Genomic DNA, 571,472 nt, shown 5'->3' on the forward strand with positions numbered 1-571,472 from the left:
AGAAACTGCTTGCAGTTGAAGGGCAGTACACAAATTTAATAAAGAAACAAACAAATACATGTAAATATGGGCCCCTGGGAGTGTTTTCCTCTCCTTTTTCTCCTTCAGTACCCTTTGGAACTCCCTGCCCAATGAAACCAAGAGGCGCCTTCTTCATTGTTCTCTTTTCGGCACCTGATGAAAACATACTTGCTCAGAGTAGTCGACTCAGATGTTGAGGAAGTTGAGGTGGTTTTAATGTTTTTGCGTGTGTGTGTTTGTGCTTTAAAGCACTGTTGCGATTTTTCTCTTGGTTTATCTTTTTGTAAACCACTTTGAGGTGCTGCTTCCCCCCCCCCCAAAATGAACTGATGTATAAATTTTATGAAGTGAAATAAATAAACTAGCCAGAGTGTTTTCCCCTCAAAAAAGAAAAGAAAGAAAGAAACTGCTTGCAAAAATGTGTGTTATTTGACAAAATTTGTCCACAAGGGAAATGTGAAGACTAACACCCTCCCATTCAGAAAGTCTCGCCTTCATTGTCATCACCTGATGGGACGACCAGAAATACTTATCTTTCCCGCCACCCTGGAACAGGAGCGCTGACTTGGGCCCCAGATTAGGGGCACCCAATGGCAACCGTGATGTAACATGACGTCATGATGTTGTGCCAGGCCCCCCTGTAGTTGGTGCCGGTGCTGGAACAGGTTTCCTTCTCCCATCCTCTCAGTGCAGTAATATATTTCATAGCACCTGTGCTGGGGAAACCAAAGGACATTTCTGCACAATTAGAGTCAAGTATCAAAGAACTATAAAGATCCATTCATTGCTAGGGATGGACAAAACTGTTCATTTTTTTTGTTTCTCATTTTTCCCAATATCCACATGTTCCAGGTCAGTTTGCATATTTTTCAGCCCTCCTGAAAATTCATTTATTTTATTTTACTTTGGCTGGGAAGGGATAGATCATTTATCCGGTCAGTTTTCCAATTCCTGGCAGTTTCCCATTCGGACACTAATCAGCTTCAGCACCGGACAACCATTCGGTACCTCTGCCCCATTGTCTATGAACCAAGATGGAGTCAGAAGCAGCTGCAATATCTTATAAGAACTGCTTTCCTCCCTGAAACCTTTTCCTCCGTCTCCCTCCAAATACCCTGCAGGTATTTAAGTAGGTTATAAATGTGGGGGGTTTGCCATGGCACTTTCCCAAACATACCCCATAAATTGCAGTCCCATGCCGATCATAAGCCAGGTAATAAGGCCACTTTTTTTTTCGTCCCGCCAAAAGCACAGAGGTGGCAGGAGGGAGGGGGTGAAGGCTTATTAGCGTTAAGGTGAATTTTATGTGCAATGGAAAATGTTTACTCAGCTGAAAGCAAGAAGGGTTTTGAACCCGAGAATGCATGTTAATGAAAACAAGAGCATGCAGAGGAGAAGTGAGTTTTGGCACAAAGTGGCAATTCACTTGCGTGCACAGGTGTAATCACACGGGAGGAGCCCAAAGCCTCCAGGTCAGAGCGCTCACAGTGCCCTCATTTGCTTCACACTTTTGCAAAAACTAATTGCGGGTGCTGCTTCATATTGCAGCAGAATGCCATGGGTAGACATCATTCCTTCATTCTTTTCTGTAACCATAAAAGGTAAAGATAAAGGGACCCCTGACCATTAGGTCCAGTCGTAGCCGACTCTAGGGTTGCGGCGCTCATCTCGCTTTATTGGCCGAGGGAGCTGATGTACAGCTTCTGGATCATGTGGCCAGCATGACTGAGCCACTTCTGGCGAACCAGAGCAGCGCACAGAAACGCCGTTTACCTTCCCGCCGGAGCGGTACCTATTTATCTACTTGCACTTTAACGTGCTTTCGAACTGCTAGGTTGGCAGGAGCAGGGACCGAGCAACGGGAGCTCACCCCATTGTGGGGATTCAAACCACTGACCTTCTGATCTGTAACCATAGGCCATCATTAAATCTGGCAGCAATACAACAGTGGAGCCCAAAGCAACGTACTCAGTGACATAGCTGCTCTGAAGTGCTTGCATGGTCCTAAACAGCTTAGGACTTGGTTATGAAGAAGGATATTGATAAGCTGGAAGGTGTGCAAAGGAGGACAACCAAGATGATAAAGGGCCTGGAAATCAAGCCTTATGAGGAGCACTCAGTCTGGTTCAGAGGAGCAACTGTTGCCTACTCCATCACCTTGGTAATGGAGACGCCAAGGTGGGAGAACCCTGAACAAAAGTGTGCAGGAACCATTGAAGACTTTTGACGTTGCCCAACCCCCTTAGCCAAAGACCAACCCAAAATCATCATACATACATCATAGGAGGCAGTCTACAGCAGAAATCCTGTCTGGCAGGATACCTGATAATGGTCGCTGGTTGCATTACCTGGCCATTATTTTGTGATGGTTAATATTTTAGTTCCTGAATCCAGGTTGAAGGCTCACCCTATTCATACACAAATGCACCCTTAAGACGGGATTTGTAAGGGAAAAGACAATGGGAAGGCTTCCCGTTACTGCAGAGGAATATTTGAAGTCATTGGGAGAGTCCAAATGGCTTCAGGATTGCTCTCCTATACTGTTTCAGACACATGGTTTATATATTTAGATATGTGTGCATTTATGGATATTTATTCTACATCTGAGACCTTAAAATTCTTATAACAATCCCTCGTTTGGAGCTATAATTTTATCTAAAATTGTTGTGCCACCAAACAACCTGATGTCCACCCTTCCCAGATGTTGTAACTGGATGTGTTTATGTAACCCCAAAGAGACTTGCATGTCAGGCCTCTTAAGGCTATTCGCAAGTGTAGCAGTGCACATAGCCGGGCATAGGATTCTATATCATATAAAATAACACATCTTGTTTTGTTCTATAGTTAAGTTACTTGGGGCATTCTAACACTTTGGGAGAAGCCTTCTCTCCCGTTTCCCATTAAAAATGAGGGTCTATGCTTTACACTATGAGGGATGCAGGTGGCGCTGTGGGTAAAAGCCTCAGTGCCTAGGGCTTGCTGATTGAAAGGTCGGCGGTTCGAATCCCCGCGGCGGGGTGCGCTCCCATTGTTCGGTCCCAGAGCCTGCCAACCTAGCAGTTCGAAAGCACCTCCGGGTGCAAGTAGATAAATAGGGACCACTTACTAATGGGAAGGTAAACGGCGTTTCTGTGTGCTGCGCTGGCTCGCCAGAGCAGTGATGTCACGCTGGCCACGTGACCCAGAAGTGTCTCCGGACAGCGCTGGCCCCCAGCCTCTTGAGTGAGATGGGCACACAACCCTAGAGTCTGTCAAGACTGGCCCGTACGGGCAGGGGTACCTTTACCTTTACTTTATGCTTTACACTCAGCAGGAAGTTCCATTGAAAATGAAATATGTAGTTGTTTTGCTTCTGCTTTTTTTGTGTTCTCAGGTGTCAAAGTTAGCCTCCTGGCCCTGCTCCTCCAGTATACCACAGCAACATCCCCCAGTGGGATTCCCTGGTTGGGCTTTCATTGTCCATAAACAATATCCCATGTAGCTAGGTGGCAACACTCCCTGGAAAGAAATGGTCCATCTTGCCCATCTTTGGGGTTTTACTATGGCTTTGGTCTTGTGCTCAGGGGGTGAGTTGTTCTTCTTAGAGGTTCACCTATCCTGTTTGAAGGGAAAATTTGTTTCCTGTGAAAATCTCTGTAAGGGTCTGCTTCCTTAGGGCTTTGCAAGGGAATAGGAAAGCAGATCTCTGTAAACTTCCAACGAAGCAGCTTGGCTTGGCATACACGAGAAATGTCTGTGCATGGAAGGAAAATGTGTATATTGGCAAATGCATAGCCAAGGACTAGAAATTAGCAAAGATTAGCATTAAAAATGGCTTTCCCAAGGCTTGAAAACTCCTCCGTGGATAAAAAGGAATTTCCTGTTCACAGGCCAAGGGATTTGGGAAAACCTGGAATTTTATTTTTAAAAGGGGGAAATCAGCTACTCCTAGCTGTACCCATTTCATACCTATCTGAAAAATATCATTCCCCAATGGCTGAAATGTTCTGATAGCTCAAGCTCTGATTACATATTGCTTTGGTGGTGTCTTTGGCATGTAGTAGTAACCTGCTGACTGGGGAGTTCTGAAACATTATTATTTACGATTTAAAGTTGTATTTATTTATTTTAAGCTTTTTAAAAGAGGTGTGTTGCCTGATTAAGAAATCTTACACTGAAGCCTAATGCATATTTATCTGGGAGCAAAGCCCATTGAACTCAAGGGGGCTTTGTTATGCATGGACATTTATAGGAGGACACTATGCCTTTATTAATTGTATGAGTTTAGTCAAATTAAAACAGGACTGTAGCAAAATTAATACTAACTTTGGAGGGTGGGGCACAAGGTGTGCAAAATTCACCCATGCTTCTCCCAACTCCTTCATGCTGCCAACTGCCTTAGTATGTCCCAGAATAATGCTGCAGCACAACATAGATTCCCCCCCAAAAGGTGTTATGTACTGAGTTGAATAGGATCCAAAATGCAGCAGTCTGATTGGTCCTAGAACAATAGGATCCAAAATGCAGCAGTCTGATTGGTCCTAGAACAATAGGATCCAAAATGCAGCAGTCTGATTGGTCCTAGAACAATGCAGCAGTACGATTTGTCCGCAGGATCCACTCAATCCAGCTCCAGGTGAATCCGCAACCTGATTGGCCTACAGGAGAATCCCGGAATTAACCAATCACACGCGGCCCATTGTGTAAATAGTGTATATAAAGCAGATATTTTGGGGAAGCATTCATTCCTCCTCACCACTATGAGCTGAATAAAGAGCATGAAATCCACTCTTGACTCTGAGTATACATATAAGGGGAAAGGAGTACGGCAAGGCTGTATATTGTCTCCCAGCTTATTTAACTTATATGCAGAATTCATCATGCGAAAGGCTGGGCTGGATGAATCCCAAGCTGGAATTAAGATCGCCGGAAGAAATATTAACAACCTCAGATATGCAGATGACACAACCTTGATGGCGGAAAGTGAGGAGGAATTAAAGAACCTTTTAATGAGGGTGAAAGAGGAGAGCGCCAAATATCAAAAAAACGAAGATCATGGCCACTGGTCCCATCACCTCCTGGCAAATAGAAGGGGAAGAATTGGAGGCAGTGAAAGATTTTACTTTCTTGGGCTCCATGATCACTGCAGATGGTGACAGCAGTAATGAAATTAAAAGACGCCTGCTCCTTGGGAGGAAGGCGATGGCAAACCTAGACAGCATATTAAAAAGCAGAGACGTCACCTTGCCAACAAAGGTCCGTATAGTAAAAGCCGTGGTTTTCCCAGTAGTGATGTATGAAAGTGAGAGCTGGACCATAAAGAAGGCTGATCGCCGAAGAATTGATGCTTTTGAATTATGGTGCTGGAGGAGACTCTTGAGAGTCCCATGGACTGCAAGAAGATCAAACGCATCAATTCTTAAGGAAATTAGCCCTGGGTGCTCACTGGAAGGACAGATCGTGAAGCTGAGGCTCCAATACTTTGGCCACCTCATAAGAAGAGAAGACTCCCTGGAAAAGACCCTGATGTTGGGAAAGATTGAGGGCACAAGGAGAAGGGGATGACAGAGGATGAGATGGTTGGACAGTGTTCTTGAAGTGACAAACATGAGTCTGACCAAGCTGCGGGAGGCAGTGGAAGACAGGGGTGCCTGGCGTGCTCTGGTCCATGGGGTCACGAAGAGTCAGACACGACTAAACAACAACAACATAGAATATGTATAGGAGGAGAAATTCACTAAAAATTGCTGGCTAAAAATTTTCTTTAACATTTTCTTGGGAACTTAAAAAATATATACTGCAAAAGAATGGGGAAATGTGGAGAACTGAGGAGAACTGAAAAATGAGAAACTGAAATTGACAAATTTCGCCACCCCTCCTTAGTCACCTCTTGTCCTGCCTTTAACAACAGATTGTGAAAGAAATTGCTGATCAGGACACAGCCCCATGGCAGTTTGCAGGTGTGGACGTAACCTAAGCCTTTTCGTGTCTGAAGAGGAAGGATTGTGGTCTGTGGGCCAGAGAAATACAACCCACTTGAACACAGTTCAGTGCAGGCATTTACACCCACACAGAAACAGTTGGCAGGATAACAAATATTTGAGAAGTCCAGTCGAAATATCTCAGTTCATGGAAGTGTGTTGCACCACATTCTCTGCGCAAGGCAGGGACCTTCAGCCACCTGCCAACTGAGAAAAGTGGAACATTAAGCCCCTATGGTCAGGTGGGCAGAACTCAAATTCTGCCATGACCCCAATCCATTAAGAGCGCAGGTTTGCTTTCCAAATCTCAAGGGACTTCTTACTCGGAGCAAACTGTGGAATATGTGCATGGGGGGGAAAGAGCCTTGATTTAGGAGAGGTCGCTGTTCGTACACCTGATAAAAATCAAAACACAGGATTGACTTTCCTCTCGGCTCGCTTCGCTTTTTTGGCACACTTTGCCTTCAGCTGGCAGAGCGGGCGAAAATCCATTCTCCTTTGGGTCATTAAACAAGCCATTTCCCCTCGAAAGGGAAGGGGGGGCACTCTGTACGTATGCGGCCCTCCTGGCCCTACCAAGGCCTGCTCTCCCTCTCTCCTCCCCCCCCCCCCCATCTTGCCCATCTCCAAGGCTTTCTGGGACATCAGACACATGGATTGGAGGTCTGCATTAGTATGAAAGCAGCGCACACATCTGGAAGTCCCTTCGGTTAATTGGGCAATTATTCATACCACACTTTCTGGAAGGAGCCTTGTTAAAGGCTGGCCAAGAGCAACAATGGAGTGTGGGCTATGCCCCACCCCTCTCAGCAATTGTATAGAGAGGAGAGGAGAGGACGTTGGGCAGCGGCAAGGATGGAGGAGGAATGTATTACTGTATTCAATCCACAGGGCGCACCAGCATTTGGAAATCCTTTTTCATTCCAGCCTGTAACGAAAAATTCTAGATGATGGTGATGATGAGCTGTAGCTCAGTGGTCTGCTTTAGGCACAAAAGTTTTCAATTTCAGTCCCCAGCATCTCCAGGCCATGCTGCGAAAATCTGAAATGCTATAGAGCTGTTGTTTTGGTCTGCATAGTGAATGCTGAGCTTGATGGGCCAGTGTTCTAACTTGGTATAAGGCAGTTTCCTATAGTGATTGTGCCTGTAATGTATTGGTGTGGAAGCTGAGGGCCAGGGGCCAGATGTGACTGCCTAGGCCAACCGGTCCAGCCCTGCTCAGCTCTCCTTGGGTCAAACCCCTCACTGCCCCAAATGTTTTTGCCTGGCTGGAATGATGAAGATAATAATCTTCCACTTGATATTGTGAAGTGTACAGTGGTACCTTGGGTTAAGAACTTAATTCGTTCTGGAGGTCCGTTCTTCACCTGAAACTGTTCTTAACCTGAGGTACCACTTTAGCCACTGCCGTGCAATTTCTGTTCTCATCCTGAAGCAAAGTTCTTAACCCGAGGTACTATTTCTGGGTTAGTGGACTCTGCAACCTGAAGTGTCTGTGACCTGAAGCATCTGTAACCCGAGGTACCACTGTATTGTGAAGTGTGTCTTTGAGGGTGAAGCAGTGACTGTGGTGGCTGTACAGCTCAATATGGGAGAGACATGTTTTGTTGCAGCTCGGGCAGATGAAGGCATCTGGTTTTGCTGTTGCAGATGCACCATGGCGTTTCTTCCCTCTCTGTTCCTTCCAGCGATCATGCTGGTCCCTGCTATGGATATAAGACCTGACTGTCTGTCTCCAGCACTGCAGTTGTCTGGAAGGAGTTTCCACACAGCAGAGTTGACGTTGCCAGGCTTCATGTCACATTTGCATGAACACAGAGTTGGTCTGCCAATGGGCCTGGTGCCTGAAGCCAGCTCCCCATAGAGCATGTCCTTAAGGATCCTGCTATCTTCCATTCTGTGGGCATGATCAAGCCAGCGCAGACGTCACTGAGACAAGAGTGTGAACACGCTTTGTTTAAAATTCTGTCCTTCCCCTGTTCAGCGTGCACCAATCTCTGGTCTTTTCTGATGCATCACTGATGTTACCACTGCTGAACTTTTCAGGCTTTCCATAGCAAGAAGCAATAGCAATGAGCAGCTACCCTATTTCCACATACCCATGTCAACTTCCCAGAGAAGGCATATGCTTACAGGAAAATGTCAGAAAGGAGAAGGTGTGCTAGAATCCAAACAAGGTCCCTGCCTCTTTAAGATCTTATTTAAGAACTTCCATTCCTTAAAGAGACAGACTCTAGGAGGGGTAAATTGGCCCTGGGTGCTTAAAAACGTTCAAAGTCCACTTCGTTGCAGCAGGTTGTTAACTTGGATCTGTAATTAACTTTGAACATCCCTATCATTTTAATAACCACTTCATTGTGGCAGGTGGATCAGTTTTGTTTTCTCCTTATAGGCTAATGCTATTTTAAACACTATTAAGATATGTATGCCATCGTTCTCCAGGCACTAGTAGGTAGTTCCTTCTTATCTCCACAAGGGGTCTCACATTCTCAGTGTTTGTCTGACCTCCAATCACTGAGGCTACAATCCTCACCTGGAAATAAGTCCTGCTACCTGCACTACAAACTGCGGGAGGCAGTGGAAGACAGGAGTGCCTGCCGTTTAGTCGGACACGACTAAACAACAACAACAACCTGCACTACACATTTAAAGCAGTATCATATGACTTTAAACAGCCATGGTCTCCACTAAATAATCCTGGGAACTGTAGTTTGTTCAGAGTGCTGAGAGTTGTTGGGAAACCCCACCCAGAGATACGGTTTCAGGAGTCCCCCGCAAGCAGGACTGATTGTAAAACCACTCTGAAAATTCTAGTTCTGTAAGGGGAATGAGTGCCTCCTTACACCTCTCAGCACCCTGAACAAGCTACAGCTCCCAGGATTCTTTGGGGGAAGCCATGACTATTTAAAGTGGTATGGTGCTGCTTTAAATGGATTGTGTAGATAGGCTCCCAGCCCATTCTTAGGATTGCACTGTTAATGTTGTTATGTATACCACATTCAAATGAGAAGCCATTTTTGCAAGCTTTCTACTAGCTTAGTGTTTAAAATACTGTACAACTATCCATAGTCATTGGAAAGTACTCTGGAATGCAGCAGGAATGAAACATTCTCAGCACAGCATCAGTGGTGTAGCATGGGTTGCCAGTGCCCGGGGCAGGCAAACTGCCAACACTGTTGGAGCGCCCCGCCCCCCACTAGAGCCAAATGCAGCTGCACTGTGCTGTGCTGCCTGTCCGCCCATGCAGGGTGAAGGCCGGCTGACTGACGCAGTTCTTGGCAGGCAAATCCCCCCGACTGCCCACAGTCTAAGATGGGCAATGGGATAAACTACAGAGGGACGGGAGGGGAAAACCAGGGAATAGATTAATTTGTGTAATGGTCACAATTTGGGATTAAGGGTTGACATGCAGCCATTTCCACCTGGTTGTGTCTGAGGGGGAAGACATTCAGCAACAGACCAACTGCCATTTTGGTTCCTCTGCGGCCATTCCAGCTGGTTATGATACTGTCATATTTAAATTTAAGAACGAGGAATATGAGTGATTACTGTCACTAGAGCCTAAAATATTACTTTTAGGCTAAAACATAATTTTACATGATATAGAAGTAGTGGCAAATTTCACTGCTGGTATAATGGGTATGTGTGAGATATAAAACGCAATCTGTTTCAGATTGGATTGACAAAATTATGTTTACCTTTGCATATTATAGAAGGCCATATAATGAGCAACCAATTACATGTTTAGAAATATGGACTTCACTGTTATTTGTGTTTTGGAATCATAAATTTCAAGATATATGCTTTCACATATCTTTTTTTGCAATTATATATAGTTGTTTTCCACATGTCAACATGTATAATCAAGTGGTTTTTTTAAAAAAAATTAAGATACATCGCCTTTTAGGTATAGGCCCTATAAGGAGACATAAAAACTAAAGAAGATGCAACTAAGATACATCTGAGGAGAAAAAAATAACAGAGTAAACGCAGCTAACTGTGCAAGGATATTTTCAACGGCCTTCACCTCACAGCAACAGCTGTGAGCTACGGAGCTCCTTAAAAATGTATAAGCCACGCCCGCCCCCCTCCTGTCCGTCGCCGTGCACGAGGAAAGGGAAAAGACGGGGAAAAGGAAAACACGGACAGAATAACGCCACAGCCTGCGAGCGCGCGATGCAGGAGCGGAGCGTGCACGCACGCACGCCTCGGGAGCACGCGCCAAGGTTTCTCCTCCTGCGCCGAAAAGTCTCGTGCGCGGCCGTAAGCTCCGAGACGACCTTACTACGCATGCGCCTCGAGCCGCTATTTATAATCTGCTCCGTTCGTGGCCGCCGCAAGGGCTCCCGGAGGAGGTGTGTACATGGATGAACTGTGAGGTTGGTGAGTAAAGAAAACGCGGGGGGGGGGGGGGCGAGCGAGCGAGAGGAAGGAGAGGGAGATAGAATGGTATAAAAGTGCGCCTGCGCGGGCTGGGTCTTACGAGCTGGTACCTGAAGTGGGGCCAGAGGTAAGAGGGGCCGGACGCGGAGGGAGGGCGCGAGGGCGCACTCAGCCTGCGGGGGGCGCCTCCGACCCACACCTTTTGCCGGGAGAGGGGGCTGGGAGCAAAGGCAAGGTGGAGACGGCCGTTTTAGCGTTCGGGGGGGGCGAGGTATTTTTGTGGAGAGCAGCTACTGTGGGAGAAATACAGGAATACCCTGCAAGGGCGGGCCGAGCGGGGTGTCTCCTCACTTGCAGGGTTTCGTTTCAGCCGAAGCCCTCTTCTGTTTTTCATCCTCTTCCCAGTTTCGAGAGAGGATGGATTTGTGGAGTGTGTGGAATAGTTTACGCAAAAGGGGGCAGTGTCCTTGAGCATGAACAGAGTGCCACCGCCAAGGAGCCCGCTGTGCGTCTGCATTTGGGGTCTGTGTGTGTGTGGCGTGCAGTGAATACGGTGTCAAGGTAGAATTCGGGAGTTCCTGGTCTGATTGACCCCACTCAGCCCCATAGCATACTAGGTGACATTGGGGTCAGTGACAAATTCTCAGCCTTAACCTGCTGCACGGGGTGGTTGTTAAGATAAAAGGAGTGTGGGGAGATAACAGTGTGTGTTGCTTTGAACTCCGTGGAGGAATAAGGTGGGTTATTAAGGGCAAGTGATCTTTTTTTAAATATAGAAAAGCTCCCCAAATGATGTGAATACCAGCAGCTTTTCTTCTAGACATTGGGTTGCTTGTAATTGTGTGGAAGAAAGACCCTTAAAGCAGAAGTATTCATCCCTTTCACACTCCAGACCCACCATTTTATCCCCAACCTGCAGCGCTGGATAAGACTAGTATTGTTATCCTTGAGTTGGAAGTGACTCTGGGGATCATCTAGTCCACCCCTTGCAATGCCAGAATCTCAAGTACATGGCCATCCAAGCTCTGCTTAAAAACCTCCAAGGAAGGAGAGTCCATCACCTCTTACAGGAGTTTGTTTCGCTGTTTCACTCTTGAACAGCTCTTACTGTTAGAAAGCTCTTCCTGATGTAGTAATGTCCTGTTTTCTGTTGTTTTCATCTATACTGCCCTCATTTCTCCTTAACCTCCACATTTCCGCTGCACCCCTTTGCCTTCTCTTTTAAAAATGAAATGAAATCCAAAGATACAAGAAAAGTGGTTCAACTGGGGCACCTGCTTGAGGTTGGGCTACAACCCCGTGTTGCATCCTAGCCCATTACATGAAGGCCAGGGTATGAAGAAATCTGATAATGATGAGATAATTTTAAAAAGCCATTGAAACTAAGTTATGTACAAGTATTGTGTGATGTTCAACTAAGTGCCACTGAAATTAATAAACATTACTAAGTTAAGGCCTTGAATTTCAGTGGGTCTGTTCTGAGTAAAACTCAGCTGAATGCCACCCATAGGCGATTGAGGGCTGAATTAGAGGCCCAGCTTGCATTCCTTCAGATGGGAAAACAAAATCTTGATTCCTAAAGATTGACATGGGACATTTAAAACACTGAATTTCCAGGCGAATGCAAAAAAGAGGTTCTGCAGCATGAGGGGAAGGGTGTCCTCCTGGAAATAAGACCCACTGATACGGTGGGACTCCCCAAATACATAACTATATAGAGGATCTGTTTACACACATAATTGGCATCCTTGCTATATCCTCTACCTTCTCTTTTGACTAGCCGTGTGTTTTCCAGAGTGAGCACTGAAATTTCTACCCACCCTCTGCCCGTAAAATATGGTTGAGGACATTAGGGGTGTAATGGTGCTTATCTGATGTGGGGGGCGTTGCTAGTTTGGGAAATATGTAAGTGGAATCAGATGCTGAGGCTCTAAAGCAGGTATCCCCCAACTCGGCCCTCCAGATGTTTTTGGGACTACAGTTCCCATCATCCCTGACCACTGGTCTTGTTAGCTAGGGATGATGGGAGTTGTAGTCCCAAAACATCTGGAGGGGTGAGTTTGGGGGTGCCTGACCTAAAGTGAAGCAGTTGCTACCTCTAGAATGGATGTTGATACTGCAAGCAGCCTGAATTGTTCGTAGTTACAGAGTGGTTGTTGTATAAACACAATAAACTAGGTTTAAAGGCATGTTTAAGTGCCTGTTTATGTTTTTCTTAATCATGTGATGCATGAATCTCATGCACTAAACTGTTCAACTTGAAATTGCCAATATCCTGTAGGTTAAATAAACAAAAAACTTGCCCTTTTAATACTTTTTGCACTGTGGGTTATATTAAAAAAAAACCTGTATCTCTCAGGCCTAAGATTTTGAAATGACTTAAGATGTTTGCTGTATCACTTCAGAATGCATGTTCCCCTGAAAATGTTTTCCGAAACATTCATGAATTTGTAATTAATTAGACTGATTCCAACCATGAGTTACCAATTAGGCCATTTTTTTCTCATGACTCCTGAATCTGCCTATATCTGTAGGGTGGGGGAAAGAATTTTTTTCCAGCCCTGAATTTAATTGGTAATTGAGCAATCTTAGCCGCATTCGCACTTCCCTTTCTTCGAGCAGTTACTGCAGTAGTAGTAACTTTTATTTCCAAGTGCATGCTATAGTTTTATCTGGTTTTCTTTTCCCACACTGGGAACCTGTAGGGTGTTGTTTTTTTTACAGCAAATAGAGATGTATTGATGGTTTTTTTAAGATCTTACGTTATATTTCATAAGAATCCAAGTTTTGAATCCTGAAACACTTGGCAGCCTTATAGTTGGCGCTGCTGGGCTCTTGGAACTGATGCTGATAACTAAAGTGAGGGGAAAACCCACCTTCTAAACAACCCCAGAAAAAAACTGACTATGACTGTGATTGTGATTTTGAAAACCTGCACCACACAGTCATTTACATATCTAAGCAAACTGTATTTCATTTCAGTGAGAACATGCTTGAATTAGCTTCTGCCCATTTTGTAAAGGGTAGCCTTACATGGCAGCCTTACATGTATGTATAGTAAGCTCCAAATCATCACTTTTTAAAAAGGCTGTTTTTTGTGTGTGTTTTTTGGTATGGTAAAAATCAGTGTGTTTGTGCACAACCTAAATACAGTGGTGCCTCGCAAGACGAAATTAATTTGTTCTGCGAGTCTCTTCGTCTAGCGGTTTTTTCGTCTTGCGAAGCAACCCTATTAGCGGATTAGCACTATTAGCGGTTTAGCGGCTGTTAAAGGCTATTAAAGGCTTAAGGGATTAGCGGATTAGCTGCTAAAAGGCTATTAGCGGTTTAGCGGCTTAGAAAAAGGGGGTGGGGAGCGGAAAAAAACTCAAGACTCACAAGACATTTTCGTCTTGCGAAGCAAGCCCATAGGGAAATTCGTCCTGCGAAGCGCATTGAAAAACGGAAAAACCTTTCGTCTAGCGGGTTTTCCGTCTTGCGAGGCATTCGTCTTGCGGGGCACCACTGTAAACTGGACATTGTTTTTACTGCACACGCAGGACCTAATCACAGTATCTCTTTTTAAGAGTCACAGAGGCAAGAAGGAGGTTGCAGTGTTTACTAACCCCAAGTGACACCTGAACTTGTGGATGTGGGCTGGCCCAGTATGGTGGGTGACTGTTGACTTATCAGCAACTGACCACTTTTAACATTTACCGGTATATTTTTATAAGCTGGAGGTACAGCTAAGAAAACAGAATCATTTAAAAACATATTAGGCTGGAAGGGGGGTACACAGCTGGCAACTTAAGTGAGAGAAACAGGGAGGAGAGGAAATTGGTTTGGGACTCTTATGGGGAAATAGAGGATAAAATTAGAAGGGAATCTGGGAGGCAAAAAGGAACCTGTAAAAAATCATTTTCAGGACATGAGGGGCAAGGAGTGGTAATAGCTTTGGTTATGACAGAAGACAATAAATATGTCCTTGTTACTAAGCAGAGTTTCCTCATCCGTTTTCAAATTGCTTTGATCATATAATTTCATCAGATTGAGGAAAATATGCTTGATGCTAACTGCCAAGCATGTTTTCTTTTTTAAGGCTTAACAAAACTACATATTTTTGTAGGCACTGCTGTGAGCAGGCTTGCTATATATTATTCTGTAGCGTTATTTTGGGGACATTTCTGCATGCATTGTCTCTTACTGCTTAACAGCATTTGTGCAGAAGCCCACAAAAATAATAGTAATAGCATACTACCAACATCCAACTCCCAGTAGTCTTCCCCTTCATACAGCCCCTCTTATTTCTTTTCTTTTGGGGATTTTAAGAAATTCAGACAGATTGCACCTTTACATTTAGACTAATGTTTCTATGTTATCAGAGGCACTTACTTCTTGCATCCTTTTCCACATCTCTATATTTTCCTTTTTGCTGTTGTTGAATTCTTGGCTCTTGTCCTAGTCTTTCCACCTGTTTGTTCTTAATGGTACAGAAAAACAGTCTACCAAGCAGATTTTTTATGGGTGGTCGGTTGCAGTCTGTGAGAAACTCAGTTTACAAGCAGCAAATGAGGTTTTTCTTCAAATTAACTGTTTATGAAAGAAGCAGATCGATCTTTCATGCAACTCTACAACCTACTCCAGACACTGGTGAACCCAATGCCAGGTGTAAGGAAGCCAAGTATTTTTTCCATCTCAACTGTATATCTGATTGAAGTGACTTATTTGTCTAAGTGCCCATCATTGTAAGCAGTGCTGTGTGCATAGAGATAGACTTGCCTACTGCAGAGACTGGGGCGCACAGAGATTCTGCAATATTTTTCATGCAGAAAAATGTTGACTCCCCACATTCAGTCCCATTTGAAGGTGGCTGGACTTTCCCTCTGCAGCATTTCATTTGTGCCCACATCCCCACTTCATGAGTGAATGACAACTACTGTCTTGTATGGGAGGAAAGGTTGTACAAGGTCAGCACTGGAATGAAGAGTAAATCTGCTCCCTGCTCCTGGTGACCCCCAGTTACCTGGAGTGGCATTTTCATCTGTGTTCCTCCATCACACCTAGTTAACTTTTTACTTCTGAACTGAATAGAAACCACCCTGCATCCACACAAATAGATCTTCACCTAAGTAACTCTGGTTTACTCCTTTTTTTAAAAAAAACAACAGAATGTATTTCATTCACATTGTTTACAGGCTTGGAGCTTTCTATGCAGAATTAAGTCAGACAGGTTGTAGAGTTGCATCCATCTTGATGGTCCTCAATTGTGGCTTCTTAAATTCCTTTCACAAAGTCAAGGGTTTCTGTTGACTTCTGTAGGTTGGTGTTGGTTCACGAAATGCGGTGAGCTGAAATTCAAAGTCTTTGCCCACTTCAGATATAACCAAAATAGTGGTTTCTTACAAGTACAAGCCTTGGGCTCATATACTCTTCTCCCTTCTGTGTTTGCTTTACAAACTAGATTTCATTGCAGCGATTCACTTAATCTGTGGATGCTTTCACAGAGCTTGAGAACCAACCCAAGAAAACATAAATATTTTCACAAACTGGGAATAAGCAGTGGTAGTTTGCCTGCATTCAGTGAGTTCATGAATAGATTGAGATTTGAACAGGACTTCTAGTTTGTGCTCTTAGTCACTATACTACACAAGTGCTCGTTAGTGTGTGATTATTGCCTACGCATACTCTGCTTGGATTACTGTGAATATGCAGAGCACAAGCAAGGTCATAGTTGTAAGCTTCCACATTTCCAGTGCTTGGCCTTATCTTATGGCCCTGAGGGGCTGTTAAAATACAAGGCGTCGTAGGTTTTATCTCCTGAAGTCTATTCAGGGCACTATTGTCAATTTATAAATGAACTCATGGAAGAAAATGGAATACAACTGGACAGATCAATAGTCATACTGCACATTCTAACAAAGCCCTTAACTTACTAGGGAAATTGCTTTCAGACCTCTTGTACATAAAGCTAACTACTTCTGTGAACTAATCTGAAGAAGGGAATCTAATGAATAACCATTCACCTGGTCTTTTGGTCAAGTTCTCTTTCACACTGATTTTTGGACAGTGAGGGTGCAAAATTATCCAAGTGAGTTCTTCAAAAAAATTATGCAAGGTGGCAGCATGCATGTTTTAAATGAGATCTAAGCATAAATTTTACAGGTGAATATGCCTAGATGTTTATCCTTTTAAAATACAGAAGAGAACATTTTTCAGTAACTAACAAAACACATCTACTCTTCTCTCACTGCCTCCATTTCTTCCCCTTCTATTTGCCAGGAGGTGATGGGACCAGTGGCCATGATCTTAGGTTTTTTTTATGTTGAGCTTCAGAACATATTTTGTGCTCTCCTTTCACCCTCATTAATAGGTTCTTTAATTCCTCCTCACTTTCTGCCATCAAAGTTGTGTCATCTGCATATCTGAGGTTGTTGATATTCTTCCGGCAATCTTAATTCCGGATTGGAATTTATCCAGTCCAGCCTTTTGCATGATGAATTCTGCATATAAGTTAAATAAGCAGGGAGACAATATACAGCCTTGTCGTACTCCTTTCCCAATTTTGAACCAATCAGTTGTTCCATATCCAGTTCTAACTGTAGCTTCTTGTCCCACATAGAGATTTCTCAGGAGACAGATGAGGTGATAGTTTACAACTGTTAAAAGCTCTTTTCCTGTAGTATCTGTTATATGCAACTATGAAATATATATATGCTGGATGGACTGGTTGCTGACATATCAAAGATGGTCTTGTGTGATATATTTAATCAGGTAATTAAATAGGCTCAAGATAATAGTGAAGTACTGAGTGCTGTTCCAAGGCTATTGTGACTATTATGCCATTATTATTGCATTTGGATATGTAAGCTTTACACAGGGTTCATCAGGAAGCCAAAGAAACTGCTGATGTTTGAATCCTTCTGTTTCTTAACAGCACTTCTGCTTATGATTGGGTGGTATTTATATCACATCTGTGCTGCTCAAGCAATGCTGAGTGGTTTTTGGAAATGCCATTCCATCTTTCCCTTAGTCACAAAACCTTTTCTTTCTTCAATACCAATTATTTGTCTGGGTCTCTGGAGAACTATTTAGCTCCTGGTGGTTTTGCACAGCCAGCTGTAATTAAATGCATGTAGTAATCTCTAACATTCATTACAAAGAGTTGAAGAATCTTAATGCGGGTTTTTAACACCACTCTATTTGCTGCTCTTGAGTTAGCTGTGTGGTTACAAGACTTGATTCATGAACTCTTCGTAGAAGGCAGAGTGAGGGGTTAGGTGTGGCATGCCACATCTGCCAGTCACACAATTTTGCTTTTTATTTTACTACATTTAGTAGTAACATGGTTTTCAGATTGGATTGCTCCTAGGGTCTGATTTCCTGGGCAGCTGAGTTCTCTCAGAATGGAGGAAGACACTTGAGTTCTGATAGTCCACAATGGGCATGTGTGCTCCCTACCCTACCTCTAATTCTCATACCCACAACAGTGAAATGTAATTTCATCTGTCTTCAGAAATAATCCCTAAGTGGAGGAGGTAGCACAAGTAGCTACTGTGCTTGGATGACTGTTCCTCACTATGTTGTGATCTATGCTCTTGATTGTATTTGATCTAGAAATGTTGGTATTTGGGCTTTTTCAAAAAATGAAGTAATTGTTGGATTCATTTATATGGTATTGTTATCAAAGAAAGTGCTTCAGTTCCCTTTCTCCTTGCAATAACACTGGCCTGATTCACACAACACACTTGTTGGCTTAGCAAGACCGTGTGAACATGCTGGCTCCCAGAGAGGACCTCACACAAGCTTTGCTCTTCCTTGGTCTTTCTTGCTGCCCCGCCAAGCTAAGCCAAGGTTTGGCTTAGTATGTCATCCAAATAGTGTTAGAAACTGAGATATGGAAGCTAGGAGCTAAATGGCACCTTAAACCTAGGTTATGAGCACAACAATGGAATGTCTAGGCGCACTTTTTTATAACAAGAATACAAAACTGAAAATGAATGAACTGCAGCTAAAATATTATGCTCATTTTTCACATGGTCCAGCCCCTCCCCTGCCAACCCCCGTAATAGTCTTAAGAGGGTCTCTTCTCCAGAGGAAGAGGAAAAATGGATCAGGAAGCAGTTGTCACCTGAAACACTGGCTAGGTTAGCATGAGTTACTGTGATTTACATTCCTGTAGTCCCAGTTTAAGTGGTGAGAGAAGCTGATGCTGATGTACACAAAGCCTGAGGCAATTCACAAGGAGATAATCGAACTACATTTAACCTCATTAAGGCAATCCATTGAACTCAGTGCATCAGTGTTGGACAATTCCACTACAGAAACAGTATTTCATTAACTCTCATAGATGAACTGAGGTAGACATTTCCTGAGGTGAGAGAATTGTTTCTGTTGCCAATAATGCATGTCTTATTGCTCCGTAAATCTAATGTTTCCTGTTGCTGCACTTGTCTAGATTTCTGCATATGTCTGTTTAAAGAAAACTGAAGCTTTGCAAATCCCTTGGAGCTGTTCTTTACCCCCACCAAAAAAAAAAATCTTTATGACAATAATTTGGAGCTTGGTCATCCTGGCCCCACAGTAGCCTTTCCCTAGTAGAATGGTCCCTCTTCTAAATACAGTGGTACCTCGGGTTACATACGCTTCAGGTTACAGACTCCGCTAATCCAGAAATAGTACCTCGGGTTAAGAACTTTGCTTCAGGATGAGAACAGAAATCGTGCTCCGGCAGCGCAGCAGCAGCAGCAGGAGGCCCCATTAGCTAAAGTGGTGCTTCAGGTTAAGAACAGTTTGAGGTTAAGTACGGACCTCTGGACGTCACGCTGGCCACGTGACCCGGAAGTGTCTGCGGACAGCGCTGGCTCCCGGCCTGTAGAGTGAGATGAGCGCACAACCCTAGAGTCTGTCAAGACTGGCCCGTACGGGCAGGGGTACCTTTTACCTTTTACGGACCTCTGGAACGAATTAAGTCCTTAACCCGAGGTACCATTGTACCCATAAGGAATGGCATCAGTGTAAATACCATGAAATTGATATTTTAAAACCTTACCTTGTCCACTAGTAACATCCCTTGCTCAATTCAAGACTGACAAAAATAATTACTGAACAAGTGCTGACCATCCTAGTGTGTGTGTGTGTGTGTGTGTGTGTGTGTTTAGAAATCTGGAAGAGCTGATATAAACAAGAATGGGAGCCCTTGGAAATTGTATAAAGTGAGGTGCCATTACACTCATTCTGCTCATTGCATTACTTCAAAGATTTGGGCATCTGTGTGGTAATGTGGATCTGGTCCCATATTTGTGAATGTGTCCTTGTGTCCATATGTGTCCTTGTAGCATTAATGGTAAGAAATGTTAGAGTTAATACAGAAATTAAGGAAGAAGGGGTGTTAACCTTTTTCACTTCTACAGTATTTTTGTACTAATAAAAGATACCCGCATTCTCTAAGTTGCAAAGACTTTACTGTATAAAATGTCAACACGGTTCTGATTGAGTGCTCTGGGGGAATGCCAAATGGTCTACTCTTCTTAATCGAACCAAAGAAGGTATGTTGCCCTTCCAAATAAATCCACAGAAGTTATTAGCCATAGATACGCACCTACATTAGGTGTATATGACCCAAAATGAATTAAGGATCTGACTTTTTATAAAAACTTGATTGACAGAGATAATAAGTTAGCAGGCAAGTGACTAGGCTACAGGTAAGAGCACAAATCAAGGTTTCACCTGTTCCCTTCTTCTGTAGCTTGCTACTTTAAAAACCACGATTGGCCTCTATTTCCTGACTCAGTTGGAAACTATTAACCATAGTCCCTGGGTTGTACGCAGTAGGCAAGATTAACTGAGCCTTCTTGGTCTGTTTACATTAGCAGGCAAAGAGAAGAGTCAAGTGAGAGCAAAGGGTTTGTGTGCAGGTTGCTCAAAAGCTTGTGCATATCCTGGCTTTTTATCAGACCGTTCTGCCATGGTCGAATCTGGGTTTAAGTCTACAGCTACTCACTTTAATAGCTAAATGTTTAGATCTCTCTGGGAAGCTTACATTAGACTTCTACAGAAAACAGAATGCTGGCTAGCTGGACCTTGGTTTCGTCCAACAAAATAATCTCAACTACTTTCTCAGCAAATTTCTAGCCCTTAGTGTTGCAACGGTAGACCAGAAAGTGGTGCTGTGACTGATGCAGTCCCAAAAGCCAAGAGGAAGAGGATTTTCTGAGACTAATAAAAGAAGTGGCTCAGCTAAGCTGTATAGACAGGCCAGTTGAAGAGGATCAGATTCCCATCCATTCAGATCTGACGGCTGATAGAGACCAGAGCATCATAGTTCTTTGTGCCTCCCTGTGACTAACAAGATTAATTTACATGAAACAATCATCAGTGTTGTTGCATTATTTAATCGAGTCACAGCACCTGGATTTCTTCATAGAAAATGGTTTTTTGCTTTTCTTGGAAGAGGGGCTGTGGGGTTCACAGTTCTGCAAAAAGTGTTGTGGAGAGTTGCTACTTAAAGAGGCAGCAGCCTGCAGTTGGCAATCTGACCAAATCAGGGATGTGACTCAAGACAACCTTACCAGGAACACTTAATCCCTGTTGGGTAATCCATAACAGTGGACTAAAATACTAATTATTTCCCATTCTGCCTCCTAATCCCAGCCCCTTTTTAAAGACAACAGCGACACTTCTAGTCTCAGCAAACAGTGAACCTGTTGGGAACCAGCAGTGCTGGAAACTGGCTTCTGCCATTAAACCCAAACTGTCTCTTGTTTGCAGGGGTTTTACTTTTGTTTTTCTCAGTTCTGCTTTTTGGTCAAACTTTTATGCATATTTAAAAACGAATATATTTTGCAGAGCGCATACACTGAGATTTCAAAAGGTACAGAAGCTCATGCCATAAATAAATGAATTGTCTTTAAGGTGGCTGCTATTTTCAAGCCTGATAAAAATAACCAAATGTTCGAGGGCAACAGCTGTGATTCTCACCTATGTGCTCTGCTGTAAACCCTGTATACTTAACTGGAATGTATAAGCAGGTTGATCTGTTTGTGCTGAAGCAGGAGAAAAAGGAACTCTACCAAAGAGGAAATTTTGATTGCAACTGTATACTAATAGTAAACTCATCTTCTGTATGTGGATCCTTGCATAACCTAGATAGCACCAACTCTGGCAAGCGGGAGATATCGGCAGGCTTGGATTTGTAGAAGTATTTTTTTTAAAGCAAAAAATATTTAAGGGGTGAGGAGATATTTTTGAAAACTAAGGTAAAGGGACCCCTGACCATTAGGCCCAGTCATGGCCGACTCGGGTTGCAGCACTCATCTCACTTTATTGGCCGAGGGAGCCGGCATACAGCCTCCGGGTCATGTGGCCAGCATAACTAAGCCACTTCTGGCGAACCAGAGCAGTGCATGGAAACGTCTTCCCGCCAGAGCGGTACCTATTTATCTACTTGCACTTTGACGTGCTTTCGAACTGCTAGGTTGGCAGGAGCAGGGACCAAGCAACGGAGCTCACCCCGTCGCAGGGATTCGAACTGCCAACCTTCTGATCGGCAAGTCCTAGGCTCTGTGGTTTAACCCACAGCACCACCCGCGTCCCTTTTTGAAAAATACTGGTGGGCTATTTGGGGGTGGGTGGGAGGAATAGAAAGGAGTGTTCTGGAAAAGGGCATGGCTGGCAGGAATTCTAAACAGAAGAACTCTATGTTGCAACAGTTCCCACTTGTAACCCTTTAACCATGTATTATAAAGGTGGCTAACCTGTGGCCCTCTAGAAGTTGGAATTCAAATACCATCAGCCTTGGCCAGCATGGCCAGTAATAGGGGTGTTGTAGTCCAGCAAGGCAACAGATTAGCTATCCCTGATATAGAACCTACACATGATAGTCTATGTATACCCATAGAGTGTTGCATGTAATGTGTGATGCAGTTCCGATTCTGCATGTGCCTGATATAGTTTTGAACCATATCTGCATAGGGCTTCCTAAAGACATGGGTTGTATCAGAGTAGAATAATTGAAATGAATGTGCCTGAGTTAGGTTAGAAATTTTAATTGGTCTACTTGTGAGTAGGACTAACATTGGCTATATCATTTGATCTTACACCATACTAATTTTGAGACTAATGTGGAATCTCACATATCCAGATTAATATTCAACCAAGATCTTGATTTATCTGGACAAGGACTTGCCCTCATTGCCATGCCTATTTATATGCAGTATTTATAAGCATGTTTTCCTTAGAGTAGGCAAAGGTTCAGAATTTTAACAGAAGTGAGACAACACCCACTCTTGGCACATGAGCCAGTATTTCATGCATTAGTGTAACCTGTTATAGAAAACATATTGATAGACACTTAATTTCTTAAAGTTATCTGGTTTTTAAGTGATGGAGAACCACTTAACTTGTCTTTTATTAAGTCTGTCATAGCACTTAATGCAACAGCCAATACTGAATTTCCAAAGCTCTGCTTACAAAAGCAAATTTGCTTTCCTATTGGAAAGCTGCTGCTTAAACTTTGGGACTAAACAATTTATTGCCATTCTACAGACAGGTGAACGTACATCCCTGACTTTGTTGTTGGACTCCTGCTCTTCCAAGTGTTGTACAGGCCTATGTTAACCTGACTTGTTAGGCTGTATCTTCCAGAGGATTAGCCCTGTTCGTTACAGCAAAAAGAACTAGAGTCCTGTGGCACTTGAAAGACTAATTTATTATGGCATTAATTAATTAGGCTTTAAGGTACTACAGGATTCCTGTTTTTATTTGGCTACAGCTAGTAAAATCCTTTCCTGCCTATGACCTAGTATGCTCACGAAGCCATTACATTTCCCAAAAAGCTTGATAATGTAGTCTCCTGTGGCAAATCCTTCCTCAAAAGATAGGATTCTGATATGGCAGTAACATTTGCATCTTTATTTTCTGATGTCCTGTATAATTTTCCCCCACCTTCCTGCTTTCTGGTACCATATAAATAAGATGTGCTGGAAAGGAATGTTTGAGGCAAATTACAATGGTACCTCAGGTTACAAATGCTTCAGGTTACAGATGCTTCAGGTTATAGACTCCGCTAACCCGGAAGTAGTACCTCAGGTTAAGAACTTTGCTTCAGGATGAGAACAGAAATCACGTGGTGGCAGCAGGAGGCCCCATTAGCTAAAGTGGTACCTTAGATTAAGAAAAGTTTCAGGTTAAGAACGGACCTCCGGAATGAATTAAATTCTTCACCAGAGGTACCACTGTATTCTTCAGCTCAGTTTACTACAGTATTCAGCCACAGAACAGTGTATTGCACAGATAGAAAAGGTTAACCCACTGAGGAGGGAAATACCGGTACATCAGTTTAAAAGTAATAAGCCATTAATTACCTGAGTGAAGCCCCTTTGCAGACAGTCTGGAACTTGCACTCCACTGCCAATAGCAGGACAAGCTATGAACAATTTACGTGTTCTTGACACGAAAGTAGTCGTAACCTGTTGTGTGCTTTGTTCTTTTCCAGGAAAAAGTGAAAGTGCTCCAAGGGCCAGATACGATACTTGCTTTTATGTCATTCTGCGAAGACTATCTTAATAGCTATGGGTGAATATAGCCGCTTTATAGACTGGGATAAAATGGATTCTACAATCCAGGACCAGGATGCAAAAGAACTGACCAGCACAGAATTTCAGGACCTGAAGCAACTGGCTCGCCAGGGATATTGGGCCAAAAACCACTCTTTAAGAGCCAAAGTGTACCACAAACTGATTAATGATATCCCTTGCCGCACAGTGACTCCAGATGCCCACGTCTACCGGGACATTGTGGTGAAAATTGCTGGCAAACGTAACAGCGGCAGTCTTCCGCTTCCAGAATTTGTGGACAACAGCCTTGTTCCCACTTACTGCCTGAATGCAGAAGGCATTGGGGCAGTCAGGAAGATAATTTCATGTATTGCAAGCCAGTTCCCGGACATATCATTCTGCCCAGCTCTGCCTTCAGTGGTAGCACTTCTCCTCCATTACAGTAGGGATGAGGCAGAGTGCTTTGAGAAGGTCTGCCGCATCCTTGCCTGCAACGATCCCTCCAAGCACTTCATTGATCAGACGTTCTTGGCTTTTGAGTCGTCTTGCATGACTTTTGGCGATCTGGTTAACAAATACTGTCAGGCGGCCCACAAGCTGATGGTAGCAGTTTCCAAGGATGTGCTAGAAGTATATTCAGACTGGCAACGGTGGCTTTTTGGAGAACTGCCTCTGATTTATGTTGCACGGGTCTTTGATGTATTCTTGGTAGAGGGCTATAAGGTTCTATACCGTGTCGCACTAGCTCTTCTCAAATTCTTTCATAAAGTCAGGGTTGGGCAGACTATGGAGTCAGACAACGTTCAGCAGGACATCCGAGCTTTCGTTAGGGATATTGCAAAGTCAGTATCTCCTGAGAAACTGCTAGAGAAAGCTTTTGCGATTCGGCTCTTTTCACGGAAGGAGATCCAGCTTTTGCAGATGGCCAATGAGAAGGCTCTTCAGCAGAAAGGCATAACCGTCAAACAGAAGAGGTAAAAGGGATTCATACATACTCCAGAGAGGCTTTCCCTCTCCTCTAGTAATACTCTTGACTTACATGGGAAGTGGATATGGTTGCAAAAGCAGAATAATGTGGGTGCTCAGTGGAAAAGTATAGAGACTGTACCAACATAACCGAATAATTACATGCGTATGTTTGCTTTTTCAGCTTCTGATGATTGGGCTTTTAAAGAACTTTAATTTTTCACAAGGACCATAGTGGTGGAGCTCTTTCAATGCTTAATTCAAAGCACTAGTCATGTTTTTTAAAACTCTAAATATATTATGTCTTAAATCTAAGAGACTGTGACTTCCCATATGAACTTGCCCCCTGGGTCAAGAGGGTCTTCACTGCATTTGCAAAGCCTCAACTACTAATGGGAGAAGTAGGAGAAAGCCTTTTCCGATGCCCCACCTAGATTATAGAACTCCTGTCAGGGTATAATTGTGTGCTTGTTTTGTACTCCTCCCCCTGTGGCATTCCAGCATTTTGATAAAAGGCATTCTTCTTTCAATATATTTTTGACGTGCTCAGTTGCAAGTTACTTTTCCCCTCTTTAAATTTATTTTTATTGTTGATGAAATTGTGATGGCTTTCTTTTAAAATGTTGGAAGCTGCCTTAAGCATCTTAAAAATAATGGAAAGGTGAGATGCATTTTTATAATGAATAGAGGCTCAGAAGACAAGTAAAGGCAAAGGTACCCAGAGCTGTTAGGTTTTGTGAGAGATGCTTAACTTCTGTTTCAGAATCAGACCTACAGAAGGCATGCTGAATGCAGCAAAACACAATTGTTTCTGATTTTCAATAAAAAAGCCTTAGGAGGTTGGAATTTTGAGCGCAGGAAGTTGGAAGTTGCCTTATCATTCCTCTCCTGCCCCTCTTTTACTTGCTGTTTGCTCAAAATTGCCTTCTGCTTTCTTTCCCACATGGTTCCAGATGTTTATATAGTAGCTGAGATGGATGATTTTGAACATAAAACAGCTAGAGAGAAAAGGGTAACACACCCCGTTCCCTTCTGCCGGTCTTCAATAGCCTCCTAAGGCTACTTTTCATTAAAAGTTAAAATGATTTTACGACATATATTTGTGTTACAGGTAGGTAGCCGTGTTGGTCTGCTGAAGTCGAAACAAAATAAAAAGATTCCTTCCAGTAGCACCTTAGAGACCAACTAAGTTTGTTATTGGTATGAGCTTTTGTGTGCATGCACACTTCTTCAGATACTTCTTCAGATAGTATCACCACAAAGAAAGGCTATTTATCCCAGGGGTTTGGACTAGATGACCCTCAGGTCCCTTCCAACACTACAATTCTGTGGTTCTACAATTCTGTGACCTCAACTACATTGCTTGACTGTAGGTTGCTCTTACAGAAATTCAGTTGTCCAATATGCAAGAAAGAGAAACACAGTGGAAATGGAACTGGTATTAACTATGAACTAAGGCAGAGGTTTTTAAACTGATCTGTGAGTTGCATTTGGGTGGCCTGTGGAAAGGCTGCGTCATGGACCTGCGCCAGTAGCAAAAAGTGCCAGGCGCCCAGTTAATTTTGAACACTGGCTTACAATCTATAAAGACAAACTTAAGAGAAATGGGGGAAAGGGCTACAGCTAAAAGTACTAAAACTGGGCAGAGTTAAGTGCACGAGGCATCTTTGATGAAAGAGCCCTTTAAGATGTTCCTCTGGGGCTTATTCAGCTGACAAGTGTTTGTGAAAGCCTTAAAGTTTCTATATTCTTGTCAGAAGCGTTGACATTTCAGAGATTTGGGTCAGTGTTCTAAATATTCCATTTATCGTTAGTAGAAATAGCACAAGACCAGTGGCTGACAGGCATGAGAACGCTGTGCTTTTGTATAAGCTGAAGAACAGCATGTATTCTGTAATCACAGAAACTTGATGGGAGGAAATGTGTTCTGGTTGTGTGGCCCAAAATGTAAAGCTTCAAGGAGCTCGGTTAACAGCCTCACAAATAGTTTCTTAGCATTTCACACATGCAAATGGTTTGGTTTTTGAAATTATGTAATCTGCACCTGTCCAATTTTCCAAGGGGAGGGGATTCCATTTTTATGTTAACTCTGTATTTTTGTAATATTTTGTTTAAGTTGACTGTTGCTTCATTTTTTGTACACCACTTAGATATATTTTTAATACATTAAGCGGTATGGAAATTAAATAATCCAGATCAGATCAAATGAAGTCAAAGGGTAAGTACCACAGCACTGAAGACCCAATTTCTACATTGTGCGAAACAGGAAAACCTCAACAACAGAGCAGTTGCGTATAAGGAGTGAGAGTAGAAGGGAAGGTTGAAGGGCAAGTTCAGAAGTCATAAGCAGTTAGGTGAAGAGAAATTGTATAGAAAGATAAATGTGATAAGAGAATTGAGGAGGAAGAACTGTGATACAATGGTTGGGTGTCCATCTGTTCTTTAATCTCGTTCATTTGACTTCAAATCTTACTCTTGAGGTTTTCTCTAGGCTCTAATTTACTGAACTTTTCTTGATTTCTCTCTCTCTTTTGTCTCGTACTGTCATTTCCCTGTCTGCTGCACCCCTCCTCTTTGCAGCATTGCATCCCCAAAAAGGTAGGTTTCAAGATTTGAATACTCCACGCTTTGCTTTTCTCTTCTGCCTTGGCTTGACTTCCTAATGGCTGTTATCGCGGCTTATGCTTGGCTGGTTATGCCAGTACTTACTGCAGTATCAGATGGTGGGGAAGCAGGATGGGGGGGGGTTGCAATTCACAAATGTCTTTCCAGAGCTTTCAACAGTCCTGCTGTCAAGTATGCTGTACAAGGTTTGCATTCTAGTCTAGCCTTATTTCTCTGCACTTTCGTGAGGATTTCACTGGTGAAACACAAGCCTATTCTAACATACTGTAGGGGCTACTAGTCTTTTGTTGTTAAAAGAACTTCTGAGCCATATAGTGATAGGCAGAATGTTAAACATGAAGTTGCTTTGTGTGAATAGGTAAAGATTGTTAATAACTGTAGTACAGGCATCCCCAAACTCGGCCCTCCCCTCCAGATGTTTTTTGGGACTACAACTCCCATAATCCCTAACTAACAGGACCAGTGGTCAGGGATGATGGGAATTGTAGTCCCAAATCATCTGAAGGGCCAAGTTTGGGGATGCCTGCCCTAGTAGTACAGCCCAAGATAGTTTTGTGCCTAGGGAGGTGTTCAGATGATCTGGTATATAAATTCCACTTAAGGGTATATTGGCTGCAATTCTTCAGATAGCGTTATAGACATAAAGTACCTTACTCTTACTGACAGGGTTGTATGTTGCCACTTATATGTCTGAAGCTGGTTTGAGGACTAAGGCCGGGTTGCTATATGGGAGTCATCCTCCCTGCCATTCAGACAAGCACATGTGGTAGGTGTAAAGTCCCTCCATATAGTGCCTATACATTTACATGTTCCTTCTCCTTGCTTCTGACCACCTCTGCCCTGCTGGTTCATACATATGCTGGTCAGTCGGTCTCTCACATATGTGCATGCGTGTGCTCGCGCGCGCACACACACACACACATATATATAAGCACTTCTTTTGTCTGTTTGCTGCTTTTATTATTTCATGACACTATCCTTCATTTGCCTTCTCCTTTTTCCAGAGAGTCTTTCAAAATAAATGATGGAAAAGTTCCTAGGCCCATATTGCTCTGGGACATGTCAAGCCTCCTTCACAGCCAGATCTCCTCCCGGGCTTGCTCTCAGTGAGCCTTGACCCTTGAATCTCCCTAATTTTTTTTCTTCCCTGAACCTTAGTCAGATGGCTGCACATGCTGATTCCCTACCAGTGTCTTCTTTGTTGCTCAGAGTTCCCCTTAGTACAGGCAATGACTGCTTTGCACAAGTTATGTTCCTGACCCCCTTGCATGTTGGCGGAGTGCACATAAGCCAGTTACCCTCCCGCTTTATTTCAGCCCCTTCTGGGTTGTGGCAATGCACGTGTGCGCTGTCACCTGTCAATTAGTCATTGCCTGTATAACACCAGTTCCTTCCTTCCTTATTTTTTTCACCTTGGAAGCAACAGAAGCACATTGTACTGGAAACTTGGAAGAAAGCACCTAAGGTAGCCTGGTGACAATCAGGGGCATGGCTCAATGCATTAAGGCATTAACCAAAAAGAGCTTCCATGCACAAATACAGAAAATGAATGCAACACATGAAGGTGTGACTAAGTGTGGAACTATTGCCTGCAGCCCAAATTGGATGAATGGCATGTTCTTCCCCACCCTCAGTTAAGCTTGTTTCCAAGATCTTTTCAAAAGTATACAAGCCCATGTGGTATTCAAGCCCATAACTGAGAAGCCAGTAGTGAACTTTTAACAAATTTCTTGTTAGCAGCAGTGCTTTTTTCTGTGGGGACTCGGGGGTACACGTACCCCTAAACATTTTGTGAATCTTTGTACTTTGGTCCATTTAGTGTATTTATTTTTCCCGATTTGAACCATAAAATGGTGATTTTTTTGAGTCAAAATGAGAGTACCCCTAAAAAAAATTTTTTAGGAAAAAAAAGGACTGGTTAGCATCGTGTTTATTAATCACTCTGCCACAGGTAGGTACACAGTCCATGTGCTTTGGTAACAAGACATGAGATTCATGTTAGCTTGAGCTGCCTAAGCCTTGGTGGTTTTAAGGCTTAGAGATTAGTGATAAATTGTAGCATGCACACTGAACAGAGCAGCCTTCACAAGTTGTAGATCATGCTTGGAAGGAGACTAATCAACAACCTGATAATCCTCTGCTGATATCATGCAGGCTCCTATCTGCAGTGCTTCGGAAGTACATATAACTGGCTCTGTGGCTTATCTGTGCTGAAGGGAACACATCCTGCCCTTAGCATATACAGTCAACTGTGCATTTTGATTAATTTCTGGTTTAAGGACAAAACATGAGTTGCTTCAGAAACGGAGCCACACCATTTCTGAAACTGTCACTGTACTTCAGTTAAATTTTGAAACTACCCATGAATGAGAATCCCATTTCCCTCACTTAATTAGAGATGTGCAGGCGATTCCGACTAAACATTAGGACAAACTTTCTGGTGGCAGAAGATGTTTGACAATGGAACTGGCTACCATGGAGGGTGATGGAGGTGATGGGAGATTTTTAAAATGAGGTTAGATGGTCATCTGCCAGGGATTCATTAGCTGAAATTCCTGCATTGGAGGGGATTGGACTAAATGACTTTGGGTCCCTTCCAACTCCACAATTCTATTAGCCGCTAGTTTTCTGCAAGGTTTACAGTATGCAGATGTGTCCATAATAAAATGGACAGGTGGCTCCCCCCCCTTTTTTTGAAGAATGCCTTTGCGCTATAAGTGGCCTGCATTTCAACTCTTCTTCCTAGCATGTACTGTATAATAACTCCAAAGTTTGGCTTGCTTCATGGTACAGTTCTTGCATATCTCTGATATAAGCTGTGAAACCTGCATTTAACTCTTGCTTGGCTGTCAAAAAGAATTGGCTATATTTCCTTGTCATTGGCTTGTATGTCATCCTCCTGTTTTATGTATTGGCTTCCAGTGCTTTGGAGCAACTGAGCCTTCTGTGGATTCCTTAACTCCATGGATATAGCCACATTCAAGTCTCTTTTCATACTTGTGCAACAGTTGGAAAAGAATTTCCATGAGTGGCACATAGCTCTGAATATATTTATGGTTGTACAGTTTTCTCTGTAATGGTATCACCTGGGGCCCCTGCTGGTTTTGAACAGCAGTCATGGCTGGGGAAGGGTGTTTACATCAAAACCTTCCAAGTGATTTTCAATGGCTATAGCTTTGATTGGGAAATTGGGTTAGCTTGTAAATATGTCTACCAAATCAGTGGGGAAACCATGAAAGGGCAAAGCTGATCCTAGTTGCAAGGTAACAACTTATGGTATAGTAGGTGTCAGGGCTGGCTCCGGGTCCCAGCTCACCAAGGACCAACGCTAGCCGGTAGTAAATTATCAAAGTCTTTATTGAAGAATAGATTCCATTTCAAAGCCTCAGCGTCCCAGCCCTACATCTGGACTCTAGACCGGCGAAGCTCCGTCTGAGTCTCCGCCCCCTGCGCACCAGTTTAAGACTCTAATCTTACTCCACCTCTTCCTTCTCTCTCTCTTCCTCTGGGTCCTACTACCCCCAGGGGTCTCCTCCCTCCGGGACTCTTCTGAGGCAGACGTTGACCCCTCTGACTCCTCCCCCTCTCTTCGGCGGGCTTTAGGACCTGGCTCCCTACCCGGGCTGCCCACCTTGCCGCCCTCCTGTACATTTGAACTTGGCGCGCGCGCGCGTTTAACTTTCCTGATGACCGTTTCCTCGCTCCCTGACGAGGGTGTGGTCCCTCCTGCCTCACGTTCTCCCGTTGCCCGCGCGCCCCCTGATCCCGATGCCTGGGACTCCTCCCCCCTACTGCGCTCTGGGGGGGACGCTGGTCCGGATTTCCAGCTGCTACTCTCTGAGTCCCCTCTGGCCCCTTCTTCCCGAGGTGCTCCCCTGGGCACTCCCCTTGCCCTGACTATGGGGGCCCCTTTCTGTGAATCTTCCGAGTCACTGGAGAGACTCAGAGACCTCGGACTGCTGTCTTCGCTGACATTTCCTTCGGACTCCTCCCCCTCCTGTGACTCTGTTCCTGAACCCCTGACAGTAGGTTTTAAAATTTCCCAGAATTCCCACCATTTGAAAATCTGTATTCTTCCTTGGGGACACAAAAAAATGTACAGCTATTGATTATTCACATGAAAATCAAATACAGAAAGTACCGTATTTTTTGCTCTATAAGACTCACCTTTTCCCTTCTAAAAAGTAAGGGGAAATGTGTGTGCGTCTTATGGAGCGAATGCAGGCTGCGCAGCTATCACAGAAGCCAGAACAACAAGAGGGATCGCTGCTTTCGCTGCGCAGCGATCCCTCTTGCTGTTCTGGCTTCTGAGATTCAGAATATTTTTTTTCTTGTTTTCCTCCTCCAAAAACTAGGTGCGTCTTGTGGTCTGGTGCATCTTATAGAGCAAAAAAATACGGTAACTTCCTGTTATCCATGTAAGAATGCTGATTTGTATTTAAGAACATTATTTTGACAAAACTACTTAGGGCTGCTGAGATCTGCACCCTTATACAGAGCTAAACACCACAGCATTAATATGGATATCAAACCCTCCTAATTTCAAGCTGTGGGCGACTGGAAACCCCTTAGTTGTTTTGCCCTTTTATTGTTTTTCCTGTGGTGTGGTGTTGCCCTCTTTCTGCTCATAGAGTTACTAGCCCTTCTGCTAGTTTCTTTGTTAGTCATTTACAATGCATCTACAAAGGGAAAGGGAAAGAAATGTTTTAATTTGCAATGCTTCTTTGCCTTCTGGGTGTCAGGAAGGGACTCTTTCTTGCCATAGGCAACAAGTTGAGACCCGAATTGGGCAGTAGTTACTTTGAACAAATGCCCATGACTCCAGTCTTAACACCACTTTTCTGTTATTCCACAGACAGAATGTCCATTTGGCCGTTCATGCTGAGAACTTCAAGTCTGAAATAGTTGATGTAAAGAAGATGAGAGACATCTGGTCATGGATTCCTGAGCGCTTTGCACTTTGCCAGCCACTGCTGCTGTTCACCACCTCCGAACACGGCTGCAGCTTAAGCAGGTAAAATGTAGTCAGCACTATTTTAAAATGAATCTTTGGTACTGTATGCCACAAGATGATTTAGACAATCATAGGCCAGTTCTCTTGGCAAGGGTGCTTTGCTTCTGATGTATGATGAATGTTGTTAGAGTTGTCTTGCCTTGCCTCAACACAAGCAGAGTTTGTAGGCTGGCTTTACATTGAATGTATGTTGTTGTGCTATCAACTCATATAGATCTTTTTTCTAAGTCAAATCATGGCTTAGTGTGAAAGCATGCGGTCCCAGAAAGGCGATTGCAGCTGCTTTCCCCCTCCCTGGCCATCCTACTGTTGTGCCATGGTTTGTCTTAGCACGTCATCTGAACATGGGCTTATGGTTTGTCTCACTTCAGACAAACTGCAATCTGTAACCAAGATTCATTCTTGGTTTACAGTTTAAGGAGATGGACCACGATTTGGATGATGTGCTAAGCCAAACCAAACCATGACTTGGCTCATAGAATACAGCAACAGCAGGACCAGAAATCAAGCAGCCACAACCTTCTCTCTGGGAACCTTCACATTTGTGATGTACTGTGATTTTGCTTAGCGTTATGGACAAACTGAGCCATAGACTATGCTGTGCTATAGAACTGTGGATTTTTGCTCGCTCTTCCTTAGCTGAGAGGCCTAATTGTATGCTAAAGCAACAAAGAACGTTGTGGCATTAAAAAACCTAAGACGTTTATTATGGCTTAAGGTTTTGTGAACGAGAGTCTGGTCTTTTAGCACATCACCCAAACAGTTTTTATTGTTGATTAAAGAGGCAGACAGTGAACTGGGACTTGATTGGCAGTGTGGTGTGGATGCAAAAAGTGTGTGGAGAGTGTGCACAGTTGCCAAGACCAGCAGTGGCTTGTTTCACTAAGGGAGCATCGTTTTATATGTATCTTTATCAGGTTCTATTCGCATTGCGAGGGACATGAACCAACTCTCCTTCTGATTAAGACAACGGCCCAAGAGGTAAGTTAGCAGGACAAGTAGCAGCTTTATAAAAGACACTTTATAAATTTCATATGATTCACTAAACTGCTGTCCATCAATTATTGTAGTTGCCATAGACAAAAAATGAAATAACTCCTTAGAACTCTCCCTGGTGTGCCATTTGTGCGTTGCTTGCTTAATAAAGCACAATTTAGCTGCTTTCTTTGGAAATTTGAATTTGAAATTCAACCTGTTTTCCAGGTTGACTTGTTCTGCCACAGACTCCCTTCTCCTACCACTACAGAGGGGGGACTTCATCACAGTGCAGTATGTGCCTCCTGCACATCTCAGAGCTATTCAAAAAGACCCATATACATTCTCTCTTTTTCTCTCTCCAGGCCCCTGTTGGTACTGATAATGACCAGTCATAAAATGTGATCTTGGTTGACAGCCATAGACTAACTAAAGATATAACTTGCTACTCTCATACCAGGGCCACTTCAGAGGCAAACCTTGGTTTGCTAAATTCGACTGTGAGTTGCTGCTGTTGACAAATTTACATGTTTGATTTGCATTTCACACCTAAGGTGTGTGTTAGGTGTGCACCTGCAAATGTTGTAAGAAGTGCCCCTTTATCTACCAGCTTTGATACCTTTCAGTATTACAGCTTCAAGTGTTCGAACTTCTTCATTGTTTCTCTAAAATGGTGGCTATTACTCTCCTAGGTCTGTGGGGCTTTTTTATCAACCGACTGGAATGAACGCAAGCGAGGAGGAAACAAGCTGAGCTTCTTTGGAACAGGGGAATGTTTTGTGTTCAGGGTAAGAAGCAGTAATGTTCACTCCTTTTTAAAAAAAAAATCATTTTTATTTGATTTTACAAATATAAATTTATAACAATCCAAATGCATATCCATATATAGCTATAAGTCTGAATCTCACCACTTCCCCCCCATACCCTCCATAGGTCCTATTGTCAACATTTATAACTGCATATTATTCCATAATCTATATTTTGTTTCCATCTATATTATCCATAGTATTTGTTACATTACAAGTGAGATTAAAATCCTGCTAATGTTTTCATCTGCTTGCATAAATAAATAAATTATAAATAAATAAATTATAATTCCCCCCCCCCATTCTTTTTTAAAGTTTTTGTCCTCTTGGTTCCTGAGGTTTCCCAGTCAGCTTTGCCATTTCAGCATGGTCCATCAGCTTAGCTTGCCATTCCTCTCTGGTACCACAGAGTAATCATGTTTCCTTTTACCACAACCACCCCTTGCCTTTGGGGGACAACCTACTGATCAGTTTATAAGACTAAACCTTGCTGCTATTAGCAGCAGCAGCCGTTTAATCATCATCATCTATATGAATATGGAGCAAACCTTTCCCCAAGTTCATCAAAAGTCTTCATTAGGCTGAATGTTATGGTACTCTACCGCAATAAGTGTCTTGATTATTGTTGGGTGTCACACTTTCTCTACCATGGTGTATGATGCAATGTTGCCAAACTAGGAAGTGTAGATATTTTGAATTTCAAGCTTGGGGCAAGTGACCAAGGTAGTATGGATTGTTGATGAGCTACCAAAACAAATGTGTCACTCTGAAGTTGGAAGACAACTGGAGTCAGTCTGCATTTAAAGGTGAACCTACCAAATTTGCACTTTCAAGAAGCAAACCAAAACACAGCCATCCTTCAAAATTGACACTTCTCTGAATTCTGCCATGCAGTTCTTCAGCCAAGTAATGTATACAAGAATGTATAAGCTAGTGTGCATATAAATATATAACAGTGAAAATAATATACAAGAATGCATTATATCATGGGATATTGCATAGAAAAATGTGTATATTAGGAGGAATTCACACTGAAATGCTGATAAAGGCCTTTTTAAAAAAGTGATGTGGAAATGGGGAGAACAGAACTTAAGAGTGGGGGGAAACAAGAAACGAAAAGTGATATATTCCCCCATCCCTAGTTGTAAGTACCTTTTTCAGATTCACTTAACACACGAGTCTTTACAATTAAAGTGGCAATCAAGAGGGTTACCCTTTGCATTTGCATTTGAGTAGCTATCCTGATTTTGCAAGATTCCTAATGCAATGTCAGGGAGAGGTTGTGCAATATAACTGCCATAATGTCCTAACACTTCTCTCATGCATTGAAGTCCTGCCTAGAAAGGTAGGCCAGAAGTGCTCTATATATTGGCTGCTGAGCAATCTGAAAGTCCCCCCGTGCTCTACAAATATCAAACTTGATTAACGCCTAGCAAGGAGACCACTGAAAGTTGCTCTGAGCTTTACTAAAGGAACAGCAGGTTATCAATATAATAACTTCCCTTTTTCGTGCCTGCCACAACATTCATAGTGCAAATTCATTCTGAAAATCTTTCTTGGGATGTGAGTCAAGTTCTGGCCATCGGGGGGGGCGGGGGGGGGGAGAGACGCCAAGTGCAGTGCATTTTCTCTGAAGAATTCCTTCATAACTCCCTCTCTCCTCTCCTCTCATCTCTCTAGCTGGTGCCTGAAGTGGAACGCTATGAATGGGTAATAATCAGGCACCCAGAGCTAGCCATGACAGGACCTGAACAAGGGAACAATTCCTCCCATGTTTCTGACCCTCCATCTGCAACCAGCCTCCCCTCGGACCCCTCAGACCGCCTTTCCCCCTTCCTTTCTGCCCGGCACTTCAACCTGCCTTCCAAAGCTGCATCCATGTTTATGGCTGGTGGAATGGAATGCATCATTATAGGTAAGCCTGTGCTCTTCTGTTGCTGCCTCTTGGCAACAGCGCCTTGTAGTTCTGTGTAGGGGCACAAAGGGGTTTGCACTTTTTAAGACTTTTATTCCTAAATCATGTTTGAATCTGGGTTAAAATGAAAGATGGAGTAGAAGAATGATTTTCATCTGATATCGAGCTGCAGTTAGGCCTGCAATGTTGACAGTTGGCGGGGGGGGGGGACTATAATGAAAAATAATAATTTATTATATACACCCCACCCATCTGTCTGGGTTTCCTCAGCCACACTGGGCGGATTCCAACAGAGTGATGATGATGATGATGATGATGATGTGGTAAAACATCAAACATTAAAAACTTCCCTAAACAGGGCTGCCTTCAGATGTCTTCTAAAAGTTAGATAGTTGTTTATTTCCTTGACATCTGATGGGAGGGCGTTCCACAGGGCAGGCACCACTACTGAGAAGGCCTTCTGCCTGGTTCCCTGTAACCTTACTTCTCACAGTGAGGGAACCGCCAGAAGGCCTTCAAAGCTAGACCTCAGTGTCCGGGCTGAATGATGGGGTTGGAGACACTCCTTCAGGTATACTGGGCTGAGGCCGTTTAGGGCTTTAAAGGTCAGCACCAACACCGAATTGTGCTCGGAAATGTACTGGGAGCCAATAGAGGTCTTGGCAAATAGATCCAGTGTGCAATATTTTATCTGTTCTGCATCAGACTCTTGACCATAAGCTCTTCTGAAAGCTAAAATATCCATAATTGAATGCCCAAAACATCCGGAAAGGTGTCAGGTTGGCAAAGACTGGTATACACCTTGGATTCTGAGAGATCCATGAACTCTTAACTGTAGAGCAGTTTGATGGGGTGATAATGTCTTCTCATAATATATATTCACATGTTGGGGCAGCTGAAAAGCTGTCATTCTGTGCCTCCAGAAGTAGTGGAACTGAACATGTGATTGGAGCCACTGCTTTGCATCTTGATGCAGGGACAGTGTAACTGTGGTCTTTCCCCCCACAGGCGGAGGCGACGGTCAAGCTCTCTACATTGACGCAGACCTGAACCATGGAAGAACTGGCCACTGCAACACTTTCAACAACCAACCATTGTGCTCTGAAAGTTTCCAGATAGCTATCATAGAGGTTTGGGGTTTCAAGGACACTATGAGCAACTGAGGAGATAGAGCCTACTTTCAAAAACAGCTAGCTCGTGGAGCATATTATGATTCTGACCACAACTCCAGTTGCAAGAATCGAGCTTATTTCTGAATCCACAAAATCAGTAGGCTCCTTTTTTGTAATTTAGAAAGCTAATTTGCAGGGCTCACTTAGATTCAGGGGCCTCATTGTTCAGCCATTGTATTCTTCAAATGCAATTTGTATTTGGCTAAGCGATTTATCCTTGACCTCCTGTTCTTACCTCTGGAAACCTTTATGCATATCCTGATATTTTTGGTAGCAAGAAGGTGGCCTCACTGAAGTATCCAAGTTGACTTTTATCCGTGTCAGAGCCTTCATGAGGCCAAATAACATTTCTTATGTCAGCAGGTGCTTGTTGGTGACTGGATTTATCCAGCAGTGTAATTTTTCTTCTTTTGCAGAAGCTTCTAACCCCTGCTAACGTTAGCTTGGATACAGAGTGACTCCCATGCAATCCAAACTGATTGTGTTGCCGATTTTTCTCTCCTCCCAACTGCAGTCTTGCTTACTGCGTGCCACGCCAACCTAGAGGCTTCCCCAGGGGGCTGCAGTGGGAAAGGGAAGGATGAGAGAGACCCATTGCACATGTGCAGAACACACTGCAAATGGATTGTTTGATCCAAGCCATTATTTTCTATAACCTATTAGATTAGAGAAATCTGTTAAAAGCACCATTTTGTGTGTGTGCGCGCACACACACTCATTTACACACCTTACAGCTGGCTGTTGCCCTTCGTTTGACATTCCGCTGTGTGTGAAGTGAAGCTGACTGAGTAATTTGGGAGTACTTTTCCCCCCTTTGGTCTTCAGTGCCACTGCTGTGTCGAAGGCATCCTGTCTGACATGCTGCCATCCTGCTTTTCTGTTTACATTCCTGATACTGCATATCAGTGATACCATGACTTTTTTTTAGGGGGTACATTCAGGCAGCTAACAACCCTTATGGGATACACAACACACTGAACTACTTCTTCCTGAGTTGTTGCTATTTGTGTGGAAAAGAAGCTGGAAAGAGCTTGAAGCAGTATTAGCTAATTGACCTCAAACTTTGGCACAGTCTTTTAAAGCTATTGCAACAAGTTAGGGAAATGGCCGATAGTTGTTTTGACTATTAAAGGACTGTTTCTTCTAGGGACTCTAGGGGGTGCTGCATCCTCATTAACCTGACAGATACCTGGTCACTGGAAGCTTTCTTGCATGCAGCTGTTTGGTTAGTAGTGACATCTCTTCAGTTCAGGTTTCCACGTGGTAAGCAAAGTCTGCCCCTAGACTAACACAGAAGCATTAAGCACATCTTGTTGGTTTTCCGCTTCCCTTTTTTTGTCTCTGAATCCCTGTGAGATCTGCTCGCTCCTAGCTTAGCAAATGAAGAAGGGAGCTTTGCCATATCTGATAGCCGCACAACTGCAGTAAAGTGGCCAGCTTAGAAGATTTTCCTTCAGAACTGGTTATTGAGTGTTTTCATTTGATTATGCCCTGTCTTAGAGATGACACAGCCTGTGGCAAAAAATGGGGGGAAAGCCAGCTTGTTACAGAACTTGCTCAGTTGAGGCGATGCAAAACTCAGCATGCTTTAGCCTTTGGGGGAGGTTACATGTATTTGAAGCTAGGAGGCACTTAAGATAATAGCTCAATAACATATCATATAACCTGGCTTATTTTAAGCTTGTTTTGGCCCTTTCTCTTACAATTTCTAGTAATGTGGACAAAATTCTACCTGCCTGATTTGATGGACGTTGTTAGGTAGTGGAGTAATACAGACACAAAACGAAGGCATTGCATGGTGTCCTACAGCTGAAGCTGTTTGCTTGTGCTGTCTGGGGAGCTTTATCTGCAATGGGACTACCCTCCTCTGAATGAAAACTGGTGGCACTTCTGGCCATCTTTCCACAGGCCAGCCCAGTCCACTCCCCGTCACTTCTCTGTTGGAGTAGAATGCAGCACTTCTGAACAACACCAAAACATCCAGCTAAGGTGAATTGTTTAGGATGTGGAAGTCTCAGCAAACCAATTTGAGCATGTTTCCATATCTATCCAGAAGGTGGCACACATTTCTCAGTGGATGTTGACATGGTGGAAAATAAATAGGTGTTAACAGTCATCTAAGCTTTTGTGAAGCAGAACTGTGAAAGTGGGGGCTGGGATGTTACTTGCAGTCTTGAGAAGGGTGCAGCTCAGAGTTTGCTGCAGCAGTTTTGGCAAAAAAAAAAAAAATACTTACATCTCCCTGTTATGTTTCCCAATCTGTTTTAAGTGGGGGGTTTTTTAGCATAAGCAGTTTTGGATGATATGTCTTGAAGTCGATACCTTATTCGTGATTTCATTAAGTTTTATCAGGTTTGTGTCTTCAATTTTTGAGATCTTTATGATGACTGAAAAGGAGCCATTCTAAAAGTGGTTTCCTGGGAGATAAGTCCCTTCCTTGTAATAATAGGTGGGACAGCAACACTTGCTGGGTTGAGGAAGGGAGAGAAGTCTTGGCGGTAGCAAGAAGTGACATGAATGTAACTAGAAATAGCTTCCAACCTAATTCTTTGGGGTGCAGGCAAACTTCTACCCACCTACAGTAGACTGCTGCAGTGCTAGAATTTTCTTGGGAATGTTTCAGTAATTCACTGAGAACCATGTACTTGTTGACAACCAAAACTCCTTATTTCTCATTGAGATTACATTTCGCTTTTCTTGCATATGAAGACGGAACAGAAGAGAAAGTCAATATTACCATTAAAGAGTTAAAAACACCTCATACTAGAAATACTTTCAGTTTTAGCAAACCATAAAAACTGCTTCATTCATTAAATCAGTTGTTAATCCCAGAATTGATGTTAAGTGTTCTAGTTTTCCTCCAAAATCTGAATATGTATATTTTTGCCTCGCCATCGTAATGTGTTAATATCACAAGCAAGCAAGGCCTTTGCCCTCATCTACACACAGTTGGGGCAGAGGAACTCTGGTGTTGCAGATACATATCTAGAAGGTGGACCAGCGGCCAGATCTCAGCTGCTGTCTCCTCCCTCTCTCCCTCCAGGTTGCTGTGTGTCCCTTTGGTGTGTTTTGAGATGAGCATTGTACCTGGTTGTAACGATACATGTGAATGTGCCTACTGCTCCTGACAATGTGGTGATGTTTATTTCCCTGGAGGCAATTGTAGCGTTTGTGCAATGTGACTTTCTTCCCTTAACGTATAGTTTATGTCTCCCTTCCACAACTGATGTCACTGATGGCAGTTGTCGCTCTGTGTGTGTGTGTGTGTGTGTGTGTGTGTGAGAATGTGAATCTGTGGCCACACAGAAATCAAATTGAATTTTAACAGAAAAATAAACTCTGGATATGACTTGACTCTTCAATACAGCCACATGGCTATTGGTGCTTCCTATCTTAACTTTTCTGTAAGTAGTTGGTCCTGCAGCCAGTTGGTTCTGTAAGTAGTTGGTCCTGTTTAGTTGGCCATGTGCTGGGATATTGAGATCTTGGGTGTGACCACCTGCCACCAAAAACACTAGCACTCTACTTAGGTAGCATGATTCATAATGCCCCCTCCATCATTGCTCTTCTCCTAAGCACCAAAGCAGTCCCTCTCTCTAACAAGCAGGGAGACCAGCTTCTTGGATGCATCTTCCAAGGCAATTAGCATCATCCTTAGAAATCAACCAGGAAAACAATTCTGGCAGGGGCTCAGATAGTACCTGAGTTTTATTGCACAGGACCCCTGAAAACTTGAATGGGTTGCATGCTGTTGATTCCGAGAAACAAAACCTCTTGGACTATCACAATTCCACGTAAACTGGATATAAATCTGGACAGCATGAGAAAGCTAATTACCAACTGATTTGAATATGATAAGCTATGTAAACACAAGGCAGTTCATCCCTTTGGACAAGTGGGATCTTGTGGCAGTTGCTCATACTGTATTAACTAATATGCAGCATGTAGACCATTAGAGCTTGGCCTGTTTCATGGATCACAAGGTGTAAAAATAAATTGCCAAGATTTAAGAGTCCTGAAGACTGGGATTCCCCAGGATTTTTTGGGGGGGTCGTGTGCTTTAAATGTAAGGTGTGTCCATTGCCTAAGGCAAAGTTAGACTTTGATGTAGCTATGGCCACTCTTGACTTTGGCACCACCCACCACAGGTATGTGGCCCCTGCAAGGCTGCCTGTGGAGTAATGTGGCCCTCAGGCTGAATTCCTCATCCTTGCTATATAAGCATTGTACATGACTATATCCTGCCAACCTAACAGTTCGAAAGCACGTCAAAGTGCAAGTAGATAAATAGGTACCGCTCCGGCGGGAAGGTAAACGGCATTTCCGGGCACTGCTCTGGTTCGCCAGAAGCAGCTTGGTCATGCTGGCCACATGACCCGGAAGCTGTACACTGGCTCCCTCGGCCAATAAAGCGAGATGAGCGCCGCAACCCCAGAGTCGGTCACGACTGGACCTAATGGTCAGGGGTCCCTTTACCTTTACATTACTATATAATATAGCAGTACTTCATTCTGGCCTCTAGAGGTCCCTGTTTGGCTGATTTCAAAAGCAGTAGCAACTACTAGACCTTCTGTTTGCAGAAGGCCTTACTGTGGATTCAAAGCTGGTCTTTGCACGGGAAGAAATACTCAGTTTATCTGAGGCACGGGGCGGGAGTCTCTTTCATGAGCTGCAATACCACGGCAGTGGCGCCTAACCTGACCTGTCGCTACACACTGGTACATAGTAACACAGGTCTAGATTTTACTATCGCAGCCTTGCAGTGCATGCAGTCAGGCATGGGCATTTTGCTCACTGCCATTTTGCCCATTAAACCTCTGGTCAGCTGGGAGCTGTGGCACATTCTTGGCTTGACAGCGTAAGTCTGGCAGGGCCCTACAGCCATCTTAACCCTCCAAGGCATGTATCAAGTGTACCTGGTTGCCCTTGCCCCCACCCTAGTGTTTACTACCCTACACTGGCCTGCAAACAGCTTCAGAGGAGCAGTTTTCGTCAGGAGCACGAGCGGCTTCCACATGCATTTTCTAAAGCACTTTAAATATAAAGACCAATCCCTCTTTGGTAATACCACTGGAGTGAACAAGCAGCAGCACGTCAGATCTTGAGACCGATCTGTGCAAGCACACACTACTTCCTTGCAGTTGGAGGTGCAGTTGCACCAGGCGCATGGAGCAATGCTGAAGTATCAAGGCTGGTGCTGCACACAATGAAATATTCGAGTGATTGCTGGAATTCTTTGGGGAGGCAGCGGCCCTTCACTCTGGATAAGCTGGTGCCCACCATGCACAGCTCCGGGGACTGTTCCTTGAGTTTCTCCGCTGGGCATTTCAAAACCGTGGTGCCTAAGTTTCATTACTGATGCTGCATTATGAGTCACTATGGAGGCAGCACCAGGCATCCTGGAATCTCCTTTCCTGACCAGCAGCTTGAAGAAGCCTGTAGATTATCCTTGCAGCAAGTGCTGTGCTGCTATTTCCATCCAAAGGAGAGAGTACGTCTGGTTACAAATTGTCAGTAAAATGGAGCCATCTCACGCTGGCTTTCCACATCTCTGAGCCCCCTTGGGCCAGGATCACAGAAGAAATGCTGTGGCTGATGGGAAAACAACTGCAGGGTGTGCAGCAAGGCAAGTGTAGCTTAAAATGTGGGGTTCTACTTTGCCTGCACATGATGATTTTTCATCTTCAGCCTTATGGTGCTTTAGTAATATAGGAACACAGGAAGCCTTATATTGAGTCAGACCCATTGGTCCATTTAGTTCAGTATTGTCTGTGCTGACTGACAAGTGGCTCTCCAGAGTTTCAGAGAGGAGACACTCCCAGTCTTACGCAGCGGTACCTTGAACTGAACAAGGGTTCTTCCACTGCACTGTGACTCTTGCCCTTAAAAAAATGAATTAAATTTTTAGTGTCCATGATCTAGTCGTCATCATAAACTTTTACTGCACTAGCCAAAGGCCATGACATCTTCCCAAAACAGATCTACAGTGGTACCTCGGGTTAAGAATTTAATTCGTTCTGGAGGTCCGTTCTTAACCTGAAACTGTTCTTAACCTGAGGTACCACTTTAGCTAATGGGACCTCCCACTGCTGCCACGCAATTTCGGTTCTCATCCTGAAGCAAAGTTCTTAACCCTAGGTACTATTTCTGGGTTAGCGGAGGCTGTAACCTGAAGCGTCTGTAACCTGAGGTACCACTGTATTTGGAGGGACTTGGATTGTTACAGAAGAGTATTCAGCCATGCAAAATAGAAAGCAGTCTTACACACACACACACACACACACACACACAGAGAGAGAGAGAGAGAGAGAGTGTCAGACCATTGATCTACTTATCTGAGTATTGTCTACACCGACCAGCAGCAGCTCTTTGAGGTTTCAGACATGGATCCTTCGCCAGCCCTGCCTGAAAATGGCAGAGATTGAACCCGGGACCTCTACTGAGTGACAGCACTTCCCCATCACTTGCTTCAGGTAAGCTTGAACTCATAAACTCAGTACTGCTGTGCCACCAAACACTGCATCCTAAGTGCTGTGCACTAACTGATTGCATCGCTAGAGCTGCAAAATGCTTGCCTTTTGGAGTGGAACACAAATTTTTGTATTTATATCCTGATTTTGGAAGAAAGTGCAAGGTGGTTAAATGATTTTTTTTTAAAGGGTAATACTTTCCCATGAGTTCTTCCCAGTTATCCTTTGCTGGTGATGTCATTCATCTGTCTGCAGCTCATTCCTTCCATCAGTTTCAAACACTAAACAAGCAATAATTCTATTCTAGAGACATCAGGAGGTTGAGATGGGTTTCCACATATTTTTAAAAAGTTGTAAATAATTATTTAAAAGGTTCAGGCCAATACTGTATTTGTCTTCATTTCTAAATAAGCCACAACCTGTGATAACCACAAAACAAACCAAGTATAATCTATTTATGCTCCACCAACTTCAAATAACATGAAGTTACAGAATATAAAATGCATAAGATTGTTAAAAGGGGGGAAGGGGGATTCAAAAAGTCATCTTAGATTGTCTAATGTCCTCCGATGTAGGACAGAGGCAGAAGGCAGAGTGGAATCCAGTATCTGTTGAGGAATGATGTTCCTGAAACTACTGAAATTGTTTCAGGATATTTAGCCGAGATTTTTAAAGTCAACTTTAAAATTACTAGTTTTACTTAATGGTGGCTATTGAGTCTTTTTTATGTTTTGTGTTTTAATATGTAGGGATTACCTATATTTTACGGATGGCTTTTATACGTTCTGTTGTCCAATTATGCCAATAAAGGCTGAATGAATAACAAGATTCATGAAGAGTAAGGCTATCTTGGGCTTCTAGCCATGAGGGCTATGCTGTGCTGAAAACCAGTTGCTGGAAACCAGCAGCAATGCTGAAAACCAGTTGCTAGAAACCACAGGCGGGGATAGTGCTGTTGTGTTCAGGTTCCGCTTGCGGACTTCCCTTAGCTAACTGGTTGACCACTGTGAGAACAGGATGCTGGACTAGTTGGGCCCACTGGGCTAATCCAGCAGGCCCCTGTTATGTTCTTGTATTCCTAACAGCAGCTGAAGAATGAAGAAAACTTCCAACAGCAAAGTCAGGCCTTTCACTTTCAAGTTCCATTTTCTGTAAATGCTGAAGCTGACATCTTTTCATTTCTTACGAAACAGACTTCCCTGTATACAGTGGTACCTCTGGTTACGAACTTAATTCGTTCCGGAGGTCCGTTCTTAACCTGAAACTCTTCTTAACCTGAGGTACCACTTTAGTTAATGGAGCCTCCCACTGCTGCCGTGCCACCAGCACGTGATTTCTGTTCTCATCCTGAGGTAAAGATCTTAACCCAAGGTACTACTTCCAGGTTAGCGGAGTCTGTAACTCGAAGTGTCTGTAACCCGAGGTGTTTGCAACCGGTTTGTTTGTATACAAAGGCAAACTGAATAGGAGGGCATCATGGCCTGAAAAACTAGAGTTGAAGGAGAAGAAAATGAGCCCTCTGACAGATGGGTGATATTACGCATTTTGTTTTCACTGATTTTTGTGTGTGTGTGTTTCATCCAAGGAGCTCCTGGCAAAATGCAGGTGCCATTATCCCCTTTTTATCTTCACATACCCATTTTGCTCAGTGTTGTCTACACTGACTGGCAGTGCTCTCTGATGTTTCAGACGGGGGTCTCTCCCACCTAGGGAAGTGGGCAAATCTGTTGATTTAGGTTTTGCTCAGTTTCTCACTTCTCCAGTCTTAAATTTCAGTTCTCCACATTTCCCAATGAGTTTGCAATTTTTTTTAAAAAAAAAGTCTTTGTGAAAATTCATAATTTTACTGCAAGTTTCTCCCGATATACATACTTGAATGCAATTTTGAGTACTATCATGCATCAGTGTGTGTTTATTTTCGGTAATGCGTGCATTTTGGGCAATAGACAAATTTAATAAATTAATAAATAAAAATTGCATGCATTGTGGAGAACTGCACTACAAAATTTGGAGAGGTGTGAATTTCAAAAGATGGCTGGGTTTTATGCATTGGTTTGGAAAGTGTAAATCAGGTAGGTTTGCCTTTAAATGCTAATCAAATTTATTCCCTATCTTCCCAAACCTCATTGGGGATGCTGGAGATTAAATCCTGAGTCCTTCTGCGTGGAAAGGGCCTTTTCTGTCCCTCTCTCATTCTCACTGCCCAGGAAAGTTCCAGCAGGGAGGGAGATCCCCTTTTTTGCCAGACAGCTGAACTGATTGCTTATAGAGGACGTTCTTCCCTCCTACGTCTGTCACTGAATTCATGTTGACTCCCTTCGCCCATCTCCGACTGGGTTCCCCACCGCCATCAAATTAGGCTGAGGGTTTCAGGTCTCCCTAACAGCTGGTTTCATCTAATTTCAGCAACGGCGTAATCAACAGGCTGGTGTTAGAGGTGATCCCTATGTGACAGCTGGAGCGTCATAGGAAGCTGCCTTCTCCTGAGTTGGAGCATTTGTCCATGTAGCTCAGTTCTGTCTACATAAGGAGTAACCAATGTGGTGCCCTCCAGATGTTAAGACTACAACTTCCATCCTCCCTGACCTTTGGCTGTGCTGCCGTAACGGAGATCCTTATTATATTCCTCCATAAATAAATCCTCCATTGCTGCAGCTGGAGGGTTGAACCCCCAATTCTGGCTTCCCTTCCCAGGAAGAGCTGAGCCACTGACTCAGTTCATGTCGGCTCTTTGGCATGCAGGAGGAGGGGAGAGAGAAAGAGCTGACTCCATTCTTTCATTTCCCATTCTTCCATCGCAGGTGCTCCAGGACTGTGTGCACTGTAAACAAAGCCGAACCTGAGCCCAGCAGCATCCATGCTCCTCCAGGCTGGCTCGTGCTAGCGGTGTTTTGTTTGGCGTAGCAGCAGGAGCTGGCTGGAGGCAGCGCATCCCTGCTTCCCGCAGTCATGGTACGGTGTGATACTTGCCTGCGTCAGCAGCCTCCCCTCTCTTAATGCCCTTGCTGGCAAAAGAGCTATTTTGGTCTCCTTACCTGTTAACCCCATGTGTGCCGCAGCCTGCAAGGATGCATCAGGCGCTGTTGAGTCTTCTAAGCAGGGAGCTGCCCATTCAACAAGATATTCAAGGATCCCTTTTCACTCATTGAATGCATTTGCATACTGCCTTTAGGGGAGGTAGGTGCTCAAAGCCGAGACAAAAGGGGGCTTGATCCTGCCCAGCTCCCAGGTGTGGCATGGCAGCCTGGACCATGTATATGGCACACATAATACATTTTACATCTTCCTTTTGATAATTTCTACTCTGCCTTTTAATCAAATGCTTCGAACAGAGACAAATTATGTTTTTTAAAAAGCAAAAGCAGCCCTTATTCCTCTGGCTGGAGGCAAAAAGCCTAAAGCAGCCTACTTCTATCTTGCTGTTGCTCAGGGATGATGGGAGTTGTAGTCCCAACATCATCTGTGGCGGCCAAGGTTGAAGGCCTAGACTGGGTCCTTCTCTCACATTTTCAGGCCCACATATACACACCATACATGCTGGTATGGCACACAAAGTCACCTTTCTTTCTTTCTTTCTTTCTTTCTTTCCCTTTCTCTTGCTCTCTCTCTCTCTCTCTCTCACACACACACACACACACACACACACGCCACATCACACTCATTTCTAACACAGCACTGGGCTTAAGAGGAAGCCTCTCTTCTCAGTCCAGCGCTGCAGTGGAAGAAACAATCACTATTTGAAAAAGCACCTAACCAAAGACTCTTGACTAAACTTTCCTATTTCACAGAAATATGAAATTGCTGATCATGTAATCAAAATATGTAGCTTCTCCTTCAGATAAGTTTCCATGCCTGCACACTGAAATTTGTAACTTCTAGGACCGGGTTGGATCCTAGAAGTTACAAGTTAACTTAATGCCTTTCCCAGGGAAACTGGTGTAAAGTATTATTAAAGACAGAATTACCCAGCAAGATACAAGAGCAAGAAGCCTTGCTGGAGCAGAGGAATCTCTTATCCCAGCCCAGTACTGAAAAGGAGAAGACTGGGACTGGCCATTTCAAAAGGTTTCCAGGGCCTGATCTGACCTATGGTTTATCCACCCTTATTATATGAGCTTAATTTCCAGCTCTCCTTTAAGGAACACCGCTCTCCCTCCAACCCCAGTTGAGCAAAACAAGACAAGCCATTTGGAGATATTGCGACAGGAAATTCTTCCTCTTTCCCACTGGTAAGTATTTGATCAGTAATGCAGCAAGCAAGCATAAGAGGGAGCTCTCTTGCAACCACAGCCACTTCTCTACTGAGCTGTTGATAAAGGGCCCAAAAAGGTTGAGTGAGCCCCTCTCCAGCTATGTCCAGCCCCTAATATGATTACTCTGCTTTGCCTCCTTGGTTGGACGCAGCATGGCTCTGGGTGTCAGTTGCTGGAAATGAAAGGAGGGGGAAATGCCGTTGTGCTCAGGTTTCCCACATTCATCTGGTTGGCCACTGTGAGAACAGGATGCTGCACTAGAACTTCTATTGGCTGATCCAGTAGGGCTGCTCTTAAGTTCACGTTCAAGTAGATGACCGGGCCTGCAGGCCAGATCCAGTTCCCAGTCCCAACCCATGCAGGATGCCCACTTGTCAATTCATCTGACATTGCAGTGGCATCACGTGACCCATTTTCCAAATTAAGCTTTGTGGGCAAAGGCATACGGTGCCAACTATCAGCTGATCCCAGGATCTTGTGAAGCGCTAGGTATAGTGCTCCACAGGGTCCAATGAACATTGGAAGTATCTAATGCCTGACTCTGACAGCCCAGGGTGCAGTGCAGCAGAGGGCTTTGCAGGTGCCCTTTCAGATGACCCAGGTCATTACATCTGATGTCACACATGATCTAAAGGGTGTGTGGCTTGACCAGAATGGTCTCAAGGGCCAAATGGGGAAGGTTAGGCACACAGGCTGGAGGTGCCCCACCACTACACTAGGGTGTCAGGCCAGACACACAGAAAGCTACCAGGGCATGTATGTAATTCTTAGTGATCCACTCCAGTTTCAACTTCCGTTTTCTCCATAAACTTTCCCACCCCCATGGTTAATAAAAATGAAACGAAATGAAACTCGCCAGTAGCCTTTGGTTGTCTAGCTATGCCCAGCCGAACTGCAAACCTTGACTTACAGCTATTTGAAGCCTCAGTTTCAAAATGCAATTGCATTCAGAAAATTGCATTATGCAGTTGCAAAATGTGTGGGACACTTATTGCATATTTGCAAGGAACATGACTGCTGAGACATTCTCCTGTGTTCTTGTAGCAGACCTTCTTGCAGAGAAAGGAGGTGCAAGTAAACACTTTGCACAACACTGAAGCCCTAGCTCCTCTCAGCTGATGGTCAAGAGGGGCCCTCAGGGGCTGGATGAAATCTGGCAGCCACATCCGGTCTGTAGGTTGACAGATTTATTTATTATTGAATTTATATACCACCCTATACCCAGAGGTCTCAGGGTGATTCACAAAATAAAATCAAAATATAAAACCACAAAAAACATAAGCAGAATAAAAACAACAACCCAATAACCCCCCCCCCAAAAAAAACCCACATTTTAAAAGGGCATAGGATCAAATCAACCAAAGGCCCAGTTTAAAAGGAACATTTCTGTCCGGCACCTAAAGGTGTATAATGAAGGCACCAGGTGAACTTCCCTGGGGAGAGCATTCCACAGACGAGGAGTCATTGCAGAGAAAGCCCTTCTTGTGTTGCCTCTCGAGGAGGCACACAAAGGTAGGTTCATATGGAAAGAGGCGGTCCTTAAGGTATTGTGGTCCTGAGCCATTTAAGGCTTTATAGGTCAAAACCAGCACTCTGAATTGGGCCCAGAAACTAATTGGTAGCCAGTGCAGTCGGACCAGAATCGGTATAATATGCTCAAACCGTTTTGCTCCACTGAGCAACCTGGCTGCTGAATTCTGCACCAGCTGAAGTTTCCGAACCATCTTCAGAGGCAGCCCTACACATAAAACATTGCAGTAATCTAACCCTGAGGTTACCACAGCATTGGCAAGAGTAGTTAAGCTATCCCTGTCCAGATAGGGGCATAGCTGGGCCACCAGCCGAAGCTGATGGAAGGCACTCTGAGCCACTGAGGCCACCTGAGTCTCGAGCAACAGCAAAGGATCCAGGAGTACCGCCAAGCTACAAACCTGCTCCTTCAGAGGGAGTGAAACCCCATCAAGAGCTGGCAATCTCCCTCTCACCTGGTTTAGGGCGCAAGGGTTGACAAAGCCTCTCTCCTATGGTTTTATGACAGGGTCCTGGAACACTGCTTGAGTCACCAGTGTTAGCAAAGCCATTTAAATAACAAAAATGGAGTCTGGTGATAAAAGTCCTGATAACACTTTGCAGGGCAAACTGGACAAAACTAGTGTATAATTTGAGGAGAAAGGTTGCAAACATGATCTGTGCAGGAGGCACGATCGCAACCCGCAGTGCCACATCTGCGCACGCGCGGGTCACAATTTGGCGTTTCTGCGCATGCGCCGAAACCCGGAAGTAACCCGTTCTGGTACTTCCAGGTTCAGCGCGGTGCGCAACCTGAAGCATCTGTAACCCAAGGTATGACTGTACTTTGTCTTGCTTAGTTTAGGCCTTGTACATAGCAGGAGACGTACAGAGGAAAATGCCCTTAGAACTACATGGCCAATCAGAGTACATGCTACCTCAGTGAAGATCATGCCACTCTGCCTAGTTGCTAAGCAACACCTTCACCTTGGCTAGTTGACTTTAACACTAACAGAACTAACCCTTAAGTTACAAACTGAACAATCTCTGCTGCTGCACTTCCAACAATCAGAAGTGTTTTCCCCCTTAGCGTGCTTTACTCCTACGCTTACACTGCAGTTGTTGCAACAGCCCCTTCTTGGAAAATATCTTGACATGTACAAATTCTGAAGACAAAAAATAAAATGCAGAAGTGAAACCCACAAGAGGAAAGATTCATTGGAGAAATAGTGAATGCATGCTGTGAGTCATGGAAATGGGAAGGTGCTAGCTGCTTTTTAAGGGAGGACTCAAGAGTGACTAGCCTTGTCCTCTGACACATATGAAAGGGATGCTACCAAATGAGAGAAGGAATCTTTTATGGTCTGGACCTACTTCAGTTGATTCTTTTATCCTACTCCAGTTGATTTATAAATATATATTGTTTTAGCCATTAAGCAATACAATTTAACAAATGCAGTGACTTTTGCCCACTTCCATTGTGCTATAGAACAAGAGTGCCCCTCCATACGGTAATAATGCAGCAGCTCTGAGTAAGCATTGCAGAACAGCTAATCAAGCAGAATGGTGTGTGGATTGTCCAGTATAAACCCACCACTTAATGTGCTATTATAACAATGGCATGTTGCAGAGTTACAGCTGCGTAAAAACTCCAGTCTTGGAAGATCTGTAGTTAATCGGTTTTGAGGCTGCAATCATGTGTACAACCTCCTTTTCCTTAGAGTAAGACCTTGAATACAATGGGATTGACTTAAATGTAAACATGGATTAGTTGCACTTTAGGTCCTTGGTGGCTTCAGGAGGAGCCACGCCTTGAAAATTGCAGAGTTGGGAAAATGAATACTAAAACTGAATAGATAACAAGCACATGCTTAACTTTCTCCCTTTCAAGGGCTTAGCTTTGGTTGGAATGTGCCCCCTTTGTTGGCATACCCACAGCAATATTATGTCTCGCTGCAATGGCACAAAATCTGTGTTGTTTTAGGGAAATTAATGTGTGGGCTTGCAGACCCAAGAGGAAAAAGTGCAGATATGCACCAGTTCAGGGAGTGGGCGAGAATTGCAGAAAAACGCAGAAGAGGACAAGAGACAAACCCAAATGCAACGCCACAGAGGAGCAATCCTGCTAATCTATAGTTGGCCATTTTCCATACTCTCTCCACACAATTTCCACTCCTCCATCTAGATTGGCCTGCCCAGTTCTTTGCAGTAGCTTCCTTTTTAGCCGCTCTTGTGTCTGCGGGAGCCCAGGGTTAAAGCCAAATTAATACCAGCAGAATAGTCTGAATACTCAGAACAAGTGGTGGGAAAGGGGGGGTAGGTGATGTGCCAGCTCTGATCTGAAAGCCCCACACAGTAACCAGGACTAGCCTGTAACAACCGGGCCTGTGCTTTCTATGTCCACAAAGCAAGACGAACCAAAAACAACCAGCTCCCATTCTGACATGTTGCTCTGTCATTGGGCAACCGGTCAGGAACTTAAAGACTCTAGGTTTCATTGGTGTCCCTGCCCCCAGAAGAATACAAGCTGCTTATGAAAGGAAATCAATGAAACATTAAATTGCCTCCAAGTACACTACCAGAGGAGGCTGGCTTTACAGAGGCACCATAAACAAGCTTGTGTGTTTCTCTGACCTAAAAGGGCCAAGGGAGGCATAGGAGATTTTGAGGTGGTAGTATAAGAGCCCGCAGGAGAGGAGGAACCCAGAAAAATGGCGTGCAAGGAATTATAAATATATTATAAATTATATATACTTTTGAAATTGCCACCCTGTAGATCAAGACCACCCCCAGAAACATCATACATACATCACAGAAGGGGTGTAACCTAAGACCACCCCCCAGATACATCATACCTACATCACAGGAAAGGCGGTCTAAACAGAAATTTGAATGTTGTTTTTCTCCTGTCGTTTATCTCCTGTCTGGCAGGTTACTTGATTGGATTGCCTGGGGAGCCTGGCCATTCTTTTGTAGTGATAAATACTTAGTTCCTGGGCCATGTCACAGGCTCACACCCTATTCATATCTTAAATGTGCCCTTAAGACAGGATTTGTGAGGAAAGATACAATGGGAGGTTTCCCACTTTGACCTTGCAGAGAAAACATTGGCTCAGTTTAGGAATCAAAATGGTTCCAGGTTGGTCTTCCTGTGCTGATCTATGTACGTGCTTGGTTGGTACACTTATGAACATTACCATATATCTAAGACCATAAAATTCCTATCACAATACTTAATGGGGGGCAGCTGCCCCCCTGCCATGCCCATGCTTCCAGCAAACCCATAAAGAGGGCAACTCAGGTACTCAGGAGCATGCTCACCAGGACTGCTTTAGAATCACCTTGTTCATTTCAATAGTGGTTGTGCAAGAGAACCTTAACCTGGTTGGTGTCTCATGCTAGGCTCTTGCTCAGTTCCAGCCCTATGCCAAAGGAGCTGCATGAGAACTTCCAGGTAGATTGCCCCTCATATTCATTAGTGCAAAAGGGGGGAAATTCAGAATTCTGCTCTATACCCAATAATGTCTTGGCTGGCCCTATGGATGTTCTGCGCTTCTGAGAAGGAATCTAGGAGGCTGCCTTATACCAAATCAAGCCAGTGGCACACCTAGCCCAGTACTGTAGACACTAAGTGGCAGCAGCTACTGCCCAGCCCTGTTTTGAATGGAAGGGAAGGCACTGCCTTGTCCTTTGTATCCTGGCAGCATAGGAACGCAGGAAGTTGCCTTATACAGAATCAAAGCATTGGCCAATCCAGCTCAGTATTGTCTATGGTGACTGGCAGAACTCTCCAGGGTTTCGGACAGGAGTTTCTCCCAGCCCTACTCAAGGATTGAACCTGGGACCGTCTGCATGCAAAGCAGATGTTCTACTCCTGAGCCACTGCTCTTGTGTAGCAAAAGCTAAGTGGCAGAGATCCTGGAACAAGTGGTGTTGTGGTCTGGAGTTCCATTACTGTTTTTGCAGCAAGGTCCCTGCAGAGGCACTGTCTCCCAGCACCCTAGAGCCTCCCAATTAGGATAAAAGGAGAGTGTTTTAGGCAGCGTACGCTCCAAAGCTAAGTATTTAGGCGCACGAGGTGCTTCAGTTTTCAGGGGAATGGTGTGCAAGTTCAGTTATGTGTAATGGAACTTCGTGGAAAATACACCCAAACTCTTAACGGAAGGCAATGGCACTAATTGGGCCCCCGCAAGAGAAGGGAGTTGGTCCCTCATCCCCATGCCATCCCAACCCAGCCATAGGACCTCTGTCTTTGAAGGATTTAGTTTCAATCGGCTCCCACGAAACCATCCAGCCACAGCTTCCAAGCATCTGGTCAGTGTGTTCGGGGCCGAGTCAGTGTGGCCATCCATCAGCAGATAGAGCTGAGTGTCATCAGCATACTGGTGACAGCCCAGCCCAAAGCTCCGGATAATCTGGGCAAGGGGGCGCATAAAGATGTTAAAAAGCATCGGGGAGAGAATTGCGCCCTGCGGCACTCCACACACCAAGGAGTGGCGCGACGACATTTCCCTCCCTAGTGCCACCCTCTGTCCCCGACCAGAGAAAAAAGAGCACAGCCAGTTATGGGCTATGCCCTGTATCCCCACGTCTGCGAGGCGGTGGTCCAGAAGATCATGATCGACCATGTCAAAGGCCGCTGACAAATCTAAAAGGATAAGCAGCATGGCTGTAGCTATCACGAAGGGACCTTGCACTTCAGAATTCGCCACTAGGCTACTAGTATGGAGCAGAGGAATCATTACCTTCCAAATCCCTCTTGAGTTACTGTTAACTGAAGATGAGCCATTTCCTGCTGCTCTGGGTCTCTCCATGTGATACTGACTTAGTCAGGGTAAGGAGGATGGAAGAAGTGTAAATCTGTCTGCCCTCATCACAGTCCTCTTATATAGCCCCATCTTCTAGGTTCAGTTCCCCAGAACTGAAGGGAGCAGCAAATTAGGATACAATCTTGCAAAAGTTAGTCATCAGAGCTGTTGTATCATTAAAAGGGGGGAAAAGGGAAAAAATAAATAAGAGGAAATCTGCAGTTAAAGCTGCCTCCCAATACAAAGAAAACTGGCATTGGGGTAATTTTAGAGCGGCTATTCATATTCATTACTAATTGCCCCACTAGGGTCAACAGGAAGAAATAAAATCCACTAAAACTTTGAACAGGAATTTCAGTTAGCATTAAAAAAGGATCTCTGCTGAATGGAACTTACTTGTGAGGAGACAACTGGAATGTCTGTGTTATAAAAAGCCAGTGTGTTTTTTTTCTTTGAAAATGTTTAGGGGTACTCTCATTTTCATACTCATATTCCATATTTCATACCCCTCAATGAGGCCAAATTTAGATTGACAAAATGTTCAGGGGTATGTGTACCCCTGCGTCCCCCCAGAAAAAAAGGACTGTAAAAAGCTATAAAAAGTTACGGGATTTCAGAAGGAAGTTACAGGATATGCACTGATTGGATATGATGTGGTGTGTCTGCCCCAAAACTTTTGCATGGGCAAATAGTATTGAAAACAGGTTTAAGTACGGCTGATATGGTAGCGTCACAAGTATGAATAATCATGAATGTGCAATAAAAAGGATGCCTGAAGCAGCCCTATTTCTGGAAAGTTATGCTTCATTCAAGGGCTCCAATGCGGATGTACCCTTTATGGAAGATGTATGGTTACCCCCGACTATGGGCTTGTTCACACATCACATAGTAAATCACAGCTAGTGATGCCAATAAACCATGGTTTGCTGTGAATGTGGTTGAGCCAGGAGACAGAAATCCCAAGACTTGGTTGAGCATGATGTGCCAACCAGCACTCATGGTTTGTATCTCACAAACCATGCGTAGTAATCCACAAACAAATCAGGGCATCCATCTGTCCCTGATTTAGAACTTTAAAGGCCAGACCCAAAACCTTAGAATTGAGCCCAGAAACAAGTAGGCAGATGATGTAACTGGCAAAGAATACATGTGATGTGATCTAGCTGCAGCCTTCTGTACCAGTTGCAGTTTCCAAACCATCTTCAAGGGCAGCCCCACATAAGAGTGCATTACAATCATCTATGAGAAAGGGTCATCATAGCATTTTCAAAGCCCTAAGGACAAAGTCAAGTAAGGGAATCTTCAGCCCTCTTTAACTGTGCAGCTTGCCACATCTGAGCACATGGCTCCCAGTCTAGACTGGCCCACTCTGAGTGCTAAGCAGGAATGTTGAGTGGGTGGGTAGGGATAAAACATGCCTTTAAATTCTGGATCTAAAATCCTGAGCCTCCTCACTAAGACATTGCCCTGAAATGTGGTTTCTGTGATTTGAATATGCGTACCAGAGAACCTTAATTGAGATCACGTCCTCTGAATTGAGGAAGGGCAAGCGAGGTCAAAGAATGTGACTAGGAGCAGAAGAGCTGGCAGCAAGCTTTGCACATCCTCTGTGTTTAACAGACAAGGATTTGGCTGAAGCTGTATCAGGCCTGGAGCTCAGTTTGCTTCCTTTAGACCAGGGGCTGTACCCATGAAGGTTGCGCGAACCATCATTTTCCACGTTTCTGTTTTTTGCATGAATCTGCACGGAACTTCTCGTTGACGGTTCCTTTTCCAGACTTGCATGGTAAACATGCAGAGGAGGTCTGTTGCAAGAATGAAACTTCTTGGGTTCGTAGGCCAGATTTCCGTACCCACCCCAATCCTGCTTGCTTATTGTTGACATCTGAAATTGACATTTTTAAGACTCGCTTTCTATGGTTGTGATTTATTTTAAACAGCTTTGAATATTTTGTTTAACTGCCATGGCCTGCCCTGGAACCTTTGAGTGAAGACCACTCTCCATCATCATCCTGGGTAACCAATGTGGTACCCGCCAGAGGTTATTGGACTACAAGTCCCATCATCCCTGCCCGTTGGCTATGCTGGCTGGGGCTGATGGGAGTGGGAGTCCTGAAATAACTGGAGGCTACTGAATTTGTTGCCCTTGTTGTATATAAAAGCACTTGCCACCTGCTACTCTGCCACTGTCATGCGCCCCGAAAGACCACCCATGTAAGGACTTTCCCTCTGTGAAACTTTGTTGGTGATGCAGCCACCAGCCGACTAGCTTGCAGTCCTACCCTCTATGTTCTTTCTGCAGCTCTAATAAGATCAGCCAAGACCATGCATAAAACCCCAGAAATCAACAGTTCCATTCAGTGTCGTACCTTTCTAGCTGTTTGGTTTGTCAACAGGTGTTATTCTGGGTGAACTGAATCTGAAACAGGGCCCCGCCAGACTTATCTTAGCAAGTAACCATGGCAACAAAGGACAGCTTGTGGAACAGGGTGCCATTCTGAAGCCATCTGCAGAGAATCCCTGTAAAACATTCGCAAAACCCATTCCAGCCAGATCTTTCCATGCTTACTGCAAAGGTCATTTCATGATGCTCGGCTGATGACTGAGCTCCATTTCCTAATCTGCAACACAGGTGAGAGAGAGCCACTGGGTCTGGCTCCCCTCCAGTCCCATGAAGGATTTTAAGGGGGTGGGTAGTAATGACATGGCCTGCTCTTGTGCCTCTTTGATTGACAGAAATCATGGAAGGCCATAGCTCAGTTAAAGATCTGGATATTCAGCCAGGCTTCTTAACACCTGATCGGATTGTTGTGCATTATTTTAAAGTGGCAATTTAATCCATGTTATATGTTCTGAGCAGCTAAAGCATTGCTGAAGCAAATAATAAAAAAGCAATGCCCGATACCATTCTCTGTGCCCACATCTAATTTCTATCCCAGCCTAAGACCAGAATAACTCAAGAACCACCAACTCCTATATGACCCTGCCCAAGCTTTAATATCATTTTCCAAGCATCTGATTTTTACTGTGTCTTCATGCAATACAAGATGGGCAGGTGCAAGAGTCAAGGCCTTTCTGGTGGTGGCACCGATACTGTATAAATAATATCCTCCCTGCAGAAATTACCTGGGCTAAACTGGTCTATTTCCGTTTTAATAAGTTTATTTCCTCAAAGATGGCTTTTGAAGCTTATAAACTACCTTCTGCTTCAAGGCCTGCCTTGTTTCAATACTGCCATTTAACGGTCTATATTGTGGTTTTGTATTGTTCCAATACAGAAAATGTTTTATTAATTGCTGGGTTTTATGTATGTAAGCATGAATGAGATTTTACAGAAATAACAACACCCCCAACCATTTCTGCACCAGATTGTGGCTTCAGAACCCTCTTCAAAGGCAGCCCCACGTACAGCATATTACAGTAGTCCAGGCTGGACGTGACCAAGGCAGTGGTTGCTGCTGCTTCTAACCATTCGCTTTAATGAGTGGGCACAGCCGGTATTTATCCTGTCAACTCTCCTTCATTCCTTAGAAAGGGTTTGCTATAATCAGTGTCTTACGCTGGTGACCTTACCAGCAATTGCAGAATGCTTTGGTCCCACCCAGATCCCTTCTAGTGGAATGTGCCGGCCTGTGTTTCTACTGCAAACCTCCATGCTTTCGGTGTCACGCTGGCTCACCCACAAAAAAGCTTCCACAAACACCCAGACCAAGGCTTGGTGTTTTCCCAGCAGAAAACAGATCTTGACCAGCAACAAAAGAAACGTAAACAATGGTTGAAAAGGAGGCGAGAGAGGAAAGAAAGATATGAAATTGTTCTTCCTGTTTGATGAGTTCCGAAGGGAACAAAGGGAACATTTTAAAAATAAAATAAAACACACAGAATGTCCTGATTATATAGAGGCTAACCAAGAAAGTCAACGGTGACTTATTTGGAAAGGCAAGTAGCTCAGCTGACCCCACAAAACTACAAACACCATTAATCTTGTTAAGGCAATCAAGGCCAACTTTTCTCTATATGTTTGCTTTGCTATTAACCTCATTCGGAGCTGATGGCAGTAAGATGGGAAAACATAGGAAACTGCCTTATACCAAGGCAAACCATTGGTCTACCTAGGTCAGTACAGTGGTACCTCAGGTTACATACGCTTCAGGTTACAGACTCCGCTAACCCAGAAATAGTGCTTCAGATTAAGAACTTTGCTTCAGGATGAGAACAGAAATCGTGCTCCGGCAGCGAGGCAGCAGCAGGAGGCCCCATTAGCTAAAGTGGTGCTTCAGGTTAAGAACAGTTTCAGGTTAAGTACAGACCTCCAGAACGAATTACCGTATTTTTCACTCTATAAGACGCACCAGACCACAAGATGCACCTAGTTTTTGGAGGAGGAAAACAAGAAAAAAAATATTCTGAATCTCAGAAGCCAGAACAGCAAGAGGGATCGCTGCACAGTGAAAGCAGCAATCCCTCTGGCTGTTCTGGCTTCTGGAATAGCTGCGCAGCCTGCATTCGCTCCATAAGACGCACAGACATTTCCCCTTACTTTTTAGGAGGGAAAAAGTGAGTCATATAGAGCAAAAAATACGGTAAGTACTTAACCCAAGGTACCACTGTACTGTCGACACTGACTGGCAGCAGCTCTCCAGGGTTTCAGACAGGATTTTATCCCAGCTATTGAACCTGGGACCTTCTGCATACAAGCAGATACTCTGCCACTGAGCTATGGCCCTTCTAGTAAGATGGTTGTTTAAATGAGCCTCAGTGGCTTTTGATGGTTGGTGGCTAGCAACTGCTGTATATACCTCAGATTGTTTGGGTGGAACGCTAGTAGTTCTTGACCTGCAATGGTTGACTCCCTCTAACTTTAACTAAACCAATAAAAGCAGAACAGGGCAATCCCTGCCCAAAGGTCGACATGACACAAAAGGAAAAGAGAATAAGGAGGGAGGAGGAAAGCAAGCACGTTTAGCTACCAATTCTTAAAGTTATATCATTGTTCCTATAATGAGAGCAGTGATGAATGAGCAGGCAGTTCTGGGAGAGGAGGAACCAAAATTTGACCCAGCTGGCCAAATCAATTGAGTGTTGCTCTCTATTTTCTCCCTCTGAAGAAGCTAATGTTAAAACGGTTCTTGAAAAGAAAGCAAACAGCAGCTCAAGCCAGGTCAAAGGAGTAGCCTCTGGGTCTCACTCAAATATGCATCTTAGAAACCCAGTTGCTATCTATCTATCTATCTATCTATCTATCTATCTATCTATCTATCATCTATCATCTATCTATCTATCTATCTATCTATCTATCTACCGGTATCTATGGTGTACTTATTTTCTTTATAATCTGTGCTTGCTAGCAAAGTGACTTATAATTAACCACTTGCAATAGTCGTGGGTATTATTTCACTTACTTCAGAAACTGTTAAGGCAGTTGTCCTGCATTTGAGGGCCCTAATGTTCATTAATTAATTAACAAAAGTACGGTAATATACAGCTTGATTGTAACAAAACCTTTAAGAAGTTTTCACAAAATACTGAAATAATCAATAAAAAAGTTTAAAATGGGTATTTAAAAGCATTCAAAGGCTGCTTAAAATTAACAGTAGCTAATAAAAAGTGACATGTAACTCACATGTAACTTCTACCTATTTGGATAGCCTTGCATATACAAAAATGTTTTAAGCAGATGCTGAAAATAATAGAGTGAAGGTGACTTTGTGACATCAATAGACAGGGAGTTCCAAAGTGTAGGTGCTGCCACACAAAAAGAATATCTGTCAAGTGTGGAATGAATAATGTGCGACGCCTGTTAACAGCACCGGTTCTGCAGACTGAAGCAGTCAAGTGGGTACATACAGGGAAATCCCACAAGTAAACTGATCCCAATCCGTTAAGGGCTTGATATACTAATAGTAACACTTTCCACTTGGCCAGGTAACCAAATTGCAAGCACTGCAGGTCACTGAACAGAGGTGTCATCACTGCTGTCAGCAACTGTGCTGCAGTATTCTGCACTAGCTACCGCAGGGCTTGGCAAAAAATTTTAGCTGCAGGCCGGCCCACTGTCCCTCAGACCTTGTGGCAGGCTGGAGAAGTGGCACCGGGGGGCGGGGAGCGGGAAGAAAAGACGAGAGGGGCAAGTAGTCCTCCTCCCCACCCCCCAGATCCAGCCCTAACCCCTGCGTTTACCCTCCCTGGGGCTGCCGCCACCGCCGCTTCTCGTGGGTAGGCAGAGCGAGCTCGGCCCACAGGAGCACCAGGGCAGCAGTAGTGATGGCGGAGGGAAGATGAGCAGAGCAAAAGGGCTGGCTCCAGAGAGGGGTTGCTTAAAATGGCGCTCAGCCAGCTCCCTTCCTCCTCTAGGCAGGGCGGGGAGAAGCCAGGAGGGAGGAGGGAGGAGGCGCAGCCACGGCGGTGTGTGGAGGAGGGGAATGGAATGGCGCAGGAAGAAAAAAAATGGTGCAGCCCAAACTAGAAGAATCCCCACGCTGATCCACAGACAGTCCGTAGGCCGGATCCTGAAGGCAATTGGGCCTGATCCAGCCCGCAGCTCTTAGTTTGTCGACCCCTGAGCTACCGTTTTGTTTTGTTTTTCAGATCAGGCCCAAGGGAAGCTCCAGATACAGTGCTTTGCAGTAATCCATTCTTGAAGTCACTGCCTGTGACTTCTGATTTCCCAACCCTCAAGGCAAAAGGGACAAAAGGAAGAGAGTTTATCTGCTCAGCTACTTCCTCATTCTTGGCTGCAAGGATCTGGTCTTTCTTGAATCATATGATACAGCCTCACAAGCTGCAGATAGGCTGGGAAGTTTCCACACCGCCCCCCCCCCCTTGAGTGCCTATAGAGACAAGCTTGTCATTCTTTCTTTTCTGATGTCTCCAAGTTTTCATTAACAAGAAACCTGTGTCTTAAAGCTGAAAGGGGGGAGGGAGGACTCTCTTTAGTGTTTTTCAAACTTTTTAGACTCCCCAACTCTAAACTTACCTTCTATGCTTGCTGATGGGGACCGTGATAGTTTACAAAAGGCAAAACAGTAAAATCAAGGGGGAAAACTGCAACTCTACTTTAAAACATACAAAAGTTAAAATACTAAAGCAGATTAAAATTACTTCAAGTTTCTAAGCATTACTGCTTAATTTAAAAATAAAAATGGATAAAAAATAAAAAGGCAGCATAAAAACACTGTAGAAAAGCAGAAAGACAGTATTAGGAGCTTGCAATTAGGAAAAGGAGCCTGTCTTATTTTGAGTCAGACCATTGGTTTATCAAGCTCAGTATTGTCTACACTGACTGGCAGAGGCTCCCCAGAGCTCATACCTGGGGATGCTGAGAACTGAAGCTGGGACCATCTGCATGCAAGGCTCATGCTATACCACTGAGCCATGCCACAATGAGGTCACGACCAGTTTTAAAGTCCCCTCGCACTCACTTTGGCCATGGGTCTACATGGTCCTTGGGCTGAAAACCATTTGCGACTCCTGTTCAAGGTCATTAACTACCACATGTGTGGGGAACCTTTGGCCCTCCAGATGTTGCTGAACTCCAACTCCCATCAGCCCCAGCAAGCATGGCCAGGGATTATGGAAGTTGTAGTTCACCTACATCTGGAGGGCCAAAGGTTCCCCACAACTAACTCACTAAAGTGTGCAGTCAGTCTTAACTATTTTGATAACCACATCAGGGAGTGAGTACATGAGGCCTACGCATTCTTATATACTAACTAGTAGGATATACACCACTTGGGCATTTTGAGGAATGTGGAGCAGAGAGGCGTCTCCATATCAACAGGAGTTCCTTAAAGCCACTCTGTAAACCCAACCTCAGTTGCTTGGAGGACTGACTTCATTTCTTAAAGTCATATTCTGGCACTGAAATTCATTACGCAAATTCCACACAGGAAAGAATTCCAAGGAAATGTCATTATGATTCCTGTTGGCAAGGTTCATTATGGCTGTGATTTCAAACTGGGGGGGCGGGGGGGGGAGAGTACATCAAAGAGAACCTGCAGGAAGAATACCGTGTTATGCTAGAGCTGAGCCAGACTGGCAGCTGTCCACAACAACCCACTTCCTCTGAATTCTGGACTGGCTTTGTCACTTTCTTGTTTAATATATCTGATTCCAAACCCTGCATCAGAGGTGGGGGACCTCAGGCTTGGGCCCAAAATGCGGCCCTCTCTTGCAGCCCTCAAACTCTCTCCCCCTCATTGGTCCTACTACACACCCCATGCTTTTGCCTAGCTAAAATATGCCATTGAACTCTGCTAATGTCTCTTGCTTGTCTGGATGAAGGATAGAGGGGTGTACGGTGGTACCTCGGGTTACATATGCTTCAGGTTACAGACTCTGCTAACCTCGGGTACCTCGGGTTAAGAACTTTGCTTCAGGATGAGAACAGAAATCGTGCAGCGACGGCGCAGCAGGAGGAGGAAGCCCTTTTAGCTAAAGTGGTGCTTCAGGTTAAGAACAGTTTCAGGTTAAGAACGGACCTCCGGAACGAATTAAGTTCTTAACCCAAGGTACCACTGTATGTGGCTGCGCATAGTAGAAACTAGTCTAGTATACAAAGTTAAATTTTGCATTCATTGCTCAATCTACTTTTGCTCAGAATGTTGTCCAGAATCAAATTTATCCTGTACTCCCAAAAACTGGGCTTACCTCCTCTTCATTAAGAGGACTGTGTCAATTTCATAAAAAAAAATCAACATGCCTGCTGAAAAGTAGCAGGGGGTGTTCTGAAATCTCATGTGTTTGCAGTAAATCCTCTCTTTCTGCCAAACTGTTTGCGTCTCCTGCTGTCGGATAGCAATTGATAACCTTTAAATGCCCTCTGATCGCTTTCTGCTACAAAAGCAGCCCGGCTAGAGGCAGAAATCACATACAAACGCTCTCAAGATCTTCACGCAGGCAGAATGCTGCTTTCCCCCGGTTTCTCCTCCATAAATCCGCAAGCTGTAGTCGACTGGGCTGTAAGAGGGATGTTAAGATTTTTCTTTCTTTCTTTTTTGTATTACAGGCCTGTGTCAGCAGCTCTGTCATTTAACTCGGAACCAATGCAATAATCTGCACTACACAGTCCAGCTGCTTTTCTAATGGTGCTCTTGGCAACCAATCCCTAAATGGGGGCAAGTTCTGCGGACTGACCTCACAGTTCACAAAATCCAGAACTGCAAGTAGCTCCCTCCGCCTTCATGTCCCCATCCCTGCTCATTGCCATTCCCTTCCTGTTTTGCACCTGGCAGAGGACACAGATATCCACTCGCTGGCCTGAGCTGCAGCTACGTAGATTCAAACCGCTATTAATCCTTCACCACCACGAGCAGCAGACAGCTTTCAACATTTATTGAGAGCTATTAAGATACTGTAAGCTGAGGATCATTCAGCTGGGCGCTTGAGAGATGCACAATGGTGGGGGTGTCAGGTTAAAAAAAAATATTACAGTGTAAGATTATAAATCCAAAGCAAGGCACTGTTGAGCAACATGCAAACTATAATGCATACCCTTCCAAAGGAAGGGCTATAGTTTTGCATACAGAAAATCCCTGGCATATCCAGAATGGGGTGGGGGAGACTCTCGTCTGAAATTCTGGAGAGCCACTGCCAATCAACGTAGACAATACTATGCTGGATCAACCAGCTTTCCCTAATACATAAAAACATCAAAGGGTTGGGGATTAGCATGTCTACTCAGAAGGAAATCCAGTTGAATTCAATGGGATTTATTCCCAGGTAAATGCATGTAAAGCTGCAACATTAGGATTACAGTACAATGTGCTCTTATTGGGAGTGAACCCTGTGCAATACAGTGTGATACTCTGGAGTAAACATGCCTAGGAATGTGCTGCTTTGACTAACACAGTGTGCAAGAATAAACTCCAACATGCTGGTTCTGATTACTTCTTCACTCCCACAAAGAACCAAAGTAGAACGGAAGAATTCTGCCATCTCCAGTGCACTGAGCCTGGTGATACTCAAATCCTATTTACAGGAGCTGTAGTTGTGGCTGAGTTCTGATGCTATTTTATTTTGTTTTGATTTACTGATATATTGTATTATATATTTTATTTGCATTAATATATATTGTTGTTCACAGCTATGGGAGCCTTAAGCTAAAAAGCAGTATATAAATAAACCATACCACACTCCTTCCCTGCAAAGAATCCTAGGAACTGTAGCTTATTAAGGGTGCTGGGAATTGTTGTTCTGTGAGAGGTGAAGCACAGCTAGCAAAGGCATTTAGGTTAGTGCTACCATTTCCACCGCACTGGGCGCTGAGCCTAGGGGGTTCTGCAGGACGTTGTAACTATGACATAGTAAATTGAGCAGAACCAAAGGCAAGAGGCGGGGGGGGGGGGGAGGCATTGAATTTTGGCCTCGCGCAGGGAGCTACTGAAAACTGAAAGACCAAAGTCTGCTCTTGCAGCTAGGACTGGTCTGGAAGAACAGTAGCTAAACGAAGTTCTTATAGTGAACTAATGTCTAGCTTTTTTCAGAATGATCACCTGGGAATGGTTTCCTATTTTAGAACAATTTGTATTGATAGAATTTTTCCACTTTTGTGTAGAAGCATTTTAAGTACTTCGATTGCATAAAGAGTGAACAGTTGAACAAATGTAAATGGAAACTTAATAAAACTATTTGTTGGGAGGAATTTCCACTTTGCTCGACTGTTTTATTGACTTTGAGTTTTACTGTATATTGTTATATTTTGGTTTTAAATTGTAATGTTAAGTGTTCCTCACGATTTATTTACTTACTTGGTATTTTTAAAAAAAGAAGGGCAGTATGCAAAAATTCTTAACTAAATTATAGTTACATCTCACATGACTCCCTTAAGAGCCAGATCAAGATATTTTGCTGCCTGAGGCAAAAAGCCAAGATGGTGTCCACCTCTCCACGCCACATATAGAAGCCATTGGGATTGGCAGTTGAAACTTATTTGAGCACTGGCAATGGGACAGGAAGCTTGCTGAGGGGACATGGAGCAGGCCACAAAGAGCTCTATTTTTCAGTGCCTGACCTCCAACAGTGGCTAGTTCCCACTGGAACTGGCCAGTTAAGGCCACATCTATACTGTGCATTTAAGAAACATTGATACTGCTTTAAAAGTCATGGTTTCCTGCAAAGAATCTTGGGAACCACAGTTTGTTAAGAGTGCTGAGAATTGATAGGCGATTCCTACTCCCCTCACAAAGCTATAATCCTCAGTGTCTTTTAACAACCAATCCTTCTTCAAAGAGAACTCTGAAATTTGTGGTTCTGTGAGAGTAACAGGGGTCTCCTAATAACTCTCAGCGCCCTTAATAAAATGCAGCTCCTAGAATTCTTTGAGGGAAGGTGTATCATAACAGAGGAGGCTAGCCTGGAATGCTGGAACTTCAGCAGCTGTCCGAGGAGGCTGGCCTCCGGTGCCAGATGTGGACTGAAATATTCTGCTCCAGTGCAAAGGACGATCCCTGGCTCTATTGGCAGGATTGTCCTGCCTCTGCAAAATGGCTCAATGCCAGCAATACGATCAAGCAATACGATAATAATAAAGTACCACAGCCCCCAGTTTGCAGGCTGCTTCCGTCTTGCAGCCAGAAGGACTCTGTGCACCAGGGTATAAGGCCTCCCCATGTGAGCAAACAGAAGTCGCAGCATGAACTGGGGGTCATTGCGAAAGATATTTAGCAACAATGTCCATTAGCATTCACTTTGCAACCATGCTGTTTTTGCACTCCCCACTTCTGCAGCTGATAGAAAGTGCCAGGAGGGGCTTTCCTTGTAAGGAAAGAACACTGCAGAGGACGGATGTTGGGCTTTTTGCTTTAAAAAACAAAACCCTGTTTGCTGGGTGACCTTGGGCCAGTCACACTTCTTTGAAGTCTCTCAGCCCCACTCACCTCACAGAGTGTTTGTTGTGGGGGAGGAAGGGAAAGGAGAATGTTAGCCGCTTTGAGACTCCTGAAGGGGAGTGAAAGGCGGGATATCAAATCCAAACTCTTCTTCTTCTTCTATAAATACATTGAAGTGCCTAGGCCAGGGGTCTGCAACCTTTAAGACAAAAAGAGCCACTTGGACCCGTTTCTGAGGGGGGGGGGAAACTGGGAGCCACAAAACTTGGAAGGTGATGTCGGGACGGTGCATGACTAACGCACGCACCGCCCCCATGCGACGTCTCAGCCAGTACAGCGCCCGCCACAGTGGGGAGTGTCGGGGCGCACAATGCGCCTCCTCCCCTCGCTAGTATCTGCCCCGGAGCCGCGGCAAAGGTGTAAAAGAGCCACATGCGGCTCCGGAGCCGCGGGTTGCAGACCCCTGGCCTAAGCAATATGAAGCGGTACAGCCCAGCCACAGGTTTAGCACCTTAGTGAGAACTAGAATCTTGTTTAGGCTTATTGTGCTCTCTGCCTGCTTGTATCTTGCCAAGGAGGGAGCATAACTGACCCTCTGCCAGTGTAGTGGGGCTTCTGCTAGAAGTTTGCTATTAATATATAGGAAATACAAATGCACACACACAAATACATGTGTGTGTTTTCTTGTCACACAACATTCACTCCAAAAACCTGTTTTCAGTTCCTAGAGTGACTGATGTATCTAGAACAGGGATGAGGAACCTGTGACCATCCAGATGCTGTTGAATTCCAGGTCCCATCAGCTGCTGAGAAAAATGGCCAATAGTCAGGGATGTTGGGAGTTGTAGTCCAGCAAGATCTGGAGGGCCATAAAATCTCCACCCTTGATGCAGACAGACTGATTCATTAATCTCAGCTCTGAAAATATGGATGCTTTTGTACTGATTGAATTAAAAAAAACACACCCTTCTATCCTGTGGGCTTAGAGCAAGTTTTTAGATAATATAACATGGTCAATAACTATTGCAATCTATATGGGACTCATACTTGAAGGAGTAATTTAGCGTGCACTTTCAGAATAATGACATCCTGCAGCTCCCTAGAAAAACAGTACATAAAGCATATGAGGTACTTCAGTCTACACTAGCAACAGGTACACATTGTAAGGGGAAAGGTGCAGCACTATTTAACCAGGTACAGCTGGGACACGAAAGAGGCTCACCTGCTGCAGATATCAACAAGGTGAAACTAGAACGCACATATAAATAAGTACTGTTAGAGGTTATGCGGACACGGCTGTGCATTATGGACTTCACACATTATAAGGTGTCCTACACAGAAGTCAAGCACGTCACAAGAACTTAACACGCAAACCCTTTGTAAATCATTCCTGAGTTTCGCTCAGTGTTATTATTTATATTAAACATTTATATTCCACCTTTTAGAACCACGTCCTCACAGAATGGATTCCGGCAACAGAAAAAAAGACTATCAAAACAGAATATACAAATTAAAACTTAACACCAGATAAACACCAGAACAGCAGGAGAGATCAAACCAGGGAGGCTTAAATATTTTTTTAAAAAATCTAGAGAGGCCAAAACCTTAACAACAACAACAACAATAACCACCACCAAGAAAGGCTAAGCAGAAGAGGCAGAACCTTAGATCATGTCAAAAAGCATCCACAGATGGAACTTGACAAATATCTCCAGTGAGGATGATCAGAGGTGAAGAATCCAGTGCTTTTTTTCTAGAAAAAGAGGTGCAGGAACTCCCCCCCTTTTTTTACAGACAACCCTAAGTTGTTGAGCTGCTGTTATGCTACAAAGAGGTGCTTTGAACTCAGTGGAACTGAGTTCCAGCTGAAAAAAGCCCTGGAAGAGCCACCACTGAAAAGGCTCTGTCTCTGCACAGGTCATTCGCAGGATGACCAAGGCAGTTTCAGCCTCATAACCAGGTCAGAAACTGGACAGAAATGGAACCAAGTAAAGAAGTATCATCCATGACTGTCTGGAGTTGAGATGCCACCACCTTTTCCAGTGTCACTAAGTTTGATGAATCCAGTTCCCTAGTAAGCATGTTTATGACTGCAGCGTAAAGTGGTCCATTAGGGTTTCCAACTCATCACCAAAAGAGACAATGCAGCACCAAAAAAAGGGGCACATTTACTTAACATTTGCATATTATAATTTATATGTACGGAAGCAGATTTTAAAATCACTGCAACTTAAATAGGTATACTTCTCACTAACCATTCTGAAGAAGACAGTGCCTAAGTGATCTGTGTGCCCGCAGTGTCTGCCACCCACCCAGATGCTCCCAGCTGAAGGACAACTTTAAGGCTCCCTCTCTCCCTTCCTATGGCCATTTTATCTTTATACCAGACATGGACCGGACAGCCCTCTAAATAGAGGATTGTCCTCTGTAAAGCAAGACACAGATACCTTAAGTGCAATCCAATGCATGTCTATTCAAAGGTAAGTCCCACTGATTTTATGAGGACTTTCTCCTCCATAAAGAATTGCAGCATTACAGAACATATTCTTTACAGAGTAATACTTGCAGAGTATTGGAAGAGCGGAGGATGGGGGGGAGGGAATGTTTGCGGTGTATTATACCACAATATTTTATTTGAAATTATTGCTTATTTTGAAGAGCTTCTCTGTTCATTTTATGTATCTGATGAAGCAGATGTAAAGGCTGTAGCTTAGTGGTACAGCATTTGCTTTGCCTGCAGAAGACCCCAGGTTAAAAACCAGAATATTCCATATAAAATGGGCAAACCCCTCTGCTCTGTCTGAAACCCTGGAGAGCTGTTGGCAGTGAATAGAGATACATGGACCAATAGCCTGATTGGAACGAGGCAGCTAAGGCCCTATCATCTCAGGCCCAGGGGCCAAATGTGGCCCTTAAGTCTTCCCTCTCTGGCCCCCTGAACTCTCCCCCAGGCCACCCCCCTCACCAGCCTTGATTTATACATTGAATGGGTTTTGCCTGGCTGGAATGAGTCCTTGAATTCTTATGCATCCCGAGTACAGAGAGGTGCAGAAAGTTCTGTAAAACGGCAAAATTTGCACCCATTGTAAGACTGTGGTTTCATTTCTGGTGAGGAAAACCCACAACCAGGTTATTATTATTTGAGGATCGAGGACGCTACCTCTATCAGGCAGGTAGGCCCATCAACAGCCTGGCGAGAAAAGGGGGCTGGGCTTGTCGCGCTGCCCCCGCCCTTTATGTTAATCAGCGCTGAATCACGCTCACCTGACGGGAGGGGGAACAAATAAACCCCGCCCCTCCACTGACAGAGAGAGCCGAGAAATCCTGAGGGGGCTGAACCACCCGAGCCATTTGCTTCGACGGGAGGGGGGGTCGGCGGAAAGAGACACCCCAAGACCCTGTCTGACATTCCTCTTTCACGAACCCTAAAAAGCAAAATGAAAACCGTCCTCATGATCACAGATCAGCGAAATGACCGCGGAGGAGGAGCAGGAGGTGGTTCCCTATTAAGAGCCCTCCCTTTTTTCCCCTCCCTCTCTCCCTTGGCACATTCCAAGAGAAGGGAGGAGGAGGAGGAGGAGGAGGTGCCCGTCTCGGGCCCACGTGACCCCCGGGCAGCCGCCATTTTGTCCTGCGGTGGCTGGGTATTTAGAGCGAACCGCGAGCGCAGTGGCGGAGCAGCAGCTGCAGGACGAGGAGGAGCGACGGAGCCGGAGAGCGCCGCTGCCAACGCTAACCAACGAGGCCCGCCGTCTTTGCAGCAGCCTCCGCCGCCTGTCAGGACGTTTGAATACCGCTTGGCGGTAGAGGACTAAGCAGCGGCGCTAGAGGACTTAAGGAGCCCCGTCACCCGCCGCCGCCGCCTCTTGTAGCTCACAGCCGCCAGCCCTTCGCCCGGCTCAGCTTGGCGCCGACGTAGCCGTCCTCCTCCACCCCCCTTTCGCTGCTTATTCTTATTTTTTAAAACTCTCCCTCCCCCCGCCGGCTCGGTGCATCTCAGCAGCCATGTCGTCCGCAGCCACCACCGCTCCTCCCGAATATTCCTGCTTCTTCGCCGTCATGGGTGCCTCGGCTGCCATGATCTTCAGCGGTGAGGCTGTGGGGTATTTCCGACGAGGACACACGGGTGGGGCTTGGCGGTGGGTGTTTGGTTGAGGAAGGACGTCATGTGAGGAGGCTGCTGCTGCTGCTGTTGTGTGGCCTTGCGTAACTGGGCTGGGTGTCATCCTGATCGCGGCGGGGGGGGGGGAGGCGCTCGGCTCAGCCAGGGTGGCTCTGCAGCAGTTGGGTGACTTGGTTCCAACCCACCCACTCGCCTCTTTTGCACATCCTGGGAGGAGATCCTGCCGCAAGCGGGGAGGGGGACAAGTGGGGTCGTTATACAGTATTGGGGGGGGGGGTTAGCTTTGCCTTGGCCAAACCCTGAGGCTCTTTCGTGTCTCCATGAGGACATCTCCTGGCTGCCTGTTTTATATATGTGTGTGTGTGTGTGTGTGTGTGTGTGTGTGTGTCTCATTTCTTCCCCACCCCCTCCTATGCCTTAGGGGGAATGGGGGCTTCCATCCCATTTCTCCCAGCACCTTCCTGCTCCTCTTGTGCAATTCTCCACGAAACCGTCTTCCTTGTCCTGCCTTTGGACTTGGGAGAGGCAAGAAAGGCGTGGGCACAGGGAGGTGGCAAGTCTGGCATTACCTCTTTCCTTTTGCCAAGGTGTTTCCCCTCTTCCCTGCCCTACTTGGAGAGGGAATGATCTAGTGTCTCCCCTCCCTCTGCTTTCCAAGGTTGGCACCCCCCCCCTGCAGAAAGCTTGTGGGGTGGTTGGGGAAAGGAAGGAATTATTGGGAGGGGGCAATGAGGGATGTGGTTCCTTGACTCCTTTTTCTTCTCGGGTATGGAGAGTGCCTGCAGGCATGCTGCTGATTATTGGATTTTTCTTTCTTTTTAAGAAAGCTTTCATTTAAAATTAACTGGGGTTCCCTTTGCTTACAACCTGGGAGGGGCAACATGTATTTAGATATTTAATCTGCCAGCTCTATATTGTATCCTGGTCTTCAATGCAAGAGACAGCAGGTGTCCTTCCTTGCTCCAGCCTGCCCCAGTTCCAGGGCTTGGCTTAAGCGGCCTGTCTCTCCTTGTCTTGCTATTCTGTGGCCGCAGGAATGTCCCTGCCCAAGTGATAGGGGAGAGAGGGCAATGCGGGGGCGAAATCCCAGCCCAGCTGGACGTGCTCTGCCTGTCACTTCCGTTGCTTCAGTGTCTACCTTTTTCTTCTTAATTCTCTCCCTTTTTGAAGGTTTTCAGTTCTGCCTTCTGTCGCCCTACTCCTACCAGCTGGCTCATCCGGGGTATTGGCAGGAGAGGGGAGCAGAGGCAAAGAGAAAGAGAAAAAGGAGACTACTGCTGTTTCGGAAAGCAGAGATGCAAAGGGGCAATGAGGGTGACGTCATAGGGGAAGAGTGTCAGCTGCTAGAGGAGCCCCTGGCTGGCCATGTGACTGCAGGGAGGGAGGGGGTTGCATCCTCTGCTTCTTCACTATATGCCATCCAGAGTGCTAAATTAACCTAAACCTAGGTGATTCCATGCAGTCAGTTCATCCAGGCCAGTGAGGCTGGAACATCTTCCATCTTGTACCAAGCAAGCACTCCCACAAGGCAGTCAGATGGATGTGCAGCGCTTGGATTAACTTGCTGTCTGCCGGTTGCAAAATCTGGCTTATCCTTTCTGAGATGTAGTATGCAGCTTGCCCTCCAAAGTCCTATTGGGGTTGCTCTGGAACTGAATTGTTGTTAGAAAAAGACCTGGGTGAAGCTATCTCTACACAAGACTTTCCTGGAGGTGTCATTTTTGAATCTGTATGTTGGCTTATCAACTGAATGCCAGCATATTAAACTGACACACCATTCTGTTTAAGCGGAGAGGACTTGTGAAATGCAAATAACACTCTGCAAGGGCTACCTAAATTTTTAGCATGGTCATACTGAAAGATTCTGTATGGGATGGGAATTGGTGGTTAAAAAATCAGAGTCCTGAATAAATAGCTCTTGATGAATAAGAGTGCTAGCCAGCTGTGACGACAAAACTGTTCTAGTCTCTCAGTTGCAGCTCCTTCCCTTTCACTTCTTTCTCTCAAAACTTGTCCATAGCACTTGTCCAGAAGTCTTTAATTGCTTGATTGACCACTAAACAAAACGAGCTATGTCAGATTGCCTTTAATTCCACTTTATAAAGCACCTACAAATGTAATGTAAATGTTTTTGGAAGAGGAATTTCAAAGTATTGTTACTAATTGAAAAATGCAGACACACTAAACTTTACTGCTTTCCTTAAATGTGTAAGGATAATCTAGCAAGCACTGCTGCTGTTATCTGTAGCCATGTAAAATATGCTTCTCGCTAAACTATTGCTGCTGCTTTTAAGCTTAGTGGGGAGGGGGTCTTGAAGCCCATGTACACATTGCATCAAACTACCAGCATGACTCTAACTAGCCAACTATAAAATTCCTTGTGCTGTAGCAATTGGAAGTAAGTTCCATTAGAGTTGAGCATAACTTGAAAATAATCATCCATATAAGTGAATCTCCTTCCATATAAAGCTCCCCTGAGCTATTGCACACCGGAATAGTTCTAGAGCAGGCTTCCTCAAACTCAGCCCTCCAGCTGTTTTGAGACTACAATTCCCATCATCCCTGACCACTGGTCCTGCTAGCTAGGGATCATGGGAGTTGTAGGCCAAAAACATCTGAAGGGCCGAGGTTGAGGAAGCCTGTTCTAGAGTACCCACTGCATTATTACTATTTAAAAAAATAAAAATGCATAGCTCTTCCTCAAAGGAACTCTAGGCTGTTCTTTATTCTCTCCCATTTTAACAACCCGGAGAAGTAGGTTACACTGACATAGTGACTAGCCCAAGGTTGAAGCTTTATGGTTGAGTGGAGACTTGAACCAGAATCTCCCCAGTACTAGTTAGTCATTCTAACCACTACAATATTCTGGCTCTCATTAAGACAATTGCCTTACCTAGCACACCAGTACTTTCTGACCAAGTTTAGCCACTGATATTGTCTTCAGGAATTATTTTTCTGAAATCAAATGAAATTAGCATATGGGCAAAAGGAAACTTAGCAGTTAATAAATTCCCACTGTACACGAGAAGATTGCTGAACTTAATATGGCTTCCTTAGCAACTTTGTGCAATAGGCTAATTTCTACACACTCCCCCCCCCCAGGGGTGCCAACTTGAATAAAATATTGGGGGGGGGGGAGGTAAGCCCAGCCCCGCATAATCTATCACAGTGGCAGTGTCCATCAACTGGGGGTGGGGTGGGGGGCTTCCTCAAATATTTTATGGTGAGGGATCTTGGCCCCTAGGAATTGGCTCCTCTGCTTCTCCCTGTCATTTATCCAGACATCCAGTTCAAGGGCACATTCTAGCCAAGCAACATTTCCCTGCAGAATAGCTACATACAACTGCCTCTTATCTATTCTGGCAGAGCGTGGGGAACTGGATGGGTTCTGTTCCAGTGGAAACTGGTTGTAGTGGGGTTTCCAAATTGTGTTGCCAGGATCGGTGACTCTGAGAAGGCCAATAACAACCAAAGTTGTCTTGGGAAGATGGCTTGTATACTGTGTTCCTCTCAGCAGTGTGCTGTTCCTGTATAAAGCTGTCTTTTGAATGGGCCCAACAGACCAAGCTGCCCCAGAATCCTTTGAGGTAGATTCCTGACCTGAAATGCAGATGTTCCTAGTGATAACTAAATGTAAGAAGCATTTATATAGGGAAAGGGGTTCGCAGATGGCTAGTCTAGTAGTCTGAATGCATGATATTTCAAAATAGTGTCCCAATTGTAGTCTTTTAAAGCAGCAAATGGAAAACTTGCATTGCAAGCTCATGTTGTCAGTAGCATCCCAAGTTGAGTTGGCTATTGAGTATTGTTCCCTGCATGGGACTAGACCTCTCAACAAAGTAGCAATAAGGTGTGAACAGTTGCTTTGACAGACCTGTTCTAGATCAGATCTGGTCGTTGGCTAAACACCTAGACGTTTTTGTCCTGCTGTGAAAAGCACTGTTGAGAAAGCCTCTGCCAGATAGATGGGTGTGTTCATATGTTGAAAAGTGGTTTGATAGAACTTGCAGATTGAATCAATTTGTGGAAAGGTATTCATGATTAAAACTGTGTTGGACAACCATACATAGTTCTTGGTGGATGTTCTGTTAAATACCCAGACACCTTAACTAGCAGTCTATTAGTGAACTGCAAATGGCACTGAATTCTAATCTTCAGAGAAGCAAGAAGCTAACTTTTCAAAGCCTTCCATTCCAGAGACTTGGATATGCAATGTCTTAAGATGAATGACTTAGTACCTGTTGGTTTGTCATTGAACACTGCCCTGGCACACCTTAAATAAGACACTATGTCTTAGTTCCTCATGAGCTGTGCAAGACCAGTCTAGTACTACTAAGTTCAGGCCTTGTTTTGTGCAAGCCAGCTTGAGACAGAAACCATGTTGTATAAACACCCATATCTTGGTCCTGTACACACTAATTTCTGATGATAGTAAACAGCTTATAAAACTCATTCTGGTCATTGCTGGCTAACCTTGTGATGGTGCTACCTTTCTCCTGCAAGTGCCATCATGACCTTCAAGCATACAACCATATTTTGTGATACTGTACTTATTTGGTGACTGATCTCTAATCACAAGGCTTGTGGGTTTTCCCTGCTTCATTGGATTATCAGATGCTTCTGAGTGTTGTGATTATCTAATATTTCCATGTAACATAGTTAGACTCTATGGCAGAAGGAAATGGGTGACAATAATTTCCAGTGGTTACAAGTACTATATACTGATCCATGTTAACTTCCTACTTGATATAATCTTCCTTGTAATGTGCATCTATCTTTAGAAAGGTGAAACTTGGAATTGCCTGGCTGAGGAGCACATTTCTGCTCCCAATATGGCTAGCTGCACAGCTTTTTTAAAAAAAAAAAATCTCTAAATTGCTCTTTAGCTGGGTGGATCGTGGAGAAGGATAATGAAAGCAAAACTTAATGTATTACAAGAGCTTTCTGGACTGCTTTAAAGAGGCAGAAGCTGTTAAAATGGCTTCTTCTCTTGTAATTTCCTGACCAACAAGATTGTTTGACTAAACTTCACAGTGCTGTTACCAAAAGCGGATTGTTATAAAGCTTAAAAATAGCATTACAGTTAGCATGGACTAGCTTACTAAAGTTGGGTATTGCCAGATGTTCGGATTGGCCATAGACTTGTTAACATCTCATACAGTATTCTAGTACACCAGAAACAAACACATGAGATTGCACGCCACATCTAAATTATTTTATTATTACTTATTAGATTTATATACTGCCCTTCATCACAGGATCTCAGGGCAGTTCACAGAGTAAACATACAAGGTAAAAACACAAGTAGTTAAAACGAACAACAAAATAACACCCCCCCCCCCAAAAAAAACCACCATGTAGAATATTAAGCAACCAAAGGCCTGGTTGAAGATGACATAGGAGTGATCCGCTAGGAACTTCATATAAGCAACCATTAACACTATATGTTATAATCTGGCCATGTCAGGCTGCACTTTAAGAAACTTCTAGAGTTCTGCAGTAGATGAGCATGTCAGTAAAATGTAGTTGCATTTTTTCCAAAACTGAGACAGACAAATGAACATGGATTGCTGTGATCATTGTCCTAATGTGACTGTCACTTTGTCAAGTGTTTCATTCTGCGGTTCTTCAGTTAAACCATCATCCAATATTATGTTGGTCTACAAGTCTCCTTTCCACAGAAATGAGTAAAAGTTTTGTTTTCAGCCCTGGCTGACACAGTTGCATAATAGCTAGTTCCTATTGATGATGAGGTGGTGGTCTTGTGATCCCCAAAATTTGAAGTACTGTAAACTGCAGAATATTTGCAGATCCTGATTGTAACTTGTAAAATGGGTGGAAGGTGTGAAGGCGAATGGATGTCTGACTTTAGCCTCTGGAAGCCCTACAGAATGCTGGCCTTAGCTTTCCCTTGGCTTCCGCGCTACTAAGAGGCCTACTCATAACGTTTTATTTTAAAAAACATCAATGAGGGTTTGTTGGTGTGAATACCAAGTAAGGTGTGCTGAACCAGTCCAAAACACATTTGCTTTTCTGATCTTGACATTAAATGTTCAGATAAGCTTGTAAGCGATAGCCTGCCCTGCCTCCCATTGAGGATCTTTGTGCCAGAGTTAAGATGGTGGAGAATCTTTTTGAAACACAGTGCAATCTTCTCCCAAACTTTGCAAATATCTGCCAATACTAACTTGGATCTTCATGATCCACAGACAGGGAACTGTCTGTTACCACCACTTCAAGTGAGAAGCTAGAGGTGTATTGACTGTTGACAGCAGATCTGCAACACCAGAAAGCCAGCCGGTTAAGTACCTGTGATATTTCAGCTTCTAGCTTTAAAGCACTGCACATGCTTGAATCCCTCTCCCCCACTCTCCAAAAAGAACACCATATGCTCTTTCAGGCATAGGTCCATCATTCACAGTACTTTAAGTGGCTAATTGAAGGCCTCCTCTCCTCTTCTCTCCTCTCTCTGTCTGTTAGTGATCTCCAGACTTGCCTAGCAAAAATGGGATCTCTTGGCTTACTGTTGCTCACAATTTGAATGAAGGTTTGAGTAAAATAAACCTTTGAGTAAAATAAAGGTTTGCCTAAATAAGAACTGATAGAGCCAAGATCTTTTTAAGCTTTTATCTGAATTCCCAAGAAATGAACTGTTTAACACCCAGCTGGGGGTTGGAGGCAGGGAGAGAAAACAGGAAGAGTCCAAAGATGGGCAAACTCATTCTTTGAATGTTTGTGAATGGCAAGTTGCTGTACGTAACCACTGAGAAGTCAAAGGCCGGAATTAAATCTTATTTCTCGGAATGCTTTACCGCTTTTCCTTTGGAGTTTGTGGCATCGCTTTGCAGGTCTAGAATGTATCCTTGTGTTTGCGTCTTCAATCCTGCCTCCTTACCAAACCTCGATGGGTTTGGCACACACACAGGAGAGTCACCCTGAACGCAGCCAGATCCCCCTGTCCTGAGGATTTACCTCCTCGGGTTTTGAGGTTCCCAGAGCCCTAGCGTGACCTCATTATGCCTCACAAAGTTCAGGATCTCCCCGGAGACTTGATCCTGCACTCCTTCAAATGGCAAGAGGAAGTTGCAGAGTGCTTTTCATTTTGGGTGGGGCACAAGTCATGGTGTGCTAGTACGCCACATTCTGGCAGAATTAAGAAAAAATTACCTTAAATCTGTAAGTAAGTAAATTTGTGGCCATGAGGACACATCTTAGTCAAGTCTCTAGAAACAGGTTCTCAGTCCTATGGGTAGAATAGCAGTTGACTATGGTGGGGCAAGTGGGAGGGGGAAGGAGGTTGACTGCTATGTTAGCAGATCTTTATGCTACAAAATCCTGCTCAGGTTTTTCCAACAGCAATTAAGTGTACATAGCAGGCAAATAAAACTTCAACTTTGTAATGCTAGGAAATGCCAGCTGCAAAACCCACAACAGAAGCTTTTAAGTTGATGGATGAGCGTATATGTTATGAAGTGTATGATATGCCTACATCCTTTTTGTGTTGCTATGTCTTCATTTGTATGGAAGTGTTCTCTTTAATTTGCAGAAATGACTCTAGACTTGCTTGCTACCTTGATGGATTTCTCCCAGTATGTAGAATTCATGCTAGAAAACAGGGTTTCTTCCTGTAATTACAAGCTTTTTTCTAACTAGACTAGAGCAATGAAAAAAATATTAGGTTTGCTAGAAAGCTACTATATTGCAAATCCATTTCCAAATAGCAAGAGGCTTGGCTTCTAATTTAGAAACCTGTACTAGGGCTGAACTGATAAAATGTAACTGGATTATGTACTCCAATAAAAATTAAGGAAGACTTGTATTTGTATGTTACCAACCTTCCTTAGACCTGAGCAGGCCACTTAAATATTTTCACATGGCTTGTTCATACGTCCCAGTTAAAGCCATTTCTGTCCAGTTCCTCATCTTAGAGCTCTGCAAGATTTCTGACAGTTTTTCAATCTAAGGTACCTAGCTGACCTCCATGTTAACTCTTGGTGCAAGAAGGTTTTCCCTCATTCAGATTTGTATTAGTGTAGTCCTCCTAACTATTGTGGCAAGGATATGCTCTGCTTGAACATGAAGAAGATTATCTCCTACATCTGTTGTTATATGGACTCTTGACCAAAGGCTGACTGTCGAATCAAGGAGAATGAAGTGACTAAATCATTTGCCTTTATCTTGTCAGCACTTTCTAGATTATGCTAATAATTCTTGATTAAAATGAAGATTCTGTTGCAGTGGGACTTTGACTTTTAAAGAACCTCTAACTTGAGACTGCTACTGAAAACACTTAACTAAAGTATCTTCCTTCTCAAGCAAGTTAGAGGTTCTGAAAGTAGCAGCTGGTTTTGTGACAAAACTAACAAGGCTGTGTCTTAATTCTTTAATCCTTCTATAGATCACAAACTTCCTGGCATTCATGCAATATTCCACCAAAATCAATATTCCTGCATGAAAGCTGTACATGGCTTTACACCATGTGCCATTAAATATATTATCAGAGCAGTGGCTACTAGAACAACTAAGCAGTTGTTTGGAAGCCTCCATTATAAAACCACAACTTCACATACTTCATCAACAAAGCTTTAGCAACTCTGTGCAGCAAAGACTGGGCAAGCATTCAAAACTATTCTCATGGTCATGGTATGCACTGTATAATTAAAATGCAAGCCTCTGAGAGGAAAAGGTGGATTCTACAACCTGTGTAAGATTCACTGTGTCCACTTGCACAATTTTTTTTTTCCAGTTTCAGATAAGCAAAGAGTTATTTAGGACAGAGTTGTTCAGCTGTTACTGTGCCTAGCTAAATTCTGCCAGTTGCACTTCTCTTGTGACTATCATCATTTGCGTGCTTAGTAATAAAATTTCTACAGCCAATTTTTATAGCAGTGCATCTTCCAACAGGATTATCCGATGTCTGAAAAGCGGAAGTTGCTTGGCCTTAGCCACCCTTTTCAAGGTTCCTTTCCTGAACAAGTTAACTTGGATCCTAAATGGCTCCTTTGTGTAAAGGATGGAGCAATTTTTGCCAACCTCAACTGCAGCCCCCCCCCCCCCCCCAGCCCAAAAAATTTTCAAACCATTCCCTGGGAGCAGAGTCTTGGGGTGATATAAAGGCAAGGGGGGAACGGGAAATGCTTTTTGGTGAACATAAACCCTATTCCATTCATAGTGTTTTTAATACAGCACTGTTAAGGTACATAGACTTTAGCAGAATACCTTGAATAAGAGTCCCTAATCCAAGCAAGTTATAACCTAGTGTGACCTTGCAGCCTCCATTCACAACATATCTGTGTTACTATGCATTTGTCTGCTAAACAGTCTGTATGGTGTCACCTTCTCACCATCAAAAACCAATAAACCTGGGTCCATAGAGCTATTAATCAAGACTTCTAGCTTCTCCAGCACACCTGTTCAGCAAGTATAGATTTAGAAGATGGTAACAAGTCCATAAGACTAGTCATATATTTTTGCAAAACTCTTGGCTGACATTTACCTGGACGTATGGAGGATTAATTACTTCCGTTCAGGGTTCAAAATTAGCAGGGCACCAGGCGCATATCTCCATTTGTGAGCGCCTCAAACACTGCTTTCATTGCTACTGTGAGTGGCAGAATCTGGATTTATTAGAGTAATGGCTAATTTGGTGCATGCTGTGGGCAGCCTTTCTGTACTTTTGATTGGGACACTAGCCCAGTTAACATCACAATAAATGATGGGTTGGGGCAATTGAGGGGGGAAACCACAAGCTTGTGTTCAGATGAAACAACAAGGCTGACTTGCTTCATCCACCATACAACAGAAGTAGGGAGGACCATAGCAGAACTTTTGAACAACATGCACAATAGGGTTTTTAAAAATATCTTCTGAACCTGATGTTAATAGTCTAATATGATTGTAATAGTATGATCCTAACTATGTCAGTAGTGAGGGGAGAGAGATTGTGTTGGCCAGCAGGTAATGGTTTTTTCTACCCTCCAGCCAGCAGGTAATGGTTTTTTCTACCCTCCAGCCCTAGGAGTCTTAATAAGAGCTGTATCCAGAGGGAGGAGAGAGGAGAACTTTTTGCCATTGGGGTGGTTGGTTTCACCTGTGCTGCTACACCTCCAGCCTGAGGAACCTTCAGAAAGGAGATGCTGCCATGGGCATTATATGTATACATATCTTAATGAGCAGAATAGAGTGAAAGTTTGAGTCACGGGGTGTGGGGAGTGTGTATGGGAACCTTGCAGTGCTTAGTTTATTTTTTGGCTGCTATTTGTTGTTAATATTGTTTTATAGATTATAAATGCTGAATTGATTTGTTAGTCATAGAATAGGACCTTTGCTTTAATTGTGACGATCTTTTCTTGTTGTGGCTTTGTTAACGGTTGTTGTTTCACTGATGATTTGTTAATTATTCCACATGATTTGTACTGTATTTCTGATGTACTGTTGTGTTTTATCATGTTATTTGTAAGCCGCCATGGGATTCATTTGAATGAAAAGTGGCATAGAAATATAATTAATCAAATCAGTCAAAATCAAATATGTCAAATGCTTACATAGTAATGAATGCAAGAGAGTCATTCTAATCCAACAAGCTGTTGCTGTAGCTCATTATCATAGGGTAGATCAACTTAAAGCAAGCTTACAGCTTCAAATTAAAAGAATGCACACTGATTGCTTGATGACACTGGTAAGAATGGTTTCAGTATTTTTTTATTCCTGTCAAATGAGTCTTGCTAGATCAAATCAAGGGTCTGTGTAGCCCAGCATCTCTCTGACAGTAGCTAATCAAATACCTCTGGGAAATAAGCAGATAACAGAACCAACACTCCCCTGTTGTGTGTCCCCAACATCTCGTATTGAGGGTTAATGCTACCTGTTTAAATGTTTGTTTGCATACCAGGATGCAAATAGCTATCACTATTAAGGGATTTATTTCCCAAGCAGCAATCTCCAGTACCAACTGACTGTAAAGCAGAGGTTTGAAAAGTCAGTTTGATAATGGAAAAAGTATTCTGTTCAAAGGGTGGGGGGGGGATATTATCAAACATACGTAAGTGTCTAAAGTAGCCCCCTGGATCCTTCCCAAAATTTGTTAAAAATTTAAAACAATATTACTATTTTGAAAGATGCACGATGTATTGCTTATGTAACAGGAAACCTGCATTTTTTTCAAGCAGTATGTGTGCAAAAATACACCTGTTGTGGGGAGGGAATTGCTTCATTGCACTAGTAAAGATCTTCATGTCATTTCACTTCTATTGATGCTCAATTACAGATAACTTATTTACCCACCAACAATCTGGTACTTCAACTAGTTGCTCTAATTTAATGTCCAGAAGCAAGTTTGTCCAGTGAGATGGGAAGTGTTCTTGGTGATTAGGTGGTCACAATATTCACAATTTGAGAAGCGAACAAAGGTGGTGGTTAGATGACACTTGGATAAAATTTTAAATCATCCAGTGGGTTCAGACTTCTGCCAAAGCTACCACCTTGTAGAGTGGGTTTTCTGGATCCCTGTGTGTATGCCTAAAACGGGATTCTTTCCCCCCCACCCCAGCAAAGGTGTCTCTGAGATATATCAGGGAACAGGCAGACACAGACCAGCAAAGGGTGGGGGGGAAAGAATCCCGTTTTAGGCATACACACAGGGATCCAGAAAACCCACTCTACACCACCTGAATCCCAATAATAAATTGTAGATTCCTAAGAAATAGAGGAAAACAATAGAATGGGAAAAACCAGAGATTTGTTCAAGAAATTTGGAGATCTGAAAGGAACATTTCATACAAAGATTACCATAATAAAGGACAAAAGTGTTAAGGACCTAACGGAAGCAGAAGACATCAAGAAGAGGTGGCAAGAATACTCAGAGGAAATCTACCAGAAAGATATGTACCGTATTTTTCACTCTATAAGACGCACCAGACCACAAGACGCACCTAGTTTTTGGAGGAGGAAAACAAGAAAAAAAAAAATTCTGAATCTCAGAAGCCAGAACAGCAAGAGGGATTGCTGCACAGTGAAAGCAGCAATCCCTCTTGCTGTTCTGGCTTCTGGGATAGCTGTGCAGCCTGCATTCGCTCCATAAGACGCACACACATTCCCCCTTACTTTTTAGGAGGGAAAAAGTGATTCTTATAGAGCAAAAAATATGGTATGTCTCGTACACTGCAGGTAGTGTGGTTGCTGACCTTGAGCCAGCCATCCTGGAGAGTGAAGTCAAATGGGCCTTAGAAAGCACTGCTAATAACAAGGCCAGTGGAAGTGATGATATTCCAGCTGAACTATTTAAAATTTTAAAAGATGATGCTGTTAAGGTGCTAGACTCAATATGCCAGCAAGTTTGGAAAACTCAGCAGTGGCCAGAAGATTGGAGAAGATCAAACTACATCCCAATCCCAAAGAAAGCTCCAACTACCACAATATTGCACTCATTTCACACTCTAGCAAGGTTATGCTTAAAATTTTACAAGGCAGGCTTAAGCAGTATGTGGACCGAGAACTCCCGGAAGTGCAAGCTGGATTTCGAAGGGGAAGAGGAACCAGAGACCAAATTGCAAACATGCGCTGGATTATGGAGAAAGCTAGAGAGTTCCAGAAAAACATCTGCTTCTGCCTCATTGACTATGCAAAAGCATATGACTGTGTCAACGACAGCAAACTATGGCAAGTTCTTAAAGAAATGGGAGTGCTTGATCACTTCATCTGTCTTCTGAGAAATTAAGAAATTAAGATTGCTGGAAGAAATATCAACAACCTCAGATATGCATATGACACAACCTTGATGGCAGAAAGTGAGAAGGAATTAAATAACCTGTTAATGAGGGTGAAAGAGAAGAGCGCAAAATATGGTCTGAAGCTCAACAGAAAAAAACCTAAGATCATGGCCATTGGTCCCATCACTTCCTGGCAAATAGAAGGGGAAGAAATGGAGGCAGCGAGAGATTTTACTTTCTTGGGCTCCATGATCACTGCAGATGGTGACAGCAGTTACAAAATTAAAATACGCCTGCTTCTTGGGAGGAAAGCAATGACAAACCTAGACAACATCTTAAAAAGCAGAGACATCACCTTGCCAACAAAAGTCCGTATAGTTGAAGCTATGGTTTTCCCAGTAGTGATGTATGGAAGTGAGAGCTAGACCATAAAGAAGGCTGATCGCCAAAGAATTGATTCTTTTGAATTATGATGTTGGAGGAGACTCTTGAGAGTCCCATGGACTGCAAGATGATCAAACCTATCCATTCTTAAGGAAATCAGCCTGGAGTGCTCACTGGAAGGACAGATCCTGAAGCTGAGGCTCCAATACTTTGGTCACCTCATGATAAGAGAAGACTCCTTGGAAAAGACCCTGATGTTGGGAAAGATTGAGGGCACAAGGAGAAGGGGACGACAGAGGATGAGATGGTTGGACAGTGTTCTTGAATCTACCAGCATGAGTTTGACCAAACTGTGAGAGACAGTGGAAGACAGGAGTGCCTGGTGTGCTCTGGTCCATGGGGTCACAAAGAGTCGGACACAACTAAACGGCTAAACAACAACTAGACAACCATCAAATTGGTTGTTTCACATATAGCATTGCAAACGTATCTAGTAGATATTTGACTAGGTTTTGAGAGATTTAGTTATGGGGCTAACATGCTTTTGCTTATACAGTGGTACCTCAGGTTACATACGCTTCAGATTACAGACTCTGTTAACCCAGAAATAGTACCTAAGGTTAAGAACTTTGCTTCAGGATGAGAACAGAAATCGTGCTCTGGCGGCACGGCGGCAGCGGGAGGCCCCACTAGCTAAAGTGGTGCTTTAGGCTAAGAACAGACCTCTGGAACAAATTAAGTACTTAACCCGAGGTACCACTGTATTTATTACAAACCTAGTTCTACAACTCATATTTAAAATTATATTTAAAAAGAAATCAATTTGCTTCCATTAAAAAAAAATAATCCAGCCTGCTTGCTGCTTTTGCTTGCCATAGCCTATCCACACTACCATGGGATAATGCTCAGGCTGGTGGTGGCGAAGACAACAGCCAACCTCTCAGCCTTGTCTCTGGCCAGTTGTAATAAGTCCAGTGGACAAGGCTTGAATAGATGCCTGTGGTATTGGCTCATGAATGTGACGTAGAAGGATGAGGCTGTCCAGTGGTGGTTGTCCATTTCTCTTGGCTACACACACAGGCAAGGAATGCTAGCTAGCCTTGCCATTCAGAAAGCTGAGTGCCAAGCAGCAAAACAGGGCAGTAGTCCTGTGGCATGAGTTTTCTGCAAGCGTGGTGCCACCATGCCTTTTTTTAGTGAGTAAAGAGAACTGAAACATTCCCTAGCTGATTTTCTATGCTTGTGAAAGTGTCTGAACAGACGCTTCCTAACATAAGGCGGCCACAAACACCACTGACACTTAACTGTTGCCAACACCACCTTTCCAAAGGAGAGTTTTATGGTAGGGAAGAGCCAAGTGCTGCACTATCCCAGGAAAGTGTCATGTAAACATGCTGATGGCTTAATTAAGGCTTAACTTACAGCCAATAAACAAACTGATACCTAGCAACCTTACTACAGGTTTGAGGTTTGAGAACTTTGCTCCATTATATAGTTATTTATGCAGGTGAAAACTACTTAAAAGCAAAGCATTGCAATTAAGACTGGACTTTAAAATTTCTGCATTCCTGGGATGAGCCTCGAGAAGAATAGCCTTACTGCAATCTGGCAGTGCAAAAACTACAACTGCCATAACATGTTGCTATCTTTATTTTAGTTCCTCCTTTCTGATTTTCCTTTGACGTAGATAGTTTCGGTACATCAGAGAAGCACAGATGAGCTACATTAGATCAGCTTAAGGTGATGTACTAGATTTAGTTGCATTTGTGGTACATGGCTCAGAGGCTCCATTGGTGATGCAGGATTAAATCAGCCAGCTCTAGTGATGAAGCCATTTTGGCACAGAGTAATGTAGGTGGGACGCAGGTGGTGCTGTGGTCTCAACCACTGAGCCTAGGGCTTGCCGATCAGAAGGTCGGCAGTTCAAATCCCTGCGACGGGGTGAGCTCCCGTTGTTTGGTCCCAGCTCCTGCCAACCTATCAGTTCGAAAGCACACACAGTGCAAGTGTGCAAGTAGATAAATAGGTACTGCTCCGGCGGGAAGGTAAACGGCATTTCTATGCACTGCTCTGGTTTCGTCAGAAGCAGCTTAGTCATGCTGGCCACATGACCCAGAAAAACTGTCTGCAGACAAACGTCGGCTCCCTCTGCCAGTAAAGCGAGTTGAGCGCCACAACCCCAGAGTCGTTTGCAACTGAACTTAACTGTCAGGGGTCCTTTACCTTTACCTTTAATGTAATTGCAGCACCCTGAATCCATGGGCTCAGGAACAGGGGCAAAACACTACTGTAAAGTGACAATCTATCTAAAAAGTCCTGAAGCCATTTAATGCTTTAGCACCAGCAAGTGTCTCAAGTGAAACTTGTCATCCTTTTATCTAGGAGGATACTGTGTAACTTTCTACCTTAAAATAGGTTCTTAGGACTGAATGTGGGGGGCTTTGTATTTTCTGGGGAAGGGGGTGTCAAGTGGCTACAGACGTTCACCTAAAAATAACAGGTTGCATTGACCTAAGTTGGTGGGGGACACGGAAACTGAGACCATGTTGTAAAACACTTAGATGCTGCTATTCAGTGCTTCCAGTGCTGCATCAAGAATGTTGGTTGTCCTCATGCCTTGAGTGAAGGCATGTGTCCATCTGGGGATCATAGTTAAACCCTAGATCAGGCATAGGCAAACTCACCCCTCCAAATGTTTTGGGACTACAACTCCCATCATCCCTAGCTAACAGGACCAGTGGTCAGGGATGATGGGAATTGTAGTCCCAAAACATCTGGAGGGCCAAGTTTGCCTATGCCTGCCCTAGATTGTAATCAGCCAACCTGGGCAGTGGCTAAAACATATAGTCTTGTTGCTGTTTGCACAATAACTCTTGACACTATGCTTTGTCTACCGTTTCTACTTCTAATCTACTGCGGGTGGCCCCTAAATTAGAAACAAATATCTTAGTCACAGTGTGTGGATAATATAGTATTGTGGTCTCTCTGAAACCTTGCTTGGCACGTTGTACAGCAAGCCTGACTTGAAACTTGTGAAGCTACATTGCTGCTCAAGGCACACAACAGGTCCTGTTAAAAAGCTGCTGATGGACTACATGGTCAGAAGTTTAGAATTTTTTAAGATACTATTTGTAAAATAGTACTGTGCTCTCTGTATTGCTTGCATGGGTATTCTTTGTTACTTGAAATTAGAAATCAGTTTAAAAATTGTATTGTATGACATTCATACCCTCAGTGTGATTTTGTATTTTATTCAAATTATATTTTTGCATGTTAACCAAAGTCCAAGATAATTTTACATTGTGCTGATTTCTGTGCCAATATTTTCCTTCGTTCTTTTGTATTAAAAGGGTACAGTAAGCTTGGCAAGACTCACCTCTGGCTTTTCTCTTCTTCCTTCCAGCATTGGGAGCTGCCTATGGCACAGCAAAGAGCGGCACAGGCATTGCAGCCATGTCTGTTATGCGGCCAGAGCTGATCATGAAGTCAATCATTCCTGTTGTCATGGCGGGTATTATAGCAATCTACGGCTTGGTAGTGGCAGTCCTTATTGCCAATTCCATCACAGTTGGAATTACACTGTACAAGTAAGTTTTCTTTTTGAGTCCTCTGCATTGCGAGCTGTGCTGAAATTTAAAAGAAACACTGAAATGGCCAGTTGACATGTCAGCTGCAGGTTTTTCAGTGGCTCTGTAGTACAGGGGTCAGCAAGGCTCAAGCAGCCTGGGCTGCTTCACTCCCCTGGAGATCTCTCCGCAGGCCAGATCGCGCGTGTGTGCGATCCGGCGCGGAGGAGGCGTGTGCATGCACATGTGCAAACACTATTTCAGGAGCTTCCTGCAGCCAATAGAAAGCCCCGCCAGCACCGCAGAAGTGAGTCCCTGTGCCGCGCTGTGCCGGTTTAGTGCAGCACGCAGGGACTTGCCAAGTGAGCGGCAGGGTTCGGGGCCGGCTCGGGGGCCGGTTAAACTACCCCCATGGGCCGTATCTGGCTCCCAGAACTTAGGTTGCCAACCTCTGCAGTGTAGCATGTGGGAGTACATCTGTAGTAGAATCCTCTTCTCAGTTCCTTTAAGGTGCAAAAGAGCAAGACAGTTCTTTATGCAAATGATAACCCTTATTGGTTATGTTGCCATGCTTGGCTAATGATAGCGCCATTTCGAAAACGGTTGCCATGTAATGTTTGGCAGCACTTGCTATGTGCTACTCATAGCTGTTCAAAACCTGTGGGATCCCATTTGCTAAAGGCCCCAGCTATTTCCAGGTATGTCCTTGTAGGGCAGTGGTGTCCAAATGGGGACAGCACAACAGGCTAGGTTATTTATTTTTTTAGGATTGAAGTTGTTGAGTTTTTTTAAGGGTTAAAGTTGTTGAGGTTTTTTTTAGGATTTTACCCCAGGAAATTAACTGCCACAGGGGCCGGATTAAACCGACCAGCGGGCCGGATTAGGCCCCCGAAACGACTTTGGACATGCATGTTGTAGGGTATACTCAACACACAGAAGCATTGCTTCAAAATCAACCCATCTTGTTCATATTGAGCCTGGATCAAGTTTGTATAAGTACAGTCAAAACTGCAAGCTCAAGGAAACACTGGGCTTTATGTGCTTAAAATGGTCTATCATTACTTAATATAGAGTCCCTCTGCTTTGAGACTTAAGCTCTAGCATTGTGATAGAAAGGTGTTCAGCCAGCTGCATTCAATTGTCAAATGCCTTCTGGTAATGACTAGGATAAAAGGTATTATTTCCAGCATGCTGGGGCGGTGGGGAGATTTTTTCTGAACATCAAGCCCTCGTGTAATAATACTGCAAACTGTTTCAATTTTAGCTTTTCATACAGCATGTTAAGGCTATTGTTGAAACAATAGTATGAGGCCCCCTCTCTTGATCTGCAGAACTGATTGCTCATTTGAGCCAACTGGGCTGAAGTGGGTTTTGAAAGCTTGAGGGGCTTTTCTAACGAACTCCCCCCCCCCCCCGCAAAGTCTTCAAACCAGATAAGGCAAAATACTTTAATATGTAATAACTCTGACATGTGGTGCAGTAGTGAAGCACTGAATTATTCAGTGATGCTTAATTTGAAGCATGTCTGTAAACCAATCTCTTGCTGCTATGCTAGACTTAAACAGGCACGGATCCTTGCATTATGTACCTAGAATAAGCTGAAACCCAATCTTTGTTAAACTTTCATGAGAAGTTGTAGCAAGCCTGTGACTCCTACAGGGCATACCTGCCCTGTAAGGAAATAATCAGCCATGAGTGCATTGTCTACTATAGTTTGTTTTAACTGTGGCTCATTACTAGAACAATAGAACTAAGATTAATAGGAACTGATGAGATCATGTAAGAACCTGCATGTAGTAGCTGATGGCTATCTGGATGTCTAGTTAATAATCCATCCTAAGAAAGTTATTAATAACTTGCCGATAACAATTATGAATGAAGAACTTTATTGCTAACAAAGCAAAATGAAACAAACAAAAATATTTGCACCAATTTTGTTACTTATTCCGTATCCATCCATTTTGGGCTCTTGACTTTTCCTTCAGGGTTTTCCCTCTTGGGCTTTGGGTTGTCACTGTTGAAGATCTGCAGACTCAGATGCAGGCTATTCCAAGGGACTTGGTTCTCTAGCATAAGATCCAGACTTTAAAGCAAAGCTTGCTTTTGTTAGGAACTCCTGAAAGTAGTGAAAAAGTAGCCGCAGAGCAGTCTCCAGAGTCTATACAGTGGTACCTCGGTTTATGAACTTAATCCATTCCAGAAGTCCATTCCTAAAGCGAGGCGCGCTTTCCCTAATGAGGCCTCCTGCTGCCAGTGCCCTTCTACCATTCAGATTCTGTTCTTAGACCGAGGTAAAGTTCGCAAGCCGGGACACTATTTCCGGTTTGTGGAGTTCGTAAACCGAATCATTTGTAAAACAGGACTGTTCTTAAACTGAGGTACCACTGTATAAGCTAATTGTGGGCTACCTTGCCCTTTGCTTTTCAAAGGGGCAGAAAATCGGAACCTCCTGCAACTAAAATGGGTCCGCGTGGCAACAACTGTGAATGGCTCAAAATACCCCTTTTACATTATTTATTAAATTTATATCCTGCCGCTCCTCCCAAAGGAATCCAGGACCACAAACAACAGAGCAGCAAAACAATGCAATTAAAAAACAAAGGATTGTGTCTAGTTAAGTTCAACTCAAGAGTTGTTGCAGCGGAATTAATGGGCCTAATTTAATCATGCCCATTTTCGTTAGGTTTACTCTGAGGAGAAATTAGTTTGATAGGACAGGGTGCCAATTAAAACCATTTAAAATCTCATATCCCCACAGTTTAATAGTTAACTAATAATTAGCATGAAGGTGGTCTTTGCAGTCCTGTTAGACATGGTTACTTGAAACTGTTTAGCTGACTTCTTAACAATGCTCTTAACTGAGCTGATTTAGAATAGGAGGAAAAACTGCTTATCACTGCACAGCAGCCATAACTTGGGCAGAATCTTATTAAGGCAGAATGCTTGCATAGTCTTAGGAATGCTGATTTGGCCGAAAAGGCTTTCCAGGAAATTTCTGAATGGGTTTGACTTGCCATTCCTAGAAGAACAGTACTAAGCTGTCTCAATGTGATTGGAGGTGTGTGTTTTTTTGCTGCTAAACTTTTGTCCCCCTTGTCCTTCCCCTGCAGGAGCTTCCTTCAGCTGGGCGCTGGTCTGAGCGTAGGCCTCAGCGGGCTGGCTGCCGGCTTCGCCATCGGCATTGTGGGTGACGCAGGCGTACGGGGGACGGCACAACAGCCTAGGTTATTTGTGGGCATGATCCTGATCTTGATCTTTGCTGAAGTCTTGGGTCTCTATGGCCTCATTGTTGCCCTTATCCTTTCCACAAAGTAAAATTGAAAAATCAGAGTATGATGTGTTTAAAAAAAAAAGTTGAAAAAACAAACAAAACTAATCTCCAGAATGAAAATGGTCTCTCCACAATGTGTACAGTTGTCATCAGTTTGGTAGTTGATCTCTTGTAAATGCGCAATGTATGTTAGTGACTCGTCTGTCTTGTGTGTACTTCAATATTAAACAGAATGAGCTGCCTCAAGCCCTCTAGGCAAGGCTTGGGGAAGCTCATGTGCAGTTTTCCATCCATTCTGCCATTAGAGTACTTTATGTATAAATATGAACTAGAAATGGTAACTTTTTTCTCTTCACTGGATGTTTTATTTATAAGACTTGACATGTTCATACATATGGAGCAAGAGTTTTCAATTTCCCATGCTTATATATATTAATCTCATATATAGGTAGATTAATACACTGTGGGGTTAATTGTAAGTGCAGAGAAATCCTTGGATGTAATTTGAATCTCAAAAGATTGCTGTCGTGTCCTGGTATTGGAGTGTGAGACTGTTTGTGTTTATACAAATAACAGCAAAATGTCAGACACTCCTGTGTTCCCAGTAGTAAAAATAAAAATAAAAAATCTGTATGCTCCGGCATCAAAGTTGTGCACCCAGTGTTGGGTTTCGCAGTTATACGTTTCCAGATAATAAAATTTCCTCCACTACATCATTGTAAAGAGGTGTGTCTTTGTGTGGTTTGTCTGAAATGCAGGCTTTTGAAACACTGACTCCACCTAACCCTCTGTTTGTAAATGCAAGGACACCTTAAAAACCGCCTGGAGGTCAATAAACTAGTCTTGATTTCCTATTGGCACCCTAGTTCCTTATGCATATTTTTGGGGAGTATGGCTGTACTTGTTCCTGTTTGCTTTTTTGGTGCTAGGCATAATCCACTTTGTACTATGGGTCTCTTCTCTGCACAGCAGTTGGCACATGGGCAGCAGCTTGTTCAAAGGCATGTCTGTGGCAAGCATAAGCAGGACTCCACCCAATTGGACTGTGGAAAAACAGGCTTCCTGATCAGATGAAGCCCTGCCCTCTATTCCTCACTGTCATATATGAGTTTCAGGACTGTCTTGACTACAAAATATCAAAAAACTTCGGACTTTGATCCAGTGGTTGAAATTTCCCAGGCGCCATGCACATTTTACTACTGGTGTGCATCTGGTTGCAACCACATGGAGATTTCTGGGCAACCGCAGTTTAAAAACCTCTGCCTTAACCCATAGTTATTTCCATTTCCCCTGTGTGTGTTGTAAGAGCGATTACAGTCAAGCAATGTAGTTCAGATTGTAGCATTGGAAAGGGACCCTGAGGATCATCTACTCCAACCCCCTGGCAAATAGACACGTTTCGGTTATAACCTGTACATGGAAGATTTCATCACCATAATTATTACGAAACAAGTATGGTAGCCAACAATCTAGTTTTCATGTTTGAAGTAGATTGAAAGATGTGACTATATATCTTTTGGAAATGAAGACTTAATGGCAGCCCGTTGCTTAGAAAGATGTCCAGGGCTGGCTTTCAAAGTATATAGCTACTCAATTGCTTCTTAAAATCTCTCTCTGCCTAAACTACATCACAGGGTTGTGATGATGGTAATATGGAGAGGGGGAGAGCCATGCGCACCACCTTGAGTTCCTTGGAGGAGGACTGGCAGGGTAAAAATAGAGATATAACCTCAGGTCACCCAGTGAGTGGCATGGCTGAGTGAAGATTTGAACATGGGTCTCCTTGTGCCTTTGCTGATAGTTTAGACCAGTGGTCCCTAATTAGCAAAGTACTGAGGAACCAGTTTTTAAAAAGCAAAGCCATGGACCCCGTCCCCCCCCTTTGAAAAAAAAAGATATCTGGGTGTGTGTGTGTGTTATGTGAATGGTGCCACAGACCCCCTGGGTGGGTTACATAGGACCAATTGAGAACCTTTGCTCTAGACTGCTATATACCGTATCTTGTTGACTGTCAAAGCAGATAGCTTCAAGAGACAAGAGATTGCAATCCTGTGCATGCAAATTTAGGAGCTGGCTCAGCTGAATTGAATGCTTCAGAGTAAACATGTGGCAGCTTTTCCTTCCCAAATGTGACCGTTGTTGCTGTTGAGCATCCATTCACCAGCAGGCCCCAAGGTGCTTTACAACAATTTAAAATTCAGAACTGAAAACAGGTGGGCTCTGAAAAACACACATCTTGGATGTCAAAGGTGAGAGTAAAAAGGTGCATCTCCAGCATTCCCCAAAAGCTGTATAGTGAAAAAGCCGGGCACACCTCCATGGGTAGGAATTCCACCATTTAGGGGCTGCCCCAGAAAATTCTCTCTCCTGGGCCGCCGCCACCCAAACATCTGAGTGTTGTGTGGAACTACAACGAGGGTCTGCTCTACTGATCTTAACACTCAGGAAGGTCTATAGGGAAGCAGAAACTTTCAGGTATTTGGGGCCTAAGTTGTAGGTGGGTGGAGATACCAAAGTGACGGGAGCATGATGTGCATAGTCCTTTACTACTGTCTTTTTAAATAAGCAGCATAATTTAAAAAGACAACCTGCAAAGAAATGTACAAAGCACGCACCCTTTTCTCACAAATATGTGCATGGCAACTGGCGGGGTGGGGGGTCCTGTGTATTTTTAAAAGAAAAAGTGGTGAACGAGCCATCTGTGCACCATTACCCAAGTCTAAATGTTTTGAGATTCTGATGTATTTGAGTGCAGAGGAGGCAAAACCACATAAGGGACCATGTGCAGAAATACAGAGTAGTGAAACACAGGAGCCCAGAATAAGCCTGGATTTTTTTTTTCCTGAGAGCCGTGTTGGTGCATCCTAGTAAGGATGAAGTAGGTTGAGGCATCCCTGCAATTACATCAGCAGACAGTCTCTAGTGATTCGGGCCATTGAGAACTTCTTCGTGACTCATTCAGCCCTCCTCAGACCCTTTACGAGCTTCACAGATTGGATTGGAGAGCATCTCCCCCCACTTTGCCAAGGCAATACTTGTGTGGGTCTCCTTGCAGTGGTGGTGGGTGTCGGGGGGACGTGAAATGCCAGCGTTTGCAGCATCTAATTAAGGAAGAAATGGTTTGGGTCTGCAGATAAGCTCTTGTGAAATGGAACGGATCGCCTTGTTCTGATTTTGCATTGAAGCTCTGCGCTGCAGAGTGAGTCAGCCCTGCAGAGGAACAGAGAGGGGGAGGGAGAAACTGACAAAAGGGAGAGGGAGAAGCAGCAGCAGTAGTGATGGATAATATCCATTAATAGGCCACCTCGGTCCCTGGAAGAGGCCTTAAGTCAAGTGCTGATTGCGTAGGTAAATTCTCCTTCCGTTGACTGTGCTTCATCTTTTAGCTCCCCCCGCCCCCACCCCAAAAAAAGCCCTGGGGAGGAAAAAGCAAGCCTGTACTGACATAGGTTCCTAGCGAAGATTTAATTAGAAGTGTAGATAATTACAGGTCCTGTCAATTCCTTTTTCTGAAAGAAGGATCACGTAGTACAGATAGCTGGGAAGGGGGGCTTAAGATGTTGCTGGACTCATCATTCCCAGCCAGCATTGTCCATGGTCATGTTCACACCATAAATTTAAAACACTATCGCCATGGTTTCCCACAAAAAGATCTATGAGCAGTAGGAATTTAAAGGAACTTAAAGATGCCAAGCTGTCTATTCCCTCCACAGAACTACAGTTCCCAGTGTGGTTTAATAATCCCACTTCGAAAGGAACTCTGGCAATTGTATCTCTGCGGGGAACAGGGGTCTCCTAACAACTCTCTGCACCCTTAGCAAACTACAGCTCCCATGATTCTTTGAGGGGAAGCCATGACCGTTTAACACAGTATGATACCTGCTTTAAATGTATGGCGTGCCAATTATAAAGATCTTGGGAGTCATAGTACAGTAACACCTTGAGAGCCAGCGGTTCCCCAAACAACTCTCTCTGAATGGAACACTAAAGTGTATTTTCTGTGGAATGGCTGTAGCTGTTGTGACCTACATGTGTAGCAACCTGGTTGTAAGCTTTGTTTATTGAGCCTGCCAAAAGAAATCTTCTGAAAATACTGGATTCCTTTTCAAAGTAAGGTTGGATTTATTGAGGGGAGAGAGAGAGCAGTAACACATGACAGTAGAGTGCATTGCTCTCTACATGCAGATGATCCTAGATTCAGTTTCTTGACATCTTCAGGTAGTGGGAGAGACCTCAATCTGAACCCCTGTGGAGCAGCTGCCCATCAGTGTAGACAAGGGATCACCAAGCTTTTGGAACATTGTCATTGTTCCCTTCTCTCTCTGATCCTCCAGGTCACACTCCCCACCCCATCTGTTTCTGGAGAAACAGATCCTTCTGGATCCTCATAATCTTAGCATCAAAACCACCAGCACCTGGCTGTGTCCACAGATGGGATCCATGATTTGTTGCTGGTCTTGTTGTTGTGTAAAAACCATGAGGATCCATGGCTTGGGTCAAGGTTTTTGTGTGGATGATAAGCTCCAGACCTGTGATTTTTTACTGTACAGTCTACAGCGTACACTTTATTTTTAGTTGCTGGGTTTTTTGAGACCTTGTGTAAAAAATCACTCAAATTCAGTACTCTTAATTCCTTTGAACCTCCTGATCAATGGTTACCAAACTTTTTTCCTTGTGGATCATTTGAAAGTTGCTGGCAGACTCCTTTTTCTGTCTTTTGTAGCAATTGCAGTGTGCTGTGTTAGATGCTGTGTGGTTTTTAATTGTATTTTTATTGCTGCTTTTATTTCTTACATTCTCTCTTATTATATTACAATTTGCATTCCATGGAACTCAGTGAAATACAAAATAGGGAATAAAATAAACACCAAAATCACAACTAAAAACTTAATGACATGCCATGGACCACCTGAATGAAATTCAAGGACCATCACAGTTTGGGAACCCTTGCCCAAGAAACGTTGTTTATTTCTATTTTATTTATTGCATTTAGATCTCACTTTTTCCTCCAAGGAACTCAAGGTGGCTTGTGTGGCCCTCCCTCTCCTCATTTAAGCCCTGCAACAACCCTGCAAGGTAGATTATGTTGAGAGGCAGCGACTGGCCTAAGGTCACCCAGTGAACTTCATGGCAAAGTGAAGATTAGCTCTTCCAGGACCTAGTCCAACACTCAGACCACTCCACCACAATGCTACCAGACCAAGCACTAGCAAAATCCATCCATTTTCTGAACAGACACCACACACAGTCTCTTCTGCTCTCTGTCCTGTCCTGTGTTTTGTTGTCTGCATCTGATCTGGTTTCCCGTGGATCAAAAGAGTAGCTTAACTCAGGCTCCTAAATTTTCCTCCTGGAAGCTGATGCTCCAAGAGCAATCTAATCTACAGAGAGGCCTGAGAAAAGGACAGAGGCGCAAAACACACACCAACTAAACCCTACGTCTAGATCATGTGCCTGTTGCCAAGTGATACAACTGGTGCTTTGCAGCTTGAATTCAGCTCAAGGGATTGTTTTACGTGGCCTCCTGGTCAGCCCTTTGCCCTCTGCTCTCCTAGCTGGGCCAGGACCGAGGAAGGCAGTGGATTGCCATGGGAGATCAGATCAAAGTCTTATCTCATGGGTGGGGAAACTCAAACTTTGGGGTGTCAAATGTGGCCCTCGGGGCCTCTGTATCTGGCCCTTGGAACTCTCCTCTTGCAACAATCACTCCTCCCACACCACACCTCTCATTGACTTTGATTTGCACCCTGAGTGTTTTTGCCTGGCTGGAATGTGTCCTTGGGCGCTGATAATATCTCCTGCTTGTCTGAATGGAGAAGGGTTTGCAAGCGTTCAACCTACTGTACAAAGGGGAAATCTGCATCCTTTGCTCTGCTCCCCACTTCCCAAGGGTGGCCCTCCCCACTTCCGTCTCTGGCCTTAACAGCACCCTTAAGGAACTACAGTTCCCAGGATTCTTTATAAAGTGAAAAGAGAAGTGTTAAAGTAGATTTCAAGAGCACTTTGTGCAAATATGAACAAGCTCTATTCTACCAAGTCTTTGCATTGCAGGGGTTGGGCTACATGAGCCTTGGGGGTCCCTTTCAACTCTACAGGTCTGTGAGGCAAAACCAGGCACTGGGTCATAAAGCAGAATCTGGCCGAAGAGCCTTTAGGTGCGTAATCATTATTCAGCGTCTGCATCTTAGCAGGAACAGTGGTGGCAAGGAGGAAGAGTCTACTTGTTTTGCGGTGCCTTCCAGCATGAGTGACTCAGCCCTTAGCTCATGTCCTCCCTGCCTTGCCACTAAGATGTCAGAAGCCTTTATTAATATGCCAGACCTGTTGTCAGGAAACCTTTCAGCAGGGGATAAGAAACACCTCTCAGCTACCAACAACACAGACGGATGACTGGTTTTCACAGCCACCTCAGATTTCCGTCACATTGATACAGTTCTGCAACTAGGTCTTTCTGCATGCATCATTATATCCTACATTCGTGTTGAATATATATATCCCCCCCGCGTGCGCACACACGCACACACACACACACACACAATGCCCTGAAATCTGCAACAGATGAGCATTGAATTTGATGGTATCAGCCAGAAGATCCTTGACACTGAAAAAGTCGTCTTCAGCTTGAAGGCCACATTCCTTTCTAGGCAGCCTCCTGAGGACCACATGCCAGTAGTGGGTGGGACCATGAGCAAAAGTAGGTGGAGCAACAAATGTTAATTTATGCACCCACATCCTCTCTTGCCTCCTTCCAAGCAATCAAGAGGCATTAGCAGAATTCCAGCTACATCCCAGCCAGGCAAAAACACTCAAGGCAAAGCAAGGGCAGGGGGATGGGGTATTGACCTGGTGAGAGAGGTGTGTGACTGAGGAATCAGAATTGTAGCGTCGGAAAGGACCACAAGGATCATCCAGTCCATCTTTCACCCAACATGGGGCTCGAGCCCACAAGCCTGAAATCAAGTGTCTCATGCTCTACCGACTGGTAGTATAGCTTCACCCTTATCCTAAAAGTTGTGGTATGAAAATAATAATAATAATAATAATAATACTAATAATATATGTGAAGTACTTTGAGCACTTGAAAGATAAATGCTGCTTCAATTATTATTACCTTACCTCTGCCTCATTTCCATCTCTCTCACACACATATTCATGGATCTTGTGTACTAACATGCAGTATCTCTACAAGAGCAATGATGGTGAGGGGGCAGGGCAGAGAAGAACTGGTGGGTTTTCCCCCTACAGACGTTCTTGTCCAATAAGCAAGCAGACATGTGGCTGGATCCTGGTCACTGGTTGCACTTTACTTCAGCACCATTGTCACTCTTCAGAAAAAAAGGAAACTGCCTGCAGTATGCAAATATTGTCTGTCATACCCATTTCTTAGCCGCCCTTTGGCATGTTCTTGCTGCCTCAGGGTTCCCAGAACAAGAAAGAATAGGCGGCTAGAAAGCAAAACAAACAGTTACAGCAAAATGTACAAAGGTCCTGGAGGCTGGCACATTAGGGCAAATGGGGCACTGCCCCACCGACCTCAGTCTGCCCAGCAGGCATCTTAACTGCAGTCAGATTTTATAGTTTAACCGATTTTTACATATATATATATATTTAATGTATTTCTCGTACACCCCTTGGAGTAGATTGTAGTTAAGCGGTACAGAATGAGTGAAAACAAATACAGAAACAACAACAAATTGTTCAAATAAATAAAAGTAAGATAAAATGTTTAAATAAATAAAAGTAAATAAAACAATAAATTGCTTAAGTAAAACATCTAAATCAGGTACACAAACAAACAAATACATATGTATATCTACCACCTAAATCCCCGTCTCCATAGAATTGCATACTCAGCCATTCCTAGTCAGCTGTTACTCTGACCATCTCAAGATGGAGGTAAGGGTTGCTGCCGGCACTGACCCCTTCTCTTCTCTTCCCTTCCTTTCCTTTCCTTTCCCTTCCCATCATGGCGTCTCGTCAGTGCCGCTCACGTGCCTGTAGGGAGCCCATCCCCCCCAGTCTTTCCTATCAGCTGACGAGGAAAGACTTGTCACGTGAGCGAGATCCGCTGCTGGAGAAGAGCGTTAAGGCAGAAGTTGGGCGACCCGAGAGACGGCTTATGTGTTGGGAGCCGGTAAGGCCAATGCTCTGCGCTTCTTTCCGAGGGAAACCACGGGGGTTCAGCAGCTACTCGGAACACCTCTTCTTTCCCTGGAGCAGAAATGCTAGCCAATGAGAAGGTGCTTGTGTAAAGCACATGCTAATTTATGCAGATATAGGCGGGACTGCTCTTTCTTTGGGCAACTTGCTCCCCCGCATTGAGTGACAGATGACATCACGCTCCTCGGTTTCCGAACTGATACACTGGGCTGAACCTCTCCATCGCCCCTCCATTGACATGATGGGGGCCGATTTGCTACCAGTCTTGAAAATAGAAGCGAAGGCGGAGGAGGCTGACACGGTAGATTTCATTGCCCTGCGTGGTAGTGATTTAGATATGATTTACAACCCTCCTTTAAACGTTAGAATATTCCACAAGGTGGTATAAAGTCCACAGTGCAATAAACGGAGCACAACTAGAATTGTTATTTTTTATATGTTTTAGAACAATAACTTTCAGGAGAATATACATCTATATAATTTATATACATTATTGAATATAATTATATCACATACTGTATTCCTATATACCTTGTGTTTTTACAAACTTGGAAAGAGGCTTGAGATTTTAAGAAATAATATAAAATAGTGAAGCTGAACTAATTTGTTTACTACTTTTTCCTTTCCTTTTTTAGTTAGCTTTATAAAATAAAATTTGGTGCAACCAAAGATTTAAACTGGCACTTTGAATTGCACCTAGAAACAGACTGGCAGACGCTTGGTGATTAAAATATTTTTAGCACCAGTTGCTGGAAAATGCAGGAGGAGATATTTCTGTTGTGCTCAGGTCCTGTTTGTGAGCTTCTTATGGGCATCTGGTTGGCTACTGTGAGAACAGGTAAAAGGTAAAGGTACCCTTGACCATTAGGTCCTGTCGTGACCAACTCTGGGGTTGTGTGCTCATCTCACTCTATAGGCCGAGGGAGCCGGCGTTTGTCCGCAGACAGCTTCAGGGTCATGTGGCCAGCATGACAAAGCCGCTTCTGGTGAACCAGAGCAGCGCACGGAAACGCCGTTTACCTTCCCGCCGGAGCGGTACCTATTTATCTACTTGCACTTTGATGTGCTTTCGAACTGCTAGGTTGGCAAGAGCTGGGACCGAGCAACAGGAACTCACCCCATCGTGGGGATTCGAACCGCCGACCTTCTGATCGGCAATTCCTAGGCTCTGTGGTTTAACCCACAGCGCCACCCGCGTCCCGTGAGAACAGGATCCCGGACTAAATGGGCCACTGGCCTGATTCAGCAGGACTCCTCTTATGAGCAGAGGCAGCAGTGAGGGTGGTTCTTACCTTATTATTCTTACTGCAGGGAAAACAGTTACAGTTTATTTGCAAACGTATGTAGGCGTTCAGCATCACATTGGCCAACCCTGCCAGGACTAATGTATGGTGGGGGATTCTAGTTGCCCATTAATGAAGGAAATGCACTCTGCACATGCACAGTTGTGTTTTTAAAGAGGGTTGCTTCTGACCTCTGTGATGTGCCTTACGCATTCTGTTCTTTTTTAAATAATAGAATGCAAAATGTTGCAGCAAGAAAAGCAGAACTCTTGTCAATCACATAAATAAAAATGTTGGAGTTTTTGTATGGTTTTGTTTCTGCCACAGAGAGATACAAGGGAGTATGCCATCTAATTGCTGAGTTTACCAGGCATTGCACCTACACTTTCAAGAACATTTTTTTTAATGTAAGCCCCTTTTTTTGGCCCCACTTCCAGATCAATAAAATAGGAACAACAACAACCAAACCAATACAGGCCCTGCCCTCAAGTCTAAAAGATAATGACAAAACACGGGGGAAAAGGAGATGGAGGAAGGAGGGGGGGAGAAGCAAACCCAGTCATTGGTTTTTAAGGTTTCTTATGGTGACAGGCAGGGAAGGAAACAATTCAGGTAACCAGATGGAATGGCTGCTTCTAGGTGTGAGCCAAGAAGCAGAACTGTTTTGTTATTTTCCCACCTATTCTCTCTGTGTTTTGCTTCCTTTCTCGTTACCAGGTGCATTCCCTTAGTGCCTGAATGATGCCACCTGACAAAGCCACCTCAGATGCTCCAGTCTTCCAGTTTACTAACTGCTGGATTTTGAAGAATCATGAGCTGCAAAGGTGAGTGTGAGGGGGAGATGCTTTGCTTCTTGTTGTCTGCGACGGCCTTAAGGTGTGTAGCCATAGTTGAGAGTAATCACAGTATGTCCTGGATCCAGTGACCTGGCAAACTGAGGCTAATAAAAAATGGAATTAAAATCTTCTGAACTCTTCCTTGTGCCCATGCCAAAGTGGGAGGATGTGCATGTGAGCCTCTGTGGAGGCTAGGCTTGTTTTTTGTAACACTAAACTATGGTTTATACTTACATCTGAACCAGCCTTGTATGTTTACATGTACCAGTGTTTGTTCCTGATCAAATATCTTTGTAAAGACAATGTAATTTCTTCAACTTGCTAGCATTTGTTGATAAAGTTCCAGTGAAATCTGCTGCTTTTTATTAAATGTACTTGCAGACACATGGCTTTCTCCCAGGTCTGGCTGCGTTCTAGGTTACTGGTTGCTTCTGTTTTCAGAGAGGACTTGTGGGTGAGAGAAGGAAAGATCCTAAACCCAGAGAAGCTGTTCTTTGATGAAAAGAAACCTGCAGACGTCCAGCTGGACTGCAAGGGAAGCATCCTGGCACCTGGCTTCATTGATGTGCAGATCAATGGTAAGGTGTCGGAATAATTCTAGTACAAGAGAACACCGAGGATTAGGATGGTTTAAGCAGTGCAGAAATTGCTGCCTTGTAGATTCGGCTTGTGTAGTCCATGCTTGAATCTTTTAAAAGCTTTGCCGCAAAAATGTGACTTGCAGAAAAAGCATAGAAGAGTTAGATAAGAGAGGCAAGTTGGAAGAAAACAAAATTATTCATAATTTTGTGGGTTCTAAGCTTTTACATATATATGAGCAACAAGTATCCCTTAGGAAGCCCACAGTCATCATAGAATGAAAGAATTGTAGAGTTGGAAGGGACCACAACAGTCGTCTAGTCCAGCCCCCTGTAGTGCAGGAATCTTTTGCCCCATGTGGGGCTCGAACCCATGACCTTGAGATTAGGAGTCTCATGCCCTACCAACTGAGCAATTTTATACTATATTTAGATCAGGAGTGGGTAGCTGTTTTCAGCCGTCAGGATCCACATGACATTGGTAGGTGAGACAACAGATCTGAATCTTAACATTTGTACAGTTGGCTGCAGTTCAGCCACACAAAAGCCAGAGATTTCTAGGCCTATATTTGCCCATCTGGGCAAGCAAGAGGCATTTGTACAGCTCAAGGGAGCTGGAAAGTAGGATCCCTCCACTCAACCAGTGTTATGTTACTCCTGTACATCAGCCATCTCCAACCTGGTGCCCTCCAGATGTTAAGGGCTACAGCTCCATCTTTCCTGACCATTGGCCAAACTAGCTAGGTTAGGGAGATGGGAGTCTGTATCAACTGCTTTATTTATTTGTTTATGCATGCCCCGCCCAGCTAGAGGGCACATGGTTAGGGATGGCTAACCTAGTTTTCATAGCATAGCCAGTGGCAACTTATCTGTTCTTTCATTCACACAGGAGGCTTTGGAGTGGATTTCTCTCTGGCCACAGATGATGTGGGAGCAGGAATCTCACTGGTCGCCCAGAAAATATTGTCTCACGGAGTGACCTCTTTTTGCCCGACCCTGGTGTCCTCACCATCATCTGTATATCATAAGGTAAGGAAGAATAGGGCCCTATGAATACCCTTCCTTACTCATGAGATCTAACGTTGCTCTAAGCAGCTTTTACACACCTTGAACAACCTGTGAGTCGAACACAGCCAACCATGTGTGGCAGCCTACAGAAGTGTGATAAATCTCCCATCTTTGCTGTTTGCCTAGGATTCCAAAAACAGAGCAGCAGAGCGAGGCCCACAAGAGTCTGACATACCACAATACAAAGCTGTGTTGTTCATGTTGTTTCACAAATTGTGAAGGCCTGGATGAGCCTCTGATAGTTGAGATGCCTTGTGTTCCTATTTCCATCTAGAGGCTCACACCCCAAACTCTTGTCCATTTCTGTTCTTTCTCCTTAAAGCAGGCTCAGGTTTGTCAAATTAATCCCAGTAGCATTAGAGTTCTCTGGGATCATGCCTGTCGCCTGGTACCCGAGGTGGCTGGTTCTCAATGAGACTGATAGGGCAGAAGACAGGGAGCCCAACAGTAGGTGGCGCCAGAGCCAATGACAGGCAGAGCCAACTTCTTCCAGTTTTGTCCCCATCCTCTTCCCTACTGAATTCTACAAGCACAACACTGACAGAAAGGAGAAGGCACGGAGGAAGCTGCCTTTTCCTGAGTCATGCCATTGATTTGTCAAGCTCATTGCTGTCTACATTAACTGGCAGCAAGTCTCCAGAGCTTTAGCAGGGGACATTCCCAGACCTACCTGAGGGGGCAGGGGACAGAACCTAGGACCTCCTGCATGCCTCTGAGACAGACAGTTCCACCCCCTGAAATGGCAGCAACTGTTTAAAGTGGTATTGTAGTGCTTTAAATGTACAGTGTGAATGTGGTCTTTTTGTTCAGTCACTGAACAACAGCTCCTCCTGGCTAAGGTGGAGTACCTCTTCAGCTCATGTGTCCTTGTCTGTCTGTAGCCTTCCCAAATGAGGAAGTAAATGGTTGGACTCTAAACTGAGATTGCTAGTTGTCAAACTTTAGACTGTTGATAAGGTGCTGTTTTCATGGACCTATGTATATATATATATGCTTCCCGTCAAATAACAACGCATACCCACATTGGGAATACGGAACTTAATAGTTGTGGGGAAAAGAAAGAAAAACAGGGGAGATGGTTGTAGTTTTAGATGTTGCAAGAATGGCAGTCAAATGAAAGTGTCTCTCCACAAGCGTCCATATGTCAATGGAGGGTGAAAGACATATTTGATTGTCTTAACCACGTCAATAAAAGGATATCCGATCAGGAGCTTATGTAACGAAACAGGGCTGAGGCCCATTTTTCTAAGACTGTGATATCTCTCTGTCTCGTGGGGCTGAGGCCTTGTTAGTTTCATGGGTCCATTAGCGACCAGGAAACTGGGCCCAGAAGGAAGTTTGTCCTGAAGTGCCTCTCTGACTAGGGCCCCATCTACACCATACAATTAAAGTACTCTAATACCACTCTAAAGAGCCATGTCTTCCCCCAAAGCATCCTGGGAACTGTAGTTTGTTAAGGGTGCTGAGTCGTTAGGAGGCTGCTATCAGCCTCACCGAGGTACAATTCCCAGAGTTCCTGGGAAGTGGGCCTTGCTGTTAAACCTCTCCAGAAATTCTTAGTCCCTCTTTCCAGGGAACTCCAACTACCATCAGCCTCAGCCAGCAGGCCAGTGGTTATGGATGATGGGAGTTGGAGTCCAGCAACATCTGGAGGACCACAGGTTCCCTACCTCTGCTGTAAATGTTACACATGCCTTTTAACTTCTTCACAAAAGCGAGTAACAGTTTTTAGACTTCCCTGCAATATTCCTTGTCTTAAGCCTGGTACCCTTTGGATGTTTGGGACTCTAAATCCCGTCTGCCCCAGTGAGCAAGGATGATGGGAGTTGTAGAGGTCACCAGGTTGAGGGAGGCTGCTCTATGCTAATAGCAAGCTCATTCCCCAAGCACGGCTCTTTATTTAGCCAAAATTGCACCCCACCCACATATGCAAGACCAGAAAGCCAGAAAGGGTGGGCTGGAAGGTATGGAGTATCCTGGAAGAGGACATGATATGACTCCACACTTCAACTCCAGAAGAGGGATGGGGAACCTGCAGCCCTCCAGTTGCTCACCAAATCACAGAACTTTAGAGTGGGAAGGAAACCCAATGGTCATCTAGTCCAACCCCCCTGCAATGCAGGAATCACAATGAAAGAATCCTTGGCAGATAGCCATCCAACCTCTGCTTCCAAACCTCTATTGAAAGAGTCCAGCACCTTCCAAGGTAGTCCATTTCACTGGCCCTGTTGACTGGAGGTGATGTGAGTTAGAGTCCAGCAACATCTGGAGGGCCACTGATGCCCCATCGCTGAGGAAGGATCGCTGGTCTGAGCCCCCACTCCAAACAGCCAAAGGTTACTCTTAAGGCAAGATAGTTGGGATGCTCTTTTATTATTTGTACTCATGTGGGTTCAGGGCAAGTGAATGATTACAGCTATGGTGCCACACACTTTAGCTGACTAAGCACTGAATGTAGTAACATCAGATGACTTTAGTCCTGAGTTCAGATGTCACCTTAGCCACATACTCAATGAGATGGCTTGACTGTATCCCATCTGCAAAGTGGGAATCTTGCTGGCCGGCCTTGCAGCATGGTTTCAACAAGTTAAATGTGCAAAGTGAAGTCAGCAGGCAAAGGCTTTCTGTTCATACATTTACACCAGTGATTAACTGTGATGTTTCTGACGACTCCAGGTGTTGCCTCAGATCTGCGTCAGAAATGGAGGGCTTCATGGAGCTGGTGTCCTAGGTGAGTGTTACACCTACTCCCCCATAGGACAACATCTGCCATATTCATTACCTTTATATCTCACATTTCTTCCAAGGAGCTCAAGGCTGGATACATGGTTCCTTCCCCTGTCACTTTACCCTCACAGCAAACTTGTAAGGTATGTTTGGCTGAGAGACAGTGAGTGGCCAAAAGAGACCCTGTGAGATTTATGGCTGAGTACAGATTTAAACTCAGGTCTCCCCACTCCTAGTCCACCATTCCAGGGGGGGCGGGATTTCAGTCCCAGGAGCCAAATGTGACTTATAGGCCTCTTTATCTGGGCCTTGGGACACCCTTCCCAGGCCACAGCCTCTGCCCCCAGGCCTCACCCCTCACTGGCCTCTTCTCCAGTGCTTTTTCTTGGATGGAATGTGTCCTGGAACTGTGTTGGTGCTTCTTGTTTGCCTGGATGGAACTTCGAGAGAGGAGAATGAAGAGGAAGGCGATGAAGACTCACAGAGTTGATTGGCTCTGTAGGTCTGCCTTGGTGCCGGTTGGGACTTGCAGAAGAGGACATCAGTGTCCTCACCCAAGAACAGGGATGGCCCTCTAGATGTTGGGCTCCAACTCTCATCAGCCTCAGCCTACTTGGCCAATGGTCAGAGCAGATGAGAGTTGTTGCCCAGCAACATCTCCAGGGCTTCAGGTTCCCCACTCTGCTCTAGAACTCACCCATCTCTTCTGCAATGGGACAGGGGTTCATCTGGAGGGTCCATTCATCAGCAAGGAAAAAAGAGGGGCACACCCAGAACACTGCCTTCGCACCTTCGAGACGGGAGCCTTCCAGGAATTGCTAGACACCTATGGGAGCCTGGACAGCGTCCGTATTGTCACCCTAGCCCCTGAGATGAAAAGGAGCAGTGAAGTGATCAGGGAGCTCACCAAGTGTGGCATCTGTGTGTCACTAGGTAAATATTGCCTCCTCTGCACGAGACCTTAAAGTTTGAGGTTTGGGATCTGGCAGGCAGGGAACAAGCCTAGGTCCACACCTGTTTTGGAACAGCGGAAATAATATTGTGCATTCTATTATTGATCAAAGGATGCATTTGGTGTGAGGGTTCCTGGAAGCGGATCCAGAGTTTTCATATTTTAGAAATGGGGAAATGTATTATATTTCCAACAGCTGGGATGCCCACCAAATATTAGTATAGGAAGTTGCCTTTTGTTGAGTCAGACGTTGGTCCCTCTAACTGAATACGCTTGACAGGCACTGACTCTTCAGGGTCTCGGATAGGAGATATTCCCAGTCCTACCTGGCGATGCCATGAATTGAACATGGGACCTTCTGTTATGCAAAGCAAGTGACTCTTATCACTGACCTACAAGGTCTCCCTTAAGGATTATATACCCAATGCACATACTGGGAATGTGGGCTGAAATGTGGGTTGGATGTTTGTTGAATTTGTGCCTTGGGGTGGCAGTCCCCAGTCTAATATTGCCCCAAAGAGTCCCTCTAACTACAGGTGAACTCACAGGCCCAAGGAAGCTTGCTGGTTAGGAGCATTTTACACCTGGTTCTCCTTGATTCTAGGTCACTCCATGGCTAACCTGTCTCATGCCGAGGAGGCTGTTCAGCACGGGGCCACCTTCATCACTCACCTTTTCAATGCCATGTTACCTGTGAGTAGCATCAATTACCTCCAGCCCACCAGGCCCCTTGATCCAGGCCCTGATATTCTCCCTCTCAGTCTGGCAGGTATCTTAAGAATCTCCACATATTTTTTACCTTACTGGAAAGCAAGTTTTTGGCCTTTCTGGTTGTGAAGCTACATCTAAGAAAATGGGAATGATGCCTTCTGAATGCGGGGTGGGGTGGAGGTCAACAAATTTTAACTGTGCCATGACTGAGAAGACCCTGTATCTGGTCCACCCCTACCCCTGCACTTGCATCAGGAGTGGAGGAGGACCTGGAGGAGAGCCTTGAATGAAGGATTCCCACAGGCTCATGTTGTAATATTGGTGCGACCCCTCAGATTTCCTCTGCCTGCCAATCTCCTTTCTTTAACACTCCATGGGGCACCATTCTGATGCTCATCCTGGTTTTGTCTACCTGCAGTTCCACCATCGAGATCCTGGGATTGTGGGACTCCTCACAAGCGACCAGATCCCCCCAGGTCAGAAAGTGTTCTATGGCATGATATCAGACGGCATCCACACGAATCCTGCTGCCCTGAGGATCGCTCACCGGGCTGACCCTAAAGGTTTGTCCCATTGGGCAGGAAATCCCCTGAGTAGTGAATATGGAGTTAGTCTTGCTAGATCGGTTCCCAGCTGCTGCCTGTAGGTACTGAGGAAACAGTGTGATTTATTCATTTATGTATGTATTTTATTAGATTGATATATTACTCTTCATAAAAAGATCTCAGGGCTGTTCAAAAGATAAAAGCACAAGAGAAAAGCACAAATAGAAAAACAAAACAATAGGACCCCCCCCCAAAAAAACCACATATAAAAGGCTGTAGAATATTGATTAGCCAAAGGCCTGGCTGAAGAGGAACATTTTTGCTGGGTGCCTAAAGATATATAATCCAGGGGAGGTAGAGAGAGGTCAGCTAGAACAGGCATAGGCAAACTCGGCCCTCCAGATGTTTTGGGACTACAACTCCCATCATCCCTGACCACTGGTCCTGTTAGCTAGGGATGATGGGAGTTGTAGTCCTAAAACATCTGGAGGGCTGAGTTTGCCTATGCCTGAGCTAGAACATGTTCATTAGTGAGAGTCAGGTCACACCTGCACTATATATTTAAAATGGTAGTGAGGCAGTGTGGCACAGTGGCTAGAGTGTTGGGCCTAAGGCCTGGAAGACCAGGGTTCTAACCCCCACTCAGCTGTGAATCTCACTTGGTGGCTTGGGACCAATCACTATCTCTCAGCACAACCACAGGGTTATTGTACCTCACACGACCTTAAGGTCCTTGGAGGAAAGGTGGGATATAAATGTAACAAATAAACAAATGCCACTTTAAAGCCATCATGGCTTCCCCCAAATAATCCTGGGAACTGTGGTTTGTTAAGGGTGCAGAGAGTAGTTAAGGGATCCCTATTCTCTTCACAGAGCTACAGTTCCCAGATGATTGCTTTAAAGTGCTATAAGTCTGCTTTAAACAATGTAGATGGGGCCTGAAAGAGTGGGGAGTCCAGCAACATCTGGAGGGCCAGAGATCCCCTATTGTTGAACTAAAAGAACCAATGGCTTGGCAGTTCCTGTGTTCTTTGCTGACCTTTATGACGAGACTGGAGTTAACGTGAGCCAATTATGTCCCTTTAGGTCTGGTCCTGGTGACAGATGCCATCCCAGGTATGGGGCTTGCCCCAGGCAGGCACACCTTGGGCCAACAGGTGGTGGAGATGGATGGGCTGAACTCCTACATTGCAGGTGAGTGCCCCAGAATCCAGGTATGGAGGACAGGACCCTGGACGACTTTCTCATTCAGGGTTGGAGTGCGTGGCCTGACTTTTGAACCATTAAGCTCTTGAAGGCCCAAACCTTGCAGACACCAGGAGCAACCTCATTCCAGCATGGCATCACCATGATGTTGGCTGCGCAAACCATTGCTTAGTGGCAGAGCATCTCCCTTGCATGCAGAAGGTTCCAGGTTTAATCTCTGGCATCTCCAGGCTGGGAAAGATCTCTGTCCAAAACCCAAAAGCCTGTCGGTGAAGACAATGCTGAGTTAGATGGACCAATGGTCTGGCTCACAATAAAGGCAGCTTCCTGTCTTGCTACATTGTGTGCAGCCCATACTGGGCTCCATGCTTGATCCTGACTGCTACGGTCACAATCCATGGACCAGTGCAAAGTGAATCTCCCAGCATATGTGTGTGATACCAGGATAAGACATTGCATGCTTAGTCCTTTCCCACAACCTAGTGATGGTGCATTCTTAATTATACTGGCTAAACTTGAAGCATTTTCCAGAGCTGTTGCTCAGGTTAATGACCACAAGGGAAAAAGAAAAATGCACCTCATAGAGAAGAAAGGAATGAAGTTTTGTTGAAGTGCTGCAGACTCAATCCTAACAGCTAGTCTACTCAGGAGTCAGGAAACTGGACCTGCATATTGGTTTGTGTGAACAGCTTTCCATTTAACTTTGTTCTTTCGTTCTCTCACCCCTTCCCTCTTCACAGGGACCAAAACGCTGAGTGGCAGCATTGCAACCATGGACACATGTGTTCGACATTTCAAGGATGCCACTGGTAAGGCTGTTCTGTGTAGGATGAGAAGGGGCTGTCCATACGTTCTTGGACGAAATGGTCCTCCTGTGAATCAGGAATTGATTAAGTAGCAGGAAGTAAAGAGCAGGAAGGAATGGACAGTTCTTTGAATGGAGAAATGGAGAAAGTGGAGTTCCCCAAGGATCGGTGTTGGGGCCTATGCTTTTAAACTTGTTCTGGCCACAGTGATCCATGCACTGGTAACCTCAAGACTCAATCATTGCAATGGGCTCTATGTGGGGGTTACTGTTCAGTTTGGTCTGGAGTCTCCAGCTGAAGGAAAATGCTGTAGCTAGATTGTTGATGGGGACAGACTATCGCTGGTGCTAAAATGTTTGCCTTGGCTGCCCGTAGGCCTCCAGGTCAGGCTCAAGGTCCTGTTAATAATTTACAAGGCTACAGGATGCCTCAGGCATCCCCACCAGATCACTGAGGTCTTCAGGGGAGTTACTGCTAGTGGTCCTTCGTGGCTTGGCTGCACAACTTGTGTCCACCAATAGCCATGCATTTAGTATTGCATGCCCAATTTTATGGAACTCCCTTCCACTTGCGGTCAAACAGGCTCCTTCCCTGTCGAGCTTCTAGCACCTAGTGAAGGCTTCTTTATTCCTGCACGTATTTTCATTGAAGTCCGATTTCACCGTTTTAATTGATTTTTTGTTGTTGTTGTTGTATTGTGTCTTTGTAAACTAGCTTAAAGACTATTGTAGTTAAGCAATATGTAAATTGCTTAAGCAAATAAATAAAATCGTAGTGATGGTTCTTCTCTCTTTTTCAGGTTGCTCTGTAGAGACGGCACTGGAAGCTGCTTCTCTACACCCTGCTCAGCTCTTGAAAATCGAGGACAGAAAGGGCACCTTGGATTATGACACCGATGCAGGTATCAGCCGTCATTGGGAGAGCGAGTTCCAAACCTCCCACCCCTAAGCCCCTCCTGTGTATGTCTTCTACTGGAAAATCCTCAAACTGAGGAGAGGGTCTCTTTTTTTCCCCCATCAGGGAGAGCGCAACAACTGGAGTAGGGTGTGAAGTTCTAGGGAGGGAGAGAGTAGGACAGTTTCACGGGAATCCTAGTGGACAGTTGAAGCTGTGCTTGGTGCAGCTATGACTTTGCGAGGGGGAGGAAGCTCTGCAATAGAACCCATTCTTCATGAAGCACCCAGATTCATTCCCTAGCAATCTCTAGTTTGAGGACAGAGAAGGTAGCATGTAATGGGGAAGACATTCCCCTGCAATCCTGGAGAATTACTGCCAGTAGGCAATAATATGGCCTGATATAAGGCACCTTTGCCTGTTTTCTACTCCTTTAGGGATTATTGTGTATCAGGGATGGAGAACCTGTGACCCATTAGATGTTGCTGGACTCTCACCTCCCATAACCTTTGGCCACCAGCATTGGAAGGGCAACAGTTTCCCCATCCCTGCCCTCACATCAGTCTCGACCGGATATTTCTATTCCATGCGCCTGTTTCAGCAGGCATTGTGCCAGATATGCAAAAAGGAAATGGCTCTGAGCATTGTTGGGCATTGATGGCTGGACCATTAGAGCAAATGGGGCACTGCCTCACCAACTTTCAGACTGTCACCCAACTGCCTGCCTTCTAACTTACATCCACTCCAGGTGGATGGCACTGCCTGTCACTTTCCCCCTCCTTAGTCTCAGGGTTGCCTTTCTAGAACTCCGCAGGGAGGAGGAAAGGTTATAACACTAGAGGGAGTTGGCTCCACCTGTCATTGGCTCTGACTCAGCCTATCGTTGGCTCTGGTTCCACCTACTGTCGGGCTCCCCGCCTTCGACCCCATCAATCCCAGCAGGTGCCAGCTGCCAATGGCCCACTGTATCCCACTTCCTCTGTTGAGTGACATAAATTTATATTCCATACAGATTTCCTGTTGCTGGATGACAACCTCCATGTTCGGGCAACCTACATTGCAGGCCAGCAGGTCTGGAGGCAGGACAGCTTTGCCATCTAAATCTAGAGCTGAGACTATGACAGCAGCACTTCAGATCAGTGGCGCAGAGTGGATTCTAGCCAGAATGGAGCATTTTTTTCTCCAAATGCCCCTGTCTCTCTTGTTCCTGTGCAGTGGAGGCTGGTTCACTAGGGCAAATGGGGCACTGCCCCACCATCCTCAGTTGGCCCTCAGTCAGCCAGCCCTCACCTACTTGTCTTCTTACTTAAAACCAACCCAGGCGTGGCCCTGGCTCGCAGCTTCTTCCTCTTTGGTCTCAAGTTTTGCCCTTGTGCAACTCAGCAGGCGGATGGGGGACAAATCTCAAATAAGTTGGCTCCACCTCCCATTGGCTGTGGCTCCCTTCATCACTGGCTCTGCCTCCATCTTCTGACCATCCCACCAGTCCTAGTGAACACCAGCCATCTCTGCTTCCTCTGACTCTGGAAAAAAGAAGTCTTATTCAAACTAGTTCCAGCTGTGGCAGTCCTTTCTCCTGTTCACAAATTGCATCCCGCATGACAAGTCACGTGTCTCCAAGGAGCTGTGGATGGAGCTGTTTATTTCCTCACCTGGCCCCAGAAACCAGGAGGTGGTTGTCTTGTCTGGCTGCCTTCAGATGCTTGCTTCTCCCATTCTCGTGTGTGAATGCAAAGGCCTGGAGGACAGTATTGCACACGGCTGAACCGAACCCGCAAATCAACTTATGAGGCTGTTATTATCTAAAGAACTTCTCAAGCACATCTGAAACAACAGGAATTAGACACTTGCCCCATAGATTTTAAAAACGCTGAATTCTGCACTAGGTGCCACAGGGGAGCTCTGGCCATTTTCCTCCCACAGTGCCTCCGTTGTGGCCTTCAGCCATAAACCCACCCCTACCCCTTGTCATGCTGAAATGGTGCCTTTTCTTTTACTGTCATCTTCCTTGCCACAGATTAAAGCCAGCTGAGACATCTCATGCATGTTATTCCAATTCTAGGAGGGTGAGACGCTACCATGAGCTTTTGCCCATGTCTGAGGTGTTCCTTAGGTTGCTGTTATTTGCCATCTCACTGTGTCTAGCTCCCCAGCCATCATCAAGTCATCCTAACGAAAGAACCCACCTCATCCCTTGTCCTTTCTAGTTGCCTCTGCACTGCTCTTATATGGACCTGTAATATTCCAATAAGGAAAGAACCCTGCAAGTCAGATTCCACATAAAAACCATCCAGCTCAATTCTGAAGCCTGACTTAATCTTGCACATATGTATACCAGTTTGCTGTGCATAATACATTCTGTTTCCTGGAATAATGAGGGAAGAAAGGAAGCTATGTGGAAACTTTGTGCTTGGCCTTGTATTCTGCTTCCTGCTTCTGAGACTTTCCTGAACACCTGTCCAAATCACAGGGATCAGGCCTGTGCAGAGCTTGGCTGAGGCCCTTGTTAGAATAAAGTTATAAACTCAAAAAGCAGCCAGTCCCTGGCAGGGCCCCCTGCTGGCTTAGCCCTCCCCTCCAAGGCCTGGGGCAAGTGTACCCAGCTATCTCCTGCAGGGGTCTGACAGGGACTAGAAGCCGGGTTGTCTGTGTGGGGGTGTGATTTTTTTTTAGAGGTTAGAAGGCTGATACAGTGGTACCTTGGGTTACATATGCTTCAGGTTACATACGCTTCAGGTTACAGACTCCACTAACCCAGAAATAGTACCTCGGGTTAAGAACTTTGCTTCAGGATGAAAACAGAAATCGTGCTCCAGCAGCTGGAGGCCCCATTAACTAAAGTGGTGCTTCGGGTTAAGAACAGTTTCAGGTTAAGAACGGACCTTCAGAACGAATTAAGTACTTAACCCAAGGTACCACTGTATTCTCAATAACCTGAATTCTGAACTAGGTGCCACATTCCAGATTTGTTCTGCTCAGTTGCTGATGCATGGATTCACAAGAGCCCTGGTGCCACAGCTACATGTTGCTGATTTGTTGTTTGCTTGACCTCTTGTCTTTGAAATGTCGGAAGTTGGTGTAACGAATCAAAGTCCTAGCCCCTGCTGGAGACTTGGCACTGTAAGCAGCCGAAGCACATAAGAAATGGCCACGGTGGGTTATGCAGGCGTATACATATTTTCTAAATAGTTTTCCAAATCTTTAAATTCTAAATAAATAAACAAACGGTTGCCCACTTCTAAACACAAATGATGATGCGGGTTTCCCATGTTTTTGCCATCTCCCTGGGGTCTCTGGAAGTTACCAGTGCAATCCTATGTGTGTCTGCTCAGAAGTAAGTTCTCCCTGTGTCCAGCAGGGCTTACTGCCAGGTTGGTGCGTATAGAATTGCAGTCTAAGTCTCTATAGTCTGGGGCGAGTGCATTTTAAAAGCACTTAAAAATTAAGTATTACAAAAAAGAAGAAGGAAGGCATAGAGGAAATAAGAATCATGAAATATTTCTTAGGCAGCAAAAACAGTAAATGGTGAGATCTTAATAGCACACTTGGATATATGGAGTAATCCTCAGTTGGCAGGTAGCTCTGCTAGGGTGCCTGCACACACACACTCAACCTCGCTATCTTGGTAAGCAGCAGTAACACTGTGTTTGAGAGACTGGCCACACCATGCCAGGATAGCTACTTCTGGTATATATGCGTACACAAGTGTAAAGGGGAAAATATACAGATGTCAACACTAAATGCCAATGAAATGCAAAAAGTTAAGTTTTTGGCAATTCAGTTAGAGCTTAAACTCTGAAATAGTAACTAAGGTGCAAGAGCCTGGAGCAATGTAAAACTATTCAGTAGACTTAGAAAAATTTCAACCCAGCTTCTACAGGGGTTACAAATTATAATATGCTGATGATACTCAAGAGTGTCCATGTATATGCAATTAAAGGGTCCAGTGGACCCACCAACTTCACAAATCATTAGTATAATGAAGTTAAACTTGTACTGATGAGTAGCAGCTTCCTAGACTGGGACTCTGGGTGAATCTGGACAATTATACTGTATCTTGGTTTATTAAGCTGTGGTACGTATGAGCCTTTTCTTCCTATGCCTTGTGCACATAGCTCTTTTGCTCATCTATTAGCTGTGATTCAACCAGGATGTCTGTAATCATTACAGTTCAAAAGGGTTCTGTGCACACTCATTTACACTTATTCTAATCATCTGAACTGGACTTTTACCTGCCAAAGGAAAATGTTTCGCTTTTATTTTTAAAGAGTGGTTTCTCTGTATATTGATCTCTCACATCTGGTAGTTCAGTTTAGGTTTTAATATCCTGTCTAACACTTTGGATCACTGCTTCCAATATGTCATCCCACTTGTTTTCATTTGCTCTCTTCTGCCACTTTTGTTCTAAAAAAGAACACACACACGCCACATCCAATTATAATAAAATCCATTTTAATGGGGATGCATCTTGAGTCTGACACAATTTGCCACGTCCCAAGATAGAGCTAGTTTGGTGTTTTTTGTGTGAGAGTTTTTAAATAAACCCTGTAGAACTCTCTCTGCAAAACAAAAAAGGCTAATTGCTTGCCAATTTTCTGCCCCTAACTGAACTGTGGTTACACTGATTCTTAGTTATTACAGAAAGTGTGAAAGTACTTTTTTATATATATAAAAAAGGAAAAACAGAAAAGCCTCTAGTGGTGTGTGTAATGAGGGGAGGTTCAGCTTGTGATCCTTGGTGTGAGAACAGGAGTGTTAGAAATGTGTAAGAGTGTTCCTGTTTTCATTTTCTGTAAAATGCTAATGGATATGTTGCAACCACCATGCAGTCCCTTGATCAGTACTGTATTTTAAAAACGCAACGAGTGGATTTATTTTCTCTCTCTCTCTCTCTGGAATTTTACAAGTCAATATTAGAAGTCAAAGACACAAAACTGCAAAAGAAAAACAAAACAGTGGATTCAATGAATATAGGAAAATGTTGCATCATAAACAAGCATCTTTAGATAAGGCATAGAGGGCAAAATAATTATTATAACGAGAAAGGTCCAGCTGTTAGTCATGGCCGTAACCGACTGTTTTCAGAACGAGAGAGGCCTTTTTATTAACACCATTTAACAGTTCTGCGTTGAATAAAAGGATATCAATCGTTAAGATGATCGAAATACAGTAATTCGTTCAGTGACTGCGCTTTTCTGTTTTCCCCGGCAGAGGGCACTTGCGGTTAATAAATGTCCCCGTGGAGATTATTATCATCGCCTCTTCCACAACATTTTTTTTTTTTTTAAAAGAGAGGTTAGGATTGCAATCCTATACCACTTCAACCCTGGGAAGAAACCCCATTGGACTCAATCGGAATTACTCTTGAGTAGAAATGATTGAGTAGATGAAGCTGTTAGCATTGAGTAAATAATAATAATAATAATGAACCCAAATGTGGGGGTTAAAAACACGTCCTTAAAGTGTGGTATACTTTGTGGACGATTCCTGAGCAAGAGATTTGCAGCAATCGAAAGCTACTGCTTCAGTTTCAAGGCGAGTTGCATAGCCGGAACGACTTAACGGCGGAACTGAACGCAGAGAATGTTAGGTGACGGGGAAGAGGTTCGGCCTCGGACATGGTCCGCCTCGCTTATTTGCATGGCAGAGCTTGAGCAGCCAATTAAGGAGAGAAGAGCTGCAGGAATATCCACATAACAACTTGAAAGAGAGTCCAGTTTGCTCAGGTTTGTGAAGCTGGCACAGGAAGGGGGGCATTTGGTGAGCGAGAAAGATCTTAAAATAGATGATCTTAAAATAGATGGGAGACCTACTGGTAGAACTCTAGGTTCCTTGCCATAGAATGACCAGGAATGTGCTAACCATTTAAGTTTTCTGGCGGTGGGGGGGGTGTGTGTCGTCCTAATTAAGCTGCCGAAACGACAAAAGAGAGGGTGTGTTTGTGCGTGAAAGGGCTGTGAGCTCAGTGCTTGTGGGGAAAACAATTTATTGGGCTGAGCATGTGCCCAGAGCATGTGCACCTTCTTCCTTTATTCTAAGTGTATGTCAGTGCACACGCACCCCTCCAAAGGAGCAACATTTAGCATTCATGTAGGGTTCTCGGTGCTTCACTAAGAACCCTGAAACTGGTTTTATGGTTCCCATTTTGCAGATTGAAGACTGAGGCTGAGAGATAGGGACTTGCCTAAGGCCACCTGCCTAGGAAGGACTCTCACTTAGGCCCAGCCAGAATGTTTGTGAATTAGCCCAGCATAGTCACTACCCTGACTTATAGCTGCTCTCTAGGGTCTCTAATCAGAGAGGGTCTTTCCAGCAGCCTGCTACCTGGGCTAGGTGGACAAATAGGAAGCTACTTATCAGGTCATTGTAGGTAACCTCAGGCAAGCCACTTTTTCCTCAGCCTTGGCTCCTTATTTGCAGCTGGAGATACTGTGGATTAAACCTGGAGTCATCTGCACGGAAAGCATGTTTACTCACATGTAAGTCCCATTGTATTCAGTGGTCATAGGAGCACAGGAATCTGCTTTCTACTGAATCAGACTATCATTCCATCTAGGTCAATATTGCCTGCACTGCTTGGCAGCGGCTCTCCAGGATTTCAGATTAGAGTCTTTCTCAGCCCTACTTGGAGATGCTTGGTATTGAACCTAGGACATTCTGTATGCAAAGCAGATGCCCTGCCACTGAGCTACAGCCCCCTCCCCAGCCTAGGGCTGCAACCATACTCACATAATTTTCTAGGAATAAGCCCCCTTGAACTCGATGGGGCTTACCCTTGAGTAAATATGTATAGGATTGCACTGTAAATTTCTAATGTTCTAATGTTGATCTGTAATTCATGCTTCTAGGTGAATGATGATGTAAGGACTTGTACACAAGCCTGGATTGCCAACTATCCTAATGGAAGAGGTAAGGAGTGTGTGGACCTTTCTCTGTTTGCTGGGTCTTTTGCTCCTGTACACCTATAAAAGCTACAAATGGAGGAATTTTAGCAAGTACAGCAAGTCATGTCCCAGTGCTGCAGGGTGTTTTATAACTGCATCTTCACATCCAAAACAATTAAAATACAGAGACCAGCCCTCCAGTTTCAGATGACATTTTTTCTTACATTTCTGGACTTCGAACATGTCTCTGTCTAGAGAGAGATCTGGTTTGCAAGTCACACTAAATTGCAATTTAAAACGAATGGGTTTAATACAGTGGTTGTGTATGTGTGAATAAGTACGCATAAGAAAGAAATTCCACATTCCCCCAAATCCCTTGGAATTGTGCTTTACTGTGGTGGAAGAGAGGAGGCACAGTCACCAAATATTATGGAGTTTCCCACTGAAAAACTGCCTGGGTTCCATCCAATTCTGGTACTAACAGAGGAATAGCATTAGGAACATCTGGGTTTCTCAGTATGTAGAAAGAGAGGGAGGGGGACACACACACCCCTTTTAAGTAGCAGTCCTTATGCCAATGGAGCAATGGATCCAAACTACAAGAAAGAAGATTCCACCTAAACATTAGGAAGAACTTCCTGACAGTAAGAGCTGTTCGACAGTGGAATTTGCTGCCAAGGAGTGTGGTGGAGTCTCCTTCTTTGGAGGTCTTTAAGCAGAGGCTTGACAACCATATGTCAGGAGTGCTCTGATGGTGTTTCCTGCTTGGCAGGGGGTTGGACTCAATGGCCCTTGTGGTCTCTTCCAACTCTATGATTCTATGATCTCTGTTATCTTTCCATTGATCCAGGCTCCCAAACCAACATACCAGGAGGAACTGGAATGGTGCATCTCTCAACTGGAGAATGGCCTCCTGCATCTCAACCCAACTCCAAAGCAAGGTGTGTTGCCTCAACGTCACTGGCTTCACCCTAAACCAGTAGGATCAGCCACAAAACATTGTGGTGCGGAGTGCTGCTGTTAGGCTGCTAGCCTACTCTATTTGAGCTCAGCTTTTGTTGTTGGAAAAACAGAATACAAATATTAAATCAAATTACTATGTCACGGTCTCCCACCAGCCACTCCATTGCGCTGCCAGCCACCATTCCATGCCCACAGAGCTTGCTTAGGTCTCATTGGCTTGTTCCCTGCCCCTACCCTTAGGATTTTTTTCTGTATTTTTTTTGTTTTGTTTTTATGTACTGTACTGAAAACCTTAGAGTTTCCCCAAGCCTGCTTATACCATCCTTCTTGAGCCATTCAGACTTCAGACACCTTGTGCCATTTTGATGACATTGGCAACAGCACACATGACTTGAACTTCGAAGATATATTGATAATCAGCCAGCATCTTTGTGGTGCAATGTTTCTTCTCTTTTCCTTTCCCTTTTTTTAAAAAAATGAAATGAGTGCATGTTAAACAGCATGTGTAGACAGGGGAGAAGTACTACAGAGTTACCTTGCTGCGTGCATGTAGGGCCTACTGAGATTACCCGTGGATTGTCAAATACTTTTGTAAGAGCATCAAGTTAAAAGCAGAGCTTTCATTGTGAGTTGTTTGTATTTTCTTCCACTTCTTGTGAGCAGTAGAGGAGACACGGCGTATCCTTGGGGTGCTGCGCTCGAGCAAGTCTCCTCTTGTGAAAAAGCGGCAGGTGATGCATCATGTCTTTGGGGACTACCGGCTCAAGATGGCAGAGGAGAGGCAGAGGGCAGCAAAAGCAGGTGAGGTGGAAAGCTGTGCTGTCAAGCATCACTCAGCAATGCTACTTCCTCCAAGTTCAGGACCTTTATCAGTCCAAGGGCCACAATTTTAAATATAAAACTATAAATTGTGTGTCTTTGCTTCTCAATTTGTATTGTGTTACTTTATGCACTGTGACTTGCTGCTATTTTTATTGATTACAGTTTAGAAAGTATTTGTTGTAATTATTAAGGGTGAATGTTTGTTTAATTATTATTTGCTGATATTAAATTTTATTGTGTACTATATTCTAATGGATTATTGAATATTTCTTTATTTTATATAAGTTGTTTATTTTAAAGTTATATTTGTATTGGATCATATTGTTATAAGGTGTGTGATCTTATTTATTTTATTATTACATTATTATTTATTAAATTTATATACCGCCCTATACCCAGAGGTTCTTCAGTTTGTAAACTGCCTTGTGTGTAGTAATATAGAAAGGTGATATACAAATTAAAAATGAAATGAAATTCCTTCTGGGCAACCTTTTGGGGGCCCATGCCAGTGCTGGCTGGGTGGGGTCAGAGAAAAAGTAGGTGGGGCAACAAATATAAATTACTTTTAAGTAGTAACTAATGTCACACTCAGAAATCCCTCTCTATCGTATGCCCGAGCAAGCAAGAGGCTTATCAGAGTTCAAGGACACAGCCCAGCCAGGCAAAAACACTGGAGGGTATGAAGCAAGGCCAATGAGAGCTGTGGCCTGGAGTAGTTTTGGCAAGATTTCAGACATCGTTAATCTCACACCCTTGCCTGTAAGGCTGGAACTGCTTGTTCCTGCTGTTGCCAAAAGCCTCAGGCTGCATGTTGCTGCCATCAGCAAATACAGACCAGCATCTAGTTGTGTCTCATCTTCTCGTCAGATGGGGCCAGAAGTGCAGGCAAATGACCAATTCCCTAGAAAAGCCATAGTGACATAGTGAAAACACCAACCCTTCTGTTCCTTCTCCTGTAGCTGTGAAGCCCAAGAACACTGTGCAGATACAGCCGGGAGATACCCTCAGTTCAAGCAGCGTGGCGTACAGGAAGCAAGCTAACCACCCTTCTGCAACACCAGCATCATGGTTTGCACCGACAGACAACAGCTTTCAGTTTGACTTTGTTATTTCCAAGGGAACCTCAGAAGAAATTGGTGGAACTGCGAGAGAAGCACATGAGGTGGATGACTCCGGAGAGCAGTCCACTGGTAGCAGTCTCTCTGGGACACTGGACATTGGAACAGGGAAGCCCGAGTTTGCTTTCAACTTTGTCATACCAGACGTTCCCCCTCTTCCATCTGCTGCTGCAGATCCAGGCTCTGAAGCTGTGGTAGAAGAAGCCACAGAGGTAGACTCCACATCCCAAAATGCCACAGAGACCATGCCAGAGAGTGCAACTTTTTCAAAACCCAATAAATCAGCTGCGAAGGGCAATGGAGGTAGAAGAGATGAAGGCACCGTGCAAGAGGTTTCTAAATCAGAGACTGCCCAAGCAGGTATGGAGACTAACTGCAAGTTTTAATTAAGTTTCTGAAATAGATGTATGCCTGCTCGCCTACAGTGAGTATAGAATTGGTCCCAGGTGATGCTCCTTTTAACAAATGTTCTTTCATTTATAAGACCTCCTATTTCCATTGCTCAGGGTAATATGGAACTTATTGCATTGTTGCAGTCAGAATCTCATGCAATAAAGGGCCCTTTTTTCTCTGCCTGTGGGAACCTTTCCTATAAGACATATGTATACAGTTACATGGATTTGATTGATTTAAAAGACAGGTGAATAAATAATAATTATTCATTTTTTCCCTAGGAACAAAGCTGAGTGGATCTTCCAATAGGAAAAAGAAAAAGAAACAACCACCTTTAAAAGGAGTACATGATGGCAATGTAAATGGAGATCATAGACCTTGTGGAGGAGGTAGACTTGACCAAACTGACATGTGTCAGGTATGTGAACACCTTGTGGTCAGAAGGAATGTGGCTAAATCTTTGTGTAAATATTTCCAAAATTCTGCCACCTGTAGCTCCAGTTGACAGCATGGTAGTCATGTATTTTATTTAAGTATTGTTACTTAAGGGGTAGCCCAGTCAGATGGGCAGGGTACAAATAATAAAATTACTGTATTTTTCGCCCCATAGGACGCACCTAGTTTGGGGGGGGGGGGAATAAAGAAAACAAATTTTATTTCCCTCCCAGGCGCGGGGCGGGGGAAGCCCGAGCTTCCCCAGCCCCCAGAACAGGCTGCTCTCCGCAAGCCGTGGGAGGGCTCCCGCGGCTTGCGCAGAGCTACCCGAAGTCCGGGCGCGACTGCTCAGCGCGCCCAGGCTTCAGGGTGCAGGCAGCTCTCCGCAAGCTATGGGAGCCCGGCGGGAACTCCCGCGGGCTCCCAAGGCTTGCAGATAGCTTCCTGAAGCCTGGAGAGCGAGAGGGGTCGGTGCGCACTGACCCCTCTCACTCTCCAGGCTTCAGCGAAAGCCTGCATTTGCCCCATAGGACGCACACACATTTCCCCTTCATTTTTGGAGGGGGGAAAGTGCGTCCTATAGGGCGAAAAATACAGTACTTATTCCTCTACTCTTCAACTGAAAAAGAACCCTAGAGTGACTTTTAATAGCAATAATAAGATAGTCCCCGTCCTCAACTACATAATATGAAAGACATAAAACAAAAGGAAAAGGGAGGGTGGAGGAAAAACACAAACTCAGAAAGTTCTTATAAATGTTTGTCCTATCAGGGAGAGGGGAAAGCGAGCACTTATGTGTAGGTTTATTTTTCATGCTTTATCCTGGTGGCAGCACAATTTTAAGGGCAGAATGTCACCCTGTTTAGAATTGACATCTCAGAAGGGTAAGCCTTTGTTAAGTCCCTGATTAAAAACATATTTATCAGCACACCAGTTTGAATGGGGAGAGAGGGTCAAGTTGCCACCATTGTTGAGAGAAAAAATGGGAGAAACCTCCTGTGGTTAAGAGCCATTTGACAGTGGAACAGGCTGCCTCGAGAGGTGGTAGGCCCTCCTTAGCTGGGTGTATTTAAGCAGAGACTGGGCAGCCACCTTTCAGAGTTGCTGTAGTTGCATCCCACACTGCAGTTCCTGCTTTGAGCAAAGGGTTGGACTGATGATCTCTAAGGTCATTTTAATTTCTAAAAATAATAATAATAATCTTGTGGTTGCCTTTTAAAATGTCCTGCCTAGGAAACAAACGTCTCTCCGCTCCTCCCTTTTTGTACTCCTTGAAAGAGGAATCCATTGCCTCTCCAATAGAAACCTAGAGGGAAGCCAGTTGCAAGGGAGGTACTTGCCCAGCTAGTCTTAATTGACTCTCCCTTTTATCCTGTGTCCCACCCCCAATTTTACTGCAACAGTCAGATGAACAGATGAAGAGGGAGGTGGACTGGTGCATTGAGCAGCTGGAGCTTGGCCTGAAGACTCGGAAATCAACTCCCAAGCAGGGTGAGTCCACTTGCAGGGGAAGACTGAGTTGGGGGGACTAAATAGAGTCTCTCTCCCATGTGGACCCCCCCCCCCAGGGAGGAAGTCATTGTTCTACTACGTTCATTTATTTTGGTCTGCAAATGTGTGTGTGTTGTTGTTTTTAATGCTTTAATTCTGTTTTATGATTTGTTGGCTGCTCTGAGAGCTTTTAAAAGGGACGCAGGTGGTGCTGTGGTCTAAACCACAGAGCCTAGGGCTTTCCAATCGGAAGGTTGGCAGTTCAAATCCCTGCGACGGGGTGAGCTCCCGTTGTTCAGTCCCAGTTCCTGCCCACCTAGCAGTTCGAAAGCACGTCAAGTGCAAGTAGATAAATAGGTACCGCTCTGGCAGGAAGGTAAAACAGCATTTTCACGCGCTGCTCTGGTTTGCCAGAAGCGGCTTAGTCATGCTGGCCACATGACCCGGATGCTGTACACCAGCTTCCTCAGCCAATAAAGCGAGATGAGCGCCTCAACCCCAGAGTCGGCCACGACTGGACCTAATAGTCAGGGGTCCCTTTACCGTTACCTGAGAGCTTTTGCTGATGAGTGTTGTGCACATTTCATAATCCTATATACTAATTGCCTGAGTATGCCCATGGGAAGCTCTGGTTTGAGGCTTCCCATGGGCATCTGGTGGGTCACTGTGAGCAGAGGATACTGGACTACATTGGCCACTGCCCTGATCCTGCAGGGCTCTTTTTATGTTCTTAAGTGTGTGTGGATTCTTATGTGTAAAATATGACGTCATCCATGTACATGAGGGAGGTGCCAACAGTCTTGGGGAATAAAAAATAAAAAAATCTTCAGCAGAGAAAAAGAGCCCAACAAAGACTGAGCATGCTCAGAATACCAATTGATTGACGGGTATGTGTGTGTATGAGGTGAAAAACCAGGGGCAGGGGGGGGGAGAGAGAGAGAGAGAGATGGAACGGAGTACAGTTGTACCTCGGTTTATGAACTTAATCCGTTCCGGAAGTCCGTTCTTAAACTGAGGCGCGCTTTCCCTAATGAGGCCTCCTGCCGCCGATGCCCTTCCACCATTCGGCTTCCGTTCTTAGACTGAGGTAAAGTTTGCAAACCGGGACACTACTTCGGGTTTTGTGGCGTTTGTAAACCAAATAGTTCATAAACAGGGCTGTTCTTAAACCGAGGTACAGTGATACCTCGGGTTACAAACTCTTCAGGTTATAGAGTGACACTTCAGGTTACAGACTCCGCTAACCCAGAAATAGTACCTCGGGTTAAGAACTTTGCTTCAGGATGAGAACAGAAATCTTGTGGCGGCAGCGGGAGGCCCCATTAGCTAAAGTGGTACCTCAGGTTAAGAACAGTTTCAGGTTAAGAACAGAACTCCAGAACGAATTAAATTCTTAACCCGAGGTACCACTGTACCACTGTAGCTTAGAAGAGGGTGTGGCTGGCTCACCAGCACCCTGAGCTAGAACAGTCCATCATCATAGAATCATAGAACTGAAAGAGACCACAAGGAACATGTAGTCCAACTCCCTGCACTGTAGGAATCTCACCCATGAACCTGAGATTAAAGGTTTCATGCTCTACCAATTGTGCCCTCCCCACAGTCCACACTGTAACATTTTGTGGCAGGCCCCCCTCTTGTGACGACAATGAAAACCACAAGGAATAATAGAAGTAGTAAGTAATCATAAAAATGTCATTTGCTTTGGTTCAGTGGATGAGGCACTCCGGGCCATCAAGACTCTGCGCAGTGAGAAGGCAGTGCTGGCAAAGAAGCGCCAGTTGATGCGTGCCCTATTTGGCGATTACAGGGAAAAAATTGCAGAGGAAAAACAGAAGCAGCTGAAGCTCATGCAATCAGGTAAGGAAGTGGAGCATGGCTGAGAATTTGGGGACAGAGTTTTGAGCCACAGCGATAGCATATTAGGGGCTTTTTCTGACTGGGGCTAATATTGAGGATGGTAGGCAGAATACAACTGCCCAGAGCAGTCTCCAGCTTTCAGTCTTTGCCTGTCTGCTTGGAATTCAGTGGGACTTAAGCCCAGGTAAGTGAGTAAAGGATTAACAAGAGATTGCAGATAACTGCTGAACCCTTGCCTAGATGCCGATGCTGTAAATTCTGTCCCACCCAAAGGAGTTGTGTGCCTAAGTTTCAGTTGTTCTTACTGCAACCAAGTTGTAGCTGGTGCTTGGGAACATAGGAAGCCGCTTTAAGCTGGTCGGTCTTTCTCAGTATTGTCTACACCAGAAATAGCCAATGTGGTGCTCTCCAGGTGCTGTTGGACTGCAACTCCCACCAGCCACAGCCAATGTGGTCAATTGTCTGCCTGAAACAGAAGAAAGCAGTGTTATTTCTGTTCCCTTTTTCTAGGGAGAAGGAGCATTTGGAGGGCTGTGTCCCAGATGTAAAAGGTAGCAGGTTCCCCAAACGCGATCAGTTACTTTCAGCTCGATCTCACCTTTTAAAAGATGCCTGTGCAAGCAAAAATGTTCAGGATGAGAAAGTAGACTTACTGAGATGTGTGATGCAATTAAGAGATTTTAACAGTGGTTTTTTTATCTCCAAGCGTCGAAAGCAGCTCGTATTGCAGAAGTGACTGAAGATGCTTGCAGGAAGAGCAGCCGGGTTTTCAGGAAGTCCGCAGTCATGGCCAGGAGAGACCAGAGATCTGCAGGATCCTTTATTCCGTCTTCTACGCAGACAGCTTCTACTGGGGCAGCTGAGACGTGCTCTTTTGCACTCACATCTTCCCAAGAGGAATTCTGCTTCAATTTTTTCTAAGGAAGCTTGTTGAATACTTTTAACAGGTTTCTTTCACCTGGGTGTTGGAAACTTGGGCAAAGTTTCGTTTTGAAAAACCAAAGAAACAAGCAAGCCAAAAAACTTACTTGCAGAAAGGTTGCAAAAAATGGAATCAGGTATGTTGTTGAGTAGCCTGAAAAGCCTAATGGAAGTGCCTTAGGGGGAAAAGAAAGAGGGGTCTGGTGTAGTCTGTGCAGACCCCCATGAAATAAGTGATAGCTTAAGAAAACATTGCAGGCACATGGCTTGCCCCCGAGGATTCTGGGAGTTGTACAATTCCCAGCATTCTGAACACACTACATCTCCCAGGATTCTTTGGGGGAAGCCATGTGCTTACAATCTACTTTAAACGTATGGCATGCATGCAGCCAGAGTGGGTGTCTTTTTCTTTTTAAATCTTGGTGGAAATCTAGTAAAATAGCAGGTATAATTTAGAGGTGGCAGGAAAGAGAGGTAATCAGCAAGGGAGCAAAAGAATTCCTAGCCAAAGATGGACTGTAAAAATACAGCAGGTGCATCTATGCCATCAGAATTACTTTACACCTTGTAATTAAACCACTTTGAGGTTTTTGGGTTATTTTTTCAATCGAGTGGTATATAAATTTTATGAAATAAAATAATTGAATCCTCCATTATTTACATTTAGAGTTTGTGTGTGAGAGAGGTCACATGCACACCATTCATTCAAACCACATTTAAAGCATATTGCTCCCCCCCCAAAGAATCCTGGGAACTGTAGTTTACCCCTCACAAAGCCACATTTTCCAGCATTCTTCATAAACTACAGTTACCAGGATTCTTTGAGGGAAGACGTGTGTGCTAAATGTATGCTGTTGGTGTGACCTCCCTGTTCCAAGCTCTGTACAGCACAGATAAGTTTCCACTGGATCCTGGTACGATGCAGTTAATCGCTAAACTCATATATTTTACAGTGACTAACAATACATTCATTTTTATAGCAGATCATTTGGGAGATAGAAGCATTTTGCTATAAAATTAATATCTGTTTCCTTAGTTACTGTAGTGAATGCGATTGCCAGCTGACCACAGACAATAGCCTGCCTTGTTCTTTTGGCTTCAAGAGCAGCTGAATCTTCAGAAATCAGCACAACAAAGTAGATTTTCATTACCATTATTACCTGCTGATTCCTGCATATCCATCTGATATGAAAAGGCATCACAGCTGGCAATTGTTAATTCTCACACATACGCAAATGCATACCTGCAAAGCCCTGAACCTGTGCAGATTGGTCACTTGGCACTGAATAGCTGATATCGAAACAATTGCCTGATGAAATTTGCCAAGCATTGTGGGTACAGTCAAGCCTAGATGGCTGCCTTGTTGGGAGATCAGGCATTTCCCATGGTTACATCAGCTGTTGACCGTAACATGAGATATCATGAGAGGCTTCCTCACACATATGCAACGCAAATTGCCTACTTGTGTGAATATGTCAAGTAAAAAAGAAAGAAAGCCAATCTCTTTTGCACCTAGGCAAGAACAGGAGCAAATGATCTAGTGAACAGATGGATGCCTTAAATCAGAGACAAAATAAATGGATTTCCAGATCTTGCCCGTCTCTTTTCTCTTTCGTTTTTTCTTCATTATTCTTGCGAAATGTGTTTTCATTTGAGGCATTCAAATTTTATTTATTTAAAACGGGTTGTATCCAATAGGCTCAGAGTAGGTCTATTGAAATTAATGGATCTAAGTCATGCCTGTTATTTTCCGTGGGTCTACACTGGGTAGAACTAGCATCTTGTGGAAGCAGATTCCATAGTTTCAACTTTAAGCTATGCACTATGTGGGAAAAGTAATTTCTTTTGTCTATCCTAGTCTTCCAACATTCAGCTTCATTTGATGTCCCTGAGTTCTACTGTTATGAGAGATTCGATCCGTATTATGATCAAATGCTGGAGATTTCCATTTAGATGCAGACATTCAGATATGAAATGGGCTATGTCTGCTTCTGCCAACAATGTCTACTACCACCACCCGGGACAGGCAAGGCCACCACTTGCCTCTCCATTCATAAGGAGACACTGTCTTAAGAACAAGCCATTTTAAAAATGCTGAAATGCTGAGGGGTGTAAGAGGTGCCTAGGTAGCCCAATTTTTCCATTCCTCCTAACATTGGCATTTTCATCTGTAACAAAATAACTCCTGGCAGGGATGATGCCACACAATTTCAGCTTCGCTCAGACCTTGCCTGGAAGATATATGAAGAAACCAGGAGCATCAGCCAACCCTTCTCCGTTCACATTTTGGCTCACCGGTTCCACTATTGGCCCTTTGGCCCAACTTCCCTGTAAGGAAATGGAATTATATTCACAATCCCTATTCTGAGATTGGTTAAAGGTGGGGGCGGGCCTGGTGACCGTTGATTGGTCCCTTGTCTATGATAGCTAGGTGGTGGATCTGAAAGGAAGGCAAGGATGTAACGAGAGTTTAGAAAGGGCAATCTTGTCTTCAGTAGCCATGCAGAGCAAAGCTTCAGAAGAGGACTAACTCCTAACTCCCAGAACCATCAAATATTATTCCAGACTGCCTACTCTAGAGAGAGAGAAATTCACCCCTTTACGTTCCGTAACTATCGGTGCTATTTACAAACTGAGGGAAGGGGAATCTACAAATAATTCTTACTTTAACATTTAGATTATTATTATTATTTTTTTTAAAAAGACATTTTGGAGCAAGCACATTGAGTGGTTGTTTTTGCCTCTTGATTTAAAAGTAGTCTAAAAAGAACAAAGGCATTTTGGATGTGATCCTTTAATTACCAGGAGATAACCTGAGTTGAGTGAAAAGTATTTATTTACTTTAATTTTAGCTCTTTAGGTGGCAAAAAACCCTAACACATAACATGAGCTCATATTAAAATTGTTGCATTACAAAACTCTCAATGACAAGGAAACGTTCAGTAAATTTCAAGGACAGTATTCAAAATCACTAACGTTTTTTTGCAGCAAAAGTGACTGAGTTTTGAAAGAAGATATAGAGAAATGGCTTTGGCAAATTAACGAACTGTGAGAAAACTGGTTTTATGATATGAAGCATCTTTAATTCTGAAACTAAGCCTCTGTTCAGAAACGAAGTAATTGTTATATTTCACCTGTGCTCAAAATAATAGCTTTGCTTCTGCTATCAACTGCTCCTGAATGACATTTAGCATGAAGGAAATGTTTTTTTAAGAGTTCTAAATTAAATATGCCAGAATACTAATTTCCGGGCTGGGTTTTAGTGCTTCTCACTGAAATAAGTGCTTTGGTTTGTCTGGACCCTGAAAACGGTACCATTTGAAGTACGTAAAACATCTGCCATACCCAGCACTAGCTTAGGTCTGCCGTGGCAATACCTAAAGTATTTACTGCTCCTGGTACCCAATAACTGAGATGGATGAAGTCTGGGTTGTCTATTTGTGTATGGTTCCGTTTGCCATCGTCGTTATTTTGATGAAGCAGAAGCCAGATGATGAAATCAGGAAAGAGACAGAGACGCCAAGCGCCTCTGCTTCAACCTCATCCTACTCTAGCAGTTCTGGAAGTCGTATGGAATGCACTGAGGAGGAGATGGAAGCGTCCCTGAAGCAACTAACCAGCATCTTGTTCCATGCTGATGCACAGAGGAGGGAACCCCATCACGAGTACAACACCTCTGCCCATCAGAAAGACCCAGCAGGAAAGGAGCTAGGAGAATCCCAGCCTCAGCTGAGTCAGAGGAGAATTCAGGTACCGTACAAAGGCCCAGAAATTATGTTGAGATGTGCCCCAACAATATGAAGCCTTTGAGATGCAATGGCTGTGCCCTGGATACATAGGGTACAGTGGTACCCTAATTCATTCTGGAGGTCTGTTCTTAACCTGAAACTGTTCTTAACCTGAAGCACCACTTTAGCTAATGGCTGCCCCGCCGTTGCACGATTTCTGTTCTCATCCTGAAGCAAAGTTCTTAACCCGAGGTACTATTTTTGGGTTAGCGGAGTCTGTAACCTGAAGCATATGTAACCTGAAGCCTATGTAACACTGTACATACAGAGGTACCACTGTATAGTGTTGGGCTGTATGGAATCAACACCCCTAGTATAGGTTTCAGCAGACCAAGGAATTCGACCAGTAGGCCCTTAGGGTGTGGGGGGTGATCACAGGATCACTTGATACAGATCAGTTACCTCTTAAACCTGGTTTAACTACACCAGAAATGTTGTTAGCCTGACTAACACATGTATACTTTTTATCCTCACAACAGCCCTGTGGGGTAGGTTGGGCTGAGAGACAATGATTGGCCTCAAGTCACCCAGTAGGCTTCATGGCTGAGCAAACCCTGGCTTCCAAGCTTCCAGTCTAACACACTAAACTCTCTGCCATTGACATTTACACTTACTCTTAGGCTGCATTTAGTTTACATTTGAAATAAAGCATATTGTGACTTGGTGGGCTAGATTGATTTAAATCATGGCTTACACTATCAAGGGGGGGAGGGAAGGCCAATTTAAATAATTGATTTATACTGATTGGTTGGTTTTCAGATTGATAATGTTCTTCATATATTTCCTAAACAAAAGTGCAGTTCCAAAACCAATAAATAAAGTCGAATGTAGCTATTCTTATTGGAGGGATGATCAAATTGTGTTCTTGTTTTTTTCAATTAACACAGACAGAAAAGCCTCCTTTAACTGAAATATCTGGTAGAGGCCACTGACTGATTTGGTTTAGAGAGTAACTGTAACACTGAGCTGTTTACAATAAAGCTGTTTAATATTAACCAAGTTACTATTTAATATAAATTCCCTGTTCAAAAAAAACACCTCCAATTGAAATCTCATTAAAAAATACAAAAATAATAATAATAGATTTTCATCCACCCCATGACTTGGCAGCATTAGAAACATAAGTTTGCATTTCTGCGTCTACTTAATTTGCTGAGTGAGCTTTTCAAGTCCAGTTTTAGCTCCAGTAAATGGTTTCAGGTGTCACTTCTCTCTCTAAAAGCCAAACTATGTCCCAGAACAAAAATATGATATAGCCCACATGATATAGCCCTCGTCTTCCTCAGCATGATGCCCTCTAAATCCTTTGAACTACAATTCCCATCAACCTCAGCCAGCACAGCTGTGCTCCCCACCACTTCCAGTAGCTTGATCAACACAAGAGTTTCTTCAGGATGGGGACAGTTTTTCTCAACCCCCAATAACAAGCGCCTGATGAAATGTTCCTCTGTGTGTCTGCTAACTGCCCTGTGATCTTCAGATGAAAGGCAGGATGTACTTTTAACAACTAATAATAATAACTAAATGCATCCTGTTTTTCCTTTCGCTCTGGTCACTTCAGGAGTGTATTTCAAGCTGACATTTAAGACCTTTAGATGGCAAAAACTTTCAACAAATTCAGTGCCGATAAATCTGATCAAATAAATGTCAGGTTCATTTAAGTATACTGAACATATATGAATAAAAGTACATAGAAAGCTGTCTATGTACTGAATTAGACCACTGGTCCATCTAGTTCATTATTGCTGACACTGAGTGACAGCAGCTCTTTCGGGCAAATGACTTTCCCAGCTGGAGATGCTGAAACATAGCCGTCCTTTGAAATTCACACTTATCGCACTCATTTCCATGTTATTTGCAAACGGATTTTATTTGGATGCAAGTATGTAACGCGAAATAAGCACTAAACTTGCACTATGTTCTGCTGTATTTCTGGAAGGGCATTTGCATCATGTGAAAGCTCAAATTATAATAGGAAAATTAACAGGAAAATGTCGTGAAAAAAGAATAAACTGCTGTGTGAATGCAGCCTTAGACTACAACCTCTTTCCTCCAACTTTTCCTCTCCCACTCTGCAATATGGTGCTAATAATTCTGGTCATCCTTTCTGGGTTGTTTCCATAATTCCTAAGCCCCTAAGAATTCACTTTGGACACAGTAGTGCCCAATATAAATCTATGTTTAATTTAGAGTTTCTAAGAGTGTTCTTTTTAGGGTTTCTTCTCTCTCTTATTTGAAGGAAAGGCACAGCAAGGAATCAGAATGCTGAAACTCATTTATTTTAGCAAAATGCCTTATTTCTTGTTGAGTATGCCCCAGCAGATATCTGTGCTCTTTCTGCTTAATTTGGGTGGAGTCCCCTGGACTTTTTCCATGCTTCTATTTGTGCATCTTGTTTTGCAAGCTTGTGTCTATTTTCTTTCCCGTAAAGTCTTACAGTGTTTTCCACGGCTAATGATTACCTCATCTGTCAGATGATACATCCTTGCCGGGGGAGGGGGGGGAGTTTGCAGAGATGGGATCCTTCGCCCAAGAATTACAGGAACGAGAAGTCAATGTTTCCCCTCAATTTCTAGGCTTCAGCTGTGAGGGGCCGTTGCTTACATAGCCCATTGCACAAGAGAAACATTTGCAGAAGTAAAAACAAAAAAATTATGGGGTGAATCACTGTGATCACTGACTCAATATTCATTGAGTGCGCAGATATTCGGCGGGGGGGGGGGGAGAACCCTGCAAATTGGGGTGGGGTTGGAGGAATGGATTGGAATGTGCTGGAAAAGGGCAAAACTAGCTGACTGGGATTTATATGTTTGTTTTATTCAGCATTTTACACACACAATGTCTCAAAGTGAGTTGCAACACTATATAAAATGCAGGATGCCTAGACTCAGTTAAATCCAAGTGAATAAGAAGCCAATATACGGTATGTTTTCCCTGGTCTGCAAAGAAAACCTATTGAGTTCTCAATTTTCCCAGGGTCTTTGAAAGGTGCAGTTCACGCCCTGCAGCATTGAATTACAGTTAACCTTTCGCAGGAACGCTGCACTACCCTGTTGCGATCAGATATGATATTTGGCATGGCGCTTCATAAATACTTTTTGGGCCTTGAATCAAAATAGGTCAAGCTAATGCCGTTGCTATGCATTTGGCACTTGAGAAACATTTTGAAAATGTGGCTTGCCACCTGCCTGTGTTCTCCCTGTCTTTTTAGTATCTCGCATGGTTTTGACATCACCCACTGCATGGTGAACTTAACTACAATGAGGCAGTGGCTAAGTACATCCAGCCTCTGCCTGAAGCAAGATGAGCGCCGGCACCCCATAGTCACGTCTGACTGGACTTCACCATCCAGGGGTCCTTTACCTTTACCATACATTCATGCACATACAGCCCACTACCCTAGGGTAGTGCAAAATAACCTGTTTTTGTTTTCCTTTGCATGTCTGAAATCACTGATGAATTTTAGACAGCAGCATATGGTGAGCATGTTCTGATTTTCATTTGGGGCTGCTGGGCTCCTTCAACTGACCTGTTTGTTGAGCATCCAACCTGATTTGCTTGTGGGGCATCTTTCCATTTAATCATTTATTGCATTTTTCAGCGCATTTCCCCATCACTTTCCTAGCAGCGAAAAATATTTCCCTCTCCTCAAGGTGCGTTTGCACTAGGGTGCGTTTGCGCTAGGGTGCCAAAGCACTTTAATTGCGCAAACCTTAATTTCTGGTATACATTTGACTTCTTCTTGTGAAATAGTGGAGTCTAGAGGCGCCAACTCTTGTGTGTGCAAAATATGTATTTTGGAACCTGTTGGAAGCATCTTTGCTATTGGCTTTCACTTCTTTGTTCCCTTCTAACAGACATTGAGGGAGGTGCCAACACAACAGCCATCAAGGATTTGGACATCTTACTGTGAAAAGCAAGTAGGGGGGGAAACACCACATCATAAAATATGAACTCCTTAAGTCAGTGACACACACATACACACATCTTTTATAAGTCCTCCTCTGCTCAACTTGCTGTGTTGCTTACACTGCAATCAACTGAATGCAACCAACAAAGTTCAGGAGCCGCCTCCCCCCCCCCCCGATATCTCGCATTATCAATAAAAATAAACAAATGCATAAGCAAAGGACCTACCCATGTGATGCAGACACAAACCCCTACACTAACAGTAGGCAACAGAATGAAATAACAATACCCCCATCTCTCTCCCCCCCAACCCCAACTGCAAGAAGCCTATGACAAAAGTATCATAGAATCATAGAATAGAATCATAGAGTTGGAAGAGACCACAAGGGCCATCGAGTCCAACCCCCTGCCAAGCAGGAAACACCATCAGAGCACTCCTGACATATGGTTGTCAAGCCTCTGCTTAAAGACCTCCAAAGAAGGAGACTCCACCACACTCCTTGGCAGCAAATTCCACTGTCGAACAGCTCTTACTGTCAGGAAGTTCTTCCTAATGTTTAGGTGGAATCTTCTTTCTTGTAGTTTGGATCCATTGCTCCGTGTCCGCTTCTCTGGAGCAGCAGAAAACAACCTTTCTCCCTCCTCCATGTGACATCCTTTTATATATTTGAACATGGCTATCATATCACCCCTTAACCTCCTCTTCTCCAGGCTAAACATGCCCAGCTCCCTTAGCCGTTCCTCATAAGGCATCGTTTCCAGGCCTCTGGAAAAAAGTGTCTCTCACTAAATGTAAACAAACTGAAAAAGACCAAGAATTGAAAGTCGAGACAATAGATGTACCGTTCCCTGTTTATCTGTTTGTTTTGTTGCACAAAAACAGCCTTTAATAAAAAAATATTTTTTATAAATACTTGGTATGTGGATCTTATGGATACAGCTTTACACTCAACCATAAACTGAGTTGGTTCTAAGGATGAAAGGATCACTAACTTTTGGTTCTCTCAGTTTCTAATTTTGTCAGACTTGAATTTGTTGGTTCAAGGAAAAAATAGGGATATAGAAGGGAGACTTCCTAGATGCAAAGATCCAGGTTTGGGACAAGTACTCTTTGGTGAGAGAACTCCAGCAGAGATTTAAAATCACAAAATACGCAGCAAACGTGGAAATATAGGCTATTAGACCTTTAAAATATGCCCTTCTGAATTCCAAAACTCTCTTCTTCTCCTAGCATAGAAAAAGACCACATGTTTGGTATGTTATAAATGGTTTACTTAAAACTCTCCAAAGGTCAGATTCATGTGCTTTTCCATACATCAGTCAGAAAAGTTGCACAAGCAGTAAAACCTGGCTTAGTTGCAAAATGGTGAAAGTTTCTAAATTAGTGGTATAGGAACTCAGGAGGGGCAGCTTAAAAGCCTCTTCACATGCTGAGTTCATAGAAGAGACTGGGAGAGGAACAAAGGCTTTATTATCTAGTCCAGGCATAGGCAAACTCAGGTCCTCCAGATGTTTTGAGACTACAATTCCCATTATCCTTGACCACTGGTCCTGTTAGCTAGGGATGATGGGAATTGTAGTTTTTTCTAAAACATCTGGAGGGCCAGAGTTTTCCTATGCCTGATCTAGTTCCTTCCAAGGTGAGCTAAGCCTGGCAGGACACCTTACTCTATGGTCTTAACCCCTTCACGTATTAAGTATAAATTTGTATGTTGGCTATTTTAGGCTGGTTATCCCATAGAATTCAGTTCTCCACATTTTGCAGTAATTTGTGTTTAAAATTTTTTTAATCCTCATGAAAATTCACCAGCATTTTAGTGTGAAATTATCTTAATAAACACATTTTATATGCAGTTTTGACAATGCATCTGATTCCTCCCCTTCCCCTTATCATTATGCCAGGCTGCATAGACCAACTTTTTAGAAACATGATTACATATTGGCTGATAGTTTTCAGGCCACTGATGTGTCTCAGATTTGGACACAACTTGGGAGACCCAGCTCCCCGCCTAGAAAGATACTTTGCCTCTTCTACCCCCCCCCATCTTTTTTTCTTTCCTGATGCAGCCCTAGGAAATGGTCTTCCAATAGAGATTCAGCAGGTGTCTTCCATATTGACCTTTAAACATTTGCTGAAAGGTTTTATTTGACACCAGGCTTATGCAGACAATTAAGCTAAACACCTTCTGCAATTTTTAATTGGTTATCTGTTTTTTCTGTTTTATTGGTTTTTATTGTTTATGAAAGATTGCTGTAAATTGCTTTTTAAAAAATATGAAATTGTAGTATACAAATATATTTATGAATGAATAAGCTGAAACAAGCCCAAATCAAGTCCATGGGGTACGTGCGTCCCATCTCTGCTTCTGTCTTTTGGGGGAAGCTTAGAAGGTTTCACTTCTGTTTTTGTTAAGCACAGATTGCCCCATGGGGAATTGTGGTGAGTTAAAAAAGCTAACTTTAGAAAACATTGATTAAAGTTGGTTTAATGTGCAACCACAGTTTGTAGGTCCAGACAACATGGGAAAAGCTTCCCAAATCCTTCTCTGGTGCGGCACAGGAAGAAGAAGAAGAAGAAGAAGAGTTTGGATTTGATATCCCGCCTTTCACTCCCTTTAAGGAGTCTCAAAGCGGCTAACATTCTCCTTTCCCTTCCTCCCCCACAACAAACACTCTGTGAGGTGAGTGGGGCTGAGAGACTTCAAAGAAGTGTGACTGGCCCAAGGTCACCCAGCAGCTGCATGTGGAGGAGCGGGGACGCGAACCCGGTTCCCCAGATTATGAGACTACCACTCTTAACCACTACACCACACTGGAAGAAGGAAGGGGGGAATACAGGAGACTAGGTCTACCTAGTTGTCATTCCAGCTTGCGCACATCACACTAAACTATGGTTTGTGTGCAACTACAGCCATTGTGGGAGGCAAGGGAGATGATATAGAGTGGTAAAGAACATGGCTGGCATGTAGGTCTTAGGGGCAGTCACCTACTAAAGGATCTATCATGGTAGAGAAAAGACCCCTGCTGAAGACCCTAGACACCCCAAGCCAGAATATATTTGGAGCTAATCGAGACCCAACTAGGGAAGCAAGTACATTCTAAGTATGCCCAATTCTGGTTTATAGGAGGAGAGCATGGAGCCTTTTCGAGTTGTTGTTATCACAGAAGCAAAAAGCCTTAATTACAAAGCATTTGCTGGGACATCACTCTATTAAATGCCTGCTTAAAAGCAGGTCATGAGGGAATCAGACCCAGCTAGTGGAGACTGGTTTATTAAGATGAACAGAGCACTGCCTCACTGAGCTCAGTCTGCCTCAGATGGCTCTGGGAAAGGCTGCCTAGAGGTGACACTAGCTGTCACTGTCTTAACTGGACTGCCACCAACAACTGGCTAATCAGGGCCTTGCTTTTCAGGTGATCCAAGTGATCCTTCTAAGGAAATAGGTGTTTGTGTTGTTTATAAAAGTGTTTCTATATTTCCATATCGTATCACACCAAGGCAGTGTACCATGTTACCACATAAAACACAATTTATTGTTATTTATTTTTAATGCAGGATTGTTAAGGTGACCGGCTAATCAATAATAAAATTTAAACAGCTGCAAAGGTCTGACAGCATATAAAAGTCCTCAGGAGACTCCTGGGAGTCAAAAGCGAGGGTGCCCGATGAGTCTCTGTTGGAAGAGTGTTACACAGCTCAGGTCCTGCTTGTGGGCTACTGTGAGAACAGGATGCTGGACTCCTGTTGGGCCACTGGCCTGATTCAGTAGGATCTGCTTATCATCTTATAGGACCACTGTTACTAAATGTCTGGCTCCTGGTTGAGGCCAGTTAGCCCCTGGAACACAGGGGATAATACTTCCCTGGATAATCTCAGCAACTTTAAGGTATCCTGGGCACAAGTTGTTCAGGGCTTTGTATATCAACAGAAGAACCTTGAACGGGTCCCAGTAGCATATGGGCAGCCGGTCCACATAACATCACCGACACTTCATTTGATCAAACTTATCCTCGTTGATATCTAACCCTTGAGGGCAACATCGCCGACACTTCGTTTGATCAAACTTACCTTTGTTGATATCTACAGGAGCCTGACTAAAGGAACTTTAAAGACTGAATCTTCCTTTTGGACACAATTTGAATGAGTTTTCTGTTTGTGGATTCTGTAGTAGATCTTGTACATAGCTCTCTCAATTTTTGGATTATTAATATAAGATTTAGAATGTAGAATGGTTTGGTAGCGTTTTGTGTGCCGCTTATGTGCTGCTTACTTTATACTGGTATACTACAAGAATTGGCAACATAGGTTCATTTCTTCGGTACACGTATTTCAGCAGCGGTGCTGTGTGCTGCTGTCCATCTGTCCCCATCAGCAATTTAGCTGCTATGGTCTGCTCCAGCTGCAGCTTTGTGTCCTCCATTCCTCTCACTCCTTACTGAATGTTCTCCTTGTTTCTCCTACAGGTTCATTTCCCACTGTGCGCTGGTAGACGCTTGAAGCAAATCTCACACACCTTCTCCAGAAGGAAGAGGCTTTCAAAGAAAGGAAAACAACAGGATGTTTCTTTGCTCTTCCCACTTCCTCTAACAGAAACTGTGATTTTGACCTAACAGTTAGGTTATTCACTAAAGGCAAATATGCTGTTCCGAAGAATTGATGCTTTTGAATTATGGTGCTGGAGGAGACTCTTGAGAGTCCCATGGACTGCAAGAAGATCAAACACATCCATTCTTAAGGAAATTAGCCCTGAGTGCTCACTGGAAGGACAGATCGTGAAGCTGAGGCTCCAATACTTTGGCCACCTCATGAGAAGAGAAGACTCCCTAGAAAAGACCCTGATGTTGGGAAAGATGGAGGGCACAAGGAGAAGGGGATGACAGAGGACGAGATTGTTGGACAGTGTTCTCGAAGCTACAAACATGAGCCTGACCAAACTGCGGTTGACAGTGGAAGACAGAAGTGCCTGGCGTGCTCTGGTCCATGGGGTCACGAAGAGTCGGACATGACTAAGCGACTAAACAACAACAACTGTTCTGAGGCTTTTAAGTGCCCTCGCTGTTCCCTGACCTTGCTGAACAAATTCCTCTTTCCCGCCTAGGTGGTTTTTATAGCTACAGGCTTAAACTCTGTCCCACCTGTGCTCACAACAATATGGTTCCCTGGACATAGAGGTTCCTACTATGTCCCTGTGACTCTCAAACTGCTACTGGAAAGTGTGTGCGAGAGAAAGAAAGAGATAGAAAAAAATAATCTTCAGAATGGGGGTGAATTTCAGGCCTGGGGATTTGAGGCAAATGCAACCCTCCTGTCCGTTGGGATTCTCCAAACACTTTCTCTTCTCTTGCCCCTGTGATAGGAATTTTATGGTCTTAGATATATGGTAATGTTCATAAGTGTACCAACCAAGCACATACATAGATCAGCACAGGAAGACCAACCTGGAACCATTTTGATTTCTAAACTGAGCAAATGTTTTCTCTGCAAAGTCAAAGTGGAAAAGCCTCCCCATTGTCTTTTCCTTCACAAATTCTGTCTTAAGGGTATGTCTGTGTTTGAATAGGGTGTGAGCCTGTGACATGGCCCAGGAACTAAGTATTTATCACTACAAAAGACTGGCCAGGCTCCGCAGGCAATCCAATCAAGTAACATGCCAGACAGGAGATAAACAAGGACAGGAGAAAAACAATATTAAAATTTCTGTTTTAGACTGCCTTTTCTGTGATGTAGATGTGATGTATCTGAGGGGTGGTTTTAGGTTACACCCCTTCTGTGACGTATGTATGATGTTTCTGGGGGTGGGCTTGATCTACAGGGTGGCAATTTCAAAAGTCTTTATAAGGCCTTGCGGGCCATTTTTCTGGGTCCCTCCTCCGCTCCTGCAGGTGAGGGGAGCACCCTATTGCAACAGATCAATAAAGTTCAAGTTTACTAGCTGCTTTGCTTCTCAATATTCTCTGGTTGGCCTCTGCTATTCTCTCCTACCAATAGGGAACCTATGTAAGGACTCTATATCGGCTCTTGGATACGCCATAAGGGAAAAGGGCAATCTTTGTTTACAACACCCCTCACCTGGTTGTTTTCACCTGGCTGGAAATGTACCCTTGAACTCTGATGATGGCTAGAAGCAGGGTGTGGAAGCATGTGTAAAAGTTTACATCTGTTGCTCCACCCATTTTTGCTTCTGGCCACGCCTTCCAGTAGCACTCCCTGCCCCCGCCTCCCTTGCTCAGAAGGGAATACGACCCTCCGGCTGAAAAGTTTACATGTCCCTGGCTTGGAAGATGCTACCAAATAATGAATATGCTCTGTGTGGATAGCTGGGTGTTTTCATTTTTCAATCCTTGTGTGGCATGACAAGCCCTACAATTCAGCAGTTTTGTACGAGGCCAGTCAGGTTCTCTGCTGTCCCCTGTGCAACCCTTTGAAACGCCCCCCAGTAGCAATTCCTTCCTGAACCATATAAAGCTGCAGTAAGTTGTGTTTGACTCCAATTTTTTGTACAAGCTGCTTTGAGGCCAGTTATGTTCCTATTTATCTGAGCTAGCCTAGTATAAATTACACAAAGCCTGAGCTGGAGGTATTTGTACAAGCTGATCCAGATCATACTATCTATCAGTGTGTCTTCCTCATCCATTTAGCTCCCAGAGTTTTCTTTCTTTGTCTTGGAGTTGCTATGTTTGCTAAAATAACTCTGGTCCAGATTGTTCATCATGAGCTAACTTCCTGCTCTTACAACATGTCCGCAAGTAGCCTTTCCTCATAAGATGCTGAGATTGTTTCATACAGCTAACAGGAAGTCTCTCTTCCTCCTTGGCCGCTAGATGTTAGCGCCTTGCTATGTGTGTAGTAACAAGCGTAATCACTGAAGATGGGTTGGTTAAACCTGCTAGCAAGCAGCACATGGCACCTGAGGTAGGGGTAGGTAGAAAGAATCAGTCCCCAAATCATCATAACGCTTGTCAAATGGCAGAAGCACCACAGCTCGGTGGTAGAGAACATGTCTTCTATGCAGAAGGTTCCAGGTTCAGTCCCAGACATTCTCAGATGGCTCTGGAAAAGGCTGCCAGAAGCAGTGGAAGGTCTCTGCACTAGGTATGGAGAACCTTTGGCCCTCCAGATGTTGCTGAACCACAAATCCCATCATCCATCACTGTTGGACATGCTGGCAGGGGCTGATGGGAGATGTAGTTAAGCAATGTCTTGAGGGTCAAAGGTTCCCTACACCTGCACTACATGGCCATCATGCAGGTGTTATTGGACTTTAACTTATACATTTATAAAACCTTAATTTCTGTGTCAACAGTGTTCTTGACAGGCTTGAAAGCCCAGTGGGAAAGGGATTTGGGTGTAAGGTAAAGGTAAAGGTAATGATCTCTGGACTATGGGGTACAGCGCTCATCTCGCTTCAGGCCGAGGGAAATGGCATTTGTCCAAAGACCGCTTTCTGGGTTATGTGGCCAACTAAACGGCTTCTGGTACAACAGAACACCGTGACAGAAGCCAGAGTGCATGGAAATGCTGTTTAGCTTCCTGCCGCAGCAGTACCTATTTATCTACTTGCACTGGTATGCTTTCAAATGTCTAGGTTGGCAGAAGCTGGGACAGAGCAATGGGAGCTCACCCCGCCACACAAATTCGAACCTTCCAATCAGCAAGCCCAAAAGGCTCAGTGGTTTAGACAACCGCGCCACCTGTGTCCCTTGCAGATTTGGGTGTACACAAAGAGGACATTGCATGATCTGGGACAAAGCACCATTTAGGTATACCTCTGTAATCAATTGCTATTAAGGCTCTCTACCAGTGGTATATGCACCTGCTCCTTTTGAGCAAGATAAACAGCAATAATGCAGCATTATGTTGGAGGAATTGTGGGGACACTTATTCTCTTGTGGTGGGAGTGTCCTTGAGTGCATTGTTTTTGGACCAAGGTGTTTTGTGAGGCGGGTCTGATTAACAACAAACCATTCCTTTGGACCCTAAACCTGCCCTTTTGTCACTTTTTAACTCTGATGCTTTGGACCTTTTTCAGAAATACCTTGATGGTACCTCAGCTCACCACTGCATCTCATGATGGTGGCACAGCTCACCATTGCAAACTATTTGCAGCCTCTAGAAAGCGACCTTTATGAAATTCAATGGACCAAATTTTGGGACCTGATACTGATGGATAAATTGAACAGCAGAACAAACTATAAACATCCATAATTACAATATGCAATGACAGAAAGTACTTCTTCATATAAGTTCATAGTTAGACTATGGCACTCGTTCCCAGAAGATGCAGTGATGGCCACTAACTTGGGCGGCTTTAAAAGAGGATTGGACAAATTCTTGGAGGATAAGATTGTCAGTTGGCTCCCTGCCATGATGGCTACGCTCCGTCTCCACAATCGAGGCAGCTGTGTTTCTGAATATCAGGTTTTATACCTCTGCCTGCTTCCCTCTCTGAAACTTTTAGTTTAAAAGCTGAGCTTTTTCGTGGCTTTTTATTTGACTGGAGGGGTTGCCTTGGCGATGGGAAGGGCGTGTTTGTTTTTTGCCTGTGTACACACACTATGCATTTAAGTTACATCGTGACTTCCCCATAGAAATCTGGGAACCGTGGTTTGTTAAGGTGCCGAGAATTGTAGCTCGGTGAGGGGGGAAACTACAGCTCCCAGAATTCTTTGTGGGGGGATGTCATGTGTGTTGGATGCGCTTTAGGGACAAAAACTTCCAAATTCCAGTCCGTTGCTATATAAATCAATCCATTTTTGCGTGTCCTCAAAACGGATCACTATCCCTTAAAATCCACAAACCTTTCCACCCGGAGTGAATTAGACCCCCTGATCAACTTACAGAAGGAAAGGGGAGGAGACTGGAGAAGCCACTGTTAGGCACCCGACCCGCTCCCCAATCCTGTCCCCTTTTCTTAGTTCATTTGGATGAGAAAATTCCTCTTTGCAAGGGGAGAGGAGGCTGGGGCTGAGTGGCTGGCGAATGAGTAAGCGCGAGAAGAGAACCGCGTGTTTATAAAGTCAGAGGAGGATCCAGCGAGAACCGCAACATATTGGTTCACGTCCCCTCCCCACCCCAAAAAGTATATACAGTAGAGTTTTCTTTCGTTTCGCCCCATTTTTCGTAAAGAGAGAGAGAGAGAGAGAGAGAGAGAGACGCTTTTTTGCAAGCGTCGTGTTTCCTCTTGCAAAGCGCGCAGGGTGGGGGATAGATGCGATTTTTGAAAAGAAAGAAAGAAAAAAGTGTTGCTTGAAATCTGGTTGCGCTTTTGCAAGCCTTGAATGAATCGGGTCGGGTTGCGGAGAGGATTGGGTCCCCCTCCTCGAGGAGGTAAGTGAGCAGAGGGAGTCGTGAAATTTGTCCAGATTTGGGGTGGGGAGCTACTCGTGTGTTGCCTGGCGTTGCAAAACCACACAACCCAGTTTCTCAACTCAGGCCAAGTGAAAAACAAAACCGCTTTACTTGGATGTGTAAAAACCTCTCTCTGCTGGAAAAAACAGGAGGAGCGGATCAGAGCCACTTGGAAGTTCGCTGAACTTCTGAAAATCCGTGCGGCTTGCCTGAAGTAGATAGCTGACTTTTTTTCGCGTTGATTTTAATGGGAACTATGTCCAGCTGACTGAATATTTTAAAACTGCATTAACAGGGTGTGTGCTCACGTTAGGGCCTTAGAGCGCAGTGAAGTTGTTCCTCACCTTCATACCTTGCCGGTTCTTTCCCACCTCCCAACCTCCCACCAGTTGTTCACATCGGCACGGCTTCATTAGAGGAAGATTCATACCCTGTTTGACACATCTTAGCTGAGAGATGTGACTGGCCCAAGGCTGAACCAATGATTTCCATGGCTGGGGGAGAATTGGAACCCAGGTCTTCCCAGTCCTAGTTTGACACTCTTAGCTGCTCAACCATCCTGGCTTAGTGCTAACTGAAATTGTCCCACTGCCAATGATTTTTATACTATTTTTCTTTCCTGCCGGTCAGAGAAGCAGAATAATATCTTCACTGGTTACAGTTTTGCATTTTGATACTCTAGACAGCATCTTTTGAGCATGGGCAGCATTTTATAAAATAGCTTAGATTATCTAGGGTATTTCTACTTGGGGCCCCACCCCCGGCAATACCTTCCCCTCTCTCATATGTGAAGCAGCAGCCATCAATTATTTCAGATGTCTTTGGGAAATGTATCTTTCTGCCCAGGCTTTCCCAAACCCACAAGACTGGACCGTGTTTTATGCATTTGAATTCTCGTGTGTGTGTGTGTGTTTTATATGTTTTATATGTGTTCTATATGCTGTTATAAGGGATGCAGGTGGCACTGTGGTCTAAACCACTGAGCTTCTTGGACTTACTGATCGGAAGGTCAATGGTTCAAATCTGTGCGACAGGGTGAGCTCCTGTTGCAACTTCTGCCAACCTAGCAGTTCGAAAGCATACCAGTGCAAGTAGATAAATTGGTACCATTATGGCAGGAAGGTAAACGGCATTTCCATGCCCTCTGGTTTACGTCACGGTGTTCCGTTGTGCCAGAAGTGGTTTAGTCATGTTGGCCACATGACCTGGAAAGCTGTCTGTGGACAAACGCCGACTCCCTCGGCCTGAGGCAAGATGAGCGCCACACCCCATAGTCACCTTTGACTGGACTTAACCGTCCAGGGGTCCTTTACCTCTTTTTTTGCCTATACAGTATGCTGTTATACTGATTTTTAGGTTTTCTTTTTGCTTTTGTTTTAATGACATATTGTTTGTTTTTTACACTGTACACCGCTTAGAGATTTTGGAAATACTAAGTGGTATGTAAATGCTTTTAAATAAAGAATACGATTTTGTAACCCTTACAACAACCTTGTAAGGTAGGTCAATATAATTATCCCAATTTTGGAGGGAGCGGTAGGCTGAGAGATAGAGAAGAGCTTGCCTAAGTCAGGAGTAAAATCAAAGTTGTGTATTTCCTTATTAGTAGCTCATGCAAGGCAGCTTTCTAGCCTTGTTATATAACATTACAGAACCTCTAGGCTTACATGTGCAATAACCTGGGCATGCAGGAAAATCTGAAGTATTTTTAATTCTGGTTTTATAGGTGCTAGGGAATATGTACCCTTTGTGATTACAAGTTTCCAAAATATTCAGTGAGTTGTGTTACCCACAATGGACAAAGTGAGAAGAGTGATTTGAAGCACAGCACATAAACATGTTCCTTTCTTTCCCAAACGCTTTCTCTCTTAAAAAAAGGAAAAGGTTTAATTAGATTAAGATCAGCTCTTGATAAAAAGGTCAACAGCTGCCAGAGCCAAGCTGTCATGCCTCTTCAGTTGTTTGTGGTTCAGTGTTGCTGAACCAATGTAAAACACACTGTCATAGCGAACCTTTGACTTGAAGGCTTCACTAAGCTCCCTTTACAGGGCTCACTTTTTATGTTCCATTTGGTGGAGATATTTTCCATATATGTTGCATTTTCCAACGTAGCACCTTTCACAACTGCTGCATCAGATCATTTTTGTTTGTGGTGTTAGGCAATGATGCCTAACGTGAAATAGCAGTGGTTGTTGTGTGTGTGTGTGTGTGTGTGTGTGTGTGGATTCGATTCAATTTGGCATTTGAAAGCAAGCTTACAATATTTGCACTTTCTGACACAGGCAAAGCAAAAACAACTATCCTTCAAAATTTGCGCTCTCCCAAATTTTTCAATGTGGTTCTCCAGCCACAAGTAATGTACAAAGTTCCACATACTAGGGAAATGTTCTCCAACCCTGGGTCTCCAGTTGTTGTCAAACATATTCTATTAGAGGTAATTGGTTTGCAGAAGTGTGGATGTTAGAGAAAATAGCACACAAAAATCTGCACATTACAGGAAATCCGTACTGAAATCCATAGCTGTCAACTTTTCCCTTTTCTTGCGAGGAATCCTATTCGGAATAAGGGAATTTCCCTTTAAAAAAAAGGGAAACATTGACAGCTATGACTGAAATCATGATAAATTTTCATGAGAACCTTTAGAAAAATAATGATGCACAAACTGATGTGGAAATCTGGAGAACAGGGGACTGAGAAAATGAGAAAAGTGAGAGAAACAGAAAGTGATTTAATTTTCCATGACTACTTGACAAGTAGTGGGACGTGGGTGGCGCTGTGGGTTAAACCACAGAGCCTAGGACTTGCCGATCAGAAGGTCAGTGGTTCGAATCCCTGCGACGAGGTGAGCTCCCGTTGCTCGGTCCCTGCTCTTGCCAACCTAGCAGTTCAAAAGCACGTCAAAGTGCAAGTAGATAAATAGGTACCGCTCTGGTGGGAAGGTAAACGGCGTTTCCGTGCGCTGCTCTGGTTCGCCAGAAGCGGCTTAGTCATGCTGCCCACGTGACCCGGAAGCTGTACGCCGGCTCCCTCGGCCAATAAAGCGAGATGAGCGCCGCAAGTCAAGAGTCGGTCACAACTGGACCTAATGGTCAGGGGTCCCTTTACCTTTACCTTAATTGACAAGTAACACCTAACTTGGCAGTGGCATACAACCTTTTTCTTTTGCAAAATGTAAAACTAAAGAGAAGCATTGCGTTCCTCACCACCATCTTTGTGTTTTCCACTTTCTCTCCCCTTTAGATTCAGGATGATGACATCTTCAGCTAGTCACGACTGAGAGGCTCTGCTGTCAAACTGAGTCAAACTTCTTCTTGCCATTTTCTCCTCCATCCTGCTCAGCTCTCTTGGAAAGTGGGCCACACCCTTCTCCTCCCTGGAAAGCTGGTAGCCTCTGTAGTCATGGGGTCTGGCTCATTACTGGCATCTCTGTTCTGTGTGTGCTTCTTGCTGCATGAGGTGGATTCTCTGAGCCTCACTGAGAACCCTAAGAAACAGAAGGCAGAGCACATGCTCCGCATTAATGAGGTCAATGCAGATAACCCAGGGATCGACACCTTGGAGTATGTGGAGTTGTATCACACAAGTGGCCAGCAGACCCCTCTAGATGGCTACTCCTTGGTCTTTTACAATGGCAAGGGCAATATGGCCTACAAAGTCCAGGATCTCGGGGGCTTTTCCACCAATAACCAAGGCTTCTTCCTCTTGGGGTCCTCTACGGTCATTCCGAAGCCATCGGTGATCCTGCCTAACAACACAATCCAGAATGGGCCAGATGCTATTGCACTCTATTTTGGGACAAAGAAGCTGCATGAGGGAATGGCCGTCACCAACGAAGGGCTGGTGGATGCGTTGGTCCATAAGTCTAAAATGAGTGACAGAGCGGATGAGCTGGTCCGTGTTCTGACCCCGGGTGTGGAGCCTTTCCTGGAGGACCCTTTCTTCAGGACCACAGACGAGGCACTGGAGAGATGCCGAGGGACAGATTCTCATTGGTTCTTCCAAGTGGGTGCACCTACCCCAGCCATGGATAACCACTGCATCCCTTTTTCTCAGTTGAATGAATCGGCCATGTTGATCAACGAGGTTAACATCGTGTCGTCCCCTGGAGAGTTTGAGTTTGTCGAGCTGCAAGGCCGTCCTTCAACTCAAGTAGATGGCTTGGTACTGGTGTTGATTGAGGGGAGTACCCAAGAAATTTACTTTGTGATGGAGGTGCATGGCAAGACATCCCCTGATGGGCTGCTTCTCCTTGGCCCAGGCCAGTTCAACTCCTCAGGTAGGGCTGGGCTGCTGCTCATGGTGTTGGCATCCTCTCACATACCAAGGGTGGAATGTGTAGCAAGATGTCTTATACCAAGTCAAGCTGTTGGGCCATCTAGTTTAGTATTGTCCAGACCAGGGTTTCCCTAACATGGGTCTCCAGCTGTTTTTGGACTACAATTCCCATCATCCCATGACCACCGGTCTTGCTAGCTAGGGATGATGGGAGTTGTAGTCCGTTGGAAAGCAAATGGAATGCAAGATAAATCTGAGCACCGTCTCTAGCAATATGGCATTGTGTGTCCGTGTGGGTGTGTCCTTGGGCTGATTAACAGGTTGTTTTAATAGGAATAAACCCTCGTTTTTCTTCTCTTGCTTTGACCTCCAGTTGACCTGCCATTCCCCCAGAACTCCAGAAGACCCCTCCTCAGGGCAGGTGCCAATGCTGTTGCCCTGTACAGAGGGACCCCTGCCAGCTTTGCGGTGGGGGCTGCTGGGTCAGCAACAGACCTCCTGGATGCTTTGGTGTACTCTACAACTGAAAGTGTCGATTTGAAGCTGCAGGATGTCTTGACTCCTGGGAAGCCCCTCTTCCATGCAAGAGAGAGGTGAGAAAAGGAAGGGCAGGGAATTTCTGTGGCCTTCCTTTCCAATAAGGGAGCCCACCACACCGCAGGGCCAGATTTCATGTTCTGCAGCTATTTTAGTTATTGAATTTATATTATTTATTTCATAAATTTATGCACCACTGGATTGTAAGAAAACCCCCTCAAAGACAAAACAATAAAATCAAGAAAAGTTCAGAAATATATCCTCATTATCATTATTTTATTTGTATGCTGCCTTTCCATAGTTGAAACTATGCTCAAGGCAGCTTACAACATGACAAGATTTACATAATTACAACATAACAGAAGTCATAAACAATAAATAAAACACATCAAAAAGTACATAACCAAATGGAAACAATTTCCACGTAAATCATCAGATCTAAAACTAAAGATACATCAGTAATATCAATGATAGCAACAAGCTCTCTCAACCTCCCGTGAACAATACTCCAGTCCAAGAATCTGTTCAACGGCCTCAGCTTTTGTAGGTGGAGTCAGTCCCAAAGGAGCCCAAGGGTGGCAAGGCAGCCCAGCTAGAAACATACAAGCGAGGGACATCTTGCATGAAGTGATCTATTTACTTTGGGTTGTATCTAATGCTTGACCTCCTCAGAGTAGACACATTGAAATCTGTGGATGCAACTAACTTAAGCTGCTTAAATTCAGTAGAAATAACTGTACAGGGCTTAGTTTGAGACAACTATCTATTGGTTACCAGTTCATTTCCAGGCCCAATTTAAGGTGCTTACACTAGTGTTTAAAGCATTAAATGATTTAGGCCCCAGTCTATAGCATAAGATTAGTCAGTCAGCTTCTTATCCTGTTAATCTCCATCACAGGTCCCAGCAAAATGATACATCTGTGAACCGCTGTGTCTGTTGCTCCGTCGCCCGGGATCCCTCCATTTATGCTCTCGGCAAGCCCACGCCTGGGCAATTCAATGACTGTCCCAAGAGACGCTTTGGGCAAACCATTTCCTTCTGCCTTCAAGTTGCAGGTGGGTGCTGCAGCCTCCAGGTCAATCAAAGCAGTGTGGGTCAGTCACTTTGGGATCTCAGCATAATGGCTGTATGGCAGGGGTTGGGAATTGCTAGCCTGCAGGCTGAAGCAGGCAGGTGTCCTTATTTGGCCCACAAAACTCCCCCCCACAAACCACAATCTCCTGACTGTGTTGTCTTCCATATGAAAATCCAAATTCAATGTAGTAATTCCCAACAGATATATTATTAAGAGGCAAGTACGTATACATGTACAACATTTATCAGTTTTTTTGTTGTCTTCTGTATGAAGTCCCAAATTCATTGTAGTAATTTAGAACAAGTATTTTATTAATAAGCATGCACACATATATGTACAACTTCAATCAATTGAACATAATCTTCAGTAACTCCTGAAGTTAGATAGCCTCCAGGTTGACAGTGTTGGTGGTGTTGTTTTAAAGCTGCAAGAATCTTGCTGCAGATGTTAGCATTGATTAAAAAGAAAAAGGTAAAGGGACCCCTGACCATTAGGTCCAGTCATGGCCGACTCTGGGGTGCGGCACTCATCTCGCTTTATTGGCCGAGGGAGCCGGTGTACAGCTTCCAGGTCATGTGGCCAGCATGTCTAAGCCGCTTCTGGCGAACCAGAGCAGCACACGGAAATGCCATTTACCTTCCCACAGGAGTGGTATCTATTTATCTACTTGCACTTTGACCTGCTTTCAAACTGCTAGGTTGGCAGGAGCTGGGACCGAGCAACGGGAGCTCACCCCATCGCATGGATTCGAACCGCCGACCTTCTGATCAGCAAGCCCTAGGCTCTGTGGTTTAAGAACCCATATTTCTGTGCCAGAAAGGCAGAAGGGTGCAGTGGTTAGAGTCTCAGACTATGGACTGGGGAGATTCACATTCAAATCCCTACTTAGGTGATGAACTCCCTCATCGACCTTGAGCTGGCCACCATCTCAGCCTAAGCTACACAAAAGGCCTCTCTTCAAGGTTGTTGTAAAGTAAAATGGGTGGTTGTAAGGGGGGGCTGTGTATGCTTTGATCTCAGCAGCTTCCATCTGTGGAACTGGCACACACCCTCCATCCAATATTTTTATGGAATTTTATCCATATAACCCAAATAACAAAGTAGAACTTCATGAGACAAACTCATGAAAACTAAACCAAACCAAGGGTGCCATATTCAAGAAGAAATGAATAAAGCTGGTTGTCTGGATATTTGCAAATGGAAGTCGGGGAGCCCAAAAGTAGGTGGCGGGCGCCAGAGCCAATGAAAGAGCCAACCAATTCTAGTTCTGCAGCCATCTTTATTCCCACTGAGTTCTGTAAGAGGCAGCAGTAAGAGTAAGGAGCAGGAGGCTGGCAGGCTGGTTGCAAGAACAAGGCAGGCAGGGAGAGGCAGACTGTGGGTGGTAGGGCAGTGTCTCATTTGCCTCCACTGGATACAACCCTTTAAACATACAGTATATGTAGAAAAAGGAAAAGCTAATCATAGAGTCATAGAATTGTTGAGTTGGAAGGAACTCCCCAGGGTCATCTAGTCCAACTCCCTGCAATACAGGAATCTCAAGATGTGGTCCCCCATCCAGTTTGAAACAGTACTGGACCCTGCTTAGCTTTGCAACCGTGCTAGCAGTTTTTATCGCTGCATCTTACACATATGTGCATCTGTCCCATGCTGCAACGTTGTCTTGTGTTTCCTAAGATTGTCAGGAAGAGTCCCTGGAGAAAAACAAGGTACAGATGTTTTTGTCCCAAGCCCTGGATAAACGATGCAACTGTGGAGTATCTCCTGCTTATTTCAAAGGTAAAGTGCCTGTAATATATGTCTGGGCTTTGGCCTATATGAGCTAAATTATTTTATTTTATTTTATTTTATTTATTTTATTTTATTTTATTTATTTTATTTTATGTTATGTTGTTATGTTATGTTATGTTATTTTATTTTATTTTATTTATTAAATAAATAAAACATTTTAAAGGGCAAACAGGGGAGTGGCAGGACAAAGGGTCAAACAAGAGCCGTCTCCAGGGGGTAGTAGGTTTGGGCATCTGTCAGGGCCCCCAAACCAGGAGGCCCCTAACAATGGGGCCTTCGTGCAGTATATTCAGTTAGGGCCACATTCACACCATTCGTTTATGATACCACTTTAAACAGTCATGGCTGCCCTGAAAGAATTGTGGGAACTGTGGCTTCTTAAGGGTGCTGAGAGTTGCTAGGAGAGCCCCTTTCCCCTCACAGAGCCACACTATTCAGAGTGGTTTTACAAGAAATCCCTCTTCACAGGGAACTATCTTAAGTTCACTCTCCACATTTACTCATCATTTTGCAATTTATTTATTTTTTAGAAGTGCTTTAAGAAATTCAGCAGCATTTTCGTGTGTGTACTATGCACACATTTTGGGTGTATTTTTTTAAAAAAAAACATTTAACAAAGAAAGAAAAGAGAAGGAGAAAGAAAGAAAAGGGTGAAAAACATTCATCAGCTCACATTAAGAATACAGAAGCCATCAATACACCCATCTTAAAATGACCGGCTACATGAGGAGACAAATTCATGATGGAAAAAGCTATCAATGGCTACTAACTATTATGGCTATGCTCTGCCTCCACAGTTGGAGGCAGCAATGCTTTTGAATGTTTGTTACTGGAAACCACAGGAGGAGAGAGTGATCTTGTACTTGAATCCTGCTTGCTGGTTTCCCACAGGAATCTGGTTGGCCACTGTGAGAACAGGATGCTAGACTAGATGGGCCCTTGGCCTGAACCAGCAGGCCCTTCTTATATTGTTAAGGACTGTCTCATTCATACCAGCCTGCCTGTACCTTAAGATCTACTTCTGAAGCCCTCTTGAGGCACCAGCCTCCCAAAGTACTTAGGCTATTGAGCACACAGAACATGGCATTTGTGGTGGTGGCCCCACAATTCTGGATCCCATTCTGATATTAGCCTAGCCCTTTTGGTGGTGGCTCCACCATTGTGGAGTGCAGTCCCATTAGGCAATTCCTGAATGAAGATACACCGGTTTTAGAAAGTTCCAAGGACATTGTGGAAATACAGGGCTGTAGCTTGAAGGTTATTTCCATTTTCGGTTTTGTTTTCTCCTCAGATCCTGCTGTAGCCTGTCAGGGCCCACAACTGGTTTTCACTGCTTTCCTGACTGCCAGGTCAACAGAGCAACTCAGCAGCCTGCTGAAGGCCTTCTCACTTCTCATTGAGAGCAAGGAGGTGCTGCACTTTGGGAAATGGAATGGAACGACGGTGAAGACTTGCTTGAGAGATGCTAACATGACAGACGGGCCTCCAGGTACTCCAGGTAATGATGAAACACCAGAAACATGGGTGTTGTACGGCTGGGCAATGATGCATTAGGGAAAGCCAGGCTTTGCTAGGGTTCAGCTTTGAAAGGGGTAATTCCCCACAAAGGAAAATATCTTTTTAAATCGCGTGAAGAGTTTATTTCCCTCCTTATTTTAGTTGTATTGATTTATCTACTGTATATTTTGGAATTTTGGTATGATGGTTGCTGAGGTTGAGGAGCAGCTTTTTGTCTATGTTTGGATGCAGTTGGACGCCATTTTGAATCAAGATGGCGGACTGACTCTTTCAAAACTGCACTGGTTTTAAAAACTGGTTTTTGGTTTCTTAGAATTCCTGAGCAATGCAAGCTGTAAGGCTGCTTGTTTATTTTATTTGTTGCTTTTCACACAGGGAGGAATGCCCCAGAGTGGCCTAACAGCATTAAAAATCATTTAAACCCTGTAGGAAACAACAATAAAACACAATATCTAAACATGCTCAACTCCCCCCACCAAATGTATAAACAGAAAAACCCCACTAAAATATGAGCGCTAAAGCAGGTCAAAAACCCATACCTTACTACGCTCCCAATTAATAACCAAAGACTGGGGTCAACCGAAATGATTCAGCCTGGTGTCTGAAACCAGACAATCATAGTGCCAGGCATATTTTCCTGTGGGGAACATTCTATAAACAGGGAGCCACCACCAAGGAGGCCATTTCTAGTGTTGCACTCTAAGTGCTTTCTTGGAGAAAGCACTTGGAGAATGATGATGAAAACAGGGCCAAACCCCAAGGACTGGAATCGCCAGGCATTTGTTGTGGTCCAGAAACCAGCAAAGGGGGGTGGGGCTGGCATGATCCTGCTACTTCTCTTAAAAAAAACAAACCTCTTCATGCTAAGTGTGATGTGACTTTGCTCTTTAAAGTGGTCGTGCCGGAAAGGACAACCGAAGCGACTCCCTTGACTGAGCTGCTTATCAACGAAGTGAATTCAGACAACCCGGGAGGCCGAGAGGACACTGAATACATTGAGCTCTTCTATCCTGGGGAAGCACCATTTGCTCTCCAGGGCTACTGGCTTGTGCTTTACAATGGGAAGAACAACTTGGCTTATAAGGTGATAAACCTGTCGGGCTACAGGACCGACGACCGAGGCTACTTCCTGGTGGGTAGCACTGGGGTGACCCCCAAGCCCCAGATTGTCCTGCCTGACAATACCATCCAGAACGGACTGGACGCGGTGGCTCTCTACCGCAGCAATCCCAACGTCACCTACAAAATGAACATGCCCCTAACCAATGTGGGGCTGGTGGATGCCCTCGTCTACAAGGCCCGGGGCTCAGACAACGCTGACAAGCTGCTTGCTGTTCTTGCCCCAGGCCAGAGGGTCTTGCTTGAAGATGATTCTCACAGCAGCCAAGACGAGTCCCTCAGCCGATGTCACAGCCTGCGGCCGAGAGACCACAGCAGCTTCCAGGTAAGTGGCAGGATGCTGGCTTTGGCCAGAAGGAGCCCTGAGGTGTAATGCTGGAAGCTGACATGTCCCATTGCTCTCTCTAGTTCAGTGTTGTTGGCAACAGGGTGGACTCTGCACCAGCCTTTGCCAACCTGGTGTCCCCCAGATGTTTTGGGCTACCGTTCTCGTCGGCCTGAGCCACATCCCAAACATCTGGAAGGCACCAGGTTGTCAAAGGCTGCTCTTCAGTGGTTGGCAGTGACTGGCAAGTGCTGTCTCTTTTAGATAGGAATGTTTTCCAGCCCAACCTGGAAATGTTGGGGGTTAAACGTTGGGATCTTTTGCATGAGAAACCTTAGCTGTAGACTCCCTTCTTTACTCCAGCAAGCTTAAGACAGCAAATATGCCTTAAGCGCCCCCTCCCATTTTATCCTCCCTGCAAGCCAAAGTTGTCCAGTGAGCTTCATTGTTGAGTGGGGATTTGAACCTGGGTTTCTCCAGTCATAGCCCATCACGCTAAACCCAGGGGTAGCCAATGTACTGCCCTCCAGATGCTGTTGGACTGCAACTCCCATCATTCCTGACCTCCAAGATACTTTATCCCTACAGCTGTGGTTTCCAACCTTCTTTCTCCACACACCACTTAAGAATTTATTATCATCTTAGTAGATCACTTAATGATTTTTCTGCCCATTGCAGCAATTGTAAAACGCTGTTCTAGATCCAACATGATCTTTATTGTATTTTTATTGCTTCTTTTCTTTCTGATATTGTATTTGATTGTATGACAATGTGAATTCCCTGTAATTCAGAGAGTAATACAATATAAGAAATAAAAGAAGCAATTAAAATGCAATTTTAAAAAACCCCCAATATGAGTGTTTAATATGGATATGCCACAGGCCACATAGCATAAGAACACAAGAAAATAATGTTGGATCAGGCCAATGGCCCATCTAATCCGACATCCTGTCCTCACAGTGGCCAACCAGATATCTGTGGGACACCAACGAACAAGATTCAAGCACAACAACACTCTTCCCTCCTCTGGTTTCCAGCAGCTGGTATTCAGAAACATTGCTGCCTCTAACTACCCAATAGCCATCAATAAGCCCTTTTCTCTATGAATGAATGAAGCTCATGGACCACAGATTGGGAAGCCCTGCTCTACACCTTGACTTATTCTTTAATTATCATTTATTCAATGTATCAGTCGCTTTTCCTTTCCAAAAGCAACTTACAACCCAAGTCTGTTTTAAAACCAAATGCACAGAGGTTAGAAATGTTATTAGAATATATAATATTTCAGGCCTTGCAAGTCTTTGTGGGTTTCTCCTGCAGGTGACAGAAATGACTCCTTCCCAGAAAAATACTTGCCCACCTCCTGGCTCCAATTCCACAGAGGAAACGCCCCAGAACCACTCAATCGTAATCAATGAACTGGGCATGGCCAACCACACCATTCTGTACCGATTCATTGAGCTGAAAGGGCATCCTGGTGTCAGCTTGAAAGGGTACACGTTGATGTTCTTTTCCGGGCACAATGCCATACCATACAGCACTATTCATCTGCAGGGCACATTTGGAAGCAATGGTTTGTTCCTCATCTTGCCAGAAGGACAGTCCAAGACTATCAAGCCTCACGGTATGACATTGACCCTAGGGATGGATGAATTTGTCAGTCCAAGTTTCTGTCGCTTTCTCATTTTTTCCCCAACCTTAAATTCATTTCTCCACATTTCTGAAGCAATCTGCAAATTTTAATTCAGCCACTTTTTAGTGAAGATACCTGCTAATAAGCACGTTACTCAATGCAATTTTAATTAATATACATTTCCCCCCTAATCAGTTTCCCATAATTCATTTTTGTATGTTTTCACTACTATAGTCATTTTTATGCACGCTTTCCCCTAAGTTGCTGAAAACTGTCCACACTTTACAAGAGTATATTGCAATAATTGGAGAAGTGTGGGTTTTGGAAGACAAGTGTGTTTTGGTTTGCATCTTGATTTGAGAAGTGCAAATTAGATGGCTTCTCAATAAAATGCAAACAAAAATTGAATTTCTACCCTATCCATAGTTGACACACAGATAACCTTTTTCTGCTCAGCTTCCACAAATTGAAAAGCTTAATGGGCCCCTTTATCACACGCAGCCCAAAACCTTGGCAGCTGATTTACCAGGTTGCAATCTCGGGGCTGTAGAGGAGCGCATGTGAATTGCACAGAAAGCTCCATACCATTCACCCTGCTGGGTAATGTTATTAAGGAACTCCCCTGCTGTGTGAGAGACATTGGGCCCATCTGCGCTATATATTTAAGGCAGCATTGTACCACTTTAGCAGCCATGGCTTCCTTCCAGAGAATCCTGGGAAATGTTAGTTTGTTAAGAGTGCTGAGAGTTGTTAGGAGACCCCTATTCTCCTCACAGAGTTCCTTAAGAGGGGTAATTTATTATTAAGCCGCTCTGGGAGTTGCAGCTCTATGTGAGGGGAATAGGGGTCTCCTAGCCTTTCTCAGCACCCTTAACAAACTACAGTTCCCAAGATTCTTTGGAGGAAGTTGTGGCTGTGTAAAGTGCTACGATGGTGCTTTAAATGTAGAGGGCAGATGAGGCCTTCCTCACACTTAAGAATCTGCCTTATACAGTCAAACCTCAGTTGTCGAACGTGTTCCGTTCCGGAAGCCCGTTTGGCTTCCAAAATGTTCGACAATCGAGGCGCGGCTTCCGATTGGTTGCAGAAGCTTCCTGCACTCAAGCAGAAGCCATGTCGGACGTTTGGCTTCCGAAAAACGTTTGAAAACCGGAACACTTACTTCCAGGTTTCTGGGGTTCAGGAGCTGAAACGTTTCAAAATGGAGGCATTCGGGAACTGAGATTTGACTGTATTGAGTCAGATCATTGGTCCCTCTAGCTCAGCATTGTCAACACTAACTGGCAACGGCTCTCCAGGGTTTTGGACAAGAGTCTTTTCCCAGTCCTACCAGGAGATGCCAGGGAAAGAACACTTCACTATGACCCTTTCTTATCTCTCATGCACATGTGGATGTGGGTGGCATACTTTGCAAGCTAGAGATGCGTGTTGGCCAACGGGTAGAGGCCATTTTGAACATCTGGAGAGCCACAGGTTCTCCACCTAACTCTTCAGTTATCAAGAAGCTGGAAGGAGAGGACTCTCACATTCCTTGGTTTTGACTGTGTTTGTACCACCTGTGTTTCCAGAGCAACGTGTGATGCCCTCTGTTTGGAGCAATCCCTCCTTGCAACAAGTGACCCATTCTGTGGCGCTCTCCAGGCATGCTCTTAATGGCACTATGGAGGAGCACCTCAAAGATGTTGCAGTTTATACATGGGAGACGGGTGCAAGCCAAGCTCATCCTCGTCTTTCTGAACCGATCCACTTTGTATCTAGGGAAGGAGGCAGGTGAGGCTTATTGCATTTCTATCCCAATATTGGGAGTGCTCTTTCAAAAAAACATTTTAAAAAGTGTCCTCTCTTCCTTTTGGCTATGGGGAAGGGCTGTGAACAGGGGCAAAAGGCTCTACCGAGTCATTATTCAGAACTTGCTTTCTGACATTATTGTACAGTGGTACCTCGGGTTACAAACACCTCGGGTTACAAACACTTCGGGTTACAGACTACGCTAACCCGGAAGTAGTACCTCGGGTTAAGAACTTTACCTCAGGATGAGAACAGAAGTCGCACGACTGCGGCACCGGAAGGCCCCATTAGCTAAAGTGGTACCTCAGATTAAGAAAGGTTTAAGTTTAAGAATGGACCTCTGGAACGAATTAAGTACGTAACCAGAAGTACCACTGTATATCAAAATGTAATTGGCTGCATCCTATTGTGACTCCATCGTGCTATCTATGGGACCTCCAATTGGTTAGCATGTCAAGTTAGCTTTATCTCTTAACAATAAAGAGCCAAAAGGAGGTGCTGATAATAGAGAGGAATTATGGACCTGGAGAGAGACAGACTTAAAGAAGGACAAGAGGAGAGAGTATGGCTGTGTTCACACATGTAACGCTAAACCATGGTTTACCACTACATGTAGCAGCAGAAAGGATCCCACACAAATCCTCAGGCTTGCAGACAGTCCTACCCTCCCCCTGCACAGCCAGAGTTCATTTCCTTTCCCACAATTCCTGAATGTTTGTTCCAACCCTTGGCCTCTGGCTAGCATGCAACAAGAAGTCACTTTTCATGGAAAAGGAAGCTAGGGTCACTTCCAGGTGACTTATTTATGTGTCCAGTTCTGGGCACCGCAGTTAAAGAAGGATATTGACAAGCGGCAAAGGGGACAGAGGAAGGTAACCAAGATGATAAAGTGTATGGAAAACAAGGGAGTTCGATATGCTTAGCCTGGAGAAGAGAAGACTGAGAGGTGGTATGGTAGCCATCTTCAGTATGGGAAGGGCTGTCACACAGGAGATGGGCCAAGCTTGTTTCTTGCTGCTCCAGAAGGTAGCATGCGAACCAAAGGATTCAAATAACAAGCAGAGGTTGTATGGCCATATGTCAGGGATTATTTAGCTCTGATTCCTGCATTGCAGGGGGTTGGACTAGATGCCCCTTGAGGTCCCTTCCAAATCTACAGATCTATGATTTTATGAAGTAGAAGGGGGAAGGTTGTTGATTATGTTGTTTTTCTTTAACATATGCAATAAATTGATGCCAAGTTGAAATAAATGTATATGTTTTTGAAATCCCACGGGGAACTCTCATTGATTTTCTGTTTCTTTTGCAGACCACTATCCTTGAGCCGCTGTCCCTCCTGCGACAAAATCTATGCAGTCTCTGACCCCACTCCTGCCTCGGAGAATCACTGCCCACAGGAATCTCTCTTCCTGAATCTTGAAATCTGCCTGCTGACCCCCAGTAAGAGAAGCTTATCTTCTTTTTCTTGTGAGAGTGGAAAGGTGATTTAGGATGCTGCTGACCTCGAAACAAAAGAACAGGCAGTGTATTCTGGAGAGCCAATGTGGCCACAGTGTCACACTAGGGAATGGATAGGCAAACTAAGGCCTGGGGGCTGGATCCGGCCCAATCGCCTTCTTGCTTGGCAGGGGGTTGGACTCGATGGCCCTTGTGGTCTCTTCCAACTCTATGATTCTATGATTCTATTCTAAATCTGGCCCTCGGATGGTCCGGGAATCAGCTTGTTTTTACATGAGTAGAATGTGTCCTTTTATTTAAAAGCATCTCTGGGCTATTTGTGGGGCATAGGAATTTGTTCATTCCCCCCCCCAAAAAAAATATATATAGTCCAGTCCCCCACAAGGTCTGAGGGACAGTGGACCGGCCCCCTGCTGAAAAAGATTGCTGACCCCTGCACTAGGGCATGGGGGACCAGGGTTCAATTCCCCACTCAACCATGAAGCTTACTGGGTGACCTTGGGCCAGTTGTTACCTCTCAGGGTGGTTGTGACGATGAATAAAAAACTTTGTAAAGAAACCCTGTAAAGAAAACATAAAGGGGGAGGGAAATGTTAAGACTGCTGTCCTATGTCTGTTATGTTCATAACACCCCCTTTCCATTTGTTTAATTTTTAATTTGTACCTTAGAAATGTTTAAAGAAATATTTGTTTAAAAAAAATTTTAAAGAAAAGAAAAGAGCATGGACTCTCTCTGCTGTGTGTTTTGCATGGACCACGTTGTTGCAAAGGGGATTGGCTCAATATCTCTTAATTCCTCCTCCTGGCAGACTGTTCCATGTGGCCTCAGAACCCACAGATGTTGGCAAGTCTCCAGCAAGCATTAGTGAGATCCATGGAGGAGAGCTGCTTCTGTGGCATCTGCCGATGCTATCTACACGGTCTGTGTCAAAATGCCATCCAACTTCCATAGGAACTTAAGATTTGTTAGCTGCCTAGTGCAGACAGCTGTTGCTGCAGCTCACAAAGTTTATATGAGTCAGATGTGGGGAACCCTTAGCCCTCCAGATGAACTTCAACTCCCACCATAATAATAATAATAATAATAATAAATTTTATTTATATCCCGCCCTCCCCAGCCGAAGCCGGGCTCAGGGCGGCTAACAACAGTAAAACAGCACAAACAACACTTTAAAATCATTCATTATAAAATTAATTAATCCATCCCTGGTCCTGCTTGCTGGGGCTTATGGGAGTTATAGTTCAGCAACCTCTGGAGGCCCAACGGTTCCCCTTCCCTTGTGTAAATAATTTTCACATATCTCCTTTGAGAGGTGTTTTTGTTTTCCTCCTTGCTTTCTTTTAGAGGAGGCTTAATAGACTTTTGTATTTAAATATACCCTTGGGTAAAGAAAACCGGATGGATTTTAAATTGATACTGCTACTTTAAATTGGTTTTAAATAATTTAAATTATTTATTTAAAAGAATTGTGATACATTTGATTTTATGGTTTGGTTTGCTGGCCTGAAGCGTTTTATGCTGCTCTTTTCAGCTTCAGTATTTTAGGGTCACCTAACAATGCTTTGCACCCTTAGCAAACTACAATTCCCAGAATGCTTTGGGGGGAGCAGTTCAGGTGCTTTAAATGTATGATGCAGATGCAGCTCCAGCTGTACAAATGGCGCTTTAAACAGACCCCCAAAAAAGCAGACAGCCCATTGGAATTACAATGGAGGCAGGTATACAAGTCACCTGGAGCCAGTGTAAAGTAGTGGTTAGAGTGTTGGACTAAGGCCTGGGAGACCAGGGTCCAAGTCCCCTCAGCCATGAAGCTTGCTTAATTACCTTCAGTCAGCGACTGTCTCGCAGCCTAGCCTACCTCACAGGGTTGTTGTGAAGCTAAAATTGAGAGAAAGAGAGCGCCGTGTATGCTACCTTGAGCTCTTTGGGGGAGTGGAAGTGGGATAGAAATGTAACAACAACAACTCGCATCCAATAAAGCGTGCAACTTACTGAAATAGGAAATATTGAGAGCTAATGTGGTGTAATGCTTGACTAGGACATGGGAGACCAGGGTTTGAATCCCCACTCAGCCATGACACTCACCAGGTGATTTTGAGCCAGCCCAATAGCTCTCAGTTTAACCTACCCCACAAGATCGTTGTGAGGGTAAAAATGGTGAAGATAAAAATAGAACTCCTTAGAAGAAAGGTGTAAAAACAAATAAAATAAAAATCTGAAGAGTGAAGGTAACAGGAGTGAAGCAGGGGCAGAGGATCTTGGTGTTTATGTATACAGTGGTACCTCGGGTTAAGAACTTAACACGTTCCGGAGGTCCATTCTTAACCTGAAACTGTTCTTAACCTGAAGCACCACTTTAGCTAATGGGGCCTCCCACTGCTGTTGTGCCGCTGCCCCGCGATTTCTGTTCTCATCCTGAAGCAAAGTTCTTAACCCAAGGTACTATTTCTGGGTTAGCGGAGTCTGTAACCTGAAGCGTATGTAACACAAGGTACCACTGTATCTGTAGACACTCCTCTTTCACACAACCTTGTCTTTCTGTTACAGCCCTATCCTAGGTTTGGTTTGATGCTATATAACTCCCACTCTCTCTTTGGTACTTCTGAACTGAACCAGACCCCCGCTCCTCTTTTTTGTCTTTCCATATAGGGGTTGCATTCACCTGCCTTAATTCCACCCTGAAAGTCTCTGGCCAGGTGTGGGCCAGGTCACCTGAGCAGCGTCAGCGCCTCGTTCAGTGGCATTCTCACTTTTCCTCAAGTCCCCACCCCTTTGCCGTGGACGGAAAGCCCCTCAAAGCGAATGCTGCATGTGCATCTCTGGGGAAAACAGCGCAGAGGTCTGAGGGTGAGCGGATGGGGAAACGGCCCAAATGGCTGCGAGGAAGTGGCGACACAAGAGGCGCCCAAATTATTTTGTTTGACTTTTAAATTCAGTAATACTGACAGAACATTTAAAACAAGCTAACTATTACAAAACAGTCAAAACATTCCAAATATCATCCTGGGAGGTGGAGGTGGGTGGGTGGGAAGATACATAGATGAACAGTTTATCTTCATTGCATACTTTGGAAAGAATAACATCTATTCTGCATAGATTCTCTCCTACCTGCATGCACCAAATGACAATGAGGATGTAAATTCACCTGTAGGTCGTGTTGCTTAGTGATCATTGTGGTGTAGCAGGAAAATATATTAAATATATACATTTATATGTACTTTACCTTTATGTATGTAAAGGTAAAGATTATGTTGGGTTCGAATCATTTTATTGTTTACAAACCTTTAATAAATACGGTACATTTTTTAGTGGATGCAGTAATGTCTGCACTCTTCGGCAGTGGCGCTCTATTGAGATGCCTGAAATTGAACATGTCTCTAGAAAGCTATCTCCAAAGCTGTAGGGAGCTCACCAAGACAGACTGATAATAATTATTCCCCCTCCTTTTCTTTTTTTCTTAGCTTCATTTCAAGCCTGGGAGATTGCTCTCATTGTTGTGGGGTCCATCTGTCTTGTACTGCTGTTAGCTGGAACAGCTTTCTATTGCATCAAAAGGTAAGGAGCAATGGCAGTTCTGCTTTCTGATTTGTGTGCCAGCCTTTGCCTGAGCCCCCTGCATATTTTGGAGGGTCTAACAAACCAGATTGAAACTCCCCTGCAGTTCTTACTCTGCCATACACAGCCCCCCCTACCCGTCTGCTCTCCTAGTGCTTGGGAGATGTGTGGCAAAGGCACAGTTCTTAATCTGTCACCCAACTAGAGACCATCTAGAAGGGGGAATTATGGACTGTAAAAGTGGGTAATTTGCACTCATTCTTCCTGGCACTGGAAAGCCATGAAATTGAGGCAGGCTCAGTTAAAAAAATTAATTCAAAATTGCTTTCCCATATGTTTCAGTTCTTATCATTTTACACTATATTTTAATATTTCATTACAATTTTCATTTTCATTTTTTGCTTAGTAAGCCATCCAGAAAGTGGAGTTGCTGTATAAAAGCAGTAAAAAATTTTTTAGCAAAGATAAATATACATTAGACCTACTATGTTAATGTCTAATGATCTGAATAAGCCTCTTCTCTCCTTCCTTTGTGGCACACCTGAACGCAATGCAGAAGTCTCCAACTGGCCATTGTTTCCTGATTCTTCAGGAAACGATGGTTCCTAGCTTCAGAGCAAGCCAGGAGTTTAAACCATGGTTAGAAGTTGATCTAAGATCCTGGCTTGTTCTGAAGGTGGTAACCATAGTTTCTTGGTTCGGAGGAAACAGGAGGTCTCTTGAATGCAAGGGCACAAAGCTCATTCCTGTCTTGCTTTATTAAGCTGAGATATGACCATCCAGAGGCAGCCATTGCCTAGCTGTTTGTGAAAGAAAAGGAGGGAGAAAAAGAAGAATCAGCTAAGAAGGAACAAAAAGAGTTCCTCAAATCTTCAGTGTAATAAATTGTAATTTATTAAGCCTAACATGTTTTGCTTAAAAACGTGAAACAAAGCACTCTTGTGTTCTCCATGTACTCTGTTACAAACTAATTCCTCAGGAGTACAGAGTGTGTTTGTTTTACAGTTCCCCTAACAAACGTGTTAGCCTCAGTTAGTTATAATGTCACACTCCTTTATGGTAGGGTTCTCTTTATGTAAATTTACAAGGGAAGTTTGTGTGCATTATGCAGAATCCATCCTAATGGTCCTCCCCCCCCCCCATTTTGCTTCATGCAACTTTCCGCTTCCTCACTTGGAAATTCAAGCATGTTGCAGTAGCTGCTTAAAATGTTTTAACTAAACTAAAAAAACCCAAAGGGGCTTTTCAACAAGCTTCCCCAGAACTCAAGTTCCCATTTCCTCCACCCCTTTGTGTGTCTGTTTTTGCTGTGTTGCTTTATTTTGTGTCTGTCTACAGCAGGGTTTTTCAGACTCTAGCATGGCAAATCTCCTTCTACTCAGCCTGTTTCAGGAATGCTTTAAAGCTTTCTGGGTATAAGGAACTAACTCTACATTACTTTAAATCCAATGTTTGAAGCAATATCAGGTGTTCGTTTGTCTTCAAAGAAATTGAAGCTCTGGGGTGTATCCAACTAAGTCCTCCTCAGAGTTGGCCCATTGAAATTAATGATAATAAGTGGACTATGTCTTAATGACTAAATGACTCAGGCCCCAAATATCTGAAGGATCACATCCTTCTCTACAGACCCTTTCAGGTGCTGAGGCAGCAGTGTGGGAGAGGGCCTTCTCTGTGGTGGCCCCCTAAACTGTGGAACTCCCTTCCCACAGAGGTGTGTCTGGCACCTTCATTGTGCAGCTTCTGGTGAATGCTGACAAGGCATCTCTTTACCCCCTGCTTTTGACACTGGAGGTGTATAGTTTCACAAGCCACTTTCTTTTTTATGTTTGGAACTTGTTTTAGACTGTTTTCAATATTGTGTTTTAATGTTGTAACCCGCCCTGGGACCTTAGGATGAAGGGTGTGTGTGTAATAATAAATATTTTCAATGGGTCTACTCTGAGTAGGACTAAAAATGGGTACAACTCTCTGTGTTGTTCCAAATAGGGACCACAAAGCTGCAGGAGGGAAGGTTTAATGTTTTCCTTCTCTGCTATCAAACGGGGGGGGGGGGGGCGATGCAAGTGTGGGGGGAAATAGATGCTTTGGGGTGGATTCAAATCACATACTGGCAAATGCAGGTTGTGCAATTAAAGTGGATTTGATGCTCTTGTGCAATGAATTGACTTCCCCAATTCTCCACCGCAGCGCTCTCATTCTCTTGCTCAGCCTTGGTCCTTGTCTCAAGTTCAGCATCAGCAGGCACCACCCTTAAGCAGCTGCAAAGCTGCCCTTCCTGACATATCCCCCCACCCTGCTGCTTTTGGTGCATGCAACAGACATCGTGATTTTTGTGCCCAAATGGGGAATGCAGAGGTTGCCAATGTGCTGTTCTCCAGATGTAGCTGGACTCCAGCTCCCATCAGCCCCAACCGGGATGGCCAAAGGCCAAGGGTGATGATGGGAGTTGTGGTCCCACAACATACGGGCGGCTGCCTGATGCTCATCAGACAAACATGGGAAGCTGCCTTCTATCGACTCCATCTAACTCAGGATTGTCTCTGCAATGATGGCAGCAGCTCTCCAGGGTTTCAAGCAGCGCTCTCTCCTAGTCTTACCTGGAGATGCCATGGATTGAACCTGGGACCTTCTGCATGCAAGGCAGGTGCTCTGCCATTGAGCTAACATCAGTGGCATCCTTCTTTAGCAGCAAGCCCGCCCATCTGCCCCCACTTCCAGCCATAAATAAACAGGAGGAAAAAAGGGCTGCCTGCTGATATTTGGATCTGTGCAGACATAGGGGTACTTATTAGGCCCCCTTCATACATGGAGTTGGTCCTGTTCTACAATTCAGGAACAAGACCCTGAGTTGCAGGGGGTTGGATTAGATTACTCTTTGTGTCCCTTCTAACTCTACAGTTTTCTGATTCTAAGAATAAATTCCTTGCTCTACTGACACCCCCACCCGTTTGGAATCCAGAGTGTGTTCAGACTCTGTAAGCAAAAACCAGGGAAATATTTTTCTAAATGCATAGCCTTGTTACAAAATGTTCTGGTTTGCAATAATGAAAGCACTGTACGCGAAGCAATGCAATTAACGGTTGCTTTGCGTCGCTTCCCCGTCCGATTAAACAAATAAAAGTCATGCCACTTTCCTTTAACTTATTTCCTCTGGTTTCTGTGTGTGTTTTCCCCCCTCCCCAGACGGCCTCAGAATTACACCACCATTGAGCTGAACGACCGCTGTGAGTTTATGGCAGACTTCTGACTCTCCTGGGAACAGCCTTCACCAGGAAAAGGCTATTTCTGTAACTGATGAGAAGCAGCAACAACCTCTGAAAAGCAGCTGCGCTGGTTGTCCAGCAATTGCACACACGGACCAAGAATGTAACATTGGACGTTTGAAAAGCCCTGGGTTTATTTATTATTGTTGTTTGTTTACTTCCCATCCTTACTGGGAGATGCATGAAACTTGTGTTTCCAGGTCATTTTCTGCTTTGTCTCCCCACTGCTCTTGTGTATCTGGTGTGGAGGGGGGTGTTTTGCAGATTTTCATAGTGCACAGCCTTGATTTTACCTTGTTTTGTGTATGCAGGGTTATAATTCTCTTCCAGCGGTGGCTGGTCCCCATTGGGACTGATAAGGCAGAAGGTAGGGAGGGCCAACAGTAGGTGGCGCTAGAACCAATGGCATCTTCCGTTTAAAAGGACCAAAGATCAGCTGCTGTGAAAGGCATCTGCCAAGAACCTGGAGGGCTGCTGCCAGTCAAGAGTAGAAAGTACTGGGCTAGATGGGGAGAGAGTTTGATGGCTGTGGGTCAGTAGTAGAGCACATCGTAGCATGCAGAACGTCCCAGTTTCAATCCCTGGCATCTCCAGTTAGGGCTGGGCAAAACCCCTGCCTGAAATCTTGACGAGTCACTGCCTGCCAGTGTAGACAGTAGTGAGCTAGATGGCCTAATGATCTGTCTTGATAGGCAGCTTCCCATGGCTGAGTCAGAGGCAAAAAACCCTTAGGAAAGGGTTTATCTGTTGCAACATTTCATTCTCCCCTAGAAGCAAACCAAAGAAGAGTTGGGACACTTGGCACCAAATGCATCTCTCCTTCCTTTTCTTTACCTCCATAATTCCCTGCTCTGTATAGCCCCTTTTGAGCCACTAGTTTGCACCAGTATTTTCCTGTTTGTTTGTTTATTTGTTTCTATCGTCAAGATTTTATATGGTGCTTGTATTGGCACATGGGACTGGAGAGTGCAAGGGTCCTGTGTTTTGATCAGCTACTGCCCTCTGCTGGTCACACCCCCACTACAGCACCTGGTGTTTATTACGCTGCAGAAACATTCTGCTGGTTCAGTAACGACTAACTTCACTAATGGATGTGGGTGGCGCTGTGGGTTAAACCACAGAGCCTAGGACTTGCCAATCAGAAGGTTGGCGGTTCGAATCCCCGAGACGGAGTGAGCTCCCATTGCTCTGTCCCAGCTCCTGCCAACCTAGCAGATCAAAAGCACGTCAAAGTGCAAGTAGACAAATAGGTACCGCTCCGGCGGGAGGGTAAACGGCGTTTCCATGCGCTGCTCTGGTTCACCAGAAGTGGCTTAGTCATGCTGGCCACATGACCCGGAAGCTGTACGCCGGCTCCCTCGGCCACTAAGATGAGCGCCGCAACCCCAGAGTCAGCCATGACTGGACCTAGTGGTCAGGGGTCCCTTTTAACTTTTACCTTTTAACTTCACTGATAAGCCTTTCAGTACTGCAATGGCCACATTTTTTGACCTATGGGCGCATTTACAAACCACAGAAACCATTGTTGTGGGCAAAACAACCAAGTTTACACAACCAGTCTATGGGCTACAAAAGGACACTTCTTCCCATAATAATTTTGGCGGGGGGGGGGGGCGTTGTTTGGTTGCCAGGGTCCCAGTGGCACCCTGTTCCACATGCTTGGGCATCATGCATACTGCAAAGAGCAAGCACTGCTCTTTATTATTTGTGTTGTCCCTACAGAAGCTTGGGGTGGGGGGTAAATAGAATGTACCAGTGTTATTAGTACCATGGTACCAGAGGTAGCCCAACTGCATAGGCTCCCATTTAGGGCAGAGGTAGTGTTATGTGGTGTCCCATAGATACTGTGCTCAGGTTAATTGTGTATAAGACTGCAGCTTTACATGCCCTTTTGACACATGTGGATTTGTTTTGTGGCATTTTACTACACCCCTACGATGCAGTGGTATTTGGCTTTGGGCAGTAAAAACCTGTCTTAAGTTTCTTTGTGCTGTTTTATTAAGGTGAAGAAGCCTTAGACAAAAACATGTGCCTTTTTGCTTAAGGGCACAGTAAGTTACATTGACAAGAGCGAGGGGAAAGTGAGGTTCCTGTTGTGTTTCCAAGAACGCAGGTAAGTACAGAAGGGCTTCCCAAGAAAAATCTGGTTAAAAACATAAGTCAGAAATGCGAAGACAATCCAAACACACATTGCTGGAGGTGAAATGAAACCAAAACAGGTGTATTTACATTTCTGAACTGTGCAAAAATAAAACCTCTCTGTATAACAATTATGAACATTATCCTTTTATGTATGTTTTGATCCAAACTTATAAACACTGTTCTACAACTTGTAGCCAAATCCTCATGTATTTTCTGCAATGGCAATTTAAAAAAAAAACCAACATGGGGAAATATCTAATCTAGCGACATTAATTTAATACTCATTGTCATCTGTCTTCACTTTTTTTATTTATTTAACTTATTGCAATGTGAAGTTTATATTAAAAAATAGTAATTTTTTAAAAAGATCAAATTATGAAAACAAGGCACACGTGTGTAAATAGACAATTTTATTCTGAACGTGGTTGCACAGGGCCTTGATACAGGTCATAAGGGACAAGGTACTCCCCAACCAATCCTGTGCAAGGTATCCCACAAAGAGTTGGGACGCAGCTCACACCCAGCCTTTGCCAGGATGCTGCCCTATGCTGGCTGTGACTGTAGTCCTAAATACCTGGAGGGCATCAGGTATGCAAAGGATGTTCTGACCCCATTTACTTTGCAACTGCCCCTGCCATACGAGTTTGGCTTGCAGGATTTAGTGTGTGTGTTTTCCTAGAACCTGCAGATCTACTAACCGGAGCCAGGTGCGAAAGACATACCGTATTTTTCGCTCTATAAGATGCACTTTTCCCCTCCTAAAAAGTAAGGGAAAATGTGTGTGCGTCTTATGGAACAAATGCAGGCTGTGCGGCGAAGCCAGAACAGGGAGAGGGAGCGCTGCACAGCGCTCTGTCTCGCTGTTCTAGCTTCGGGCTTTGCTGCGCAAAGCCTCCACAGGGCAGCAGGATGCCTTCATCCTGCTGCCCTGCGGAGGCTTCACGGGCTCCCCCAGAAGCCAGAACAGTGAGACGGAGCGCTGTGCAGCACTCTGTCTTGCTGTTCTGGCTTCTGGGGCAGCCTGTGAAGCCTCCGGAGGGCAGCAGGAGCTCTTGTGGGAAGTGGGGGCTCTGTCCCTTCCCCCACCTTCCAGAGCGCGGCTCTGTCCCTTCCCCCACCTCCCAGAAAAGCCCCCAAGAACCATGCTCCCTTTAAAGAGCGCACGGTTCTTGCGGAAGATGGGGGAAGGTACAGAGGGCAGCTTACCTGCACACAGCCTCTTTCAGGCAGGGGGAGCCTTCATCCCGCTGCCCGTGAGAGGCTTCAGCGGCTATCCCAGAAGCCAGATCCCTCTTGCTGTTCTGGCTTCTGGGACTCAGAATTTTTTTTTCCTTGCTCCCCCCCCCCCAAAAAAAAAACTAGGTGCATCTTATCGTCTGGTGCGTCCTATGGAGCGAAAAATACGGTACACTTAGAACATAAAACAGCCCACTCATTACCCCCACTGCCCTCCCCGTAGTCCTTGGTCAGATAAGCTCCATCTTGAACTGGCTGAAGCTTGGCAAGGGTGGCGAGGGGTCAGCCACGTTGTAAGAAGTACAGGGGGCATGGGCAGGGACCGCCCCGTGGCCAACAGTGGAGCTGAGCTGCTGCAGCGTCATGAGAAGCTCCTGTTGGAAGCGCTGCTGCTGCTCCTGTTGGCGCTCCAGTCGGCACTGGCGCTCCAGCACCATATGCACAGCCTGCGCAAGCTTCTGGACCTCAGTGTGCACTGTATCCAGTTTCTCTGCAAGTGGCTGAGGGTTGGCAGCAGGGACCAAGGAGGTAGTCATCTGAGCTCCCCACTGAGGATTCTGATGAACTGGAGGGTAGGTGGGGTTAAATGTACAAGTCTGAGTACTGGCATCTTTAGTCTAGAAAGGGGAGGGGGAATCCAAAAAAGAAGAAACAACGGCGTGTTAAGTTGTGGGTGAACATATCAGACGACACAGCAATTCTTCAAACAGCTCTTGTTTATTCACAGGCCAGGACAGAACTGAACTGAAGGGCTCAGTCAGCCTGCTTATATAGAGCTCCAGTACAACGTAACTGTAACAACTTTCTAAAACTATCCAATCACTGAATGTCACTTTCGATCCTTCATTTGCATAACTATCTACAGTATCCCCCTGCTGGCCCAGGGTGAGAACTTCAGTACATAACACGGTAGGATCGCCAAATAGTTATTCTCTTCTTCAATTAAAGACTCTAGCTCAGGAGTCACAAACATCACAGGTGCCAGGATGCCTCCTCTGGCGTTTGCGGCAGGTCTTCATAAATATCCCCTCTGAAATCCACCAAACACCAGGGATTGTTTGCTCTTCCTGCTCAATTCCTGTTTGCACTGTCTCAGCTTCTCCTACTTTGAACATGTCCCCTTAAAACATGTCAATATTTCATTGGATTGACATCTTACCCTCTGTTCAGAGAGCTGCAAAGAGCTTCTCTCTGCGAGTGAGCATGGCGGTGTCTGATGTAGATGCCTCCCCCCCCCCCTTGTTGCGAGGGGAGAGGGAGAGCACGTCCACACCATTTTGTGGCCCTGTCTCTGTCTCTTCCCTTTTAGATGATGTGGCAATTATCCCATGCCCTCACGGCAGCCATTTTGTAACTGGTGCCCATGGCACTTTCTCAAAATTCCAAGCATTCCCCAAAAGGTCAGTGGCCCTCTGCCCTAACTCTTCCCCAACTGGGTTCTGAAGTTCTTACAGACTCTCTTACCACCTCAATGTGCACAATCCTTCAACTCCCACCCCCCAAAAAAGCAATGAACCTCCTTTTGCTTGGGAGCCTTTTCTCTTTCTGATATGTATCGCTATTAAAGCATGCAAACTCCACATCACTTACATGTGCAGAGCAGCCAGAAGATGCCATCGGGACAGGAGTTGTCCCCCTGGAAGGATGGCCAGTTGGCTGCACCCTCACCATGAAGGGCAAACTGGGTGTAGAACCAGATGAATTCTGCCCGTTCTGTACATTTGCCTAACGGACAAGGGAGAAGGCTCAGTTTCTGCTTAAGAGCTGTATTTCCAGAATATGAAAAAAGTGCAGGTGGGGAACCTTTCATTCAGTTCAAGGGCCACATTCCATTCTGGGAGTGAACTACATCCTAGCCACGCAAAAGGCAAGAGGGTCGTCTCCAGTCACTTTCAATATGTCTACTCTGAGTAACACTTGGCTAGATACAATGCAGAGGTTTGGCACTCATGCAGCACTTCTCTCCCTCCTGCATCCCTCCTGTATATTTTGCTCTAGGAGGCTTGGTCTGGTCAGAATCGAGTATACAACTTCCAGAATTAACACTAAATACATTATTTCTTAATAAATAAATAAAAATTAAAAAATTGTTCAGTAGCACTTTGGAGACCAACTAAGTTTGTTCTGGGTATAAGCTTTCATGTGCATGCACACTTCGACTGCATCAAACCAACACAGCTACCTACATTACTGGTATTTCTGGTAAATGAGCCACCATAAGCGCTAGAGGGCCATGAAAATTTGTGTCCCGGGCTTTTCAGACTGGTCTACCCATGCGCTATCTGAATCCAAAGGGTCGCATTGGTTCCTACATGTGTGTGTGTGTGGGGGGGGGAATCAGCTCTCATACCCCACTGAAGGACACCAGACCCATCCTTTCTACTGCTCTAGGGGTTGCATGAAACTACTCAAGAATAATAGGGCTAACTTGGGATTCTATTCTGGGCTTCCAATCATGCTCATTTCTATCTCTCTCTCTCACCCTCTCTGTGCCCTTCCCACCTTTTTCTGGAGATGGATGGCCCGGCCTACGATCTTCCTCTTCACAATCAAGGCGGGATTCCGGGCAGGTGGCAGAAAGGCCTTCCCTTTGCCATTCAGATTCTGCTGAGGAACTGCAGGTGCAAATGGAGTCAAGCAGCTGGGCGACACAGAAGGTTTTGGCCCTGGGCAGTTGTCACCTGGAAGTGAAGAAGAGAAAGAAGTGGAAGTGCCTCAGGGTCATCCCAACAGAGAAAAGCAGGGTAGCAAACCAATATGGTGCCTCCCAGATGTGCTGATGGGGACACATGGCCAGGAATGTGTGATACCATTGCTAAACATCTGCACTGGCTACTCATCTGCTGCCAAGCCAGGATTAGGGTCCTTGTATTGATTTACAAAGCCCTGAACAACTTAGGTCCAGGGTACCTTAGGGACAGCCTGAACCCTTAGATTGATCACTGAGATCATCTGCAGGTGTGTTGATGGCTGTCTCCCAAGTTGGTGAGGCTCATCTGACATCAACACGAAACAGAGCCTTCAGTGTTATTGTCAGTCCAGTGCGATGGAATACTCTGTCCATGGAGACTTGGCAGCTGCCTTCTGTTTCAACCTTTAAACACCTGAAAACTCTTATCTTCCTCCAAGCCTATGCAGACAATTAAGAATGCATCTTCCCATAATTGTTAATTGATTCATTTATTTTTAATGTGTTCCTTAGTGCTGTCAATTGCCTTTGAAATCTCCATCAGTGCTGATTAGCCAATAGGCACTGACAGGAAGCCCCACTTGCAAAGAAATTTGCAGCAAAGTCTGTACCTGCCCCACACGAATGTTCACATATGACAAGTGTGGGGCAAGTGGGAGCAGTTTCTGAGGAACAGCCTCATGGGCCAAATTGGGACAATGTGCCAGGACGAATCAGGCCCATGGGTTTGGTGTTACCCCCATTGCTGCCTTAAGCCCTGGCCATTAAGGGCTTCATAGGTCACAGGACACTCAGAACTAAACTAGAAGCTATTACCCCTTAGAAGTGCTACTAAACCGTCACTCACCCTCCAGCCCAAAAACCCATAGAAAGTGGACCCCTGACAGCCTGCACTTGCAGAGGGTGGTTGCTGTGAGCAAAGGTTGTGGGAGTTTTCTTAAACAGGCCTCAAGCAGAAGCCAGCAGCACATGTGAACAAAGAGGCTGTGCAAAGCTTTACCCATATTCTGGCCCAGCTGAGATCCGCTGGAGAGGCCCTCATGGGAGGCACTCTGCTTCCCAAACGGCCCTCCATCCTTGCTCAAGGAAGTCACGCTAATTATTTTGATGTGCTCCTCGCCATCACAATGGCCGTTACAAGGCGGCACCTCATAGCTTGGGCCAACTGCTGCCACAGAGCCAGCAGCCTCTCTCTGCCCATGGTGCTCAGTCTCGTTTTCCTGCAGTAACTTCCAGAGCTGGTTGTCCTCCCAGCCAGCTTGGTCCACAAGAGTCTTCCTGCTTCCATTCTCGAGAGCAGGTTGCAGAAAAGAGACAGGTGGGGGCTGGCTGGGCTCCACGTTCTTGCGCTTAAGGAACAGGTAGATGGCTTGCGGGGTGACCCGGATGTTGTCCAGCTCCAGCACCTTTTTGATCTTGCGGAAACTCAAGCCGGCTTTGCGCAGCTCCACAATCCGTTTCTTGGCATGGTCATCTAAGCGACCCATGGCGGGGCCAAGGACTTTGGCCTCTTCCTTTAGTCAAATGGACAGTGGCTACATTCCAGAAGAATACGCCGTTTTCAAGGTAGGGTACATTAACAGCCAACAGAGACCCTGATGTGGACGCTGCTAGATTAGCAAGTCAAACAGGCAAAATGGTGCTGGGGAAAACAACCAGTGTTCCTTCCAAGGTCACGATCACTGTTGCACCGTCCTATAGAAAGCCACTGCAAAGGTTAAATCCATTCTGAAATCCAGCAAAGATCACCAGCTCCTGAGCTGGCCAATGGCCTTTTCCATGGAACAAACACTTGTGTATTTTTGGATTTATATCTCCCCTTCAGAAGATGGGCAGGAAGTTAAAAAATATATATCCTTTTTCTGTAGCAAAGGAAGACTCCAGTAACCCTTGGGCGGGAGTTAACAACATCAGTCTAACCCTGTCCACTCAATGCCCACACAAGAAGAGAAGCCACGCTGGGAAAATCCCTCTCTGATTTCTTGCAGTTTTCTGTTTCTTAAGCAGAACTTTGGGCTGGAAGAGAAAACAAACAAACAAGGATAGAATAAAATTGTTCTCATTAAGACAAGGAGGAGAGAGGGAGAGGGAAAGAGAGAATAGGGCTCTATCTGGTGGCTGCTTCTGAACACCTAGATGGACCATCTTCCTAACTTCAGGTTCCTAACTTCAGGTTTCCCCTATGATCACACAAACCAGGATAGCTACCCTGTGGCCTTCCAGGTGGTGTTGGATCACAACTCCCAGCTGTTGGCCATGCCGGTGAAGCCGATAGGAGTTGGGAGCCCAAAGACACTGGTCTTATTGCGTACATTTGTTTCTAACATCTGTTGATTTTAACGATAATTTGGTCATTTTATTATGTCTGCTGTTTTCGTTGCTATTTTATACCATTTTATGGAAAGTACTTAGGGATTTTATTGCAAACTAAGTGAATATAAATGCTGCTAAATAAATAAATGCCTCTGGAGGGCCACACTGTTAGCCAGCCCCACAGCACTTAAACAAATTCCAAGGACAAAGCAAGTTAAAGGGACAATATTACAGGATAAGCAGCTGTGCACTTATCAAAAGCACTGTGAATTGTTTACTGTAGCAGGGCCTGGGGGCTCAGATGGCAGCAAAGTAAAATCAAGCAAGGCTGACCACCAAGTGGAACAGAGGCATGCTCTGTCCCAGATCTTGACACCCCAGTTCGGGGGACGGGGGAAGGGACTTTTCTTAAACTAAGGGCCTCATTTCCATCTGGGCAGGGGCTTCAGAAGCGGGCAGAGCAATGAATGCAGATTTTACCTCTGCAGAGTAGACTAGTTTCCACAGCCAGCCCTCCTCTATTTTTCATCCAGCCAACAAGAAGCAGTATCAGAGCTTATGGACACATTCCAGGCAAAACAACCCAAAACACTCCAAGACAGCTAGGAATGAAGTAGGGCTGGTGAGTGGCATGGCCAGAGGAAGGTATATGGGGCCACATAGAGAGGCCTGGAGGGTCACATTTCCCTCATTGCTTAATAACATCCTACACACCATTTCTAGAGCATTTTGTCTATGTAGAGTCTTCAGAAACTAAGCTTTGTCTCTATGGTTCTCTGCCCTGTTAGGAGGACATTCAAAGAAATGTGTGAATTGTTACTCATGTTGCCACAACAAACTTTCAAAGCTAGAGAATGTTTTGAAATGCAAGGAACACACACACACACACACACACACACACACACACACCTAGTGAGCCAAAGGTTTTTTTACAGATGATGCCACAGCAACGATGCACTTTTGTAGGCCAAAAGCCAGGCCTGTACAGACACATTTCAAACAGTACACATTGTACAGAATTCATGGGTTATTTGCCCTAGAAGTGAATTGTGATGTTGCAAGGATCTCTTTTGAACAGATTCACGACAGTGGGTGTATTTCCACAGGATCAGAGTCCACCTAATTATATGTCATTACAACCTTTCAAAGAAGCTTTAACCTAAAGACAATCTGGTTATCCCACCCAAGGAAAGAAAGCAAAATACCATCTCAGCTCTTTGACTTACAATTTAGAGGAGGTACAGCAGTTTTCCCTTTTCAATGAAGGTTTAAGGGTTGAGAGAAAAGTCTAGGGGTTCACAGCTGCCTGGAAGCTTCCACCTGGGCCAAGGAACTGGTTACTGTGTTATTTTAGGTAGACTAAAATCTACAAAGGCCAATACCATTTTCTCCTGTAATAAGCACTAACAATAGATATGTTTCATTATTCAAATGTAATAAATGTCTCCAGCCCAGGGAAAGTAGACTATCAATTTTTGATAGCAGTTAAAACCCTAACCCTGTGGGCATGTCCAGTGATATTTTCTTTTTGGTCCAAAGATGTTATCCTTATCAATTTTGCACTGGCAAAATCCTAGAAATTTGCAGATGTTCATGTACTTTTAAATTATATTTCTATTGTATGCTGCTTAATGGCAGAACAACAATAATAGATTTTACATGTCCTAATGGTCACTAAAAGCCTGGAACAATAAATATGCACCATCTACTGTGCAGTGGTCTGATGACCTTAAAGTCCTTGCAACATTTGAGTGCGCTTTCTATGAACACCAACTTCATTTGAAGACATATTAGGACATCTGGATGGCACATATTGATCTATATGTACAAACTAAGATGAATGTATCGATGTTTAAATGTATTATTAATGGCAGCTTTTTTCTATTCTCCTTTACACCCTAGATTAGGATGAACAAGCAGCTAAAGCCCTTATAATGTTCAAACCGTTGCCTAGCTAGTGGAATGTTACCAGGAGACATAATATTCCTTTCTTAACTGCAGTGGGTTGGCTTGTTAAACACAGCAGTTAAGATACTACACTAAGAAAACAGAAGATTTTACTGTTAGGCAACACTTATTAAAGAGTTATACAACATATAAGAAGGTACACTTAGAATCTCTGAAGCTGTCATTTGTTAGGAGTATAACCCACAATCCTATTTCTCCTAAACTGGCTTCTTGCCCGAGGGTACATAATCATCAGGGATTACAGGTTCTGCTGCATTATTTACCTTGAAAGCTAAGAAAAATCTGTTGAAGGAACTGTATAATCTGTATATCTTCCTATATTTTAACAATCAAGCCTAACTAAAAGGTCACAATGAGGTGCACAAAATATTTTGAGTTCATCAGAGCTCCTCACCAAGCCGAATGTGAAGCAAAATAAATAAAGAGTGGGCAGGAAGAGGTTGTTAGGGTTTTAGGCTGAAATCCTTAAACATGTCTAACCTGGAAGAAGGTACCATTTAACTCAGAGGGAGATATTTCTGAGTAGACGTACCTAGGATTACATTTACACACTGCCCAGGCTTGCGCTTAGTGGCAGTGGTTTGGCTTCACCCCAGGAGGTGCACTCCATTGTCTTTTGGGACAGACAGATGCCAAAAAAATAAATGTATGTATTCTGTTTTCTACTGCAGCTGGCATGCAAGTTACATAAGTAAGACTGAATGTGTGTGTGCTTTATTTTCCAGCCAGGTGAAAATTTTTCATTGTTATTTCTGTTTCTATTTATACCCCGACATTCAAGTTTGAATCTTTCCAAGAGAGCTCTCTTTTATTACTTGGGATTGTAAACTATGAAGAGTTAACTGCACAATCTTATGCATTCCCAGTCAAAAGTAAACCCCGTCGAGTTCAATGGGGCTTACATCAGGTAAGCAGACAAGACAATTATAGCCTAAAAGGTTTTGATTAATTCGGAGGAAACTTCCTCGCTACTTTGTAGATGTTTATTGCTAACATTAGCATTGACACCAAAGGTATTACCCGGGGGTTCCTTTTAGTTTGTTTGGTGATGGACAAAACAACAACAACAAAAACCTTCCCGCGATTCTTGCACAATTTAATAACAAACCACGAGAGCAATGAGACAAACCTGCCAAAATACCAAGCCCTTTCACCAAATCTTGACCGAAGAGGCGATCTCCATGCTAGCCAGGTGTGCAAAGCTATACTCTGCACGCTTAACCATATGTTACTCCCACGCAGATCTCATTCTCTAAATTGGTGTAAAGTTGCAATCTTCATAGCCTCCTTCTGTTCAAAACTGTTCCGGCTGCTTCATAAAGGATCGCGCTGCTAAGAGGAGAAACGCCGCTCCGCCAACTCAAATGCTCTTTTTGCACCTCTCTAACCCCAAGTGCTTCGGTTCTGCACAGCCTGGACTAAGCAGCAGCAACGCTCCCAACTTACGCCGCCCTTCTCCCCAACTTTGCACAGTCCCGGGGCTGCTGACGAGGCTGCAGCAGCTGTTCGAAAAGCTCCAGCCTTCTTTGTTTGATTGGGGGAAAGCCAAACTTCGCAAAGCCTGCTGGGAACAAGGTTTGTGTACTTTAGATGGAGGAGGAGCTCCTCTGTAACCCTTTCAGGGAAAGGGGTCAAGGGGAGAAGCAGCTTAAACCTTGCAGGAGAAGAGCCGCCTTCCTTCAAGGTTTATGTAGGATAAACGTTTGCTAATGTTTGTTTGTTTGTTTAGGCAAGTCTACCCAGACATTTTCCCAGTAGTGATGTATGGAAGTGAGAGCTGGACCATAAAGAAGGCTGACCGACGAAGAATTGATGCTTTTGAATTATGGTGCTGGAGGAGACTCTTGAGAGTCCCATGGACTGCAAGAAGATCAAACCTATCCATTCTTAAGGAAATCAGCCCTGAGTGCTCACTGGAAGGACAGATCGTAAAGTTGAGGCTCCAGTACTTTGGCCAGCTCATGAGAAGAGAAGACTCCCTGGAAAAGACCCTGATGTTGGGAAAGATGGAGGGCACAAGGAGAAGGGGACGACAGAGGACGAGATTGTTGGACAGTGTTCTTGAAGCTACAAACATGAATCTGACCAAACTGCGGGAGGCAGTGGAAGACAGGAGTGCCTGGCGTGCTCTGGTCCATGGGGTCACAAAGAGTCGGAAACGACTAAATGACTAAACAACAACAACAACCCAGACATATAATTTTATTGCTCTATTATTATACAGTTGTTATTATTATTTAAAATTACATCCTGCCCTTCCTTCCCAAAGAGCCCAGGGAAAGTAATAGGTGCTCAATTGAAAAACTGACCCAGGTGTGGATCACCTTTGACCCTCCAGGTGCTGATCAACTACAACTCCCATCAGTCCCAGCAGGCATGGCCCATGGTCAAGGATGATGGGAGTTGTAGTTCAGCAACATCTGCAGGGGGCAAAGGTTCCTCACACCCGTTGCATGTGCCTGAGCTTTCTGTAGAAATGCCACAGGTTGCTGCTCTTACATAACATGGCATTTCACCTGCGCTGCTTACAATCTTACTCCTCCAGTATGTTTGTGGGGAACCATTGTTTCTCCAGGTGTTGCTGCAACTACAATTGTCATCCCCCTTGGCCATTGGCCATGCTTTACTGGCCCTCACAGAAGTTGTAATCCAGCAACTGATGGAGGGCAGAAGGCTCCCCACACCTTGTTTAGATGAAGTTATGTTACTAAAGATAAACCAATATGCTGTTATCACCCCAATCTCTTGAGCAGTGAATTACTCCAGGGGTTCCAAGCACTTTTCCAGGGTTTGGACTCTTGAGAATGAAGGTCACTGGACACTGTGGTGTCTTTAGAATATGTGGCTTTATTTGCACATATATACAACCTGAGCATAATATGGAGGGGCTCACATCATTAGTACTCCAAAATACCTTGCTTCTCCTCTAGTCACTGCTTTAGACCCACAACAGAACAAGGTATGCATCAGTCTCCAGCTTCCAACTAACACACATCACTCTTGACTATTGTTCTTCTAGTAGCAGCTAGGTGAGGGGATTCACAAGAAAGCTCACCTATTTGCTTCTATGGCACAAAGCAGCCTCTTTTTGCCTGTGCTAAATCATAGTACTTAACTAGTCAGCCAAAGCTATCATATTGACAAAGGAACTAGGTTGTCAGTTTCCCCTCATAGATACAGGATCATGGGTTTGGAAGGGGAACCAGGGTTTCAGAGGGAGAAGTTTGTGTACGGTGAGGAGGGAGTAACAACACTGTGAGGGGGCGAATGTGGCTGTCATAAACAATGGCAAAAGTTTAGTAAAGTGGGAGTAGAAGGACACTGAGAGGGAAATGGCACTTTTACACTTTTACATTTGAGTAAAGCAGGGATGGAAAGATACTGAGAACAAGAGTGTTGATTTTAAACAATGGCAGATGTTTCAATAGAGTGAGCAGGGGGTGTCACTGTAGGATGTATGTGTGTGGCAGTTTAAAACAAAACTAGGGTACAGTACAGTGAGAAGGGATTTTGGAAAGGCACTGCTATGTTAGATTTTTGGTGTTAGCTTCTGTGTTGCACCCATCTCTGCTAAGAACAAAGCATTTCCAAACTCCCTTCTTGCCCTACAAACCTTGTGCTAATGTTAACTACTACCACCTTCTACTCCTCAGCATTAACCCATCCTTACTCTACTTAGACCTCTGCCATTGTTTAAAACACAGTTTCCTCCAATCTTGCAGCATCTGACATGGTTTTAATCCAACATCCCCGCCCCCCTGTCAGTGGCCCTCCCTTCTCTCTCCCATGCCCTGGCCACTGCTGTTTACTTTTGCTTCCCTATCCTGTCCTGACAAGATAGAAATCCTGGATTATGATGCAGCACTACAAACCCTCCCACAGGGTCTCTGTGACTCCACTACATTCTTAAATATTTATTACAGTACATGCTTGCCAGACTTTTGAGGCCCTTGAGCATATTTGTAAACCGCAGCTAGGCATTGTGCCACCTGTTCCATTGGCTATGATAGAATGCTTCCTTCAAAGCTATTTTCAGCTGGTGGGAGTACCCTACGGGCACAAATGTGCCTGCAGCTGAGACATTTGATGACCTTTAAGTGATTATAACATTTAATAAATAAATAGGGTCAGTTCCAAACAAAATTAGCTGAACTTGGGTCCCATTGAAATTAGTCAAACAAGTTTGTCATGATTTAACTCAATTCTCACTGAAATCTATGGGAATTTAGGCTGCAATTCTAATTCTACTGGGAGAAAGTCCCACTAAATTAAATAGGACTTATGCCCAAGTAGATATGGTCAGAATTACACTATAAATTGAACGAAGTCTAGATACAGTACATCCCGCAATGAAGTGTGTAGTGGTTGCTTTGTTTTATAGCCGGTAAGTAGGTTTGGTTTGTTGTACTGGACATTAGTCATGTCATGTCATTAAATTGTAATATATTCACAGGTAGCTGTGTTGGTGAGCTGCCTATAAAGAAAAAAAACTTCTAGAAATAACAGTGGTATAATATTTTTTTTGGAACAAACTAAAAGTCACAAATAAGATTTTTGACTAATTCTCGGGAGATGTTCTAAACTAAGGCATGTGTGCTATGACAGAAAAAACATAGAATCCAACTGTAAGAAAATACATAAATAGGTTTTAAGCAAAGACACAAAATAAAAATGTGTCTATCTGTACAATCTGCCAACTAAATATAGCATTTCATATATTTTATGAAGTTGACCCTACTCCATGAAAGCTCACACCAGAGTAAACACTGTTTGCCACATGCCTCTTTTATTTTGCTTTTTTTAATCCCTGCCTGCCTGCCATACAGCTGCTTATTGATTATATTTTATCCTAACCTTCCTCCAAGGAATGTAGGGCATTTATAAAGTATTCTGTTTTATCCATGCAACAGACCTGCCTACCGAACCTCACAGGGTTGTTGCGAGGATAAAATTAGTAAGGGGGGGGGGGAATGCATGCCACCTTGAGCTCCTTGAAGGAAGAATAATAACATTAAAGGGATCTGGACAGGCTCTAAGCACTCTCCCTTAGCCTCCCGTGCCAGGGGTCTTAGCAGGCCTTCCCATTTGAGTTTATTAAAACGTTTAATGTCCAAAGTGCTAGGCGCTTGGAAAAAATCCTGCATGAACCAATAATCCTTTCAACTCCCATTTCCCCTTTCCATTATCATGTTTTAAGAACAGATAAGTGGTTTGTTGTTGGGTTCTCCCCGCCCTCCTAAAAAACCTTTTTTTATCTCCATAGGGCCTTAAACTACCACAACAAAAAGGGTCGATCTGCCCCTTTAAGTGGGGACAGTAACCATGGAGATAAATGGCTAACCCGCCTCTCCTCTCCGTTTCGTTCGGTGACGCTATCAGCGCGCGCCGCCTAGCGGCTCTTTGCCGCTGTGTGGAAGGCGGCAATCCGTACGTCACCGCGAGCGCGACGAGGGAGCGACGGTCGGGTTCTGAGGATGTAAGTAGAGGGGAGAGGCGGTAATCCGCCGCCATCTGCCCCGGTCCGGTTGCAGTTAGCCGTGACTGCGCCCGAGTGTGGCAAGAAAAGGTTCTCGGACGCTGGGGGTGGGTCTGTGAGGGAGGTCGGCCCCGAGGATGAGCTCGAGGAGCGCCCTTAGAGGCGCTGTGTGGGGTCGGTTGACTGAAGCGGCAGAGCCGATTTGCTCCGCCCCTTCCCGTTTCCCTCTTTCTCCGTGTCGGGCGAGGAAAGCTCGTATCGCCAGCTAGGCCCAGTTGAGGAGGGGGTTCGTTTCTCTTCCCTCCCCGCCCTTCTCCCTTGAGGGGTCTCCCAAACTTCCTGGAGCCCACTCTGAAAGTCTCCTTCAACCCCCCTTATTTGCCTGACCAGTACTGTGCACATTCGAGTTGCGTCCTTCTATTATTATATTGGTCGTGTTATCTATTTTATGTTGGAAAAGATCATCCCTTATCCAAGGAAATACAGGATGGAGTTTATAGTTCTTCTCTCCCTACCCCCGTTTTAACCTCATAACAGCCTGTGAGATAGGCCTCTTGTGATCCCTCAGACTAGCCAAGGCTAACTCCGTTGAGCTTTGTGACTGACCAGGGATTTAACCCTCTTGCTTCTGTAATGCTAAGTGTTGCACCACACTGGCCCCTCTTAAACCTTGGCTTCCAGCGTGGGGATTCTCAGATATGGCTTTATGTTGCAACACTATGGTGCTTCTGCTAGTACGATTCTTACTGTTAGATGTAACCTGTTGTCCATTCAGCCAGCTTGCAGAGCTAGCACAGGATATACAGGAGAAGCTTGACTTCAAATCTCTGGTCTCTCTTGGTCTTAGAGGGTGGTCTTTGTCTTTGAGAGTCTTCCTAGGGGGATGGTGGTAGTGAAGAGCAGTAGTGAGACAGGTATTATTATAATTCACTTAATACTTTATCAATAGCAAAGAAATTGCCTTTCAATAATATCAGTGATTACTTAGACAAATATGCAAGTCCACTGATATGTTAAAAACACTAAGACTAAAAACATTCACTTGATTATGTACCAAGTGGCTTTTTACCACAGTGAAGTAAATGTATTGCCCAAACAAAGTAAGGTATACAGGTAGCCATTCTGCTAGCTTTGTGAACATGCTGATAAGAGTCAAAAGACCTCTAGGCACTATTGAAGTTTGTACACAACATTGTTTCTTTTTGGGCAGTACTGGTAAGCTTGGGCTTGGTGTTCCTGGTCTTAAAGCACTGAGGATGTGATATACAGCAGACACAGTTCTCTTTTACTGAGGGTTCGCTGATTTCTCTTAACCACCAAGTTAATTAAAGACCTCATTTAACCTGAACAGGTTCTTTCAAATTGTTTTTGTACCACTTAGAGAGTGGGTCATGAAGTGTGGATATAGAGGAATAATACCTTTAATCCCATTTAATTTCTTTGTTGATGAAAACATCTGCTGGAGTATGTCCTACTGCTTCTTCTGAAAATGCTCCTGTCTGGTATATAACACAGGGCTATATTCAACATTGTCAAAGCAGAATGGCTAAGAAATCTGGGATATCCAGACACAGGTTTTCTGAATTTGAGTTCTTCCCTAGGGCAGGGAATATCATTGCACACCTATGTTTCTACAATAGCTGTGAGTGACACAAAAGCAAGAGCTGCCTTGAATGACTCGTGCAGAAATACTTAACCAGAGCTTCAAGTGAAAAGCTAAGCTTGTGGGAATAGTCTTCTGCTATAGCAGAGGCAGAGAGGTATAACAGCATGTGCTTTCCCTTATGTTTGAACTGCTTCAGGCACTTGCAATTTAAGTTACATACATCAGTAAAATAATGGCCTGTTGGAGCTTACTTTGGACCTTCCCAAAGGGTTATTTGCATAAGCACATTATACACAGTTTGTGTGTATAATGTGCCTGAGAGAAGTCTCAGCACATGGAAATGCATCTTTAATTTTAATCCAAGTTGCCCTCCGTAAAGTAATAGTTTCAAGTGTTAGTCTTAAAGATGACAAAACATATTTGTCCTTCGTACGTCAAATGTACATCAAAGCAACCTTGCTCTCTCAGTGCCTGTTGAGTTACTTGAGCATAGCAGTGTATAGGAATTGAACTACAAGGATGAAAACCTTTGTTTTCAGAGTTTCCACCCATTTCCCATAGGTTGCCCTGATGCTGGTTCACTAGAGAAAAATACATACACTTAATCTGAAATGTACAGTACCCTGTACTCTACCATTCTAAAATAGTCATTGTTTTTAATGTATGACTTTAAAACACCTTGGGTTCTATACAGAGGGGTGGAATTAAAGTACTTGAAATAAGCCATCGCCTTCTCAATCCGGCCCACGGATGGTCCAGGAATCAGCGTGTTTTTACATCAATAGAATGTGTCCTTCTATTTAAAATGCATCTCTGGGTTATTTGTGGGGCCTGCCTGGTGTTTTTTACATGAGTAGAATGTGTGCTTTTATTTAAAATGCATCTCTGGGTTATTTGTGGGGCATAGAAATTAGTTCATTCCCCACCACCCAAATATAGTCCGGCCCACCACATGGTCTGAGGGACAGTGTTCCAGCCCACGGCTTAAAAAGGTTGCTGACCCCTGGTGTAACCTATAAGGACTTCCTGTAGCTTATCTGGAATAGCCAGCAGCATTTCCAACTGAGGTTCTTTTATACCACAGATGGGAAATGGTGGCCCTCCAAATTTTGTTGGCTTGCCAGCTCCCATCACCTCGACCATTGGCTATGCTGGCTGGGGCTGATGGGAGTTGGAGTCCAATAACATCTGGAAGACCACAGGTTTTACCACGCCTGTTGTGTGATCTGAGGATAGGGTTTTGCGCTGTGCTTCTGCTCTGTTACATTTAATAGTCTCTGGGAGTGACCCTGGAGCTGAAATTGCAGACTTAACTGCAGCACTCTATCAATACAAAATAAAGCTTAGCAGTAGTAATGAGAAACTGCATTAAGAATTTAGGAAGAGCAGTAGAAATTCTTATAAACAATTAAAATCTACTATAGTTTTCCTGGGACTTAAAATGCTTTCTTGCTACTACTGTACCACAATGTCCTGTTGAGGTACCTTGCTTTCTATTGCAGAGTTAGCCGGCGTGGTGTTCTCCAGATGTTGCCAGACTATAACTCCAATCATCCATGAGAGTTGGCTGTGATGACAGGCCGATGGGAGTTGGAGTTCAATTCATATGGAGGGCACCATGTTGGCTACCACTGTCCTGTTGTAATGCTGCATATCTTAAGGAAATTACTAAGAAATTCAGACTGAAAAACTATGCTTTGCTGTGCGTTCTTCCTCCTTTTGAAGGGTGATTAAAAAGAAAATTCAAATGCTCTGTGTAAACACACTCTTAAGTTGTTCAGCAGATGCTACTTTCAAATGGGTAATAACAAGCCACACAGAAGTGTGTGAACTATAATGCTTTGCATGAAGCTTGTGCCTTTTCTTGTGAAGTGGGTTTTCTTTTCCTCTGCCTATATGTTAACTGTCTCATATCCCTTTTATCTTGTCACTAGGCTGCTCTTTGGAGTTTATTGCATTCGCTTAGGGATCGTTTCTCAGAATCAAGGAGTTAGAAGTAAGCTTTCAGATAAGTGAGCCCCCCCAAAAAAGTGCCGCTTTTGGACTCGGAAGGGGAAAATGGAGCTGTCAGGAATGAAAAAGAAGAGTTTGCTAGGAATCAAAGAAAATAATAAAAAGTCCAGCACTAGGTAATAATTGTCTGAATGTTCAAGGCCTCACCCCTCTTGGGGGATCTGTGCAGACTCCTAGGGATTTCCCATCAAGCATGAGGAATTAGAAATGCATCTTCCCTCCTTTTCATAATCTCCATATATTCCACACCATTGGCTTTCTTTCATGAAGCCGCTCCATAGTGTAAACACTGGGGATTTGGCTCTTAGCATCTTTGTAGCAGTGACATTTCTTGCTTTTGTTGCAACTGAAACTGCGGGGTTGGAAATTAAGTTTCTGAACCTTTGTTCATTAAAGGGCTCCCTCTCCTACCAAGCGCAAGGACCGTACAGAAGAAAAGTCCAAGGACAGGTCCAAAGACAAGCCAGCTACAAAGGAGTCAAGCGAAAAGGATCGTGGGCGCGACAAAACTCGCAAGAGGCGCAGCGCCTCCAGTGGTAGTAGCAGCACCAGGTAAGCAGAGTCAGGAATTCTTGGGTTTCTGAAGGCCGTTTGAAGGACCACGCCTTCCCAAGGATTCTTAATCTTAATCGGCAGTTAAAAAATGATGCCGCCATGCTCAGACAAAGGAAACCTTTTAACTCTTCAGATGTTGGATAAAATATGCCCCTTGATGTGAACTAGCAGGTTGGTTGTAAGTTGAGTGAAGCAGTAATGCTAAACACATACTTGATTTCAGGTCCTCTTCTCTGATTGAGATATTGGGGGTTTGTGTGTGGTTTCGCACAGGAGGTCTGTTTGCACCCTAATGATCTGTTTGGAGGGGAGGCCCTTCTTGGTGTTCATCTTTAGAAGATGTGTGTTCTGCATTTACAAAGGGGTGTGTGTGTTATGGGTACTTCAATTGTGGAACACCCTCCAAAGGGAGGTAATTTCAGAGACGGTTAAAACATTTTTCTTTGCCTGAGCATTTTAGATGGTGGCATTTTTAGGGGGTTGAATGGTTTTTCTCATTCTTCATTAAATTGGTTTTATAAGGTATTTGTAATTTGAGGTGACTTTTGTACAGTGGTGCCTCGCAAGACGAAAAGAATCCGTTCCGCGAGTCTCTTCGTCTTGCGGTTTTTTCGTCTTGCGAAGCAACCCTATTAGCGCTATTAGCGGTTTAGCGGCTATTAGCGGCTTAAGGGATTAGTGGATTAGCTGCTAAAAGGCTATTAGCAGCTTAGTGCCTTAGAAAAAGGGGGTGGGGAGCGCAAAAAAATCGCAAGAATCGCAAGACATTTTCGTCTTGCGAAGCAAGCCCATAGAAAAATTCGTCCTGCGAAGCGCATTGAAAAACGGAAAACCCTTTCGTCTAGCGGGTTTTCCGTCTTGCGAGGCATTCGTCTTGCGGGGCACCACTGTATATTGCTCTAAAATCTGTTTTTCGACAAAGGACCATTTGTACAATAAGTGAAATGATTTAGAAAGAGCATCACCTCTGCATTGGGAGGTGGCCAGGTTTGGGTTGGAGCTGCAAAAGACAATGGTGTGTTCTTTCCAACACCTTCAAAAGTTATTGGGGGTTATTGGGAGAACACCCTTGCTGCCATTAGTCTCTTGCATGACACCTTCTCTGCCAGGTCTCGCTCCAGTTCCACATCCAGTTCTGGTTCTAGCTCCAGCACCGGCTCCAGCAGTGGCTCCAGCTCCTCCTCCGCGTCCAGCCGCTCTGGGAGTTCAAGCACATCCCGCAGTTCCAGCTCCAGCAGCTCATCGGGTTCTCCAAGCCCATCTCGACATCGGCACGACAACAGGAGGCGTTCCCGTTCAAAGTGAGTCTAGATTACCGGAGGCTACTGGCTACTTTATTTCCATTGGCCTTGATAAGTGCTTCCTGTAAGACAGGAGGAGTGGGGAACACTTTACAGCTCAAAGGCCATGTTTCTTTCTTGGGGAGGGGCACATGCTAGCAGTGGGCCAGAGGCAGAAGTGGGTAAAATAGCAGATTGGCCTGTTCTTTGCCTTTTGAATCTCATCATTGGGAACCTGTGTTATATGAAAAGGATGCTTCTAAATTTCAAACTTGGTGGATAGTATCAAATAAAGGTCCCTCCAAGCCCTACTGAATTTAAGTTAAGCCTCAATAGTTACTCACTTTTAGCATGATTATTTCTTGCAAACTATAAATGGCCTGTAGTTGTTGCGCCAGCCACTTTTTTTTTTAAGTAACAAATTTAGCAAGGAATACAGAATAAGATCATTGGTGGGTTTTTTGTCATGCTGCATTGATAGAAGTTAATGAAGAGCTTGAGTTGCAGATCCATACGTTTAAATTTTTGTTTGACACTTTTTGTTTATTTCCACCAGGTCTAAACCGCCCAAGAGAGATGAAAAGGAACGGAAGAGAAGGAGTCCATCACCCAAACCTACCAAAGTACATGTTGGGAGACTCACCAGAAATGTGACGAAGGTAACCGGTGCCTGTTGTTCACTCGTACCCAGAAAGAAGTAAAAAGGCCAAAGGGGGTAGGGAAACATAAGTCCCCCAGAACCCATGGTCTGACTCGGTATAAGACAGCTTCCTGTAAGCCCATATTGAATATGAATGCTGGGAATGCTGTTGACCAAGGGTCCCTCCCAGTATTGATAGACTAGATCTAGACTAGATCAGGGGAGAGTGCTGTTGTGCTCAGGCCCTGCTTGCGAGTGGCTTGACCCCTATGAGAACAGTGTCCTGGACTAGATGGGCCACTGGCCTGGTCCAGCAGGCTCTTCTTATTCTCCTATAGATATAGCTGAGTAAAGTTCAGGTAACCTGGGAAGCAAAACTGTTGAAGCGTTTCAATATGTAATTGAATGGTCTTCACTCTTTTTGTTCAAATCCAGTTAAAGGTGTGTGTGTGTGTGTGTGTGTGTGTGTTGCTGCTTCCACCACTGCCCATTCAGTGTTTTGTTGTTATGAAGATGGAAGGTAATGGACATTTGCAATGAGCGTTAAGGAGCTTGCTTTTCCTCTTCCAGGACCATATAATGGAAATATTTTCCACTTATGGAAAGATCAAAATGATCGATATGCCAGTCGACAGACTCAACCCACACCTCTCAAAGGGTTATGCATATGTAGAATTTGAGAATCCAGATGATGCTGAGAAGGCACTGAAGCACATGGATGGAGGTGGGTTTCAGAAGCTGGCTGCATTGTTAAGAGGTGTGACTCCTACATGACTGAAAAATCTTTATGCTGTAATTTGAGATGACCCCCTCCCCCATTAAAGCAAGGGTTTCAGATTTCCCAAAAGTGATATAGGTTTTACCAGCTAGGAGGGCTCTGTGCAGAGCACACCAGAACAAAATAAGGCTCTAGGTTCTTCAAGTTTTACTCTTATAACAATACAAATATACAGTGGTTCCTCGGGTTACATACGCTTCAGGTTACAGACTCCGCTAACCCAGAAATATTATCTTGGGTTAAGAACTTTGCTTCAGGATGAGAAGAAGAAGAAGAAGAAGAAGAAGAGTTTGGATTTGATATCCCGCCTTTCACTCCCCTTCAGGAGTCTCAAAACAGCTAACATTCTCCTTTCCCTTCCTCCCCCACAACAAACACTCTGTGAGGTGAGTGGGGCTGAGAGACTTCAAAGAAGTGTGACTGGCCCAAGGTCACCCAGCAGCTGCATGTGGAGGAGCAGAGACGTGAACCCGGTTCCCCAGATTACGAGACTACCGCTCTTAACCACTACACCACACTGGCTCTCAGAAATCATGCAGTGGTAGTAGGAGGCCCCATTAGCTAAAGTAGTGCTTCAGGTTAAGAACAGTTTCAGGTTAAGAACGGACCTCCAGAACGAATGAAGTACTTAACCCGTGGTACCACTGTATCATTTTACCTGTATTTGACTTCTTTTTCAAAAATCAACATTGTCTGTCAGGAATCTGGGCTGGTGGGACCTCTGCGACCACATCATGTTGGTTTCTGGCCCAAAGTGAGAAGGGTGGATCATCCTGCTGAAAATGGCCCCCAAGGTAAACTGCAATGGAAAGGCAATGGACCTGTGGGCATGAGCAAAGACCTTGGAATAAGTTGGCAGCAATTATTTAAAGAAAGCAGAGGTTTGTCCCAGGAAAAACTTGCAGTTCCATGTTGGACATTTAAAAATTTATAGTGTAGGTCAGAGGTTAAGAATCTTATTTTCTTGGGGGCTAATGACCCAAAGAGCGAATCAGTCAGGTAATGGGTTCTGATCGTAATAGGTAAGCAAAGTGGTGTTTGTGGTTCCCCAAGGTCTTTTTGGTATCGCCCTGCATGTATGTTTTACCTGTGTATTAATATCTCTCTCTAGGTTCCCTGCTCCCCCACACCACTGCCATAGTTTGACCTTCCCTGATGAGCAAGAAGGCAGTGGCTGCAGGGGGCCTTTGCGTTAATCCCTCACCCTGCTGAAACAAATCAACTTTCTACTTCTGTGATCTTTAAATAGGGCAGATTGATGGTCAGGAAATCACTGCCACGGCTGTCCTGACTCCTCGGCCCAGGATGCCTCTCAGGCGTTTCTCCCCTCCGCGGAGGATGTTGCCGCCACCGCCCATGTGGCGCCGTTCTCCACCTCGCATGAGGAGAAGGTAGGTTGCCTTTGTGGAGCTGGGTAAGCCGGAGGGGCTTAGCTGTTCACAGCTGGTAGGAGCTCTGTCCGGGGAGGCAAACTAAAAAGAAGACACCTGCAGACCCAAATGAGGATGGGCAGTGAGTTACTTCCTGCACTACAGCTGATGGCGAACAAAGACTGTCTCTACACAGAGTAATTGAAGGATAGGCGCCCCCTTCCAGAGCATTAGCATCAGTTTGTTTGTATGCCACTTTTCCACAGCAGTGCTCAAAGTGACTCACAGCATACCAAATGTACGTTAATAAATCCAGCAATTTTATTTTTAAAAATACATTAGGGGACGGCAGGTGGAAGTACTTGCGCCATAATAGTTACAGCATTCTCTCCCCTATATACCCTTCTCGAGTGCTCAGGGGGCATGTGTCTAAAATCTCACAACTCATTCTAAGTTTGAACATATGTCTTACATGTTTAAGTCAAGATTGATGGAATATTTTTATTGTTAATATAAGCTGATGATGTGTATTTGCAAAAATAAAACACTGTGCTCTAGGAACTGAGAAAATATTTATTTTATTTACTTATTATACATTTGCTATATTGCTTTCTGCATTAGGGTTCATTTGCAAAATGTTAGCATGCTGAACTGCCTTCACCCTTTAGGATATAAGAACTACTCTTGAATGCTGATGAATAAAAAGGGACTAGATACGTGTGGATTACTTTCGATATCCATCCATTCTTCTAACTGAAGCTCTGCTCTCTTCCTCGCAATTATATTCCCTTTCAGGTCCAGGTCTCCCAGGCGCAGATCCCCAGTTCGCAGACGGTCACGGTCCAGATCTCCAGGCCGCAGGCGTCATCGCAGCCGATCCAGTTCCAACTCTTCCCGATAAAATGTGGGACTTGGCAGCTTCTTGGTTGTTGTTTTTTTTTGTTTTTTTAAAAAACTTAAAAGTGCATTCAGTTTAAAAATTATACCTTTAAAGAGAAATGAAAATAAAACGAAGGGAAAGCTGAGAAACTGAAACCTAGCCTAGTGTCTTGGGCCCAGCAGGGTGAACTGTGGGCTTTTGTTGGACTTAAAGTCCTTTTTAAAGGGAGCTTTGGTTTGCAAGTTCTCAACAAGAAACATTGTTCTTTAGACATGATACTGTCCTCTTAAGTCCAGTGAAGTCTCTTGTTTTTAGGATATGTCAAAAATAAATTTATACTGTTGGAAGAAAGAAATGGCAGGTTGCAAGAAAACCCTCAGCAAATTTAGATACGGACTGGTTCCTCCTCCCCCCCCCCCCCGCCACCCTCAGCTCTTAGCGATGTTGGCACACAGAAAAGCTTTTTCATGTTCCTTGCTGCTGGTGCATTTAACCAGCCTAAGAACTGGGGGACTAGGACTACTGTTCCTTTTAAGGCATCCCTTCCTTTACTAAAATGTTTTTGGTGCATTGTTCACATGCCCTGTCCTTCCCAAGATTGATGTAAATGCTTTCGCTTTTAGAATATGTGAAACAAATAGGCAGAAAAGCTGTTTCTCTTGCCACCTTCCTCCTGGGGTGGAAGGTGATGTGTCTGAGACCAATTGGGATAACTAGTGTTCAGTTTGCAAAAGGCCAAGAGATTTGCAACCTATTGTACAGTCATTACTATAAAGTTTGATTTTTGTATACCTTTAGCATCTTGTAGTCATGTTGTTGGTACTTGTGTGGAATGGCAAGACTGAATAAACCAATAAGGTTTGGAATAAATGTGTATGGATTCTTTTGTAGTTGAGAAATGTGGTGGTGGTGGTTCTGTGTGCTTAAAATTTTACCACTGAATCCTGCAATGGCAGGATGCTGGGTTCTTAGCCCAATTTTCAATGAGACATCCAAATACACCATGTCTCCACCTGCTCAGAACAGGTAAGTGTGTAGGACAAAAAGTGTATAGGACAAAGATAGGATTTTAATGTTTCAATATTCATTTAATATTGCTGTATGTTGCCTTGAGGTTTGGTGAGGGAGGTGGTAATAGAAATGTTTTAAAAGTAACAAAATATTACTAAATTTGTAACCCGCCCTGAGTTCATAAGGTGGCTTCAGCGAAAGGGCAGATCATCAGCAAGAGAAAGTCCTTAGCTGTAGACAGCTTTATTGCCTGTGCTTTCCAAGTATTTCCGCACCTCTTTTTTCCTAGGTGATCATAGAATTGTCGATTTGGAAAGGGACCAACGAGGGTCATCTAGTCCAAAATATGCAGGAATATTTTGCCCAATGTGGGGCTTGAACCCATGATCCCGATATTAAGAGACTCCTGCTCTACAGAATGAGCTACTCTGTGGCTTAGAAGCAGCCATTTCAGAAGGACAACCTGTCATCATGGGAGCCTCATGTTTTCCCCTGAAACAAAATAAGATTGCCAGCGGGGTTCATTTTCTGCCTTTTAGGCCACGATTAAGGGGAGCGGGCTACACCACTGCAAGATGTAAGAAAGGTTCTGCAGGAGCTTGGTGACTTCAAAGATGAACTAAATGTTGCACTCTGATTAATTACTTTTTAAAAAATAATAAAAATGAAACTGACAAGGCCATTGTAGAAGAGCCAGATGAGGAGCTGGTGCTCAAGACAGCAAGTCTTCGGATCGTTTTCAGGGTTGGGGGTAGTGGTTAAGAGTTACTGGGTTAGGTAGGATCCCAGGGAGCAAGATTCACTTTCCTGTTTAGCTGCAAAGCTCTCTGGGTTATATTGGCCAGCTCAATAACCTACCTCACAGGATTGTTGTGAGAATAAAAACGGGGAGGGGGACGAGCATACATGCTAACCTCCAAAATCCTTGGATAAAGAATGGGGTATGAATACAATAAATAAAATTCAACCCAACAGTGAAACCAGATTCGGGAAGTAACACACCACCCAGAGTCTCAAAAACGCCCTCTTCCGTGCTCTGGATCTATAGAAACTTTATCGTTACTGTCTCTTTAAGACTGGAAGGGATCCAAATGGTCCGCTTCTTCCAGGAGTGCCTGGAGTTGTTCAGCTCTTTAAGAAGAGACAGGGGCCGGACCGGGAGAGCGCGAGAGCTGCGAAGGGTCGCAAGCAACATCAGCAGATTCGACAGGCTCTGATCGAGGCGGCCGCACATAAGACAGGAGCGTCGAATCGGCTGGTGCTGTTTAGACCAACGTATTACCCGGCGTGTTGAGGACGGACCGTAGAGAAAAGGCAGCGCAACACACAGAGATAAACTTCCGGTAAAAATCGACGCCGCTGGTGGCTCCGCCGCAATTGGGCACCATAGAGAGCGCGAAGCAAAACTAGAATGACACGCGCTGACACACGAACTTCCGGTTGAGGTTCACCGGCTTGATTGGGTTTCCGGTCCACATGCCTGGAGAGTGTCTTGGGGGTCGCTGTTAGCCGTGGCATCATTTCTGCCCTTGGTGAGGCCTCGCCGGGGGGGCGGGCGGGGAGAGAAGGTGGGAACTTCTAACGGCGGGAAGCGAGGGGCTGAGGCGTTTCTCCCTCACGCCGAGCGGTCCTGTTCTACACGTCAGCGTGGGGATTAAGTCCCACTGAATTCAGTGAGCCTTACTTCCGAGTAGACGTGTCTTGGGTTCCGCGTTACGGTAATTTCCAGAGCAACAGCCGTGTTAGTCTTTTGCAGCAGCAAAAAGCAAAAGCAAAGCCCAGCGAAGAAATCTTGTGGCTCCTTAAATACTTAAGGCGTTTACAGTATTTTGGCTTAAGCTTTTCGTGGTCAGCAGCCCATTTCGTGAGGGGCGTTCAGAGGTGGTGCTATAATAAATGTGTTATGTCTTTAAGATGCCATGAGACGCATTGTTGCGGTGCTAAACCACTGCGTGTCTCCTCAGAACTGAGTTCACTGGGGCTTATTCCTAGGTAAGCAGATAGAGGATTGCAGGCTTAGGCTGAAGTTTCCTTAGGCCCACACAATACCTACACAGGTGGGAGCATCCTGAAGTTTTGTACTTGCATGTTTATTTAGGTTTTTAAAATCTCCGCTCCCACAAGGAGGTCAGGATGTTGGTGGTTATTATTACTTACTATATTTATAACCCACGTTTTCCACCAAGTAACTCAAGGGTACCAAGTCAGACCATTTGTCCATCTCGCTTAGTATTCTCTACTGATGGACAGCAACTCTCCACTGTTTCAGACTTTGAGTCTGTCCCAGCCCTACCTGGAGATTCTGGGGATTGAATCTGGGACCTTCTGCATACAGTGCAGAAGTTGTACCCCTGAGCCATGAACCTTTCCACTACTTCTGTTTAGGGGATAGTAATTACCAGCTCTACTTTCTCAAACCTTGGTGGTATTACTTACCAACCTCCTTGTTGTTTTCCAGAAGTGACCAGGATAAATGGATTCTGACTTGCTTCAAGTTCGTCATATAGTACAAGAAGCAATTGGCACCCTATCTGTTTCCAGAGATGGAGCCCAGATCTGTGAGACTTTGCGGACAATTAAGAGCTACCTTGGTGGAACTGAAAATCCACCCTCCATGAAAGAGAAAGAAGAATTTACTCGCAACCATTTTACTACCTTTCTGCAGTGTCTTATCAGTAACCTGAGTCTTGATTGGCTGGAGCAGTTCCAATCAGATGAAGATAAGGAGTTATGGGATTGCTTTTTCTTGGAAGGACCAGCAGACCAAACTTTTATGGTTCTTTTGGACACCATCATTTCTACAGCGTAAGCATGGCTACTATGCTGTGATCTCTAATTCCATAACTGTTTTGTGTTTAGGGTTCTCTCAGTTTAGAGGCCTGAATCCAAAGAGCCCAGTGCTAAAAGCACTTTTGCACATACAGGAAGACTGCTGATTTTTATTTCCGACAGCTGTCTCGCACTTCATCAGATGCCACTCAACTTTTCATAGCAGCTTTTTGGAGTAAGGTGGAATGTTTGAGCTGCAGTGGGAAGGAGGATCCCAAAAAGTCAAAATACATATGCAAAGGAGTGTGTTGTTTTTTTTAATCCCACTTGTAGGCTCAGTTCAGATGTGATTCAAAAATCCATTATTTCGTGCTGTGTGAATTTGCATAGAATAAACCTTGTGCTTATGCACTGTGTCTTCTCCCTCCTAGTTTGAGTCTGTTTGTAATTGCCTTGAAACCTAAGATGGGCAAACTGTAGTTTATGAGTTTGGATGTAATAATAATAATAATAATAATAATAATAATAATAATAATAATAATAATTTATTATTTATACCCCGCCCATCTGGCTGGGTTTCCCCAGCCACTCTGGGCGGCTTCCAAAAGAATATTAAAATACTATGATACATCAAACATTAAAAGCTCCCCTAAACAGGGCTGCCTTCAGATGTCTTCAGATGTAAGGGCAAACTAGTTTGCCACAAGCCATAGATGGAAGGCAATACCAAGGGGCTGAGGGTGTGCCTAATCATTCAGCCATGGTTTGGCATAACATCTGAACTGAGTCATTCAGATGTAACTCTATAGCATGGTTTTGCATGATGAGAATGAGCATGGCTAAATCTTGGTCTCATGTGCCCTCCTCTTCATGAGAAGATTGAAAGCTTCTCCTTTCCCTTTAAAACTAATCACAGATCCCTGTATGTTCTAACTTAGGAACTGAGGTTTGTCTAACTGTGGTTACTTAAAACAAACAAGACTCAAAATAATGTTTTTTAACTAGCTGCTGTTAGTGCAAACCATAGTTCACATGTTTAGAAATAACAGGTGATTGTGGTTAATTCAAAAAACAAAAGCAAAGGCTTTTGATCTTCTCATACATGCCAAGAAGTAGTGAAGAGGAGAAAGAGCATGATCCCAAGACTCATTTTCCTAATATTGAACTGTATTTTAGTGTTATTTCTGAACCTGGTAAATGTTTCAATATACAGCACTGCATGGACAGAACCCAAATATGCTTTTATTTTACCTCTCACTTTGCAAAAGATATTATCCTGATTCTTCGGTGCAATATTTTGGGCTTCACAGAATTTTGAATCCCTTAGTAAGGGATATCATCCTGAGGTTCAAAGAAAGGAGATGTGGGGTTGCAGGAGTTACACAAGAGTTATGGGATGAGAGTGTGGAAATAATTGTGGTGTGGATGTGTTTAAAGGAAGACTGAACTGCCATTGGTCAAGGATGCTATAATTCTTTCCTGTAGTTTGGTTAGATGACCTTTAAAATTCCTTCCAATTCTAAAGGTGGTAGCTAACAGAAATTGATGTTCCTTAGTTGATTTCAATGGGTGTGCTTTGAGTATAACTAATGTTGGATGCACCCTAAAATTCTATGATTCTAGAGCAGCTTGATGGACATCTGTGAGTCCTCAATAAACATTGCTTATACATTTTCAAGTCTTTGGCCACAACCAGGAATCATAGTGTGGTTTAAAAAAACCCCACCAGAATTGCAGGTGATGATGTTATCTGTTGAGTTGCTTTTTCCTTACGAATTGAAAATAAAGGCAGAAAAATACCTTTCCATGCAGGCCCAGTTTCCGTCTGAATAAAGTCGTTGATGTGCTGGAGCAGTTCCTGCAGAGAGCTGGACTGTCTGCTCTGATGTGGGAAGTCTGCAAACAACAAACACAAGCTGGCCCTTCAGTGCTACAGGAGGCCATCCTCAATAAGGTGGCCTGTCTCCCTGATCACCTAGGCAACAAGCTCCAGGAAGAAAACCGGCCAGTCTTCTTCCCCCAAAACTACTTCCCGCTGCTTGGTGTGGAGATGGTCCAGGTGCTGGAGAAGATCTCTGATTCACTGCGAGGTGAGATTTCACAGGATCTGCTGCTGCTGCTGCACTGACAGGCCGTGGCTAAGAATAACAAGTATTTAAAACCAGTTCTGAAATTAGGGGAGGACGGAGGGAAGGGAAGGGGACCCTTAATGAAATCTGCAAGACTTGCCACTGCTTCCTCCCAAATTTAGCCAAACGACAGGCTTCCCCACAACCTTTTGGAAACAATAGCTAAGGAGGTGTCAGAAAATAGAAAGGGGCCAGACTTTGCCTCTTGTCTTCCAAATAAAGCAGTTAACACAGGTGAAACTGGATGGCTGGTCTCAACCAAACCAAGCAGTGCATAGCTGAAGACCAGATTGCTGTCCTCAGCCAGGTACATAGTTACAGAAACAGGGGAAGGATCCTAGCTAGTGACCATTGAGTAGAGGTAGAGGACCAAATCATGTCCCCCCTTAGTTTTTTAAAATGGAAGCAAAAGGAACCCAACACAAAAGTTAGGGTGGAGGTAGCCTCTCCCCATTTGACTGCCTGTAATTTGAGCACTAGACAAAACAATAACTTTATGTCATGAATCTACATTGGTATAGTAGGAGTATGCAAATACTTTTGAGGTTTTTGTTTTTTTCAGAATTCTTTGTTGTGGATAATTTTTTGTCTAGATACTGCTTGATGAAGAGCTCTGTGAAGACCAAACTTACAAACTGAACTTGGTCCAATAAACTATATTTGTATTTCTTGGTGCCAACACAGTGATCACAGCTATCAAACTACATTGTTACTTAAAACAATAATCTGACACCCGTATATCTTTAGGTGCATGTGAATAATTAAAGGCAGAAGGTTGTGTGTGTGTGTGTGTGTGTGTATGCGTGCGTGCGTGTGCGTGCAGTCCAACCAAAATAAAGCACATTTAAATCCCATTGTTGTCAGTGTGAGTCTTAGGCCTAGAGAATTCAAAAAATCTTTTGCAGGTATACAGTAGTTTATTGATTTATATTGTGCCAGTGATGCAGATGGTGCTTTGCATCTATCTCAGGGTACACTGACCAGCCATGGCTCTCTGGAGTTTTTGATGGGGAATGTTCCCCGCACCCCTGGAGGGGGTGGGCCTTAGTGGTTTGCTGTGTAATCATCTGGGTCTGTGGTCATTCATGATCTCACAGAAATGGATTAGTTTTCCGAGCCTTGAAAGGAAGGCCAACCTATTTTGTGCAGAGCTGGCTTCTCTCAAACCTCATAACGAGGCTTTCATTGAGTAGTGAGTTTTATTCTTCTGAAAGGACTTTGTCATCCTCACTTGCATGGGCCCACTTTTCATTCTTCATGTTTAGCTCACTAACAGTTTCTTCTGGTGTAAGCTTTATCTGAAGAAGTGTGCATGCACTTATACCAAGAACAAACTTAGTTGGTCTCTAAGGTGCTACTGGACAATTTTTTATTTTTTTATACATAGCTCCAGGTTATTGATTTCCCCTGAGGACTTCCATTTCTATGCCAGTGCTCTGTTCATCTTCATGGAAGCTTTGCAGCTGGAGCTTCAGTCTCAGTTCTGCGATCTGATGGATTCATCGACTAATGTGGCTTTTCTTATATTCCAGGTGGCTTGGATTGCTCAATCTCCTTTGTGTCCCAGGTGCTAGGGAAGGTATGCATGCATGGAAGACAAAGTGAGTGCTCTTTAAAGCTTGCAGTAAGCCATAACTTCCTTTCAACATGTCTGCTTTCAAAGCTGCTTTCTCTCTGCTCTGTCACTGGTTGAATCAAACTGCAACGATTGATTATCACTTGATGTAATGATGCTTCAAAGAACTCCTGTGTAGGCTGGTTAGAGTGTTGCAGTTAGTAGTGTGGTTCATATGAACATCTGAAGCAGCTTTATGCTGAGTCAGACCATTGGTTGATCTAGTTGTGCCTAGCAATCTGTCAGTAGCACTCCAAGGTCTCAGGCAGATTTTCCTCCCGCAGTCCTGTTACCTGAACTGAAGTTGCCGGGGATTGGACTTGGGACCTTGTGAGTACAGAGCCTGTGCCCTACAACTGCTTTATGCACCAAGTCCCCAAGCTTGGCATATCGCAGGAGCTCATTTCACAAAAAACAGTCACACTCATTCTGAAGATTTAAGTGTATGTGCCTAATGAAGTGTAAGAAATTACACCATATCATAAAAAGTATTTAGCCTCTAGAGTTACAACTCTATGAAGATTATTGTCTTATGAGGAGGCTGGAGTCTCTGGAACCTGGAAATATTAAGCAACTTGATAATAGTGTTAGTTAATAATAACAACAAATGATGATTTGGGGCCACTGAGAATTCCAAGGGTTAATTCATGGAGAGCTTTTAGCTTTTCCAGATAACTTGATTTACTGTTCCTGCTGACTTGCCCTCTTTTCCCTGCACCCCCACCCCATGGCTTGTGAAGTCATTGGGTGCTACACCAGTGTGGTGTAGTGGTTGAGAGCGGTAGTCTTGTAATCTGGGGAACCGGGTTCGCGTCTCCGCTCCTCCACATGCAGCTGCTGGGCGGCCTTGGGCCACTTCCTTGAAGTCTCTCAGCCCCACTCACCTCACAGAGTGTTTGTTGTGGGGGAGGAAGGGAAAGGAGAATGTTAGCCGCTTTGAGACTCCTTAAAGGGAGTGAAAGGCGGGATATCCAATCCAAACTCTTCTTCTTCTTCTTGCATATCACAATAAACCACGTGAGGAAGAGACAAGGAAAGTCAGCTGGAATACATAATCAAGTTACCTGGTAAAGCTAAACCATGGTTTATTGCGGCGTGCATGAGCTGCAGTGAACCTTGGGTTCATGTGATTCCTTCCCCCAGACTGGAGGTTAGCCACCTCTGCTATGATGCATTCTTAGAAACTGTCTAAGTTATAAATGACCCTGACAGCCAGGCAGGTGGCCTGGAAGAGGAACTGGATGCTGGATAAACAGGGAGCATTGGTTTGATAACCAATTTTTCTTTCATATTCTATGTCACTCTTTAAATGACTTGATCTCAGCAGACATGTTGAACACTTAAGACTGAGCACTGCTTAAGAAAAGGCAGCTGTTATCCCTTTTTCAGCCACTAGGAGGCAGACTTTTAAAGAACAATGCAATGGAAGGAATATATAATGCCATGGTTTACAGTGGCAAAGAACAATGTTATATGATGTGTGAAGGGCATTCTTATTAAAATGTTTTTAAAAGCTCTCCTTCTCGAAGAACAGCAGGAAAGATCCCCCTCTTCCCACCACCCAAATTATCTTAACTATTGGCCAAAAAAATTAAATAAATAAGGAAGTAAAAAGGATGTTTGTTCTTCCCTTTCTGATTTCAAAGCAACTCCTTTTCTTCTTCTTTTGGGATGCAGAAGAAATCCTGAACGTGCTGGTGCCCCACCTGACGGATCGTACCCAGTCTGACTGCATCTGGCAGAGGATATGCTGGCGACTGGTGGAGAGTGTGCCGGATCGCTGGGTGGAACCTGTCGTCTGCGGCTTTGTTCAGGCAGCAGCAGGGTAAGCAGCCAAACCTCTGCGTGGAACGATGGGCGCATGCCATGCCTCCTTGTATCCTTGCAGCAGTTGAAAATGGTTCCCCCTGCACTACAAATTAGATTTCCTTTCAGCCTGCTCAGCTGGTGAAGTTTGAAAAGGAGGAAGGTTTATTTTATTTGTTTGTTTGTTTGTTTGTTTGTTTGTATGCCTCCTCATAAAACACAGCCCTTTGGGCAACTTACAATAAATGACTCTTCAAAACAAGCTGAATATAAGACCGTTAAAATATGAACTGAAACAACTACAAGAAAAACACAGGTCATAGCATCTCCAAGATGTAAAACACAGACTTAAAAACTGGAGAGAACCTGGCAATATAAGTTGTTTAGGTGGCCTGGGTAACGAGAGAGGTCTCTACCTGGCACTGAAAAGTCCATAGGGATGACACCAGGCAAGCCTTCCTGGGAAGGGAGTTCCATTACTAGGTGCCAGTACCAAAAAGGCCTTCTCTCTGGTGGTTGTCCATCTCTCTTTATTCAGTGGGAGCACCCCAATACAGCTCCTGAAAAGAACCTGAAAAGTTTGGTTAGGCAGAGGCTGGTCTTTCAGACATATTTGATTTGAGCAGAGAGACATCTCCCTTGCTTTTATCTGCCCTTATAGGACGGGAACTTGAATATTGCATATCTTGCTTTGCCAGTACATTCCAGACTTCTATTTGTGAATCATCTAGTCTTGTGATCCAGTTGCGATTTTAAAACAGCACCGATTTAGAAAAAAGACACTCATGGTTGAAATGTTGCTTTGTCTGTATTGCTAGACCTGCCGTGCTGTCACGATTGTTGGGGAATTTGGTTGTCAAAAGCAAGAAGGCTCAATTTGTGATGACCCAGAAGATGCTGCTGCTTCAGTATAGCTATCCGGTGAGAGTCCTTGGATGTCATTAATCAGGAGGCAAGCATGTTTGTTGGGATGGCATGATATGCTGTGTTAAGATGGGTGACCTGTGTTTTTACAAGTTGTGATGTTGCGGTGCTTGTGCTCTTGGACTTGCAAGTACAAGTTTCAGGGTGCCCCTTCTGAGGCAGGTTTGGGGAAACGTAGGCCAGCAGCATCAGGAGGACATCACATTGGCTAACCCTGGTTTAAGGAAGTAACCCTGCCAACCTGCTTTCTGACCGTAAACCTGTAAATTGCATGCACTGTTTTTCTTTTACAATATCAACACAATGCATATCGTAATGGTATACTGAGCATATTTGTAAATTTTACAATTACAACAAATTGGTCCACTATGAACATTCATGGTCAAGCTCCTATTCCCATATAATGATCTGAATAGTAGGTCACCCGGTTCGGTTTATAGTTCATAGCTTACCGGAAGATATTGAGAGAGTTTGTTCCTTTCTCAAAGGATCTGCTGTGATTTCCATTGTTTGTCATGCGTATGAGCTCTGTGGTTTCATTAATACAGACTATGGTGCTCCAGAACCTCCTTGGTTATCTAGCCCTGGACAACATGCGGCGTCTCTTACTGATCAAGGTAAGCAGGGTAACGGTTAGCAAAATGTATTTCTGTATATGTGTGAGAGAGATAACATGCAACTTGGTAGAGATCATAGGAGCACCTTCCCAGCCCTGTTATGTGTAATGTAATAAAAACACATCAGAACTAACATAGAATGAAAGAAGAGTGACCCCAGAGCCACTGATCTTGCCAGCCTGTGTTTCACTCCTTTTCAGTGTGCTAACAAATGAAAGGTTTAAGAGTGAGATAAATGGGTGGTCATTTCAGAGTGGCCTTTCTCTTGTCAGTGGATGAGATCTTTTCATAAGGTTGGCTCTCCCACTTGTCACAAGATGCTGGATATCCTGTGCAAGAGAGGACTTTCTAGTTCTGGGGAATATTAGATGTTGATGGAGCACCATTTCACTGAAACCAAGTTGGGTTCTCCATCCTCGCCTCTTCTGGTTTAGCTTGCTAGGGTGGGAAGAGGAGGCGATAATCACTAACCGACTGAAAAAGTTGGTGGGATTGCAGATGCAGCCATGTGTTCCTTCCAGCAGATTGATGGGAATGTTGTGTTTTGGCTGCTCCATCTGGAGGGCAGGGGGGTTGTAGCTGGGACTGTTGCAAAGAAAGACACACCCCCTCCTTTCTCCCAAGACATCCTGAGCCCAAGCAGCAAGCTCTGCACACACTGGTGGGACTGTCTCCCTGGAGCCCAACCCTTGAGAGGAGGCCTCAGATGGCAATTTAACCCAGATATGCAGGGCAAAGCTTTCTTAGTAAAGCACAGGGCAGATGATCCAAAGACATTGAGAGTTAGTGCCTTGACTAAGAGGTTCTGTACATCTTACTCCTCTTTGGCCCTGCTGGTAATTGGGGAGTCTTTACACCCCTAAATTTTGCTTCTGGATTAGAAGGGGATGACGAGAGATCTTTTTTTTTTAATAACTTTTTTATTCAAAACTGAAACAAAATATATTATCCAAAAACATATCATCCTTATTTCCCCCCATTTTTCCTCCCTCCCCCTCCCTCCCCCCCAAAGAACCCACCCACCCCTGCCCCCAACTTCCCTCAGTTCCAGTCCTTGATTTCTCTAAAAATGCTGTTTTATGCATGTTACACAGTTGCATAGATCCTCAAACTATTTAGCTGATTATTATCAATAAAAAGTTTGTGAATGTTTATTCAAAACCAGCCAAGGAGTCCAGTTCGCTTTGTTGTATCTTCAAATACTTTGTAAAGGGTTCCCATTCATCTTTAAAGTCACAGGTATCCTTGTCCCATAGCTTGTATGTCACGAGAGATCTTAACCAAGCTTTTAAGAGGCATAGGCCTGGCTCCAGCAGAAGACTCCCTCATACAAAATGGAATTGGGTTCATTGGCACTTACTGTGAAGGTGCCTCCTCTGGTGGGCGAAGGGAGTCGGTCACTGCTGGGTTATTATGCTAAGAGGCCCAAAAGGAGGCTTGTGGGGACGGGCAGAATGACATGTTGAACCCGACATTCAGGCTTCTAACGCAGGTTTTGAAAGAGCTGCTGGAGACCTGGGGAAGCAGCACTGCTGTGAAGCACTCCCCAGTGGAGCAGCAGCTATACATCAGCAAGGCCATTCTGATCTGCCTCTCTCATCTGAAAGAAGCAGAAATACTAAGCGACAGACAAGGTAAGGGAGAGAGAAAAGGACCAAGCTGGCATCTTGGGCCGCTGGGCCTCAAAATCTTTATGGTGGAATCTGGGTGACTACCTTGGGAGATGCTCACAGGGTGGCTGCAGCAATTGGTTGTATCCAGTGCCGGTCTTACTCAGAGTATACTTATTGAAATGAATAAGCCTAAGGTTGCCCTGTTCATTCTCTTCAGTGGGGCTATACTGCACAGGACCACCATTGGATAGAACCTATTATCTTGGTGTGAATGTCATAAAACTGCAGTTTATTGAGATGTGGTGAGATCAGTAGGATGTCTTGCCAATAGAGATCAACTGAGAAGTAACCCAACATAAGGTGGGATAGTCCACCTGCGGCAGCCTTCCCTAACCTTGAGACCTCCAGATGTTTTTGGCCTACAACTCCCATCAGACCCACCTAGCATGTGTGTGCTGGCCGGGGCTGATGAGAGTTGTAGGCCAAAGTATCCGAAGGGCTGTAGGTTGTTGAAGGATGTTCATGGGATGGTCATGTGCTTTGAGCTTGGAGTACTGGTGCAGAGTGTTGCTTATGATAAGTTATTAGTGATGGAAGATCACAGGCCTGTTAAGGATTTTAATTTTGACCCATGGGAAGAAACAGGCCTTTATCTGTGGATCTTTGTGCAACTCAGCCAGTATGTACTGTGGATCAGTACCCAGCTGGGTTCTCCTGTTAACATTAAGGACTCTTTTTTTTAAAAAAAGAGTGCAGGTTGTGGGGTTGTTTTGTGTGGCTTCTGTCGTGTAATGCATTGGTACAACAAGGTTCAAGAAAAGGTACCATATACCTTTGAGTCAATGGAAAAGGAGAAAAGAAATGGATCTCATACTATTATGCTGCATTGTATACTTCTTAAATAAACAATGAAAATTCTTTATTTTTCTGTAAAAAGCCAAAAAAGACTAGCACATTTATTATGAGTCTGCCTCATTAGATCCATCATTCTTCGCAGACCATAAAACTTTTGGAAGTAATACATTTTGTAGCTATTAAAATGTTTTGTTTCTGTTTTAACCTGTGTTTAGTTGGCTACTCCTTTGAGTAGTGTAGCCCCACCGCTAAAAAAAGAAGAAAAGGAAAGTTCAGCACTGTCTTCTTCTGCTTGCATTGGAAAGCCATAGCAGATGGTTCAAAAGATGCCGAAATATATATTTGCCCCATTGTGGAAAGCACAACACCTGCTTATCAGGTTTTAAATATGTCAGAGCTGGCTATTGTGCTTTTTGCTGAATTTTCCTGGTCACCTTCTGCTTGTCCTTCCAGAGCTACTCACAGTCATGATGGAAGGGATGAAATGTCACCTGGACAGCAACTTGCCAAAGATCCGCCATATAGGGATGGTTGTGGCCGAGTGCGTCAGTGCCAGGGTAATGTCTGAAGGACCTGCTCTGAAATTTCAGGTGAGACAGCCAAGTGAACTTTCTGCAGTGTTCGGTTGTGGCAGGGAAAAAATCCTTTAAATATGCTAGTGGAATATACCTTTGGTATTGTGTCCCAGCTTCTGCCATTTAAAATTGTTGTGTGTATATGTTTGTGTGTGTGACAAAGAGAATGGTTCTGTTTAAATATAATGGGAAATCAGGATTTCCCACCATGTGAACAAGTCTGTAGGAGTCTTTGCCTCTCGGGAGGAGAGCGCAAATTTTTGCTTCTGCTTTTAGAAAGGCAACATCTCCTTGTTAGGTCCAAACTTGGGGGACTGGCTTGCAAGACTGTGGCTTCAGATCCTGGCTTTTCCCCCCCTGAAACCACAGTTGAAACAAACCATGGTCTTTCAAATCTGGTTGTAATGGGCAACTGTGGATTGTTTCAAAAATGGAAGCAAAACCTTATGTCTCCTTGTGGCTGTACAAGAGGCCGGGAGGGAAAGTATGCAAGTGTGAGGCTTGTTCATTCATTTAGCAGGAAACAGTGGTTTCCTGTTATGTCTGAATCCAACCAACATTTAGTCGAGTCTGGCCTTGCTTTTAAGCAGGCACCTGTCTCTTGTTACAAACCTTGCGGGTCAACCTGTTTCAACCATTTTCTGAGGTGAAACAACAAGCGCCATCCCAAGAATGGACTTAGTAAATCAAATTACGGCTGCCACATGCCTTTATCCAAGAGCCAACCTGTGTACTAGTCCCCTTATTCTATCTTAATGTTTTGCTTTGTTCTCAATGTGTTAGTATGAAGAAGATGATGAGATCAGAGATTTAAAGACCTTGCTGATTCAGAGGCCAGAGCAGATTCCTGACAGTAATTCCCAGAGCATGGGGTAAGTTTTTTAGACTCCTTCAGCTTCAACTTGCACTGGCTGCTTTTTGTCATTGTTTTCTCTGCTGGAGACTTTGGCCTACTTAACACATTAAGCTAAACCATAGTCAAAACTAATCTGCGTTAATTTGTGTGGTGCTAAAATACACTTTGTTGAATAAGCCAGGATTATAAACTGTTTTGATCTAACCTTGTTTCAACAAAGCATGGTTTAAGCTAACCACAGTTTGTCCCTTTCAAATGTAATCATAAACTGTGTTTGATTTAAAATAGGAAGCAGGTGTTCCCAGACCTCTCACCATGGCTATGCCAGAGGAGGGGGAAAAAGGGAAAGATCACGTGAGCCAAGAAGCTCTCTGCTGCACTAAAAGATGATAACTAAAAACTAAAGCATTCTGTGCAAATGGGATCTTTTAGTCTACAGAACAGTTTTCTTATTTCTTTGTGGAGTTTCAGGACATAACGTCTGGCATTTTTAGAACCCAGGCTAATTTGCAGCATGTTTATATAATAGTTATGTTTTCACCTGCTGTTGCACCTCTTTCCTATTATCAGCATGAGCAAGACTTTTCCCTCGGTTGATAGGAACTTTTTTTTTTGCTGCTGCAGGAACAGCAGACCAGCCATGACACCAAGCACTATTCTGAAACCCAGTGTGAAACCACAGCCAAGTGCTTCTGAAGGACTGGACCAGGGGGATGACTCTGAGCTTGATAGGTATGTGGGAAAATGTTGTTGCCGAGCAAGAAGATAGATACAATGTGGGATCTTCACACTGTGTGCATGAATCGAAGCTCATTTGAGGAAGAATTTAAATTTGTTTCTTTTTCAGCGATGATGACCTCGTGCCATATGACATGTCAGATGACAAAGAACTGAAGAAGACCAAGGCTCCCACCTATATCCGAGACTGTATTGAAAGTAAGAGATAAGGGATAGGACGGTATGAAGTCCATAGCATTGTTCACGTGACACACTAAACCATAGTTAGCATGACAAGAGCAAGTAAGAATGAGCCGCAGTGAGCTATGAGCCTTCAGACTTCCCCTTCCCCTCCTCTCATTTGACCAGGAGAAACAATTTGGAAGCGTTTGTTTCCACTTTTGCTTAACTGCATTATCCAGACCAGCAAACTGTGACTGACACGAACTGGATAGTTTCAATCAAGCAAACTTCAAACCATAGTTACTGACGCTGGCTTGTTTAAACTAACCATAGTTAAAATTGACCACTGCTTCTGGTCTGTACAGCATAGCAAGCTATGGTTAATCAAATACAGAAGCAAAAGCTTTGGAACACCTTGGAGGAAGAGAGAAAATGTGCCATGCGGCTTTATCATGGTTGTTCAAGTTGTGCAAGCCTATGGTTTAGTGTGACATGTGAACTAGCTTTCTGGGATGTTTCGTTTGTTTCTATGCCACCTTTCATTCAAGAAACTGAGAACATTGCAGTGGCTCTCAACATGTGTTGTGTTTCCTGGTTGATGTAAACACATTTATTGCCCGTGAAACATCCTGTGGCTTTTCTGTTGGGCTGACACATTCTATGCCTTATTCAGAGCCTCCTGCACTTCTTTACTATCTCCTGTCTCCCAGACTAGGGCAAGTCAACATGGTGCCTAACTGATGGGGCTGGACTCCAATTCCCATCATCCCCTAACCATCGCTCATGGGCTGATGGGTGTTGGAGTCAAGCAAATTTTGGAAGGCACCTCATTGGCTACTTTTGTCCCAGACCTATCTATGAAAGACCGCCACAATTATTTGCAAACCCAAATCTTTCAGTTTAAAGCATATGATTGCATGAACTTTCTGCATAACGTATATTCCTGATACAGCATTAACTTGACTGGACAACTGGGAAGTCAAATGCGAGATTCCTTCTCCTCTTTTCTTTCTCTCAGTCCTGACTGGTCCCGAAGATCCAGACAAGTATGAAGCCACAATGAGTACCCTGGAGACTTTGATCCGAAGGAACGTGGCAGCTGCACGAGAAGTAAATGCAAATTCCTCTTGGTTTGATCTTGATTCGGCTTTAGAAATAACCAATGAGAACTTGTTGGGGCTCAGGGGCTTGCCCTTGACGAGTGAGAAATACAGGAGGGTGGTCCCCTTTGCTATTCGAAGGGAATGACATTTCTCTGTAGTTATGGTGGCGGCAGTTGACTTCTTTGCTGTCCAAGGCAAAATAGCGTATTTGGGGTGTGAGGGGGGAAAGACGCAGTTAGGACTTTAGATCATACACCCCCAAACTCGGCCCTCCAGATGTTTTGGGACTACAACTCCCATCATTATCTCTAGCTAACAGAACCAGTGGTCAGAGGCGATGGGAATTGTAGTCCCAAAACATCTGAAGGGCCAAGTTTGGGGGTGTATGCTTTAGATGATTTCCAGTTGCTCTGCACATACGTTGAAGCTCATTGGCAGTTTAATCAGTCTAGGCAACCTTGGTGATCTCTTGAACACCCAACTTACGGTGTCATGGTGGCAGCCGGAGAGGGGGACTGTCATCTCCTCCCTGACCCCTGCAAACTTTTTATTACACTCAATGAGACCAGCTGACTCTCAACTTAACCTGCCTGAAAAATCAAGCCTCTTGAATGGCTAAGACTTCAAAACACACGCACATACACTCTTTGGTATTTTTGTGCAGGTGAGCGTGGAACTGGCAAAGGTCCTGCTGCATCTAGACGAGAAGAGCTACATAGAAGGCTTTGTGGGGCTTCGTCAAGGCGCTCTGGTGGCCATCGCTGTCACAGACCCAACACCAGTGAGTCCTTGTGCTGTCTTTGGTTCTGACTGCAGGGGCTGAGGAGCTGCAGCTGGCCTTTCTTAGCCAGGCTTGGAGAGGGCCATTTGAGAAGCTAGCTAAGGGGCTGGTAAGAAGAGGAGATTGGTAAAGTTGCACTAGGCAGACAGGGAAGGCATCTTACTAGGAAAGAGCAGGAAAGCCATGGGCAGAAGCACTGGAATATAGAGGTCTTTTCCTCTGCCCCTAGCTTGCCAGATTGATGGGGCAGCTTGTAAGACTAAGGAGCCACAGAACACCTCTAAACTCACCTTTGTTTTCTGTTGCCTAGGTGGCCAAGTTTCTGACCTCTGAGTTCTACTCCCTGAACTATAGTCTCCGCCAGCGCATGGACATCCTGGATGTAAGTGGTCCTTTTCCAGCATATTATAAGCAAGCCTTATGAGAGGTAGTGTTGCATTGCAGCTAAGAGACTGAGTGACCTGTCGGAAGCTCCCCAGTTCATCCCTCACCTCTGCCATGAAGTTGTGTATATGTGAAGTTCTGACTCCCGCATCCCTTATTTTGCTATTGTAAATGGTTTCTTGTAGTTTGAACGATGCTCTGTGTTTTATATTTGCTGTCCTTGTGAAGCGAGTGGGATGCACTGCACCTCCAGGCTAGAAGCGCCTGACAGCTTCTTGTCTATTCACTCAGGTGCTGGCCAGAGCAGCCCAGGAACTCTCTCAGCCCTTTTCTCCTAAAGCAAAGCAACTTCCTAGTCTGAAACAGCCCAGCATCCAGATCCTGCCTAGCAACAGCTCTTCTCCAGACTGGCAAAAAGTTGTGGATGAAAGGATCCGAAGCAAGACCAGAAGGTTTGCAAAGGTGAAGCCAGGAAATGCAAAACTGCCTTGAGCTGTAGCAGGGGGCACATCAGTGCAGACAGACGAGCTGGTCTTGTATTCAAGGGCTTAAGAAATCCAAGAAATATGGTTTTCTGTTTAGTTCAGGCTTCCCAAACTTCTGGTAATGGGAGGGGCCATACATTCACCTACCCATATGGAGCAGAGTTCTCTCTTTGTTCTGAAGGCCTTCATAGAAACTTCCTTTACTCAGCCTAGGAGAGACAGCAGCCCATAATATTATTAGGGTCTTGTTTGATCGGCTCTCCTCAGCTTTCAACCCCCACCCTCCATGTCTTTAAATTATAGACCTGTTTCGTCCTGTCCTTGATCTCTCCTGATAGGACTACATTGGTGGAAGCACCTTGAGAGCTCTATCCCTGATCTGGTCAAAGTAACAATTAACAATTATATTAATTCAGGTGACCTGTGGCTCCTTCTGAACCACCACTCCAGGATGCAGATTGTTTGCCTTAAAGAGCCAGTCAACACAGCAATGAAACGCTTAGCATGCTTTTAATTTCAAAGGCACACCTTGTTCCAGGAAAAGAAAAGCTATAGCATATTTTTATTTTCATCCTGGGATGGGCCTCCTGCCTCCAATGGTCATCTCAAGGGAGGACAACTTTTCAGTCCAATCTCCCGTCTTTTATTGCCTCCATATTTCCCTCCCACGGATCTGTGCCATAGAAGGTGATGCAGTACAATCACATTCCATGATTGGGTCCTGCCCTCCACCACCAAACACCACTGCCCCCCCCCGACATCACTTGATTTTGAGTTAAGTTGATACCACCTGAAATTCAGAAATAGATGTACTTTCCCTGTCTGTGGCTGAACTTGGTCATAAGATGTTGCACTGCTAACCACAAAGGTGCTTAAGCATTTCAAAAGAAACTTCCCTTTTCTTACCTACGGGCAAATGGCAACACATTTCATGTTTCAGACACCAGTGCCCTTTAAAACTGATGCTAAGCTGATTAACTATGTTTCCAAGTAATCAAAGCATTACCGTGGATCTGGATTGGCATGTCTGAAATTCATAGAATTGAAGGGGACCCTGAGAGTCCTACAAGGAAAGCATATTGGTCTGTTTAAGGGAGAGTGAAACAAAACATTGCATTCATGAAGCCTCTTCTGGGGTCTTCGTCAAGTCTCACTTGCTAGTGACGGTTCTCCTGCCTGACCTTTCATTTTGTTTGGAACAGGGCCAGTCCCAAGCAAAGCCACCACCTGCCCCCAACAGATTTGGTCCAGTTGCTGGTCATTTCTTTTTCCCGCTTCTTCGGAACTTTGACAGGTGAGGCCATTTGCATTTTCATGTCCCTAGGGCTGGGTTGTGTTATCAGAGGCGTGCATGGAATACATTTTGAATACAGTGGTGCCTCGCAAGACGAAAAGAATCCGTTCCGCGAGTCTTTTCGTCTTGAGGTTTTTTCGTCTTGCGAAGCAAGCCCATTAGCGGATTAGCGCTATTAGCGCTATTGACAGTTTAAGGGCTATTAACAGCTATTAAAGGCTTAAGGGATTAGCGGTTTTGCTGCTAAAAGGCTTTTAGCAGCTTAGCGCTTCAGAAAAAGGGGTTTGGGAGCGGAAAAAAACCTCAAAAATTTTCGTCAATTTTCGTCTTGCGAAGCAAGCCCATAGGGAAATTCGTCTTGCGAAACGCCTCTGAAAACGGAAAACCCTTTCGTCTTGCGGGTTTTCTGTCTTGCGAGGCATTCGTCTTGCGGGGCACCACTGTATCTCCTGCAATAGCACCCATTATATTCATGGCTGAAATTTATCTCATTGCAGAAAAAGTAAACTAGAAATCAACCAGGTGTGTGATTCAGGTTTGGTAGGTCATGGGCTGTGTGTCTGTATTCCATATTAACAAATACACCAGGCATTTATATTTAAACAAACAAGTAGTTTAATTTAAACAGAGTACAGGACTTTTTCTGTCTTTTTATTTTGCCACTCCCAACAGCTCCAAGAGCCAGAACAGTCCAAACTCTGTAGTTCACCTTTTCATTTGCAGGACTGCTGCAGCAAAAATGCCCAAAGGGTGCCTTTGCACCCAGGTCCTTGGCTCCTTTTGGAATTGCTGCATGTCTGTTCTTGCTCAGCTTCTGAAAAAGAAGGCTCTGTCTTGGCTCCTGGAATTCGGTTCTCTTTAGCAATAGCAGACGGTGCCTGATGGAGAACAACTGTTCTCAGCTTTTTGTAAACAGCAGTTATGATAGGAGCTGGGAGCTGCAGTTTAAGACCAAGGCTTGCTGCTTCTTCTCCTTCTCTTTCATCATCATCATCATCATCATCATCATCATCATCATAATAATAGTTAAACAAATAGAACAAATTGCTGTCCCAGGAAAACGTGTATATCAGGTGTCAGAAGTGTGTCTTCACACAAAGGAAACCAATGAAGGTTCTATATACAGTGGTGCCTCGCAAGACGAAAAGAATCCGTTCTGCGAGTCTCTTTGTCTTGCGATTTTTTTCGTCTTGCGAAGCAAGCCCATTAGCGGATTAGCACTATTAGCGGCTTAGTGGGCTTAGCGGATCAGCTGATAAGCGGCTTAGCGGATCAGCTGTTAAGCGGCTTAGCGGCTTGGGAAAAAGGGGGGGGGGAGGAAAAAACCCCGCAGGAACTCGCAAGACATTTCGTCTTGCGAAGCAAGCCCATAGGAAATTCGTTTTGCGAAGCACCTCCAAAACGGAAAACCCTTTCGTCTAGCGGGTTTTCCGTCTTGCGAGGCATTCGTCTTGCGGGGCACCACTGTATACACCTGTGTGTGGGGGGGGGGGGAATTCCCCAACCTAGGAGCTGCCACAGAGAACGCCCTCTCCCACCTGGGCCAACTCCCTTCCCAAAACTTTTGAGGGTAGTGGAACAACCAAGAGGCTCCCTTTGCTGATCTTAAAACCTAAGGGGGGTTGTAGGGAAGGATACCATCTTTCAGAGCCAGTTAGAACATTCTCCCTCTCTGCTTTCCAGGCCACTGACCACCTTTGACCTCTTGGGAGATGATCACCTGGTTTTGGCCCGGCTGACACACACCCTGGCAATTCTGATGTACTTCGCTGTCAACACTGTGGTGAGGATACTAGAAAGGCCCTTCCAAAGTACCTGAGAAGTACACAGTTGCACGTGTTTGGCTTTTGGCATGCTGTGGCATCCCACCTTTTGCCAAAGGGAGCCAGTGAACACTTGCTTGGCAGACAGGATGTGAGGGGGTGAAGCACATGGTGTATGCAGGGAGTTTTTGAAACTGTGTGTGGTCTGATTTTGGCTCTGAATTAGCAGAAGAATCAGGCAGAAGAAGCTGCTCACCTTTCCATGCTTCACTCTGTAACTACCACTGGCTCTGGGACTTTGCTTCCCTCTGCCCCTCTAAAATCAGGGTGGGAAAGTTGTGGCCTTACAAATGTTGCTGGACTGTAGCTTTCATCTTCCCTGACCACTAGCCATGCTTGCTGGGGCTGGGAGCATCTGGAGGGCCACAGGGTCCCTGCCCCAACTCCAAAAGCCAGGTGCTCTCAGGATTCTGCATAAGCTGCTTGGTTTTAGAACTGCAGCAAGAGCCAGCAAACCTAGTGAATGCAGGTGGGTGGAACGTCCACTTTTGACACAACTCTCAGTCACTGTTGCCTTCCCACTCTTCAAGCACTAACATACCCGATGGCCTCCCAAGATCGAGTCCTTTATCTTTGATTGGGTCCAGATTCCTTGGCCTTGCAAGCAACTCCAACAATGTGTTCAATAGGGAGATATAAATACGTATCCCACAAAATAAAAAAACACAATTTGACAGTTTATTTAAACTTCAAATGTGATGCTCTTCCGTTTTTAGAATGGATGTCAATATTTCTTAAATCAGTGCATGCCGAGTTTCCCCCACTATGCTCCACCTGCAGGATGTGGCGATTCCCCTGCCTCCGCCCCCAGGTATGAGGCAGTAGTGCCTTCAATTGTGGATGAGCCACTGTTACCATTCCTGGTCTCTCAATGTTTGAAGCCAGGGCAGACTTTCTGAGCGAGAGTGGAGGAGGCTGCTGATCTCAAGCAATAGCCAGCAGTACCGTTAACAGATGGCAAATTGGCTTTTCAGTACAATTCTATACAAAGGAGCAAGTCCCATTGAGTTTGGTGGGGCTTACTCCAAGGAAAAGTGACTATGGGATTGCAGCCTTTGCTTATATCTTTACCATTTGGATTTTCTGCCTCAGAAAGCAAAATACCCGAGGCTAACCATGCAATGCCTCTTCCATGGATCCTGATTTGTGTGTCTCCTCCAGGTAGCAGCTGCGATGGGGAAGGCCCTGCTAGAGTTCGTCTGGACCCTGCGCTTCCACGCAGACACGTGAGTTCCTGGGAGCATCGTGGTGGCAGTGGGAGGGTCCCTCTGCACCCAAAGCCAGGGAACCCAATCAAGTGGGGGAAGGAGTTTGTTCTCTTTGCCCCATTCTCGCCCTTTGGGCCCCCCAGTAGTACCAAGATGCCAGAGCCAGGTGGGGAAGAGAAACGGCTACAAAAAGGGAAAGCCAGGTTGAGTAAAACTGAGGCTAAGAGAGTGTTTCAAGTCACACTGCCCTCCTCACGTTCTTGAACGAGTCAGCCATTTTCATAAGCAACACCTTCCAATGTTTGAATGTGAATGTGCTGCAATCTCAGGCATGAATATGTCATTATTATTAATTTATTAATATGTCCCCTATTTATTTAAACAAATTTAAATAAATTATTTGTTGGTTGCTTTTTCTTGCCCAAGGCAACTCCCAAGTAATCTACAACCAAACACATGAACAAATCGTGTATAAACATAGATGTACTATGGACAAATTTAACAATATTTTGAATTCAGTTTTATAAACAAATGTATTAGGTTAAATGTAGGTTAACTACAGTGACGATCTTGTAATGTTTATAAGTTCTGGGTTTTAAAAATATTCCATATGGGCGATAGTTCGTTTTTTCCCTTTTCTTCCCCCACTTTTATGTCTTGTTTTGCCCTGTGCACTCTCTCTCCCTTTCTCCCTCCACACACACAAAAAGAATAAATTTTAAAAACCCATGTAGATACATTAAAACCAAGGAGGGGGGAGGGACATCCCACCCATACTCTAGGGAAGCAGCTTTAGCTACAGCTTTCTTGGTGCTGTTCTTTATGCTCCAAAGAGCAACTAGAAGCTGTGAGTGGGACAGAAATCTCCTGAGTTCAGCTCTGGGTAACTCTAGATGCAATTCAGTTTGGTGACTCCAGCAGAAAAATGAAGCTAGCAAAGCAGAAGGCGGTGTCAAGGCCACCAGCTATCAGTTGGGTAGGGATGAGATTCCTTCCTGCTGGCTTTCACAAGGGCACTCCTTTTCCCTGCAGATATGTGCGCCAAGGGCTTTTGTCATCTGTCTCTTCCACACTCCTGAGTGTCCCTGCTGAGTGCCTTCTGGAGGACATGACGGAGGAGCTTTTAGAGACCCAAGCCTGGCTGGCAGGTGAGAAGTCACTGTGAGAGCAGGCCGTTGGCAGGGGTTGTGTTGCGGTCAACCCTTCTCTCATTCTCTGATAGTGGCGAGAGGCAAAGAAGCTACATCCCAGGCTGGAATTTCTCTGTCCTTGTTCCCAGTGTGCCAGTTTGGTCATGTGAATGGGTGTATGGAAGTGGGGAATTCCACTGGGCCATTTTTCTCAGCGCCCTCTCCACCCCCACAAGCAAAGGAGGATACAGCCAGTCTCCAGTCAGGAGAGGGCAGTTGAGCATCTCCTGCGTGCCCAGAAATGCAAGAGGTGATGCAGCCTGACTCAGATTTCATTGCTGAAGGGGCGAGTTGCCAGGAATCAAGTGCCACGTGTCCTAGATAAGCTCAGAAGCCTTCCCATTTCTGCCCTGGGTTGCTTTCCCTCACCATTTGGATCCTGAGAGTGAGCTTCCCACGGGAGCTGGAGAGGATGTGACACCAACACAGCTAGTCTTTGATCCCTGGACTGGCTGCTAGAAATCTGTGCCCTTAAAAGGGAAAAGGGCTGCCATGGAGCCTAAAGATTCCCTCTTTTCCCATGCCATGGTGTGTGTGGAGGAATAGGCTTTTGCTGTCCTCTAGTGTAGCCTGCTGAGCAGTGTGTTGAGGCTAGTCTGAAAGGAGATGGGATGCATGGTCCTGGGCTGATAATGCTCAGGAAGGCAACTGGATAGGTGGAGAAGAGTCTTCCTGGGCTGGTGCTAAGATCCCATATCCTCCTTTGCAGATGGAAAGTATTGTGCAATGTGTGAAGAATGGGAAAAATTTTCAGAATATATGCATAATTTAGGTGAAAAACAAATAACGCTTGTAACGTTTAGCGAAGCTTTGTAAAAAAGAAAGTTAAAATTATGGATTGAAAGCAGATTTAATTTAAGAAGTAGATAGATAAGAACTAAGAAATGTGTGGAAAATTGAGAAGGGAAGGAGTACCAGCCAAGTTGAGGGAAGTCAAAAAATGAGAGAATGGTTTTATAAATTGTTTGAATTGTATTAATTTGTCTTATTTGTAAACTGAATAAAAATTATATTTTTTTAAAAAAAGGAAAGTATTGTGCAATGTGAATAGGGTAGGATTTGCATACGCAGTCAAGGTGTGGAGGGGCAAATTCATCACATATTTAAACATCTCTCCAACCATGATGACTAGAAACTTTGGCCTTGTGGGTAACATGTTGCCTGGCTCATGAAGCGCTAAAGGCATATGGAAAGGGAAGGCAAGAGCTAGTGGTTTAGAAAATTGTGACAGCACAGAGGTTTTGACTTTTATTTCTTCTACTGAGCTAGCCATCTGCTTCCACGGTGCACACTCTCTCGTTAAATGAGCCTTTGTTACATTGGGGCAACTGCTGATGTTAATCATTTTGGACCACAGGCTGCCCTCAGAACTGTGTTCCATTCTGTCATTTTATAAATAGAGGGGGGCTATCTGAGTGAGTCATGTACCCAGACTGACCTAGTGCTGGGCTTCAAGCGCTTAGCTTGTGCGCACAGGATTTCCTCCCACAGACTCGCCACTCTTTCAGGCTCCCCTCTGCTCCGACATCCTGATTTCCACTTTGCAAGACTGTTAGAAATACAGAGCTGCCAGCCACCCCCTCCCTCCCCCTGGTACAGTGCCTATTAGCTGCCTAGCAAGCAAAAATTCAGTAGCTGAAATTTATTCTGTCCTGGCATCTGTGTGTTGGGGGGAGGGAATGATTTGCCTGCTGCATTTCTCAATTCTTAATATATCTGCAGCTGTTTAAGGTACAAAAACCTAGCCAGAACAAGACCAGCAAGCCGAGTTGATGGGCCGTATAGCACAGTGCTTAAGACAAGGAATGATGCAAGTGCCACACCAGATGCTAACTTTTCTGTGTGGTATGAGGACTATTTGTGCTTCACAGTGCAAAGAAGTGCAATACCTCATTTCATTAAGTTGCCAGTTGATAAAAATGCACCTGTACAAAGTGGCTTATTGTTGCTCATGCATTGTGCAGTTGGAAGCATACCTCCGAGTAGGATGGCAGGAATTTCTTTCACACACAGATAGGTGCATGCCTGAAATGGCTTTATGGAAGTCACCACTTCACATAAAGTTTTATGCAAAATGTGGCTTTGTAAATTTGAGCTGGGTTTGTGTGGGAGTCGGGCTTTAAATTCGTCCTTTAAAACTAGTTTAGAGGTAAAGAATCTGAAATACTGAGCCAAAAAAAGAGCACGTTCCAGTGTTCCCTCAGTTACTCAATGTTAAAACTCCTCCAATCTTTACTTGGTCCTGTGGTTAAAGAAAACAGACAGCTGCTGCAACTTTATTTTGCCAGCATCTAGTGCTGAGATGTTTTGGTTACACAGGGTAACTGTGTAAAAAAGAAATGTTGCTAAATAAAGTTTGGTCTAAAATCAAACAAGCTGGATATTTGGAGAGCTGGGGTGGGGATAACTTCCTTTTATTGTTCCTTTACTGAAGCACACTTGACAGTTCAACTAATGCTTTACAGGGATTTCCTCGAGCCATTCTTTCCTCTCCTCTTGTCTCTCTTTTCCTATTTTCTGCAGATGTTGCAGAGAAGGACCCAGATGGTGACTGCAGAAGTTTGGCACTGCAGAATCTGCTACTGATGGAAAACCTGAAGAAAAAAACTCTAGAAACCTGAAGGAGGGCTTGATGATGGAGATGCCCTTTGCCTGCTCCCTGTCCAGCTGGTGGCTCAGAATCTGCCCTGTCTCTGCTTGGAGGAAAGGAAAGGAAGGAGGACACTGAGCTGTAAGCCATAGATAGGTAGCTTAACATCTGGGCTTGGTAGCAGAGCGTAGTTGAGTATGCATTTGTTGTTGGTGTGGTGGTAGTGCTGCTTTTCTGCAAACACACACTTGTGTGTGCATAGGCTGACACTGTAGCCAGGACAGGAGCAAAGAGACTATTTACTCAGTGTTCTTGAACCAGGTTAATATGAGTATGTTGCAAAGGAAAGGATCTACGCCAGCTCCTAGAACCTGTGTGTTGTTCATCTCATCTGAGCTCTGGATAGGGCATGGGCTCTTTTTGACTTTGGGTCCTTACTGGGTATCATGCATTAACTTCTGTTTGACTTTTGTGCATGACTCCAGTGACCAATGGTAACACAGCAGGACTCTATTGACTGATCAGGTCTGATAAAATGGCTTGAAAGTGCTGTTAACTCAGTCTAAGATGTTCACTAAACAGAGGACCGGTGCACAGGTCATGTGGCTCATCTGCCAGGAGCAGATGAAGTCATTTCTCCTAGCACTATTTCACACACACTGCAAAAAGTGCACTCTCAACTTGCACTAAATGCGATTCATTTTCTGCAAAGTAACCAAGAGGAAAAGGGGGTGGGGTGAGGGAAAATGGAAGTCATGTTGGATGCTCTGTTTGATTACATCAGATTTTCAAACAATGTGTTATGATGCTTACATCAAGGTCTGTTTTGGCCCAAACCTCTTGGTCTCTCATCTTTTCTGATATATAAAATTATTCAAGACGTTTGCGTTTCCCAAAAATGTAATAAAAGTACTAAAATACCTGAAAGTGGGCTAAAAACAAAAATGGCTATCTTAAACTATACATATGTTTACCACTACTAACTTGCTAAGAGATGCACAAACCTCAACAATTGGGCAGTGCATTCCAACCGTAACATCTTAGAAAAAGCCAAGCATACAGTATAGAGAAACTGGCTTCTCACCAGTCTATTTACCCCTAATAAAATGAGGCAAGGCAATCTTTTGGCTCTCCTCTAACAGTGCAGGAATAGAAGTTACCATCTTACAGAGACCAAGCTCAGACTGCTTAGGAAGCCTCTGCTTCATCAGCCACTTCGTCTTCCACTCCTTTCTCCTCCATGCTGTTGTGGCGAACCCTCTCTGGGGCAGTGTTTCGGCTGAGAGGAATGCCCAGTCCCCTGTGGACTGCCTCCACAGTCTGTTGGCTCACATAGTAATTGAGGTTGACGCAGGGAATCTTTTTCCGCAACTCTTCTAGGTACCGGTAGGCCTAGGGAGAACAAAAAGTACGTCCTAGTCAAGGGTTGTTCTCACATGAACAGAATGGTAAAATGAACTAAAAAAATCTACCTCCAGGTGACTGTGGCACTGACTAGCTCTTTTAAGCTCAGACTGTAACCCGTTATCTGCTTATACTGGAACAGTGCAATCATAACCACAGATTTGAGTTGTCTTTGGGAAACCATATCCACAGGTTTTCAGCATTTGACTAAGGAGTTTTCTAATAGCTATACCAACAGCAGAAGGGTTGTGAGATGCTGGTTTTCATTAGCTGTATGAGTGATTCCCAAGGCTCCATGATATCTAGAATTTGTATTCCTTCATGATCATATAGCTACAACCTGCATTAAAAGGCTGGAAGCCAAGAGACAGACTTTTTGTAGATGTTACAGTGTATAGGTAGATGTTACAGAACTGTTAGCAATACTAGTTGGGAAACCTGGCATTAGACGGCTAATAGTCCGGCGGGATCTGTCTGCAGAACAGATTTGCTGCCAGGCAGTGTCTTTTAATGCAGCTCATTTTTTTGCTTGAATTCCATGTGACTAGAGAGCACCTGGCTGTTCCAGAGCAGCAGTTCCTTTTGCCCACAGCCAGTAATTCTGCCTTCCCTATTTTACACTAGGTCATGTTGACACTTCCTGCTCTTAGCAAATGAATCATTGCATCTCCAGATGGTTCAACACAATTGTTTCCTCTGCTTGTCTGTGGCTCCCCCCTTCCTCCCCGCACACCAGGTGTTGGTAAGAGCAAAGAAAGATCCCCTGATGATAATGTTTATAAATTATATTTGGAACTGCCACCTCCTGCCATCCAACTGTATAATAATCTTATTCAGGACTGGTTTAGACATTACACTTCTAGTGAGCTATTTTCCATTTGTGCTTCTGAGAGCTGACCTACACATTCCTAAAAGAATCACTGGAGTAAGTGGAAGATCTGCATGCCTGAATATTCCCCATTCTCACAGGTAGAAAACTAGTACTTGAGGGAAGGGCTGCTCCCTGACATTCTAGCTCTCTGTGTGTAGGGAGTTCTAAAAATACATGCAAGAAAGAATTCAATTATGCTTCTGTTGTATTTTGCATACACCACATATTATCTGTGGTGATACAATCTCACAAGAACAACACTTGTGTGGTGCTGAATATTTTGAATGGGTCTGCCCATGTCTTATCAAGGAGGCTTGTCTCTATTGAAAGACCCTTGAAAGAGCTTGGACCACTCACCATCTGGAATTCTTGGACCTGTAGGTGGTGTTCTACCAGGAAGCCGAGAACATCTCCCAGGCGGATGGCACTGTCGATGTCTGGCTCACCCAGGAGTAGCTCACACTGCCTTACTGCCTCCTTGGGATCCTCTGAATAAAGCCTAGGAAGGGGAAACATCAGACACTAAGTGCTACGGGAGAAAAGCTTTTGTTATATCATTTGCCTCTTAGTGGAAAAACTGTTTGATGCCTATCAGGTATAGAAATCTAAATTCATGCATGCTCCAAGCACTAGTATTTCCTTTCTCCCTGAATATTTTAGAAGGGACTAAGGAAAGAGCAGAAAGCATAGACTGCAGGCGAGTTGAAGCTCCAAGAAGCACACAAGTTTCCATCCCCACTCACAAATAGCAGAGTTTTCATCATACACTGCCAAGACTCTGCCCCCACCCTTCACCAGGAATAAGAGCAGGATTGTGTACAGTTCCGATAGGCTGGCTGCTGTGTCAGTCGCAAAGCCAGCCTGAAGCAGACATAGTGGGAGGGGGAACCATCCCGAGAGTCTAGTGAGTGTCCAGCTTATCATTCACAACCTCTTTCCGATTGCGCCTCCTGAACTGCAGAAGTTCAGGATGCTTTTGACAAAGACTGTGCAGCATTCCCAATGCACAGAAATCTTAGCTGTTCCCTCTCACCTCCGGGCCTGAATGAATCTCTTCACCAGGGCCATCTTGCTGTGGAGGAGTGCAAGTTTGCTCTCTTGCTCAACGGGGCTGCGTGTCTTCGCCTTTGACAAGCATTTGTACGCCTCAGTTAGAGCTCCCAGTGCCTTCTCATAGTTCTGGTACTCATCCACCTCTACCTGCAGAGAAAGTAAATGGGATGAACTTCACTTTCTCTTGTGCAACCCAAACTCTGTATCTGAGAAACACCTACGCACCTGAGCACAAGCATCGTAGAAACCAGCTAAGAGGTCAAGAGCCCTCCCTTTGGTGTAAAAGCTGATGATGTTCTTCATAATCTCCGGGTCCTTGCGCCAGTCCAGGGACTGGAGATAGTTGGCAGCCATGATGTAAATCTCTCTCTGTCTGGAGACACCAGCAAAGAACACAATCTTCTCTGTGTCTCCCGATTTGAGCAGGGCTCTCATTGCCTGCAAATGAAGGGGCAGAGCTGGTTAGGCTTGCATTTGTCTGTGGCAAACAGCAGCAGCAAACCAGGCAGAGCTAGGAAAGAAAGACCTGCAGAATTGCATGTTTCAGTCTAAAGTTAAGGACCCCACAAAAAATTCCCATCCCCACACTCTTAGGCCGAAGACAATCAGTACACAGGGTTTTTATCTGTGATAACTAGCACCTTAAATTAAGATAAGCTAACAGGAAGCAAGTGCAGAAGATCAAGGACTGGGAGTAATATGTTCCTGCCACCTCATTCCTAAGGTGACAGACTGCAACATTCTGGATTATACTGTACATTACAGAAAACAAAAAAGCATGGGTGACAGGGAGGAGAGGTTGTCCAAGCTCCAGGTTCAGAGGTGGTAACATTTGCTGGAGAACAACAGGCCTCTCTTTCCTTCTTGCCCAGTTTGTGGGCTTCCCAAAGGCATCTTCCTAGGTCCTTCTCTGGTAACTTCACCAGCCGAAGTTAATAAAAGGTGCCCTTGGCCACCAGTGCTCAGACTTCCAGAAACCTTTTACTAGCATCAGCTCCTGCCAGCAGCCACAGCAGTGCAGCACAACTTGCCTTCAGCTTGTTCCCCGACTGCGTGTACTTCTTAGTGGCCATGTGGTAATTGCCCTGCCGCATGCAGCAATCGGCAATTTGCTCCAGAAGTTCCCGTCGCAAGTCCTCTGGGACCTCTTTGGAGTCCTTTGAAATGGTCATCTTCTCAGCCATCTCCTCGGTGATGGTCAGATTCTGTGTCAGACAAAGCTGGAGAGCATCGTGGTACTGCAAGAGAGAACAAACAGAGTAAGATCTTGCAAGGTGAGGGGAGGTGGAGAGGGAGAGGGAGGGAAGGAAGGAGGACAATATAATTTGCCAAGCCCAAGCCCTAGGATGAGAGCATCTTTTGAAGAGCACTTGCTAACTCTGAGGCTGAGCTCTCTTTTTTTGGAATGTGCAGTGCTTCAAATGTGATTCCTAGCAACACAATGGAAAATAAGACATCACTGAAAGAGTAACCAAAGGGCTCAAGCCAAGCCATTACAAGCTTCAGGGTGTTAGGGCCGAAAAGAAACATGATAGGAATGCACCAAGGCTCAATGCTGGGGGGGGCGGGGAGTGGAGAGAGGGAGGGAGATGGGAGTCAGATAAACTGTTTTAGCCACAAAATGGGCACTGCAGATTATCCTATATCATGACATCAAAGGTCATCAACCTTGGGTCCTCTGACATTGTTGGATTCCCCCAGCCAGTCAAGGATGACGGGAGTTGCAGTCCAGTAACATCTGGGGAACCAAAGTTGAATAGCACAGTTCTAGGCAACTTGCAATCTGAAGGGGTGTTCAGAAGTTCACTCAACAATTATGTCTGGCACTTTTTGGACACCTTTTGGGTCCTCAATCTCTTCCTTAAGAAAATGGAAGACACATTATTTCCTCTGCCCAGATACACAAGGCATTTAAAGGGATTCTGTCCTGTGTTATTGTGATAGGATTCAAGGCTGAAAAGGGTAGCTATCAATTTATGATCCCAATAAATTTCTAATTTGCCCTCCCCAAATCCTATTATACTTGAACCATTCTGCTTGCCAAATAAAGTTTTGTCCAAAGACCATGCAAAGCTTTAGTCCAGAGGAGATTTTGAGAATGTTTCCTAAAAATGGTGGTTTACGGATTGCAAGGTCAAGAACTGAGGGCATAGAGGACAAGGTTGTCATTTGCAGAATGAAATGTCATATATACAGGTTACCTTTTTGGCAGCTAGCAAGAGTTCAACGGCCTTCTCGTACTGGGCATGTTCAATGAAGAAGTCAGAGCAACGAGCCAGCAGGGCTGGGTCCGACTTCTCGTCCAAATCGTCAGCAATGAGCTGCAGGGCTCCAAACTGCTCTGTGGCAAAGGCCAGCTCCAGAGCCTTGGACAAGTGTCCTGCCTGTCAAAGGAGACACAAGGCTTTAGCTTCCAGATTTTTGTTATTCTTTATAATCCACTTTGGAGAAGATTTCTTCACAGCGTAGTAAACACACATATATATGCATACTGAGCATACAACAATATAAAGACAAGGTGCTTGGACCGCTCCTGGCAACTGCTAGGTATGCCTCTATTATTGCCTCCCTGTGAGATGGGGTGGTTCCTGTCTGCTTGAAGGAAGCAGTGATAAAACCACTTAAGAATCCTTCCCTGGATTTTGAAAATCTAAGTAACTACCAGCCAGTTGCTAATCTCCCCTTTTTGGGCAAGGTTCTTGAGTGGATGCTTGCACACCAGAGCCAGGAAATTGATTTTCTAGATCCATTGCAATCAGGGTTTAGGCCCAGTTTTGGCACATAAAACTGCTTTGGTATGATGTCCTCTGTTGGGAGAGGCACAGGGGAAATGTGTCTTGGTTAACTGTCCTCAACCTTTTAAACATGTCTGTGGTAGGGAAATTATTGGTTTGTTTTTGTTTTATTACTTTGTGTTCTCATTTTGTATTTTTATGATGTGAACTTCGCCGTGATCTTGAAGTGCAGTACACAAGTTTAATGGACAACAACACCACACAGTTTTAAAACAGCCATCATCACACAGTGTGACTATGAAAACAGCATATAACTTGAATTAAAACAGCACCACAAAGCCACACACACAGATATATGAAAACACATGTTTTCAAGGCCCACTTAAAAATGAGCAAGTCCACACGGCCACTGCAGTACAGAAGCCTGCCGATCAGCCACCAGGAAAGAATTATGCCTCCCACAGTAGTATTCATTTGATTTGAGAAAGGGACTTCCCACAGAGACAGAAGGGCTTACCTTGTGATACAGCATCACTGCCCTGTCCATTTGTTCCCCCTTCCCTTCGTAATAGCGGGCTGCTTCTATCATGTCTTCTGGTGAGCTGAGAAGAGCCAGGTTCATCAGCTGGTCATCCAGATTGTTCTCCTACTCCAAAAATATTTACTGTATTAGTTATGGTTGGACCTCCCACGAGGCACGCTGAGGCAACCGCCTTAGGCAGCTGATGCTGAGAGATGGCAGCAGCAACAGTGCCTAGCTGTTCCTCCAGAGTTTCCAGCCATTGCCAAATGTTGCCACTTGGCCTCTCCTGGGTCCCTTAATCTGACTTTATAATCTCTGGCATGATGAAGGATGCTATCCTATCACCAGTGCTGAAGTCAGATTCAACTGCTATGCCAGCTGGCTTCTGGCAATGTAACTGGGGAGGTGCCATCTTGCCCTTCACCTCAGGCAGCCAGTTATGACTCCTCTCTAGAACCTCCCTTCTCTGGGGTCCATTGCTAATGTCCACAGTTAAAACTGAGAATACAAGATGAAAACCAGAAACCAAAGCATCTCATAGTTCCCAATGTTATGCAATTCCTTTGAACTGGACAATTAAATTGCTTGTTTGCTATCTTAATTTCCATGTATTTGGAGTTCTAAAGAGCCAGGCAGTTAAGAAATTTTAAATAATATTTATTCATTTCATTGCTAGCTTTATTCTGTGAAAGGAACCCACAGAGGTTCCCGGGTGGTCTCCTTTCTAGGCACTGACTTGCCCCCAGGACTGTTTAGCTTCAAGCAAGTGCCTTCAGACCAGACCCAGGAAATAATAGCAGCAGCTCTTATCAGTTTTAGCTTACGCAAACAGAATTCATTTGCGAGAAGACAAAGCACCCTTGTAACACTTTTGGTGCAAAGGACACATACATCTTCCTTCCAGGTTGTACCTCCACTGCCGGAAAATTGCCTTTGTTCACTACACAAACCTCAAACTTGGAAAAAGGCGATTCTCCGGCCTGCTGACACTACTGATACTTTAATCAAAAAAGTATGGAAGAATGTTGATGACATCACATTTCCATGACTTCTTTCTAGAATCCTCAGGTTGAATGTGCTGAATAGCATCCACAACACAGGGACAATAACAACTAGCAGGAATTTGTACTTGAGAATCTCTTTGCGTTTTTTGGCCCTTGTGGCTGGCTTTTCCCATTATTGCCACAGCTGTGAGTCAAAGGGCTCTCTACGGTTTCATTTGGAAACTGATGTGATGGTGTGTAAATGCTGCATGTACCTTGCACAACCGAATAGCGTTGTTAAAAGCTTGTGCTCTGGTGTAGAAGTGCACAGCCTGGCTGATGTCATCATTGCTCTCATAATGACGGGCGACGTGATATGAAGCTGCCCAGTTCCCTGTTGCATTTGCTATTTCCGCTGCCTGAAATGAAAGGAGGGAGAAGAAAAACCATTATACTTACTGCCCAGGTTAAAGCATCAAATGGCCGCCAGTGCTAGAGAACTCACAGAAAGGAAGCTTAATAGTACTGAAAAAATGTATATACTGCCTTTCCTTTCTAGATGGAATAGTGAAGTGGTTCAAGCTTACCTTCTGGGTGTTACCCAGGAAACAGTGAATACGGACCATGGAAAAATAATCCTGAGCCAGTTCGTAGTATTTTAAAGCCGCATCCATGTCTGCCTGACCTTCCAGATACTGGGCCCACCACTTCCACAAGCCTCTGGAAAACAGAGAAAGGATGACTCAATTAACTGATTAAACAGTGTGTCCTACTAGATGCAAAACACAACACAGCTAGAGCACTAGGTTTGCAACAAAACAAGTGCTATGGCTTCTGCACAGAGGGTGCACAATCTAGATGTGAGGGACAAGACAGGGTGGAGATGTCACGAGTCTGAAAAGGAGCCCCGAGGATGCTTCAGCCAAGATATAGCCACTCTAGAATGCCAATGCAATAAGGCTGACCAAGTACAAGTGACTTATGATCACAGCCTCTGAAACAGAAGCCACTGGGATCTCATGTGGAGGTTTTTAAGCAGAGGCTGGATGGCCATCTGTCATGGATGCTTTAGCTGAGATTCCTGCATTACATGGGGTTGGACTAAATGACCCCCAAGTTCTCTTCCAACTCTACAATTCTATGATTTATATTCATTTGACAGCAGGCTGGGAAGGAGAGGGCAGAACTACCAAAATATCTTTGTCTGGCCAGCAAATAAGACCAGAATGATCTTGCCCTCTCTACTTCAGTCATAGGGCAACTGGCAGCTGGAGCAGAGTTCAGTCTGGCATGGAGGCATCACACAAACACTCACTTATCTTTCATCTTGTTGACGTAAGACTCCAAGGCCTGTAGATCTTCTGAAAGCATTCGAGGAACCTCAAACTTGTGTGTCTCCGACTTCTCATAGCTGTGCAGGAAAACAGCATGTTTTCATTAGGTTTTCAGGGCCTAGGTTTTCAGGACTGGGAAAGTGGCACTGCTATGCACTGTCCTACTTATATCAAGAACAGCAAGAACATGAAGCAGGTGTATTAACTGAAAAATTTGGCTACTAGGTGTTCGTATGCCAACAAAATCGTATCACGACTAGGAATAGGATGCTGATACAGCTCGGACTGCTCTAACAGCAATCCTTTGCAGACACCCATAGAACTGGAGATTGCATCCAACACGGTCATTTCCCCCTCCATTCCTCTTCCCTGGAGCACCATCATGCACCCTCAAAATTGGCTTAAGAGGATTTGGGGTATCCACCAGAACAGGGTGTTTTTTTGGGGGGGTGCAAGGAGAGGAGAAGAATGGGAAGTCCTGTTGTGTGAGCTGAGCCCTCTGTGCACAGAGTTGGATACAACTTTGGGTTGGGACTCAAATTAATACTTACTAGGTCAGTGCAAGATTGCGCTCGGCTATGGCTTCCAGGTGCTTTGCATAACTGTAGTAGGTAGTGCGCAGGTGGACGCGGTCGTGAACCTCGGCTACTTCTATGGCTTTGTCCCACTGATCTGAGGCCTGGTAGAACTTGTTCAAAAGGTCATAGCGCTTGCACTGCTTATACAGTTGCTCAGCATCTTCCTGGAATGGAGAACAGACAGCTAAAGAATGAAGAGTGCTTTGGAAATTATGCAATTTTTATATGCATGCGCATCTACTTTGTACAAAAAAGAAAATGGGAATACAAAAGACAAAAATGCAACAATGAGAAATCAATTAAACAAAATCTGGATACACGAGAGGTGAGTGATTCAGAACGACAAAAAGTGCATTGCGCAAACAATATAATAATTATCTGATGAAAAGCAAACTAATGTGGGTGATAAAAAAAGAAAACGAGTATTTGGCCAATAAAAATGTAAGCGATAAGGAACAATAAGTCCACTAATCATTATCCAAAGTGTTTAGTAGAAAATAATACATTTAGTTATGTAAAGAGTGTGTCTTTTTGACGTGTCTTTTTGAATTTCTAAGTTTAAAAATGGGAATCACAATGTTGCAATTTTGAGCATTGTGAACCCCCCTGATATTTAGAAGACTGAGAGGAAGTAAAGTTTCAAATAAATAAATATGATATGGTACCCACACCATAAGTGATGAAAAGTACTCAACTAGCCAACCCCCAGCCCCAAATCTATAATGCAGCTGAACAAGTGAGCTGTCATTTGTAAATTACTAATAATTTTTATATTGTGTTTCTCATGAACTACAGGCAGGTTGAGAGAGCAAAAAATACTGATCACATTTTTGCCATTTTCATTTTCCAGTTGGACTGTCCAGGCCCAGGCAGAGGAAAGCAGTTTGTCACGCTCCAGATTGCTCTCTGGTGTACAACAAACGCATTCCTCGTGATTCAGTTGGAGTGTAATGAAAATGACCTATTTTTTTTCAAACTGTGTTAAAGCTAGAAATATGAGAGAATTTTGCAATGCTGCCCTAAGAAGATTGGACTAAATGTATACATAACAAAATAAGAGCAATAATGTGCAATTTTGAGACAGGCAACAACGTACTTCCAATATTGAGTAGTAGCAAGGGTTAATTAAAAAAAAAGGAATTTGAAGAACTAATTGAGCCCACAAAGCCCAGAATAGAAGCATTATGACTGAGACAGGATGTTTAAATAAAAATAAGGAAAACGCTAAGCAATCCGACCTCTAGGTCACTTGGTGAGGGAGGCGGCCTCCGCATGCTCCAGTCCAACAGGCTGAAAAAGTCTTGGCAATCTCTGAAGCAATTCCCCAGTAGAAATAAATGGAGGCTTGGGAAATGCTGTCACTCTAGAGCAGACTTTGGACTTTTAGCAAAGTGTGAAAACTACTTTGTGGGTGTGGGTGAAGTTATCAGACAAAGATCAAAGCAATAGACAGGACATAGCAAGTGTGGAGGAAGAGAGTGGGCAGCATTTGCTCTCAGCTGTCAAATAGAGCTTCTCTTCCAAAGGCAAGTTTGCAGCACCTTTAAAGTTTACTTTTGGTATTAAACAGAGGTGGCTATGGATTTAAGCTGGACGGTCACATTTGCTGTTGACCAATTACCCAAGGGCTGCATGCCAGCAGAAGGTCAGGGGAAAGCAAAGCGGGTGCAAGAGGTCCCGATCTGTTTTAACTGTGCAGCCTGAGTTTCCCAGGATGACACATAATCCTGCCCCAAAATAATGGCAGTCTGGAAGTGTCTTTAGTCATCTTTTCAAAGTGCCTGGTTTTTTTCTGCTCCAACACAATTTGGGAACCGCTCATGCTCTCCAAATGGCTTACTATGAAATGAAAGAGGGTTGCTTTGAGAAAAGACACCTGACCTACCAGCATACCCAGCTGAATTGCCAACATGGCTACCCTGGCTTCCAGCTCTGGCTCTTGCTCAGCCTCCCGCAGTGCCTTGGCTCCTCTAGCATGGCCCATATTCCCCAGGCAAACTCTGGCAACATCCAGCCTTTGTGTCTTCACACACATGCGGGCCATGTTCTCCCAGACGGATTCACTGCAGGAAACAAGAAGGGGTGAGATGCTGAGAGTTGTATTTTGCAAAGGAGGAACCAATCTTGGGAAGACACTGGGGCAGCTGAACATGCCCTCATACCAGTCCTGAATGATTTATGAGTGCATCACCCAGGCCTATTGTTGAAGCTGCTCAGTTGAGGCACAGAGAGGTTTCTGGTGACTAAGTAGCTGGCATTGCCACAATGTGTGAACCTGAACTTACATGTGCACCGCCAGCACATATACACACATATACACACTGCTGAGAGGTTTAGGATTTTTTGCTAGAGTTATGACATGTACTTGTTATGGTTGCACATTAACCCTTAATCTTATGCCCACAAGAAACTCTCACACAAAGAAACAAATAAAACTTGGTTTATTATATAAAATAGGAGGGATAAAATATATAAAACTGCTGCTTGGACAGCAAAGTTACAGTCTAAGCAGGTAGCAAATTACAATACATACACACTTGGATTAAACAGTAGAAGATTCCCAAACTATTGTAAAGGCCTATGGAAGCATGGCATGAGAATCTTGCCATAAACCCACACTAGAAAGAGGGAGGTGGGGAAGGAAAGTATGGCTGTCCTTAAAGCAAGGCAGAGTATGTCGAGTCTTAGGGGAGGAATCACTGGGTTAAGTGCTGTCCTTTTGGAAATGTGAGAGCTACCTAACCTTTGAATTTAGCTTTTTAAAATACATTTTTGCCAAGGCATACAAGTAAGGGGGGCAGCTGTGAAATGAGTGATTCCTACAATTTCTATACTTTTCCCTGGAATTTCCTGCTTAATTCTCACCTTGTCCATCTTAGTGAAAAATGGCTAAAGCTGGCCATCTTATTTGCTTAACAAGTGGGTGAAAGACTTTGATAGCAAGCAATTATCTGAACCAAGGCACCTCTGCCTTTACATCACGTTAGCATTGTGTGGATGGATCATTCTGAGAAGCTGAGTATTCTGTACTTAGCAACTAAATTTGCGAATGTTAATCTTTTAAGTCAGATGTGGGTGAACTCAGAATATGCCCAAATGCCTTTCAGCAGGGGGCTGCAATCAGTCTTTTTCCAAAGTCACCGAAGCTAATCATGGAGGGGCTCATATTGTATGGGAGTTACGTCAATCCTATGCTCATGCCATGATCCACAGAGATAAACCATATCATAAATTCAGATTAACACACACCTCCTTACAGCATCCCCTTTCCAGGCTTGTGCAGCGGCAACGGAGGAGGCTTTAGCTCCCCAAATATTTTTTTGCAAGGTGCAGGGCCACCCCCTGCTGCCAGCGGGCACCCTCCACATGTCCCAGCCCCAGCCTCTGCCCAGCAGCCCAGAAGTCAGGAGGCGGCTTGGACAAATGTGGAGGGCAATCTCCATGCTTGCTCATCCCAGCCGCAGCTCAGCTCCCTGGCTGTGGCTGGGCCATGCAAGCACAGAGCCCTCCGCGCGTCCCACCCCTGCATGGTGCATGCCATGACGCATCACATGACAGCACCCCCTCAATGGGGGGGGGCAAGTTGATGCCCCTGGCTTCAAGCTGGACTGTTGCAGCAACAGTGTGACCACACCTCCACCTAAAGTTAAGTACCCCCTTGCTTGTCGGAGTGCATGCAAGTAACCTGTAACTTCTCCTACATGGAAGTTGTTGCTGTGTCTGCCTCTTCAAGCCCCTCCTGGTCCTTGGAGACAGTGGCAGAGAGGATGGAGGGGATTCTACTGGCCCAGTCATCTCAGGAACAGTCTGCTCCTGGCATGTCCTGCACCTCCTCCCCTGTCTCCAACTGCTTGGCCTCTTCCCCTTCCTTCAGCCACGGGGGTTTTGTGCCTCATGGGAGACACAAAACCCCACAAATTGTTGACCCCTTCTCCTGGATCAGTCTCAGAGCCCCCTGCCTCTGCCACACACACCTCAGAGCCCTGCCATCCCCGACACTAGATGGCATTTTGATTGAATCAGGTTGGCAGACCGAAACATCACTTTGGCATGATTTTGCCTGTTTTTTGACACTGCTTTGACTGCCACTCGAGATATCATTGCCAAACTAGGCATGAGGGTTCCCAAAGTTTGGGCGAGGGTCATCTTTGATGTTTGAATGCCAGAAACCATTCTGAATCAAAACATGTATTGCAAAATTCAAAGAATAATTGTATTGCAGTCTCTGCATTCATCCAGGGAAGTGTAAATCAAGTTGGTTCACTAAAAATGCAGACTGATCCTTAAGCATCTCTGCTCTTCAGAAAATGCAATTAAGATGGCAAACTAAAGGAATTAGAAGGAATGTTAATGGACAGAAGGCACAGACCTATTATCTTTAAAAAAGTCTCATGGAATCTCTCTCTTGAAGGCTGCTGTTTGTGTCAGTGCAGTCTATCAAAGGCCACTTCTTTTCCTGCTGAATATTAAGCTCAGCACCCCAAACAAAACAGAGCAAAAGTAAAATAACAACCAACTCAGCCCCCCACAGCAGACTCTGAGAATTTCCTGAGTTTATCTTTGGAATGCTACCTCACATCTGCACTTCATCAGCTAGAGCAAGAGGTCCTAACAAAGACCAGATGCAGCAAGGGGAGAAGTGATGGATTACAATATTTCTCCCCTCATTTAAAGGGGCACATCCTCAGTTTTCCACCTGTAAAATGGGAACGCAAGCTGCCCGCTTCATAGAGTTGTGAGTATAAAAGCAAAACATGCATTTTAAAAATGTTATGAAATTATACATTTAATTATACCAATTCCAGACTCGGATGTTTTCTTGTCATTTGCTCCCCCCCCCCCCAACACACACTTTATTTGTATTTCATTCATTCGAATCAAAAGGACAGAGCATCAACTAGAAGAAGTAATGTGGGACAATTCTGCTGAAAACAGAAACTGGAGTGAAAATTGATGATGTTTGATTATTTGTCCCATGTCCAGAATGAAAATTAAACCAGCAAACACAGCCAGTATTGCTACGGTTGCTGCTTTTAGCCCACAAATGATGCATAATTGATTATGTTTTCCCCTATTTAAACTGTGTTTCCTCTGCATTGAAATGGATGGGGTGGAATAACATAATGGCAACATAATCTATGTCATTAATTAACTAAATTACAGAAGTTTTGCCATAGCAAACAGCATGACAAATAATATGGATTTTGGAGGGAAATGAACTGCAGTGGAATGGAAACAGTGCTGCATGTAAAAAACAAAGAGTGGAATGGAAAATGATGCCTTCTTACATTCCTATCTAGAAGTATAGGATATATTGCACCTTGTTCACAAAATCTATCACTGATGTGATTGAGATGCTTTTCAGAATAGCAAGTGGACTAAAGACTGAAAAAAGGGGCATTCTGAATTACCTTGCGGAACAGCAACTCTCATAAGGCTTAAACGTTATCTAAAACTGAGAACATTGCAGTACCTTAGTGACATATACAAGTCACAAAAACAAAGTATGTAAAAATGGACAATCAACTTCACCACTAGATGTGGGAACTAAAAAATATGACCTAATTTTGCAAGGGCTATGATTGAGCATCCTTTCTTCAAATCAATAAATCTTCAACTGTCCAACGGAACATATGCAGTTGTCTTATGCCAAGTCAGGCCATTGGTCCACCCAGATATACCACTGAGCTACAGCCCTTCTTGTTATGGACCTTGCAAGAGAAAGACACCTGCTCAACAGAAGGCAGCAATGCCATGTTAACACTGCGAAAGTCACTTCCCATTGAATTGAAATAAATGAGGATAGCTTTGCTGCGGGTGGGGGAAGGAGAAAATTTTATCTTTTGCAGGACAAATATGCTCCAACAGATTAGTGCACAGCCTCCAATAGCACAGAAGAACATAATATTAAAGTGTGGGGGGGGGGAGAGAGAACTGGCAACTGGTGGGGGATTAAAAAATGATGGGGTAAAGGGGTGGGTGTGTGTGACATGCTTGACAGTGATGTAACTGAGCTAACACTCAGCCACACTGATAGAAGTAGGAAGCCAAGGACTGGCATTTACCAGCAAGCTGGGTTAGTGACTTGAATGGTAATAAAACACCGATTCTCCATGCAACAGGAGCACGTGATGGGCTGGCTTTGTCTGGGTGACAGCTGCAAACAACTCCACAAACCCCAGGAAAACCACAGTATACGTAAATGCCTGATGACTAATTTCAGCTTTCTCATTGGAAAAAAGCAACAACACAACACTGAATGTGAAGAACCCTAATGTGGAACAGTACAAACAACTTTGTCCCCTCTACCCAGCCCCACCTGCTTCCCTCCCCAGGAGGAGACAGGAACTAGAGAAGGAAAAGTATCATCCTGTCAGGTCCCCATCAGGATGGGAGCCATATTGAAGAACTATATAACTGAAATGGACCTCAAGATTTCCTGAGTTAAAAAAACACACCCTAGGCCGGGGCCAGGAAGAGGGCAAAGCACTATTCCCAGCTGGCTCATACTTCTCCCTCCCGCTTCCACTTTCAGAAGTAGAAACAGAAGGATGCCCAAGTCCCCAGAAACACCTTCCGCTCTGGGTTCCTCTACGGTTTGCTTCAAGCACACAAATGACAGCTGGAAATTATATGGAGGGGCCTCTGTACAGCTTACTTCCATTTCTGGCGCATGTCACCAAACTCCTGCTGTACACTGGCTTCAGGGTGAAGTTTCTGCACGATACCTAGAATAACAGGTAATAATTCCCTTAGGTTGTGCATTTGGAAAAAGCCCAGTCTTATAATGGGTTTATTTGCTGTTCACCCATGTATTTTAGCATTGCAGGAGCAAGAGCAAAGCAGATACCAAGTTATATTGGTTTTAGCTATCATGACATCCTGCAGAGAATCCTCATAGCTGTAGTTTGGTGCGGGTGCAGATCTCTGTTAGAGATCCCAAACGAGGCAGAATTTGTTGATGAAACAAATGACAGTTAAACGAATTCAGTTCTGTTGCGCAGTAAAGGTAAAGGTACCCCTGCCCGTATGGGCCAGTCGTGACCGACTCTAGGGTTGTGCGCTCATCTCGCTCAAGAGGCCGGGAGCCGGCGCCGTCCAAAGACACTTCCGGGTCACGTGGCCAGCGTGACGAAGCTGCAACTGGCGAGCCAGCACCAGTGCCGCACACGGAAACGGCGTTTACCTTCCCGCTATAAAGCGGTACCTATTTATCTACTTGCACTTAGGGGTGCTTTCGAACTGCTAGGTGGGCAGGAGCTGGGACCGAACGACGGGAGCTCACCCCGCCGCGGGGATTCGAACCGCCGACCTTACGACCAGCAAGTCCTAGGCACTGAGGTTTTACCCACAGCGCCACCCGCGTCCCCTTCTGTTGCGCAGACATCACCCCCTTCCCAGTCCATTCTACTGTCTACATATGTATGATTATTTTTTATAAAAGAAAAAGATGGATATAAGCATGTGTTGTTTCCCAAAGAAAGCCAAGAACATCTGCAACTTGGGCTTAAAAAGATGTAATCATCACACATGTTTGGATTTAGTGCAGGCTACAACTAACACAAAAATTATGCAAAAAAGGAAGAAAGACACAGAGGGTTGTATCCAATGCTAGCCCTACTATTGAAATTAATGGGCCTACCTAACTTAGTTTCATTAATTTCAGTAGGCCTGCTCTGAGAATAACTGAGATAGCTACAACCTTGAATATTCAAAAACTAAAAAAAAAGCAAAACACATACTGATTTCAAGCTACAGTTACCTGCTAGTCTTATTTTAACATTCTTGTAGTTTGGTGGGGGGTGGGGGAGACAGGTCTGTGACCCTCCAGATATTGCTCCAGATCTCCCACGGATCTCAAACCCTTGGTAAATTAAGAACTTTCCCTGCATGTCAAAACAGGCTCTGGTAAATTGAGCAGACAAGACCAATATTGTGCCCAATGGTAAAGAAGGTGGTTACTGCATGTGCTATAGAGGAAAGTTAGGGGCAGATGGGGCTTATCAACCTGGGAAGGTAGCCCATCTGGAAGAAACACTTTGATTCTAAACGTCCGCTGCCTTGAGGGATTATCTTCAGGAGAAGAGAAGGCTAAGGAGTAAACCCTACACAAATCCAGAGTGTCAAATGTATTGCTGTACTTTCCTCTGGACCACATGAGAGATGCCAAGAAGTGGGTATTGTTGTCTGGGCAGCCTGGGACCTCCACACACACTGCCTAGGCTTGCACTCCAAGAAGGTCACTTCGGTGCTGTTAAGGCAGCATTTTGATTTCACCCCTGTAAATGTACTCCATTGTCTCTTGAGACTGATGAATGCCATCATCTCTAAACATTAAGCCATGTTGGCTGGGGACGATGGGAGTTGGAGTCCAGCAGTATCTGGAGGGCAACAGATTGTCCACCACTGATTTAGTTTTACCACTATATTAGGAACTGTGTATAGAGATATGATATGAATGAGGAGCACAAGTTGCACCTTTATTTATTTATTGCTCCAATTGCCAGGTGTGTGTTTTTTACTGGATACTTCTTCCACTGTTTGATATTATTCATATACATTTCTGCTTTTGTTCTTTTTACATCTGCTGTCTGTTTTTACGAGCATTTTACTGCTTTTTACTATAGTTTTATTTTGAGCGAATACTTTCAGGTCATTAGCTGTTTTCAATTTTTTATGTGAAAGGCATATTTTAAAGTAAAATTAGCTTTTGCAAATAAAGGCAAGAGCTGTAGTAAAACGCACACACGCGCACACACACACACACACACACACACAATGGGGAAAGAGTTGCTTGACTGTCCTTAACACTCATCAACATGACCAATTTTTGTCCTGCAAATGGAATTACTCTCATAAAGTGCACATCAGCATGATGCGATGCTAAATTTGTCTTTGGAAGACAGATACTGCAAGAGAAACTCCCAAGTGACAATTTCCCCACACATACTTTTGGTTATTTTTCCTGTCAGTAAGCAATTTTAAAAAAAATAAATCTCCAAACTTCTTGCTTTCATTGCCAGGATCTGAGAGTTTGATTTTTAATTTTGCTTGGGAAGAGGCCCAGATAACTCTAGTCCCTGAAAAGCCTTGATTTTCCCAGTCGGGTTTCATAATTGGCTCAAGCCCCAACAGCTGAATCTGGCACATAAAAGGACCTGTAAAACTAATCCTACTAACACAATATCACTGAACTGGTTACATTTTTCTGGGAAGCAAAGGAAGAGAGAGGGAGGAGAATACTGGAATGAAGGGGGAGGCTTATGGGGGGAGGGCAGGGGAGAGAGAGAGAGATTGGAACTTTAGAAGTCTCCCTTAGTCTTTTTCCTTTCAGGAAACACATCCTGTTCACATCTGACTGCTGTGGCAGTGGCTCTGTTTGTTGCAGCCGGCTACGCCCTGAGGCTCACCAAAAACAGCCACAAAAACAACCATTTCCTCTCCATTGAGAGATAGGAGGAAAAAACTTCCTTGCAGCAGAGGTTCTGCTATCCTGCTTCTACCTCACACAGCCCTGACATTCGCAGAAGAACAGGGGCAGCAGAACAGATTTCCTTGGAATACACCAGCTTTCCAGGGCTCCTTGGGGAATTAGTGTTGAATTTTTCCTCAGAATTTGTCTTGGTGTTAAGAATGAATTTCTACTGCGTCTGTGGGATGCTCTGAGTTTGGGGCAGCTGTGCAACGATTTAAGAGCTCTTGCTGCCTAACTCCTATGCAGATCTTAGTCTCCTCTCACAGCTGTGTTCCAGAAGGTTGAGGCACCCGGCACCGTTTGCAGGCATTTTAGCCTCAACTGTCCAAGAACGCAGCACTTCCTACATCAACATTTTGCAAGTTGGTTCCAGAAAGAATGCACCTCATCTTTCAGCTCTTCACCAGCTTGGCTCTGCTCAAAGTGCAGGAAGGTGGATAAGGCACCACTTTGGAAGACCGAACTCTGGAAGCCTCGCTTCTGCTCGTTATATGGATTGCCCCTCTCTGCCTAGTCGCTCTTTGTGCAATCAGAAACCCCCCAGGAGCTGACTTTGAGAATGAATGGTGATGTTCTCTAGCCATTCATAACTTCATCCTGCGCCTGCCTCCCATCTGCAGCCCCAATTAAATGTACTGCAGCTGATCGGGACTCTTGGATCTTCTACAAAGAGAGGCTGCCAGCGGTTGATGACAGTCAGATATGACTGTCCAGAAGCTGGTAGCCACAGCTGTGTTGGTAGCTCTGGTCTCACTTATTCTCAACAACGCCGCTGCCTTTACCCCCAACTGGGTGTATCAGACCTTGGAGGATGGGCGAAAGCGCAGTGTGGGGCTGTGGAAGATGTGCTGGCTGGCAGAGAAGGGAAGAGGAGGTGCAGGCTCAGGTGCCAGGCATGGGCAAGGGGCAGAGCGTGAATGTGAATCCTTGGGCTGGGGTTCGGAGCCAGTTGGGTTCCAGGAATCTCGTAGCACTGTCAAACGTAAGTCTTGATTTTCGTCATCACTGTCTATCTTGTGTTATGTAGAGAGCACCTCTCGAGTCAGGTGTTGGCACTTGACACATGGGAAAACCTGACTTTGAAGGACAGCTCAGCCAGAAAAGGGCTGCACACCTCAGAGAGGTTGTGGGTTTCCAGCACCTCTTCAGTCTGAGCCCCAGTAAGTAAGAAAGAAACTAGAAGAGAAATAGAAAGCAAGTTTGGGTCATGACAATTGCACACCTGGTCTCTAGCAGGAGGTGCAAACTGGAAGTTTTGAGACACCATAAAAGTCAAACTCAAGTCTGTAACCAGGCCAAAGTGTGCACCTTTGTGGACAGGCACAACTCCAATGGGATGAGAAGCTCTCATTTGTGTCTTTGCTGTTCAATGCTTCATCTAGACCCTGCTGGTATACAATGAAGAAATGGCATAGGTAAAATTATAGCACAGAGGCAAGGAAGAAATGCAGACCTGCAGGCCCCGCGCTCAACCTTGAGTTAGAAATAAGGCCTCAGCAATGCCCAAAACAGGACTGAAGACTTCCTGCCAAAGTGGCATACATTTTCCCCTATTAAGGAAGCTAAGAGGGATGGGAAAGCAATTTTAGTCAGAAGCCTGATGTAAGGGAAAGGGTTAAGCAGCCTCATCCTGTGCCCAGGTCTCATGTTGCAGATTACAGCCTCCCTGGTTGCACCTTATTTTATTTTTTAAAAAGTAAAGAGAAAAACTACACATGACTTAGTGTCATGTGTGGTTTTACCCTTTGTTGTGTGATTTCCAGCTCACTAGGTGGCAATACTTTGCTAGGTGTGGAGAGGGACAGTAAGCATTCAGAGATGGTGGCAGGATGATATGACCAATTAAAATGCACCATACGAACTAGATACTGAGGCTGAGCCCCATGCCCCCAAATATTGAGGGGGCTAAAGCCCCCTCTGCCCCATATACTCGGCGCCATTTGATGCTTTTCACTTGCAATGTCAAGGAAGGCACCTGGGATCTTCTGGATGAAAAGCATGTGTCTACAGCCTCTTTCAAATAGCCTTCTCCAAACTCGGAAGGGGGATTCAGAATGGCTTGAGAAAATGTACTTCTCAGAAGCTGCTCTCTAACTCAGCTTCCTTGAGGTGCATCTAGGCTGTCAGTATTTTGTGGGAGGGATCCAAGCGCATACCTGGAAATTTAGGTTAGTGCAATTGAAAGAGATTGTAGTGTTCTGTTGCCCTTTGCAAACTGCCTTTTTGCTGTTCGGAAGATGGCTTGAAAATACACTGAAAAGTGTGAGATGAAAGAATGATTTACAGGATGATGTGTAAATGCTCCACAAGCAAATCAGGATGAATGTTCATTTTCATATAACTCTCCGCAAACAAATCAGAATGAATGTTCAGTGAAGATCAGATATATCCAAACCTCCTTGTAAGCTTAGTACTAGCAAATCAGGATAAACCTGCAATACAGTGGTACCTCGGGTTACATACGTTTCAGGTTACATACGCTTCAGGTTACACACTCTGCTAACCCAGAAATAGTGCTTCAGGTTAAGAAATTTGCTTCAGCATAAGAACAGAAATCGTGCTTTGGCGGCACGGCAGCAGCGGGAGACCCCACTAGCTAAAGTGGTGCTTCAGGTTAAGAACAGTTTCAGGTTAAGAACGGACCTCCGGAATGAATTAAGTACTTAACCCGAGGTACCACTGTAAATAGTTCATCTGGACACACCCTTATCTCAGGCAGGAGTGGGGAACTTTTGGTCCTCCAGTTGTTTCTGAACTACAGCTCTCATTCCCTGGTCACACTTGCTAGCACTGATGGGAGTTGTAGTTTGGCAACATCTGGAGCACCAAAAGTTCCCCACTCCTGCCTTATCTGACACAACACAATCAATTTGCCCATATTTTGCTCTTGTCAGTTAAGTTCTTATTCAATTGCTGTCACATATTGGTACCCATACGAGTCAGTATTCATCTCAAAATGTAAAATGGGCTTAAAAGTGGGACAAAAACAAGCCATACACGTCCCCTCCCAAACTGAACAAGTTATACCCACCCAGAAGTGTTATTGAGAAAGTGATGCCACTAAGAATTGCATTCAGTGAATGGAAAGTAAGCAAATCTAGTGAAGCAGGCTATGAAAGAGAAACAAAATTTTGCGTACTCTGCATTCCCCCCTCCCTTTCATAACTCTGCATCCAAAATAACTCAAATTCTGCTACAGGTAAAGCCGAATGATGTTATCAGAATAAGTTATACAAATCTGCATGCATTTGCTTTTTGTGCACACTGCATTCTCTCCATCTCCCTGAGTACTTGAAATCTGGCCCAGTCCTTTCCACTCCTGGCTTTTGAAATTTGACCAGATGTTTCCCACAAGTAAGCCATGAAGACTAGAAACTTAAGTTGGGACAGCAGCATGTGAAGGATGTTTGTCCCACCCTAGCGATGATACTGACAAAAATCCATCACACACCGCAATTAGTGATAGAAAGAAAGCTCTTGTTCTTAAGATGTCAAGTTCTGGGCCAAAAAAGCAATTGCTCGTGAGATGTGATTGTGGAATTAATTAAATCATGCAGCCCTGCAACTGACTCATGTTCCATTTCTGTTTTGTTCATGTAAATCTTACTAAACGGTTAAGACAAGATGGGGTGGGGGGAGGGATAAAACATGCTTTGTTTCTAATGCTGACACAGTTTGCAGAAGAAGTGGCAGAGGAAAAATGCAAATGGTATGAGAGTCTACCAGCTCCAGAGCTTCCAGAGACTTCTTCTAGGATATCCTCTTTCCCCCTCTTGCCTTCTCTGAAAAGGTGCTACCCCAACATCTCAGCCTGCTTGGTGACTGAGGAAACCACCCTCAGCAGATTCTCACAACAATTTTGCCTGTAGTCGGCTGCTTATTTATTTTTCCTGGCCCAGATTATATCTTAGTCCAAGATGAAGACATCATATGAGATGCTCACAGAGGGGCACTCCCCTTGACACTTCATCAAGAGCCAATCAGTTAAATGCCATCAGTTTAGAAGTCCACAGTGAATGTTAGGAGTGGCTGCTGTTGCTCCTGATCACAGGGTCTTGTTAGAATACTGAGAAGTCTGCATTTTACTTTTCTAAGAAAGAAAATTTTCTAGCACTCATGCTGGTACCGACAGATACATTACTGTAACATTTTTTTCAGATGTGGATTCCAGTGTTGAACAAAGCTGTCCAACCCTGACCCAAGCCTTCCTTCAGAAAGATCTGCCTATTAATTCTGTTCTATCCTGTATCCCCTTTGTTTTTGTTTAAACCAATTCACAAACCAATAACTTGCACACTAACCTCCAGTAATGCACCATATGTTGTAGATATTACTGCAAATTCATTATGCTATTTTTGTGATATCCCAATGACATGAGAAGACTTGGTCTATTTATTTGTATCATTTAATATTACTAATAAAGAACCTAACAAAAAGTTATTCCATAGCAGAAAGATCTGCGGTTGTGCTACTACAAAGATATGCTGTAACTCCTGTGTTAAACTGCTTCTGAAGTATAACGCAGTAATTGTCTTGGGAGACATCTGTGTCTTTGCCATACAACGTATCTGCAAACAGCCATCCAGCCAACTACACTGGTTGGTTTGTGCTCTTGGACTAAATAGGGAACAAAATGATTTTAAGAACATCTGAGGTACCCTGATAGATCAGACTAAAGGGCTATATCTAGCCCAGCATCCTCTTTCTCAAAGTGGCAAACCTGATGGCGCTGGGAAGCCCACAAGAAGGATGTGAGGGTTATAACCCTTTCATGCTGTTGTTTTTCCTGCAACCAGCATTTACTGGCAAGTGGCCTTGGAACGTGGGGCTCCATGCAGTTATCATAGCTAACAATTGTCAATAAATCTCCATGCATTTCACTGATCCCCTGTTACGGCCATCACCGTGTTTTATGGCAGTGAATTCCATGCATCAATGCTGTGCAGATGACCCTTCTTTTTGCATGTTCTGAATCCACAGCCAAGCAATTTCACTGAATAACTACAAGTTCTAGCATCATGTGAGATAGCATATGCATGATTTTCTAAACTTCTATCATAGCCACCCACTGCACTTCGGGTCACTTTTTTTCTAAATTATATAGCCCCAAATGGAAGGAGAAGCTTGGGCCTCCAGAAGATGCTAGACTGCAATTCCCATCAGACCCAACAAGACTGGGCAACAGTCAGGGATGACTAGAGTTGCAGTCCAATAGTATCTGGATGGTCACAGATTCCCTATTCTTCCTTTCCCCTTTCCTTATTTTAACTCCCTTTTTAATGGGACAGAATTTAATATACTGTGGCGGCTATCAATCTTGAGCAGCTCAATTTAAGCCAACTTAAGACTTAAGCCAGGTCTGCGTCTTAATGCACAAACATGAAAAGGGAAGACCAAAGGTACATTTTTTGCTTCTGAAAACCAAAACAGCGTGGCACAAGAAAATCTGGCAGTGACACCACCCCAGCACTCTCAGAAGCCTGATGTGTCAAAAAGCAGATGCTGCACAAAAAGTCCAGATCAGTCTAAAAGCTTTGGCACACAGCCAATGTTCAATGGATTTACACACTGACACAGAGCAAGTGTTAACTAATACACCATGTTTCATATGATACACAGAAACAGAACAGCTGACTTCTAACCTGATCTATGTCCATTTCGTACTAGAGCACTGGCAGAGGAAGAGGCGTGGGGGGGGGGGGGGAGCGCACCGCTCCTGGCAGTGTGATCCCAGTGGGGTGCCATTGCGGCTGCTCGCCTACCCACACTGGGCGCCATGCCCCCGCAAGCGGTGTGCCACGCCCCCAGGACATGCACCAGCCCCATCACTGTGCTAGAGGAAAAGGGGGGGGGGACGACTATGGGAGAAGGTAGCCAAATTCTGCAAACTCCAATAAAATGCAACCCAAATTAGTCTAAGAGGTTTGCACCTTTCAGCTCCACTGTGGAAGAGAATGACAAAGAAGTTTCTAATATAGCTGTACTACTGTTAAGAAGCATACAGAGCTCAAATAGAGTACACAAAATTAACCAATTTGCATACAGCTGCTTCTTTCCACTAATTTATTCTGCTTCTGCTTTTCACAGTGGAAGATAAAGAACTCTTCTTTTAGCTCAGGGCAAGGGAGGAAATATACACCACTGCCTCTGATCACTAGAAGGCCTCCAAAACCTCCTACTTGTCTTGTAAGGTCTCATCAGGCCTAAATGGTTGTTGTTTAATTAATTTAAACAGTTACATAGGTAACAGTCCTTTAAAAAGAGAGCCGATATAGCATTACTTTTCAGGCACCTAATTCTTACATTTGTGGTGTGATCATATGTAGAATACAGTCTACGGTATTCAGTATACAGTATATTTGGCCCTGTGTAAAATCTACTTGAAGCAACAGAGACAAAACCTGGTTTATACAAGCAGTAAAATGAAGTGCTAATAAGAGGTCTAAAAGACTACAGAGAGTAGGGAGGATCAAAGTGCAGAGGCGGATTTAGGGAAACGTGACTAGTTCTGCTACACTGGGCACCAAGCCTTAGGGTTGTTGCAGGACACTGCAACTATAGCATAGTGAATTGAACAGAAGGCGAGGGGTGCACGTCCAAAATTTTGGCCTTGTACAGGGTGCCACTGAAATTTGAAAAACCAAAGTCCGCCCCTAGGATCAGCAGCAAACAGGCCCCATGATCAGCACTGATTACCTCAGGGATAGGTGAATCTGTCAATTTGGGTTTATCTAGGTTTCTCATTTTCCCCCATCTCTACATTTCCACATCAGGGACGCGGGTGGCACTGTGGGTTAAAGCCTCAGCGCCTAGGGCGTGCCGATCGAAAGGTCGGCGGTTCGAATCCCCGTGGCGGGGTGCGCTCCCGTTGTTCGGTCCCAGCGCCTGCCAACCTAGCAGTTCGAAAGCACCCTCGGGTGCAAGTAGATAAATAGGGACCGCTTACTAGCGGGAAGGTAAACGGCGTTTCCGTGTGCGGCTCTGGCTCGCCAGAGCAGCGATGTCACGCTGGCCACGTGACCCGGAAGTGTCTTCGGACAGCGCTGGCCCCCGGCCTCTTTGAGTGAGATGGGCGCACAACCCTAGAGTCTGTCAAGACTGGCCCGTACGGGCAGGGGTACCTTTACCTTACATTTCCACATCAGATAACAAGGGGGGAAATCCATACAATTCATCAGCATTTTAGTGCAAATTTCTCCTAATCAACATAGCTACCTTGTTGTTGTTGTTTTAAAATGCATATAGTTTTTGCAAAATTTCAGGGAGTATTTAGAAGTGCTATGCCTCATTTTTGTTTGAAGTCCATTCTATCTCCTTGAGCTTGTACTACCTTGCCGATTCTCTGGATTTGAATGTTATCCAAATACTCCAACCCAGTAGAAGGTCCCCTCACACTGAACAAGTCTCCCATTCCTGGTCTGAAGAATTGCCTAAATCTCTCTAGATTTTTCTTTCTTTCTTTTAGAAAGCACTTGGCACTGGAGATGTTGAATGGGATGAGGGCTTCTTTGTCAAACAGCAATCATGGTGGTTATGAATGAGCTGTTGTTGCTGCCCAGAGAGCAGGATGCTTAGACGCTATTATAATGAGTGCTGTACTCAGACAGAGAGATCGTGTCTCTGGCTGTACTTGCAAAGGAATACTGTTTAGGCATTGCAGAGTCTAAAACCAATCATGGAAAGGAAATTAAATGAGGGGGGCAGGAACAGGGGACTTGGACGATTCTCAGGGATGTTGAAGACACAGGAAAGAGGCAAGTGATATGAAGCTTGTTTCTCAAAGACGCACAGAGTAATGAAGCTATTTCCTTATTATAGCTCTTAGGGTCAAGCATGTCTAGAGGTGGGGAGTGGCCCAATATTGTGAGTGTCTACGTGACTCCCATGTTCGCTAGATATAAACATCTGTCTATCCACAGGGTATGATTTATATAAAATACATTTTCACTATGAAATACCGGGGGGGGGGGGGGAGTGGCAGCGAGGCCAGAGGCACGGCTCTGTGTGGGAAAAAGAAACTGGAAAATGTTTATAGAGGCATCAAACCAGACAACCCCAGGGATCATTAGCCACGTCTCAGATATTTCTTCTTGGAAAACAGCCAGGCAGAAACCAGAAGATACCAAAAATAGAGTTTAGCTATATTACTGAGGCCTCTGTGGTATTTGAGTGCAAACCAAAAGGATGATACAGGCAGGGTCCCAATTATGTAAACCCACAATCTTCGAACAAATCCTATGTATTTTGCCACACAATTGTGTCCTAAGACAATCCGAGGCACTTTAAAACGCATCTAGCTGGTATCATCTTCACTGAAAAAAACTGTGATGCTGGTCTGTTCAAAAGAAGGGTGATGAGGGAGGATTTTTCAACCATTTCCTTGCTATTCTTTCCAATATTAGAAAATACAAGTTGGGCAACATTTGCACAGCCCTGCGGTGGGGTTTTTTTTGTGAAGGGTTATGTTCTGATTCAGGAGCTACATTTCAGCATCCGTGGCAAGTGGAGGCTGCAGTATGCATACAGTGCAGCTTTGTTCTTCCCCATGGAGCAAACTTCAGCAGGCAAACTAGATCAGGGAAATAATCATGCATTGAAGAAAGGCTTACACCCCCTCCCACAATGCTGCTTCTCCTATCTAATTTGGGAGCCCCTATAGCTGCTTTGAACTACAAAAACACATCCAGTGTCACTTCAGGTTTAGCATATGCGTACATGTGCACAAGATGGAAAGATGAAGTCATCATACTCTCTCAGTCACCTATGTAATCCCCACCCCCAACCTCTGCTCTTTCTTTCAGCCAAAAATGGCAAAAACATTCTTAAACATAACAATATGCAAGAAATCCACACACTGAAAAAACACACACACACACACACACACACACACACACACACACACACACTTTTTTCATCTAAGAACACATTGCTTGTCCTGCATGGAGAAGGTTTTTAATCTTCTCTGTGAAAAGAGATAAGAAATACCATCTCCCTTTGAAAACACAAAGCTCCTTGCCTGGTGCAGCTTTAGCCAAGCATTTAAAGGCAACCGAAATACTATTTTCCAAACAAACTATTCTGACCTGAAACTCAGCAAATCTCTCAATCTATCCCTGTAAAAAACTGGATACATGTTTGATTGCCAGGGCAACTTCTCACTGGTATAGAAAGCCATAAAAATCTAGCCTTCTCCAATTCATATCACAGAGGCTCAACTTCGGGGGGGGGGGGGACCAAGAGAGAGGCATGCGCAATCAGTCAGGACTGTTGACAATCATGCTACATTTATGTCAGAAACAAATTTTGCTCAACAAATTTTATCTGAAAAGAGTAACAGAAGAGTATCCCAAAAATCCCAGCTAGCTCTATCCAAAAGCAACCTTTCAGCAAATAATTCACAGTTCAGTTTTCAAGTTTTAAAATAATTTCAGCCACTGAAAGAGCAAACAAGAAGATAGAGATGTATGTTTAAATCCTAAGCAGAATGAGGTTTCTAAATGAGATCATTTTTATGTAATTACACCAGCAAATCACATACTATTGTCTAATCTGACTGTTATGCATTTACAGAGCACTAATGTCCCTGAGGACATCATTTAGCATAACCAAATAAAGCCTGTGTTCATAAGTATGGAAATTAAATTAACTGTACCTGCCTTGGTCTAGTCCGGATAATAGAAATGAAAATCTGAGATGGTTTTGGAACTTGAATGCACTGTCAACTAGACCTAATTGATTTCCACTTGGTGGCTGCAGCGCTATGTACATTTCCATGGAAGCAAGTCCTGTTAAATTCACTGGTGTTTACTTACAAGTAAACATGCATAGGATCAGACTGCACAAAACTAATTAAAAAACAGAAACATCTGCTGTACAAGGTACAGGTTTGAATCAGAGCTAGATGTTACAGGAGATGCATGGCTGCCACCCAAAATATATAATGCACTTCCCCCTCTGGCAGCATCTAGTAATACCAAAGACACTAGACTTTTCTGATCCCTGTTCTCTACTTCACTGTGGCATCATGTTATCTAGTGTTACCACAAGTTATGGGAGAACTATGAAGAAGAAGTGCAGGGCTGCTGTTTCTGGTGGAAGCCACACAGCTTTCTGTAACTGGAAATAGAGTGATTTGTCCGTTTCCAGTCCATATCAATTTCGCATGTGTCTGGCCACAAGTTTGTTCTGAACTAAACCAGTTCAGGGAGGGACGAAGCTGGGCACAACATGGGCTCTTCCGTGTTCTGGGGTGTCCCATGCTCCCTTGGTGGCACAGAAAGCTCATATACTGCAGCTGCTCCCACATTGCCAGTGTAACTTAAGGTGTTCTAAACTGAGAATACACTCACTTAAATTAAAATTATGGGTAGCCTAATTAGGAGGCAAGCAGAAGACTCTTCAGTCTATTGAGCTTATCTCCTACCTTGGTAGCTAAGCAAGAAGCAACACAATTTCCCCTTATAGCATCAGTGTCAACAAAACAAAGACCACCACAGCCAACCACAAATCAATAACCACACCATAGGCCAACCCCAACCTCTCTCACCACCAAAGGAACACAAGTGAACAACAAAGAACCTGCACAAGCAACGCTGACACAAAACCCTACATATAGTAAGTAAAATAGAAACATCGCCACCCGACCTCACCCCCACCCATCTTTCCCCCCCCTCCACCTCTTTCCCCCTTTTCTTCCTAATGTCTCAACAAATGAAACTGATTTGTAAAAATGTTATGTGGGGGGGGGGTGTAAATACGAGAGAGAGACATTGCACACATTTTTGTAAATCAAGAAAATCTTTAATAATAATAATAAAAATCTTGGCCCCTTGCCCTCTGGCCTTACCAGTAGTTAGGTGGTGCTTTTAGTGTAGGCCCACTGAAATAATTGTAGCATCACAATGATTTGTGTGCAGAGCTGGACCAGGAAGAAAGTTGTATGAGACCAGATGTGAAGGGTGGCCAGGGGCCTGGCCTAGCCCCATAGAAGACCAGTAAGTGTTGTGTAAAAAGATGTATTCATCAACGACACAACTTTTTAGGCTGCATCCAATGGAGTTTTCTTAAACTAGCCTGTCAAGAGTGCATCTTGAGAAATGTTAGGAACAAGATGTTGAAAGAGAACTAATCATGTGGATTTCAGAGAGGAGATGTCCTGACTCTGGAACAATGCCTGGAAGTTTGCCTTACAAGTGTCTCCTTTTCAAAATAAACAAAAGTATTACCCTTCTGATACTGCATTCTCATGCTTTTAAAAGTCGTGGATGTGACTCCTCCAAGCACAGCTGCATCTTCTAAGAAGTAAAGTGGGAAAGTATACCTTACTGGCTTACTCTTGCTTCTGAATAACAACACCATAGTTTCTGGATATGAGCTGTTTGATGGGAGTGGTAGGCTGACCCAGAAAGATGGTTTGAAGTACAGATGGAAAGGCCTGAACACACTGCAGCAGGGAAGACATAAAGTAGTCCAGAAAGGAAGTCTCTAGAGCACAGACAACAGAGCCAGGCTACCCAAGTCCAAGGACAGCTATACCTGGCAAGCCACAAGTACCATATTCTCATAATATGAGCCTGTTCCTTCAAGGACACTGCAATCCCAGTCAGGCCATTCACCTAGTTCCCAAACCACCCACCTGCAGCACCTGTCTTTTTAGCCTCAGCTTATTGCCCCTACTCAATCATTGCTGCCAGACATCAACCCAACACTTTTGCAGCCTCTTCTGATTCAGATGGAATGGAGAGACAGAGCTGTGTGTTATTGGGATATTGGCGCCTTGACACTCACTTAGTATCAGAGCTTCTTGATGTGGGAGTCAGGGGATCTGACATGGATTTTAAAGGAAGACTTTTCCAAATGGTTGATGCAAGAGGAATCAGGGGCTTATCAACAATGTATCATGACATATGGGGAACCCATCAACAATTAGTTTTTAATGTAGAAGGCACAGCAGATTAAAAAATTCCAAAACAAGAAGGTGGGCCCCCTGAAATACTTTTGTCAGAGTGACAACACTGAACAATAGGTTGAGATGCTAATGATTACTGGCAATGCCACTGGTGATTGTGCAGAGCTTATACAAAGTCACAATAAAAGAAAAGAAAAAAGAGTGTTTGCAATGGTTACAAGGATGCTGTTTGTTAAGTTCAGGGTTATTATAAAGGTTGCAACAATGCCAAAAGGAAATCATAAATGGGCAAAACAACCCACCTTTAATGCAAAAATATTATATAACAGAGATGTAGATGAGGAGTAAACATGCAAGTTTGCAAGAGACACGTAGCAGCTATAACAATATAACAACAATTGTCTGGGACAAGAGAGAAGATATGATAACCATCTTCAGATATCTAAAAGGCTAGAGGATGAAGCAAAAAAAAAATTCTCCTGCTCCAGAGGGTAGGATCTGAACAAATGGATTTGAGTTACAAGAAAGGAGATTCCAACTAAAGATCAAGAAGAACTTTCTGATAGTAAGAGCTGTTTGACAGCAGAACAGACTCCCAAGAGATGGCCATCTGTCATGTACGATCTAGTTGAAATTCCTGCAATTCTATGATTCTATTATTCAAATGCAGATACAATATCTTTAGAAAACTCAGGAACTTCTCTACTACAAATCAAAGTGGAACTACACTTTAAAGAATATATTTCACATCTTGAGAATATATAGCTCATTCCTAAGCAGTGTTTTTGACTTCTAGAAATACATGTAAACCTTTAAGTTAGAAGGGATAAATTTTGGCTCTTTTCTGCTTTTACAATCTCATCTCTTGATTGCTTTTTTATAATTGTAAGGGTTTTTGAAAGGTTTTAAAAGGTGAGGGTCCGAAAAAATGGCAGAGCCTTCTAACCCATTGCATCCTAAGATGTACATGTAGATCTATATCAGCTTCCCAGCCTCTAAAACAAGTTTTGCCCATTTTGCCTATATATATATTAAATTCCCACCCTAACTGAAGCCCATGCTGGTTTCATCTGTGTGCAGAGCAGATAGCAGAGACTTTAGTTAAAGGTCTCTGCTGCAAGGTAGGGGTTCCCCCACTGCATTATAATATCTTCATACATAGGGAAGATTACTCACATTCTTATTGTTAACACAGGAAACTGATTCACTTCAGGTCAGACAAATTGTCCATCCAGGCCAATATTACGTACTCTATCTGCTCGCAGCTCTCCAGGTTGTTGGGTTGGAAAGGGCAAATCTGTCAAGTTTGATTTCATAATTTTCTCATTTTTCTAATATTAAGCTCCGTTTTCTGCATGTCCATATCACTTGCATTTTAAAAAAGTTCTCATGAAAATTCATCAGCAAATTTCTATTATGCCCATTTTGCAAGCACTTTTCACTCCTGTAATACATCTTTATATGTTATTTTCACTATTATATGAATTTTGATGCACACTTTACCCTAGTATATGCATTTTTACACACATTACTTGGCTGGACAACTGCACTGTAAAAGGAAGGAAAGAAAAGTGCAATTTTTTGAAGAATGCCTACATTTTTATTCATGTATTATCTCAGAAAATGTGAATTGGTTAGGTTCGCTTTTAAATGCAAACTGAACTGAATTTCTACCCCATTCGTAGTCTCAGAGATATTTCCCATTATTTGCTACGTGGTCCCTTTTAAACATATGGAATCAGTTTGACAAAAACAAATTTTGGATGCTTTAAAATTCTAGTTTAAGTGGTTGACCAACAATTCCACTGTACAGGAGCATTTTATAAAACAAAACTCTGATTTTGGTTCTAGAAAGGTTTCCCTTCAAGTGCTGCCATTTGTACGGCAAGAAAATTCTACCTCATACCAGCAGGAAGCTAGGATGTTGCGCTGACACAGTGGTGCTTATGAATCCTAGAGGGAGAGGAAGGAAAAGGATGAAAACAGGAAATCTACCAATGCAAAGAAAATAAGGAAAAAATGTAGACCTTTTCAGCAAATGCTAATCCAGTGTAAAGTATTTCCTTTTAACTAGCCACCATGGATATAGCTACTTGCATAAAAGATAAATGCACAATGTAAATACAAAAGTCAAGTATAAAACACTATAATAATTATAACGGCAACAGCAACCATAATATCCATGGTGATATCCATAAAGATCAAGCGTGGTGGTTTTTCTAGCAAATTCCTATACACTACATCAGTCAGTGAGTCTGTTTATTAATGAGTAGCGTTTTAATCCTGATCTTCCACAGGATCTCAGAACACCAGACTCCCTTTCCCATCTTTATCCTCACAGCCCACTTGAGAAGCTGAGAGATTGAAAACAACACACTTTTGTGATATTTATGTTAATCTCTTTGTCTTAAATTGCGAAGAAGTACGAGTTAAGAAATCTGGGAGAACACAAGATTTTTCAGAAGGGACTGGAAATGGTTGGCTTCTCAAGCCTTTCACATTCATGCTAATGAACTAATGCCCTTTTGCCTTTTGTTCCCCACAGTGCAGTTTGACATGATGCGAGCCTGTAACATGATTGCCACAGTGGCTCTGACAGCTGGCCAGCTCCTCTTTGTGTTGGGATTGGTAGAACTGCCCATTATCTCCCAGGATACCCAGTGGTGGGAAGAAGCCATAGCCGCGGTGTTTCAGCTTGCCAGTAAGTAATTTCTTTTTTTTTCAAGTGCTAACTTATTAGAGTGAAATTTAACAATAAAATGTTCACAGTTCCACACTCTTTTATTTCCTGTGCACACTCAGTCCATATAACTTGAATTCACAAGTTTTTGTTGTTGTTTAGTCATTTAGTCGTGTCCGACTCTTCGTGACCCCATGGACCAGAGCACACCAGGCACTTCTGTCTTCCACTGCCTCCCGCAGTTTAGTCAAATCATGCTGGTAGCTTTGAAAACACTGTCCAACCATCTCATCCTCTGTTGTTCCCTTCTCCTTGTGCCCTCCATCTTTCCCAACATCAGGGTCTTTTCCAGGGAGTCTTCTCTTCTCATGAGGTGGCCAAAGTATTGGAGCCTCAGCTTCACGATCTGTCCTTCCAGTGAGCGCTCAGGGCTGATTTCCTTCAGAATGGATAGGTTTGATCTTCTTGCAGTCCATGGGACTCTCAAGAGTCTCCTCCAGCACCATAATTCAAAAGCATCAATTCTTCGGCGATCAGCCTTCTTTATGGTCCAGCTCTCACTTCCATACATCACTATTAGAGTGAAATTTAACAATAAAATGTTCACAGTTCCATACTCTTTTGTTCCCTGTGCACACTCAGTCCATATAACTTGAATTCACAAGTACCTTGGCTCAAACCTACACAAAATCCTCCCTCCCACCCACTATGTCTATTGCTGTTTCAAGTGCTCTGTAATATGGCTGAGCAAGTGCTGGTGCCGTATATGACATTATCTGTGAAAAGCAAAAACACTACCGCAACCCCAGTGCCTGAGCCTGTTTGTGGACTTCTTGTTCATTTCTTTTTAAAAATAGCATTGGTTGTGCACTCAATCCAGTTGCACTAAATCTTCTCACTACCCCACATTATAAAGACCAAGTAGGAACTTAATAATAATAATAATAATAATAATTTATTATTTATACCCCGCCCATCTGGCTGGGTTTCCGCAGCCACTCTGGGCGGCTTCCAAAAGAATATTAAAATACTGTGATACATCAAACATTAAAAGCTCCCCTAAACAGGGCTGCCTTCAGATGTCTTCTAAAAGTCTGGTAGTTGTTGTTCTCTTTGACATCTGGTGGAAGGGCGTTCCACAGGGAGGGCGCCACTACCGAGAAGGCCCTCTGCCTGGTTCCCTGTAACTTGGCTTCTCGCAGTGAGGGAACCACCAGAAGGCTCTCGGTGCTGGACCTCAGTGTCCGGGTAGAGCAATGGGGGTGGAGACGCTCCTTCAGGTATACTGGACAGAGGCCGTTTAGGGCTTTAAAGGTCAGCACCAACACTTTGAATTGTGCTCGGAAACGTACTGGGAGCCAATGTAGGTCTTTCAAGACCGGTGTTATATGGTCTCGGCGGCTGCTCCCAGTCACCAGTCTGGCTGCTGCATTCTGGATTAGTTGTAGTTTCCGGGTCACCTCCAAAGGTAGCCCCACGTAGAGCGCATTGCAGTAGTCCAAGCGGGAGATAACCAGAGCATGCACCACTCTGGCGAGGCAGTCCGCGGGCAAATAGGGTCTCAGCCTACGTACCAGATGGAGCTGGTACACAGCTGCCCTGGACACGGATTTAACCTGTGCTTCCATGGACAGCTGTGAGTCCAAAATGACTCCCAGGCTGCGCACCTGGTCCTTCAGGGGCACAGTTACCCCATTCAGGACCAGGGAATCCTCCACACCTGCCCGCCTCCTGTCCCCCAGAAACAGTACTTCTGTCTTGTCAGGATTCAATCTCAATCTGTTTGCCGCCATCCAACTTGCGAAACAGTGCCACTGAACTTGTAAAAATACTTTAAGAACTCACAGATCTGTGCAAGCATGGCAAATCCAACTCAATCCTGATTCTTTCTTGGCATCTGGAAATCCTAGCTCTAGGCTAGGATTTCTGCATTAAGAGCTACTTGTGAGCCCCCTCCTTGAGTTGGATGTAGCTCTTTTTCACGTTAACTCTTGCTCAGATCTCTCCTTTAATACTTCTTAGTCTGAAAGCATTGCGTTAATGATTTGGTAGAGGAGTTGAATTTAAAACAGAGATATATAATCAAGATGGTCCCTGAAAACTGTATGATCTATGGGGAATCATGTTAATCAGTTGAGTAAAAACTTAATTTGTGTAAATTTGTGTTGATTAAGGAGGGTTGTTATGCAATCTACTCAGCTTCCCCAGGTAAGCTCAACCAACCAGACCCTCCAGAGCAGATTTTGGGGGCATGCAGGAGAGAGGAGAGAAACTGGATGCCCTGTTGTCCAAGTGCATTTCCATTGTGAAAAGAGGAAAACATCATTGGATGTTGGCCCTAGTCATTTAGGATTCACGAAAAAGGTGCTTTTCTCACTCACTATAGGTGTTAAATCAGTGATACACAAAGATAGGAAGATAATGTTTATTACTAATTACTGTGTTCATGAATTGTCATTATGATTTTCTCTTATCTATTTAACCTTTACATAGAAATTATATGGGCTGTCTCTTGCAATTTCTTACCCTTTCCACCCTGCTGTTTACAATTGTTTTTCTATGTGTGTGTCTATAAAGCAAAAATAAACATCATGCATCTGGTGAGCTCTAGTCCCCCAAAGTGGATACCACAATAAATCTAAGACACCGAAAGATGCCTTTCCTTTTTCCTCTAACAATTCTACCGGCATTCCTTCCACACTTCAACCACTTCAAATGGTTACAGCCTAGTGTTACCTATGCTGTGTGTGTGCATTTTAAAATTTAATTGCTGACCCCTCCCAACTGCAGTAGAACGCAATTGTAGCAGCATTTTCTCCAAGCAGAGTACAACCCTTTTCAGAACTTGTGTGTGTTTAATGAAAAAGCACCGTTTGCATGTTATAAGGACACAAAAAGTTGCCTTATACCAGGTTAGACTCTCCTTTCAATCTAGCCCACTACTGTCAGACTGGCAGCAACTCTCCAGGGTCTCAGCCTTTTCTATCACATGCTATCTTGCCCTTTTAACTTGAGATATCAGGGGTTGAACCTGGGACCTTCTGCATGCAAAGCAGGATAATTTCTGGATTGTATTGTGGTTTGTGTCTTAAGTAGGTGCTTCATTCATTTGATTTTGTAAACCACATGCTAAGGAAAGCTTTCCTAACAGGCAGGATATATATTAAATCAAGAAAACCCTGTGCTCATCATATGATGAATGAGGGGGTAATTTACACTGCCATCAGAGTGCTGGGCTTTTTTGTTGCTATCACAAAAATCAGTGGGGAGTGGGGAACAGAATAAAAATGCTGGGTGGGTGCTGCATCGTCGCCATTTCCTAAATTAATTTACTAAAATATTTTACCATAAACCAATCAGATAAAAATATATAAGTAGATAAAAATATACATAATAATTTATAGATTGTTTTGATTTGTGAGTAGCTTTATTTGGTCCATTCCAAACTGGCTTACAACCAACTAAACAAATAAGAAACCCAACAGCATAAGTGAAAAAATGAGAAGCCGCAAAACCAAAATTAAACCTTCCCCAAGGGCCAAACTGATACTCAGTTACAGCCCAAGTCCAAATTATGCTGAAATAACAGCATCTTGATTTGGTGGCAGGCAGGCAGGGAAATGACTAGATATTACAGGGCAAACAATTCCAGAAAGTGAGTACCACCACCAAGAAGACCCTGTTCTGTGTAGCTATCTGCCATATTATTATTATTATTATTATTATTATTATTATTATTATTAAAACTGTTAGCCACCTTATACTAGGCAGCCTCTAGGCAACTTCTCAACTATCTTAACCAGCAGCAGGATACAGAGAAGAGCGCACAATGAAGATTTAAGTGTGAAAGTTCGTAGGGGAGAAGGCAGTCCTTAAATATACTCAGGTCCTCAAAACCAGCACTTTGAGCTGGTGTCAGGAAATGATTGGCAGCCAGTGATGGTGATACTATTCATTTTTCTGTGATCAAAATGGTGACTGCTTGTAAATTATATGGGACAGTATGCTTAGCACAATGGTGCACAGAAGACAAGGCAGTGGCAGAGAAAGGTGAGGGCCAGGAGACACCATAAACTGTATACAGGAAACACAGGACAGCAAAGGATAGATCCAAAATCCAAAATTCCACCCCTGAGGTTTAGGTTACATTTGAATCTGTGCAAGCCGCCTACTATTCTGCATAAGTTAAACTGCTTGGAAACCTTTCAGCTATTCCCCAACCTCAACCCCCACACTCCTTTTAAAAGCAGCCTGAAGCTCTCTTCCCCATTGCTCCATCCTCCTGCTGTCCAAACTACCCTCCTTTTTTTCCATGAAAAGGAAATGCATTCTGGCCCTGTTTAGATTTGTTGTTTCATTGACAAACAGTACAGAGGACAGCCGTGTGCCTTTCTTCTATCAAGGCTGCTAATTTTAGATTAGGCTGCTTTCCCCCTCTGTGCTACAGTCTGTTTTAAACACAGTCAGAGAGAGACTGAAGGGCGCCAGGATATCCCGGCACAGGAGAAGGAAATGCCTGCTGTTACCTGTTATGCAAGCTGAACCTTGAAATCCTCAGTACTGGGAGGGAAAAGGAGAGAGAGAGAAGCCAGAATCAGAATGTTCAATGCAATGCTGCTAAGACAGACTCAAACAAGCGATGCAATTTTGATTCTTGAGCTCAAGGTGTGAAAAGCACAATTTGGCAGCCAATAGAGTTGGGAATATCAAACTGCACTACTCCAATGCCTCTGTTTTCCAAAGATGATGCAATTTGTCCCATGAGAGGATGGAAAGAGGAGGAACATAATGCCTGCCATCAGACGCACCAATCTCCACTAGATGGGCTTCTATATTATCTACCAATTCATGATGCTTAAAAATAAATAAATGTTCCCATTCAGGAAGAAATTGATTTTGTTATTTATAACAATAGCAGAAAGAAGATGAAAGCTACAAGTAGAAAAACTGTAAAATAGTAATAAAAAAGACTTTCCACAATAGTCTTGTAATAGGTTACATGAAATACTTTTAAAAGTCTCATTAGCTTAACATAAGCCTGCACTGAAAATAAATTATTCTAGACATTCAGACGATTTGGCTGACAATTGCTGGTGCAGAACACATTTGGATACAGAGCAAAGGAGGGATGAAACCTCTGGTATTGTTCATCTCAAATTCGGCCTCTTGGCATTCATTCTCTCTGTTCAGATGGGACAGATGTTGGAGGTTTGGTTTGTTTGTACAGTGGCTATATGCAGGATAGAGTTCCCTGACTGAACAGAGGAAAAACTAATGTGTTCCTTATGCTGGTTAGATTAAATGGATTTTAACAAAAGCTTTAATTGTTAAGTTAAATATCCAGAACTAAAACTTCTGGGTTAGCATATTAGCTTGCTCTTGATCTAAGGGAAGCAATATAAGGCCCACAGTCATGTCTGGCCCACACTGTTCAATGTACCATACACCATGATGCACAACAGACAAGCATATGTGCTGCCTTGGTCTGCAACTTCTATTTCTATTTTGACAGGGGATGGCTGTCTGAAATAGCATGCAGTCTAAAAGGCAAACAGTGTTATGGACTTCTGAGAAATAAGTATTTATGAAGGCTTCAATATTATTCACAGCATTAGCTTATCTTTGTTATTGGACACCAAGCTGGTATTTCATGGAACTCACCCCACTGATTCTTCAATATTTTCTATCATAATCTCTAGCTTGGAGGGCCAACAATTTGCATGCGAAAAACTGGAGCAACAATTCGGAAGATCCTTTGTGAATTAGCCATTCCCAGCTCTCCATGCTTTAGCTTTTTCTTTTTATTCCACTCTATGGTAATTTTATAGGGATGCGGGTAGCACTGTGGGTTAAACCACAGAGCCTAGGACTTGCCACTCAGAAGGTCGGCGGTTCGAATCCCCACAATGGGGTGAGCTCCCGTTGTTCGGTCCCAGCTCCTGCCAGCTTCGCAGTTTGAAAGCACGTCAAAGTGCAAGTAGATAAATAGGTACCGCTCTGGCAGGAAGGTAAATGGCGTTTCCGTGCACTGCTCTGGTTCGCTAGAAGCGGCTTAGTCATGCTGGCCACATGACCCAGAAGCTGTACGCTGGCTCCCTTGGCCAATAAAGCGAGATGAGCGCTGCAACCCCAGAGTCAGTCACGACTGGACCTCATGGTCAGGGGTCACCTTTACCTTTATGGTAATTTTGATGCCATTCAGGGAGGACTGACAGAGAGGGAGTGTGATTATTCCTCAGGGGCACCTATATTATGCATTATATAAAGTAATCACAAAAATACTCTTAAATGTTATTGCTTTTGCCATTTAAACTTAAATATATCAAAGTGTAATCCTTTGATTTACTTTGACTCTTGTTTGCATCCACCAAATTCCCCATCCACCCCCAAATCATGAAACAGTACCCGTGGGCTGGAAATAAGAAGAATATCTGGATAGGGGAAGTGCTGTAGTTGAGTAATAGAGGAGTCTTGGACATCTCATGAGAGACCGCTGCCTGAAATCCTGGAGCTCTGCTGCCAATTTACTGAGTTAGATGGATCAATGGTCAAAGTCAGTATCCGATAGCTTCCTATGTGCCTATGACCAAACTGTATTCTGGAACATAGGAAGCTATTTCTGCTTCCCATTCATACAGCTTGCCCTCTTCCATACTAGCCTTGTCAAAAATTCTATGAAAATCTTGATCGTGAAAGCAGACTATGGTGGAACCTCGTGTTATGGATGGGATCCGCTTCGGAGGCCTGTCCGTAACATGGAACTGACGCAAGCCGAAGCGCCGCATCTGCGCATGCGCGAGCGGCGTAACCCGGAAGTAACCTGTTCTGGTACTTCTAGTTTGCCTTGGGACGCAACATGAAAACATGTAACCTGAAGCGGATGCAACATGAGGTATGACTGTATACATAAAAATAAATACGTACATTTTAGGGCAAGTTTTATGAATGAACACACAAATGGTAGGTCTTCTCTGATAGATTGTGTCCTTATTGATGCCACACTGAATGGGAAGAGAAGCAGGGTACACTCCCATAAAAGGCTTGAGAAAAATGTTCACATAAAGCAATAATCTCAAAGCTTCTTCAGACACAGCACCAACACTGAACTACAATTTGAAACATTGGGACCCACTTTTTAAAAACAAAACTAAAAAAACCCCCACCATGCATGTTACCAACTTCTTGTTTCTTTCTTTAGGGTGACCAGATGCATCCTGTACCCTTTAGTACTTGTACAGAAGAGAGAACTTTGGAAGGCGTTGCATGTCACGCAGGTGTGTGCCTGCTAAAATTCTTTTATACACAACTATTAAAAGATACAGGAGGCTTCAAATCTGGTCACCCGTCTTCTTTAAGAAACCAAACCAAAAATAAAGGATGGAATTGTGTCAATGCCGCTGCAGCAGTACACCTTAGGTCAGGGCATGACCAACAGTGTAGACTACACAAAATCCAAGCCACTATCTTATTTTCATCCTGTCTTCATAGTCTGCAAACCATACAGCAGTTTCCCAATCATCACACTGAAGAGAAGTCACACTTCAGAGAGAGTTGAGTATTTCAGTCATACCTCAAATACCCCAAACATAATAATGACCTTGGCAAGCACACAGACACTCGTCAACACTCACCACACTGACGCTTACGATGGCTCCTAGCCCTGCATCATTTTTACTTCAGCCACCTGCGTGTGTCCTTGATAGAAGTGCATCCTTTTTTCTTTTTTCTTTTTTAAAAAATCTAACAAAATACAACCTTAGGAAGCAGAGAGGAAGGAAAGAGTAGAGGAAGTGGTATTGCTCTGGCGGCTGCACATGGATTCACACACAGTTCCAGAACTGTGCAGCCTCACACCTTACAGGAAAGAATTGTTTGCTTTGGAAAAGCACTGTGGTGAAAATGGAAGCAGTTTTGTGCACAGAGGGTTTTGAGTAAAAGCTCATACATTTTACTTTAGAGGCTTTTCTTTATAGAGACAGAATTCTGAATAGCTTCTATGTTCTTCAAGTAGACAAGCGTTGCCTTTTACACTTGTTAATAAGTGAAAAGCCCCTGCAAATTCTGCTACCATGTACAATCAGCCTTGCTTTATTAAAAATGTTCAGGAAATTTGAAGAAGTCAGCCTCACACCACTCAAATAGTCGCCTATCAGCAAACATCCTTCCAATTCCCTCCCCCAAGCAGTTTTGCAATTAAATGAAACTTTGAAAAATTAAATGGGAGGGGGGCAGGAGTCGGGGTCATATGTATGCAGAAACACATTTATATCCATAAAAGAGATACACATACAACACCCCCCCCAGCTGTTTCGATTAACATAAGCATATACATGGCCAGGAGAAAGTAGACCAAGAAAGAAGTTTTTTCTCCCTCTCTCAAAATGCACCCCCTACCCTGGTCAGGGTCATTCAGTGAAGATAAATGGTGAGAAATCAAGGACAGGTAGTGGTTTAGGAACCTCAGCAAGAGAGGGCTGTTGTCTTTATATTCTGCTTGTGGGGTTCCCATACGCATCTAGCTGGCCACTGTGGAAAGCAGGGTATCAGATTAGATGGGCCACTGGTCTGATCCAGCATGGCACTTCTTATATTTTGTATGTGTTTCTTGAATAATCAAGCTACAGTGGAAGAAGGCTTCATTATAAAAAATATGTTTTGATGTGTTTTTCCCCAAACCAGGGGGGAAAAGAATGACTTAAATGTGTTTTAAGCCAGTAATGTGTACAGAGTCCAAGGTCAAGTGAGGTTTCCATTCTGAAGAGTTTGTATTGAGCAGAGCTAATCATTATATAGCTAGCCAAATAAGTAAGACCAGGCTTCCTCAACCTCAGCCCTCCAGATGTTTTGAGACTACAATTCCCAGCATCCCTGACCACTGGTCCTGCTAGCTAGGGGTCATGGGAGTTGTAGGCCAAAAAAACATCTGGAGGGCCAAGGTTGAGGAAGCCTGAGTAAGACAATACTGTGTTGCAAGGAGAAAAGGGATTCTGCTTGAGGCAAGGTTGCCAGGATGGACCTGCTGGCAACATGTATTTATTTCTATTCCACTTTTCTTCCAAGGAGCTCAAGGTGGCATATATGGTTCTCCCCCTCCCCGTTTTACCCTTACAACAATCTGGTAAGGTAGGTGAGATTGGCTCAAGGTCGGACTGTATTAGGATTTGAACCCTGGCCCTCAGGTCCTCATCCAGCACACTGGCTCTCATTTTCAATCCTTATGTTATACCATGATATCATTTTATTATTTAACACAAGCACAACTCTGTAGAAACAAATGAAGATAAGCTTTGAAACTGAAGTTGGCTTTCTGCCAGAATGATTCAAACAGGAAGCTCATTATTCTGATCCAAAATGTAAGTTCACAGAGCAACGTTCCCCTTCCTACTTTGCCTGCCCAACCATTGACACCATCCCCTGCAGGATTCTTCTTAACAAATCCATTATCTATTTCCTTTCCCAGTAGAAAGGCACCCTCCACCCCCACTTAATGCTGACTCGTTTTCGCCAATTAACTCTTTTGGAGACACCAAAACACAAAACAAATAATGGACAATTTTTACTGAACAGTGGGACAAAAACGTAGTAGGTTTTCCACACAATAAATATGCACAGATTGATTGGCCACTGTAGGACTTTTTTTATAAGTGATTCTGTATTCTTCAAACTTTCCTCCAGCAGACATTTTATCCTGCTGAGAGTCTTTAGAAGGGGTGTTTCAAAAGCTTGATTTTACCCAAGAATGGAAGAACAGGTGGTCAGATGCAAAATTGCCAGCTGGATTATTCTTAGGACAGCAGCGATTCAAAAGAAGACGTTGCTTTAGGTGTCTCCCCCTCTAGGTTCTCCCAGCTGCTCCAATGATGTTGTTGGAAATGAAGCTCAGCAGGAGAAGGATCACATGTAAGCCCAGGCCACAGGGGCCAACTTATGAGGAAGTCTGAGGGGGCAACTGACGTTGTACACGACATCACGTCAGGCAGAGCTAAACGTAGCAGCAATGCGGCTTCAATGGCCAACAGCTCCTCCTCCTTCCCCTCCGTGGCAGGAGGAGGAGGACCTGGCCACTGAATCCATGCCACGTTTGGCTCCATGCTTTGCTTCCCCTGCCCCCTGATGTTTTGGACAGGTGGGAGTTGGTGCTGTTGGCCCAGACACAGGTCAAGTCCACAATGCTGGTTCAGAAGTGACATCATCAAAGTTTCAGATATAAATTAATTCCTAGAATTCCATCCTGGAAACTAGATTGTGAAAAAAGGGAGCTTATGGCTACTGCTGGCCTCCATTAATTTATCTAATCCCCTTTTAAAATCATCAAAACTGTTGACTACGATGTCTTATGGACGTGCATTCCATAAGTTATCATGGCTAATATTTAAATGGGATCTCTGTGTTCAGAGTCACACACACGCTCTGAATAAGGGGGATAGAGGAGAAATGAGGTAGCTATCACTTTTGTGCTCTCCATTTGAGCTTCTAGAACCCAATGGATGGCAGCTGTGGGATGGGGAACCTGTGACCCTCAAATTTTGTTGCTGTCCCATCAGTCACAGTCGGCAGCCCTACCTGTTTCTTAACCTCGATGTTTGTCTAGAACAGTTTTGGCATGCCAAACTGAACCTATATGCATCACTTTAAAATATTCTGGTGACATAAGTAATTTTTAGAGCTTCCCCACCTGCCTGGGACTTGCCATGAAATCTGAAGAGAAGAAAAGGGTGGTGTGTCATTCATTCACTGCTGTTGAGAGTTAGAGTTCAAGCAAAGGTCCTGTGAAGGGAAACAGCCTTGCTAACACAAGTGGTTTTATTTTGAGCAACACAAGGAAGTTTAGTAGCTTTCTGTGATGAATAATTAGTCCCTTACATAAAAGATGAAGAACTTGCAGAGTGCTGGCTTACATCAGGCCAAACTTTAGTGGCTTATATAGCAAGGGTGGGAATGGGCTAGGATGAAAGTGATGGGGGGGGGACAGAAATAGAACACAGGATTTTCATTAGAGATGGACAATTCTGTCATTTTCTGTACCATGACAGTTTTCACACTTACATATGCGTCTCACACAAACACATAGGACAGTAATGCACAAACTACAGTCACTTTTATATGGTATACAAAGAAACTAATAAAAATAATCATTTCTGCCACTTTTCCTCTGCTGATAAAACCTGACACGTGCTTAACCAAACTCCTGACGACTGGTGGAAACGAGCCCCCCGCTCGATCTGTTCACTTGGAGTTAGAACTCTTTTTACAGAATTGTATCTGAGCACTTCATCACATACCTCTGCTTCAGCATCTTGAGACATTTGAGGCTCATTTCTTTTGCATTTTATTTCCCCTAATTCCTGCAACACAGCTTAGGTCAGGAAAAGGAGACTGGGCTTTGGCCAGTGAAATAAACACAGCCTAGCCCTGTTGCCGCCGCACGTTACCTCTGATAACATTTGTACAGCATACTGCTTTTTGAAAAGGCAAACATAGGCCACTTTACTATCTATATATCTGAAGGTACTCCACTTTGCTTACTGAAGATATAAGTGCAGTATAGCTGTGCCTTCACACTATAATACCGATATGCTTGAATTGCTGCATGATTGCTGCATCTCTAGAAATCATTCATCACCAAATTACTTAAAGATCATAGCAAAGATTATGTCTATTTGTTCTACATTTAGATACAGAAACGTAGGGTTGGAGAGGACCAGTAATTCCAGGTTTCAGAGGAAGGCCTATAGAAATCTACAACCAGTTCTCTAATCCCTGCACCATTATGTCAGTTGACTAGGAGAGAGAAGTACAAGGGTTCATGCTTGCTGATGAATTGCCAATAGGTGGACATTTCTTGAACTAAGGAGTCAATCAAGACTAGCCATTCTCACACATCATCTTTGTATCTCAACCCTGGGCCAAGCCAATATCAGACACCATACCCTCCAACATTTCTTCAATGAAAATAGAGACATCCCATTTCATAATGATAATTTTACTATTTATAACTCACACATCTTACTGGGTTGCCCCAGTCACTCTGAGCAGCTTCCAACATATATAAAAATATAATAAAACATTAAACATAAAATACCCCTTCCCTTTATAGGATTGCCTTCAGATGGCTCGGGGGTTGGATAACTCTATACCCTCCACCATTTCTCCAATGAAAATAGGGACATCCTAAGGAAAAGTGTGACATTCCTGGATCAAATCAGAAAATGGGACGGCTCCTCTAAATCAGGGACGTCCCTGGAAAATAGGGACACTTGGAGGGTCTGAGACATTGCTGATGTTCTGGGCTTCTCTTTCTTATTATTACCTCCTTCAACTCCAGTCATCATTTTAACAAAACTCTCATGTTTTGCTTCAAGTCAGTAGAATCATACACACCAATTGAAGCCAAAATTGTGGCAGTTGAGCTGTAAGTTGCCTGTTATATGACAGCACTTTAAGCAACACCTAGATACCACTAACAGCCAGCCTATGCTTGTTCCTGCTTTGTCCTTTTTTACAAGTCCCTGTAATTTTTTAAAAAGCAAAGTAGCAAAAATACTACTTTATTGAAATTCTCCAAGTTCTGTGCTTTAATTTGGTTCATATCTTGAGTTAGTCTGCATTACGGCTGCAATCCAATACCCAGTTTCCTGGGATTAAACCAAAAAAACTTAGTGGGACTTATTTCTGAGTGGACATATGTAGGACTGTGCTGCAAGTGCCCTACAATGACATCCCCCAGGGAAGAGTATGTGAAAATGTGAGGAAGGGCTATAGCTCTGAGGCAGAGCATCTATTTCACATGTAGAAGGTCACAGACTCATTCCCCCAGTAATACTGAGATAGATGGATTGGATTAGTGGTCTGACTCTGTATAACACAACTTCCTGTGTTCCATTTTTGAAGTACACAGGACAGCACACAAAAATTGTTGTTTCTGCAAGAGCATTTCCAGAAAAACTAGTCTGAGGGAGCAAAAGGCACTGTAAAGGACATTAGATCCAAAGGATTTAACCCATACTATACAGAAACTTGGTAACTGTGAATGAACGATGGAGCTGGGTGGGAACCTGCTACTCCTCAGAACCATCCCTTTATTTCTTGCTGGCCTTTGCAGACATTAATCCCAAGCCAGTGTCTTCCAAATATTTACTAAACAAAACCAGAAAGGCTTAAATGATTTTTACAAGGCTCTATAAAAATATAACACAATGCATTTTTTGGATCTTTCGTGAAAGGATAATTTGTACTGGATGGCACTGAAACTCAGCAAGTTTGCACGTGGAAATCTAGTTCTAGTCATATTCAGCTGTCATATTCAAACCCAAGAATGTATTGGTGAGCAACTCAATTTACAGGTGGACTAATCTGAGAAGTGAATGAAGGATGGGGATAAGCTACCACCCCGTTCTCCAAAGCCAAGTGCCAATGTGATAGGAATTTTATGGTATTAGATATATGGTAATGTTCATAACTGCACATACATAGATCAACACAGGAAGACCAACCTGGAACCATTTTGATTCCTAAACTGACCAAATCTTTCCTCACAAGATATGTCTTAAAAGCCTCCCCATTGTCTCTTTCCTCACAAGATATGTCTGTTTGAATAAGGTGTGACCTGGCCCAGGAAATAAGTATTTTAACACCACAAAAGAATGGCCAAGCACCCCAGACAATCCAATCAAGTAACTTGCCAGACAGGAGATAGTAGAGGTGAGAGGAGAAAAACAACATTTAAATTCCTGTGATGTATGCATAATGTTTCTGGGGGTGGTCCTGATCTAGAGAATGGGATTTTCAAAAGTCTTTATAAGCTCTGGCACAGCAATTCTGGGGGGTCCTCTTCCTCTCCTGCGTGTGAGGGGAGTACCCTGTTGCAACAGATCAATAAAGATCAAGCTTACTAGCTGCTTTGCTTCTCAATATTCTCTGGTTGGCCTCTGTTATTTTCTCCTACCAATAGGGAACCTATGTAAGGACTCTATATGGGTTCTTGGATACCCCATAAGGGAAAAGGGCATATTTTTATTTACAACACCACCAAGTCCTTATAGCATAATTGCCACATCCTCTAATCAGTTTTCTTGCCTCCAGGGGAGAAGCAGCTGGTATCTTCAGGGTACTGAATTTAGCTGAAGGGCCTCTAGTTGCTGACTCCTTTAGAAGACTCACTATTGAAGAAAACAAATCATCAAGTTCCCTTGTAGCCATTTTTTAGGATGCAGTTGCATACAATGGTCATATTGTAAGAGATGTGCAAGCAAAGCAGAGAGAGATCACCTTCTTCATGTCTGACCTGTCCTTGCCCACAAACCTAACGGAAATGGTATCTGCAGATCTTTATGTCTGTTTACGGGCCTTTGTTTATTCTAGTCTCCCTTTGCAAAGGGGCCCTTTTGTCTATGTGAATTCCTTCTGTTATGGTGGTGGTTAAGGAAGTGTTTATGGGAGTAAGGGAAGCTGATTTTTTTCCTATTATGTGAGACACATTTGCCTCTTTGTATATTGTTCTTGTCAGGCTAATTAGATCTATAAATTACTTCCATCAAAAGTTAATAACTAGACCTGCAAGGGTGGAGGAGGGAAAGAGAAACTAGAATGCTGCAGTGAGGTTCATCAAGAAATAGGGCACTGCCTTAAAGGGAAGGAGGTTTTGCGACTGCATACACAACATCTTGGGGTCAGATGTTCTGGGTTCTACTGCTGACCCCATGACAGATTTCCTGCATGGCTAGACAAGTCTCCTCACCTCAGCTTCCTCATCTCTGAAACTATGAATAACCGGATATTTAGGATACATATGAAGCGGGAAGCCGCAGTGGGATTCTTTGTGTTCATAAAGATCTTCAAGAGCAGTGGGATAATGTGCTGCAGAAAGGCAAAATACTGTTGCGCTTTAAGATTAGATGTTTTCCTACCATTTCACAGGAGATTCCTAGATAAAGGAATTTCCCAGAGGAAAAAATTATTTTCCTTCTTCACAATATCCGTGTTTATATAACTCTTCATTGAAAGCATGTGAATCCTTGTTCATGGCCTCTTGAACTAGTACCACATAGAGCCAACTCCATATGGAAAGCCACTGGTGTGAATGGCTCTTTCTGTGACTCAGGCGATTTTTAACTCTGTAAGAACAGTTTCCTAGAGAGGATCAGCTGCACTGACATTGTTTAAATTTATGTGCAACACGAAACACCAAGACAGCCTGCACAATCAATCTACTAAGTAGAGATGGGTCCACACATCAAAAGAGGTAACTCATACAGGTGACTGCTTGTATTAATTGGACCCAGTACTGTCCATTGGTTTTAAAAACCTGCATAGCTGAGCTTAGACTTTGAGGACCTTTCTACACGATTGTTTGCCAATATGTATGGGACATCCTGGATATGTGAGTTTTCAATAGGGGAACATTAGATTTTCTGAGTAGCCAAGGCACGGTATTTAGTATGAGTGGGGAAATGCCAGGCTTTGGAGTGCAAAGAAAATCCTGCTGACCTTGCTGCTGATTTCTTATGGCAGTTATGTACATTTTATTGGTACTTTAAGTGGGGTTCTTATTATTGCCTTTTTTGTATTGCTGTGATGTGGCAACTACTATGCATTCCCGCTGGAAGGAATGGCAGAGTATAAAATGGAAATAAATAAATTAGAGTAATAGCTCAGTTGGTTAGAGTGTGGTGCTGGTAATGCAAAGGTTGCAGGTTTGATCCCCATATGGGACAGCTGCATATTTCTGCATTGGAGGGGGCTGGGCAAGGTGATTCTCAGGGTCCCTTCCAATCCTACAATTCTATGATAAAGGCCACAACTGGTGCTAGCTCAGTAACAGAGGCAAAACTCAGAACACAGCTTTTAAATTTAAAAACAAGATTTCATTTGAAAACCAGTGACCGGTACAGTATGTGCTAAAGGCTCAGAGAAAGCGAAACTGGTTGAATGGATTTCCTTTGTGCATCTAGAAATGCACAGAGTCAAACTGGTTTCCAGTCTCCTTTTCCTACTCATTTATGTAACCTTGGTTCCAAAGTTTTAGGTGTCCCTTGGCTTCCTAGAATTAAACAGAAAATTTACATTGAGTGGTATTCAATGCCAAGTTTTACTCAGAGTACACCTATCAAAATTAATGGGCCTAACTTATTCATGCTCACTAATTTCAATGGGTCTTCTTGTGATTAAAACATGAGTGATATTTAACTACTCTAGTGCCAAAATCTGGAGATATATGTTTGTGCATGCACACTTTTGCACACATGAACCACTATCAGATGCACACTACTGGGCAAGATACAAAGTTCTTTCGCAACAAGTGATTTTTCTAGAATGTCTAGATACATTACTCACATATGGCATTCTATTTTGTACGTTTCTTTCAGGTTTCGTTCTGGTCATTGGGTTGGTGACCTTCTATCGTATTGGACCCTATACCAGCCTGTCCTGGTCTTGCTACCTGAACATTGGGGCTTGTCTTCTGGCCACACTGGCTGCTGCCATTCTCATATGGAACATCCTTCACCGACGGGAGGACTGCATGGCACCCAGAGTCATCGTTATCAGTCGTACCCTGACTGCTCGCTTCCGACGTGGGCTGGAGAATGACTATGTTGAGTCACCATGTTGAGAATATGTGGGTAAAAGGGGCAGACTCTTCAGCGAAGACGACATACAAAATGGACTGCTTTCTATGAACTATGCCATGTAATTTAAACATTGAAGGAAATCACTAAGTTCACTTTTCAATTAAAGAAGCCCAACATTATTACTTGGATGGGCTACATCTATATACATGTGTACATTATACACCACCTCTCCTCTCTGATGTACAGTGTAAAATATTAACAGCTTAACTATCCTGATGGAACTTCAGTCAAAAGTCAGGGATATTAAGGGTGATGGCTTATGTACCCAAACCCAGGAAATGCATCGCAAAAAAGAGGACAAAACGGGACAGAGATTTAAATAATGTGCACCTGCTAATTGAAATGTACTGTCGCAAATTTAGAAACAATTATTATAATTAAATAGAAACACAATATATTTCACCATGGTGGGGAACAAGATGGTAACCTGTGTGTCTGCGCAAACTGCTGTCCAGGTGCTAACTGTTGATGGACAGCAACTTATAAAGCCCTCCCTGTTTTCTTTCCTTATGGTTCTTTAACTTTAAACCAGGAATGAAGTAGAACGCCCTTCAAATGGAGGATGACTTTAAGCAGAAGACTATAATCTGAGAAGTAGGGCACATGGTCATTCTAGGAAGATTTGAAATGTGGCAGATCTACCCAAGATGAGTTTTGTAGGACTGTGGAAAGGGGGAAAGATGACCCAATATTCCAAGCTTGAAACTTGGTTCAGAGAAAGTTATCCCACAATAAAAAACTTAGCTATGGAAAGTATCCTTTTTTGGATCCAATAACATAAAGCACATGAAAGAGGAAAGGAAAACTTGTTCCATGTCACATTTTCATCAACATCATTCAATTAATAATGCTTGTGTAACACATACGTTATATTAAAGAGTCAACCATCCATAATGTTAAGTGTGTTCAATCTGGTAGGAACAATTATTTCTATTTCAAAATTTTCAAACCAAAAAGCTACTGACATAATAGTAGAATTTATAAAGAATGTCAGCATTTTTTTAAAGGAATGAAAGTTGAAGGTTTCAAGCTTGTCTTCTTTTAAAGCAAATATTTCAGAAAACTTCACAAGGCATTAAACCGATGATAAAGAAGTACACCCCAAAAACCCAACACCTTGTAATGTGATCCATTTATATAGTTATGTTAATAACCACAGTCCCTCTTTTCATCACCCTAAACAGTTACCCAGTTCAAATTTTACTACTGGGCATTTTCATATTTGGTGCTGATTTGAAAGATTCACTACTGGGTATGTACGATGCCATGTTAAAAATTTATATCAGAGGTGGATTTAAGACAGTGCAACCAGTTCCACCATACTGGACACCAAGCCTAGGGGATGCTGCAGGGCATCACAACTATGGTGTAGTGAATTAAGAATGGAAGGCAAGAGGCAGGGGGGTGCTGAATTTTGGCCTCGCACAGGGCGCTACTGAAAATTTGAAAGACCAAAGTCCACCCCAGTTGAGAGACAAACTAAAGCCGCTATCAGGAGGCGCAGGAGTAGGGTAGAGTTTGAGTTGAGTTTACTAGAGATAAAAGTTACTCCTTATTTATCTAATGGGAGTGCAAAAATATTGCCTTCCAACAAGCCTCATAATTCTGTTTGGCATAGCACTGAAATTATTGTAAAACGGCCAGGTCCAAAACACATGGAAGAAAGAAAGGTGGGAAAAGCAGGAAGTGATATGTGTGTCACATAAAATTGAAGATGCTACATTTTTGCTATAGGCATAGCCACTGAGACAGAGAGGTCAGGATGACAGAGCTGTGAACTTATATATTTACTGTCTCTTTCTCAGAGACCTGTGTAGTATATATCTTTAAATCTGTGCTTTGATTTTTGGTGTCACCACCTCATCTTCTCCACTCCACTCCACTCCCCACCCCAATTTCATTTTCTTCACAAAGAAAATAATCAAGCTGGCTCTTGAATTTCATTACAATGTAATTTGGATGCCAAATAAGGGAGAAAGCCAAGTTTGTCACTTAAGCCCCAGCACTGCAGGACAAATGTGGACAAATCAGCGCCCATAGCACACATACAGTTATTGAGGAACTATATTTATCAAGTCAACCAATAAAGACTAGAATACCGAGATGATTAGCTTTCGTTTCAAAAATCTATTGAAATACATTTCAATAGATAGTGGTGAAACAGCAAAATGAAGAGACAAATTCATTGCTTTTTCAAAACAATCATGGGTGTAAGCTCACATGTCTGTAGGCTTAATCTGTACATTTAGCAAGTGGAAAACCTATATCAGAGTAAGAATATTAAGAAGTAAGTGCAGAATACACACTAACCATTCTTGTGTGTCTCTAGTACTATGAAACTTCAAACATAAAATTATTCAAGACAATTAAAGTTATAGTTCTGTGGACACTTACCTGAACACACTGGGTCTTGCTGTTGAATAGGACTGTACTGTACCTATACTGTTGTATAGGATTGTACTGTAAATAATGCAAGTTGGAACCATGAAATGAAAATTGTGTGGGCAGGCATCTATGTGTTGAAACAAATTGTCCTTTCCTGTTCTTAATTTCCCATCACACTCCACGGCCAGCCTCCAGAATTTAACACAGACTTGTAAGGCCATCTTCCTAAGACTGCACTGAATGATCACATAATCAAAAACTGGATTTTATTTTAAAATTTGCCTGGCTTGCTTTCTGGAAAAGCTCTGTATGCTAAAAATTAAATGTGCTCTAATTAACTACCTTTAATAAAATAAAATAAAATATTGGAATATTTAAGACATGTTATTTCTGCTAATATTGCAATAGTCATACTATAATAATGTGAAATTAAAAACAAATGGTGGCTCTGTGGCCAGTTCTACTGTTATGTTTTTGAGTCATTGTGTTTGTTGTAGAGGGATAAAGTAGCCAATGTGGTTGCCCTCAAGGGAAAAAAATTCCAAGAACTGACCAAGAGGGTTTATGTTCTGCTATAGGAGCAGACAAAGCATTCCAATGACATATCTCAAACTACCTTTGAAACTTCAGAGTTTGAAAAGGATAATAATTGGGGGATGCATTACAAGAAATATAAGCCCAAAAGTTCAATGGCCATCTGGATTTACTTACACACCTCTTTGGATCCTAGCCAGCACATACACAAATCTTGTAAAAACCAAACCAAGTTAGTGTCCCTACCTTTTGATGAGCTTGATGGATTTGAAGGCCTCATCCATATCCCCAATGGTGAGATAGAAGCTGAAGTTAAGCATAGCATCACATGTGGCCTTGTCACACTCTTCCAACCCAAGGAAGTCGCGCAATGGCCTTCTGGCTACCATTTGATAGAGTGTTACCCCACTAGGCTCTGCCTCATCTTTATCAGCTTCAGGCTGAAAGGAAAACACAAGTCATATGATGAGCAGAATATCATTAGTTTTTCCCATGAAAATAAATTCCTAAATAATTTTTAAGCCTGTGACAGCAGCTATATTCTTATCCAAAACAGTTCTTATATTTTGAACACAGTAAAAGCCTCATATTAGCACTATACTTACTATTTTTTACCAATCTAAAAAAAGTCTTTAAAAGGAGTGCCACATGACAAAAGGGATAAACAAATCCAAAATATTTTCACAATATTTAAGGAGTACAAATAGCAACTTGCAAACCCAACCACTTTTACTTTCTGAAGATTTCACCCTTTGGGGAAAATTAAGAGTTGAGCTATTTGGAGCAAATTCTGGGACAAGTGACTATCGTACAACAGCAATGTGGAAGCTTTTTAAATGGTCTTCAACACAGTGACTTTGTAATATGAGAATTCTCCCACTTCCATTCATCTTTACAGCTCACAAGATAATGTAAATTCTACACTGTTTTAGAGGCCTTTGGCAGAAAAATGGCTTGTACATATAAATAAATAATGCAGCTTATGCACTGCCAAATATAAATAAATAGATACGAATGAACTGCAGGAGTTAATAGAAGACACAACACAACACAACACAACACATATTGGGAAATCCTATGGTGACTCCAAATGCAACAAAGTAATTGAGAATTCCAGTGGTGCACACCTTGATTTCACCAATAAGTATTCTTCTCTTTTCATCAACTGCCATTAGGTAATGTGTTTACATGGGTGAATCAGGGTATGCATCAACTAGTATCAACAAAAAGGCCATGCCATATTAAATGTCACAAAAGATATCACAACATCAGATATGCGGGGGGAAATAGACAATGAATCTTGAGTTTACTGGGCCATTGCAAGCACTTGTGAGTTGCAATTAAGGGAAGGCACTCGCACATAGACTTGAAGTATTGCATTTTCTCTCATGCCGCCCACCTCACTGACATCAAACCTACTTTTCTAAGCCTTCTAGGACTTTGTGCATAATCTTTAGGTAACAGGAACTGAAACAATGAAATCCGGGTGGGAGAGGCAAATTCATTTAATAAAGGCCAGCGAATGATACTTACGTAAGGTTTAAAGACAGAGCCTCTCCAAAACAACAACTATTGGCCAGCAGAAATGAAAAAGAAACAGAATGATAGGAGCAGCATTTTATTTAATAAAAAAAAGTATGTAGACAGAGTGAAGAATAAAACAGACAAAGCAGAAATAGTGACAGAAAATGCAATGAAACAGACAATCTGCCTCTGTTACATTGAGAGTATATAAACCTCAGGCATGGCAAATATCTAAACTGCAGCTATTGAGGTCTTTCTTCTGTAATCTAGATGTGCCGTTTCGCCCCAGTTATGTATAAGGAATATGTTATCACAGATATTCTTGCCAAAACAGGATTTAATTTTTCTCCATTTCCAAAATGCCAATTCTCTGGGTCTTGCTCTCAATTGTAATGAAGATGGGGATCAACTGCATATCCAGTATGAGTGGTGCTCTGTGCGTCACTCAAAAATGGCAGCATGGCATTGCTCAGTGTCACATCATCACTAAGACTTCCAGTCCAGTGTTAAAAAGGCAAACCAAGAAGATGGGAAGCATGTTGGTGGACTATGAACAGATTATACCATATGGAATTGGGCTGATCATGCTGCTTTTTTCTGCTACTTCCAGAGTGTCATTCTATGCACATTTGAAGAGCCCCAAATGATAGAACAGTGCAAACAAATCAAATCGCTTGTAATTTCTAGTGATTTCTTATTTGCATTGCTACTTAATTACCTCTGCTGCTGTTGGATGGAAGCTCCAAAGGATTTCCTCCCACCTACCTACTCTAAGGTCCGGAGAGTGGATATTTATATTGTTGTTCTTCCTGGAGCCTTTATCAGTCACCCCTGAAACCAGGGAGTGGCTAGAAATTCAGACTATCCAACTGTCCAGATGGTGAAATGTCCCAGTCCTTGGAGGGGGGGGGTAACATCCGGTGCTACCTGGCAGCAGTTGGCAGGTAGCACATTTTGAAGTGGAAGAAGCTATCATCTCCTACGGTCAACATGAAACCATAAAGGAGAAGTAGATGGAACAGACACCACAGAAACATCAATGACTGCACAGTTAAATTACTGTACTGTCCCTCCACAGCCTTCATTAGTCACCACTGTCTTAACAAAAAAAAAACAACAGGACTTCATGTTTTATGTAACTTTGAACTGGAGGCTGAATTTGCTTGTTTTCCTATTCTCTTCCTATCTCTTTATACTTTTGTATCATGTGTACAAAACTGTAAGGCTGCAAGTGTATTAGATTGTAAGCCTGCTGCAATATTTGTACAGCACCCAGGAAGACATTAGGTGCTTTATAAATAATAACAGGCAAGTCTCAGTTTACCTTAACCTGGTCCAGAGAACAAAATGTTTCCTGCATGGAGATAAAGGGGAAGCTTTCAAGGATCAACTCTTTATAAACTCTTTGACCACTTACCTTTTTGGCAAAATAATAATGTGGTACCTCCATGCCCAAAAGAGACCGGTAGGCTGATGGCAACGGAAAGCGATCATGGAGCAAAAGCCCATGCTCTTCAGTACAGAAGAAGGATACGATCAAAACATCCACCTGGAAGGGGAAATTGAACACTATTTGGGTTTTATGGAGCAATATCCTTTTTACAGTTTGTTTTTATTTTCCATTTTCACTTGGCAGAGTTCTCAGTTAAACAACAGAACACACACCTGCTACGGATGGCCAAGTTACAGGGATCCTCTCTAAACTGATCATAAATTCACCCCACAAATCAGCCTGCACTCCAGAAAGACAGTAACAAAGCGTCCTGTATTTCAGGAACAAACCACCTCTTCACTCAACAGGGGAAGCCCCTGCAAACATTTATGTTGACATAAGCCAACCACTTTGCTGAAGAGGAGCTACAAAAACAAAACAGAGCTATATATTAGACTGCAGAACAGAGGAAGCGGCTTATACCAAGTTAAATCATTAGCGCATCTAGCTCTGTTTATACATGGGATGAGGAACATTATTTCTCCTGAGGGCCACATTCCTTCAGGGGAATTTGCCACAGGCTGAATTTTTGCTGGTGGGAGGGGCTGCAGCTGGCAGTGGGTGGGGCTATAGCCCAAAGTGGGCAAGGCTATCCACAGGCAGCTGTGATCACTCAGAGATAATGGAATTCTACACATGCACAGAGATTATCCCCCTTTTAGACACTCTGTGGGTGAAGAGAAGGTGAAAAATACCTGAATCCTGGAACTGAGAGGAGACTCCTGGCTGAACCCTTCCCCATTATCAAACCCTGACAATCATTTATGCTAAACAACATGTGAACTGTCACAAGAGTTCATACAGTCAGCCTTTTTTATTTTAAGTTTCAAGACCTTCAAGAAGGATTCCTCATGGCAACCAACTGAAGCATTCTAGCTAAACCCCTGAGCACAGAGTTAACATCAACAACCAATCCCTACAGTGCAACAAGCCAGAGGAGAATAGGAGAAAGACATACTGAGTTTTCTTCTGATTGCTGATTCTTGTCCAGGGACTGCTGACTTGGGTTCCGATCTGTTTCACACACAAAAAGCCTTGGTTCGCTTTGATCCCAAAAGTGACTAGTAGGAATACGATCACTCAGCTCTGGATATTCAGAGGTGTTTCTCCTACATGGACAACGCAAGTATAAATCCAGACCACAACTACTTGTAAAACACATTCATAATTAGTAATCAAAATATAGGGTGATTTTTTTTGGGGGGGGTGAGGTGAGGGGGGGACAAACAAGCAAGAACCAGATGACTGTATATGCTGGATTTGAAACTGTAACAGAATCAGATAGGTGAGCTCCAGCTAATGCTACATGTGATAGATGCCATCAAAGACATGTTACATACCCCTTGAGGCTATTACTGACAACTGACAGTTCAGTTAGTTTTATTAAGGTAGTTAGTTTTATTAAGGTAGAATGTACAGCAAATTTGCAATCTAACAAAAGAACCAGGACACAGAAAGAACTCTTCTCCCCGGCAAATCCCACCCACCATGTATCATGTACACTGCATCTTGGGCTCCATTGAGAAAATGTGGGATATAAATGCAATAATGAACAAGCAAATATAATGTCTAGGCCCAATTCACAGTTCAAGTCCATTGGATCAGGGGTTCTTGAGCCAGGGATCCCTGAAGCCTGAGCTGGGACCTGCACAATCCATACCCTGAGATTCTGCACCCATTGGGGATCTGAATCAGGAACCCACATCCCCATTTCAACCTGTCAAGGCAGGCAATGTGCTTGGAGAGACTTTTCAGGAAGGAGGCGGCATGCTAGGCTCTATTGCCACTTCTGAAGGAAGGGTGAACTGCTCCAGAAGGCAAAAATGGCTTTAGTCCATTCTTAAGACTCAAGGACTGAAAGCTGCTCGCCTGCAGCTCTCCATGGTGCTGCAACTAAAAGCCTCCTTTGCCCCATGGGCATCTTTGCTGAGGACAGAACAGCCCGATGCCAACTCATTAAGAGTGCAAGCACTTACAATTAAATGATAGAACCACAGCAATAAAAGCATATTCCAGAGGGAGAAAAGAAATAAGCCAACATGTAGGGCCACCTTCTTTAATCAACTCTCTCCAGAAACTCATGAGAACATGAGGCCCACCAAATTCCAATTGGGGTTAGTGTGTACAGATGAGAAAGACTGGATGGTAACACACCTCCCCTATAAACACCATGAAAATGATGCTGACTATTGGTAAACAGGAGATCCAGTTTTACAGTGACCCCTGGTGGATGGTTTAAATGTTTATAAACTACATTTCCATTTAAAACCATAATCAAAAGCAGCACTGAAAGCAATTCTAAAATCATAGTGATTAATATAAGAGAAAATAAAAACTAAAAGTATAGAAAAAGCCAACTATCAGCAACAAAACAAGTGCCAATAAAAACTTGACTAGCTGCAGATTTCTGTGCAGTTTTTTTAAAAGAACAGAGTAATGAAGACAGGACATAATGATCTTATAGGTGAACATATGTGAAAGTGAAAGTGATTCATCCATCCCTACATGGCACTAATATCAAACACTATAGATTGTTGTTCATAGCAGCTTATTCTTGTATGAGGCAGCTTTAAGTTCCCTCCGCTGGGTGAGTATAGCAGCAGTGCTATAATGCAAAACAATAAGCCAAATAAGGCAGACTCCAAATCCAACTAAATAATTAGGAATTTTGGTGGTTCTAGCTGATGATACTTACGTAAGGTTTATAGACAGATCCTCTCCCAAACAACAACTACTGGCCAGCAGAAATGAAAACAAACAAACAAATGGAATGACAGGAGCAGTAAAAAAAAAAAAAAAATTTAGGGAGGGAGGGAACCAGTGCACACATTAATACAGGTAAAGTAGAAATAATGACAGAAAATGCAGCATGTCTTGCATGAATGGTACTATGTACACCACCCTAAAAGAATGGTGGCATGGCATTCTTCCTTGCCACATCATTGCTACTTTATCATGGTGCTTCCTGGAGACTTCCAGTTTAGTATTGTGGTGCCAAGCCAAGAGGAAGGGAAGCAAGCCAGTGGACTGGGAACAGAATATAATGCACAGAGCTGGGCTGGTGCTGCTGCTTTTTCTTAGAAATATTGTCCCCTTTGTGGCAGTCACCCCTGCCATTGGGAAGAGGGAAGTGCTACAGTTACCTCTATAAGGTGATGCTCCACCCTTAGCAACCAAAACAACTGGTACCATGGGAAAAAGACATGGAGCTTAGCATTAATTGATAAACTGAACTGATTATGCCCAGCTGCATAACAGCAAATATTGTGAGGCTTTTCAAAAGACTAGGAGCCTTTATCTCTTATATGAGGAAAACATATTAGTGCTGTTCTGTGAACTCTTGCACAAGAGCTAGCAGAAGACTTCTCACAGAGCCATTCCACAAGGGGTTGTGTATAGTATAGTATAGTATAGTATAGGAGCGTATGTACGTGTGTGCGGACACACACACACTATAGTATATCAAAGAGTAAATAAGAAATGTACAGGCTGTACTTTGTAACATCTAAGTGGTCTATAAAGAAGTCTTCAGGTGAGCTTATGCAAATAATTAATGTTTTTTCCACTCTCATTAATTAATTCACATCAATAATCTCTCCCTCCACCTCAGGCTCAAAAAGCATTCTCACCCTTCAGCCTCCTGTCCAATGGAGATCATCTCCCTGGCATCCTTCTGTTGCCCAGATTGGAAATCAAACAGAGTGACTGTGTCCATTTCAATGTCATAGAAACAGATCTTGGAGTCAAGACTCCCATCAGCCTACAGAAGTATAAATAAGAGAAGTTGAACAGGAAAAGACAGCCTAATTGTCTCATTCTAGTCACTATGGTTCATAAAACTGAAGATTAATAAAAAACAATCTGGGATGGAAGAAACAGAGCAAGAAAAAAGAAATTTACAAAGCAATCAAGATGGTTCTCTAGGTGTTCTCAAACTTGGTCAAGTAGTTCCTCAAATCACATCGATTCTTGAATTACCATTGTTTTAAGGTGCATAACGCACAAATTTATTTGATTTGATTTACCCATTATAATATATGCTTGTGATATGTGTAGGTGCATATCCACCTAGACAGTGGAGTTTATTTGAAAAGTCAAACCTATAGTAACACCAGTGGTTTTGGTTTCTGCCTGTACCTCCAGCATCTACAGAACTGGCAGAGTTGAAGAAATAATCCAAATAAACATTGTACTTTGCAATCCAGAATGGCATGGCATGGTAAAAATCTACTCTAAAACGTTCTGGACTCCATGTAGAAGCTTGCACTAAAATCACACTAGTGTGAAGTATGGAACCTGTAGCTGTTTGTCCTGCAGTGTGATACTGGCAATCTAGTGCAGATGGCTGCATTTTGGTAAAGTTGGTTCAGATGTGGTGCCAAGCCATGGCTGAGTGTTATGTGAATGAACTTTTGTGTTTGCCTGCTCCCTCAATCCCTTGTGTGTTCCATTTCTCCGGGTTTAGTGTTAGTCCTGGTTTGCAGGCAAATCATGGTTTCCCAATAAATCAGCTGAGAAATCAGAACAGAATGCACATAGGTAGTTCACAGAGCATCAAGCTATGGCTTGAACGCAGTCTGTAATAAACTGATCACAGATTTGTCCCAACAAGAGATTCACCGTTGGCCTAGACATTCCGGGCCCCATTCAGGTTTTAGTCATAGGCAAGGGACAGTCCAGACTCACCTTGTTGATGAGGATGCTAACTTTGTTGCCACTTGCGTTACACTTTACAGATGCAACCCCACTAGCGCCTGGAACCAGATCACCCAGGGCCTTGCTACTCGAGTGTACTTTTGCCTCCCTGTGGGGGAGATGAGGCAGTTAGGGCAGTCTGCTCAACAAGAGCAAGCTATTCACCAAAATTATGGGAATAAGTGCATCATAATAAAATCCTCCTAGTAATCCAATTTGGTCTTAAGATAGCTGCCTTTTTGGTAACCACAAGAGTCATTTCTGGCTCATTTGTGAATCATTTCATATATTAATTTCTCACACGACCCTCGCTTCTTTGTAAGAAGCCAGCATGTATCCTCATGTGCGATGACTTCTTTTTGCTCTCCACACACAGAGCAAAGTTCACTGAGGCTAACTGCAGGTTCCCATTGTGCCAATACTTGGCAAAACATATAATGTGCATTTATGAGAAGCATTGGCATATGTCCCATTCTCCTACAAAGCAATGATATCCACATGGTAAGTAATATCTGAGGAGCAATCCACAGTGAGGAAGAAAATGGCTCATTATGTTATTAGTCAATATCATACCAGATGGAATTACAAGTTCTTTCCTTCCCACACAAACTCTGCATGCCTGCTCTATGCTAGCAAGCGCACCCATGTCAACTTCTGCACAACAAGTATAAAAGAGATATCACAGAACACACCAAAAAGTATGTCACACAACCAGTACTGTGCCTGACATACCTTAGAAGTTTCAAAAACTTCAGCATCTACAAAAGTTCTACATGTTGAATCATGAAAAGAAATTATACTTGAGCCATATTTTAATACAAACAGAATGATCTATGATAATGTCTGAAGCCTCTTGCAAATTCTGAGTCACTACAGGTCATCTCTGCTACACAATTGCACTTCTTAAGAAATTCAGTTTATATTCGTTACATAAATCTATAAAACAGCAAAAATCTACCCCTCATATTTTAATGTAAAGAATAATGTTTCAATGAACCTTCAATTTAAAAAGGAACCAAAAGATATATAATCAAGTTCTATTAATTGTTTATTTGTACCTGCGAGAAAGATCAAAGATTTTAAAGTGAGCCAGGTCTGTTCCCACAGTCAAGAAATTTCCACAGACACTCAGGAGGCATGGATTCCCTTCAGATTCAGAGAACACCAGCAGCTGCTTTACAGTGCCCTAGCAGAGAAAAAGAGCAGCAACTTTAAAACCATCACTTTCCTTTCATTGATATATTACCACAAAAGACAATTTTGACTCATTACCAAGTAGACCCACAGCGCCACATCTAACAAAGACATCAAAATGTTTGAAAAGAAAAAAGTTACCCTCCACAACTGTCCAGTTCTACCAATCTGAAACTTTAACATCACATATTAACTGTAGGATCTATCTATCTATCTATCTATCTAAATATTTGGGGTCACAGTTTCCAAAATAGATGTCTGAATGTTATGTGTCATCAGCACACACACTCACAGGAAAGAAACAACAAATTATGAACCCTAACCCTTTCAGATGTCACTGAGCTACAACTCCCATACATTTTATTTATTCGAGTTATATCCTGCCCTTCCTCCTGACAGAGTCCTGACCACTGGCCATGCCAGTTGTGATTGATGGGAATTGGAGTCCAAAATTTGGAGGTTTCCTACCTCAGTTCTACAGGGAACCATAGCACACAAATGAAATGAAGGCAGGGGGAAGAGACTAGAAAAATTAGATAGTTCTTCCTCTCAAGGTATTTTCTCCAATTGAGGAAAAATGGGAGGGGAAAGTGCATGTTGGATAGGGCAGAGATCAAGGGGAAAGGCCGTTTTTAATTAATTTTGTAGCCTTCTGCGTCTCTACATAGGATTAGGCTGCCAAGTGCGCCTTTTTGATCTAATCATCGTCGCTTTTATGTAAGCAGGTTTGGCAGGAAGGATAAACAATGACATTACTGTTAACTGGCCTGATTGAATTGGTAAGACTGCCTTTGATTCTGCTACCAAATGTCGCCCTGCCGCCCTTCTTCATGAGGCAGCCACCTGCAATCATCCTCACATAAAAATTGGCTTGCTTACCTGCCAGGTGCGAACTTGAACACGATTTGGCTCAACTGTGTAAAGATTTTCTTCATGCATAGCCAGCACGGGGGAATCACAAGGGAAAGAACCTGGAACCACATAAGAGAGAACTTCTCCATTACAATCACAACCTATTGAAAGAAACAGTTAAGAGTTCCATCCAGATGGTCCATACAATATGTCTAATTTCCAATTAATCATCATCACATTCTTCCATCAATCAGTGTAGCACTCAGCAAAATGATCACTACTTTTCTCCTACCTTGTCTTTCATGGATGAATTCCATCCAAGATCAAATGTAAAAATTTGAATGAGCCTATATTTGTAAGTACAGCAAACTGCACTACAGAAAGTCTTTCCAGATACTTCCTCGGCACCATATTGAATAAGGCTCCTAAGGTAGCATGGGCAGGAAAGAATATTGGCTCTTACTGCACCTACTTGACTTCAATACTATTCAGAGTTTATAAAACATACAATGCTTGCTTTTTAACTGGATCCAATAAAAAGAGCACCAGGGACGCAGCCTCCTGAACGTAGTGAATTCATGTGCTCAGTCTTTGGTAATTATATTCTGCATACTTTTATGACTCTGCTGCCTCCCTGGGCCACCATATTGTGCAAACTGATAATATATAATATATAATATACAATATATAATATACAATATATAATATAATATAATATAATATACAAAATAGATAATACTGTATATGGAGAGGTACTGAGTCTGGGTGTGGGAAATCTCCACTCATCACTAAGTAGTCTTGGGAAAAGCACTACCTTCCAGCACAGCCTATATCACAAGGCAAAAAAACCCCCAACAAGCACCATAGAGAAAGGATGGATTGTAAATATTAAATACATACATACATACATACATACATACATACTTTGGCTGTATAAACATCCTCAGGGTACTTTGCATCCAACATCCACCCTCACAAGTTACTCTGAAGTCCCTTCATCTTACCTGAATTTCGTGCAGTGGCAGCTGAGAGTTCGAAGATAGCAACTTGCTTTCCATTCCAGAATGCTACAGCATCCTAAGGTTTGCCACAGAATTTTTAAAAAATGCATCTTAAAACTTGTGCTTTGCAAACAGAAAATACATAAAACCAGATTTTGCTAAATGCTACCACCCTTTACTACTAGCAACCCAGGACTAATTTATCAATAAATTGCAGTGCTATGGCAATTAATTTGTTGGAATGACAGGGCTATTTTCTATTACATATATTTTGTTCCATAAGCAATAGAAATTCAGGAGATGACTCTATGGGGAATTAAAACCAGAATTTTTTAAAAAAAGAATGTCTTCATGGAATATTCTTATACTATTATAAGAATTATAATATACTATTATGAGAGAGAGATTGGGGTGGGGGAGTTTTATACCAGATCAATCTGACAGTAAATATGTAAAATGAATACAAATGAGCTTCTTCAGACTAAGACAGGAAGAAAGCAGTGAAGGTGTTCTTGCTAGGAAAGGATGTTACACCCATACAGACAAGGCTTTGCTCTGAACTGCTAGACTTGTTTAGATGTCATGCAACAGCAACAAAGATTCAAATCCACTCCCCTCTGCACCCATGTAAATATTTATGTTAACATCAGGGGGCTAGGAAAACCCTATGGTAATTTTCCTCCCTACAGGCAACAGCAGAAGGAGGTTGGGATTTGGAGGGTGGAAAAGCCTTGCTATAGCAGTTGACTGTCATATGCTCCTTCTCTCTTGAGGAAAACCTTGCAATTTTGTTTTTGCACAAAAGGTGATAACAGAGTGCTGTCTGAACCTATATGAACTTGCCAAACAGCTGAGATTATAATTAGAGTCCTTCCTCCAGGTATCCTTCCTTGCAGAATTATCAGAGTAGCTACCAAAGAGAGGGCCTTTCCTGGGCTTCTAACCCAACTGTGGGAACCCCAAGGAAGGTCTGCCTGAAACATTTGTAGTTATCCCTTAGGTCTGTCCTGTCTACTCTAAGCTTTGGTAGTTAACTCTGGTGGCTTCATCTCATGTATTGTGTTTTTGTTTAGTTGTACTTGCCTGCACAGTATGTGCTTTACTGGCTGCTGTATCCATGATCACTGCTGCTCTGCATCCAATTTTTTAAAATAAACAAACAACATATTTTCCATCCCCCCACAAAGAACCCCAACCTGACAAGAAAATCTACTGGCAGTGATGCAAGTTACCTTAGTGCAACACACGCCGTTCACGTGCATGTCAATGCGAAGATTGTCAGTCATTCCTGTGCTGAAGGAGGTAATGTTGAATAGGTTTGGCGAAATTTGCACCACTGCCACTTGCTGGTGAAAGTGTGACAACATTGCCTGCTCATTAAGGATTGCTACAGAGCTGCCTGTGTTTACAGCCAACAAATTTTTTTTGGACCCCCACTAGAGACAATATGAAGAAAGAGAGATTAAGTATAACAAGTACTGTGACTCATTTTAAATTAGAAAATTAACACAATGCATTTGAATTAGAGCATTAGATTCTAAAAAAGCATGAGCAAAAAGCGAATACCACTTACATTATTTCTTTTTTTAAATGTTAAGTCAGTGAAGTTCAAAATTCTATAGCAGTTTTCATGCTTGTGGATTTGGAGTGGAATGGGAATTGGCTTCTGGGCCAGCCCCAGGAGCACCTAACCAACTGGAAGCACTGATACAAGAAGAGCCTGTGCTGCTACTACCCCTCTGGCCCACCCAAGGATGTCACATGGCCCTTCTTTGACTTAGGGGATTCCTGAGTGAGGTCCTAGCACACTTACAGCCTCCTCTGCTTCACGAGGGTCAATGAGTGCTAAAGCAGGTTGAACCCCTTTAAATAAAGAGGATCCTCTCAACAAAAGCAGAGCTAGCTATTGAGATAGAGCTGCAGGTCCTATTTAAAGCTTGGTCTGAGAATGACTGCTGCTGAAGCAACATCTGTACCCATGGAGTCATTTTAAAAAAGTTTGATCTTTTTATCATGTTTTTAATATTCTGTTGGGAGCTGCCCAGAGTGGCTGGGGAAACCCAGCCAGGTGGATGGAGTATAAATAATAAACAAACAAATTATAATTGTTGTTGTTGTTAAACCCCCCCCCCATCTCTGTGCACGTTAGCACTCAAAATAGAACATTTGTTTCCACTTATTCCAAACAATGGGAAACTCATGGCTCTTTAGACATCCTACTCACATCAGTGCCAGACAGCATAGTCAATGTTCAATAATGATGGGAGTTGTAGTTCAGCAACATCTGAGAGACACAGGTTCCCCACCTGCTGCTCTAGAGTCTAGTAGTGTGAAGAAGAGGGGCTCTCTTTTACAGCTCATACTCAAGGCAGCACAACTGGGCAAGACTTGTTAATACTGTAACTTCTGATATGACAGAGTGTATAGAAATTTTGAAAGCAATTCCCAAATTGTTTTAAATTCACCTCTGAATGATGTGACTTCTATAGCTTACAAAACTCCTCTTATGTGGAAGGATATATCCAATGGAATTTTAATGAAAAACTAGTTGTCAGCTCATGAAATCTTATCAGATACAAAAATTTGTCATAGTTTCTGTCCTCTGTGAAATAATTTTTAAAGACAGATGGGGAGGACTAGGAAACGTACAGATGTTTCCTTTTGCAAGTGATTCAGGAACCATGAGTCAAGTGAAACCAATGTGCCAAATAGGTCGGGAGGGGAAACCAGCAAGATTCATAAAAGTTACAGAATTCAGAGGCACACATCTGCCCAACGAGAGTCCAGCCCTACTCTGCTATAATTGGACATGCAATCATATATATGCATACCTACTTAAAATAGGGGTTGGGAGAGAAGAGCAAGGAGGAAGGGTGGCAGCAGCCTGTTTCAGACAATTTAATCTGTGCACCAAACCTGCTTACTGGTGAATGCATCCTCCTTGGTACACACTATTACACCTGCTTTACCTGTATTTGAATTATATTCCCCTCAAGCTCAGTAGGTGCCTGAAGCTTCCAGCTGTCCTTGGCTTCCTGTGAGCAAGTGTTTTGGGAAGGGGGTGCCACTTTCCTCCACATAGCTATCTTCCCTCTGTCAGTGCCGGCTGATAGGAGACCTGCAAAATACACCACACTCTTCTGATCAGGTCAACATCATCGTCATTTATATTGGACTATATAAAACCCAACAATCTTAACACGCTCTAGTCTAAGCAATCAAGTCTGTATAACACAACTTGCGTTTGGAAAGGAATGGGAACCCTGTGGCTCTCAAGAGGTTGTTGGATTATGATTCCCATCATCCTATCCATGCTGCCTGACACTGATGGGAGTTGTGAGTTCCAACTACACCGGGGGGGGGGGCACAAGTTCCCCACCACCATGTAAACCTTTGCCTAGTGTACGCACTGTAAGAAGAATCCCCAAGAAAAGTAATCAGCTTTTCTCTACAGATGTGGCAATGGCAGGGAAGCTAGCAATCACGAGTTGTAAAAATGAAAGGCACACAGAGAGGAGTTAGACAAGAACAACAGAGTAGTAAAGCCCTAGAGTGAGATGTGGGGTGATGAAAAGAGGAAAGGATTGAGGGAGATATAGGAAGGAGGTAGAGCTTGGAGGAAAAAGGTAGGAGAAGTAGAGAAACCGGAACAAAGGATTTCAGTTTTAACATTGAAGGAGACAAGAGTGGCAGCCACACATAATACTAAGCTAGCCAAATTTGATTTAGTAAGTCACACACTGTACAAATAACTTGAATCTGTATGCAGGACTAAGAACACTCCATAGCTCTTGGTAAAACTTGAATGTTTGGCACACAGCACAAATGCTGTCTCCAACAGTGGCTTGGGATGTTGGGGGAAATTGATCAGTGAAGTGTATTAAAATTATCTGTACCTCCTACTGCCTTTCAGTTCTCCCCACTGCTCAGCACCTATCTCTGGCTTCTTTGCCAGCCTGGCCATATATTTCTTCCAGATTCTGAACAGCATTCAGTGTCCAAATGGCACAAAATAAAGTTTAATGGTAGCAGTAATGTACTGCTGCCCTGTCACCTGCACCAAGCCTTTAGAAGTGGAAGGCCAAGGAATAATCTATGTGTGAAGGTGCGTGTCCTACCTAATACCTGTTAAAATTCCTCTTACAATTCATATGTTTATTTTCCAAGCTCCTTCATTCTGTTAGGGATTATTATTCCAGTAGCACAGTTCTCCAGTCACATTTATACTACATATAAGCAAGTTACATTAAAATTTCATAGCAATTTCAATAGATACTTTCAACCAAGCAGAGTGTAATTGAATGAATACCATGGGACTGCAAATCTGAATAACTGGGTCATCAGAAGTCAATGAAAGAAGCTCTTTCTCACCTTTAGCATTGCAAAAGGAAACACAGTTGAGGCACTCTCCTATTTCAAACCCAAGCTGCTCATCCAGATCCAGTACATAGTTCTCACCTTTCTCCAAGTCCCAGAACCTACAGAGAAAGTACAGAGGAGGGTAGATAATAAATCACCTTGTCAACAGCTGGCCACAGGCACAGATCCTGCCCTCAGCTTTTCTCCTCCACATTTGCCTTTTTGGTGTAGCTTCTGCTCTTTTGTAGCAACCTTTACGCACAATGAAGTCCTCCTTGTCTCACTTAGCACAGCTCCAGGGAAGTAACAGCTAATGGTAGAACACACTATAATGGGTTACTGAGCCTTATCCTGGATTGCTATGCCTTATCCTGGGGCTCTCCACATTTGGCAGGGCGGGGGGGGGGGGGCTACTACAATTCTCACCATCCCTATCCATTGCCATGGCATGCCAGAGACCAGGCTGAGGAGTACAACTCTGATGAGGAATGGTCGGAGCCTACCCCTACCCCTGCTCATGGCCAGGATCCTGAAACTCCACAGGAGCAGTGGAGGAGTGTTGATTTGGAACAGTGGTTTGCTGAGGGTCACAGTTCGGAAGATAATAGTTGGGCAGAACAGTAATACAGTGGTGCCTCGCAAGACGAAATTAATTCGTTCTGCGAGTTTTTTCGTCTTGTGAATTTTTTCGTCTTGCGAAGCACCACTGTGTATTGACGGTTTCCCATAGGGGGCATTGGCGGTTTAAAAAAAAAGGCGCAAGACGTTTCGTCTTGCGAAGCAAGCCCATAGGGAAATCCGTCTTGCGAAGCAACTCAGAAAACGAAAAACTCTTTCGTCTTGTGAGTTTTTCGTCTTCCGAGGCATTCGTCTTGCGAGGTACCACTGTAAGAAGAAAGGGAAGAGAGTGAGATAGCAGACTCTCTCTCAATGGAAGATGTACATCCTCTCAGTCCCAAGGCTAGGAGATTAGATAGGGTGGCTTCGCAAAAGGTTCAATGGCTGAGAAATCAGGTTGCTAGGAGACGAGAGGACGGAAGTGTCTAGAGGGAAGTGGGAGGAACCTTAATTAGGGGCACCTGCACTCTGAGAATAGTGGCTTGATCTTTTGCTGCATTCATTAAGCATTTCTGTTACTGGTAAGAGACTGCTTTCTCTTTGTACTGCTTATCTACGGCCAAGGGGGGGAGGAAGCCAAGCCCCCAAAGCCTGACATGGATGGTGGCTGGAGCTGATGGGAATTGTAATCCAACATCTGGAGTGCACCAGCTTGGGAAGTCTGCTATAATCCTTTTAACAACAACACTACGCAGCATTTTCATAGCACATTTCAAATGTTCGAAAGCCTTCACATACATTCTCCCGGTAACCCTTCTGACAAATCCACAAGCTAGAACAGCATTATCATTTACATATTTGGGGGCAAAGGTTGAAGCTAAGAGGCTTTCCTAAAGCCATCTAGCAAGTGTGTGGCATAGGCAAGATTTGTTGAGTCTGCAGCTCACATTCTTATTGGCCCTCAATATGGCGACCCTTTAAAATGGGGGCAAATGGTTCACAATCAGGCTAAAGACACTGTTCAATGAAATTTATCTGAAAAATGACATAGTATCTAAACAGCAACACAGCCCACAACCTGGTACTAAGCCAAGCCCCCCTTGCCAGTTTTCTTACCTAAGAACTGTTTCACCTGTTGCTGCTATAAGAAGGCTACGGTCAATCAAAATGATATCAGCGGAATGACCCATTCTTCCACTCAGCTTCACCTGATAATAAGTTATGCAAGGAGACAGTATTGAAAACACAAGGTAATCTCTTTGTATTACTTGGCAGCAATGGGCTTGGGGTGGAATCATGGCAAATAATGAGGCTACTTCTCAGATAGCTCATGTTTTTAAGGCTTGAATGTATGTTTTTAGGTATCAATGTCGGTTTGCTTACAGTTGTCAGACAATTGTACAACAAAGAATCTTACAGTGCTGTAAAAACTAACAAATTTATTACAGGATGCATCTGACAAAGTAGACTCTAGCTCACAAAAACATATGCAGCAATAAATATCTTTAGTCCTCATGGAACCACAAGACTTTGTTTTTCCTGTGACAGATTAAGACAGCTATTATCTTCATAACAATACTTCCTATGAAAGTCAGCAATTGCTGTCATTTCACAACTAAGAGTATAAGGCTGAGAAAAACCCTGCCCAAATCACACATAGAGATTCCTCGTAAGCAGATGATTCCTCATTTGCTTCACTGTCAGGGACAGTTCTACACTTGCAGAAGCAAGTGGGGACATCCTCCTGTTGCTCCAATTTAGGGTAAGTGTTTCGTTGACAGCTATACACTGAACGTTTTATGCTGTCTTAATATGGAGTTGGACCATTGATCCCAATTAGGCCAATGTCTTCTCTGACTAGTAGCAGCTCAGTCCAACAGGGGTCTTTCCCAGCCCTGCTACCTCACCAAGGAGCATTCTTCATGTAAGACATACACCGTACTACTAAGTGTCCTCTCTTAAAGTTCATGGCCAGCTGAAATACATGGCTCCAACCTAGTGCAGTGTAGCTCAGCGGACTCGCTGTTTAAGCAAGAATGTTCAAAAAGAGAGAACACTTCAAATGCTCAACTAGCATCTGGAATCCTGATTTCCACAATGTACAATAAGTTGCCTTCAAGATTCTTTTGTGCAGCCTGCAGACTAGTCAGAAAACCAAAGAATCAATTTTCTCTTTTAAATGATGTTATCATACAGCCCACGGTGCCTACCTTCAAGACCTCCTCTGCTTCTCCTTCAAGGGAAATTTTGTGAAGAGATAAGAGGAGAGTCTCCGTTATTACTACCAATATATCTTTTTCCATGAAAAGCAGCTTTTGGACTGAACTCTCTGTGGTCAATGCCTGGCTCGTTTTCCCCCTCTCGTTCACATAATGCACAGTTCCTGCAATGAAATCAAGGTTGTTTCATTCTGGTACATTATAATATTGTTACAGAAGCAAAGTACTCCCTAGAAAATACACCCAGCTTAAATAAAAAGTAATACAGGATCAAGCTTATTTTGCTCAGTATCCATATTGCCACAGACTTATAATACTATATTACAAAACAGGCTTCTCCTTTGGTTTCAGTATAGCCAAGTCATTTCAAGAGAACACTAAGTAAGTCCTGACAGATATTGACTATTGCAAGTTCTTGAAATGCATCACACCAATTTACCAGAATGGAGGTTAGTGGGGGGAAACAACAACAGTACAATAGGAATTGCTCTTCTGTGCTGGTCAAGATCCAAAGCTCTTAAAGCAGGCTGGCACTGCTTTAACATTAATGCCACCTGCCTTTTTACTACCTGTATAATCTACTTTGCTATGCTTCCAAGCAAACAAAAAAGTAGAAAAGGTACCCAATAATGCCTACTGTTTGGGAAAGTGTGAACCATTATTATGTTCTTGTCAAACATTATTATAAAGCACTTGTCAAAGGTTGGTTCATGCATTACACAAAGGGAAATCAGAATTTATTATCAAGTGAACAACAGGGAGCTATAACCATTCACATCTTCCTGTTGGATACACATATCTACAAAAACATTTCTATCCACAGCTTACTACAATTTTATTTTATTTTATTTATTTTACAAATGTACAGCTAAGGAATTTTAAGGACATATCTAAAATGTATTATTATTATTACTATTGGGGTTTTTTCATCCTAAGGACCTGGGTGGGTTATAATAGTTAAACATAATGCTTAAAACAGCTTAAAACAGTATGTGTTCCTCATATGCTAACTGCTTTAGTTAAGGTATCTGAAGAAGTGTGTATGCACACAAAAGCTTATACCCAGAACATACTTAGTTGGTCTCTAAGGTGCTACTGGACAATTTTTTAATTCCTTAATTTATTTCGACTGCTTTAGTTAAGGAATATCAAAGCACCTTGCAAACAGGTTTTAAAAGAACCATGTATGACAGGAAATTGTTATTTTTTTAAAATATTTGTTTACTTCTTCACAATTTGACACCAGAAAGGGTTCTGAAGCTAAATGGTTCTTGAAAAGGATTAAAAAGAAATCTCAAAACAAACAAAGGGAACAACTATACTTTTTGTACCCTTAACAAAACAACACAGAGAAAACATTCACAAGCAAAATTCTAAACGCAAAGTAATTCCCTGTACTCATGGCCAGTACAACTACAGAGTGCCCACCCACTTGCATAAAGCTCCTATAGAGAGATTCAAAGCTTTTAATCAGAGATCTAAAAAACAAAAAACAAAAAAAGGCAATTAAAATGACTGAAAAGCCTAGGTAAGTCGAGCACCATTGTAAAAGCTTTAATTTGATTAGGATTCCAGGACTTTCAGGCTTGGTTTGTTTGAAAGTTCTAAGTGGCCAGGATACTGCAATACAAAGTGCTGAATATCGTTATGCAAGACCACCCACTGTTTCAAGACCCTTTATTAGTATAGAGGTACGGGATGTTTGGGGCTTTTCATTGCCCTGTAGATAAAGCTTTCACTGCAGAACCACACAAAGGCTCACCTGGAAAGCTGAAAACAAAAGGCAGCAAAAAATTAATGCACCATAAAGAGATGGTAGGATAGTGCTGAAATGGGTATTTCTCACTTTCAATATCAACAAGCGTAAATGGTGGGAGACCAACATGTGGATTTTAGAGAAGTGAAATAGCTCTCCCTTACCCCCCAAGAGGCAGCTGTCCCTTATAACACAAACCTGTAGACATCCAATGAAGCTGAATGTTGGAAGGTTCAGAACAGATAAAAGGAAACATTTATGGAACTCGCTCCCACAAGATCAAGTGATGGCCGCAAATGTGGATGGCTTTAAAAAAGGATTGGACATATTCACTGAGAAGGCTAACAATGGCTATTAGCCATGATGGCTATGCTCTGCCTCCACAGTCAGAGGCCGTAATGCTTCTGAAAACCTGCTGCAGAAAACCACAAGAAGGCAGAGTGCACTCATGTTCAGGTCCTGTTTGAAGGTTTCCCATAGATGGGTGGGCATTGTGAGAAGAGGATGCTGAACTAGATGGGCAATTTTCTTCTGTCCTTTACCTTGTTTTGGCCCACAAAGGGTATGGGAAAAGGCAAAACTTGTATGATTTAAAGATATACCTCTACTGCTTACCACTAGGTGGGGCTGTGCACCTACAAACTAAGAGACTACAAGAGAAGGTAGATGCAAAAATATTGGTTTTGTCAAAAGCAAAAAAGAAAAAAGAGTGCTATTCTCATTTGGCATGCAGCAATAAGATGTAGACAAAACCAATATTGTGGCATCTTGTATCTCTTACTGGGGCTAATTTGGAGGTACATAGCCCAATCAAGTGGAAAGCAGTACAAATGAGTTTTTAAATCATGCAAGATTTATAGACCCCTTTTTACGATGTCCTTTTCTTCTTCAGAAAGGAAATAACAGAATACGGTATAGTAAAGTTGAGTCGGGACTTTAGTGGAAATATGATAAGGACCTGAGATTCTAGGATTTAAGGGTATAAGATTTAAGGTTTGTTTTTTCCCCCTCTCTTTTTATTAGATTGGAGTATAGACAATTTTTTAGATGTTTATGGGAGGATAAGGTACAAATGGATTAAGATAAATAAGTGAGCAAGCAGTGAAAGATGGAAAGAATTTGCTGATTTAATTAATAACTGGAATACAAAAAGGGAGGTGGGAGGAGGTCGAGGAAATAAGTTATTGAAGGATGGAATTGTGAAAAATGGAAGTGTTTTTTTAAAAATGTTTTTGTGTTTTTTTCTGTTGGTGGGGTGGAGGTGTGGTTTTTATGTATTTTTTAACTTTTCTCTATCCTTGTTTTTTTTTTTTCTTTATTTTTACAGTATTTTGTCTTTGTCAATTCTTTTCTGTATTTGTTAAAATTGGAATAAATATTATCAAAAAAAAAAAAAGTAAAGTTGAGTCGGATAGAAGCAAGTCTGAGGAAAGTACTTTAGTGGCAGGGGTGAAACGCTATCACCTTGTTAGTATTCTCCTGCAAACCTGTACTGTACTGCACCTTTAATCTCAATTTTACTACTACTGTATTCTTAAGAAATCAAATTTGATACAGTTTAACAAATACTATTATACAGTCAATAAATTCAGTCACAAAGTCTGTTTCCACAAATGATCTTTGTCTAAGAAAATAGAACTTGGAAAAAGGAGGATCTACTGATATCTTTCACCATAAGAATGGAGAAAATTGAACTGGAAAGATCATCCAAACCATTCCTTTCAGATTTATTTATTTTTTTACCTCCTCACAATGTATAGGCAAAGAAAGCCTCAATTAAGTGACTTTTCCCACCAGGCTACAGCAGTTTCCGTACCATCTGTCACACTGATGAAGAAGGACAGCCCTTCTTGAGGTCCCATTTTCAGAGGCATTCCCATCCCAGATTTTCTCCAGTTAAACATGTCCAGGGCCTTCTCATCTCCACTGACTGCAGCTTTCGCTAGCTGTACCAAGTCCCTGCAGGCAACAACACAGCATGTTATTTTTGGCTCCTTTCTTGGAGGAACTGTCAGAAGCAGCCATCGCTTATGACAAAGGGGAAATGCTCACTCCAGGCCTAGAGCTGAATCCCTCAAACTATTGCAAACATGATTCCCAGTATTAGCTCTTTTCCAGTATTAGCTTGTTTCTGGACGTTATTAGTAATTAAAGAAAGTACTGAAGGTGTTATGTGGCAATTTAATTGTGTGCTAGTGGTGTGCTGAAAGTTTAATGTTCAAAAACAGAGGCTTTGCTCCCTGTCCTTCTCTTTGCTTCTGTTTTTTCTTTTTGTTTCGGTGACAGCCCCGGGCATAGACTACATTCCAGCAGAGCTCCTGAAGAACAATACCAGTTGGTGGGCTCCTATAATGGCGTCAATATTTACATACATCGATTCAACAGGCATAATCCCTGGTTGCTGGACAGAGGCAGTAATCATCCCAATCTATAAAAAGGGTCCCATGGCAGATCCAGCGAGCTACAGACCCATCAGCCTCCTCCCCATTCCCAGCAAATTGTACGCCAAACACCTCCACATTAAACTAATCGACTGGATGGAAACTGAGGCAGTTCTGGCAGAGGAGCAAGCCGGCTTCAGACAGGGCAGAACAACAATAGACCATTGCTTCGTATTAGCACATCTCATTGACAAATATGTCAACAAAACACGTGGGATTCTATACGCAGCATTTATTGACCTAAAGGCGGCCTTTGACTCGATTTCACGAATCAAACTCTGGGCGAAACTCAATGCTACCAACATTGACAAAAGATTACTATTCTTGATAAAAAGCCTATATAAAGACTCCAAGTTATATGTAAGAGCCTCAGTAAATGGGCAACTAATTGGCCCTGTACCAGCCACCAAAGGAGTCAAGCAGGGTTGCATTCTAGCCCCAGCCTTATTTAACTTATATATCAATGACATGGTCAAACACCTAACATCCCCAGAGTTCCATGCCCCCAAACTGGCCGAAAAATCAATTTCATTGCTCCTCTATGCGGACGACGCGGTTCTCTTATCACGAACTAAAGTAGGCCTCAAAAGGCTACTAAGAGAATTCTCAGCTTACTGCAGGAGAGATCAACTGGTGGTCAATCACCAAAAAACTAAAGTCATGGTCTTCGCTAGGAGACACAGACATCACAGATGGGAGATGGACAATCAGCCAATAGAACAGGTCAAAATTTTCAAATACCTCGGAGTAGTTTTCCAGTCAACAGGGGCCTGGGAGGCCCACCACAAATATGCTAGGGAAAAAGCATCTCAAAGCGTCAAAATACTGTCTCGCTTTTACTTTACGAAGGGGGGCAGACATATCCCAGCAGCTTTGGAGGTCTTTCAAGCAAAACCCTTGGCACAACTACTCTACGGGGCCCAAATCTGGACGGGAAATCATTGCCGCACACTCGAAACGGTCCAGTCTAAATTCCTAAGACAGATTCTAGCCGTTCCATCATGCGTACCAAATGCGGCCCTACGGCTGGAGACCGGTCTCCTCTCCGTCGAGACCCGGACCTGGATAAGAACATTCAACTATTGGCTTCGTTTAAATTTAAACCCATCCGGACTATTACCTCTAGTAGCACGAGACGCTCATAGAAGTCGGTGGTCCAAAGTAGTGCATCAAAAACTACTTACATGTGGCCTACAAGCACAGCATCTCCTGAAAGTGGGTCTCCCCAAGGCAAAAACCATTATCGATCAGCGCTTGAAGGATATTGAGCAGCAGAATAATCTGGCCTATATTAAGAAATTTAGTGCTTGGTACGCTTATCTGCCCCCCTCCCATTTTGATTTTCGGCCACCTTATTTGTCTACCTTAACCATTCCAAAACTTAGGCGGGCCTTTACACTGGCCAGACTAAATATGTTACCGTCAGCTGTTCTTGAAGGTAGATATCAAAAAATTCCATTTGAGAACCGGCTCTGCCCCTGTGGAGCTGGCTATGTAGAGACGGCGTCACACGTTCTCTTGTCTTGCTCCCTATATAAAGATCTCAGGGACGAGACCATCACGCCGCTCCTATCTGCCATCCCCGGCCGCTCTTGCGAAGCCAAATTGTGCTCACTTCTAGCCGACCAGAACAGCTCGACAACAGAGAAGGTTGCCAAATTTATCGAGAGAGCAATGAGACTGAGAGCTGGTATCTGAATGATATCAGTGTGGTCACCCGGATTCCTCGTCTGGGTTTTTATGATTATTATCATTATGTTTTATTATTATTATTTTATTACTTCTGCCAAGTTTTAAGTACTGAGATTATTAATTTACCTTGGGTTTTAATAGGTCACAAGATTTTAACTATATTTGTAATGTACTTCTGTTGGTGTTTGTCTTTCGATGCTATGGCCTGTTGGCTATGCAAATAAAGTTTTATTCTTATTCTGTTTCGGTGACAAGCAGCACTTTTAATCTGCTCCAAGGCCATTTCACCTCCTGTCCCACCCCACAATGACACTGTGGAAGGGTCAGCGTCATGGCCATCATGGCATAGTGTCCTTCCAGGGTCACTGCCAAGGATAAAAAGATGCCTGTGGAGTTAATTACTGTAATGTGTTTCACAAAGGGCTGTTTTTGAAAATCAATCAGAAACCTCAGTTATTTCAGAATATGGCAATTTCAACAGGTCTAATCTGAGTAAAACTTAGTTGAATACCACCCCCTGGTTACCAACAAGATCTCACCACAACAAAAGAGATTTTGCTTGCTGTATGTTGACAAATCTACACTGCATTCAGAAACAATTCTCTCAGGTCTTTCCTAGCTTTTGTTGCTGCTTTTTGGTATTTGTTGTTATTTTTCTTGGTTTTATTTTGCTTTTACTAAAATTTAAGTAAGACACTCTTAATGGTAAAAGCAGGAAATAAATTTTCCAGATAAATTAGAACAGAAATGGAGATTCAAAAGCGACTAACATGAGAGAGGATGTTGTCAGTTGCAGGTAACGATGAACTATATCTGGACAGAGAGCAGGAGTGCAGCCAGAATAGAACTGGTGATGGGACCATGAAAGCAGAATAGAAAAGCAGGTTCATAAGAAGGCAAAGGACCTGGGCATGACACTGAAAAAGTAGATTAATTCCAATAGAGGATTTAGGAGGAAGGCAGACAACAGGAAGTAGCAAGGTCAATTAGAAGATGGAGTAGAAGCTTTAATGAACATAAATGGTGGGAGTATATGAGTTACAAAAACACCCAAAATAAGAGGAGGTCTGATCCAACATAGATACTGTTGACTGGACACTGAGGAAGTCAGCAGGTCCGATTCCACCTGTTTTCTATTGCCTATCAGAAGTCTGGCCAGAGCGTGCTACTTACTCGCCAGGAGGGGGTGGTCGGAAGATGCAGTAATTGAGATGCTTTCCATATTCATGCTTAAGCAGAGGGGGGCCCTGAACTCTACCCCGCTGGTCCATCCTCCATAACACAAGGACACCAAGCTATAAAGGTTACAAGAAAAATTAAGATAGTTGACACAATGCTTTTATTACTGGCATTTTATACTGAGAATTGTGGCGTTGTTTTAGGATTGTTTGACAAAAGCTGGAAATAAGCAAATAAAGATAGAAAATACATTCGGGGGGGGCAGAGGGCAGGCAGGGGTGGGGAGGCGCATGCCCCAGGGACGTGGCATGCCATCGGCGGGGGCGTTGTGCCCAGCGTGGGCAGGGGGCAGCTGCGATGGCACCCCACCGGGGTCGCACTGCCAGGGGCGCTGCGCTCCCCCCACTCCTTTTCCTCAGCCAGTGGATCCAGCGCATTGTAGCACATGACATCAGCATACACATGACAACATTAGTCTCTGATAGCCAGTGCTAGAAAATAAACATGAACAGGTTGAAAATTGCAGCTGCCATGTCATATGAGCGTCATGAATAAGCCCGAAAGTTTTTCATTTCCAATTACTTTCATTTTTTTAAAGTAGCCAAGCAAAAGCCCTCTGTTCATCTACAGTGCACTGACCATTCTACATCTATGCTCAGTTTGCTAATGCATCCTCTTGGAACGTGGGTGGAGTGGGCTTACAGGTACCTGCAATCTCCACGCATACCCCACAGGCAAGTACTAACTTTCAAACAGGAAACAGACAATTTTAATAATAAAATTTTAAATCTCTGGAGCCAAAGCCACCTCCACAAACTACTATTAATGTTGTTGGGTTTTTAAAAAACCCAGAAGATCCTGATGACAGCTCTCCCATATCACCTGGTTTGACCCTCATGTTGCTCTCTTTTTCATTTTGCAAACACACAGCAGAGAAATATCACTTTAATGTTGACAAAACAGAACAAGCTGTGGAAACATACACTGGGCTTTTTGCTTTTCAACAATACCGTCTATTCCTGTCTGTTCAGGACCTTCCTGCACTCTTATTTTGATACCCTTGCATTAAACAAGGAAGAGGTAACACAGCTCTTGAAAAAGCAGACGGAACGTGGTGCATGAGACACAATGTGCTGTCACTTCAGTTAGCCACACACAACGGGCTACACACTGGCAACAGAATTCGTCACATCAACAAACCAGTCGAAATGGCACAGACTAAATGAGTCCTCTGGGGGTTGTATAGCTCAGACATTCTAAAACAACATAGACAACACCAAAAGACTGTAGGGTTGTGTCTTGAGGGGCTCCTACACTATAAAGGGACTTTTCTATTCATTTCCATATCACAGATAATTCCCAGCATTCCCACAGCAAACACAGGCCAATGGAGGTTTAGAGCTAGACAACTGTACTGTCTGCACTCTCAGAAGTCAATATAGTACGCTAGAAAAGTAGTCCTAGGTAACATAAAGTCCTGTGGATTCTGGCACTCCATTCCCAATATTGGCCTCCTACTTTGTTTCCCGGTCCTTTAGAATGCCTCTTCCTATTCTTGTCCCAGGACACTGTTGCCACCTCCACATTTCTTTCAGTTTATTATACAGCTGCATGTCTGTAGTACCTATTAAAACTATGTTCATCAAAGAACCATTCTGATTTTGCTACTTACTTTGTCGCCAGAAACTAGTCGGGTGCCATTAGTACTCCAGTTTAGAATTGTAATATCAGCATTATGGTTGGAGGGTACCGCATGATGTTCCTTGTCCTGCTTGTTCACCACCACCACGTCGCCCATCTCACAGCCCACTGCCAGTATCAGTTTGGTTGGATGCCAACTGAGGCATGTGGCCTGGAAGCTTCTTTCCAAGTGTGCATCACACACATATTCTCCCTGCAAACAACACGACGCAGATCTTTTTTACATTCCTTCTTTTCAGCCTTCTGAAAAGTCAAGCATTCTGAGTTCTCCAAATAAACTGGTGTTCTACCTCCAGAGGTCATTCTAGCTGCTATCATGCGTGATACAAGAAGCCCTCCTTTTCTACCTTCCACTGAACTAATTATGTTTAAAAGAAAGTTAAAACTACACTGTAAGCTGAATTTTGTTGTGGGTAGAATGTAGAAAAAAAAGGCCTATTGTTTTGCTCTGCAGTGCATAAACACACTAGGAAAAGGGTTTGCATTGGGGTGGCCCTCCAGATATTGTTGAACTTCCTTCCAACTCCCATCAGTCGCAGGAAAGATGCTTTCTTCCTCCTACAAGTTGGGCTTTTGTAATTATTTTTAATGCTTTCTGTAAAAGTCTAACTGGAAAAAAACAACCAAAAAAAGGCCTCATCGTTCTTCTCAATTGAGAAAACAAAGGGTAGGCTCTTCTCTCTCTCCAGGTCTTGCAAAAGGTAGCACAGAGGATGGTGCTTTCTCTAAAGGCCCAACTTGGAAGAGGGGAAACCCTCCGTGTTCCTTTCCCAAGACAAGGTGGAATGGAAAAGTGTTTTATATCACGTCTAATCAGAAGCCTGTGGGCCGAGTGTGTGTTCTTAAAATATTTGCACAGCACCTATAAAACATTAGACATAATAACAGCAAAGTAATAAATCCTGAGGTAATTCAATGGATTTAAAGTGAACTAGGACACTGTGTATATATAACACATAAAAAACTGAGTTTAACAAAACTGAACACTGCAGCAGTGTTCAAAGCTAGTGGAAAAAAAGAAAAAAGAGAAAGTTTTAGAATGCTCACCTGTTCTAGAAAAATATCCACACTGCCACCAGAGTTTAAATTAATAGATGCGACAGCCAAAAATGGCTGCTGAGGGTGCCAAGCTATGTGAGAATGGCGTCCACGGGACTCGAGAGCTTCTATACGATGATCAACGTACACAGCCATGATAAAGAGCTACAACACAAACAAGTATTTAGAGACAAACTAACTGTAAAATAAGTCCTGAGCATCAATAGGAAATGTAGTCTAATCTACATATTTAAAAGATATAAAAAATTAAATATTTTTGCATTCCATTACAGTGCAAATACAAGGAATTTAAATTTATACTTTTTAAACAGTAGCCCTTCTCTCCCCACCCTACCAAGGTGAGAAGTGGAGGGGGAAATGCAGCATATGTCTACCAAAGCTCATCAGTGGCATTATTTCTGCCACCCACCAGCAGGTCAGAAAAACCCTTGCTCCAGACGGGAGCTGGGAGATGTGATGTCCCCTACAAGGCACTGGATCCTGCAGGTCACTAGGTCAATCTGGTCCAGATTCACTGAGAGTAGGCTTCCCATAATGGTCCTCACAATACCTGCAGTCATCACCTACTGTGTTACTGAGTGATAGAACTCACCTTCATGTAGTCTTATTTCATTGTATTCACCCGGCACGAGGGGTGAAATACGAACTGTATAAATAACCCAGGCTAGAATGCAGATAAAACATATACTAAACCATTATTTACTTCTAGAAAGTAATGGCCAGAACAAGTAGCTGTTCTATACAGAATACTAAAAGAAGAATTTTATGGTTATTCTAACTTAGCCAGCTCTCATTTGAAGGGCTGAAGAACATTGGAGCTAAAGGAGGGGAGCTTCTGAGGCCATGTCAAATGTGGCCACCATACACACTTGGGGCAAGCATGGGAATGAATACACACCAAGAGGAGAGAGGGAGATGGCTGTTGTGTAATTTAGATATGAGCCAAGTGAGGAGGGGCAATACTTTTTTGCTTTCTTACGCGTCCACCACATGTGGAAAAAGGTGCCCTGTCTTAGCATTTCCTTTTTTTTTTATTTTTTGCGATTCATCTTTATCGGTTTTTTACAACAGAAATGCTTACTTAACATAAGATCGCAATGTGAAGTTTCAATTTCTTGTTGATATACAAATATTTCCAAATCATAGTAAAGGGGAAAAAACAAAAATATATTCTTTGCCATTCAACTTATAGATGTTCTAATTATCTCTGACTTCCCTCCCGTTCTTACTTGGTTCTTTTAAAGTTCTTGGTTGGGATGCCTATCATTGTGTATCTAGATCAGGGTTTCCCAAACTTGCGTCTCCAGCTGTCTGTGGACTACAATTCCCATCACCCCTGACCACTGGTTCTGCTAGCTATGGATGATGGGAGTTGTAGTCCAAAAACAGCTGAAGACCCAAGTTTGGGAAACCCTGATCTAGATTGCTGGTAACCAACTCATCCCCTCACTTTTTGATGTTTCTCATTACTGTACAAGAGTTAATCTAAACCAGTCAAAATTTTAGCATTTCCAGCATGCATTGGATCCTTTCTTATACAGTACATCTTGACGAGTTTGCTGGGTGTTAGAGATACCATCCGTGGAGCATTTTAAATTCCTGCCTGGGTCTCACAGGTGTTAAAAAGGCAACCCAAAAGGTGAGAAGCCTGAGCCACAATATTAAGCACAGAGACAGACATGCTGAAACGCTCCCCATCGCCCAGCATGGCCCTCACACCAACTCATCGGGTCTCATCGCCAACCTGAGTGCGCACGAAAGTTACGTTTCCCTCCCTTCGCCCATGACAGGGCCGGCCCCAGAGGCGCCAGTTCGGGCCACGGCCTTCGCGAGCAGCAACCCCCACCCCCGAGGAGCTTATCGAAAGAAGCGAGTCCAAGCTGAATCCCAGCCTGCCCCCAGCCCCACCTCGAGTTTGTCGCTTACCGGCTCACAGCGCCACCTCAGCCCGAGAGAGAGGCCTGGCGGGCCTCAAGCCCGACTCAACGAGATGCTGAGCGTTGTTACCCTTGACAACGGCGGCCGTTACGGAAACACCCGAACACGGAGCCGAAGGCACGCGAAGTTTTCCGAAGGGGAACGCTTCGCGGAAATCTTCACGGAAACCCCCGAGCTCCCAACTCGCTTCCCCTTAGGTCAGTTGTGTTTCTGTAGGAGCAAGGGCGCTAGTTCCAGCTTACTTGTAAGTAGTTTAAGTTCCTGGTGGTTTAAAAAGCTCCCTTTTCCTTAAGGCATTCCTTCTAAGGAGAGTTGAACCTCCATTTCTCTTTCTCTTCATGTGTGCAAAGAACGCGGGGGCTTTGGAGGGGGGGGGGAAGCAGATGGTTTGCATGCATAAGGTCTCAGGTTCAATATCCGCCATCCACAGGTAAATAGAAAAATCCCAATGAAAAGCGAGAGAGGCCCTGCCGGGAGCGCAGGCAAAACTGGTGTTTATTTTTATGTTGCAAATACACACACACACACAACCTGCAGACTGAAGCGATATACTCAAATGAATTCTTATCGCTAAGAGTCTCGTTATAAATACTGTATGGAAATAAATTCTGCTGAATGCATAAACTGGCTCCTTTAACGCGCCCACGGATCCGAAATAATTCTGTAGTGAGCAGAAAACCACAGGAATGGCTCACAACGGGCTGGAGTTAGTATGGTTTGCGAGGCAATAGCTATGATAATTTCATCTTTTTAAAAACAGTTTTCCACGTCGCTTCCAGCTACATCAGCAAAGAATCTGTTGGCATCTTCAAGAATAACCGATTATTTACCTTCTAATGTTTCCTGAACTACAACACTGAATCTCACCAGGTGCATGAAGATGCCATAATAAAGCAGCTGCCTTTTAAGATGCCCCCAATTAAGCAGAGCATGCCTCTGATGAAGGAGACTCTAATAATCTACCAAAGCTGACTCCATGAAAAACAGTTATAATACTCTACTACAAGACCCTTTGTTAACGCTGCAAAACTCAACAAGCCTCCCCCTATTAAAAAATCCCACCGGCTATGTAGTCTATTACCACCTGCCAGTCAAACAGGAAACTAGCCAATGGAAATGCTAGCAGATGACACGGGCCCTTCCCCTTTACGATCGGCTCGCGTCTATTCCCTTCTAGCCAATGAGAATCTCGTTCTAACGCTTCGGCCCCTCTCCCGCCCTCTTTGCTCTTCCCTCGAATCTCGCCTCCTAACTCCCGCCTCGCCATTGGCCCAGTTCTGGTCCGGTGTCATCAGCCGCGCGCGGCGCTTCGATTGGTCACCTTTACCACCGCAGCCTCAGGCTCCGCCTTCCTGCTAGCTTCGGCCGGCCAATGAAGCGATTTGTTTGGGGTCTGTGGGGGCGTGGCTGTCTGCGCGCTCAGCCGGGCCCGTTGGGTGCTTCTCCCCAGCCCTTTGCTTCCCGCCCCTTTGCTGAGCGCGGAGGCAACGAGGAAGCGGAAGGGGACCTTATCAGTCTCCAGTGTACGAGCAAGGCGTAAGGGTGGGAGTAACAATCCAAGGGGCTGGGGAGATTTGGGCAGCGGAGCGGGACCTTTCAAGATCGGCCTTTAGGCTGCAGGGATCTGATACCGGCGTCGCAACGGTGCATCCATGCAGCAGGTAGGACTTGGGCCCAAATGCTATTCCTTGAAGATCGGTTCTTCCCTTTCCAGGATGTGTATCGAGAAGACTTCAAATGCACCACTAAGCTCGCGTGTTAGCTAGAAAGTAAAATGCAGTGGGACTGACTTCTGGAGAAATGTGTATCGGATTGTAGCCTCGGAGCCCCGGCTGTCGGAAGTGAGATTAGTAAAGGGCTCACTTTCTTAGAGCGGGTCTGGAGGGAAGAGATTCGTTTCCTTGGGGCGGATCTGGAGCGGTAAAGGGCCGCGGGGACGATTTAGAAGACGGCAGAAATCATTACGTTAAACTCCTGCCCCAAAGAGAACGGGAAGGAGTGAAATCGATTGGGGATTAAGAAGGAATGATGGAGAACTTTGGGAAGCTAAATTGTCCTTTGCAAAAAATATATTACATCAACACAGTTTGACAGGAGTGACGTGGGACCTGAAGTTGAAACTGGAAGCAGGGGGAATAATGTGGGTGGAATACTTTGCATTCGGGATGAAGCCAGGAGGCACTGGACACTATTTGGGGAGAGCACGGGAGAATGGGTTGGGTATGTTGGCGTTAGTAACGTTCAAACAGACTAGAAGATCCAGCCTCTTTACAATATTGGGCCCTCATCCTGGATGTTGGACGTTTATTTATTTAATCACCCCTTGTGTGGAACTGAATGCTGTAAATCTTTGGTCTTTCAGTAGCACAGAATAATGAAAAAAAAAAATCAGTCTTTCAAATGTCAGGTGATCGTCATTGCTTTTCTGACTAGTCCTGTGTGTAAAAAAAAAAGATGACTTTTAATTCCACATTAAATTTTATGGATTTAAAAAAAATTGTGTAAACTACTGACACAACATAGAATAGCCCAAAACAATTAAAAAGTGTGCCAAGAATGTAAACTTGAAGGCTTGGGTTCCAGCTGATGCTTTCTAACAAATATATTTCACAGAACTTTTTTTTGGGGGGGGGAGATTACTTCCATATATGTTTTAGGATTGGGTTTGAGGCAGAGAGGAGTGATTGATAGTCATATGTAATGAAACCATTATGAAACAACTGCATATCCCTTTCTAAAATGTGTAATACTGATGTTCATTTCAATGAGTGCTGCACTTTTAGTCTGAATTCTGGGATTATTTTTGTTGGTTAGTATATTTTTGGTGGTGGTGCTTGAATTTTGATTTCTGTTGTGGGAAGGAAATTGCATTTTATGTATAAGTATGTCACACTGAATTCAGTGGGACTTGCTTCCAAGTAAGTGTGCACAGTTTTGTAGTGTTATTGTCCTCTATTGTACTCTTGAATTGTTACTTTTTTGAAAGTTGTTTTGGCTTTACGGTACCATGCTTTCAATCACTTTGCAATTTTTTTGAAGTTCACTAGTTTAATCTTCATGTGCATTGTGTGTGTGTGTGTGTGTATGTATGTGTGAAATACAGAAAATGTGTTGTGGGTCACAGCAGAATATGCTGACATAGCATTAGGTAAACACCGAACTCAGTAATGTGAAAGTAGTAATAAAGATTTCAGTAGCATCTGAGCACATTTGTTAAACCCTCTGTAACTATTGGGCAAACTGGCTGGTCACGTATGTCTTAAGGGTGGGGAACTGTTTTGAATCTGGTTTGAGTTTAGCTGCGGTTATTCCAAATGCTGAAAAACCCATGCTATAAGAAAGCAACAACAACAAAAAGTAAAAGAGAAAGAATGTCTTTAGGAAACCATAGCTCTTTCTTTAGCTATTTGAAGTGAAACCCTTAAATAACTCCCACGTTTTCAAATGCAAAACTTAAAATAAAATGGCGTGCAAGTGGCGCTTTTGGGTTTGTGTTGGTTTGTTTTGTTGTTGTTGTTTTTAAAAACAACAAGCTAATGTATTAGTTGTTGGGGTTGGGTTGGCGAGGAAAATAAACCTGGCACTCTTCTGGTTTGGAGAGGAGAAAAGTCGCCGTATTTAAGGGCGATTCGGAAAGGTGCTGAGCAATTGGGAAGTGGGTGTGTGGGGAGTTGTTGGAAATCTTTGTAGCCTTGGCCAGTCCCAGTCCTAGAGAGGCAGACACACACACACACATACTCGCACACACACTCGCTCGCTCTCTCGCTCACACACACACACGAGAGAGAGAAAGAGAGAGAGGGAGGGAGGAGGCGGCAGCGAAGCTGCTTGCTGCATCTAGGAATATGAATTTCCCCCCTCAGTAGGTCGGATCGCCTCGGCTCCATGGTGAGGAGAAAGAAGAGCCCCCCTGGCCCAGAAGACCCACACAATGGGTAGGATGGGGTGGGGGAGAGTCACTTTTTAGGGGACATTTCTCTCTCTCTCTATCTCATATTTTCCCCTCTCTCTTTTTGCTGGTCTCTCTCCCCGTGTGCCGACGAGGGTGCTTCCCCCCCCCCTCCGGCTCCTCCTTTCCGTGGCTGCCGAACGCTTTCCCCCCCAAACGCCCGAGTTTGCCTCGGCGGTTTTCCTTGCCAAAGGCGCCCTTAACCTTCCCGGCGAGGGGGCAGGGGGCTGCCCGGCGGCGCTGGCTACCCTTTGGAGGGGTTCCTGGCCTCCTTCCCCCCCTCCCCTCGCTTCCCCACCACCGGCACAGGTTGTTGGGTCGGGACAAGCCAACGAAAGGGGATTTAGTAACAAACAACGGCGGCCATGTTGAGAGGAATTTCTGCAGCTAAACTTCTCCCCTCTGAAGGCAGGCTGTGTGTGTTATGTGGGTTTGCGCGTTGTGGGTTTGCATTGTGCTTCGGGGTGTTTTATATTTTTTCCTTGTTCCTCTGAAGGGGTCTCTTGGTTGACTTTGTGCCCCCTCCCCACTTTGTCTCTGTCTCCTTCTCCTTCTCCTCCCACCTTCCTCCTCTTCCTCCACATAGGATGACAGTGAAGCTGGGCGAAAGCAGCAGCAGCAGCAGCAACACCAGCACGACTACTACTGAGGAAGGCTTGAGGAAGCTGGGCAAGCGAGCAGGTGAAGAAGAGTCCCTGGAAGAAGGAGCAGGCGAAGGAGGAGAGGCAGCTCCCAGCACCAGCAGCACAAAGGAAGAAGAGGCGATCACTCAAAGCAACACTAACCGGGGGCCCTTCTTGGCAACCTCCACTTTGCCCCAAGCCCCCTCGTCGTCGTCCTCCTCCTCCTCCGTCCAGCCTGCCCACAGCAACGACCAGCATCATTTCCTCAGGTCCAGTGTCAGACCTCAGAGCAAGAGGTTAAGGAAGGATTCTCAGGCATCCTGCGCAGTTGGAGGTGGCAGCAGCAGCAATGCAACCGCTGCTGCATCAGCAGCAAAAGGAAAAGGTACAGTATTGACCTCGCACCCCTCCTAAAACACACATGCCACGGGGAGGAAGGTGCCTTTGGCATCCGTTGCCAGTTTTGTCCCCTTGACGCCTTGCTTGGGTGATTGTTCTTGCTTTGCGTTTCTGCCACTGCTTTTGTGCATCCCGAGGTTTTTCGCTTGATAAATCTGTAGTTTTGTTTATTCCCCATATGCATAGAAAAGGGACCAGGAGCCTATTACTAAAGGGCATTTTTTAATAATCCCTGGAGGGGGTAGCATTGCTGCTGCAGCAAAAACAGCCAAGTCTTGTGGTGCCTTAAAGACTCACACATTTATTATAACATCACATTTGTGGACCAGAGTCCATTTCAGCATCTGGTGAATTTGACTCTAGTTCACAAAAGATTATGTGTTAATCAGTTTGTGAATCTTTAAGGCATCACAAGACTTTGCTTTTGCTTTAACTAGCTGTGGTAAGCTTTAAAAGCCATGGTCAGTTGATTGGGGTGGGGCTATTAAGTTAGAAGTGAGCTAGAGGTTTGACTCCCTGATTCCATCCTGAGTAGCTAGCATTTGGCTTTTTTGTCATTTCAGTTGTTACCAAATAACTAAGTAGTATTTATTGTCCTTGTCAAAAGTTTATTTGTGAAACTAGTTGTGATAAAAGATTTAATTCTGGGGCATGTTTGGTTGTGTATGACACTAAGCCATGGTTTATTGAACATTGGTTTGTTAAACCATAGTTTGTTTGATCAACCATGCCCTCTCTAGAGGCTTCACTAGGCTTTGATTACTTCCATTGAACTGCATTCTGAAGCTTAGGAACCTTGATTGTTTTAACTATTGCTTGATGTTGTATACAAACTCAGCACCTTCCTTAACCATGGTTGGTTTGTTCACTCCTACCTTAAGCACTAATTAAGTCACGAAGGCATAAGGCAAGAGCATCTTGAAAACAAACCAAGCTGTTACAAAGTAAGCCATGGCTTGCTGGTTGTCTGTGGGACAACACCTGGTTTGATAAATAGACCGTGGCTTGGCATTGCTTCATAAGTATCATAACCCATGCTGCCTTATGCTCTTGATCAGTGAACTTTTTATGTGTTTGTCTTAAGCATGGCGGATAGCTGAACAAATTATTGTTCTTGAGGATATACAGCCCTTATTCATTGCCATCTAACTCCTTATTGTGTTGGTTAGTTGGAAGGCATTTTAGGTAATCCTCAGTACCAATATTTGACTAAGGCAGGCATAGGCAAACTCTGCGCTCCAGATATTTTGGGACTACAACTCCCATCATCCTTGGCTAACAGGACCAGTGGTCAGGGATGGTGGGAATTGTAGTCTCAAAACATCTGGAGGGACGAGTTTGCCTATGCCTGGACTAAGGTTTTATTATAAAGAACTTTCTACATCCCAGGATTTATTTTATTATCAAATTGCCTTTATAGGAAAAAATTAAATATTTAAGACTTTAAAAACAACAACACAAAAATGGTAATGAACAGCTTCATCTGTTAAAAAATAAATCCTCCCAACATATATTGGATGCTGAGAGACCTATTTTTTAACAACAACAACAATAATAATAATAATGCTGAACAGAAGCACATTTCATAAGATGCTGCCTATTTATGCAAACCATCTAAATGCTGGAAGATTTCTTTTAAATAAGAATTGCAGCACCTTTTATATAAATATGTATTATAGAAGTCATTAATGAAGATATTGATGAGAAGTCTCATGTCAGATCATATTCCCAAAGTCCAGAGGATTGATCTCAATATTTTCTCATCACATAATTGGTTCTGTTTTAACTTACTATCAGGGCAGCGAGTACAAAAGCTTGTGGATTCATTGGGGAAATAGACATTTTGACTGCAAACCAGTAAAAGGGAAAAATGATTCTATCACATTGTGCAGAAATCCCATTTTGGTTGCTTAGTGTATTTCTCCCTTGCGCTATTTCTTAAATATGCATCCATATACCAGCCCCATGAAATCTTTAGCCCCAATCCAGTGCTAGTCGCACTAGTAGCCCCTTACATAGATGCTCATTCCCATCTACAACAAAAGACACACCTAGCCATATTAGTGGTGTCTAGATAAGCATCTCATAGCATATTTGCATTTTCTGTGCAAGCTTATCCTCCATTGGCACTCTATTGTTGAATTGGGGCATTTTCCTTTAAAAGAAGGTTTTGATAATCTGAAGTTGATCTAATTTTTATTTTATTGTTTACAATTAAGGAAAACATATAGGATTCAGCAGTATGCAAGCTGATCTGATTATTAGTAATAATTAGGAACATAGGAAGCTGACTTCTGTGAAGTTAGATGTCCAACTAGCCCAGTATTGTCCACTCTGACTGGCAATGTCTCCCTAGCACCAGAGGTATTTCACATCACCTGCTACCTGATCCTTCTAACTGAAGATGTCAGAGAACGAACCTTGGAATCCTGTGCTCTTCCACTATGCTATGGTCCATCTCCAGTGTTTTTTTAATTGCATTGGGCAACTTTTACCCCTGTTTCTGCAGAAGCCACAATGAATTGTATGGCAGTTCTGTAGAAGTGCAGCCATGTTCTTGTGTAGTTTGTGCAGAGCTATGCCACATGCTGTGTCCTTAGGCAAACTGGGCACATAGGCTCTGGAACGCAAACAGAAATACAGGAAACCATTGGTTTGCATCTTGTTTTGTTTTTGCAGTCCTGTTGCTGAAGAGACAATCTTCTTTTCAACTTACCTCTTCAGCGGTGGCAAAAATCTCAAGTAAAATTTTCTGTTTGTCCTTCTATGTGTGAGTCCATGAGTTAGTGAATTCTGAATCCTAAATTTAAAAACGGACATATTGGCTAATCTTTAAGCCTAAATTTCCATATTGCAGATGTTGATGGGTGTGATTTCCATATATGTGTCTGTGTGTGATATAGCTTATAAATTAATGATACATGTGTGAAATTCATGAACTAGACTCTCAGGCAGGCATGTTTTAATACAGGGGTCGGCAAGGTTTACCTCACCTGGGCTGGTTCACTCCAGTGGAGATCCCTCCATGGGCCAGGTTGCGCGTGCACCTGCAATTTCTGGCATCTGCGCAGATGCGATTTCCTGCACCGTGGAAGCAAGTCCCTGTATCGCACTGCGCTGGTTTAGTGCAGCACGCGGGGACTCGCCAAGCGGGCAGCTTAGTTTGGGGGTGGCTCGTGGGCCAGTTAAACGACCCCCGTGGGCTGCTTGTGGCCCATGGGTCTTAGGTTGCCAGCCCCTGTTTTAATAGTTCCTACATTATATTTATCCATGTAAAGCTATCTGTATTTGCAGAAGTGCAGCATTTTAAAGCCCCTAACAGTCTTTGGACTTTCTTTCAATCATGTAATGAAGCATCAATAAGCATTCTTTAAAAAACCCAACTTGGATAGCTTTTTCTTTCAATATCTTGGAGCTTTGTTTTGACTTGATCTGATTCTACCTGCATGCAACAATAGTGGCTCCTCATGGGAATGCACATTCCCCTTAAAAAGGATTTCTCTAGCCAGGACAGTGAGTCAGGATGAGCCTGTGATGAGGATGCATATCGAGGTGCTTCAGTTGTGTGTGTTCAAACCCACTTTTGCACACCAATTTCCCTTGCCGAAACGGGGTGCGTTAACTATTTTATCTTTCAGAATTTTAGCATATAGATCTGTGGAATGCTTTCAAAATTCAGCATATGTGCTTACTTCAACTACGGTACACCTGACATCACCAGATTTATTTATTTTTTGTTATAGCTGAGAGAGAAATACAAAAAAATAATGAATTGAGATTCTGCAGTTTTATTGAAGTGTCATGGGACACTTCTATCTGCCCCCTTCTTTTCTAAAATGCATTTCCACTCCCTAGTTATCAATTTGTAGATCTCAAACAGGTTTTCCCTCTATTTCTGGATTTGTTCACAGCATCAGTGCAAGTTGCAGGCAAGGTAGAACTGCATGGCCTCCACTAGAGCTGTCCTTCAGAATCCTTGCTTTGCCCTTGTGTTCTAGTGGAATTAGAAGCCATTCTTATGTTGATTTAGCAGACAAATTGTTCAGGAAGATAATTTCACATTGTTTTTCAGGGAGTGCTCCTTTCAAAATCCATATATATGTCTTCTGGGAATGTTCAAGAGAGGTGTCAGGAGAGAACTAACGACATGCTCATTAAACCTAGTGTTTAATTTTAAGTGGTTGCTAGCTGTATCCCATTGGTTTGAGCTTGATTGTGTCTTAGTAATGAACAACCCTTAAGTGATGTGTTCTTGTGATATTTATATTTAGAGCAACCTCTGATAGGTTCGATAGCCAATTATAAGTTTTAGAAAGTGCTAGGTTACAGTATTATTTTTATTTCAAGTATTTATATTCTGCTTTTCATCAGAAATCATTTGCAAAGCAGTTTGCAAAGTAAACTCAAAATGAGATAATGTGATACAATATATAAAACAATAGAATATAATCAGGATTCCACTTGCTCAATGCACTTCTACTCATTGCTCACAAAAATTCCACGCTCATCTTTCAATCACCCTACACACATTCACCTACAAATGCACACTCCTTCAGTTTCAACTATTATGATAAAATAGAGTTAAATGAAGAAAAATGTGGAGTACTCTGGGATGGGGGTAAGAACTGCATCCCTGTTAAATCTTTACAGTTTTCCTGCTGATTAAATTTTATACACTGTTCTTCTTGTCAGCCATGGCTTTTCAGTAATTTTTTTGTACTCCTTTATCTCTGATTCTGTTCACATGTAATGCTAAAATTACTGCGGTGAGTGATAACAGCAGCCCCACCCCCCAAGGAAAATTCTATAAATATTTCAGAACCAATAGTCAAGTGTCTTTTAAAATTTTTAAATTTTGGACATGAATTGTGAACATTTTTATCAGCATAATTTACTGTGTTTTCTGTGGTCAGGAATTGTTTCGCATCATAACCCTTCCCATCTCTGATTCGTAGTTGCAAGAGATCGCTACAGATACTCATCTTGGTGTGAAGAAGGGTGAGGAATTTGTGACCCTCCAGATGCTGGACTCCAGCTTCCATCAGGCTCAACCAGCATGGCCAATGGTCATGGATGATGGGTTTTGTAGTCGACAACATCAGGAGAGCACAATGTTGGCAACCCCTAGATTAGCCCTTGGCTGAATTGTTCTTATGCCTTATTTTACAATAGTTGTGGAATGCCAGTTCAGACATTTAGAATGGCTTGAAGCACAAGATGTACTGCTTTATGAAAAAAATGGCTGACAACTCACTTGGGGCGTGTTCTCAGGGGGCATTTCACTGCTGCTGAGTTCTGTTTTAGTGCTACATTTTGTACAGCTGTCTTGCCACTTTCTCTGTGTGGGTTACAAAGGCTACATCGTGCCTAACATGTAGCATGTGAAGGCACAGATTTTGTCGTGCCCTAATAGACAGCTAGTCAGTGCATCTGTACAAAAGTATCCTAGCAGTAATCTAACCTTTATGTTTACAAATCTTTGGGGCCAGAATCCTAAAAAAAACCAAGCTGATGAAATTCCATTTAGTCAGCATTAAGTATCCCATGTATAGGATGCAATCTTGGCTTATAAAGAAAATGATACCTATTGAGTCTGTGGATTGTAAATCTCACCCTTTTAGAATTACATAACTTTTCTGCTTCATAGTTTTGAACAGGCAATGGTATAAAGCAGTGTCATCTCAGATGTATTCATATTCATTGCTAAGACCATTTGAAACCAAGATTACCTACTGATTAAGTGAGCTTGACACACACACTGTTCTAAAGTGGAAATTTTCAGGATTCTGATAGAAATCAGCAAGGTAATCATGTGCATGCCAAAGAGGTGAGTGTTGCTCACCTCTCTTTAGCACAATGTGCAGCTCCACCCTCACCCACCCAAAAGAAATCCAGGAAGTTTCTTTCCAGAAGTCTGAGGGTATCTGTTGTCCCTTTGTTGTTGCTGATGTTCATTTGCTTTAAAGCAACCTGATCTTTATCTTCGAATTTTTAAAAGCAAGTTTGTCTCCTGGCTCTTAGATGTCAGTACCCACTGAAACTGGCATATAGTTATGACAGAAGATCTTATTTTTAACACGTCTTCCCCTGGAAACTATCCAGGTTTTAGGTGTTCTTGAGTTGCTTTAACTGTTGTTTGTTCAAACCTCCTCTCTACTCAGCTGAATTCTTTCATTATATTGATAGTCTCCCCTCATTGCTTTATCTCTCACTCTATCTGCCACCCTCACCTCCCCAATGTCTTTCAAATTATACTTCATTAATTCAACATAAAATGACATTTCCCTCTTCGCATTCTTGCACTAAGTTAGAATGTGATACCTGTGTATTTTTAATGTGTAACTCTATTCTTTCTTGTGTGATATGTTCTACATTTTTCATTGTTGTTTTCAGTTTGAATGACTAAACTGAGTCACTGCTGGTATATACACCAGTAGACCAACACAAATAATGATGTGGTGGTGCTGTAACAGTGATTGCACCAGATACTAATTATTTACGAGCTGGACCAGTTCTTTATACCAGTAGGCGTTGGGACTGGCATGGTATATATCTCGATATAGCACTTTTAAATTCCACCCCACCCCCCAATCAGTGCTGCATTATGCAACTAGTGTTGTATTATAAAAGTAGCGGCTCTAGGCCTAGCCACTAAGAATGTCCCCTCTAACTGATGGAAAAACCCAGTTTTATGAAAATCATGAGCCCCAGGTGAGCATGTTAACCTGTTCAATAAATTTAGTACTCATCAAACAGGCATGATCATTGTTGTTTGAAGAAAGATCAGTCAAGTGCAGGTCTTTGTACAGAGCTCATAGATATCACTCGTTGAGAATCTCTAGTGAGCAATTTGTGAGAAAGTTATTTCTGATGAATGTGTAGCATAGCTACCTTGCGGAAATTTTAGCTTCCCACCCACCCTCTTAAATGCGTCGTGAGACACCTGGCAGGAAATGCGGCAGTTTGATTCCCTGTCACATCCTCTTGTGACCAAGAAAATTCTCTGCCGAAGCTGTAATTCTGGTCCAGTGGTGGCTTCGCCTAGGATGCCACTGCATTGGGACATGTAGATGGAGACTTCTACCAGAAGTGGGCAAGTCTACTCTTTTGAGAGCCCCACCCTCCTTGGACATCACATTCAATGCATCTTGCATGCCACAGTAATGCCAAAAAGAAGTGGCATTGAGCCTACAGCCAATGCATGCATTTACTTATTTTTTATTTTAATTCAAAACATTGTTACCCACCCTTCATTGATCCTGATAAATTATAGATATCTCTTTCTATAAAACAGCATGCTTTAAAAAAACAAACAAAACAGAGGCAGCTAAAACAGTCACCCTTTCAGACCTAAAATGAGTAAACAGGTGTTTGGCACCAAAATGACAACAATGCTGCTGACTGTCCTGCCCGTAAGAGGAGAGCATTCCACATACTGGGCTCCACCACAGAGAAGGCTCTGTGAAACTTGCTAGCACTTTCCTCCCCAACATCCATTATAGCTTTGGAAACTGAAAATTTTGATGAGAAAGTATCTTTCTGGTAGGAGGATTTGTACATGCCCAAAGGAAGGATGTATGAGAGTTCCCTCTTTAGGAAGGTCTGTTGCTTTAAGAGTACTAGAAATGGGCTTAATGCATTTCAACCTCCTTATTCAGTTTTGTTATCCCAGCCCATTAACCAGCCATCACTTTTCCTGAATTCCTTCATAGTAACATTTGGAATCTACATAATTTCTTACCTTTATGAGATAGAAAATACAGGAATTTGCCCTTTATAATTATGGGGTAAATAACAAAGGTTTCCACTTCAAAATGTACCGTAATTTGTAGTGTCTTATGAGTAGATATGGTTAGGATTGCACAGTGAGTCCTATTGAATCCCAGGTAAGTGGGGTTAGGATTGCAGCCTTAGTGAACAATTGACTTAGTCAACAATAGATGACCCTTGGCATCCCTTACAATTCTATGAAAGTTTCTTTTTTTTAATTTAATATATACTTTTAACAGAATGAAACGGAACACTTAAAAATTCTGTAGTTGTAAAAATAATAATTCTTTTTAAAAAAAAGATTTATACTCTTGCTTTCCAATCATTGGTTTTTGAAACTCTCAAATTTTCATTATTTCTGCAGTGCTACGAAGTGTTGCTTGTGAATTATATGATGAACTTAGTCTCCTTTAACTGAGAATGTGTGTCGTGGTGGTCTTATTTACTACAGGTGCAGATAATGGCGGGAGTTCCTCTGGCAATTCATCAGGAATCTCTTCCAGCACCCCAGCTGGTAGCTCAAAATCTACTGCAAGAAACCTGGGCTCATCAGCGGGAGAAAAGGAAGAAGGCAAGAAGGTTAGACGTCAGTGGGAATCATGGAGCACCGAGGATAAGAATACTTTCTTTGAAGGCCTCTATGAGGTGGGTGTCCTCAAGCGATGTGTTTTGAAGATCAAAACTGGATGCTATGTTTCATTCAAAGGTTGAATACTTGAGTGCTATGTCAAAACAAGCAGAGCTCTCAAGATTGCCATGGGTTCTTCTCGTGTTTGGGGTTCCAGCCCTGCCGAATTCTACTCTATTTTATTCCTCACCCTGTTTACCATATTCCCCTCCCAAAGCAGACACATAGCATTCTGTGGCTACTTAGCATGTTCAGTTCTCATTGGGTGGGGGTATCTTCCATGAACCTAGTAGTTTTCCCTAGTCTATTGTTATTCTCTTGTGTGCTATTTTGGCTACATAAGGATTGACATCCAGGTGGTGAAATACCTTTTAGTTGTTGTTGTTTTTTACTGAGGATAGTAGAAATAATTTCCCCCCAAGTTACTTGAAACTATTATTCTCCTTTTAAGCCAATATCCCAGTCTCTCTGTGTACCTTATACCCATGCGTCTATGATGTTGCCTGTATCTTCAAATGCTTATTCTGGGAAAGGTCATTGGACCATGGTAGAGAAGATCCACAACATGCATTTAAAGCTCATCCTATGCACATTTAAATCATGTGACGACACCCCCCCCGAGCTATCATTCCTAGCATCCCTAACTGCAGATCCCAGTATATTGGACACTTTTGTAAAAATGCTTTCCTAATCCGTTAGCTTCTGCAGATTGCCTATCGGAAGTGGGTGTGTCTGTAACTGTGAAATCCATACATCTCTGATAAATCATCTGCAACAAACATGAATAATAATTTGGACAGCTAGTTGCCCGATTTTTACATTCTGTAGAAAAGTATTGGTATATTTGCTTTTTCAGCACGGAAAAGATTTTGAAGCAATACAGAACAACATTGCCCTGAAGTATAAGAAGAAAAGCAAGCCAGCAAACATGGTGAAGAACAAGGAACAGGTTCGGCACTTCTACTACCGCACCTGGCACAAGATTTCCAAATACATTGACTTTGATAATGGTGAGCATACTGTTAGGTTTGGTTCTGTGGTTGGTACAACCAGACTGTACTATATTGTCCATAAACAACTTGTAGAATTGGGGAGGGTGCGGGGAACCCACTAAGGTTATGTACCTATGCATGGTTTTCATGCTGAAGCTGAGGAGGCTTCATCCTGGTTAGTGCCTAGAGGGGAGACTAGCCGGGGATCCCATGAACATTACCTCAAGTTCCATGCTGAAAGAAAGGTGGAATATAAAAGTAATGAAATGTTTTTGAATAAATGTTTGAGCAGGGGGACGCTGCTTGGATTCATTGTGTATCACATTATTGTGTGACACATAGCCTCTTCATATCCCTATAGTTGGCTGGATGTTGCAGACCAGGAGTCCTACAGGCACCACTGTCCTGCAGTGGTGGAGTAAATTGGTAAAGTCTGGGGAACCTGTAGACTCGGCTCCCATTAGCCATTTGCCATGGATGATGGGAGTTGTAGTCCAGCAGGATCTGGAGGGCCACAGTTTTCCCTTCCCTGCATTAAAACTAGGCAGCATGGTGCTCCCCACCCCTTTTCCAAGGGCTCCTTACTACACTTGAGGTTTTGCACTGAAGTGTTAGACTGAACTTGAGGGAGGCAGGCATGCACTATGACAGCTTTCATCAACTTGGTGCCCTCCAGATGTTTTGGATTACATCAGATCCATGCTCACATCAGACCCAAAACATCTGGAGGGCACAAGGTTAACAGGGTTGCCCTAAGACCACCAACACGTTAGGGAAGTCTTCAGCTGTATGGGAAGTGCCAGCACTGTGGCAGTATGTTTCATTAAAATGACATTGCACTTCCTTTTTTTCTATAAATGCAAATGCATTTACAATAAATTAGAACATCAGAAAAAAATCAGCAAAACACACTAAAATAGCCTAGTCCTTCAACAGTCTGCACCAGGATGACTAATGGCAGACCTTGAATGAGAAGTGTATAGCTTGGTCTGTGGGCTAAAATAGTGAAAGCCCTGCCATTGTACCATTTTGCCATAGCCTCCTTCATAGAGGCTAACTTGCATACCTTCAAAGGGCTGGATATACCCAATTATTGAGCACTGAATCCACCTTGAATACACAAATCATGAACTACTGGGATTTGAGGAGTGTGTGTGTGTGTGTGTGAGAGAGAGAGAGAGTTGTATGTGTATAAAATATGAATATTTTGGAGACATCATTCCCATTAACCTGTGATTTCAAATGTGAAATCTGGTACTAGAATAGACTAGTAATTATGACGGCCCTTTTAAGTTGGTTTTTGTCCAGGTCATTAAAATACTGGAAAAGGTGATACTGATCGTTAGCACATTCCGTCCTAAAATCCAGCTGCAAAATAAATAGGATCTTTACATTACAGCACACTTGTTGCTGTATACCAATTATACCAGTTAACTTTTGTATATATTTAGTTTGTCTCAGGACCTAAGAATTCTTAGATAAGGGAGTGTTTAGTATCTGCTGGCTTAATCATTCTCTAAGTGAATAGTGTTTTTCTTTTCCCTTAACACCTGTGGTTTTCTTTCTTTGCAGTGTTTTCTCAAGGGCTGAAAAAATCCTCCCTGGAGCTCTATGGCTTAATTTGTTATGGGGAGCTAAGGAAGAAGATTGGGGGCTGTAAGTACACAACATTTTAGTGCCATGAAATTAGAAAGTGTTTGGGGTTTTTTCTGTGCTGCCGTGGAAGACTCCTTTCCAACTCTCCTCCCCGGATGTTTCTGGTGCCCTTATTTTTCATTATAGCTTTCTTCGAGTATTTTTCTGTGTGTCAATACTGCTTCAGAGGGAGATTTCTGAGCATAATCTTTTAGTTTGCTCTTTCATGCAGAGTACAAAACAGCAAAACATAAAATATACAAGGACACAAAAAGAAAATACAGAAGGAAGCTTCTGTTGTTTTCTAGGTGTAATTCACATACAGTGAGAGATCTGCTTGTCCCTGCATAACAGAAAGATAATGAATGATATGTATATACAATACAGCTTCCTTCAAAATCGAAAACCTGGGATGATGTCTGTCTTCAGATTTGGGATATAAAAATGAAATACCTTCTGAGTATCCCGTTTTGGTTTTAGCTCTGTCAGCAACAGACTATAATTTTGTCTAGGCTATACAATTTTTTGTTTTTTATTTGATTTTTCTATATACTCTGGCCATACTTAACTGGCGTATCATAGAAGCTAAAATCATTGCCTTGTTTAACCTTTTAGGTAATGAAGTTTACTTTGGACAAATCAAAAGTTAAATCAGTGGTGGGAAATGTGTGGCCCTCCTGTTATTGTTGGACTCAAACTCTCCACAGGCCTCAAAGGTCGGTGCAAAGGCTCCCTGGGATTGCACTTGCAAAGGCTTGTGGGAATTGCTAGATGCTCTTTTCGCTCCATTTTTGCTGTATTTGTGCTCTTCTTAGGGCCGTTTTTGCCCTTTTTCATGCCACTTCTGGGTTTGCAGGAATGCGTGCGTGCGCCGTCACACGTGCCTTGAATGCACATAAATAGGGAGTTGCTTGTATATCGTTCTCTTCCATGTACTGGCTTTCTCCACCTTCATTTTATCCTCATTGCCTAGCTGCTGAGCTAGGCTAGCCTAAAAGTAGTGCCTGACCAAAGATCGCCTACCGAGTTTCATGGCTGTATGGGGATTTGAACCTGGCTTTCCCCAATCCTAGTCCAACACCATAATGACTGCACCACACAGATTTCAGCACACACACACCCTCTTGTGTGTTCAGAATACTGTAATAAGCTTGCATTCATCCCTTGGCCCAAGCCATCCATCTAAATGTGTATATTCAGAGCAAAACAATAAAAAGTGTGCATTTCTCTTACAGCAGAGAACAATCCTTCCTCTAGCACACACTGTTTCTTTGGTGTCTCCTGCTCAGTGACTTTCTGAACTCCCAGTTTCTTTCTTTCATAAGTATTCACATTTTGTCAGCAGGCTCTCCTGCAACAAGACTTGTAAAGGCTGCAAGCTTTCCATAATACTGTGCTGCCTTGGTAACGGATTTGGTGCACATAAGACAGTTGCTTTTGCATACTGGCTTTGTTCAGACGACATAATAAATCATGGAACATGTCTAGGTGAGCGTCAGGCTTGTGCATTCTTCTACCCCCTTCCTTTGGCACAGCTACAAGGAGATCAGCCTTTTCTATCTTTTTTGATTAACCACAGATTGTCATGTCATCCCAACAACCCATGGTTAATCTTAACCATGGTTTGTAAAGCTGGCTTCTTTAATCAAAACTATAGTTAAAAATAACGACTCTTTAAGGTTCAGTCATGACACGTAACTGGTTAATTGAAATTGGGAGCAAAAGCATCTATTCCCATTACAGCTATACTAAAGGGGGTGTTAGGAGTGCAGAAACCTAGGCTTCTTCCTGTCACAGTAAACCATGGCTCATGTCCAAACACAGCAAGTGGAGCCAGCCACACGGGGGAAATTATAGCGTCTGCATTGGTAAATGCCTGACTCTCTATCCCATGTGATCCCCTTCTGTCTCCCTTCCAGTCTCCAACTCTTTCCTTTCATCTTTATGCATATATCAACCCACCATTTCCCCTTTCTCCTGCTAATCATTACTCCTCCTTTCAGAACACCTTCCTCTCACTTTCAGAAGAGGAAATGCTTTTAAAAAAACGAATTCTTATTCAAAGAGTCATGGATTCATGTTTTTTTCAGAGCTCTGTGGGATGGTAGGAATATTATGTTTGTAGTTCTAATTTTTTTTTTTTTTTACTGTTTTGATGTACATGTATGTGTGTGTATACATTCTTTAGAATTGCTTCAAACCTCTTTGTTAGATGTTAGTCAAAATGACCTGCTTGATCTGTTTTTGTTTTGTACTTAAAGGTATGGATGACAAAAATGCAGCTAAACTCAATGAGCTTATTCAAGTTGGGTATGTTTTTTCTTTGCTTTTTAGCATTATCACTGTACAATGTCTAGCTTTTGAGGTGCATTATTATCTCAGGTTGTGAAGCTACTCTGAACGTGTCCGGCCTGAAAAGCACGATGTACACAGATGTTGTTATTATTCCATCCCAGAGCTCTAAGGCAGCAATGGGGACTCCGTGGTCCTCCCAATGTTGTTTGACTCCAACTTAGCCAGAAAGAATAATGTTTGAGAATGATGGAAATTGTAGACCAGCAGCATCTGGAGGACTACAAGTTCTCTACTGCTCCTCAAAGGAAATGAATTTACTACTTTAGGTGTGTTATAAAATTGCTTTATAAGAGCAGGGAGAACTGACTAGTTTTAAAGAGTTTGCTGCTGTTGCTTTGACCTTCTGAAACTACAGTTCAGAAGAAATCACTATGCTAAACCTGAGATGCTATTTTCACTTAATGAAGAACAATAAAAGCGTTACATTCTCTTGTATCCTGAAAAAAAGGTTATAAGTCCTTCAAAGGTGTCTTAACATAATCACAGATTCAAAGCACGCACACGTGTGTGTGTGTGTGTGTGTGTATATATATATAGGTATAGGTATACACACACTAGATAGACACATTACAAGTTATCGGGGTCTTTCTCACAGAGCAGCTGGTGATAGATGGCCTTATTGGCGAGGGCAATTCAACTGGAGCAGGAGTGGGTTCGTGGCATTGTCTGCCTGCTTCCCTCTCCTCCTGGGATCTTTCCCCAAGGGCAGTTGATGGTTAGCCCAGTGGTAGTGAGGAGGCAGTCAAGCTGGAGTAGACTGGTGGTGATTTCTTTGCCTGCCCTTCTCACTCTGATACGTATAGGCAATTTTTCTTGCTCAGATTGTTAATAGTACAGCCGTTACGCTCCACAAACAGCAGGAGAAGAATAGCTCCCAAGCAACCATACTGTGCTAAGAACAAGACATCACAGTAAAAGAAAGCTCACGTGGCTGCATCTCTCCATCTGTAGCGAGTTGAATCTCCCACCCACACCCTTAGTTGGATGCAGCATGAAGTACAGCTTCTATTTCTGCTTCTCGCCATGTTGCAACATTGTTCTGCATGGCATTTGAAATAGTACTCTCTGCAAGCGCTAATTATGTTTTCTGAAGGATCAGCACAGATGCCATATGGGTTTCACAGTGTCCCAATATGCTGAATCAGATTAGTGGACACTAGTAATTGGTGACAAGGTGCAGAAAAATAATAGCACTGACTACAGTTCTCTGTAGGTTACTGTGGCGTTTTCTGTTGCTTCAAAACTACGGATAGTGTGATACCTCAGTAAATCTCCCAGAAACAAGTATTCAAGTCACATTCAGAGTTGCCGTGCATGCTTCTGGTGCCCTCAATTTTCCCATTCTTTTAACATTTCTAGGGCTACAACCGTACGCTACAAAGGGAGGAATCTTCGCATCAAAGCCCCAATGTGCAGAGCTCTGAAGAAACTCTGTGATCCAGATGGTATGTAAGAGGCTCTGGGAGAAAAAGAGGGTTGAAACAGATCACCAAGGGAGAGACCCAGTGTTAGAAACTGATATATGAAGGCTAGTAGCTAAATGGCAACTTAAACCTAGGTTATGAGCACAACAATGGAATGTCTAGGCACACTTTTTTATAACAAGAACATAAAGCTGAAAATGAATGAACTGCAGCTAAAATATTATGCTCATTATTCACATGGTCTAGTTCTTCCCCTGCCCACCCCTGTACGAGTGTTAAGAGGGTCTCTTCTCCAGTCTTCAGAGAGTAGCTAGAAGCGAGGAGGTAGAAAAAGGTCCTCCTTTCCTTCCACTCTGCAGTTTTAACCAGAAATCTTAGGCGCAATACTGCACCCAGAGCTCAGAAACTGCTTGCGCTAATGAAATTCCCTGCCGCAAAATGCACCTAGAACAATGGGAGCTTAGGACACTGGAGAGATCCAACTGTCTCTCCAGGTCAACTCACAAAGCAAAATGTGTACTGAACTGCCCTGAGACCTCTGGATAAAGTGTGGTATATAAATTCAATAAATAATACAGTAATAATAATTGCGGTTTGAGTGGACCCATGCAGGGTTTGGTGCATGCTCTAGGGGTCGTGTGACTCCTTGAGGTGGAAGAAGGGTGTGATTCCTAGTGTCTGCATACACTTATGTTTTCATAAGTGGCTTGAGAGGTGACAACAAATAAATGGGCTTTGAGCTTTGTGAGGAATCCTGCATTCGTTTTTGCATATGGATCCACAAATGCCAGTTTGGTTATACAAACTGGTCTTCGGTGACAATAGAATTGGTTTAGAAAAGTGACTTTATTAATACGTCTATTAAAACTCCATTGTGTAAAACATGGTGTGGATGTTTCTTAGCCTCCTTTATGAAGTCCATTTTGTTGATGATAACGACCACTCCTCCTTTGTCTGCCTTCTTAATTATGATGCCAGTATTGTTTCTGAGGCTGTGGGTGGCCTCACACTCTGTACAGCTCAGATTGTGCAGTATATTTTGCTGATAACTTCAGCTTGGGTGTGACAGCAGAAGCACCTTACGTGAAAAATTAATCCAGTGTTCCAGGCATATGGAGTGGCAGCCCAAGCAGAATTCTTATTCCTGTGGCATTAAGAAGTATTGTTGTGTTTCAGTGAGCTCTCCACTGGCATGTTGAGAAGATGGTAGAATTGTATTGATGCACTGCTTGGTGTCATGGCAGAAATATTTCTTGAATCATGGATGAAAGTGTCAAAGGTTTTCTCTTACTAGTTATTCAGTTTTAGTTAATATACGACTAAAAACCTTTTATTATTATTAGTGTTTCTGTTAGAAAATCATCTCCCCACTCCTCATCCCAAGAATACTCTTACGGATAATTTCCTATGCTCTCTGGTGGATGTCAGGTGATAGGATAGCCACCTCTTATTTGTGGGAATAATTCAGGAATTTTCACTGCTTCTTCCCTCAGGCATTAGTGATGAGGAGGATCAGAAGCCAGTGCGTCTTCCACTGAAGGTCCCCGTGGAGCTGCAGCCACGGAATAATCATGCATGGGCCCGTGTGCAGAGCCTGGCCCAGAATCCACGTCTCAGGTTTGTGTGTGTGTGTTGTGCATAACGAAAGCTTGGGAGCTGAATTTTGAATATCATTGTCACAACCTGTAGACTACTTTAGCCACTGCTAGCAAACAAGTGACTCCATCTCCTGGATACCTGTTACTGTTTTGTATACGGTGATTTGTTCATTAATGCGAATAGAGCCTGCCTTTGCACATCACAGCAAACCATAGAATGGTTTATCGTGAATGTGGAGATCACTTCTGCTTTGCTCCTCCCCTATCACAATACCTGGCATTGCATTGCATTGCATGTGAACCTGGGGATCATAGTTACTTTTGCTCCAGACACACCAACACTAAGAACAAAACCTGTCTAGCCTCATCAAGGATTGTTTGGAGCAAAGCAAACCATGATCCCCAATTAGGACATAACACTAAGCCAGGGATGGTGGCTTGATGTTCTCACAGTAGGAAAGGAGAAAAGTGGGGGGCATCTGTACATTCATAGTCAACCGTTAGCTGTGGTGGGAATGCAGCTGGTATTCTTTTCCCCTTGCTCCAATGAATGGGAAATTAGGGAGTACATGCCCACCTGCGGAGAGAGGGAGTCTGTGCTTTACTTAGCTTGTACTGTGACTTCTATACTACATTGTTAGGGGGACATAATTTGCTGACTCCTCTGTGTGGTTTTTTGTCTTCTATGGCTTGCCAGGATGATCGTAGAGTTGCACCGTAAGGTATCTAGCCTCATTGAGTTCCTGAAACAGAAATGGGCTCTCCATGAGGTGCGCATTGTATCCTTTTTCTTGCTCAGAAATTTGTTTGGCCTTTTGATTTCGTGTTCTGGGGACAGCGCTCGACATAACTAGCCTTCTTGAAAGCCATTATTGTTCATTAGACCCTTACTGAATTTATGAGACAGGGTGCAGGATCCCAGGCCCTTGAGACCCTCTATTGGTAGGACTCTTCCCCAGGTCATGCCCCTCACCATCCCTGCTCTGCACCCTTCGTAAGCAGTCTGGAATGTATCACTGAACTGTGATAATGCTTCCTACTTACCTAGATGGTGGATGGAGAGGTGTGGGGCTGGGGTATGTGTGTTGGGGAGAAATCTCAGGGCTTTCTGTGAAGAGAATGTAGACTACTGTATCACACATTTCTTGTTGTGCTCGCTTTTGTCCTTTGGCCCTACCCTGCACTGGCATGCAGCCCCTGGAATGTCATCCATAGGGGAATGTGGCCCTTTAGCTGATAACGGTTTCCTGCCTATGTTATAAAATATTTCTTTCCCACTTGGGTCTGTGGGAGTGTGGACTGTAGAGAGACTTTCTCTCCTCTTTTAAGTGTTGCTGTGTTCCTTAATGTCCTGTATTTAGCGTAAAACACTAGCAGAAAGGCAACTACAAGACTCCAGGGATTCTGAAGCAAGTGGCAGCTATTCGGAAGAGAAAGTGATGCTCCATCTCTTCCCAGGAGAGAACTGTACGCTTACACCCCTCCCTGGGGTTGCCAGGGTTGTACACTCCAAAGCTTTCTGTACAGTGCATTGGCAGGAATCCGGCCGATGCAAGCAGAATACAAAGGACTCCCTCTTGCTGCCACCTGCCCAAATTCTAGGCATACAGAGCGGTCAGGGGACAGCCAGAGGGCAGGTGAAATACCCTCGGGGAACAGAAGGCAAGGGTGGGACCAGGGCCGAGAGCACTACAGAAACAAGTAGAAACACTCAGTCCACATTTGAGGCAACTGCAAACGCTGAGGACTGCTCCTCAGAGGCTGGGCTTACCGAAGGAGCATCCCTGTGTCTCAGTGTTGCACATAGTCTTGATAAGCCACTGTCCGGGCTTCAAGATCTGAGTGGGAGTCTTGAAAAGCCGGTTCCCACAACCCATTGTGCTGAGGGTAGGGAGGCACCAGCCGTTGCACTGGCGACTGGGTCATCTTCTGGCAGTACAAACTGTGACTGCGGCAGCATCCCCCCTGATTTGGAGGAGCTCTCTCTGCTTGACCCATTTCCTCGGTACATGAAATCTTGCCAGGACCTTATTGTCCCAGAGAAGTGTCTTTGCACAGATAGACTGAATGGGAAAGATTTTGCCTTGGCAGGGCACTCCCCTCCCGGGAGGCTCTCGTCTGGGAGCACAGAGGCTGGCAGCCTCAGTCCCGCACAGCTGGCCAGAGGTGGGGTGGCATTGCCCAGCTGCGGCCCATCCAGAACTGAAACTCAGGCCCTCCAGTGCTGCGGACCACAAACGGAAATGTGTGCTAAGGAGCTATCGGACGTAGTAATGGAGGACTCTCAGGAGAAGCCCAGCACCTCACTGCCGCCACCGCCGCCGCCACCACCTCAGGGACAATTGGTCGCAAAGTCTCTCAAGGATGACCCAAGCCGCCTTGTGCAACAGGTCAGAGAGGAGGGATGGAGCCTGCGGACCTCTGAGAGCCTTACCTTGGCTGAAGTCTACCTCATGATGGGCAAACCGAACAAGCTACAGCTAGAGTACGATTGGCTGTCTGTCTTGGGGCCGGAAACCCAGGATCCTGGGGAGCAGATGCCTGAACCTAAATCTGTTTCTCCGTCAGCCACCTGTCACAAACAGAAACTCCTCAACTGCCTCTTAAAACTCATCTCCACTGAAGTTAACCCCAAACCAGTAAGTATAATTTGCATTGATGCTAAGAACCACCGTATTCCAGTTTGCACAGTTTTTGGACCTCAAAAAGGCACAAAGGGGTTAACTTCAGGAAGAAGGCAAGGGATAAGGGGGTCTTTGGGTACACCCTGGAGAGACCTTTCCGTTTTTTATTTCTGCCTTGTAGAGGACAGCACAGTAACTGCTGCTCTTCAGCTACTTTTTGGGAGTAGCTTATAAACATTAAGCCTCATAGCAAAAATTAAGAGTGGTTTTTAGAGTACTTTCCAATGTGGTAGTGCCCATAGGTCTGTGGAGCTCTAATTTATATGGCCTCCTGCCCCTCATCTGGTGTTCTGTTTCCTCTTTTGACTGCCTTCACGGTGCTTTAGAGAAGGAAGAGACCACATCCACCCTTCCAACCCCACTGTATCTCTCAGCTAACAGCTTGGGAAAGGGAGCCCAGCTCTGTGCCCAGCAAAGGGACTAGCAGGCCATATTCTGCAATAAAGTCCCTCAGCAAGGGGACATAGAGGGACTGGAAGTTCCATTGCACTGTGTTGCAGCCTCCATTGGAGGGACCTCTACCATTGCCCTCCAGCAGCCATAGGGTGCTTGGAAATGTACTCTGCACGACTATGAAAGAGAATATGAGAATGAGTGCTTTGTGTTTGCTTGACACAAGACTGGAGGAGATAAAAATTTCAGAATACATAATTTTTTCTACTATAATGTTAATGGCTGCTTATGTTTTTATTGTTTCTTAGCTCCTCCTCCTCATAAACTGACAAACCCCAAGAGATGCTAAGTTGCTTATATTGCAGCAGAATTAGCTCCATTTGCAGCAAATTTCACAAAGAAAATTTAAATTGTAATTACTGTCTACATAAAATCTGTACTACTAATATACCAAACGTGGTGATTTTATGGCAACCCAAATTATGCGTGATACATTTTATGTTCCTAAAATAACAAAGTGGTTTGCAATCTGTAAAGAGTGTGAAAAAGAATCATTTCCTGTTTTTCTGTTTCCCCCACAATTTCTGTTTCCTCCCCCCACCAAAAAAAGAGAAAAAGATTCCTACCCTCTTGACCATGCTTTCAAAATTTCCAGAAATTTTACAGGTAGGATAAAGTGAAAAGGAGTGGTGGGACTTTTTGATGTTGCTGGATTGTAGCTTCCATCATCCCTGACCATGGGCCATGCTGTCTCCTTGCTGATGGGAGCTGGAACCCAACAACATCTGCAAGACCACATGTTCCCCACCCCGGTTTGCATAGACACACTACCCATATCTATGGCAACGTCCTCCTCCTCCCTCCACTTTCTTCCAGCATGCAGCTGTTGGGATTCAACCATTTTCTCTTTCTTTTCAGATCCCTGAAATGAACTCTGTTGCAACATCTCCCATAAAGCCCACTCAAGAGGAGCATGCTCTGACCCCTCCTGGCAAGGTTATTGCCGTTAGCACCCGGAGTCCAGGCTGTGCACGCAATCAGCCTGCCCTCCACAAGAAAACCTTTCCCCCCAGTATCGCCTCCAGTTCCTCAGGTGAGTCAGTTGTTGAGATGAACTGGTTCTGTGTAGCCCTAAGACAAAGTATTAGTTTTCAGCATTTCAACCATTCAGGAAAGCATTGGTCTGCCATGGAGTCCTGACACATCTGTCACAGAATCTCTCTGTTTGCAGAGGACTCCAGAAATGTTCTAGGCTGCGTGCTTACTTCACTCAGGGTGCAGGTTTAGGTGGGCTTGGCTGTTGTCCTACATAAACATAGAAAGCATTCTGACCCCATACCCTGTTGCTGCTCATGATAGATGAATATTAGAAAAGTTGGACAAGTTATCTTTCAGAGAAGCTTCTCTGCTTTTACTAATCTTTTTTTGAGGAACCTTGTTAAGCTTCTGGGGATTTTTCTGCAGAAAAATTGCAGAGTAGTTGAGAATGTCTGTACTTGAAGCTGTGCTTGCTTGATTTGTTTTTCTGATGTTGATGGCTGATGGCGATAGAGGCTATTTTGACCAAAGCCAGATTACCAGCCTAACAAGGCCCTAGCTTAGGATCCATGATTTTCATTATATACTGCTGCAGTCTATTTATATTTCACTTTAAAATCATCAGTTATAAAGTGGCTCTTCTCAGTGACCTGGCCCATGATTTTCATAATACAGTGCTGCTTTGTTGAACAGGAAAAAAGCATGTGGTCCACAGGGATCCCAATGTGTATCCATTGAGCTGTAGGTCTGTACTCTGAGGGAAGACAACTGATTTTATCTCAGAGATGAGGCAGGAATAATGTGGTGGGGGTTTTGCGCAGGGGGTCCTTTCCAACTCTGCAGTTCTGTGATTCCTCAGCTGTTCGTTCCATGAAACGTCATGATAAGGCTACTCAGTTTCTGATTAATTTGGCTCACCCTCCCTAACTACAAATGTGGATTGGTGGAAGCATTCTTTGCCTCCAAAGATTTCTAATTGGAAATTGCACTTGACTAATTCCCATGAATGCTTGTATTTTTATTGACCCTACCAGGTTTGAGAAATCACTCTGGACCTCTCTTGGTGGCTGGTCCTTCAGGTTCCACGAGTGCAGATGCAGATGGTGGCCTCTTTGCTGTTCCCACAACTCTCCCACCCAACAGCAGGCATGGGAAGCTTTTCTTGCAAAGTAAAGAAGCAGAGCTAACCTTCCGGCAGCGCTTGGATACAATCAGTGTAAGATTTATTTATTTATTACGGTATATGTTGAACTGTAAGGTGTGCAGATGTGATCAAGGTGCTCGTAGGGAATAAATACAGCTGCCCCCAAAACTTGCAGATCAAGAGAGAATTTATTCCATGCCACAAACCAAGTCACCCTGTTTCGATTTTGGAAATGCTTTATCTTCCTAATCTGTTTTAGAAGGCCCTGGAGTTAGGCTGATCTGCGTTTGGTAAAAAAGCTTGGTTGTAGGGACACAACGCGGGTTTCAGCCTAGAAGGGGACTAACCCATTCCATGGTGCTCTCTTGCTTCACTGTTTCTTTATAAATGGGGTTCAAATGCTCAAGTCCTCCTACATACTCCACAGGCAGAAGCATTCAGCTTTCAATGAGCTGCCTCTGGTGTGGGGAGCCACCACTGCCCTAGAGTTCTGCCCTGCCTCATGTGCAGCAACAGGGTCTGCACTGTCTGCTGCCTTTGGTTCAGGCACCTTCAACCTGAACTTCCCTTCCCTATTTACCAGCATAGGATGGGTGGAGAGCCATGGGGAAGCAGGTGTTCAAGAGTAAAAAGAAGGTGCATTAACACAATGTATCCCTGCCTATCTAGGCTGCACTTTTTAGGTGGCTAACAAAGCCTCAAGTCTCTTGCCTGATGAGCAAAATGATGTGTGTTACAAGTTCCCTTTGTTTCTCTTCAGATGCAATCTGATTTCTTCTTGCCAAAGCCGAGGAAACTGCATAACAGACATCTGCGAAAACCACTGGTAGTGCAGGTCAGAGGAAAGACTTAATTGAAATGTATCTCTTGCATGTTGAGTAGTTTCATCTAGTGGTTTTCATATTACCTTTTTTCTTTTCTCTCCATCCACATGGAGAGTTCCTACTATTTCCTGCTATGCAATGGTCTGCTTTTTATTGTGCAAACATTGCCAGAGACTCTCAACTAGTGCTTCCTGTTTCAGTATGTGTTTCAAATGGGACTCATGCAAATACTTTCAAGGAAACCAGAGAAAGGCATTTCTTTATCATGTCAGATGGGTCAGTGTGTGAGACCTGCATCTTCTCAGAACTCATTGCTGGTGTTTGATTCTGACATCGTAAAGGCATGCATCTTTGACCATCCTCTAGTGTAAGAATGAGGAACCTTTTCCCACCCAAGAGCCCCATTCCCTTTTGGGCAGCCATGCACAAACTACATGCCAGTGGTGAGTGAGACCAGAGGCAAGAGTGGGCAGAGTCTAGTGTGTGATGGAAAAAATTAATATTGGTAGCACCCCTGAACCATCATAAATGTACCATATGATGCTTTTCCCTGTGGTCATGTGGGAGCTATCCATGATACCTGTCCTAGCCCCACCCCAACCTAGGAGATATAGGGGAAACATGGTCTAGGATCCTAAAATGTTGCCTGCCATGACCAGCAGAGGATCATTCATGGGAAGTTGCCAGTGCAGAATTTCCTAAGTTGTTGTTTTTAAAGGCATCTTGCCTTGCCTTTTTCAGAGAACGCTGCTTCCCAGGCCATCTGGAAATTCCTCCCAGCACGTCTGTTCCTTCTCCATCTTATCAAACTCTTCTGCAACAGGTGAGCTTCAACTGTGTACATACTCCAAACAGGGTGTTCAGTTTACAGTGGTACCTCGGGTTAAGTACTTAATTCGTTCCGGAGGTCCGTACTTAACCTGAAACTGTTCTTAACCTGAAGCACCACTTTAGCTAATGGGGCCTCCCGCTGCTGATACGCCACCAGTGCACAATTTCTGTTCTCATCCTGAAGCAAAGTTCTTAACCCGAGGTAATATTTCTGGGTTAGCGGAGTCTGTAACCTGAAGCGTATGTAACCCGAGGTACCACTGTACTTTATGAAAGACTAGTGAAAGACTCTTCCACTAGTTTCAGCCCCTCCCTCTCAACCCATCGAGTATTTCACAGCCCTTTCTGTGTTTTACCACCCCAACAGCCCTTCGAGGTAGGACACTATTTTACTTGTGAATGCAACCTCCTCTCTGAGGAACCTAGAATAACAAGCACACTTGCAGGGAAGTAAGCCCCATGGAAATCTGTGGATCCTGTTTCTCAAATTCTGCACCGTTAACACCCCTGTGAAGTGTGTAAAGATTAGAGGCTCACAAGACTTGAATATTTTGAGGGCGTAAGCTTGTGTTCCTCCTATTTCTTGCCTATTGTTCCACTTAATTTCACAGAGTTCTTCCTCTCATGCAGAAGGACAATATTGTCGGTAAAAACATTGAAATGGAAGCTGGATTTGCTTTGACAGTAGACATGACACTTTGTTGTGGACTCTCCTTCGCTGGAGGTTTTTAAGCAGAAGTTGGATGGCCACTTGTCATGGATGCTTCAGTTGAGATTCCTGCATTGCAGGGCGTTGGACTTGATGACTCTCAGGATCTCTTCCAATAGTACAATTCTATGATTATTGTAGGTGCCATTTGCAGTAAATGGTCCTGTCTTCTGTATGTCCCACTGGGGAGAGAATGAGAACTGGCCATAAGGAGGGGTGTAGCTCTTTGGCTGTCTATGACAATGTTTTCCACCTTTAAAAAAAATTCATGCTTTTACTTCGTTTTTAGGAAGAGGATCTTTTCGGCCGATCCAGTCTTCACTTACGAAAGCAGCTGTGTCCCGTCCCATTGTTCCCAAGGTCCTTCCAGCTCAAGCCACCAACCATCTGTCCAGTAGGTTTCTCCTTGGAAGGCGGTGGTTCGGGGAGGGCAGGTTTAGCAGGAATGTTATGGTAGCTATAATGACAGAAGCGACTACTCTTAATCATTTTACAGCCATGAATTTTGTCTTCTCTCCCCTTCTCTGATTTCCTGTTGCAATCAATAAGTACAAGTTTAGATTTTCAACTAGAACGTAAATGTTTTCATCTAGCAGAAGCAGGAATGCCTTGCCCTGAGAGGCTGAGCCGCAACAATAGCCTTCTAGCAGTCAGGTCATTGGGTTGTATCCAGTACTAGTTCTCCTTGGATTAGACCCATTGAAAATAATGGAAATGGCTAACTTGGGTCCATTAATTTCCATGGGTCTATTCTGAGTAAAACCAAGTTGGATACACACAACTGCTATTCCTCTTACAGAACTACAATTCACAGAGTGGTTTAATAACCAATCCGTCTTTCCAGGGAACTCTTGAGAACTGTAGCTTTTGGAAGGGGAATAGGTGTCTCCTAACAACTCTCAACTCCCTTAACAAATGCCATTCACAGGATTCTTTGGGGAGAAGTGGAACAGCCATTGGAAGTGGAACAATACTGCTTTAAATGTCTAGTGCAGATGGGGCCATCTGATTTTTTGTTTGAGGAGGCATTTAGATGGCAGAGGTGTGGATGATGACTCCAGATTTTGTAGAGCAACCACCCACAACAATGTACCACCGGATTGCTTTCCTTGCTTGCTACATAGTTATTGAATATAGTACGTACATATTCATTCTCACAGGATATGCCTCCCTAGATGATAGTGGATAAGATTGTATCCTTTAAATTTAATAACACTCCTTTCAAGCTGCTGGAATTCATACCAGTACAGACCTCAGAACTAATAGGACCAAAGGCATAATTACCTGCAAGATATATCAAATTGAAAACCAAAGGGAACACTGAAATTTTTGCTCCTATAAGTTGAACTGAAAATTTGAGATAAAAGGCGCTGAATTGGTGATCTATATTAATAATTCAGTGCCAGAAAGAACTACTAAAAATAACTTTGGCACATATCAACTCCTACAGAAAAGCTGTTAAGACCTATTGCCCATGTATAAGACAGCAGTTTGACTTCGTGGATTGCTGAAAGAAGACTTCTCTTAGCTTTCTGTTCTTTGTTCAAAGGTGCTATTGACTTAGCAGCCCAAAGTGCCGGTATTATTCCTGGCAGTCCTTTGCCTGTTCTGGATACTGAAGGCCTGTCGGGCGTATCCCCACTGTCACCGGATGCAGTGACCGCGGTGGTTTCAGGGCAAGATTCAACAGCGGCACATCACAACGGAGGCTCCATCGTTGCGGTCAGTTTTCTTTTCTGTTAAGGCCTACAAAGTTTAATTCTTGTAGAACGGATTCTAGGCTACTGCTGGATAGAACCTTGCAATGTGCATGATAGACTAACATGGCCAAAAGCCCAGCGATATCCCCCAACATCGCTGTGATGGCTTGTCTATTATTTTCTCCCTCCCTTGGACCTGCAGTCAAAGAGTTTGATGCTTATTTAAAATCAAAGTGTGAAATTCAGCATTTCACTCCCTCCTCTTACTGCTTTATTCTGTAATTTTCTAGACTGTTCAGCATTAACAATAACAAAAAACCATGAGCAGTACACAAAATAAAATGCAGCATGAAATAAAACATATATAAATGGTATAGAAACAATAAAATATAACAGAAGCACAAAAAACCTCAACCTTAGGGGTAAGGAAAGGCGTGAATCCAGGGTGAAATGGCTCAAGATAATAAGTTTCCTCCAAGAATGTGCAGCTAAACTCTCATTATCCTCTGAAGTACCTTGCCCAGAAAGAGGGCATTTTCAACTGGACAATATTTGTCAAGTAGCTTAGGGTCCTCTGCAGTACACAGTTACCTTCATTGTGTACATTCCTAATCAACAACATGTTGCCCCTCTGGGGAACCTGTAGCACTCTGGATGATGTTGGACTACAGCTCCCATCATCCCTTACCATTGACTATACTGACTAGGGCTCATGGCCATGATGTCACCTGATGGATTAAATCCTGTGTTAACTGCTCGTGCCTGTTCCCAACAGGCACACAAAGTCAAACTGAGAAGAATTTCACTCCACTTATCCTGCTCAGTTCAGCTTGCAAACCGCTTCCTTTGTTCAGCAGCACCTGACATCAGGTTATAAGTGGCTGGCCTGTGTACCTGGCAGATTTGGTTAGTAAGGACAATCCTGATAAGGATTTGGCCCGTGGAGCCAAAAAGGTTCCCCAACCCTCCTGCAAACCATGCATTCCCCTCCTTCCATGCCATCCAGTGTCTTGGATTTTCCCAGCATGTTCTAAAATTCTGGCAGGAAAATCCTCATGGGGCGAGCGTGTTACAAATGATACGTAAAACTGTTTCAGCAAATCTAAATTCTGAATTTGGATTTCTTTGGCAAGGTGGATTTTGCTGGGGCAGGAACTGAATAAATCTAGCCCCCATGAGAGCAGTGGAACAGGCACATTACAGCCTGCCCTTGTTAAATATGTATTCTCCATCCCCTGAAAGTCTAATTTGGTCATTCTTGGTTGCACTTTCCAGGGCTCAAGCAGCGAGTGTCAGGTTCCATTTCTTGGACTATCACCATGCTCTGAGCAGGAGGCAATCCCGGATGGCTTCCAGGTAAAATACAAGCTTTTCGATTGACAGCTACTTGAGCTTCATGGTGACAAACACTTTTTTCTTTTCTGCTGCATATTAATGCTTTATGTGAAACCCAGAGTTGAGCTTCCTGGGGTATGTTTATTAAAGGTCACAGTCCATCACACTTTCGCTGCGTGAGAATTGTATGTAGGCACATTGTTAGAAGCTTTCGTCCATTTAGCAGAGTTTCTGAGAAGCAGTGGTCAGCAGTTGAAGTTACACTTTGAGATGAAACACTCACAGACGCTGTACAACTCAGTCAGTTAGAAACATAATATTTGTTGACTGATTCAAGTGCTCTCACTGCATGTATGTATGTACGTACGTACATATGTACGTACACACACATGTGCATATATACATACACATATGCAGGGTGGTAGTGATGGAGAGTGTAAACAATGATACCCAAAGGCCACCTGTCATGTTATGCAGAGCTTATATATATATATATATGATGAGCATAGTGACTGCTGCAGCACTAGCAACTGGCAATAACTCTAGCAGTACAAGATTCCAGGGGTCTTGGCACTTAACCCAGATTTGTGCTTCCTTTGAAATAAGGAACGGTGAAAGCTATGGTGTCTTTATGATACATGGTTTTATTTACACACGTTTATAACCTGAGTCTACAATGGTGGGATTTCAGCATTCACATCTCAAGAGGGACTTGCTTCCTACAGAAGCACAGCATTGGATTCAAAGGCAGCCAAACAGCCATCTCTTATGTTTCTTTCTCAGCTTTTTCTAGCTAGCCAGCCAGCCAAGAGTTCTGGGAGATCTGATTTCCACCATAACCACCACCATCAAGAGTGTTTTGTTGGCAATGTTCACTTTTTGTTTCCCTGACCCCAGTTTTGTCTAGCTTTCTGATCCATAGGTATCAGTTTTCCCATCTGTAAAATCAGAAGTTATAGTGACAATATGTCTGTGCCAGATTGGAAAGAGGGGCATAGATGGGCAGTTTACCATGACAATAGCTCATTGTTTGGCCGCACACTTCGCATGCAGAGGATCCCAGGTTCAGTCCCTGGCACCTGCAGGTAGACGGTGCTAAGTAAGGTGGACCAATTCTATCCTTCAATTTTAGGAAGCTTTCTGTGTTCAAAGAAATATAGGCAGAATTGCTAACTCCTAGTTTGATTGATTCCTATGCCTTTAAAAGCAAAGTAGCAGTGCAACAATTTCAGAAAATGTATACAAATAATGACTTAGGAATATTATTATATCTGCTTGCTGCACAGGGAGCACCTGTCCTTTCTCTACCAGAACTGCCAAAAACCTCTCTCCAGAATGGTCTCGCCACTCCTCCGCTTCCCTCATCTGATGCTTCTGGTACCCATTTGTCTCCTCCCAATGTCTCTGCTTTATTGGATATCTCCCTTCCTGGACCCCCTGAGGATGTTCTGTCGCAAGGAGAACCTGCAACTCAGATCAGTGACTCTATCATTGAAATAGCAATCAGCTCTGGTCAATATGGTAAGAGATGAAAGTAATCTAAATAGCTAATCGGTGGTTAAGCATCCAAAAAAATTCTTACAGCTCTGATTCTGTCAGGATTTTTAGTAGAGGAATGTTCTCTTGAAAGTCGGCTGTGTATTTTTACACATAGTTCTGTGTCTCTGGCAGAGCTGTTTTTTTAACTCTTTGGATTTAACTCAGCAGATGTTCTTGACAGAATTCCATCTTAATTTTGACAGTAGATCATGGAAATATTTCCTTTGAACCCTCCCTGAGAATAGCACGTGTTTGGGCCTCTTAAAATTGGGCCTCTCACTATTGCCCCATTTAGATTCAAAGCCAGGCAGATCAAGGGACAAGTTTTTGTAAGTTCTGCAGTAGGGAATTGTGTTGACCATTGTTGCTGCTCTGCTATGGTTGGGAGGGGGTAATTTGGACGTCTTGTCTCCTGTGTGGCCCACATCAAGCATTTGTTTGGATTAAGTCAGGAAGGAAGTCATATCTGTGTGCAGTGCCCACGCTTCCTTAAGGACGCAGTCTCCAACTCTTTGTCATACTGAATTGGTCACTTTCTTTTAATAGGCGAGAATGTTCCTCTGTCCCCAGCAAAGCTGAATGGCAGCGACGGCTCGAAAAGTCTTCCATCCCCTTCCTGCAGCCCCCAGCAGAACTGGATTGCCTCTCCTAGTCATGATCCACAGTGGTACCCCAACGATTCCACAGACTCTTCCCTCAGCAGCTTATTTTGTGAGTAGTACTGCTCAGGGGATTACATTGGTTGTAATCTAGACTTTTTTACTGGACTTGCAGTTCTCCCCCCTCCCCCCTTCTTTCTCCTGAGGGTAGGGGTTGTCAGCTTTGTTCATTGCCAAAGCTCATGCTCTAGACGACCCAGCTTAAATAAATGTAGTGAAAACCTCAACATACATTTTCATGAACATGGGTGAAAGTCACACGGGGATTGTGCCAGTCCATGTGGTAGGCTAGGGGAATGGCAGGAGCAATGGTACCAGTGACACAATCCAAGCACAGCATTGCTATGACACTGTTGCAAACGACACTAACTTTGTACACCTTTCCCCCATTGCCCCTACTACTACTGTTTCCCTCATTGTATTTATAAAATTATTTATTGAAACAGAGTATTGTGGAGTTGGAAGGGACCTTGGGGGTTATCTAGTCCAACCCCCTGCAATGCAGGAATCTTTCGCCCAACATAGGGCTTCATCCCATGACCCTGAAATTAAGAGCCTCATGCTCTACCAACGGAGAGCATGTCCTACTATTCACAAAAGAATTTACAACAATTGTACATAAAACCATATGAAAGTTTAAAATATGAGGTCAGTTAACTATTACAAAATGATATTTTCTTAACTGGCAGCACAGAAAAGTTTTGAACAGGCATTTAAAGGTTGAAACAGAAGGTACCTGCTGAATATTAGCAGAGCATTCTACAGTACTGGGGTAACGACACTAGAAGATCAATTTCTTGTTGCTGTCAAATGAGCCTCACTAACTTGGGGAACAACTAACGGTGCTCTTGCAGGTGATCTCAGTGACTGAGCTGGGATAGAAGGATTTAAGACAGTGATAGCCAAACTTGGCCCTCCAGCTGTTTTGGGATTACAACTCCCGTCATCCCTAACTAACAGGACCAGTGGTCAGGGATGATGGGAATTGTAGTCCCAAAACACCTGGAGGGCCAAGTTTGGCCATCACTGATCTAAGCAGTCCATAAGGTAATCTAGACCTAAGTAGTTCAGGGCTTTATAAATTAATTTAAGGATCTTGCACCTGTCTCAGTAGTAGAAGAGCAGCCGAGTGCATATGTTTTAACAATTGTGTCACATGTTCTCGGCTAGATGACCCCATCAGGAATCTGGCCGCCACATTCTGCACCAGCAGGAGCTTCCAAATCATGACCAAGGGCAGCCCCATATAGAGCTCATTGAAGTAATTCAGCTTCAAGGTTACCAAGACAAGGACTATCAGTGTCAAGCTATCCATGTCCAGGAATAGCCGTTGCTGGCAAAACAGACAAAGCTGGCAAAAGGCACTCCAAGCCACAAATGACACTTGGACTCTAGTGATGGAGATGTATCCAGGAATGCCCTCAAAATATGCACCTCCTCCTTCAAACGGAGTGCAGTCCCATCCAAAATGGGTGGTTTGCCTCTCCCACGCAAAGAGCACTCATCTTCTCAGGATTCAAATACAGCTTATTGGCCCTTATCCATGATTTTTTTCTTTCATTATTGATTATTACTGTTTAATTGCATATTATAGCAGTGCCTGTACCTACCATGCAAATGCAGTCTTTAAATGAACGAAGAGAGTCACAACCAGCCCATATATATTACTCCCTCAGAATCCTGAAAATGCCAATTCTGAAAGCTGAGCACATTGGCACTTATTTGTCTTGCCAGAAACTTGAAGGTTTGCTTGGTTGGTTTTTCCTAATCAAAAATTGTGTTATTTACAGTATCAAGTAATGTACTGTACATAATACTATACCAATGATGTACATATTGATATGTTAGTATATGTCCAAAAGATTCTGCATCTCCTGCAGTTGAAGAAGTAATTTTTTTTTTTTTAAGGGTTTTGCCCTAATTAAAATACTGACTGGCTGACTTTATCATTTTGTTTTTACAGCAAGCTTCCTTTCCCCAGAAAAGGGACGGAAAATGCTGCCAACCTCTACTAGTAGTAACACAAGCAGCACCTCCTTATTGGGACCGAGTCTGCTGGATGGAAACTCACGGGACTCTTTTGTGTCCCGGTCCCTGGCAGATGTAGCTGAGGTACGTCCATGCTTAATTGGTGCTATGCTGTGCCAGCCTTCAGCTGAAAGAGGGGATAGTAGTCTTGTGACACTTAGTGTAGAAGTATTTTTCCCAGGCTTCCCCCTTTCCAGGTGATCAGTGAAAGCATGTGCTATAATTGCATTTTAACCTTTGAAGGGTAAAATCCACAGATCCTGATACAAAGTCAGCATCTCCTATGTACATAATGGAAGAGATGGTATTTCCCAGCAGCAAAATATTGTTTTTGAGTGCAATAATGGAAAAATGCAGTAATTACTGCAACAGAAGTGCCATCGTCTTCAGGGAAAACCTCCGGATCTTGCACAATAAATTAGCAATCCAGCTAATTTGTTCTGTTGGAAATAGCTAAGGAGAGGAATTTCCCCACCACCACCATTTAATAATAGGACCAAGGCTGGTGACACAGGATTGCTAAACTGCAGTTGCTTCCCTTTTTAGTTGCTGGAGAGTGCACTGAACGGATGAATGGATGTGCGGGTTCGGCATGTGACTCAGCCTTTCCTATTTAGTATTTAACACAAAACTGAGAATTCCAGTAATCTCTGTATTCTTTTTTTGATCTCCCCTAGTGGAGGAAGGCATCCTCCCACTTGCTTTAACTTGCAGGGTTTATTAGATTTGGAATCCTCATAACTGTTTGGCATAGAAATAATGGCCTTTTCCTCTTCTGGCCATATCTGTTCTGCAGCGGCAGGACTTAGGACGAGCTCTGCTGTCATATCCCATTAATTTTCATTTATTTCAGATGTTTGTAAGCCACTGTTCAAGACTATAGGCTTCCTGAGGCAGATTACATCAATAACTTTGGAATGCTCCCCAATGCACAGCATCACCACCAACCCACATACAAACACAGCTCAGGGAGAAGAGTTCTAGTCCTCCACTTTGTGGGTTCTCTTGTGCATTTGGGAAGCTTTTGACTTAGCAGGATTTCCAAAACTGTGAGCTGCTCACCCGAACTCTGCCCTAGTACTGTAATTTATTTATCTATTTGATTTATTGCCTGCCACTCACCTTGTTACAATGATTTTAAAATACAGTAGTTAAAACAGATTACAATCAAGGCAGTGGGGTGGGTCCTAAAATGAAAATCTCGGGTGTCAAAGGCCAGGTTAAAGAGATGCATCTTCAACATGGTATGAAAACTACATAATGCAGATGTCAAACACAACAGGGAGGGATGGCCTATTTTCCTGAACATGTGGGTCGCCCCCTGCTGGAACATAATAAAATGCACAAATCTGCAGATTTTTCTCATGTCCCACTGTACGTCTTGCTCTCCAGTCTCTAAACGCGAGCATTATAGGCAGAGTGTAGTCATAGCACAGATTTTGGATGTGCTCAGTGCAACATCCAGGAATTGCTTTCCCTGCTGAGTACACCCAACCTGGCCTATGTTCAGTTTAGCTTCTCCAGACTTTCTGATACGGCCAAGCAAAAGTGGCAAGACCTAAACTGTAAATAACCTACCCTCTCTTTTCTCCCCCATCCCCTTCTTTGCTTCTAGATAGTAGATTCCCAGCTGGCTTGCATGATGAATGAGAACAGTATAGATTACATATCTCGTTTCAACGACCTTGCCCAGGAGCTGTCAATACCTGAGCCAAACCGCCGAGAGATCCACTTTGATGGAGGAAGTGATGGCCCTCCCATTGGTGACCTCTCTCAGTGAGCACATTCACCCAGCTGGCTGGTGGAAACCATTGAACTAGCTATGTAACCTGGAGAGAAGTGATGTCATAGCTATGCAGTGGATACTTTTGTTGTCCTGATTAGAGCATGCCTCATAAGAAGATCAGTGTTGTCTTCAACAGTCTACAGTTCCTGGAATGTGCAATATGCTAGGAACAATACAACTGGGAGCAGTATTATAGGAAATGACATGTGTAAGCTGATTACAGTACTAGTGGAGTTTACAAGACAGCCCCGGATTTATGCTCTGGGCAAGAAATCCAACAAGCTATGTTTTTATACAGTAAACCAAACCCTTGTTGTCATATCCGCATTTAAGCTGGAGGGTGGGGGTGATAAGATGGTATGCTATTTTTTTAATCTTTTTTTTTAAAAAATGAATGAATATACTCCTCTCTTGGTCTATCACAATTGGCATTGCTGACCAGTCAGTCAGATTGATAATTCCTTGCACTTTCCTGTCAGGCAGCAGTTAATACCACTTTGCTTTTACCAGAATTCCTTTTGGACTCACTCACATTCATCAACATTCCAGCATGGCGTGAAAAGTGCTGTGTCTGTTCCTACTTTAGAAAGAAAAACTGGAGTAGGATCTGAGAGCCCCTTAAGAAAGCTCCTTTCCTTATTCTTGTAGATGGGTGTGGTGTGCCGGTGTGCCTGTGCACATGAATATACGCACACCACCTTAACCAGCATCCCTTTGGCTGATTCTGCTTGCTTGCTTTTAGTTTTAGTTTTACTCCCCAAGGGCTCTTAATATTCCATTTTTCTCTTGAAGACTAGAAACTTTTTCAGGAGGCTCTCTAACCTCACTCCCAATTCATTCTCTTTCCCCTTGTTAACTTCTCTGCATATTTTCCTCCTTCCCTTTTAAATATTCACTTGCTTTATCTTATGAAGTCTTCAAGAAGAAAGCATTTTACAGTACTCTTTCCTGTGACAGTAGAAAGGTAATGCTTTAACTTTGTCCAGCAAATGAGGTGAGAAAGCTGCTATTCCACTTTTGTAAAGTTAATTCCCACATGGCAGTTCAAGTTGTTCAGCTCCTACATGAAAGCCTATATAAATTGCATTCTTTAGGATATGCTATTCACTTGTGGGTAATGGGAAACCTTTAATCAATACTAGTGTGAAATTAAGCAGATTTAAAAAAAATACTAGCTGGAACTCTGCTTTGCAAAGATGCCCTGTTCTCTGGTGATAACTCCTCACCCTTTACTGTCTTTATCAAGCATTAGATGGGAAGGTGACTTTGGAAGCCTGCCCACAGTGGTGAGGTGGTCTCACCAGAATGACTTTCCCTGGCAAAGGGACCTAAAAGTCACTGCCAATTTCCAATGGTTCCTGCATTTCTGGGACCGGAATCAGGACCCATTTTCTGAAACTGTTCCTGAATCATTCTATCTTCAAGGGCAGTCAAGCAGTCTGCTAGTGTATTTCCAAGCTCTGCATATTTGCAGAACTGGAAAGGCTGTCCTAGGTTTAAAGACTTAATTTGTGTTATATTTGTGTTCATCTCTTGAATGGCTGAGCTCATCACCTGAACAGGAAACTGTCCACAACTTCAGTTTTCGTAGGAGAATATCAGAATCATGTATACTTTCGTGGGATTATCATAGCATTGTCCTTCCCTGACATCATTGTAGTTTTTTGCAAATAATCCCTCTTTTTAGGATTCTGCCATGGTTACTTAGGAGCACACATTTGTAATACTTCAGGGCAAAAGCATTCTTGCCATCCCCTGTTACTGATTATCAGACTAGTGGTCCAGCAGTTTTGAAAGCCCCATACAGAGCTCTTTGTGTGCTGGGGCTTGCTTATTCTCTTCTAAAAGCAGACAGAATGTTTTGTAAAATGCAGTGCTACATTCATGTGAGTGTGTGAAGGCTTTTCATTATAGAAGAAAATTTGGACTCTTTGTGTATGGTGATTTCTGATTATGCATTTAGCAACATGGCCTAGATACCGCTGTGCCAAAACCTGTCTGCATTTTTTTTGCAGGAGCATTTCAGGTAGAGCCCATTTTCTGATCCGTCCTTGAAATGTTATCAGTTCTATCGTCCATAAAAGGCCTTTGTTCATGTGAGACATTGCCTGTGGACATTTACGTTAATTCGTTATAGGTCTGCAGGTGTGGGTGGGTTGGTTTTTTAATGAAATCATTCTTAACATTCTGTTTCTGATGTAGGGAGCCGTTGGCCCTCCAGGTGTTGCTGAACTGCAATTCCTATCACCCCTATCCATTGGCCATACTTGTTGGGACTGATGGGGGTATAGTTCTATAGTTCAGAAACATTTTTGATTATAGTCTCTTACGCCCCACCATTTCCATTCCTCCTATTTCTAAAAGGTTGGATTTGTAGCAAGCTTATGAATCCCTCCATGTGCCCAGATTATTTACCAGCCTTACAGCTTAATGGGATCTACAAATTTGTCCTTTGTGTGCTGACAGATTTACCTTCTGCCACCAGCTTCCTCCGTTTGAGAAAAGATAGAATGTTGTGTCATAGCTATTTTTATCAATGACGAGGCCTGCAGATTTTAATATCCTTTGTTGCCTAAAACAGAACCAGAGCATCAGAAAAGTAGACAGAACAAGGAGCCAATTGTCCAATTCTAAACAGTTATGTAGTAAAGTTTCTATATCAACTCCTCTTTCTCCCAAAGTATTTTTCCCATGCAAATTCAGTTTCCAAATTCTTGCTAATCACCTTTCCAGTTTCTAAAGATAGGAGTCAATAAAGATTATAAACACTGGCCATTTGGCCTTTTATCTTGCATATAAAATTACATGAACAATTAAGATTGTGCACTTGAAATAAAAAACCAATAATAATGTTTAACTTTGAGTCAGTAACTGCTGCTACTCTTCAATGAAGCATTAGTAATGTGTCCATTTTGGAGCTTTCTGGTGTTGAGTTACCAAAGCATCCATACATTTGAGACACAACATTGATTCTAGGGCTGCCACTGACTTTTTGAATGCAGGAGTTGGTTTTGAATTGTACTGTTTCAGCCCCTTTGAACTAATAATGAACTTTTACTTTGTTTGAAACTTGCTGAAATGTATTTTGAGACAAACTATCTGCAGACCCAACTACTTTGAAGGTGAATTGTCCTCTTGCCTTACCTTCACATTTGCCTGAGGCATTGAGAGAAGGTTGTTCTGTGGATATAGCTGGTTTCCATTCATGAGTGAGGTTCCTGAAAAACTCTATGCTTCAGTTTTTTTCTGCTATCACATGGTTTGTTAACAGGTGTATTATAAATTGGTCTACTTCATTGGAAAAATATGCAGTGAAGAAAAATATGTCTTGTAGACCAGGGATAGGGAATCTCTGGCCTTCCAGATGTTGCTGGATGCCATCTGACATCATCCCTGACCATTCATTGGCCATGCTACCTGGGCTGGTGTGAGTTGTAACATCTGGAGGGCCACAGCTTCCCCATCACTATTGTAGATACACAGAATAGGGCACTGGGAATCAGATACTAATATTCCTAGCCTGAAAATTTTTAAAAGAAGAATACAACCTAATTTATTGGCCAGATTCTGAGTGCCTATATTGCTTCTGCATTGCATTTTGATAGGCCAGTTAACTCCTCTGAATATTTTTCTGTAATCACTAGCATAGAACTTAACAGTAACTTCATTCCACAAAGTCCATTGAAATTAACAAAAATTTTGGAGGAGCAAATTCCCTATGAATTGTGTCCAAACAACACGGTGGTTGTTTTTTAAAGCAAAGTTGTTTAAAGTTGGCATTACACAACCTTTTTCATTATCGCTCTCCTATCTTTAATGCTTTCCCGCCAGCAACTTAGGTCAAATCATATCAGCCAAGATGTCTTGTCCATTGACTTTTTGACTTGACAGTTGGATTTTAGTATTTCATTTTGGGTTTACTTTTTTAATCACATGCACGCATATGCACACACACACAAAGAAGTTGGATAAATTTGTAAGGAAAATACTGCACTTTTGAGTTACCGAGCCCTTTTAAAAACTCAATTCTCCAGATTTCCCAGTGATCTGTAAATGCTAAACAAGTGAAAACGTTTGCAAGCACTACAGCAGTAAGTTATCATTAGTTGCCAAAATGTGATAACTGGCTTTAGAGCTTGTGGGTTTGACAGCAGACTTTGTTGCTGTATATTTTAATAATAGTTAAGCCATATCATCTAAAGGTTTTCTGTCTTGTTTTGAGATGTGAATTTGTTTTATAGATAATAAATATACATATATAGTGTATGTATAAAGCAAGAATGCCTGTCCTTAACTGATTATTTTTTTGTACCATATTGTAAATTATATTATTTATTCTTTACCAATTTTGGAAAAGGAAAAGGTGTTTGGGTTATTTAATACAATATACAAAAGCTGTTAACTTCTTCTGTTTTCAATTTTCAATTCAACTTGTAAAGTTGTTTTTATGATTGTGCATAAATACATACTAATCCTTGGTCTAAGTCATGTGTTTGCTGTCATCTTTACCCTAAGCACTGATAGATTTTCTTCTGACTGGGAATATGACTTGAACCGCTACCTCAGTGGAACAGGGGGAAAATAAGTCCTCTAAATGTTATGTACTTAGATCTGTGTAGTGGAAAACACCCATCCTTAGATTACAGGCCCTTCAAGTTACCCTACCTATTTTTATGTTTGGGGCTGAGCTCCAATACTTACATAGCCAAAATGGCACCACCCATGCACAGTATATTTGGAGGGTTCCCAAGGTTTGCAGAAGAACAATAAGTCTTTTGGAGGAGAAAAATTCTTGGGGGGGTCCCCAAAAACAGCCTGATGAGGACCAAGAATGCACAGTGTCCACAGAATGCTGATTGAAGAGAAACCAATAAATGAGGGGAAATAGAGCATCCTGTACAAGGGGCCATGGCTCGCTGAAGGGAATCCTGAACAGGAGTTTCACTGAACACCATTTTGTTACAATTCAGTTTTAAATTTTCTGGCACTCAAGGCTGGATTATTGACAACAGCAAGAAATATCTGCAGCTTGAGGGGAAAGGGTGATGGGGGAGCATATTGTATAGTATATGGTAATCTGTGTTGCACATCCAAACTGTTAGCAGTGCACTATCATCTACACTTGCAATCAAAATTATTCAACCCTCATTGCAAATCAGGTTTATTATCAAAATATACACTTTCAGCTGTTTGCAATGAGCAAATCATACAAAAGCAATTTAAATAGCTCAACATAATGGATGCTTCAAGTAATTTCCCCAAATTCAGCTGAAATTGCAACACAGACTTCTCCAGTCTCACTATTATTCAACCCCCTGAACAGAATCCCACCCAAAAGCACAAATACAACAGGTGTTGTCTCAAGGGCTTCATTGTTTGTATTCGTTGTGTTGAGCTATTTCAATTGCTTTTGTTTGATTTGCTCATTGCAAACAGCTGAAAGTGTGTAGATTTTGCTTCTGGTATTAGTTCTCCAGTCTTCCCAAGTGATGTGTAACAATTTTCGGAGACACCGTTGATGGAATCTTTTGAGGAGTTGGAGATGGTGTTTATAAATGGTCCATGTTTCACAAGCATACAGTAAGGTTGGTATTACAATAGCTTCGCAAACAAGCATTTTGGTTTCCCTGCGAATGTCCCGGTCCTCAAACACTCTGCCCTTCAATTCACTCCTTCCAATGAGAGCGCGGAAAACTCCGCCCGCGCTTCAGGCATCACGCCCCTTCTTCCCGCCCCAAACCCCATCCTTTGTATTGCGCTCATTGGGCACAGATCACCGAGTCGTCGGTTGGTTGGCTGTCCGTGAGCGGCGGCTCCGACGGCCAATCGGCTTTTAAAGACCTCCCGGGCGCCCTGCCTGAGGAAATCACAAGCGCGGAGCTCTAGCTCCGCTCGCAGTTGAGGAGCGCGTTGCTTAGCATCCGTTAGGCCGTTGGTCGCCGCCGCTCCCGCCACCATGTTTCAGGGACCCGAGACCGACTCGGCGAAACCCAGCTCGAGGTAAATGTGCTCGTTCCTCTGAGGAAGAGCGGCCTTCCTTCGTGGGGGGGGGGGGAGGAGACGCCGGGGTCCCTCGCTCCGTTTCCCGCCCTTGTGGCTGAGGGGAGGCTCCTCAGGGGCGGAAGCTGGTGACTTGGCGGAGCCACCTCGCTGCAAACGAGGGGGAAAAAAGAGAACGCCGTTTTTCTAAGGGCATGTTGTGGGTTGTAAAAGCAGACCGAGGCGGACGCTTTCGATTCGAATTAAAGCCGTGCGTTTCCAGTTCGGCCTTGCTGCGCTTTGAGAGTGGGGGTGGGGGTGTGGCAATATGCCGGTTCAGGTAGGAGGCCTTGTGGTGCCGTCGGAAACCGGATTTCTTACCTATCGCTGAGGCGGCAATCTTTTGCAGGGATACGTGGGAGTAACCCTGATGAAATCGCCGGGCTTGCTTCTGAGTAAAAGGACTTCTGTAAGGGGTGTGGCGGAGGTTTGGGGCGTTTTTTTGTTTTGTTTTAAAGAGAACAAAAGCTTTATGATGCCCGCCCTTTTCACTAGCCTGCTCAAGCAAAATAAAGAAGGGTAATACTTATATTTCTGGGTGGTGTGTTGGTTTTTTTAAATGTCTTGCCTGCCTTTTTCCTCCCAGCAGAAAAACTTAAGGTGACTGACGAAAGTTTTAAATACGGAATCTGAATACACCAAATCAAGGCAACAATGCTGATCCACATTGTTTGGCAGTCATAAGGAATCTAGTGATAATGTATGGTGCTGTTTCTGAACTCCCCTCTGAAATGCTATACTGTATACGTAGATGCAAACTTAATGCGTTCACACCCAAAATGCTGTATTAAACATCCCAAGGCCTGCCTGAGAAAGAAAGTATAGCACTGATGCCTGGAATTAGCTTTGTTGTGGTTGCAACTGGAGTAGTATTTATGATAAGGTGTCCTGCCTTTCTTCTGCTTCCTCTGGCCATGCCCATGTGTAGGTGGAATGAGTTGGTTTTGATTTTGCCTATTATTGGAGGCTATCAATGGATTTGTCCTTGTCTGGAGCATGTATTGCATATAAATGAAATTGATTCAGGTTACCGGGAGAGAAGAAACCAACTGCACTGAGTTAGACATCTTACTACTTCCACTGGATCTCATTTTTACCTGTGTCTAGTATAGTAATCACTTGGATTGCTTTGAATGCTGAACTCACTTTGTGAATTAACCACCCCGTGTGTGTGAGAGAGAGAAAGAGTGATATGCTCATTTGACAATTCATTTATATGTCACATTTATTGTGCAAGAATCACCTAGCTTTTATTAGTAGGTCCATATAATTTCTGACTGTCCTCGCCTAAGAGACTTGGGAGTTGCTGAAACCTGGCTGCTGATAGGCTTCTATTCAGTTCATGCAAAATGTTTTCCTAAGAGAAGACTGTTTGCCACATAACTCAATATATGATGCAATATGGCCTAGATGATGCCAGATGTACTGACTGCCCTACCCAGGTCTTCCAATTAAATACTAACTCTCTACTAGATCACATTGGGTCTTCTCTGAACTTCGTTTGCTTTGTCTGTCCATGTGCATTGCTTTGTATGCAGAACACTTCTGATGCTTATAAGCTGGAAGACTCGAACACTGGTTTCTATAATGGCAGTGGAACTATTGTAGCGGCGATTGTTTTACATGCTAAGGTAACCTAGATGGGCTAGTCTCCCGCTTCACAATTACTTAATCTCAAAGTGGTCCTGATTGATTGCTGACCTAAACTTCAATGCAGCTGCTTAATCTCCAAAATAAAAATTGAATATTTTAATTGTACTGGATTGGCGATTAGAATTGTAAGTACCTAATATATTTCTACTATTGCCATGATATGTAACTTCATGGAGGTGGATCAGTCTGTTGAGATTTGAATAACAGACTCATTAGCACTCCTCCTCCTTTTGGACCCTTTGGGGTTTAATAATTCATGCCACCCAGTGTTTCAGAATAGATTTTTGCTGTAGGAGGTGGCTGCTGTGCTTAAAGGGCACCAGACCGCACTGTCTGGTATGATTTTTTTCAGGAAGGCTCAGTTGTGACACCAGGCTCTGTTTTCCAGAAGCCAAAACTCACTTCAAAGTCAACATCTTGCTGCGTTCCTCTACCTTTAGAGAGTTTTGCTTCTTGCCAGAGACAAAAAACATTAATTCTAAAACTGCCTATTAATCTCTGCTTCAACCAACCTAGAGTTCTTGACTTTTCTCATGAAGCAATAACCTTGGAGAAAACCTGGATTCTGTATCTCCTCTCCTCCTCCATCCCTATAACTTAGACCAGCATATGTAGACAGACTTTGATAACAATGGATTACTTAAATCAAATCTTGCCACCTGAACACACACTGGTTAGAAAGTAGTGTTTCATTTGAGTGACATCATTATTTTGGATATCAGTGATTAATATTTTTTTTTAATTGCCTAGATGCCCTTTTGCACAAGGTGACTCATCAAAATATAACAATATATGCATACTGAATTAGTGTCAGGAAGATTTTTGAAATTTAGAGGATTTTTTACATTATCAGAATGCTCAAGGAACTTACTCCTGGTGTTTGCAATACTGTGAGGACATCATGCTTATTGAAAGCACAAGGGATTGGGATTGAATTTTCTGACTCAGAGCTCAGCCCTGGAATACATGAGGTAAGAGATTTAAGAAGAGCCTGCTGGATCAGGGCAGGGGCCGACCAGATGCCTGTGGGAAACTCACAAGCATAATTTGAGCACACAAGAACTCTCCTCTCCTGTGGGTTTCCAGCAACGGGTAATCAAAAGCGTTGCTGCCTCCAAGTGTACAAGCAGAGCATAGTCATCATGGCAACTAGCCCTAGATAGTCCTCACCTCCATGAATTTCTCCAATCCTTCAAAGCTATCTAGGTTGATGGCCATCACTGCCTCCTGTGGGAGCAATGGCCGTAGTTTAACTGTTGTGAATCTTCCAACATTAAGCTTCATTAGATGTCCATGAGAAAATCTTGTCTCTATTCACTTTCTACATCTTTGCTTCGTCCAAGTTAACAAATTTGTGGTCCACAAGAGGATCCCTCCCCTTATTCCTTGATGGCTAAGCCTCCTGAGGAGACCTTAGTGAGATACTGGTTCAGGCACTGGGATCTGCAGAGGCAAATAATTCATTCAACTTCTCCATATCCTCCTTTCACATTCCTTTTACTACCTTGTCATCCAAGGTTCGAACTGTCTTCCTAGACGGTTTCGTGATACCAATTTATTTAAAGAACTCCTTGTTGGTCTTAATATTTTTAGCAGTACGCTCCTCAGAATTTTTAAAAAGCATCCCTTACTTGCACTTTTTTGCTCAAGTTTTGTTCCTTTTTGTTCTCTTCAGAATTGTTTATGCAGTAGCATTTCCAGCTAAAGAGGAACAGTCTGCCACTACCTTCATAGGATATGGCAAAGAAGAAGAAATGGGTTCTATATGCAATACAATAATCACATCAATAAAACTTCAGATGTAAAAAATAACTAAAATCATCAGTTATTAAAGAGCAGCAGAGTTCTGTATTAAAAGTCTATTTAAAATGAAAATATTTCAGCCTGGGAGACAGTATGAGACCTTGTCTCCCCATTGAATGGAACAGCAATTTCTCAGCATCACCTTCTGGGACTGATCTTCCAAGAATGTAAGGAGCCACTGTAAAACAATATGCCAGTCTTCCCAGCTTCCTCAACAAGATAGTGTTTCATCACCAAGGTGACTAAGGCACTTTCCGTTCCAAGGAGAAACCTTGTACAGAGTTTGTACAGATATTTCCTAATAGTTACCTGGATCTAAACCTTACTACTTCAGGAGGGAATTCATTGCAGCCTCTTTCCAGGACTGTAGGAACCACCCTCTTTCCTCAGGCAATTTGGGATTTGTGTGTCAACTAGTGTCAAACAGCCTATATTTCTGAAAGGACTTGTGCTCATTGTATGATGCTTTCTTTCTGAATTAGTTTCTGCTTCTTGAAAATATTCATGCAGAATTTGCAATGAAAACCCTCTCTGTTGTGTATACAATGTGTATCTTCAGTCAGGCACACTCATGTTACTGTTGCAATGCTTGGAACTGTGGTGTTGGAACAGTGCCTAAATGTGTAGTTCACTGATCTCAGATATGATACTGACGCTTCTAATCAGAGAGCCTTTTGTTGTCCAAAATGCAATCTTCAAGTATTTATTTTCATTTATTTTGTTTTTGCATTTATATTCAACGTTTCCTCCAGGGAGGTTAGGGGGGCATATTTGGCTCTCCCACTCCCTATTTTATTCTTTCAACAAGCCTGTGAGGCTGAGAGATGGTGATTGACCCAAGATCCCCTTGCGAACTCAAATCCTAGTGAGGATTTGAACCCTGAGTGATGTCCTAGTCCAACATTCTAAACCAGCCTTCACCAACACGGCCATTTGCTAGTTGGAGCTGATGGGGATTGTTGAAACCAAAGCTAAATTATTGGCACGAGACTGCCAAGCACTGCATTGTCAGTTGAGAAAGTTTGAATTTAAATTGCATGAGTGATTCTGTTTTCTCATTTTGATGAAGAGAGAGGTGATGACCACTGCAGACTTGTTTGCATTGTGGCATGTTGAAAGAAAGCAGCAGTAACTTAGAAGCAAAATGATACAGTGGAACCTCGGGTTGCGGACGTAATCCGTGACGGAGACACATCTGCAACCTGCAGTGTTTGTAACATGCAGCGCCACGTCTGCACACACGCATGACGTGATTTGGCGCTTCTGTGCATGCACAAAGCGCGATTTAGCACTTCTGCGCATGCGGCGAAACCTGGAAGTAACCCTTTCCGGTACTTCCAGGTTTCCCGCGGTCCACAACTTGAAAACACGTAACCCGAAGCGTTTGTAACCCGAGGTACCACTGTATTCTTAGTTTATTCCTCCCCACCCGCACCCAACCCTTTATTCAGGCACTCCGATTGCACAGGAAATTCTCTTCCATGACTTTTGGAGAGAAAAGGTTTTATGGTCTGGAATGCCGTATAGCTGTGTCTCAAAATCTGAACACATTCTTGTCTCCTTCCTGGCAAATGATACAAGAAACATCTTTCCCCCCACCTTCTTCCTTGAATTAGTCTATCAACTTCCATTGTATTGTGAAATTGCTTCAAGAGTGCAAATGTTTGCATAGATATTGACTATTTGTATGGAACCAGCTTGGTACTTCAGTCAGCAATAGAGAGTCAAAACTTGTAGTTTTGTTGTGCATGTATTGTACTGAGTGTCTGTCCTAGCTACCTCTTATCTGGTCATTTACAATGCATTCTTTAATGTCATTTGCATTCCGTTCCCTGCAAACCTTGGCCTTGTTCTGGAATGTTTCTTTCCACAGAAAGCTGAATAACAGATTGCAACAGTCTTAACAATATGTGTATATGCTGCTGTGCTAGTCACAAAGCCTATAAAAGGGTGTGGACAAATTTGTAAGCAATAAATGCATGCACTCTTGTTCAGTTTGAATTTGGGTGTGGTAATGACCTCACCCAACAATGGGAAAATATCCATCAAGAAGCATCAAGCCAAACTTCTTATTGGTGCCTGATATGCTTTGCACAGACCTAGTTTGGGATTCCCCCCCCTTTTTTTTTGTCGAGAAGTATGTACAGTTATAAATTATTTGCCCTCTTTAAACTTATCCTGACCATCATATTCTTTATGCATTTAAGCTAGGGGTAGACAACCTAAGGCCCATGGGCCACAAGCGACCCATGGGGGTTGTTTAACCGGCCCACAAGCTGAGCTGCCTGCTCAGTGAGTCCCCACGTGCTGCACTAAACCGGTGCAGCACGGCATGGGGACTCGCTTCTGTGGTGCTGGGAATTGCGTCTGCGCAGGTGCCGAAAATTGTGTATGCTCAGGCGCCGGAAATTGCGCAGGCACTCACAATCCCAGCCCACCGAGGGATGTCTGCTGGAGTGAACCGGCCCAGGCAAGGTAAACCTTGCAGACCCCTAATTTAAGCAAAGGTTAACTTTGTAGAGACAAAGTTAATAGAATCTGTAGGCTGACGGTATGCAACATTTGAACCATTAAGCTTTCTGCTTCCTACTAACAGAGAGTTATTTCCTTCCCCTCTCTCATAACCTTTGGATAAATCTCTCCATAGACTTGTCTGGTTGCACATTGCCTGTTTTCACTTATATAATTCAGACTGGACGCTATCTGTGCTCGTGGCTGACTATCATTTATTTTCTGTAAACAGGGTCCTGCAACCTCCTGGAGGAAGCTCCAGCAATCTCTTTGGAAGCCCAGAAGAAGTAAACTCCTCTTTCAGGCCGCACAGAATGACATCTAACATATTTGGAGGAGCTGAAGAAACTCCGAACGTTTCAAAGAGAACAAACCCTCCAGGTGAGAGTCATCTTCCTGAGAAACTCTATGTAAGGGAGTGGCAGGTTTGGCTTTGCCTGCGAATACATAACCTATACTTTGTCCTTCCCTATTCTAGCAGAGTTTTACCATATTGTATTTGAAAGCCTCTGTATGTTTCAGACTATCCTTGTTAATCAAAGACGTGCTTAGGTTGTGTTCAGCCAATATTTTGCATGCAAGAGATGAATTGCACTGCTTTGCTAACTGATGTAATTCAGCCTGACAAACAGATGTTTTATCAGTTTGCACAATCTTGCCATATAGATTGCATCTTACAAATGTAGATTGCAAGTGTGTGCTTTGGCAGAGGGGGACCAAACCAGTAATTCAACCCTGGAAAGGCTGCATAATAAAACTTGATGAAAATAATCATTTAAATATGGTGGCAACAGATTGCAGTGCATGCCACCCTCATCCAAATACCACTGTTGTGCCGAGGATGTGGTAAGATATGGTGTTTGATCTCATACCACCTAGGCTGGCTGATATTAAAAGCACAGGTTTATAATTGATATTGGACTTCTAAACGTTGAGGTGTGTGGGATGTAGGACTCAAGCTTTCTGTTTATGGTAGTAGCATACCAACTTTCAGCTGTGGTATTTAGACGGTGCTGCATTAAATAGTGGCTTAGGCAAAAGCAGTTCTTGGCACTCTCCCAGTGAACAAAGAGGTTACTTTTTAATAAATTGTATAAAGCAATTTGAACAATGGGCTTCAGTTTTAGAGCATGAAGGTGAGTCAAAATATTTCTAGAAGCTTGTCCATGCATGTTCATTTCCATACTGCTGGCGTCTGCATCCACTTGCAAACACTGTTGCAGCATATAGCTGTTCTTATTGCAGTATTGTGTCACATTGGAAATCAAGTGGAATAAACGTTCCTGGAATGATCCCATGCATAACAAATGCTAGTCAGTGCTAGCTGGGCAGCTTGTCTAGCAGTGGAACCTTTTACACATTACACATCTTCAGAATAGTTTTGGTTGATTCCCAGCCTATTAGGTTAAAAGTCAGTGCACATTGTACAGGGAATTAAAAATACAAACAATGCTGATAATGGACTGACTCCTGGAGCTTATCATGAGCTACCTGGAAGAATCTGAAGGAGAAGTTCTTAGTAACTTCGATTAGTACTGCTGTCTTGCAGGTGGGAAGGACAGTGGAATATTTGAGGACCATAAACCTAATCCTTCTCGTCATCTTACAAATCCACCCGGTGGAAAAACAAGCAATATTTTTGGGTCTCCACAGCCTGTCGACATTGTCAAAGCTCACCCAAACAAACCCAAGGTATTGTAGATTTTGCCCATTTCCTTTTCCTTTTTTCTTTTTAATAAAGCCACAGGAGAACTCAGATCAGATCTTAGGAAGAACGATCTGTGTAAATGAAGCAGCCATGCATTCATTTGTATAATTGAGGTTGCTGAATCTGGGGGCCCTTGGTATGGAATTGAGAAGCTTTTGATTCATTCCATTCATTCCTGATCATGCTGACCCAGCCTTCTGTCCACTGTAAAGTGTTGAATTAGATTGCACATCTATCTAGTAGAAATGTTGGCCACTGTGAGATAAGGATGCTGGGCTAGATTGGCCAGTGGCCTGCTCCAGCAGTCTCTTGAGTTCTTATAATAAGCAGAATCCCTTCTGCCTCATGTGTGGAAGACAGCCCTGCAGAAATGCTAGCTACGGTTAGTTTCTGTTTGCCACTGTGCAGCTGCTTAGAGTCACAAGACTCTGTTTACATTCCAGAGACATTCCAGGCTGTTTGAAGTCTCACGGAAGACAGGAGACGGATGTGACGTTACTGGTTTCCTGTTCCTTTGTTTAGTTCAGTTGCTCTCTGCCTTTCACAGAGAGAGGATGTGTTTTCTGTCTGCAAAGTAAGAAATAAAGTATAGCGATGTAGCCATAAATCTCATCACTTCCACGTGCTGCTTTGATTCTCTGCTGAATGGGAATGTGCCTGGAGCCTCATCAAAGGCTCAGGTCGTTAATCACGTTGCAGGGCATTTCCGAAGGACTCGGCCGGAGGAAGATGAGCTTTACCAGCTCGGTCGAATGCAGATTCCAACAGCTACATGCTAGAAGTTCTGCCCTTCAAAAAAGAGAGTGGTAGCAGAAATTGCTTGCCTTTCTTGCTTGAAGGAAGCCTAAGCAAACCTAGAGTTGCTTTTTTTAAAAGGGGCAATACATTCCCACAGAACTTGGTTTTTAAAAAGTGTTTTTCCCCTTACAGGATCATGCTGTTATCCTGAATGACAGAGGGGATGTGCCACAAGAACTAAAACCCAAAGGTAAGTGGAACACGTTTTCTGGGAAGCAGAAGATTTCCAAAGCGTTGGTTGTCTTTTAAAACTAGTATGAAATCAAAACAGAATGAAAAGCTAAGAGCAGAATGAAAAACATTTTCATACATATAAAAGTCAGGTGTAACACATCCGATCCACTGAAAGACGCCAAAAATATCTAAAACTCTCCAGACTAAGGGACAAAAGCCAGGGTATAAAGAAACATTTTTATCTGGTCCTGAAAGTAAATAGTGATAGTGTCAGGCTGTAGGTCACTTTGGGACACTTCTCTGTGTGTCAAAAGTAACAAATAATAATAATAGTGTGTGCAAGCAAGACTTCTGTGGCTGATCTTGAGGCCCCAGAAAACTTGTAATTGTAGGCATTCTGTCAACTGCAGATGCCTAATGCAGCTTGTGGGTGGCTATAGGGAGACAGAATCTAGACAAACATCGAGGACTTAACCTATCTTTTCAGTATATGTGGGATGAATAAAATTCACGGGAGGCTTGTTAAAATGAAATTTATCAGAATCCACAAAAAAACACTTTTAGGTTGAAGAGGGTTTTTTATTTTCCAAAGAAACCAATCTTTGGTATGTTAACTTTCTAATGGAAAAATGACTTGATCAGCTGCTGGCTCTGTCAGCAGCTCCTTAGATGCTAGTTACCCACAGTTACAACATTCAGTGTCATAAGTAGAAAAGCAAGAAGCTCTTTGGAATGAACTAAGAGTCCTTTAAATGCTTCAGCAAAATAGTCAAAGATTCTTCAGAAATCTTCAGCTTTACAACAGCTTGAATTTGAGCTGAAATATTACTGAGAATTTCTTATTTCTGTCACAAGAAATTGAATATGAAAATGCACCTCTGACTGCAATTTTTTAATATATGGATGTGAGAGTGAAATGGATTTGAAGTGGGTTTGCTTGGCTTATTTTGTGTGTACAGTACAACCTCAACTACCATTGCCCCTACTTGCAAGCAATCCAACTCGTAACCACAGCAAACCCGGAAGTAAATACTGGGTTTGCTGCAATTCGTGCACATGCAGAAGCAGCTGCCACTGTCTGCATATGCGCAGAACGGCACTGTCGCTGAATGCGCACACACAGAACGGCACTTCTCCCAGCGACCCCGTATCGACTCACGAATGGACCTTTAGAACGGATTCCGTACGTGAGTAGAGATTCCACTGTACCTGTAAAGAGTTACAATTTGAAGAGATCCCTGCATCTGAATTCCCTTTAAAAAAAACCTCTATCTTCTAAATTTTATAAAAAGCATTCAGTGCATCTTCTAAAAGTACAGAATAGATTCTCCACAATTCAGTCTTCCTATAACTATATGAGAATATTCTGGAATGGGTTGCTATTCTGCTGGATGCCAGAGCTAAGCCTGAGACAAATAATATGTATCTGATCTGAGCTATCTACCAGTGTGTATTACCATCTCCTAAGCTAGTTGTCTGAGATTACCTCTACTTACTTATTATACAGTCGGTAGCACTAACCTTGTGCTAAATCATTTCCTCTGCCATGAATTCATGGCTTAAACTATACTTTCTCTTGGATATGGCTTACCACTAAGAAGTAGATGAGCATAGTTCTTGATGAGCTGCACAGGGCTCGGGGACCACTCTGTAGGTGACAGGTTGTTCACCTGTTGTTTCTATAGGCTTTCCAGGATGGATGAGTCAAGGGCAGTATCCAATTTGTATTTGAAGAACTGTTTTTTTCTGGGGGGTTGTTTGTTATATTCAATGTTTGACACAGCTATTATTATTCCAGATCAATAAACCTAAATGAAAAGACTTGTGGGGAGAGGAATATAAGCCACAAGTATTTAGTGTGTGCCTATCTGCAGTTGTGACTGTATCTGTTCCTTAAAGGCCTGGGAATGGTCTGCACACACTTTCATACTTTCTTCGTGTCCCCATTATAGTGGCCTGCTGGGTGGGCTGATTAAATACGTTTTTAAAGGAGTGTGTGTGCGTGCATGTGTTCAGTACTTCCATGCTCCTTGTAAAGCTTTTTTTAGCAAAGTATTCTTGGGGAGGAGCATTTCACAATGCTTCCGCAGCATACATGACATAACTATCACCTTGTTAACATGGAAATGAAGTGCTAACTAGGGGCTGAACAAAGTGCAGCTGGGTAAAATACATGTAATGCAAGCTATAATTGTCATAAGACTGGGTGAATATTCTGGCATGGCCACCTGACAACATATCTTAATTTACAATTACAGAAGACCAAAGACCACAGGTGGAAGATACAAGTGAAAAGAGAGAGCCACAGAAGAAGGAGAGCACCAAAGAGCCTGGACCCAAAATGGATGATCATGAGCCCAGGCTGGGGCCACGGCCACGATCACACAACAAAGTCCTCAACCCTCCTGGGGGCAAATCCAGCATTGCCTTCTATTAAGGAAAGTGTTCTCTTCCCTTCCCCCTCCCCACAATGGAGTCAGCACAGAAACAGTTTTCAAGGTTTGAACCAGAAATTTAGCCTCCTGCTGCTTGAAGAAAGAGCCACTTAGTGGTTTGGCATATTCAGCATGTGGCAGAAGTTAGCTTGAGATTCTCTGGCTTTTAAAGTTGCAGAACAGACTTCTGAGAGTACCCTGATCTCATGCACTTCTGAGGCAGAATATTGCTTTCTTGATGCACAGATTAGGTATTATAGCCCTGAGGGGATTTTATTTGTGCTAGATAAGGAGGAAGGCTGGTCTAAACTCTGACTAAAGATCTTCCTGAACAGTGGACTAGAACTGCCCTTTGTCATCTTGTAAGGGAGAACCTTACTAAGCAAGCAGATCCTCTTCTGGAGAGTAATTGTAGTCAAAATGTATTGTGCAAGAATTCATTTTTTGAACTCTTGAAAGTGGAAGGTGCATGTTGAATGACAATATACTTGCAGTTGTGGATGGCATGGAATGATCTGAAAATTCAGCCAAACCACTCTTGTCTATAATCAGACCTTGAATCTTGTCCAATGAGATGGTTAAGAATGTAGTGTTCTACTCCATAATTAGCCTCCAACAGAAGCTGTTTGTACTCAAGGTTCTTTCTGCCCTATAAGTGTCTAGTCTTATCTAATTCTGTGCTGACTCTGTTAGACTATTTGCCTTCCTTCCTTATTGACCACTTCGTCCTATAATTTGGATAGTTTTCAACTCCTCTTCCCCAGAGACAGCACCTTTAACTATGCTGAGTGAGGCTGCAGCTGCTTTGCTGCCCACCTTATTCTTCTAGTTCTCCTCACCTTGCCCACCACCAGTACTTCAGAATTAAAAGTCCTGATTGTAGCAGGCAGAGGAAAACATGGAGAAAGGCTGCAGAGGTTGGAGCCCTGGTTATTGCAGTTGAAAGTATAAATAACATATTGGTGACCCCATCTGGAAGCACAGACTATCCCACCTGGTTTCTTCTTTGCATTGTAGCTGCCTTGAGACTTCTGTTTGTCTCTTTCACTCACTCCATCCAATTGGGGATGGTTCCTGGATTTTTGCAATACAATACTCCTGGTGCACAGACTTCAGATTTTTTTGCAATAACTTTGTATTGTTTTCTGGAATTTCATTATGTGGGTTTAGGGGGTGGGAGGGGCTCTTAAACTTCATGTATTTAGATTCCTGACCAGCTGTACTTTAAGATTTGTTCTTTTTTTTAAACATCAAGTGCAGTGGCTTGCCTTTAGAACTATAGAACTATATAGAAGTTCATCAGGCTTGCCAAAGAACCAGTGGCCTTTCTTGCAAAATGGCTCTAGGTACCAGCAGAAAACATTTTGCAAATGGGTTCTGAGAAACAAGCTCTGTGCCAGATATTAAAAGTAGCTTGGAGTTCTGTCCAAGTTATTGTTTTGACTAAAAACTCACCTCTACTGGGGAAGAAAAATTCTTCATTGCCATTCTTCAAGAATGTGCAGCACCTCAAAAGAAAAAGGGGGAAACCCCACAGTAGAACAGGGAATAAGAAGAGTTTGGTGTGGGCTTTGAGCTTTGTGGTGGATTTGTTCTAAAAAGGTGCAACATGGGAAGAGTTGGCTCAAACTTGCTTCTCTGACACTATTTGCATTGTGTTATGGACTTCCTCTTGTCTAAAGCTTCAAGCTTTACTTGGGGCTGAAGTATTAAAAGGTGCATTTTCACCAGTGCCTCTGTTTTGGATAGCAGTTTTCCAGCAAAGCCTTAAATTATTACTGTTTTAATTATACCTGTGCCATTATTTTTCTCAAGGGGTGCCTGGGGAGTACACTATGTATCCAGAAAGGATGCTTTTATTATTAAAAAAAGGTGGGGTTAATGAAAATTCAGAATGTGTTGAATCATGTACTACTCAATAAACAGCTGCATTTTGTCACTTCATTATCGTGTGCCAAGGCTGTGAGTCCAAATAGTGTTCTTTTGTGTCTTAAATCACCTTGTGTGTTTAAATCACCAATACTGAGACATGTGGACTACCAAATGTCCCATTAAAATAACTCTGATGGACATATTTATATAGTGCCATCCATCTGTACTGTACTGGGTAATTTTAAGCAAAAAGTAAATACAATTCCCTGTCCTGACAAGTTTATAATGAAATTATGGATGAATGCATCCATTTCTTGGCAGAGAATAAAATTCAAATATTGTTTGAAATAGAAAGTATCTTAATTCAGAATCAAGAGATTCAGGTGTCTGTCTGTACAATCAACACTTGTAAGGAGGGCCTTATCTAGTTGGAAGTTGCCACACCCGTGGTTCATAGCCCAAACTCATGCTACCATTCTTCTAAATGACATTTCTCTGTTCCTTCAAAACCATCCTCCCAAAAAATCCATCTCTTCTGTGAAGCATGTTTGGCACAACCTCTTCAATTCCTACTGTGCCTTAGCCCAAATACTTGCAACTGAATGAACTGCATATCATTTGTTTACCTCATCCCCATCCTTCTTCAGTTTCCCCTTTGTCAACTTTGTAAGCATCTTAGAAAAGGGACCTATCCTTTGGTACTCAGTGAAGCACCATCCAATTTGGCTATGCAAGTTATTAGAAGAGTTCCCCATGCTTTGCTGTGTAAATTCACTGATGCCAGTACTATTGCAAGAAAAAGTAAACAGAATACGCGAAACTTTATTTTGTGTGTTATTGGCCAGTGAAGTGGTATTGTCATTAGCTATGCTACAGTGACTTGAAACCCTTCACTGACTAGTTTTCACCTTAACCCCTACCTCAACATCTTTGTAGCAGGTTACAGTATAAATAGTCCATTTTCTAAATATATACTCTCTATGTAAGGAGGGGAATGTTCTACCTCCTTCACTTTTTAATATTGCTAACAGAATCTTTCTTTTGCAGTAAAATATCTTCAAGGCTGACTCAGTCTTCAATCACTAGGAAAGAAGCGTTAACTTTATTGGATTCATTTCTGTACCATCTGTTCTGTCCTCACATTAGCTGAAGATAGTAGCTGCCTTTCAATACAATTCTCTGGTTGCCTGCAGATGGTTCTTAATTTGACCTCTCAGCAACATTAAGCAATACTCTTTTCTCCAGTACTTGAAAATGAGCAGTGTTGTCATTAAGTTAATCAACTTGTGCTAGTGATTTAATACTGGTGTGGTCACACAACTTCAAGGAAATCATTTAAGAAATATCAAAAATCTTTTAATTCCTTTCTCCTAGTGGCGTTAGGAAGCCAAAATCAGCATTCTGTTAATGTTGTTGCATTATAGCGTAGAAATTCCTGTACATAATCACTAGGTGTAAAAAGAGATATTGTGGCAAAGGGGGAAAAGACTGGAAGTTGTTCTGGGTAGAGTACTACATTTTTAACTTGTGTTATTAATCTGACAAGCCTCCTTGAGGCTTCTAAGAATCAAAGTACTGCCCTGCTTCAGATTTTTCTGTAGCCTTCTGACCAAAAATATGACCTACACTTTTCCTATAAATTTATGTTTACATTACTAAACTCTAGTACCAAAGAAGGATAATGCTGGTAATAGCTGCCACCTTACCCATTGCTGGAGTAGGAATATTTAGTGATGTACATTATTCCTTTTGGAAGACTTGGAAGTATTTTCTCCGTAACAGTCCTGTGTTAGTAACACTGATGTGGTGTGTGCTCGAAAGCTACATGAGCACAAAAGCCCCAACTCTTTGGACATCAGCAGAGCAAGAACTTCATAGGAGGTATGGAAAAAATACTCTACTCCAAACACGGCATTGTTGGTGGAAGCTCTCTGCATATGGGCATTTGCAGACTGGGCAAGGCCCAAATTCATGCAATAGGTAAGACCCCCTACGTGAAAACTTATTAAACTGAAGGCATTTGTCAAATGCAGCTTTCTAAACAATTTTTACTGCAGAGCAGAGGTAACTAACCTGTAGTATTCCATATATTGTTGAATTCTCATAAGCCCCCAGCCAGAATGGCTAGTAGTTGGACATAATGGAAGATGTAATCCACCAATAATCTAGACAGCCATAGATTCTACCACCCCTGGTATTATAGATATGTTATTCAAATAGCTCACAGCCAACATTATCCATGTAAAAGCCTGGGATGAAAGCCAAGAAGTTGTTTTTCCAGTACATGTTGTGTTGCTGGCTCCACATCCAAGCTCTGGATAAGTTTTGGCAAGATTTAATAGCCTGAAGGAAGGTGCTAGGATTATCTGTTTCACAGAATCATAGAACTGTAGAGTTGGAAGGGAGCCCAAGGGTCATCTAGTCCAACTCCCAGCAATGCAAGAATGTAGGAATTTGCAGGCAGGCAACCAACTCACTGAAAACTACTCCATTGGGGATCTTGATCAATTTGGACTTATGTTTGTCAAGAATTCTAAAACCATCAAATAAGTAAAGTATTTCTTTTCATCCACTGCATGTGCATGTATGTCCTATATACTAATAGCAAGCTCACTCTCCAGTTGTCAATCTAAGCACTACAAGAGGCAGATAGTAGCAGCTGGAGGGAAATGCCCAGTAGAGTAGCCATCTTGGGATGGAATAAAGCGTTCTGGAAAAGGGCATGGCTGACTGCAACCCTAACAGTGCAGAATTAGAACTACCACAAGGTGTAGTGATAGCCCTTTCCTCTGTAGTCTCCCTCTCAGACACAGTATGCCTCTGAATGTCAACTGCCAGGAATGACAGGTAGAACACTCTTGTGCTCAGGTGCTGCTTATGGGCTTCCCATAAACATCTGGTTAGTCACTGTGAGAACGGAATACAGGACTGGAGGGGCCTTTGGACAGACCTAGCAAGGGCTGCTCTTGTGGTCTTACAACCTTGAACTGGAGCAGTCGACATTGCAGTATTTTGCTGCAGCTCCCATTTGTTATTTTGGCTAATATCAAGGAATCAGTGTGCATACACACCAAGTTTTGTTTGGGGCCTCTGTCATAGAAAACGGATTAGGTCAAGACATGGGCATGAGCCAGCATGAAATAATATTGACTCCTATTCATTCCATAGCTTTTTGAGGTTCACGTTCGCCAAGAGATTGTGCTACATTTGAAGAGGATGTCCACACATAATAACAGGATAGATACCTAGGCCTGCAGCAGAGATTCTTAGAAGACATGTTTTGAATATCCCAATGCTTAAGTGGGTCTTATATGATAAAGATGTAACTTGCAAATTTACTCACTGAATTTCCATTGATTTCAGTAGGATTTGACTTCCATTAGTGTTGCTTCTGTGCTTTTCAAACTACAACATGCAGAAAAATTCTGCCTGTACTGGAGAGCCAGGAAATAACTGTCCTCTTGTTGAAGTATTCTTCTATGACCGCACTTAAACAGCTCCAGTGCCCAAGAGGCAGTATTACAGGCTTTCTTGGCACATGGCAGATTTGTAGAACCTCATAGTGTAAGATTTCCCTTTCGTTCCTAACATAAGCCCAACTTACATGTATACGAGGGCCTAAAAAGGGACTGTACTGTAAGTTGGACTTATGTTTAGATTCCTTAATGAAATATTAGACAGTAGCCCACAGAGGGCTTCCTAGTTGATGGATCCTTCATCTTCCACCTCACTGAGGAGTGGGGCTGTGTCTACAGGCTGCCTGGCAGGCTCCTCTGTTGATGAGCGCTTTGTTGAACGGTTCAATGTTCCACCCTAGAAAAAGAAGTCGGGGAAATGAAACTGGGCATTATTTTGGGTTTTTGGAATCTCGCTGTCAGCTGGGGTGCTAGACTATGATTTTTCCAAACCCTATTTCACCACCATATAAAGCAGGAATCACATTCTATCAGGTCTGCCTGAGAAGCGTTAACTCCTGGTCATAATTACACCCTAGTGGCCTTATTCAGGGAAGTTGGTCGCAATGACAGCAGCAGCAGAGAACTGGGGAGAAGTTTTAACATCATATCTGCCACCCCCCACAAGCCATATCAATTTTGGTTACCCCTAGCAGCAAGAGGTAAAGGCTGCAAGCTCCTCATCTCTATTTTAAATAAAGTAATTAGCAGTAATAACTGGAGTCAGGCTGGGTCTGTCTAAAGTTAAGACTCATTTGTCTAGCGACCTGCTTCCTCCCCTGCTCTACAGTTCTCTCATGAAAAAGGTGCTTTAGAACTGAAACCAACTCCCTCAAACATTTATTCCTTACTAGAAAATGCAGTAAGACAAAATCCTCCATTTCTGGATACACTGTGGAACCTTGTGGCTTTGCATAAAGTCATTCAATGTTTTCTTAATTAGTAACAACTGAATTTTAAAAAACCAACGTGCAGTGGTATTGTTTTGCTAGGATTTCGGGTTACCTGCACAACAGCATCTTTGCTGGGGGAACCTGACTTATTAGCGTGTGGCATAAAGAATGAGAGAGGACCAAAAATCAAAAGAAATGGGCAGAACTTTGCTGCCACCACCAGTCTTCTTAATGTCCCAGTTTGGGGTTCTGAAATTTTAGCCAATCTTGGCTGTGCATTATGATGATTTCCTTAGGCAATCTTTGGGACAGAACTTTAAAAAGGAAAGATATTATCAGGCAGGAATGTGGAACAGAATTAGGCTTCTTTATGGCAAATGCCCCAAATACTGATCCTTACCTGCTTCTTGTCCACTATGTTGAGGCTGATGGAGGCAACAATGCAAGCAATGGTGTTTGCCAGCATGAAGACCATCATCTGTTGCCATCGCCACAATGGGATCTTTAACTCACTGCAAGGTAAATAATAATAAATGTACATATGGCAAACAAGACAGCCAATTGCTTGAGAACTTACATCCCCTCATGTAGTAGGGTTGCCATTTTTCAAGAAGTGAAAAACTGGAATTATTAATTTTTGGCCAAAGTTGTGGGCTGCTTTTTTTTTTCTGTTTCAAAATCTCCCCCCACCCAAAATTGAAGTTTTTTGGAAATTTGCAAAAAATTCAACACTTCCAATGTGGGCTGCCATATGCTTGGGTTTCCCCAGACATTTTAACTGGTTTCCGAAAATTCAACCCAGATGCCATTTTTGACAGACGAGTCATGGAAATATGGCAGCCTAGTCATGTAAAGGGTAAAGGGGACCCCTGACCATTAGGTCCAGTCGTGACCGACTCTGGGGTTGCAGTGCTCATCTTGCTTTATTGGCCGAGGGAGCCGGCATACAGCTTCCAGGTCACCTTCTGATCGGCAAGTCCTAGGCTCTGTAGTTTAACCCACAGCGCCACCTGTGTCCCGCCCAATCATGTAGACATATGCAAAATAATGTGATCCCATCACCAAGCCTTGGGATCTGGGGTTCAGGAGTGAGCAACATGGGATCTGGGGTTCAGGAGTGATGGTGACAATGGTGTCATTTTCTTGACGGCACAACTGTGAGGGAGGAAGAAAAGCAACTATTCTCACCTCGACTTTGTTCCCAGAATCCGTCCCACAATCACATTAGAGAGGCCAATTCCAATCATCTGTACGGATGTTGCAAGCCCCATGGCTGTTCCCAAGGTTGCCTGGGGGACCACAAGGGGTATAGAGGGCCACATGCTAGCCTGTTAAGAGGTGATTAAAACAACAGAAACAGTGAGAAAATAGGTGATTTGAGAAGTAAGACTGTTAAACTAGGGGGAATGGATATTTTTCAGCTTCGGCTTTTGTTTCCACCCGTGTACCTAAAAGAGGGAACATGGAAACTTCCTCTAATGAGGCAGGCGCTAGGTAAATGATGTCGAACCTACCCCGTGTATTCTAGGGAAGCAGAAACCAGTAATGGGGAGATAACATCACATTTCTGATGACTTACGGCTGCAAAGGAGTAGGTAATGCCCAGCCAGATGGTAGAGACAAGTGGAGGAACGAACGTGAAAGCCAAGAGGGCAAAGACGGGCAAAGTCAGCACTGCGCAGCCAACGGCAAATACACCTCTCAGTCCAACATAATCCTGAAAAATGGAAAAAAGTAATAATTCTACATACACTGCTGTAATGCTTAGCGATCTGCTTGGTTGTCTAAAATGCCAAAGTTTTCTGTGTATAAGACGAGGTTTTTTTTCTTATAAAATAATGTCAGAAATGGGATTGGTTGCTGCCGTGAGCAGGAGATTTTTAGTGGCGATTTGGCAGGTGATTAGTGGCTGCAGCAAATGCTGCTGTCGATTGGCGACTGATGTTGGCGAGCGGGCAGATGATTGGCGGAATTGGTGACGCGTGCGATACCAATTGTCGATCTAGGCAAACCAGCCCCCCAAAATTCAACAACTGTGGGCAAGCCTCCCCCCTTTTCTTAATTTTGTGTCCCCCAAAATAGGGGGCGTCTTATACACCGGGGGGGGGGGTGTTATACACGAGAAAATACAGCGCATTGTAAGGCTTTTAAAAAATATATATAAAAGCAATCCAATCTATGATTTGATCTAACTTGCGGTCAGGTTCCAAAACCCAGCCCTCCTCATTTCGATTTGCAAAATCCTGCTACTCCACTGGAATAGCTGAATGTGCAGCTCTTGCCCTGCAGAAACCATGTCAAGGAATTCCAACCCCCGCCCAAGCGTTACACCAAAGCCAGTGACACAAGTACTTACGATCAGTATGCCGACTGCCGCAGAGAGAACAAGGGAGCTGTCGTAAACTGCCCCAGCAATGTAAGCAGCTGCCTGTTGGGTATAGCCAGGATACTTATCTTGGATAAACTTGCTGGAAAGGGTTGCAGGAGAGAGAAGCCCATTAAGATTCTAGATCACATGACAGAAAGGTTTCCTTTTTATCCATATGGAAACAATTGAGCTCTTCTGCCTTGATTTTTTCCAAGGGCCTCTGCAGACAAATGGCCACATCTGCACCATATATTTTAAGTACTGTTTAACAGTCATGGCTTCCCCCAGGGAATCCTGCAGCTTCCTAAGGGTTCTGAGAGCTATTAAGGAGACCATCATTTCCTTATAAAGCAACAATTGCTAGAGCTCCCTGAGAATAAAAACAACGTTGTTTGATAAACTGGCCTTCTGCCCAGGGCTGATCAGAGCTATGGTACAACAGCATCTAGAGGCCATCACATTGGCTACCCCTGCCGTAGACCATGCCTGTGACCAGAGTCTTTAAATCCCTAGCAAAACTCCTGTTTGGCTTTGCACTTACCTAACATAGTGGTGCCATCAGGGCAGGACTTTTGAGGCAGACGTCAAAAGAATGAGGTGGAAGCCCCCCAAAACACAGCATGGCTAGCTTGCCACATTTCATAGTAAGTGGCGTAATACACATGACCATCTAAAGACAACAACCCCCCTTAAAAAAAAAGACCCATTAAGTCCAGAGTCTAAAATTGTCTCACTGTACCAATGGCTTAACGTCACATCTCAACCCCTCCAATCAATACACGTTTTGCTGATGTAGAAGAGCAGTGCAGGAAATCTGCCAAGGTCACAGCATTTTAAGGTGGAATCAGAAAGGATGAGATCTCCCAAGACAAGGAAAAGGAGCCCCAGCCTGAGGAAGCTGCAATACGAGCCAAGAGCTGCCATGTAGGGCACTTGGAAGACCAAGCACAGCCCAAGAAGCTGGCTGGGTGCCAGGGGGCTTTTTGGCTGCAGCCACTCAGGATGTATTGAAAAGAGGACTCTTTCCAGAATTAATGACTTCTGAAAGCTCTGCAAAGGTATCAGGCCTTTGGTATCTACCCTCCCGCTTGAGGAAGAGGAGTTGCTGCTGCTGCTGTTATTAGGATTTATCTCCCATCCTTGAAGAACTTTCCCAAAGCAGCTTACCTGACATAGTAATGAGATGAGGTGTGTCTGTCTCCCTCATTATTGGCTTAGCAAGAATTTTAAAACACTCCCGTTTACCCAGACATTGGATGGCTACAATGCACTGTTCCTGAGGTCACTGGCTGAGAGAATGCATTTAATGTTTTAGAATGTTTTATCTGTTTTAGAATGCTTTTTAAAAAAAAAAATATGTATATGGTTTTTACTATACAGTGGTACCTCGGGTTACATACGCTTCAGATTAAGAACTTTGCTTCAGGATGAGAACAGAAGTCGGGCTCCGGCGGCGTGGCAGCAGCGGAAGGCCCCATTAGCTAAAGTGGTGCTTCAGGTTAAGAACAGTTTCAGGTTGAGAATGGACCTCTGGAATGAATTAAGTACGTAACCAGAGGTACCCCTGTATTTTGAAATCAGAGATGCTTCATAAGACTTTGAAAGACAGTCTTCTGATAATCATCTCATGCAACAGAAGCAAAAAGCCAGACCTTCATCTACCCTGGGTCCAAGCCATAAAGTACTTTGAAGCAGGGATGGGGAACCCTGCAAACCTCCAGATGTTGGACTCCCAACAGGCACCAGCAGCATGGCCAGTGATACAGGAGTTGTAGCTGGCAACACCTGGCCACAGGATCTTCATCCCTGCTTTGAAGGTGTGTACCAGTACTTTGAACTGGGCCCAGAAATGGACCAGCAGCCAGTGCAGCCATTAAATCACAGTTCATCCTACAAGTTTTAAGTCCAACGGGAATGGTATTGATTTGCCAACAGGGAATACTCTGGAAACTAGTAATCCTGAACCCTTCTAGGCCTAGTTTGTTCTAGGGCCACATATGAGAACCAGATTGGCAAGGCAGAGCTAGACAAAACTAATGTAGTAGAGGGGACTCTGCTGCCCAGTCCGTATGAGTTTGGGCCATTCTGCCCACTTCTCACTCACTTATTAACATTCATACTTCTTCCAGCTTCAACCAAACCTCAGCATTGGGACGAGTCACTAAAACCACCACAGTAAACCGTTTACCTGGCATCCGCCACGAAAGGAAAGACCCCGTTGTAGAAAAACATGATGGTCAGGACCAGGAGCCAATAGCGAAGTGGTAGGTGTCGGACATCCTGAACCCGCTGCCAATTAGAGAAAAATAAAATGCACATCATAGAATCACAGAGTTGGAGGGTCTTTTTCAACTATCTGGTTCACCTCGCTGCTCCATGCAGGAGATCCAGATATAAAGCATCTCAAGCAGATGACTGTCCAGGCTTGTCCAGTCATTGGTTCAGTTGTCAGTCTGCTCCTAAGAGGTTTCCTGTAACTTACGCAAATGGCACCATGTCCTCATCCAAAACTCTGAAGGTTAAAAGCTCCAGGGCAGGGATGAGGAATCTCTGGCCCTTCAGGTGTCCCTGGACTACAATTCCCATCATTCCTCACCACTGGTCATGCCAGCTCTGGCTGATGGGAGGTGAAGTCCAACATTACCTAAAGGGCCTCAGGTTTTCCATCCCTGCTCTAGGGCTGAATTTTCACCACTACTACCTAAGGAAAGAGGATCACCACACAAATTATTATTATACCTTTTTAGTCAGGAAGGATAAGAACGGAAATATTCTGTGACAACACTAGCTCAGGGACAGAGCAGTATCATATCATAGACTCCGTTTCCCAGTTTCCTTTATTTTAAAAAATCAATTATGTAAAACTTGGGATGTAGTGAAAAATATGTATTTTGGGGCCGTAAGCTGTGGATTACTTAGCCTGTGCATAAATCCAGCACTAAGCCTAGTGCAGCATTGAGGTTTCATTCAAATCTGGCTCTGGCAGTTCATGCCAGTATCTTTACAGCCGGTGTTCGGGGCTCCCTACATTGAATGTAGTGGGGAAAGAGACCTTTCCTGTTCTTCCAGTAATAAACCAACAGTGCATGAAGCTGCAGAGCAAAAAAGGGTCCCCACAAACAAGATTACATCATGCCATGGCAATGAGAACCAAAACTCCAGGTCACTGTTGACTCAAATAAGGGTCCAAATTCGTGGTGCTGTCCTAGATGGGCCAAACAGCTGCCAGTCAAACATACTTGATGGGCAAAAAGCTTTCGGGGTCACAAGCACACCGCCCACTCTTTGCAGAGAAAGAAAATTGGGGAGCTACAGCTTGGAGACTTTTGCTAAAAGGCACTTGCTCCCTCTCCTGGCTGCCAGTGATAAATGAGGCTCTCGGGCTTTGCACACAAAGCTCGCAATGGAAAACCAAGCATATGTGGCTCAATGCAACTTCTGCCTCACGTACCACTTTCTTGGACTCTTGCTGGATAACTCCATCCAATCCGAGCTGCTTCATGCCCACCTTGTCCAGCACACTGACGACGACAGCAGAAAGAAAGCCCAGGACACATAACAAAGTCCCTGCAGGCAGAGAGGAACAACTGATGGGTGGAACTGTGATCACTGGAATGCTTTAAGGGTGTGTTAGACAAGAACATGGTTTGGGTTCATTTGGGGACAGGAAGCCCAGCTAATTGCAAAAAAAAAAATACTAGAGAGGTGAAACTGGCAAGGGTCTTCTCCCGCCGCAACACACACACACACATATATTTTAGCTAGTCAGTTAGGGTCATGTTTGCAGGATGACCACCCCTACTAGCACCAAAGCACAATTCCTACTTGGAAGTGCATTAAGAGTTGCATTGTTCATCACCACTGATGCCATAGGGCACTAGTGTATGTAGCTGCCTGCACACTCATGCAGCCACATTCCAGACAGCATTTCACATTGCAACGGGCCTAATAACCAAGTCAAGAATCATATTGTGTCCGGCAACAAGCACTGCTACTTCCTATTGGCGAAAATATGGTATTTGGACACTGAAGTGCTTGCTTGAGCACACAGTGTATTCGCTGCAATATAAACTGACCTTCTTGAAAGGCTCCATTTCAGGAATGGGAAATTTAAGGCCCGGGGGGGGGGCAACAAAGCATCCCAGGCCTCTCTATAAAGCCCCTGGGACTCTCCCCAGACCGCACACTCTCTCTAGTCACATCTCTCACCAGCCCTGCTTGAGTTTGTTTTGGTCTGGCTGGAACGCTCCCTGGGACTCTGATAATGCTTCTTGTTTTGCCAGGATGAAGCATAGAGCAGAGAGAGTGCGAGTATATGTAGAAAACGGCCTACTGTACAAAGGGAAAATTCATGTTCGCTGTTCTGACCACTTTTGCCTCTGACCACACGGACCACTGGTATGTGGGCCGTAGAAAGTTGTCCAGAATGGAATGTGAACCCTCAGGTTCTCAGGCCCCTACTGTAGAGGCAAGCTGACATGAAACTCACCTCCCCAGAGAGTCCACTGGATGCCAAAGTGACTTTCAAACTGCTGGGTGAAGAAGAAGTTGAGGACACTTCCGAGCCGGGAAAAGGAGAGTGTTAGCCCAAACGCCAGAGCCAACTCCTTCCCCTTGAACCAGAAGGCTGTGATACGATTCTGCACAACTCAAAAAGCAGGAAAGACAGCAGTGTTATTAAGTGATTTCATGAAAAAGATAGATGCTGAAAATGGAGAAGAGTTGATAACAAAACCTATAGCCCATATTTCCATAAAATACCCAAGGTAGTTGTCAGAGCTGGCTCCAGGTCCCAGCTCACAGAGGACCAACGCTAGCCGGTAGTAATGTACAAAAGTCTTTATTGAAGTACAGTTTCCATTTTCAAGCCGGAGCGCCCCAGCTCTACGTCTAGGGTTTAGATCGGCGAAGCTCCATCTGAATCTCCGCCCCCTGTACACCAGTTCAAGATTCTAGCCTTACTCCACCTCTTCCGTCTCTCCTTTCTCCTCTGGGTCCTGCTACCCCCCGGGGTCCCTTCCTTCCTGGATTCTTCCGACGCAGACGTTGACCCCCCTGACTCCTCCCGCTCTCTTCGGCGGGCTTTGGGACCTGGCTCCCTATCCGGGCTGTCAACTGTGCCGCCCTCCTGTACATTTGAACTTGGCGCGCGCACCCAGCCTTCAACCTTCCTCTCGACCGTTTCCTCGCTCCCCGATGGAGGCGTGGCCAATCCTGCCTCATGTCCTCCCGCTGGCAGTGCGCCGCCTGATCCCGATGCCTGGGACTCCTCCCCCCTACTGCACTCTGGTGTGGACGCTGGTCCTGATTTCCAACTGCTGCTCTCTGAGTCCCCTCTGGCCCCTTCTTCCTGGGGTGTCCCCCTAGGCACCCCCCTTGCCCTGACCATGGGAGCCCCTTTCTGTGAATCTTCCGACTCGCTGGAAAGACTCAGAGACCTCGGACCGCTGTCATCGCTAACATTTCCTTCGGACTCCTCCCCCTCGCTCTCTATTTCCTCCCTTTCCTGTGCCTCTGCTCCTGAACCCCTGACAGTAGTGAACAGAACAGTCACAAACAAACAATAAAAAACAAAAAAGCTAAATGTGAAATCATGTGAACACTAGAAGGGAAAAGACCAGAAATGGAAACCAGAGCATCTCCAATCAGCAGTACAGACATTTATCCATGAAAAACACATATGACATTGGATTCCCCGATTCCCCAAGGCAATGCACAGCAATCAAAATCTACAAAATTAAGCCACCCCTGTCTTAACTGAAAAAAAGATTTCTTTCTCTCCTTACTTGTCAGTGACCCGTTTCCAGAGCCGAAAAGCAACCTGCCCGTCAGCATCAGCGGCAAGAGGTACGGAGTTCCTCTGAAGTGAGAGCCCAGAGCAAATATGGATGATCCCAGGACAGTGAGGAAAGAGAAGAGAAATACACCAACTAGGGAAGAAGATGATGGAAGAAGTTCATTAAATCAAGGCAAATGGGCTTTTAACAACTATGCAAACTGGAGAAGTAAGAGGAGGCCAGTTCTTGGATCCAGGTTTATGACTATTTCGATAAGACTTGAGCACGCAATGCCTGTCTATTAATTGGAATGGCATCCAACAGGGAAACATTACTGGCCCATTTTGCATGTCTCTGGTTCGCTGCTAATGGGCACATCTCAGTGAACACTCTTCCCGTGATATTGTGTAATCCAAACCAGTGGCAGCTTGTGCCCATTGCAAATGGCAGGGCAGAAGGCAGGAGGCCAATGGTATGTGAAGCCAGAGCAAAGTGGAGACAGAGCCAATGACAGGTAATTGCAGCTCTGTCCCCATCCTCCTCCCCACTGAATTCCACAAGGGCAACACTGAGACTAAGGAGGATGAAGCTGACAACCAGTGCTACCTCCTGGGGTGGTTGTAAGAAAGAACATAAGACAGGTGGGGGTGAGCTGAGGGCAGACTGAGTTGGCTGGTCACTGCCCCATTCGCTCTAATGGACTAGCCTCCACTAATCCAAACTCCAGATGTGTTGAGCTGGGGAACAGCACACCTGGAGAACCGCTAGCAGAGGAAATCCCACATTGGCAGAAATACACTCTGCCAGCTTCAGTGTCTCCTAAACTGGGGTTTGGACACAGGGGCTTTTAATAATGATAATTTATTATTCGTACCCCACCCATCTGGCTGGGTTAACCCAACTACTCTGGGTGGCTCCCAACAGAATATTAAAAAACGATAAAAACTTCCCTAAACCTTCAGATGCCTTCTAAAAGTCAGATAGTTGTTTATTTCCTTGACATCTGATACAAGGGCGTTCCACAGGGCGGGTGCCACTACTGAGAAGGTCCTCTGCCTGGTTCCCTGTAACCTCACTTCCCGCAGTGAGGGAACTGCCAGAAGGACCTTGGAACTGGACCTCAGTGTCTGGGCTGAACGATGGAGGTGGAGACGTTCCTTCAGGTATACTGGTAAGCTGGTGTATCACCAGTGGGCACTTTCCCACAGTTTGGGTTGTTCTGTTAAATGCTGGCATCGACCATAAACTGTGTACAGATATATTCCAATTCACACAGGTTTATTCCAATGCACACAACACCTTTCTAAAACAGCTTCATAGGTTTCCAGTTTGTTTCCGGGCCCAATTCAAAGTGCTCATATTAGTGTTTAAAGCCCTAAATGACTTAGGCCGCCAAGTATACTGGGTGCCGCATAACAAAAAGTCCCGTTTTGCATCCTTGCCAACTGCGTCACAGAAAACAAATGGAAAACAAAGGAGCACACAGAATGGATTCACCAGATGACCTCTGAAAGCAAGAAGTCAAGTGGGGAGGGCGAACAATCAGCCATAGTTCAACGCCTCAGAACTTACAGCGATTTCCCAGTTTGTCAATTAAAAAGCCAGCCATGATCACCACCAGTGCATTGCTATGGGAAACAAAAGAAAAATAGAGTTATTGGTTTTTTTATTTTAAAAAATGTGTTTGCTTTTACTTATTTCCTGTTTCTGTGTTAGAAGAGCCCTGCTGGAGCAGACCAAAGGCCCATCTAGTCTAACATCCAGCTCTCACAGTAACTAACCACATGCCCTATGCAAAGCTCCAAAACAGGACTTGTGTACATAGCACCCTCTGCACCTGGTACTCAGATGCATACCAGCCCAGATTAAAGCTCAGTTGTTAGAGCATAAGACTCTTGATTTCAGGGTTGTGGGTTCGAGCTTCACGTTGGGCAAAAAGATTCCTGCATTACAGGGGACTGGACTTGATGATCCTTGTGGTCCCTTCCAGCTCTACAATTCTATGGCAGGAGAACACAGCACCCTCTGCACTTGTGATTCCCAGTACCTGGTACTCAGATACATGCTGCCTCTGACAGGAGAACTCAGTCAACATTGTTAGCAGCCACTGACAGCCTTTCCCATATACATCCCCACATATACATAGATATACTTAAAAGATAAATATAAATGGAGAGGATGTTTGCTCAGGGAAGTACCATATTTTTCGCCCCATAGGGCGAACCGGCCCATAGGGTGCACCTAGTTTTTTTTTGGGGGGGGGAATAAAGAAAAAAAATTATTTCCCCCCCCCAGGTGCGGGGCTGGGGCGGGGGAAGCCCGAGCTTCCCCCAACCCCAGCCCCCAGAACAGGCTGCTATCCGCTGCGCAGCTCTCCCACGGCTTGCGGATAGCTTCCTGAAGCCCGGGAGAGCGAGAGGGGTCGGTGCGCACCGACCCCTCTCGCTCTCCAGGCTTCAGCGAAAGCCTGCATTCGCCCCATAGGACGCACACACATTTCCCCTTCATTTTTGGAGGGGGGAAAGTGTGTCCTATAGGGCGAAAAATACGGTACCCCTCTACACTCTGCCAAACCTTGCTGCAGTTGCATTTAATGGAGGGGAGAGCTTCATTGAGTTATTGGCCAAATGGCACTGTGAATAATACACACATGCACGCATGCATGCGCGCGCGCACACACACACACACAGAGTTAAACAGCTCGCATGGGCCACCTGCCCCCCCATGCTACTTTCTCACTTGCCTATCTGCCATTTGTCACGCTGGAGTTGGCCTATTGGTAGCCCCTGAAACTGCAGCATGCCGATAGCCTTACTTTTTAATGTATATAGGAAGATACAGAAGAATGACTTACGTCCAGGCATAGATAGCATACAGAAGATTGTACTCTTCAGGCGTCATTCCCAGGCCTTCCACACAGTCAGTTCCATTATGCCCTGTGCCATTGTGGTGCGTGCCATTGGGACAGGTTAGATTCTATATAAGTCAGAGTAAAAGGAAATGAGTTCCAGAAATAAACAAGGGGTTGAGTAGGGGGACTTCTGGATTCAGCTATTCCAAGACACCCAGTTGCTTGCTTTGCCTTAGGTGGCTAATGCTCTTTATCTATTTCCTAAGATTATTTCATGTAGCAAACTGTTAGGACTCTTGGGAATTATAGGTAGAGAGTAGGAAGTGGTTGGCCCTCATACAAAAGGAGGGAAATGGTTTTAAATGGTTGGAGAAGACATATACTTTTAGGACAGGCCAGTGCCACAGCTCAGCAACTGATCAGTGCTCTGCATGCAAAAATTCCAGGTCTATCTCTACTTAAAGGATCTTAGCTGACAGAGTTGGAGAGCTGAGAGAGACCTTCACCTTGTATCTTGTTCTCCTCCCAACACTAAACCAGTGTTCTGTGACCACTGGGCCCATTCAGTCCTTATTGGGAAGCTTTGTGGAGTTCTGCAAACCTTCATTGTCTCCCTGGAGCCTGCCAATACCTCTCCTTTAAATGGTACCACTTTGGCCACTCACAGAACTGAGTTTTCCATTAGTACACATAATGATAAACTTATCCTCAGCCATGAATCCTTCTAATCCAGGGAGGAGACACCTCATGTAGCTGGACTACAATGCCCACAATCATCCTTGACCATTGCTCATGCTGGCTGAGGCTGATGAGGGTTGGTGTCCAACATCTGGGAGGTCATGTGTTCCCCTCCCCTGATGTCTAAAGTACTCCAACTGAAAATGAATTCCAGGTATGTTGCATTTTGGACAAAGATGTACAAATCTAGTCTGTAGAAACTGTGACGGCATTTAAACTATCAGTTTTGCTTGAGTCCTGGAGGCAACAAAAATAATTCCAACATACAGTGGTACCTCTAGATACGAATGGGATCCGTTCCAGAGCCCCGTTCGCATCTAGAGGTAAATGTATCTAGCAGCAGCACGTCTGCGCACGCGCGCATCGCTTTTTGCCGCTTCTGTGCATGACGTCATTTTGAGCATCTGCGCATGCGCAAGCAGCGAAACCCAGAAGTAACACGCTCCGTTACTTCCGGGTTGCCGCAGAGCGCAACTTGAACGCTCTCAACTCGAAGCGTATTTAACCCGAGGTATGACTGTATATAACCTATCCATTCTTAAGGAAATCAGCCCTGAGTGCTCACTGCAAAGACAGATCGTGAAGTTGAGGCTCCAATACTTTGGCCACCTCATGAGAAGAGAAGACTCCCTGGAAATGACCCTGATGTTGGGAAAGATGGACGGCACAAGGAGAAGGGGACGACAGAGGACGAGATGGTTGGACAGTGTTCTCGAAGCTACAAACATGAGCCTGACCAAACTGCAGGAGGCGGTGGAAGACAGGAGTGCCTGGCGTGCTCTGGTCCATGGGGTCACGAAGAGTCGGACACGACTAAACGACTAAACAACAACAACATGACTGTATATGCTCTTCAGCTGTGGAAACAGCTCTCTTCTTTGACCTGGTCAGCTTGAAAAGACTTGGGCTCAGAGACATTTTGTATTTATACCCCACCAACCCATTTTGTCTCAAGACTGCAGTCAATATGACCTTTTACAGAATGCTGTTGCTCATTCCCACCTAAGCACTTACCCCTTGAAACTGCTCTTGCAAAACACTGGGGATATCAAAGCAGAAGTAAGAGCCAAAGGTCAGGAGGCAATTGAAGAAGAGCACAAGGAATCTGTAGTAAGCTGCAGACAAAAATGAACATAAGGCAAAAGTTGCAAAACTAAGGGAGGGGGAGTCTCACAGATGGCAATTTTACCCATGATTGTGTTTCACAATTACAATGTGCAATGAAACAATTGATACTAAGACAGTTGTGCCCCACTTGGAAATTGTGGGCTGTAGCTGATGTCAGTTCTACTCAAGAGTAGACTTCTTGAAATTAATAGCCATGGCTAACTTAGGTACATTAATTCCAAAGGGAAACCCAGCCAGATGGGCTGGGTATAAATACAGTGGTGCCCCGCAAGACGAATGCCTCGCAAGACGGAAAACCCACAAGATGAAAGGGTTTTCCGTTTGCAGAGGCGCTTCGCAAGACGAATTTCCCTATGGGGTTGCTAATCCCTTAAGCCTAAAAAAGCCGTTTTTAGCCCTTAAAATGTCAATAGCGCTAATCCGCCAATGGGCTTGCTTCGCAAGACGAAAAAACCGCAAGACGAAAAGACTCGCGGAACTGATTCTTTTCGTCTTGCGAGGCACCACTGTAATAAATTATTATTATTAATATAAAGGGTCTACTCTTAAGTAAATTTAAGCTGAATACAACACTGTTTTTGCTTGCTAACATAATTATGGGAGCACTGACATCACCACCCTGAAAGCAGCTAATATGTTCACATCAAATATTGCAGTGTATTTCAATGGGACCCTACTTTCATGTGGTTCCCTGGCAGACAAAAGAGGTGAGGCAGGAATCACAGAAAGGAACTTCACACTGACCATTGCAAAGCTTATAATTTGAATGTGCATGCAGGGGAGCATTTGCTGCAGGTTTATTTTGTATTTTCTTGGAAGTTTCAATATACATGTTCCTAGGTTTTAATATTTGACAGGACATCGAGTTAAGAAGCAGAATATAAATCTTCATGTAAATACGATATTGGGCTCAAGCTGGGACCACAAAAACAGACTCAGTGGAGCAAGAGAGAAGCAAGGACTCCCTAAAGGCAAAACACAGAAACACAACCCCTCTAAAATGACCGTCAGGCGATATTCAGTGGGGGAAGGGGGAGGAAATCTGCCCACCACGCCGCTCAACCCGTAAGAAATTCAGTGTAGAGGCAAGGAGGAAGGCTTAAGCAGGGCTTGAGTACAAGACATTATTTTTAACGCCCGGAGAGGTGTGTAAAAAAAGAGAAGGGCCTCCAGGCAAGCGATCAAGAGGTCGATTCTGAGCTTGGGCAGTGAAGCTCTGAGCATGTGCAAAGAGCCTCGCACGCGCGCTCTTCAGTTCTCTATTAACGGGAGGAAGGACCGTGATTTCCTCTTTCTCAATTAAGCAAAAGAAGAGCGGGGAGGGAAGGAAACGCATAGTCCGTCACGTGCCCTAACGACGGTCACGTGACAGGCGCGGCTCGCGCTCACCTTTCTCGGCTGCTGCCTCCGCCATGGCTTTTTTCAGTTCTGGCGGCTGCTGCTTCCTCCGCAAGTTTCAGCTCACCGCGACGAACCGGAGTCTCCGCCCCTCTTCGCTCGGGCCACGCCCCTCCGCTCGGGCCAGACACCGGCCGGCACTGCCTGGCACTCAGACTCCGCCCACCGCCGCTCGCTTTTCTGCCTTTGTCTCGCCAGCCCAGCCCATGTCTCCTCTTGAGTGAAAACCCGCCCACGTGTTGGTTAAAGCAGAGTTCCGTGCCCAGCAGAAGGATGAGGAGTACGTGCTGCATACTCTTGGTTGCTTTATTTACAGTTCAAAGCAGTTATATTACAGAAAGACATCTTGCCTCTGCCGGAGCAGAAAAGCATCCTCTCTCCTCGACAGCTTGGAGAGAAACAACACAGTGAAAAACAGGAAACCAGTGTACGTCACATCCAGTCTCCCTTTCCCGTGAGAAACTCCAACAGTACAGTACAGACTGTGGAATGTAAACACCTGTCTCGTGACAAGCCCTTTCGCTGCACAGTGAAGGAAAACAGAAACCAACATCCTCCCCCTTTCTGTGAACATCACTGGGCAGCGTGTTCGTACAATATCAGTACAAACCCAACTTCTGCACATAGGTACAGTGTTGATCCCTTGATACAATCTTGGATAATACATCAGCAGGAATTTTATTACCTGGCATATAGGACACCGTTACGAGTCCCTTCTGAATACATTCCCTAGCATGCTGCAATTTTAATTGCAAGTGCTTCGTGCTTTGCTTACAACCTTCAGACTTCAGCAAAGCCAAACATGCTTTGTTGTCCTGGTAAACCTGGATTGGACATTTGACAGGAATTTTCATATCTCTGCACAATTGTATCAACCATTCACAATCCTTAAGTGAATAAGACAGTGCATTCAGTTCAGCTTCACAAGTACTTAAGCTAACTGTTGTTTGCTTCTTGCATGACCAATCAAACAGACCCTGATTGTACATGTAGCAAACTCCAGACGTACTTTTCCTGTCTTCAGTGTCACTTCCAAAACTTGCATCTGCAAATATCTCAAGACCACCAGACTTCTGATTGTTAAATCTCAGTCTGTAATGCATAGTGCCTTTCAAATACCGCGCTATGCGTTTCAGAGCTTTCCAATCCTTGACACTAGGATTGTTGACTTGTCTGCTTAGCAAATTACAGCTAACAGCAATGTCTGGTCTTGAACATCTGGCAATGAAGTTTAGCTTGCCTAGCACACTTCTGTACAGTGTAGAGTCAGAAAATGCTTCTCCAGTGTCATCTACCTGATAACCTGTTGTCATCGGTGTGTCTACAGGGTTAGCATCCATCAGGTTTAGTTTGCTTAACACATCAGCAATTTTCCGTGACTGGTGTACTAGAATGTTACCATCTTGATCTCTTTCTATTTCCAGAGATAGGTAGTTGTTTTCCTCACCAAGATCTTTCATGTCAAAGTGCTCTTTCAGTTGAGCTAGGGCGTTATTGTACATTGCGACATCTTTCCAAAAGAATAATAAATCATCAACATAAAACAAACAGTACAGTTTCTTTTGCCCCTCCTCTTTGACAAATACACATGGATCAGCTTTCCCTTGCTGAAAACCTAGAGAAAACAATACTTCAGTGAGTTTTGTGTGCCAACACCGTGCACTTTGTTTGAGACCATAAAGGGATTTCTTCAGAGCACAAACAAATCCCTGTTTTACCTGTACGCCATCAGGTGGAAGCATATAAAGTGATTCATCCAGAGATCCGTACAGAAAAGCTGTATTAATATCATGGTGACTAATGTGTAGATTTTCCTCTGCAGCTAGCTTGAGCATAAGCCTAATGCTTTCATACCTCACTGTGGGTGAGTAGGTCTCGTGATAGTCTTCACCTGGTACTTGTGCAAAACCTCTGGCTACCAATCTGGCTTTGTGTCTGACTATCTTGCCATTTTGATCAGTCTTCGCTTTGAAGACCCATTTGCTTCCAAGCAGTTTCATTCCTGGAACTACTGGAACTAGCTCCCATGTTTTGTTCCTTTCCAAGGAATCAAGCTCAGCCTTCATGGCATTTAACCATGGTTCAGCTTCCTTTGAATCCAAACCCTGGATTTCTTGGAAACTTGAAGGTTCAAATACCTTCTTGGAGCTTTTAACAGCTGTTACTGCTATCGTAGCAAATTCATCAGCAAATCTCTTTGGAGGTTTGCCTTTTGTGGCTCTCTGTGACCTACGAATTAGCCTTAAGTCTTCAACACTCTCCTCTTCCTTCTTAGGAGAAAAGCGACCTATTGTGAACAATGGTTCTTCCAATTCTTGATCAGAGCTTTCAGAGGGTCGCATAGAGGCTTTCGCACTCTTGAAATCCTCTGAATCACCCGATTCAGTTTCAGATTCAGACTCAGAACCTTCATCAGTGGGTGTGGGTTGTTGTGGTTGCTTCTGACTATCCTCAGTCTCATCACTGTCATCAGGATAACATTGGAAAATTCCCACATTCTCCCCCCACTTTGCATTGTATTCAACACTTCTCGTGAGCTTAATTGTCTTAGAGTCAGTCATCATTATTCTGTAAGACCCTTTCTGATAACCTAGAAAGATACCATGCAATCCACGCTTGTCTAACTTTGAATTTTGTGGTGAATGAACCCACATGTCAGAACCAAAAATTTTCATGTGTTTGATGTATGGCTTCTTGCCAAACATCTTCTCATAGGGGGTACAACCAATCGCTGAAGATAACCTGCGATTGTAACTGTAAACAAAACACGAGAGAGATTCGGCCCAATAACTCTCTGGAAGATTGGCATCATGCAGCAAGGTTTTTAACCCTTGAAGCAATGTCTGATTTGCCCGTTCCGCAAGTCCATTCTGCCATGGCGAGCGAGGACTAGACAAATCGTGTTGAATTCCTTTCTCAGTCAGAAAAGCTTCAAACTGCTGAGAAGTGAATTCTCCCCCGCGATCACTGAAAAGAGTCTTTATCTTCTTACCATGCACATTTTCCAACCAAGCACAGAATTCCTTGAACCTAGGAAAAGCCTCTGATTTCTGCTTGAGATTGTACACAAAAATATATCTAGAAAATGCGTCAATGAGAACCATGAAGTACCTATTTCCACCCAAAGAGGGCGCTAGTGGTCCAACCAAATCAGCATGAATAATCTGGTATGGTTCCGTAGCTTGCCTACTAGACACCTTACCTTTCGCAGCCATTTTCACCTTGTTTGCTGCGCATGCTTTGCACTTCATGTGGTACCTGCAGGGTCTAATAGTCATACCTTCAACCAAGGCAGGCATTTTAGATACTGCCTCAAAATGCAAATGACCAAATTTTCGATGAAAATCATGAATACATCCTGCATGCAAACTTTTGTTAGAACCTGCAATGCAACAAGTGTCATCCTGCACAACATCATCATAATACAAAACAAACAAACGATCAACATATTCAGCATGCAATTCATAGTCATTCTTCTTTGTGATGATGCACTTCTTGTTCTTGAAGGAAACGTCAATGTTCCGCTCATTCAGTTGTCCAACGCTGAGCAGATTATGTTTGGCGTCTGGCACGTAAAGGACATTCTGTATCGATAAGTCCAAACTGTGAAGAACAACAGTTCCGTAGCCTTTACTGGGAATAGTGTGGTCATCCGCCTGGTGAATCGCACCTTCCTGCGGTGTAAAAGACACAAAAAGTCTCTTATCGTTGCACATGTGGTGGGTCGCCGCCGAATCAACAACGAAGAAAGATCTAGACGTCTTCTGGACCTCTGCAACCTTTGGAGTGAAGCGTGAAACCATAGCCTTGTGCTGCGTTGTCCTAGACACCGGACCTTTGCCTTTGCCTCGGCCTTTTCCACGCGATGAGCTTTCGCTGCGCTGCTCTGTCTTGGCCCTGGGATATCTGCATTCCCTCTTCATATGGCCTAGACGTCCACACGAGTAGCATTTCACTGCCTTCAAAGCTTTGGCGCCATCTGCTGGTTCCACTGCACTATGGGATGACGTCTGTGAAGACTCCCCCTTGCCCATGCAGCTAGCACCCCGGCGATCTGCTTCATTTAACACCACGGCAGTAACAAAGTCCACTGTTAGCTGAGCTGTTGGCTGCACAGCAATCTGGGTTGCAACAGACTCCCAACCTGAACCCAAAGATTGTAGTATCATGAAAGAATACACAGCCTCTGGAAAGTTGAGTCCTCTCTGTTGCAGCTCATGTCTCAGATTTTGCATCTCCATCAGATGTAAACGCACATCTCCACCTTCAGCAAGAGCCATATTATGCAGCTTGTTAAAGTAAAACATAGTAGATCCAGCTTCTGTCCTTAAGTGAGCCTCTCTCAAAGAATCCCAAATTTCTCTGGCTGAGGTCTTATCACGCAATAGACAGAGCTCTTCTGGGGATACTATCAATGTAAGTGTTCCCCGTGCTTTGGAATCCTTAACTTTCCATGCATCTGTAACTGGAGCTGGGGGGGTTTCTGTAATGACCTCAAACAAACCCTCTTTCCGCAGAATTGCCTCTGCATACAAAACCCAGTCGGCATAATTTTTCTTGTTGAGCTTAGGAATCCCACAAGCATCCTGAAGGGCCATCATGACTCTGGCATTAGCCTTCAGCGTCATATATGCTGCTTTAAATCTTGCTGCGTCACTGCTGCACCTGCTTTATTCCAAAAGCGCACTTAAAAGTTACTTTCGATTTCCCCAGCATAGTAACTTGAGCCTGGGAGCCATTTTCCTATTCCCGGCAAAACGGCTTTAAAAGTTCAAAGTCCAGCCATAAAGCCATTAACTAGAAGCTGGCAGGCTGCCCGGAGCAGTAGCAACATACCTCATCAATCATGTTTATGCGCAGAGCAGATTCCAATCCGATCTGTCCCTCTGCATTCCGATCCTTTGCCGGCACTCCGATTCGACTTCTGGAGCCCATAACCACGTGTTGGTTAAAGCAGAGTTCCGTGCCCAGCAGAAGGATGAGGAGTACGTGCTGCATACTCTTGGTTGCTTTATTTACAGTTCAAAGCAGTTATATTACAGAAAGACATCTTGCCTCTGCCGGAGCAGAAAAGCATCCTCTCTCCTCGACAGCTTGGAGAGAAACAACACAGTGAAAAACAGGAAACCAGTGTACGTCACATCCAGTCTCCCTTTCCCGTGAGAAACTCCAACAGTACAGTACAGACTGTGGAATGTAAACACCTGTCTCGTGACAAGCCCTTTCGCTGCACAGTGAAGGAAAACAGAAACCAACACCTCCAACTCCGCCTACTGCTGCCGAAGCTGGGCGGGCGCTCACCGCCCTGCTTGGTGACGACGCCAACAAATCCGCTCGCGGCTGAGCTTGGGCCCGCCCTCTTTCCTCACCCACTGAGCTTTCCTCTCTGAGCTCGGGTCTCTATGTTTCGCCTGTGGGCCTGTCACTCTCCCCTCTCCTGCCCCTCCTTAGTATAGTGTGTATGCACACGAAAGATAATAATAATAATAATAATAATAATAATAATAATAATAATAATAATAATAATTTACTTATACCCCGCCCATCTGGCTGAGTTTCCCCAGCCACTCTGGGTGGCTTCCAATCGAGTGTTAAAAACAATACAGCATCAAATATTAAAAACCCTAAACAGGGCTGCCTTCAGATGTCTTTTAAAGAGAAGATAGCTACTTATTTCCTTCACATCTGAAGGGAGGGCGTTCCACAGGGTGGGCGCCACTGCCAAGAAGGCCCTCTGTCTGGTTCCCTGTAACCTCACTTCTTGTAATAAGAAGAAACTTAGTTGGTCTCTAAGGTGCTACTGGACATTCGCCCGCCCTCTCGGGTTGGCCTCCTCTGAGGCGTGAGGGAATAATAATAGTAATTTATTATTTATACCCTGCCCATCTGGCTGGGTTTCCCCAGCCACTCTGGGCTCCCTCCAACAAAATATTAAAAATCCAATAAAACATCAAGCATTAAAAACTTCCCTAAACAGGGCTGCCTTCAGATGTCTTCTAAAAGTCAGATAGTTGTTTATTTCCTTGACATCTGATGGGAGGGCGTTTCACAGGGTGGGCGCCACTACTGAGAAGGCCCTCTGCCTGGTTCCCTGCAACCTCACTTCTTGCAGTGAGGGAACTGCCAGAAGGCCCTCAGAGCTGGACCTCAGTGTCCAGGCTGAACGATGGAGGTGGAGACGCTTTTTCAGGTATACGGGGCTGAGGCCGTTTGGGGCTTTAAAGGAAGATTGCTGTCTCTTGTGGGAGGCGGTGTGGGCGCTCCTGGTCTCGCTCATGGATATTTGTCAGTCTGTTTGGTTTGCTTTGGTTTGGTTTGCCCTGGGAAAGAAAAAGCGACGAAGGAATTCAATAAATAATAACTTTTTTTTTTAATTACCACACCCTAACTCCTCAATGCTTATCAGAAGGTCGGCAGTTCGAATCCCCGTGACGGGGTGACCTCCTGTTGCTCGCTCCCTGCTCCTGCCAACCTAGCAGTTCAAAAGCACATCAAAGTGCAAGTAGATAAATAGGTACCGCTCTGGCGGGAAGGTAAACGGCGTTTCTGTGCGCGGTTCTGGTTCGCCAGAAGCGGCTTAGTCATGCTGGCCACATGACCCGGAAGCTGTACACCAGCTCCCTCGGCAAGATGATAAAGCAAGATGAGTGCCGCAACCCCAGAGTCGGTCACGACTGGACCTAATGGTCAGGAGTCCCTTTACCTTTAACTCCTGAATGCCAAACTGTATGATCAGTACACTTCCTCTGTTCTTTCTTTTTTTTTGCACTTAATTCCCCTTTGACCTCACTGTTTACACACACACACCCCCCGCACCAAAGCGACCTTGGGAACAGCGTCATTTTTATCAGAGCAACTGATGAAATCTGGAGCTGAAACGTTTTGTAAAGAAGGTAAAATTTCTGTTGTGTTAGTCACTGTTAGTCTGTCTCCAACTGACCAAAACCAAATCAGCGTCTGGGCTAAAAACATCTTATTCTGAAGTGGCATTTATATCCATTTCCATAAGTGCTGCAAAGTGTGGGTCGGAAAAGCGAGAGCCTCCCCCCCCCCCCCAAATATTGCCCTGCACTGAAATAAAATCCGAAAGGACAAACATGCCCAGGTGCCTCACTGAAATTGTGAGGGAGTCTTTAAAAATCACTGGTTTTCAATGGCTTCTCTGCCTTTTGGGTTAAGAGCAAGTGTAAAAACCACTGGTTTGAATTCAGTAGTAATACTAAAGTAACATGCGTATTGCTCTGTGAATTGTCATTTTAGGATGGATAATGTGCTGTTAGGTACAAATCAAGGGAATGTGTGGAAGTGGATCCCATGCTGCAGGTTGGGAGTCAGGGGTGGATCTCGGGTCTGTACCAGGTGCTGCTGTAATAAATATATTATTTCAGTAATTAAAGGTATCTTACTAGGATCGAAAACAAATGAGTCTGAAGTGCTGTTTGATGCCTTCATTACTGTTTGACGCCTTCCTCCAATCCAGGAGCCACACCTCTGCTTCCTTTCATTTCGTAAAATAAAACTCTAGCAGGCATTTAAGTTTTGCTGTTTCTGATGCCTGCTAAATACTTTCTTGTTTCAGCAAGCCTGTCCAGATTTTTTAAAAATAGTTTTTTAAAAATTATGTGGATTTTTTCTTTGTTGTTAAATTGTCTGCTTACTCTTAACGTTGGCTGGTTTTATAAGTATTTTTGATTAAAAATTATACTATTTTATGTAAACCACTTAGATTTTTACTCATTTTTGTTATATAATCTATAAATGTTGCTGAATAAACTAACTAAATATTCTTTATTAATTTTAGTGCGTAACCAATACAATTACATTAAATTTCAACAACTTTTCTTATCTGTATTTTCTCCATCTCCATTTAATTCTACAACTTTCTTTCTCACCTTCAACACAGTCTTTCTCATTTCAGATCCTAGGACTAGGTCAAAGTTCCTCCCAGTTAAAACATCAGACCTTTTAATAAGCTTCTTACACAGTAAACCACCTTTCATATTGCAATGAAGAGATCAGTTGAAAGGCCAGAATGAGGAAGAGTGGGATGGAGAGAAGAATGACTAAGAGATAGGGAGACAGAAAAAGGAAATTGAGGAGGGGAATCACATCAGATTATCCTAAACAAACAGTGCAACCTTATGCATATGAAGTACTGACTAGTAGCAGCTCTGCAGGGTTTCAGCAATATTCTTCCCCCATAGCCCTACCTGGAGATGCCAGGGTTATTGGATATATTTATTGCAGGCATAGGCAAACTCGGCCCTCCAGATGTTTTGGGACTACAACTCCCATCATCCCTGACCACTGGTCCTGTTAGCTAGGAATGATGGGAGTTGTAGTCCCAAAACATCTGGAGGGCTAAGTTTGCCTATGCCTGATTTATTGGATAGATTTCTAGCCTGCCTTTCAGGGCATGTTGTCATCACAAGGTAACAAAATAAAAGCATCAAATAAAACATAAAATAATTATCAATGCAGCCATTCAATAAAGCAATTTCCAATTTCCATTTACAACTTAAAATTAAGCAACAGCAGCTAAACAACATTTTCAAGCAAAACAGATGAACTAAATGTGAACTGGATTAAAAAAAAACAAATTGAGCTTTCTCTCTTTTTTAAAGAAACAAACAGAAAATGAACAGAAATAATGGTGCCCTATGTACTCCTGAAGAGGAAGTTTGAAAGATATCAGGCTATCCTGGAAAAGGCGCTGTCATTCCTGGTAGTAGATCTTTACCCAAAGAGCAACCAACATCTTGCCTTTAACAGCAATAGCTTGCGAGGATCTTGCAAAGTAAATTAATATACCATCCAGCACGTGAATCAAAATCATTCAAAATGTAGAATAGTGGGGGGGAGGGAATGTGGCTCCTGAAGTCCTCATTGATATGAGGGCAGTGTTGTTGCAAGCACATTCCTATTTTCATCCATGAAATGTTGGAGGGCATGGATGATATTCAAACATCTATATCTTTTTCAGTTCCTGTGTCTGCCCCTTTTACTTTTGGAAATATAAAGAAGAGCATCAAAGCACTATGCCAAATTGTTGTTCTCTATGAAATAAATTTACTCCAGGCTTCCAGCATTCTGGCCAATGAGTGCAAATGCTGTGGGATAACTGACAAGTCATATGATTCCTTGTTATGTCATTAACAGTTTACAATTTTACAATTTTCAACATTTTACATTACTTACATTCAATGCCAGCTGTTCTACAGTGAATGACCCTCTGCATGTAGACTTCCCTTCCCACCTCCATTACACAATTTCTGGCCAAGGTCTTAGATCAGTGGTAGCTGGTGCCCATTGGGAATAATACAGCGGAAGTGGGAAGACCAACACTAGGTGGCGCGAGAGCCAATGACAGGCAGAGCCACCCACTGACTGGTTGCAAATATGAGGACAGTCCAGCAGGGACTGGCTGAGGACAGAGGCTGGTGGGGTAGTAACCCATTCTCCCTAAAAGACCATCCTCCACTGGCTTACATGGAGCTTGGATTGACTACAGCATTTACAGAGCCCCAGTGATGATGATAATTTAATGAAGCTGTTTAAGAATGCTCTGCTAGGGCATGGTGGTTGTTTTTAATTCCCTTTAAATCTTTTAATTGTGCCCTCTCTATCCTTTGGAACATTATTGTGGTGAAGAAAAGTTCACTACATATCTAGTCCCTGTGTTTCTTTGTTCTAAAAGGCCTTATTAATTTGCACCCCCTATCTGAATTCTACAACCAAAGGGCTTAGTATTGGATGCAGAAATCTGACGTAGCAGGTTCCAGTGAAGTTCCAACAAAGTCCCTGGTTGTAGAATTCAATAGGTGGTGCAAACCAATCTGGTCCTTACCTTAAAACAGAAATATTTGGCCCTCCAACTGTTGCTGAACTACAACCCCCATTAGCTCAAGCAAATATAGCCAATGGCCAGGGACAATGGGAGTTGTAGTTCAATTTCTGATGGGCCAAAGGTTCCACATGCCAACAGGACTTCCTGGTCCTGGTCCACTGTATGTGGATTGGGGCCCTGCATCCCTTCCCCCCAAATATATTGGCAAGAATTGCTTAAGAACATGGTTAATGTAGCCTAGCCTACCACACAGGGCTGTTCCAAAGATAAAAAGGGAAGAAGGGAGGAAAAGCTATATATATATATATATATATATATATATATATATATATATATGTCATTTACAGATCACATAAAGCAAAATAAACATGCATGAAGGCAGAAAAGTAGCCCCACCTACTGCTTTAACTGCAACATTTTTATGGTCTTAATAATTGCAGTAAAATACCACCAGCACCTCTGGTAAATAACAAAAATGCAAAACATAAAAAATCCAAGTATGTGCAGTTTCAGCCTAGGCTACCTCACAGGGCTGTTGTGAAAATAAAAAGAAAGACAACGTACACAGCCTTGAGCTCTTGTGAGGAAAAGCAAGATACAAATAAACAACAAGAAGCAACAACAGTGCCACAACTCCCTGCAACACATGCTCTTTTTTTGCCAACCTTGATTAACAAAGGATCCTTGTGAATTCCATGCCAGGCTTAAAGGAACACAAAGCCCAGTTATGTAGTTAACTTTTTTTAAACCTCTAAGTGGGGAAAGCAGGAACACCAGCATTCTGCTAACTAAATTGATTTCCCACAAACATATTCCATGTGACCCTTCTTCTTCTTCTTCTTCTGCTTCCTCCTCCTCCTCCTCTTTCAAGAGGGATTTCCCCCTGCTCTGCTCTGCCTTGTTCCTGGAGATGGATGCTGCTTATTTGCTGTTTCATCCTGGTCTGATGACTCACACTCTGCATCTCTGGGCCCCAGTGGGTGAAGCAAGGCTAGAGAAAGGAGGCGGAGCAGCTGTGAGGGAAGATTTCCTCTGTCAACCCCAGACCTGCTTAAATATTGCACAGCCCCCAACTGAGCAATCGCTTCTCCCTGTGTCATTTCACGCATCATAGCTCATCGGCAAGGAGAGCTCTAGCCAGATGATGTCATCTCTCATCCTTCCTCGCCTCTGTTGTGTCTCTGTTGCATTTAGAAGCCGCCCTACATTTAGGGCAAAGCTACACGTTAAGAAAGCAGCACAGGGTTCCCAATTGCGTGGATTTCTTCATAAAGCAATTGGGAAGTGGGTTGTACTCTTGCAGGCTAGAATCATCACTCCTGATACTGTGAGGTTCTGATTCCCCATCTGCTTACAAGGCTGGGGAGCTGTCCAACAGGGCAAGGACCCAAGGCAAGGCTGCTGAGGCAGCAAGGGAGCTGTCCAGCCATGTAGAGTTTGTGGACAGAGGTGGATCTGATCAGAACAGGACTTTGCATTAGGAAAACCCAGGCGGACACGGAATGGCTCACATAGGCATCCATACAGTCAGGCACCAGGGATTTCCCTTAGCCCTGTATTCTTGGTGCCAGGATATTGTCTGAAGGCACATGTTGCAGCCACCTTGCTGAAAGTAAGTAGGTCTAGATCTGGCCCATTACCTGCATGGGAAACTGTCTGAGAGACCCCTGGATGCTGCCTTAAGTTATATCATGGAAGAATGGTGGGGTATAAGTGTAATCATAATGACTATAATAAAACTTGCATGTTTGTTTTGTTTTGTTTTAAAAAAACACACTACAAAACCATGCAAACCCTCTTTAGGAAAGGCAAAAAAAACAAAACAAAACAAAACAAAACAAATCAGCATAGACATCAGGAGTAATGGTTCCTGTTTCTGGCCACCTTCAATTCTGGGGTGCAGGGACTTTACTTCTGCTTACCTCCATCCTATAAATGCACTGGGCTGTTATATAGTTCCACCAGGCTACAGCAGAGGAAAAGATAGGCTTGTGGGCTCATTGCATTGGCTCTGTCAAGAGAGCAGGTCCATCGGGTCCCTCTTTTCCCTTGCCCACTCTATCAGGCTACAGGAGGTCTAGAAACAGGAAGCACCCATCAGCTCAAGTTCCCACCAAGCTCCATTTGGGTCATTGTCTCCCAGAAGTCAAGCTGGCCATCATAAGAACTTTGGAATAATTTTAGGAGCAGGTGCCTGAGTTTGCTTGTATTCCTCTTTCCTTTGTGTTATGCCCTTTAGCTTGTAAGCCTACAGGCAGGGATTGTTTTGTTTGCCATTGATCCTATTTAGGCTACCTACTCTGGGAGATTTTTCCACTGAAGAATGAGCTAACATCCTCTGTTGGCCAATATCCGGGAAATGAAGGAGATCTAGATGAACTGCTGCCAATCCATAGTCACACTGGTAGCACCAAATAAATATTTTCTTTCTTACTTTAGCACATTTATTTATCTGAGAGGAAATTAGTTGATGTAGAAACTTTTCCAGCGAAAAACAAAAACAAGGGGGCATAAATAAGCAAGCAGAAAACAAAATTGCCTAAGAGCTTTGTGGCACCATTGCTGCCATAAGTGTGCTGGTAATTAGTGCAATACAGTACAATACTGGCATAAAGAAATCTTCTGTGATGGCTATAGTTGTCCACTTGGTGTTATTTAACAGCTCCTGTGGAGGTTTCCCAGTCTGAGAAGACCAGGAGGAACATGCTGCTCTATAAAAGAAGGTCAAGGGAAGGTCTTTATAATAACAGCCACAAGCTGAGTGAAGATTTGTAACAAATTATAGAGAACCCATTGCCAGCTTGATCCTGGCCAGGGCTGAGCTGAAAGCAGCCTTTCAGTTGGAACTGAGAATCAAACTGGAGAGGTAGAACAAGAAGGCAAAGACAGAGCCAGAAGAGATAATAATCACCTAGTCCTAGGCAAACTCCCAGCCTGAGGAAGAGGCCCATATAGCAGGGTTCAAGAACACAAGGGTCACATTCGCTTCTGGGCAACTATTTCTGGACCCAAATTCGTATTATCTATTTTTTGTTTTGTACACTGCTCAGTTTTCTTTACGATATACAGTTGTGTTTTGATTCCATTTTTCTGTAGTTTTAAATAAATTTTATTAAATGTTGCACTGGATTGTTTTTATGCAAATTACTTAGAGATTTTTTTTTTATCGTGTTAAGTAGTATTCAGTCCCAAAAAATAAATGCAACAAATTCAAATTCCTTTCTTCAGTGACCATGTTCATTTGGGGCACTAGGAGGAGCAAGAAAAACATCCTCCCATATTCTTTACAATAAATTTAATCTAGAGATTTACAGCAGACATCCTTCCATCTAAAAAAGCAGGGCACAGACATCCCTTCTGCATAGCTCTAGGCAGATCCATCCCTTGTCTTGAATAGAGTATGTTTTAGAGTGCTATTAGGAGCAACTAAGAGATCTCTCCTGAGATTTCTTGCAAGCTTTTGCCTCTCTCTTCATTCCTTTTTCCTTCCTCAGACCAGAACACTGAAGCTCACATTACAACTCTACCCAAATCTTTCTAATGCCTCATTGATTAGTCATTAGAGAGGTTGGGGGATGGATTTTATTACAGGGCCCTTGACATGCTACTCCTGATCTTTCCAGAGATGGCACAAAGAATCTCTCAGCTGATGCTCTTTATTTTATTGTTTGCTTCACAGTTTTGGTTGCTGTTATATGAAACAAGAGGTATACACAGAGGTGTATACCTAAGTCATGAGACTAGGAAATGTGTATTTTTTGTCAGTGTTAAGTGACATAGAAGGCTATTTATATGATCTTGCATAGCAGGATTTTGAATGGGAAATGGCAGTGCCAGACACAGGGTTTCTTTGGGGGTTGGGGTTGGGGGAGGGTCTTGATCAAGATGCCTTCAGTAGCCTTCCTTCTCTATGATTCCTTGATTTCTGTCTTAAGGCAGAAAGCTTGGTCATTAGTGTTTTCCTTAAGCTATTGTAGTTTCTGTTACTCTTGGTCTTCCTATTATATTTGTTATCATTGTCAGTACCATGAAGATTTATTATGTTATTATAGTTATTTTAATAGAAGGCATCAAAATAAATAAAAATAAAGGTAAATTGAGAGTATAATTGAAATGTCAGCCAGTATGGATCCAACAGCACCACAGTAATATGCTCTGACTGACCAAATGTAGGCAACTACAGTGGTACTTTGGTTTACAACCATAATCCGTTCCGCAGGTCCGGCTGTAAAACAAAACAGGTTGTAACCCAAGGTGCGCTTTCGCCAGTTGGGCCTCCCCCCCCCCCCCAAAAAAAGAGTTGTAATAAAAAGAGGGGGGGTGTAATCCAAAAAAAGGGACAATCACTTCCGGGTGTGACGTGGTTGTAATCCAAAACGGTTCCTAACCAAGGTACCACTGTATCTGGCATTTTGCACCATCTGAAGTTACCAGTTTCTTTTTTGAGGCCAGTCCCACAAACAGCACATCACAGTAGTCTGTATTAGGGATTCCTAAAACATGAATGATCAAGGCCTGGCCTGTCTTCTCTGGGAAACAGCACAACTGACACACCAGCTGAACTTGGAGAAACATATTGCAGCAAACATATTGCGATGTGAAGTAGGGTCTGGTTGGAAGATGAATGCTCACACCGTGCAACCGGTGGCTGAGGGCATTTAAGAGGTGGATTGATCATATGATGTCTCCAGACAGACAGTATTTGTGGGAAGGATACATGCACACACTGGGAATTGTAGTTTTGTGAAATCAAAGTGGAATTAAGTCATCTGTCACACAATAAATCCACTTTTAAGGAAGGATGGAGTTTTTGCGGTTAGCAAAGTGAAAGTGAATTGCATTAAAAAGTGTTTAATGAATGAACAATTAGTGGGAAGCTGTACAAATGTCCTATAAGCAGGTCAGCATGACTGGCCACCTTATTTTTGTGTGTTTGTAAGTTGTTTTTAACTGTTTTTAACATTGTGTTTTAATTGTTGTAGTCTTCTCTAGAACCTTAGAGTGAAGGATGGGTAATTAATAACAATAATTGTTATGTAACCTTCCTACAAACAAATCAGACTGAGTTTTCAATAAAGATCAGAAATTATCTAACCTCCACATAAATTTTGGGCAAGCAAATCAGGATGAATCTGCTATAAAGAGGTTGTCTGATGGAGGCCAAATATCTCCATCAAGTGAACTATGTATCAATTTGCTTCCCATGCAGAAACTCAGTTATGAGACACAAAAAGTTAAAAAGCAGGGGGCGGGTTACCTCTGAAGATGTGTAGAGCGGCTTTCAACTTTCACTGAGTAATTACAACCAGTTCACACACATTAGATTTAGTGGAAGGGATTCTAGGTTAGAGATTATTATTTTCATACAGGGTTCAGCCTCATTTGTCTCTCTGAAGGCATTAAGCATCCTTAATAAAGCATATGGAAGACCTGACCACACATTGGGACCTGTTTATGTTTATCAGATGGAAATATTTTGCAACTGGGTTTTTGTTGTGGAGTAGTTAAAATGTGTTGTATTATGTGTAATGCATGAATTCTATGGTTGAAATGATTATTTATATACTTACAGAATTTATACCCCCCCCCTTTAAACAACTATATAAGCATATGGTTTTGTGCACTGCTTAGGCTCCTGATTTAAGAAAGTGGACTTGACTGCACTGATATAATGCATGGGAATTCTACAATGCGTTTTAAAATAATAATAATAATAATAATAATAATAACAACAACAACAACAATGCCCAACTTTATCCCCACAGGGATAAATTCACCCACAGAATGATCTTCATAGCAATCTATCCTGTGTCCACTCCGAAGCAAATCCTACCAGGCTGAATAAAGCTTACTTAGTGAGTATTAGGTGGTGATTCTTCCAAATCCGTATCTCATTTGCAGCTCAGTAAATGGGAGTTTGGGGATATTATGCCGTGTACCTAAAATGTAACCAATTAAATATTATACAGGCACACGGATTTTTATTTTTATTTTTAAAAAATAGCAAGCAGGCTAGTCCTCATTTCCCCCTGTCCTTTGCCGTCGCAAAGAGAGCTGTGCGGCAGCATTATTCTGGATCTGCGCGCCCCCTCCCCAATTATAAATACGGCCACAGCTCAGGCCAGCCTAGTAACGATGAAAACCTAATCCATATTGGAGCGAAGGAAGGAGGGATGCGCACGGGAAATCCGATTGTAAACCCACCTTTCTTCCTTCTCTCCGTCCGCCCCCCCCCCCGCCTCCCACTAGCAGCCTGGCCGCAGCGGCGTCTCTGGCGCTGATGCGCCTGTGCGCGCAAGGCAGGGAGAGGAGAGGCGACGGCAACGGGAGTGGCCAGTGGCGCAGGGCAAGCGACGTTGGGCAGAGCGGAGCCGAGCGCTGGGGAGGCGGAGGCCGAAGCGGGAGGCGCAGGAGCAGCATCAGCACCGCCGCCGCCGCCGCCATCCATCTTCTGCAAGCCGGCGGAGCAGGTGCCGCTGTCGGTGGGAGCGCCTTCTATCCGCGGCGCGGGGCTCGTCGGTCAGCGGAGGAGGAGGAGGAGGCGGCGGCGCCAAGATGTTGGAGATCCAGCTGGACGATGGCGGCGTCGGGGGCTACCCGGGCGACGATTACTGCTCGGGCTCGGTGATGTCGGAGCGGGTGTCGGGCCTGGCCAACAGCATCTACCGCGAGTTCGAGCGCCTCATCCGCTGCTACGACGAGGAGGTGGTCAAGGAGCTGATGCCGCTGGTGGTGACGGTGCTGGAGAACCTCGACTCGGTGCTGACCGACAACCAGGAGCACGAGGTGGAGCTGGAGCTCCTGCGCGAGGACAACGAGCAGCTGCTCACGCAGTACGAGCGGGAGAAGGCGCTGCGCAAGCAGGCCGAGGAGGTGAGCCCCAGAGAGAGAGAGGGAGACCCCTGCGGGCGACGCGCCTGCAGCAGGGGAAGCGTGGGGGGTGGGGTGCGGAGAGGCCGCGGCGCGCGCAACGAGGGCGCAGCGCTGGGCCAGGCCCAGGCGAGGAGCCAAGGGGACCCACCAAGGCCGACGCAGCCCTCCTGCTCCCGAGCAGCTTCATAGGCAAGAGTGGTGTTGCCGTGGCCCAGATCTGGGCAGGAGGATGGCTTTCTGGAGCTCAGGCCCGGCTCATGTGGATTGTACTCCATCACCTACTAATAGTGGATTATTATTATTTTTAGTAGCAGTAGTAGTGTTACTATTATTCTGCAGCTGCATGGGATTTGCCATCTAAAGGACAGATCCAAGACCTGCTTAGCTGCAGCAGATTCTCCAGGAGGATGAAATGCTCTGTAGAGCCTTTGCTGGGCTCCTAAAAACATAGAAAGGGTTAGGAATAAGCCACGGCTTGTCCTGTCTTGGCTAAAGAGCAGGGGGAAAGGAGCAAAGGAGCAGCCCACTGGTATCTGGCAAATGCATTGGAGCTCTGTGGATTAAGTTTCTTGAAATGGGCAAGGGGACAGAGGGGAGTCCTTGTTGATACCCAGGTTTCTTTTACTGGACTCCATGAGACATAAAAAACCCCAAGTCAGAATCTGTCCAGAGTGGGATGGGTGGAGGGAGGTGAAGCAAAGATCCAATGCAGTGAAGACGCTGCAGGGATACTTTCCATGGAGTGCTGTGTGCAAAATACTTTCCTTTGCAACCTGCCACCCTTCCCCACCATGTAAATTACCTACTGTTCCTCCTGATCCCCTCCCTAAAATATTGCCCTATTGGTTGGGACCTTGTCCCTCTCCGGGTCCCCATCATCTGTCTCCCTTTTGTATCCTAGTGCCAGACTTCCCCAGCCTGGTGCTTTCCATTTGTCTTTGGACTGCATCTCCCATCAACACTGTTCTACCTGGGGCTGATGGGATTTGTAGTACAAAAAAACTGGAGGTCACCAGGTTGGGGCAAGGTGGGCCTAGGATAGCTGCGCCCACCTACCTTCCCTTTCCATCAGCTCTTGGCAACCAGCCATGTACCTCTGCCACTCATACACCCATTCCTGTGCCAAGATGAGATAAATATATCGCTAGACCCCAGAAAGTCACCCTGCCGGCTTCTCCCCTGTTTTTTCTAGTTTTTAATTCCCAGAAGTTCTGTTTGCCCTCTGGGCGATCTCTTCCCCTCCATTCTGCCAACCGTTAGTTGGTGAAAGGAGAGGAGGGGAGGTTTGTGTGGCACACTGCTAGGCCCTGGAAGTGCCAGCCTCTGTTATCTTTAGTTCCCGCCCTTGTGTGGTGCAAAGGGGGTGTTTGTAAATGCCATGGAAGTGGACCCAAATGCCAAAGTTGCTCTGCTTGTTATTGGCTGGTGTGGCAGGACTTAAATTGCTCTTGGTTGATTTCTTAGTGATTTGCTGTAGATTTGTAAGTTCTTCTGACTCCCAGTTTTTTAACAGCAGGAACAACAGCCAGTGTGGCCTAGTGGTTAGAGTGTTGGACTAGGGCCTGGAGGACCAGGGTTCTAACCCCCAAGTCTCACTGGGTGACCTTGAGCCAGTTGCTGTCTCTCAGCTGAAGCTACCTTGCAGGATTATTGTGAGAATAAAATGGAGAGGGGGGAGAACTGTATACACTAGGGTTGGGGGATTATTATTATTTAGTTTGAAGGCTGCATTCTCTTCTGGGCAACCTTCCAAGGGTCGCATGTCAGTGGTGGGCATGGGCAAAAGTGGGGGGAGAAGTTAGTGTAGATTTTACCTTTGTACAGTAGCCTAGTTTCTACACACATGCACACCCCCTTCTATCTTCCATCTAGGTAAGTAAAGAAGCAATATCAGGCAAATTCCAGCTAGGCAAAAATAGGCTTGGGGTGCAAAGGGGTGTGGCCTTGGGACAATTCTTAAGGCTAGATAGAGAGGCCTGAAGAGCCCCATCCGGCCCCCAGGCATGAGGTGACCCACTCAAGTTGCACACTACCCTGAGCTTCTTGAAGGGACGTTGGATATAAATGTAATAGTAAGTAAAAATAATCAAAGTTGTTTTTTAAAAATATTTCTCTCCTTCCTCAATTAAGATACTGAAACAAGGCTGTATACACGCTATACACCGAAAGCACAGTCAAAGCACATTCTTTCCCTCAAGTAATTCTGGGCACTGAAGTTCGTTAAGGGTTTCTGGGAATTGTAACTCTGTGAGGATTCTTTGAGGGAAAGAATGTGCTTCAGATGTGCTTTAAAGGTACAGTGTGTACACATCCAAAGAGAGTTTTTTTAGGTGGGAGACAATGACTGGATTTTTGTGTGGAAAGAATTATGAACTCAGTTCTGGTATGGAAAACCAATTCCGGGTCTTAAACATATGCTCAGTTTTGTCCTGGTTCTTAATTTCTAATTCTAAGGGTATATCTGCTTCTGTAGCCAAAATGGCCACCCATCTGTATATAAGAATGCCTCTGAAGCAGCAGAATGAGGGAAACTCTAATGCAGGTGAGGGGAGCTTTTAATCTTTCAGACGTTCAGCAACTACAGTTCTCATCAGCTCCAGTAAACATGGCCAATGGCCAGGGACAATGGTCACTGTAGTTCAGCAACAGCTGGAGGGCCCAAGTTTCTCTATACCTGCCCAAGTTTCTAGAAGTGCAAAATATATTTTCGAGGGTGGAAGCCTTGAGGGAGGAGCCTCTGCCCACACAAAAGCAGCCTAAAGAAGATTGAACATGCTCAGTGGTCATAGAATGCTAATTGACTGTGAACCCCTGGAATCTCAAGTGGGAGTATTCAACGCTGCAACATTTTGTTGTGGGTCCCACTTGTTATTTTTAGAGTGTGCTCTCCTTGATGTTTTAATTTGAGGAGACCCACTAGAGCTGGGAGGTCAGGAGTTTTCTATGCCAAGGATGCAGTCCGGCTGAAGGGTAAATTCTCTTTGCATCATCAGCCTCAGATGTCTCTTTCCCTTACATCAATTGTCAGGCCATTTTTTTGGTCCCTTGGGCTGATGCCTGGTCTTCTGGCATCACTTCACAGTTTAAGAAGGATGTTGACAAGCTGGAAGGTGTGCAGAGGAAGGCGACCAAGAGGATTCTGCACTGCAGGGGGTTGGACTAAATGACTCTTGTGTCCCTTCCAGCTACAGTTCTATGATTCTATGACTATGATAAGGGTTCAAGTCATATGAATAATGGCTGAAGAAGTTTGTTAGGTTTAGCCTGGAGAAGAAAAGACTGAGAAGTGATATGATAGGCATCTTCAAATTTGTGAAGGGCTGTCATGTGGAAGATGCAGCAAGCTTGTTTTCTCCCGCTCTGGAGGGTAGGAATTCAACCAATGGATTCAAGTTTAAATAAAGGAGATTTTGACTAAGCATTAGGAAGAACTTTCTGATGGTAAGAGCTGTTGGACAACGGAAAAGACTACCTGGGAAGGTGGTGGACTCCCCCTCCCTGGAGGTTTTAAAGCAGAGGTTTGATCAGAGATCAGGCCATCTGTCAGAGATTCCTTAGCTGTGATTCCTTTATTGCAGGGGGTTGGACCTGATGACCCTCAGCGTTGCTTCCAGCTCTATGATTCTATGGTTCTACATGGCAGTGTGGCAAGGAACAAGATGGGGCAGCTGTGAACTGATGTACAAGAAGCCTGAAACAGAATGAGAACAAAATAATTCTCTTTGGTATTTATATAAAAGCACTTCTGTCAGTGATGTGCTTTGCCAGCTGTTTAATCCCAGGCATATTCATACAATTCTTTTAATCTTATCTATATTAGAAACAGCTCATCAGATTTCCCCTCCCCATCCTGAGATCCATGGCCTTTTCATATTTTTAATGGTTATTATCTTCCGTAGAAGGAGAGATCAAAACTATTAGAGTCACAATCCAACCAAAGTTGAACTCAGTGGTTGAATTTTTTTCTGAGAAGGCATAGGATTGTGCTGTTTAAAGATTTAATTGTTTTCAGTGGGAGAAAAAGTGGGGTTTTGTAACAGTACAACCCTATGACTGTTTACTCAAAAGTAAGACCCGCTGTATTCAGTGGGCCTTGCTGTTAGAATTGCAGTCTCTTGTGGAAATCAGTGGGACATAGGATGTGCTGAATTTTGGCTGGATCAGGCCTGAAGTTGCTTTCAGCTTAGAGAAGAGGTGGCTAAGGATTAACGAGTTACTACTGAGAAGTATAGAGAATGAATGGAGATAGGGGATTCATGTGTAGTTTCTATCAAATACATTTTACGTGTCTTGATCAGAGTTCAACAGCCTATTCCAGCAAGGCAAAAACACTTAGTGTGCAAAGCAGTGCCAATGAGGGGTGTGGCTTGGGGAGAGTTCTGAGGGCCAGTTACGAGAGGCCTGGAGGGCCACATTTGTTCCCCAGCCCTGATGTGCCCCACGCCTGCTTTTATGAAGGGGGCATTCACTGTTTGCCAAAGTTGTTCCAAATCATTACACTGTAAAAAATGACGAACAGGGAAAGGTCAACTTGGCTGTGGGACTGGCATCCTGCATTTTTGCGTACACCCAAAGTACATGGGAAACTGTAGTCTAATGTGGAGGTTAGCAGAGCATGGAGTACAGTGGCCAAGTTGTCTTCTGTGTCCAAAACTGGCCATAGCTGGCAAACTAACCATAGCTGGAAATAGGCACTCCTAGCTGTAGAGGCTACTAGAGTTTCCTGGGGCAATGTCGGATCAAGTAGGAATCCCAAGCTATGGACCTGTTCCCTCCAGGAGGATGCAGCCATGTCCAAAGCTGACTACCACCAACATATGGTACCAGTCCAGTGTTGAAAGATGTGCCCTGGCTACTGGTCCAGATTCAGGGTTCTGGAACTCAGATATATGAAACCTCCATCTTGTCTGCATTCAGTTTCAATTTGTTGGTCCACATCCAAAGTTGAAGCTCCCAGAGCGAAGGAGTTTTTTGCAGCCTTACATTTTAGCTATTGGAAGGCAAACCCCCCACAATTTCCAATTCCTAAGTAGCATCAAATTGATTACGCATGCAGGTGGATAAGCCCTCATGATTTTTCCATCTTTGGATACTTAATGTGTAGCGGTATCACAAAGTTTGTGGCTGCTTTGCAGGTCCTCTTTGTATGAAGTTAACCTTGCATTGTCATTCTCCAGCTGATGCCAAGCTATAGTTGGCGAACACATTGCTCTTACTCTTTTTTTTACAGCACAGTGGTACCTCGGGTTAAGGACTTAATTCATTCTGGAGGTCCGTTCTTAACCTGAAACTGTTCTTAACCTGAGGTACCTCTTTAGCTAATGGGGCCTTCCGCTGCTGCCACACTGCCACCCTGCAATTTCTGTTCTCATCCTGAAGCAAAGTTCTTAACCCGAGGTACTATTTCTGGGTTAGCAGAGTCTGTAACCTGAAGCATCTGTAACCCAAGGTACTACTGTATTTATTGTAGTGATTTTGAAGCTTTCCAAATGTGGAAAATCTTGACTCAGACCCTGAGAAATACCAATTTCACAAGCGACAGAAGTGTATGCAGTTTTTTTTAAAAAAAACATGCTTCCCTACCTGCAGTCTTTGATTGGTTTTTGAAGAAAAGATGATGGAGGGCACAGACTTTGTTTGCACATGACTTTAAACCAGGGTTGAGCAACCTTTCTTCACCTTTGCATTCTAGGGGCCATATGCCAGAAGCAAAAGTGAGTGAAGCAACGGATGCCAGTTTACTTACACATCTCTCTGGAAGCCAGAAGCATAATAAGATTTGAAGGTCAAATTCAAAACTCTCAAGGAGGGTGTAAATCTGGGCTGGTGGAAGATGTGGCTGTAGAGAGCATGTGGTCTAGGGTGAGTCCCAAGGGCCAGAGAGAGAGTCCTGAGGGCCACATCCCATCACCAGACCTGAGGTGCCCCATCCCTACTTTAAAAATATAATTTGGCTTAACTATGGTTTGAAAGTGTACTGGTGCACAGGGCTAAAATTGCTGGCCCTTAAATCCTTACTCACTGCAGACCCAGTCTTGTGGTTTTTGTCTCTCCAAAAAAAGCCACAAGCAGTAATCCAAGAACAAGCCTTGGCTACAGCTTGTGGTTTGTTTGGAGAGGAACAAACCATGAACCTGGATTAGGATGAAACATTAAACCAAATAATGACTTATCTCAGCAGGAGCAGGGGAGGAGTGCAGCACCCGTTATTTTCTCCCTGAGTACCAGAGCACTGCACATTCACCATTAAACCATAGTTAAGTTTAATATACACATACAGACCTTTTAGATGTTTACAAGTGGAAACTTCAACGAAATATTATGGTGAGTATGAAATACTCCCGTTTAGGTTACCGTATTTTTCGCCCCATAGGACGCACTTTTCCCCCTCCAAAAATGAAGGGGAAATGTGTGTGCGTCCTATGGGGCGAATGCAGGCTTTCGCTGAAGCCTGGAGAGCGAGAGGGGTTGGTGCACACCAACCCCTCTCGCTCTCCAGGCTTCACGCAGATCTCCGTAAGCTGTGGGAGCCCGCGCCTGGCTCCCACGGCTTGCGGAGAGTTGCCTGCATGTCGAAGGCTGGGCGCGCTGAGCTCAGCGCGCCCAGACTTCGCGCAGCTCTCCGCAAGGCGCAGGAGCTCGGCGCTGGGCTCCCACGGCTTGCGGAGAGTTGCCTGTTCTGGGGGCTGGGGTCGGGGGAAGCTCGGGCTTCCCCCGCCCCAGCCCCGTGCCTGGGGGGGAAATAATCCCCCCCTTTATTTCCCCCCCAAAAAACTAGGTGCGCCTTATGGGACGGTGCATCCTATAGGGCAAAAAATATGATAGCAGGCAACTGTGTCCATTTCCAGGCTACTCCATTCCATTTCTCTTCCTGATTTTTATTCCACCCCCATTTACAGGCACTTGCTGTTGTGTTGACATTTGGAATGCTCAGCCTTCTTTGAACTGTTATTGGGGTCCCCCATTGTAGTGGGGGATTCAAACCCTGAAAGATGCGAAGGGATTTTTTCTGATTAATCACAGTTTGATTGTCTCATATCTCAGGTTCTACCAATGCTAGAAACTTAACCTTTTTTTAAAAAAAATGAAAGCTGAGGATTATGGTTTATGATGGGGGTGGCAGTCCTTGCTGCATCCCTGCTGGACTCCCATGAGGAGAACATACGTTATTCTTACCATAATAGAATTGTTTATAATTGGAAATGGCTTTTGGAGGAAGATGTACTGTTGGACTGACATGCAGTAGTTATTTATATGATATCTTAAAAGTAGGGAGTGGGTGGGATTTTTTAAAATCAGTTTTCCTGGCAAGAAAGGAAGAGCTTTAGAGCGCCACGATTTTACTGCATATGTCTGTGAGGCCTTTATGGAAATCAATGTGAGGTCAAGCAGTTGATGAAGCTTTATGGAGTTGTTACGCTTGCTGATTTAGAAGCACAGAAGAGAAAGCTAAATAAGAGCAAGGAGTCCGTTAATGCGTTCCGTGTCTGAGTTAACATCTTTTGCATCCTTGGGGCAGTAGCATTCACTTCAGATTTTTGTTCTGAGGATTTTTTAAAAGAGTTCTTCACATTTATAACCCACCTTTCCCCATAGCAAAACTAATGAAGAGCTTTGAGGGCTAATTCTTAGAATCATAGAATCATAGAGTTGGAAGAGACCACAAGGGCCATCGAGTCCAACCCCCTGCCAAGCAGGAAACACCATCAGAGCACTCCTGACATATGGTTGTCAAGCTTCTGCTTAAAGACCTCCAAAGAAGGAGACTCCACCACACTCCTTGGCAGCAAATTCCACTGTCGAACAGCTCTTACTGTCAGGAAGTTCTTCCTAATGTTTAGGTGGAATCTTCTTTCTTGTATTTTTGCAGCCATCCATGCATGGTTAGGTATCTTTTTTAATAAAATGAATAATTTTTTTAAAAGGTTTTCTTGGTTTACAAAAGTACGTGCATTCTCTCTTTTCTCAGGTTGTGGGGTCTTTTCTACAGATCAGTTACATTTGATTTGAGACATTAGTGTTGTAAGCAATATCTTTTCTATTGGTTCACCCTGCACAGATTCCACCATGATTTGTACCTAGTGCTTGGTGAACGAGTGGGACATATTGGAGTGGTTGGGTGAATGGTGGATGTTTGTGTATATGGGTGAACGTGTGGGAGCGGAATGGGGTGGGTGACATTGACTGAATACTAGTGTATGTTTTGTGTAGGCAGACTTTGGGTGTGATGTGTAGTATTTTGAGAACCACTGGCTGTGTACGTTTAAAATGCATGCACACACAACAATCCTGGGAACTGCAATTCCCCTGTCACTGAGCTACAATTTCCAGCATCCTTAACAAATTGTTGTTCCCAGGATTCTTGGGCTGGGGGAACTTGTTTTAAATGCATGGTGTACAGTGGTGCCTTGCAAGACGAAATTAATTCGTTCTGCGAGTTTTTTCGTTCTACGAGTTTTTTCGTCTTGCGAATTACCGCTGCGTATTGACGGTTTTCCATAGGAATGCATTGGTGGTTAAAAAAAAAAGACGCAAGACTTTTCGTCTTGCGAACCAAGCCCATAGGGAAATCCGTCTTGCGAAGCAACTCGGAAAACGAAAAACTCTTTCGTCTTGCGAGTTTTTCGTCTTCCGAGGCATTCGTCTTGCGAGGTACCACTGTATATGCAGCCAGGATGTGCCTTGGCAAAAGAGAGGCTGAAGAGGGAAGGATCCCTGTCTCTAAACATGTTTCAAAATGTGCTGCTAAGTTTTTCGTTTTTCGTTTGGATTTTGGAGTTTGGATTTATGTTCAGAATGGAGGTGGCTGATTGCATGGAAAGCTAGTGTGTTGTTGTTTTGGGGTTAGATAGGAACATAGGACACTACCTTGCACCAGGTCAGAGCAGGTGTCAATTTAGCAGAGTGTTGCCTTTTCTGATTGCAAGCAACTCTCTATGGTCTCTGGCAGAAGTCCTTCCCATTATGTATGGTTCCAGTGTGATCAGCTTCATGCACTGTCCGTTTTTGTACATGACACACAATAGACCCTTATGAAGAAGATGCTTTCGCTGCCCGTAAATATCGCAATGCATCGAGCAATTCCTACTTGCGTCTAAATTATTTATTTGCACTTCATTCTGCTTGCCAAGATGGCATTTGTTGGTTTTCGTTTCTGGGCTTTGCCTTGCATGTTCACAGGGATAGCACTCTCAGCAGTTTTTTGTTTGGCTTGGGTTGTAAAATTGTTGCTTTTTGTTATGAAGGCTCTCCTGTGCAAGAGGGCAAAACCAAAACCTATTCACACATGAACACATACACAAACGTCACTGATCTGTTCTAGTTGCTCAGCAGTCACTAAGGCTTGAACTATTTCTTACCAAAGTGTGCAAAGCTCATAACTTAAGTTTTCAATCCAACTGGGTTAAAAACCACTTACAGTGGTACCTTGGGTTAAGAACTTAATTCGTTCCGGAGGTCCATTCTTAACCTGAAACTGTTCTTAACCTGAAGCACCACTTTAGCTAATGGGTCCTCCTGCTGCTGCCGTTGCGCGATTTCTGTTCTCATCCTGAAGCAAAGTTCTTAACCTGAGGTACTATTTCTGGGTTACCGGAGGCTGTAACCTGAAGCGTCTGTAACCTGAAGCATCTGTAACCTGAGGTACCAGTGTACTTAACTTTTGAAAGGATAAAATATGTAGGGTAAAGGAGTTCGATACATGTTTTTAAAAGCATTATATGTGAATATATCCTAAGCATAAATGTCTCTTATAAACATTAACATACTGGGTGGCCAGATAAACAAATTGGCCCTAGATCTTCTGCTTATTAGGGTTTCCAACCCATGCAAGTTGCATAAACCATAATTTCTGGTGGGGAAACAAACCACAGATTGACAGGTTTAGCATTGTGGCCTTATGTTTAGATTTGCTGCAAACAAGCCATTGATCTTAATCCAAGGTTTATTGTTTTGTTTAGAAACAAACCATGAGTGCTGGTGCAGACATAAAACTGTGCCACTGTGGTTTGCTTTTGTGGTTTGCTGAAGAAAAGGAGGAGCAGAGTGGATGTGTTTGAGCTTGCACACAGACTTATTGAGCACCTTTCTGACTGCTGCAGGGAGCTGCGCAAGGCCCCATATCTACTATGAAGGACCTACTGGTAGATTACGAATGGGGCCCCCTGTAGCCTTCCTGACTCTGTGGGACTCCCAATTCCCATCATCGCCAGGCAATGTGGTCAGTGGTTAGGGATTATGGGAGTTGTAGCCCAACAGCATATGAAGGCCCTAGATCTGCTAGTCACCTATGGAAGCTTAAATGGCTGTGGGAGAACCTGGTTTGGCCCAAGAGAGTTTGCCTGAGGGGAACAGCAAATGACTCCCACGGCGCTTCCATGTTCAAGACAGACCAAGTTAGGCCCCATCTGCATTATACATTTCAGGAAGTATCATACCACTTGTAACAGTCATGGCTTCACCAAAATAATCCTGGGAACTGTAGTTGGCTAAGGGTCCCGAGAGTTGTTAGGAGAGTCTTACTCCCCTCACATGAGCTATAGTTCCCAGAGCTACCTGGGAGGAGAGCTTGGTTGTTAATCCACACTGGGTTATAATCACAAACTGATGTGGAAATGTAACAAACTAAATTTTAGACTGGAAAGTGAAAGAAACTGAAATTGACAACTTTGCCTAATGGTAGGGCTGGTCCTGATAGCCTCTCTTTATTACATATTGGAATGATAATTTCTTCTAATACGGAACTTCATGTCCACCCCCCCTTATTTTTAAATTGTAACTATATTGTTTAGTTTTCGGAGGAGGAGGATGCTTAATAATACAGTATCATTGTATTTCTCCTCCTAAGCTTCTCCTTGCTCAAGTGACACCAGTCCTCTCACAAGACAGCATCACTTCAGTTTTCACATGGTCAGATGTTTAGGTGGAAGTGTCCTTGTGTGTGACACATCAGAGAAGACACCCCTTCAATCCTGTCACAGTGTCCATTTGATAGCTGTAATTTTCCACTTACATATATCACGTTCTTCTGTTTGATTTTTTTTGGGCCCATGTAGAAGTTCATTGAATTTGAAGATGCACTGGAGCAGGAGAAGAAGGAATTGCAGATACAGGTTGAGCACCTTGAATTTCAAACACGGCAGCTGGAGTTAAAGGCCAAAAACTACGCAGACCAGAGTAAGTGAAAATCATGTGCACGGTTTGTCTGAAGCTCTGTGAATCATACACAAGTTGTGTTGAATTCAATAGGGCTTTGTCCATACTGATTGAACAAATGCAATGGTGAGGAACCTGTGGTTCTCCAGATGACATTGGACACCAGCTCCCATCAGCACCAGCCAGTATTGCCAAAGGGCAAGGATGATGGGAGTTGTAGTCCAACAGTACATGGAGGGCTACAGGTTACAAATCTCTTCTAAAGCATTTACTGTTTTAAAAAAATCTTCTAGGTGACCACAAAATATCTGGAGAATTGAGGGAAGAGGGAGCCAGTATTGCTTTTGCCATTCTATGTTCATACACATACACACACACCTGCCTGAGCCAGTAAAATGGATCATCTTGAAATTGCTTATTTTTTCACAGGGCTTATTTTAACCACCACTATCAAGTCACAGATCACACCAGTCTTTGTCGACTGAACCATAAAGTTTATGGATCCAGTGCTTTACAGCACTGCCATGGGAGAAAAGTACAGATTAAAGGCATGGATACTTATGGATTCTCATATTTTTTCAAGAGATCCCCCTCAAAACCACCATCAAATCATAGTCTGCGTCGGTGTTTGCAGATGTGCTGTGTGATCTGTTGGTGCTGTTGTTGTCATCTTTGTGAAGAACCACGAGGATCTATACCTTGGATTATCATTTCTATGGCAAATCCTGAAGCGCAGTTTTCTAGTGTGTAGTCCTACCAACGCAAGCTTTAATTTGATGGTGGTTTTTTTGGGAACCTGCATACAATCATGTGACTTCAACAGGATCAGCTTCAGTCCTACTGAACCCTATGGAAAGCCAGAGACAGAGCTTGTCCATTCTTGGATCTAGGAGAGACGCAGTCAGAAAGGGTGGTGCCTAAGACAAAAGGTTGCTGATTGATGATCTATGCTATCCAGGGTTTCAGACTGAAGGCCCTTAGCTTAGAGGAAAGGAACAAGCTCTGCATGCAAAAGACCCTGGATTCCATCCCTCCTGTCTACAGTTGGAAAGGACTCCTGTCTAAAACACTGGACTGTTGCTGCCAGTCAGTGTTGGTTATACTGAGCTTGATGAACTAATGGCCTGACTCCATGAAATAGCTTCCTAGCTTGAGTCTTTCCTAGACCTACCTAGAGGTGCCAGTGATTCAGCTGGGTACCTTCAGCTTCTCACGCCTCGGCCATAAGCACTGAGCTACAAATGGCATTCTTGTGCTTGCACCCTCATTCCTTTTGTTGTTTCCACGTTCACCCCTCCTGGAGATGATAGATCAAAAAAGTTATCTTTCTCTCCCTTTTATTTTCAATGAACAGTTTCCAGGTTGGAAGAGCGTGAATCAGAAATGAAGAAAGAGTACAATGCTCTTCACCAGCGTCACACAGAGGTAAGTCGTCATTTCAGAGGGATAAAAATCCTTTTCAAACTATTTGCATAAGAAGTGGAGAAGGGCACAGATAGAAGAAGAGAGCTCTGCAAGCCTGCAAGCTGCACTGGCTCCCGATGGAGTACAGGGTCAGATTTAAGGTGCTGCTTTTGACCTTTAAAGCCCTTCACGGCCTAGGACCCTCGTACCTACGGGACCGCCTCTCCTGGTATGCCCCACGGAGAGCCTCAAGGTCCATAAATAACAACACCCTAGTGGTCCCAGGCCCTAAGGAAGTTAGATTGGCTTCAGCCAGAGCCAGGGCCTTTTCAACTCTGGCTCCGGCCTGGTGGAACGCTCTGCCTCATGAGACCAGGGCCCTGCAGGATCTGATTTCTTTCCGCAGGGCCTGTAAGACAGAGTTGTTCCGCCTGGCCTTTGGCTTGGAGCCTCTCTTTTTTCTTTTCCTTCTCCTCCTGCGATGAGGCTACATTTTAATGTTCCATTATTTTAATGTTGTATTTTATTTTATTTTTTAAGTTGTAATCATTCATCTTGTTTTTATTATTGCTTGTAAGCCGCTCTGAGCCCGGCCTTGGCTGGGGAGGGCGGGGTATAAATAAAAATTATTATTATTATTATTATTAATGCTGTAAATTCTGCTCACTCTTGACTCCGGTGCTCAGTTAACTTCTGCTTTGGGCCAGCTGCTTTTCCTAGAGCAAATGTTTCCCACAATATCGCTGGCTGTTCCGATCTTTAAGGACATCCCTTTCTTTGAAAGAAATGCTTGTCCAGAAAATTAAATGTTGGGATGTTCAGTCTTCATTTTGGCCCTTCATTTTGCATTTCCCCGCTCCTTTCGCAGATGATCCAGACCTACGTGGAACACATTGAGCGATCCAAGATGCAGCAAGTTGCTGGAAATAGTCAGAATGAGAGTGGACTACCTGGAAGGAGGTAATGCTGCACCTTGGCGTTGTACCTGGAAAACAAAACAAAACTCAGATGACTTCTGAACTGTGAATATATGTTTTAGGAGGAAGGCACTGACCCAGTCTCCTGTGCTCTCTGAGTGACCAAAAGTAGCAGTAGCTGATCTCTTTTATGGCTGGTGTCCCTAAGTTTGATTGCAAACCATTCTTCTTCTTTAATAATAATAATAATAAAATCCACTCTTCACCCTGAGGTCCCAGAGTGGGTTACAATAAGTAAAATGCAATATTAAAAACAGTTTAAAATAACTTAAAATCACAGAAATAAGGTGAGTCCTAAACATGGGTCCTGGGAACAGCCAATGAATCAGTCTGCTGCTTTGATCCTCAGCTAGCTCTGAGTGTGCTGGATGTGATAGGAGCAATTCAGGAGAAGAATGGGAGTTAGGTGACAAACTGGATCTGAGGTCCCAGGGCTTTATCAAAAAGTGGTGAAGGGAGGGTGTTGTTTGAAGCAGAAGGAGTGGTTAGGGGAGTGCTGAACCCTTCCCCCGAGCTGTGGTTTTTCCCTCCCCAACAACCTTCATATTTCCCCCCCACACACACAAGATAACACACAGGGGGCTAGAGCTTCCTCATCTCTGTCTTATGCAGTTGTGTTCAACCTTGGGTCTCCATATGTTGTTGGACTACAACTCCCCTCCTCAGCCAGTGTAGCCAACATTCAGGGTTGATGGGAGTTGTAGTCCAATAACCTCTGGGGACCACTTTAATAGACAAATAAGGGAGAGATCTGTGATTGGGGTGTGCGTTTGTGTCTCTGGCATTTTGTTTGTTTACCGACCAACCATTTGCTGAGATAAGTGAAACAATGGCAACACCAGTTTCTTGCTCTGTATTAGACAAGTTATCCATCTTTTTAAAGCCCCTTTGGGCACTGGTGGGTGGCTTGCTTCCTTGGAAGAGAGAAGACTATGCCTTGGAGTCTCCCTTAACCAGCTTTCCAGAGTCAAGGAGGCTTTTCCTTCATTCCAGGCTGCGCTTTGTACACACATGGCTCAAGAGCTGCAAACCTGCTTCACCATAAACCTTCCCCCTGCTTGCTCTCCATATGGCTTTTGTGTCTCCATCTGCTTAGCCTCTTAGGCCCCATCTGCACTATGATACCACTTTAAACAATCATGGCATCCCTCAAAGAGTCCTGGGAACTGTGGCTTGCTAGGAGAGATGAGAGTTGTTCGGGCACCCCATTCCCCTCACAGAGCTGCAATTCCCAGAGATTCCTGGGAAGGGGAATTAATTGTTAACTCATTATTGGGACTCTGTGAGGGGAATAGGAATCTTCTAACAACTCTCAGCACGCTACAGTTCCCAAAGGGGCCTTAGAGAGGTAAGAACATGTTGTAGACTTCATGTGTGTTTGTGATGCAGTGTGCCTTGCCGCTCTCTAGATTGTTTTTGTGTATTGTTGCGCTTTTGTATGCCTTTGGACTTCTTGTTTTCAGCTCCACCTCCAGCTCTCAACTCAGAGCTGGTGAGAGAACCAGGAGATTCTCTCCCTACCTTAGAGGTGTGGCAGGGAGGTTATGACAATTACAGTTTTGGGGAGGTTGTCATCAGGACAATCCAACATTCAGTAACCCTGCTTAAAGACCTTCACAGCTTGGAAGGGTGTGAGCATTCTACAGATGGGGAGCTACATCTGCAAAGGCCCTCTCCCTCTCTTGCCACCCTCCAAACCTCCCTCACTGGACTGTATGTATCACCATTGTGTGTTCCAGACCCACTGCATGTTCGTTAGGTTGGGTGTTTAATGTGTGCCAATGTCTCAATCTCTGCTCAGACGAGCATTTCTGTGAGCACATAACGACATATGTGTGTGTGTGTGTGCGCTTGCATGACTGTTGCACTCTAATGGTTATTCTCTTGTCTTGCTTCTTGTGCCGTTGCCTTTCTTGTGTGGGCTGCTCTCTGTTTGTCACTTCAGTCACCGCCAGTCATGGAGGAAAAGGTAATTTGAGAGAATCTGTATCTGTTGGGTTGGGAAATCTTTCTTTGCGGGGGACTAGCTGTGACCATTAACAGCACTTTTGCTGTTTTGTGTTGATGTGAGACAAGCTGGTGAGTCGAGGCAGGGCAGCCTATTTCCCTAGGCTCTAAAGAGGCAGACGAAATGGTCTCAGGTCACACCAACATATGTTTGACGAAGAACAGGGTCCATCATTTGAACTGGGCATCGCTGCAGCACCTGATATCCTCACACAGCAACCAGGGCACACCTGCACCATACATTTAAAGCCGTATTATACCGTTTTAATAATCGTGGCTGCCCTCAAAGAATCTTGGGAATTGCACTTTGCTAAAAGTGCTGAGAGTTGTTAGGAGACACCCCTATTCATGCCACAGAGGTATAATTTCCAGAGTTTCTTAGCAATTACTCTCTCTCAGGGAATCCTGGGAATTGTAGCCTTGTGGGGGGAATAGGGGTCTCCTAGCAGCACCCTTAAAAAAACCTACAACTCTCAGCACCCTTAAAAAAACCTACAATTCCTAGGATGTTTTGAGAAAAACCATGACTGTTAAAGTGGTATCATTCTGCTTTAAATATATAATGCAGATATGGCCTAGGATTCCACTACTGTAGTAGGGCCTATTGAAACCTTTGGCTTTCCGTCCTTCCTATTGCCTGAGGCCTGGGATTACAGAGTGGTAGCAGAAGGCAGCTGGGAAGCTGCAATTTAAAAAGGCCCATAATGCCCCGGGGCAGCTCTCTGTCAGGGCATTGTGGGTAATTGCAATGAAGAGCAGTTCATAGCTGCCCGCTGCAGAGTGCAGTGTTGCCAAGCTGTTTACCACTGCCTACAAGCTCACTTGGTGGGGCTGGGGTGTAGTGGGGCCATGGAGGCTACTTTCCTATGGTGCCCTCACACTTGGCGCTAGCACTAGTTCAAATCCTGACAGAGGTCACTGCAACGGGTAGACTTGCGGTGCATCTAGGAAGAGCTAAGTGTCCTTGGAGCAGAGGCGGGCCACCTTTCCCCTCTGAGGGCCACCCGTACTCTGTGGGTGTGGTGGGGGAGGAAAGCATTTGACAGGTAGGTTGCTTCTAACAGTCTTAGCTTTTGTCAGGCGTTCAAGCCTAAAGTTAGAGATCACTTCAAAGACAGGAAACTGCAAGCAAGCTGGAGTCAAACTTCAGACAGATCCAGGAAGTTCACAGGCCTAAAAGCCTTTGTAACTTGTCCCAGGCAATGGATTGGCCTTTCACTGTCACCTGACATCCCTGGCCATGAAGATTATGGGCTTTTTATGTGAGCCTGTTGGCAAGAATTATGCCCACAGTACCCCATTCAGCAGTTCAGCAGTTAAGAGGACCTAACAATAGGCTATCTCATATCAAAACCAGCGGCGAAAGGAGAAGTGATAAGGCTTTAACAAAATTGAACTGCAGGTGGCACTGTGGTCTCTAAACCACTGAGCCTAGGGCTTGCTGATCAGAAGGTTAGCGGTTCAAATCCCCGCGACGGGGTGAGCTCCCATTGCTCGGTCCCTGCTGCTGCCAACCTAGCAGTTCAAAAGCACGTCAAGGTGCAAGTAGATAGATAGGTACCGCTCTGGCAGGAAGATAAACGGCATTTCTGTGCGCTGCTCTGGTTCACCAGAAGTGGCTTAGTCATGCTGGCCACATGACCCAGAAGCTGTCTCCGGACAAATGCCAGCTCCCTCGGCCTATAGAGCAAGATGAGCGCCACAACCCCGGAGTCGTCCGTGACTGGACCTAACGGTCAGGGGTCCCTTTACCTTTACCAACATCCTTTAGTGAAGCCTGGCCAAGCAAGTTATATCACTATACACAAATGCTGCTAAGATCACCAAATAAAGGCCCCTCTTTTGTCGGAGACACATGTACCTGGCTCTCACTGGGACCCTCATTATAGCTTCAAAAGAGTTGCTTCCCTCCCAGGATAAATAGTAAATTCAGAGGTGGGTTTTGGTTGGCACTGGGTGATGTCAAAGCCTTCTCCACCCATGTCGTAGTCCCAGTCCAGAATCGCTGCCCCCCACCAAGCAAAAACGACTTGCTTTTAAAAAACACACAGAGGCAAATGCAAAGATTCATATAAGGTAATGTGTGGCCTTATCCATTATTTTTTTGCTGGAAACTACTGGCAATCAGTTTCCTTGACTGATCCCAATTTATCTGACTGGGGGGAGAAATCCCTCCCCCTACTGAAGTGTTGGATGCCCCAGCACAGAAATTCATGTCTTCAAGCGAGAAAATATCCTGTTGGGCAATTTTGTCACCATTTCCCCACCCCCATGCCCACCTACAATAAAATGTGTTTGTCTTGACACACACACACCCGTTTGCTGGTTTAACTCACCCTCAAAGGAGTTTGAGCATGTCTCACCAGCCCTTGCGTTCACTGCCTTTGCTCTTCGGATTTCCGGGGGTTTTGAGTTCCATTACAGCAGTTTCACACAAGGTCACAAGCCGATTGCTCGTAACTGCCTCTCAGCTGGATCCCTGGGGAAATGGTTTTCTGTGTTCAGCAGAAGCGGTGATCCATACCAGGAACAGCAGGGAAAAGGCTTGAGGCTTTGCTGCAGCACCAGCTTTGGCATAAGCTCAGAGAAGCTCAAGTGCAGTTAAGGCTGCCAGTCTATAGAGTGTTGCATGAAACTCCACCTCCGCTCCCTGCTCAATTCATGCTGGAAGAAAAGTGTTTTGCAAGTTCAAAGCTGCTCTACTCCCCTTGCCAGCATAGAGGTTCTAGGTTGAGCAAGGGGAACCTCTGGCATGAGGTTGGAGTTTTCTTCCCATCAGCTCCAGCCACCATGGCCAACTGTCAGGGATGCTTTAAAGCCCTATACGGCCTAGGACCCTCGTACCTACGGGACCGCCTCTCCTGGTATGTCCCACAGAAGAACTTACGGTCTGCAAATAAAAACATCCTGAAGATCCCAGGCCACAGAGAGATTAGGCTGGCCTCAACTAGAGCCAGGGCTTTCTCGGCCGCGGCTCCAACCTGGTAGAACGCTCTGTCACAAGAGACTAGGGCCCTGCGGGACCTGACATCCTTCCACAGGGCCTGTAAGACAGAGCTGTTCCACCAGGCCTTTGGTCAGGGCGCAGCCTGACCCCCTCCTCTGGCAATCTGCACAGAATTTTGCTTAATGGTTGCCATCAATTTGATTTTAATTAATTTTTATAATGAAAGGTTTTTAGAATGTTGGATTATTTTGATTGTTGTTAGCCGCCCTGAGCCCAGCTTCAGCTGGGGAGGGCGAGGTATAAATAGAATTTATTTATTATTATTGTTATTATTTTTAATAATAGTAATAATAATAATAATAATAATAATAATAATAATAATAATAATAATAATAATTTATTTATACCCCGCGCCTCCCCTCAGGGCGGCTAACAACAGTCAACACAATCCAACATTCTAAAAACTTTTCACCATAAAATCAATCAAAAACAAATTAATGGCAACCAGCAAGCAAGACCCTGTGCAGATTGCCAGAGGAGGGGGTATTTATTCAGGGGGTAATTTATTCAAAGTTGTATACTGATTGAAATTATCAGTAAAAGCAGCAAAAAACCAAACCAAACATCCAACCAACCAACCAACCAGCCAGCCAACCAACAAACAACAAACAAAAAACTTATGAGACTGTAGTGACAGCAATGGATCTAGGATCACCGCTAAACTAAACACCTATTCCTTCAGAGGAAGTGCAGTTACCCAGCCCAATTCTTGGGGTTGATGTGTGAATCCTGTGCTGAAAGGTTTAAAATTCCGCACCAGGAAATACAGAATTTTGTGAGTAGTACAAACCACTCAGATTTGCATTATGTGTCTCTGTTTTTCATAAATTATTCCACAGTTTTATTCATTCATTTGCCTTTTTGTATAAACAGATCTGGTTTGACTTCAGAAGGATTGTTGCTCACTGGTGCAGAGCACACACTTTGCATGCCAATGACCCATAATTCAATCTCTGGTATCTTCAGGTAGAGCCAGGAAATACTCTTTCCTGAGACCCAGGAGAGCTGCTGCCCATCAGCATAGACCAGGGATAGCCAACATGGCGGCCTCCAGGTGTTGCTGTACTACAACTCCCATAATCCCTGGCCATGCTAGTTGGAGCTGATGGGAAGTTCCACAACATCTGGTGGGCACAATGTTGGTTACCCCGGTGTAGACAGTGTTGACCTAGGTGGACTATTGTTCTGCTTTGGTATAAGGCAGCTTCCTATCCACTATTCATGGAACTATGCAGGTGCCAATGCCCCAACTTCCGCAAAATGTATGCCGCCACCCCACTGGCTTCAGAGATTCCAGCAGGTACATACACTTTTGAGCCTATTTTCACACCCAGATGTCTGGAAACTTGGTGTCTGTTTTTTAAAAGGACTTTCCACTTCTTGGGCAGTTGAATCTTATGGGAATGTTAATGGGTTGTCCTTGGGATACTTGGCCCACTGTTAACTATGATGGGTTTGTTTTGCTGCTTTCTCCACGTCAAGGATCTGCTGGTTTCCTAACTCTTTCCCATGCTCTCTCTTTCTCTCCTTGTCTCTCTCTGACTTTCCTTTTCTGTCTCTAGCATGAAGAGGCGTCCCAATTCTCTGAACATCCCCCTCACAGATGACATGGTACGTGGGCAGGTGGGCGCCAAGATCGCCCCCGCAGTGGACCACTGGCATCTGAGTGACCTCGGCCAGCTGCAGTCCAACTCCGGCTACAAGGTTTTTCTAACACCATCATGGAAGCGAGGGCATCCTTGCCTACTTGTCAGCAGCACCTCCATCAGGACAGAGAGACCTCTGTGTGTCTGTAACCCTTTGCAGCTCATAGCCATTTCTTTGCTGATGCTTTGCTCAGCTAAACTCCTGTGTGTGATGAGTGTTCTTATCCTAAAGGTGTTTTGTTTTGTTTTGCCTGGGACAGCAGTATTTTAACATTCACCCATCAGCTAGCATACACTCAAGGTGCTTCCATCAGGACAATTTATTATGGAATCGATGTTGCCCCTGCTCAGAATTTCTTTTTGCAGTCTCCATGTTGTCCTAAAAATACTACCCCGTGCTTTTTCTTCATATAATCATATAACCCAGATTTACTCTCACCCCACAGAAAATCCAATTTTAAAAACCCCAGTCTATATCTGCAGTTATTGGTGTGCCAGCTCAATGGCATAAATTGTTTGGTGGGTGGTTTGTTACATGCATGGCAATGCATCAATGGCTTCCCTCAAAAATCATATCAGAAGTCCCCTATTTCTGACATAGAGCTCCAATTTCCATGGTTCCCCAGGAAGATGGACTGATTATTAAACTACTCTGGAATTGTAGCTCTGTAAGGGGGAATGGGGGACGCGGGTGGCGCTGTGGGTTAAACCACAGAGACTAGGGCTTGCTGATCAGAAGGTCGGCGGTTCGAATCCCCGCGACGGGGTGAGCTCCCGTTGCTCGGTCCCTGCTCCTGCCAACCTAGCAGTTCAAAAGCACAAAATGCAAGTAGATAAATAGGTACCGCTCCAGCGGGAAGGTAAACGGCGTTTCCGTGTGCTGCTCTGGTTCGCCAGAAGCGGCTTAGTCATGCTGGCCACATGACCTGGAAGCTGTACACCAGCTCCCTCGGCCAGTAAAGCGAGATGAGCTCCGCAACCCCAGAGTCGTCCGCGACTGGACCTAATGGTCAGAGGTCCCTTTACCTTTACCCTTAAGGGGGAATGGAGTCTCCTAACAACTCTCAGCACCTTTAACAAACTACAGTTCCTAGGATGCTTTATTGGGAAGCCGTGTAATGTTTAGTCTAAATCCCTTTTTTTGTAACTTCTTTTAATCCTGACCTGGATTTCCTCTCCTCTCTGCCGCTGCCTTTTGCTAAGAAGGAGATATGCTATGCCCTGTGCCTTTAAACCATTCATAGCTTCCTGCCCCACAACAAAAAAAAGTTCCCTGAAGTTGGAAATGCAGTATGCTCACATACTTGGTAGCAAGGCTTTGTTGGGGTTGCCATATTTCTCCTCCCAAAATAGTGATTTTGAGGTTTTGGAGCTGTTTCCACTGCTTTGTTCATTGCGTTGCCATACATCCAGGTTTTTGCAGACATTTTGACAGTTTGGCTAACCCCCCCCCCTCCATTTTTACACCCGAAAACCAGCACATCAGGAATTTTCCTGACATATGGCAAGCCTATGCTTTTTTCTCTAGTTGGCAAGGTGCAAGCAAAATATCATCTCGGTGTTGTGCAAACAACATCCGGCACTAGTAAAACCATTAGGGAAATGAATGTATTGTTAGTAGAGAATGCACCACTGTCAAATTACATTACTCTGGTTTTTTAGTCTTTGATGGTCCCTTTGTGATAGGATTTCTGCTGCTAGCTTGTTCTTGTTACACACCTGAAAACAATTGGTATCCAAGACCGCATAGGCTATGTGAAGCTCGCCAGCACAGTATATACAGGACTTGAAATTCTGCTGCTCATTAAAGCATGGCATCCTTGCCTTTAAGAATGTATGGCTGCAAAGGGTTAAGTGGCCATCTTTTCACAGTCTCCATTGTCATTTTGCTGCGCTCTGTATGTGTGTGCATGTGTCAGCTGTGGAAGTATAGCTGGGTTTGCAGTAAGGGAATCCTTCTAGACTAATGTTAACAAGATCACCTCTGGCCTTGAAGAAATCACCATTCTCTAAATTGCCTGAACGAAAGCTAAGAGTTCAGCGGTGATTCTTGTGTTCTTACTTAAGTGGCAGGGATTTGGTGTAGAAGTCAGAAGTGCCTCTAGAAAAGAGGGTCCCCTTTCCTCCAGGGCTAGTCCATTGCTGGCACTGGTCCCATAGTGGTTCCTATCAGCCGTGAAGATAGCTGGAGGATGACTCCACGTGGCTCCTGCAGTGGCCAAATATGGTCCTCATCCAGTCTCCTAAAAACGAACTATGTACTATGGTCCTAGAACATCAATGGGGAACCTGTGGCCCTTCAGATGTTTGGGTGAAATACGTATGGTTTTGTGTAAATGTGTGTCTTTGTTTCAGTTGCACTGCTTTTCAGATGTTCGTATGTGCTCTTGTTTTTAAAAGTCCTGTCACTAGTGATGGTCCCTTGACTGGATCCTTTGGCTTGTTTTCTTCTGTAATTTGCCCCTAAAAAATGAGTCCAGCATTTGGTCATAATTATGAACCTTGCCACTTTGGGGCAACAACTGCCAGTGTGGTCTAGTGAGTAGAGAGCCTTGGTGCCTTCTGACTGTGTGGTTGACTGTTCCTTATATAATAAGCAAGGGTCAAATTATAACTCAGGAAGATGGGATTCACTAGCACCCATAGATGACACAAGGCCTCCAACACATTGTGGCTCCTTGTGGGTCATTATTCACCATTAAGCACTCAGGCCAAGGGGTGAGCCAAACATAGGACAAAAAAATCTGAGGCGTTCTGGAGGGAAAAGGAAAAAAGAGGATGTTACGTGAGGATATGAGGTATCAGAGAATAAAACACATAAACTAAACATGACTTTTCTTAAGCAGCACAGTGAATCTTAAAAGCTGCTAACGGGCCATTAAAAATCTTGGGAGAATTACAATATTTTTGTATGGTCTAATTAAATTTATCCTTCACAACAACTCTGCAAGGTAGGTTTGGTTAATGGTGACTTGCTTGAGGGCACCCACTTCCCTTGATTGCTAAATGGAGACTTGAACCTGGCTGTTTATCAAAGTCCAGACACAACATTCTAAACCACTGTACCACACTGGCCCTCATTTTTGTAGTGGCCGTTATAGGCTTTTTAGTTCATAGTGCTCATATATCACAGTGCTACAAGGCAGCCAGCTGGCCAGTAAATGGGAGGAAAAATTAACTGATGCATGTGATTGCCTCCCCACCCCTTCTCTTCCCACCCCCTCGAAACTGCTGTGCCCCTAGTGCCCGCCTGATGAAATGTCTGAGTCTGGACAGTCCTCGGCAGCTGCTACGCCCAGCACGACCGGAACAAAATCCAACACACCCACCTCGTCCGTGCCCTCTGCTGCTGTCACCCCCCTGAATGAGAGCCTTCAGCCCATGAACGACTACATCACCTCAAAGAACAACAAGCGGTCGCGGGAGAAACGGAATAGTAGAAATATGGAAGTCCAGGTCGCCCAAGAGACGAGGAATGTGAGCATAGGTATGGGTGGCTGAGAAACTTCTAACTTGTTTCCTATAGGAATGTGAGATGTGGACATAACATGCTAAGAAGGAATTATTATCCCATAATGGTGTAAATTAGCATATTCCTTATTTTTAGGGCTGCAAGTAGATTGCGGTGCCTGAGGTTGAGCAATGGACTGCCTCTTAAACCTAGCTAAGTGCGTGGATGTGTGTGTGGATGAAGAATTATTGGTGGCTGCATGAGATCTCTGCTGTTCTCTTTGGGTTGTCACCAATATCCTCCTTGATAAATGGAGGTGTAAATGCCTACCTCTGATCTGAAATGTTGGTTTGGTCTTCTTGACTATGCATTCCGTCCTACAGGGATGGGGAGCAGCGATGAGGGGTCAGATTTTCAAGATATCGATTCTACTCCAGAGCTGGACATGTGCCAGGATCCCAGACTGGAACGCACAGGAAACAGGTTTGGGTGCAGACATTCCCTTCCTTTAGGCATGCTGCCCAGGAGTGCAGAATGCAGCTTTTATTCATTTCGTGCCAGTCTGCAGCATTTCCATTCTTTTTCTCTTTGCATGACAGCCCTACTCAGGGGATCGTGAACAAAGCCTTCGGCATCAACACCGACTCGCTGTACACGGAACTTACTGAAGTTGGCTCGGAAGCCATTGGCGATGTGGATGAAGGAGCAGACCTCCTAGGTAAAGCCTGCTTCAAGAGTGCTGCTTTTGAAATTCTTATCTTATTTATCACAACAGCCCTTTGAGGTAGAGTAGCTGGAGAGATAATTAGGTAAAGAGCTGGAAGAAGTCATGCAAGTCTTTATGGTCTAGAGCAGGGATAGCCAACAGCTTCCCGATATACGATATCTTTATTGTCATTGTCCCATGCAGAACAATGAAACTGGAAAACTACATAAAACATTCAAAAACCCCTAAAAACTCTGAAACCCCATTTTAAAATACACTATACTATAGAGACCCCTTATGCTGCGTTTAGAACCAGAATTGCATTTGCATAGAAACTGTTTCTCAGGCGGCTAGTCCTGGCCTTTATAACCCTATACCTTCTTCCAGAAGGCAGAAGCTGAAAGAGATCGTTTCCAGGGTGCGTACTATCCTGCGCTATCTCTGCCGCTTTCTTATGGCACCTGACAGCATAGATTTGATCCAAGGTGGGAAGAGTGCACCCAATTATTCTCTCTGCAGTCTTTACAACCCTGGACAGCATTGTTTTTTCCTTGGCCGTGCAGCTCCCAAACCACACGCACAGACCATAAGTTAATACCTTCGGTTGTTGTAATCTAACTCCCATCATCCCTAACCATTGGCCAGGCTGGCTGGGGCTGATGGAAGCCCAGCAACATCAGGAGGGCACTGTGTTGGCTACCCCTGCTCTAGATAAGATGCAGAGATTGTGGCGATCAGATGTGATCAGCAAACATTGGGATGAAATAGAAAGGGCATTTCCCTCTGAATCATAGAATTGTAGAGTTGGATGTGATCCCAAAGATCATCTAGTCCAACCCCCTGTGATGCAGGAGTCTCAACTAAAGGATCCATTACAGATGACGACCCAACCTCTGTTTAAATACCCCCAATGAATGAGAGGCTACCACCTTCTGAGTTTCCACTGCCAAACAGCTCTTACCGTCAGAAAGTTCTTCCTAATGTTTAGTTGAACTTTCCTTTCCTGTCATTTATATGCATGTAGTCCACAGAATTCTGTGACTTTTATGCAAATTATGCAAATTAAAGCAGAGTTTCATAAATTATTTTGCCTAATTTACTCTGCTGTTTTAGACTTGGAGGAGGAGCCATATAGGGCACTGTAGGGCACAGATGTCTATCTATGCTCTATTACTGGAAATCTCGCCCTATGTTTTTGCTTTTGAGATATCACCACATATTGCCCACATCCTTTCAGGCATACCGCTTCCCAACTGTAAAGAATATAAATTTTTTAATGAACTGATTTTGGAAAACGGAATTCTGTAATCAGAATTGTGTCCTGTAGTTTTTCTTCCCAATGTGAGGAATTGCAGTCTACACATAGCCAACAATGACCCTGAGAAGTAAACAGTGTCAAATAAAATTAATAAATGGTTTACCTGCTATATTGCCAAGCTGCTAATAAAAGCAAAGGAACAAGTAGACCAGCTAATAAGTGTTACATTGATAGCCCAAAAAGTAGAATGCAGAATTATCAACGCCCAGAAGTCTTATTTAGCTGTCACTTCCAACACTTTAATTTCCTTTCTTCATCTTGAGTCCTTGTCACACACCAAATATATTTCCATGCTCAAATTCATGCTCACTACCACATGTTCACTCCCTCTCCCCTGCAACATTCCCACTGAACACGGCTAGATCATGTATCACCATTTACGTTATCATTATTTCATTAGCTAAATTTATATTGTACTTATTCATTGGCCTGCTCAAGGGTAGCACACCAAATCAGTATTTCCAAAAGCAATGGCAACAGTCAGTTAAAAATCATGGGTTGTATCCAGCTAAGGCCACATTTACCCCATACAAGCACTATGATAGCACTTTGAACAGTCATGAGCTCTGGGGAACTGTAGTTTCTTTAGTGTGTTGAGAATTGTTAGCAAAGCTCTATGCCCCTCACAGGGCAACAGTTCCCAGAATGGTTTAACAACCAATCCCTCTTCACAGGAACTCTTGGAATTGTAGCTCTGTAACAAATCTCGGTACTCTTTAACAAATGACAGTTCCCAGGATTCTTTGGGCTATGACTGTTTTAAGGTGCCATGAGAGTGCTTTAAATGTGTAAATGTGGCTCAGGTTTTAGTTAGAGAAGACCCATTGGATTGTGTCCAGTGCTAGTCCTGCTCATAGTAGACACACTGAAAGTAATGGACATGACTTAAGTTAGGTGTGTTAATTTCAGAGGGTGTACTCTGCGTAGATGGATTCAAGCCATCAAAATTAATGGAGTGAGATGTTAATCATGTCCGTTATTTTCAGGGGTGTTCTCTGAGTAGAACTAGCATTGAATACCACTGAATGGTTATATCAAATTAGGGCTTAACACAAATGCCCCCAAATTTTGTGCTTCTGTGGCCATTTGGATTTGGAGGAGAGATTTTCTGGGGGTGGGAGGGTTGACATTCACCTTCAGACCCGCCCCCTCCTCCCGATTCTCCCACTGGTGGCCGCCATTGTTATGTGATATTTGTCATTCCTCCCCTCCTCCCAAACACAGTGACCCAGAACAAGGGGCATTGTTTGTGTGGGATGGGAGGAAATGGTAGTTTGGTCACTGGAGGAAGTGTTCTGATGTGGCTGCTTGTTTAGCCCTGTAATGGCTAGACTAATATCTTTTTTCTTTTCATTATCTGACCAGAATCTAAGAGGGCTGGGCGATTAGCCAATCAAGAATAGCTGTGGCTCCTCAGAGAATGGGGGAGCGGGGGCAGGGCAACAGCTGAAATTTTACTTCTAGGTGGCCAGACTATTTTGGCGTGTAAAACTTATTTTTACCTCAACTAAAAGGGGATATTTGGTGATGAGAGGAACCCAAAGGATGTGCAAATGGTAAGTGTTATGAATTGCCTATCTTAAAGCAGAGGAGATTCAATTCAGAGCTTAATACTGTCACGCAGGCCTGCTCAGCTTGCATCCCACTGAGCCAAAGGCAGCCCACCAGCATTGCGCATGGCCCACCGCCGGCTCAAGGAGCCTCCTGTTTTTACTGCTTTTCTTGCAAGTGTACACAATTCCCCTCACAAAAAAAAATGAGCAGGGACAATAGCCCACTGGTAGAGCACCTGCTTTACATGCAGAAAGTCCCAGGTTCAATGCTTGGCATCTACAGATAGGGCTAGAATAGACCTCTGCCTGAAACCCTGGAAAGCAGCTTCCAGTCAGTATAGATAATGTGAAGCTGAATGGACCAAGGGCCTGATGTGGTTGGTATAAGGCAGCTTCCAGAAAGAGCTGTGGCTCATTGATAAAGCATGCAGAAGTTCCCAGGTTCAGTCCTGTGATGGCCTGGGACTCGGGCTCGGAGCCAGAGGAGTCTCAGTCTGCACCAGATCCTTTGCCTCAATCTGCACAGGTTTCCCTGATTCTGAAGAGCCCCAGTCTGCAGAGGTTTCCCTGCAACAAACACCAGCTGGGCCGAGTCAGGGGCCTGAGCCTGCCCTGGCTCCAGATGCGGGGATTACCTTGTTGCCTTCAGCTGGGCAATCATTTACAGCTGCTCCACTACCAGTTGGGTTAGGAGAGGCTGAGGCGGCCTCTGGGTCTAGTAACCCACCAACATCTCCCAAGCTGCAGAGACTGAGGTCTGAGAGAAGGAGAGACCTGAGTACTCACAGGAGGAGTGTTCGCCTCCGGGCGAAACAGGGAGGAGAATCGCCGGGGGATCAGGACCGGCCATTACCCCGACAGAGATAAAAGGCTTGCTGGAGCAACGTTGCTGTTTGCCAGAACCTGCCTGTGATCCTGTGCCTGACCTTACCTGGTTTCCTGCCTCGTGTCCTTCCTTGGCCCTGCCGGACTAACTCCTCGCAGAACCCTTGGATTCGGGATCGGACCTAGACCGCGTTACTCAGGTTACCCCCAGGCCCAGCACAAGTCCCCAGCACCTCCAACATGGGGTTGCACATGTTCCTATTCTGAAACCAAGGAGAGCTGCTTACCAGTCATTACAGGCAGTACTGAGCAGAAATGGACTAATGGTCAGACTCGGTATAAAGTAACTTCCTATGTCCCTCTGAGGGCTGCTGCCAGACAGAGCCAACAGTACTAGGCTAAACTGATCAACTGTTAGGCCTGGGTTAAGGCCATTTCCATTTTAAGGCATTAGGGCCATAATCCAATTCCTGTTGGGCTGCGTTTGATTTAGTGGGTCTCAAGCTGTGCCAGCTTTCATGAATTTTTGGAAAGGCTACATAGAGCGCTGCAGATGGTCGTAAGCATTCCAACAAATTAGGTTATTCAGAATACGTTTTTATTATACCATTTGCCATGGTTGAGAAGACAAGGCTTAAGTCGGGGTTTGTAGGAAGTCTCCAGGCTCCTCACTTATATCCTCATCTGGGGGGGGGGGGAGTGATTTCCTCACCCTCATACTCTCAAATGTCCCATATGTAGATTCACACCATTTGCAGTCCATAGCAGGTCCTGTCTTTACTATTTCATGCCTTTTGACATTGAAATGGCAAGATCATTGTTAATTTTTTGTTTCTCTTCTTTAAAAAAATCCAGATTTTTTTTTATTTTGTTGGTTTCGGTCACTGATTGACTCTTTTTCTTTCCTTCCCCCCGATTCCTTCCCCCCTACCCCATCCTGTATCTCTGTGCTTCGCTGGACATGGCCCATAGGGGAGTTTTCAGGTGTGTATCTCTCCTCTGTTCAGATTCTCTGTTTCCTCCAATTTTTCTTTCTTCCTTCTCCTTCCCCCTTTCTTGAATTTTAAATTGAATGATGTGGGTACACACGTGTGATACTCCCCTGCTGTTGTCCAATCACGGTTGGCTTTGCGGACTTCGTCCCGCCTTTCCCTTGTTTGATTGGCTTGCGTGACTTAAGGTTCCAAACCCAATTGAACATTCTCTGCTTTTTGCTCACATGTTACATTGCGGTAAGCTTTATTTCTAACCCCTACCCCCGGCTTTTTGCAGCCTCACTCCACGATCTGCTTTTTTTTACCTCCCTCTTTGAATCCTAGGGTAGAAGGTGGGGAACCATCTGTTACTTCGTGTTTCCTGTAAGGTGGGATTTTTCCTTCCTTTTAGGGCAGGCAATGAACCCAAGTGTGGGTTCCTCATTCAGAGAGTGAGCTAAAGATAGGAGGTTTATCCATCTTGCTGATTCCATTAATAATTAGTCCTTTCCCTCCCTCAGGATGGCTGCTGGGGGTAAGAGAAGGTTTGGGACTCAGTGCTTGCAGGATGGGGGCTGAGCTCTCAAGTTTCGCAGCTTGTAAGTTTGGAAAAGGCTGAGATGGTCAGTCAAGAGTTCTAGCTGAAGGAGAAGTGTTGGAGGTCCAAGGGCATCTTTTCTAGATGAACTTGCTTAAATCAGTGGTGCAGTTAGCTAATTTAAGACTCTAGACCAGGGGTGGAGAACCTGATGATGTTGAACCTCCACCTCCCATCACATGGAAGGCCTATAGCTCAGTGGTAGAACATCTGCTTTGCATGCAGACTATTTCTGGGTCAATCATTGGCATCTCCAGGTAGGGCTGTGAGATACTCCTGTCTGAAAACCTGGAGAGCTACTGCCAGTCAGCATAGATGATACTGAGCTAAGTGAATTAGTATAAGGTGACTTCCTAGATTACTATCCCTGACCAATGGCCATGCAGCCTGAGGCTGATGGGAGTTGGAGTCCAACAAAATCTGAAGGGCCTCCAGCCCTGCTCTCTATAGACAATGATCTTATTGGAGTGGGGTGGCTCTTTAGATGGTACAGTGGTACCTCTGGATGCGAACGAGATCCGTTCCGGAGCCCGTTCGCATTCTGAAGCAAACGCAACCGGCGTCTGCGCGGATTGCGATTCGCCGCATCTGCGCATACATGTGACATCATTTTGAACATCTGCGCGAGCAGCGAAACCCGGAAGTAATGCGTTCCGTTACTTCCGGGTCGCCGCGGAGCGTAACCTGAAAACACTCAACCTGAAGCACGTTTAACCCGAGGTATGACTGCATTGTGCATTGACACCACTTCCTTCAGCATGTGGAAAGTCTGCCCTGTTGCGTTAGGAAGCCCTTGGGCTCATTCTGCTGAGTGGGCCCCTGGGCCTCTACCCCAAAGTCCTGCCTTGACAGCACCATGGCTTAAGTGGTACAGACTGGACAGTTTCCCTGGATACAGTTCTGGTCCCCATCTCAGGAGGATATCCTGGAACTGGGAAAGATTGCAGAAAGCAGAAACAAAACCATGACAGGTCTGGAACATTTCCTCATATATAATATAAAGAAAGCTTAAAGCATTTGAGGCTTCAGAGCTTTTAAGATAAAGATGGGCAAAGGTTCAGGGAGCACAAAGGACAAGATAGAGGTTTATGAAATGCTTCAGTAGATAGAGGGAATTTCTGGAAACTTCGGTTAGTTATGTTTGCTTTCGTATTGTTTCGGAGAGTGTGAATTTGATAAATTTGCCTTTGAACGTGAACTGAATTGAATTTCTCCCCATTCTTATTGGCCACACGTGATTGCCTGTCGATTTGTGAGCACACTAGGTGTGCACACTTAGTATCATTTCTGAAACTGGAGCATCCACACTTCCCTCCAGGGCTCTCCCAGTAAGGGTGGGAAAGTAGGATTGCTTTTTTTTACATGTAAATGTTCATTGTAGTCATGTTTGAAATGTTTGCGGAAGGGCCATAGCTCTGTGGTAGAGCATCTGCTCTGCATGCAGAAACTCCTCTGAGTTCAAGCTCCAGTATCTCTGCATAGGGTTGAGAACGTCCTCACTTAAAATCCTGAAGAGCCACTGCCAATCAGTGTAGACAGTATTGAGCTAGACGGACCAATGATCTGACTCAGTATAAGGCGGCTTCTTATTACTGAGTTGTATGACTTGTAAACACAATCCTTTGTGAAAAACGTGTCCGGTTTTGACCAAAGGAGAAAGAAAGAGAAGGGGTGTGTGTGTCTGCAAAAGTTCCCTTCCTTTGATAATAGCAGTCTACCTCTGCTGAAGAACTCTTTACACTGGACCCGGCCCAGTGCAAATAGGAAATAGATTCATTTCCTTTAAATATTTATTATTTGCTGCCAACCCAAGATTGCTGCCTTTTTTCCCAAGCATCCGTCCAGCTGAAAATCAGATTCGGGGTCTCCCAACAGCCCCTTTGCCCCAATTTTACTGTCCTCTCCTCCTGTTTTTCCCCTTAACCTGACCCATCCATGCTGTTGCTTTGGTTCCCTTCCGTAGAGGATGAGAGGCCCAAAAGACCTTTGCCTATCCACGGAGGATAATAAGGATGGAACCAGGAGTTGCTAACTTGATCTGTTCATTCATTCAAAATCGGAGACTTTCTTCCCTGCTTAGCTGGATCAGAGGCAGAGAGTGGTTCTTGCTGCAGCATAACTAATTTCCTTGCACGTACGTGCTAAGAGAGCACCACCGATTTGCTGTTTACAGATTTGTATTTAATGGCTGCTTTTTTCTCTCCCTTTCTTCCCCTATTTTTCTCTTCTTTGTCCCTATCTCTTTCTGTACCCCTGACCCCACCCCTCTTTTCTCATATGGAATGACTTTCATAGTGCGGGATGATTTCTTTGGTAAGGCCAAGGCCTTTTTTAAACATATGGGTGTTCTCCTCCCCCTTTCTGTTCATTCAGCATCTCTTCATCCTTTTTTTTCTTCTTCTCTTTCTTTTCTTCTGGGATTTCTCGGGACTCTCTTTTGTTTCGTTCCCGTGATGGTGATGGTGTTGCTTTGTTGAGAAGAAGTAGGTGATTCTCCCATCACCCATTGTTTGGGAGAGATTCTTTTATGTTTGGGGATGTAGGTGGTTATTCACTTTGATGTTTCAAACAGCTTGCAGGATGCAGGTCAAGAAATATGGCTGTGAAATGTAATGCATTTCCTGGTTTGTTTTTTTTCTGGGAACTGTAAACAAACACACAAAACACATACAGCACTCTTCACGGAAATATTCTATATACACAATTGACTCCACCACACTTCACTTAGGTTGCTGTGGGAGCCAGGGCTTCTTATAAAATTCCAGACACACAATTAATGTGCTGCTTTTCATGTTTTGAAAACCCTTAGCTTTGAAACCACTTTGTATTCAGAAGAAAAGACTAGCCCTGGCCTTTTTTTTTTTTTTACCTGAACCACTAGCTTTCTAGAAGCAAGGAGCACTCAGTTGTGGCTTCTTCCCAACTGTATTTTGAAGCGGTAACATGGGGATGTTGGCAGGTGGTGCCATCATCATTATTATTCTAATTATCATCATCATTATTATTAGACAAATTTATAGGCTGCTTCATGGCCAAAGTTGGTATGTGGGGGAGATAAGTATATGGCCCACTGGCCGGATCCAGTCCTGCAGTAAGGAATTGGCTACTCCACCTGAACTGCCATTGCACATCCAGCATTGCACAACTGCCATGCCTTCACCCTCCAGCTATTGCTCTGTACTTGGCTCCAGTTCCTGGACTGCAGTGCTCTGGCAAAAACCAAAGTAGATTCTGAAATCGGCCTATGTTTGTCATGCTTGATGTAGTCTGTGCTACAAAACAACAACAACAACAACAAAACCACACCAAAAGATCTTGTGCCAAGAAAAAGAAACGTAAAAATGATGCAAGCCAGCAAAACTGCATATATTCACTCAGGTTGTATAACTTAACTACTCATAGCCTTGGGCCTGAGCAAAGGTCTTTGCAAAGTATTGACACCTGCTCTTAACTGTCAGATATCTGAGCTTCCGCTGTTCCATGCTTGTGATAACCACCTGGCATTCTTCATACAGTTTCAAGCCTATTTTTGCAGTCTTAAGGGCTACAAATTTGCTAAAGGGGCGAGACTTGCAGTATTCTCTGCTCTGTTATAGATTGATGCAGTCTTGTGATTTTCATATTCTGGATTCATACTTCTGACTTATATCCCGTAGGCTCAGGATGATTTCCATTATTTCTGAAAGAACAACAGACCTTGCCTCTCTGCAATATGTTTTGATTTTTGAGTCCAAGTATCTCCAGTTATCCAGGGACAGAAAATACCCTGCAGCCACATTGCCCAGGCACCTAAAAACTGGTGCTAGTGCCTTGAAATATTCACACACCCCCAACCTGCAGACCTTGGCAAATCAGTGTGTAAAAAAGATGCTATTTACATTTCCCCTTCTCCCAGCAGCCGGGATATAAAAGGTCATGCCACACTTTCTTTCATTTTTTAAGTGTACTCCTATTTCAAATGTACACCAAGAAACATAATGTGGGAATGAAACACATGCATGTGTCATGCAGGTACACAAATTGAGTACCTGGGTTTGGCAGTTCCTCCATGTGGAGTCTACATGAAATGGACTGAATGTCCGTGAAATGTGCAGAGTGGCCTATAGCTTGCCTTCAGATTGGGATTCTTAATCTCCATTATTGCATTTAAGTTTGTATTTTTGTTCTCTGCCCCAATAGACAGTATGAAGATCTCATGCTGCCTGAAACATCAGAAGTGATTTATTTATTCCTGTCTTCTTGATGGTTGTAGTGTATTTTTCCTTTCTCTATATCTATCTAACTTTATTTTTTTAAAAAAAACACCTGCTGCTTCTTTGCCATTCTTGCTGGGGAACTTGCCTCTGCCATCATCAACCCGTCCCATCTCATTGTTGGGAAGAAAGTCTGTGTACTTGCCTGAGTGTGTTGTGCTGTATTCTCACTTCCTGTACACTGCCATGACTCTCTTTTTTAAGCGTTTCATTTGTACTGAGTGTGTGTTTGTCGCTTTCCACAAAAGCAAGCAGAACGAACAGCGTAAAAGCATGTTTCTCTACACAGTGTGAAGTGGATGCGTGCGTGAATGTTGAAAGCATCCGTGGGTTCATGAGAACAGTTGAAATGAGACTAGGTAACTAAACATTTCCCTTCCATTCTGTAATGGAAGGAAATTCTAGTCCCCCTATACTGCACTCCCAACATTTGGGACGGAGGCTCTCCTTAACTTTGGCTGCAAACACACCCTAAATTTAAAGCACTTGAATTCCCCCGGAGAACCCCATGAAGTGTTGTTAAGGTGTGCTGGAAACTACAGTTCCCAAGGTTCTTTGGGGAAAGCCATGTGCTCTAAATGTATGGGGTGTATGCAGCCTTCGTAAGGTCACCCAGTGAGTTTTGCAGTGAAGCAGGGATTCGTACTCTAGACATGGCTCTTTTTTGCTTCCTGTTCTGCATTGGCAACTTTCATGCACAAAAGCAGCAATAGCCAAAGAAGGGTTCAAACCAGGCAGGAGGAACCTGTGGCCTGCCAGGTGCTGCTGAACTGCCATCTAAATTGTAAATCTAATATATTATCTATATCTATCTATCTATCTATCTATGTATCTATCTATCATCTCCCACCTTTTCCCCAATGGAACTCAAGGTAGCTTAGAGATTAAAAAAAAGAAGTGCTAAAAGTTCAGGGTTGTTTAAAAAAGAAAAAAAAAAAGAGATTGTGAAGCACTCCAAAAGCATCTCTCAAAACTGAAGGAATGAGCAGTAAAATGGCAAGTGCAATTCAGCGCAAACAATTATAAAGTGATGAATGTTGTCCCCCCAAAATATGCTTACATTCATAACTCCCTTTAATCTCCGTCAGCATAGCTGATGGTCAGGCATGATGGAAGTTGTAGTCCGGCAACATTTGGAAGGCCACAGGTTTTACACCCCTGCCCTACTAAGTGTGTTTAGGATAATGTCATATGTGGGGGGAAACCCAAAGTTTGTGCAAGATGTATCTAAACTTTCACAAATAGTGTATTTGCCAGATGAACAGAGCTGGAATAGTGATCTGATTTCTCTAGAATTACCTTCACCAACTTACTGCACTCCAGATGATTTGGATAACAGCTGTAATTAGCCCCAGCCTGATGGGAGTTGTAGTCTAAAACATCTGGAGGGCAACAAGTTGGGGAAAGCTGCTGTAGAGTGTGCATGTTTAACAAGTGTATTGAGTATGTGACTAATAGTAAGATTTCATTCTTCCTCCTGTCCTTCATCTTCCCAGCAACAACTCCATAAAACTAAAAAGATGAGAGGAGGGAATGGCAGCCTAGTCTCATATATGGAGCTTGCTGCAGTAGTTATGGAGACTAAGGTCACTTCCCACATCTGTCCTTGCAAAACTGGGAAGTGTAGTTCTGTGAGGGGAGCCAGTGATCTGTAAGAGAATTCTTAGCCCCCTTGTCAAGCTACAGTTCCCAGCACTCTTTGGAAGGGGCAACATGATAGTTAAATGGAGTGCTAATATATCCACAAAGTGGGAAAGACTCAATTGGGATTTTTTTTTATAACAGCAGTATAACATTTCAGAGCTGACCTCACTAGCGAGCCCCTCTACTCTTCCCTTACCCACCAAAGAGCCAGTGTGGTGTAATGGTTAAGAGCGGTGGACTCATAATCTGGTGAACCGGGTTCGCTTCCCCGCTCCTCCACATGCAGCTGCTGGGTGACCTTGGGCCAGTCACACTTCTCTGAAGTCTCTCAGCCCCACTCACCTCACAGAGTGTTTGTTGTGGGGGAAGAAGGGAAAGGAGAATGTTAGCCGCTTTGAGACTCCTTAGGGTAGTGATAAAGCGGGATATCAAATCCAAACTCTTCTTCTTCTTCAAACCTCTTCAGAGATAGTTTCCTTGTGATGTCTAGCTGGGATTGGATCCTTCCACAGTGGTGCGGCACTAATCTGCATAGAAGTTCAGGGGAAGTCAGACAGTTAAGCTTCACTGTGTGACATTAGGTACTTCCAATGAAACAGTTGGCCCAACGGCAAAGTCTTTAAAGTTTCCCTTTGTCGTTGGCAACCTAGAGACCAGAAACTAGTGACTAGGAGGACTGAAATACGTGACAGATGATCGAATTAGATCAGAGCTGGTCCTTGGATAAACAGAAGAAAGTGGATGAGGAGATGTTTTTCTCCCTCTCTCATCATGCTTGGGGCCATTCAATGAAGTTGAATGTTGGAAGATTCAGGACAAACTCACATAAGAGGTATTAATGACCACCAACTTGGTGTAAAAGAGGATTAATGGAGGATGAGGCTATTTAGGGCTACTAGCCATGATGGCTACGCTTCTGTCTCCCCTGTTGGAGGCACTATGCCTCTGAATACCAGTTGTTGGGAACTGCTGGTGGGAAGAGTGCTGTTCTGCTCAGGTCCTGCTTTTGGGCTTCCCAGAGGCATGTGGTTAGTTGGCCACCATAAGAGCAGGATGCTGAACTAGGTAGGCCAACAGGGCTTTTCTTTTCTTTTCTTAACTTGCATCAAGTGGCTTCTATCTACGAATCAAAGTTGACCTGCAAGGGTGGAGGTCTGTTTCACTAGTATGTTCCTTGCAGGGAATGCACTGGCCAAACAGCACCCAGCAGGACTGAAGTGGAGAGGGTTTAGTTGTGTTCTACTTTGCTAGCATGTTCCCCCACAGGGATCACACATGCAAAGAAGCACCCAGCATGATTGAACCCTGCCCATCAGCTGACAACACCCAGTGATACCAGCTGATTGACAGGTGGTGTGGTTTTGGGGAAATGGCTTCACAGGTCAAATTCAACTCCCCGGCAGGCCAAGATTGGTGCATGAGCTGGACTTTCTCTACCCCTGCACTAATCGTTACCCTAAATTAGCTGTGCATAATATTGAACTTTGCTAATAACTCGCTGTGCTCATGGCTTGTGCTCTTGAATCCAGATTGAAAACAAGCAGGGTTGTGCGAAACAGAGGAGTTGAGTGACTCGCTCATTGGCTGGGCCTGTTCAAAAAGGTTTTAACATATTATAGTGGGGTGGGTCCAGCTTTTAAGTCTAAGGGCTTATGCACAATTACCTTTCCTCCACTCTTTCCAGGCACAGTCCACAATTTCAAGCTCTGGGTCTAAGCACTCCCCCCCCCCCTTTTTTTATTTTGCTCTGGACCTTTCCTCTTGAAAACCCATTCTTTCAAGCTCAATCAGAGCAAATGTCAATCCACAGAAAACCTGAATTGCTGTTTGTTCCAGTTCAACCTTAAAGAGCTGTTTTTTTGTGGGGAAAGCTTAGGGCAAAACAAACAAACAAAAACTGCTTGACCTTAGAGTGTTAATGTACAGATCTCTGCCTGGAAAGTGTGGGACAAAAGTTGAGTGTGGATAAGCCCTAAGAATAGCCATTTTAGTGCAGTTGTTTCTTCTGTCCCATCTCCTAAAGGAAGTCTCTGTACTTGAGTGAATGCATCCGTCTGCGTTTTCAGAAATGTTTGCTTCTGTTCCATGACCTCGACAGGGCGAGTGGCGCTTTGCACTGTGCAGCAAAACATATACGTTGCAGGCTCTCGAACTACGAGGCTGCTTCTCCTAAGTAAGAATTGGCCAGCAAAGCATAAGGCTTAAATCTTTCCAAAGGGTGCAGATCAAAATTGTGTGTTGCCTCGTGTTTTATTTTTTCTTTTCCACCCCTCCAGGGATGGGCAAAGAAGTGGGGAACCTGTTGATGGAGAACACACAGCTACTGGAAACAAAGTAAGACACCAGCTCATGCTCTAGAAACACTTTGCTTGTTTGCTTAGGTGTATGGCATGGACATGGTTGACTTCAGAGGACATTTGTGTGTTGCCACTTTGCTTGCTAGCATTTCGGTGACCACCAACTTAGAAGGCTTTAAAAGAGGATTAGACAAATTCATGTATAAGGGTATCAGTGGCTACTAGCCTTGATGGCTGTGTTCCACTGTTGGTAGTAGCATGTCTCTGATAATTGCAGGAAGAACTTCCAAACAGTGGTCCTTAAGAGGGTTGAGAATTGTTTCTGAAAGGGGTCACTTCTAGGGGTGTGGTGAGAAATTAAATAGGGGATCTCACAAAGGCAGACATCCATACTTGGTTTCTGCCAACAGAATCAGTGCTTCCCACAGAAAAGTCTCCGTACAACCTACCATACTGTAAAATCCATATAAATGCAGTTCAAAACAGCAAATTCATAACAAATATAACATTTGAAACCCACAATAATGTGCTAAATGAGTTTGAGTGTTGGGGGGGGGGAGGCTCGGTTAATTTCATTGTACACAGGTTGTACATTGACAATAAAGGTATTATTATTATTATTATTATTATTATTATTATTATTACTAAAAGCATCTGCAATAATCACGAAGAAACAAACCGCCCTTTCCCCCACACAACACAAGGATGATTGACAAGGGAACTAAATATTGTTATGCAAGAACCACGACAACAATTCCTAAGAAAGTAAAAGCTGCTTCAACGGGTGCAGGGCGAAATTCCCTGGGAAACCAGAGCCTACTACCCAAAAGCCCATTCTCTCTCTCACTGCTGTCCTCTAGACTAGGGTTGTAAGAAGGCATTGCTTTCAATCCTCCCCTATATTCATCACAGGCTGCACTGATACTTCTCTGCTGCAGATACTCTTCCACCAAAATGATGATATCCACCTCACTATCTGCTGTGGCACATACGTTTTTCTTTTCCTTTCCCCTGTCCTAAAGAAATGCTCTGAACATAGTGAAGAACGATTTAATTGCAAAGGTAGACCAGCTCACCGGGGAGCAAGAGGTGTTGAAAGGTGAGCTTGAAGCAGCAAAGCAAGCGAAAGCTAAGATGGAAGCTAGGATCAAGGAACTCGAAGAGGAACTGAAAAGGTGAGTGTCCTGCTATGTGTAGGCAAGTCATTCGGGACAAAAAAAGAAGGCTGATGGGTGCTAGATTCCAAGGCGATCTGTAGGGCAGCACTTGGGCTACCCTGGCTATTGTCGCAACAACACTTGGAGGCTCACAGGTTTTCCCCCTGACCCCTCTGCTAAATGGACCCTCCCACAGCACCACATCCCAGATCTTCATGAGCAAAAGCAAACCTGCAGGAGACCCAGCTGTGGTCCTTCTGTACGTATCACATTTGGTATGGCCCTCTCTACATGCCACACTCAAACAAAGAACTCAGGTGAATATTGCTGTGTGAAAAACGAGGTGGACAAATCTTGCTTCTCATTATTGTTCTTGTATTAAATCCCCCACCACCACCTTTGTAACTATTACCAAAAGTGGTCCAGTTTACATTTTGGGGGGAGCAGGGGTTCAGAATGAAGTATTACTGTCTTCTTCTTTTTACATATATGGATTGGGGTGTGTGTGTGTGTGTGTTTTATCCTTGGTTGTTGCCTTGGGCTGCTCACATAAAGCCAGATGTTCCCCTCACCTCATACGCTTTCTGTAGCAAATGTAACAATATGGCCTAGCTAGGGTAGCCATGCATCCAGATTTTCCCGGACATTACCGAAATTTCAATGGCGCAGGTGATGTCGGGGGTGGGGTGGGGAAGAGGATTTCTAAAAAGCAGCGGTTTGTCCTGGATTTTCGGCAAAATAACTGAAAAATTCTTTGGGTCATTTCTCAAAAACAACTTTGGCATTTTTCAACAATTTGTTTGTGTCTGGATTTTCACTTCTTGAAAGATGGCAGCCCTAGTGAGCAACTGAGGCCCAGGACAGCGTACCCCTGCCAAGAGGGGCTGCTGTTTAGCCTCTTCCTTTCTTTGATGTTCTTTCCTCTGTTTTCTAGAGTGAAATCCGAAGTGATCGTTGCCCGTCGAGAGCCCAAAGAAGAGGTGGAGGATGTAAGCAGCTATCTCTGTACAGAATTGGTATATTACATTATTAAAATGCCTAGGGAAGGAGGGTTTTTTTGCGGGAATGGGGGGTTTTCTTCCTCACTTACTTGAAAACTGACACCAAAGTGCATATTTTATCATCCTCAGGTGTGTGGGGCAGCCCAAAGAGGCTGTTCTTTTTGGGTTGTCACCACATCCATGACTACCGCAGCCTGGGTATAATCATATCAAAATGGAAGTACTGGATGCCACTGCAGTCCTAACCCCACTTACCTTAGCCCCATTGAGATCAGTAAGACTTGCTTCTGAGTAGACACGGTTAGGATTGCACCATTAGGGTCAGATTACCCTTACATATGTGTGCCCCCCCCCCACAAATAGTCTCTGGTATGGGGAAGGTAGGGGACTTTAAGTCTTTGCCTCCCTCCTTGTGGTCCTAAACCAAATCTCCCTTGTACATGCTAACATGAGGAGGAACATAGGAAGCTGTCTTATCTGCAGTTAGGTGACTGGTCCTCCTAGATCAGGGTTTAGCCACTCTTCCTTTTTGCCCCATTCTTTCCAAGTCCGCACTTAAAAGCTCTATGTCCAAAGTGTGGGTTTGTTTTTTGCTTTTTGCCCTGGAGCTTCTCCCCATGAAAACCTGCTCTTTAGCGCTCAATCAGAGCAAATTTCAGTTCGGGTTTTCCGCAAATTGCTGTTTGCTCTGATTGAGCTTTAAAGAGAAGGTTTGCACTGGGGAAAGTTGCGGGACAACAGCAATCACATCTCTCACTACTGCTGAGCACCATGTTCCTTCCTACCCAGAAGATTCCATCAGAATGAGGTTGGGAAAACATTGCTTTCTGCTCCCATGCAATCGCTCTGATGACATCATCCCCAAAGCTAGTTTAGGATAAGGGCAGAAACAGAAAGTAGTGTGTCCTGTCCTCGCTCATCTTCTGGGTTACAAGGAGCTTCTCAGAAAAATTACACGAACCATCTGCGGTGAGTGTGAATGCCATGCTGATACGTGGGACAAACATTTCCCCTTGACACACACAACCTCCACATACACGTTCCTTGTTGCTGAAATGCCTCCCTAAACTTTGCAGTGTATGACAAAGTTGGGTGTGTATTTTAGCTCTTCTAGCTGGTCTCCTAGCTACCCAGCAATGCTTCCTGCGACCTCCTGATCAGCAGCCCATTAGTCTTTAGCACTTACTGTTGGGACGGATGAAAGGGGCCGCATTTCGAACCTGTCCCTTCTCTCTATGCTGTCAGTGGTCACTGGGATCTCCCCCAGAGAATCATCCAGATAATGAGTATGACCAGGTAAGCTCAGCCATGCTGGGTAAGAAGGTCCAAACCTTCTTCCGCAATAGAATAAGCAGCTCTTCCCTCAGTCTCCCACCACATGTGTTTTGGGGACTTCTTTGTAGAGAAAGGCAGGCTGATTTTAATCCTGTGAGCTACTAATGTGTGTTTCAGTGCTGACTTGCTAATGCGGTTGATATGCCCATGCAGGCACCCTTAGTTCTGATGTAGAATTACCTATTCATTCTGATCTTCGGGTGAAGACAGGCATAGCACTTTTGAGAGTGGCAGAGATTGCTTGAATTCACTTTTGACTTCCTGATCTACACATGCATGATTCTTCTTTTCTATGATTCTTATTTTCTGGGAGAGGGAAACTAGAGCTTTGTACGTTTCTGGCATATTGGGGGAAAAGAAACTCTGGGTAGTTGCCTGTTGTCTAGTCTGTGATGTCATTACCTCCCCAGGTCTCCAGAACAATTTTGAAATGGTTTCGGGGGGAAATTACGAGTTGGTTTTTTGGTAATGTGAAGGGTGAACAAAAAAGCTTACAAAAGCATATAAATTCCCAATTTATTAATATATATATATATATATATATATATATATATATATATATATATATATAGAAAGATGGGCAATCTTTATGAATCATGACAGGGGGAGGAATAAGACTGAATTCATGCAACGGGTGCATTACTGCTTTGGCCACTGTTAAGACTGTTACTTCTGCCTTCTCCCTTAAATAATCCTCCACTTTTGCATTGTATTACACTGTTTACAAATTAGGCTTCCTCCTGTTGCAGGAAGTTTGGCTATGCATGGGCTTAATATGAGTTGCCTAACCCATATTAACACTTCGCTCCTAACGGCAGGCTAGTTAGACTTGGATGCTAACTAGCATTACCTTGGAGGCTTGCAGAACACGAATTAGCTTTTCGCTCATCACTTCTCCAGATGTCACATTTTCGTCGCTTATATGAAGTTGTAGTTAGATTCTCTTTGCTAAAATTAACTGGGGGGGGGGTACACCTGGAAGAAGCTAACAATTGTTGCTTTAGTCTCCTGGCTTCATGCTTTACTAACCTTAATCCCCTTCCATTTCCCATTGGTTGAAGCCGTCCTCCTCCCCTCTGCAGGACAACATTCCCATAGCTCAGCGCCGGCGGTTCACCCGCGTGGAGATGGCCCGGGTCTTGATGGAGCGCAACCAATACAAGGAGAGGTTGATGGAGCTGCAGGAGGCTGTCAGGTGGACCGAGATGATCAGGTATGGGGGTGTGTGCTTTATTATTGCAGCATCGTAAAAGTGTTGAGAGGAACCTAGCAGGTGGGCTAGAGGTGCTCTGTGGTTCTGGAGTACCAGTGGTCATTTTGCGTGAGACGCAGAATTCAACACCCTGATCACCTCAGCATCACGCAAAAAACCCAGTGGGTTTCTAACTCTCATTGGCTAGGTCTAAATGTATTCTAGCACCTCAAGAATCTTAGTGTTTATTTAAAAAAGAAGAAATGCAAAAACCCAATTATAGCCTTTACATGTGGCTTCATCTCATGTAATTGGGTTAGGGATTGCAGCCTTAACCCGTGACTATTATTATTTGTTCATATACTTGGTTTTAATGTGGGGTTTGTTTGTTTGCATTGTAAGTAACTTGAGAGACTTTCGTGGGAAAAGCAACAAATAAATATAAATAAAATAAAATAGTTGCTCGCTTTTGTAGTGTGCAAGAGTTATGTATGATGTGGTTTATGTTGGATTGTGTTATGATTAGGTGAGGGTTGTTGCATTAAAGTATATTCTATGCACAATAAGGTTTTTATTGTGGGTTTGTTCCGGCATGCCTAATGAAGATGTACGTTTATAATTATTTATATGGATGCTCATTTTTATTTTTTTTACAAATTTATAAAAATTCTATTTACTGGAACTGTTTCAAGGCTTTCCCTTTCTTTTTGCTTCTGGGCCTTCATTGCAGATGTCATTTGTAGCTGAATCCTGAAACCAACAGGCATACTAGTCCTCAGATCCCCAAATTAACCTTTTTTGCCATTTTTTTGTCCGCTCATCTGTCCAGCTGTTTAATAATTATCTATTGTATTTGTTCACAGAGCCTCTCGGGAGCACCCTTCTGTCCAGGAGAAAAAGAAATCTACTATTTGGCAATTGTAAGTAGTGTGTTTGCTTGTGAACTGTGAAATGCAGAAGGACGTGTGCAGTAGAGACTTTTCTGTACAGTCAAGTAAAAGCACATTAATTCTACCAGTTCATTTTTACTGACAAAGTTGCATATTTGGATGTGAGAAGGGAGGTAATATCACTGGTGCGACAGATAGCCTGTGCTGCCTCTTGACATTCTTTATGTTTAAACCTTGCGCATTCCATCAGATGAGGGTGTGTGAAGACAACTTCAACACACCCAGCACTTTCGGGTAGCTGCTGGGGCTCAAGAGTTTCCAAAAAGCACATCACCTAACCATCCTTCTCTGTCCTCTGTAGCTGCAAACTCTCATTTTAAATTTCCCATTGTGCCACAGAACACCGTTGTGTTGAGTGCTGCAGAGCATTATGGGAAGTTTAAAAAGATGGCTTCCAAGGTGCTAACATAATGCCAGGTAAAGAAGGGCCCCCCAAGATGGTACTTTGCCAAGACCCCTCTCAATCAAAGGGAATAAATAAAATATTAAAGATGAGCAGTTGTGGCAGTGTGCTGCTTCACATCCTCCAGCAACCCTGGATGGATGGGGTCTTCAAGTTCAGAAGATGTGGCTTTCGGATAGGGTTAAACTCTGGTCCACTATATATTAAGGTAAAGGTACCCCTGCCTGTACGGGCCAGTCTTGCCAGACTCTAGGGTTGTGCGCTCATCTCACTCTATAGGCCGAGAGCCAGCGCTGTCCGCAGACACTTCCGGGTCACGTGGCCAGCGTGACAAGCTGCATCTGGCGAGCCAGCGCAGCACACGGAACGCCGTTTACCTTCCCACTGGTAAGCGGTCCCTATTTATCTACTTGCACCCGAGGGTGCTTTTGAACTGCTAGGTTGGCAGGCGCTGGGACCGAATGACGGGAGCGCACCCCGCCGCGGGGATTCGAACCGCCGACCTTTCGATCGGCAAGTCCTAGGTGCTGAGGCTTTAACCCACAGCGCCACCCGCGTCCACTATATATTGCTGAACTATAATTCCTGAGCATTGTCCACAATGGTTGGGGCTGATGGGTATTGTCATCCAACAACATCAGGAGTACCACAGTTTCCCCACCTGATCATTTTCAGACTCAAGCATGCAAACAGCAGATGAAGTGCCAAATTTATTCTTGCACAATATGCTCTCCCATTAAAACCCAAACATAGTACAACTCCTTGCCTCATCCCATGTCAGGAACTTCTCTAATGTTTAGTTGGAGCAACTGTCCAGTAACTTCCATTTAGGATTCTTTCTGTTTCTCATTTTTCCAATTTTAAATTCAGTTCTCCTCATTTTTGCTGCAATTTGCACTTTAAAAAAAATCCTCATGAATACGCATCAGCATTTTAGTGCACATTTCTCCTAATAAATATATATTTTTGGATACACTTTTGATTAATATGCACATTTTTGCAAGCAGTTTTTCCAAAACTAAGTATTTTGTATGTTATCTTCACTAATAGATAACATCTATTTTTATGCATTTTTTACACATTGTTTGGTTGGAGAAATGCACTGCAAAATTCCAAGAATGAATTTCAAAGGGTTGCTGTGTTTCGATTTGTGTATTGGGTCTGAGAAGCGTGATTTAGGTAGTTTCTCATTAAAATGCACACAAATAACCCCCCCCCCAATTCATACTCCTGTACCTCTTTTCTTGATGGGGTAAGCGCCCGTTGCTCGGTCCCTGCTCCTGCCAACCTAGCAGTTCAAAAGCACGTCAAAGTGCAAGTAGATAAATAGGTACCGCTGCAGCGGGAAGGTAAACGGCGTTTCCGTGCGCTGCTCCGGTTCTCCAGAAGCGGCTTAGTCATGCTGGCCATATGACCCGGAAGCTGTATGCCGGCTCCCTCGGCCAATAAAGCGAGATGAGCGCCGCAACCCCAGAGTCAGTCACAACTGGACCTAATGGTCAAGGGTTCCTTTACCTTTACCTCTTTTCTTCTTCTTTGGGATTAACAATACAAAACTCATGATTTAACACCTTTGGCTTCCTTCTTTCTCCCCAGCTTCAGCCGCCTGTTCAGCTCCTCCTCCAGTCCTCCACCTGCCAAAAGGAGTTACCCATCAGTGAACATCCATTACAAATCTCCCACGGCAGCTGGGTTCAGCCAGCGCCGTAGCCACACTATGTGCCAGATCTCTGCTGGGAATCGCACCCTTGAGTTCTTCCCGGATGAGTGAGTTCATCGACCACTTTGGCTAAAGTTCCTGCTGTGGCTTGTCCTAATTGCTTGGCGGAAACCCAGAAAGTATAGCTTCAAAGCATGTGCTGACCAGATTTTGACAAGGCTGGACATAGTCTGTGGCTGCTTGGAATCCAGCGTCCTGCAAATCTCCTTTTCATTACTTTATAATAATAACAATATTTCAGGGAAAACTTAAGAATGAACAAGATAGTGAAGCACATCAAAGTAAAGAGGGGAACACGTTTTGCGTGTTAATATTTATTCAAATATTTGCCCTGAAAAATGCAACATGCTTGTCAAAGAAGAGAGGAAGACATGCATAAACTGGACATATCTATATATTGCCTCCAATGTTATTTTTACTCAGAGTAAACCCATGAAAATAATAGCCCTGGGTTAGTCATGTTCATTCGTTTCAATGGACCTCTGAGTAGAACTAAATAGCACATCACAACCCTAATAGTAAAAAGGGCCTATCTTTGATTCCCACAGAACTAAGGTTTTGACGAATGCTTTTTGGATGGATTTTCATCCTCGGTGGATTTTTAGCACCCAGTGTTGCTCAGGAATTCTAAGGACCACCCCCAATCAGTTTAGTCTGGGAATCAATAATTAAAATCAGTGCAGCTCAGAAAGGTTCCTTCCACCTTCTTGATTCAAAATGGTGTCCAAGTGTATCCAAACCTAGAAAAAAGAAACCCAGCGTCTTGGTTTCAGAATCTGTTGTGCAAAAATTGGCCATGCTATCTGAAGAGGTGTCCAAATGCTTAGAGAACAGATTAAAAAAAATACTTTCTAAAATATATAGTAGGAGATCTCCTTGGTTGACTGCCATAGCTTTCCTCCCCTGCTTTGTGTTTATTATTGACTAAGCTTCAACCACTCTCTCTCTTTTTCCTTTCACTCCGTGAATCTCTGTCTTTCTGCTGCCACGGCAATGCTTCCTTGACCCTCTGCCTCTCGTTTCTAACCATAGATTGAGAAGTAACACTGTTGCGTCTCTCCTCAGTGACTGTACGTCATCCGCACGTCGCGAGCAGAAGCGCGAGCAGTACCGCCAAGTCCGGGAGCACGTGCGGAATGATGACGGTCGCTTGCAGGCCTGTGGCTGGAGCCTGCCTGCCAAATACAAGCAGGTAGGCCTCGTTCACCGAGAGGCAAGAGAGGTGAAGTTCGGTTTATTGAATTTGTGGAAATGTTTCCCACAACAACTACAAAAGTCCTGGTGTTGATTTACAGCAAGAATAAAATGCAGTCATTAAAATACGTATGCTGTAACATCATTGAGGCCGAGAGGGGGTACACAATCGTCTGGGCGACCCAGGACCGCCATACACATTGCCCAGGCTTGCACCCCACGGAAGTCACTTCAGTGCTGCTAACTCAGTGGTTTGACTTCACCTCCAGAGGCGCACTTCATTGTCTCTTGAGACAGATGGATGCCAACAATTAACCTGTGGGCACTATCAAAATTGTCTATTAGCATATGAGCTAGATAGCTTTATAGTTGCCACATGTGTGTTACATGTGTGTCACACACATGTGTGTGTGTGTTATTTCTCCTGGTTGGCCACTGAAAGGAACAGGTTGTTGGAGAAAATGGCCCTTTGATGTGCTCTTATGTTCTTACTCAGTTTGGCAGCTGGAAATCACATTTTGGTTGAGAGCTGAATCACGTCCTGTCCTTTCTGTCCCCAATAGCTGAGTCCCAATGGTGGCCAAGAGGACAACCGGATGAAAAATGTCCCAGTGCCTGTATATTGCCGCCCACTAGTGGAAAAGGACCCTACCATGAAGGTAAGTGTCACATATGTGCAAAAGCTTCCCATTTCTTTTAGCAGATAGTTCTGTCGTTGCTGAATGTTGCGTCACAAGTTCAGGCATACCTTCATGCGAATAATCTACTTGTCGAACAGAAGTGACGAAGATGTCCCAACAGTTGCCGCTCCCCTCCTGCCAAGCTTTTCAAGGCAAGGCAAGCTCACTCTCGGAGCTCTCTTGCCCTACAAGTCTGCTGTGCACACACATGATGCACACTTCATCTGGGAGGATGCATCTGATTCCAGCTGTGAAGGCAGTGCTTGTTTCCTGGCAACGAGTCTGTGTGCTGCCCCTTTGCCTCCAGCTCCACCCCCAGCTCCTTCTCTATCCTCTTGCTGGCCAAAGTCCTCCCACTTCCCTGATGATGCTCTACATTCCACCAGGGGCAGAGGAGAGCCAGCAGATCTGCTTCTCCCTCTCTGACATCTAGAGTTCCAAAGGGAGGGGCTCTCCCCTCCATTCCCAGGTGCCAGCCTTACAGCACCCACCCTTTATCTCTCCTTCTCTGTTTTCCTCCTCCTCTTCCTGATTTATCTGGGGTTGCCAAGCCATGCCAGATTCTGATGGAGCGAAGGAGCCTGTGATGGGAGCTTTCTACACAGATAATAGTAGCCCTGGTTTGGATAGATATAGTCGTGTTTCCTTTTCACGGGCATCTAGTATGTTTCCTGTGCTGGTTCACATTCCCAAGACTCATCAACCTTTGTTCTGGAGGCCCAGTGGCACAGAGGTCTCTAGAGCTGTACCCTTGCTTGCAGCATTCCCTTAGGATGGATCATTGGGTTTGTGCTGAATTCTGATTTATTGCAGATCATATTTGAGAACAAAGATACTGCAAAGATGATCAATCATGCCAAGTGGCTCACCTCTTTTTACCCCGCCCCATACAAAAAAAATCTCTTCTTCAAACTCCTTTCTTTGTCTTTTTAGTTGTGGTGTGCAGCTGGTGTCAACTTGACAGGTTGGAAGCCTGTGGAACCAGATACTGGAAATGGGCAGAAACCAGATCCAGGATGTGACCCTCTCACTTGCGACCGAGAAGCAGAAGGAGAGAGCACCAAGAGTAATCACACATCACCGGAAAAGAAAAAGGTTGGGGAGGAGAGCTGTCCATTTCTCCCACTTTCCTGCTTATGCATTTAAGTGTGACTTCCTGAGCTATTTTTCATAAGCTGGATACACAGCAAAGCAACAATCATGCACTCTAACATCAATTAGGCATTCACCATGCTTTTTTAATGAAGCATTTGTGGTTCTACAGGAGATATAAATACTGGATTTAGTGGCTGGTATCTGGGCTGCACTTAGATGAGAGAGGGGCTACTGTACATTTTGAACAAGATGCAAATACCAGCCATGGGGCAGGGGAGCTATTCTGATCAGGGGCACAGTGGGGACAAAGGGTTAAATCCCAGCAATCCCTTTTTATAGTGGGGATCCCTCAGCAGTTATTTAGGTGTTTTGAATCCATAGAATTGCTAATAACATGAATAGCACAGTCCTAAAAATAACACAGAGGGAGGTGATTGTAAATCATCTCGCCCAGAGACACTGGCAATCTTAAACATCTGTGAGACTCTGTGATCACATAGAAGCCCAACAGGTATGGGGAATCTCAGGAACTGGGGCTCACTGTGGCCTTCCAAGCTTCTTTCTCACACCTGCTCATACTGCTTCGCATTCCTTGGATGTTTTTGCCCTTGAGCACCAAAACTGCCTTTTGCTTGCCTGGATGGAGAAACAGGTGTTTAGGAACAGCTCCGCTGTACAAAGCTAACACTTACATCCAGTGCTCCTCCTAGTTTTACCCCTGGCCCTGCCAACCCTGGCCCTCTGAAGGTTGCCCAGAAAAGGAATGCAGCCCTTGAGCTGAGAAAAGGTTCCCCACTCATATCCTAGAAATTCATTGTGAATATGCTTTTGCACTCAGCGCCTCCCTGCCTCCCGCATTCCATGCTGGAGCGAGAGCCAGGTACTGAGACGAACTGCGAGTGAACCCTGTTCCCCGACCCTGGGGTGAACTTGCAAGGATAATTACCCTCAATCATCCTTGTTTTTCCTTCGCCAACGAAGCTTAATGGAGCTGCCTCCATTAAGGCAGACCGGAACCGGAAGCCTTCCCACCCGCCACATTCTCTCTTTCTCTCTCTCTGCATTTTTGCTGTTCTGCAGGCCAGAGAGTTGCACGAGATGGATGCCACATCCAGCAGAGTGTGGATCCTCACAAGCACCTTGTCTACAAGCAAAGTTGTGATCATAGATGCCAACCAGCCAGGGACGGTGGTGGATCATTTCACCGTATGCAATGCTCACGTCCTTTGCATCTCCAGCATTCCAGGTAAGTGAATGACTCATCATAGCAGTTTAGGCGCTGTTTCCAAAGCTGGCAAACCCGCAGGGAAGGAGATCGCAACCTAGAATATGAAAGGGATCTTGCCAGTTCCACCCATAAGGCAGGTATTTTAAAAACCATAAGTCGTGCACACTTGAAATGTGGTACTGTAGTGAATCAGGGCCTGTGTATTGGCCCTGGGGCTGGGCTCTCTCAGCCCTGCTCTCACTCATTCGCCCCCACACAGAGAGATGTAAACAAACATATAACCTCTTGTAGGGGCAGAGGAGAAATTATGTTTGGTTAAGGGTTTTAATGTGAACCTACCTAATTCACACTTTCTGAAACAGTATGCTGATCAAAACATAGCCTATCCTATCCTGAAGGGAAAAAAAGAAACAGATACATAGCTATCCTTTCAGATTTAAGCTCCTCTGAATTTTGTTATGCAGTTCTCTCCTGAAAAAAATGTGTTTAAAAAATTGTATATTAGAGGAAAGGGTGCATAAAAATTAGTGAAAATAACATACAAAGCCCAAGAGTATGAATATCAGTCAAAAGTGCACGCAGAATGTATATTAGGAGAAAGTTGCACTGAAATGCTGCTTAATTTTCATGAGTACTCTTTTTAAAGAAATGTACATTAAAAAAATTACTGCAGAAATGTGAGCTTAAGCTTGGAAATGTTAGAATGAAGGAAAGCAAACCTGACGAATTTGCCTACTCCCCCCATGTGCAAATGCACACACACACACGCACACACAGAGCCTCTTCTCTCCCACAAAAAGCCAAATCTCCTTAAAACAAGAACCATAATAGAAAACAAATGCTAGCAGCGTAAAGGCCAAGCTAGACATGACATTAGGTGCGTGTTTGCATTGAACACGTATGTTTTTTAAAATACAAATAGTTGCCGTGGAACGGGGCTGATAATAGGATTCATTTTATGAAACAATGTGTTTCTTAACAGTTTTGCAGAAATGTAGTGGGGCAAAATTCCACCCCACATCCCTTATGTATGTCAATGTATAAATAGCAGTCATGATTTTACTATTGCTTTGGAATATACCAGTCATCCACATTCATTCATTTAATTTCATTGCCTGATTGTTTCACATAATGAAGCAATGTAACAATAAAATAAAAAAATTCAAGTCCAATGTAGATAAGTCTGAGATTAAAAATCTTCACTTAAAAGACTTCATTGGGAAGGAAGATCTTTAGTAGGCAGAAGTATAATTTTAGCGTGAGCAAGGAGCATTATTGGAACTTGGCACAACTTGGCCTGTCATGCTGATAAGGCTGTTGGGCACAGAGATTATATACAGTGACCCAGGAGGCTTTCCTTTCCCTTCTTTGCAGCGGCCTGTGACACTGACTATCCTCCTGGAGAAATCTTTCTGGAAGGGGACATAAATCCCGAAGAATCCTCTGAAACCGACGGCGTCTTGGCGGGCATCACCCTGGTGGGCTGTGCGACCCGGTGCAATGTGCCCAGCAGCAACTGCTCATCCCGCGGAGACACTCCAGTGCTGGATAAAGGACAGAGTATGTCTCAGGTCACCATATGAGTATGTCAGTGAAGGGTTGGTTCAGCTTTTCTTCTTTAAATACACCCATTTTACAGGTTTCAATGAAAAGGCTTCAAATTCAGCTATATGGGGCAAACACAGAGCAGTCAAATGACCCCAACATGTAATGAAATCATGATGTCCACAAACACCCTTCCCAGTGTAAATAATGGGAACATTTCCTGCTCATCAGGGAAGAAGGAAAAATGTTGGGGGAAAGGAGAAAAGAATGACGGGAAAGACAAAAGAAGGGGAGGAGCTGACAGGTGTGTGTGTGTGTGTATAAAGCTTGAGTTTGACTGAAATCTAAAAACATGTTGCCGCTACAGAGTAAGTACAGTGGTACCTCAGGTTACAGACGCTTCAGGTTACAGACGCTTCAGGTTACAGACTCCACTAACCCAGAAATAGTACCTCGGGTTAAGAACTTTGCTTCAGGATGAGAACAGAAATTGCACAGCGATGGCGCGGCAACAGTGGGAGGCCCCATTAGCTAAAGTGGTACCTCAGGTTAAGAACAGTTTCAGGTTAAGAACGGACCTCCGGAACGAATTAAGTTCTTAACCCGAGGTACCACTGTACTCTTAAAAGATTAACTCACTGCCTTGAATAAGATTTCTTGTGAGTGCTGCTAAAAAGGCAGGTTATCTGAATTCAGCTGGGAAATGACAATAAATCTTCTTTTCCTTCTGGAAAACCCCCTATGTGGAAATTATAATAGTTCTGCTCAGCAATATGCTCCTTCACAGGGTGTTAGCCACATCCACACTCTTATACCACTTTAACCGTCACGGCTCTCCCCAAATAATCCTGGCACCTGTGGTTTGTTAAGGATGCTGAGAGTTGTTCCCCCACAGAGCTGCAATTCCCTGCACCCGTAACAAACTACAGCTCCCAGAATTCCTTGGGGGGAAGCCATGACTTTTAAAGCTGTTTATGGTGAGGCGTCAGAGGTCCTTATATTTGTGGTGGAAGGAAAGGGACAATGGAGTAAAGAAGGTATGACATCAGTTCCAGCCAAGCCAAATCCCAGTAGGGAGAAGGCGCTGGCAGGCTTCATAGGGGTGAAGCCTTAGGATACACCTACCCAATGCCCCAACGAGGGACTACTGGGTTGTATTCAGCGGGGAAATAAAAGTGTGATGTGACACCCTGTCCTTCATAAAAACAACTGTGGTTGCAAGCTATGTGTGGAAAGGAAGAGAAGGGCAGGGATACAGGGTCTTTTGGGGGATTTCCCATGGAAGCCCAACAAGCAGTCAGCTGATACTGCAGCTGGCTGTTCATCTGATGGACATAACCTGATTTCTCTACATCCCATCTCTTGCCTTTTCCTTCTGCTTTCCTGCCTTCAGATGAGGTGCCTGCCGTGAGCAACGGCAAGATCAACCAGTCCCAGTCCACCGAGGAAGCGACAGAAGCTACAGAGGTGCCAGAGAATGGGGTACACGAAATGGAGCCAGCCCAAGTCTGCCCGGGCCCCCTTACGGAACATGTGTTTACAGACCCAACCCCAGTTCAAGTGCCTGTGAGGCAAAACAGGTAGGGGGAATGCTCCTTAAAGCCTGCTCTTCCTTGTCTTGAATGAGGAGGCTTATTAATTCAGGACAGACAAAAGAAAGTATTTAATTAAAGAATTCATTCCTCCCAATAAAGAGCGACGGCCACCAACCTGGGTGGCTTTAAGAGGGAATTAGATGTATTCATGTGGGATAAGGCTATCAATGCCTATTGGTCACAAAGGCTATGTTCTATCTCTAGTGTCTGAGGCAGGCTACCTCTTAAGACCAGCTGCTGGGAGCTGCAGGAGGGGGACATGTTGTTGTACCCAGGTCCTGCATGCAGCCTTCCCATAAGCCCATTATGAGAATAGGATCCTGGGACGAGGTGGGCCTTGGGCCTGTTCCAACAGGGCTCTTCTTACATTCCTATCAGTTTTATTGACAGTCCAAGAGAGGGGCCTGGAGAAATCATGTCAGTGCTGCTAATGCAGCAAAAACAACACAGGAGGCAGTAGTTGCCAAGATATTAGTCTCTGCAGCCACAGCAGCAGCTGTGATTCCCCAGCGGTCTGACTTCACCTCCAGAGATGCTCTCTCTCCATTGGATTCCAGCAGTTTTTAAAACCATTTCCCACATAGCCTCTGAGGCAGCTAACAAACCGAATGAAAATGACACAAAACGGGGTGCAAACATTTAAGGCAGAACCATGTTAAGAATCGGTTAACAAACTTGCCTCTAGCAAAAGTAATATTTTTCAGTTTATTGCCTAGATCCAACCTGTAGTGTGTTTTTCCCCCACCCCCTCCACAGTGAAAACGGGCAGCCAAAGATGGAGTCGAGCACAGCAGCCCAGGAGCAAGAGGCAAATGGAAACGCGGCTGGCACTACCACAAGCGCTGCCCCTACCATGTGGCTGGGAGCACAGAATGGCTGGTATGTCTCTCTAGCCCACAGTGGTGGCTTGGCGAACCATTGATAACGTCAGTCTCTAGGCTCCAAGCAAGAAGCATTGAAAACAGCACAGTGCAAGGCAAAATGGTGGAATAATTGGGTTCAGAGCAAAAGCAAATGCCCCCCCAGATGAAAACACTTCTTAGCACAGCGTTGGGGGACCTGTGTCAGTCTAGATGCTGATATATTCCAACTCCCATCAGAGCTGGCCAGCATGGGATGGGGGGTTGATGGGAGTCTCAGTCCAACAACATCTGGAAGAAATTAGGTCCCCAATCCCATATTAGAACTTACAGGGGAATCTGCCAGTAATGTGACTTACTGTCAGGGTCCAGCATGGGGCAGAGAGGCCATTCTGCAAACAATCGGATGTTGGGGTCCTGGGGTGCAAAGCTGGCTGTCAGTCCAGGGCCCCAGATATGAGTAGTTTAGTCCCAGGCAAGTGGAGGCTGACTTCTGAAAGCAACAACCAGATCAGGTGGGCAGGAAGGCTAATTCAAGGCAGGCTGGGAGGTCAGATAGAGGAAGCGTGACATTGCACAGTCCAAGCAGTGAAGCACACCGCCCAGAACCGCTTTGAAGCCGAGATTTCACAGGGCCTGGTAGAAGACGATTGGTCAGCTGATGGGCTGCTCAGTTAGGCTCCATTCCTGGCATCTCTAGGTAGGACTGGGGAAATCCCATCTGAAATTGTGGATAGCTGCTGCCAGTCAGTGTAGACAACACTGGGCTAGGTGGACCAATGAGTGACACAGTGTAAGGCTGCTTTATGGCCCAGTTTGGTGTGGGGCTCGGGGACTGTACTGCCTAACTAAACTACCTTTCCCCCAGGTTGTATGTGCACTCAGCAGTCTCAAACTGGAAGAAATGTCTACACTCAATCAAGCTGAAGGATTCAGTGCTGAGCCTGGTGTAAGTAGAGATGCTGAACTTGGTGTCTATGACTTGATACATAACCAACTATGGATATTCACATCTTTTAGAAAACTTGCTTGTCTGGTCAGTAGAGGGACTGTATCTCTATAGAAGAGCACCTGTGTCACATGGAGAAGGTCCAGATTCAGTCCTTGGCATCTCCTGCTTCAAAAAGTGCCTGGTGGTGGTGGGTTATGGGAAAATCCCTCTACCTAACACCTTGGAGAGCCATCACTAGTTCAGAGCTGATAGCAGCACTCAGCTGGACAGACGATATAGGAAAGCAGCTTTCTATATAAAGGGGAAAGGACCGCAGCTCAGTTGTAGAGTGCATGGTTCTTATGCAGAAGATCTCGGGCTCAGTTCCTTCCTGTTAAAAGGGAATCAGTTGATGTGAAATATCTCTTCCTGAGACCCTGCCAGTGAGAGGGGATGCTACTAGGCTAAATAGGCAAATCATCTGACCCTGGTAGAAAGCAATTTCCCATGTTCCATATTTGCATTAGACATCATGGAATTTTAGAGTTGGAGGGCACTCTTGAGGGTCATCTAGTCCAACCGCCTTCAATGCAGGAATTGTACCATGGAACTTCATTCTCCATCAAGATTCCCAAAATATTTAAATTATGTAAAGCAAGGGCTGAAGAGTCATACCACCCATCTCCCTGAAGAAACCAACCAGCAGAAATCCTGCTCAGCCACCAACCTGCAAACGGCACAATCTTCTGACAGTTCAAGAGGCCTTGCCAATGACCCTAAGGGGCTAGAAACTTTTCTTTTATGTTTTAAACTGAGAGCTTAGATCAACAATACGTTGAATTCATTGCCTGTTTCCTGTGCTTGCATGGTGCGATCATACAGTATAACTTAACTCACAGTTGTTGTTCATGTTTCTGCACAGTGTTATTACATGTCACTGCCTTGCTTTGAAACTAATCCTTCCCCCCCCCCCCAATCCCATGTACGTTCAGGCACGTGAAAGGACGTGTTCTAGTGGCCCTGGCTGATGGAACCCTAGCCATATTCCATCGAGGAGAAGGTAGGTCCAACATTGTGGGGAATGATGTAGTTTTGCTGTAAATCTGGGGAAAGGCCTTGCAGTCAGATTTGGGAAATCAGGACTGGTGGGATTCAAAGGGACAAGTTTTCCTTCCATGGAAGCTTTCCTCCTGGTTAGAGGAGTAGAGGTTTTTGGGGGGCGGTGGATAGGATTTCAGTTGGAACCACACGGGGTCAAAGTGTTAAAGCCCTTCCTCCTGCATACCACAGTTCTGATCCAGCTACCTGTCCAGAGCAAACTTCCATAGAATCAACAGAATTGCAGAGTCAGAAGGATGCAGGAATCACAGCTAAAGAATCCCTAACAGATGGCCAGCCAACCTCTGTTTCAAAACCTCACATATAGTTTGACCCTGACTTATCTGCATATCTTAACTAACAGAACCTGGTAGTCAAAAGAGGTTTTAGTACATGCCGCAGAAGCTTGGAAAATCCCAGTTTTCCAATGTACAAATATGAAACCATTTTAGATTTGCTTCTCCCCAGTCCAGCCCACATGGGTGGAAGAGAGCAAGAGCACCCCTGCTTTGGTTATTTTTCCTCCCCTGACCCCTGTTACTCAAGCAAGACAGGAAGCCCTCTTATACTCCTCCCTGTCCAAAAGCATCCAATGGCCAGTGGTGGGCGGAGTTTGTCCAGGGTCTGAAAGTACTTCCCTGAGAAGCTGTCCCCTGCAGTTCAGTGGCTCACCACACAGGGCAGCGGTCCACAGATCCCAGAAACACCTGATACATCAAGACCACTGAGAATCAAACCAGCCCTCTCTACCCATCTTCCTTCCTTCTTTCCTGTGCGTTTATCTCTAGACGGTCAGTGGGACCTCAGCAATTACCATCTCATGGACCTGGGTCACACACACCATTCTATTCGCTGCATGGCTGTGGTGTATGACCGAGTGTGGTGCGGCTACAAGAACAAAATCCACGTCATCCAGCCCAAAACAATGCAGATAGAGGTATGGCAAGGGTGTCTCTGAACGAAGGAACATGGCAGAGAATCTAGGAATGCTTTCTAACTAAAAGTACTGTTGGGATTGAAAGTGTTCATTGGCTCATCAATCAATGAAGGCTTTGAGTGGCTAATTCATGTGAGCCTGTTTTAATCAAAAAGGTCAAGATTTTTACTGGGGAAACTGCAATTTAAGGGCACCATCTTTTATTGCTAAGATTCTCTCATTTGGGGTGAAGGAGGCATCCAACGGAATTGGGTAGTCGGGATTTGCCAATGTGGTAGCCGTCTTACACCTGGAGAGACCTTCTCTGACCTCCACAGGCTTCCCTCCCCAGTTGAAGGAAGCAGACATGGTTCCCCTCCTATTTTATCCTCACAGCAATCCTGTGAGGTAGGTTAGGAGGAGAGATAGTAAACAACCAGATCCAACTGAGTTTCGGGGTCAGGGCACCGGACCCTCAGCCTGAGAAGAATTGCTATTTCCTGAACGTCATTTCTTGAACGACGACTCTGGCGATTAAGTAAGAGGGCAACCATTGTGGAAACCCTGAGAATATTTCCCTTTTCTCCATGCCCTTTCCAGAAGTCCTTTGATGCCCACCCTCGCCGGGAGAGCCAGATCCGACAGCTGGCTTGGATTGGGGACGGTGTTTGGGTTTCCATCCGCCTGGATTCTACGCTGAGGCTGTACCACGCTCACACCCATCAGCATCTCCAGGATGTAGACATTGAGCCCTATGTCAGCAAAATGTTAGGTAAATGAAACAGCACGAGAGGCAGCCCTTTGGCGCAGGGGTGGGGACTAGTGCTGTCTGAATGAATGAATATGATCTTGGGCTTTTCAGTGACCTACACTACCCTAACTTACTCTGTTTGTGCCTCTCATCCAGGCACCGGAAAGCTGGGTTTCTCATTTGTGCGGATTACAGCGTTACTCATTGCTGGCAACCGTCTGTGGGTAGGGACAGGCAACGGGGTTGTCATTTCCATCCCTTTGACGGAGAGTAAGTAGACTCCATTTTCATTTCTTCTGCTCTATGCGTTTTTCTCTGTGTGTGATTTTCTCCAACCGCTTCCCCCTCCTAGCAAGAGGATTTTCCGTGTGTGGATTCCAGCCCTTCACACAAGCTGACCCAAATCCAGCAGACTTTGCTTTTTGTTTTTCAAGCTTGCATTCATCCAGCTCTTAACTCGTTGCAGTGAAGCTTGCACAACGAATATCCATTGTAGATTGTGCTTATCACAGAGGCAAATGTTAAGCTTACAAGCAAATGCATCTAAAGAAGGCCCATTGGTTATTCTTTTCTTTTTTTTAAATGAAAAGTAAGTGTCACATCCAGTATTAGTCCTACTCCGAGTAGACCCATTGGCATTACTGGACCTAAATTAGTCACGTTCATTCATTTCATTGGGTCTACCCTGAGAAAAACCTAGTTGAATACAACCCAATGGGTCTACTCTGGGTGAATGTTAGATGGCTACAACCCCAGATTTGGAATGCATGATTTTGAAAGGAGGGCTAGTGTGGGAGTGTGCTTAACTCCACCTCCCCAGCGTCTTAGCGCACAACTGCTTTTCCCTCTGTAAGGGATTTGAATACAAACATCTGCAATGCCACATGCATAATGCAATGTAGATTTTTTGTTTTTCTGTACCTGACTTCCCGAGGCCTTTGTATTTTTCCAGTATGTCTTTTATGTGACATGCTGCAGCTGACAATGTTTTCAGAATGGAGTCCTTTGCAAAGTAATTTAGCTATGAGACACCAGTGTGGTGTGGCAGCTGAGTGAGGTGGTGCAAATAATGTGGTTGGTCATAGGTTTAGAGATCTAGAGACAGCTCTGAGCACAAAGGTTCCCAAACTATGGGACACAAACTCTCCAAGATCTGCAAAAGAGGTGCGTTGGGTTTTTTCTCAGACCGGAGATGAAGTGGACATGTAGGGGGAGAGAGTTATGATATTTGTTTGAAGGAACTTGGGGCAAGGCAATAAACTCCAAGAGAGCTGTTCCCAATCACAGTAGACAGTTCTGGACTAGACATACAAGGAGCCTGAACTGGTTTAAGGCAGCATCCTCTGTTCCTAAATCATGATGGGTTTGGGGCTAATGCCAGTTTTCTGGTCTTCTGTCATTTGGCAAGTCCAGTGGAATGTGCCCTCCTGTCCTCTAGGGGGCATGTGTTCCATCAGAGGATCCATGGAGAACAAGGGATGGGTCCCAGTCACTGCATGTGGCTTCCCACCTCAGAGGTGACACCTAGTGGTGCAAAATGGAGGTGCAAAGCAGTACTCTGGGTGGATAATTCTCTGACTTCTAAGCACCTGTTGCTGAGACAGCATTTAGTATCAAGTCTCTTAATATTTTATTATTTGGGGGTAATGCTGTGCCTCTTGTTAAAAGAAACGTATGCATTTTTGCAAAGGAACTAAATGTCAATGTGCTCCTTTTGCTGCTGCTTCCAGTAATTGCTGTTTTCTTCTCTTCCCTAACTTGTGGCCTCTGTTCCTATTTTCCCCTGCTCTCCCTCGCTTCCTCCTCCTAGCTGTAGTCCTCCACCGAGGTCAGCTCCTTGGGCTCAGGGGTAAGTCCAAGACCTCTTTCCATCTAGATTCCAGATGCCATCCTATATCTAACCCACTGACTTCTCCATCCTTTAATCCATCTGCTCACTTTTCTTCCTCTGCCTATTCATTCATTCACCTCTCATTTTCATTTGAAATTGCCAAAAAAATGTAAGAGTGGAAATGTTCTTGTGAATCCATGTTAGGAATGTTGAGCAGATCATCACTTCTGAAGGTCCCCCTTGCATGTTAAAGTTTCAGAACCTTTAAACCAGTTCCTTTCTGGTTCTATCTCGTGATGAAAGAAGGCGATGAAGCAGAGATGTGGTCCCATGCCTAGGAATTCTTAACATAGCTATGCATTTAAACAGGACAAATTAAAAACAAAATCTCCCACAAGTAGCTCTTGAACCACTTCAGAAGACAGATTGGAAATTGCATGTGAGGACAGTGACATCCCTGCCACTGGCAAAACAGTGCTGAGTGCTCCTGGGTTTCCCCCATTCCAAACATGTCAAATGATTTGAAATATTTGAAAGCGCATCCTTAATCCAGCCACTTTTATTTTGAAAACAAAGCTGAAGCTGACATGGGGCCCCCAATCTGGAAAATATCCCTAATCCAGATTGGGTGTCAGTTTCCTGTTTATAATCACGCCCTTCCTGGATGTGATTTGCCCCCAAAGATACTTTTTGCAGTGAACTGTGGCTTAGGGTGGCAAAAAGCTGGGGTGGGGAGGTTAGAATTTCAGCAGGAAACTCATCAAGATGCTTTCCAGACTGCAGTTGCTTTTCTTCAAAAAATACAACCAGCCAATTTAAGCATGCTTTTACAGACCCCTGTGTAATGTAACTACGGTAACTCTGGGTCAGTTCAGCAAACCTCCTGCAGAATAGCTCCCCTCCCCACTGGCAGAGGAAGGGGTGTGGTAGGTGCGGTCTGCCCCAGGTGTCATCCCTGAGGGGGGGAGTGACATCGCCCCCCCCACCCCCCTGGGATGCTAGCCCTGCCTCCGGGTACACAGTATATGCACTGCTCCGGGTGCCAGAGCAGCTAGCTCCACCTCTGCCCCTCCCCCACCTTCTTGGAGCTCTCCCTAGCAGAACAAAAGGGACATTTTTTAAAAAATTGAAAGCAATGAAACCACTTCCAGACCAGCCACATTTCTCTTTACAAGTGTTAAATATGCTTTTGGAAATCTTTGTCTCAAATCATGGAGCTATACTTCCCAGGGTTTTCTGGGGAGAGAAGAGACGGATTCTTTATTATGTGGTCCTAGTCCTGATAGAACCAAACAAAATAAAACCAACAACCATATAAGTAGAATATCATAACATACAAAATACATTAGAATGGGTTGTAATACATTGGTGATATAAAATATCAGGGATATCCAAGTCTGCTCCTTTTAGAAAAACTTGACGCAAGAGAGGAGAGAAACAAAAATATTTATCAACACACAGTGCTCTGTAGGCTCCACCTCAGGATATGGCTCTAAGTAAATATTTTTATACTAATTACCCCCAGTCTAGGGAGATGTTTATTCTCCAGGAGAACACCCTAAGATCTAAAATGTACTAGCTTGAGCTACGATCCGAAATCTTAAAATGAGATGTTATTTTTTCAAGGGTAGGCGACATTTTAAAAGTTGCTAGGAGCAGACCAGATTGTCAAGCCAGATGTTACTGGACTTTCCCTCTGACAGTTGGACAGAAGAAGGAATTCATGGCACTAACGCTTTGTAGGATAATTAAACCAGTTTAGCCATGTGTGGTGCAGTCAGCCCTTACATTTCCCCCTCCTTATTGCTTGCTTTTAATTTGTGTGTGTTGCCTTCAGCCAATAAGACATCCCCAACATCTGGAGAAGGGAACCGGCCTGGCGGGATCATCCACGTGTACGGCAGCGACGACAGCAATGACAAGTCTGCCAGCAGTTTTATCCCTTACTGCTCCATGGCTCAAGCCCAGCTCTGCTTCCATGGTCACCGTGACGCGGTCAAATTCTTTGTCTCTGTGCCTGGTAAGCAGAACATCTAAAGTACTCCATGAATGCAATTCTGTCAGTGCATCGTGATGCTGAGAGCTTATTGTGAAACCTGAAGGCTTATGCAGAATTCTGAGGCTCTTTCCATTGCAATGGCCTTTCCTATGATGTTCAAGAACATCTTAAGAATCGCCCTGCTGGATCAAGTCCAGGGCATAGCTATCTGGCCCAGCATCCTTTTCTCACTGGGGTCAACCACATGCCCCAGTGAGAAACCCAAAAGGACTTGAGTGCAAACAGCATTCTCGCCATGGGTGATTCCCAGTAACTTTTGGGGCCATTCTGCCAGTGACATTGGACGTAAGACCCATCAGGATGATAGTAGTGTTGATAGCCTTATCCTCCGTCATTTTGGTTGCCCAAAGCTCAGTAGTATATGTCAGTTGCTCAGAACAAGCTCTGGATTCTTTCAGGTAACGTTCTGGCAACACTGAACGGGAGTGTGCTAGACAGCCCCTCCGAGAACCCCAGCACAGCCACCATCGAGGCTGAGGGCCAGAAGCTGAAGAACGTCCTGGTGCTCAGTGGTGGGGAAGGGTACATTGACTTCCGGATTGGTGAGTTCTTTTACATATATATCCTCATTGTGCAGAGCAGCTATGAGTAAAGGACAAGCTAGCGCAGAGTGGCTAAGGAAGAAATTTCTATTATTATTTATTGAATTTATATACCGCCCTATACCTGGAGGTCTCAGATCAGTTCACAGAATAAAATCAAGATATGAAACCACAAAAGACCTAATAAAAATAAAACAACAACCCAATAGCCCCCCCCCCCAAAAAACACATTTTAAATCGGATCAACCAAAAGCCTGGTTAAAAAGGAACGTTTTTGCCTGGCACCTAAAGGTGTGTAATGAAGGCGCCAGGCGAACTTCCCTGGAAAGAGCATTCCACAGATGGGGAGCCACTGCAGAGAAGGCCCATTCTCGTGTTGCTACCCTCTGGACCTCTCAAGGGGGCAACACACGAAGAAGGGCCTCAGAAGATGATCTCAGGGTCCAGGTAGGTGCATATGGAAAGAGGCGGTCCTTGCAGTATTGCGGTCCTGAGCCGTTTAAGACTTTATAGGTCAAAACCAGCGCTTTGAATTGTACCCAGAAGCTAATTGGTAGCCAGTGCAGTTGGACCAGGATCAGTGTAATAATGCTCAAACCGTCTTGCTCTGATGAGCAACCTGGCCGCTGAATTCTGCACTAGCTGAAGTTTCCGAACCGTCTTCAGAGGCATATCACATTGATATGTACCACTTTAAGCGTGTCCTGTACTGTAGGGGTTCTGAGTTGTCCTGCCGTTGTCCATAGCTGGTGCAAAGAGCCCTGATTTTGATTGGGATTGCGGCAGGGACGAAGGGATGAATGGCCCTTCTCTCCATGCCATAGTCCCCCTCTGAGTCATACTTCCCTCTCACATCATCTGTTTGTTAAAAGAAAAAGCAACCACACCATGGCAAACATCCGTATCTTGTTTGGCCCTTTGAGTTACAGCACAGGACATCCTGCTTCCATCCTTTCCTCTGCCACAGACTCAGCAGTTCCCCAACTCCCCTGCTTGCATAGACCACTTAGAAGTTGCTGAGAGTCTTGGTGGATCACTTTAGTGATTTTTTTGACCTGTTGTAGCAATGGAAATGTGCTGCGCTAAATAAGGTGTGTTTTTTAATTGTATTTTTAATTGCTTCTGTGATTATCTCATTTCTTATTGTACTACAATAAAAAGAAGCAATAAAACCACAATTAAAAATCAGTATGAATATGTAATGCAGACACACCATGGATGACCTGAATCAAGCTTTCTGCTCAGGAGAACTAGATGAATTTAGACCTCTCCCACTCCGCAGCTCCCCATTTGCAGAACTTGGGTCTACAGAGTTGGGGTAAAGATTATAATGATGTATGCAAAGCACTCTCAGGCACCTAAAGATGCTATGTAAATGGTACCTATTACTAATGATTGGGAGGCCTGCTTGGTGGAGCTTTGGTGCTTCCATGTTCTTCTCTTCCATTCATTGTACAAGGTCTCTCCACAGGTGATGGAGAAGATGACGAGACGGAGGAAAACGCAGGAGAAGCCACCCAAGTCAAGCCCATCCTCTCCAAGGCTGAACGGAGCCACATCATTGTGTGGCAAGTTTCCTACATCCCCGAATGAGCTACTCTTGTCTTTTCTTTTTCTGCCAATTATAACTCTCTCCCCTCTGATCCCCCCAAACTCCCGGAATGCCAGTATGTACATACCAGAACTCCTGCATTTCTCCTACTGCTGGAAAACCGAGGTCCCAGACAACCAACCGCAGCAGCTCCTGCACTGGATAGCGGCTCCCTCCCACATCTAACCTCCAAACTTGCAGCTTTCATCTTGGGCCTGCATGCTTTTCTAAAACGGCTGGGTTACTGCCAGCTTTCCAAAGGGGGAGAACCATGGCAATGAAGGCCCCTCCGCCCCCAAGTGAGGCAACGAGAGATGCACAGGCAGAGCGGAATTGGCTTGGACGATTTTTTCAAGACGGTCCCCTCCCTCCTTCCTTCATCTGCCTGCATGGAAGAACTAAGACGTTTGCCGGCTCTTGCCCCTGCCCACTTCGCCACCACGGAGGCAGCGCTGACGGCATGCACTGGTCTGCAAACCAGGACTAGAGAGATGGATCCCATCATAACAAAGCGGACATTCCAACCTCGTCTCCTTCGCTGTCTCTCTATGGGACCTGCTCACAGGGGATTATCTGGGATGAATTGGGAGGTTGGGAATCCAAAAGAGCGTATGGATGCGTTTGGGAAGACTTTGGTATGGAAGTCAACAGCGGGGGGTCAGTGTCCAGAGACGGAGCACAGGCACATGATGGGCTTCCACTGCTGAAGCTGTTTAGATCTGGGCCTGGGCACTTAAAATCATAACTCAAGTCGGTAGAGCATGAGACTTTTAATCTCAGGGTCATGGGTTTGAACCCCACGTTGGGGTTTTGCAGGAGGTTATGGTCCCTTCCAACTTACACTTCTGTGATTCTATTTATGGGAGACCTCTTTGAGAGTCCCAGTGTGCCCAGATCTGAACTCCTTAGAGGAAGGGGAAGGGGAAGATTCAAGCCTAACAAATATCATAGATAATAATTCAGGTTAGAGGCACAATTGGTAGACTTGAAGGTGGGGTGGGCATCTCCAGCTCTTTGTAGCAGTGGGTGGTGTGCTGATGGAGAGGAAGGCCATATGTATGTTTAGCTGGTATGTGGAGAGTCATTGAAAGAACTGGGAAGTCCTCTGCTGTTGAAAGGCCACCAAGGTGTGCTTTGTGCTCCTTTACCTTGTGCTGCTCTACTAGGGCCCCAATGGAGACTTGGGTGCTGCAACTGGCTCTCAAGAGGTATTCAAATGTATCTTGCAGGCAATTCAGGAAAGCAAGCAGTCAAGATGGAGACTAGGCCCCTCCCTCTCCATGACATGTATTGAAACCAATGAAAGCAGACTTGGACTTGGGGGAGATGGAGCAAGGCAGTCAGTGGAGAGGTATGTGCTTGGGGAGGATGGGCTGGGGAAGAGTGGAAATGAAGAAACGGGGAAAGGAGCTGAGGAGAAGACATTGGTCCTTTGTTAAGCGGCTTCCAGAAGCAGCAAGAGAGGAAGCAGAGATGGCCTTATTGGGAGAGGATGTTGAGAAAGCAGCGCCCACAGCTGTGGCATGCAAGTTAGGGCGCTGCCACTCTGCTGGGTGCTCACCCGGTTGATGGCAGGTGTGCACACTCATAACACGCATCCCACCTGTTGCTCCCCTTCTCTTGCCCCCACCCTGCCACATCCAGTGGCAGCTCCATCCCAGCCAGTGAGCCCCGTCTCATGCTTCGTGACTCGGCACCAGTGACTGGGAGTGGATTGCTGCTTGAGATGAAGTTGCAAACAGCTGGTCCTCTGGGATATAAGGAGGTTTCTGCCGTAGGCAGTTCAGAGGCTGATGAACTTTAAAGGCTGTGGGAGGAAGCAGCAGGAAGAAGCCCAGAAATGTTAAGTGCTCTTAACGTCTTATTTAAATCTCACAGAACCTTTCACGTTTTAATTTTCTTTGAAGCCAGGGGAGACCAAGGTTTTTTAGAGAGGGAGGTGGGTCTTCCTTAGAGAGAGAGAGAGAAAGACAGGGGGGGGCAACTTCCTGGCAGTTCTTGGTAGAGTCAAAGCTTGGGACTGTCCACGTGCCCCTTTCTTTGTGCGCTTTGCAGCAGAGGGAGATTATTGCAGGCTTTTTTCTTTTTGCATCTCTCAGGCCTCCCCTGCCTGCCTCTGTGGGCAGTGTTTTCTTTCTCCATGCCTGAATGAGGTCTGAGAAAACATAGACTAAAAAGGAAGTCCAGTCATAGTCTGAACAGCTTGTGGGAACACTTGCCCCAATCCAGTCAACCGTACCATGCTGTGACTTAACCCCCTTTCTTGTGTGCTGAGAGTAGCAGCTTGGGTATGGCAGGCACACAAGCACCATGGCACACATATCGAATGCCTTACAGCTCCATTCCTTAACACTTGGCCACAAGCTGGACCTGTGCAGGGACCCCTACTCTTATGTGTGGTTTTATGTCACTTGCTTACTCAAAGCCACCCAGAGCCACAGAATGTACACAGAGATGAAAGAAATATGGCAAAGGTTGAAAAGGTCTGTGGGTTCCGCACAACAAACCAAGATGAAGAAAAAACAAGAAAGAGACGTTAAGCGGTAAAGCTGGTGGGTGGGGAGGACGTTGTGACTTGCAAGTCGACATTGTTGATCTCTGACCCATAATTTTTCGCCAAGAGCAGGAGCGAGGAAATCTAGAAGGCTAGTAAAGTCATTGGGGTAGTTTGATTTGAAAGAGCACAAAATGTGTTTAAGTAGCTGCAGCAAGGCTTGAGATCAAAGGGGGGCTTTATTCATGATGAGAAAGAGAGTGAGGCTTACAGGGTAGGTAGCAAAGGCGGAGGGAACAGGTATCAGGAGCAGAGCATCTGCTTTGCAGGAAGAAGATTCAGTCCCTGCCATCTCCAGTTTAAAAAATGATCAAGAAGAGAGCGGGTGGTGGGAAAGACCTCTTCATAAGACTCTGAGCAGCCGCTGCCAGTCAGTCTACATGGTGCTGGGCAAAATGGAAAGTCTCAGCTGTTGTAAAAGCAGCTTCCTAGGTTCCCTTATTTTTATTCTGTCCATTAAGTTTCCAGATTTCAGGCCACTCTTAGGCCTTACCCTACCAGACATACCTGGAGGTGACACACTAGGGAGATATCAACAATTTCACTGAGCGCAGCTAACACTTGTTATTTTCCATGTCACAAGGAGGTCCTAACCCTTTGGGGTTGGCTTTTCAGTAAACAAGGAGCCAGACCGCCTCCTGATAGTGCTCCTACGGAAAGGGTTTTGTTTCCCAATGCCAGCATATCCTAGCTGTTTTCTAGACTACTGATGAAATAATAGTGTGCAGGAGAGAGAAGAGCAGATTGTTAAGACACTCTTTCATTATTCCATTCGAAACAGCAGTGCCATCAGCCAAGATTTGCCGTTCTCTTGGGGCAAGTTAGCAAGTAATACCACTAATCTATCCTGTCACATTCCCCACCACCACCATTCCTGCCCCACTGCTACCCCAGTGCTCTGCTCAGAAAGATGGCCACAGTCCAGGTGGAGTTGAATCTCTGTTCATTAGAGGGCAAAAGACATAAAGCAGCTAACCCTCTGTGCTTATCCCAATTAAGGAGAGAATGAAGCAGATCTTGTACCACTTGCTCTGAAGTGGGGGGGGAGGGGGAGCTGGGAAGTCGACACAGGGCCTGTAGCTCACAGGTAGAATATCTGCCTTATATGCAAAAGGTCCTGGGTTATAAATAAAAGCCCTGATGTCTCCAGGTAGAGTTGGGGAAAGCTCCTGCCTGTCAGTGTAGACAATACTAAGCTAGATGGACTACTCACCTGACTATTCTTTTGCTTCCTATGTTCTTATTTTGTTCAGTCTGTTCTGGGGGTGAAATACCTTTTGGAGGGGCTGGGAGGAAACTAAGGTTACCTGGAGAGCAACCTGACAACAGCAGAGCCTGGGAGGAGAGAGAAAGGAAAGTCGGATTTTTTAAAGTGAGGACCGGTGGGGTGGGCAGCTTTGGCTTAGGCACTACTTAGCAATGGTGCAGCTAGGTGGTTTTAGACTCTGGCCTTAATGGTCTCCCAGCCCGGCAGACCTTTAGATGGGAACATGTATTGCTTCACTTACCGCATTTCTGAAGTAAGCTGTATTGGGGGGGGGGCTGCTCATTCTGCTGAGTTGGGTCTGGGTCCCATAACCTCTGCCCCCAAAGCCCTACCCCTACAGCACCACTGCAGTTTAGAGGGCGAGCGTGTGGCGTCTGACAGGGTGCCACGGTTTTAAAACTGATCTACCTGTTGCCAAAAGACCCGAGAGCAGGATTACTTCCTCATGCAGAACTGAACCAAGGTATGGTCTTTTTAAAACAAAAACAACAGATACAACTGCAAAGCCTCCAGCAGTTCTCAGTTCCCAGCATTTATTAGTCAGGATACTGCTCCTTTTGCCTCCCCTGCCTACAAATATATGCCCAAAGAACCTTTCACAGTTTGAAGTTACGTTTTCATTGAAAAGAAGCACATGTTCAAGGTGGGGGGGGGACGCGGGGGGAGGGAGAGGCGTAGCTATGGGGAGAAAGCCTCACAGTGCTGGCTGTTGACTCCTGATAGCTACCTGCCGGCAAGATAAAAGCTGATTTGACTTACAGACACCTCCCCGCCACATCTCCACTGTGATGTATGTAAAGTTAACTTGTATGTTATAAAAGGAATTTTTTAAAAGTGTCTTAAGGCCTGTCAACTCTGCTGTTTTGGTCTAAAGATGTAAAGAGACTGCTGTATGAAAAAACAACCCCACTCTCCCTATGCTTTGTCCCTTATACGCTATCCAAAAGATGACCATATCTGTTCTGTATGTAATAAAAAAAAATGTGTTAACATCACAGATTCGAGAGCATTGATAAACACACACTAGAAGTGGTATTTTTAAGGAGTTACTGCCATGACGTTTATTGCATCTTTTGATGGTGCACACCCAAATGATGGGGCGGGGGGGGGGGCTCACTTGCAACAATATGGTGCCAAGTATGAAGTGCCCTTGTTCTGTACTCCCATCCAGACAGCCACCCCCTTTTCCAAGATACACCACCCTGACAGACACAGAGTAAAAACGATTGCCTTTTCCCAAAATTTATTTTACAAAAGCAAAACGCAGCCAGTATTTAAAAAGTAGCCCTGTACATATTTATAGATGTAAACAATCTCCTTTTGGGAAATATCTGGAAGAACAGTAACATGCAGTGGGATGAAAGATCCCAGAGGAAAACACAGGAACCATGATAGCCTAGGAAGAATACTTCTCCAGCCAGGCCCCAACTTAATGGGATTTGGCTGTTTCCACTCTATCAGAGGCCTCCTGAAATCTTCCGCTCCCAAATCCCAGCATTCTGTTCCTACTGAATAGTTGTCAGCTGTGAATAAGATTATTTTTAAAAACAACACAGGTGGACAGTGGTCCTCCAAATGTTGTTGGACTCCAACTCCCATCAGCTCCAGACAGCATGGCCAACAGTCAGAGGTGATGGAGGCTCCAACATCTGGAGACCTGAATATTTGCCATCCCTAAGATAAAACATGCACTAAAGCAGCTCCCCGCCCCCCCGCCCTGGACTATTGGAGAAAGTGGGGCGGGTATGAGAAACGAGCAGCGTGAATTCTGCATTTCAAGTCATTGCCCAAAAAGAAATTGCATTCACTAGAGAGAGAGCAGGACGTAACAGCAGCTGTATAAGCCCTGTTGCTCAAGCTCAGGATATTGCTAGCTGCGAGCAACTGTTTGTATTTGCTGCTGCTTAAGTAAAGAGAAACAGCACAGCTCCCCTTGCTTCTGTCTTATTTGATGTTTCCTTTTGGAAAGAGCAGGGGCAGCAGGCTGGATCTGTATTTCCCCCACCCTTCCCATGGGCCAAGTTGGGAAAGTAGGAAGGGCCAGCCACCTGATGTCGCAATTATGTTGGGTGGCCTGTTTTCGCCTGTGTGGTTTGAAATAAAACCCCTGTGGCCAGAGGGATGGTGCTTTGCAACCCCAAAGATGCTGTGGATAGCAGTATGCAAGCCCAGGCAATCCGCTGACTAGGATTGCAAAGGGGGGTCTGTGCCCTGTAGCTGGTAAAACTGTGGCCTAACATAGTGGGGTAGTCTTTGCAGGCTTGGATTGGGAGGCAGCAGGAAAACCACCAATGAAGCCCTTTGAAAATACATTCTAAAAGTGAGAAAAGAGAACTGGAATCCCCCTGGTGTGTGCTTTTCCATATTGGTTTAATAGCGCAGATTTCTCTAATATTGCCCCAAAAAGGCTATAATTGGGGGCTGGGGAGGCAGGGAGAAAGGGAATTAAATTACTAGTTGTTAAACTGACATGATATGTTCGTTCAGATCTAAAATACTCCCGCCCTTTCTCTTCCCCCCACAACTCAACAAAAGAAAGCTCCCCAGGGGAATCCCAGATAAGCTGAAAGGGAAATGGACGGGTTTGTGCAGTGCCTTTGTGACAGCAGCAGAGGGGGCTGGGCTTCAGCTGCTCTGCCTTACTCATAAATCCAGTGATCTGCACTGTCTTCCCAACAGGCCAGTTCATCTGTGCGGAACCAGAGCAAGATCTCTCGCTGGGCGCTCTCCACCGAATCGCTCCCGTGGATCACATTCCTGTAGGGAAAAGGAACAAGTATATCCCACGGTGCAGCTGGATGCATTGGGCCACAGTTAACGAAGTTCTTGTGCAGTTGGGGGCATATATGAGTATGATGAGCTAGGTTTCAATTGACAAGTACAGAAAAGGCTCCTGCCAAATCCTGGAGAGCTGATGATAGGCCAGATGGACAAATGATGGGACTGGTCGCATTCACACCATACATTTAAAGTGCTGCGATTCCACTTTAAGCCGTCATTGCTTTCTCCCAAAGACTGCTGGGAAACTGTTCATGGTGCTGAGAGGAGACCCCGGATTCCCCTCACAGAGCTACCGTTCTCAGAGAGGTCTAATCATAAATCCCTCTGCAAAGGAAACTGGGAATTGTAGCTCTGCAAGGGGAATAGGGCTCTCCAAAGAACTATCAGCACCCTTGGCAAACTACAGTTCCCACAATGTATGGTGTGGATTTGGGCTCTATACAACAGCTTCTTATGTTCCTAATAGGGTAGGGAAAAAGGGATGAAAAAATTCCATTTCCATTTTTATAACGTTATGCAATGATTCATCAGAGTCTTCTTATTTTCCAATTCTTTGCTGTTTGTTTCTCACCTCCTCCTGCTGCTTCCCTCCTGCCCCATTTTCCCCAGCTCTCTTTCTTTCCCTTATAAAAGGTCCGTTTTGCTGAGGGAGGGTGTTTACTCACAGACAGGATGGACTGTGTATTGGCAGGCAGGGACACGCTAACAATAAACCCTGGAAGAAGCAAAAATACTCCACTTGCCTCTCAAATCTATGAAGCTGGAGGTCATTTCTAACATTACTGGGAGGCAGCTTAATTTTGGCCCATGTTCACACAAAAATGTTTCCTTCTTACTTGCAAACCAATAATCCACATTGGCTGCATCCACATGTCACAGTAAGCCCTTGTCAACCCAAATTAGCCTGATTTGGTTTGGAATTTGGTTAGTTCTAGTGCACAGTCCAATCTGAAACATTTACACTAAACAGGATTTTGATTATCTTTGCTAGACACACAGCATGTGTGAACGATGCTCCTATCTCCTAATGCAGAAACAAAAAGGCCTTCCTGATTTTTTTTTTTTTTTTAATCATCCTCTGATTTAGTTTGCACTCTGTTTACAGGAATGCAGTTTTAGTTTATCTCAGGCAGAAAACGGCACCTGGCTGAGCCCCCATTCCTTGCTGTCGTGGACCAATAGTTGCATTGCCGGAATCACACAAAACGCTCAGAAGAGAGAACTGCCCCAAAAGTAAACGAGGTTTTCACTCACTTGCCAACTTCAATGCAGAAGTCACCTCGGATAGTCCCAGGCTTCGAATCTGCTGGGTTAGTTTCGCCAATCATGACGCGAGCTGTCTTCACCACTTCCAGTCCCTGCCAAACCTGGGGTGAAGGGAAGAAAAAACCCCACTAGCATTCAACCTTTTGGTGACCCAATACACACCTTTAGTCCTATCACACATTTGGGGAGCCCTTTGTTTGTTTGTTGCTGCCTATTTGGACGGTGGTCGTGCTGTTGCTGGTGTCACCTGCCTTAGATCAAACCGTGACCCACTTGCTGAAAACCAGTGGAAAAGGCAACCTTCTCAGTGCCAGTGGCCTTGTTCTGCTAAACCACTTGAGAAAACATTAGGAGTCCCGGGGTAGAGGGAAGGGATGAGCCTCCCTCTCTTCTCAAAGAGAAAATATTTCTTATAAGGTTTCCCACCCCCACCCCCCAGTGTTCTGCTGTCTGGGATCTTGGAGGGTAAAATGTCAGAACGTGCCAACAAGACTGCTCTTCTATACTTGGGTATTGTTAGAAAATATAGATGTGTTAGGAGATAGGGGCATCTCAAGACCCTCACATAGAAGAAGAAGAAGAAGAGTTTGGATTTGATACCCCGCTAACATTCTCCTTTCCCTTCCTCCCCCACAACAAACACTCTGTGAGGTGAGTGGAGCTGAGAGACTTCAGAGAAGTGTGACTGGCCCAAGGTCACCCAGCAGCTGCATGTGGAGGAGCGGGACGCAAACCCGGTTCACCAGATTACGAGACTACCGCTCTCAACCACTACACCACACTGGCTCTCATAGCAAAATGCATTTGTTATTTCACTCACCATGGCCACAACAGGTCCAGAGCTCATGTATTTCACCAGACGGTTATAGAAAGGACGCTCACGGAGGGCGATGTAATGCTCCTTCAACAAGTCTTCAGAAGCCTAATCAATCAATCAATCAATCATTTTATTTGTATGCTGCCTTTCCAAAGTTGAAATCGTATTAAAAAATTACAAAATACAAACATAGCAAAAGTAGTCATAAAACATTAAACCAAACATCAAATAGTGCACGAGTTGAAGAATTTCCACATAAATCATAGGATCCAAAATAAAGATACTAAAAATCAACATCAACAACCCCAACACACCACCCCCCGCAAAAAAAATCCCTAAATAATACTCCAGCTTTGGTAGTTGGAGTTTGTCAGGGCCCCATCCTCCCAGGCCAAGTGGGAAAAGGTCTACAAGGCTGGAAGCAGGTCTTCCAGGATGAACACGTGGTCAAACACATGCCACAGACTTGATCAACGTTGTGTAGTTCTTTAAACAATTTTGCTGATTTTTAGTATGTTTTGACTGTTTTCAGTCTTTTATTTTGTGTGTGTAAACTGCCCTGGGAACTTGCTTGAAGGGTGGGAGTAAAATCTCCTAGGGTTATGGTGATAATCAAAGATCAGGAAATTAACAGTTGAGTCAGCATCATTATCACTACCATCAGTTTATATATTTATATGCCACTTTCCCACAGAATTGTGCCCCAAGCATCTCACAACCCAGCAAACAAACCAAAAAAATAAAACCATGCAAAATTAAGAACAATTTAAACATTAGGAACTTAAAAAAAGAACTTTAATTTTTTTAAAAATAACAATGGTGTCAATGAATCCAGAAAATACTTACATACAATGTTAGATAAGGCAATACAAATAAGCCAACCTAATTTAATCGGTTTTAACTAGGGAAGCAGGCAGAGACAACAACAGGCCCTGTTCTAGCTGAATTGCCCTTTCTCCACCACCCCACCAACTTTAAATGTTCTTTTGTGGTCCTTTAAATTTGTAAACTGCCTTGGGTGCTGTGGTAGAAAGGCAGTTTATAATTTCAATGAATAAACCAACAAAATATGGAGAATAACCCCCAACACAAAAATAGAATGATAGCATGCAAAGATAATATACAACACTGGGTGCGATCAAACCGCCCTGGTGTGTAGCCTTTAACCTCCAGGTCTCTGGTCTTCAGGCCAAATTTGGCCCACCAGGCACCCCTCATTTGGCCTATAAGCCAATTTCCCCCAAAACATAGTCATTTCCTCTACACTTGGCATCCTATGTGAAGCAAGGTGTGTGGCAGGTAGAGTTGTGGCTGAATCAGCTGCTTCCATCCCAATGACTATAGAAAACCGGACTGGACGCCTGGTACACAGGGAATTCAATCCCTCTTGGTTGTTGTCTCTCCCCCACCATGAGCCACCTTTGACAGATGGATGGGACAACCTACTTGTCAATCACCTGGTGTCCGATGATTGACAAGTGGGTAACCCTAAGTTAGCCCACAGAATGGAGGTGGAGGTGGCAGGAAGATGAAGATGTGGTCCACTGGGTCATAAAGATTCCCCATCCATCTCTCGACAAAGAGCTTAGGTACTCAGCCAAGTATCCTGACCTGCATAAGCTTCATGGCCACCAGTTTGAAGCCCTTCTTCTCGAAGCGTCGGATGATCTCTCCAACCAGATGCCGTTGTACCCCATCTGGCTTAATGGCCAGGAAGGTGCGTTCATTTACACCAGTGAATGCTGGGAAATAAGGGGGAAAGAGAGATTTAATGTATATATATTGAGGGGGGCATGCAATACATGCTGTGCAGCTGAGGAGGGGCAGGATTTCTGGAAATCACAAGTGAATACTATTGCACTCCGGTCCTGCTTGCAGTTTTCCCACAGAAAAATAGGTGCTGGTACTCACCATTAAGTTCCTACATAAGTGCCACACTTTTTAACAACAAAAAAGAGGTTTTGTTGTGTTTTTTATATTCTGTTGGGAGCCGCCCAGAGCGGCTGGTGTTGGCGCTGTGGGTTAAACCACAGAGCCTAGGACTTGCTGATCAGAAGGTTGGTGGTTCGAATGCCCGTGACGGGGTGAGCTCCCGTTGTTCGGTCCCAGATTCTGCCAACCTAGCAGTTCGAAAGCACGTCAAAGTGCAAGTAGATAAATAGGTACTGCTCCGGTGGGAAGGTAAAACAGTGTTTCCATGCGCTGCTCTGGTTCGCCAGAAGCGGCTTAGTCATGCTGGCCACATGATTTGGAAGCTGTCTGCGGACAAACGATGGCTCCCTCGGCCAATAAAGCGAGATGAGTGCCGCAACCCCAGAGTCAGCCACGACTGGACCTAATGGTCAGGGGTCCCTTTACCTTACGCCCCCGGAAAAAGCACTCTCCACAGGCATCTAGTTGGCCACTGTGGGAACAGGAGATGGGCCCCGTTTGGCCTGATCCAATAGGGCTATTTTTATGTTTGTGTATTTTTATCTGGAAGGCACCAGGTTGCCGAAAGTAGACTCAGCCAGTTGGGGGCGGGCGGGGTACAAGGCAGGCACAGGGCGTTGTTTCCCGATGGAAAAAGAAAGAGAGATGCAATTCAGCATGACCCAGCTACAAAGAGAGGGAAGGGCTGGTCAGACACCCCCAGATCTCAGCAACGCTCACCTGTTTGGAAGATGCTGGCAAACAGGGCCAGCAGGAAGATCATGGCGTTAGCAGCGGCAGCAGGAGCAGCAGCAAAAAAGACCCATAGAGCGAAGGGAAGAACTGGGGAGGACGCGCGCGCCGGCCGGCAGCGTGGATCGGGAGCGCGCACGCTGATGACGAGAGGAGGAGGCTACTCAAGGGGAAGTAGCAGCACCAGCAGCGGAAGAGATGGGAGATTCCGCTCCCTTCTAAGGCTCCTATCCTGAGCACACTTACCTGGAAGGAAATCTCTTTGGGCATCTGAGCAGTCGTAGAGAGGATTGTTCTCTGACGCTGGTCTTTTTACTGGCGGCGTTTCGGTTTCGCAAGTCTCCAAACGACGTTTAAAAGTTCTGTGCATCTGCATGTAAGTCAGTGGAGCAGACAGGTTTTCCTGTGCCATTTCATTACTCCGATACCTTTGCTGAAGCAACGTCTTGAAAACAAACGAGCCGCAACAGCAACATTTTGCCCGGTGAACCTGAACCAGCCTTAACCCCACTTCGAGCCTGCAATGTGAATCGTGGACGACATCGCTGTGCCGCTGAAGTCGCTGTGTCTCAGCCACGGCCCGCCCTCCCCTCCTTTATTTGCAACCGAGGGAGGTTGCCGTAATCCGGCTATTGCTTTTAAGTCAGGCACGGGGAGCCCACCGCCCGCCCCACGTTGTTTGACTACAAGTCCCATCATCGCTGACCATCGGGCCACCCTGACTGGAGCTGATGGGACTTGCGAGTCCCAACCACACATTGTCACTCTAATCTTTTCCTATTTCTATGCTGCGGTTCTCTCACACCCACCCACCCCGCCCCACTTCCCCTTATCTATAGAGAACTAAAAATGTAGAGCCGCACACTTCCGGTCTAAACCTCGAACAATTTCCCCCTCTTCCTTCCCGACGTAAAACAACACGTTGGAAGGCGACGCTTTCACAGCAAGGCCGCGGGTGGGTGGGGAGGCGGGAGGCGCGCGCCAATACCCGCGAACAACGGAGGCTTTCCGTTTCCATGGGGAGTTTAAGGATTCTGCGTGCGCGTGTCACTCTTCCAAGTTTTTATCTCTACGGCGTTGAGAGCCTGAGGCTTCATTCCCGTAGTAGTACGTTGGCTTCCCGCTTTGCGCATGTGCAGTGGGAGCCGCGGCTCTTTGACAGCGACTTGTCATGGCGGTTTCTTCGGCGGCTGTTCCGGCTGCGGTGCCGCTGGAGCACGAGAACCAGATCTTCCTGGACCTCTTCCACGACGACGGGCTGGTGGTGTGCGCCCGCGGGCTGGGCATCGACCGCCTCCTCCTGCGCTTCCTCCGCCTTTACTGCGAGCCGGCCAGGCTGGTGCTGGTGCTCAACACCAGCCCGGCAGAGGAGGTAGGCAGAGGCGCCGCGGGGCCCGGGAGGAGCTTCCCTCAGTCTCTGCTATTCGGAGAAGCTGCTCCGCTTCTCAGGGCAGGGGTCCTCACAAGGCAACGTGCAAAAAACACCCCCCCCCCCCAAAAAAAGACAAGCCCAGGCACGCAAACAAACATTGGGAAATGGAGAATCGCACCCCTCTCAAATGAGCTGCAAAAGCACCGGTCGAAAGAAAGACTTCTTGAAAGTTCCTTTAAAAGGCACTATATGCGGTGTTTCCCAAGCTTGCTCTTTTCGGACTACATTTCCCATAATCCCCAACCACATCAGATGTCAAAGAAATCAACAACTATCTGACGTTTAGAAGACATCTGAAGGCAGCCCTGTTTGGGGAAGTTTTTAATGACTGATGTTTTAATGTATTTTTAATATTTGGTTGGAAGCTGCCCAGAGTGGCTGGGGAAACCGAGCCAGATGAGCGGGGTATAAATAATAAATTTTTTATCATCGTCGTCATCATCATTATTACTGGTATTGCCAGCTACAGATGATGGGAGTTGTAGCCCCAAAACAGCTGGAGACCCAAGGTTGGGAGACACTGCACTAGAGCAAGAGAGGTGTGAACTTCATGGAGGATGATAATGGGGCCAGCACCGAAAAGGGCCTATTCCTAGTACACCTGCCCAGGGAGGGAGTTACTGGTTTGCGAGTGGTTTTTTTGTTCTTGTTTTTATTACGTATTTTGTGTTTTTTGCTTTGTGGTTTTATGCTGTGAACTGGGGAAAGTTGCCTGTGACTCAGACTGTAACTAAGCTTGAATACACGCATGTCATGAGTCCTGTGGAGTCATCTTGGTGGTTGTGTCAAGATAAGGAGTGAAAGGAGCTTGAAGGACTGGAGGCCAGTGTTTGGGGAGGAACACAGTGGGTTGGGATGGGCCTCAGGCCTCCTGAGACATCAGAGTTGCCCATGGGGATGCAGCAGTTGAGGAGGCTGATCCTGGGGAGGGACCTAGCGTTCTGTCATTCAGCCCAAACCAGTCTGGCCTCTCGCCCTGCCAGAGCCTTTTCTTCCTTTAATTCCTGCTGGCAAGCCTCTACCTCCAGAGAAGGTGCCAGGTGCCAAATCTAGTTTTGCACAGGTGCTGTCTCCTCCTCTTGTCACCTAGATCACAGAGATGCCAGTGCCTGCATCAGCTCAGGCCCAATCCACCAGAAGCAGTTCCCGTTTACCTGCCCAGTCAAAAGATGCCACACACTCTGCACTAAGCCATGCCTGCTCCACTCCTTTATCACAGGAGTCCGGGGACCAGTGTTTTAGCTTGCTTTGCCATGCCTTGCACCTGCTGCGCCTTTGGCCCTTGCTTAGTACCCTAGTGATTTGAGCATTAAAGTTTCTAAAGGTGAAGGGACCCCTGACCATTAGGTCCAGTCATGGCTGACTCTGGGGTTGCGACGCTCATCTTGCTTTATTGGCCGAGGGAGCTGGCGTACAGCTTCTGGGTCATGTGGCCAGCATGACTAAGCCGCTTCTGGCAAACCAGAGCAGCGTACAGAAACGCCATTTACCTTCCCACCGGAGTGGTACCTATTTATCTACTTGCACTTTGACGTGATTTCAAACTGCTAGGTTGGCAGGAGCAGGGACCGAGCAACGGGAGCTCACCCCATCGCGGGGATTCGAACCGCCGACCTTCTGATCGGCAAGTCCTAGGCTCTGTAGTTTAACCCACAGCACCACCTGCGTCCCTCATTAAAGTTTCTACTAGAAACCAAAATCAGAATGAAAGTAGATCAGTTCGTAGAACGTGAGACTCTTGATCTCAGGGTCATGGGTTTGAGCCCCACATTAGGCAAAAGTTTCCTGCATTGCAGGGGGTTGGACTAGATGATCCTTGTGGTTCTTTCCAACTGTTTTATGATTCTATGAATTTATTCATCCTGCGAGAGCCAAGGCAGTGCAAGTGAAACAACAGTTTGATTTTTCTCTGTTTATACCTGCCTCCACTGCTCATCCCATCCCTAAGGCCGCCACCCTGTGTTTAATTTTAGATTCTAATCTCCTTGGAGCAGGGACATGTTCTCTTAAACCAAGTGTGAGGAACCTTTGGGTCACCAGATGTTGCTGAATTACAACTCCCTTCAGCCCTCAAGAACATGGTCAGTGGGTGGACATTTTAGTTCAGCAACATCTGGAGGGACAAAGGTTCATTAAGCTCTGTAAAATAATTGTTTATTTTAAGCATTTCCTTCCCACTTTTCAGCTGACAAGGTCCCCAGGGGCAGGTTATGTAAGAGCAATATGAATAATGGGTTTTTAAAATAGCATTTCTTAAACAAAATTAATGCGGTCTATTTAAAGAGGTGATGGTGGTGGTATTTTGCCTTGCTAACTAGATGCTGCTTCCCTTATTCACAGGGCTGTTTGTTCTATAAGGCAGTGAAAATGTAAATAAAGCACAGGTGTCAGAAACTGAACAAATAAGAAACAATGGCAGATAAAACCAAAACTTGTATGAAATGACAGAAGAACCTCAGAAAACCAAAGGTGTATTGAAACCAAGCAGTATTCAATCAATATCTGATTCAGATGACTCTCCAGATGTTGATGAACTACATCAGCTCCAGCATGGCCAGTGACCACAGATCATGGGAATTGCAGTACAGCAACATCTGGAGGGGGAAAGGATTCCCCACACTTGATGTAAATGCAGATGCCCAGAGGGGGGCACCACTGAAAAGGCCCCGCTGCAGGTCTGTGCCAATTTGACCTGACATTAGGTTGGGAGGACCATGAGCAAAGAGCCCCAGGTGGTATCTTGCTCATATAATCCTATGAAACAATGAAATTAACTTTGTATACAATGTCATGCATTGTTAATTAAAGTTTAAATGCCAGGATCAGACTAAAAGTGCAGAAAAGCAAGACGTAACAAAAATAAAGTAAAGTAACAGCAACTTTTTAAAATGTCAGTTTTTAAAAGCAGCAGGTCAAGTCTTTAAGCTTCATCAGAATTATGATTTCATGGAGTGTTTGAGTCCGGGCAAACTTTAGGTGCTCAGCCGACTGCTATGCCTACCTTATTGCTGTGGCTCACTAGCTCTTACACATTAAGAAAGCAATGGAATTGGCATTTGTATTTTCAGCATGATTCAAAGCATGTTTACTCAGAAGTAAATATTGGTGATTCAGCTATCAGACAGTGCCTCATGTGCCCTAATGGATCTGAATGGTTGAAACTCAGAGCAGGAGCGTTTTGTTGGCAGGTCCCATTCATTACTGAATATTTAATATTGTATTTAATCATAGCTCTTGCACTGCTTCTTACTCTACATCCACACAAAGTATCTCCCTCCCCCCTTACTCTGCATTGGATTTTATTTTGGTTTTAGGAGTTTTTTATCGACCAGCTGAGGACTGATAACGTAGCTCATCTTCCTCGACGCGTCACAAATGAAATCGCAAGCAGCAACCGCTATGAAGTTTACACCCAAGGGGGTGTCATTTTTGCCACCAGCCGGATTCTGGTGGTGGATTTTCTGACCGACCGAATCCCTTCAGATCTTATCACCGGTAAGATCTTACCACGAGAGAAAACTGATTCGAACCCTCTTCCCCGCCCACCGCTCAGAATGTTAACGTAATCTAAGTCTAGGCTGAGAAACATGGCTTCCTCATGCTAACTCATGCACAATTCTGCAGATATAAAGTTTATTGCTTCTCATTGTTGAAATGGTACCTTGCTCTTCTACGAGTCTTCTGACACCTCAAAGACTGGGCTGATATCCACACCATACAATTAAAGCATTCATGGACAGTCTTGGGAACTGTAGTTCATTAAGGGTGCTGAGAATTTACCGTCCCCAGGATTCATGGGGGTGGGGGGGAGCCTTGACTGTTAAAGAGGAGTAAGACTGCTTTAAATAGATGCAGTGTCATAAAAACTTTATCCCACTAGAGGTCAGTATGACATAAAGCCTTGATTAGATCCTATGCTGAGCAAGCTGCAGATTTGTGACCAAGCCACGCAAGCGTCTCTGGAGTTTATCCTGCCTAGGGTTCAGTTTCCATATGCTGAGAACCAGCGTAGTGTAAGGGATACAGAGTGGGAAAGATGTGGAGAAGCTGGGATTCCAAGTTCAGCCTTGAAGCTCACTTAGGCACCTTGAACCAGTCTGTCTCCTTCAGTCTAACCACCTACAACAGGGATACGGAACTTCAGGCATGAAGGCTGAATGTGGCCTCCAAGCCGCTCTGCCTGGCTCTTGAGTCTCTCCTCAGAGTGTCACACCTCTCTCTGTCCCTGTCTGGTTTCCTCCTGGAGTGTTTCTGCCTGGCTGGAATTTGTCCTTCTGATAACGCCTTACTTCTTTGGCTGGAAAGGGGTGTGCGAATGTGTGCAGAAACTAGCCTAGTGATACAAAGGTAAAATTCACATATATTGCTCTGCCTTCTTTTGCCACTGGCCTTGCCCTTCGCTGAATGTGGGGGGAAAAGCTTCCTCATCTGCAGGATGGGTGCCAGGTAGAGAACCAACTATGCTACAATGGTACCTCGGGTTACATACGCTTCAGGTTACATACGCTTCAGGTTACAGACTCTGCTAACCCAGAAAAAGTGCTTCAGGTTAAGAACTTTGCTTCAGGATGAGAACAGAAATCGTGCTCCGGCGGCACGGCAGCAGCGGGAGGCCCCATTAGCTAAAGTGGTGCTTCAGGTTAAGAACAGTTTCAGGTTAAGAACGGACCTCCGGAACAAATTAAGTACTTACCCTGAGGTACCACTGTATTGTGATTACTCTCAACTATGGCTACACACCTTAAGGCCATCGCAGACAACAAGAAGCAAAGCATCTCCCTCTCACGCTCACCTTTGCAGCTCATGATTCTTCAAAATCCAGCAGTTAGTAACCTAGAAGACTGGAGCATCTGAGGTACCACTGTACTTGGAGCTTTGGGGAGGAAAGGTGGCAGAAACATACAGGGTTGTTGCCAATTTGCTTTTACTTAACAGTAGAGCCATTGAAATTAAGAGACTTAACCATGTCTATTCATTCCAGTGGGTCCACTCTGAGTAGGCTTACCATTGGAGAAAACTTACAGTATTAATAAACTGTACCTATTTTTAAAATCTGCTGTGGCTTAGGACACAGAAAAGGACGTCAGTAGCTGTATTCAGCTCTGTAAGTTAGTATGAAGCCCTTACCCTATTTAAAAATAAAAGAAAAAATCTTTTCCCTATAGAGTAGGGATGGGAAAACATTTTCATTCTGTAAGTTACTTTTCTTTCCGAAGGCCATGTGCCAGAGTTGGGCGGGGCCAGAGGCAAACGTGGGTGCAGCCAGAAAAGTAAATTTAACCTTTGTACCATAGGCAAGCTTCTACACACACACACACACACAAACACACACACAAACACAGCCCTATCAGTTATCAGAGTTCAAGGACACATTCCAGCTAGGTAAAAGCATTCAGGATGTTAAGGAGGGGCAAGGAAGGTTGGGGCCTAAGAAGAATTCCCAGGGCCTGGTAGAGAAGCCTGGGCGTCACATTTCTCGCATGGGCCTAAGGTTCCCCACTGCCTTATATAAGGAAATGACCAAGTGTTTAAAGGTGGATCTCCAAAAGGAAATGCAGTGGAAATCATACTATTTAGATAGGATTCCAATCCACCGTCTTCACATATCTTAGCATGTTGCAGAGGATTTTATTGTCTCCTTGTTTGCTTGTTGTCCTTTTGTTACCAAAAATGCCATTATTTCTTACGAATAGTTTAAAGCAACAGGGCAGCAGGCTCCCACTTTACCTGTATGGTTGGTTTTATTTCCAGTGTTCAGGTTGCAAATGCCATTGCACCATTGCTGCGTTCCGAGAACGCTCCTATAAATAAATTAAGGTTGGGGGTTCTTGCCATCTTTCTTATTTGGTTTGTTGTTTTGAGTAGAAACTACCTTTTCCTTGTTGTTGTTTAGTCGTTCAGTCGTGTCCGACTCTTCGTGACCCCATGGACCAGAGCACGCCAGGCACTCCTGTCTTCCACTGCCTCCCGCAGTTTGGTCAGGTTCATGTTTGTAGCTTCGAGAACACTGTCTAACCATCTCGTCCTCTGTCGTCCCCTTCTCCTTGTGCCCTCCATCTTTCCCAACATCAGGGTCTTTTCCAGTGAGTCTTCTCTTCTCATGGGGTGGCCAAAGTATTGGAGCCTCAGCTTCACGATCTGTCCTTCCAGTGAGCACTCAGGGCTGATTTCCTTAAGAATGGATGCGTTTGATCTTCTTGCAGTAATTGACACATTTTAAATTGTTGCAGCATTTTCACTGGAGCACCATTGAAGGTGGGAAAGATTTGAGCCCCGCTGAATTCCATCAGTGGGGAAAAAGCCGAAGGAAACTTAGATGGTGCCATGCTCTTTTTAATTGGTTGAACCTTTGAAACTCATGGCCTACTCTGCAAAATATCACGTCCTGTGCTTTATTCTTGTTTTCTTTGCTTTTCTCCTGTATGTATGACCCAAGTTTATTCGTCTTGTTGTTCTGCCAGGTATTTTGGTGTACAAAGCCCACAGAATCATTGAGTCTTGCCAGGAAGCTTTTATCTTGCGACTCTATCGCCAGAAGAACAAGCAGGGTTTCATTAAGGCCTTCACAGACAATGCCGTGGCCTTCAGTACTGGCTTCTGTCACGTGGAAAGAGTGATGAGAAATCTCTTTGTGAGGAAGCTTTACCTCTGGCCAAGGTGAGGCCATTCTTCCTTGGTAACTGGGCAGATGAATTGATCACACCCAGGGCAGATAATGTTGATCAGCAGCAATTATGCAAAAACAGAACCTCCAGGATCAGGAGCAGTATATCTTTGGTTTCCTGCTGCTGGCGACCAAGGAAAATGATAGGTGCTCCTAGACGTGCAAGGTGAGCAGTAAACAAGGCGGGCACAAGACTTTGTGCCGCCCGAGGTGAAGTGGACCAGCTGCTGCCAATCCATGCGCTGACCACTCCTGCTACCTTATCCTTCTGCTTTAGTCTGTCAGTGGTGGCAGAGTAGGTGTTCCCAAGGTTCTCTACGACTATCTAACCCTTGTCTTGTTCTGAGGGGCATCATTCATTTATTTGACTTATTAGTTGCTACAAAAAAAGTCTCTAAGCGGCTTCCAAAATGGGGGGAAAGCCAAAACGGAAGAATAGATAAAACATGGCATTTACTGTATTTTTCGCTCTATAAGACGCACCAGACCACAAGACGCACCTAGTTTTTGGAGGAGGAAAACAAGAAAAAAAATATTCTGAATCTCAGAAGCCAGAACAACAGGAGGGATCGCTGCGCAGTGAAAGCAGCAATCCCTCTTGCTGTTCTGGCTTCTGGGATAGCTGCGCAGCCTGCATTCGCTCCATAAGACGCACACACATTTCCCCTTACTTTTTAGGAGGGAAAAAGTGAGTCTTATAGAGCAAAAAAATATGGTAATTAAAACTGTCCCGATAACCCGGGGTTCAGCAACCTAAGGCCCATGGGCCAGAAGTGGCCTGTGGAGGTTGTATGACTGGCTCACGAGCCGCTCCTGAACCGAACCGCCCGCTTGCGTGCTGTGCTAAACCGGCACAGCGCAGCATGGGGACTCACTTCTGTGGTGCCAGAAATCCCGTCTGCGCAGATGCTGAAAATCGCAGGCAGGCGCGCTCACACACGCACGTGATCCGGCCCACGGAGGGATCTCTGCGGGACCGATCTGGCCCAGGCAAGCTAAACCTTGCTGACCCCGGCAATAACCCATAAACAAGCCCAGAAAAAACCCAAAAAGGCCCCACCAGGAGCACCATAGGAGTGAGGCATTGTGGGCAGGGAGCTCACATCTATTTTTGCCATTTCTTGTCCAGGTGGGGGGAAGAGGCTTGGGATTTGCGTGGCTCTCTTGACATCCTTCTCCCTAACACCAGCCTGCCTTTCTCCTCCCAGGTTCCACGTAGCAGTGCACTCCTTCTTAGAGCGGCACAAGCCCGAAGTGGTTGAAATGCACGTCAGCATGACCCCGGCCATGCGAGCCATCCAGACTTCCATTCTGGACATCCTGAACGCGTGTTTGAAAGAGCTAAAGCAGTGCAACCCGGCTCTGGAAGCAGAGGATCTGTCGCTGGAAGATGCTATCGGGAAAGCTTTTGACAAGGTAGCTCTTTCAACTGTCATTGTTTCTGTTCTTGGGCTTTTCTTATCGGCCTTTAGCGTTTTTTTATATGGGCACAGGCAATGCAGTCAGCGGCATTGGGGTCCTTGGCTGCTATGCCATCCTCAAAGGGCTGTGATTGTTCCCTGTGATGATGAGCACAGCTTTAAGAAGGAACTGGACAACCTGCAGCCTCCCAGATGTTGTTGGACTCCGACTCTCCTCATTCCCAGCCAATGTGGCCAAGGGTCAGGGATAACCAAGAGTATGCAGGATCAAGGCAGTGGCCCATCTAGTCCAGCATCCTGTTCTCACAGTGGCCAACCAGATGCCTGTGAGAAAACCCTCAAGCAGGATTTTAGCACAACAGCACTCTCCCTTCCTGTAGTTTCAGCAACTGGTGAAGCATTGCTCTCTCCAATAGAGAGCCAGCGTGGTGTAGTGGTTAAGAGCGGTAGACTCGTAATCTGGTGAACCAGGTTTGATTCCCTGCTCCTCTACATGCAGCTGCTGGGTGACCTTGGGCCAGTCACACTTCTCTGAAGTCTCTCAGCTCCACTCACCTCACAGAGTGTTTGTTGTGGGGGAGGAAGGAAAAGGAGAATGTTAGCCGCTTTGAGACTCCTTCGGGTAGTGATAAAGCGGGATATCAAATCCAAACTCTTCTTCTCTTCTTCTTCAATGGTTCTTGTCTAGCCATCCTGGCTAGAAGCCATCAGTAGCCCTCTCTTCCATGAATAATCCTCTTTTAAAGCCATTCAAGTTGGTGGCCTTCACAGCCTCCTGTGGGCGCCAGTTCCATAGTTTAACTCTGTGTTGTGTAAAGCAATGCATTCTTTTTTCTGTCCTGAATCTCCTTTGTTTTATCTGCCTGATGATGGGAGTTGTCGTCCAAAGACATCTGGAGGGCCGCAGGTTCCCCCTTTCCTGGTTTATGCCGCTGTTAACATTTGTTAACCATCACTCTCTGTGCTTTTCTGCATTTCCTTTCCTCTGGACATCACAGTTTACAATTCCCTCCCACCCCACGTAATATGTATACACAGCTGTAACGTATTGCATTGAAAGCAGCAGAGCATAGCTAGACAGCATCCCGATTCCATTGCACTTCCCATTTGGCTCACTCTTCTGAATCTGCTCAGAGATCATGGGCATCACTCAGTCAGGGCAGCAGTATTCAGCTTTGTAAAGAGATGGGGGATTATGTCTCATTGGACCCCTACAATGTCTGGTGTGGATTCCATTTACCTGTATCCCAGGTGTCTGTTTGCTCAGCTGGCTGCAGAATCATAGAGTTGGAAAGGACTGTGGAAGTTGGCTTGTCAAACCTTTTGCTCAGGGCACTCCAGTGAAGGAGTCAAACAGCTATGGTTTACCTAACTTGAGGAACTGCTGGAATTAATGTCTGGCTGCTTTCTGCCATGAGCCACTGAATTTCAGGTGGCTGCCTTCTTGGTGAAGAACCTTTTGGACTGACTCCACCCAGTTAGGCAGGAAGGGCTTTCTTGTCCAGCTGTCCCTGGCTCAAACAAGACTTGTGTGTACCCTGTCTTATCCTTGATGCCTGGCTTGTTCTTCGCTCCTGTTTCCTCATTTGTCCTTCTGGTCCTATCTTACACATAGGTTCCAACCACTGGCCTTGCTCCTGGCTCCTGGCTTGACTCAGTCTGCTTGCCCCCAGCCCAGCCCTGACATCTGCACATGTTTGGGGTAGTCTTGTCTGGATTATGAGCTCATATCTCTCCCCAGAGCTCAGCTCTGGCAATTTTAAGTGCATTCCGGAGCAGGATCCCGGCTCAGATGAAGGGCTTGGCTAGTTCACAAGGAGAGCAGAATAGTGAAATATTTCTCTTGCCTGTGGGCCAGCTTACAAAAGCACTGCACGTTGCTTGGCAATTGCAGATTCATTAATGGCAGGTTCCCTTGTCTTCATTAACTTGGCGATCTTCTTTCCAGATTGCAGAGCTGTGTTTTTTTGCAATGAAGCGATGCGGTCCTTTCTTTGGCAAAGTCTCTTGCATGTCACAGGCTCAGGCAGGCCAGAGCTCTCCAGTTGACTGTCCTCCCTTCCCAACAGCTGCACTTTGTTTAGGGGAGGAAAGTCTGCTATCTTTTTTTTTTAATGGAGGGATTTAGACATCTGTTAATAGTTTAACTGTGTTTTTACATAAAAGAGTGTTTTATTAGCTCTCCAAGACTCTGGCTGGCTCATTGTAAGCTTGTTAACAATGAAATAAATGTTCTTTTGTTTGGGCATTGTGTGCCAGGATCATAACATGGTTGGAATTGTTCTTTGTAAAAATCCATATATCTGTGCTGAACAGCCTTGATCTACTGACCCTGAAAGTGGAGGGGGAGATTTCTAGTGGAACCAGCTGTGACTTTAAGTGGGCAAGCTGGTGAGCCTCTCAAGACATGTTTGTTTAGCATTCATCCTGATTTGCTTGCACAAAAGCTTACGCAGAGGTTAGACCATGTCCGGTCTTCACTGAGCAGCAATTCTGATTTGTTTGTAGAACAGTTATACAACGAGCATTCATCCTGATTTGCTTGTGTGGTGTTAGTACATCTTCCCATTTAACTGTGCGTTCATCCCACACTTTTCAGTGCATTTCCTCGTGACTTTCCTAACTGCAAAAGTCTGTTGTTTTATTTTAAAGTGGATGTTGCACTAAGGTGATAGAGCATTTTAATCAGCATGCACACTTATTTCCGTGGAAAGCGCTATTGTGTATACTCATGTATTGGCAGACAATAAATTGATGGGACCCTCTCCGTATTTATAATAATGCACATAGAACTATTCCATTGTTGGGGGTGGGTTTTGTTTGTTTTGCTATTTTTGTGTAACCTGTTATATTAAAAATTATTATTATTAACACACATTGAATTCTATATAGAGGCAATAGAGTTCAGGCAACTCCCAGTTTATGCAGCGGTTATGTTCCAAGGCACCACACTGTCTAAGTGAAATTGCGTATATTTGAAACACCTTTGGAAAAGCCTGCAAACACCCTGCCCCACTCCCTTTCGTGACATTTTTGGGTCTTTTCTGGGTTCGGCACAATGCATGGTCGCACACATATCAGATAAACCTAAAATGGTCGCTGCCTGCCATGGGCTCCATGTATGAGAGTGAGAGAGTGGGTGCTGAGGGTCAGAAGGCAGGAATTATTGCCAGATTGTTCAGTTGTGTTCATGAGGACAAGAAACTTGTCTTTTTTATTTTAAAAAGACACAATACAGGATTCGGGTTCTAAAGCTGCTAAAAGTTTAGGAAGGCCTCTGAAGTTCACGTTCAGATCATGACAGCACTGTGTCAGCAGTTCTTTCTAATTTTATATTTCTAGACAATTCGTCACTATCTGGATCCTCTTTGGCACCAGCTGGGATCAAAAACCAAAACTTTGGTCCAAGATTTGAAGATTCTCCGTACTTTGCTACAGTACCTGACTCAGTATGACTGCGTCACTTTCCTTAACCTTTTGGAGTCCTTAAGAGCCTCAGAAAAAGCCTTTGGTCAGAATTCAGGTATGAGCAGTTTCTTCCCCACCCCCTTTATACAAAGGAATCAGTTGGGCTATTTAAAAAATAAAAGAAAGAGTGAAGTTTTAACTAAAAAAAACACACATGTGCATGAACGTTCCCAAATGTTTTCAGCCAGCCATAAGGCTGTAGGATTTACTGACAGTGAATATATTCAGCCTCCCACTGAACTTCTGTTCCTTGAAAAAGATCTGCAAATGTTCATACAGAAAACCTGAGTTGTTCTTTCTTCTTTGGTCAATAATTACATAAAAAGGACATAGCTGCAGAAGGAGGAAGAACCTCAGGACATGGAGACTGGGCTTTGAGCAGCTGGAGACGTTTGTCAGAAGTGTGGGATCTTTGTGCCCCCTGTATGGGCCAGTTTTACATGATCCTGGGGCCAGCCCTACTATTAGCCAGAGTGAAGGTTTCAACCCACCCACCCCCTTTCAGGCTGCTGATTCTGAAAAGAGTTCAGATCTCCACTTAGCCATGAAGCCTGCCAAGGGACTCTATGTCTCTCAGCCTAACCTACCTCACAGGGTTGTTATGAGGATAAAATGGTGAGGGGAGGAATAATGAGAAGCTTGAGCAACTTGGATGAAAGGTGTGATGATAGTGATAAGAATAATATAGTGCCTGGAGCTGGCCATATCATCAGCAGTGTCAAGTGAGAAAGCTTCTTCCTGGACTGAGAGAGGAAGTGGGGCTGTGTATGTTCCATCTTTGGTTACACTAGGTAGATTAAATCTGGGACATCAGGGCAAAATTACAGGACTAGATACATAGACTCACCCCAGTATAACAAGGCTGTGCTCTTTGGTCCACTTTAAAGTATTTAGGGCCATATTATATTGCTTGTTACCACATTTTAAAATATTTTTTTAATTTATTATTTATACCCCGCCCATCTGGCTGGGTTTCCCCAGCCACTCTGGGCAGCTTCCAACAGAACACTAAAATACAATAACCTATTAAACGTTAAAAGCTTCCCTAAACAGGGCTGCCTTCAAATGCACCAAGGCAGTGTGCTGGGCTGTTTTCCTGTGTGCCCCCCCCCAAAAAAAATAACCCCTTGTGAGGTAGGCTAGCTAGGTTGAAAGATGGAAATAAAAGCATGCTTCTTTCTTCAAAGTTGTTGTTTTTATCCCTGCAAAACTAATTTGAAGTGATAGAGAAAGAAGGGGGCTAAAGAAATTAGTGGGCATTTTGTAATTGCAATCACGGATATATATTTGTCTCCCTCCATCTGCTAGGTTGGCTTTTTCTCGATTCTAGTACGTCAATGTTTCTAAATGCTCGGGGCAGAGTGTATCGCCTCCCAGATGACAAAGAAAAGAAAAAAAGAAAAGCTGCCGAAAAAGCAGATATCGGAGGAGAAGGAAAAGGTACAGCAAAACCTTGTAATTTATTAAATAGTAATGGGTGCTTTTATTATGATGATGGCATCAGTGTACTTTGCAGGGTACGAGAGAGCATGTCCCTGCCTTGATAACGTTGTAATAATACTGTAAGCTTATTTCATGTTTCAGTATAAATGGCACAGTGATCAGAGAAGGGAGAATAGGAGTCTGATGTTGAACTCTGTGTTGACAATTAGCAAACTCTAAACACACACACACACACACACACACACACGTATTTACTTTATCCATGGTGATAACAGAGAGGATTTTATTAAGGCTTAATTTGGACATCACATGAACCCATAGTTAAAGAAGCATAACAGGAGTTTAAACTTTAGAGGATGTCTAAGTTAGCAAACCATGGTTTGTGATGGAGTGGCAAGCCAGAGGTGCCTTTGCAAGGCTTGATCACCTGGTGTCTCCAGTTAAAAGGATCTCTTTTATATTGGATGGAGCAATGGTCTGACTCAGTACACAATAGCTTGGTGGGTCTTCACTGACCAGTCACAGTTGCAGCCACCACAAGAGGCTGCTGTACTGATTCAGAATTTATGAATCTGAGGCTATGTGCACACATTCAAAGCATATAACACCTGCAAAGAATCCTGGGAACTGTAGTTTGTTAGAGGTGCTGGGATTTTTATCTCTCTGGGGAGGGGTAAACTGCAGTTCCCAGAATTCTTTGCAGGGGGTGGGGGCGTGCTTTAAATGTAAGGTATATATGCAGCCTGAGTGTAAGAGGCCAGAAAGCCAACAAGCAGCTCTAAATCATACAGTGCCGGATCCAGACCAAGTTAGGTCCCATTCAGTTAATTCATGCTCAGCTTGTGCTTTCAGCCTGGATGTTTGTTTGTTCAACGGGACACAATCTATCTATAAGTGCCAGGTGGATTCCCCAGCATTTGTAAAACGTCTGAGAAAGGTGTAATGAGAAATTCTTAATTCCCCACTCATCCACTGACTTTGTGTTCCAGACCAGAAAAGGGAGTTGATCCTGGAAAGCAACCCAAAGTGGGAGGCTCTTGGAGAAGTCCTGAAGGAGATTGAAATGGAGAATGCAAACAGTGAAGCTCTGGGTGGGCCAGGTGAGCTGGGAGGGGCAGGGCAGCGGGATGGGGGTGGGTAGAGGCAGTTATTGTTGCTGCTCTTGCTAGAGCTATTATTCACCAGCAATAATAATATAATACTGTACTTGTTACTATCATACTTGCAAAGCAGTTTTTCTTCTTCCCTAAGACTGTTCCCAACAAGAACCTTTATCTCAGTGACTTCTGGAACCTGCAGGATGTTTTGTGTATTATTTAGTTCAACAACGTCAACATTGATGCTGCTTAACATCCATCGGTGTGTATCTGACTAACATTTCCTTAGACTAGACCCCCACCCCCAAAATGAATAGGCCTAAGCTAGCCATATCCATCCATTTCAACCAGAGGTCACTTGGGTGCTGCTAATGCAGTGGTTTGACTTCACCCCCAGAGGCGCACTCGATTTTATCTCGAGACAGACAGATGCCAACTCTCAGTAGGCACTAATGGTCCTATTCAGCGTTGGTCCTAAAGCGGTCCAAGAGACCTGGAGCAAAGGCATTTGTAATCTTAGAACTCAAAGGTCACCTGGTCCAACCCTCTGCCAGTGCAGGAAATCTGCTGCCACAGCATCGCTGAGAAGGTGGCCTTCCAGCCTCGGCTTAGAAACCTCTAGTGAGAGAGAACTTACCATCTTCTGTGGACGTGTGTCCCATTGTTAAAGAGTTCTTCCTAAGGTTTTTAGCCAAAAAAACCTTTGATAGCTCAGTTTTGGGGTTGTGTAATATAGCAGGGGGAGGTTTTACAATAGGTTGGGAAAGAAGGGGAGGGTATCAGTTCTCTGTCTCCCTCTCCTGAAGCTTCCCCTGCTTCTGAGCCCCAAACAGAACACTACAGGGTGCCAGAGTCCTGGACAGGTGGTGAGGACACACTGCATCATTTTATTGTGGGTCCCAACATTTCCTTCCCCACCCCCTGCATTTTGGGGGGTGGGTGGGAATGGGTGATCAGTTCTACGCGCCATCCCATTACGGCAACCGTTTCTCAATTGCAGGTCGAGTGCTTATCTGCGCAAGCGACGACCGCACTTGTGCTCAGCTCAAGGAGTACATCATGGCTGGGGCAGAAGCTTTCTTAACAAGGCTGTATAACAAAACCTTTGGGAAGGACAAGGAAGCCACCGTGGCCTGCCTGAAGGACGGAAGGGCAGCCAAGGGCCGGGGCAACGGTGCCAGAGAACCACGGGCCAAGAAAGCCAGAACAGATTCCTCCAAACCGAAGAAGGCGAAGAAGCCAGAGCTGACCTTGACCCAAATGCTGAACAAAGAGGAGCAGGAGAACCTGGGAGAGGAAGAAGGCTGTGAGGAATTAAGCAGCAGCCAAGAGAGCGTTGGAGAAGCCAAGCCCGAAGACCTTCACCTGAACCTCTCCTCGGATGCCTATTATGGGATCTTAAAGGAGCCACTCACTGTGATCCACCCGCTGAACGGCTGTGGGGACCCCTACTCTCTCACTCGTGTCTTGCACGAGGTGGCACCAAGATATGTCGTGCTGTACGACGCGGAGCTGACGTTTGTTCGCCAGCTGGAAATTTTTAAGGCAAGCAGGCCTGGGAGGCCTCTGAGGTACGTTGAAACTTGGTGAGGAAAAGGTCACTGCTCAGGGCCAGAGCATCATCTCTGCATGCAGAATGTCCCGTGTTCAGCCTGCGGCTGTTTGAAAACCTCTCTGAAAACCTGGAGAGCTGCTGCTAGTCAGAGTAGGTGTGCTGGTCCCCAGGGTTAACCGTGCGGCAAGGTCCGAGTCCAGTCCGAGGTCGAGGGTGCAGTATAGGGACTGTCTGGCAAAGCTGAAGCTGGGTCCAAGGCAGGGAGTCGGGTGAGGTCAGGAGCTCTGGCAGAAGAGCAGGACAGGTGCAGGCAGGAACAGGTTACCAACAATGTTGCTCCCGCAACCTGGGACTGGGCTGGCTGGCTTTTATCTCCTCCGAGGCATAGGGCGGCCCCGGTCCACAGGTGACTCGCCTCTCCTGACCTGGAGGCAAGCACTCCTCCTGCAGGAACTTAGTTCCCTCCGCCTCTCTGCCCTGAGCCTCTGCAGTTCAGGAGAGGCTGGAGGGTTACCGGACCCAGAGGCAACCTCAGCTTCCTCTGACAGGGCTGAGAGTGGAGCACCTGCAGGCGATGGGTCCTCCATCATCTCAGGAGCCAGAGCAGACTCAGCTGGTGCCTGCACCTGAGGATCCAGCACAGGTGAGGACCCTTCAGGCTCAAGTCCCAGCCCCGGTTCAGCTGGTTCTGGAGGCGGGGACTCCTGTGCAGGCTGGGATTCCTCAGGTTCAGCCTCCAAGTCTGAATCCCAGGCCATCACAGTAGGCAACACTCAGCCAAGTAGACCAGTCGTCTTGACACAGTATGTAGGGCAGCTTCCCATGTCCCTGTGAGGGAGAACCTCCCAAAAGGGATTGCTTAGAATTGCGCACTACTAGACATGACTGCTAGGGTTCTGCCTCTATGGTCATTGGCCGTATGTCTCCAAATAGCAGTAGCTGGGAATAGAGGTAGAGAGCTGCCGCTATCAAATCCCACTTCCAAGCTTCCCATCAGCATCTTGTTAGCCACTGTGAGAACTAGATGCTGGAATCGATAGACTTTGGGCCACTGTCTTCTGGATTTGGAGAGGTCTTTGTGTCTTGCCTTGCAGGGTTTATTTCCTTATCTATGGAGGCTCGACAGAAGAGCAACGCTATCTTACTGCACTACGGAAAGAAAAGGAAGCGTTCGAAAAACTCATTCGGTAAGGTGCATCTTGCATGCTGCCCTTGGAAAATGTTGGCCTTTCAAAGGAGGAGCCAGGCACCCACTGCCAAGGTTCTGGGGTCCCACATTCTGCCCAGAGATGCCAGCCCTGCAGTGTCAAACAATATGTATTTTGCTTCCGCAGGATAAATCTCCCCCTTTTAAAGCTGGCAGAATTGTAAAGCTAATTCTGGTGGAAGCCGGTTCTCTGCCAGATCTTCCCCTTCTGCTGGCATATTTCTAGCTGCTCGAAAGGCAGAGACTGCACATTGGTTATCCTATTGTTGCTATGCAGCTCTGAGCTCTGGCTTGTTTCATCTTCCCCCACCCACTCCAAGTGTTACCAAGGTAGCAAACTTATGTAAGCAGCTGAATACCGTGAAAGATCGTTATAGACTTATATAATAAAAATGTCAAATTTGCAAAGGGGGGAAAGAAATGTTCCCTTGTATCCAGAGCAAACAACAGAGCCTTGTGACACCTTGAAGATTAACAGGTTGGCTGCTGCAGGAGTTCATGTGGACTAGTGCCCACTTCATTGTCCTTGGGAAGGGACTGTGCATCCAGCGACAGAACACATTTTTTTGCGGGCAGAAGGTCCTAAGTTCAGCTTGGGGCATCTCCAGCTAAATGGGTCAGGTAGAAAGTAGTGGGAAGAAACTCTTCTTTGCCTGAGACCTCAGATATTTCTCTACCAACCAGAGCAAACTGACAAAGAAGTCACAAAATATGTAGTAAATTGGACAAAAAGCAGTCTGATACAGTCACAGTATTAATTAAGGACCAGCAGCATATTTGGCTATCCCTCGAGTTTCCCAGTCATGGTTTTTAGGGGGCAGCGGGGAAGAGAGTTGTCCTCAGGAGAGGGGGAAAAGTGTTTTTTCCTGTTTTCTCCCTCTCCAGGCCATCACATCCCTAGCTGAGCCCCCTCAAAGCTATTAAAGATTCTTTCCCTGAATATTTAGTTCTCATTTTAAAAATAAACATTTTACTTGTAAAGATATGAAGCAAAGTCTTTCAGGCAGAATTTTAACAGATTGATTTGCAAGAAGCAAACCTGTTCCAGTTTTCTGGCTAAATGAAACTTAAAATCAGATAAATACAAAATAAAAAAAAGGCAAAGCATACCCCGGAAACAACCTCCTCAAATGTTATTAATGTTGTTCTATGTTATTTATTTAAAGAGCAATCCTAACCCTTGGTCGGTGCTGCTGCTGGGGGATAGGATATAGCAGAGGTTCCCTCTGCCAGGCTCCCTTGGGTTCAGCCATTGGGGCATGTGCTACTGCCAGTAGCATAAGTCCCCCAAACAGAATGTTCTGGAGCTGGACCAAGGCCAGTGATGGAGCCACTGGACTTAAAACTGCCATGTTTCCTGTTGAGGGCTCCACTCTGGGTCTCTGTGCTGTGCCAGCCTGAGAGCTGGCAGAGCAGAAAAGGAAAATAAGCTGCACGCACACACACAGCCACTTCCCTCCTGTTTGGCAGGAACTAACAGGGCTGCAGATCTGGTGGGGAATCTGCTGCTCTGTCTTCTCTGCACTGTATAGGATTGCTCCTTTAGTCTTGTTATTGCTGTTACTAATTTATATTATATCCTGCCCTTCCTTCCTGCACTGCCTGGTGTAACGTCAGAAATGGGAACAAGTGTTTATTATATTTTCTGGCGATCCGGAACCAGGGCTCCAATGTCTTGCCGTGGTTGGTGGAAGCACAGTTAAACTATGGAATAGGATCCCTCAATATACGGCGATGGCCGCCAACTTAGATAGCTTAGTGGCTGCTAGTCAGGATGCCTGTAGACTATCTCCATGCCTCTGAACCCCTTTCACTGAGGAAATAACATCAAGGGATGTCCTGTTTGTGGAAATTCCCTAAACTGATTGGAGGGAGAGGTACTGCTGTAGGTTTTGCTCCAGCTCGGCAGCAGGAAGGTTTTAGAATTTTAACGCATCCATTCTGAGGAAAATGCCTCAAACATTTCTGATCATAATTCTTGTTTTTCAGTGAGAAGGCCAGCATGGTGATCCCTGAAGAAAGGGAAGGAAGAGATGAAACAAACTTGGATCTAGTAAGAGATGCAACCCCAGCAACTGCTTCCACTGATACGCGCAAAGCAGGTAAGTTCTTGATATCTATGGGACTATTTTAAAACACACCTTTCAGGTCTTTTGAGCTGAATTTTCATGGACATCTTCAGTGTAATGATCTTCTATTGTGGTCAAATGGTGGGCTGCCAGATCATTTAGGGGCAAACTCAAATGGCCTCTGAATTTCACAGCTCTGAATAGTGAAAGGAGAACATTTTGCTTATTTTGGGGGGGAGTGGGATTTACCATGGGGGGGGGCTCACCCCAACAGTAGCAGCCTCCTTCAGTTTCTAAAAAACTTCATTTTGCTGCTGTCACAAACCATGGCAGAGCTTTCCTCTGAACAGACCGGCTGCTGTTTTCTTTACTTCATAATGCTCCAGACATATTATTTCATTCTTGGGAGGTGGAGGATGGTGACCACACGCCCCATGCCCTGGAATGATGCTGTGTCTGAAGCATTCTTGGGGGGAAGTAACTAAGGGTGGGCTGGCAAGAGGGAGCCTCTACTCCTATTATTATTACCTTGTATTTCTTAGTCGCCTTTCATCAAAAAGTCCCAAGGGAGGGGGGCTGTTACAGCATATAGAAAGCCAATATTGTATATGAATATTTTAGATTGCCTTGTTAAACCGCTTAGAGGTTGGTAAACCGTTTAGAGACAGAACTGCAGCTAGGAAGCTAGGATCCAGTGGGTCTCACTTGTCAGCAGAAAGACCAGTACAGTGGTACCTCAGGTTAAGTACTTAATTCGTTCTGGAGGTCCGTTCTTAACCTGAAACTGTTCTTAACCTGAAGCACCACTTTAGCTAATGGGGCCTCCTGCTGCTGCTGCGCCGCCGGAGCACAATTTCTGTTCTCATCCTGAAGCAAAGTTCTTAACCTGAGGTACTATTTCTGGGTTAGCGGAGTATGTAACCTGAAGTGTCTGTAACCTGAAGCGTCTGTAACCCGAGGTACCACTGTATGTCCTCTCTTCCCTGATTCCTTTTGCTTTGTTTAGGTGGCCAGGAAGAGAGGGGCGTGCCGCAAAGCATTGTTGTGGACATGCGCGAATTTCGTAGCGAGCTTCCATCTTTGATCCACCGTCGCGGCATTGACATTGAGCCCGTAACCTTGGAAGTCGGTGACTACATCCTCACCCCCGACATCTGTGTGGAGCGCAAGAGCATCAGCGATCTCATTGGCTCCCTGAACAGCGGGAGGCTTTATACGCAGTGTGTCTCCATGTCTCGCTATTACAAGCGCCCCGTCCTTCTCATAGAGTTTGACCCCAGCAAATCCTTCTCCCTCACTCCCCGGGGATCCCTCCATCAAGAAATCTCGAGCAATGACATTATATCCAAACTCACCCTCCTCACTCTCCATTTCTCCCGGCTTCGATTCCTGTGGTGCCCCTCTCCGTACGTGACGGCTGAATTGTTTGAGGAATTGAAAAGGAAGCGTCCCCAGCCTGATGCAGCTACAGCCATGGCTGTCACAGCAGATTCAGAAAGCCTCCCCGAATCGGACAGATACAACCCGGGTCCCCAAGACTTCTTGCTCAAAATGCCCGGTGTGAATGCCAAAAACTGCCAGGCCATAATGAATCACGTTAAGAGCGTTGCAGAACTCGTAACCCTTTCTCAGGACAAGTTGGCTGAACTTCTGGGCAATGCTGGCAATGCCAAACAGCTTTATGAATTCATTCATTTGCCCTTTACAGAGGCCGTTTCTCAAGGGAAAAACAAGAGGTGATAAATTGGAGTGCCTTGGCTAATTGCTGTCATGTCTTAGAGCTGAACTGCCCAGTCAGAAAAGCTATCTGCTGTGATCCTCTGGGAACTAGACCACTTCAGAATACAGGTAAAGATGTTAACATGATGGGATGCTGTCCTGTAGCCAAAGCAGCCCGCCTGTGGAAAGCTAGCACATTGAGAAGGATAGCTTTCTGCTTGACACACTAGGTTTCCACACCCAAGGATTTCATTTCAGTGAAGTGAAACACTTCACACCTGTGATCTCCCCTTGCCATATCCATTTTCTGAATGGGATGATTAGTTCCAAATGGTACAATGCCTTGGGAAGTTTTAAGAGGCTCTTATCAGCCTAGAAGCTTTTAAATGAAGTGTCTTAAAATTATAATTACAGGTTAATGAATAAAACTAGGTAAAAAAATGCTAGCAATCAATTTTGTATGATGGTGAAATTCTTGGTTGGAGGACCATGGGACACACTGTATCACTCTTTATAAATGAATATTTTGGAATTAAAATGCGTGTGTCTGAGTTGATCGTCTTTTGCAGGCATAAACGTGTGGGGTACATTCCAAGCTTACTGGTATTAGGTTTCATTTCCAGAAACTACTCCTCTCTTCAAGGAACTGATTAGAACAGAAGGGGGCTAACTTCTTTGCCTTTGTTTGCTTATTTACAAGAATTCCTGTTCCATCTGTTTCATGAGTCACTCTGTCTCTGGTGTTCAGGCTGTAGGTGCCGTGGTTTATGTAGCCAAAACTGCATCACCCATGCACAAGAGGATAGGATCAGCAGGCTTGGCAAGAGCCTCAAGGCTTGCAGAAGTAATGAAAACATGTAGGGGGTCAAATTGGGGGGGGGGGGAGAGACAACCCAATAGGGGGGCTGCGAATGCTAGCTGACAGGTGGGTGGGGCTGGAATCCTGAACAGCAGCACTCACCCTGCAGTGTTTTGCCGCAGCTCCTGCTTTTGTATTCACAAAGCAAATCTCAGAATCCTTTAACAATTATGGCATTACTGATTGGTGTTTAAGCAATCCAAAGTCTGCTGTCGTAGTTAAGAACCTAGCCAGCACCTTGCAGATCAGACCGAGGTCTGCCTGGTCTAGCATTCCTTTGGAAGGATGTTGCTAGCAATCAGCAAACAGGAGCTGTTCCAGATGCAATTGGTCAGTGGTCTGTGGTTTGCTTTTTTCCGTTGCAAAAAAATCAATTCTCATTGAATTTGCTTCAATGGGAATTTTTGACATTACAGATTGCAGGAACAAAGAGCCTCAATTGATTAGAGATTGCAAGAGGGACAATAGCTTATATCCACCTTAACACACACACACACCATCCTCATCCAGATTAAGTGTCTTGCATTTGCAATTTGTGTGTGTCAGAGGAAAACTAGGGAGTGCAGAACTCTGCAGCTAAGGTCATGTGTAGTTTCCAATTTTAATTGCAAATACCAAAATGTGAAATTTCCAGTTTTAAGGCCTGGGCAAGTTCAGACAGGTATACTATTTTTATATGAAGCCTATCTGAACTAGGGATGGAAGAGAAATTTGATCCATTTTGCACTGAAAGGCAAAGCTACCTAATTCACACATCCTGAAACAAGATGAGAACCAAAACACAGCCATCCTTCAAAATTCACACTTATCTGAAATTTGTGATGCAGTTCTCTAATCAAGCAAAGTTTACAAAAAAAAAATTGCATATCAGGGGACAGTATGCATAACGATGAATGTATTCATGAAAATAACATACAAAAATGCATTATATTAGGGAAGATTCTTGCAAGGAATGTATATGTTAGACAAAATGGCGTACAAATGCATTAGGAGAAATTTGCCCTAAGATGCAGATGGATTTTCAAGCGGCCTTTTTGTTTTGTTTTGCTTTTAAATCACACATTGTTGCAAAAATGTGAGGAACTGGATTTAAGAGAACCGAAATTGACTGATCTTTCCATTCTTCCTCTAAATGAAGTTGGGTAAGGATCATGCCTGCCTTTTAGTATTTTGATTAGGAACTAAAGAGTTGGGACTTCTCCATCTTTCATTCTTGGAAGACTGCAGGGACATACAAGGAGCAGCACGCGTCTTTGAGTGTTGTCTTTATTTTTAGCCCACAATCCAGTCTGCAAAAATTGCCTGTGTGGTAGTCATTAAACATTTAATTCTTGGACCCATTGAAACAGACTCCCCATCCCTACTCCGCACACATGCACTCCTGGTCAAAACATTTAAATTATCTGTGAAATATTTTGGCTTTAGTAGAAATCAAACAAAAATGTAAACTTGGGAGTTGAAAGATATCCACTTGGGGCTAGAGGACATGTTATTCCTAGTGGAATATTTCTGTGGATTTTTAATTCTATGTTGTAATAACCCTGAATTTCTAACAATTTTGAGTACCCTCCAAATGGTATATCTTTGCAGATTTCCCCTTTTCAGAACTTATACCACAATAAAATGTGTTGCTCTTTTAAGGTACTACAAGACTCATTGTTTTTTGAAGAGTTCCCTGTATTAACAGGATAATTATTTTTTTAATACTTGCATTAATCTTCAGTAACTATGGTCAGGAACAGAAGGATGATCTGTGCCCTGTATTCATATAAAAGGAGCAAATGTCCTGAGCATGTGCAGTTTTGCATTTTAACTCATCCCAAATCATAGCACCATCACGACTACCTTGACGGTAAATCCGTTTCCTTGGGAATAAACAGCATTTTGCTGTAGAAAAAGGTCGTGACTTTTATGCAAAGTAGTGCCAAATCTCTTGTTCTGCAAGATGGAGGTGGGCAGACAAGCAGGTGGGCCAGTGGGCCAGGTAAGCTGCAGAGTAATAGGTGAAACTGAGCAGCTCCCCCACAACCATCCTGCTCTGATGCCACTGCCGGCTACTTGCATCTTCATTGCACTTGACTGCTGAGACAGAAATGGTGTTGGTATGAGCAGCTGTGGCAAGAGGAGGCTCTTGACAGGTGTGCAGGCCAATCCACCTGATAACTGCGTAATATCAGTGATGCCATGTGATTCACAGGTGCGTTGCCCAACCCACCTGTCAAAGCTGGCCTGCAAGGTGGAAATGATCCCTTGTCTAAGGGAATCAAGCGGTGGAGTTTGGGGTACTGGGAGGTGAGGCAGTTTGGCAGGAGGTGGAGGTTGGTGGGGTTGGAGAGCAATGTGAGCAGGGGCACAGCACCTAGAGCCCATGTGCAACACCTCGTGCATTTGATGAAGTGCCATGATAAATTTGTCTTGATTTTAATGTGCTACAATGCTCTTAATGGATCTTACACTCTCCTGCCTTTAAGAGAATAGGAAACGCCCCTTCCAACTTAAGATGATACCATGCAGGGCAACTTACATGTTTAAATAGCTCAAACAGGAGATACAAAAGACAAAACAAAAGCTTGTCCCCCTACAAAAAAGGTATTTGATATTCAGTAAGGCACATAAAGAGATGGGATCCATCAAACTTAATGAGAGCAAAGACTTCTATGACTAGCGTTTGACCACTGAGAACACTTCTTGCCCTTTAGAACCATTTGTCTGTGTGTACACTAATGCATGCAGAATCAACTAGAACGCCTAGGGATTCATTCCTCCACCGAGATCTCAAAAGCCAGACATGCTATTGGACTCCCAGATATGCAATTGGACTCCCAGCTCCCATCAGCCCCAGCCAGCTTGTTCAGGGATGAGAGAGATGCACAGCTTCCCCACCCTTTAACCAGATCATGGTCCTTGTAATACAAAGATCTCAAGGCTAGCCCCTGTTAAATTTGACTCTCTAGTAGGAGGATTGTTCAGAACCCTAGTCGTCCCCTTCTATTTAAAGCTCCCACTGAGTGTGTGTCGTGCTCCCACCAGCCCACAGAGCCATGCTAAATATTGCAATAGCACACTAAAAACAAAACTGAGACCATTAATCTAACTCATAACGCAGTCCTTGTTTCTTCTTAATAGTTAGGAACAACACAGCATCTTGAACATGTACCTACCCTCTGTACACTGAATGAAGGCAGGAGGACAGCACTTGGAAGCAGTGATACACTAGTCCTGTTCAAATGGGGGCTGCTTATTTATTGCCCTCCCCTTTTCTCCCGCTTCAGCTGGTGTAGAACCATGACAAATGGGCAGGGCCAACAAAGCCTAATAATAGGAGTTGGCACATCCCAAAGGCCAAAGGGGAAAAAAGGAGAGGAGGGGAGGAAGCATCCTACTGTAGGGACCTGCATCTGCAAATCCACAGGTCTGAAGAGAGGAACGTTTAAGCACAAGATCAGCTTTTCAACGGAAAAGAATGATCCACTTCAACTTGCATAATAGATGGTCCAAATAATGACACACACACGCAGTGTGCTGTAGGATTCCAAACATTACTTTTGCATAGCTGTCAACTTTTCAACTTTTTAAAGGGAAATTCCCTTATTCCGAATAGGATTCCTCGCAAGAGAAGGGAAACGTTTACAGCTATGCTTTTGGTTTGGTTTGCACAGCAGCTGCATTATTCTATAGGCCTCCTCTTTTTAATACATACCACAGAAATTCTCAAGGTCTTCCCATTCTCCAAGTTGTCCTCACCTTTGGTGAGATCCAGAAGAGCTCTTTTTCTGTTTCTTTATTTCTCCCCCTTATGTACATTTGTTCATTTGATTCAAAATTAATTGAGGAGGGGAAATGGAATGGAGTTTCCTGTAAAAGGACATGGTTAGCTTCTCTCAAACTCCTGAACAGGAACCTCATGCTGCAACATGTTCTTGCAGGTCCCGCTTAAGAACACTTTCTTTTGAGTAAGCCCTGTTGGACTCAGTGGGGCTTCCTTCCCACTGCATAGGATCAGGATGCAGAAAGTGTTCTGGAAGAACCTCAAAGAGAAAGTATTGTGACTCATACTATAAATGCAAAAGGCGCTGCCTTCAACAAGAGGCTACTAGTCTTCCGATAATGAATGTCTTCCAGAAATCAAGAGGCAAAACTGTGTTCCATTGTTTGGTTAACATTAACAGACTACAGCTCTGGGTTCCTCTTAAAAATTACCTCACTATTTATTCTGGGTCTGGTCTGCAAATAAAACAGTTTCTATATATAAAGCAGGAGTTGTTCTTAGCTTACGTTTCCAGGCGTCATTTTCATAGATACAGGCAAAGTCTCATATTACCAGCGCAGAGAAGTCACGCCTGCTGGTGTGTAAGAACTGTTGTTGATTTAAGGCAGCTTCCCCAGTGACATTTCTCAAGAGCAAATCCTGTGGAAGAAAAGGAGTACAAATACTTTTTTAAAAAAAATTAATGCAGTTATGCATGTGGCTGGCCTGTGAAGTACAATGCCATTCAACTGGGTAAAGGGTCACCATTCTTGGGGGGCCTGTTGGGGCCTTTGGGAATTTTGAGAATGGGTACCAGTCACAAAATGGCTGCCGTGAGGATGTAATACAATGCAAAATGCCCATAGTGGGATATGTAACATAACATAAAATGGCTGTCACACCTAAAAGAGCAGAAAAAGAGGACCACACAATGGTGTGTGAGTGCCCCCTTCATCAGCTATCCCCATCAGGTGGGGTGGAGGAAACTTATACTACCTCAGCTACTGCCATGTTTGCCCCAGAGATATACTCTTTGCACCTCTCCTCATGTCAGAATGCAGACCCTCCAAGGGCCCCAATTTTCCAGGGACAGACCCAGATTTACAGAAGCCGTCCTGGTTTCTGATTTGATCCTGGAATGATCTGCTTTTACTTAGGACGTCCCTATTTCTGGGGTGTTGGGGACAAATTCAAGATGGCAGTCAGAAGCTGCTCAGCCCCATAGTGCCAATATCTCTTCATGTGTGAGGGGGATGGCAGGTGTCCAGCACCTGCCCGAACATGCCTTGTGCTAACACCGGACTTGTCCACTACAACTATTTTAGGGAAAGGTCGTCACTCAGTGGTAGAGTATCTGCTTTGAATACAGAAGGTCCCAGGTGCAGTTCTCAGCATCTCCCTATAGGGCTGGGAAAGACTCCCTGCTTGAAACCCTGGAGAGCTGCTGCCAGTCAGTGTAGACAAGATTGAGTTAGATGGACTAATGGTCTGACTTTGTAGAAGACTGCTTCTGGTGTTCCTATGTACTTGCAAGTATGTCCAACTGGGAGCTCTGATGCAGTGACTGTGTAACTTAGCCTTACTCTAACTAGAAGCAGACTTGCAGCCCCACTCTGAATTTAAATACTTATAGGACTGCCTATAGTCCAGTGCATTAGATGAGATTATTTTATATTCAGAGACTGCTGATGGCCAGTTGCTGCAATCGCTTGTGTTCCTCCTTCTAACTATGTTGAGCTGGTCAAAAAAATGTGCCAATAACACTTTCTGTTCATATATTAAATAGATTGAAAAATGCCTCCCATGTGAGTGGTTACTTTATAATCTTTGTGGAGTTAGAACAGGGAAAACATCTTTGCTATTAATAGCAGATGGCAAGCTAAAAAGATGTGATAAAAGCTTCATCACTCATCTCTTCTGAACAATGTCAACCTGTCGTGTCTAACAGTGAAATCCGGACTGGGCTAGTTACCAACATCCTGATTGGTCACTATGAAAACAACTGCAGTCCAAGTTCATCTAGACAGCAAACTGGATTGAATTCACTCTGGATAAGATGCCACACTAAAAAAAAAACAAAAAAACAAAAAAAAACACAAGGGGGGGGAGTACTATAGCACCACCAGAGGAGTGACAGCTAAAAAAATGTTAGAGCTGTATATCCGAGGGGTAAACTGGGCTTAGTTTTCTCTTAGGATGCTTGTTCTGTTTTTCATTTTGTTGCTAGGACTGAGTGTTCTCTTCGTTTTGCTAAAGCCTCCATGCAAAGCCTTTCAATTCAGCTGAGAAAGAAGATATAAAAGCTGTTCATTAAAAAAAAAAAAGTTTGGCACCAGAGTTGTACTTAAAGTAAACTAAACCTCAAAGTATTTGAACTTCTTTTCCCCTGGTATCCTGGCTGTTATAAAATGTATTTCCATTATTATCCTGTTCCAGTGACCTGAGTGATACTCAGTTCTGCATGGATTTCTGCTACTCCAATGGGATTGCTCTTCCCTGCAGCCCCCCACATGTTGACCAAATCTGCTGCAAAGGCAGGGGTGGGGACCCTGCAGAACAATTTTGGGGGCTGCAGAGGATAGAAGAGAGAAGGGAAATCCAGCCACACATCATTGGATATCACTCTCTAGACTTTCTTTTACAAGTATTTATTGATTGATTTAGATTTATTTGGAGCACCTCCTAACATTAATCAGTTGGCATGGAAGAATCTCATGCATTTTGGTTTCTTCAGTTTCTCATTTTTCCAGTTCTACGTTTAGATCCCTACATTTCCATACGTGGGTGTAGCCAAGAGGGGGCAGCTGTCCCTCATAATCAATAAAAATCAATTAAAATACATAGCAACCCGAGGTTCTCCCCCCAACAAAAGACCTGCCACCCTAACAAAAATTCTGGTTTTGCCTATGTTTCCATACCAGTTTGCAATTTGTGTTTTCAAGTTCCCATTAAAATTCTTCAGCCTTTTTGTGTGAATATATCCTACTATATACTGTACACATTTTTATATGCGATTTTGTCTAATATACACATTTTTTGCAAAGCATTTCAACCTAATATGCATTTTTGTATGTTATTGTTGCTAATGTGTGCCTTTATATGCACATTTTACCCAAGCATGTGCGTTTTCATACATATTACTTGGCTGGAGAGCCGCGTTACAAAATTCTAATAAGCTAATTTCAAATGACAGTTTTGTCTCTGTTTGCATATCCTTTCAGAATTAGAAGTGCAGAATTAGACAAGTTTGCCTTCAGATGTGAACTCCCTATAACCGGAGAACATTTTTCTTTTGATATCATTCCTTCTATTTCCAATGTTCAGGCTGTGAGCGCCGCTGCTTGTGTAGCCAAGAGTACCACACACATACACATGAGCGGAGGTATCAGTAGGGTTGGGAGGTACACCACAAACAGTATGATGAAGATTGCTCAGTGGACACAGAATGCTGACTATTTTGTGTAGAAAATGAGTGGTGGTTGTTGGTGGAACGGATGGGATTCTAAACAGCAGCATTCCACACAGCAATACTTTGTTGCCTCTCCCACTTGTTATTTGTGGAATCCCTAAAGCTGTGTTTTAAGCAAATATGCAGCCCTGTCTGATGCCTATTTATTCTGAGATCTCTAATGTGGTGCCCTCCAAATGTTGCTGGACTACAACTCCCATCATACCATGACCATTAGCCATGCAGGGGCTATAGTCCAACATCTGGAGGGTTACTCCTGGCAGTGGCGTAGCGTGGATTGTCAGCACCCGGGGCAAGGCAAGTAATTTGCGCCCCCCCCCGCTGCACTGTCCCTCCCCCAGATAGTCCCTCGCTCTCTCTCCGCACCGCACCGCACCGCATGCCTGGCACACCCCCCTCCACAGTGGGCGGCAACCTGGCGGCTCGGATCGGATTCGCACAGTCAGCACTGCAGTGAGAGAGAGTGAGTGAGCCAGGTAGGGGCAGAGAGCTGCGAGTGCGAGTGCACCCCCCCCCCGATGTTGCGCTCGGTGCGGCCGGCCCCCCCCTGCACCCCCCAAGCTACGCCACTGACTCCTGGAGTAATTAGAAATAGTGACAAGTTTGCTTTTGTTGTTGTTTCTTCCTCCATCCCAACCTCTTTTCCTTCCATGCTGTGTCTTTTAAATGAGGTCAGTGACTGCTGATCGGTTACATTTGCAAGTCACTCTGGGAAATGTTTTCAGCTGAAGCACATGATTAAACACTTTAAATAAACAGGAGACACAGGCTTTCCCTGACCACTAATATTGGTCCCCCAATGTCTTGTCTACTCCAGGTGGCAACCTTGCTGTCATGAACTGGCAGGACAACAGGAAGGAGGAAGAGGATCCTAGCGAGAGGTGTAGCTGGGACTGGGACACACCGGGGCAAGCTGGGGATGGGGAAGGAGACGTTGGTGTAGTAGGAAGTACTCACAGGGTGATGGAGGATGACGAGGGGATGGGGGCCAGTGCACAGGACCCAGAGCCACAGGACCCATCACCAGAGCCAGAGGAGCCCCTGTCCCCATGAACACAGTGGGCTCTAAGGCATAGGGAGCAGCAGCAGTGGTGCTCCAGGAGACTAAGGCAGGCAATGGCCCACAGCCCAGCTCCCTAGCTGGCTAGGTGGGGCTTGCTAGCTCTGGGAGAAGGTGTGTGATTCCTCAGCTGGAGTAGGCTTGGAACAGGTGAGAATCACATGCCTCATCAAGCCCAGACGCTGCAATCAGCATGCAAAGTATAAAAAAAGGCAGCATGTTGATAGATCTTGGCTTTGATGCTTCAAGATCTCTGTTGGACTGCTTCGGTTTGGACATGTGGATTGACCATGGTCTGGGGACTTGACATACTGACTTGCTTCCAGGTAGGCTAGGGGTTCAGGACACTTGCCTAATTAACCACCAATGGACCCTGTGAGAGCTAGCATACATATTGTTAGAGATTTGGAGTAAAGCCTACAAATTAGCAACTGCCAGGGTTTTGATTAATGCTTGGGCCATGCTGTAAGATTTGGACTCTCTCCATGCAGACTGAAGGTGTAAATAGATGAGTAAACCCTATTTCTTAAAGCATGACAGCCTCCATTGTGTCTTCTGTTCTCCAAAGGGACACAGACCCTGTGTGGGTGTCTGAGATCCCATGTGCTCTTTCCATGGCTTGGCAGAGAGAAGGACTGGCACTGGGCTTTTGTAACAATATATTGATTCAAAAAGTGGTAATTGCAGCTCTAGAACCCAGGAAAACTTTCCATGGTCACTATGATCATGTAATCTTTTCATGGTTGCTATGACAATGAGGTTCTGAGCTGGTTTGACCAATTGTGAAGCAGGCTGGAGGTTCTGAACTTGCTCATTAACTTTTTGAACTTGACTGCAGGCAGACACCCTTTCAAGTTCTTGCTAGTTGGTCCCTGTTGCATCAACTTCAGTTCTAGTGTGGCTGCAACTGAGCTCATTGCTGCTTACAAATCATGGAACTTGAAAGACTGCTCAGAGTGTTGACCACCCAGCCACAGACAAGAAGAGAAAACAGACCACCTGTAAAAAAAAAATGAGAGTAGATTCTGGCCCCATTGGGATGCCCAAAGACAGTGCTAAACTAGCCAGTCTCTCTCTCCTGATCTGGATGGATTCACACTCTTTTGTAGAATGTCCAAAGTGATGTCTTTGCTTCCATGTACCCATGCTTCCTACTGTGAGGTGCAATATCCAGTTCCTCATTTATTATTCTTATTCAGCACCATCAAAACACATTTACAGGGTTTAACAGACTTCTGTAAACAAAAATAAAAAAGATCTCTCTGTCCCTAAGGAGCCTTCAATATAAATTATGAGGGTGGGAAGTCAACCTTGCCTGCTTACCCAGAGAGCTACCAAACTTGTATTGATTCAAAAAGTGGCCGTTGCAGCTCTGGATTTGAGGGTAGTGTATGTTTACATGGTCACTGTGACAATGAGGTTCCAATTTAGTCCAGCCCATTATGAAACTGAGTGCAGGTTCCAATGTTTCTGATTACATTTAAAATCTCCTATAAACTTCTTCAGTGCAGGGAGAAGTTATATAGAAAATAATATATTCAGGATCAGGAGCACTTAAAACCTCCTGGACTCTCAAGTTGGCTGCCCAGCAACCAGAAACACAGGATATCCATTAGTAGTATTATCAGTGCCACACTTTTATCTAGTGCTTTTCTTTATGTGCTTTAAATGTATGCATCTCCTCCCACCCAACTTTTTTTGGGTAGTATTTGTGAATAAAAAGAAACAAAAGGACCAGGATGCTATACCATCTTTGGCAAGGATTAGAAAATGGGATTGCCTAATTAGATATACTCCAGGGTAAAACACTCATGGAACATTTCCCCATTCCATATGTATGGTTTCTTTTTCTGAGATCTAATAATACACCTTTTTTATCTTGATTTTGGTTTTGGAAACTGGAAACTGGCTCCATACTTTCTTTTGAGAAGCCCGTTTAGTTCTGCAATAAAGTCAGGTTATTTTCTTATGATTATTTTTGGAAAAACACAATTGTTAAGGACTTAAAGGAGACTCAACGGTAATACTTTTGTTTACAGAAATGCTAAACTAATCTGGCTGCTTTCCTCTGGACATTTTCTTCAAGCTCTTGCACATAGTTTGTCAGCATAACTAATGCTAAATTCAACTGCATTTTCCATCAGGAACACACCACTTTGGGGGTTCTTTGGTCTGAAACAGATGTACAAGTGGGGATCTGTAACAAAATGCTTTGTATCCTAGTAGCTAAGATCCCTTCCAGACGTCCTTTTTATTGTGTATTCATTGTGATTTGTGCTCATCATGCTTTTGGGGAAGTAACACGCAACCCCACTTTCAATATTGTTTGAGCTTGTAAACATTTGGGGTGGTGACTCTGTTTCATTTCCAATCATTGCATATTCCGTATCACATATTTTATTTTTAGACTTGATTGTGCTATGCTGCTGTCCCTCCAGATAATAATAATGTAGCACTGGGGAAGGGACGCGTTTGGCGCTGTGGGTTAAACCACAGAGCCTAGGACTTGCTAATCAGAAGGTCGGCAGTTCGAATCCCGCGATGGGGTGAGCTCCCATTGCTCGGTCCCTGCTCCTGCCAACCTAGCAGTTCGAAAGCACATCAAAGTGCAAGTAGATAAATAGGTACCACTCTGGCAGGAAGGTAAATGGTGTTTCCGTGCGCTGCTCTGGTTCGCCAGAAGCGGCTTAGTCATGCTGGCCACATGACCCGGAAGCTGTATGCCGGCTCCCTCGGCCAATAAAGCGAGATGAGCGCCGCAACCCCAGAGTCGGCCACGACTGGACCTTATGGTCAGGGGCCCCTTTACCTTTACTAACACTGGGGAAACACTGTAGAAAAACCTAAAGCAGAATAAATATACTATTATTGCATCCATCTTAATAGGATTTACCTCTGAACAAACATGGGTGGGGTTTCATTGCTGGTAACCAAAAGAAGTTCACGATCTCTTAGCCTAACCAACCTAAAAAAAAAAAAAAATCAAAGGGGAAGAACCCCAGCTCTGTGGAGGAGTGGGCAGGTGTTTAAAATGCAGTAAATACTGTTTTAGAGGGTTCTTAAACCACAGAAATTTAAAAATGGTAGGATTTTGATTATTTGGAGTACTGAAGGGAAGATTGCAGGCAAGTGGGCAAAATACAGGCTAAGCTTGCTTTCCACCTGGGATAGAGGCATTAACATGACAAAAGGTGTTGATGGCCCACCTGAGAGCAATCTTGGGCCTGGGCAGACTGCCAGAGTAACTGAGTGTGAAGAAACAGGAAAAGAGTGTCTTTAGCAAGGTGTGCTGGGAACAAGGGGGAGAAAAAAAGGGAGTGATTGATCTTGGACTGGCTGGGAGAGATGCCTTTGACTCCAGTGCTGCACTGTTGTGGGCAACAAACTCCTCTTGAAATGAACATGTAAGATCTGGACTCTCCATGTCGACTGTAGGTGTAAATATGTGAATAAATAATACTTCTTAAAGCTACAACAGTTTCTGCCATGCGTTAAATTTTCCAAGAGAACATAGACCCTGTGTGAGTGCCTGGAACTGCCTGGAATATTGCAAAGAGTGGGGGTATCCAACTTTTGTGACAGGAAAGGTGAGAAATGGAGGATATAGGCTGGGTATTGGAGCTAAGCAAATAACCAACTCAAATTCATATATGTATTTGTAGCCAAGTGAAATGGCTATTTGATTTTAAAAATAAAGTGCCCAACATTTACAACACACTCCTTTGGATTCCATGACAAAAGAAATACAGGATATAAATGTAAGTAAATAATGGCAGACCCTTGACCACCATGCTTTTAAAAATTAACAATCAAACAACCCTTAGTTTTGTACAATCACTATCACAGATAAGACAGCCACTGATTTCTGGCAAGGTCTCTCAAACACATTTGTAACATCTGTGTGACAGGAAGGAATTCATTAGGCACAGCATTTCCTGTCTCGGTGATGGTTAACAATAGGAAAAATTTTGCTGCTTGAAAGTGTGCTAACCGCATAGATTTATGGAAATATGAAGGCTGGAGGAAAATTTCACCTTTAACTGCACTGGCTGTGGATTAAAACAGGAAGGGGAAAGAGGAGGCAACTAATTTACAGTATGTGACCCTGAGCATGTGCAGGTTTGTAGCACTTTTGAAAGATTTGCGGCATCTATTTTTCTGCCCTGAAGCAAGATCCTGAGGCCACCAGAGCATCTGCCGCAACAGGAGAGAGCCAATGCCAGTCCTACTCAGAAGAGACCCATTGAAATTAATGGACACAGCCATTAATTTCAGTGGGTCTACTCCTGGTAGGACTGTTGGCTACACAGCCAAATAAATCTCTTAAAGCGCAATCCTAACCAGGTCTGGTGAAAAAGAAATTCTGTTAGTTTTTTAAGTTTTCAAAACTTTCATTATGAAGTTAAAATAACAATCCAGTTAAGAAATATGAAATAGAAAGTCCCCCCCCCCCTTTAACATCGAATTCACTGTGTAGTCTTATGAGAAAGTTATGAGGTAATGGCTGTGAACCGTTGTTTGCTTGTTCGTTACATTTCCTCCCTTTATTGTACATCCTATTAAATTCAATGCTGCTGCTCTCCCAGGTAAACGGGGTTAGGGGCTGCAGCTTGTGCCTTTTAAGGTGCCGCAAGCCTTTCCTCGCGCGCTCCCTAAACATTTCGTTTATACGCATTTTTGTTTCGTGAGGAAGGAAGGAAACGCTTGAAAGAAGCTTCCCAAGTGTGAGGTGGCTCCGGCTGGCATTACTGGCAACTTCGCGCAACTTGTGCCAACTCGCCTCAGAGAGTTACAAAAGAAGCAGGAGGTGGAAAGGGTGGGGGGGGGGTGAAAAAAGGTGGGAAAACACCCGGATGGAAGAGGTGGCGCCAAGGGCGGCTCTCTCCCCACCCCCCTCTCCTCGAGGAAAGCCAACGGTTTTAGCGCGAGGGAGCGTCGCGTGCCTTCCCCTTCGCAAACACCTTTGCCCGCCTGGCGCTTCGGCGCTGAAGCGACGCCCAATCAGCCGAGCGCGCTGGGTCTCCCCGTCACGCCCACCAACGCACCCCCCCTCCGGTTCTCTCGCGCACGGTGCTCTCCCCTCTCACCCCCCCTCCTCCTCTCGCTCGACTTTTGTAAACTCTCGCCGCCAAAGCTCGCGAGAGGACATGTCCGCGGCTGTAGCGTCCAGAGAGGGTGAGTGAGGGGCGGACTTCGGGTTCGCGGCGGGGTTCAGCTGACGAAGGGGAGGAGAGGGCGTAATGTGTGTAACTCTATATATTTGAGAGAAATTATTTTCCCCCTCTTTCCCGTTCTCACCACCCCTACCCCCCGCGACGGCGGCGCAGGCTTGAGGCGAAGGGTCGCGGTTGGGCGGGGGTGGGGGGTGGAGAAGGGGGCGACGTTTCTCCACCGCGCGCGCGCACGCGACACACACACACACACAGCCGTTCCGCGGTCTGGGTTGTTTGCGCGAGCGCCTGCAGATTGTGACCTCGGGGTCCAGAGGGGGCGGGGCTTCCAGGAGGCGGCGAAGTCCGCGGGGACCCTCCCCAGAAGTGGCTGCATTTCTGCAGCCTGCAAAATTGCTGCCGGGGTCGGGTCGGCGCGGGTTAGGCTTACATACGTGTGTATGTGTGTGCCAGCACGCGCGCCGCAGGGTCTTAATTTTCGGGTTCTTTGGTACTATGACAAGGTGCGGGGAGGGGAAGAGGTGGAACCACTAGGTAGGATGGCGCCCTTCCCAAAAGTCAGCAGGACTGATCATGGGCGTCGGCGGTTTTAGGTACCTGCTGTACCTGGAAACTTAAGGGGAAGGGTCGTAACACAGTAGTACTGCATCCTCTTTGGCCAGCATCTCCAGATCGGGTTGGGAACAGGGCTGCCAGCCTGAATATTATTTTTTTGGGGGGGGCGGGACAGGTAAACACTGCCCTGCATAATAGATGGCGTGCAACCACAACGTTTGCCCATCAACTTGGGGGTATGTGTGCTAGCACCCTCAAATATTTTGTTTGGGGAAGGTGAAGGGACCTTGGCGCCCTGGAGTTGGCTCCCTTTTGGTGGGGAAGTCTCCTGCCTGAGAATCATTGCCAGTCACGGTAGACACTTCTGAGCTTGATGGGCCAGTGGTTTGTCTCATAAAAAGGCAACTTCTAGTATTCCTGTTCTTACATCCTTCAGGAATGGTAGCAGAGTTTTAAAACACACACATGCAGAGTATCATAATCATAATAGACCATGGCACATAAGGAGCGCTTTGCTGGGACAGGCCAATTACCTGTTCTGGTCCAGTATCCTATTCTTGCAGTGGCCAACCACATGCCAATGGGAAATCTGTAAACAGGACCTGAGCGCAACACTACTCTCAATTCCTGTGGTTTCAAGCACATTACAGTACACTATTTAGAAGCAAACTGCCTCCAGCACAATGTAGTGCAGGGATAGTCAACACGGAACCTTCCACATTTTGTTAGATATACAGTGGTACCTTGGGTTACATATGCTTCAGGTTACATACGCTTCAGGTTACAGACTCCACTAACCCAGAAATATTACCTCAGATTAAGAACTTTGCTTCAGGATGAGAACAGAAATTGTGCAGCAGCGGTGCAGCAGCTGCAGGAGGCCCCATTAGCTAAAGTGGTGCTTCAGGTTAAGAACAGTTTCAGGTTAAGAACAGACCTCCAGAATGAATTAAGTACTTAACCTGAGGTACCACTGTACTCCAAATCCTGTCAGCTCCAGCTAGCATGGCCAATGGCAAGGATGGTGGGAGTTGTAGTCCAGCATCATGTGGAGGCCACTGAGTTGGCTGTTTCTGGTTTAGTATTTAGAATGACCAGGGTTCAAGTCCCCAGCCACGCACTTGCAAGGTGTTTTGAGGATCATACAGAGAGAGCAAGCACAGTGTACATTGCCTCTAAACATCAGAGATGGGACAGGATAAAATGTAACAAGTAAAGTAAAATAAATTTATGGTGTACTTTTAGTATTCAAAAAGTACTTTTTATACAACAGGACAAATATATGCATTACTTGTCTAGTGAATGACTTGTGAGCCTGTCCCTTCAAAAGATGAGAATTTTTCATTGGGAATAGGGAATCCTGAAATATTTCAGTTCACATTGCTTGGAAAAGTCTATATCTAGTGTATGGAAAATATGCAAGTAGCTATGCTTTTCAGTAACAATATTAACCCTAATGCTTGAGAATTTTAAATGAACAATTTTGTGTCAGTGGAAGTTTTGCCATTTTACATGGAGTTGCAAGGGGAAGAAAATTGCTGCAATCAGTATGAAGGGAACAATGTGCTTTCTGTTGAATTTTCTGGGGCTCTGTGTTTCTGTTCTCTTAATTTCCCTAACAATTTGCCTGTGCTCTTTTACTGAGGAAAGTAGCTCTACCAATTTATTCACCTGATTTGGCCCTGATCTAGCTGTTTGCATGTGTAGCAGTGGGTGCTAACAACCAGAGCTGTATGTATCTATGTCTACTCAGATAAGCAGGGATATGACTGACCACTGAGACTGTGGATACCTCAGTTGGTAGAGTGTGATACTCTTAATCTTGAGGTTGTGGGCCTAAGCCACATGCTGGCCAAAAAGATTCCTACATTGCAGGGGGTTGGACTAGATGACCCTTGGGAGTATTTTCCAACTCTGCCAGTCTATGATTCTAAGAAAAGGTGGGGAGCCGAATCTAAATGTCTGCATCCCTCAAGACACAATCTTAGCACTGATGGAATACAGATTGTGTCGGTGTAGAGATGGCCTGCTGCTGACAGCATTGCTTTTCCCTCTTGTCTTAAACTGAGCTTTGTAACTTTCACTTACGTTATCAAAAGATCTTTTTCTTTTTTCATTTGTGAGAGGTGGGGGATTTATTCTATTTCACTGATTAAGAGGGAGATGCACAGCCTTTAAGGGAAAGTCCATAAAATAACAGGGACATTGCTGCAGTGGGAGGGACTAGCTTTATTACTTTTTTCTCTGAAACTTTTATTATGCCAGTTAGGGTTACTATAACTGTAAAATCACTGCAATAAAATGAATAATAAATTCACAGAATTGTAGAGCTGGAGCGGATCTTGAGAGTCATCCAGACTAACAACCTGCAGTGCAGGAATCTCAACTAAAGTATCAAGGACAGAGAGTCCACCACCTTCTGAGGGAGTCTGTTCCATTGTCGAACAGATCTTACTGTCAGAAAGTTATTCCCAATGTTTAGTCAGAATCTCCTTTATTGTAACTTGAAGCCATTGGTTCGGGTCCTACCCCCTGGAGCAGAAGAAGAGCTTGCTCAATCTTCCATGTGACAGCCCTTTAGATATTTGAAGATGGCTATCATATCTCCTACCAGTCTCCTCTTTTCAAGACTGAACATACTCAACTCCCTCATAAGGTTTAGCTTCCAGACCCTTGGTTGCCCTCCTCTGCACATGTTCCAGCTTGTCAATATCCTTCTTAAATTGTGGCATCCAGAGCTGGGAACAGTACTCCAGGTGTGGTCTGATCAAAGCAGAATAGAGCAGTACTAGGACTTTCCTTGATCTGGACACTGTACCACTTCTATACTTTTACATCTTCTCCACACAGAGTACCTACTGCTTGCTTGTTCTTCCTCTTGTTTTGAACATAGCCAAAAAAACCTTTTATTATTGTTTTTAACCTCTCATGCAAGCCTGAGCTCGTTATGCCTGACCTTCTCCCTGCCACTGCTGGCTACTTCATGATTTCAGCTTTCTTCCATTTCTTATACAGGCCCTTCTTACATCTCAGCTCAGCTGTAAATGCAGCTATAGTGGTTTCTTCAGATGCCTCCCACTTTCCTTTCTTGTTGGAATTATCTGCACTTGTGCTTTCAATATTTCACCTTTAAGAAACCCCCTTCTCTTTGAGTATTTCTGACCATGGGATCTCATCCAGTAGTTCCTTAAACTGTACTGAACATTGAGTTTCCAGTGTGAGAACAACTCATGTCCCATTCCCTTCCCAATTCCCAGATTTCTGTACAGTGGTACCTCGGGTTACGTATTCTTCAGGTTACATACGCTTCAGGTTGCAGACTCTGCTAACCCAGAAATATTACCTCGGCTTAAGAACTTTGCTTCAGGATGAGAACAGAAATTGTGCAGTGGCGACAGCAGAAGGCCCCATTAGCTAAAGTGGTGCTTCAGGTTAAGAACAGTTTCAGGTTAAGAACAGACCTCCAGAACAAATTAAGTTCTTAACTCGAGGTATCCCTGTATTCTGTAAAAGAGGCAGCTGGATTGCTCCAGTGGATGTATTTGTCACTTTTGAATTGAGGAAGAGAGCCAAAGAGGACGTCCTCTGGCTTGCTCCTTGGTTTAAACTGTCCCGGTCACGCCCCCCGGCCAGCGGATAGGCTGGCTGGGCTCTGACGTGGCCAGGATCCCCCAGGCAACGGGGGACAGAGTTCTCCGCCCCTGGTGGGGAGTGGGTGGCCACACGGTCCACCACAATTCCTCCCCACTGGGAAGTGGAGCAAATTTGTCACTTTTGAATTTCTGTAACCTTAGCGTTTTTGTACATACTGTGATTATGCTTGGAAGGTGCTTGCTCTACAGTCAAAACAGTTGAAAAGGCTACTTTTGCATTTGTGCCTTCAATATTTCACCTTTAAGAAACTCCCTTAACTCTGAGTATTTCTGAATATTTTCAAGATTCAGCTGATCATGAAAATTTGTATTTTTGTTTTACAATATTAAATATATTCCATCCTGAAACTACTTATGCACGAGGGATGTGTTTTTCTTAGCAGTCATATTACAGCATCATTGTGAACAATTGTGGATATATTCATTATTATTTATGTAAAGGATAAATATATTCCCTTCCCATTGCTTTTTTTTCCAGAGCAAAACATTTCCTAACTCTTATTTGAATACAGTTGCTATTTTGAAAAGCTTTGCTGTAACACAGTTCAATGCTTCATGGTATGCTTTTTAAATGTTTGTATTTTAATTGAGATTTGTTTGGTGCCTCTTCCATTCTATATATTTTGGCTAAAATGGAGAAGCAAGTATAATTTATGTTGGGAATATGCTCCAACACCAGGAGCAAACATTACTAAAACTTGGGTGCTCAGTCTCCTAGGAGCTCTAGTAATGATTGTGATCATTTTTGTTTTGTAACAAAAGTGAGAATTGGAGTTTCCTTTTAAGCTAGGAGTTGATCCTGATCTATGTGGCCTTAAGTGTATAAGTGATATGGGATGTGCCATCCTTATTCTTCTTATCTTGGAACCCCTGCACACAAGGAGGCAGTTCTATCTGCCTGGTTTGTTGGGCATCCAGTGTATTGTATAATTTCTCAGTACTACCTTGCCGGAGGCACCTTTGCTCATTAGGCATAGAATACACCCTTCTCTCCTCTACCTGAGCCTCTAAGGTAGAAAGAAGATAAAGAGAGCTTAGAGTCAATATGGTAAAATAAGACGGGAACCTTTGCATTCTTACTACAGTGCAGCCATTGAATGACTGGAATAGTTATATGTGCAGTAATCAGTGAGGTAATATTTACATAACAGAGTGTATGGTTACATAAACATTGTGAACAAGAGTTATAACATAGGAGTGGTATTCTCCTGATCTTATAACAGTCATTTGCGTATATGAGACTTAAAAGTACATAAAAATTTAAGATGAGCATTTCTTTATACACAATAGTTGGTGCACTGTATATTTGGACAAAGATTAAGACAAACTAAATAATAGTACAGCAGTCACTAGAAACTAACCAGCAATTATCCTCAGATGACCCCATCTTAATTCTATGTATTAAACTGCTTTTAAACTTAAGTTTACATCCAGTATACGTTCTGTATATTAAAGGAGATGCTTGACATAAAGCAGCCCCTGGGAAGGGGGGAGAGAAGTAGTCTTCTTTGCATTTTTTAAAAAAGAAATGGTACATGTTCTTATTCATTTTCTCTGCAACAGTAAGCATCATTATGTAGAGTTTTCTGAAATTGCCATTTGGGGAAATATTTCTAATTGAAATATAAACTGGTGATGAAAAGAAGAGAAAATGTTTGGTTTTCTCTTCTAAACCTCTCATTAGAAGTGTGTGAATTTAATTTATGAATTCTTGCTATGGTTCTGATAGCAAAGGCTCGATGCATAAGTGTTTGTATAATGGAGAACTTTAATATCTTTTAGATTGAATTCTAAATAGGAACAGCATAGCAGGCTCAGAACTTAAGTAGCTATAATACTAAACCAAAAAAATACCTCAATTCCAAAATGCCATATACAGTGGTGCCCCACAAGACGAATGCCTCGCAAGATGGAAAACCCGCAAGACGAAAGGGTTTTCCGTTTTCAGAGGTGCTTCGCAAGACGAATTTCCCTATGGGCTTGCTTCGCAAGACGAAAATGCCTTGCGATTCTTGAGGTTTTTTTCCGCTCCCCAACCCCTTTTTCTAAAGCGCTAAGCTGCTAATAGCCTTTTAGCAGCTAATCCGCTAATCCCTTAAGCCTTTAATAGCCGTTAATAGCCCTTAAACTGCTAATAGCGCTAATCCACTAATGGGCTTGCTTCGCAAGACGAAAAAACCGCAAGACGAAGAGACTCGCGGAACAGATTCTTTTCGTCTTGCGAGGCACCACTGTATAACCAACCTAGAAATACCAAAACAGCAAAGGGCCTTCACTTTGGCCCGAGGTCAGGCCTTCCCCTCAGCTATCCAGGAAGGCCGTTTTAGGAAGGTACCTTACGGGGAGGAGAAATGCCCCTGTGTCTCAGGGCAGCTAGAAACTATTGAATATGTCTTCTTCCACTGCCAATATTATGCAGATGTGTCAAGTTCATCCTGCCAATTCTATACCAATTCTCTGCACAGACAGAGCAATGCTATACCTTCTTGCTACTTCAAGATGCACACCCAGATGTAACATACTCAGCTGCCAAATTTTGCACTGCAAAGATTGACATTCACCGAAGAATGGTTTGGGTCATGTACCAGACCTAAACTCAAGACCCGTGCCCTCTCTTGCACCCTCCCTTCTATAGTTACTTTTGCAACTGCTTGCTCTTAACTCTCTAGCTGATTTTAAGTCTCCCTCATGCATCCCCCCTTCTTTGAGTCACTCATTTTACCCATTTTATTTCCTAAATTACTGTGTGTTCCTATTTTAACCTATGCTGGTCTTTGACCATAATAAAGATGATGATGATGATGACGACGACAATACTATTCTGTACAGTTAATGGAATGTCATTTTCTAATTCTTTAGCTGGGTGATAAATGTTACATTGTGCAAATCTTGTACTTGAGAACTATGTTAAGTTAATCAGGGTCCCTTCAAATTAGTTTTATCTTCTCCATGTATTTAGTGGAAACAGGAAAACTGGATCTGCTCCAGTCACACAAGGCAGCTTCCTGAATCAGGAACTAAGATTATTTGTATATATAAATAAATGTTAAGAGGAAATTTTAGATTCTTTTTTTGTGATCTTTCATTTTCCAGATTCACATTGAATGTATTGAAACAGACTGTAAGGGACACGATTTTAAGTGGTTAGTGGTGAGGTAAGTAAGTTTACATATCAGCATGTATTAGTCCTCTCAAAACATACTGTAGCTGAAATTTACCAGCTTTCTACAGGGTACTCAAAGCTCCTTCAGCCACAGCAAGTTCATCTTGTATACAGCTGTTGGCAACACTATTGTTTGCTTATATATTATTCAGTGGAATCTAAAACTCGTTCATGGGTAACAGTTCCTCATTTTTTTTGCTAGATTTCTCCCAATTTTCACTTGGCAGAAATAATTGCTATCTCACATGATTGGCTTTAGATTCCTGTGTGAGGGAATGGGTCTTCTACTCACACAGTGAGAGTGGTTGTATATCGACCCACATCTTCCACATCTACAATCCCTGTGTCTGCTGGAAACTCTGCCAACGAAGGGGAAACACTACAGAGCAATCTTTTGGGCAGTGGAGGAAAAGGGGAGGGTATAGCTGGGGGGTGGGGTGGGATTGGCATGCCCCTATGCATTTCAGTCACATGGCAAGGTCTTTCAGATCCAAGCTAATCTATCCATTCCAATAATTTCCTAGTTATGCTTTCAAATTTAATAATAGTTTCATACTTCCTTTCCCTGTGCAAATATTTTACTCATTTTAAGAAATCCCATTCTGCTCATTTAGGAATTATTCACTGAATTTCTCAACCATGGATTCTAATCCTAACTCATTTTGTGAAAACAAATTTGTATTTATCAGTATATTAAAAGATCCATGTTAAAGTTTTTTACTGTTTTGTACTTTCATATTACTCAGATTCTTGAAAATACATCTTTTGAAGTAACTGAAGAATTAGAAAATGAAATATTACTCCTTTGGAATTAAAACACATTTATGTCCAGAGAATTATGAAACTGATTCCATTATCACAATGGGGCTTTGAATGTATTTTTAATCATACAGTAGGTTCCCCTTACCCCCCACTCGTCCACATGACAAACCGGTTGTGAAACTGAAGGGAGTTTCACAACAATTTGTGAAACAATTTGTGATATGCTAGTCATCAAAGAAAGTCACACATTATTATGCACTGTAGCAAAAAATGGACACAAACTTCTCTAATTTCAAGAATAGCAATATTTGTGCACGGTGTTTGACCCACCTGCAGTTTGAATTTTGGTTGAAGTCCTAAGTAACTCATGCATTCAGTCGGATGTTGCAGATTATGCATCAGAGTAAACACATTATTACAGGGCCAGATTAATAATACGGAATTAATCAACTTTCAATCTCTGCATATGTTACATTTGTAGAATAGTGGCTGCTGAAATTGAGTGAAGTGTGATGGTGTTTCTCCATGGGTAGCTGCTTGTGTTGCAACTTCGTTTCAGCTTATTTAAAACTACTACCACTGTGAAAGAGCAACTTGACACAAATAGTCTTCTGTAGGGCAAGGAGGCCTCCTCATGGCCAGTGGTCAGGGATGATGGGAGTTGTTGTCCAGCAGCATCTGGAAGACCACAGGTTAGCTATCCCTGCTGTAGGGAGTGGTTCCTGTGTCACTTTTTCAGTCGCATTGAAGACAAAATGAATGAATTGATCCTTACTGCCTTTTGTCTGTAAACAAAGAAAATCTATCTATAAAGATGCTGTAGTTAATACTGTGACTTAAAATATTCTTAGGAATAAGTTCTATTCAAATCACTTGCTTTGTAATAAGTGTTTTTAAGATCCAAGGTCCTAATGTATTAAATGAATGTAAAGAAAAATGTGTGTGTGTGTGTTTTAAATTTCATACCATCATTTTATTTTTTTGAGAGGATAATATGAACAAGAGATCCTATGAACACTTTGTAATTCTAACTGCATTGTGATTTACTATTCTTATGGGGCAGATATTCCACCAACTCAATAACGATCAACATTGTTTTCAGTTTATCACACTAAGTTTTGGATAGTCAGTTAAATCTTGTCCTTGCATCATGCACTGTTAGTCATGAAATATAAGTGGATCTGTCAAATAAGTTTTTATTAATTAGAGCTTGATTCTTGTTGGCCCCAGGGACTAAACTCTTCTTCCACCCACTCAGAATGAATTAGAGATGTGAAGTTATGGTCTGAGACCAGTAATGGGCTTAGTATTTGCATAAAGGTTATTCTTTGAATCTTAAAAAGTTGTTTTTTAAAAAATAGAGAATACTTGTAAGAGTAAATAAAGTAGGTTTGCCACAAACATAATATGTTTTTAGGCTTTAAAATCGGTTTTTACATTATGTTTACAGTGGAGTGGTCTAAATACAGGCAACATCTGTTTATTTGCATTAAAATATAATTTAAAAGTATACGTTCATTTTGTGATATTGGCTAAGTAGGCTTTGTGGGAAGAGCCTCTCATCAGTTCGGTAGCTGTCCAAATATTGTATCTACATCAAATATGTATCAACATTACCATTTTCAAAGGAAATGGTGGGAGATTGGGCTTACAGGATGTACATCCACCCGTCCGGCTGATTTAATAACTTTGTTGTCGTTATTTCTCTTTCTTGACAAGTAGGTGCTTTTTGTTTTAGCACTTTCAGGCAGCAAACTGCATCACACATAGAAAGCACTTTAAGACTGCAGCCTTAAATGTGTTACTATGCACCTTAACCTGGAAGTAAATCCCACTCAATGGTTTTTACTTTTGAGTAGAGATGTATAGGATTGCATTGCTCACGTATTTGCACTTCACTTTTCTAAATCTTCCATCTCTAAAAAAAGTTAGCTTGTACTGTGAGGCCAGGTTTTCAGCACTTATGCAAGTGCTTCTTCTTTTCTCCTTCCTCTCAACCAGTTGGAGCACTATAGCTTTCAGAAACCGAAGAGATAGCCCAAAATAGCATATTAGTTGTGCAATATAATTTAAACTCTTCTAAAACCTCTAATAATATGCCTCACAGTTGCAAAATCAGTTAAGGTTTTGTTGTATTATGATAATAAAATATTTTATGTAGCAGCCGTAACACAGTATCTTTACTAGGACCGAAAAGATTTGCTGATCCTAATAAAAATATTATGCCTTTGGATTCCCTCCTGCCCCCTCTAATAGGCTAACATGTCTATCAGCAATACTACCGTATTGCCTCGAGTCTAATGTGCTATTGAATCTAATGCGCACCTCAATTTTCAGAACCTTGAAACCAAAAAAGGTATTTGCTGGTGAATGTAAATGTGCCATTGAATCTAATGCACACCTTAATTTTTGCAACGTAATTTGGCTAAAAACGGTGAGCATTAGATTTGAGTAAATATTATATTTTAACATTTTGGTCCTGCAGCATAGCTGCACAGAGCCCTTGGGGAATGAACAACATATTCACTAAAACATACACAATGAAACAGAATAAATTTAAACTATTAATAATCATTGCATTAAAAAACCAAAAGAACAAAATATAAAAACTTGACTGGTAGATTTGATTCAAGTTTCCTCATTAATCAGTAAGGCCTGAAACAGAATAGTTTTCTTTTAAAAGGCTGGTGAAAATCTAGTTGACCTAGGGTGAGTCTTTCAGGAAAAAAATGCTGCCGCAGGAAAAGGACATGTTCCTTGTCATCCTCAATCTAGCCTATGACAAAGATTGAGACCCTTGGTGTATGGGTATGGGGCTCATACTGAAATGATGCTCTCTAAAAATGCCAAAGCCATTAGAGCTTTATGGTTGAGCTTTAAAGAACTTTGAATTGTGTTTGGGAGCCATTATAGATCTCTTGGTACATGTTTTAAGTGCTCTCAGTAATTCCTGATAATGAGGCTGTTGCATCTTGAACCCACTGAAGATTCTGAACAGTCTTCAGATGCAGCTGCTGCCCCACATAGAACATATTGTAGTAATCTAGACTTAAGTTTATCAGGCATGTAGCTAGGTCACCATTTTTCAGGAGTGCTTGCTGCTGACGTACCAGCTTCAGCTGGTCAAGTGCTATCCTTACTGTGACCTGTTGAGGTTCCAGAAACATTCCCAAACGCCACACTTGCTCTTTCCTTGAAACTGCTAACCATTCAAATTAGGGGAACCCTCAGCTCCCAGATAAGGTCATTGATGAATATTTCCATCTTAAGACTAAGCTACTGTTTATTCACCCTTACCCAATCCTGTCATTTACCCCAGGCACCTGTTTATAGCTTTCACCATGTTATATGATGTCCTCTTGCGCTAAACATCAAGCGAATTTATGCTAGCAAGTTCATGTAAATATCTCAAAACAAAGGGGACAAATTGGAATCTTATAGCACCCAATGAGATGAGGCCAACGCAAGATGCAGGAGAAGAGTAATCACAAAACTGCTTCCAATCACATCATGTGACCCAGAAGGAGGTTCAGGAGATATATCATACTTCCTTGTGCATCTCTTGGCAAAGGTAATCAAAATGGTTTCAGTCCTAAAGCCTAATAATGTGGATCAATATAATCAGTAATATTCAGAAGTCTCAAAATCCTCACATCTCCTAGCATATTAGAAACTGGCAGGTAATTGAGGTCCATATGAGTCATTCTGTCCCCTCCTCCCAAAAAGGTCTTATAGTTGCCTTCAAAGGGGCAGAATACAGTTTTCCACTGAAGAGAGATAAATCTGGTCAGCCTATTCTGACCAATCTGGCCAGCCTTTCCTGACTCACTTAGGATTGGCAAGAGTAGTGTGTACACATGGCTGGATTTGCTTTTTAAAGAACTCTGTATCCTCAGGTAACAACAACTGAAGCTCATTAAAGCAAAATTGATAATTTGAGACTGTGCACATGTCTTGCATAGCTAAGTTGTGAGGATTGTCCATTCTCTACAAGCACACACACACACACACACACACAGCCTCCCAAGTACTGTATGTCACAATACTCCACTGGAGCTTGAATTTGATCAGAATGTAAGCCAAGTTGTAATAGGCCTCTTACTATCTGAAAATGTTTCTTTGGATAGAATGATTCAGAGAAACAAGGGCTTCAAATGGATACCAGCCCATGCTTCTTTATATTTGTCCCAATGTCCCTTCTGCTTTATGTTCTCTATTTTCTGGAATACCAGGAAGAGTTATAGATTCAAGGACATGGGAGAAGACTCATCAGCGCTATCATATAAACTTGCCTGAGTCAACCCCCTGTTCCAGAGGCCAGCTAGAGCTTTGACAGCTAATGAGATTGACTGGTAACATTTTGGTAATTCCTTGTACCAATCACCTTTAAGGGATGGAAATCTTCAATGTCCCATCACTCCTTCCACAGACTAAAGTTATGATATTCTCAATTACCAAAGCAGTATTCCCTACCATCTGGGCACCATCACACTGATTGGAATAAAACATGTAATCCAAAGAATCATCTGCAACATGCATTGTGACAGTTAAACATGGAGACAGACATAAGGTGGCACCATGAACTCAGGAGGTCACAAAAGGGATCTTGAAATTGTCCAACACTGATAGGCTTGAGGACCTCAACACCAATTCTGATAACAAATCAATCAGCCTGTTACTCAGTAGTCAGTCCAGTAACAGAATCCCTGGTTCTCAGGCCTGGCACTGGGCATAATTGCCAGGTTGGTTCCCTTATAAAGTTCCTGTTTGAATGGTGACCAAAGTGATGTTGTAGAGCAGCAGCTGTTGGCTCAGTTAGCTCCACTCCTTGAATTCTCCAGAGTTGGAAGAAAGGCCAGAAGCAGGGATAGCCCTTAATGCTCTAATCCCACTTCTTCTTTTCCTCACCTGCTCAGGCTTCACTCAAAAGCCCTACCATCCTGTCCCCCATACATTTCTAATAGAGGCATGCTCCACCTTAACAAATAGCATTGTACATTGCTATAACCTGCCCATCAACCTTGTGGTGGAGGGCAGGTAAAAAATTAATAGTACTTAATAGTGCAAATTAATACTACAAATCAATAGTACTTAAGTTAAAATATTTTCCTTGTTTAGCAGGGACAAAGGACAAACAAACTTCACTCCATAACCATAGCATCTTCATAACCATAGCATCTCCATAACCAAAGCATAACATCTTCTCCAGCTGTCTCCTAGAGAAAACAGTTTCCTTGGGACTTTGTTCACAAAGTACCCACCACTATATTATCTCCTCCAATCTCTCTTTTTCCTTCCTTCCTTCCTTCCTTCCTTCCTTCCTTCCTTCCTTTATCCACAGTTTTTTCAAGATGGAAGTCAAAATGCCATACATGGGTTTCCAGAACAGTCTTCCAGACCCATTTAGTTTCAGCATGCGGATGCTTCAAACTTTGACCTTGATGTCATGCTTGCTCCCTCCAGGACAATTGCTCTTGAGATCACTGCTTAAGGCACTGGCTTAGTCTTTTGTTATCCCAGAGTATGCTGGAGTAAATACCTTCCTTTCCAAGTGTGAGAGACATAAACTACTAAAAAGTGCTTCAAACAGTTGAATATTGCAGATCGCAACACACCAACAATATTCAGATGCTATGAATCTTGATCTAAAGTGTTTGCATTTATGCACTTCCCTGCCAAATGAATGTGGAATTAATTTTCAGGTTATTAATGTTTAGACATCTGACAAGCCACTTCTCAAAGTGTTTTGAAAATTAGGTTAACTCTGGGCATAGTGCCAGTAGGAATGTGAGAGAGGGGCCTCTAGTTATGCTACCCCGTAAGGTTTGATTAAATTGTGAAACCCAAACAAATCATAAGAAAGACAAAGGCTGCATTCTGCACAACTTTAAAAAATCTTTAAGCAGTGATTTCATAAAACAAGTACATTTTTATAGGTATCTTTAGGAAGTCACTTCATTTTCTGTAATGTTCTAATATTAGAAATATGCCGCGAAATTAATAATGTAGTTCATGTTTAAACTGTATTGATATATTTAAAAAATCAATAGCTCCAAAGTAACTTTAAAAACATCAACCTTCTCTCTGCATGTTGAATAAAATGTTCCACTCAGTGCACTTAATATTTCAAATAAAAGGTGTTGAAGCTCCCAGCCTGCCTGGAAGTTCCAGTATCTTGCTCAGAAATCTTTTATGCTAATCCTAGATGTGTGGCTCCAGGCTGAAATTTCTCAGTGGTGAGAGGAAACATGGCCTCCACTTTAACAGAGATGTTATTACTGCACATGTTTCAAACCTGAGTGCCGGCATTAAAAATAAAAAGAAAGTTCTGAAAATGATGTCTTGTGCCAAATCTAGGCATGATGCCCACAGTTTTGTCCTCTGTGCTGCTTGTAGTTTTCTGAGCTGTGGACTCCAGACCTAATATGTGTCTTGTCACAGTTCATGCTGTGGCATGTCTTAGAGCTTGCTCCTATGCATGTTTTTGGTTGCAATTCTAAACACATTTTCCAGCAAGTACCGTAAGTTCCACTGAGTACAGTGCAACGTATATCTTGAGTAAACATGTGTAAGATTCTGTTGTTAGCTCCCTATTTACCGTTTATTTAGCTTGCAAGGATTGTTTGCATCCCAAGTCAAAGTGGAGATTTATGCAGTGGGGGACCCTACATTAATGGTGATTTTATTTTAGTAGCAATGAGGTAATCAAATATGCTGTTCTTGGAGGCTTGAAATTTGTCTGCATTCATGGAGACTTTTTGCTGGTAAATCTGCATCTGTGTAGGTTAACAGGAAATAAGTCCTATTTAGCTTGGGGTGATTTACTTCTGAGAAAACACATTGGGCTATGAAAGGATAATAATAAGTGGATACTCATTACATATTTATTTTAAAGGGCTCTGAGGCACTCAAGACAAATCACAACTAATCTGTGAGCAATGAAAGTTTGATCAAAGCCAGAACAAAAACTACTGCAATCAAAAAAGGCTGGGCAGCAGATAATGCCAACCAAAAGTCTTAGTTTGAGTAGAAACTAAATTAATATGAGATAACTGTGATGCAGTCAAAATATTATCCTTGGGGATGAAATCTGTGTATGGAAGTGTACTTATAGCATCTAAATATGAACATGCATTTTGCATTTTGGATAAATGCATACTTTGAAATGGATATTAACAGTTACTTGCATTGATTACCATAAATATTCCAAAACACTTTGGTTCCTGTCTGAAGATAGATGCTCACAGTAAGTGGCCTATGACAGCAGATGTGAATACATGTTTGCCATCCACCTTGTAATACTGTTGTAATACGCCAACTATGCGGCTGGGTAGTGTTTGTGAGGTTATCATTGGACAATTCTCATCTTATTTTGAATCCCAACAATGGATTCCATGCACAGAAGCCCTGTTCCACACACAAGAAAAGAAGTATGGAAAATACATTATAGCAGCTCAGGCATTGCACGAAATGCTATGGAAGGATAGTCTGATTGCCATGCAATGTAATTCACACACATCTCTGTTCACTCAGATAAGCAAATACTGGTAGATAAGCAAATACTGAAAATAAATGTTAATATATAGCTATCCTTTCCCCACCTCCTTTAAAATGCTTGAGAGAGATCTGCAGTTGTTGTCAAGGCTCTGTTGTTACCATAGATGCAGTTCTGAAATAAATAGAGCTGTTTAGTCCTTTATGGAGAATCACAAATATTGTATTAGTGGCACAGCCCTTCAAAAAAGTTAGGACCTAACAAGAACCATAAGCCACTGTTTTCAGTAGGATGACACTGCTTTATTTTGCTCTTTATTGTCACTTTTCTATGTATTTCCACTTTTAACTTCACACATTTGAAAGGTGCCTAGAAGAATATGCCTTCTCTTCTTTCTCCACTGCTTCCCATTTTTAAAAATATAATATTTACATGGTGCTGCAGATTGATGACCAAGTTTCCTCAAATTATTCAGTGGGCCACAAAATATTTATTGTATTTCTGTCCTAAAATTTCCAGTGGACATCTGTCAAAGAGATAATTAGGTTCATGCCCAATTAGCTTCACAAATGCTATACCATTAGGCATTCTCAGTCTCCAACTCCACCTCAATATGTAATCTTTTGTTTTAAGGTGTCAGATCACTTTTGGCTTAGTTTTTTTGAAAACAAAAAAACCAAAATAACACAATGGTAGAAAAAAAAAGAAGAAGGAACTTAATGGGTTTTACCCAACTAACTTACTCAGAGTAAACCCGTTGAAATCAATATATCAGTAAGTTAATCAAGTATTTAATATTTTGGTATATTTTAATGTAAAAATATATTTTGGTTATCACTGATACTCAGTATTGTGTGTGTGTATCCTATGACCATGATGGTCAAATCAATAAACTGTACAATGCAACGTATGCTTGATAGGACTAATATGGGATACAACTCAACTTTTATAAGTACTTGTACCCAGTTTATTTTTTTTAAGATACGTTCAACAAATTCCAGGAACTTGAAAGTTACCATATCTGGTCTCCAATGCTGTAGCAGGGTCCTTCATATTTGCATAATACAGTGTGCCACAAGCAAGAAAGCAGAAGAGGTTAGGTCTTGTATCAATAGACTGAAGGCGTTCATCTCTACATAGTTCCATCCTTATTCCAGACATCATGATATATCAGTATATTGCGATGTTGAAAACCGGATATTGCTCAGCCCTAGTGATGAGACATCTTTCCATTGTTAGAATGTGAGTATTTAAGCGGTCAGGGCTCTTCACAAGATCCATTTGTTTATCTGGGTACGAGGTTTCATTTTGCTGGGATATGTATTCATCCCTGAAAAGCAGAGTGTCATCTCTAAGGTGAAGTTAAACCTAGTATGCACTTCCATCAAAGGTGTTGTAATAATCACATGCTGCCAAAACTCTATTGCTTTATTTTGTGTCATTTTATAGTCAACCCTTCCTTGAAAATGTTAAAGGCAGTGTACATTATTCTCTTCCACTCTCCCATCTCTCTCTCTCTTTCTCTCCCTCCTCCATTTCAGTTGCTCTGTGAGAGAGAGACTGGCCCAAGTTACCTAGTGATCTACATTTTGGAGTAGGAATATGAACTTGGGCCTCTCTGGTCTTATTATCATATACTTGTCTGACATCCACACCTCTAGCTAGTAATAGAGTCTTTAATTTGATTTTTAAATACCCATTTAGGGGTCCAGTTGGTGAAAAATGTGCATTTATGTTAAATCAACTGAAGAGTAAACATTTTCATTGAACCAAGTGCAACCTTTCCTTGTCCCTTCTTAAAGAGGTTGGCAATGGCATATAGAAATGTAGTTAATTGTGAGCTTACCAGCTAAGAAGGATTTTATAATGGATGGTTTTGGTTCCTGGGATTCAAAATTTAATGAATTTAGGCATAATACTCAGCCATGTGCTTATGCAGTTAGGGATTTTGGGTTTTGCTTTTAATAGAATATTAATCTCAAAATAGAAGATGTGGTGTGCATTGAACCTGGTGTGATAGTGTGAATTCTGGGAATTTTCAGTGAAACCACTGTATGAGCAGCATTACTATTAAAGATACATAGGTGTTCTCAACACTTTGGATACTACCTTCAGCTTATAACCTAAGAAAATAGCTGTGCAAATATTTTTAAAGTCCTTTTCCTGTGTTTTTTAAAGCAGGTATGGAGAAGCATGCTTCTCTCTGTACATCATCCTTCATTAAGGCATATGAGAAAGAGATTCAATATACATATTAAACTGAAATCTAATTATTAACTGAATTGCTGTTTTTGAGTAGCACTTGCAAGTGTTGCAATTAAGTGATACAATTAGCTTACATGGAAGCAGATTCTTAGGTGTTACCTTGGTTGCAAACTATTCTGCCTGAAATGGATATTGTGTTATTTGTTACATAACTACTTTTAAGTTCCCCCGTTGATCTGTTAACAACTGATCAAGCTTCAATATACCGTACTTCGCTGTGTATAATACGAGGTTTTCTTTAAAATAATGTTTGAAAATGGGGGTTGTCTTATACACTGATAGTGCATGGGGGGACGGGTGATTGGTTGCAGCCGCGAGCAGGAGCTTGTCAGCGGCGATTTGGTGTGTGATTGGTTGCTGCTGCAAGGGCTGCTTTGGATTGGCTGCTGCTACGGTAATTGTGTGGGTGATTGGTTGCTGTGGAAAGGGCTGTTTTGGATTGGCTGCTGCTGCGGCAAATGGGTGTGCGATTGGTGAGCGGGCACACTTGTTGGATTCTGCGATGTGAGCGATTGTAAGCATTTTCATTCTGATTAGTGATTTTTGGCATCCCCCAAAAAAGCTTAACATCCCTGGGCAATCCCCCCCCAAAAGCTCAACAACTCTGGGCTATCCGCCCCCCAAAAAGCTCAATAACTTTGTGCAATCCTCCCCCCAAAACTCTCAACAACTCTGGGCCATCTCCCTCCATTTTCTTAAATTTGAGCCCCCCAAAATAGGGGTCATCTTACACAGGGTGTGTGTGTTATACACAGAAAAATACGGTATATTATCCTGCATTGATTGTTGTTGTTGTTGCTACAGCTGGAAACTGATTTCTTTTCCAGATAAATGCCTGTTTTGCTTTGTCTCCGAACACAGAAAATTGTGCTACTGTATTTACACTATTAGAATAAATGTAATTCACAGAAGTTCATGTACAGGAGAGATGTTCTCAAAAAGCAGCTGGAAAAGTGTCCTGTTGTGCACATAGGAAACAAACATGAATTTCCTTCCTCTGTAGTTTAATTCTAACGTTTTCCTTGCTTTGTTTGAATCAAGGGCTTGCTGGATGTGAATAAACAGAGCAGCACCTGCAAATTTGTCATAAATGGAAATAGCTTGATAGCTAAGCATAACAATGAAATCATAAAGAAATTTATCTGTTTATTAAAAGCTCAGTAAACATCTATCAGCATTAAGAAAATACATGAAAATACTGTGAAGGAGAGGAAATACTGCATAAGAGTTTATGACCATTTCATGTGGGGATTCCATTCCCAGCCCCCACATGAATTGACAGGACGCATATGAACACACCCTACCCTGTTATGCCTCATTATGCCCCACTCCTGTTCCCCTCATTATGCCCTTTTAGTGATGTGTTTTGTGATCTTTTCTGTCAATTCCAGGTTGGGCGCTGTGCATGTGTCTTTCAGACGTGCATTAATCAGTCATTGCCTGTACAGTGGTGCCTCGCAAGACGAAATTAATTCGTTCCGCGAGTCTCTTCATCTAGCAGTTTTTTCGTCTTGCGAAGCAACCCTATTAGCGGCTTAGCAGATTAGCGCTGTTAGCGGTTTAGCGGCTATTAGCGGCTATTAAAGGCTTAAGGGATTAGCGGATTAGCTGCTAAAAGGCTATTAGCGGTTTAGCGGCTTAGAAAAAGGGGGTGGGGAGCGAAAAAAAATCTCAAGACTTGCAAGACATTTTCGTCTTGCGAAGCAAGCCCATAGGGAAATTCGTCCTGCGAAGCGCATCGAAAAACAGAAAACCCTTTCGTCTAGCGGGTTTTCCGTCTTGCAAGGCATTTGTCTTGCGGGGTACCACTGTATTGCTTTTATAAATCAGTGATGATGCTTTTAGAAATCAGTGGTGTCTCTTTATGAACTGTCAGCTTTGAAGGCCTCAGCATCTCCTATAGTGTTGGGGAAAATAGTTGGATTTTGCAGAAAGCTAAATCCATAATAGTAGTTTATAAGTGTTTATTGCAGTGTTGTAAATTGGATATTCATGAACTTGGATATGAATGGAATATGGAGTTAGTGTTTCAATTCATTTCGAATCCAGTGTCCGCTAATGCTTGTACATGGAATAGCAAAGCGTAGATGTCATGATGTCTGAACTGGACCATTGTTGTGCACTTTCTCTTTCTTGCTGTATATTTTGCCTAAGATATGTAAAGGTCTTTGGAAGTACTGAGTGCAAAACATCCCCAGCCTGGTGCTTTCTAGGTGATTCCCATCATCCCTGACCATTGACTATGTTGGCTAGTACTGATGGGAGTTGTAATAAAAAACATATGGAGGGTACCCGGTTTGAGAAGGCTGTTGTAAAGGCTAACTACAATGAAACAGCCTGCCACCTTTTTGTATGTGACTTTTCCCTAAGCAAAAACTATGCAAGCAAACTTTTGTGAACTAGTACCCATCAGTTTCACTAGCTTTGTTAAGATTGCAGTATTGGAATTTGACAGTTGGGAACTTCATGTATCTTTTTGGCAGATCCTTGGGCATCAGAAGATTATATGTAGTGGAATATTGGTGGTCATTAGTATGTAGATTTGGAGTGTCAAGTAATGGGTGAATGAACACGTTTTGCTGTTAAAAGTGATAGGCCCGGCAGCAAATATTATTTGTATTGTTGTTTTTTACCTTCTTTGCCACATAATTCATATGTATTATCAGACTTTTCTTCTGATAGTGAATTAGGGCAGAAAAACCTCAGGTATCTGGGACTTAAATGCCTAAAGATCTGCTTCTGGTGTCTAGGCATTTAAAATATTAAATCAGTTCTGTGTAAGGTTGGCACTTTAAAAACTTTGGTGCTGGCTTCAGTCAAAGCTGGTGTTTCCCTGTTTATAAAATGCCCTCCCTAGTGAGATGTGGCTGTCCCCATCATTATTAACTTTCAAGAGGCATTTGGAAACACTCCTGTGTATTACCCAGGCATTTTGGTGACTGAAGAAAACAGTTCCTGGGAACTATGAGATCACTTCATGAAATGATGTTGTTAACTGGAACTGCTTTTAGAATGCTTTTAACTGTAGCTGCTTTTTAAATGTTTTAACTATAATTGTTTTTAGGATATTTTAATTGTTTTAGTATTTTTTCATATTTAAATTATGGGTGTGTTTGCCACCCTGGGCTGCTTTCGGAGGAAGGGTGAGATATAAATGCAATAAATAAATATGAGAACCTGGACAAAAACATAGTGCTATCTTTTCTAGCGCTATCTATGACAGTTCAAAACTTGCTGCGTATAATTTTTGAATGCTTCTTTTCCTTGGAATATCCTCAGTTGGAGGCAGCAAGGCTTCCAAATACCAGTTGTTGGAAACCATAGGAGGAGAAAGTGCTCTTGTGCTCATGTTTCCCACAGGCATCTGGTTGATGGGATGCTCTGAGAATGGGATGCTGGACTAGATGGGCCATTGGTCTGATCCAGCAGGCTATTCTTATATTCTTACATTCCATGTTGAAGGATATGTTTTGGAATTTATGGTAAAGCCGTTGATCACTTTCTTGGCCTTCCTATTTTTCACATGCCCTTTGTAACAGTTGTCAAAGAGAGCAAGAGTTATTTTGCCTAATTTGCCTTAGTTCATAACATTTATTTTCCTCCAATCAATGCTCTTTTTATATTGCATATATCCATAGCAATAAGAAGTGAGAGTAACTGGAGCAACTGTTGCTAGGTACTGTGACACTGTTTCCAAGTTTATATTAGAATTCGTAAGTACCCCTTTATGAATAAAATAAGAAATATAATAGAAAAGTCAAATAAAGCCTAACTTCATTTATATGCAGATAATTTGACATTTCAGTCAGAAGAAATTTGGATTTCCAAAATGCATCTTAGCAAGTGATTAATTTTTGGCATTTTAAAGTGTCCTAATTTATTGTTTCCCTGCAGTTTAATTTCAAATGGAGGCAAAGGTACAGCAAAGCTGTTGGTACACTTCTATTTTCATGTACATTTATTAACATGTCTCATTGATTTTAGTGGAATTTAGTTCCATATGAGCATATGCAATTAAATTGAATTTTATCTTATTGATGGAAATGGTGCTGAAGTCACTAAGCAATTTACATTTGTGTAAGAATTTTAATAGGAATTTTGCTCTGAAAAGATTCTCCTAATGATGTATCTATTTCAATGAACATGTGGGAGTTTGGGGAATGTATAATGTCATAAAATGGGAGCAGGGTTATGACAAGCTATGCTTTCTAAAAGCTAATTATTAAGCAGTTAGCAGCTACATATGATTGTAAATTTGATTAAACCCCAAAGCCACTTCTCTTTTTCTATACATGTAAATATAGTTAACCTTAGAGATGCACTTGACTGTTTATAATGTACAAAGAAGCACATTTTCTGGAACATAGGCATGGAAATCTCAAAAATCTGCTTTCCCGCTGCCAAAAAATAGCATATAAGTTCAGGAAACATGAATTAATGTGCTTTAGCAACCCTACCCCTCCGTTCTTTAACTGGTAGTCTAGGCTCCCTATGAATTTTCTTTATTTGAAATTGTATATTACAGAATTAGCTGTGCTTTACACACTTTTACACTAAGCTTTCCCAGCCTTCTAGATCCTTTGAATTCCCAACAGTGCCACCTAGCATGGCCAATGGTCAGGAATGATGTGAATTGTAGTCCAAAACGAATAGAGGGCAACAAGTTGAAGGAAGGCTGCTCTACATTTCTGCTCTCTCACCATCTGGCAAAACTAGTGGTTGGGATCCCAAACATGTGGTTAGTCCTAGAGGTTTTAACCACTAGGAATTTCATATCTACCACCAGAACCTAACCTCTTTCACAGCTAAATGATGCTCTTGACTCCCAATGTGAATGTGGCTTTGTTTAGTTGAATTATTATAGCTTTAATAATATTATTATTATTAATAATAATAATAATAATAATAATAATAATGGTAATATAAAGCGTGACCTAGTCAGTGCTATACACTTTAATCTCCAATTTATTTCAGTGGAATTGTTAAACATGTGCTTAAGCAGAGAACATTAAAGCACAGATGGTAGTGGCACTGTGACAGAAGAAAATGTGTTTCTTCTATAATAAAAAACATTAACGGGAATATCTCTGCATTTGACCCACCAGGAAGTGGCCCCTGTGCCACTCTGGTATCCTATGAATCAAACATCAAATGTTACTTCTGGTGATAAATTGTGGGACTTGAGACTCCAGCACACCATGGGTGAGCAGATGGTTGAAAACATGTACACCACACATTTTTTAAAAAGTTGACTGTTGAGAAGGCAGCGCTTCAGATGAAAAGCCTTCCAATCTGCAAAGGCTTTTAAAGGTAATCACCTGCACTTTGAACTGGGTCTGGAAACAAATTGGTAGCTAGTGCAGGTGTTTCAACAGGGCAGTTACTTGCTCCAAGTAAGCATCTCCATTTAATAGCCTGGCTGTGGGAGTACGGGAGGTGATAGTGGAGTGGCTTGATAGCCAGCAAGATGAACACATAATTTTCTAGCTCCTGATTTTATCTGCTAATAAATCAGCTTATCAGACCTGATGCTTGAACTGAAAGAAATGCATTAAAACATGGACAATGAAACAAAGATCTCAGCAACAGTTAGATCTGAGTTTAAAGTCCCATATTCCCATCTGAAATAGACTGGAATTGCCAAGAACTCAGGGAGATAAAACTGAATATTACATGGCAAAGAGCTACCTGAAGCTGTAAAAAAGTGCCAAACTTGTGGGGAAAGGGCCAGGCGACGGAGAGTATAGTTTGTAAAATTAAAATGGGGAATTATTCAGGCTTGGACTAAGAGCTAATATAGGGGATGCTGTTAGAAATTAAATGGTCTGTGAGAAATAGAAGGGGAAATGCAATGCACTTTTTACTCCACTGCATCAGTTACAGTTGTCCTGATGTGAAAATGACATTAAGAAAGAACATGACATTAAGAAAGAGGTCTCCAGGAGTGGACTACTTATATAATTTCCATACCCTTGCAAATGGTGGTGGTTAGCAACAATAAATCCAAATCTCACTAGGTAATGGGGGTGACTCAGTGCCCACCCCTCACAACCATCCTCAGCCCACCTGGTGGCAAACAGTGTTGACACATCCTAATGAATCTTCCCGAGTTAAAGAATGGCCACTACACAAATTTTACACTGCTTATACAGTGGTGTTTCTTGTCAAATCAAGGCCACAGTAGTATGTATGAATTTTACCGGCACTCATTAGTGACCTTGGCTAGGACAGAAAGAACATTTGACTGTGGAATAGAAGGCAGGCAAGGCTGGATAATAAAAAAGGCTTCAAGAGGAGAGATGAGTCATAGACATACAAAGATAAAAGCTTTGCAAATGATACACCCACAGAATCTTATCATAAGCAACATTTTACTTTAGCTCCTATTAATGGGAGTTTTGAGAAATTATGTAAGAACTTTAAAGGGCTCACTCTTAACTTGGTGGGAGGTTATGAAAGAGAATATGTAGCCAGAATATTCCACTTGGGAATCAGAAAGCTTTTTTAAAAAATAATAATAATATGCTGTTAATATTAGTAGCTCCTTACTTTAGCTGGACAGCTGTTAAGAGTTGTATGGAAACAGTTTGTAAAACAAACCCCAATATTTGATTATTATTTTTGCCTTTGTGTCTGTTAAAAGGACAAGAAATGTATATATTTGCTCATGCTTTAATAACCACAGATTTGTATAACAGCATTATAATATTGGTGGTTTTATTTTCAATCCCTTTGCTATGAATCCCTAGTATGGAGTTTACACTTTCATAGCAGTAGTGTTTTGCACTGACATTTTCATCAAGGCATCCACCAGCAGTAGCCAAGAGTCCCTTTTCTGTTCAGTCATTTGCAATCATCTGTATACATAATTAACATTAGTTCTTATGGGGTCGCCATGGAGAAAGGTATTTAAAGTTACCATGGGCTTCCTTTGACACTTTAAAAAAATTATTCAGATTAGGGTTCTAGATTCAGGTAGGTAGCCATGTTGGTCTGATGCCGTCTGTGTGTGTGTGTGTGTGTGTGTGTGTGTGTATGTCCAGTAGCACCTTAGAGACTAACTAAGTTTGTTCTTGTTATAAACTTCCGTGTGCATGCACACTTCTTCAGATTCAGATTGTGGTGTCTGTGAAAAATGGTACTCAGTTGGGCTGCTCTTAACTTGCTATGTGAATACATATTTTGTTTTATTTTGTTTTATTGAGAGCCAAACTGCATATGCAAACTGAATCTCATGACTTTTTTTAAGATTGAAAGTGGAGAAATGGTGGGGAATGGGAAGGGGGGAACTTAATATTAGAGCCTCCCTGTGGGGAGAAATATCCAGGGGTAAATGGGAAGTTTTGCATTTTTTTTATTTTATCTTAAGCTTAGTTTCAATAGATTATGGGAACTAGGGGACTGGGCCCAAAGGCTTCAAGATAAAGTAGGGTTTTGCAAAGGGTTTTGAAGTAGTTAAAGGTAAGGTAAAGGACCCCTGGACGGTTAGGTCCAGTCAAAGGTGACTATGGGGTGCTGCGCTCATCTCGCTTCAGGCAGAGGGAGCTGGCATTTGTCCACAGACAGCTTTCTGGGTCATGTGGCCACCATGACTAAATCACTTCTGGTGCAACACACAGGTGTTCTAGCTTACTGTTTTGGTCATAGAGGGCATCAAAGAAGAATGAACAGAGTTATCTGAGGGAACAGAAGACTTTTGGAAGGAGCTATGAATGGGTAAAGATAGGTATCCATAGGAGGAGAGAGATAAAGGGGCCATGATGATAGAAGGCTTTGAAGGTAAGAATAACTTGTGGATCTAGGTGTAGTTATTGAATATCTGCATGTGATTACTTTTGATCCATTTTGACAACTTGTTGGCACTAAACCTTCCTCTATTGTCAATATTTCCAGCTGTTTGAACACAATGGAACACTTGGGAACAGTAGAGCCAGAAGATGATTCAGGATTATTACCACGCCTAGCACCTAGTCCACACAGTGAGGCAGTTGCTCATGAATTTCAGGAACTCTCCTTGCAACCCATCCAATGTTTGCCTCCCCTCAATGAAAGGAAGAACGGTGAGTACAAAATATGACAGATATTTGGTATAGCTATTAAACAAAACTGAATTGTTACTTTTTTATTTAAGTGTTCTGTGATTTTACGCCCACTGAAAAAATGAATATCTGAATGTTGTCCAATAATGTTGCAAAATATGTCATATACTCTATCATAAACATTTATACATGTTTCCCTGCTTGAAATACCAGGTGTTCATCCAGTGCTTGCCTAATGTATTCAGCACATCTGATGAATGCTGAGTACTTCCAAAAATATTAATATCTAGTTTTGGAGTTATCAGTTTTACATTTACTATATTGGGCATTTATGGAACTTAGTGGTTGCTAGTTTCATCTCTTCCTTTTCTGTTTCTTTTGGCTAAGAGACAGGAGATTTTAATCAGGGCATGTCTGTTCTAAAACTGAAACATGTTTCCATTTGGTGTGGTCTTCATTCTTTGCATTTGTTTAGCAAAGCTTACATTTGTATGTGGTCATCTGCTGCTTGTTCCCTGTACAGTTGTTTCCTATGTACTTGCAGCTGTGTTCTGAGGCATTTGGGTTTACCTTAAAGAGCTCCCTGGCTATAATTTGTGCACTCCTAACAGTAAACAATTCTACTGTCTTTTAAAATTTCTATAATAACTTAAAATGGAGGCAGCTGAGGACAGTTTTTGGAATGGGGTTAGAAAGTATCAAGTAAAGAGCAATAGCAAATCCTACCATCTGAAGCAGAAGCAGTGTAGAAGAATAACAATGCAGTTGTCAACACCACTGTTTCCTCTTTCCTAGTAACATCCCGATTTCAGCAATGCATTTTACATGGGTCTTCCTCTAAAGCTTACTCATAAATGTCTGTTGGTTTGAAATACAGCAGCCTGATTATTGACTGGAACTGATCAGTCAGAACATAGCTGACCAGTGTTGAAACCACCTTATTGGCTTCTGATCTGTCTAATTTAAAGTGCTGGTCTCAACCTTTAACATCTAAAGTTGTATACCTTAGGGACCCAAGTTTTTAAAGCAAAGGAACCATTCGCATAAACTTGCTCAGTTAGAAGGATTGAGTTGTATCCAGTGGGACTTCCTCTTCCTTTCCAGCAAGCCCCTCCTGAAATCTGCTCCAGAGGATTCCCTCTAGATTCTGAGGGTAGAAGGGGAGAGAGGGCAAAGTTGTGTTGTGTGAGAGGAGCGCAGTGTTGGATGCAACCAATAGTTATCAGAGGCCCTCTGCTGTCAAAAAGTGAGGTGGATTCCTGAATATCTTCTTCAGGAATGCTCTCCTATAGGATTTGATTAGGTTCTTGCAGGGGGTATTTTTATTGTCTGGACTTTTTAATGCTTTTAATTATTAATCTCTTTAATGTTGCTTTTTTTGCTTTTTTTGTTTGAGGATGTTTACTTGTGATTGTTAGGTGAGGTTTTACCATTTATCACTGTTTCTTCTATTTGCTATAATTTTGAGATGGTTTTAATGGCTGGTTGAGCCATCTTGAAAATTACGTTTTGTAAGGTATGAAGCAAATTCTTTAACAATCCCTTGGCAAGTTGCACCTTTTTATAGAGGAGTAAACAGAACCATGAAGAAAAGTTAACACTCTTTAATCCAGCATAGTTTTTCTCATAATGATACCTCATCGTGCTCTAACTGTATCAATTTTATGAGAAATTGGTACTTCATTTAATCAGAAAATGTTAGAGTTGTATCCAGTGTTATTCCTACTTAGAGTTGACCCATTGAAATCAATGGACCTAAGTTATGTCTATTAATTTTAAGTCTACATATGTAGAGTTTCAGAATGTCAAGTTTTGTGATGAAAAGATCCTTATGTGGAAAAGAGAAGGAGATTAGAGCATGAGAGCAATCCAAATGCACATTCCATTGGCAGTAATGCAGTGCTGGTAGGCAACATTTGCATTCCTGTCCTGCTCATGGAAGCATCTTCTCTGAATCAGATTACGTAGTTATCTTTAGATACCCTTGTCTGTTCAAACTTAAGGCTTGCTATGCTTATGCATAAATACTTAGCATTGGATGCACCAGCACCTAAAAGCAGCATAAATAAGGCTGAAGTTTTGAAAAGCTCTGTTAAAAAGAAAGTCTGGCTGAATAGAGTGGGACTTACTTCTGAGAAAACAAGTGTTGGATCATGCTGTGCATGTATCTAATTTTATTGATTTTGGCTCTTCAGCATAAGGAAGGTAGCACAGTGGGTTTGTACAAGAAATGCTTCCAAGTTGATTCACAACTTGAAAATGAGTGCTTAGATTTTATAGCATCTTATTGGTGATTTATTCTGAACAGAGTGGATTTCTTCCAGGACTTCCAGCACTCTTTTCAACCTAGAATTTGAACAGGTATTTATTGTAGTTTCCTTTGCAGCCTGAAACAAATTATTCAACCTCTGCGTGTTGTGACTTGATTCTGCAGCTCATATTAGGAGAAAACTTTTTCTGAAAGAAGACACCTTCAGAAAGTTGGCGAGTGTGACTATGTGCAGTGCTTTATTTCATTTGATCATATGCGAGTCAAACTGGTAGTTTCTAGCTTTTAATTTTTTTAAAAAGGTTGATTTGTACATTCAGTACTCAGTTCTTTTATCTTCATTTTCCTATTTCGTTGTGGATCTGTTCTGACAAGAATTCTCCTTGTGCCTTAACAGTACTATGGTAACAACTGGCAGGAATCCATTGCTATTGTCTCATGGAGGTGATGGGCATTCTCGCTGCAGCTTTGATACTTGAGGATGTTTTTAGAGGGGCAAGATAATGGGCAGTCAGGTTTGATATTAACTTCGAAGGAAGATCTTGATGGTTTGCTTTTTAAACATAGGAGAATAAGGACATTTAAGTTCTCAGGGCATATGGAATGGTGAGGTGCCAGTTGAGGGGGAGGGGGAGAAAACTGGAGTGGGTGAAAAGAGAATTAACCTGCTAAAGCTGTAATAGGTCTCTTGGATTGGGTGGAGGGAATAAGATTTTCTGAGAAATTTGTTATGAGATTTTTTTGCAGGGGGAAATCTCCCCCACTTTGTGTGTTTTGTTTCTTTTTTAAAATGAATTCATCACACTTTTAAATAGTCGTGAGTACAGTCAGACAAAAAAAATACTCTGTTGCTGTTTTACCAGTACATCTGGAGTTTAAAAATAACATCGTACATCATGTCTAATAGAGTTCAGTGGGTCATGGGTACAACCATGAACAGCTTTTTTGATTCCGTCATAAAAACACATATAAGGGGTTCGTCTGTCTTCTCAGCTTGGGATCAAATATGGACTAGGAGACTGCAGGAAATTTTCTGTCCTCTGAACTGTTTGTTGTACACAGCAAGTAGATAAGATCAACATTCCCAAAATGTAATACCTTTAAACATGTTCATCAAAAGGTTTTTGGTACCTATCTTGGATTTTGATTCTTGAAGGTCCTTTCCCCTAAGTTTAGGACTGGCAACTTAAATCCAATGTTAGAGATACTTTGTATAGCCTACAAATTTTCTTCAAAGTCCTGTAAACCTCCAGGTTTCCTTTTTGAAAACATTTTTTTTAACTCAGGTTAACAGGTTAAGACACAATTTCATCCTGGCAGAGACTCTAAAAGGGCAAAATATATATGATCCTGAATGACTTCCATATATCATGTTGGGCAAGCCTATCATACGATTCCTTAAAGTTTTGGCTCATTTCTTTTAGTCTTTTGTGTTCCTAGTACATGTCATCTTAAGGTTGAAAGGAGTGACACCTCCAGCTCCCCAATTCCACAATAATGAAATTGTACTCTTGAGTTTGGTTTCAAATGCTACCTACACCAGATTAACGTGGTCGGTGTTTTACATATGCTAGCATTTGGGAAGTGTGCAGGAAGGCAGCTTTTCGTTGGTTTGGAGATTGTACATGAGTTTCTTTATTTAGAATTTAAATCCAAACAAGTATTGTTGCCCAAAGTGAACATGAAGCATTTTTAGTTCTTCGTAGTAAAGAAAGTCAATGACCAGTACTCAATAACCATTTTTTGAAGAAATGAAGAACCCGTGGCCTTGCAGATATTGTTGGATTGTAATCCTATCATCCATGATAATTTGCCATGTTAGCTAGTGCTGGTAGGAGTTGAGGTCCAAGTGCGTTTTGAGGGCCCCAGTTTCTTCATCCCAGTATTATTGCTTAAAGAGGCGCATGTAGTCTACATGGGTTTATTACACTAGACAGCTGTGCACAGACTTGTGGGTTTCCGAATGTAGCCCTGACAGAACATTGATTCTCTCTAATTTAAGCATCAATTAAATATGACACTGATTCAGATTTACTGGTTACACATCATGATCCAGGGTTGTCTCCTGTAACTTCAGTGGACTTTAAGAATTCCTTTTCACAACTCTGTCTAAAAAGACTTGAGTAGGGCTGGGGGGGGGGGGAATAATGTGATGTGTGAAATAATTTTGACCCTTGGTGAGAATGTACATGTTATCTAAGGGATGGCATCTCTTATGCTATAAGAAATGCGAAGAGAGACTTTGTATATACTGGTTTCCCGTTCAGTCTGTCATTGTTACTAGTACTGCCAGTTCCCACAATCCTAACATTCCCTGGGCATCAGTCAGTGTCTGCAAGGAACAATTTTCATGTGAAAAGCCCACAGGCCAAGACTCAGTAGTCTCTAGAGAGCTGACCTCTGAAGTTGAGTCTCTTCTGACATTTTCACAAGCTACTTGAAGTGATTTCTGCAGATTCATTCCATTTGGTAAACTTTTGAACAAAATCCCTGTCCTTTTCAGTAAGATTTATTAAAGCCATTTCCCCCTTTCTCAGTGACAGAATGATGCAATTAAGATGGGAGATGTGTCTGGTGACTAAGTATGATGAAAAATATTGTTTACTGATTCTTATTTTTAAGAAGGAGTACAAAAAGAGTCCATGGTGTTGTTTTACTTCCAGACATTTCTTGTTGATAATGAAGTATTTTGCTGGTAATTAATGTAATGTCTACTTTTTAAAACTAGTTTTTTTAAAAAAATATCTTTTAGGGGGCAAAATGCTAAGTGTAGTGGTTCTCTCTAGATGAATGTTCATAATTTTCTAGTTTCAGTGAAATTACCCTTAGCAGTGTTGTATGCTATTGATGTTCTAAAAATGACCTGTCATTAGGAAAAGATATTGGTGGAATAATTATCAAAGAGTGGGTTACTGTAAGTGTTGCCAATCCTTTTCATTCCATGAGCACATTTCAAATTTCTTGCTTTTCTTTCTTCATTCCCCCCCCCCAAAAAAAAAGTTAGAAAGAGAGAGAGAGAACACATACAGTTTCCCTTTTCAAGGGTTTGGGGTAAAATACAGCTTCAATAGTGTTAAAATGCATGGGTGTAGCCAAGATTTATTTTATACGGGGCAGGCTTTATGTTGGGGGGCAGAACTGAGATATCTGTGATGCAATTGGCCAGTTAGTTAAGGATTTCTATTTATTTACTTGATTTAGGTGGGGCAGCTGCCCCCTCTGCCCCTCCTGGCTACGCCCATGTTAAAATGAATCCTCTTGAATTTGCATGATGTTACACAGGGTCCTATAGCATCAACCATTAAATTAAAGCTTACATTGGCAGACTGCAAAGTAAAAAATCATAGATATGGTGTCTGGGACAAAAACACTGATTCAAGGCATGGCTCCTCATCATGGTTCATTTTTACATAGGATGTCAATCAGTTATATCTATGCACTTAGAGGTGACGCATGATTTTAGGGCATAGTTTGTAAACAATTACAAAAATCCATAAGGATCTGTGCCTCACATCCATGTTTTTGCACCAAGGCAGTACTAGAAAGGCTCAGATCTTTGATTTTTATGGTTCAATCAGTGGAGACAGATGGGATATGTGACTTGATAGAAGGGTTTGTCTGTCTGCCTGGGACAGGTAGCCCATTACAAACTTAGGAAATTTCAAGTGGATCCATTTTACTAGATTGTGTGTGTTTCCTTCTCTCTGTTTCTCTGGTACTTTATTTCTCCCAACTCTTGTAGCACCATGTCTTCTCCACATTGCACAGTCTGTTTTCCTCTCCCATTCCCAGTCTCAAATCTCTCCCCTTTTTCTCATACCATGTCAGGTGCTTCATTGTCTGTTCAGCTGCTGATGTGCTGATCTAAGACTTGGAAACCACATAGTGCAAGAGATTACAAAAAGTTCATTGAAAACTAAACACAGCAACACTATTATGCCAACACCACATATTGCTGAAAAAGGAACTGGGAAAGAGTGTCCACCTTCCCACTTCCTGTTTTACATTCATGCATTTCAAGGCTCAGATTGGTAGCTGATAAAAAAAGCTATATATGTGAAATATATTCTTATGAGGAAAACTTGCCACGAACACATCTAAGGGATTGCTTACTGGGAGCCCAACTCTTCACTTTACTGAATGTTCACATTTAAGGCATCTGTTCTTTGGGTCCTCCCCATGGCTGCTTTAAAATCAATCAGGATTCAAACATCAGAGCATTGGGGAGAGGGTTTAATTCCGTCCCCCAGTGAAAACCAAAAATCCCTTTTCCCCATGGCAAATTGTAACTTGGAGGGTTTGATATTTATATTTTTAATTAGGACTGCAATTTTGGGGGCACAGGCAGCTGCTATTTAAATAAGAAAACTGATTTGTTAAAACTGTGATTGTACATTTTAACATGATGTGTACTTTAGTTCTGTGTTTTAATCGATCATATATTCTATTAATTTTTATTGTTTTTTAATTATTGCTTCCCCACCCTATGTGATTAGCTGTTTCTATTTTAGCTGTAGAGTCTCTGTCAGGGAAAAGGGCAGGAAATAATAATAATAATAATAATAATAATAATAATAATGGTAGCAATCCTATATCCAATTTGCTTTACTTCAAGCTGACATTTATAAGGATTTTGCTTTTAACTTTTTATTATTGTTGCACACCACCCCAATCTCTGAGTGATGTGAGATTTCAGAGGCTCTAGGCAATAATCAAGGCTTTCATTTATCATTCAGAATGATGCATAGCGGAGACTGTGGTATTTTTCATGATATATTGTTTATTTACACATATATACAACCTGAGCCTATGAAGGAGGGGTTCACAGTATCAACACCCCAAGAGGGCCTTGCTTCTCCCATAGCCACAGCCTTAGATTCAAAACAGAAATCAAGCATTGCTCCCTCTCTCTCCTCAGCTTGCTGCTTTTCTTCTACCTAACACCACTTCGCTCTCTCTCAACTTTTGCTTTGTCCTTCTAACTATCCATGAGTTGAGGGAGGGTGCCCCACCTATTTGCCATCTCATACTGATCCACTTAATTTGTTCCCCTTAATGGCCAGTTACTCAGGTGACCACCTTACCAGGAAGTTAACATGGCTTTAACACTCGCTGGATCCAGGGGTTAGAAGGGCCTTAGCCTTCTTCCCCTCCCAACTCATAACATTATAAAACATGTGTGTGATAGGTGTGTGTTTGTGGTTGTTTGTGTGTGAAAGAGTGGATGTGACCACACCAATCTTTTGGAGGTTTGGCCAACAGTAAATGCAGCCCTTGGGCCAAAAAAAGGTTATCCAGCCTTGTTTTATAGCATTCTCAAGAAAAAATGAAATGAACAGTCTCATGGAGGGGTGCTGAACCACTTCTTTTAACTGAGCTACCCATTCCTTAATCTGTGTTTTTGGTTTTCTGTCAGTTTGAAAAACAACAACCAAAAGGCTTGTTCAGCTTGACATTATGAGGAGAGGGAGAATGGATCCCATAAGATAAGGTCCAAGCAGTATTAAATACTTGTTTGTGCATTTACGTCATGTTTAATGAGGCAATAAAATTGTCCACATATGTTTCTGTTTTCATTTCTCATGTAACTGATACTTGAAATTGAGGCTAGCCATGCTCCCAAAGTTCTAGGCAGACTGGCATAGTTGAGATAACAGAGGATGCATCATTTCCTATAGAGCCTTTCTTAAGATTTTTAGTGGTTGTTTCCCCTAGCCCTGATGTTTCTTGAGGCTAGAATTGGATGGTGTGAATGCAAACTATTTGTAAATCTGTGGGAAATGTGATGTTAAAGAGATTATTTATGTGGCTTATTTTGTTGATGGCGCAGCAGATGTTGGGAAGAAGTAGTGAAGGGCCTTTGAGCAGCATGCTCAGCATGCTTTAATCCATAGTTTGTCTTAAGACCAAATGACTGCAGTATGTGGGATTGTCCTTGGTTCTGGTTTGGAAGCTCCAGGTTGTGCAGAAAGCAATGACCAGACTGCTTCCCTAGCCACAGACTGTGACTGTGACACACCATTGTTATGACATCTGCACTGGCTGCATGTCTGCTACTGGGCCAGGTTCAAGGTTGTATTGATTTACAAAACCCTGTGCAACGTAGGTCCAGGGTACTCTTGGGATTACCCTAACCTTTATATTCCAGCTCGATCACTGAGATCATCTACAGGAGCGTCGTTGGTCATTCCCTATGTTTGTCAGGCTCATTAAACAACAAAAAGAAAACAAGCCTTTAGTGTCATTGGCCCAGTCCTGTGGAATTCATCAGGCTCTTCTGTTTCAGCCTTTAATTGCCTGCTAAAAACTTTTCTACTTGTCCAGTTTATGCAGGAAATTAAGAATGCATATTTGCATAACAGTTAGCTATTTTTATTTTAGCACCTTAATTTTTATATTGTATGATTTTGCATATAATTATTGTAAACTGCCCTGATATTTCCAATGAATAGCGGTATATAAATATTTTAATCAATAAATAAAGCAATATGCTTTGTGAACCAGGTCATTGTGTTTGCTTATCACCATCATTACAGTCCAAATGGGATTGTTTCATGCCAGGCAAATATATTCTCTTTAACATGAAATAAATTGATCTAACATGCCTTTCATGTTTAAGCTTGCTTTTTTAAAAAAACAAAAAACCATGAGTGATAAATTTTACTCAGAGCAGCCCCATTGAAATTAATGGACATAGGTAATTTAGGTCCGTTAATTTAAAAGTACAACTTCATTAAATACCCCTCCATGTTTACTTGGTCCATTAGTGTCATGTTTAGTCTTCCAGAAGCAAATCTAGTCACAATTTTAATGATTTTGATATGGTGTCCATAATCTGGGATCTTATCTTGCAGCTACTGAAATCAACTGAAATACTTCTTATTGACTTGTATAAAAACATTGAAATGTATGTTTGATTACAGCTTTCTTCGTTTGGTGCAGTGCTTCAAAACATACTTCAAAGGGTCAGTTGTAGTTGTTCATCTGAAGATACTCTCATTAGATCAGACATTTTTGGGAAGGCTTCTATGTCACCTTCCTGTTTACCATGTTTACGGTACCATGCCAACATACCATTGTGAAACACTGGTCTGTATGAAATCCTACTCGACTTCTTTTAACAAATTAGTTTTATAATTGCATGAATTTCTTCAAACTGCGAGAGACAGTTGTTCAGCAATTAAATCCACATGTTTGCTTCTCTTGCTACATAGTTCAAAGCTGTAATAAGTGTATAAAAACTTTGAAGCAATTAGTTGTTACAGCAATGATTGCTTTCTTTACAAAACAAAATGCTACAACTTTTGAACTCTTGATACTCCTGGTTTGTAGTGTTCTAGTGATCAGACTAATACAAGAACAGGATATCCTCCTACATCCTTAGTAGACATAAGTACATTTTCTCTGGCTGTTGAGCCATTTTTTTTAAGAGCACGTCCACATGTTTAATAAAAGCACCTACCTGTTCCCTTTCCTCCTCCTCCTTATCTTACCCAAGTGGCATATAAATGCTATTGGTTCACATTTATTTGAATGCAGGGATAGACAACACAGTACTCACTGGGTTGGTGGTTCTTGTTATTTTAAGTCACTTTTTTATTGAAATGGCAGGCACTTTGGTCATCCTTGGAGGGGCTTTTCTGAATGTGTGAGTGGTGGGGTGCTCAATTATATTCTGTGTGTGAGATACATTTGGGCAGAGAGAGGGGGGGAACAAGGCATGTGTGATTGTGCATAGATGAAGTATATGAGTGCATGTGTGTGAGGGAGGTGCTTGTGTGCATGTGGTTTTTGTGTGTGTGTGTATTGTGTGCTAGAGTGAGTAGCCACCTTGTATACTTTTCCTAGTGCTGGGGAATGCACCCTTTTATTATTAGATAGCATAAGTGTGTGTGCCTAGGGGAATCAATATTGTGTGATTTCCACAGTCAGCACCAGCAGGTCATTGATGACCTCCCATGGAAAGCATGAGATTGTCTGACAAAGGAGGGGGACAGCAGCAATAATTGTACTTTTGATCAGCAAGCCCAAGAGGCTCAGTGATTTAGACCACAGTGCCAACAGCTCCCTTGATTGTAATTAGATTACAGTTGTTCTAAAGAAACCATCCTTGCACTCTTGGGGATTGCAATAACTACCTGTGCGACTGCAAACATATTTTTCCTAGACAAAGTGCTTCAGCAGGTAGCTTGACATCAATAATTTGAATTCACTGCTATCTAGTTTCAGGCCTGGGTTCAACACTGAAACAATCTTGATTGTCTTGATGAGTAATCTATGATGGGAGTTGTAGAAGGACTGATGGAGTGTGACCCTGTTATTTTTCATGATCTTTCAGTTTCTTTTGTTATTGTTGGCCATGGTATTCTTCTGAAGCAGCTGTTGGGATCATTAACGATGGAATCCAGTGGCCCTGGTCCTTCCTCAGTGACCTATTTCAGAAGGTAGTGATGGGAGGCTATTGCTCTACTCCAGGGATGTCTAACTGGTCAACCACAATTGACAGGTCGACCCCCGGTTGATATTAGTCAATCGCAGGCTCATTTTCCTCTGCGGGGGGAAAGGAACATCCGGCCCCACCCCCTCACTCTTTTGTGTATTCACACCCTATTTCAAGAACGGAAGAGGGAGTTACCGCTGGCGGGATTACTTCTTGTTTATCGATTAATGCCACCCCCCCCCCCCAAATCGGCAGAAGTAATTGCTGTTTCCCTAAAAAATGGTCAATAACTTTGGCATTCCCCCCAAAAAACCTCAACAACTTTGACTTGCCCCCCTTTAAAAAGGTCAACAACTTGGGTTCTCTCCCCCCCCCCCATAGGTAGATCACTGCTGGTTTTTTTATCCGGGAGTAGATCACAGTTTCTTGGGAGTTGGACATCCCTGCTCTACTCCATGGCAGTTAGGCTGTTATATAGCACATTTTGAAGCTGGGTGGCAATGTTCAAAGCAGCACACTCTACTGAAAGTTCTTATTTAACATCTTACTTTCTAAGACATGGAAAACTTTCAGTCAGTTGTGTAGGTTGCTACAGTTGAAAGAAAAGCAATTCTAAAACAGTTAACACAGGAGGAATGATTTAAAAAATCATGAATTCACTTCTGTTCTATTTGCAATGCAATAATTAGGGCTTGAGGCTGCAATCCTATACACAGTTACACAGGTGTAAGTCCCATTTTACTTAATAAGACTTACTTTTGTGTAGGTATTTATAGGATTGCCAGGTAAGAAAAGTTTTTTGTTTTTGTTCAGTGCAGAACGCAGAAAAGGGCATTGTTGGTAGATGATGGCATACATACATAATATTGGAAGATGAGCAGATGGATCAATTCTGCAGTTGTGGATAATGTTATTAATGTTATTAAGTCCTGTAATAGTACTGCCAAAATAGATATGCAGTAAACAAACCAACAAACCCCTGTGTTGCAAAATATGACTCAGCAGTATCGAAAGGAACACGATGGCCAGAAACAATTACAGTATGGAAAACTTCATGGAATAATGCAAAACATCAAAACTATCAAGCTGAAGTCTCTGAAAGTCCTTGAACAAGTCGCGGTGCCAGACTTTACCCGGCGGAGATCAAGCTTGAAAAGCTTTGTATAATCAGCAAATGTCCAATTCTGATGTCCAACTCTGAACTCTGCTGAACAGTGTTTCCAGATAGCAACTACTGTTTTGTTCAGTTCTTCATCAGCCAATTAGTTCAACAAACACTCATAAATAGAAAGATGTGCAATTTCTTCACTAACCAATCTTTTTTCGAATTGATATAATATACATGAGAATGAAAAATACTCTGGAACAGGTCTCATAATTGTATATTCATGTATATTATATCAATTCGAAAAAAGATTGGTTGAAGAAATTACGCATCGATCTGGCCACCGTGTTGCTTTCGATACTGCTGAAAATAGATATGCAGACAGAGTTGAAATCTGGCTCTGGTCGCTCTGACCATATCCTTGTTGTGTATCCTGTTCTGAATGGTGAGTATCTGTTTTAGATTGGGAGGCTGTCTTGTCTGTAAGCCAGTACAGAGCTTTGAAAGGGCCAACTTAAAACAACTACTCACTCACAACAAGAGGACAAAACTGATGGAGTGCATCTGATGGAGTCTAGTCTATGAAAGCTTTTGTCCTGTTTTGAGCAGCTCATAATCTAAAGCATAAAAACATGTTGAGCTTGCACACTTCTGTTAGCTTTGGTTACAAAAATGTATTAAATTTGGGAAGATGAGCATTAATGATGCAGAAGAATATAGAGCTCTTAAGGAAATCTTCTATTAGTGTTTCAGCTTTTTGCTGTGTTTTATATTCCTCCTACGAGTCCTTAGTTTCTTTGCACAGAAACTAAAGAGTTAAATAAAGTTTATCTGAATAAGCTGATGGTCTCAGGGCTCACAAACTTGAGTGAACACTTGATTGGCTCATCTGCAAATGCCCTTTTTCATGAGAACAGATTTGAGTGAAGAGACAAGATTGTTGTTTCCTTAAAGGTTCTGGGGAAGCCCTTTTGAATGGGTGATCATTTTTGGAAATTACACCATCTTGGTATTTTCTTGAATTGTGATGAATCTACCTCCATTTGAAGTTCTTTGGGTTCGATTATTTCTGCTCTCCACACTTTTTTGCCTCACAGATTTTGCATGCTCTGAGAGTTTAGCATCATCCATGTAAGTAATTGACTCCTCTTTTTACTTTTTCACAGGAAAAATATTAAGTTTTTCATTTTATTTTATTTTATTGAAAATGTGCTTTAATGTTCTTGTTTAAAGTATGTTTTTCATACAGAAACTAATTGCATTGTGTGGGGAAAGCTTAAGACTTGCTGAAATATTGACACTCTTCTTACAATAAGCAGACCATCACAGAGCTTTTCCAGCTTTTCCACTAACGCAGGGATAACTCCATTTGCAGGATGCTTTAGCAAATTATCCTGTTTGTGTTATTTCAGTGAATTTTATTGTTTTGAAAAGATAAATTGAAAACTGGAGGGAGGCACCTTTATAAAAAGGACCTTATTCCTTAAAATATTATTAGAATATGTAAGAAAAACTTGTCCATGCACTGAGAAACCACCTTATTCAAAATAATTCACAATTAGCTCTAAATAGGAAAGTTATCTTTTATTGTAACTTGGTCAACAAAGTCTTAATTCTATCTGCACATTACAGTGTCAGTTGCAGTACAAAAATTCCATCAAACTGACTAATGACACTCTTTTAGAATAGGAAGGTCCCCCCCTATTCCTTTAACAATGCTTTGAGGTCATTTATGCATTGATATGCGATGGGATATTATTAATTTTGCATGCCCTTGTCCTAATCCAGACTGATTATACACATGGGAACTCAAGTGAGCATGCTGGGATTTTGCGTAATCATGCATTTCCCTGTTCACTGCATTGTGGGCCATGCTCAGCATATTGGATTTTTTTTTTTTGGTCTTTTGGGATGGAGACAGAGATAATAACTTTATTGAATGAATTTATTTATGGAAGATCAAGTATATTTTTAAGTGGAATTTATTTTGTGTACCAGTTCTGCATAGATTTTTTTTATTTTTTAAAATTTAGGTTTGCAACCCAGTCACAGGTTGCATGAATCTGTATTTTTTCATCTGTTTTAAAATCTTATATTAAAGAGTTAGCCCTGGACAGTTGGTCAGGGCTGAAATATTTCCAGATAATCCCTTACATAGTACAATTTACTGGTCTTAATATACAGCATGCAAGTCAACCATATATAGTATGTGTTATAATGGTTGGAACTATTGATGCTACTAACCCATATCTAAAGCCAGTGTAATGACAGATGGCTGACAATGCACCAGTTTTTGTTCAATGGTGACATGGTTTCTAGTATTAAAAGTGAGTTTAATCACATTTTCTAACGTTCTTATTCTCTGAAAAACTCAATTTGTTTTCCTGTTACAATTGAAAACAACATTTTGAGCTTGACTTTCACAATGAAAGGCTTCCGCTCCGAAGCTGAAATTCATCATAATCTATTTCCAACTGAAAGTAGGATCTTGCAATGGAAAATGTTACCCTGAATTGTAGCTAGCAGTGGCTGATAAATCTCAGGATACATCATCTTTTTAATCCTGTAATTAGTACTTTTAATGCTTTTTTATTCTGTGAAGACTTTTTGAATAGGAGATTAGATGAGCACCTCTTAGGATACTTGAGTGTTGAAAGCTCACAAAGTTTCGGGGTGAAACTGCTGCAGCTCTCACCATGGGAGCTGAGGCACTTCCACCCCAGTGCCTTGTGGGCTGGGACGATGCAGCTTCTTTGCACGACTCCACTGGTGGGGGGCAGAAGATCTTCTGCTCCCCCAGCTGAGTGAGCCCTGATGTCCCTGCCGCTCACACACAAGCATCAGGAGCCTCAGGGCTTCTTTGCATGGCTCAGCTGGGGGGCAGGAAGGCTCCCCCCCAGCTGAGCAAGCCCCATGCTTTTCCAGCTCATATGTGACGCATCAGGACTTGTTCCTCTGGGGGGCAGGAGCAGTATAAGGATGCCGAGAGAGGAACAAGCTGCATCGGCCTGGTGATACAGCTTGCTCCTCCCTCTTTGGTATGAGGGGCAGAGTGATGACAGCTTCATCTGGTGGCATATTGTGGATGAAACTGCCGCTGCTCCTGAGTCCCTCTGCTACCAGTGGCCCAATGTTGAAAGTGGTGCTGGTAGCAGAGAGACTCAAGAGCGGCATCGGTTTCACCCACAATATACCGCTAACACACTGTGCCCCTGGGTGATATTGGTCCTGGGTGATGGATCAATGCAATTCAGTGTTAGGCTACGGTATCTCCTCAGAAGCTCCAGATGGCATAAAACTGTAAAGCCACCATACAGGTAACATGTAAATACTGAATCAAACTATGGCCTCCTACTGCCAAACTACTCAGAGCTAAGCCATGGAGTCTGGTCTTGCTCCAGACAAACCACAACCTGTAGCTACAGTTTGTTCTTGTAGTTTGTTTGGGGAAACAAACTATGAGGCCAGGTTCGGATGTAATGCTAAGCCATGGCTTAGCTCTGAGTAGCACAGCAACAGCAGGACCAAAAAAGGAGTGAAGTGGCTACAATTTTTGTTCTGAGTATCCACACACTTTCTCATTCACACTTAGTCATGGTTTGGCTTGGGGAACTAGACCTTTGTCTCATAGCCCCACCCAGCTATTTTCTAGGAAAGGATGTGGACACTGAGACATATGCAAATCTTTTTCACCCACCCTTGCATCAACCCCAAGGCTTTCTAATACATTAAAGTAACATATATTTTAAATAACTTATCATGTTATGTTAGAGAGGTTAAATCAAGAAATGCTAATTTGGACTTCGTAGTGTGTTCTGGTATCCTAAATGTATCTGTTATAAAATGTCTGTGGGAATGGTTACACAGCAGAGTTATTGCTTCTCTCTTCTCAGATAGAAATAGCTGGCTAGAACAGCCTTTGAAGCAATTCATTGCTCATTTCTACAGAGTGCACGTTAAATCTAACTGTTCATTAATGGTCTTGAGGGAAGCACTATAGTGGGTCAGTATGGTGCTGGTTAGCAGATTAGATGACTTTAAGTTGGAAAAAATGGCATAATTGGAGTAATATCAAAGAATATGCTCGTACAAAAGCTTTCTGTGTCCTGAAAAATTAGCTAGCCTACCATGTTGCTGGAGGAGCTCTGCATAACTCAAAATTGTTTATACTCTTGCATTGTTAGGAGCTGCAGCAATGTAATATTTCCCATATTCTGTCTTGAAAGAAAAGGGCATTGAGACTGAGGGAAAGCGGGTGGTAATGAGTTATTTCCTTATCAAAGTTTTATGAATATACGTAGTTATCTTTTTGATATATATTTTTGTCAGCAAAAGCAGATAAAGTATTTAAAATAGCTACTATATGCATAATGTTCTCTCAGTCGCTCAAATATGTGAGCCAAGAAGATCCTTCTTTTTCTCTTTCTTTTCTTTATGAATTTGTAAAAATAATACTCTGGTGTAATTGTGTAAGAATATATTGACCCTGCCAAATTTGATATGCATCCTTGGGGAATTGTTTGTTTTCACTGCAATTGCCAGGAAGCCCTTTTTTGGCTGGCCTTCACTTCTCAACAGTATGGCTTATTTTTTCTCACGCTTAATAAATAATAGTTGTACTGAAGTGGTGGGAAAACTAAGTTGATTTATGGAGTTGTTAGTGTTTTTGAACAGTAAAAAGATCACCATGAAAGAAGATTTATTATAACATAAAGATTGATTTCACTTCATTTGGATAGAAGGGTGAGATCATTTCAAACCATATACTTGACAAACATTATCTTTTCCCATCAATGGGACTACATGTTACTGAAAGGAAGAATGATTAAAGTTAGGAATAAGGCATTTAAAAAACACAGGAAGAAAGAGGAAATTTAGCAAGCTGCATAGAAAGCAACAGAAAGAATTAAATTCTAGGAGGATACATTTTCATAGGGAACAATTTTCAGCTTGAACCATGGGGGAACCAGGGGAGAGGCTGACAGTAGAATTGGATACTCCAATCGAACATGACCATGTGGAACTGGATACAGCTCAAGTGGCAGAGTTGGGCCATTGGTACCTTTTAAAAATCCAGGAAGGTGCAAGTAAAAGCCTCCGAAGTCCATTATCAGGACAATACCTTTATGAGGCCAACTGAAACATCACAGCATAGTGTACAAGCATTCAAGTTCTCCAGAACTCTTGATCAGGCTAGATGAAAGACAGAACACTGGTTGGGCTAATGTTGAAGCCATGCTGCCTCTCTCTCTAGTCACAGTCTTTAGATTGATTGGGGAGGACATAGCAGACATTCAAATGAGGCTGTTGAGGTGCTATGTAGGTATCAGGTTGCACCTTGGACATCTGGCAGCAACAAGCATAGCAGTGGATGTACTTGTATAAAATTCATCAATTTCATCATTTTTTGCAATATGCTCATTGGGTATTTTATTCAATTTAAAATCTTTCTTAATTGACTTCAGTTGATGGACTGCAACCTTGTTGAGAAATTATTTTGTTGAGTATTATGAGCAATTAGTGCAGGGAAAAAATCCATTATATTATTTTACTTCAATGCAGCCACCCCCCAAAGTAGAGGCTTTACGTATTCAACCACCCAAAATGTGTTTTCTGCTATTTTTTTATCCCCTGCCATAAATGATAGTTCATTTGGTTTCTGCTGAATGCCTTCATTTTAAAGCATTCTAGCCCACCATTTTGGAGGTTTGTTTGGTGCATTATATCATGAAAATATAATCTTCAGTTTGCCTTTACAACAGATTCTTGCTGGCAATAAGTGTGGGCCATAGCAACAGTGGTAAGCTACTCCCTCAGTGAGGAACCTGCTGTTTTTCTTTTTAATGAGATTCTGCTTCCATAGTGCTACTGTTTTTTGTTTTTTTAAATGCTACTTTCAGATTGATTATATAGAGGGATTCAATGTTGTGCTATGCCAATCATTATTTCAGGGCAAGCATTTCAACTTGCCAGATGGAACAATTCCCCCCTCTCCTCCCATGCACTGATTTGAGGGTTCTCCAGACCCCCAAGTCAGTTTTGGGGAAATGGGAAAGAGAGCTGGTGGAACTTTGTTGAGCAAGTAGAAGTCATTTTGTGGGCATCTGCTAACAGGACTAATTAGTTTATTTAATTTATTTATTTCATAAAAATATTTGCTGATTGGTTTTGGTTTTTTTTTAAAGCACCTCAAAGGTTAAAAACAGTAAATGTGTTAAAAACATAGTTACAAATTATGAAAAATGTACACCTGTAATTTGAGACATTTGAAAAGTTAAAATGACAATAGACTAAAAACAGATTAAGACCTGCATCTTAGTGTTTTTGTGACAATTGAATATGTTTGGGGGTTAACCTGACAGTCCAGTCTAGTTGAATGAGAAGCATTAGGAGGATTTGGTAGGTTGAATATATTGTTCAATGTAGTTAAACTAGACTGCTTTAGTTGAATAACTTGCAGGGTTTTGTTGAAGCCTGTAAGGTGAATTTGGTAACCAGAGCAGCATAGGGGCAACAAAATTAGCTGACATTTGAGTAGAAGTAATTTCCTTTTGCCACAAAAATTGTCTCTGGTTGCTCCAAAGGATTCCAGGGGACCATTAAGGAAAACTGTTTTCTCCTGTGGGGTGGTTGACATTGAAGAGCTGCTTTCAGTTACTAATTGAAAAGATAAAAAAGACTGCTTGCAGATCAAAAAGCTTGTGGGGGAAGAGGAGGTGTTCTGGAGTGATGTAATGAGGGTAAAGTGCTGCTGCACAAAGAAAGCAACTGAAGTTTGCTACATTAGAAATGCTACATGGAATAAAATGAGAAGAGAGCCATGGCACTGTATGCTCATTGTAGAGCGAGAATAGCAGCATTTGTATTGCTTTAATGTTTCACTTTATGCTGGTTTTGGCCCTCAAGTGTTGAAACACAGCCATAAAGATTTGATATAGGAGAGTGGGCAGGTGAGTGCCAACCCCAACTTTCCTTCTCTGATTTCAGCTGGTTTTGCCTTGTCTTATCATCCTTTATTTCTGGTTCCTGCAGCTTTCCTGCAGTTGTCCTTTTTTTACACGCCCCCCCCCCAAATTCTAACACCATTCTTAGCTCCTCCACCACCAGCCACTGGTCCTACCTCAGCTTTCCTTTCCTTAGCATGCACTTCTTCCATACCTAAGTTATCTGCTCTTCTCCACTTCAGTCCTGCTCAGCTGTAGCCAGTCCTTATAGATATATGGAAATGTTGCATAAACGTAGGTGAGTCCTGTCACAATGAGCAGATTTGCTTGTTTTCTTCTTATTGGATATGTCCTTCCTTCCTTAAGTCTGGCACCGTCACTCATTTGTGTGTCCAATTCTGTAGCAGTTCTATCTTTTGTTCAACTTTGTATGACTGCAATCCAATAAAGCCTAAACAAGGCCCCTGCTTTATGACCTAGCGCCTTATTGAGCTCTTTACAGATGCCTTCTTTCTTTGCACACCAGAAATACATGTGTAGATGCTGTTAGTGAGGAAGCTTATCAGTTGTTATTCTTGGGTGTCTGTGAGAAAAGTGATTGGATCGGGGTATTGGCTGGTGATGTGACAGAAGCACTGAAGGTTTCCTTCTCAGGTTGCTTTGAAGTGTGTTTCCTGCATCTTGGATTCACTTCCAGACAATAATGTCACATAATCCCCAAACATCTTTCTCTCTTTTCCAATACTGTAGTACCTCTTTAGCCCAGGCTGCCAAAGTGATTTGGGGAAAAAGGCAGGCAGAAAGGTTATCCTGCCTGTGGACATGCAAAATGCTGTTAAATTCAGTTTCTTGAAATGAACACATGTACACTGTTGAACTGTTGCCTTCGGGCAGAAGATATAGGACAATGAAAACACGAACCACACGCCTTCTGAATAGTTTCTATCCAAGAGCTCTGATTGCACTAAATAATGATCTCAGGGCCAGTTGTAAGAAATAGCAAGCAGGGAGTAGGAAGGAATGAGATAGGGTTTAGGTTATGTTATGCTTTTAATAGGTCATGTTATATTCTGGATTATGTATGTTTTATAGATTATGTCTGAATGGGATGAGAGTGTTGGAGGTACGTGCAAATGTGTATGTACGTGCACGTGCAAATGTGTATGTGAAGCCGGTCTTTGGGTGGGTGTTTGATTTTCGTTGTTGTGTATACTGTGTATATACGGACAATGACAAATAAATTTCTATTCTATTTTATTCTATTCTACACAATTCTAGTTGCTTCACCACCACCACCACCCTCCTTTTACTTCTGATGCTACAGATAACTCCTTGATGATTGTTTTGCATCATGTTCTTAAACACCATAAAATGCTTCTACAGCCTATGGCTGCAGCGGGAGAAAAAAAAGAGAGAGAGAGAGAGAGAGACCACAACATCAATATGTCATCTTAGGTATCGCCAAATGCTGCTCCTTCCAACTGCTGAGATTTATTTTTAACTGCTTGACTCAGTGTTTGTCAGATGATTCTGGCCATCAAACTGCATATTGAATGCAAAGTACAGAGAAAGCGAGGGTGGCTGAAAAAGGGGAGGGATGAGGGGTGGTTGTCTGGGGAAGGAGGTGGGACTTGGAAGCTCTCCACATAGGCTCACAGTCTTCTTATCTCAGAGAGAGTTATGCGCTCCTAGCAGTTTGAGTGTACTTTCAGGTCAAGCTGAGAAGTAAAGGGTAATGGCTGCTTTCAAATGCTTTAAAGACATAATTGCTCAATTATTGCTACATTGAGCAAAAGGAGCAGCATACTGCTGGTTTGTAAATTGGTCTCTTTCCTGTGCTGGATGTTGCCTTTCTAAAGGAGTCCCATCATGATCGATAGCTCTAAGAAGCAGCAACAGGGTTTCCCAGAGATTTTGCCTGTTGGGGATATTGAATCATTGAAAGAAAAGGAATGTCTTGACACGAACAACCAGAAAAGTCTTAAGGAAGGTCAGTTTCATGGCTTGGGAGATAAATGGGAAGGCAAATATGTAATTGGGTTTGGCTTAATTTTGAAGGGTTAGAGTTATAAGTGTGTGTGTGTTTGTGTGTGTGTGTGTGTAAAGATTGCAAAGCAATGCTCTGAAATCTTTGGTTTGTTACTTAGCTGTTTAGCAGTGCTGGTTCTTGAAGAGAAAGTATTGTAATCTTCCAATGATATATTGGAGGTAAATGCTCTTTTCAGGATCACTTTGGTTCACAAAACCTGCTGTTTCACAATTTGAAGTCAAACAACAGAATCAGAAATATCTTCTTAGGAATCTCATTCACGGTCATTTCTGACTTCCTCCTGCTGCTAAGTACAAGTCTGCTTTGCCATGTTTTTATATCTAGCAGCTTCATATTGTGTCTCTTGTTAAATGGCCAACAGTTCAATAAAATAAAGGAAAGCCCCTTACCCCCCCCCCAAAGTCTAGGGAAGTTGGGAGAGTTATAAACACTCCATTATGGCATCTGTACTAGCAAATTGTAAAAAGACACAGCAGGATGTATCCAATGTATTGTTCTAGTTGTAGCAGAAATGTATCTGAATCAAAAATTGTGGCATTTTTATATTGTGAGGCAAACAGCAGTATAGGTAATTGTTGTTTTATTTTATTCCTCAAGCATGAGTCCCTGATTTTTTAGACATTATGCCCCCCCCCACAAGCAATATTCCTGCTTCCCTGATGAATCTCTCTCAGTTTTCCTTTTTGGAGTCTTATACCTAATTGCTTTGGAGTATCTGGTAGTGAGCCAGAGAACACTGTTTGTTTCCTTTGATACAGAACTGGCACTTCCTTCAAACCAGAGATTGTTTTTCCTTCTTGACGGAAAGTGTATAAATGCAAGGAACAAAAGTACATTGGGAAATTGAGGGAAAGACCATTTCATTGCAGTTCATGTTAGAGACCAGTTTCTTTTAAGAGGAGAATGTTACAGTTCCATCCCTTCTAATATTGAATGTCAGTTTATGCTTTTAATTGTCACCTTCTTGAAAGAGTGACCACTTTTCTTGCATAAATGGAAAGCAGGATGTCAGGAATATAAATAACTGTAGCTAAGAGCAAAACGGTAGTTCTGTATCTTACCACAAAACAAAACCACTAATAAAAATAGTGAACAACAACAACAACAAAAAGACATGCACTGCCATTTTTGACTGTAAGTAGAATTTTATTCTTATTCTACTGTAAATTCTCCCCCTACCACCACACATGAGAAGTTATAGCTCCTCCTAATGCCCAGAATTAAAATGTTTTGTGTTAACTGGTTCTACACAGGTAAAACCACAGCTCTTCCTGCAACTGTGACTGCTGGGATAAATGCAACAATGATCAAAACAGCTGCCCGTGGTCTTTATGTACAGCTTGGGCATCCTTCCCCATGATGGTGTAATGCCATGATTGCTCACATTCAGGGGGCTTTGTATAAACCAGATGTCAGGGTGTAGAAGTCAGCATTTGTTTTCATCTTTCAAATGCTATTCATGTCTATATCATTTTAAGGCATGCCCTTGAACCTTATCACATTTGTATCCCACTTTTCCTCCAAGGAGCTCAGGTGGTGTATATGTATATTTTGTCCTCACAGCAATCCTGCATGGTAGGTTAAACTGAGAGGTAGTGATTGACGCAGACTCACCCAGTGAGCGTCATGACCGAGCAATCTGTTGGTAAAGAACATGGTGGACCAATCTTTGACAGTCAGGTCAAGCAGGAATATCTTCATTTGATTAGTGCTTTAGCATCTGTAGTGGCATTCTGTCTTCAGGGAACAAATTCAAAGTGTTGGTTTTTGTCTCTGTGTGTAGAGCCCAAAAATATATAGGGGTTGGCCCCAAATACTTAAGCCAGACTAATCTCATACTACCACTATTCTCATAATATCCAGTCCCTTTCTACATATGGAGTTTCCATCGCTTTAAAATGTACCCTGAACTTCAACACCATTCAGAAGACCATTCTGTTAGACCCAACTTTTAGCATGTGGGTTTATTTTGATTTACTTGGATATCCTATACATATTGGTTTGTTTATTTTAAAAATGTTTATATACCACTATATCAAAAAACATATCAAAATGGTTCATAATGACAATACAGTGGTGCCTCGCAAGATGAAATTAATTTGTTCTGCGAGTTTTTTCGTCTTGTGAATTTTTTCGTCTTGCGAAGCACCACTGTGTATTGACGGTTTCCCATAGGAATGCATTGGCGGTTTTAAAAAAAAGGCGCAAGACGTTTCGTCTTGCGAAGCAAGCCCATAGGGAAATCCATCTGGCGAAGCAACTCAGAAAACGAAAAACTCTTTTGTCTTGCGAGTTTTTCGTCTTCCGAGGCATTCGTCTTGCGAGGTACCACTGTATCTATGCATTTAAAACCAAGGATAATTAACTATTACAGAAAGATGTTTTTCAACATTTGCATTGTAGTTAACCTTGAGCCTTAAAAATCAGGTGGGTTAGAAATCTAAATTAATCGTGTTACAGACTCCTCACAGTTGATTGTTTACAGTTTAGTGCAGCTTTTAGTATCAGTGCATCCAAAAAGATCCTGAGGGCTAGTACAGGGTTATTGAGAATGGTATGACAGGATGAAAACAACACCATCATACTGGAGGAAACAGAACGATAAGGTGTAAATAGCAGCTAGCATGTTCTTATAGATCCCTAATGTGTTTTTTCTAAACTTACTGTTCCTGCAGAGGAAGGATATCCATGCATGTGTTCCCCTCCCACTTGCTCCACTGGGCAGGAAAAAGTAAATGAAAAGAGGTCACCTAAGCTGTCAGAGCAACTTTTCCCCAGTTCACATCCTGCCCATCTCCACACCAGGTTGTTTTTGGGATGGCTCCGAGTCTGTCTTGGACCATGGGATCTTTCCCCTTGGCTGGCAGCCCATTACCTTCCAGCCTTAGGACCACAGTTATTTTAATCATCATCATCATCAACAAAAAGGGAGATCAGGAAATTTGGGGTCAGATAGCAGAGGGGGTGGATAGGGTGAGTTCTCCAGCCATCTCTGAGGACTCCTCTGAAATGCCCCAGGTTGCCTACGTTTCTTGAGGAGTGGTTTTACCCACTGCCTCCTTCAAGCAGGCAGAGACCACCCTTTCTCACAGAGAGGCATTAATCACTTCCCTAGCCCAGCCAGCTGTCTCTTCCTTGCTAGTTTTTTTATCAACCACGAGGGACAAGGGTCCAGAGCGCAAGGCATCACCCTGACCAATCCGAGCACCTTGTCCACCCAGTTAGTAAATTAGCCTTACTATCTAAAACTCATCCAACACAAAAGGACTAGACAGTGCTCTGGACACCCCTTCCATCCTTTTATCTCCCCCCCTCCTGCTTTTATCTTACAAACTGTAATTAGTGGCATTTAGTAAACATACAGATAATAACTATCAATATTAATTTACCCCTCAAATTCTGCTGCCAGGATCTTTAACAAACCATTTAAAATTGTTTCCAGTAAAGGGGTTTGGTTGCACTTTTTAAAATCACGGTATTAAAAAAGGTCTGTGCTTTATACCAGTCATGATTCTGTTACTCATTTTTAGTGAGTTACCATACAGAAATTCTAAATTACTGGGCTTCTCTCCCCCCCCCCTTTCAAAATTGGAGTAGAATGATAACTCATTAAAATGGTGAGCTGGCATCTTCTATCACCCTTCATCTTGAAATCTTTCTTGATGGGGCAGAAAAGGATTTTACAAAGAGCATTCATTAGTGCACAAGCCCATGAAGATTTTGACAATAAAAAAAAATGCAGAAAGTAGAATCCTCTTAGTATCAGATGTCTTAGGTTAATCCGTAAAGATGTTAACCCTTTGGAGTGACTTACAGAGAAGAAGCCTATATTGGTCCAAGCACAATCATTTTGATTTATTTTATTTATCTATCCACTGTTTTCATAAATTTCAGTCTTTCTTTGGAAATTAACAACAACTTTAAAAAATCCATTGGCTCTTTGCTATTTCATGTTAATCTTAAAATGTTTACAGTAGTTCTGTGTGATTTGTTGTTGAAAAATACAATATTTGTTACTAATTGCCACAATTTGCCCTGAAAGCCACTAGTGTGAAAAAGTAATACACCTTTGGGTGACAAGGATTATGGCTGCTATCCTAAACACTAAGGATAGGATATCCTAAACACCTAAGGATATCCTAAACGCTAAGGAGCAAGCCACATTGATTAGACTGGGGCTTCTAGGCATAAGAATGCCCTGTAAATGTTTTCACTACAAGTCATAGGCACTTTACTGGAATTTTCTGTTTAATAAAAGCCGGGAAAATCTCTCTCTCCGTGTAAAACTAAAAGAATACCCTGGCATTCTGCCATTATTTGAGACTTAGTTTTACTGAATCCACATTTTATAGGTTGAGAGAAAAGCTAGGAAAAATACATCTGGGTTGATGTCAGTGTGACAATATATTCTTGAACAGCTTCAACCTATTAAGTTTATTTCATTTCATTATACACCAGAGTATCTTAGAATCATGGAGTTGGAAGGGACCTCAGTGGTCATCTAACCCAACCTCTTGCTAATGTAGAAAGTCGATTGCTAATTGAGTAGGATCCTAGATCATCACAGTAAATGTTCAATACAGGGTTATACCCTAGAAGAACAGCTAAGTAACCCACAGCAATAATAGATCCCACATGGGAAGGATCACATCATATTCTGCATTTCACTGATTAAGAAGGTGGGATTTTGCCTTGAGTCAATCAAGGGATAAGCTCAGGTGATCATAAAGGAACTGTCTACAAAGCCCAAGGGAGCCCTGCTTCCCACTTTTAGCTCTTTTTTCCTTTGCTGAGTTAATAGCATTTCAGTTATAACTGTTAACAGATATGTTATTTTGGAAGCATGCAAGATGAGTAATAGGGAGTCAAAAACCACATATTTTATGACCTTTTGCAAGCTTGCATCGTGAACAATTAAAAGATTATAATGTGCATTCTAATTTTTGAGATGTTGATTTTAATTAAATGAAGGCAAGTCTATCATCTTTTAACAAAATCAAATTATTTCTGGAATATTATTTACAATAATAATAATAATATAATTACAATCTGTATATACAGGGCAAAATGTGGATTTATGTACTCTTGAAATACTTAGCGACCAAATTTCCAAAACCCAGTGAGTTGTTAGAAATGTTTCCATTTTCAACTGAATTTTTAGCTGTCATGATCTTCAATATTCAAATACTGTATTTTTCCGTGTCTATAAGACACCCCCATGTATTAAGACATCCCCTATTTTAGGGGCCTCTGATTTAAGAAAATGGGGGGAGATCTATCTGTGTATAAGATGCCCCCAAATTTTGGACATTATTTTTTAGGGGAAAAACTAGTCTTATACATGGAAAAAATATGGTACTTCATCTCTCTTTCTGCACTTTTAGACTCATTCTAATTGATGCAGCCACACAATAAATTATTTGGTCCAACATTAGGACAGCATCATATATTGCATTGTGAGCAATTGCCAAAGTGGAAAAATTGCTCTATTTATTGTTTTTTAAAGGAAGGGAAATCGTTTTTGTAACAACTGTGATAAATTCAAAGGAACTCACCAGATTTCTGCACCGTTTCCATGGCAGCAAGAAGAACCGCTGTAGTGCCTTCTGTAAATGTCCAAAGTCAAATACTGGAAAACCTGTTTTTCTAAGCTCTTACTACTTTACTTCATTGCAGCTGGTTACCTTCTGTTGAAGAACGGAATATAGTACTAGATGGAAGATTAAATTTTGACCAAGATTGCAATTCATATCTCTTTAGTGTACTCAAGTTTAAGCAGATGTACCCCCATCCCTACTATAAAAATGATAGTAGCAGAATAAAAAGATAATGATAAAACGACAAGATCTGGGATTGCCTGTTGTTCGCACACATGCAAATACCAACAAACTCTTACATGTAACAGGAGATTCACAAAAAAATCAATTTTATAATTAATAACAACTGCTAGGAGCAGCATTCCTTAAGCAAATTTCCATTTCCAGACACACTATCTACTGAATATGACCAGTTTGGGGGGGCAGGGAGAAAGAAACTCTTGCACTGCACACAAATGGAAAAAAGAAGCCAAAATTTATCACTCAGAGCACATATCTAGAAATGGTTGCCAAATTGAGTTTCATTTCTTGCAATTAGCCCTGCTGTGGTTTGCAGCTGGTTATTTAGTGGATGAATCGAATAGGTCTCCAACACACTCTTCTGTTGTTGGCAAAGAGTGTGACTTCCCAAACTACAGCACAATTAGTTTTACGAAGAGCGGTGTTTTAACTGTTCAAAGCACAGCTGTTTGTGGATGGATCCAAATTAGCTGGCTGTAACCCAGAATAAATGTATTTATCTATTTATGACATTTATGGGGTTCCTCTCAAGAAAGCCTCCCACCTGTCTGCTGCAACATGCATCCTGGTCTAATTAATGACTGTGTTGCTGTCTTGCTAGAAATTAATTTAATTGGCTTGTATTCTTCTTATTGACTTGGTTTTATTGTGTGCTTCCCTGGGAATCCTTGAAGGCTGACAGGCAGTGCCTAAATAAATAAATAAAATGGGGGTTTGGTACATCTGCATGGGATGGTACCAGGGACACAATGCAGCAGTGATGACAACACTATCTCCTGGGGGGTTTATGTGAGAATTGCGTGTCTGTTCTTTTTGTTGTTTGTAAATCTATGCTGCATATTTTATTTATTAATTGGTTTATTATTAAATATATATTTCAGTGGTGCCTAGGGCAGCAAACACAAACAGTAAAAGAAAACATCTAGAAACAATTCCAAAACAAACGCAGGCTGGGAAAGATCTTTACTTGAAAGACTTGTTGAAAGAGAAAGGGTTTCACTAGCTGCCAAAAAACCCCCAATGAAGATGGTGCCTGTATAATATTTGATGGGAGGGAATTGCAAAGGGTAGGTGCTCGATTCCTATATTATGTGGAACACACCTCCTGATAAGATGGTATCTGCAGGAGGCCTTTGCTCACAGAGTGCAAATTATTCATTCATTTATTAAAAGTTCTATACTTCCCTTCATCAATGCATCGCAGGGCCGCTTAAAATACGTAACACAAAAATGCACACCATAGTAACAAACGGAAACAATACCTCTCACAGTTCAAAAGGGCACAGGTTGTTTTTGCCTGGCACCTAAATATATGTAACAAATGTGGTAGGCCAGCCGCTCTGGGAAGAACATTGCACAAGTGGGGAGCTGCCACAAAAAAAGGCCCACTTTTGTGTTGTCACCCTCCGGACCTCTCAATTGGGTTTATAAGGGGTGAGATGATCTTTCAAGTATTCTGGTCCCATGATTTATAGGACTTTAATACACCAGAACCAGAAGCTTGAACATAGCCCCGTAGCTAATTGGCAACCAGTACAATTCTTTCTGTAATGCATTTTGCACTTGCTGCAGCTTCTGGGCCTCAAAGGCAGCCATACGTAGAGTGCATTGTAGACCCTCCAAGTGTCCCTATTTTCCAGGGACTTCCCAGATTTAGAGAAGATGTCCTGGTTTCTGATTTGATCCTGGAATGTCCCCCTTTTCCTTAGGATGTCCCTATTTTTATTGGAGAAATGTTTGAGGGTATGGAGTTATCCGAGCCATCTGAGGGCAATGCTATATAGAATTTTTTTCAATGTTTAATGTTTTATTATGTTTTTATATATGTAGGAAGCTGCCCAGATTGGCTGGGGCAACCCAGTAAGATGTGTGGGGTATAAACGGCAAAATTATCATTATGGAATGGGACGTCCCTATTTTCATCGGAGAAATGTTGGAGGGTATGGCATGACAGTAATTTAAGGTCTCTCAGCTCCTCTTCTTTTGATGTGGTGGCAACAGCTCAAGGCTAAATTGATTCCTAGCTATGGTTTGTGCAGATGGACAATAAAGTCACATTAAATTATAATTAAGATGCCTGCAGGGGAAAGCCTATCTATTTTTTTAAAAAAACAACAGCCCATCTTGCTTTAAATAAAGAGAATACATGCTTTACACTTTGTGTCCTGCTTCCCCCCACTGTTCATACTTCTTTTGATATGTGTATATATGCCAGTGAATCCCACATTATAAATCACAGTGTTTATAATACTTGTACACTCAAAATGCAGCTGGACATTTTAGATGACACATTTAAAAACACAGACAGAAATTGAACAGAACATGCTACAAAACTCATTGGAGCTGGAATTAAATAGTTCTATCACCTTATAATTGCTGAGGATCTTGGTGGACTATTTAGTTATTCTTTTCTGCCTCTTGTAGCTATTATAATGCACTGTGCTATATGCCAGGGTTGCCATATTTCAAAAAGTGAAAATCCAGACAAAGTTGTTGAGCTTCTTTTTCAAAATTGCAACACAAAAAAAGAAGATGAGGAACATAAATTTTTAAGGAAGTTTTCCCAGACATTCAAGCAATTTCCGCTCAGATGATATTTACGAGGTCCAAATCTGGAAAATTTCAGGCATATGGCAGCCCTACTATATGTTATGATTTTAATTTGTATTTTATTGCTTCTTTTATTTCTTACGTTGCATTTTATTGTACAGTATTAGAATTTGAATCACATCTAAATAAAGCTTGTTTTGGGAAGCCTTGGTATAGATAACACCATAAGGATAGAAAATACCATTTTTCTTTGATTGCCAGAAGTATGAATCCTTGCATCAGGTGGCATCATCAGATCACTCTCTGGTCCATATGGCTTATTATGTATGATAAAATAATAAACTCTTAGTAGCAAGGCTTTAACTGTAGTCACCTCGGATCTTTGGGATGTCCTTCCTAGCAAGATCAGAAACTATTGATGGCAACTTTGCAGAGGTGTCACATAGAGTAATGCGTAAGTGAATGAGCCATTTGTGAAATCCCCATTGCAACGTGAACTGAATGGTAGCTTGGTCTTGGGCATGCTACCATTTTTCTGCCAATCAATACATTTATGTGAGTTGTGGCAGTCTTGTGGAATAAAAACATAAGAGCACAAAGAGCTACCACTGTGTAGTGCTGTAAATGTCTACTCAGAAGTAAGTCTTATTTTCATGGGACTTACTCGCAGGTAAGTGTATGTGGAACTGCAGCAAGTTAAACAAGATTTGCTCTATATAATTTTTTTTTGAACAGCTGATCTCCATGACATACCACATACTGTTTCCCAGAGTGCTCAACTATTTAAAAACAGAGTGCCATGGGGTTGGCTAGGGTACTGTTTGAGAAGAACAAGTTGAGAAATTGGAATTGTGGGATCATGGTATAATTCACATTGTAAAGGTACAGGTAAAGGGACTACTGACTGTTAAGTCCAGTCGCAGACGACTCTGGGGTTGCGGCGCTCATCTTCCTTTATCGGCCGAGGGAGCTGGTGTACAGCTTCCGGGTCATGAGGCCAGCATGACTAAGCTGCTTCTGGCGAACCAGAGCAGCGCATGGAAACGCTGTTTACCTTCCCACCAGAGTGGTACCTATTTATCTACTTGTACTTTGACATGCTTTTGAACTGCTAGGTTGGCAAAAGCTGGGACAAAGCAACGGTGAGGATTCAAACTGCCGACCTTCAGATCGGCAAGCCCTAAGCTCTGTGGTTTAGACCACAGCACCACCTGCATCCCATCAATTCACATTGTAGCATAGGTAAAACTCAGATAAGAAACAAACAAAATATGGCAGATATCCATGCAAATGTAAAAGCGCCAACTAAAGGCCTAAAACCTAGTAATTCACCTTGTATTCTTGATTAATTTATTACAAATATTTATATCCTAGCAGTTATATCCCAGTTTTCTGGTTCAAAAGTGAACAACTGAGGTGACTAACACAAGCAGATGTTTAATACCACACAAAAGAGAGAGAGATTAAAAAGCTAACTGATGAGCAGCACACAAGCACACATTCTATAATCCTGGTGGACATTTTATTAGATTTTAATAGAACCTTGTGACAAACCTTCTGAAATAATGACAGTGCTTGCATTTTAAAAGTATGAGATTATAACAACATCAGAGCTCTGAGCAATTTGAAATAATTAAAAAGGCAAACATAATTTATTATGAAAAAGGTTGCTCGACTGTGTGTGTGTGTGTAGACACACACACACAAATATACTTGGCAACATTTCAGTTTGACTCATTTTATTTGGGGAATGGCTCTTATTATATTGTTTGGGGTATAGTTCCCACTCTGGAGCCTTCACATTGGAACCTTGGCTTGCACTGCATTTCTGGCAATGGCAAATGCATTGTTAATCCCCATAACTAATAGCATTTCTGCTCGTCTCATGTCGCTTTTGGCAGCAGGCTTTTTAAAGTGCTAGTTATCAGATGTGTTTATACTATCCTGAGCCCATGCTGCATTATAAAATGAGCACCAGCATCTTCTGGCATGTCCATTGCACTAAGCAGGTATACTTCACAACAGGACACTAGATAAAAATGTTTGGCACTGCAACACAATTGAATTGCTCGATGTGCTGTTAACTGAAAAAAAAAATATTTTTGAAACATTATTCTAAAAGATGAGCTACAATTTAGTATTAATTTGTTTTCGTTGGTAAGTTTCATCTGTTGCTCTCCACATGGAGGAACAAGTCTTCAAAAGTTAAGACACAGGCTTAGCTCAAGTATTTGTTGTTTTAAATATGCTATAAAAGCAAATGTTACTAAAGGTGTATATAAAAGGTTTTTAAAGTGATCTGGGGATTCCTTGCCCTTCGTGTCCAGTAACTACTTGACCCTGCTTAGAGATTTTAGCCTGTAAGTGTAGAGATAACCAAAAAGACTTTCCTGTGTAATCCATTTCTCCTCTCTCTCTTTCTCTTCTCACAGTGACTTAATGTTCATACCAGTGAAAGAACTGAACACTCTAATTTAGAATGTTCTGAGATGGTATCTGAAGTATTCTTCACAAACTGATCAAAGGCTAATTTTACTCTTCTGTCCAGACCTCACAGATTCCCTGCTGTTATGACTGAAAAGAAAGGCTGCACATTTACACTTCAGTGTTACAGCTGCGTGGAGTGGTCAACCTGCATCTTATTAGGCCAATGTTTGCTGCAGATAAGAAAAGATTATACCCATGACTTAAGTCAGCAAATAAATAAATAAATAAATAAATTCTAACAAATTTGACCATACTTGTGTATAACTGAATGCGGCGGCAAACTTTTACCCTCGAATACTGGTTGTTGTTTAGTCGTGTCCAACACGGGTGGCACTGTGGGTAAAAGCCTCAGCGCCTAGGGCTTGCCGATCGAAAGGTCGGCGGTTCGAATCCCCGCAGCGGGGTGCGCTCCCGTTGTTCGGACCCAGCGCCTGCCAACCTAGCAGTTCGAAAGCACTCCCGGGTGCAAGTAGATAAATAGGGACCGCTTACTAGCGGGAAGGTAAACAGGGTTTCCGTGTGCGGCTCTGGCTCGCAAGAGCAGCGATGTCACGCTGGCCACGTGACCCGGAAGTGTCTCCGGACAGTGCTGGTCCCAGGCCTCTTGAGTGAGATGGGCGCACAACCCTAGAGTCTGTCAAGACTGGCCCGTATGGGCAGGGGTACCTTTACCTTTTTACTGGTTGTTGTTTAGTCGTGTCCAACTCTTTGTGACCCCACAGACCAGAGCATGCCAGGCTCTGTGATCTCATCTATTAGCCTCGCTATAGATACTGAAAAGATGGAAGGGGTGAGAGGATAGATAGCGACCCATATTTTGTTGGTGCAGATGTGTGATTACACAAGGCAAAAGTCATGAACTAGAAAGAATTAACTCCCTATGTGCTCTTTCCAGTCATGGAGAATTAGAGTTGCTTTATTCTAAGTTCTCTATTCTGAGTGTGCTGCACAATTTATAATCCTAGTGCTCTAGATTTATTAGGATCAGAATTACAAATAGGGGCATGCAAACAAGTTCCTTTTTTTTCCGTTAGTAGAGACAGTGTTGAGGCAGTGTGCAGTGCCTTACCTGGAACATTGCACTGCAGAATATGGCCTAGTTGCACACCACTCTAAGCCAAAATTGAATCACAGGTTATTGAACAAATGGCGTGTAAACCACAAGTCAGTGTTTCAGTTGACTGCAGCATGCCTTGTTTGTGTGTGGGGTGGGGATAAGTTGCTGGGTCAGGTTAGCCATATTGATTTGTATGGGGATAGGTAATTGTACTGTTGTGCTGTGTAGGTGATGAAGGGGAGCCATAAGGAAGAGAGGACTTAACCACAAGCCAGAGTTGGGGCAACATGCTAAGCCAAACATTGATTTAGCTGCTGTGCTGGATTTAGCTAGAAAGATTTGGGAGGAGCAAAACAGCTGCAGTCTCTCCCTGGCAGCTCACACATTTGCACTAATCCATAGTTTGACTTAGCATTGCGTGCGTATGTGGCACTTTTTGGGGGAGAGGGGTCCTTTCTAGAATAATAGAATGGCATTGTTTTCTAGGTTTGTTACACACACACTTATTTTTGGTGCCTGCTAAAACATTTTTGTTTAGACAAGCCTACACAGATATCTAGAATGGTGATATAATGTTTAGCTTATTGCCTATTTTTTGAATGTTTAAAATAATTGTTTCAATTATTTTTTAAACAAAAATTTTTTTTTTTTTATTCTCTTTGTAAACCTCTTTAAGGATTTTTTTTTAAATCAAGTGATATATAAATTTTATGAAATAAATATAGAACCAACAGAACTCATATTTTAGACTAGTAACTTATTTATGTGTTGATATCACACTGAAAATCATGTTTTTTTGGGAAAAAACACTTTGCACATTGAAAGTGTTTGTCATTCAAAAACAAACAGTGTCCTAAAATTACAGTATTGAGTTTCTTTTGACCATCTGGCAACTACTTTTGTTTTGTTTCCATTTTTAAAAAAGTAGAATGGAAACTTCACATCCTAAACATACATTCATAAGCTATCAAGAAAAAACAGGAGAATGCAATGTAGTTTATTATATATATTTCCTATCTTAAATCCCTTTTCAAAAAAACTTTATTTGAAGAGAGAATGTATACATGCTTAAATTAATTGTTTGCTTAGATTCCCTTTTCTTATCTCATATCAAGTCTCAAGGAGAATTATTAAGATGTAATCATTTTGTTTTGACAACTAACTTTAAAAAACACACACCAAGCTCTACGGAACCAATTTAGTTTTGGCCTGCGATTCTTGGACTAGGAACTAAGACCTATTGATATCTTTGCTGTCTAAAAGTTTGTAACTGCCTCCCACAATGTGGTATCCGGCAGATGTTTTGGACTACAGCTCACATCACCCACAGGCAGTGTGGACATTGGTTTAGGTCAGGGGTAGGCAACCTAAGGCCCGGGGGCCAGATGCGGCCCAATCACCTTCTCAATCCAGCCCGCAGACGGTCCAATAATCAGCGTGTTTTTACATGAGTAGAATGTGTCCTTTTATTTAAAATGCATCTCTGGGTTATTTATGGGGCATAGGAATTCGTTCATTACAATGGTACCTCGGGTTACATACGCTTCAGGTTACAGACTCCGCTAAGCCAGAAATAGTGCTTCAGGTTAAGAATTTTGCTTCAGGATGAGAACAGAAATTGTGCTACGGCGGCAGCAGGAGGCCCCATTAGAACAGTTTCAGGTTAAGTACGGACCTCCGGAATGAATTAAGTACTTAACCCGAGGTACCACTGTATTTCCCCCCCAAAATATAGTCCGGCCCACCACATGGTCTGAAGGATGGTGGACTGGCCCACAGCTGAAAAAGGTTGCTGACCCCTGGTCTAGGTCCTAGGATGATGGGTAGTTGTAGTCCAACAACATCTGGAAGGCTGATTTACAGGATCTGGTCCACTATGGCTAAGTTACTGATTTAAACCAGCCTGTAAATGTGTTGGTAGTGTCATTTGATTGCTGAGTGGAAATTTAATTTCCAAAGCAAGCAAGGTTGCTGTGGTCCTGAAGGTGTGACCTAATTTTCAAAACAGAGAAACAGTCTTTTTCTTAAAACTCTGTGAGAGAAACTTATTGACCTTTTGCCACACACATGGCAATTTATATGAGGCATACACACAACTGTGGAGTTGTGATAACTGAGGAAGCCTGTAATGAGTTATGCCAACTCAGAAATCTAAGAATTGAATAAGTAGGTGGAGAGTCAGTTATTCAGTTTGGACCAAAAGCAGATGTAAAAATACCCCCATTAAAAATGGATAACCAGAAACCTTACAATAGATCTTTAACCTCTGCATGATTCCCTGAGCACACAACAGAACATGTCAAACTTCCAGTGATAGTTCTTTAATAATGAATATATAGTGGGTTGGATTGAATAATATGTGAAAATATATTTTCTTTTTTTGCCTACCCAGTCAGCCTTCCCTGCTTACGGGCATTCATGCAGGAGCATAGCATTTGAGTAGGGCCACTGTGTGTAAAAACCAGTCTGCACAATCTTGCACATGGATGATTCCTGGATTTTATCTGGGGTAGAACTATGCTTTGAGACTATTCACATAGGACTTCATGCTAGTAGGTTCTAATTAAATGTTACTGTATGGATGACTGAGGACACTGGAAAAGAGTTGGATAGGGAGTGAGATGACTGTGGTGGACTGGGGTTAGGTCTGATCCTAGCCCAATTTGTATTAAGTGTTAAAATCACTCCTTACAATTGATTTTAGTAATCAACATTCCTGACAGACTAGTGTCCTGACAGACATCGTAGATGCAGGGCTAAAAGAATAGTGCCGTCCCTTAAATCATTTAGTACGTTGGGTGAGATTTGATCTGGGGACTTCCCTTCACTAACAGCACCAGCTCCTAGGGAATTGATGGTAGATATGGACATTTACAAAGAGAAATCTTCCGCAGATAATATGCCTAGTGTCTTGGCAATATTCCACTACCATCAAAACACAATGCAATGTAATAATGCATGAATTCAAGTTAAAATGCCTGTGCCACTCCACCGTGGAAAGGAGCATATTCTGTCTGTGTTGATGCACCTAAATCCTATGGAAAACAAGGGGTCATAATGAAACATTAAGCTGTAGGGCTTAAGTCCGATTAATTTAGTGAGAATTATGTATTCCTCTAACTTTCTCTGGATTGCACCCATTGTACTTAGCTACTCGTAAAACTGCGTTCCTGATTGTCAAATAATTATTCCCTTTTTTCTGTTGCCAGTACTTCAGCTAAGGCTACAGCAAAGGCGGACAAGAGAACAGCTGGTGGATCAGGGAATCATGCCACGTAAGACTAATTTTATTTTTTGCAGCTTGTGCAGCACTGAATTCTCAGACTTCTTGCTGAAGACAAAAGGAAATAACCAATAACATTTATGCCCCCCAGAAAACAAAAGGGATAATCAAAATTATGTGCTTTCACTGTCTTTTCTTTCTCAGACACAAACACACACACACACACACAAATATTTCACCTTTGTGGAATTTGTCTACCATTTTTAAGTCGTATGTCAATTTAGAATTATTGCTTCAGAAGCAACTAAAAAAACCTTATTGCTTGGAGATATATACTGTTTCTAAAACATGATTCAGTTGGTCGGAACCCAAAGATACCTTCCACATGAGAAAGTTACGTAACGCATGTGGAAGTTACAATGGAAAACCTAATCATGTGGAGCTGGGTGGGTTTTTGGTGTGAGAGGCTAGAACGAGGGGCTGGTTTTGTAAGGTTGCTGAGTGGCGGTTTGGGAAGAGGTGGCCCATGGCAAGAGTCTGGGTTACACTTTTTAGTAGACTGCTTGGGTCTGTTTCTACTGCACTTTCAATAAACCTTAAAGATAAGCCTCTTAGGGTGTGTAGGAAATGGGCTTTTTGTGTGCATTTTTAGAAACATCATATGCACTTTGTTTGCTGCTAATTGTTTTATTTTAGCTTTGCTATCTTGTGATAAATTTCGAGCGGGCTTGCTTTCCATGGAGTTTGTTCCTATTTATGTCTTCTTCTAAACTTTTCCTTCATTTGTGTGTTTGTGAGTTGGATAGCTTATGTGTTTGGGTGAGGCGGGGGGGAAGAGATGCCCCAATCCAGACGTTCAGTGGCAAAGTGGGATGCAGCACAGGTCGATGAAGAGAAGATAATAGCAAGCAGTTAATTGTGGTCCGTGGCCTTTTCTGTTCTACCAACCTGTCCTCCAGGCTGGTAGTGCTGTTGCTGTATGCCAGGTTGGTCATTGCCATTCCTTATTTACAAATTGATTTTGGGTGAAGGAGCTGACCTGGCATGCAGTACCATGATGTGAGTGTCTGTGCTAGGTGAGACAGATTTCACTACCCTATGGTACTTAGTACAATATCAGCGTAGGCTGGGTAGATGACACTTTGAGTGCAAGTAACATACGTCTCATAACCAAGACAACTGATGATAAAGGCATGTAATCTAGCCCACCCTGTGCTGTTGGTGATATCAGCAAAGAAAGCTTACTTCTGTCCCCATTACATCCTCCAGTATTCGTCCAGCAGAGTTTTCCTGTGATGAATGAGTTAAGATCTTGCCCTGTGGAAATGGCTTGGAACCCTCAGAAGCCTGCTATGACAAGTTTGCTAGGCATTTTGAGAGCAAGGTTATTTGATGCCATTGATAATACAGCTCTAGAGGAGGTGTTTAGATCCCCCTCAAGCCTGGATGTTTGGTATCAGTTTCAGATATCAGGACCTGATGATGCAAAACAAGATGCTTGAGGATACTTGAAGATGTCTATCACATGCAGGTCTAACCCTTGTCCAACTTGGGTTGTTAGAGCTAGCTGGGGTATTGAATGAGCGAGCCCAGAGGGTATTTAATTCTTCATTGCAGGAGTAGGTAATGCCTTCTGCATTAGAGGTGGCAGTAGTGCACCCTCTCCTCAAGAGATCTCCCTGGATTCTAGAGGTTTGCATCAAGTACCACCTAGTTACAAAGATTCCCCTTTCGACAAGATGCTTGAGAAGGTGGTGGCTGCTCAACTTCATATGCATGTGGAGGAAGCAGGCCAAATTATGCTGTTTGGGAACTCCTGAGCACAACCAATCCCTAGCGAAAGTGCGGTTGCCAGTCAGCTAATCAGTGCTAACTGTGAGTCCCTTTTGGCAGGGATGGGGAAGAGTAATGCAAGGGAAATGGGAGAATAATGAGAGTGCATGAACATTATTTTTGTTGATGTAAGGCAGACACCTGAACCAACCTATTATTCTCCATACACATATATTTGGTTTCTGTTTGCCGTTTCTACACAATTGTCACCTCATTCTCTAATACTTACTGGTATACTTACTGGGAAATTAATGCAAGCACCTCATTTTTCTGCTCATGGTCCTTTAGAAGCCACTCAATATTAATGATGTTCATTGAACTTATTGGTCGATGTAGGTTTTATTATTACTAACAAAAAGCTTGTCATTATGACAGGTGGGGGAGGGCAACAAATAGGAGGCCATATACTGTGGACAGAGTGCATTCAATGTTAGTTAGTAGAAACAAATATCAAGGAGTATAAAGTATCTGTCTTTAACAGTATGTTCTGATAGTTTCATGTCAGTCTTTTACTTCTCCATTGTAGCTTTGAAGAGCCCAGCTGCATTCCATGAGCAGATAAAGAGCTTGGAAAGAGCCAGGGTAAGGAATCAAGTTTAAACGTGTTGCTTCATTCCTCACATATATTTGCATTTGGAAAGGGTGAGATATGCAAGATATGTGAAACAAGATGAAACAAAACTAGATTATAATCTCTGGAACTAAATTTTGGGGTCATTTTTAATGAAATTTAAAGTCCTACAGTAACTAATACAAACAAGCCAGAAACAGGCAACAGTATGATTACTTATAATATTCTTCAGCCCTTTCCCCAGTCACTCTCATCTTCCACTGAATATAGATTTACAGTAGATAATCCCAGCCGAGATTCATTTTCTGTCCAAACAAACCACAATGATGTAAAGCCAAGGGTTGTTCTTGGCTTACGAATTGTGGTTTGTCTGGTAGAAGCAAACCCAGAGCACTGGTTTGCATGTCCCTCTAAGCCAAGGCTCATGATTTGTTACTCCTTGCCCAACAAAATGAGCATTAGTACACTGCTCATTCACAGTAAGCCATGGTTTATGGTTTACCATGATAGGTGCCAGTGTGTTTCATTGTAATGCAATATAGGACTCAATCATAGAGCAGCTTAAACTCAGTGCTGCTTAATGACATTCAAGGGGAAATGCTGACTTGTATTTCCTGTGGTAAGTGTGTTGCGTATTCACATTCAATCTGCTCAATAGAAGTGGCCTTAAAAAATTGGCAAACTGCACTATTGAGAAGTCATTATTGTATTTAAAAAATAAAACAGTTCAAAAACACCATAAAGTCTGCTGGTTGTAACTGCTGACTTGCTAGGAATCCTAAATTAGATTTATACCACATTTTGTTCACTAGCGTCACTATGTAGAGGAATAGGTTTGAAATACGTCATCTACAAAGAGTAAATTTGTATGAGTTGGATCTTGTAAAATGTGAAGGGGAGAAGTCTGCATTTTATCCCTTATTGTGTGAGTTGCCAAGAACCTGATGTTCTGTAGTATTCTCTAAATGATTTAATAATAAACATAAAACATAATCTTCCGATGTAAGGCAACGTCTTGCAAAACATTCTCAGATGGTTACTTTTTTTCTGTGACCAAAGAATTTTAATAATTTCCTTCAATGACAGCCGTTCAGGACTGCAATAAAGACATGTACTCTGAAAGCCATTTCCCAAAAATGTTTCCTTAAAGTGAACTGTTTGGGGTGAATTGCCAGTAAATGTGGTATATTTAACGTTCATGCATTTTTTCCTTCAGACTGAAAATTTTCTGAAGCACAAGATACGCAGTAGACCTGATAGATCAGAGTTGGTCAGAATGCACATTCTTGAAGGTGAGGACCCTGATGTCATATTTTCTGGCTGAACATTTTAAAACACTCAATATGGCTTCAGAACTTGAATATATTCCAAACCTTTAGAAAAGCCAATGAATCTCCCTTGATAAAACTAATTATTAATATGTGTTGATAAAATCTAATTTACTCGATTTACATATTTAGCAATCTTTGATTTAAGGTAAAGTGGATATTAGGGACATTAACTGTTGTGGTGTTTCTAGACCTCTTAATAAAGAATATTTATCTGCTTGTTTCAAAAATATGTACTTTCTGCTTCAAAAACAAATGTAGCTGCAAAGATTGTACAGTGCCAGAAATGCATAGCTTGTGGTAAACTGTGATAGCCATTTAAAATGGTCAGCAAATGCTCCCTAGAAATGCATGAATAATGTGATCTAGATGTTGAAAATATGGTTGTAATATTAAAATCAAAACAAATGTTCATAAAAAGGAGTTGAAAATTGTATAGTTCTTTTTAAAATGTGTCCCCTTTCTTCCAGAGACCTTTGCGGAACCCTCTCTACAGGCAACTCAGATGAAACTGAAAAGAGCACGATTGGCAGATGATCTGAATGAAAAGATTGCTCAGAGGCCTGGTCCTATGGAACTTGTAGAAAAAAACATCCTTCCTGTAGACTCCAGTGTCAAAGAAGCGATTATAGGCAAGTAGGGAACTGTGACATCATCAACACCATCATCATCATTTATTATTTATACCCCGCCCACCTGGCTGGGTTTCCCCAGCCACTCTGGGCAGCTCCCAACCAGATATTAAAAACACAATATAGCATTAAACATTAAAAACTTCCCTAAACAGGGCTGCCTTCAGATGTCTTTTAAAAGTAAGATAGTTGCTTTTCCCCTTGACATCTGATGGGAGGATGTTCCACAGGGCAGGCGCCACTACCGAGAAGGCCCTCTGTCTGGTTCCCTGTAACCTCACTTCTCGCAGTGAGGGAACCGCCAGAAGGCCCTCAGAAGACCTTCATACAAGAAGGTCTGTTACTTGTGAAATGTCCACAGGTCTTCACCGAATGAGTGCTGGATACATGTCAAAAATAACAAGTAAATTGTTTCTTCATTATCATGGCATTAAAAGGTGATTTCTCACCCCCATCACCTCTTTCATTTTAGCGGTTGGTCAGGAGAACTATCCTCAAGGATTGGATGAATCCTTTGATGAAGACAGCAGTGATGCTTTATCTCCAGATCAGCCTGCTAGTCAGGAATCCCAGGGCTCGGCAGCATCCCCTGGTGAGCCCAAAACAAGAGAGGCACCATCTCCAGTCTTGCCAACCCCCACTACTAATCAGGTAAAGTGTCTTGATTCCATGCCACAACCTTAGTTATTGCCATATTTTGCTGTTAACCAAGCATTCTTAAGATATTCTTTCTCTATTTGATAAATGTCTGTTGTGTTTTATGAAAACTCTGAAGTTTTGGTGGTTAGAAAATGTTCATTACTTCAAGCAAGTCTGTCCATTTTTGTTAGATGCATATGCTTAGCAGGTAGATATCAAACTCTGCTCTGAAAAGCGGTAGGAAGTCTTCCCTGTCGTTATTCAATATGAGCTCCAACATGCATAATAGTCAGGGATTTCTGTGCCAAGAAAACCCCCGGAATCCGTATATTTTCCATAAAACTTACATATAGTGGCTTCCTTTGCATACTTTCTTTTTCCTCCCAAACTTAATGGCAATGAAGGGATTGCAGTGGGGAGTGTTAACTCTCTCCTCTTCAGCCGTGACCAACCCCTTGAAATCTCCCCCTGCTGCAAATTGGCTTGGAAGAAGCCTTCTGTTGGCTTTAATAAAAGACTCCACACACACACACACACACACACACACACACACACACACCAGCTTGGTTATTGTATGTTGCGGTGGTAGGATCTTTTTGGAGAGTGCAGCTGGGGAGCTCAAAAAGGTTGACCCTGTGATATCTTGATGTCTATAGATGAAAGTGCTAGACCTTTTTGATTCATCTAGAATAAATACACACGGCACTGTGGCCGGGAAATCTGCTAAATAAGTATCTGTCCACACATCACATAGAATGGCCATAGCATATTTATTTTTAGATGCCGGTGTCTTTAAAATGTGATGTGGAAGATCATTTTGACTGGAAATGAATTCTCTTCTCCTTTTTACAGTTGTACTTGGGCTGAAAAATCTCCCTTGTTATTATTATTACTCAGATTTTCTGGAAATCTCTGTCTGTGGTGTCATAGCTGTTTCTTCTCTCTTCATGGTCTAGATATTTAACATTTCTTCATATGTGCAATCAAATAGTTAGCCAAGAACATAAATTTCTTTTCGTTACCGTTAGTACAAAAATAAATTAGATTCTTTTCCTTTTAAAAACTAAAACTAAGTCATGGTTTGGCTTAGCAAATCAGATCTGTATATCCTTGCCTCTCTAACAGGAATTTTGTTCAGAATACCTGCCAGCCAGCCAGCCAGCCATTCCCTCCTTCAGCAGGCCATTCCATCCCCTTCCACCTCTCTTCTCTTTTTTCCATGTTTTCCCTTTTTCCAACTGATACTATGTCTGTGACTAATGAGCTTGCACAATCCTTATAGGGCTGGGTTTCTTTGGGTGGGGGTGAGGGTGGGGGGTCAACTCCATCATCATGATCATAATCAAAATCATCATTATTTGTAGTTCTGTAAATAATGTTCTAGGGGTTTCCCCAGGCATTCTGATTCCTCCATTTTTTCAATTATTTCATTTTGACTCCACTTCTATTGACAGTCACTGCCTGAATGCACAAGGAGAAGAAATGACAAATTGTCATTAATAACGTTCCAAATATTTGTTAAATGCACTTTTGTAGGCTTACTTTTTTGTTTAATTTTGCCAAATTAAAATGTAATTCATGCAGCCAGTATGCTTGCAGCTGGTGAGTGCTGGGAACATTGTTTTCAGCAGTCCTAGTGCTTTGACCTAGAGAAAACTTGGCAGCAATGGGATAGATTAGAGGAACCAGACCCTGAGTGTGGAGGGAAACCCTGGCCACACTCAACAAAATGTTCTCAACCTTTAGCGGGAATTTACTCTCTCTGACATGCTATTTCCAGTGACCTTTTCTGATAAATTTGGATACTTTCAGTAGCAAAAGGAAGACACAAACCTTGTAAGCGGGAGTGTTTAATTCTACAGGCCACTTAAGAAAATATTTTATTGATTTTTCAAAATTCTACTGGTGACTCTTGAGACATAAATGTATCTAGAGTAAGACTTTCCTTTGGTTGCTCTTCTTGAGAAATTTTGGAGAATTTTCTTTTGGGGAATATGTGTGATGTAAATTCTTTTAGAAGAGCCAATGCCAATGTTGAAAAAAAGTTTGGGCAGTAGTTACTCATTTTGTTTTGTTTTCTTTATTATCAGTATCCTACATTAACACCATCACTACCTGAATTTCTGAAGCCGCCTGCCACTGATCAGCACACTACACGCTCTGCAGCTGCTGCTTCTCTTACCCCAAATACCGTGTTGGCAACAAAACTCAGCAGTGGGCCAACACTAATAAAGGTATGAGAAAACTGTCATACCTGATTTGTTTGGTTTATTTACTCTATTAACAAAGAAAAATCTCACAACAGGAGAGGTGAGAAATATTGCCAGATTCCTGTACTAGTATTATAGATCTTGCAAGACAGACATTTGAAAAATGAAGCCGCTTAAGTAAAGATAACTTTTTGTATAAGTACAGGTGCCACTGAAGCCATCACAGAAGA

The 571,472-nt window shown here is 43.5% G+C and overlaps 17 protein-coding genes and 8 long non-coding RNA genes across 85 annotated transcripts in view; 17 read left to right on the plus strand and 8 right to left on the minus strand.

Moving 5' to 3' along the window:
• Window positions 1-10,164: 10,164 nt before the first annotated feature.
• TBC1D24 (TBC1 domain family member 24) lies at window positions 10,165-40,732 on the plus strand. 8 transcript variants are annotated; one of them, XM_083412448.1, is made up of 8 exons: window positions 10,165-10,365; window positions 23,837-24,871; window positions 27,444-27,461; window positions 32,344-32,502; window positions 33,420-33,483; window positions 34,170-34,265; window positions 35,964-36,198; window positions 37,207-40,732. In XM_083412448.1, the coding sequence occupies exons 2-8, from the start codon at window positions 23,913-23,915 to the stop codon at window positions 37,359-37,361; spliced, it is 1,686 nt and encodes a 561-aa protein (XP_083268574.1). In that variant the 5' UTR covers window positions 10,165-10,365; window positions 23,837-23,912; the 3' UTR covers window positions 37,362-40,732. The 8 variants fall into 8 exon arrangements, with proteins under 8 accessions (XP_083268574.1, XP_083268575.1, XP_083268577.1 ...); XM_083412449.1 differs by having other exon boundaries at window positions 10,165-10,361; XM_083412446.1 differs by having other exon boundaries at window positions 10,168-10,337.
• A 144-nt stretch (window positions 40,733-40,876) lies between these two features.
• LOC310663994 lies at window positions 40,877-57,036 on the minus strand. The gene is made up of 3 exons (XR_014504726.1): window positions 56,780-57,036; window positions 43,209-43,252; window positions 40,877-41,181 (listed from the first exon to the last, which is right to left on the minus strand). It is a non-coding gene; the product is annotated as an uncharacterized lncRNA (long non-coding RNA).
• A 12,754-nt stretch (window positions 57,037-69,790) lies between these two features.
• On the plus strand, window positions 69,791-91,012 carry ATP6V0C (ATPase H+ transporting V0 subunit c). Its single transcript, XM_083412484.1, has 3 exons — window positions 69,791-70,328; window positions 86,856-87,039; window positions 90,129-91,012. Exons 1-3 carry the CDS (start codon window positions 70,244-70,246, stop codon window positions 90,331-90,333), a joined length of 474 nt encoding a protein of 157 aa, XP_083268610.1. The 5' UTR covers window positions 69,791-70,243; the 3' UTR covers window positions 90,334-91,012.
• LOC310663993 lies at window positions 70,354-78,615 on the plus strand. Its single transcript, XR_014504725.1, has 3 exons — window positions 70,354-76,908; window positions 77,005-77,879; window positions 77,920-78,615. It is a non-coding gene; the product is annotated as an uncharacterized lncRNA (long non-coding RNA).
• Window positions 87,046-89,553, plus strand: LOC310663995. Its single transcript, XR_014504727.1, has 2 exons — window positions 87,046-87,737; window positions 87,828-89,553. It is a non-coding gene; the product is annotated as an uncharacterized lncRNA (long non-coding RNA).
• A 689-nt stretch (window positions 91,013-91,701) lies between the features above and the next one.
• On the minus strand, window positions 91,702-98,209 carry LOC310663991. Of its 2 annotated transcripts, none has more exons than XR_014504722.1 (3): window positions 98,110-98,209; window positions 97,406-97,512; window positions 91,702-93,499 (listed from the first exon to the last, which is right to left on the minus strand). It is a non-coding gene; the product is annotated as an uncharacterized lncRNA (long non-coding RNA). The 2 variants fall into 2 exon arrangements; XR_014504723.1 differs by having other exon boundaries at window positions 97,406-97,734.
• A 122-nt stretch (window positions 98,210-98,331) lies between these two features.
• Window positions 98,332-113,304, plus strand: AMDHD2 (amidohydrolase domain containing 2). Of its 4 annotated transcripts, none has more exons than XM_083412468.1 (12): window positions 98,332-98,423; window positions 100,450-100,556; window positions 101,010-101,146; window positions 102,036-102,175; window positions 104,891-104,945; window positions 105,662-105,874; window positions 106,498-106,586; window positions 107,023-107,167; window positions 108,236-108,343; window positions 109,096-109,164; window positions 109,961-110,062; window positions 111,068-113,304. In XM_083412468.1, exons 2-12 carry the CDS (start codon window positions 100,471-100,473, stop codon window positions 111,154-111,156), a joined length of 1,233 nt encoding a protein of 410 aa, XP_083268594.1. In that variant the 5' UTR covers window positions 98,332-98,423; window positions 100,450-100,470; the 3' UTR covers window positions 111,157-113,304. The 4 variants fall into 4 exon arrangements, with proteins under 4 accessions (XP_083268594.1, XP_083268597.1, XP_083268595.1 ...); XM_083412471.1 differs by having other exon boundaries at window positions 98,351-99,287; window positions 99,661-100,556; XM_083412469.1 differs by having other exon boundaries at window positions 98,376-98,750.
• Window positions 113,305-115,317: 2,013 nt separating this feature from the next.
• Window positions 115,318-126,533, plus strand: LOC310663976 (UPF0488 protein C8orf33 homolog). Of its 2 annotated transcripts, none has more exons than XM_083412462.1 (9): window positions 115,318-115,781; window positions 116,904-116,964; window positions 117,790-117,880; window positions 118,566-118,703; window positions 119,684-120,202; window positions 120,517-120,653; window positions 122,074-122,161; window positions 123,875-124,021; window positions 124,728-126,533. In XM_083412462.1, exons 2-9 carry the CDS (start codon window positions 116,956-116,958, stop codon window positions 124,940-124,942), a joined length of 1,344 nt encoding a protein of 447 aa, XP_083268588.1. In that variant the 5' UTR covers window positions 115,318-115,781; window positions 116,904-116,955; the 3' UTR covers window positions 124,943-126,533. The 2 variants fall into 2 exon arrangements, with proteins under 2 accessions (XP_083268588.1, XP_083268589.1); XM_083412463.1 differs by having other exon boundaries at window positions 115,326-115,815.
• A 4,730-nt stretch (window positions 126,534-131,263) lies between these two features.
• On the plus strand, window positions 131,264-138,588 carry LOC310663990. Its single transcript, XR_014504721.1, has 2 exons — window positions 131,264-132,209; window positions 137,104-138,588. It is a non-coding gene; the product is annotated as an uncharacterized lncRNA (long non-coding RNA).
• A 2,758-nt stretch (window positions 138,589-141,346) lies between these two features.
• Window positions 141,347-166,662, plus strand: LOC310663965 (uncharacterized protein). 2 transcript variants are annotated; one of them, XM_083412419.1, is made up of 14 exons: window positions 141,347-141,967; window positions 145,229-146,264; window positions 146,637-146,856; window positions 147,699-147,856; window positions 149,554-149,655; window positions 150,959-151,165; window positions 152,079-152,629; window positions 153,950-154,253; window positions 155,831-156,032; window positions 157,360-157,490; window positions 158,318-158,428; window positions 160,159-160,356; window positions 160,971-161,064; window positions 164,248-166,662. In XM_083412419.1, the coding sequence occupies exons 2-14, from the start codon at window positions 145,388-145,390 to the stop codon at window positions 164,309-164,311; spliced, it is 3,219 nt and encodes a 1,072-aa protein (XP_083268545.1). In that variant the 5' UTR covers window positions 141,347-141,967; window positions 145,229-145,387; the 3' UTR covers window positions 164,312-166,662. The 2 variants fall into 2 exon arrangements, with proteins under 2 accessions (XP_083268545.1, XP_083268546.1); XM_083412420.1 differs by having other exon boundaries at window positions 141,612-141,967; window positions 150,959-151,156.
• A 200-nt stretch (window positions 166,663-166,862) lies between these two features.
• LOC310663977 (uncharacterized protein) lies at window positions 166,863-176,217 on the minus strand. 2 transcript variants are annotated; one of them, XM_083412465.1, is made up of 9 exons: window positions 176,122-176,215; window positions 175,817-176,071; window positions 173,934-174,040; window positions 173,188-173,309; window positions 171,395-172,410; window positions 170,208-170,386; window positions 169,296-169,430; window positions 167,568-168,322; window positions 166,863-167,275 (listed from the first exon to the last, which is right to left on the minus strand). In XM_083412465.1, exons 5-8 carry the CDS (start codon window positions 171,879-171,881, stop codon window positions 167,936-167,938), a joined length of 1,188 nt encoding a protein of 395 aa, XP_083268591.1. In that variant the 5' UTR covers window positions 171,882-172,410; window positions 173,188-173,309; window positions 173,934-174,040; window positions 175,817-176,071; window positions 176,122-176,215; the 3' UTR covers window positions 166,863-167,275; window positions 167,568-167,935. The 2 variants fall into 2 exon arrangements, with proteins under 2 accessions (XP_083268591.1, XP_083268590.1); XM_083412464.1 differs by lacking the exons at window positions 173,188-173,309; window positions 173,934-174,040 and having other exon boundaries at window positions 171,242-172,410; window positions 175,805-176,079; window positions 176,127-176,217.
• A 3,813-nt stretch (window positions 176,218-180,030) lies between these two features.
• Window positions 180,031-190,143, plus strand: RNPS1 (RNA binding protein with serine rich domain 1). 5 transcript variants are annotated; one of them, XM_083412649.1, is made up of 8 exons: window positions 180,043-180,151; window positions 183,692-183,886; window positions 184,167-184,322; window positions 185,471-185,626; window positions 186,162-186,264; window positions 186,816-186,969; window positions 188,273-188,414; window positions 189,189-190,143. In XM_083412649.1, the coding sequence occupies exons 2-8, from the start codon at window positions 183,816-183,818 to the stop codon at window positions 189,292-189,294; spliced, it is 888 nt and encodes a 295-aa protein (XP_083268775.1). In that variant the 5' UTR covers window positions 180,043-180,151; window positions 183,692-183,815; the 3' UTR covers window positions 189,295-190,143. The 5 variants fall into 5 exon arrangements, with proteins under 5 accessions (XP_083268777.1, XP_083268778.1, XP_083268775.1 ...); XM_083412648.1 differs by having other exon boundaries at window positions 180,044-180,151; window positions 185,435-185,626; XM_083412650.1 differs by lacking the exon at window positions 180,043-180,151 and adding an exon at window positions 180,163-180,241.
• Window positions 190,144-191,480: 1,337 nt separating this feature from the next.
• Window positions 191,481-216,746, plus strand: TELO2 (telomere maintenance 2). 5 transcript variants are annotated; one of them, XM_083412490.1, is made up of 22 exons: window positions 191,481-191,627; window positions 192,199-192,276; window positions 192,743-193,089; window positions 194,866-195,143; window positions 196,715-196,783; window positions 198,475-198,622; window positions 199,422-199,524; window positions 200,076-200,144; window positions 201,637-201,778; window positions 203,066-203,202; window positions 203,971-204,059; window positions 204,668-204,775; window positions 204,891-204,979; window positions 205,962-206,053; window positions 206,711-206,827; window positions 207,138-207,209; window positions 207,503-207,673; window positions 208,899-208,990; window positions 210,674-210,773; window positions 211,975-212,039; window positions 213,054-213,169; window positions 215,735-216,746. In XM_083412490.1, the coding sequence occupies exons 3-22, from the start codon at window positions 192,758-192,760 to the stop codon at window positions 215,830-215,832; spliced, it is 2,487 nt and encodes an 828-aa protein (XP_083268616.1). In that variant the 5' UTR covers window positions 191,481-191,627; window positions 192,199-192,276; window positions 192,743-192,757; the 3' UTR covers window positions 215,833-216,746. The 5 variants fall into 5 exon arrangements, with proteins under 5 accessions (XP_083268616.1, XP_083268615.1, XP_083268617.1 ...); XM_083412491.1 differs by lacking the exon at window positions 191,481-191,627 and adding an exon at window positions 191,763-192,002; XM_083412489.1 differs by lacking the exon at window positions 192,199-192,276 and having other exon boundaries at window positions 191,484-191,816.
• Window positions 211,467-298,664, minus strand: IFT140 (intraflagellar transport 140). Of its 3 annotated transcripts, none has more exons than XM_083412488.1 (31): window positions 298,541-298,664; window positions 296,603-296,758; window positions 295,527-295,748; window positions 293,849-293,970; window positions 290,359-290,501; window positions 286,778-286,950; window positions 285,684-285,775; window positions 284,022-284,128; window positions 282,620-282,768; window positions 280,883-281,086; window positions 279,654-279,726; window positions 278,677-278,768; window positions 277,662-277,789; window positions 276,595-276,712; window positions 275,538-275,668; window positions 272,867-273,017; window positions 271,834-271,965; window positions 269,139-269,332; window positions 227,168-227,345; window positions 225,256-225,446; window positions 224,686-224,781; window positions 223,958-224,090; window positions 223,646-223,789; window positions 222,382-222,510; window positions 221,331-221,513; window positions 220,161-220,367; window positions 219,355-219,567; window positions 219,110-219,276; window positions 218,434-218,575; window positions 216,962-217,193; window positions 211,467-212,204 (listed from the first exon to the last, which is right to left on the minus strand). In XM_083412488.1, the coding sequence occupies exons 2-30, from the start codon at window positions 296,747-296,749 to the stop codon at window positions 216,990-216,992; spliced, it is 4,365 nt and encodes a 1,454-aa protein (XP_083268614.1). In that variant the 5' UTR covers window positions 296,750-296,758; window positions 298,541-298,664; the 3' UTR covers window positions 211,467-212,204; window positions 216,962-216,989. The 3 variants fall into 3 exon arrangements, with proteins under 3 accessions (XP_083268614.1, XP_083268613.1, XP_083268612.1); XM_083412487.1 differs by lacking the exon at window positions 211,467-212,204 and adding an exon at window positions 215,715-215,805; XM_083412486.1 differs by lacking the exon at window positions 211,467-212,204 and having other exon boundaries at window positions 216,684-217,193; window positions 219,110-219,272; window positions 219,351-219,567.
• Window positions 234,550-268,827, plus strand: TMEM204 (transmembrane protein 204). The gene is made up of 3 exons (XM_083412494.1): window positions 234,550-235,739; window positions 249,211-249,366; window positions 265,710-268,827. Exons 1-3 carry the CDS (start codon window positions 235,460-235,462, stop codon window positions 265,952-265,954), a joined length of 681 nt encoding a protein of 226 aa, XP_083268620.1. The 5' UTR covers window positions 234,550-235,459; the 3' UTR covers window positions 265,955-268,827.
• On the minus strand, window positions 265,187-265,932 carry LOC310663999. Its single transcript, XR_014504728.1, has 2 exons — window positions 265,678-265,932; window positions 265,187-265,384 (listed from the first exon to the last, which is right to left on the minus strand). It is a non-coding gene; the product is annotated as an uncharacterized lncRNA (long non-coding RNA).
• Window positions 298,665-299,957: 1,293 nt separating the features above from the next.
• Window positions 299,958-341,079, plus strand: CRAMP1 (cramped chromatin regulator homolog 1). 5 transcript variants are annotated; one of them, XM_083412497.1, is made up of 21 exons: window positions 299,958-300,213; window positions 303,088-303,509; window positions 311,745-311,938; window positions 312,778-312,931; window positions 314,486-314,569; window positions 316,810-316,858; window positions 318,263-318,348; window positions 319,821-319,944; window positions 320,623-320,704; window positions 321,287-322,564; window positions 323,921-324,095; window positions 325,075-325,256; window positions 325,945-326,019; window positions 326,750-326,831; window positions 327,838-327,942; window positions 329,098-329,270; window positions 330,524-330,604; window positions 331,870-332,104; window positions 332,669-332,833; window positions 334,745-334,893; window positions 336,425-341,079. In XM_083412497.1, the coding sequence occupies exons 2-21, from the start codon at window positions 303,089-303,091 to the stop codon at window positions 336,587-336,589; spliced, it is 4,059 nt and encodes a 1,352-aa protein (XP_083268623.1). In that variant the 5' UTR covers window positions 299,958-300,213; window position 303,088; the 3' UTR covers window positions 336,590-341,079. The 5 variants fall into 5 exon arrangements, with proteins under 5 accessions (XP_083268623.1, XP_083268621.1, XP_083268625.1 ...); XM_083412495.1 differs by lacking the exon at window positions 299,958-300,213 and adding an exon at window positions 302,256-302,487; XM_083412499.1 differs by lacking the exon at window positions 299,958-300,213 and adding an exon at window positions 302,273-302,440.
• Window positions 318,403-318,866, plus strand: LOC310664038. The gene is made up of 2 exons (XR_014504757.1): window positions 318,403-318,483; window positions 318,656-318,866. It is a non-coding gene; the product is annotated as an uncharacterized lncRNA (long non-coding RNA).
• Window positions 341,080-342,434: 1,355 nt separating the features above from the next.
• JPT2 (Jupiter microtubule associated homolog 2) lies at window positions 342,435-355,660 on the plus strand. Its single transcript, XM_083412585.1, has 5 exons — window positions 342,435-342,595; window positions 348,834-348,982; window positions 350,151-350,293; window positions 351,240-351,297; window positions 353,540-355,660. Exons 1-5 carry the CDS (start codon window positions 342,552-342,554, stop codon window positions 353,716-353,718), a joined length of 573 nt encoding a protein of 190 aa, XP_083268711.1. The 5' UTR covers window positions 342,435-342,551; the 3' UTR covers window positions 353,719-355,660.
• A 730-nt stretch (window positions 355,661-356,390) lies between these two features.
• Window positions 356,391-374,430, minus strand: LOC310664012 (lysosomal dipeptide transporter MFSD1-like). The gene is made up of 13 exons (XM_083412549.1): window positions 374,188-374,430; window positions 372,685-372,785; window positions 370,936-371,057; window positions 369,654-369,709; window positions 368,091-368,234; window positions 366,794-366,952; window positions 365,756-365,871; window positions 364,493-364,593; window positions 362,293-362,404; window positions 361,516-361,653; window positions 361,125-361,264; window positions 360,337-360,448; window positions 356,391-359,401 (listed from the first exon to the last, which is right to left on the minus strand). Exons 1-13 carry the CDS (start codon window positions 374,210-374,212, stop codon window positions 359,288-359,290), a joined length of 1,440 nt encoding a protein of 479 aa, XP_083268675.1. The 5' UTR covers window positions 374,213-374,430; the 3' UTR covers window positions 356,391-359,287.
• A 15,905-nt stretch (window positions 374,431-390,335) lies between these two features.
• On the plus strand, window positions 390,336-459,220 carry MAPK8IP3 (mitogen-activated protein kinase 8 interacting protein 3). Of its 22 annotated transcripts, none has more exons than XM_083412519.1 (33): window positions 390,336-390,916; window positions 401,971-402,091; window positions 403,425-403,495; window positions 404,343-404,434; window positions 406,397-406,420; window positions 411,028-411,169; window positions 414,355-414,598; window positions 414,946-415,045; window positions 415,162-415,280; window positions 419,937-419,948; window positions 422,832-422,849; window positions 428,710-428,767; window positions 429,753-429,905; window positions 430,822-430,903; window positions 433,285-433,436; window positions 434,279-434,335; window positions 436,365-436,535; window positions 437,554-437,680; window positions 438,246-438,341; window positions 439,296-439,457; window positions 440,538-440,703; window positions 442,060-442,245; window positions 443,624-443,810; window positions 444,582-444,704; window positions 445,554-445,634; window positions 446,609-446,676; window positions 447,503-447,651; window positions 448,231-448,402; window positions 448,538-448,651; window positions 450,192-450,230; window positions 452,050-452,232; window positions 452,670-452,813; window positions 454,285-459,220. In XM_083412519.1, the coding sequence occupies exons 1-33, from the start codon at window positions 390,599-390,601 to the stop codon at window positions 454,404-454,406; spliced, it is 4,053 nt and encodes a 1,350-aa protein (XP_083268645.1). In that variant the 5' UTR covers window positions 390,336-390,598; the 3' UTR covers window positions 454,407-459,220. The 22 variants fall into 22 exon arrangements, with proteins under 22 accessions (XP_083268645.1, XP_083268642.1, XP_083268627.1 ...); XM_083412516.1 differs by having other exon boundaries at window positions 433,306-433,436; window positions 437,521-437,680; XM_083412501.1 differs by having other exon boundaries at window positions 433,306-433,436.
• Window positions 459,221-459,451: 231 nt separating this feature from the next.
• On the minus strand, window positions 459,452-465,907 carry NME3 (NME/NM23 nucleoside diphosphate kinase 3). The gene is made up of 5 exons (XM_083412586.1): window positions 465,742-465,907; window positions 464,701-464,831; window positions 463,093-463,194; window positions 462,261-462,373; window positions 459,452-460,982 (listed from the first exon to the last, which is right to left on the minus strand). The coding sequence occupies exons 1-5, from the start codon at window positions 465,782-465,784 to the stop codon at window positions 460,865-460,867; spliced, it is 507 nt and encodes a 168-aa protein (XP_083268712.1). The 5' UTR covers window positions 465,785-465,907; the 3' UTR covers window positions 459,452-460,864.
• A 19-nt stretch (window positions 465,908-465,926) lies between these two features.
• On the plus strand, window positions 465,927-488,366 carry ERCC4 (ERCC excision repair 4, endonuclease catalytic subunit). Of its 2 annotated transcripts, none has more exons than XM_083412534.1 (11): window positions 465,927-467,125; window positions 470,500-470,680; window positions 473,647-473,842; window positions 475,058-475,265; window positions 478,613-478,793; window positions 480,047-480,178; window positions 481,171-481,281; window positions 482,279-482,849; window positions 483,928-484,020; window positions 486,030-486,142; window positions 487,116-488,366. In XM_083412534.1, exons 1-11 carry the CDS (start codon window positions 466,925-466,927, stop codon window positions 487,847-487,849), a joined length of 2,721 nt encoding a protein of 906 aa, XP_083268660.1. In that variant the 5' UTR covers window positions 465,927-466,924; the 3' UTR covers window positions 487,850-488,366. The 2 variants fall into 2 exon arrangements, with proteins under 2 accessions (XP_083268660.1, XP_083268661.1); XM_083412535.1 differs by having other exon boundaries at window positions 465,991-466,129.
• Window positions 488,367-489,565: 1,199 nt separating this feature from the next.
• Window positions 489,566-501,858, minus strand: LOC310664029. Of its 3 annotated transcripts, XR_014504745.1 has the most exons (4): window positions 500,999-501,261; window positions 499,858-499,929; window positions 492,963-493,095; window positions 489,566-489,989 (listed from the first exon to the last, which is right to left on the minus strand). It is a non-coding gene; the product is annotated as an uncharacterized lncRNA (long non-coding RNA). The 3 variants fall into 3 exon arrangements; XR_014504744.1 differs by having other exon boundaries at window positions 489,566-489,976; window positions 499,858-501,858; XR_014504746.1 differs by having other exon boundaries at window positions 499,858-501,261.
• MRTFB (myocardin related transcription factor B) overlaps window positions 497,194-571,472 on the plus strand; it is an 88,681-nt gene continuing 14,402 nt past the window's right edge. Inside the window, exons 1-9 of one of the 9 annotated variants that reach the window (XM_083412525.1) lie at window positions 497,236-497,290; window positions 509,437-509,498; window positions 527,922-528,088; window positions 564,016-564,081; window positions 566,389-566,444; window positions 567,650-567,725; window positions 568,232-568,393; window positions 568,866-569,044; window positions 571,123-571,266. In XM_083412525.1, the coding sequence (XP_083268651.1) occupies window positions 497,255-497,290; window positions 509,437-509,498; window positions 527,922-528,088; window positions 564,016-564,081; window positions 566,389-566,444; window positions 567,650-567,725; window positions 568,232-568,393; window positions 568,866-569,044; window positions 571,123-571,266 (948 nt within the window). In that variant the 5' untranslated portion in view covers window positions 497,236-497,254. Of the gene's footprint in view, window positions 497,291-502,021; window positions 502,140-502,505; window positions 502,639-506,821; window positions 506,902-509,436; window positions 509,499-525,207; window positions 525,339-527,921; window positions 528,089-548,478; window positions 548,816-564,015; window positions 564,082-566,388; window positions 566,445-567,649; window positions 567,726-568,231; window positions 568,394-568,865; window positions 569,045-571,122; window positions 571,267-571,472 lie in introns of those variants that run through there. The other 8 variants (XM_083412528.1, XM_083412533.1, XM_083412526.1 and 5 more) reach the window with 8 other exon arrangements.

Source organism: Podarcis tiliguerta (genome assembly GCF_965153285.1).
Source record: "Podarcis tiliguerta genome assembly, chromosome: 14".
NCBI lineage: Eukaryota > Metazoa > Chordata > Lepidosauria > Squamata > Lacertidae > Podarcis > Podarcis tiliguerta.

Bases quoted from the DNA above. Each gene is read 5' to 3' on its own strand.
- TBC1D24 (XM_083412448.1), top strand. From the start codon at position 23,913: ATGGGTGAATATAGCCGCTTTATAGACTGGGATAAAATGGATTCTACA. The intron at 33,484-34,169 runs GTAAGTTAGCAG...TTACTCTCCTAG, and splicing joins TTAAGACAACGGCCCAAGAG to GTCTGTGGGGCTTTTTTATC. The intron at 36,199-37,206 runs GTAAGCCTGTGC...TTCCCCCCACAG, and splicing joins AATGGAATGCATCATTATAG to GCGGAGGCGACGGTCAAGCT.
- ATP6V0C (XM_083412484.1), top strand. From the start codon at position 70,244: ATGTCGTCCGCAGCCACCACCGCTCCTCCCGAATATTCCTGCTTCTTC. The intron at 70,329-86,855 runs GTGAGGCTGTGG...TCTTCCTTCCAG, and splicing joins GGCTGCCATGATCTTCAGCG to CATTGGGAGCTGCCTATGGC. The intron at 87,040-90,128 runs GTAAGTTTTCTT...CTTCCCCTGCAG, and splicing joins GTTGGAATTACACTGTACAA to GAGCTTCCTTCAGCTGGGCG.
- AMDHD2 (XM_083412468.1), top strand. From the start codon at position 100,471: ATGATGCCACCTGACAAAGCCACCTCAGATGCTCCAGTCTTCCAGTTT. The intron at 104,946-105,661 runs GTGAGTGTTACA...GCAATGGGACAG, and splicing joins TCATGGAGCTGGTGTCCTAG to GGGTTCATCTGGAGGGTCCA. The intron at 110,063-111,067 runs GTATCAGCCGTC...TATTCCATACAG, and splicing joins GGATTATGACACCGATGCAG to ATTTCCTGTTGCTGGATGAC.
- LOC310663976 (XM_083412462.1), top strand. The intron at 120,203-120,516 runs GTATGGAGACTA...TTTTTTCCCTAG, and splicing joins ATCAGAGACTGCCCAAGCAG to GAACAAAGCTGAGTGGATCT. The intron at 124,022-124,727 runs GTAAGGAAGTGG...TTTATCTCCAAG, and splicing joins GCTGAAGCTCATGCAATCAG to CGTCGAAAGCAGCTCGTATT.
- LOC310663965 (XM_083412419.1), top strand. From the start codon at position 145,388: ATGGGGTCTGGCTCATTACTGGCATCTCTGTTCTGTGTGTGCTTCTTG. The intron at 146,857-147,698 runs GTGAGAAAAGGA...TCTCCATCACAG, and splicing joins CTCTTCCATGCAAGAGAGAG to GTCCCAGCAAAATGATACAT. The intron at 161,065-164,247 runs GTAAGGAGCAAT...CCCCCTCCCCAG, and splicing joins GCTTTCTATTGCATCAAAAG to ACGGCCTCAGAATTACACCA.
- LOC310663977 (XM_083412464.1), bottom strand. From the start codon at position 171,881: ATGGGTCGCTTAGATGACCATGCCAAGAAACGGATTGTGGAGCTGCGC. The intron at 169,431-170,207 runs GTGGGAAGGGCA...CTTGTCCGTTAG, and splicing joins CCATCCATCTCCAGAAAAAG to GCAAATGTACAGAACGGGCA. The intron at 168,323-169,295 runs GTAAGTGATGTG...TCCCCTTTCTAG, and splicing joins CTTCTGGCTGCTCTGCACAT to ACTAAAGATGCCAGTACTCA.
- RNPS1 (XM_083412648.1), top strand. From the start codon at position 183,816: ATGGAGCTGTCAGGAATGAAAAAGAAGAGTTTGCTAGGAATCAAAGAA. The intron at 184,323-185,434 runs GTAAGCAGAGTC...CTTCTCTGCCAG, and splicing joins AGTGGTAGTAGCAGCACCAG to GTCTCGCTCCAGTTCCACAT. The intron at 186,265-186,815 runs GTAACCGGTGCC...TTCCTCTTCCAG, and splicing joins TCACCAGAAATGTGACGAAG to GACCATATAATGGAAATATT.
- TELO2 (XM_083412490.1), top strand. From the start codon at position 192,758: ATGGATTCTGACTTGCTTCAAGTTCGTCATATAGTACAAGAAGCAATT. The intron at 195,144-196,714 runs GTGAGATTTCAC...CTTATATTCCAG, and splicing joins GATCTCTGATTCACTGCGAG to GTGGCTTGGATTGCTCAATC. The intron at 200,145-201,636 runs GTAAGCAGGGTA...CTTCTAACGCAG, and splicing joins GGCGTCTCTTACTGATCAAG to GTTTTGAAAGAGCTGCTGGA.
- TMEM204 (XM_083412494.1), top strand. From the start codon at position 235,460: ATGACTGTCCAGAAGCTGGTAGCCACAGCTGTGTTGGTAGCTCTGGTC. The intron at 235,740-249,210 runs GTAAGTCTTGAT...TGTTCCCCACAG, and splicing joins ATCTCGTAGCACTGTCAAAC to TGCAGTTTGACATGATGCGA. The intron at 249,367-265,709 runs GTAAGTAATTTC...CGTTTCTTTCAG, and splicing joins CGCGGTGTTTCAGCTTGCCA to GTTTCGTTCTGGTCATTGGG.
- IFT140 (XM_083412488.1), bottom strand. From the start codon at position 296,749: ATGGCTGTGTACGTTGATCATCGTATAGAAGCTCTCGAGTCCCGTGGA. The intron at 271,966-272,866 runs GTATGTCTTTCT...TTCCCCTTCCAG, and splicing joins AGCAATCAGAAGAAAACTCA to GTGGATGTTTTGATCGTATC. The intron at 222,511-223,645 runs GTACATGCAGCA...TTTTTGGAGTAG, and splicing joins ACGCTATTCGGTTGTGCAAG to GAGAACAATCTGGATGACCA.
- CRAMP1 (XM_083412495.1), top strand. From the start codon at position 302,438: ATGGTGAGGAGAAAGAAGAGCCCCCCTGGCCCAGAAGACCCACACAAT. The intron at 302,488-303,087 runs GTAGGATGGGGT...TCCTCCACATAG, and splicing joins CCAGAAGACCCACACAATGG to GATGACAGTGAAGCTGGGCG. The intron at 324,096-325,074 runs GTGAGTCAGTTG...TGACCCTACCAG, and splicing joins TATCGCCTCCAGTTCCTCAG to GTTTGAGAAATCACTCTGGA.
- JPT2 (XM_083412585.1), top strand. From the start codon at position 342,552: ATGTTTCAGGGACCCGAGACCGACTCGGCGAAACCCAGCTCGAG. The intron at 342,596-348,833 runs GTAAATGTGCTC...TTCTGTAAACAG, and splicing joins TCGGCGAAACCCAGCTCGAG to GGTCCTGCAACCTCCTGGAG. The intron at 350,294-351,239 runs GTATTGTAGATT...TTCCCCTTACAG, and splicing joins CTCACCCAAACAAACCCAAG to GATCATGCTGTTATCCTGAA.
- LOC310664012 (XM_083412549.1), bottom strand. From the start codon at position 374,212: ATGGCGGAGGCAGCAGCCGAGAAAG. The intron at 371,058-372,684 runs GTAAGTGCTTAG...TGACTTATATAG, and splicing joins TGCAAGAGCAGTTTCAAGGG to AATCTAACCTGTCCCAATGG. The intron at 360,449-361,124 runs GTGAGAATAGTT...TTTACCTTGCAG, and splicing joins ATTCTGGGAACAAAGTCGAG to TGAGTTAAAGATCCCATTGT.
- MAPK8IP3 (XM_083412500.1), top strand. From the start codon at position 390,599: ATGTTGGAGATCCAGCTGGACGATGGCGGCGTCGGGGGCTACCCGGGC. The intron at 411,170-414,354 runs GTTTTTCTAACA...CTGTGCCCCTAG, and splicing joins AGTCCAACTCCGGCTACAAG to TGCCCGCCTGATGAAATGTC. The intron at 429,906-430,821 runs GTGAGTGTCCTG...TCTGTTTTCTAG, and splicing joins CTCGAAGAGGAACTGAAAAG to AGTGAAATCCGAAGTGATCG.
- NME3 (XM_083412586.1), bottom strand. From the start codon at position 465,784: ATGATCTTCCTGCTGGCCCTGTTTGCCAGCATCTTCCAAACAG. The intron at 463,195-464,700 runs GTCAGGATACTT...TTGATTGATTAG, and splicing joins TGGCCATGAAGCTTATGCAG to GCTTCTGAAGACTTGTTGAA. The intron at 462,374-463,092 runs GTGAGTGAAATA...CCTTCACCCCAG, and splicing joins CTGGACCTGTTGTGGCCATG to GTTTGGCAGGGACTGGAAGT.
- ERCC4 (XM_083412534.1), top strand. From the start codon at position 466,925: ATGGCGGTTTCTTCGGCGGCTGTTCCGGCTGCGGTGCCGCTGGAGCAC. The intron at 481,282-482,278 runs GTGAGCTGGGAG...TCTCAATTGCAG, and splicing joins TGAAGCTCTGGGTGGGCCAG to GTCGAGTGCTTATCTGCGCA. The intron at 484,021-486,029 runs GTAAGGTGCATC...CTTGTTTTTCAG, and splicing joins GCGTTCGAAAAACTCATTCG to TGAGAAGGCCAGCATGGTGA.